This window comes from Carcharhinus amblyrhynchos, chromosome 2 (genome assembly GCF_965287045.1).
Source record: "Carcharhinus amblyrhynchos chromosome 2, sCarAmb.v2.hapA, whole genome shotgun sequence".
NCBI classification, from domain to species: Eukaryota; Metazoa; Chordata; class Chondrichthyes; order Carcharhiniformes; family Carcharhinidae; genus Carcharhinus; species Carcharhinus amblyrhynchos.
Genome location: NC_137325.1, coordinates 33,398,011 through 33,874,074, shown reverse-complemented (window position 1 = coordinate 33,874,074; position 476,064 = coordinate 33,398,011). Strand labels below are relative to the sequence as shown.

At 41.8% G+C, this 476,064-nt stretch overlaps 1 protein-coding gene and 1 non-coding gene across 3 annotated transcripts; one reads left to right on the top strand and one right to left on the bottom strand.

Annotated features, from left to right (window-relative positions):
• Window positions 1-30,081: 30,081 nt before the first annotated feature.
• Window positions 30,082-30,243, bottom strand: LOC145362054 (U1 spliceosomal RNA). The gene has a single exon (XR_013889924.1). It is a non-coding gene; the product is annotated as a U1 spliceosomal RNA (small nuclear RNA).
• Window positions 30,244-46,705: 16,462 nt separating this feature from the next.
• Window positions 46,706-442,382, top strand: carmil1 (capping protein regulator and myosin 1 linker 1). 2 transcript variants are annotated; one of them, XM_080204310.1, is made up of 38 exons: window positions 46,707-47,136; window positions 47,553-47,650; window positions 141,514-141,564; window positions 162,992-163,051; window positions 192,590-192,711; window positions 205,563-205,660; window positions 209,462-209,532; window positions 209,850-209,923; window positions 213,672-213,747; window positions 215,960-216,048; window positions 219,322-219,416; window positions 227,350-227,436; window positions 234,004-234,107; window positions 245,745-245,822; window positions 254,863-254,939; window positions 267,136-267,240; window positions 268,608-268,677; window positions 272,039-272,120; window positions 282,701-282,800; window positions 289,037-289,091; window positions 310,702-310,874; window positions 311,285-311,353; window positions 329,126-329,219; window positions 338,650-338,748; window positions 342,083-342,211; window positions 344,426-344,557; window positions 354,012-354,187; window positions 362,777-362,864; window positions 368,913-369,062; window positions 390,493-390,559; window positions 403,277-403,488; window positions 406,546-406,652; window positions 411,432-411,855; window positions 421,166-421,247; window positions 424,195-424,398; window positions 430,537-430,680; window positions 431,885-432,037; window positions 441,148-442,382. In XM_080204310.1, the coding sequence occupies exons 1-38, from the start codon at window positions 47,097-47,099 to the stop codon at window positions 441,354-441,356; spliced, it is 4,344 nt and encodes a 1,447-aa protein (XP_080060436.1). In that variant the 5' UTR covers window positions 46,707-47,096; the 3' UTR covers window positions 441,357-442,382. The 2 variants fall into 2 exon arrangements, with proteins under 2 accessions (XP_080060443.1, XP_080060436.1); XM_080204317.1 differs by lacking the exon at window positions 431,885-432,037 and having other exon boundaries at window positions 46,706-47,136.
• Window positions 442,383-476,064: the final 33,682 nt, after the last annotated feature.

The following is a 476,064-nucleotide window of genomic DNA, read 5'->3' as shown; positions in this document are numbered from 1 at the left end:
TCTGCCAACAGTTGCTCCATGCACCTCTGGAAAACCTCACTGCCAGTGGAGATCCATAGGGCACACAAAGAAAACAATATCTGCCTGTCAGAGACATAAATGTGGTTAGTTTCAAGGATTCTTCAGATCTGCAGAACCCATATTTAACATTATGGATGCTGGACACCTTGTAATTTGGCATGTATGCTATCACCTATTCCATTGTCTTCATTGGGTGCTGAGGTCTAAGTAGTGCCTTATTTAAAGGAACTGGGTCAATGTATATCCTGACTACGCTGTTTTCCTTTACTGCAGCCAGCGCTGCTACAACTCAATCTGTGGCCTCAATATTAGGGGTTACGACAACTAGTATTATTTAGCTAGTGAAGCTCAGTAACTACTTTCTGCTTCATGGCTACAGGTACTCTGCTTGAATCAGAGACTGCTGGTGGCACCAAATCATTTAGTCTCATGTTGTATAGTGCTGGTAGCTTACCACTGATGACACAGTTGATGAGGACTTTGTCCTGCAGTTTAACATTTTTGTTGTATTGAGATCATAATCCTTTCTGAGTTGCAGAATTCTCCCAAAAAGATTCATGGGAAAGCTGGAATAATTCACGCTGTTTCTTTCAGTGAGACTTCAGACAAGATTTTCCCACACTCTGTGCAATGTAGAGGACACCAGTGCAAATATCATTAAATTTCAAGTGGTGGGATCTATTCCAGCCCAGGAGGCTGAAACCAGCAGGCCTCTGCGCATGCACAGTGGCCCTGAACTGTCAGCCTCCCGCTTGCTGGCCAGCTCAATCGCTGGCCAACCCCGTGACTCCCACAGTGCCGTCCCCCAACTTCCCTACGCCCCAATCGTGTCAGGCCAGCCTCGACACCCTCCGTCCCAATCTCCTGCCACCTTCCCATCCCGCACAATGTTAATCCCTCCCAGAAGGCAGACCGATCACCTCTGGGCCCACCCACATAAGCCCACCCTAGGTCCTGTTTCCAAGACTCCACCCCTTGGCACTGCCTGATGCCCTATAGGCAGTGCCAAGGTGCTTCTGGGACATGGGCACTTTGCCCCTTAGGCAGTGCCAGGTTGCCCATATCCAGAGGGCACCTTCCCCCCGCAACCTCCCCAACCTCTCCCCCCACCCCCCCCCCCCCCCACCCCCCGGCTGCCTGACACTGTGGTGCTCTGATTGCCCCCATATCGGAGTTGTGCTGCTAGCTCCCAAAAGTGGGGAGCTACTGTAAACCCCACTGAAGTAAACAACTCTGGCAGGGAGGGGAGAGAGGCTAGCAGGCCTGGAGAATTCAGTCCTGGGCCCACTAATTACATTTAAACCCGGCATTGGGAGATCCGATCGTGGTGGGAATACATAAGCGAATCCAGCCTGTCACCCGCCATGAGACTGTCCCACCTTGCTGCGCTAGAAAATCAGTGCAATAGGGTGGCAGAACCACCCCTAGTGTTTTTTATTGTGACATGAATGCATTTTAAAGGAGCAGAGAGGCATTTGCCACTGTTGTGAAGTTGGGTACAGTTGTTGCAGATTGGTGATTGTAAAATCGTAAAATGTTAGGAAAAGCATTGCATGGTCCCTTTAAAAGGTGGTGAAAATGCAAGCATATAAGGAGCCTCAAGCGGAAACATTTGTATAAAAATGCCAAACAGCAGTTTTACGAAGACAAGAGGCTTTTGAATTTTTTGAATTCAGCCGATCAATTTGAATCAGGCACTTAGACACCAATAACCTATTAAATTTAAATCTGATGGTTTTGACAAACTAGGACCAATCTGATTGTGGGAAATGTTGATATGTCATCACAAGTATAAAAGGAGGACAATGGGACAGGGAAGTATGTTGTTTCCTCCCCCAGTACATCCCTTTCTGGAGGCTTCTGGATGTCTCTCTTTCTTGTGGCTTGGCTTCCCTAGGGTTGTAGTGTCCTATTGCCCGCAGAGCACAAGTGCAAGTCTGGGAGCATCAGTGCAGCTTTTGTCAGAGCCTTTCTTTGTTTGGAGATTTTTTTTGAAGTAAAGTTAATTTGTTAGTCACAAGTAAGGCTGCAATGAAGTTACTGTGAAATTCCCCTAGTCACCACACTCCGGCACCTGTTCGGGTCAATGCACCTAAACAGAACATCTTTCATGCTGTGGCAGGAAACCCGGAGGAAACCCACATAAAGATAGGGAGAATGTGCAAACTCCATACAGACAGTAACCCAAGCTGGGAATCGAACCTGGGTCCCTGGTGCTGTGAGGCAGCAGTGCTAATCACTGTGCCACCATGCAGCTCCAGATTAGATTGGTTTGAGGAAAAGATTGTTTCATCCAAGTGGTCCTACATGGAGACTTCCAGTCTGTGCATCTTCTAGGTTTGGGCTCCCCTGAGGGCTGTTTCCTGTTCCTTTTGAGGTTATGGTCTTCTGTTCTTTGTATCCCTCTTGTGAAAGTTTATGTGGAAAAATGTCTGTCGTCTATTGGATAACCTGATGCTCCTCTCTCTTTGGAGCATCCTTTCTTTATCCACATAGATGGGGTGTTGAAATCAACTCTGATTTGTCATAGTTAACCCCAGAAAATTTCCCTTCCCTGTCAGGTGGAGGAGGATCGTATCTCTCCCTGAGATACTCTGTGGATGAGTATCTCGACAGTTCTAGTAGGGTATAGTTTCAATCCTTCGGTGATGGGGAGCCTGATGCCTGTGACATGGCTGAAGAGAAGGGCATTTGTTGTGTTGCAAGCCTAGGCGAGATCTATGAGTCCTTGGCTCATTGGTTCCTGTACGTGACATGATAAACTGACACGCCACATCCTGTACTGATGCTGGTATCCTGATATTCCCCTTTCTCTGGGTTATCCTTTTTTTGCATGCATGTTGTGGGTTTCTGAGATAGGTTCCAGTTGGCTGTATATTACCCTATAAAGAATCCACTATATTGTGTAGATCTGTCTCTGTTATCCTGTGTTGGAGGGTGTGCACAACAGGGCCACGTGCTTGTGGTTTTACTGTTATGCTGAGATGCCCCACCCTTTCTGGTATCCTTTCTTTATTCATACAAGGGAAGACACTTGCAATGATTGATAATCTGAATGACTTTTCATTGTAGTTTTCTGTATATTTATGTGGGATAATGATTACTTTGTACAGTATTTGATTTTGAGAACTTGCTGGGTCATGTGGTAAATGTAAAATAAAAAGCTTTTGATAAAAAGTAGTACTCCTATTCCTGCATTAAATTGCTGAAGAGCTCAGTCTTGCAAATTGTTTAAAAGCTGATGTTAGGTATGATTTAGTCCCCTTTGCCCAAATAGTTCATCCTCTCCAGCATTCTTCATTTCCTATCATAGTTTCTGTCAAGTGACTGTATGACTATAACATTACATTCTGCACTCTCTACTTTCCTTCTCTATGAACGGTATGCTTTGTATAGCTCACAAAAAAAAACTTTTCACTGTATACTAATACATGTGACAATAATAAATCAAATCAAATCAGATCAAAAAGTGCATTGGCAATTCTATTGGCATTATTCTTACATAACTTACATCTCTTTAAGGCTTTCTTTTGGTCTGCATGGTATTACCGAATAGCTCAGGGCCTGAATTTTCCCCCATCAGGCACATGCACCCGGCGGGCCCAGAGATGGGTATGAAATGCTGAGCGCTGCCGGAGAGAGAACGGGAAGAGGGTGCCGAAAAAAGAAAGGGTGTGGGCTGGCACTTCCAATGTGCTCCCTTAGGGGGACAGCCACTGTGGAACTGTCTCAGGGATCTGCTAACCTGGGAAAATAAATAGAGACAGAAAAACAATGCCACGAGCACAATCACGCACAAACCTCAGTCCCCAGACACATTTTAATTTTGTCTGAACACTGACCTTCCATCCCACCTTTGGTTAAGGTTGCATCTTAAACATAAGGATGGTGTTGCCAATTGGCCTGCCCACCCACTTGTAAAAGCAGACAAGCCATGTAAAATTCTGGTCACTTTGCTTTTTAATTGTGGGCAGATAGGGGTGTTTATGATTCTGGTATGTGTTTACTGATTGAAATATAATTTGAATGCTCAATGTCAGGATATGGGCCTGACGTCTTCTTGCATGATTTCACATTGTTTCTGGTTGGTTTTGTAGAAAGAAATGGTTCTCATTAAATTTGTCCAGGTGGTCAATATTCATTTCTTCCAAATTGACCATTTTGGTGGAGACTGATCTGTCTGCAAATAGCATTTCATTTTTTTTAAAGTTTATTTATTATTAGTGTCACAAGTACTCTTACATTAACACTGCAATGAAGTTACTGTGAAAATCCCTGAGTCGCCACACTCTGGCACTTGTTCGGGTACACTGAGAGAGAATTTAGCATGGTCAACGCATCTAAGCAGCATGTCTTTCGGACAGTGGGAGGAAAGCTGAAATTCTGTGAGGAAATCCACACAGAAACAGGGAAAACATGCAGACCCTGCACAGACAGTGACCCAAGCTGGGAATTGAACCCAGGTCCCTGGCGCTACGAGGCAGCAATGCTAACCACTGTGCCAACGTGCCACATCAGGACACTGCTGGAGATCAGTGGCAAGGCAACTGACTTTCCTTCAATCTTGCAAGCCGTTGATTGTCCACAGCATGTTTACATCAACCTATTGTACCTAATATAAAAGAACATATGGCTAACAGCCACTATAGAAAACTCTCAATAACTTTCATCATGTGGAACTGAACAAACTTGAACCACAGTAGTTCTATTGGGCTAACCAAATCCTGAAGACATTTAATCAGGCAGGTGGAATTGTACAAACTCTAAACACATTCAGTCTGTTCAACTGTGTAAACTTAAATGTTGTACCGGTGAGATACTGTGATATCTGAACTGTGTTTCCACAGAAGTGTTGCCTAGATGCTATCAATAACAAAAATAAACAACACAATTAAGCCCTTTACCCAGATATATAGCATACTGAAACTGTTCCATTGTTTTAACAAGCTATTTATGGATAAGACCATTCAACTCATCAGTCATTCATTCAGAAAGACCCGACAGTTTCCCCTGTTGCCTCATCATAAATGATTCCAGGGATTTTCCCTTTATTCACTCAGTTTGGAGGTCATTCCAAGTACTGATCACTCCCTGCGTGTCCTACATTTGTCCTTCCTCCACAGTTTAAAGTTGTATTCCAGATTGACACTTTGCATTCCCCTATCGGCAATTGTTAATGATCCAAATATAGGTATCAGGGTAATGATCTGCAATTTTGCAGGCAACCCAGAGATATGTGAAAGAATTGGGACTGTAGATTTAGACTGCTGAAGGACTGTGCCTATAGCTAGCAAATAAAACTTAGGAAAATGCAACATTATGCATTTGGACAGAGTGAATGCTGGACATTCACATCTCTTTCAAGGAAAATAACTAAAGCAAATGGTAAATGAAAGAGAACAAGCATTCTAGTACATGTTAGATAATTTCATTAGACTTTGAACAGTTTCATAAAGCTAGAGACATAGAAATATGTTTGATACTTTACTTACTTTATTATTGAAAAAATACTTATCACAAATACGCCAGATACCTAAACAGAGTAGAACACGTCAGCCTCATGTCTGAAACTTACTTGTATGGATTTTAATGATGAATCACAGAAATTATTTCTTCAAACTTCAAGGGATCTTGAAAGTAGAAAATGGTCTCTTTCTTGCTAAACACAAGACATCTCTGTACTATTTCCTTCATAGTTTTCTTTCTGCTGGATGCAACACAACTTGATGTTCTGCGAGTGTACAGTTGTCTCAACCAATTGCCAAAAAAAAGATAAAAGACCTGTTCCTTTTTACGCCATACTGTTACATCATACCATTGCTTTCTCCTCCAAGTCAAGCTTTCTTGTAAACAATCTTGTGATGTATGCTCTTATCTCACCATTTTCAACTGCAGCAATCTCTTGCCAAATGCTGCAGAAATGAAGTCTGAGTTCTTAAAAGTTTATTAATAAGCTCAGCATTTCTCGGAGTTGAGGGGGAACTTCTTCACTCAAAGGGTGGTGAATCTCTGGAATTCTCTGCCCGTTGAAGTGGTGGAGGCTGCCTCACTAAATATTTTTAAGACGCGGGTTGATGGGTTTTTGTTAAGCGAGGGGATTAAGGGTTATGGGGAGAGGGCGGGAATGTGGAACTGAGCCACGACAGATCAGCCATGATCTTATTGAATGGCGGGGCAGGCTCAAAGGGCTAGATGGCCTACTCCTGCTCCTATTTCTTATGTTCTTATGTTCTCCATTGAGCTAACTGATTTACATGGGGTTATCTTTACAATGCAATGTCCACAACATTTAGTATATTAATTACAATGGTTAGCTCACCAAGAATGTTAATTTCTAGATTTTTTTTGAGCAATGCAGGACAGGCTGAAGTAATGCATATCACGTGAGTGCAGCACAAATGTAAAGTCCTTCTTGACTTGTCAAAGCAGAGAAAGTATCACTTGTAATTGCCAATGCACTTCCAGAAAACTATTCTAGAAGGGTCATATGCCTTACTGTATACTTACTTTGTTGCTAAATATTCAACTCTCATCAGGATCAATATCAACAATATGCATTTATTTAGCTTCTCTGTTATGTTTAACAGAACACTACAGTGGCACAGTGATTAGCACTGCTGCCTCACAGTGCCAGGCACCCAGGTTCAATCCTGACTTCAGATCACTGTCTGGTTGGAGTTTGCAAATTCTCCCCATATCCATATAAGTTTCCTTTGGGTGCTCTGGTTTCCTCCCACATTCCAAAGGTGTGCAAGTTAGGTTAATTGTCCCTTCATGTCAGGGGAACTGGCAGAATAAATATATGGAGTTATGGGGATAGGAGCTGGGTGGGATTGTTGATGCAGGCTTGATGGGCTGAATGGCCTCATTCTGCACTGTAGGGATTTTATGATTCTATGAAAATCTTCCAAGGAACCTCACAAAAGAGTAAGTAATCAAAGTTTAGCATTTAGCTGCAGAGTCATCAGGTTAGATAACCAAAAGGTTTGTCAAAGAGGTGCAGTTTAAGGAACTTTAACACAGGGAGATGGAGGTTTAGGGGGGGAATTACAGAGATTAGAGCCTAGGCATTTGAATTCAAGGTCACCATTAATTAATAATTAATTACACAATTAATAATGAGTATATATGTCTGATGCCAGAATTAGAGTGTAGTGATCTTGTAGGCTAATGAACGGGAGAAAGTTATAGAGATATCTCTGCAACCATATGTATTTACCTGTCGATCACCCCGACACTAAGGCACAATTTACCATGGCCAATCAACCTAACCCACACATCTTTTGAGTGTGGGAGGAAACCCACGCAGACATGGGGAGAACATGCAAACTCCACACAGACAGAGGCTGAAAGCCAGAATTGAACCTGTGGAGGTCAAAGTAGGTCTGGAAGCACTGGGTGATGAATGAACAGGACTTGATACAAGTTCAAGTAACAGAAGAATGGGGAAGGGTTTGAGCTGAGGCAGGAGAAAGGTTAGGTGATGTTAAGAAAGTGAAGTAGATCAACTAAATCAATTAATCGGTCAGATATATGATTGGAAACTCATTTCAGGATTAACCACAACATCAAGGTTGCGGATGGTCTCATTCACATTTAGGGAGGTCGCAGGAAGAGGGAAGGAATCAGTGACTAGGGAATAATATTTGTGGTGGGGATTAAAGACAATGTTTTTCAACTTCACAATTTTTGTCAAAGAGGTGAGACAAGTGAGACAGTAACATAATACAGCTGAGTCTCATAAACAAGCACGTGGAATTTGGCATTGTGTTTTTGGATGAGTTGCCAAAGGGATCTGTGCTGGATTCCTTCCAATGACATGGTGTGGTGTCAGAACTTTACTCAGTACTCCAGATGTGATCTAGCCAAGGCTTTGTAATGCTGTAGAAAACCATCCTCCCATGATTTCCATTTCCTGCGCGCTCTCTGCATTATTTATGAATACTAGTTCAAGAAAAGCACCATCTTTTGTGATTCCCTTTACATATTGGGGTTGATTTTGACTTCTGGCTGGCTGACTGGGGATGTGCACGTGTTGGACCTCTTTGGTTCCATTGCCCATAGAACTGGTCAGAGTATGCATGGTGCAAGCTCTGACCAATTCCAGTTTGAACTAGCAATTATAGCTAAGTTGTAAGGCCCATATTTTCACCTTGAAAAAGATGAACACTTGGCAGTAGGCCCCGCCAAAGTGAATCTAGAAGCTGCTGCCAGTGATTCCTTGCTTCTCCACAAAGTGCCTTTGAAGCCCCCTGTTATGTTCTAGTATATTGTGAACTTTCAGTCAATACTTTAAACATTTGAACACAAAAATAGACTATTAAAATAACCACTGCAAAACATGTGACCTTTGAACTACAGACAATCACAAGTCGCAAGTAAATACCTAACGAAATATGGACATTTAAAGCCATGCAGAGAATTCACATATACTTCTGTTTAAGGATGAGCAATCACTAAAGAACTATAGGATTCCAGCTGCCTCATCTTTCTGGTTCACCAAGGAGAAAAAAAATCTTATCTCAATGGGGCCACTTCTCCCAAAAAATTGTAAGTTTCAAATTTGAGTGAAAACTGGAGTAATGGAGGATCAAAGGTAGCACTGGTATGAGAGGAAGCATGATCCACTGATGGCAAGATCCTTCTTGAAATCTGGCTGTTTGATGAGATATGGAGAGAGTTTAATGTACATCAATCAAATTTTAAACATACCTGAAGTGCAGTTGCAAACGCAGAACTTTAGAAGTCTAACTGGAAAGGGTTGTTTTTAGATCCCTTCCTGCCCTTTTGAACTTACTGTGTGTGCTCAGCAGGGGAGGGGCTGTGGATTTCAGCTCAGTCTGCAAACTCTCCCTCTGTTTGTTTGTCACCCAAGAAAAGGTGAATTAAGGGGGAAAGCAGGAGCCACTGAGGTCCTGCTGCAAATTGCAAGCTGCTACTTCTATTTTTGGATTGCTTTTTTGTAGTGAGAGCTCAATGACTTGCAGTTCAGTCTGGAACCTTATAATTTTTTCACTCAGTCAAGTGCGAATTGGTTTAGGGTTAAGGGGCAGCCCAGGGTAGAATTCCTGTGCCATAAAACTGCAACTGTCAGATCAACCTGGGGACACAGTGCTTATTTTTCACCCAACCAAGGGTGAATTAAAGTGAAGAAGAGTTTCAACTCGCAGCTCAGCTGGGAAAATTTTGCTGCTTTTGTTCACCTAGTTAAGGTTGAAGTAAGGTGGAAAGCAATCCATATAAGAACTCTGTAGATCGAACAGAGATACATGGTCCATGAAATAGCACTCCAGGCTGGAGGAAATGGGTAAGCCCAAAGGCACTGGCATTGGCAAAATGGCAGGAGTCAAACCAAAATCGAAGGGGGAGACCACAGGGGGCAGAGAGGGGGACACCACTCTCCTGGAGTGGTCTCTGAACAGAGCATGCTGAGCAAAAGGGCAGGGAAAGCTATTATTGAGGCCATGCAAAGATTTAACAGTAAGTTGGTCTGGTGGGCCACTGAGTTGTAGGCCAAGATAGACGAGCTGAGACAGAAGCTCGGACCATCTGTTAAATCTCTTCAAAGTGCCAGCGTCGCCCATGAGAACCACTTGAAGGAGCTCAAGGACTTGGAAGCATTTAGTGGAAGCAATATCTCCGAGCTGAAGAGCCAAGTTACTCATTTGACATCAGAGGTTAAGTCCCTAAGGGTGATGGGACAGAAGATGCGGTGGGCTTGAGGAGGAGTTCTTGGAATGCTGCCGGGATAGTTTCCTTGAACAGTGTGTGTTGGAGCCGACGAGGGAGCGAGCTATCTTGGATCTGGTGTTATGTAATGAGGCAGGTAGAATTAGGGACCTTGTGGTGAAGGATTCTCTTGGGAAGAGTGATCATTGTATGGTGGAGTTTCTGATGCAGATGGAGGAGGACAAAGTGGGTTCCCGGACACGCGTCCTTTGTTTGAACAGAGGGGAGTACGATAGGATGAGAGAGGAATTGGCGAATATTGATTGGGGGAGCACATTGGAAGGTAGGTCTGCTGAGGAACAGTGGAGGATCTTTAAGGAGATCTTTCTTGGTGCTCAGCAGAAATTTATTCCGATGATTAAAAAGGATCGTAGGAGGAGAGATAATCAGCCGTGGATAACGAAGGAGGTAAAGTGTTAAATTAAAAGCGGATGCGTTTAGAGTAGCTAAGAGTAGTGGGCGAGAAGAGGATTGGGAGAGGTTTAAATATCAACAAAGAATGACAAAGAAGTTGATAAAGAAGGGTAGGATAAACTATGAAGCTGGGTTGGCGCTTAATATAAAAAAGGATAGTAAGAGTTTTTATAAATATATAAAAAGGAAGAGGCTGACTAGGGTGAACGTTGGACCCTTAGAGGATGAGAGGGGGGACTTAGTGGTAGGAGATGGGGAAATGGCTGAGGCCTTGAATAACTTTTTTGTTTTGGTCTTCACGGAGGAGGACGTGAATAATTTGCCGGGTGTTAGCGATGGAAAGATGGTAGGACTGGAGGGCCTGAATGACATTATTGTTACTAGAGAGGCAGTGCTCGAAAGACTGGAGGGACTGATTGTGGACAAGTTCCCAGGACTGGATGGAATGCATCCAAGGGTTCTGAAAGAAATGGTGGAGGTGATAGTGGATGCCTTGGTGATTATTTTCCAAACATCGCTGGATTCCGGGGAAGTGCCGGAAGATTGGAAAACGGCTAATGTTACGCCATTGTTTAAGAAGGGTGGCAGGCAAAAGGCAGGGAATTATAGGCTGGTTAGTTTAACGTCTGTTGAAGGTAAAATGTTAGAATCCGTGATCAAGGAGAAAATAGCGAAGCGTCTTGAGGAGAATTGTTTGATAGAGCAGACGCAGCATGGTTTCGTTAAGGGGAAGTCGTGTCTGATGAATTTATTAGAGTTCTATGAGGATGCGTCTAGGGCGGTGGATAGAGGAGAGCCGGTGGATGTGGTGTTTCTTGATTTTCAGAAGGCGTTTGATAAGGTGCCGCACAAGAGGTTATTACAGAAGGTCAGGGGGCATGGAGTTGGGGGTAGGGTGTTAGCGTGGATAGGGGATTGGCTGTCAAATAGGAGGCAGAGAGTGGGGGTCAATGGGTGCTATTCGGATTGGCGGTTGGTGACTAGTGGAGTGCCCCAGGGGTCGGTGCTGGGGCCTCAGCTATTTACCATTTATATAGATGATCTGGAGGAGGGAACCGAGTGTATGGTGTCAAAATTTGCTGATGACACCAAGATTGGTGGAACGGCAAATTGTGCAGAGGGTGTGGAAAGTCTGCAGAAGGATCTAGATAGGCGGGGCGAATGAGCCAGGAACTGGCAAATGGAATTTAACGTTGGCAAGTGTGAAGTTGTCCACTTTGGTAGGAATAATGGTAGGAAGGACTGTTACTTACGTGGCGAAAAACTGCAGCATGCAACGGTGCAGAGGGACCTCAGGGTCCTTGTGCATGAGTCGCAAAAACCCAGCTTGCAGGTGCAGCAGGTGGTCAGGAAGGCAAATGGGATGCTGGCCTTCATAGCGAGGGGGATTGAATATAAAAGTAGGGAGGTCTTGCTGCAACTGTACAGGACACTGGTGAGGCTGCAGCTGGAGTACTGTGTGCAGTTTTGGTCGCCGCACTTACGCAAGGATATTTTGGCCTTGGAGGGAGTGCAGAGGAGGTTTACTAGGCTGATACCGGAGTTGAGGGGGTTGAACTATGAGGAGAGGCTGAATAAACTAGGCTTGTACTCGTTAGAGTTTAGAAGAATGAGGGGAGATCTCATTGAGACATATAAGATGATGAATGGGATGGATAGGATAGAGGTGGAGAGGCTCTTCCCGCTCAGAAAGGACAGTAGGACTAGAGGGCACAGCCTTAAGATAAAGGGGAGGGGGAGGGGGGGGTTTTAGAACGGAGTTGAGGAGGAACTTCTTCACTCAAAGGGTGGTGAATCTCTGGAATTCTCTGCCTGTTGAAGTGGTGGAGGCTGCCTCGCTAAATATTTTTAAGACGCGGGTTGATATGTTTTTGATAGGCAAGGGGATTAAGGGTTATGGGGAGAGGGCGGGAAGGTGGAACTGAGCCACGACAGATCAGCCATGATCTTATTGAATGGCGGGGCAGGCTCGAAGGGCTGGATGGCCTACTCCTGCTCCTATTTCTTATGTTCTTATGAAGCCAAAGACAAAATAACATCCCTCCGATAGGCCTTCCAGAGGCCCCAGTATCATAGATTTTGTCACCGGCTACTGAAGAATGTGCTGGAACTTGAGGATGAGCCGCTTCTGGATCACGTACACAGAGTGTTACGGGCAAAGCCCAGACCAGGAGAAGCTCCTCAGCCCATTATAGCAGGAGTACATTGCACCTCAGCAAGAGACGGAATCCTGCAGTAAGCAGCACAGGCTACCTCCCTGAGGAAACAGGAAAATAAGCTGTTGATATTTCCAGATTTTACCCCGGTGGTGGCAAGGAGAAGGGCTGCCTTCACTGATGCCAAACGACTTCTGTGTGACTGTCCTGGGGTCAGGTTTGGGCTTCGCTTTCCAACTTGCTTGGGGACTACTCTTAACAAAGAAACCGAGCACAAGTTCACGGATCCAGTGGCAATGATGAAACTTGTGGAGAAGACTTTTGAATCGAGTGATTGCACGATGGATGTAAACTGATATTTGTTTTTTATGAATCTGCATTCTATACCCAGATTGAAATGTTGGCCAGGAAAGGATAATGGGCTTTGTGACTGTTAGGTTAAGTGTTTGGTACTTCTACAGACTTTGCTAATCCTCCTGACACTAAGGTCAATTTAGCATGGCCAATCAATCTTCTTTGGACTGTGCGAGGAAACTGGAGCACCCAGAAGAAACCTACACTGACATGGGGAGAATGTGCAAACTCCATACAGACAGTGACCCAAAACCAGAACTGAACCCTGGTCCCTGATCCTGTGAGGCAACAGTGCTAACCACTGTGCCACCATGCCATCCTGTCCCACACTCTCTGAATTGCAGAGGGAAGTAGCATGAATCACTCTGAAAAGCTGTGGGCAGGGCCTGTTCCCACTAAAGATGCTGAAATCAATGTGCTGAGCAGGCCCCCACGCATGGATACATCTCTGGGAGATCGCTGAACAAATCCTCCCAGCATTGAAACCACTGGCCTCAACCCCCCCATGGACATTGCTGGCTGTTCACCCCCATTACCCTCTCAATAGAAATTGCAGATCTCCTGGCCTTCCCATTCCCCACTGACCCAGATATCGCTGGCCTCCTGGTCTCCTCATCCTTCTCCGCACTTCACACACAGGGCGTTATGTTGCCATGCACATCCCCTGCCTGCAAGCATTTCCTCTTGTTCAAGGAGTCTTGAGCATTGCACCCCCATTTGGACAGATTACCTTGTAGAGTGAAAACACTGAGTATTGCACCCTCCTGGACAGTACCCTGTTGAGCTATCCCAGTCAGCACCTTTGGAGATGGCTCACCCTCTATTGAAAACAGATTGTCTATACATTAATACCAAGGAAATTTACCTAGCGGACCCATGACTGGCCCAAACTGACTGCACCTGGACTCCCTTAACAAGCCAAAGCTGTATATGAGCTGCAATTATGGACACACAGCCAGTAATACTAGGAAAATGGCCCCTAAGAAAAGTGCACCGAGATTTGTGGAGAGTGAGCAGATCCACCTGCTTAGATGTGATGAAGGAGAGGCCCCAGTTGCTCTACCCCACTCAGAGTCATCATCCAAGGGATCGTGCAGCAAGCGCATTTTGGAAGATGACAACATTGTCTGTAAATGCCAAATGTGAAAGTAGAATATAAAAAAAGGGCTATCTCAGAAAATATGGGTTAGCATGGCTTGACATGAGTTAGAGAAGATAGCGTGACTCGAATAAAATGAAGGCATACAAAGAATGGAATGCTCTAGGGAAAAAAATCTACAACCACAGAAGAAATTTAATTATGGGTGTAATTTATTCTGCTAAAGACCTATTGGTAAACAAGGTAGGAAATCCATTGTATTGAGGAATGTGATTAGATCTGTACGAAATAGAACATACTTGTTTGATTTACATAAAAAATGACTGTAATAGAACAACTTTGAGTAAATCCTTCTGATCACTCCCAAAAGCCATTGTAAGCACAAAATAAAGTAATATTGTGTGGATTTGCCATGCTGTAGGATGATCTTCAAAACTTTTCTTCAACTCAGGATACTGACCCCTCAGTCTAGAGAACAATGCCGCAAAAAAAAATGTTCTTCTTTGGGCAGCAAGGTTGAGTGTGCATCCCATTCTGAAATGCCTACAATGTCAAAACATCCCCAGACACCTCAAGAGCAGTCACCAATGCCTCCCCCCAACCCCTCCCCCCATCAGTAATGCCTCCAACCCCTGTTCTCCTCTCCAATCAACCCTAACCCAAAATGGACACATTTTCCAGAAACAGCCACCACAAGCTTCTCAAGCCTGACACACATTGCACCCCTTGCCCCGCCATACATCATGCTTTCAATCCCTCGTATGTCCCCACAGGAGAAGAATGTGCGCAACCGCCATGAGAAGGAGAAGATTGGTGTGAGTGCCCCAGAGCTGAGCATGTTCACAGTGTATGAGGAATTTGTCCCCTAGCAGGGGGGATGCACCTCAAATAGTCATGGGCAGCCACGTAAGCATCCAGCATGTAAGTGAGCATCAGCTGAAACTTATTCCTAAGTCTCCTTTGACTTAAGGGCCATGCAGTGTGGGCTGTTCTCCCTCTCCCAATGTGTGCTCTTTTTTACATCTGGATCCTGATGCACCAGGCCCTTCTGGTGTCAGCTGCCCCCACACCCCCTCTGCCCACCACCCCACCCCCCCCCCCCCCGCCCCTCCCCCACCACTTTCTGCTTCTGAAGATAGCCCCCTAGACACCTTGGACAACATCAGGGCCCTGAAGAATCCTCCGAGGATAGCACCAGTGAATCAGCACGGGTATTAACCACACAACCTGCCAACACCAACATAGAGAATATCACCATGATGGGTCATGTTAGTGCTGAGGCTTCTGGGTCACTTACTGGTGAGCACATCACAGTCGCTGATGCCTGTGGAGGCAGGCACATCCAAGGGCTCCGGCATACAGAAGTCTGCCGGTGACGAGCATTTGGCTGACTCCAAGCCAGATGCCCAGCTTCAGGGATCGTTCGTCCCTAAGCTGGTGGAGATGCATCAGAAAACCAGGGGAGTTATGAGTGGGCTATCAGCTGTGATTGCAATGCTCTTTAGAGGAGTCAAACAAAGTGCTGTCACAGCTGGTGGTAGTGTGGGAACCAGGCCGACACTGCAAGAGTGATATCCGCAGTGGAAAGTCTGAGACAGGGGTTAGGGTAACACTTCTAACCGGCTCCAGGCCATCCTGGAGAAAAGCAGGTCATTACAGAGACACAGTGGGCCACAGCTAAGGGTGTCCTCAGAATCCTGGATGCACATCAGTCAGTGGCCACCAATGTCAGGGGCATGTTGGAACCACTGCTGGCCATGGCTGGGGGTCTCACTAGAATTCTGGAGACACACAGTAAGAAGTCTCACAACACCAGGTTATAGTCCAACCAGTTTATTTGATAGTAAACCCACAAGCTTTCGGAAACGCTGTCCCTTCATCAGGTGTGTGAAAGGTTCTGATCAGAGAAGGGCATATAAAGGCACACACAGTTTACAGAATACTGATTAGAATGCAAGTCTTTACAGCTAACCTGCTATTCAAGTCTTAAAGATGCAGACAATGTGAGTGGAGGTAGCATTAGGTTAAAGAGATGTGTGTAAGGTAGTGTGTGCTGGTTGAGTGAGTGAGGCATTGTGTTTTGAATTTCTGAGTGATAACAAAAAATATTCTTTATTTTAAAACTCACAAAATGCTTGCTGCTGGACATTACTGCTTGCTGCTGGGTGGCACAGTGGTTAGCACTGTGGCCTCACAGCACCAGGGATCTGGGTTCAATTCCTGCCTGGGTCACTGTGGAGTTTGCATGTTCTATCCATCTCTGCGCAAGTTTCCTCCAGGTGTTCCAGTTTCCTTCCACACCCCAAAGATGTGTGGGTTAGGTGGATTGGCCATGCTAAATTGCTCCTTAGCGTCAAGGGGATTAGCTAGGTGAATACATGGGGTTACAAGGAAAGGGCCTGGGTGGGATTTTGTCAGTGCAGACTCAATGGGTCAAATGGCTTCTGTCTGTAGCATCCCATAGGGATTCTATGATATATATATTTGCAGTGTGTCTGTGGGGTGGGTACAGATTGGGACAGAACTATCCAAAGTTTATTATTTAAATCATATTTTTCAATGGTTCCCATTGCAGGGCCATTGCCCATTGGAAGTTTGAATTTCCCAGGTAATTGCAGTGCAATCCTCACTTGGGAACAACTGGGAGCTTCCCCAGTGCAGCTTTGGGGCACCCCCAGATACACTGCCCTGGAGCTCAGAAGTTACAGCCCAATATAACACTGATGAAAAAATATTCAACAATACACATTTAATACTTCACTGTGAGAAGGAAGATATTAATTGTATTTTCAATGCTAAGATAAATAAGCTCTCCAATATTTACACTAACCACTTAGATGACTCATTATTTCCAACAACTGAAGCCATTAACTATTAAAGTGCACAGAATATCCCAGAGAAGCTGTTTTATTCCAATTACCAGTTTTCCTCTATTGGATTGGGCTACAACAATTTTATCATTAAATAATTGAATGAACAATAACTGTATTATCCTATCTAGTTATGTGCATCCACATAGTTCCAAATGTCCTTCTCAAAGATTCAGTCCTGGAAATTTAATATTTAGAGGTGCAATTGGTCAAATGTAACCTTCACAAGATTCCCTAGCCAAGTTCCCATTGGTAAGCAATGCTCAAATGGAGGCTTAGGGCGGAATTTTCCCACCCCACCTGCCACAGAAATCGGAGTGGGCGGGAAATGAACCATGCAAAGATCCACTGAGCTCCGGCAGGATTTTCCAGCCTTGAGGCAAACGCAGCCAGAAAATCCCACCCTTAGTCACCACAAGGCCATGTGGCCTTTTAGTAGAATATCTGGCACGACAAATGCGCATATATACCAGCTGGTTCTATAATTAATTTCCCAGAAACTAATTAGGTTTAGATTGGGAAACACATGCAGCAAGGCCAGGAGTCCATCCCACTAGACTATAAGGAATTATTTGACTGCAAGCCAGCTGCTGGCTTTATGGTTTTATATAATGCAAACAGTTTCTTCTACTTATATTTTGACTTTTAGCAGAAATCATTTGAAAGGCCATTTAAATCAGTAATTTGCCCTGTTCTAGCTCTCAAGTGAAAAAGAAATTATGAAAAAAACGCATGATATAGGCAGGAAGTTTCAAGTTCCAATCATTGCATAGGTTCTGTGTTGTTTTATGCTGCCACCTAATGGCCTATCAATTCAGTTCTATGTTTTCTATGTTTGCACAAGTGGAAATAGACAGTTTTAAAGAGTGCATGTATATGTGCTTGGCATTCATCTCAGGGTCAACTATGATGCCAATGCTGCAAACAGTTTGTTTCAGCTTCGAGCAGTTGAGAAAGGAGTGGATTCTATAAGTTGGAATTTTAAGGTGGGACTGAGGACAACAGTCTTCCCAATATTTAGTTGTAAGGAATCAATGCTCACTTAGTGGTGCATCGTAGGCAAGTAGTCTGACAATGTAGAGATGGTGCAGGAGTCTAGAGAGCTGGTGGAGCACTTGAAACATTCAGCGCATGTGTTGGGGTTTGGGCAGGAAGAGCAGGGGCGGTGATGTTCAACACATCATCCTCAACACAGGTGCCCCACAAGGCTGTGTTCTCAACCCCCCACAACAAACTCCTTATACACCTACGGCTGTGTGGCCAAATTCCCCTCCAATTCAATTTTCAAGTTTACTGACGATACCACTGTAGTGGGTCAGATCTCAAACAATGATGAGACGGAGTACAGGAATGAGATAGAGAATCTGGTGAACTGGTGAGGCAACAATAATCTCTCCCTCAAAGTCAAGAAAACGAAGGAGATTGTCATTGACTTCAGGAAGTGTAAAGAAGAACATTTCCCTGTCTACATCAACGGGGACAAAGTAGAAAGGGTCAAGAGCTTCAAAGTTTTAGGTGCCCAGATCACCAACAACCTGTCCTTGTCCCCCCATGCCAACTCTATAGTTAAGAAAGCCCACCAATGCTTCTACTTTCTCAGAAGACTAAGGAAATTTGGCATGTCAGCTACAACTCTTACCAACTTTTACAGATGCGCCATAGAAAGCATTCTTTCTGGTCGTATCACAGCTTGGTATGTCTCCTACTCTGCCCAAGATTGCAAGGAGCTACAAAAGGTCGTGAATGTAGCCCAATCCATCATGCAAACCGGCCTCCCATCCACTGACTCAGTCTATACTTCCTGCTGCCTTGGCAAAGCGGCCAGCATAATTAAGGACCCCACATACTCTGGACATTCTCTCATCCACCTTCTTCTGTCGGGTAAAAGATACAAATGCCTGAGTCACATACTCAAAAACAGCCTCTTCCCTGTTGCTGTCAGACTTTTGAATGGACTTACCTTGCATTAAATTAATCTTTCTCTACACCCTAGCTATGACTGTAACACTACATTCTGCACTCACTCGTTTCCTTCTCTATGAATGGTACGTTTTGTCTATGTAGCGTGCAAGAAACAATACTTTTCACTGTATCTTAATACATGTTACAATAATAAATCAAATCAAATCAGATCAAATCAAGTGTTTATAATCTCTCTGTCCAGGGGAGTCCTGATGGAGAGTTTTGCCCTGCACAGGGAAACAGATCTGCCCCTGTGCTAAAATCTCCATCACTGAGTTTATAAATCTATGGGCTCCTGCCTGAAACATGCTGTGGCTCAAATTTGTTCTTAAAAAAACAAGTTTTCTAGTGTGTAAAAGGACTCCTTGCTTTTTCTGGATCTGAGAAGAACAAATTGGAATATTTTCTTGATGACACAAGACTACAAACAATGGTGCTAAGACATAATTCATCAAAAGCTAGTGTAAAAGGTACAAGAAGTTAGCAAAAAGATAGAGTGTTGGTATTTATTTCAATTGAACTGGAGTAGAAAAAATTATGTTTGACTTGTACAGTGCCTTGCTCGGCTCCCATCTACTGGAATGCATTCAGTACCACACCTCAGGAAGTATATACTGGCTTGGCAAGAGTATAGTGCAGATTCAACAGAATGATACCAGTGCTTGAGAGATGAAAAATGTATAAGTGTCCAAAGAAATGGAATAATTAATGTTTACCTGGATAATAATGGTGTGACAAAAGAAGCACTTGGAAGCAAAGTTAACTCCACAAGGGTCATGAAAGCTATTACACAAAGTGTAATAAGCATAGCTTCAATGTTAAAATCCATTTTAAAATGAAAAGGCTTCAATTAAAAGTTAACATCCCCAGGGCCCACCAAAACAAAACTGTTCTGGAAACAAAAAAACTGGCAACGTTAGTTTAAACTAATTTGGCAGGAGGATGGGTTACAGATGGAGATACTGTAGGGGTTGATGTGCAGCCAAATATAGAAGAAAAACCAAATCAGTATGGAAGACAGAGCAAAGATAGATATGTTATGGCACAAGGGAATATGGTGGCAAGGCTGGAAGACATTTATTCTAATACAAGGAGTCTTATGGACAAGGCAGATGAATTGATTAACACATGGGAGTATGATATTATTGCCATCAGAAATATGGTTGAGGGAGGACTGGTAGCTCAATATTCTGGGGTGTGGAATCTTCAGGTGAGATGGGGAGGAGGGGATGTAAACCAAGAAGTGGTGTTGTAGAACTGATCAAGGAGTCAACTGATGCAGTGAGGAGGGATGATACCCGAGCAGGCTCCTCAACTGAGGCCACATGAGTGGAACTTAAAAACAAAAAGGGGACAATCACATTGTGGGAGCACAATATAAACTCTTAAACAGTCAGGGAGAAATAGAAGAGCAAATATGTTGGCAAATGTCAGAGAAATGCCAAAAGAAAAGGGTAAACAAAAGAAAAGCAACTTTCCCAAAATTAGTTGAGATAGGCAAAGTGCAAAAGGAGGCAGAATTCATAAAGTGCATCCAGGAGAACTCTCTGAGCCAGCACGTAGAAAGCCTGACAATAGAGGGGGCAGTACTGAATGTAATTTTAGGGAATGAAGCCAGGCAGATGGTAGAGGTAGTTATGGAAAAGGACAAAGAAAGACTGGAAATAAAGGTTCTAAATTTGGGAGAAGTCGATAATAATATGATCAAACAGGATATGGCTAAAGTGGACTGGGAGAATCTACTTGTAGGAAAATCCACATCAGAGCAGTGGAAGTCATTCGAAAAGGAAATAGAAAATGTACAGGGCCAACATCTTGTAATAAAGGTAAATGGTGGAACCAGAAAGTCCAGAGCAATCTGGATGTCAAGGGACATACAGGATTACATAAGGAAAAAGAGGGAAGCTTATTGCAGATATAGGGAGTGAAAAAACAATTGATGCCCTAGTGGGGTACAGAAAGTGCAGAGGGGTATTTTAAAAAAATAAATTAGGAGTGAAAGGGGACATCAAAAAACACTATCGGGCAAAATAAAAGAAAATCCCAAGGTGTTTTATAAGTAAACAGTGTGCCTGAGTCATACCAGCAGTGATTTGAATGAAGATTTAGGAGCCATGGTTAGTTGCAGATGACGCCAAGATTGGTGACATTGTGGACAGTAATGAAGGTTATGTAAGATTGCAACTGGATCTTGGTCAATTGGGCCAGTGAGCTGATGAATGGCAGATGGAGTTTAATTTAGATAAATGCAAGGTAATGCATTTTGGTAGATCAAACCAGGGCAGGACTTATTCAGTTAATGGTAGGGCACTGGGGAGAGTTTTAGAACAAAGAGATCTAGGGATACAGGTTCATAGTTCCTTGAAAGTGGAATCACAGATGGACAGCAGGGAAGTAGGCATTCAGCATGCTTGGCTTCATTGGTCAGAACATTGAATACAGGAGTTGGATGTCTTATTGAAGTTGTACAAGACATTGGTAAGGCCACACCTGGAATACTGTGTACCGTTCTGGTCACCCTATAATAAAAAGGATATCATTAAACATGAAAAAGTGCAGAAGAGATTTACTCGGATGCTGCTGGGACTTGGTGGTTTGAGTTATAAGAGACTGGAAAGACTGAGATTTTTTTCTCTGGAGCGTTGGACGCTTAGGGGTGATCTAATAAAGGTATTCCAGTTTCCTCCCACAGTCCAAACGATATGCGGGTTAGATGGATTGGCTATGTTTAATTGTCCCTTAATATTAGAGGGACTAGCTTGGGATAAATGCAAGGGTTAATGGGGATTAGGCCTGGGTGGAATTGTGGTTGGTGTAGACTTGACGGGCTGAATGGCCTCCTTCTGCATTGTAGGATTCTATGATTAGTCCAATATATTACAGTAACACAATCAACCAGAAATATATAACATTTCTGAAGTTAATATAGTGGTCTAGAAATTAGAAGCCTCATTGTACTTGATCTTTAGATAGGATATTAATTTGTTTTAATTTGTTTTCTTCAAACCATATGTTCTTGGCACCCATGATGAAACCAAAGAATTTGGATTCATCTGTAAGAGCGATGATTTCAAGTCTGAACATTTATATTTCAACTGTTTCTCTTTCTAGGCATTACTTAGCTTTATATTGTTATTTTCAATTTTTCAATTAGATCTTCCATCACAATATCTTTATTTCAGAAAATGGCATTGGGCTTCTGAATCCAGCTTTGGTCCAACATGTCATTCAATCATGTTTGCAAATTTTATCAGTGAGCTTCGCCAGGATTTTCTTGGTCCAGAGTTTGCAGGAGTAGGGCATCTCACAGCTTGCTTTAAGTGAAATCTGATAATGGGGCATTAGGGCAGTTGGGACTTCAGTGAACTACACAACCAATGGTTTATCTCCTTAAACATTGTGATTTTAAAGGTTGCAAAAGAAACAGAGGAATGAGAGAGCAGGAAATGGAATGAATTCAAGTCAGATCAAGCACAGAAAGACAAATAATGTGAGGGAAAGAAAAACTGGATTGAGAGAGAGGAAAGGAAAAGTAGGAAAATATGAATGTTTAAAATTTTAATAATGTCTAGCAATTTATTAACTTGCTGGAGTAAGTCTCCATGGTTTCACGTGGTGCTTTTTTGAGTCAGAGAAGTTTGGTGATGTTGCAGGAATATAGATTTTTTCACTAAAAAGTTATGTTTGCTGTTAAGTGGCAACACTAATTTCGTTTGGTGAATTTAATTGGCAAATAGTACAGAAATTTAATTAAACTCATTGTGGGGTTGAGGGAAAGCTGCTTCAGTAGCGATGACTCACAACATATAAAAATAATTTCCATAGCCGTACTGCATTTCCACATGATTTTCTCATGTTGGTCTTCACAAGATACCTAGTAGGGAATAAATCATTTTGCAAATCTGAGTTTGTGAAGTTGGAGTTTGATGTTGATAAAGATGTAAAAAATTGTAAAAATGTTAGAGGGAAAAGAAATATTGTGGGGCTTTGTTTCAGTGCTTGGAGGTTTAAAATGTAAATTACATCCAGAGTCCAAGCTGAAATATTCGTATCAAAAAGTTAAGCAGTAGTCTTAACAAGGCAACCTTTTTTTAAAAATTTTGCCCAATCAATTTAAAGCAGACACTCAGCCACCAAAAACCTCTAATTTGATGGTTTGCCAACATCAGACCAATCCTATTGTAGGAAAATTGATGGGTCATTACAGGTATAAGAGAGAGTGCGGGGGAGAGCAATGGGTGAACTGCCATCTCTCAAGCCTCAAGAGGGAGAGAGCAGCTCTCAACTCTGCCAGTTTAAGAGGTCTCTTAAGAGAACACAGCATCTAATTCACGTCAGGTACCAAATCAGAAAGAACTTACAGACAAAATTGTACCCGTCTCCACTACGACCTCTGACAGCTTGTTCCAGACACTCACCGCTCTCTGTGTGAAAAAAACTGCCCCTCTCACCTTAAACTAGTTTTAGACTCTCCTACCTTTGGGAAAAGATATGACTATCCAGATGATCTATGCCCCTCATTATTTTATTTGCGTGAAAACCAGTAACTCTCCCTGGTTTTTTAGCTTGATTTTCAGAATGAATCTCTGACATTCTGAGCACCGCAGAGTACCCTAGTGGGATTCCCTCTGATAATCAGGAGGCGGGTCCTATTCATGCCCAAGAGGCCAGCAGCATAGCACTGAGCAGGCTATTGCGCATGCGCCGATCTGTCAGAGCGGAAACTGGTGCATGTGCAGTGGTCCAGCATTGCTGGCTAGCCGCACAACTCTCCATCACTGGCTTTCGACACCCCCACACATCCCAATCGCTGGCCTCCCAGATCTCCCCAGGAATGCTCAGTGGCTCACTCAGCGCTATGCTGCCAACTTTCCTGGGCCGGTCCCCATGTTCCCCTCCCTCCCCATCAGCCAACCCCAATCTCCTGATCCACCACCCTCGACATTCCCAACAACCCCCCAGCCCCCTGGCAGACCCAACACCCTCGGCAGCCCCGCCCACTCCCCCCACAACCAGATGGCCAGCCCTCTGCCACTGATCCCAAATGCAGAGTAGCATCGGAACCCCCCCTGCACCAATTGCCCCTATAGGCCCTGCCCCCAATAGGCCCCACCATCTGGCCCTGCCCCCTTGGCACTACCCAATGTCCAGTGGGCAGTACCAAAGTACCCCTTGGACATTGCCAGCCTGCCCCTTGGCAATGCCAGGAGGCCAGGCTGGAACTGCTCAGAGGACACCCCCCCCCCACTTATCCCTGACCTCCTTGGGAGGGAGGGGGGCCTCAAGGAACTCTCTTCACTCCAGCTGGATCATCTGCTTGTTCTCCATGAGTGGGGAGCAGTAGTAAGCCCCACTGGAGTGAACTATTCCTTGTGGTAGGGTGGGGGGTGGGATGCTTGAGGGCTGAGACTTCAGTCCTGGGCCCGCTAATCAGCTGTAAATTGAAATTCAAATATTGAAATTTGCTCCGTGCCGATTTCTGGCTGGGTGACTCACAGAGGCCCAAGTGCCCAGCAAGAAGCCTGAGAAATGACTTTTGCTGATGTCTCCCATCCAATTGCGCTCCTTGAGCCAATCTGCAGAACCAAGAATCTCCAAACCAACTTTTCAACTGCCAAAGACAGCATTACTGGAATCACCCAACTTTACGGCAGCAACCTTTCACCATCTACTCCTCAATGACAATCTGAAGACTGACTTGTATATCTTTTGTAACATATTTTTACTCATTTCTCATTTCTAAAGTGTGTGTATATGTGTTACGTTTTAACATTTTTTCTCATGTTTTAGTAACTAAGAAACTCACCTTATCTTTAACTCAAGAATGCCTGGTTAAAATTGGCTCCTTGTAAAAATAATTAAATACATTTGGAGTAGGAAAAGATATCCACGAGGAAAGGGATCTTTTCTAAATTGAACTTGTTGCAACCAGCCAAGAGGTTGAATAAAGGACTGAAGCCAATTCATCCCTCCTCACCTGGGGCATTACAATTTGGTGGTATTTCATCCAGAATCATAAGAAATTGAGGGACCTCACCTGAGCACTAATCCTAGCACTAAATGCCTTTGATATGCATTTGCTTTTGAAGGAGACTGCACTGTTTTTAATTTGGTTGCTCCATGTGCAGTGATCTTAGGCAAGATTCTCCCAGGACTTGAAGTCAATATCAAAATTCTTAAATGAAGCCTTCTTAGTGTTTTTGCAGCCCTTCTTTTGACCTGCATGAAAGCACATCCAAGACCCAAGCCCTCCAAAGGAGATTTGCTTTGATAACTGAGTGATAGGTATTCTAATTAAATGACCAGCTCAACTCTGTTGTGACTGTCTAAATATGGAATGGATGCTTGGCATGGCAACCCAGGTGAACACCTCAGTGTCTGTTATTTTGCTCTGCCATCCAACCTTTAGAAGTTTCCTAAGGCAGTTCATGTGAAGGCATGGGTCACTGTCTGTGTGAAGTTTGCACATTCTCCTCGTGTCTGCATGGGTTTCCTCCAGGTGCTCCAGTTTTCTCCCACAGTCCAAAGATGTGCGGGTTAGGTTAGGTTGCTTGGCCATGCTAAAATTGCCCCTTAGTGTCCTGAGGTGCATAGATTAGAGGGATTAGTGGGTAAACATGTAGGAATATGAGGTAGGGCCCGGATGAGATTGTAGTGGGTGCAGACCCGTTGGGCCGAATGGCTTCTTTCTGCACTGTAGGCTTTCTGTGATTCTATGATTTAGTTGAGCTTGCTGGTATGACATTGGTACACAGTCCAAGCCTCCACACATAGAGTGGGAAGAACTTTCAGTTTGGAAGGCACACTTACTCCTTGCCATTCCCAAAGATACACTTGCTTTGACAATACTTACATGTGTCTCTTCATCAATATAGATAACTAAAAAGACTGTGCTGCTGAGATAGATGAATTTATCCACTGGTCATGGACTGAAATGTGGGGGTTAAAAAGATGTGTTCCTGGAGCAGGCTGATATATTACTTCTCTCTTCTTCATGCTGATTGTACAGATTGGTATTGTCATCTTTAAGAAAAGAGACAGCATCCTGAGGGCATAGGAGACTTTGTCCATTTATAGAATCATAGAACCATAGAATTCCTCCAGTACAGAAGGAAGCCATTCGGCCCCTCAAGTCTGTACTGACAGCAATCCCATCCAGGCCCTATCCCCATTACCACGCATATTTTCCCTGCTGATCCCCCTGATTCTAAGGATCAATTTAGCATGGCCAATCAACCTAACCTGCACATCTTTGGACTGGAGACCCAGAGGAAACCCATGCAGAAACGAGGAGAATGTGCAAACTCCACACAGACAGTGACCTGAGGCCGGAGTTGAACCTCAGTCCCTGGCACCACTGCCCCACCGTACTGCCCTTAGTCTATGTATGTTGCCTTCAAAAAAGTTTTGCATATCCACATCATCAATCCACAAGGAGAAGGCCGAAGTTGCCATGTGCTTTGGAGAAGTCCATGTCCAGCTGTTAACTAGCGGTCAGTGTGTGGTCATTAGCACACAGCAAATTGTGAAGTATGCCCTTGGGAGACCTTAACCTGTGGTTGGACTTGACTCAGATTGAGAAGATTCCCTTACATTCAATATCTGATTCTGAAATGAGGATCACCATCATGGAAGGCATTGGACAGCACAGCAGAGTAAAGCATGCTGAAGAGGGTTGGCACTCTGATTGGGAATGAGTGCAAAGACCATAATCAAGGACACACTTTTAAACACAACTATGGAACTGCTTAAACATTGTGATAAATTTCTCAGAAAAGCCAAGTATTAAAATAATATAGCACTGGAGCTGGGTAAGATTGATAAATGCTCAGGAGTTGGGTAGGGAGGAGATCAAGGGGGCAGAAGATAGGTCCTAAGGGAAAGAGAAGAGAAAGAAGCTGCAGTGAAAGACAAAGTAAACTTCAACGACACACTGAAGCTTTTTTTGAAGCACAACAACATTGTCTTTGAATGGGAGGAGCTTTCTACCAATCATTCAACTTGTCCATCATGTTGAATCACATTTTGAATTGAAGCTCCTTGATGGTGAGGCAGTGACAGAAAGTAAAGGAAACAAATCATGCACTCCAGAGTTCACTACATTATGAGATACCTAACCACAAATGCCCAAAGATTTGTGGATCGAGAATCAGCCTAATCAGTCACTTGAAGACCCATGACAGAAACTGGCTACCCTGAGTAGCCATCATCTTCAAACAAAGGGACAACCAATGATGTGGATAATTTTGTCTTTTGAAATGAAATAATTCATGAGCTACACTGAGGAAGAGAGGGATTTGGTCACAAGACATGATGAGAATGCTTGTCAAAGGCGAAAAGAGTAATGATTTCATTATGTTCCAGGATATCCCAGAGTAATAGGTGGATTTGGTATGGTAGTGCTTGATCTGGGTACTGGACAACAAGACCCATTGTATTCAATTCTTCAGAGAGTGCAGAGGTGGACACGTGCCAAAGGGAATGACAAGAATGGAAGAAGATGAAGGACTCTCTAGGGAGTAACCAGTAGTTCAACAGAGCCAGGAAAGTTTTGACAGGTGGTGGACCACAGGATAGGAAGCTGGAAGTTAGTAACTTTGTGCAGGACTGGGGCTGGAGGTTGGAACAGGAGATGGGAATGTTATGGCAGATGAATAAGTCATTGGAATCGATTGATCAGGACTTTAGAGATAAGGAGACTTATTGTAGGGATGTCAAAGATGGTGTTAATGGAGGACAAAGGGTACAGAAGAGAGAGAGGAATTAAAGGGGAGGTTGCAGTCACCAAGGATAAGTGATCACTCAGTGTAAATACTGAGGGAGGAGACCTTGTTGTAGAAATTGCCAGGGTACCTTGAAGAGTAGTGAATAAGAAAAACTTCAAATGAAAAGTGGAAAGATGCACAAAGGTGAAGTGTTGAAATGAAGAACAAGTGCTCAAGGAGGCTGGGAAGAAACAAAGGTGGGACTTTATGTTAAGTGCACTATGGATCATGCAGGATACGTGTGCAATTGTGTAGTCAGGCTTTAATAAGAAGTAAAGAGTCACAACCTATAAGGCAAGTTTGTCAGTGTTAGGATGTCAAAAGGATTGATCCATGTTAAGATAATGGCTGCAAGGAACATGTTCATGAGGCAGTTAAGCTTCTGACGGCAACGTGGAATGGCCTAATGTTTGGAGTTCCATTGTGGGTTTAGAGAAGAAGGAAATGGAACATGAAAATGGATGTAGAGGACATTAGCAAAATGGACGTCAAAGAAAGCACAGAGTGAATGGTTTCCATGCATGGGGAGTGAGGTAATTGAGATTGTTAATCGCATAAACAGCAACTGGTTGACCAACTGATATTTATTGTGTAGATTTAGAACAATTGGAAAATAAAGGCACTGAGGACTGGACAAGAGGAGATTCAAGCAAGACACTAAAAAGAGAACAGGTTATCTGAAGGGCAGAATCAGCTTAGACATGTGCCAGGAAAAGCACATTGCTGAAAATAAAGATAACAAAACAGGGGAAAAGGCATTAATATAAAGCAGAGGCTGAAAAAGAGGAGGTTTACTAGGCTGATACCGGAGTTGAGGGAGTTGAACTATGAGGAGAGGCTGAATAAACTAGGCTAGTACTCATTAGAGTTTAGAAGAATGAGGGGAGATCTCATTGAGATATATAAGATGATGAATGGGATGGATAGGATAGAGGTGGAGAGACTCTTCCCGCTCAGAAAGGAGAATAGGACTAGGGGGCACAGCCTCAAGATAGAGGGGGGGCGGTTTAGAACGGAGTTGAGGAGGAACTTCTTCACTCAAAGGGTGGTGAATCTCTGGAATTCTCTGCCTGTTGAAGTGGTGGAGGCTGCCTCGCTAAATATTTTTAAGACGCGGGTTGATGGGTTTTTGATAAGCGAGGGGATTAAGGGTTATGGGGAGAGGGCGGGAATGTGGAACTGAGCCACGACAGATCAGCCATGATCTTACTGAATGGTGGGGCAGGCTCGAAGGGCTACATGGCCTACTCCTGCTCCTATTTCTTATGTTCTTACATGTAAAAGATGGATATAGGAAAACAGCAAATAAAAGCAGCCTGAGAGATGAACAATGGAGAAGGGAGGGATCTGAGCTGGCTGCTAATGTACACATATGTAGGAGCAAATCAAGAGGGGAATGTTCAATAAAATGGAGAAGAGAGTGAGTCTAACACAGAACATCAAAGGGGGAAGTGAAGAATGGAAGAAATCTATTCAGTAGTTTCTCAGTGATTGGAAAGACAGATCAGATAAATTGTGAGTTTGCAAAACAGGGCTGAGTCTGTAAAGTGGGTCAGAGAGATTTGCTGCCTGCAAGCAGGTTGCCTCTGAACAGGTGAAGTTCCCAGCCATCATTTTGGAATCTCACAATTATCACTTTAATCTGATTTTTTTTCTCTCTTCCAGGAGGTAACAGGCTGCCCTGTATTTCTGGCAATTTCTATTTTCATTCATAGTTCAGATTCTTATATATACAGCAGTGCTAGATAGAGAGCACTCATGCCATTTCAGCATGTGCATATTTAGGGCAAAAAGTAAGCTACAAAAGGGAAGATCTCATCACTATGGAAACAATTTAACAGATTATGCAAATTTTCATAATGCATGGTTGCAAAGGAGGAGAAAATAGAAGAGATTTCAATCTTCTGGTGAGGAGCCTGACAGTGATGGAATTTGATTACAGAGGGTTAGTCAACGCCAGCACCTTGTGGACAGTGTTGCCATGAGCATCAAAATTGTCTCTGCAATGTCGGAATTTTGTAGGTAATCCCAGTCACACTTAAATAACAGGAAATAAAATAAATTATTAATTATTCAGAACAAAAAATATTGCAAATGTTTCATGCAAATTTTTCAAACATTTCCTTGCTCAAATCTAAAACTCCTTTAACTGACACTTAAATGATTGTTCAGCAATTTTCACATTCAAATTTGTTTATGCCAGTTTTCTTTCCGTATCCCATGGATAGGATTTAAATTATTCTGGTATTCTCTGTTCTGCCTTTATTCCCCTACAATCATCCCCTCCCTATTTTGATTCTTTGTAAAGAATCAGAAAGAATCTTCCTGTTCTCAAATTGTATCTCAAATGCAAAAGTAAATCAAGTAGCTTGCTTATGTTGCAACATATGACCTGCAAAATGTTAAGACAACAGGAATATTTTAACATATTTCTGATGACTTCAGTTTTGCAACAATGAAAACAAATGCAAATTTGGTTAACTGTTTACATAGACAGTTTAGTTGCACTGCCTTTGGTAATTCGAGGAAGTCGAGGAATGATGGTTAGCCCAGTGGGGTTGAACATAGAACATTACAGCACACTACAGGCCGTTTGGCCCTCGATGTTGTGCCGACCTGTGAAACCAATCTAAAGCCCATCTAACCTACACTATTCCAATATCATCCATATGTTTATCCAATGACCATTTAAATGCCCTTTTTTTCCTTTTTTTGAGATCGCGAACGCAGTCCCCCACTATCACAAATTTTGCAGTTGAGATTCCTGCATTTGGGGACATCACAGGCGTCAGCACACCCGAAGTGCAATGGGCTAGCCTTGTCCTGGGCGAACTACCTGCTTGATCATGGTTTCATCCCTACCAAGTAAGTATAATGTTGGCGAGTCCACCACAGTTGCAGGCAGGGCATTCCACACCCTTCCTACTCTCTGAGTAAAGAACCTCCCTCTGACATCTGTCCTATATCTATCACCCCTCAATTTAAAGCTATGTCCCCTCATGCTAGCCATCTCCATCTGAGGAAAAAGGCTCTCACTGTCCACCCTATCTATCCTCTGATCATCTGATATGACTCTTCTAAGTCACCTCTTAACTTTCTTCTCTCTAACAAGAACAGCCTCAAGTCCCTCAGCCTTTCCTCATAAGACTTTTCCACCATATCAGGCAACATCCTGGGAAATCTCTTCTGCACCCTTTCCAATGCTTCCATATCCTTCCTATAATGCGGCGACCAGAACTGTATGCAAAACTCCAAGTGCAGCCACACCAGAGTTTCGTACAGCTGCAACATGATCTCATGGTTCCGAAACTCAATCCCTCTACCAATAAAAGCTAACACGCTGTACACCTTCTTAACAATCCTATCAACCTGGGTGCCAACCTTCAGGGATCTATGCACATGGACACGGAGGTCTCTGCTCATCCACACTACCAAGTAACTTACCGTTAGCCCAGTACTCTGTATTCCTGTTACTCCATTCAAAGTGAATCACTTCACACTTTTCCACATTAAATTCCATTTGCCACGTCTCAGCTCAGCTCTGCAGCTTATCTATGTCCCTCTGTAACCTGCAACAATCTTTCACACTGTCCACAACTCCACTGACATTAGTGTCACCCACAAATTTACTAACCCATCCTCCTACATCCTCATTCAGTTGTTTATAAAAATGACAAACAGCACTGGTCCCAAAACAGATCCTTGCGGTACACCACTAGTAACTGAACGCCAGGATGAACAGTTCCCATCAACCACCACTCTCTATCTTCTTACAGCTAGCCAATTTCTTATCCAAACTGCTAAATCACCCTCAATCCCATGCCTCTGTACCTTCTGCAATAGCTTACTGTGGGGAACTTTATCAAATGCTTTATTGAAATCCCTATACGCCACATCAACTGCTTTTCCCTCATCCATTTCTTTGGTCACCTTCTCAAAGAACTCAACAATGTTTGTAAGGCATGACCTACCCTTCACAAAATCTATCCCTAATCAAATTATTCCTTTCTAGATGACTATAAATCCTATCTTTATAATCTTTTCCAAAACTTTGCCCACAACAGAAGTAAGACTCACTGGTCTATAATTACTCCCCTTCCTGAACAAGGGGACAACATTTACTATCCTCCAGTCTTCTGGCACTATTCCTGTAGACAATGACGACATAAAGGTCAAAGCCAAAGGCTCTGCAATCTCATCCCTAGCCTCCCAGTGAATCCTAGGATAAATCCCATCCGGCCCCGGGGACTTACCTATTTTCATACTTTCCAGAATTGCTAACACCTCCTCCTTATGAACCTCAATCCTGTCTAGTCTAATGGCTTGTATCTCAGTATTCTCCTCGACAACATTGTCTTTTTCCTGTGTGAATACTGACAAAAAATACTCATTTAGCGCCTCTCCTATCTCTTCGGACTCCACGCACAAGTTCCCACTACTGTCTTTGACTGGCCCTAATCTTACCTTAGTCATTCTTGTATTCCTGACATACCTATTGAAAGCTTTAGGGTTTTCCTTGACCCTACATGTCAAAGACTTCTCATGTCCCCTCCTGGCTCTTCTTAGGAACCAACAAAGGCGGTGGGGGCAGGAAGAGAGAAACAAAGATAACAGGGGCAAGCCAGCACTGAAGGATATGAAAATACTGTAACTAGCCAAGGCAGAAGAAAATCCCAGCATCACAACAAATGCAGCACAGAGGGAAGCAGAACAGCTCCCAACACAGTATGGAGGGCAACAGCACAGCCAGCCTAACAGGAAGGATAACAACAGTAGCACATCCAGCCCAATACAGAGAAAAACAGCATCAGGATAGCTAGGCCAAACACACAGGAAATCACTAGGACTATAAGCCAGTGTGAAGGCAGCAGCAGCATAATCATCCAACAGGAAGAGAAACAGCAGAATGGGCAGCCCACCAGAGAAACCGCAATAATACAGCAATCATCAGTTGAACTATAGCACCAGAACAATGTACCAATTAATTTTATTTTCTGTGATTTATTTAGACTTTTGCTGGCAACTAGAACACTTCCTTTGATGGTATTTGAAGAGCAGTGTGTTTTAGCAGTTCCCTGGCTAAATATGCCTCTTTTAATTAACACCATCAAAAAAATGATCAATTAATCATTCATGGGATGTGAGCGTCGCTGGCAAGGCCAGCATTGGTTACCATTGTAATTGCTCTCAAGAAGTTGGTGGTGCTTCATCTTGAATCGCTGAACTCCAATGTGGTGTAGGCACATCCATAGCACCATTAGGGAGTTCCATATTTTTGGCTCAGTGACAGTGACATGGTTCCAGGCTAGGATAGTGTGCAACTTGGAGGGGAACTTGCAGATGATGGTCACAGAGTCATAAATAATAAAGCACAGGAAACAATCAATCTAACAAATTTATTTCAAAGTAATCCAATTAATCCTAATTTCCTACTCCTCTCGATATCTCTACAGTTTTTCCTTCTTTAAACATTTTAAAAACTGTGATTAAATCTATATCCAGAACCTTATCAGGCCTTGCATTCCTAACACTGATCACCAACTGTGTAATTCCAATCCTTCTAGTTTATGACCCTTCAGCCACTGGGAAAAGTTTCCGTTATTTATTTAAATCCTTCATGATTTTAAAAACCTCAACTAAATGTCCTGTGAGCCTTCTCTGCTCAAAGGAGTGCAATCCAACTTCTCCAATCTGCACAGTTAACCGTAATCCTTATCCTTGGAATCACTCTAGTAAATCATTCCTGTACCCTCCTGAAATGTGGTGCCCAGAACTGGACGATACTCAAAATGTTTGAAATAACATCCTAACTTCTCTACACTCTGCCTCCAACTATGACACTCGGGATTCCTCAAAGATTAGTTTTTTGATTTGATTTATTATTGTCACATGTATTAGCATACAGTGAAAAATATTGTTTCTTGCGTGCTTTATAGACAAAGCATATCGTACATAGGGAAGAAAAAGAGAGAGTGTAGAATGTAGTATTACAGTCAGCAGAGAAAGATCAACTTAATGCGAGGTCCAATCAAAGGTCAGATGGCAGCAGGGAAGAAGCTGTTCTTGAGTCGGTTGATACGTGATTTCAGACTTTTGCATTTTTTTCCCCAATAGAAGAAGGTGGAAGAGAGTATGTGCGGATGCATGGGGTCCTTGATTGTGCTGACTGCTTTACCGAGGCAGCAGGAAGTATAGTGTCAACAGATGTCAGTGCACAAACATTGTCAGGTTTCTGTCTTCTATAAAATTTTGCCATTTAACTTCTGATTCTCTTCATTCTTCCTACCAAAATCTTACATTTTTCTGCATGAACTTCTTCTGCTGTGTCCCCTTGAAGTCGTTACTATCTTCCTTGTTGGTTACTACACTTACAAGTTTTGTGCTGTCTGCAAATTTATACTTACAAACCCCAAGTCTGAGTCATTAATGTATATCAAGATCAGCAGTAGTCATAGTACTGAACTTTAGGAAACTCTTATCTATATTGCCTTCCAGTCTGAAAAAGCCATTCACTGCAGTTATTTTCAATCCCTTGGCCAATTTTGTATCCGTGCTGCTACTATTCTTTTTATCCCATGGATTTCAACTTTGCTAACAAACCTAAAATATGGTTCTTCATCAAACGCCTTTTGAATGTCCATATACACAACATCAATTGTGTTGCCTTCATGCACCCTCTCTATTAGCAAGTTATCAATTGTGCATGGCATATATGGGCCTGGTCCAAATAGATAATTTCTGTCACACATGGGACCATTCACCTCATGTATCTAAATTAATCTGCAGTTTGTTTATTTTATAAAGTGTAATTTGTTGTTCAACAAAATCAGAATTGATCTTAGATTAACAATACTATTCAGGTTTTTTAGGACTTTGAAAATCTCTACAAGTGTTAAAACTCCTGTTGCAATTACATTTATGTTCTGATTATCTTTCTAAAATGTGGGCAGTTCTGGTCTCCATGTCTAAGAAGGATAAGCTTCCCCTGGAAAGACTGCATCAGACTGTTTGCTGGAATGAGAAGGTTGTTCTGTGATGAGAAGCTGGGTAAGTAAAGCTTATCCTCTGTGGTGTATAGAAAAAGGAGGTGATCTCTCTGAAACATCAAAGGTTCTGAAATGGCTTGGTGAGGAGATAGTGGGAAGTTGTTTCCCCTGGCTGGGGAATCCAAATCCTGGGGGCAAAGCCTCAGAAAAATTGGTTAGTCATCCAGGTCTGAAGATGAGAAATGTCTTTGCTCAGAGGATGTTCCCATGCATTTATTGTACTTGACCTTCCTGGTGGTAAAGGTTATGGGTTTGGAAGGAAGGAGCCTTGGCAATTTACTGCAATGCAATGTCGATGGTACATATTGCTGCTGCTACACACCAGTGGCATTGGTCACTGAGCCAAAAATATGGAACTCCCTAATGGTGCTGTGGATGTTTGGAGTGGTGAATAAGGTGCCAATCAAGCAGGCTGCTTTGTTTTGGATAGTGTTAAGCTTCTGGAATTGCACTCATTCAGGCAAGTGGAGAGTATTCTGTTAGACTCCTGACTTTACCTGTGTACAATGCATGGGTTTTGAGGAGTCAGGAAGTGAGTAACTCACTGCATAATGCCTGGCTTCTGCCCTCCCCTTGTAACAACAGTACTTTTATGAGTTAAGTTTATGGTCAATGGTGACCCCAAGGATATTGATGATGGGAGATTCAACAATGGTAATGCCACTGAACCCTAAGAGAGGATGATTAGATTCTGTCTTGCTGAAGATGGTTAATGCCTAACACTTGAGTAGGCACAAATATTACTTAACACTTTTTAACCTGAATGTTGTCTGGATATTTATGTACCATTCAGTTACTGTTTTTTTATTTATTCATTCATTCATAGGACTTGGGCGTCACTGGCTGGACAAGCATTTATTGCCCATCCCTAATTGGCCTTGAACTGAATAGCTTGCTGGACCATTTCTGATGGCATTTAAGTGTCAACCACATTTCTGTTAATCTGGAGTCACATGTATGCCAGACTGAGTAAGGATGGCAGATTTCCTTCCCTCTTGGTCATTAGTGAACCAGATGAATGTTAACAACAATCATTCGATTTATAATTCCAGATTTTTTAAAATCCAAATTCCACCATTTACCATGGTGAGATATGAACCTGGATCTCCAGAACATTACCCTAGGTCTCTGGATTACTAGTCTAGTGACAATACCATTACCCCATTGCCTTCCCGCTCTGCCACTGAGGAGTTGTGAATGGTACTGGGCACTGTGCAATCAGTAAACTTTCTTATGTCTGCCCTTATGTTGAAAGAAAGATCATTGAAGAAGCAGTTGAAGATGGTTAGGCTGAGGCCACTACCTGAGGAGTTCCAGTAGCGATGTCCTGGGGCTGAGATAATTGGACCGCAATAATGGTAATCATCTTGCTTTGTGTTAAATACGACTTCCAACCAGTGGACAGTTTTTTACCTTGACTTCTGCTGTCTTTAATTTTGATAGGGCTCCTTGATCAAACACACTTGGTCAAATGCTGCCTTGATGTCAAATACAGTCACTCTCACCTCTGGAATTCAGTTCTTTCATTCATGTTTGGACCAAGGCTGTAATGAGATTTGAAGCCGAGTGGTCCTGGTGGAACTGAACATTGGTGAGCAGAGTATTTTCTGAGTTAATGATATTTGATGGCACTGTCAATGATATCTTCCATCATTTACTGATGATTGAGAGTAGTCTAATGCGTGATAATTGGATGGTCTGGATTTGTCCTCTCTTCTGTGGGCTGGACATAACTGGGCAATTCCACAAATTGCCAGATAGAATCAACACTGAAGATTTAAGGAAGCAAATTGGCTGGGAGGAACAGCTAGTTCTGGAGTCTTCAGTGCTACAGCTGGATATTGTCAGAGTCAATGGGTGGGATTTTACAGCCTCAGTCGGGCGAGACAGGAAATTCCCGCCTGAGGTCAATGCAGATTTCTGTTGTTGGACGATCGTCTGCTCCGATTCTGGTGGGCAAGGTATTAGAGTTCCAGCCAATAGCTTTGCAGAATCTAGTGCCTTTAGCCATTTCTTGTTGTTACATGGACTGAATCGATTATCTAAAGACAATTCTGTGATACTAGGGATCTCCGATGGAGGCTGAGACAGATCATTCATTTTGCACTTCTGGCTGAAGAGGGTTGCGAATGTTTCAGCCTTGTATTTTTCACCATGCCGGAACATCATTGAGGCTGGGGATGTTGGGGGAACCTTCTCTTCCAGTTTGTTCTTTACTTGTCCACTACCCTTCATGACTGGATGTGGTGGGACTGCAGAGCTTTGATTGATCCACTGGTTATGGGATTGCTTTGCTCTGAGTAAGGCATGCTAATCCCACTGTTTAACAAGCATGTTGGATCAATAAGGGAACATGTCCTCCAGCATTGAAAACAGCTCTGTTAAAAACAAAGAGAGGGATGTCATCACCAACTGCAATGGACAGATGGAAAGATGGGTGGAATTTGACAGACAAGGGTTATGGGGAGAGAGTGGGAAAGTGGAACTGATCCACTTCAGATCAGCCATGACCTTATTGAATGGCGGGGCAGGCTCGAAGGGCTAGATGGCCTACTCCTGCTCCTATTTCTTATGTTCTTATGACCTTGAGTTGTATTTCAGAAAAAACACTATCAGCACAAAGCTCTAGAATCTACAGAAATCCTGCCTGTCATAGAAGAATTATATATTGAACTTAGCAAAGATATCGACTTTCCTGCCATTGGCAAAATTCCAGGGGATGATGTTGCACTGCCTGAACTTATCAAGCACAGGAAAACAGTATTCCTGCAACATCTGCATAAATTTAATTGTCTCTGCTGGAGAGGGAGGATAGTGTCTCAAAATAATGCAAGAACAAGAGTAACTGCAGCCATTGCAACAACTATCAAGGCATCTCTCTGCTGAAGGTCATGAGAAAAGTATTTGCCTGTGCTGCCCTTCTCAGACTGCAGATCTTGGCTGAAAGCATCTATCCCAGGTCCTGGTGTGGTTTCAGAATTGGAAGATCTATAGTTGACATGGTCATTTCAGTCCTGAAAAAGAGGGATCATGATATCTTGTCCTCATTGGCACGACCAAGATGTTTGATCATGAGAGCAGAGATGTTTTATAATGCACTGCTGAAGAAAATCTGTCAGCCGAAAATGCATAGTGCGATCCTCTTTGTTCGTGAAACGGTGAGAGCTAAGATCAGTTATGCCAGGGCAGTAATGAAACTCTTAGAGAACTGCAATTAGCTCAGAGTTACATTCTGGCAGCAACACTCAAGCAGATTCTCTTTGCTGCATAGGCTTCAAGTCCATCCACCGTGATGTCTTTTTACATACCAGAACTAACAGAAAGCTGCTCGGTCTTCTTCACCTGAGATTCAAGACAAAAGTGTGTCAAATCCTCATCAGAGAGTTGATCTTTGTTGACAATGCTGCCTTAACATTTCACGTTGAGAAACATCTTCAGTGGCAGATGGACATAAAGAGTTTGGTTTGACAATCAGCATCAGGAAGCTGAATGTCATCGTCCAAGATATTGCCATACTGTTATCAATCAGTATTAATAATGCTGAAGATAGCTTCACATATCTAGGCTTCACGATCACCGGCAATCTGTCATTTGATGCTGAATCAACAGGTGCATCACAAAAGCTGCAGCTGTTATGTCCAAGCTGAGTAAGAATGGGGAATAACAAAACCTGATTGTGAATACAAACTATAAAGCCAGTGTCCTCATTGCATTCCTCTACTGTGGTGAGACCTGGATGCTGGGCAAGAAAAAAGGCTGATAAGTTTCCACATTTGTTGTCTCAGACATATCCTCGACATTTCTTACCAGCACAAGATCGCCAACTTAGAGGTTCTGGAGAGTGCTAATTCCATCCATATACACTCATTACTATCCAATGACCTCTACGCCTACTTGATTATGTTCATCAGATAGGTAACTGCTGTCTGCCCAAAGACCTTCTGTGGAGTGAACAGGCCACACGATTATGGCCTTCAGGACGCTCATACCTTTGCTAATTTTTCCTCTGACTCAGCTCATGTGATGCAGAAACCCTTTGTTAATTCTAACCTTGACCATTCAAGTACTCCTAGCTGGTCTCCCACATTCTACCCTTTGTTAACTTGAAGACATTCAAAAGTCTGCTTCCCACAACCTAACTTGTACCAAATCCAGCTCACCTTTAACATCTGGGTTTGCTAACCTACACTGGATCCCAGTCCAACAAAGCCTTGATTTTAAAAACTCTCATTCTGATTTCAAATCACTCCTTGCCTTCATCACTCCCTATCTCCATAATTTCTCTAAAGTCTGGAATTCCCTCCTTACCTCTCTCTACCTCGCTTTCTTCCTTTATGACTCTCTGTAATGACACAGGAAGCCCAACTGGAAAGGAACATAGTTTATTACAGAATCCAAAGTAAAACCATTCCTGTGTACTGCGGTGTACAGACACTGGTCGCTACCTGGGACTAATAGGCCTAATCCTGGGCCTGCCCTACAAGAGGCTTGGGTAATGAGTTTCTGCTAGGCACACCGCTGCCTGTTATCAGAGGAACTCACACTCAATGAGCCCCACGGGGAGATCAATCAATGAATCATAATCCCCCCACTCCAAAATCCAAGGGCTCCCCTATGACAATTGGGCCTTCTCCATCTCTTTGCCCATGGCCTCATCTCCATTGCGCGTAGGGGTATTCCCTTTTTAATCAGATGCCAGCATCAGAATAAGGCTTCCTCCAAACTCTCCGAATATTCCTTTGCAGCAGCTCCTGAGATTAAAACATCATTCAGATAGACTGGCACTCTGGGCACTCCTTGAGGAATGTTCTTCATCATTCTTTGAAAAATGACGTGAGCCAAAGACACCCCATAAAGAAAACAAGTATACCCAAGCAGTCTTTTGTAAGCATTTGCCATGACATGCTTCCTGGATGGCACCTCAAGCTCTAGTTGGAGGTAGGCATGGCTCATGTCTAATTTGGAAAACAGGTGACCCCCACCCCCCACACAAGCCAGTTTTGCCTACAAATCTTCTATGCGTGCTGTAGATTCTCTGCCTAAGTGGGGGGCCCTATTGCCCGTCAAGGAGGTCAGGACCGAATTGTCAGTTTTTAAAACTGAGATTACTAGCGTGACTCATTCAGCAAATTGTGCTGGAAATATAATGCCAAATTCCTCTAGACATTCCAATTCAGCCTCTACTTTGGCATGTAAAGCACAGGGGACTAATTGTGCCTTAAATTTTTTAGGTTGGACGTCTGTGTCCACATAATCTTGGCCCCAGCACCTCTAGTCTTCCCGAGATCTTCTTGGAACACTTTGGGATACTTCCCAATGACTTGTATAAATTGCCAGTACCCATTTTAAAGAAATGTTGCCAGTTCAGGCGGATTTTCTATAGCCAATCCCTTCCCAAAAGGCTGGGCCTTTGTCCTTGCACCACTATTGGGAGAGTTAAACTTTCTGTTTTCCATGCGTAACTGGGATTATAGTGGTCCCAACAATATGTATGGACTCCCCAGTGTATGTGGCCAATCTAGCCTTGGTGTCCCAAACCTCTTTGGGTGTGCTGATGCAATTTAGCAGCATCACTTCCTTATCCTCAGGATGATTTATTTGTAAACCATTCCCTGAGATGGCTTCACCCTTCAGCCTCGGCTGAATATGCTTTTGCCTGTTTCCGTAGCCTTGCCTGGGGCAGACCCTGTGACTACAGTGCAGAATGGATGTGCTCACTCCTCACTGTACTATGGAGAGGTTTCCTGCCTAATTCTGGAATCTGGCAACCTCTGACTCCAATCACCCTTCCTTGGCAGCAAATTGGAGGAGTTTTATCCACTGAGGACTTGATTCTGCGGTTTAGAGGTTGCCCAAGGCTGAGGACCATACCATCTATGGTCCTCTGATGTTCCTGGGCCCCTTTTACTACGTTTTCGCAGGTAAGGGTCTGTTTGTAGGGCAACATGGTGGCACAGTAGTTAGCACTGCTGCCTCACAATGCCAGGGACCCGGGTTCAATTCTGGTCTTGGGGAACTGTCTGTGTGAAATTTACACATTTTACCCATGCCTGCATAAGTTTCCCCAGTGCTCCAGTTTTTTCCCACTGTCCAAAGATGTGCAGGTTAGGTGTATTGGCCATGTTAAATTGCCCCTTAATGTCCCAAGTTGTGTAGTTAGGTGGATTTGGGATTATGGGGATAAAGTGGGTGGGCAGGCAGAAATGGTGGGGAGTGGTGTAGGCCTGGGTGAGATGCTGAGTCGGTGCAGACTCAATGGGCTGAATGGCCTTCTTTCTGCACTATAGGGATTCAATGATACTAATCTATGATTCTACAGCTTTCTTGCAGTCCAGAGTTCGTTCAGCCAGTAACTTCCTTTGGGTCATTAATTCCACATACTAAATGACCCTTTAATATTTCCTGAAATGCTGGCCCATATGGTGTTCTGCCAATTTCTGCAGTACTGAGCATTCAGTGACTGATTAACCAAGGAGTCAATTTGTTGTGTTAAACCTATAGTTTTGTAATATAGGTTTAGGGTCATAGTGATTGGATTCCATATCTACCAAGTCATCAAAAACTTTTGAATTTGGCGACGCTGGGTAGGTTAAGCTTTTTATGATGCTGAAAGTCAGGGCCCCACAAACGGTCAAAAGGATGACTTTTTGCCAGTCTATCCCCAATCTATGCCATTTGCCCAGAAGTAGTAACTAATTCTTTCAGCGCACTGAGGCCAATCCTCCATACCCGCATCATTAATTTTCCATTTCCTAAACAGTGGCATTTTCAATATCTCCCCATCACTGTCTTACCAGGTTCATTAAGTGGTAATGGTGTCTGAAACTTTTCTTTTTCCTTATCGCTAACGTAATGACTCAGGAAGCCTAACTGGAAAGGAACATAATACAAAGTAAAATCACTGCCACGGTGTACACACACCAGTCCCTGTCTTGAACTACCATTAAGAAAGCCCAGACTTAGGCCTGCCATATAAAAGGCTCGAGAAATGAGTTCCAGCTGGGCAGGCCACTGCCTGTTGCGGGGGAATTCATACTCAATGAATACCACAAGAGATCAATCAGTGATTCTCCATGGACTTACCACGTGGGGGTTATCACATACTTGTTAAAACGTACACCTTTGACCAAGCTTTTAGTGCTCTGACTTAATATTTCCTTACGTGGCTCAGTGTTAGCCTTCTCTTGCGGCAACAGGTAGTGTAACGTGGGGTGAACTGTACTGATCCTTGAGTCCAATATATTAAAAAATTGCTAAGCAGCAAAGAGCTACATTTTAATAAAGTGTTGGCTTCATGATAATGTAACTTTCAAATATTTTTGTGGGCAGTGAGAAGTCAGAAGACCATTCCATTATTTTCAACATTATTAAACGATAAATATTACATTTCAATAATTGTATAAAAATAGTAAAGCAGTCAATGAACATGTTTTCTTGAAGATAGTGTACATTTTAGGTGCAAATGCCAAAGGAGAAGAACTGGCATTTATGCAGCATCGTATCACATGCTTAGGATACCTTAAAGGACGCTACCGACTCTGGATGATTTTTGAAGCAGTCTTTGTTAGATGGACAACCACAACAGCTAATTTGTGTTCAGCTAGATCCCACAACCAGCAAAAGAAATTATCTGCTTTGAGCACTGATGGTCAAGGAAGGAATTCTGCTTAGTGCAGCTGACAAGGCCATTGCTTTTTAAATAATGCACTGGGATCCTTACATCCACCTGAAAGCTGATGGTATTTAACAAATTTACAATAATAAGAGCTTTTTATTTTTACAGTGTTTCTATCCCATAGTCACATTCAATCTCAATCAATTATACATGCTGCCTTGATAATTGCCTAAAATTAAGCTTTTGGGGCAGCAATGACATTGTAAATCGTCATGATAGAGGTGTTGTGTGCAGAAACTATATGGAATGCTTATGATATTCTAGGTAAACTCGTATGTCATGAATGTGACAACGTTACTGTTAATGCCATTGTTTCTGTTCACTGACTCTTGCTATCAGTTCACAATCAGGAGTTTAAATGGAATGTTGTCATGTGGCTAGCTGTAGTACAAGACATTTTAACAGTTTTAAGAGCAGTGAAGTGTCCAACAACATGATTGAATGGTTTCATAATATCATTGTGTGCAGGTGCTGCTACAAATTTTAAAGTTTAAAAGGTGAAGGACAGTGTAGAGTATTTTTTCCATCAATATAAATCATTCCAACAAAAAGTCAAAGATATTAATCTTCCTCCTCGAGAGATTTCATTTCATACTAGATACTGAGCTGCTCTGATGAAGAGACATTTCCCAACATTTGTTTCTCCTGAATTGATTTAGGTTATTTTTGTAGTGTCTTTGTCTTTCCCAGGAGATGGCATGATTTGTTTTAGGTGTGAAGCACTGAGGGTCAGGTTGCCTACCTGCAATAAGATGGAATGGAAGAGAAGTGATGGACCAGCTAGTATTTGCCCATATTTTTAGCCTGTTCATAAGGAGGTGCTCATTAAGAGGCATGGTGCAGGATCAAGAGGGTTCAAATCTGCCAATTTGTAAGCCAAAGTTCTCTGGCTATACATTCACAAAATAATGGATTATTGGTTGTCAACCCATCAAAGTCCTGTTTAGAAGCAAATCAGTGAATAACAGGAAGAACCTGGCCAATGAGTGTTCTTTCAAATGTCAACCCTAATATTTTCCTACGGTAGATTTATGATTCAAGCTGAGCTTACAACAAAAACTAAATTAAAACAGTGAGTGCAGGGAAATGACAACAGAAATTCCATGAGGCCCATTCAATGTCATTTCCATATGGATACCTTCACTGTTTTGGATGACTCTGTCTGATTCAAGAATGCGCATGGACAACATTTTTTTCTCATGGATATACGAACATAGACTGAAGATCAATGAAAACCATTTTCTCATAAACTTCATAGATTTAAAGTTAACTCGGGTTGGATAGAGTCTGGAGGTTTCATCACATGACCTCCATTCCCAATCATGTCAATATCCAACTCACCATCAGTCACCTGATATGTCCATTTGATGCTAATCAGAATTTGAATAGATTCTTCATTATTTGATTGGATAATTCTTGAATATCAGTCAATCTTTTCTCTTACCTTTTTCATAATGAACAACCAAAGAATCATAGAATGATTATAGGACATAGGGCAGCCATTTAGCCCATCATGTCTACGTCAGCCCTCTCTGCAAGAACAAGTCATCTAGCTTAACTCCCTACCTTTTTGTCATAGCCCCACAAATATTTCCTCCTAAAAGAATGATCCAATTCTCCTTTGAAAGCGATGATTGAATCTGCCTCCGCCACATTCTCAGGCAGTGCATACCAGATCCTGTCTACTTGCAGCATTTCCTCATATTGCCATCATTTCTTTTGCCAATCACCTCAAACTGGTATCCTTTGGTTCTCAATTCTTCTATCAATGGGAAAGGCTATCGATTCTGTCCAGGTCTCTCGTGATTTTGAATAACTCTCAAATCTTCCCTCAACCTTCTCTTCTCCAAGAAGAATTGCCCCAGCTTCTCCAAACTTATCTACTTAACTGAAGTAAAGTGTTTGCATAAAATATTTTTAGAAAACAAGGGAAGAGGAGTAGGCCATTTGGATCATGGAGACAGTTCCGCCATTCATTTAGATCATGGATGATCATCTACCTCAATGAACTTTCCTTGCACTATCACCTTGAGGTCATTGGTCTCCAGAAAAATATCGATTTCTGCTGTCTCGAATATGATTAAGCTCCATGATTAGGCTTCCACATCCCTCTGGTGTAAAGAAATCCAAAAATTCACCACACTCGCAGTGAAGAATTTCCTCCTCATCTCTGTCTTAAATAGCCTGTTCCTTGTCTTAAGATTACTCACAGCTAGGACAGCCATTTATCTACATACATCCTGTCACGCCAAGTAAGAATTTTGCAAGCTTCAATGAAGTCACCCCTTATTCTTCAAAATTCAAGGGAATACAGACCCAGTCACCCCAATCTCGTCCCAAAGGACAATCCCAACATCCCAGGGATTAATCTGGTGAACCTCCATTGCACTCCTTCCATCCTTCCTTAGGTAAGGATTCCAAAACTGTGCATAATACTGCAGGTGAGGTCTCACCAAGTCTTTATATAACTGCAGCAAGACATTCTTACTCTTGTACTCAAAATCCCCTTGCAATGAAGGCCAACAGACTATTTGTCTTGCTAACTGCTTGCTGCATGTGCATGCTAAGTTTTACTGATTCATGAATAAGGATACCAGGTCCCTTTAGATACCCACATTTCCCAACTTCTAACCATTAAAGAAGTATTTGATTTTTCTATTTTGTTCTACCAAAATGAATAACTTACACTTCTCATATGTGCCATCTGCCATGTTCTAGTCCATTCATTTAGTCAATGTAAATCCTCTTGAAACCTCCTTGCATCCTCCTCACAACTTACATTCCCATTCAGTTTGGTATCAGCAAACTTGTAAATATTACAATTAGTCCACACATCCAAATCATTTATATGGACCGTGAACAGCTGTGGACCTAATACTGATCCTTGCAGTAACAGCCTGCAATTCTGAGAATGATCCAGTTATCCCTAATCTATGCATTCTGTCTGTTAACCAATTCTCAATCCATAATAATATATCTTCCCCAATACTATATGCTCGAATTTAATTTACTAACCTCCTGTGTGGGACCTTATCAAAAGCCTTCAAAATCCAAATACACCACATTCACTGGCTTTCCTTTATCAATGCTACAAATTATATCTTTAAGTAAACTTCAACAAGTTTGTCAAACATGATTTCCCTTTCAGAAATCCACATTGGCTCAGCCCAATTTTTCTTTTTTTTCCCTAAATGTTCAATCATCACATCCTTTATAAGACTCCAACATTTTCCCTACTGCTGAAGTCAAACTAACAGGTCTGCACTTTTCCATTCTTCCACAGGAACCTTTCAAGAACCTGTACACTTTTGAAAGATAGTCATCCATTATCTCTCTAGCCACCTCCATCAAAACTTTAGGATGAATCTCATTTGCTCCAGGGTATTTATCAACCTTCAGCCCCTTTACTAATACTAATTTCTTTTGGTTCCTCAGTTTCTCATGTCCCTCAATCGCCTTGTATTTCTGTGAGATTTTCAATATCTTCTAGCATGAAGACAGAAGCAAAGTGACTGTTTAATTTCTCTGCTATTTCCCTGCTATTTCTCAGTTGTAAATTCTCCTGCCCTCATCTGTAATGAGCCCATATTTGTCCCACCTAACCTTTTCCTTTGCACCTCCTGAAGAAGCTTGAAGAGTCTGCCTTTATGTTCCTCTTTTTTTTGTTGTTGCTGCTATGACATTTTTCTTGGGTTCATTATAGCATTGTCCTGGAAATTAGTTTTTAATTCCTGGAGATGTCAAGGCAATCCTGGACATTTGGTGACACTGTTTGGATTCTACTTCATTTATTGTAATAGAGTAGAACCCCTACAGAGCAGAAGGAGGCCATTCAGCCCATTGGGCCTGTACCGACAACAATCCCACCCAGGCCTTATCTCCATAACCCCACGTATTTACGCTACTAATCCCCCTGGCACTAAGGGGCAGTTTAGCCATAGTCAATGAACCTAATCTGCACATCTTTGGAGTGTGGGAGGAAACCAGAGCACCTGGAGGAAACTCACACAGACATAGGGAGAACGTGCAAACTCCACACAGCCATAGAATTGAATCCGGATCCCCGGCGCTGTGAGGCAACAGTACCATCTTTGTAAACCAGATAAGCTCTGCAAAACTTCCCCAACCCCCAAAGACACTTACACAAGAGCTCGTCCAGTTGCTTTCTAATGATTGGTCCAAGTACACCAGAAGTTGCCTGTATAGTTGATTGTCACTGTTTATACTGATCCCTCAATCTCTTGTCTACACTTCTGTCTACAAACTACACTTTTCAATCCAGTGGCAGTAAAATAGCATTTAATTCCCCTTGGACGCTTATAGTACAACAAGCTCAATGAAATGTACCTCTTTGGTGCACATTTTAAATCTAGATTTCTTTGGAAATGCAGTTTAAAATGTCTTGACTAAGGTTTTACTACTAAACACTATTAAAAATGATCAATGCCTTTTTTTTGAAGAAAAACCCATTGTTGCAGGGGTGCTGTATCAGCAGGTGGCGACGTCCTCCTTTGGAGAGAGGTCCATCAGAGTGAGTGCTCTGATTTGCGGCTGTGTCTGCTCTCACCGAGGAGACGCCTTGTTTTGTGTGTGTGTGTGTGTGCGTGTGCTGAGGCTTTGAGGGATTCGGGGGTTTCCGGCCACGAGCGGATCTGGCGAGCCGAGGGGGGTGGAGTGTTGCGGTTTTGTCCTTCCGCTCAGGACCTGTCCGCGATCAATGTGAGCGGGCTGGAGCTGGGAAGATGCTGCTGGAGGGCTGAAGGGAGTCTGGACAGCGGGAGAACCGGGCGGGCGGGTAAACGAAGAGGAGCGTTTGTCAGGAGGAACAATCCAGGGATACACAGAGAGAGAACGAGAAAAGGTTACATTGTGGAACACTGGGATATGGCAACATTATAACCGGGCGATAATGTAACCGCTGAGCGCCCCTCTCACAACGCCAGCCAGCAGCCAGTCCAAAGGCAACTTTCACACAGCAGCTACCCCGCGTCCTTCACTGGAAAACATGACCGAAGACCTTTCGGAGGTTCCTAAAGAGCTGCTAGGTAAGGAACCAGTGCAGATAAACGGGGGCGATGTTTTATCTCGACGGGAAAGCAGGCAAACTGACTGGAATTGCCGGGATTTTTCATCTGTGGTGGGGTTTAAATAATATATTGAAACGGGTTATTTTCTGTCGTAGTGTGTAGGCGATAGATCGCGCGTTTGTTTATCCACTTTCATTCACATGGGTGTCGTATTAACCTGGCTATCCCCCCTCCATTCTGAATATTTTAATCGGGGGTGTTATCAGATTTTTGAGCCACTTGAGAATTGGATCTCGCTTTTGTATTGAATCAAGCAAGTGAGGGATGTGACTTTAAAAAGGCAAATAACAGATCAGATCACATTTGATTTCTAAGGTTACGACATGGAAAAAAAAGCGACTTTTATTCAGCGATTACTTTAACTGTTTCCACAGAGAGCGTCAGGGATGTTATTGGCAGAAAGATTAAAATCATTTTGAAGAAGAAGGTGAAACTGGAAGTCAAAGGCGACAAGGTGGAGAATAAAGTTTTGGTAAGCGATCAAGGTTAATAAAAGTCTAAAAGGCGCTGAGGACACGTTCATTCTTCAGCTCGATGCAGTGTTCGGTATTACAATCATGTCTTGACTGAAGTACAGTTCAGGTGGAGAGATTTCACCCTGTGTGAACGCGCGCTCCTTCCAAATCTGTTGCGTCAAAATTATAATAAATACCACCGCCTCATTTAAGTGAGCCATCAAAAATGAGTGATTAGCAGAAAACTTTTTTTTAAGTTTGCTAGTCAGGTGGTTCTGCGTCTGTGTGGGGACTGGTGCATTGTGTTTGGGGTTAAATTGTGGGGGCGGGGTTGGGGAGAGTGATGTTTAAATAACATGAGAAATTGGGATTTTTACAATAACTTCACTGCACTATTAATGTAAACATACTTGTGACACTAATAAGTAAACTTAAACAGGTGGTGGATTAGGCCATTTGGCCCATCAACCCATTCAGGGACGGCACAGTAGTTAGCCTTGCAGCCTCACAACAGAGACTCGGGTTCAATTCCAGCCTTGTGGACTGCCTATGTGGAGTTTACACCTTCTCTCTGTGTCTGTGTGGGTTTCCTCCAGGTGCTCCTGTTTCCTCCCACAGTCCAATTATGTGCAGGTTTGGTTGATTGGCCATGCTAAATTGTCCCTTAGTGTCCCAAGGTATGTAGGTTAGGGGGATTAGCAGTGTAAATATGTGAGGGTGTGGGGATAGAGGCTGGGTAGGATTGTTGCCAGTGCAGACTTGGTGGGCCAAATGGCCTCCTTCTGCACTGTAACATTTCTATGATTCTAACAGGACCATGTCTTTCTGTCTCAACTCCATCTTCCTGCAGTATCCCCATATTCCTTAATTCCCTTAGTATGTAAAAAAAACTATCAACCAACATCAGGAACATATTCAATGACTGCGTATCCAAACCTCTCTGGTGTACAGAATTCCAAAGATTCATGACACATTGGGTGATGAAATTGCTCTTTGTTGCAACATATATTGCCTTTACCATAAGAGGTCCCAATGCCTTCACAGAAACATTAGAAATCAAAGTATAATATGCATGGTCAAAGGGAGGTAGGTTTTAAGGAGTATCTTAAAAGAGGCACAGGGGAAGTATCCCACAGTTTAGAGTCTAAGCAATGGAAGGCATGGCCACCAATGGTACAGCAATCAAAATCAATGAAGAAGAAGCCAGAATTAAGGGAGAGCAGCTATCTTGAAAGATTGTGGAAGTAGAGGAAGTTACAAAGAGGGACAAAGTTATGGAGGAATTTGAAAACAAGGATGTAAATTTTAAAATCAAAGGGGTGCTTGACTCGAGGCCAGCATAAATCAGCAAACACAGGAGCGAAAGGTGAATGGGACTTGCTGTGAATTAAGACATGACAGCAAAATGTTATATGGTTTCAAGTTTATAGAGGGTGTAATGTGGGTGACCAGCCACAAGTGTGTTAGAATAGTTGAGTGTAGCAGCATGAATGAGGATGAGGCATGAAGTTAGTGATAAGGGAGAAGTCAGACAATGTTTCATAAGCCGTTTTAGTGATATCAGTCTTAAATGGCCAATCCCTTATTCTGAGACTTTGACCCTGCCTTCAGCCGGAAGAAGCAATTTCTTAACATCTACCCTGTCAGACTAGAATTTCATGCTTTATTAGATCACCTCACACTCTTCTAAACCCAAAGGAATGCAAGTCCAGTCTACTCAATTTCTTACTGGGAATCTGCTTAACTCAGGAAACAGTCTAGAGAATCTTTGTTCCATTCCTTCCAGGCCAAATATGCCCTTCCTTATGTAAGGAAACCAAACCTGTGCACAGTATTCCAGTTATGGCCTCACCAATGTGCTGTTTAATTGAAGTAAATAATTTACTGACGTACTCTTAGTTTGTACATGACAAAAGCTAGCATAACATTTGCCGCCTTTGTAGTACTAGCATGTAACTTTCTATGATTTGTGTACAAGAACAACCAAGTTTCTGAATGGAAACATTTCCAAGTCTCAGCATTCCAAAATATTCTACCAAAGTGGATAACTTCCTGCTTTGCCACCTTGCATAGCATCTGCCCTCTCCTGTCCTGCTTGCCTAACCTTCCTATTTCCCGCTGTAGACACTTTGCATCCTCCTTACTATTCATTTTCGCACCTAACATTATTATCATCAACAGACTCAAGTACTTTTGGTATTCCACCAGGTATTTTATTTGATTTTGACCTCCAACCAGATTTCAGTCTCCAATTCCATGATTCCAAATTTTGTGCAATTACCTCTTCTGTAAGAACATAAGAAATAGGAGCAGGAGTAGGCCCTGCCTGTAGCACCTGATTGAATGATTTTAAAAAAATGTCTAATTACTCTACGTCCACTGGTCTCCCTTTGGCTTAAATCCTCATAAAACAGATTAGTAAAACATGATTTCTCTTTAATAAATCCATATCGACAGGTTATGATTTTCTAAGTGTCCTACTAAAATGTTCCCCATAATAGATTTTAGCATTTTGCCCACCTCTGATAGGCTAACTTACTTCCTGTTGCCTGTTTCCCTCTTCCTGCTTTCTTAAATAATGAGGATTTGTTTACTGCATTCTAATCCTTGGGAACTGTTATGGAATCTAAGGAATTCTGGAATATCAAAACCATTACATCCACTGCCTCTTCAGCTATCTGTTTCAAATTCCTGGGATGTAGTTGTCTGTTCCAGGGAATTCACCGCCACTTAATCTCATTAATTCCTCCAGTACAATTTATTTATACTTAAGTCTTTTTGATTCTCCATTATTTCTATTCCTAAAACTTTAGAAATTGGGAGAAGTAAGCCATTCATCTCCTCTAGTCTGTCATCATTAATTAAGGTCATGGTTGAACCTATCTTGGTTCCATGTCCATTAATACTCTTCCCAACTAAAATCTATTTTTGACGGGGGGGGGGAGAGAGAGAGATGATGAAGTAACCACTGCTGAGTTGTCAGGAGTTAAATGCTAGTGACAATTACTGTCATAGTATAGATATATGTTTAAAAGTTCAGAATTACTGTAAGTAAAAAATGGATTCTTTTTGACATGGACCGGGATTTTCTAGCCCTTCTTGCTGGTGAGATCTTCTGGTCCCACCAAAGGTGACCCACGCTGGTGGACAGGCCTTGCAAAAATGCTGTAGACTTTGGTGGGACTGGAAGATTTTACCGATGACCAATGGTGAGTCGCCTCCACCCCGGGAAAATATGCTGCCGGGTGGCCAGAAAATCCTGGCTATTGTTTTGAGCTTTGGCATTTTTTTGCAATTATAACATATTGAATAAGTAGATAAAAGCAAGGAAAAGTTAAATGGTGAAGTACGAAATTAAAAAACAAACAGAATACTGGAAGACCATAATTGATTGTCAGCATCTGTCAAAAGAAAAGGCAGGTTAATTTGTTAGATGTAGTTATAACTAATGGTAAAGTAGAGGGTGAGGGAATAGGGAGAGCAAATAATAAATGCGCTCACTCCAATTTAGTGAGGCAGTTAGTGGACTTAATAACTTGCATGCATGTTATTTATAAGCTGGAACGTTGGTGAAAGCTGAAGCATGAACCCCATGGAATGAAGAATGTGGTCCTGATTTATAGTATTCAGGTGGGTTTGCGTCTGATACAGACCAAGTGTTGAAATTGCAGTTTGGATATTAGATCGCCCAAGGAACTGCTTAATTTCTATTTGATTCCAGTTTCATCAAACGTTTTTGTGCCTTGTTGCTTACCATTGGCGTATGGATTTCACAAGCAGTTTGCAGTCCGTGAGCTGAATTTATAATTTGAAGAGTGAACACATAAAGATTAACAAAATAGATCTGTCAAGAAAAAAATGCCCCTGGAAAGTATTTTGCGGAACAGTACATTTAATGAATCAGAAAAAGGTTTCAGCTGCATTTATGCTGTGACTTTTGCATTTGATGTAAATCAGTCATGTGGGTATTGAGTTAAATCTGGACCTGGGACAAGACAGTACATGAAAGCAAAGAGGCTGGTTCACAAAGCTGTGAGTTTAGTTGTACTTTAATCTCATGTCAAATCCAGTTTTAATACATTGGAATTGTTAAAATATCATGAGAGAACTGATGCTCCTAGCATTAAGGATCAATGATGCAAAAACAGGAACTTTTTGCATGTGTACTTTCTTGGATATGTGCAGAAGTGCTTTTTTTCCCTGACCTTATTGTGACCTGCATGGGTCAACCAATAGCATATTTTGTATTCTTCATTCTTTCACAACCTCAGGAGATCTAAAGTGATTTGCGTCCAATGAAATTCTTTTGAAACGTAGTCAATTTTAGTATTGAAAAAACAGCAGCCAGTTGTGTTTGCAGAAATATTGATATGCTTTAATGAGACCATGAATGTGTGCTTTCAAAAAATGTTGCTGAAATCTACAATCATGAAATAGAGGTGGCGCAGACAGCCCTGACTAATTCACTGGGGGATATTATTGGATGGAATTATTACTTTGTTCTCATTTCCCCATCCTGCATAATTGCCTAACTGCCTAACAAAACTTCAGTAACATATTTGATAATCTAATCTTTGAAGTACTTTTGAAACACTATTGCACGTTGCTTCAGTACTTAACTTTGCATTGCTGCTCATAGAATCATAGATTCCCTACAGTGCAGAAGGAGGCCATTTGGCCCATCAAGTCTGCACAGACTCTCTGAGAGTATCTTATCAGGGCCTCTCCTCACCCTATACTCCTAACCCCGTACATTAACCATGGCTAATCCATGATCTGTAAAAGCTCCAGTTTTATTTTTGAATTTATTGAATTAACAGGTATAAATGCCCTGGTCATTCATCCTCCCTGCCATGACACCACCAAAAAAATCATTAATTTCATACCTATTTTTGGGAGACCTTGCTGTGCATAATTTGCTGTCACATTCGGTTACACAACAACTTTCATTAGCCTACAAAAATAATTCATTGGTTGTGAAATGTTTTGTGATGTTCTGAGAGTGTGATAATTTGTACTTGCATAACAACCTCAGTTTTATTCTCAAATGTAATTGAATAAATATAGAAGGTAAAGTGACAAACTTATTGAGGCTACTCCATCAAAATTGTTAAAAAGCTTTATGATAAATTACTCCATTATGCTTAATTCATAATCTGCATTTGGTTTGTAAGCATTTAAAGCACTACCTTCTGTTTGTTGTCTGATCGCAGCCTTATTTGAGAATATTGGGAAATTGCATTTACCCTGTATTAAAGCTAACAGTTCATTTCGCTTTTTGTGTATTAACTTAATCCCTTTTAAAATTCTTCCTAACACCATGGCTACTTTTGATAGAACTGAAAATGCTCATTTTTAAATTGATACAGTAAAGCTCAAAATGCTGTCTCCACATCTGCTCTTTTAGGGTGAGATGTAAGGTACCTCACAAGAGGTTATTGCAGAAGGTCAGGGGACATGGAGTTGGGGGTAGGGTGTTAGCGTGGATAGAGGATTGGTTGTCAAATAGGAGGCAGAGAGTGGGGGTCAATGGGTGCTATTCGGATTGGCGGTTGGTGACTAGTGGGGTGCCCCAGGGGTCGGTGCTGGGGCCTCAGCTATTTACCATTTATATAGATGATCTGGAGGAGGGAACCGAGTGCAGGGTGTCGAAATTTGCTGATGACACCAAGATTGGGGGAAAGGCAAATTGTGCGGAGGGTATGGAGAGTCTGCAGAAGGATCTAGATAGGCTGGGCGAATGGGCCAGGAAATGGCAAATGGAATTTAATGTTGGCAAGTGTGAGGTGGTCCACTTTGGTAGGAAGAATGGTAGGAAGGACTATTACTTACGTGGCGAAAAACTGCAGCAGGCGACGGTGCAGAGGGACCTCGGGGTCCTTGTGCATGAGTCGCAAAAACCCAGCTTGCAGGTGCAGCAGGTGGTCAGGAAGGCAAATGGGATGCTGGCCTTCATAGCGAGGGGGATTGAATATAAAAGTAGGGAGGTCTTGCTGCAGCTGTATAGGGCATTGGTGAGGCTGCAGCTGGAGTACTGTGTGCAGTTTTGGGCGCCGCACCTGCGCAAGGATATTTTGGCCCTGGAGGGAGTGCAGAGGAGGTTTACTAGGCTGATACCGGAGTTGAGGGGATTGAGCTATGAGGAGAGGCTGAATAAACTAGGCTTGTACTCGTTAGAGTTTAGAAGAATGAGGGGAGATCTCACTGAGACGTATAAGATGATGAATGGGATGGATAGGATAGAGGTGGAGAGACTCTTCCCGCTGAAAAAAGACAGTAGGACTAGGGGGCACAGCCTCAAGATAAAGGGGAGGCGGTTTAGAACGGAGTTGAGGAGGAACTTCTTCACTCAAAGGGTGGTGAATCTCTGGAATTCTCTGCCCGTTGAAGTGGTGGAGGCTGCCTCGCTAAATATTTTTAAGAAGCGGGTTGATGGGTTCTTGATAAGAGAGGGGATTAAGGGTTATGGGGAGAGGGCGGGAAAGTGGAACTGAGCTACAACAGATCAGCCATGATCTTATTGAATGGCGGGGCAGGCTCGAAGGGCTAGATGGCCTACTCCTGCTCCTATTTCTTATGTTCTTATGTTCTTATGTATAATATTGGGAATTTGACATGGAAAAAAGTCCTGATTAACTCTTTCAGTTGACTGAAACTCTTATAAGACTTATGATTATTAGACTGTCAAAGTAATTTTAGAACATAGTTGACAAACTATAGTAGTATAGTTACCTGAACTGATTACAAGCCTATAAAATTCCCATTATGAATGAATTTTCAAATTTATTGTAGTAGCTTGTTTCTTTTGTAACGTTCCTCTCCACTCCCTGATTTGTAACTTTTGGATAACGATTTTGCTAATAGTGTCAAGAAAACAAAGTTAGTTTTGAGGGATTTATAAATATATTGGCAAACATTAGAAATAAAGTGTAGCTCTAAGCGGATTTACTTTAATGTTCCTATCCCCGTAAGAGTAAAATGTATAGTTAAATTCCTGGTGGACAAGGATGTTTATATGTGTGGGGGTTGGTTTTAATTGCAGCTGTGTTTTTATTGTGCTTGGAGAGAGTTCTGGCATGAGGAATAAATAGAAGTTGATGGAAGTAGCAGTTGTTGATTAACAACTGGAGTCTTGTAAGGTAGCAAGACTTTTGAATTTAACTTTTAGGTGACTTTATTTGCAATTGAGAAAGTACACCAGGGAGTTAACATCTCACAATTCTAAGGAGAAGCTGGACAGAATAAGGGAGTTGCAAAGAGGCAGAAATTCAAAGAATCAGATAACTAGGGTATTGGGACATGACGAATGTCTTAAGACTGAAGTTGAGAGAATAGAGAACCAGGTATTGCTCATGAAAACTCGAGAGAAAAAGACTATGTTGTGAGTGAAAGAGGCAGCTACAGTAACCAAGTGATAAAGCAGACTTCAGGGGTAAATAAATGTTTGATGCCATTATAATAGAATCTGGGAATGACGGCTTTAAATTAAGGGGGGGTAGTTATAGGACTGATATCAGGGGTAGGTTCTTTACCCAGAGGGTGGTGAGGGACTGGAATGCCCTGCCAGCTGCAGTTGTAAATGCGCCTAGTTTGGGGGGGCGTTTAAGAGATCTGTGGATAGGTTTATGGACGAAATGGGATTGGTTTAGATTAGTGGGTTAGTGTTGTTTTTTTTTAAAAAGCTGGTCGGCGCAACATCATGGGCCGAAGGGCCTGTTCTGCGCTGTAATGTTCTATGTTCTATGTTCTAAGAGTTCAAACAGTTGTGAATGGTTTGTATGACAGTCAAGACGAATAAATTCTGAAGGGAGAGTTTGTTTAAAAGAGAACTTTGGGAAGCCAGGACTGGATTCCAGAATGTAAATCACTGATAGAGAGCATTGTTCATAGAATCATAGAATCCCTACAATACAGAAGGAGACCTTTCAGCCCATCAAGTCTGCACTGACCACAATCCCCCCCAAGCCTTATCCCGTAACCCCACACGTTTACACTACAAGTCCTCCTGACACTAGGGTCAATTTAGCATGGCCAGTCAACCTAACCCGCACATCTTTGGACCGTGGGAGGAAACCCATGCAGACATGGGGAGAATGTGCAAACTCCACACAACAGTGACCCGAGGCCAGAATTGAACTGGGACCCTGGAGCTGTGAGGCAGCAGTGTTAACCACTGTGCCACCATGCAGCCCAATGCCTCTGTGCTGCCCTGTTGTGAAAGACGATTGTAAAGTACTTTTTGGAAGTGGAGTTTAGGAAATCACATGACAATTATCTGGTGGGATTCTGAGGAGAAACCCACAGGCACTAATTTGGGTTCAGAGTAGAATGTGTGTTTTCATACAGCCAGCCTGTGTGTTTAAAGGGACTTTGTGTTACTGAGACCATTTTAACATAAAATGTATATTGTAATTAGTGTTCATCTTAAAATGTGTGTAAAGGAGCATTGTATCATCAAGCAATTTCATGTTTCAACAATGTTCTTTTCTTGATAAAACTAATGAGTGCTCCTGCGACTCTGTTCCTCTGTGTTTAAAAATATTATAAAAGTTTCGGTTTTGTGAGCCAGGGTTCCATTCTGGGATCTTACCATTCACTTATAACATCAACTGAGATCGTAACAATTGCAAGTGCTAGTAGTCTGTACTGTAGTAGATCTTAACTTGTAATGACAGCTAACTTCATTACCTTTGTGCAGAATGTAATTGTCTTGTCTTGTCTCTATATAAATGATCTCACTGGAATATTCCTTGTCAGTATATCAGATGTTTACAATACTGTGATGAGCATTTGATATTAATCTTGGTATCTAATGCTTGTGTCAAAATAGGAATGGATACGTGAGAGCTTTTTGTATTTGAAAGCTGAAGTGTCTTTCCATGCTTTAAATGTTATATGTGTTGACCAGAGGTCAGGGTAAGTACATTCCTTTTAGAGTGAAGGGTAAGGCTGGTAGATAAAGGGGACCCTGGATGACTTGGTATATTGAGGCCTTGGTCAAGAAGAAGAAAGAGGCACAAGATATGCATAGGCAGCTCGGAACAAGTGGATCCCTTGAAGAGCATAGAGGATGTAGGAATAGAGTTAAGAGAAAATTCAGTAGGGCAAAAAGGGGACACGAGATTGCTTAGGCAGATGAGGCAAAGGAAAATCCAAAGATTGTCTACAGATACATAAAAGGCATAAGAGTAAGACCTCTTAAGGATCAACAAGGCCATCTATGTGCGGAGCCACAAGAAATGGCTGAGATCCTAAATGAATATTTCTCATCAGTGTTTACTATTGAGATGTTAGGGAACTTGGGGAAATAAATAGTAATGTTTTGAGCACTGTACATATTACAGAGAAGGAGGTACTGGAAATCTTAAAGCACATCATGGTAGATAAATCTCCAGGTCCTAATGAAGTGTATCTCAGAATGTTGTGAGGCTAGAGAGGAAATTTCGGGTCCCCTAGCAGAGATCTTTGAATTATCGACAGCCGCAGATGAGGTGCCTGAAGACTTTGTTTAAGAAGGGCTGCAGGGAAAAGCCTGGGAACTACAGGCCAGTAAGCCTCACATCTGTAGAGGGTAATTGTTAGGTACTGTGAGAGGCAAGTCTACAGGCATTTAAAGATGCAAGGACTAATTAGGGACAGTCAGCATGGCTTTGAGAGTGGAAAATCAAATGTTACAAATTTGATTTGAGTTTTTTGAAGTGGTAACCAAGAAGGTAGATGAGGGCAGTGCAGTTGATGTTGTCAACATGGACTTTAACAAAGCTTTTGACAAGGTACCACATGGTAGGTTGCATAAAGTTAAATCCCACGGGATCCAGGGTGAGGTAGCGAAATGGATGCAAAATTGGCTTGATGACAGAAGCCACAGGGTGGTTGTAGACAGTTGTTTTTCAAACTGGAGGCCTGTGACCAGCGATATGCCTCAGGGATGGCACGGTAGCACAGTGGTTAGCATTGCTGCTTCACAGCTCCAGTGTCCCGAGTTCGATTCCCGGCTCAGGTCACTGTCTGTGTGGAGTTTGCACATTCTCCTCATGTCTGCGTGGGTTTCCTCCAGGTGCTCTGGTTTCCCCCCACAGTCCAAAGATGTGTGGGTTAAGTGAATTGGCAATGTTAAAATTGCCCCTTAGTGTACTGGGGTGCTTAGATTAGAGGGATTAGCAGGTAAAATATGTAGGGATATGGGGTTAGGGTCTGGGTGGGATTGTGTTTGGTGCAGCCTCAATGGGCTGATGGGCCTCTTTCAGCACTGTAGGGTTCTATGGATCAGTGTTGGGTCCGCTGGGTGCTGGGTTATTTGATGATTTGAATGAGAATTTAGAAGGCATGGTTATTAAGTTTGCAGATGACATCAAGATTATTGGCATAATGGAAAATGAAGATGGTTATCTCGGATTGCAACGGGATTTTGATCAATTGGGCCAGTGGGCTGATGAATGTCAGATAGAGTTTAATTTAGATACATGTGAGGTGGTGCATTTCGGTAGATTGAACCAGGGCAGGTCTTACTCTGTTATTGGTGTTGGGGAGAGTTATAGAGCAAAGAGATCTAGAGGTACAGGTTCATAGCTCCTTGAAAGTGGAGTTACAGATAGACAGAGCAGTGAAAAGGGCATTGGGCATGCTTGGTTTCATCGGTCAGAACATTGAATACAAGAGTTGGGACATTTTGTTGAAGTTGTAGAAGACATTGGTAAAGCCACAATTGGAATACTGGGTGCAGTTATGGTCACCCTATTATAAAAAGGATATAATTAAACAAGAAAGAGTGCAGGGAAGATTTACTAGGATACTACCGGGAATTGATAGTCTGAGTTATGAGGAGAGGCTGGACAGACTGGGACGACTTTCCTTGGAGTGTAGGAGACTTAAGGTGATATTATAGAGTACTTTAAAATAAGAAGGGTCACAGATCAGCTAGATAGTCAACATCTTTTACCAAAGGTAGGGTAGTCTAAAACTAGAGGGCATAGGTTTAAGTTGAGAGGGGAGAAATACAAAAGGGTTCAGAGGGACGATCTTTTGAAGAGGATGGTGAGTGTCTGGAACAAGCTGCCAGAGATGATAATAGAGACAGGTACAATGTTTGTCTTTTTAAAAAAAACATTTAGTCAGTTAAATGAGTAAGATGGATATAGAGGGATATGAGCCAAGTGCGGGCAATTGGGACTAGCTTAGTGGTTTAAAAAAAGGCAGCATGTACAAGTTGGGCCGAAGGGCCTGTTTCCATGTTGTAAACCTCTATGATTCTATCTCCAAAAATGAATTTGATTGCTTTTTGTAATTTTCTAGTGTTCATTCAGAAATTTAGAGTATAAAACAATTTTTTTTCATTTACAATGACGCTGAAATTAACCTGCTGTGCACAGAAGGCGAGAAACTGGTTGGCAAAATGTGAAGCTCAACTTCCTTGCAAAATATAGCAAGGTCATATAATACAGAGATCTCTTCCTATTGTGTTTAATGTTGACCTAAGGATTTTTTAAAAGCTTCCATGGCTGGTTGAATATCCAACATTTGGATGTTGAATTAGGTTCTATGTGGATTGCTCGTGTTCTATTTCAGCAGATATTGTCTTTTTTTTGTTTATTCAAGGTGAAATGCAAGCTGTTTGCTTAAAAAAGTGCTGTGTTGTCAAATGATAATTTGTGCCATGTTCTGAATCCATCCTAGTATAGTCAGTGGGTAATGATGGATCTGTCAATTTCGATCCTTTTGTTTTTCCTCGCAACTTATATTGGAACTCTAGCTGTAATTTGATTTCTTTAAAAATATTACCTAGAATGTAATTTTCTTAAGTAGTGGAGAACTGATGATCATGGCATAATGTAACAAATATGAAACAGGCTTGATTATCGTTGGCAGTAAGTATGCTGAGCACATTCTCACCTGTGCTGTACAATTACAGCTACACTTTTCTTTCAGAATGAAATATGCTTTCAGTATTAGAGCTGGATCAACCTCAGTTTGAATGCCAAGTAAATGTCTTGTTTAAGAGTTATATTTATGGTAAGAGGTTAAAACAACTTGCGCTTCATCTAGTACCATTTGTGATGAAAACATGCTGAGATGTTTTACAACAGCACAATCAAAAACACTGCTTAATGAGCATGCAGAGCTATGAGAGTATGCGTAGAAGCTAGAATTGGAAGATTGGAGAGATTAAGCAGGGTTATAGAACATAGAACCCTACAGTGCAGAAACAGGCCCTTCAACCCATCGAGTCTGCACCGACCACAATCCCACCCTGGCCCTATACGTTTACCCACTAATCCCTCTAACCTACACATCCCAGGACAGACTGCTCGACAGACTGGAGGGGCTGATTGTGGACAAGTCCCCAGGACCGGATGGAATGCATCCGAGGGTTCTGAAAGAAATGGCGGAGGTGATAGTGGATGCCTTGGTGGTTATTTTCCAGACGTCGCTGGATTCCGGGGAAGTGCCGGATGATTGGAAAACGGCTAATGTTACGCCGTTGTTTAAGAAGGGTGCCAGGCAAAAGGCGGGGAATTATAGGCCGGTTAGTTTAACATCTGTGGTGGGTAAAATGTTAGAATCTGTCATTAAGGAAGAAATTGCGAGGCATCTTGAAGGGAATTGCTTGATAGAGCAGACGCAGCACGGTTTCATTAAAGGGAAGTCGTGTCTGACAAATTTACTGGAATTCTATGAGGATGTGTCTAGGGCGGTGGATAGAGGAGAGCCGGTGGATGTGGTCTTTCTAGATTTTCAGAAGGCGTTTGACAAAGTACCTCACAAGAGGTTATTGCAGAAGGTCGAGGGACATGGAGTTGGGGGTAGGGTGTTAGCGTGGATAGAGGATTGGTTGTCAAATAGGAGGCAGAGAGTGGGGGTCAACGGGTGCTATTCGGATTGGCGGATGGTGACTAGTGGAGTGCCCCAGGGGTCGGTGCTGGGGCCTCAGCTTTTTACCATTTATATAGATGATCTGGAGGAGGGAACCGAGTGTAGGGTGTCGAAATTTGCTGATGACACCAAGATTGGTGGAAAGGCAAATTGTGCGGAGGGTATGGAGAGTCTGCAGAAGGATCTAGATAGGCTGGGCGAATGGGCCAGGAAATGGCAAATGGAATTTAATGTTGGCAAGTGCGAGGTGGTCCACTTTGGTAGGAAGAATGGTAGGAAGGACTATTACTTACGTGGCGAAAAACTGCAGCAGGCGACGGTGCAGAGGGACCTCGGGGTCCTTGTGCATGAGTCGCAAAAACCCAGCTTGCAGGTGCAGCAGGTGGTCAGGAAGGCTAATGGGATGCTGGCCTTCATAGCGAGGGGGATTGAATATAAAAGTAGGGAGGTCTTGCTGCAGCTGTATAGGGCATTGGTGAGGCCGCAGCTGGAGTACTGTGTGCAGTTTTGGGCACCGCACCTGCGCAAAGATATTTTGGCCTTGGAGGGAGTGCAGAGGAGGTTTACTAGGCTGATACCGGAGTTGAGGGGGTTGAGCTGTGAGGAGAGGCTGAATAAACTGGGCTTGTACTCGTTAGAGTTTAGAAGAATGAGGGGAGATCTCATTGAGACGTATAAGATGATGAATGGGATGGATAGGATAGAGGTGGAGAGACTCTTCCCGCTCAAAAAAGACAGTAGGACTAGGGGGAACAGCCTCAAGATAAAAGGGGGGCGGTTTAGAACGGAGTTGAAGAGGAACTTCTTCACTCAAAGGGTGGTGAATCTCTGGAATTGTCTGCCCGTTGAAGTGGTGGAGGCTGCCTCGCTAAATATTTTTAAGACGCGGGTTGATGGGTTTTTGATAAGAGAGGAGATTAAGGGTTATGGGGAGAAAGCGGGAAAGTGGAACTGAGCAGCGACAGATCAGCCATGATCTTATTGAATGGCGGGGCAGGCTCGAAGGGCTAAATGGCCTACTCCTGCTCCTATTTCTTATGTTCTTATGTTCTAAGGGGCAATTTTAGCATAGCCAATCAACCCAACCTGCACATCTTTGGACTGTGGGAGGAAACCAGAGCACCCGGAGGAAACCCATGCAGACACGAGGAGAACGTGCAAGCTCCACACAGATAGTGACCCAAGCTGGGAATCGAACCCAGGTCCCTGGAGCTGTGAAGCAGCAGTGCTAACCACTGTGCTACCGTGCTGCCCCACTCGTTATTAGCATAGTGAAGATAACAGAAATAAAGAGGAGTGAGTCTGAAACAATATAAACATGAGAATGACAATTATAAATTTTGAACGGGAGGAATGAGTACAGAGATGATTGGTGAGTGGGCCATGGTGTGGGTTCAGATACAGGCATAATATTGGATGAAATTTAGTTTGTGGAGAGGAAATGATAGGAGTTTTGCCAGCAGCGCATTAGTGTAATTATGGCATGGGTAAGCATTTCAGTGACATGTAGGTTGTGGTGGAGGGAGGCAGGGTTGTGGAGGAAGAAGTAAGCAAGGATTTCATCTGCTTGCTCATACTGTTTCCTAAACAAAATTAAACCACTCGAATCCTGCTGCAACTTGCTGGTCCATAAACCATAGAATGGTTGTTTTGACTTAATGAAAAAAATTCATTTGTACTGCAAATTGTTGTCTTTCATTCATCATGATAAAATTTTACTCGAGAATGGTGTTCGGGAAAATTCACAAGTGTTTGCTTAACTTTCTGTATACACTGACCATTAAATTTTGACAGAAAATGCTGGAAAATCTCAGCAGATCTGACAGCATTGTGGACAGAAAATGGAGCCAACGTTTCAAGTCTGGATGATCCTTTGTCAGAGCTGAATACAATAAAAAATAAGATGAGATCTACACTGTAAAGAGGGAGGGAGGGGATTTGACAAGATGTCATTGACAAAACTGCAAAGGGAATGTAAATTCTGGTGATCATAGCTAAGAAGGAAGCCATTAAAAGATCAGCATGTGTTAATTGCATAACAAAGGTAAGCTGAGTGTCAAAGGACAACCTGAGACATGCAGCAGATGGCCCTGGGGAGGGGAGGCGAGAGGAGAAAGAGAGAGAGACAGGGTCTCATTGTAGTCAAGGGGGACCCTATCAGATGCAGTTGAGAGCCCTGTTAGCCACAGTGAAAGGAAAACATATCAGCAGCACCATTTTGGAAAGTGACATCCACTGATGCGATAGAGGCGAAGGAACTGAGGGAATGGGCTGCAGTCCTTACAAGATGTGGGATGGGGAGAGGTGTAGTCGAGGTAGCTGCGAGAGTTGATGGACTTGTAATATGGTATATTGCCAGAAATGGAGACAGAGAGGTCAAGGAAGAGCAGAAATGGGCCATATGAAGGTGATGGTGAGATAGAAACTGGAAGCAAAATTAATCAATTTTTCCAGGTCATGACTCCTCCTCCTCCATTTCCACCAACTCCAGCATGATGCCACCAACAAACACATTTCCCACTCACTCCGCTTGTTAGCATTTCCACAGGGATTATTCCCTCCAGGACACTTTTGCCCACTTGTCCATCATACCCAGCACCTTCCCATGCAATTGCGGAAGGTGCAACACCTGCCTCTTTACCTCCTCCCTTCTCACCTTTCAAGGGCCTAAACACTCTTCTCAGGTGAAACAGCACTTCATGTGCACCTCTTTTAATGTGGTCTATTTTATTCACTACTCCCAATGTGGTCTACTACATGTCGGAGAGACCAAATGCAACTGGATTACCGCTTTGCAGAGCATCTTTGGTCCATCAACAAACAGGATCCAGATCTTCCTGTCACTCACCATTTGAGCATGCCATTTTGTTCTTCTGTCCACATGTCTGTCCTTGGCCTTTTGCAATGTCCTAGTGAATCCCGATGCAAACTGGAGGAACAGGACCTCATCCTCCGATTGGGCACTTTACAGCCTTCTGGACTGAACATTGAGTTCAATAACTTCAGAGCATGAACTCTCTTGTCCACTTTCACCATTTCCTTTTATTTCATTTAATTTCATTTTATCTTAATTTTCAGTTCTTGCCACTTTTTAAAAAAATCTTGTTTTCTGTCTCTCTCTCTCACGCACACACGCGCGCACACACACACACACACACACACACACACACACACACACACACACACACACACCAACCACCACTAGGGCTATCAGTTCTGCCAGTAACACATTCTGACCTCTTGATGGCTGCTATCAGCACCCTTCTTAATCATGTCGCCACAATTTACACTCCCTTTGTCTATGACGTATTTGTCAATTCCACTACCCGCAACTTACCAGCTCATCCTAAAAACCAAAAGAGAAAATACTGGAAAATCTCAGCAGGTCTGGCAGCATCTGTGAGGAGAGAAAACAACTGACATTTTGAGTCCAGGTGACCCTTTGTCAAAGTTTAAAGGCATAGAAAGTGGGAGATATTTACATTGCAGGGTGAGGGAATGGAAGATGAGTCATAGCCAGAAACCGGAGGAAAACACAGCTAAAGGTAGTGCGTAGCGAAAATAAAGGGTGTGAATGGTCAAATGGCAGAAAAGCTGAAATCAGAGGGTAAGCTGTGTCAAATGAAGATGTGGGGTTGGCGGCCGTGGTGGGGGGAGGGTGTGCACCGGGTGGGAGAGAGGTAAAATTTCGAAAGAGAGAAAAGGTAAGGAAAGGGGGATAAAGTGGGGGAAAGAATGGGGGGGAGAAGAAAAATGAAGAAAGGCAATAAAGAAATAAAAAGTAGAGAACAGTAAAAGATTAAATAAATGAAAACAAAGGGGTCAAGGTGGGGTAGAGCTGAACATCTGAAGTTGTTGAACTCGATGTTGAGACCAGAAGGCTGTAAAGTGCCTAGCCGGAAGATGAGATGCTGTTCCTCCAGTTTGTGGTCAGATTCACTGGAACATTGCAGCAGGCGAAGGACAGACATATGGGCATGGGAACAGGATTGTGTGTTAAAATGGCAAACAACAGGAAGGTCAGGGTCCTGATTGCACACAGACTGAAGGTGCTGAGCAAAGCGATTGCCCAGTCTACACCTGGCTCCTCTGATATAGAGGCGATCACATTGGGAGCAGCAAATGCAATACACCAAATTGAAAGAGTTGCAAGTGAAATGCTGCTTAATCTGGAGTGAGTGTTTTGGACCTTGGACGGTAAGCGTGGCAGAGGTAAAGGGGCAGGTGTTACTCCCTCTGTGATTGTATGGGAAAGTGCCATAAGTGATGGGAGAGGTGTTGGAGTGGACTAGGTTATCCCAGAAGAAAAACAGTCTCTGCAGACCGCTGACAGAGGGAGTGAAGGCAAGATGTGTTTGGTGGTGGCATCGCGCTGGATCTGGCAAAAATGCAGAGGATGATGCTTTGCATGCAGAGGCTGGTGGGGGTGAAATGTGAGAAAATTTTTGCCCTGGGAAGGAGGGGAGGTGGTGAGGGTCGTGGCGTGAGAGATGGACTGCATGCTGTTGAGGACCCTGTCGATAACTATAGATGGGAGTCCACGGTTGAGGAAAAAGGACCACATATTAGAGGCATCACTTTGGAAAGTGGCATCATTGGAACAAATGTGCTGGAGGCAAAGGAGCTGAGAGAAAGGGATAGAATACTTCCAGGATGTAAAGTGCAAAAAGCTGTAATCCAGATTGCCGTGGGTGTCAGTGAGGTTGTAATGGATATTGGTAAATAGCCTATTGCTAGTAATGGAGACAAGCCAAGGAAGGGAAGTGTCTGAGATGGACCAGGTGAAGGCGATTAGAGGGGTGACAGCTGGAAGAGAAGTTGATGAATTTTTCAAGGTCTGGACGTGAGCATGAAGCGACACGAAAATAGTCATTGGTGTACCAGTAAAGGAGTTGTAGTAGGGGACCTGGTAGGCCTGGAACAAGGAATGCTCCACACACATCTTGTCCTATTTTGTATTGTCTTCAGCTCTAATGAAGAGTCATCTGGGCTCCCAACGTTGGCTCTATTCTCTCTCCACAGATGCTGGTAGATCTGCTGAGACCTCCCAGCATTTTCTGTTTTTGTTTCAGATTCCAGCATCTGTAGTAATTTGCTTTATTCAATTTTAACTTGAACAACCTTCCTCCTAAACTGGAGATCTTGCTCATATAGGGTTTGGAAGATCATAGACACAAAATGGGGAAAACAAAAATAAAAACTGCGTTTGGAGTACCTTTTGATATTTTAGGGTTAGTTATTGAAACTATGCTTACATGAGTCTGAACGTTTGAATGTTAAGGCAGAGTATGATGTTGTTTTATGAGTAATGCCATCTGATACCAAGTGCATCATTCTGCTCAGAGTGAACTTTATCTTTTTAAGGCCACAAGTCTAATCATTAAACAAGTACAGGCTTGAGTCATTCAGTGATCAGTAGTAGGGTAAGGGATTGTAATGTAATTGCCAGTTTTCGGCTTCAGCTCAGAAGTGCGTAGTTTTGTACCTATTGTATCTGGATATCTCATACATATCATTTTATATACAGCAATGGCTGTGATTGTACTGTGTTATTACCTTTATTAACAAACTCAATATTGCATAATTTTCAAAAGCTGTAAGAGGAAATGTGTTGTTCCCCACAGTCAGGATAGCCTACTTGCACCTGAGCAGTCATCGCTGTGTGCTTGTGTGTGGCTGGCTGTGCAGAGGAATCCTACCTCACTGAAATGGTCAGTTTCCCTCCAAAGGAGCCAGTGATATCAGCCAACAGATTTCACACCTTTGGCAGAAGTGGGTGTGTGAAGGTTATATACAGCGCTCCATAGAGGTAGCAGAGCAGAGGGATGGAAGAAAATGAATGGAAAACCGCACAATATCATGTTTAAAAGATTTGTGAATATGTCATCATCATCAGTGTGAAAATAGTGCATTCCTTTCATCCTCTGCAAATAAAATGTTTGGTCACCAATTTACAGAGGCTGAATTTGTCATCCACATTTTAACTAGAATCCCATTTTAAAAGTAGGATGGGTAAGTTGTTTTCCCAATCCTACAGATTCAATAAATAGTACATGGATCCCCAGTTAGTAGAGTTGGATCCTTCAATGGTCTTACAATCTGCTTGTTGTGGTAGACCAGAATGTTCCCGGATTTAATCCTAGTTTATGTTGAGTCTCTGGTTTTAATACTGATGGAATGATTTGCTTCGTTATCTCAAGCCATTAGATGGAGCTACGACGTCCGACCTCCAGGGTGTCGTAAGTGGGGGTGCAGAGGGAGGTGCATTACATTGCAAATTTCAGATGGTGATATCTCAATAGTTACCTAGACATGTTAGAATTAAAACCACTTCTAGCTTCTGGTAATGATTGTATAGACCCACATTGACCACCCCATGGGATTCCCCTCATGCCCCCATATCCAGAGGACCACCCCCACCTCATCTCACCCCTTTGGACTTTCCTGAATTACCCCCACAGGCCATGAACCCTCACTAAACCTGGCTGGGTGTTTAAAGTAACAGCTTGTGCTTTAAAAAGAGGGACAAGATTTGCTGGCCTTAAACTGTCTACCGTCAACAGTAAGCCCCGGGGATGTGCTGCACTGCCCACATCTTGTTCGGGTGAGGTAGGACCAGCTGGATTTCCAGGTAAGAACCTGTGAGTGAAGTGGCAATCCAACTCAGTTGTTACAGCCTAATGCGTCCGAGGCTGATGCTCCCAAGAGCTGGGACGTAAACAAATGTATCTGTGTGCCTGGATATCGGGTGTGGACAGAACTGATAATAAAATACTGCAGATGCTGCAATTCTGAAATAAAAACAGAAAATGCTGGAACAGTTCAGCAGGCCTGACAGCATCTGTGGAGAGAGGAACAGAGTTAATGTTTTGAGTCCAATATGACTCTTCTCCAGCAGACAGAATTAAGTTTAATTATGATAAATAGCTTATGAACAGTAGAGATGTAGGGAAAAAAGGCTGAGTGCTAAATCTCTGAAATGAAAATAAGTAATTCTGGAAATGTGTAATACATTTGTCAGCGTTTGAAAAGATTTACCAATTATTTTGATGCAGAGATGAAGCAGATGCTAAGCAGGTACTGTGTCTTAATGGGATGCACCTGTTGAAAGTCTAGTTTTAGTTTGAGAGTTTATAATTAATTGATGATATGATTTAAAAAATGCCTGGAGGGACTCAAACAAACACCTAGAGGTTAGTATCAGGCATTGCTTAAAAGCAATTTTTGTGGTGAGTTAATTGTAGCTCCATGCATGCACTTCCACTAGAGTGCCCTGGCTGAGACAATGGAATGTTTCAGGATGGCTCTGAGACCAAAGGAGTCTGACTTGACCCCGGAGGCCCTTTGGAGGGGCTAGAAGAATGCCTAACACCTGCAGAAGCAGGGGGAAGCCAGTTTCTGTGTCACTCACCCACCCACCTTTAAAAACTATTCAGTGACCCCCCACTTCTACCTTCTGAGACAGAGAGTTCCAAAGTCTCTCAGTTGCTCAAACTTCACTGGGAGTTGGAGTCTATAATTTTCTCCTCTGTGAGTACTAAGGGTATGCTGCCTTGTTGGGAATACTGTCCTTTAGGTGAGGTGTTAATCCACTGTCTTCTCTACCATTTCTACTAGTTGAGGGGTATTAAAATTCCTGTGCTTAGAACAGCTGAGTTTTCTATGAACTTACAGCAAATTACACTGTTTACATGATTAAATTTGTTTTCTTTGCCCATCCCTTCTTTTTTACTAAAGAAAGGTAGAGTTCCATTGATGATGGCAGTCCTGTGGTTTTTTTCCAGATCTTCTTCTGTGCATTGACAACGGAGTCATTGCAAGTTAGTCTACATGTGGCCGCTTTCCACAGAGCTTCTGAACAGTGATGTATTTTATTCTTAGCTCAAGGGGCAAAGAATTGAATTGGAATCAAAATTCTTTGCAATCATCTTCATTTTCCTTGCAGATGTCCTGCAGATGTTTGTGTTAGGCGTGTGAGGAGAGGATAAATGCAAGTGTTTTTTTAAAATGATAATTCCACAGTACTTGGGTCAGTACTTGCATAAACTGGCAGCTCTTGTCATTTTATCCAATGTTGAATGAAAGGTAAGTTGGGTGTCAACCTTTTGGTTTGAAGCAGATGTGTGTTAGTTGGAAATGGAATAGATTGTTAGAAAAATTGAATTAATTTTCATACAGTGTACCTGCCAGACTGGATACTGAGACTTATTATTTACTTGACTAATGTGAAGTATTGTATTAAATAAAATGTAAACAAAATTTAATAGAATAATGGCAGCGATCTTTGTGATTTGTTTTCACATTGTTCGTCATTATTTGTACTGTACTGACATGGATTTAAGCTGCACTTTTTTAGAATTATTCTAAAAAAAAACCACCATTCAAAAATTGAAATAAAATTTTAATTTTGGCCTTCTTGATTTATCAAATTTGAACACCTAAGCAGGATGACTGAAGTGATTTAGACGACAAAATATTTATATATGACTGAGGGATGTAAGCATAGCATCCAAGAAGAAAAGTCAACAGTGCATGATAAATTCTAAGCTGTTGCTGCAGAACAGAAGCACAAAGGATGTGCTGTGACCTGTGATGAGAGGTTGATCTGATTGACAATGCTTCTGTGGTGAAATATCTAAAGTGGCTAAATGCGGGATCTACCCAGAAATATGAGTGTGAAGTAATGCAATGCCTAAGAAACTTGAACAAATAGCAGTGCAATTACAGTTGTGTCTATACAAAAGCATAGCAAACTGTCCGACAAAAATGTCTCTGCTCAGATGCAGGGTAAGTCAAGGAGTGATACTCTTTGCCTTCCAATGTGCTATGACCATCAGCCAACAATTGCTTTGATGACCGAGATAAAACTGGAAGCATACCATTATGAACAGTATGATTGTAACAAATCAAATAGGTAAAATAACTATTAAAAAAAAAGAAACAGGGTCCCCCCCCCCCTTTCCTATTTGAATGTAAACTTTTAAGAGCTGCCTTATCCAGTAGTACTGGGAACCGGGCAGACTATAGGAAGTGACCATTATTTGTGATGCTGAAATGAAAACTGTACCATGTCTTGAAATTCCCAGCTGGCATACACTTCCAGGAAAATGGGTGAGTGACTGAGAATTTAATACGGAATTGTTAAGAACTGAGGTACTGAAAGGTAGGGCCTTGCCATGTAAAAAGTAATGTATTTAAATTGGATACATTCCTGTGGTCACTGGCTGTTTAGAGGCTCATCAGATGTTGCAAAATTAGTTTGACCGCAACAACAGGAAGGGTGACAAGCTGTGTGTATTCATCATAGTGGTTGCGTGTGATACCTTGCTGGCACCAAGGCTGTGCTGGGTTTTTGGTTTTCCTGTATTTTGGATAAGAATAAGACTCCAATCACCATATCTGCTTATGACATCCAGGACTGCCAGGAGAACAAAATGAGCCATTTTATTATTATATTAATTTGCCAGTCGTGAAAGTCTGCATTTAGTTATCATTAATGCACTAGGATTTGGGACAGTTTCAAAAATGTCCAGATTTTGGACATTCAACCTATGCAACATTTTGAACATTTGCTAAATGTATGGTCCCTACTGAGATATTGCAATTAACTCAGTGTTTAAAACTGTTTCTTGTGTCTGGAAACTGAGACACCCTGGGTCAACATTAGTTCAATTAAAGTTGATGGTTCAGTGGCATAAAAGTGGGTAAGATTAATATGCATTCCTTCCGAATCAGAATTCTGCCCTAATTTGAAATGTTGATTGAAGTAAAACTGCCAAGTTTTTACAGATGTTGCAATGTTATAAAACAATGGAGTAAAATTGATCATCTTGAAAAAAAATTAAAAATGTTTATTTTGAATTACAGTGATAAAGTTTTGGAATTTTTAACCAAGTATAGATTGTGGACATTTTGTTTGCATTAGTACTGTTAATTGACCAGTTTTCCAACATTACTTGATTTTAAAATTTTTATCATTTTGTAATGGGAAAAATCACAATGATGGCTACCTGGCACATAAAAAAGTTACCTATGTGAGAGGTATGAAGCAGGCACTGACTTTTAGCGCAGAAAGCTACTTGAAACTAAAAACAAGCAGGACAGACAGTTATTTAAAGTTAAGCATGTAAGAATCAGATACTGCAGGAAGCCAGTAGAGAGCTTGAGGCACTTTTAAGATAGGACAATAAGGAGATTAGCCATAAATGGGAATGGGAATACATAAATGCAGGAAAACCAATTACTGTATGTGTAGACTGAAACTAAGTCATTGATAGTCACTGATAGAGGAAATGTATTCTTTCTATGAAACAATGCAATGTTAAATGCCAATGTCTGTATATGTCTGGCTGCAACAATGTGTTAAGCTATCTCCTATTCAACTATAACAATGTGCTAAATGGCTAATGTCCGGACTATCCGTTGTCTGAACGGTATAAAAATAAACCTCTCCTATTGTATTATTGAGAGAAGGTAACTGCCCAGTACTGCAGAGTGCCAGTGCCTTTTCTCTATGAAGCTTCATTAAATAAAACTGTGCTGTTGCACCCCCAGTCTGACTCTGAAGTGGTAATTTCTCACAACAATTTTTTTCATCTCACACTAAAGATAACTCCTTACTATGTTACAGTTCCATGAGTACCAGCCCCCCCCTTTGGTACCTTACTTGTTCTTTAAGTATAAGCCTATACAAATTAGGGCATCAGATTTCGGGCTGGATCCTGGCCTCAACTGATATTCATCATTACATGTATCCAACAGAAGCCAGCTAATTCTCCCCTGGCCTTCCTCCTCTTTCTCTCTCTGCTTCTACTCCATGCTAATCAAGGAGGACTGAGGACATTTGTACCAACCCAGGCTTGCTTCGTTCATTGGCTGAGATCAGCAAACTTATATTGGCAATAACTTGTAAATGGTGAGTCATGAATTAAAGTAAGCAACTCCATTATTTCTTTGATGTACAAAATGTATATTGCTGTGTTTCCTTGCCTAACCCACGATCTACCTGCAGTTATCTTCAGTAATTATTTTTCATATCAATTATTGCAGCTACAGGGCACAAGAGCTTTGACCTAGTTTGCACTTAATAATTCAACCTCATTTATTACACATCACATATCCTAATTGGCCTGATGTGACCTTGTATTAATCTCAGCACTTTTGATGGTTTTCTTATTCATGTGTCATTTTTGTTACAACTGATACTTTGTGTTGATTTATTTCTGACGTGATCAAAAATCTGCCATCAAAATATAGTTACCCGGGACTTCACCAAGATAACATTTGGGGGCAAGTATTTCCACTTGCTCCTGTTGGCATTTGGATCTGGTATTATTGGCGGAGGAAACAAATTTTTTTTTACTCTTGATCTGTGACCATGAGTTTTTCTTGAAAGTTTCTCTCATGGTTGGATTTCAGTTGTCCACTGTTTAAAGTAAAATCATAGGAGCTTTCTTAAAATATTTACCATTTTGTAGAAATCTTCCATGAGGTGTCAAAAGTTGAACAAGAGCAAGCATTGGATATGTATGTGAGAGTGATGTATACATAGAGAGAAGAGAGCAAGGGGCAAGAACAGAGAAACAGAATTGGTGAACAAAAAAGTCATTACATAAGGGACAATTTTTAAAAATTTGTCCATTGGCAAATAGGAAAAACAACCAATTAATGTTGTGTGTTCAAAAGTCGATAGAAATATATAAAATAAAGTTGGCTGTTTGACATTATCGCCTTCTTTTTCTGTTAATGTTTTGATATTTCTGAAAAGTACTTTCGCTCCTCACCTTGTTTAATATTAATTTCCATTAGTGCACACTGTGCTGACAACAAATAGAAGCTGCAGGGGAAGGAACTACTTTCAAAGTAATTATGGTGGGTAACTGCAGTGCAGACTGCAGTCAGAGGTCATCATAGAGGTAGAAATTGAGTCCAATTTCAAGCATATCAATAGGGCAATCTGCTCTCTTTGGGATAATGTGAAGCTTCCTTAGGGTTTTTGCAGTTGCAGCCATCTAAGTGAGTAGTGAGCATTCCATCACACTCATGACTTAAACCCTTAGACAGCAGCGAGGCGTAGTCCAATAACAGGTAGTGGAGAATCATTGGATGACAGCCTATGCTCTCCTCTTATCAATGGTGGTGTTATGACTTCTCAGTTAAGCTTTGAATGAGTCTTGACATTAATGGTACAGTTGAAAGTTGGGGAGACAGCTGAGCTTTCAACACAAGGTTCAAGTTTTTTAATGTAATAGTAAGTTACCTTCATGTTGTCAGTTGAACACTATACATCAGTTCAGTTTTAATCCCTTGATGAAAATGGCATGCTGCACTTGTACCTTTCAGCATATGTTAGATTTTTATTCTGCATATTTAAAAAAAACTTGAGCTCTTTAGACCTGTAGAGATGAAAAGTTAGTTAAAAAGTTAAATTTAAAAAGATAAGACTTTTTCTGGTGCTTTCACCATGACCACACTGAATGATATCTTTTTCCCTGCTTGCTGTAATCTACTTGGGAACTTGACCCCTTAACTTTATTGCTGTTTTCCAATCCAGATCACTGCAGCAACAGAAACTGTATTTGTAACTGCCGTATCAAGTTATCTTCATCCCATGGAACACATTTGCAAACCTAATAACTTCATTTTTTTGAAGTCATAGTTACACTGTGCCATAGGCCTGAGGCCTTTAGCCAGAGACCTGAAGTGCAGCTGGAAGGTGTGGAGTTATACCATGTACTGTGCCTTGCTGTGACTTAAATCTGAAAAGCAAATAGAGAATCCTGGAAAAATCAACAGTTTCAGCAGCATCTGTAGGGAGAGAAAACAGAGTTAACGTTTTGAGTCTGTATAACTTCTTCATCTGAAGAAATGCTAGCTTTGTTTCCTCTCCTTATTAGGTGCTGCCAGCTTGCTGGGTTTTTCCAGGATTTTCTGTTTTTGTTTTACATAAGAACATAATTCCGGATTCCGGGGAAGTGCCGGAAGATTGGAAAACGGCTAATGTTACGCCGTTGTTTAAGAAGGGTGCCAGGCAAAAGGCGGGGAAGTATAGGCCGGTTAGTTTAACATCTGTGGTAGGTAAAATGTTAGAATCCGTCATTAAGGAGGAAATTGCGAGGCATCTTGAGGGGAATTGCTTGATAGAGCAGACGCAACACGGTTTCATTAAAGGGAAGTCGTGTCTGACAAATTTACTGGAGTTCTATGAGGATGTGTCTAGGGCAGTGGATAGAGGAGAGCCGGTGGATGTGGTCTTTCTGGATTTTCAGAAGGCGTTTGACAAGGTACCTCACAAGAGGTTATTGCAGAAGGTCAGGGGACATGGAGTTGGGGGTAGGGTGTTAGCGTGGATAGAGGATTGGTTGTCAAATAGGAGGCAGAGAGTGGGGGTCAATGGGTGCTATTCGGATTGGCGGTTGGTGACTAGTGGGGTGCCCCAGGGGTCGGTGCTGGGGCCTCAGCTTTTTACCATTTATATAGATGATCTGGAGGAGGGAACCGAGTGTAGGGTGTTGAAATTTGCTGATGACACCAAGATTGGGGGAAAGGCAAATTGTGCGGAGGGTCTGGAGAGTCTGCAGAAGGATCTAGATAGGCTGGGCGAATGGGCCAGGAAATGGCAAATGGAATTTAATGTTGGCAAGTGTGAGGTGGTCCACTTTGGTAGGAAGAATGGTAGGAAGGACTATTACTTACGTGGCGAAAAACTGCAGCAGGTGACGGTGCAGAGGGACCTCGGGGTCCTTGTGCATGAGTCGCAAAAACCCAGCTTGCAGGTGCAGCAGGTGGTCAGGAAGGCAAATGGGATGCTGGCCTTCATAGTGAGGGGGATTGAATATAAAAGTAGGGAGGTCTTGCTGCGGCTGTATAGGGCATTGGTGAGGCCGCAGCTGGAGTACTGTGTGCAGTTTTGGGCGCCGCACCTGCGCAAGGATATTTTGGCCTTGGAGGGAGTGCAGAGGAGGTTTACTAGGCTGATGCCGGAGTTGAGGGGGTTGAGCTATGAGGAGAGGCTGAATAAACTAGGCTTGTACTCGTTAGAGTTTAGAAGAATGAGGGGAGATCTCATTGAGACGTATAAGATGATGAATGGGATGGATAGGATAGAGGTGGAGAGACTCTTCCCGCTCAAAAAAGACAGTAGGACTAGGGGGCACAGCCTCAAGATAAAGGGGAGGCGGTTTAGAATGGAGTGGAGGAGGAACTTCTTCACTCAAAGGGTGGTGAATCTCTGGAATTCTCTGCCCGTTGAAGTGGTGGAGGCTGCCTCGCTAAATATTTTTAAGAAGCGGGTTGATGGGTTCTTGATAAGAGAGGGGATTAAGGGTTATGGGGAGAGGGCGGGAAAGTGGAACTGAGCCACGACAAATCAGCCATGATCTTATTGAATGGCGGGGCAGGCTCGAAGGGCTAGATGGCCTACTCCTGCTCCTATTTCTTATGTTCTTATGTTCTTGTAAGAAATAGGAGCCGGAGTAGGCCATCCAGCCCTTTGAGCCTGCCCCGCCATTCAGTAAGATCATGGCTGATCTGTCGTGGCTCAGTTCCACATTCCCGCCCTCTCCCCATAACCCTTAATCCCCTCGCTTATCAAAAACCCATCAACCCGCGTCTTAAAAATATTTAGCGAGGCAGCCTCCACCACTTCAACGGGCAGAGAAATTCCAGAGATTCACCACCCTTTGAGTGAAGAAGTTCCTCCTCAACTCCGTTCTAAACCGACCCCGCTTTATCTTGAGGCTGTGCCCCCTAGTCCTACTGTCCTTTCTGAGCGGGAAGAGTCTCTCCACCTCTATCCTATCCATCCCATTCATCATCGTATACGTCTCAATGAGATCTCCCCTCATTCTTCTAAACTCTAACGAGTACAAGCCAAGTTTATTCAGCCTCTCCTCATAGCTCAACCCCCTCAACTCCGGTATCAGCCTAGTAAACCTCCTCTGCACTCCCTCCAAGGCCAAAATATCCTTGCGTAAGTGCGGCGACCAAAACTGCACACAGTACTCCAGCTGCGGCCTCACCAATGCCCTATACAGCTGCAGCAAGACCTCCCTACTTTTATATTCAATCCCCCTTGCTATGATGTATGATGTAGAGAGCAAAGGCTTTGGCATTTGAGTAATCTTGAACAAGAATTGTGCGGGGAAGGTAAGCCTCTTTGTAATAATTAAACAATGTTTTATGTTGCAGACAGTAAATTGGTTTAAACGTAGCATAATTCTTGAGTGCCTTGATACTTTAATGTGACATTTGAGATTGATTATGGATGGTATAATTAAATTTTAAACTACCACTTTTGGATACATGATTAGTAGATTGTAATAGCAGGTTGTATACAATCAGTAAACCCATTTCTGAGATTTTTGGTGAACCACTTCACATACTCACACAAAGCCCCTGTTGGTAATGACCTCTGTTTCTTGCACTGACTGACCTGCTATTGGGATCAGATGCATGCGTTGAATGGTGGTTTGAGAGGGAAAAGAAGGCTGACTACAGAAAATGGTTCATTAAGAGGCTTCGATAGAATACATTATATTGCTGGGTTTGATCAGGCAGCTATTATAGAAATACAGCAAAATTGAAACATCAAAGGAAGAAGAACAAGACAAAGCCAGAAACTAGACAAGGTAAATTAGCAAGAAAGACAATTTTGAAGAAATCTGAACAGATTGAAAAAGCCTTTCCAGATGTGAACTTTGATGGGACAGTAGTTAGAGGATGGAGATGCTATGGAATTATTATGGCATTTATATTATACCAGTAAATATTTCCATATTTTTGTATAGTATGAATACTTCATGGATTTCTCGGTTACCACCCATTTAACTTTCTTTGCTCCACCACCTCCCTTTATTTCCATCAAGTCAAATTTCCTCCTCTTTCCCTCCTATTCTTGCCTTGAACTCCAATTGTCATCTTTTCTTTCTGTTCTTCTCTTCCCCCTCATTGTCTGTTCCTATCACTGTATCTTTTGATGCCCATTCCAGATTATTCATGTTCATGACATTTGACTTCTGCAGCTCACTGAACTCCTTGCTATTTCTGCCTTCTATCTAGTGAATCTCCCCTGTTGCAAAGCAACAGTCATCACTTACTCTCCACATACTAGTTCTAACAGCTGTCCAATGTTTCTGAGATCCTGAATGAACTTACTAGGTCACTGGTCATTTCTCCCAGAGCTCTTGTTTGATTCTGTTCACCTTCTGTAAACTTCAGCTTATGACACAGTCTGTTTCCTACACTTTTCATGAAAGTCTCGCTCACAAATTTTCCCGTAAGCTCACTAACCTCTGTTGCCTTTGCTACCCATGATGTGGAGATGCCGGTGTTGGATTGGGGTAAACACAGTAAGAAGTCTCACAACACCAGGTTAAAGTCCAACAGGTTTATTTGGTAGCAAACGCCACTAGCTTTTGGAGATGACCTGACGAAGGAGCAGCGCTCTGAAAGCTAGTGGCGTTTGCTACTAAATAAACCCGTTGGATTTTAACTTGGTGTTGTGAGACTTACTGCCTTTGCTACCTTCCAGTGCCTCAGATTTGTGGTTGAATCTTCCCAAGCCTACTTCTATATCATATCTGGCTTTACAACACTCTCTCTCTCTCTCTCTCTCTCTCAGACTTTCCTTTGGCTTGTGTCTCTTGTGTATCTCCTCTCTCCTTTCAGTGGTAAGATTGCTTTCCCCCACCGAAGCCCTAAATCTTGATCGCTGCCCTTTATATGGAAGAGGAATAGCCAATTTATTTTTAAAGGGAAAAAGAGAGGAAAGATCTATTAGATATTAAAAGTATTGTAGTTGTCCATACTTCCAGTCAGCTAGGTGTGGCTGTAATTATCTTAAGACAGGTTTATCTTGGCAGTCCTAATTATAAACATTGGCACAGGAATTTATAATACGCAAACATGAGGAGAATTTTCTCCTGCTTCACATATACCCTACTCTTTAACTCCGTTTTACTTGCCGAATGTAGCACTAGACTAGAGAGTTGCAGTGAAACATTTCCATCAGGTATTGTGCATTTCAATGCAGAATGCATCTTTTTATTTAATTCCATCTTGGAAGATTAGTGGAGAAATCCTCTAAACTGTTGTTCAAATGTACAAAGTGACCTCTAATATTGGCACAGAAAATTGAATCAAATTTTGCTCCCAGTACCTGAACAATTTAATTCATTTAAGACAACATTTGAAAGTTACCTTGCTCCTTCCTCATTTATGACATTACAGACCCATCTCAGCCAAAAAACATTGGAATGCCGTCTGTAAGAGGTTTGCCTATTGAGAGCTGGAAGTGGTGTCTTCAACAACTCGAGTTGCTTTGAGTTGTTTTCATTGACTCCTGTGCTCTGACTGTGATGTTTAGGCTTAAAGCAGTCATGTAGCTTATCAATGTAATACTGTATTCTATTTCTCCAAAGTCCTGACAGAAGCAGTGGTGAACATTCAAGTTCTGTTTCAAACCAAAGAAGTTGCAGAGAAACATTGATTGCCCTTTAAATTAATTAATTGGTTGTGAAACCGTGTTGAATCCCTGGTGGCATAATAAAGTGCTATAAAATACAAAGGCTGGAATTCTTCCAAAAAATTCTAATTGTTGAATTCTGTGAAAACTGTAGTAATTTGTGCTGTTTCTTTTTCAGTGGGAGTTCAGAGAAGAATCTCCCATGCTCTGTATGCTGCAGAAGCCACCAGCGTAAATATCATTAAAAGCTAGAGGGTTGTACCTATAGCCACTGGAGAGGTTGAAATCAGTGCCTTGAGTGGGCCGCTGCACATGCACTGATCTGTCAGTGCCAAAATTGGCACATGTGCACTGTTCCCGCACTAATGACCTCCCGAGTGCTGGCACCCCCGCCACGCGCGCACACGCACACGCAACACACATGCACGGCCTGATTGCTGGCCTCCCTCCAACCCCTTAGCACTGTCCCCTGCTTGATGGGCAGTGCCAAGGTACCCCCTGGACATTGGCACCTGGCCCCCCCTGCAGTGCCCAAGGAGCACAGGCTGTCACTGCCAAGATGTCAATGCCCAGAGAACACTCACCCTGCTGCCTGACTCTCTGGAGGGTGGCCTTGATTGCCCCCTTCACTCCAGCAGGGTCAGGCCGCTAGTTCCCGAAAAGTGGGGAGCAATTGTAATTCCTGCTGGAATGAAATTCTCTGGCGGGGTGGGAGCAGAGACCTCAGGCCTGGGCCTGCTAATTGTATTTAAATTAGATTCAAGATAATATTAAAACTAGTTCTGCGCTTCCTCGCCAATTTCTGGTGCAGAGCAGACGCCACAGGAAATCCGGCGCTGGGTGACACTATCGTAGTGGGAACGCATGCATGTATCCCGCACGTCGAACGCTGCAAGATTCGCCCAATCTGCTGCATTAAAAATGAGTGCAGCAGGATGGGAGAATTGCCCCCAGTATCTTTTATAACTGTATTTAACAAAAACACTGCTTTCACCCATAAAATCAGCAACCACATATTGAAACTGCTTCAAGGAACTTCCCCCAATACAGTTTGAGCTTTCAAACTGTGAAAATGAACTTTGTCCTTTGTTTTAACTGGGTAGATGAATTATCTTTGTGTACATAATGTGTTATGGGTTTACAGTTTTCATCGTTCCCCTGTGAAACTACAATATATGATGTGCACTTCACTGGCATATATTCCAGCATGTGGAGATGCTGGCATTGGACTGGGGTAAACACAGTAAGAAGTCTCAGAACACTAGGTGGGAGTCCAACAGGTGTATTTGGTAGCAAACGCCACTAGCTTTCGGAGTGCTGCTCCTTCGTTAGGTAAGTGGGAGTTCTGTTCACAAACAATACATATAAAGACACAAACTCAATTTACAGAATACTGATTGGAATGCAAATCTTTACAGCTAATCAAATCTTAAAGGAATGTATTTCAGCATGCAGCAAACTTGCATGTGACTGAGGTACAAATGACAGAAAAATAATTTTAAAAACTTTTTCGTTTCAACTTGTTTGATTTTTGAAATTTTCTTGCATCACCTGAGAGGGACTGGTGCAGATAGGCCAACTAGAGGTGAGGCTATATTGGATTTGGTGCTGGGAAATGAGCCAGACCAGGTGCTAGACTTGGAAGTTGGTGTGCATTTTGGTGATAGTGACCACAATTCGGTTACGTTCACCTTAGTGATGGGAAGGGATAGGCATGAACCTCGGGTCAGTAGTTTTAGCTGGGGTAAGGGTAATTATGAGGCTATTAGGAAGCATAGATTGGACTGGGAGATTACAGGGACTGGGAACGTCCAAAATGTGGAGTCTTTTCAAGGAGCAGCTACTGCGAGTCCTTGATAGGTATGTCCCTGTCAGGCATGGAGGAATTGGTAGATCTAGGGAACCGTGGTGCACTAAAAGAGTTGAGTCGATGGTTAAAAAGAAAAAGGAGGCTTATGTTCGGATGAGATTTGAGGGCTCAGGTAGTGCACTAGAAAGCTTTAGATTGGCTAGGAGAGAGTTGAAGAGTGAGTTAAGAAGGGCTAAAAGAGGACATGAGAAGACTTTGGCTGATAGGATTAAGGAGAATCCTAAGGCGTTCTATAGGTATGTCAGGAACAGAAGGTTGGTCAGGGCAAGATTAGGGCCAGTTACAGACAGCAGAGGGAAGTTGTGTGTGGAACCGGAGGAGATTGGAGAAGCATTGAACCAATATTTCTCTTCGGTGTTCACACAGGGGGACATGAATATAGCTGAGGAGGACACTGGGTTGCAGGGGTGTAAAATAGACAGTATTACGGTTGATAAGGGGGATGTGCTGGATATTCTTGAGGGGCTGAAAATAGATAAGTCCCCTGGTCCAGATGGGATCTACCCTAGGATTCTCTGGGAGGCTAGAGAGGTGATTGCAGAGCCTCTGGCTCTGATCTTCAGGTCGTCATTGGTCTCTGGTGTAGTCCCGGAGGATTGGAGGATAGCGAATGTTGTCCCATTGTTTAAGAAGGGGAACAGAGACTTTGCCGGGAATTATAGACCGGTGAGTCTTACTTCTGTTGTGGGCAAGGTTTTAGAAAAAATTATTAGGGATAGGATTTATAGTTATTTAGAGTGTAATGAATTGATTAGAAATAGTCAGCATGGTTTGGTAGCGGGTAGGTCGTGCCTTACTAACCTTATTGAGTTTTTTGAGAAGGTGACCAAAGAGGTGGATGGGGGCAAGGCAGTTGACGTGGTATATATGGATTTTAGTAAGGCGTTCGATAAGGTTCACCATGGTAGGCTTCTGCAGAAAATGCAGATGTATGGGATTGTGGGTAATCTAGGAAGTTGGATCAGGAATTGGCTATCAGATAGGAGACAGAGGGTGGTGGTTGATGGTAAATATTCATCATGGAGTTCGGTTACGAGTGGTGTGCCTCAGGGATCTGTTTTGGGGCCACTGTTGTTTGTAATCTTTATTAATGATCTGGATGAGGGTATAGTTGGGTGGATTAGTAAATTTGCTGATGACACCAAAGTCGGAGATGTGGTAGATTGTGAGGAAGGGTGTCATAGTCTGCAGGGAGACTTAGATAGGTTGCAGAGCTGGGCCGAGAGGTGGCGGATGGAATTTAATGCGGAGAAGTGTGAGGTAATTCACTTTGGTAGGAGCAACAGATGTGTCGAGTATAGGGCTAACGGGAGGACTTTGAATAGTATGGATGAACAGAGGGATCTAGGTGTATGTGTACATAGATCCCTGAAAGTTGGGAATCAAGTAGATAAGGTTGTTAAGAAGGCGTACGGTGTCTTGGCGTTTATTGGTAGGGGGATTGAATTTAGGAGTCGCAGCGTCATGTTGCAACTGTACACTACTCTGGTGCGGCCGCACTTGGAGTACTGTGTGCAGTTCTGGTCCCCGCATTACAAGAAGGATGTGGAGGCTTTGGAGAGGGTGCAGAGGAAGTTTACTAGGATGTTGCCTGGTATGGTGGGGAGGTCCTATGAGGAGAGACTGAGGGATTTAGGGTTGTTTTTGTTGGAAAGAAGGCAGCTAAGAGGGGACCTTATTGAAACATATAAGATGATTAGAGGTTTAGATAGGGTGGATAGTGATAGCCTTTTTCCTCGGATGGAGAAAGCTAGCACGAGGGGGCATGGCTTTAAATTAAGGGGGGGTAGCTACAGGACGGATGTCAGGGGTAGGTTCTTTACCCAGCAGGTGGTGAGGGATTGGAATGCCCTGCCTGCTGCAGTTGTAAATGCGCCTAGTTTGGGGGCGTTTAAGAGATCTATGGATAGGTTTATGGACGAAAAGGGATTGGTATAGGCTAGTGGGTCATTGTTTTTGTAACTGGTCGGCGCAACATCGTGGGCCGAAGGGCCTGTTCTGCGCTGTAATGTTCTATGTTCTATGTTCTATGTTCTTGGTGTGCAGGGTTGCTTTGAGTTACTTCAGCAGTTAGGTTGGCTAAAGATCATTAGAAACAATGGGAAGGCTGCCAACAATGACTACTTTGGAAAGAGCTATGCAAAATACAGCGTGGTGGAAAGTGGAGAGTTTGATTTGGGAAAGAAAGGGAACAAAGTATTTTGATATGAAGGACTATAAATGCAAATAATTGTCAATACAGGTTTCAGCGAGGCAAGAAGCAATTTACTCCAATGTTAAATGTATTTTATAAAATTATATTTACCTGATATTACAAATATATCTGAGTCTCCCCTACCCTTTCAGGATTAGTAAGCTATTTCCCCCATAGTAAGTATTACTTCAGTAAATTAGTTATATTACAGCAATGGCACTGAAGCATTTAAGATGTTTCATGACAACATGTAAGTAGCAGCAACATGGAAACTCTGAAGTTTTTAAATTTGTTAAGCACAGTACAGGATAGGATATTATATGGAAAATACATTAAGTTTGTAAAGGTTTGAGCTTTGTTGTCTTGTACATTGTCAGGCTATTTCAGAATACTATGTTAAATCACATTGGTTTTTAAAGTAATGTGATTTAGACTCACTGTAGCTCAAGTTATCAACGCATTGAAATGCAGCATTTTTTACATATAGTGCTGAATTTGCACTTTCACATCTAACAGTAGATGTTTTGTTCTGGTTGGGTTTTACCTGTGTGGGCTGGTTGAGCACGATCTGTACTCTGTTTATTACGCATAACTGAAAGAACATGCTGTTTGATTTGATTAGCCAATTGCTGGGACTTATGGCCATGTACCTGGCATCACAGCGGTACTAAAATTAATTAATGTATGCATGATGTCGCTCAATTGTGTGGGAAGCAGAATGTCTTTTAGGACTGACCATCAAGAGAAAATGATACTTGCCTAGCCATTGCATGGTAGCAGTTTGAAGTGGTTTGTTTAAGCTGTTTTTAACATTTTTGCGATATTTTGCATTTCCAGGACAATTTGAGGCATTTTTCAGGTCTCGAAGTGGAGGGCTTGATTTGATTTATTGTTGTCACATGTTCTAACATACAGTGAAAAGTATTGTTTCTTGTGCGCTTTACAGACAAAACATGCCATTCATAGAGAAGGAAACAAGAGAGTGCAGAATGTTATATTACAGTCATAAGCTAGAGTATAGAGAAAGAGCAATTTAATGTAAGGTAAGTCCATTCAAAAGTCTGACAGCAGCAGGGAAGAAGCTATTTTTGAGTCAGTTGGTACGTGACCTCAGTCTTTTGTATCTTTTATCCAAAGGAAGAAGATGGAAGAGAGAATGTCCAGAGTGTGTGAGGTTCTTAATTATGCTGGCTGCTTTGCCTCGACAGAGTCAATGGATGAAATGTTGGTTTACGTGATGGATTGGACTACATTCATGACCTTTTGTAGTTCCTTGCAGTCTTTGGCAGAGCAGGAACCATACCAAGCTGTGATACAACCAGAAAGAATACTTTCTATGGTGCATCTGTAAAAGTCAGTGAGAGCTGCAGCTGACATTCCAAATTTCCTTAGTGTTCTGAGAAAGTAGAAATGTTGGTGGGATTTCTTAACTATAGTGTTGGCATGGGGGGCACTAGGATGTGTTGTTGGTGATCTGGACACCTATAAACATGAAGCTGTCAACCCTTTCCACTTCGTCCTTGTTGATGTAGACAGACGCATTTTTTCCTCTACACTTGAAGTCAGTGATGATCTCCTTTGTTTTGTTGACATTGAGGGAGAGATTATCGTTGCCACACCAGATTCTCTATCTCATTATTGTACTCTGTCTCATTGTTGTTTGAGATCCAATCCGTTATGGTCAGCAAACTTCAAAATTGCATTGGAGGGGAATTCAGTGACACAGTCATGGGTGTATAAAGAGTATAGTAGGAGGCTGAGAACACAGTACCAGAGTTGAGGATGATTGTGGAGGAGGTGTAGTTGCCTATCCTTAGTGGGCTTTGGCCCATTTGCCAGATACTCAGATATGGTAACTTGGCCACAAAAAGACTGTCAAAAATGTTGTGACATTCAGTTTTCTTATGAAAGTGTTGAAACCAGTACACCATGGACTCAGGACTGGAAGCAGCTTGTTGCACACCTCCCTCGTGGTCAGACTAAACCCACAACAACCCATTGCTACATCATTCACGCATGCTCATACTCGCTACAGACATTAGCACATGCATTTAAATAGGAAGATGCTTATTATAACACTCTATAACAACAGTGAACAACAATCTGATTGGGATTGTTATTGTCCCATAAGATAACTTTGATGCAATATAATAGAAGCAAAATATTGTGGATGCTGAAAATCTGGGGGGAAAAGAACAGGAAATGCTAGAAACATTCAGTAAGTCTGGCAACATCTGTTGAGAGAAACCGAGTTAAGATTTCATGCCTAATGTGGCTGTTCATTGAAGCACCTCTTCTTCGGAAGAAGAGCCACATTGGATTCAAAATATTAACTTGGTTTCTCCCTCCACAGATACTGTCAGACCTGCTGAGTTTTTGCAGCACTTACTATATTCATTCAATTTTCTGTATCAAACTGAAATGGTTAGGGCCCAATTTGTAAGATTCCTGATGTGGCCAATCATATGGCATGTGGAATTGTACAAATCCCAATGTGTATGTTGATTGGTGAAGGTTGGCTTGCGGTAAATGGCAGTAGAAAACCTATTTGCGATTTCTCAACAAGCATATCATGGGTGGAGCGTATTAAGGTGTGCGTGCAGCTTCAGAATGATCACAAACATAACGGTGGGGGGATTCTCCGGCCTCACTGTAGCATCTTTCTCATGGCAGGAGGCAACTTGACATTTGCCGGCTGTAGGAACTTCTGGTCCCGCTGTTGTCAATGGGATTTCCTCTCGGCTGCTTCTCATGCCACTGAGAAACCCGTGGTAGTAGTACGCCATCAACAGGACCAGAAGATTCCACCAACGTGAACAGGCAGTGAATTCTGGTCATCATCTACATATTGGAAATACAAACAGGGTAGCATTCTACGGCTTATATCATCAAAAATGTGTTTCTTACAGAAAGAGATGAAATGCCTACCTTCGCAGATATGCGAGTGGTAATTTCTACTAACAGGATGCTGCGTCAGTCCAAAAAGATGTTCTGTCTTCCACACAATGTAGCAACACTATATAAATTTCAGTGTTGTTGTGATACCAGGTAGAGAGACTGGAGGTCCTGGAGATTGGCTGATTGAACCAAACAGCACATCTGTTAAGTTATTTAATAAGTAGATGACAGACTATATTGAACCAGCCCTTGCTTATTAAATCTGAAACAAAATGTGGAAGTGTGAGTTGTGAGGAGGATGCAAAGATGCTTTACGGGGATTTGGAGTGGCCGAGTGAATGGACAAAATTTGGCATATGGAATTCAATGTGGAGAAATGTAAGGTTATCCACTTCAGTAGGAAGAACAGAAAGGTATAGTGTTCCTTATATGATAAGAGGCTGGGAAGTGTTGAACTTCAGTGAGTCTTGGGTGTCTTTCTTCATCAGTCACTGAAAGCTAACATGCAGATGCAACAAGCAATTCAGAAGGCAAATGGTTTGATGGCCTTTTTTGAAAGATGATTTGAGTAAAGCTGGATAGAGCCTTGGTGTGACCATACGTGGAGTATTGTGTGCAGCTTTGGCCTCCTTACTTCAAGAAAGATTTACATGTTGAACAATTCTAAATGCGCTAATAGCTACGCTCACGAACAATAAGTCAAGCTGGTAACATGGTTCATTCACACTTGTTAGAAGCAACATATATTCATACACAGCAATCAGTTATCTCCAAATAAAGGAAATGTGTTCAAGCTTTGTGCCTTTTCGGAAGCAACTGAGAGCCGGGGGAGCTTTTAGTTCTCCATGACAGTGACATGCCTATCAGAGTTGACTCTGAAATAGTAATGGTCATTTGAAATTTGCCTTTGGTACGTTTTTCTGATGAGTGCAAGACAAAAAGCTTTGGCTTCATGACTTTCTTTTTAGCAACTTTGTTTATATTTTAGGACCATGCCATTGAAAAGCACTATTCAATTGTCATGGAGTGCACACTGTGCGCCCTAAGCTTCATGTCAAATTTGAGCTTTTGCTATCATTTTGAGAGGATGGATGCACAGAATGGAGCCCAAGTGCTTGTTTTAGAGGATGATTGTCTGGGGCCAATGTTAGATTATATAGTTGATTTTGCAGATACTTAAGATCAGGTTACTAGGTTGCTTTTCACAGACATCCCCAGCATGTGGAAAACAAGAAAAAAAAGAAATAACTTATGGGAGAAGTAAAATTTGAACATAATTTCTGTTGTCTGTGGTATCGAGGGAGTTAGTATTGTGTTACTTGAAAGAGTAGTTCCTTTTAATTACTTTCCACATATGGAATGCCTGTTTTTTTTCTATAATAAAATTACAGAAAAGTTGTGACTTTAAAATACTCTTTATTGAAATGCACTTTTGTTCAAGATCATTCAAACATTATTCTATGTTTGAGGAATTTCTATCCTGTTGCTTTGTTTGAAATTTGGCTTGAAATTCCTGCAAAGTTTCAAATGTTCTCACTTTGTGATCTGTGCAGCTGATTTGGTAACCAGTAACAACCTGAACATTCATAGAATAGAGTATCATAGTATTATAAAATGCAGAAGGAGGCCATTTGGCCCATTGAGTCTGCACTGACCACAATCCCACCTAGGCCCTATCCCCATAACACTCTCTACATTTACCCTAGTTAGTCCCCCTGATGCTAAAAGGCAATTTAGAATGGCCAATTTGCCTAACCCGCATATCTTTGTACTATGGGAGAAAACCGGAGCACCCAGAGAAAACCCACACAGACATGGGGAGAACGTGCAAACTCCACACAGACAGTGACCCAAGTCGGAAATCAAACCTGGGTCTCTGGCGCTGTGAAGCAGCAGTGCTAACTACTGTGCCACCATGCCTGTTTTTTCACTATGTCCATGAAATGCACTTTGGTGTTAAGGCACTATATTTTTGGATATAAAAAAAGACTTAAATTTGTTCGAGACTCAAGTGAAAATGTAGGGTGATAAGTTGATGCACGACAGGACTGGCCTGGGATAAAGGGAAACCATGATGCAGTAACTGTACGTGGGCCTTGCATAAAACAGGCTTGACAGGCTGAATAGCCTTCCGCAGTGTTCTACTTTCTGCAAGAAAATCATTTGCTCTGTCTACAATGAGCTCCATTATATATACCTTTTTAGGCTGGTGTCAGAATTTTTCCTACATTATTATTTTATGGCACTAATCACTTGAATCCATTATGTAAATTTTACAGTATTGTATGGGCACATAATTTTTAGCAACACTGTTCCTGACAACATAAAATAGCAGTGACTCATGTTGATCTGAATAATACACTGTGAATGTTTTGGCCTTCTGTGTTTCTCTAAATTGTAGGAATAAGTACCTATTAACAAACAGCAAACTGACCAAAGCGAAGTATTGGCCACAAGACCTGGCAGTCAATGAAATGTTTTTAGTGGAAAATGTAATCCAACAGTACCATCTTTGTTTTATCTTACAAAGAAAATAATTAAAGTCCGGGTACAGGTCCTTGAGAACTGAGATGCCTAAAATGAGCTATGCAATGCCTGAGCCTTTTCATTCCTGTTTAGAATGACACCAGAGCAGAGGAAATTTGGTTTCACACTAGATTCTTGTAGTTTTGGGAATGCTCACTGAGGCAGGCTTTCCAAGTGCTAATCAATAGATAGTTTTGTTCACTTGTTTCCAGTCTCCATTTTCATTCTAAGCTTGGACGTTGCAGTTTCCACTAATGGTTCTTCTACCGTTCACATTACTGAATCATAGCTGATTGCAATTGCATTTTGGCTGTCTAATATTTTAAGTAAACTGCTTGTCAGTCTCTGCATTATACATTGAAGAACTTGCTAGAGCCTTTTGTATGCAAGGCAATTTGGGATCAGTTTCAAGGTCATTTTACTTTCACATGTGAATAAAGATTTTTTAATAGGTGAAATTTCCCATGACATTGCTCACATAGTTGGATATTCTGCTGTGTCAGTGACTGGGTGAAAGGAAATGCTTCGTTAGGCAGGATGTGGGAGAACTCTGGGCTTATGAGTAGAGTTGGCAACAACTGTTCTAATCTTGGACTTTGGAACTGACAGAAGTGAAGCATTTCTTTCAAAGTTTAGTTGGTTGTGGCTTCTTTAAATCTATCGCAATACATAACTTTTAAAAACTAGTTTTACCTGCAAAGAAGAATGACATACTTTATTTTGTTACAGATTGTAGTTTCTACTCAGCCAGTTGTCAGAAAGAAAATAACTTTTTGTTGTTTAAATTTATTTGGTCTCTGCACTTTTCTGGAAACCATGATGTTGAGATACCGGTGTTGGACTAGGGTGGGCACAGTAAGAAGCCCTGGAGCACTCCAAAAGCTTGTGATGCCAAATAAACCTGCTGGACTTAACCTGGTGCTGTGAGACTTCTTTCTTTTCTGGAAAGTATTTCTTAGCCAGGCTAGTTCAGCTTAGTAGCCGGTTAAAGCCTTTGTCAGAAGCAGATGCGCCATTGGACAGGGAGGAATAAATGTGCCACAAAGGGATACATTGTTTAGTGGGTACTGTTTTCACCCTACAATAGTATGTTCCAGGGTACGTCATCTGAACTTCTTCAGCAGTGTTATCCGCACTATCCTCGCTGAGTGGATTCCATCTGCTGTCCAGTTCCACAGGACTGTCTTGTGTTAATCCACTATTAAATATCTAGTCCTTGCCAGAGCATGTAAAGCAAGTACATTTTTGTCCACACTTGCACTGCTTCCTCAGCAGTCTCCCAAGGATTCATCATTCCTCTACTACATCTGCACCATGCTGACATCTTCCATTAAGTGTGGATCTGTTTCCAGTCAGGCTAATTGCATCAGCTGTCTCCATGATCTCCTCAACTGCTGTAGTGCCTTAGCTAACAATGTTTTAGAGGAACCATAACTTTCTCTAAGCAAATTCTGGGGTGTAAAACTATTACTTTTGGTCCTCACCGTCCACTAGGAACTAAGTCTTTCCTACCTCTACACCCCATTTCCCCCATCCTCTTGCCCCCAGACACACAGCTGTCAAACTGAGACTGACTCTTTGCAACTTTACAGTCTTATATAACGCAAGTTGTGCTTCCTCTCCCATATCGTATACACTACAAAGATTGTCTACATTTCCTCTAAGTACATTGTCTGTTTTTATTGCAGTCCATCTGTTGCTGAAACTCTCATCAACTTCAGACTCGATTGCTAGCCTCCCATTCTCCCACTCTAAACTTCCAATCAACTTAGATTCTGCTGCCTGTCCCTTCATCCTTGCTGACTTACATTGGCTTGGCTGGTTCTGTGTATGTTCGATCACATGCTCTCCTGCCCTCATAGACTTAGTACGTCCAGTCTCGCAGCATACAGTCTTTGTATGCCAACTGGAAAACAAACAGTTGCTTGTGATTCTTGATAAACCGCACTTTTCCCTAGCTACAATATTTTTCCAAGTAACACATTTAAATACTCAAACAAAACAAAAAATGTCGCATGAGATATTTTTCTTTGTTAATGGTGCATTCTATGTGCTGATGGTGATTCTTTTATCCTTGTAATAATTGTAAAATCTGCATTGACGTTGCTGTTGTGCCTTTTACACTTCAATCGAAATAAGCTTGACGGTTAAAGCCTGAGTCATACCATACTATAGGGTGACATAGTGGTTAGCACTGCTGCCTTGGGTGACAATCTGTGTGAAATTTTCATGTTCTCTCTGTGTCTGTGTGGATTTCCTTCAGGTGCTCAGAGTGTTTAGGTCCTCAATCTTGATATTTTGAGACTGTTAAAAGACTCTGGAACTGCAAAATCCCAGTTTTAACTGTGCATAAAAACTTTGGCAGAGAGCCAGCGGTCAGATTTTACTGATGGTGTCATACTCAATTTGTGACACGTGCTGTGTAAACCCATACGTGAATGCTGACACTGGCTTTGATGCAAGAGAACTGCTGCCATCACATATGGCACTGAGTGTCGATTAAAATGTAATGCTTGTGTTAAATTTTCAAACTACGTTCACTGGGGCTGAGAAGCACAACAATACCGTTAAAGGTTCTCTCTCCGCACTTCTGGTAGAGTACACAGAGATCATTATGAATCATTGACTACAGACACAATGTTTAGCCTGAGACTCCAGAAGAAATTCTGCATTGTTAGATCTGGGAGCTTTTGAATAAGGTGCTAACACAGAGCCCCACCTGGTGTTCTGAGATCCATAGCATGATTTTGAAGAACAGGGAATTTCTCCGCAGTATCCTGGTCAATATTTATCTTTGAGTAAACATCATTAAAGCAGATTATCTGGTCATTCCCACATTGCCATTTGTGGGGGCTTGCTGTGTACAATTTGATTACTGTATTTCTTACATTAGTAACTACATTTCAGAAGTACTTAATTGGCTGCAAGGCACTTGGGGACATCCTAAAACAGAAAGAGTACTGTATAAGTTTTTCTTTCTCTTATTGGTGGGTGCCAGACTGTCACTTTGGATGATAATGGAGACAATTTGAGGTGCTGAATTTGTAACTATATATTCAACAAACTTAGTGGAAACGTTGGAGTTGTGTTTTGGGCTGAATCAACAACTCAAGGTGAGAAAGAGCAAGGCGAAGAAACAGCCATCAGCAGAAATTTCACATAAAAGTAGGCTTCTTTCTCACCCTTCCCCTGCCCATTTCTCCAGTTCTTTCTGACATCTCCTCTGTTTTGAAACTGCCTGCCTGTTCTATTTAAATAATGAGATATTAGGATCCGGGTGCTACATTTCAGTATTTCACTAATCATATTAAAAAATGTTAAAGCTTGTAATGAGTGTCAAATCATTCTCAGGATATTTATGGATAAGGTAGGCTATTTGGCCCATCTTAATTCATTAATTCAGGACAAAGTGCTCCATGTCCATTGCTGCATCTGATTGCTTCTTAAATGATTCCAGAGTTTCTGTCTTGACCATTTTTCCCAGAACGTCATGCCAAATGCTTAATCGGTGAAGAAGACCTTCCTGTCATCCAAATTAAAACTGCCTTTTATTAATTTGAACCATGTTTTATTCCCGCAAAGGAATTGGATAACTCAGTTAGACAAGACATTCCTCATCCGAAGCTTTTTACTGGTTGATTATTGGAGTAAGTGTTTGTTCTTAGTATAGTTGTGGTGATTGATCCCATGAAATGTGTGCATGGGTGTCACTCTGCTAAATCACTTTTTTGGAAGTAGGTGCCACATTGGCTTATAACTTCTTGGCTTGTCAATGCCATTCCGATCTCTCTGCTGGTTTCTCTTAATACATACAGTTAAATGCCCTCTCATCCTGGAGAATTATTTGTTTCAAATCCTTTTATTTGTCTCAAGATTTCCATCTCATATACCTGAGCCTTGAATTTCATTTTATTCCTCTTGAGATGTGAACATCGCTGGCAAAGCCAGCATCCATTGTTCACCCATTAATGCCCTTGAAAATGTGGTGGTGAGCCACCTTCTTAAATCACCACAGTCGATCTGATGTAGATATGCATGAAGTATCATTGCATGGAAATATAGAAAATAGATGCAGAAGTGGGCCATTCAGCCCTTCAAGCCTGCACCACTGTTCAATAGGATCATGGCTGATTTCAGTACCCTGCTCCCTTTCTCTCCATACCTTTTGATCTCTTTAGTCGCAAGGGCCACATTCAGCTCCCTTTTGAACATATCTATTGAACTGGCCCCAACAGCTTTCTGTGGTAATGAATTCCACAGGCTCATGACTCTCTTCCTCATCTCAACCCTGAATGGCTTACCCCTTGTTCTGGACTTCCCAAACATGGTAATGTTCTTCCTGCATCTAACCTGTCCAGTCCCATCAGGATTTTATATGTTTCCTTGAGATCCACTCTCCTAAATTCCAGTGAGTATAGGCCCAATCAATCCAGTCTGTATGTCAGTCCTGCCATTCCAGAAACCAGTCAGGTGAACTTTCACTGAATTCCCTCAATAGCAAGAATGTCCTTCCTCAGACTAGGAGACCAAAACTGCATACAGTATTCAAGGTGTGGTCTCACCAAGACCCTGTGTAACTGCAGCCAGAAATCCCTACTCCTATACTCAAATCCTCATGCTATAAAGGCCAGCATGCTTGTTGGGAAGGAGTTTTAGGACTTTGGCCAAGTGGTGATGAAGGAACAGAGATATGTTTCCAAGTCAGGATGATGACTTGCAAGGGAACTTGCAGGTGATAATGTTCTGAATGTTTCACTAATCATTGTACATTTGCGTGAGAGAGAGTATATTCAGTGTTGCCTTGTGTGTACTTTTGAGAAAGTAATATTCACTGCTTGTGCTGATTCTCATTTCCGGGTCTATTTGAATTGTTTAATGTGATCACCTTTTGACTGTTCCTCTTATTGTTGTAGTTCTGACACTTCTTTCATTTGTTGTGTTCTGCCCTCCAGCTATGTCTTTTTTCTGGGTGTCTCTGTCCTTATTATCTATCCATGCTCCTATGTATTCTTTGTAGATGTTGTCATTGGATCTATGCTGGATTATTTTTGGTGGATTGAGTTAAGTTGCCTGAAAATTGTTTGTTTAAGGATTTATCTTTTTGTCGGCTTTAAAGCTTGATTATCTGATCGCTAAGACTGGGATATATGTCATCCCTGGAATTCCCTCCTAAACCTCGCCAAGTTCCCACCTCTGCTCTTTCTTCAAGAACTTCCTTAAAACCCATTCTATTCTCAAGCTTTTAGCAACCTAACCAATAATTTATCCTTTGGTTGGACGTCCATTATTTCTTTCATGTTTGGATCCATCCACTATTACAGATATTTGCAAAATACCATTGCTTCCACGTTATCCTGAGATCCATGCCCATGAGCTGCCCGTGGACAAGATCTTGAACATCTCTGTCCTTAGCCTCCCACACTTCCAAAGACGCTCAACATAAGCATAATGAATAGCACCTCATCAAATGATGAGACACTTTACATCCTTCTGAACTCCAGGTTGAGATCGGCAGTAGTAGATCATAACCATTGCCCCCATTAGCTGCTGATAACTCTGTTATCCCCATTTACACCTCCCTGGACACACATTCACATCTCCCTGGCCTTGCAACATTATCTCTTCTGTCATTTAACCTCTCCTGTCACCCACAACCTCACTTTACTAATCCTCTGTACTTGCTTCAAATCTATCTGTGACCGTAAATATTTATACATTTTTGCATCAACCCACAATGTTAACTCTGTTTCTCTCTGTACAAATGTTGCCCAACCTGCTCAATATTTGCAGCACTTTTTGTTGTTGTTATTTGTTTTTGTACATGTTGATGAAATGCTTTGGTACATTTGTCTGCAAGAAAATAGTAATGCTATAGTTTATAATAAACATGATGATTAAGATCAGTTGGCTGATGGAAATTGGGTTCAGATCCATAAGAGCTTTTTGGATAACGTGGCAGATTTGAAAAATAAGTTACCACTATTGTTATTTGTAATCAAATATAATTTTCTTTTACCACTCTTCATATGTTAATTGTCAACAGTTTCTATTTCCACCTGCAAATACTGAATTACCCACAGGACTTGCCCTAATTCTGAAAGAGAGCAAATGAAGATGGTGGTATCATTCGTAGAAAATCACTTTATTGATACACAGCATAAAATGGCATAAACAAGTACAGACATATGATGAAAGCAGAGCACTCACCCTCCCCATCCCCATATCAAGGATGGCATTACTGGAGCTGATATCCAACACTGGTTAACGCTCATTGTGAAATGAAGTATTGTATTACAGAGAGCAGATAGGAACCTAAGCTAAACCTGTGCATGTTTGGTCCTGACAAAATAATAAGAGGACTGCAAGTCTTTCTGTTAAGAATCCAGCTGGCCCAAAACATTTAATAGACCTATAATTTGAGACTTTACACAGTTGATATCAGCAGAAAGATGCTGGTTTCTCAGCATTAGAAGGCAGTACTTACGAAAGAAGCTTTGATTTGCACTTTATCTTGACGGCCAACCATTTATGGACAGGTTTGTGGTAGCTAGCTAGAACAGATCAGTTTTAGACTGATCCTGTGCACGCTGAAGCCATTGCTTTCGGACACCCTCCCCTCCCCACCTCAGACTCTATGTCGTAGCCTGTTCCAGCTCTAATATCACTCAATTTCCTGCCTGTCTCAGCTGGTCTTGGGTGACTGTTGATTGTAGAGTTTGCACGTTCTCCGTGTCTCCGTGGGTTTCCTCCATGTGCCCTGGTGTCCTCCCACACTCCAGAAATGTGCAGATTTGGTGAACTGACCGTGCTAAATGTTCCCATAGGTGCCATGGGAATTAGTAAGGTAAATGCATGGTGTTACGGGGATTGAGCTTGGGTGGGATTGTTGCCAGTGGAGGCTTGATGGGCTGATTGTCCTCCTTCTGCATTGTAGGGATACAATGATCTGCTGCTGAAACCCTCACCCATGCCTTCATTACCTCCAGACTTAACTATTCCAGTGCACTCCTAGATGGTCTCTCATATTCCATCCTATATAAACTTCGCATAATTCAAAACTCTGCTGCCCGTCCCTTAACTCACAGCAAGTCTGTTCCCTGTACTCCCTACGTTAACTGTCAGTCAAGCAATTCTCCTCATGATTTAAAAATCCTTCCATGGCCTTGCCCCTCCGTAACTCTGTAATCTCCTTTAACCCCATAACCCTTCAAGGTATCTGCCTCTTCTAATTCTAGCCTCTTGTGCATTCTTGATCATAATCCCTACAATATTGGTGGCCGTGCCTTCTGGATACCTCGGCTTCAAGCTCTGGAGTTCTCTCCCTAAGCCCCTCTGTCTCTACTTCTCTTTCCTCCTTTGTCTTTTATATAATATCTCCTTGTGTGGCTCAGTGAATGATCTTGGAATGTTTCAGCACATTAAAGGAATGATATAGTTATAAATTGGCATTTGTCTTTGCTGATATGGCATGTGGAAACCTGTACAGTATGTTTTATTCTCATGTAGGATCAGGAAGCCAAATCTTAAGATATTTATGAACCATGAGGCTTAACGTCTCTTATTGCATGCTGGTTTGCAAGACTACACTTGTTTATAAATGAAATTCGACTGCAGTTTTGTGAATCAGCCTAGTGAATAACTATGGTTTGATCGAGTGCTGAGATGTGAATTTGAAATGAAATGGAGCCTGAATCCAGTGTTGGAGCTGCCTTACCTCTGGCAAAGCAAATGAATTATGAAGCTGCTTGCAAACTAAATGCAATGATGTTAACTAACTCATCAAATAACAGATAAAAACTGGAAGAAGTAGGAGGAACCTGCCTGGCAGTGAGATATTATGGGGTTAAATACCGCATGCTGCTGTGAGTTGATCTCTGGCTCCTCAGTTGTAAACAATATTACCACCCTGGATGCAGCCGCATTCGAACCTTCCATCTCTGCCCAAAAGGCCAAACTATTTGCCGTCACCCGCGCCTGCATCCTCGCTGCGAACAAATCTGCAAACATTTATACCGACTCCCGTTATGCTTTCGGGGTCACCCACAATTTCGGCCAATTATGGCCCAAAGAGATTTCCTTACCTCTTCGGGGACTCCCAACCAAAACTCTCCTTATGTTCGCAATCTTCAAGCCATCCTCCTCCCTAATCAACTGGCCATTATTAAATGTACCGCCCACGCTGCCAATGACTCGGCAGTGATCACGGGTAATGCCAGGGCTGTCTATGCCACCAAAAAGGCTGCATCAGCCCAAACTAACATAGTGCCCTCCACGAATAAGCAGGCGATAAATTGCTTGACTACAACTCGACTATCGGCTGCGGAGATAATCCGTGCTAAACCAAGCAGGACGCCCTGGGATGCAAGTACAAGCCTGCCCACCCAGATAGATTTACACGTTATGGGAGACAAAATGCAGAAGTACTTCCAACAGCCAACATCGCCTTTAAAATTTCTTCGTGCTAATATGGCGAGACCGCGTGCTAATAAAGAACAGGGATTGACCCAAACTTGGGCCACGGTGGAAAGGACCATTCCAAGTTCTCCTCCAGACTTCAACTGCAATCAAGGTTCGAGGACAATCTCACTGGATACATTTGAGTGACTGTAAATGGTGGACACCAATATCTGCTAATAAATCATGAAGCTTATCTTCACCTTCTTCAGCCTTTTGGCAATTTTCCTGGCACGGGGACAACTGGATCAAAAGAAAGGAAGCCTGAAAGATGGACTGACAAATGGACAATTTCACAGAAGCACCTTTTTGTACATGTCTTAAGAGTATGCTTAAAGTTTAATCTAAGCAGGTGTTGGGTCTGCTCACACATACCACCAAAGGCCAAAGAGGGGATCCCCCTGTTCCCTATTCCTCTCAAAACCAAGGAAATGATAGTCTTGTTTTGATACAAAATCTACTCTAAGGACAGAACAAGAAAAGGGGCCTGGACCACAGGAGGAAATTGGCTAATGTCTCCACAGTGAAGAAAGGGCGGGGGGGGGGGAGGTGCACTCTATCAACTTTTAAGAAACGTTACCAACCCAACTACATTAGATCAGACTCTCCACCCCACTTCGTTGTAAACAATCAACAAAGGGGATTCATCTGCCTGATAAGAAACAGAATCAAATCCATTGGCCATAGCTACTGCATTCAACAGTTTAGTGTCACCAGTCCCAGTAGTAGCCTGGTAAAACTGAAGCCTAAAGTCCATTGCCCTACAGCCAAATCATTTTGGGGTACCGTGGGGGCTCCATTCCAATTCAACCCAGTTCTATTAAATGACATGGTAGCGTACAATGGCACTTACTTTGTCTGTGGAAACAATGCCTATCCTTGGCTTCCTTGGGACTGGTCTGGATCTTGCTATCTAATGTATGTGGTCCCCTATGTCTGACATTATGACTCCCTGCATCTCCAACCCAAGGTACACTCGTTGAAATCTAAACGAGCCATCACCGAAGCTGAACGGTTTTGGACGATAGCTTTTCCTGCCTATGGGGCAGCAAAGGCGGCTCGAGGGCTGATCAATATGGCATCAGCTCTTGAGAAAATAGCTAGTGATACAGCTGATAGATTAGAGGATGTAAGTACCGCTATCTCTGAAGTTTCAGCTGAAGTTGTAGCTATATGGACAGTGGCACCCAAAATCGAATGGCTTTAGATTACTTGTTGGCACCTACTGGAGGCATCCATGCCCTAATAGGCTCTGAGTGCTGTACATACATCCATATAGAACATAGAACATTACAGCGCAGAACAGGCCCTTCGGCCCACGATGTTGCGCCGACCAGTTAAAAAAACAATGACCCTCTAACCTAAACCAATCCCTTTCCATCCATAAACCTATCCACGGATCTCTTAAACGCCCCCAAACTAGGCGCATTTACAACTGCAGCAGGCAGGGCATTCCAATCCCTCACCACCCTCTGGGTAAAGAACCTACCCCTGACATCCGTCCTATAACTACCCCCCCTTAATTTAAAGCTATGCCCCCTCGTGCTAGCTTTCTAGACTCTTCCGACAATATCACTGATTTGGCTGAGCATATTAAAAAGACGGCTAACAAATTTAGAACTGGGGGGGCAGAACTTAAAGGACTACAATCCTCCTGGCTGGTGGCCTTTGGTAACCTCTTTGGGGACTGGGGAGGAATGATAATGCATTTGGGACTCATTATTCTGGTGGCTTGCTTATTACTGTTCTTGCTACTATGTGTTTGTCAATGCCTGGCCTATAACAGAGCCCAAACTCCTCTCTAAAGGTTAAAGTTATCATGAAATGATTAAAAGGAGGAAATGAGATATTATGGGATTAAATATTGTATGCTGCTGTGAGTTGATTTTGAAATGACAAGCTTAAGACATCTGTGATTAACAAAATTACCCTTTAACAATTCTCTTTCTTTCAACATAACGATATTACGACCTTAGATATGGTTAACCTGTCAAGAACAAAGGGTATCTTGTGATTAGCTATATTGTCTTAGACCACGTGTGATCACAAGGGTTGTAAAAGCTACATAAAGAAGGACTGTCCCATTGTTTGGCACCTTTTGCTACCTGATTCCCAGCACTGGGTGGAAGTTACGTAGCAAAGGCTTGCCAGCTTGCATATGTAAGAAGAATAAAGAACTTTTGAATCGAACAGCGGTTGGTGTTTGCCTTTGTATCAAGGACGGAAGAGTCTCGCAAAAACAAATTTAACAGCAGAAGACTCCCAAGACCAGATTGAGAGTAGGGACGCAGTCACTGGTCTGATCTTGACAAGTATGCTTCAGAACAGGCTCTTGAAGATTATCAAAATGGTTACAGAAATGCAATGTGCATTTTTAAGTGGGCATTTCAAACCTCAAGTCCAGCAAAGATTTAGTTGGCGTGGCTGATTTATGGAATGAAACAGTCTAGTGTTGTGCAGAAACTATCAAAACATCCCAGTGCCAAAATTACGAGCCTCCAGCTATTCATCATTATAACACCCACAGTGGAGTTATACCAGGGGATCTAACATTCATAGTTCAAGCTTTGGATGTGTGCTTCAATAAAGATCATATTTGTGCCAAATAGAATAGATAGTTGGAGAAAAAGCTTCACACAGAGTAGAAATATGTGTGCTGTACCATTTGAAGTGTTGTGTGGCTTAATTATTAAGTTATGGGATGCTATTAGTATGCCACATGTCAGCAGATAATTCAAAAATTATGGAATATCCAAATCAGTGAGTGGATGGAGAGGAAGACAATTTGCTGTGGAGGGATGATTCTGAAAGTGAAGGTACTAAATCTGATCCAGATTGGAATCCTTACCATGATGCCAGAGCCAAAGTGAGTCAGAATGAATTCAATTAACTCTCTGTTGGATGCCAAAGATGTTGAATTTTATGTTTTAAAACTTTTTGATTGTAGTTAGCGATATTTATACATTGATTTAGTCCTTAAACCATGCCACGTTAATTTCGTATGAGTTAGTTATACTTCGTTCAAGTTTCAAAATGGCAACTATCCACACCGGCATTTCACATTTTATCCTTCGTATACAAATCTGAGGGATTTTTGGAAGCTTCAAAGGCTGACTCGTACACCGAAAACTATGGCATGCAGTTCTTTGCCCTTTGTTTCCAGTTAGACAAATGTCAATGATTGCTTAACTCTTACAACTGATAGCTTGGAATCAGATCGATGATCCCTTGGATAATGAAGAATGGCCTTTTATCAATTTGTTATAGCTGTCATACTGGTTGTCACTGGATCAGGCTTGGAACAGGCACTGTCAAAGGAGGCAATTCTCTTTTTCAGTTAACCAAGTTGTCAGACAATCCCGCTGCTGGTCATTAGCAAGGCCTGCTTTGCTCTGTGAGGCATGGGACATTTTGGGTGAGGAGTAGCTTCATGTATTGGAAACCCCAATATACAACGAACGCCATTTTAGTCTGTTTTATAGGAGACACTTAAAAATCTCATTATTGTCTCAATCCAGTTGGAGATGCCTGTTCTTCCCCTACTTATTCTTCAACCTTTGTATCTATCTACAGTTAACTCTGGACACCAAAAGCTAGTGTGGCTGGTACTTATTACCCATTAACTAGACAAAACTTATTGAACTTCTGTTGTCTACTGAGATGTTGGGTAATGGATAGATGTTAGCCAAATGTCCAAATATTTATCTCCAAATAAGCATAGCCATATTGATCATCTGGTTATTTTGTTTGATCATGGAGCCTTGCTGTATAAGTTTGGATGCTATTTTCTGTCTTGTCTGGAATGCCTTCTCTGTCTCTTAACTTGTTGCATCATAACACTTGATGTCACGGCCTGGGAGACCTTCTGAGTGCTACACAAAGGATGCCTCTGAACTAAGCTTCCATCATCATGTGGAAAATGAGTAGGTCCTAAGTTCCTTGTTGACATAGCAGGGAGAGCTATGATCAGTATATATCTGGCAGAATTTCCCCGAACAAGGAGCTGAAGCTGAAAGCATATTTGTGGTCTTGAGCTATGATTGTTCTAAGGAAAAGTTCATCTAGATCCAAGAAAAAATCAGTGCGGCATTTTACGTTGTCCAGTTGGCCCCAAGATTGATATCAAGGTCCATACTGTAAAATTCAGTAATTTCCTTGAGGCTTTTTAGAATCATAAGGCAATAAAAGCAATTTATAGGCTTATTTAGACATCTGGGGAATTGAGTCAGTTATTCAAATAATTTACTTATTTCCTGTTCTATTTCCCTTTCTTTGTTGCTAGTCAGTACAGATCGTTCCCCTGTTGCTCTTTTAGTGCAGGTCTTTCCCTGATGTTGAAGTAGACCCTGGCCAAACTGTCTGATTGGCGCATCAGGCTTGTGTTCACACAGCAACTTTAAAGTCACATTTGATATTATTGCCCTGTTGCCAAATCCACCTGCCAGTACAAGTGAAGCTAACTCCATTGGATGTATTTCTGTTGTATAAGAGAAGAATAGAGGATAAAAATATCATATTCTGTATTTCAGTAGTGCAAATTCAGCTCTGGGCTATTGAAAGCAGAGCAGACTTTTCCATGAGTTGAGTGGCAGTACCTATTTTTCTAACGAGGATTGCATTGATTCAATGGATTAGGGCATTGTATAGAGCTCAATAGTTTTTCTTTCTGTTGAATAGTATCGTATTCCTTCCCTTTGGCTGGAGTGTTTTTAAGAATAATACAAAAGTAGCCTTTGTCTCTAATAGTGTATTATTGGACCTGATTCACAATTTCGGTGCCTTTGCTCTGTTGATCTGTTGAATCTATTTAAATACACATGAACATTCTCCTGTTTTTATTTCAAATTCCCAAACTTCTGTCCTACCATTTTCCAAATGAATTTTTCATTTTTATTAACTTATTATCCTCAAATTTAACTTGAGCAAGTTGGCAATCACCTTGACAAATGAAAAAATACCCAAGAGTTGGTGCCTTCATTTAAAAAAATTATAATTAGTATGTAAATTAAAATTCTATATATAATCAAAGAATTGCCAGGGCGGGGAGGGAGGGAATGGAAACGTGCTGTCAAAGCTTTACATCTTGCACTCAACAAGACAGATGAAAGAATGCTAAATTTCAAAGGGAGCAATAAATTATATTGCATGAGAAAAGGAAACTGATTTGGTTGATGCTTTGCCATGGAGAATGCACCAGGTAACTATTGCCCCTCCAGGCTTTTGTTTACTTCAGAAAAAGGCCCAATGCCTGGACATATTGTTTTATAAGCAAAGAATAGGTCCTTTGGTATAATACATTTGCCAGAAGCTGCATACAAGTGAGCAACATCTCAAGTCCGACTGATCACCTTGAATTGGTTGTTAATATAATTCTTAGCACACTTAGGATTGTTTCGAATTGTGCAGAGACCTGTCCTCTGCAGACAAAGGTAACATGTCCAGGCATTGAACCTGTTTTGAATTAAACAAAAGCATGGGGGACAGTAATTCCCTGATTGGTTGTGGCATTGCCATGGATAAACTGAGTTGACTTGCTAACCAATCAGCACGCTGTTCTCATGCATATACATTGTATAAATTGTTGCTCCTTTTAAAATTTGTTACTCTTGCTTCTATCCTGGAAGACAAAAAACCTTTGACCAGCTTGTGTCTCTTCAGCAATATTCAAATGATTATAATGAAAACACCCTGTTAAATAAACTAATTTGTGAACTATCTTTGATTTAAGGGAGGATATATGTGTAGCACCATGACTTGATCATGTAGTCTTGAATTGAAATTTGGGCCATGTGTATATAATTATTCAAATACTCCCAATGAAACTTGGACACCAGTTAGGATTACAGTCTGGCTGTTGGTCCATTGGAGATCAGAGAGTGCAGTACTATTTTGACACTTCCATTATGTACAGTTGGTTAGGGTCAACTGCAATGCAGATCAGCTTTGCTGCAGTTTGGTTAGCATATTAGTTATTGATCTGCTACACTACATAGATTATCCAATCTCTCTATCTACCCTTTAATTCAATGAAGCCAAGTCCATTAAGTTGATATGTACCTCTATTATTTGACAAATTAATTAAACATTTATCTGGGTTCTGTGGTTGGTTGAATTCATAAATTAGTAAACAAATTGTTATCTAACCGAGCATCCAGCAATCTATTTTTTCATGTGAATGAATTTCAGTGCACTGTAATCACAGCTAATTGTTAAGTTTGATTTATCTAATATCATTAGTGGATAAAATTTGAGCTGGTAATTGTGTTAGATGAATAAAATCTTCAATATTTAGTTCTGTATTGGCTCATCTATAGTTCAGCTATTGTTCCCATTTTGTATTTGCATCAACATGAAAGATTGCAGTGGCCCTACTATACTGTGCCTCTCACAGCTTCATATTGTATTGGCCACTTGTAACCCCAGCTTAGTGTGTTGTTTCAAAGGTGCTCAGACAGTGTCTTGGACTTCCTAGAAACTTTGGAATTTTTTTTAATGTTGGGAAGTAAGAGGCACTTCTGTCTACTTTCAAACATTAAACATTAGTCACTGCACATCACAGAAAATAGATTTTGACAAACCCAAACTGAAAATTGGCCGAAACCAAACTGATAGAATGCTTCCCACTTGATCTCTACTGTGATAAAAATAAATATTTGGAGGCTCTTTCCTCCAAGATCCCAAATGGTCCTTCCACATGAAGAGTATCCAGCATGATTTCAGCACGGGTGCTCAATGTGGATCAAATTAATGTTAGAAAAATTCTGCAGAGACTCATTCATAATCTTTTTTGCGTTTGAAAAAACCTGTTGCTGAGGATATTTCACCCTTCATGCAGAAAGTAGCATGATTTCTATGCATCTTTGAAGAGGGAAAGGGTAAAGGAAAGCAAGGTCTACTTTTGCCAGTGGGCTGAGAGAATGAGTTTATGCAAAAAAGAAGGAGCTTCAGATAGCACCAAAGTAATATTTATTTGTTACATTGTTGTTTGTGTTCTGTATTATATTAAGTGTCCCACTATCAAGATCCTGGGGGATTACTGTTGGCCAGAAACTGAACAAGCCAGCCATATAAACACTGTGGTGATGAGAGCAGTAAAAAGTTTCACAACACCAGATTAAAGTCCAGCCAGTTTATTTGACAATAAACCCACAAGCTTTCGGAAAAACTTCCTTTGTCAGGTGTGTGGAAGGTTCTGATCAGAGAAGGGCATATAGAGGCACAAACAGTTTACAGAGTACTGATTAGAATGCAAGTCTTTACAGTTAACCTGCTATTCAAGTGTTAAAGATGCAGACAATGCGAGTGGAGAGATGTATATTGTCTCCAGACAGGACAGTAAGTGAGATGTTGCAATTTCAGGCAAGTCATGGGGGTTACAGATAGTGTGACATAAACCCAAGATCCCGGTTGAGGCCGTCCTCATGTGTGCAGAACTTGGTTATCAGTGCTCAGCGACTCTGCTTTGTCGTATGTCGTGAAGGCCGCCTTGGAGAACACTTACCCGAAGATCAGTGGCCGAATACCCGTGACTGCTGAAGTGTTCACCAACAAGAAGAGAACAGTCTTGCCTGGTGATTGTCGAGTGATATTCATTCATCGTTGTTGTAGCGTCTGCATGGTCTCCCCAGTGTACCATGCTTCGGGACATCCTTTCCTGCAGTGTATTAAGTAGACAACGTTGGCCGAGTTGCAAGAGTATATGCCATGTACCTGGTGGATGGTGTTCTCACGTGAGATGATGTCATTTGTGTCGATGATCCGGCATGTCTTGCAGAGGTTGCTGTGACAGGGTTGTGTGGTGCTGTGGTCACTGTTCTCCTGAAGGCTGAGTAGAGAGCAGATCAGAGAATGAAAATTCTGTGGCAAATAACTCACCAGCTGATGACTCAAAGCCTTTTCACCATCTACTAGGCTCAAGTCAGGAATGAACTGAACTTGACTGAATGAGTGCAGCCCCAACAACACTCAAGAATCTTGACACCATCCAAAACAAAGCAGCTTGCTTGCACCCCGTCCACTTGGCACAACGTTCATTCCCTCACCATTGACTCTCAATGGCAGCAGTGTGTGTCATCGGGAAGATACAGTGTGGCAACTCACCAAGGCTCTGTCAACAGCACCTTCTAAACCAGTGAACACTGCCACCTAGAAGAAGGGCATCTGCAAGTTCCCCTCCAAGTTGTGCACCACCCTGACTTAGAAATACATTTTCTGCCATTCCTTCACCTTTGCCGGGTCAAAATTCTGGAACTCTCTTCCAAACAGCACTGTGGATGTAGCTACACCACAGGAAATTGTGGCAATACGGTGCCTTTAAGAAATGTATTTTAATCATTTTTCTTGTACAGGATCTGTTTTAGTTACTATCGGTGCTTTTGTGTGTGTGACTGGCATCCCGTGTTGTTACCACAGCAGCTTAATTGATCATAATTGCTTTCAATGTTTGTTCTAATCTGGACTAATAGTGTTGTTATTTTTGAGATTTCTTTTGGATTTGGCAGAGTTGGACTTGATTAGATTGATTGACAGGTAGGGACATATAAGTGGGTAGTGCTGGCTTACACAGAGAATTCAAATTTTGTTGCTGTTTAGATGCTGCTTGGAGTTGAGAGAGAACAGTACCTCTCTTTTCCCCCTCTCTGAAATTGGAGACTAATCTGCCAGGAGATGAGTCTCCTTCTCTGAATCTGCTATATCAGCGTGTTTCTTTCTCTTGAGTTGCTGTTTGAGCATATATTCTCCTCTGGAAACATAAGAAATAGGAGCAGGAGTAGGCCATCTAGCCCTTCGAGCCTGCCCCGCCATTCAATAAGATCATGGCTGATCTGTTGTGGCTCAGTTCCACATTCCCGCCCTCTCCCCATAACCCTTAATCCCCTCTCTTATCAAAAACCCATCAACCCGCGTCTTAAAAATATTTAGCGAGGTAGCCTCCACCACTTCAATGGGCAGAGAATTCCAGAGATTCACCACCCTTTGAGTGAAGAAGTTCTTCCTCAACTCCGTTCTAAACCGCCCCCCCTTTATCTTGAGGCTGTGCCCCCTAGTCCTACTGTCCTTTCTGAGCGGGAAGAGTCTCTCCACCTCTATCCTATCCATCCCATTCATCATCTTATACGTCTCAATGAGATCTCCCCTCATTCTTCTAAACTCTAACGAGTACAAGCCTAATTTATTCAGCCTCTCCTCATAGCTCAACCCCCTCAACTCCGGCATCAGCCTAGTAAACCTCCTCTGCACTCCCTCCAAGGCCAAAATATCCTTGCGTAAGTGCGGCGCCCAAAACTGCACACAGTACTCCAGCTGCGGCCTCACCAATGCCCTATACAGCCGCAGCAAGACCTCCCTACTTTTATATTCAATCCCCCTTGCAATGAAGGCCAGCATCCCATTCGCCTTCCTGATCACTTGCTGCACCTGCAAGCTGGGTTTTTGCGACTCATGCACAAGGACCCCAAGGTCCCTCTGCACCGTTGCCTGCTGCAGCTTTTCGCCACGTAAGTGATAATCCTTCCTACCATTATTCCTACCAAAGTGGACCACCTCGCACTTGCCAACATTAAATTCCATTTGCCATTTCCTGGCCCATTCGCCCAGCCTATCTAGATCCTTCTGTAGACTCTCCACACCCTCTGCACAATTTGCCTTTCCTCCAATCTTGGTGTCATCAGCAAATTTCGACACCCTACACTCAGTTCCCTCCTCCAGATCATCTATATAAATGGTAAAAAGCTGAGGCCCCAGCACCGACCCCTGGGGCACTCCACTAGTCACCATCCGCCAATCCGAATAGCACCCATTGACCCCCACTCTCTGCCTCCTATTTGACAACCAATCCTCTATCCACGCTAACACCCTACCCCCAACTCCCTGTCCCCTGACCTTCTGCAATAACCTCCTGTGAGGTACCTTGTCAAACGCCTTCTGAAAATCCAGAAAGACCACATCCACCAGCTCTCCTCTATCCACCGCCCTAGACACATCCTCATAGAACTCCAGTAAATTTGTCAGACACGACTTCCCTTTAACGAAACCGTGCTGCGTCTGCTCTATCAAGCAATTCCTCTCAAGGTGCCTTGCTGTTTCCTCCTTGATGACGGATTCTAACATTTTACCTACTACAGACGTTAAACTAACCGGCCTATAATTCCCTGCCATTTGCCTGGCACCCTTCTTAAACAACGGCGTAACATTAGCCGCTTTCCAATCTTCCGGCACTTCCCCGGAATCCAGTGACGTCTGGAAAATAACCACCAAGGCATCCACTATCACCTCCGCCATTTCTTTCAGAACCCTTGGATGCATTCCATCCGGTTCTGGCGACTTGTCCACAATCAGTCCCTCCAGTCTGTCGAGCAACTGCTGTCTGGATCTCTGTCCAGAAGCATTAAAAGGCTGAAAATTTAGCACCACATAAACATACTTGTTTTTTGTCTAAAGGAGGATGTGGTGTATGTCTGTGGGGATATTGCTTTAAATTGGAACAATAAAGATACTTTGTTGTTAAGAATTATACTTTGTCATGTTTAAGCTTTTTAATTGTTAAAAGTAATGCTAATTCTTTTTGCAGTATTTTAGCTGTATTCTTAACTAAAGTTTGCTTTGATAAAAGCTTCCAATCAAAAGTAAAAGTTGGGTTCTAGCTTAACTTCATAATATACTTTGATTTGGTCTTGTGTCTAACAAATTGCACTGATTCAAAAAAGCAACTCACCTACCACCTTCTCCAGGGGAATTAGGGATGGGCAATAGTACCTCTATCCCATGAACAAATTTTAAAGAAAGGAAAATTATTTTAATAAAATTCCAGTTTTGTTATTTTCCACCAATAACTGTTGTCTATTTTACTTAAGATATTTTAGTTTGAACATCAAAAGATACAATGAAGTTGATTTCTTTTTAATTTTACTTGTGCGTATTGAAAAAATGCTTACAGCAACTTCAAGAAAATGAATATTTATATTGATACTATTGCCTTGCATAAAATTACCAAACAGAATTGATTGCCTATAGGAGGTATTCACTCTATGGAAGCCTGAGGCTATCTAGAGCAATCAACCAAAGAATTGGAAAAGGGGACAGATTTTTGAATCCAAATCACACTGTGTCACAGTTTTCATTTGCAGCTTTTTCAGTATCATATAAACAATGATTCAGCTTAGCCTCTCATCCAACTCCTGGAGAAATGGGCGATGATCCAACCTCTATTTCCTTGCCGATAAATGTTAATTCTTTTTTTGTGATAGAGCTCCATGTAAAGCCCTTTAGCAGCTTCTAGTTAGCTTCACTACCGCAACAGCTTGAATTTATGCAGTATCTTCAACAACAACTTGCATGGTCATGCACAACATCCCAAGGTACATCATGAGCATTATCAATCAAAATTTGACACTGAACCAAAGAAGGAGTAGGTTGCAAGCAGTAACCTGGAGAGGTTTAGGGAGGAAATTGCTGAACTTGAGGCTGAGGCAACTGAGGGATTTGCAGTGTTGTATATTTAAAAAGGATTTCAGACTGCTGTAAAAGCTGATCACATGATTTTATGGTGATGCCATGAGAATGTGTGCTCAGGCTACTGTTGTACTTTTTGGTATTCTGGGAAGAGGAAAGAACAGTTCTTCAATAAAATTTGTTGTGTGTTAGTTCTTTCTGTTCTTTTCTTTCTGTTATGACCCGCAATCCCTAATGGTGAGGACATTATAGAAAGAAAATTGGTGGCTAGTCAGGATTTTGTTTCATCAAGAGCATTGGGAAAAGATTCTAAGGTAGAGAAAAATTGTGGGTCCTCACACTTTGAATATTAGAAGATTGGGAAAAGTAGCAACAAGATTAAAGATTAAACTGCCGGTGCAAGAAAACTCAAGTAAGAAAAACTCTGTTATAAAAGGGTGAGATTCTAGACAGTATCTGATATATTTGAAGAGTGGATGCTTTGCAATACAGCTGGGTCTGTTTGAATACAAAACAAATACATCATGTCTATGGTCTTCATGTTAAAAAGGGGGAGAACTGGGAAGACATAAAGAAATTATACTGAGCAGTCTCGAATTGCTAGTGCCTTCAAGAGAACAGGCGAGTCAATTAGGATCCATGGGTGCTTTCAATGAAGAAAATTAAGTTACGGAATTCCTATGCAGAGTGTTTTCAGTGGTTTGTACAAACAAATAAAATTGGAAAAAATAAAAGCAAATTACTGCAGTTGCTGGAATCTGAAACAAAAACAGAAAATGCTGTAAAATCTCAGCAGGTCTCAGCATCTGTGGAGAGAGAACACAGCTAACGTTTCAAGTCTGGATGAACCTTTGTCACAGGTCGATGTCAAACTTAAGTACAATGGGATGTAAAATCTTTAATTTCTCCAGAACTTGGTTCATCCAACAAAGCGAATACCAAAACTTACAATGATTTGACAAAGATACTTGAAGAGCATTACTCTCCAAAGCCATTGATCTTTGCAGAATGCTTCAGATTCCACCAAAGTAACCAAGTGGAAGGTGAAAGCATTGCTCAGTTTGTGGAAACTTTAGAAAGGCTGGCACAACATTGTGAATTTAGTGAGTCATTAGAAGATTATCTTTGTTTAGTTTGCAGTCTCCAAAATGAAGCTATCCAAAGAAGATTGCTTAGTGAGCATGCTTTGACTTCTAAAGACAGCAGTAGATATCGTAGTGTCGATGGAACTGGCTGCTAAAGTGGCTTCATAATTTGGTGGAGGAATGAAGATCCATAAGTTGGGAACTGCTCATAAGAAATCAAGCATGTCTCAGATGAGTGAAACTAGGTCATTCAGTGAAGCAATGCTGGAGCAAGAATAGTCAGTGCAGAAATTGTGACAAATGGGTCACATTGCAAAAGCTTGTCTAGGTCAACTTCCTCTGAGACACCACCATTGTCACCTTTGCGCCCTTTGGAATTGTCTAAACCGCCTTGGCAACTGTTGCATGTAGATTTTACTGGTCATTTGAGGGTTACGTGCTGTTAGTCATAACGACCAGAAGTGTAGAATTAATCTACTACATCTGAACAAACCATTGAAAAACTTGACAAAATATTTGCAACATTTGGTAAATCCGATCAGATTGTTAACGGTGATGGTTCACAGTTTACTTCATGAGAGTTTGAAGATTTTAAGAAAGAACATAAGAACATAAGAAATAGGAGCAGGAGTAGGCCATCCAGCCCTTCGAGCCTGCCCCGCCATTCAATAAGATCATGGCTGATCTGTCGCTGCTCAGTTCCACTTTCCCGCCCTCTCCCCATAACCCTTAATCCCCTCTCCTATCAAAAACCCATCAACCCGCGTCTTAAAAATATTTAGCGAGGCATCCTCCACCACTTCAACGGGCAGAGAATTCCAGAGATTCACCACCCTTTGAGTGAAGAAGTTCCTCCTCAACTCCGTTCTAAACCGCCCCCCTTTTATCTTGAGGCTGTGCCCCCTAGTCCTATTGTCTTTTTTGAGTGGGAAGAGTCTTTCCACCTCTATCCTATCCATCCCATTCATCATCATATACGTCTCAATGAGATCTCCTCTCATTCTTCTAAACTCTAACGAGTACAAGCCCAGTTTATTCAGCCTCTCCTCATAGCTCAACCCCCTCAACTCCGGTATCAGCTTAGTAAACCTCCTCTGCACTCCCTCCAAGGCCAAAATATCTTTGCGCAGGTGCGGCGCCCAAAAATGCATACAGTACTCCAGTTGCGGCCTCACCAATGCCCTATACAGCTGCAGCAAGATCTCCCTACTTTTATATTCAATCCCCCTCGCTATGAAGGCCAGCATCCCATTCGCCTTCCTGACCACCTGCTGCACCTGCAAGCTGGGTTTTTGCGACTCATGCACAAGGACTGTAGACAGGGCTTTAAACTAATTAGGGGGGGGGAGGGTGTGAGGGTAGGTGACCTTACGAGGTCTAAAGTTAAGGAGAGTGTACATGTAAGGGAAGAGGCCGAGGATGTCCCAATAATAGAGGGAGTAGGGGGCGTGAGTATAGTTGGTGGCGTTGCGGCAAATAGGGTCCAGGTGAAGGCTGGGATGAAAGCACTTTATCTGAATGCACGAAGCATTCGGAATAAAGTGGATGAGCTGATGGCGCAGATCGACACAAATGGATACGATCTGGTGGCCATTACAGAGACGTGGCTGCAGGGTGACAGGGACTGGGAGCTGAATGTACAGGGCTATCAAGTGTTTAGGAAGGATAGGCAGGAGGGAAAAGGGGGGGGCGTAGCTCTACTGATTAAGGATAGCATCACGGTGGTAGCAAGGGATGATATTGGAGCCAAGGAGCAGAGGGTGGAATCGTTGTGGGTGGAGATTAGGAACAGCAAAGGGAGGAAGACGCTGGTGGGTGTCGTCTATAGGGCCCCGAATAATGATCTGGAGATGGGGCGGGCTGTTAACGCGCAAATAAGTGCGGCGTGCAGGAATGGTTTTTTTGAAAGTAAGTAGTATTCAGTGTATAGAATCCACACCTGTTCATCCATCAATCAATCAATTTGCCAGAAGATTCATATAATCCTTGAAACTTTCTTTAAAGTTTCAAAAAAGCAATGTTCATCATCACATTGTGCAAATTGCTTTCTAACATCCTATAGAAACACTAATCACTGACAACCCAAAATTCACATGTATTACTAGTCTGAAATAGAAACTGAGAACTACATTTGATTTGTTATTACCTCCAGAAACTTCAGAGATGCTAGACGAAAAGTGAGGACAAAACAAGCTTTTTTCAACAAGAAGATAGAGTATTATTGTGCGATTATGCCACAAGTGAGAAATGGATACCAGCCATAGTTTTAACGAAAAGTGTTCCAATTTGTTACACAATCCAAATAGAACTAGTTTGGCGATGCCATCAAAATGATTTCTCAGAATCATCTCCAGAAATACCAACTTTTTTAGTCCCTAGTGTTATGAATACCACTGCAGAAGACTTAGTTGAATCGGAGTTTCCTGATTATTGTGTCTGAGCGGGAAAGATACAGAATTAGTTCCAAGGGAAGCAGCAGGGCTCACTAGCTGCCAGTAAGAATTGCAATGGCCTGAAGGTCAGGCAAAAATAAAAGTATGGGGAAGGTCCAGGAGAGTACCAGCAACCCATCAGTAGAGGGGCATCCTCCTCCCCATGCAGGCATAGTGACCTGATTGGATCGCCCTTCAGGCCACACACCTCAGAAATGCAAATAGTTCACTGCCTCCTGACACTGACACCTTGGTCTGGTGCCTTAGGCCCTGTGGAGGGGTGGAAGGGGGTAGGACAAGGAGTTGGGTCCAGTCATTTGCCCTTCTACTGCTGCCAGGCTTCAGAGGATGATTTGCTTAAGGGTCCCAGGGGTTGGGTGCGCTTGGGCTGGGGGAAAGGAATAGACCTCCCACTCTACCCAGAATGAGGGTCTTATGACTGGACTGCCCCTTCTAACCCTGACAGACCTGAAGACAATGCCTGGAATGGTGGTTTCAGGCATACTTGTGCTCAACAGCTTCATTCCTGCCTGTCGGCTGTAAAAAAAAAAAATTCTGAACTGGCCAAGTCATTTTAATATCCATGCTCTGTCTCCCCCCACCCCCTCCAGTCACCTGGCAGGCTTTTAAATCATCGCAGCACTCCATTCTGCAGCAGAGATTTCCCTTCCTCCTTGTCAGAAGCTGCGAGGAGACCCCTTTGAGGACCCCTGACAGAGAGGAATTGTCAATTTCCTTGTGGTGGTAGTGATGGGGTGGGGTGTGGTCTGCCTGTCTTTTGCGGTAAGACAGGTAGCAGAGTTTTTTTATGAGCACATGTTTGTACAAGGTGGAAGATGGGAGGTTGGCCAGGGGAACATTGGAACAGCGAAGTTTAGAGGTAACAAATGAATTATACGAGGAGGAGTTTTGGCTGCAGTTGAGATGAAAGGTTTGGAGCAGAATATTGTCATCAAGTAAAAGTAGACATTGTCAAATACAACATTCAATGTTGTGATAGGTAGGCATATTAAGATATTGATATTGAATCCTACAATGCAGAAGGAGGCCATTAGGCCCATCAACTCTACACCAAACATAATCCCATTCAGGCCCGATCCCTATAACCCCATGCATTTACCCTAGCTAGTCCGCCTGACACTAAGGGGGAATTTAGCATGACCAATCCGCCTAACCTGCACATCTTTGGATTGTGGGAGGAAACCAGAATACCTGGAGGTAACCCATGCAGACATGGGGAGAATATGCAAACTCCACACAGACAAGCTGAGAATCGAACCCAGGTCCCTGACACTGTGAGGTAGCAGTGCTAACCACTGTGCCACAGTGCTGCCCAGTTCAAAGTTCTTCATGGGAGCATTACCAGGATCCTAATAGGGGAAATCTAGTTGAGTTATAGCTCAGCCATGATTAAATTGTTTTGTGAATGTTGTAGAGTTAGATGATCTACTTCCTGTTCTTCAGATCCAAGTTGAGGCTGGAGTTGCATACGTATGTGTTGGAGCTGAAGAGAATGTCTGCAAACTAAAGCCAATTATCTGGTGGACAATGTGGTTAATCCAGTATCTATTAGTTGGGTAATTTGGAACAGTGATTGTGGTATTGATGTTGAAGTGAAGATGCAAATTAAGTGTTGTTCAAACTCTGTGTTATAGGTAGAGCATTTGAGAGTCTGGCAGTGTGACTTGTATTAAATTTGGAAGCAGGAAAAGGTTCAGAAGAACAAAGAAGTCTGACTGCATAACTGCATTAAATTCATATTGCACTAAACATAACTGACAGAGATATAAATTAGTATTCCTAAAAATGTTTTCCCATCTCTAACTCTCCTGCACCATGCCATTTCAGAAGGGAAAAGCATTTCTTCCTTGACTATGGATTACAGTTGTATATTCTAGGGGTCTTAGACCTTTTCTTAAGGATGCTTTTTATATAACTGGATCTTTTGAATGAGCTGCAGGGTAATCTAATTGTAGATTTTCAATTAACTATCTCTTTTATATCCCTTTAGAATATGGAATTTTGTTATTGTTCCTGTAGAGGCAGTTTTGATGGGAGTCTCCTTAGCTAGAATTCTCAGCAAAATTGGGGCTGTTTAAATTGTAGATATTAAAATTTAGCGTGAATTTTTTTTACCCAGATTTACAAGTAGAATATTCAAATTTGTATATAAAGCATTTCTTGTATGTTGGTGTTCTTTGGTATTTAATTGTAGCTTAATCTAATTGAGTACTTCAAGCTTCTTCTAGCTGAATTCCTAGTATTGACGTAGGCAACATGATAGAGAGAGGCACCTTCATCCTTTTCCAAATCTAAAATTTATCACAGTTTCAATTACGACTTTGAGTTGTGTAAACATCTATAAATTAAGAATTTGCAATGTTACAGATAATAGGGCAAGGAACTCGACCAGCTCAACAGCTCTAGTCAGCAGATTTGATACAGTAAGAAGTCTCACAACACCAGGTTAAAGTCCAAGAGGTTTATTTGGTAGCACAAGCCACTAACTTTCGGAGCATTGCCCCTTCATCAGGTGACCTGTGTAATCTTTATAAATCTGAATATACCTATAAAGGTATAGTGGGAATGAGGAAGTAGTGTATTGTAGTTGATCTTGTTGTATAAATGTTTTATGCCTTTGTTAAAAATTAATCAGCAGTCCTGTGACTCTGTCCACGTCTCTAAATAAAAAATAATAATTATGGTCAATTAAGCCAAGGTTCCATTCTGGCACCTGACTGTGCAATAGTAACATTTTTTGAGATTGTAACACAATGTTATGTTACTCCCAGGTAACTTCCCAATGATTGTTATAAATCCTTGCCTTAAATCTGTTAAGTGTGACAGTGTCATTTGTGCCTCTCTTAAACGCCCATATTTATAATTGTGGCATGCCTTCTTGTAAATAAATACCAAAGCCACTAGGAAGCTCTATGCATTAAAGGTACTGCATCAAAATAAGTTCCTGCACGACCGTACCATAAAATGTATAATTCAGCATAATTAAATACTATTACCTTCCAAAATGAGGTTGAAGGTGAAATACAACTATTCGCTTTTGACTGGCAGCCAGTCTGGTGCTTTATTTCCTCCCACTTCACAGCAGTGTACTTATGGATAATTTCCATCAAAATGTGTAGTTGATAATTACTGATTGTCAAGAAAAGCACATGTATAATTGTGATTCGTACAAAGATATATACTCTCTGAAATTTGAAGGAAATTCTACAAACCACTTTCATTAAATATAAAAGATTATTTGATCCTAATATGTTTGTTATTGAATAAATGAACAGTAGAAGTTTAGGATTTACCATCTGATCTAGCATTGTCTTAAAAGCCTGTGCCATATCTAGGAAATGTGCTTAAAACACATCAAACTACACTGCCTGGTTTTCAATGAATACATCATTCCACCTGGTCCTTTGTAGAGTTGCAGGTGTAGGAATAATTCTGTGAAGTACAGAGACCACATTACGAATTTCAGAAGCTGACCCCTGCAGTGATTTGATTTTAACAGGGAAAAGAGCAGCAGGAACATTGCTCTTTATTTAAGCTACTGTTTAACAGATGACTGAAGATTGAGGAGGTTTATTATGAGATTACTCAGTTCACTTCCAGATGCTTGACTGACATGATATGAAACCTGGGCTGATGATGACTACTGTGCTGTCCTGTTACTCTCAGTGAAAAGACCTTTCATTTCTTTGAGTCACTGTTAAATTTTCAATGAAAATTTTCCAATTTGAGTGTTGCACCAGTTTTTGAGCACTTTGGACTAGACCAGGAAGAAAATAATTGTGTTAATTCTGATTTAAGTTCACTTTTTCCAATGTGGTTGCTATAAAATTGCAGTTGTACCAATGAAAATAAGTTTTTTTTTAATAGAAGGTTTGTGAATCACTTCCTCACTCCCGCTTATAGATTTCTGCATTATCGAAGCAATGATATTTGCTTCTATCTAGTGTATGTATGGATTAAGACTGATTCACTTCACCAGCTGTAAAATAATATTTTTTAAAATCACAGTGTACAGAGAATTTTTAGTTTCTAAGTCTAAATAACCTCAGGAGGTACCCTAGGTGGGGTTAGGATCATTTAACCTCAGAATGAGAGCTTTGAAGTGACATGTCAAATGACAGTTGCACCACAGAATTGTACAACGTTTGATGGGGCGTAATTTCCTGTAGGGTTCTCCTGCTTGTTTTTGTAAGTAGCAGGGTATATTAATGGCATCAGTAGATATAGTATATTTAGATTTCCAAAAGACATTCAGTAATGTGAAGAGATCTTGTGGTGCAATTGGTCCTTGCCTCTGAGTCAGAAGTCTCCCTCAAGAACTTGATGATCTAGGAAGATGCATTCAGAATGCAGTTAAAGAGGTTGAGTAGCAACCTGTAAGTCCTTCCACCCTATGCCAATGGCAGGCAGTAAAATAGGGAGAGAGTCCTGATCAGATGTGATGGAAAGAATTTGGTGCCTCTACCATCACTCTGCATAGCTCCAGGTTATAACATACATTTAATAGTTTATGTTGCCACAGCAACTGGGACTCCTTGTGTGTGGGGAGAGGATGCGATCAGTTGCTTCAGCTGGATGGCTGGTGCGGATCAGATTTGTGCCAACAGCACAAGGTTCAATCCCTGTTCTTGTTGGGTTGGATTCAGGACCTGCTTCCTTGCCCAATCCGTGATGGAAGTTGTCACACTATGGGTCAGGTCTGCCTTTGGGCAGAAAACTCAAGAAGGTGATTTAATACATTGCCATGCAAAAGGTTAATACCTAAGATAAGGACTAATGGAGTTCAGGATGATGTATTACCATAGAACCATAGAATCCCTGCAGTATAGAAGGAGCTATTTGGCCAACTGAGTCAGCACCAACTCTCTGAAAGAGAAGCTTACCCGGGCCACATCTTTGGACGCTAAGAGGCAATTTAGCATGGCTAGTCGACCTAACCTGCACATCATTGGACTGTAGGAGGAAACCCATGCAGACACAAGGAGAACTGTCACTGGAATTGAATCCAGGTCCCAAGTGCTGTGAAGCAGCAATGCTAACCACTGTGCTGTCCTTGTATTAGCAAGGATGGAGGATTGTTAAATGGACAGGAAACAGAATACTTACATTTTCAAGTTGGCAGGCTGTAACTAATAGAGTGCCAAAGATCAGTGCTATTTACAATTTATATTAGTGAGTTAGATGAAGGGACAATAATGCATTTAAGTTTGTTGATATGAAGCTAGATGGAAGTATAAGCTATGAATAGGAGATGAAGAGATAAAGTTAAATGTGTTGGCAACTAAGTGGCGGATGAAGTATAAAGTAATAAAGTGTGAAAAACACAATATTTTCAAATGGAATGAAACTTGTTGATGCTCAGAGACTTGGATGTACTCATACAAGAAACACAATCAGCACGCAGGTACAGCAAGCAATTTGGAAAGCAAATCACGTGTGGGCCTTTATTGCAAAAGACTGGGAGTAGAAGACTAAGGAAATCTTACACAATTATACAGGGCTTTGGTGAGACCACACCTGTATAGTTCTGGTCTCCATATTTAATGAAGGATGTACTTACATTGGAGATGCCGTAGCAATGATTCACTTGATTGGTTTCTGGGATGTGAGGGTTGTGACCTGAAGTGAGGCTGAGTAAATTGGGCCCATAATCTCTGGCATTTAGAAAAATGCAAGGTGATCACATGGGTAGATACTGAGAGGATGTTTTCCTTGGCTAGGAGTTTTGAATACTAGGTATAGAACCAAGTTAAGTGGTTGGCAATTTGAAATTGCCAACCACTTGGTTCTATACCCAGTATTTTTGAGGAGGAGAAATTTCTTCACTGTGTTGCAAATGTTTGGAATTCTCATTCTGAGATGATTATAGGTGCTCCATCATTAAATATATCCAAAGCTGAGATAGACTTTAGGTTTCTCAGAAAATTAATGGATATGGAGAGCAAACGGGAAGATCAATCATAATCTTATTCAATGCCTTGGCAGTGCTGGCTTGTTGATCTGCTCCTGCCTGCAGTGACCTTTGACCTGGAAGCAATGCAGTAAGGAAAACTTATAATACCTTTAAGAAAATCAAAGGAATTTGTAATTGTTTTTAAAAAGTTAGAAAAGAACTTATAAATTGTTTGCATCAATTGTAAAGGGATCAATTGTACTTTTCTTGGATACTGAGAAATACTGACCCATGTGAAATTGTAATTCTTAACTTGAAAGAAGTGCCAACAGGAAGAAAGTTAATGTATGAAAATATTGTGTGGCCAGACACACAGGAGATCTGCAGCAGAGGGAAGAACAGAAGAGGCACACATCATATGTGTGTGTGTAACACAGTTAAACAGAGCAGAAAGCCAGACAAAGAATTGTGAATTGGACAATCTTGCTTCTGCTGCTTCAGTACTGCCAGAGCTGATCAGACAGCCAAACAAAGTTTGTTAAAGGAGTCTCTGGGGAAATCTGTGCCATCAAGATTGTCACAAACCTAGCTGAGGAGATTCTGCAGAACTGTTTGCTATTTGTGTGATAACTGCTTTCGGGGATCTTGGATGGAATACAGCTACCAGCGAACATAACTCGAGAGACAAATGGATTGAGTGGAAAAGTGATCTGTCCGCTGTACAGAGGTTAAATTTCCGAACTTTGGAACTGCACATGGTACCATATGCCTGTGGGGAGTGATGTGGGTGCTTATGCATACGTAAGATGTCATTTAAAGAAATTCATTCATGGGACATGGGTGTCATTGGCCAGCAATTATTGCCCATCCCTAGTTGCCCTTGAGAGGGTGGTGGTGAGCTGCCTTCTTGAATCGCTGCAGTCCATGTTCTCCCATTGAACTGGACTCCCTGGGCTTTTCCACAAGTCACATTTGAGGTATTGCCAAGTTAAACCCTGACTGGATGGTGAGCTGCCCCAGCTGAATAACTCTAATCGATTTGCTGCCAACATTCTGTTTCACCCAAAGTAAAGCTTAGTTTCTGATTCCTGGTCAAGGTTAGAATGCAATTAATGCAATTAGGGAGGGAATTCCAGGATTTTGACCCAGCAACTGCGAAGGAACGGTGATATGTTTCCAAGTCAGGATGGTGAGTGATATGGAGGGGAACTTGCAGGTGGTGGTGTTCCCGTTTATCTGCTGCTCTTGTCCTTCTAGATGGAAGTGGCCATGGGTTTGGAAGGTGCTGTCTAAGGATGTTTGATGAATTTCTGCAGTGCATTTTGTAGATAGTACACACTGCTGCTACTGAGCGTCGGTGGTGGTGGAGGGATTCAATGTTTGTAGATGTGCCAATCGAGCGGGCTGCTTCATCTTGGGTGCTGTCAGGCTTCTTGAGTGTATACCATTTGCCTGTTAATCCATGTTTAATTTGTGTTGGTTCTGATGGTAAAAGCAACAAAGTAGAATTTTATTAATTTCTTCAGTTGGGAGTCATTCAGTAAATTAGGTTATTTTGGTTTACGACCTGACAAAGTTTGTAGCACTGCTCTCATTTCCTCCGTTGTCTGCTGGAGCTTTGACAGGACTATAAAAATCTTTCAAAACGATGTAACTGGTTCCTCAACTTTCTACATCTTTCAGCTTCAATTACTTTGCTCACCTTCAGAAGGCAGTGACCTTGGCTCAACTGTGGTTTGCTGGGCACAGCTATATCATTGGACTGACCCTCGTATTGCGAGTGAAGACAGAATATTCAAACATGCAAGGATGTTGAAGCTGAACTCAGTGTATAATTTTGTACTGTATGAATTAATGATGACCAGAGCAGAGGTTTTATGACTTGCTGCAATCAATAAATGGAAGTGATGGTGGCACAATAGTTAGTACTGCTGCCTGTCAGTGCCAGGGACCCAGGTTCAATTCCAACCTTGGATGACAGTCTGTATGTTCTCCCCATGTCTGTGTGGGTTTCCTCCCACAGTCCAAAGATGTGTGGGTTAGGTTGACTGGCCGTACTAAATTGACCCTGAATGTCGGGGATTTAGCAGGGTTACAAGAACAGGGCCTGAGTGGGATTGTTGTTGGTGTAGGCTCAATGGGCCAAATGGCCTCTTTCTGCATTGTAGGGATTCTATGATTTAAATGCAAATACTTATGATGAGAGATGGTCCTGTATGGAAGTGACCATTGTTTGCACTCTTGTATGATTGGACAATACAGAATGATCTTCATGCTGAAAAATATGCTTAATGTTCCCTGACTATTCTTGTGGGTAATTGAACTCCATGGTGTGATTTGTAACTGAATTTCTGGCCAAAATTTTCCAGTTCTGGTGTGGCAAGTCCTGCTGTGGTAGATTCAGGAAGCCAGCCAAGAGTCTATTGATGTCAGCAGGACTGAAAGATCCCACCGTTGGTTGGGGCCAGAAAATCCCAGTCCTTGTTTTTTTTTATTGAACTAGCTAATGTTTGTTGGAGCAATGGTGGGCACTGTAACTGTCCTGCTGTCTTTGGGTTCAGGACAGGTAATGTCAACCAGGTTTCCATTCCCTGGTCCAGCATCATACTTCCAAATATTGATGGCAGATGAGGTCTGTGTTAGCTGTGATTTATTTTCCCTTTCTTTCTCTCTCCTCATCCTCAGTTTGAATGGACTGTCAGAACTCATTATTCAACTTCATGCATGAACTTCATGCACGAAATAGCTGAAGAAGAAAATGTAAAAGTAGAGGTTAACTCTGGAATATAACAGAAACTCATTGTAGTCATAAATTGTAACTGCTTTAGTAAAATACTTATTTTGCTAACTTCTTTGATTACACTGGATGGCGCATGGTCCTGTTTTTGCTTTCAGTTACTCGCATTCATTCAGCTATAAATGACCAAACTATAAGACTGAATATTTTAAAAAAACAAATTTTGTGCCGTCTGCTAACATTTTTGAAGATGTACACTAATGATTTTAAGCATTAATGTGGATTCAGCAATGACATGGATTAAAATAATTCATGGGGCAGTACATTTTGTTAGTTTTAGTCCAGCGCACATGAAAAATGTGCTTAATATGTAACGGTGACCCAAGTGGCGTATTAAAATCCCTGAAAATTAAAGTGACTATTCTTCCTATCCTTTCAGTCAGAAACTTGCAAAAAGCTTCAGTGATATTTATGCAGCTCTGTGAAATGAATGTGATTAGGATGGTATCAGTTTGCGTTATATTCATTATATGTTTCAATGATCTCAATTGGAAAATTGCTATCTTGGTGTGAGTGCTTGGCTTTTTTTTGTCTGCTGCAAAGAATTACGATTAGCACTTGTTTATACATGTTGCTGTTAATTCCAGTGCATATTTTTTCCTTGAAACAAGTGATCTGACTCTGTGAATGCACTGGATGAAGTACAAACTGGAGCCAATATCGTGTTGGAGTTGATTCAATAAACAGTTGTTTTTAAGCTGAAGTGTTCTAATTAATGAGCACAACTATTTTCAGCTATTTCCTTGTACTTTGTGTCTCACTTAAAATGCAGTGCATCTTTTCGAAACCTTCCAAAATACTGAGTTCTAGAGCTGTTGTGGTGCCTCTGGTGTTTATGTAGCTTCTCTGATGCTCTGCCACTGAAAATAACATATTACTGGACTACATACACTACAAGGTCTCAAGCTGAATTCCTGGCCTATTCTGAGTAGCCTAATATTGATTGAAGTTGACCTGACTATCCTTAGGCTAGAGAGGGTAAGACAATTCCACTTCCGATTACTGATTAGAAAGCTTTGCAGTAGACATATGGTTAGGGTACAGGATAAGGGACCTGTGCATGGAGAAACTGTGAAATTGAATTCAACAAATCTAGTAATTTATTTGTTAGCAACAGAAAAAGAACTTATTTGTTAATGTACTTCATGGAATGCAATCTGCTTGGCTTGTATGATGCTAGCTGGTTGGCCCTTAAAGCTGTCAGAATAGCAAGACATGGGCAGTAAATACCGTCTGCTGCTGAGAAAGCGTTCTTGACTTCAGAGCTAGAGAGGTATCAAAAAGTAGGTGAGGAATGTATGTTAATGATAGGCATTTGATCCATTTCTGTTGCAGAAATTGTTCCATATTTGGCTAGAGCAAAATTTAAGTGGAAAATGCAACGTTGTTTAAAGAAAGTCTTGTTTTACTGAACATATTTATGTGGCATCTGAGGAAGGCACTGAAAAGCTCTTAAATTTGAGTGATGGTTAAATGAACTGAATTTTTAAAATGTATTCATTTATGGGATCAGGGCATCACTGGCCATTTATTGCCCATCCCTAGTTTCCTTGAGAAAGTATGATGAATGCCTTCTTGCAATGCTGTAGTCCCTGAGTTGTAGGTACACCCACAGTGCTGTTAGGGAGGGACTTCCAGAATTTAGACCCAGCGACAGCGAAAGCTTGATGATATATATTTTCAAGTCAGTATGGTGAATGGCAGGGAGGGGAAATTCAAGGTGTAGGTGTTCCCAGGTATCTACTGCTCTTGTCCTTCTGGATGACAGTGGTCTTGTGTTTGGAAGGTGCTGCCTAAGGAACCTCAGAGTTCCTGCATTGTATCTTGTAAATAGCACACATGGCTGCCACTGTTCATTGGTGGTGACAGAATTGAATGTTTGTGGAAGGGATAGCAACAAAGCAGACTGCTTTGTTCTGGATGGTGTCAAATTTCTTTCATAATTAAAGAATAAATGACATGGAGTTGCCCTGGTTGTTTCAGTTGACGTCTGCTGATTTACAGACCTCTTTTACATTTTAGTGTATGATAATAAAGTCTGCAAAAGTCCAGAAATAGGTGTAATTTTGAGTACAGCTTCTGAGTTGTTGTCTGCATGGGAAATTCCAGGCAATATAATCGTGTTGCCAGCAGTATGTTTCCATTTTTTGTGAAGGTGCCAACGTTCTACTGTGCATTGATTGTCAATGCAGTAAAAATATCAGACTTATAGTCAAATTGAATTTTAAATGCAAATATAAGGTATTGCTTGAGATGTCGCGTCTCAACATTTGGAAATGTATATAGCAGGATTTTAGCACAGTTTTTAACAAAAAAATTTCCCTCAATTTGAACTTGCTTTTTCTGCAGCTTGGTCAACTAAATTCTTCCAACTTTGGCATTATAGATATCAGTTAGCCGATTATAGGCGTCAGAAGGTAGAATAATAGTATTATGAGGTAACAATTAACACACTACATTAATTCATCCTCACTACTTAAATGAGGTCTCAGCTCATTTTATTTCAAGTGAATAACGGATTGGTTAAAATAATGGAAGGGAAATTGATATAAGTGCACTGTTCATCTGATACGGCCAACTGAAAGAAGGTTAACGTGGCTAATACATTGTGGAGTACACTTCACAATATGAAATTCCATTAATCTAGTTTAGTTTCCATGATTACCTGCCTCAAAATATAAACCAAATTTTATTCAAAGTTAACCAAGTTAAATCCTGCAGCTGGTGCATATTTCTGCCGCAGATCAGTTTAGTGAAATGTTTTGTGCTTCATGTCAGAAATTGATCAGATTGCATGATTATTGCCTATTTGAAATGACTGCACAATAATTTAGTGAGCACAATATGTCAATTTGGAAGAGCTGATGTTCAAAACTCTGGCTGAGTCCTCACTTTATATTTCCTGGGATGTGAGTATCACTGACAGGATCAATTTTTCTTTCCCACCTCTAATTGCCTCTGAGAAGATGTTGGTGAGCCCTCTTCTTGAACTGCCCCGAACCATATGGTGTGGGTACATCAACGTTGCTGTTGGGAAGGGAGTTCCATGATTATGATCCAGTGACAATGAAAGATAGTAAGAGTTCAAATCAGGGTGTTATGTGGCTTGGAGGGGAAGTGGTCCCATGCATCTGCTGCCCATCTCCTTGAAGTTGGTAGAAATTGTAAGTTTGGAAGGTGCAGTTGTTGGAGCCTTCGTGGGCTATAGAGTCATAGAGATTTAGAGCATGGAAACAGACCCTTTGGCTCAACTTGTCCATGCCGTCCTTTTTAATAAAACCCTTAAGCTAATCCCAATTTCCTGCTTTTGGCCCTTGTCCCTCTATACTCATTGTACTTGTGTAACTGTCTATTTACAAGACAAAATTGTACCCGCCTCTATGACTATCTCTGGCAACTTGTTTCAGACACTCACCACCCTCTGCGAAAAAATTGCCCCTCTGGACACTGCTGTATCTCTCCCCTCTCACCTTAAACCTGTGCCCTCTGATTTTAGACTCCCCTACCTTTGGGAAGAGATTTTGACTATCTAGCTGATCTGTGCCTTTCATTATCTTATAGACCTCTATAAGATCAGCCCTCAACCTCCTACAGTCCAGCCTCTCCTTATAATTCAATCCATCAAGTCTCAGTAGCATCCTAATAAATCTTTGCTGCACTCTTTCTAGTTTAATAATATCCTTTCTATAATAGGGTGACCAGAATTGCACACAGTATTCCAAGTGTGGCCATACCAATGTCATGCACAACTTCAAGAAGTCACAACTCCTGTATTCAATGTTCTGACCAATGAAACCAAGCATGCCGAATGCCGCCTTCACTACTCTGTCCACCTGTGACTCCACTTTCAAGGAGCAATGAACATGTACCCCTAGATTTTTTTGTTCTGTAACTCTCCTCAACGTCCTCCCATTAACTGAGTAAGTCCTGCTCTGGTTCAATTTACCAAAATGCATAACCTTGCACTTATCTAAATTAAACTCCATCTGCTATTCGTCAGCCCACTAGCCCAGTTGATCAAGATCCCATTGCAATTTGAGATAACTTTCTTCACTGTCCACTATGCCGCCTATCTTGGTGTCATCTGCAAACTTACTAACCATGCCCCTTACATTCTCATCCAAATAGTTAATATAAATTACAAATGACAAATAACAATGGGCCCAGCACTGATCCCAGAGGCACACCATTGGTCACAGGCCTCCAGTTTGAAAAACAACTTTTTACAACCACCCTCTGGCTTCTGTCAAGAAGCCAATTTTGTATCCATTTAGATACCCTGGATCCCATAAGATGTAACTTTATACAACAACCTACCATGCAGTATCTTGTCAAAGGCCTTGCTAAAGTCCATGTAGACAACATCAACTGCACAGCCCTCATCTACCTTCTTGGTTTCTCCTTCAAAAAACTCAATCAAATTTGTGAGACATGACGTTCCACTCACAAAGCCATGCTGACTGTCGCTAATCAGTCCTTGCGTCTCTAAATGCCTGTAGACCTTCTCTCTCAAAATACCTTCCAACATTTACCCACCACAGACCTGAGGTTCACTGGCCTATGGTTCCCAGGCTTTTCCCTGCAGCCCTTCTAAAACAAAGGCACAACATTTGCCACTCTCCAATCTTCAGGCACCTCACCCATGACTATCAATGATTCAAAAAGCTCAGCTAGGGGACCCGCAGTTTCCTCCCTAGCTTCCCACAGCGTCCTGGGATATACATCATCAGGTCCCGGAGATTTATCTACCTTGATTGGATTTAAGACTTCCAGCACCGCCTCCTCTGTAATATGTACACTTCTCAAGACACCCATTTCCCCGAGTTTCCTAGCATCCGTGCTTTCCTCAACAGTAAATACTGATGAGAAATATTCATTTAGGATCTTCCCCATCTCTTGTGGATTCGCACACAGATGACCTTGTTGATCCTTCAGAGGCCCTACTCTCTCCCTTGTTATTCTTTTGCTCCTTATGTATTTGTAGAAGCTCTTTGGATTCTCCTTTGCCTTATCTGCCAAAACAATTTTGCCTCCTGATTTCTCTCTTAACTGTACTCCTACATGCCCTATGCTCTTCAAGGGATTCACTTGATCCTTGCTGCCTATGCATGTCATGTGCCCCTTTCTTCTTCTTGACCCGGGCCTCAATATCCCAAGTCATCCAGGGTTCCTGACTTCTGCCAGTCTTGCCCTTCACTCTCAGAGGAATGTGTTTACCCTGAACCCCGGTTAACATACTTTTGAAAGCATGCCACTTACCAGCCATCCCCTTGCCTTCCCAGGGACTCCTCCAATTTCACTTTTGAAAGTTCCTGCCTGATACCATTAAAATTGGCATTGCTGCAATTTAGAATTTTAACTTTTGGGCCAGTCCTATCATTCTCCATAGCTATCCTAAAACTAATAGAATTATGGTCACTGGTCCCAAAGTGATCCCTCACTAACACTTCTATCACCCGCCCTTCCTTATTTCCCAAGAGGAGGTCAAGTTTTGTCCTCTCTCTAGTCAGGCCATCCACATACTGAATGAGAAATTCCTCCTGAATACATCAACAAATTTGTCTCCATCCAACCTCTAATACTATGGCTATCCCAGTCAATTTTGTTGCAAATCATTCTGTGGCTCTGAATTTTAGCACGAGGAACTACATTTCAAATTTTCCTCACTCAAGTGGCTGAAGACTAAATGTCAGAAAGATAAGGTTGACACAGCATTAAACATAGAATCGTAGCTTCCCCACAGTGCATAAGAGGCCATTTGGTCCATCAAGTCTGCACTGACCCTTGGACAGGATATCTTAGCCGGGCCTCTTCCCCGCCTTATCCTGTAACCTCCCACATTTCTCATTGTTAATCCATCTAACCTGCATATCTTGGGGTACTAAGGGCAATCTAGCATGGCCAATCCACCTAACATGAATCTCAATTTTAACAAAAAGTCAAAGCAATAAAATGATAATTAAGAAGTTTCTAAGTCTCCAGATCACGAATAACCTGTCCTGGTCCCTCAATGCTGACGCTATGTTTATGAAAGCCCATCAATGCCTTTACTTTCTCAGGAGACTAAGAAAATTTGGTCTGTCTTTACAACTCTCATCAACTTGTACAGCTGCACGATAGAAAACATTCTTTCTGGTTGTATCACAACTTGATATGGCTCCTGCTCTGTCCAAGCCTGCAAGGAACTGCAAGGGGTCATGAATGAAGCCTAGTCAATCATGCAAACCAGCCTCATATCCATTGACTCTGCCTACACTTACCATTGCCTCGGAAAAACAACCAGCATAATTAAGGACCCCACGCACCCTGGACAATACTTTCTTCCACCTTCTTCCGTCAGGGAAAAAGATACAAAAGTCTAAGGTCACTTACTAACCTTCTTCCCTGCTGCTTTTGAATGGACCTACCTCATATGAAGTTGATCTTTCTCTACACCCTAGCTGTGACTGTATCACTACATGCTGCACCCTCTTCTATGTATGATATGCTTTGTGTGTATAGTGCCCAAGAAACAATACTTTTCACTGTATACTAATATTTGTGACAATAATCAACTCAAAATAATAAATTTAAATGGCTATTTAAAAAGTACCAATCAGCTGAGCTAACCAATAAAACAATCCAGAAACTGCTTTAGAATGCTGATTTGACATTGGTTTTCAAATTCACATTTCTTATCCAATGGTTAAATTTTTAGGGAAGATTGTTCAAGCATATGCCTCCAAAGCATAGCAACAGACCTACAGAAAAGAAAGATATTATGAGTTTCTGCAATCCAGGAACATTATAGAGCTGCAAGGATTCTCAGGAATGGTCAACCAAGTAAGCATGCTCCTGCTAAATTTGGCAGAAACCAGTGAGCCATTGAGATTGCTGTTGAGTCAAGGTTAACAATAGAGTTGGAGTATGGATTAGCAAAATACTTTTGAGAAAGGCAAAAATCTTTCAACTTCTTCTGAAGTTTTAGCACATTATGATCCAGAAGTAGCCAATGCATCATTGACAGGTCTAGATGCAGCTTTGTTGCTGGTACAAAGAAATGGTAAACATTGGCCAGTTTACTATGCCTCAAGATCATTCACAGTCACTGAAAAAAGATATTGAGAAGGACACATTGGCGCTAATAAGGACATGAAGGAAGTTCTCAGACTGTGATTGGATTGGTGTTTAAAATTTAAGCCGATTACAAGCCATTAGTCACTGTTCTGAGCATGTTGGAAACTGCAATGATGCCACCGAGATTGTGCAAACTCCACACAGACAGTCACCCATTCTCCCCGTGTCTGTGTGGGTTTCCTCTGGGTGCTCCGATTTTCTCCCACATTCCAAAGATGTGCGGGTTAGGTGGATTGGTCATGCTAAATTGCCCCTTAGTGTCAGGGGGACTAGTTAGGGTAAATGCATGGGGGTTATGCGGTTGGTGCAGACTTGATGGGCCAAATGGCCTTTGTCTGCACTGTAGGGATTCTATGATACAGTAACTGAATATGTTCAAGGGAAGTAGTAGACATAAGCAGATATACCACAAAGAATATCGGTTGAAGAAGCAAAAACAGCATTTGAATTTCACTGAGGAGGTGGAAGTGTTGAAATGGTCTCTCCTCAGTGTGAACTCGTTGGTGATCCATGAGGTGACCTGATCGACTGAATCTTTTCCCACATATAGAGCAGGTGAATGGCCTCTCCCCAGTGTGAACACCCTGGTGTCTAAGCAGGTGGGGTGATTGAGTGGGCCCCTTCCCACACTCAGAGCGGATGGGCGGCCTATCTCCAATGTGAGTGTGCTGCTGAGTTTCCAGTTTAACAGAATAATTGAATCCCTTCTCACAGTCCTCATAGTTCCAGGGTGTCACCATGCTGCACGTGTCCTTGTGTCTCTCCAGGTTGGAGGTAAAAGTGAAAGCTTGTCCACACCCAGAGCATATGTACGGTTCCTCTCTGCTGTGGACAGTGCTTTTTTCTTCCATGGTCACAGTGCGATGATGATATTCAGATAGCGATGAATTGGGTGGCTCTGTTAGAGCTGATGTGATGTTTGGTTTCAGTTTCCTGAAATTGAAAAAAGGGAGTGAGAGAGTAAAACCACAAAAATACAAAGGCAGATTGTGAAACTGAACTGAATAAATCTGGTAACCTGTGGGGCCGGCACTAGGAAAAAGTGACCATGAAAGCTGTTGGATTGTCTCCTTCAGGGAAGACACAAGTCAGTGGTCGAGGGAGAGAGAGGGAGTTTGTGAGGTGAAGAACCAAACTCTTCAGGCAACTTCAGATCACCTGTCCTAATATCTCATTATGTGCCTCAGTGTGAAGTGCTGGTTTGAAATGTTAAAAATGCAATAGAAATAAAAAATATTATTGATCGGGGCCCTTGTGCATGAGTCGCAAAAACCCAGCTTGCAGGTGCAGCAGGTGGTCAGGAAGGCGAATGGGATGCTGGCCTTCATAGCGAGGGGGATTGAATATAAAAGTAGGGAGGTCTTGCTGCAGCTGTATAGGGCATTGGTGAGGCCGCAGCTGGAGTACTGTGTGCAGTTTTGGGCGCCGCACCTGCGCAAAGATATTTTGGCCTTGGAGGGAGTGCAGAGGAGGTTTACTAGGCTGATACCGGAGTTGAGGGGGTTGAGCTATGAGGAGAGGCTGAATAAACTAGGCTTGTACTCGTTGGAGTTTAGAAGAATGAGGGGAGATCTCATTGAGACGTATAAGATGATGAATGGGATGGATAGGATAGAGGTGGAGAGACTCTTCCCGCTCGGAAAGGACAGTAGGACTAGGGGGCACAGCCTCAAGATAAAGGGGGGGCGGTTTAGAACGGAGTTGAGGAGGAACTTCTTCACTCAAAGGGTGGTGAATCTCTGGAATTCTCTGCCCATTGAAGTGGTGGAGGCTGCCTCGCTAAATATTTTTCAGACGCGGGTTGATGGGTTTTTGATAAGAGAGGGGATTAAGGGTTATGGGGAGAGGGCGGGAATGTGGAACTGAGCCACGACAGATCAGCCGTGATCTTATTGAATGGCGGGGCAGGCTCGAAGGGCTAGATGGCCTACTCCTGCTCCTATTTCTTATGTTCTTAAGTGCATACATCACTCTGCCACTGAGAAAAGACAGTAAGAAGTCTTACGACACCAGTTTAAAGTCAAACAGGTTTATTTGGTAGCAAACGCCACTAGCTTTCAGAGTGCTTGCTGCTCCTTCGTCAGGTGAGTGGAAGATCTGTTCACAAACAAGGAATATAAAGGCACAAACATAATTTACAGAATAATGATTAAAATGCAAGTCTTTACAGCTAATCAAGCCTTAAAGGTGCAGACATGTGAGAACACCATCCACCAGGTACACGGTACATACTCTTGCAACTCGGCTAATGTTGTCTAGCTGATACGCTGCAGGAAAGGGTGCCCTGAGGCATGGTACACTCGGGAGACCGTGCAACGCTATGATGACGGATGAATAAACACCGCTCGACAATCACCAGGCAAGATCGTTCTCTTCCTGTTGGGGAACATTTCAGCGGTCACAGGCACTCGGCCTCTGATCTTCGGGTAGGCATTCTCCAAGGCAGCTTTCGTGACTCATGACAGTGCGGAGTCGCTGAGCAAAGACTGACAGCCAAGTTCTGCACACATGAAGACGGTCTCAACCTGGATCTTGGGTTCATGTCACACTATCTGTAACCCCCATGACTTGCCTGGACTTGCAAAATCTCACTAACAGTCCTGTCGGGAGATGATACACATCTGTTTAACTTGTGCTTAATGCTGTCTCCACTTACATTGTCTGTACCTTTAAGACTTGATTAGCTGTAAAGACTTGTATTTCAATCATTATTCTGTAAATTGAGTTTGTGCCTTTATAAGGCCTGTTTGTGAAAATATCTCCCACTCACCTGACGAAGGAGCAGCAAGCGCTCCGAAAGCTAGTGGCATTTGCTACGAAATAAACCTGTTGGACTTTAACCTGGTGTTGTGAGAATTCTTACTGTCTTTACCCCAGTCCAACGCTGGCATCTCCACATCATGACTGAGAAAAGATGCAGCAGATAAAACAAAACAGCAAGATTACAAATGGGTCTAGATCAAGGAATATTGTCTGGAAGTACGGCCAGACTATATCCCTGACAATGCATTGCTATGGCAGTGCTTCAAACAGAAAAAGCATGTCGCAATCATTGATGAATCCAAGTTTTTAGTGACAAAATAGTCATTCCAAGAACATTCTGCCTTGACGTTTTCCAAAAAAATCAAGGTCACTTCGGGAGTGGCAGGGTGGCATGTTGTTTGGCGTACCCAGGTTCGATTCTGAACTTAAGTCACTGTCTTTGTGGAGTCTGCACGTTCTCCCTGTGTCTGCGTGGGTTTCTGGGTGCTCAGGTTTCCTCCACAATCTGAAAGACACGCTGGTTAGGTGCATTGGTCGTGCTAAATTCTCTCTGTGAATCCAAACAGGCGCTGGAGTATGGCGACTCAGGGATTTTCACAGTAACTTCATTGCACTGTTAATGTAAGCCTACTTGTAACACTAATAAATAACTTTAAGGATGGCAAAATGTTGAGCAAGGGCCCAGTAATCAGTCTGGGGCCAGGTGTTACTCATTCTATTGGAAAACTAATTTTGAATTGACTTTCATGTGCAGTTAACAACCCATGAGAAAGGAGAACTATTGACTCCCTCCATTTTTCCTTCAAAGCAAGCATGCACTTGGAATTGGATTTATTTGTTGTTAAAAGCAAGATATTTCTTATTTCATTGATTATGACTCCAGATAGATTGAAGTGAACAGATTACACACAATAGAAGCAGTCATTCAGTCACTGAAGAAAGTGCAAACATAAAGACAAAGAGCAGGAATAGGCCATTCAGCTCCTTGAGCCTGCGCCGCCATTTAATAAGATCATGGCTGATCTGATAGTTTCGTTGGTTACTCATTGAACAGAAGGTTGATGAGCAGATTTAAAAAATAGACGAGACGTAGATGTATAGTTAAAAGCCTCAATCTTTTTAAGCCACGTGATTTACTTGCATTAGATTCGGAGTGTAAAGGTGAAGTATACTCCATGCTGCTATATTCTCTGTGCTGCTGAAACTTGAATTAATTTCTTGTTTTGTAGCTTGTGATGTATGTACTCATCTTTACATTCATGCACCTCCTTTTCTATTATACCACTGACGAAAGGGAGTAAGAAAACTGGTGGATTTGAAACCAAGAGGGCACCTGATGTAAAATTAGAATCATAGAATCGTAGAACCCTACAGTGCAGTTCGGCCTATCGAATCTGCACCGAACACAATCCCACCCAAGCCCTACCCTCATATCCCTATTTACTATACCCACTAATCCCTCTAACCTACCCATCCCTGGATACTAAGGGGCAATTTCTTAGCCTGGCCAATCAACCTAACTCCCACCTCTTTGGACTGTGGGAGGAAACCGGAGTACCCGAAGAAAACCCACGCAGACACGATGAGAATGTGCAAACTCCACACAGACAGTGACCCGAGCCGGGAATCGAACCCAGGACCCTGGAGCTGTGAAGCAGCAGTGCTAACCACTGTGCTGCCTGGTACAAATTAAATAAGATGATGAGCGACATTGTCAATTTTTCACGTTATTTCAGATTTCCTGCACTTGCAGTTTACCTTTCTAATTCAGTTAAGTTCTGCCTTTGTTACTTTCTGGTGTTGTTGCACTCTACCTTGCCATTTCTGTGCCAATTGAAGATTGTGCGATAGAGCCACCTGCAATGATTTATTACCCGGTTCTGGGAGAAGAACTTTTGACTCCACTCAGTGGGTGGGATTTCCACATTCAGTCGATTTTTGTCCCCCAGACTGTTTGACTACTCTGCCAAAGCCATTGATAATCTGTATAACTGGCCAGAGGGAGTATTACATAGACGTGCAGTTAGCTTGTGACCAGTGATTATTTAAACTGCCATGAAAAAGTACTGCAATTGATTCTCCGTATCGTTGATTTATTTAAGATAAGTTAAGTGGATGGGTTAATCACATACATACTTTTAGGGAAAAAAAAATTGTTAAGACACTATTTCAATTTAATATTACACTATGATTAATGATGAAGGCCCAGCTTCATTCACAAATCGAAATTGACTTTGAAGTGCCCCCATTCCAGAATCTTTCTATTTCTTAATGAATCTAGGGCTTTCGCTACAACAAATCCTCCTGTCACTCTTTCATGTTTTGATACTCATTGAATTAGTGAATTTCCTGATCTTAGTCTTAAATTTGGTGTTTTTGTCTTAACCTGTGTCAGTCCGACTCTTACAACTTCAAAGTAATATTCAATCTTCTGTCAAATTCAGTTCCTGACCTATTTCCTAGTTTGATATGTGAATTGAGCCGCAGCTTTGTTACTGTTAATTATTCAGTTCCCCCCATCTCATGTTTTGCTTGAATGAAGAAGCCCTTTTGTCTTAAATTGCAGGTCGGCTGTAGCTTTGAGTTGAACGTGGTGCATTGTTCTACGTAATTGTGAAGGCAGATTTTGTGCTGTGAACTGTTATAGTATAGTTTAGGCAATCTTTAATAGAAAGGCACCCTACAGGCTGTACAAAACAAGAAAAAAAATAGAACCCTACGGCACAGAGGCCCTTCAGCCCATTGAGTCTGCACCGAACACAGTCCCACCCATGCCCTACCCCCATATCCCTACATATTATCCCCTTTAATCTCTAACCTATGCATCCCTGGACACTAAGGGGCAATTTTAGCATGGCCAATCCACCTAACCTGCACATCTTTGGACTGTGGGAGGAAACCCACGCAGACACGAGGAGAATGTGCAAACTCCACACAGACAGTGACTCGAGTCGGGAATCGAATCAATCAATCAATTGAATCGTTGAGAATTAGGAAGAAATGTCTACTGTCACAGACAGAATTTGTGTTTCCTTTTGCTGTCTGGGATCATTGCATTTGCGTGTAAGAGGTGTGTATTTTCTTACTGTCCCAATGAAATAACAATAAAACATTTATTATCACACTCTCACCTGAATTTGACAAAACGCTCCACTCTCTTGTCTCTCAGACACAAAGGTCAGATACAGATGAATTTAATACACAGATGAGTTTATAATTATCTCAGTTTCTTTCATGGCAATCTAGTAGTTCTTCTTGAATGAATTAATGCTTTAGTTGAAGTGAAGATCTGGCAAAGTGAAGTAGTCTCAGGAAGCTATGAGATTTTTTGGAGTATCGTTTCCATGAGGTTGGTCTGGAAGTTGATTCTCAGAGCAACTTTACTGGGACAGGTCAGAGAGTCCTTTTCTCTCTATTATGACGATCTACTTTCGAGGAATTGCTGTTTGTTACCTTGGCTGGTTGGATGACTTGCAGCTAATTCGATGGAGCCCTCTGTCTGCAAATTTTAAAATCAGATTGCAAAAATGGTTCCTTCGTTGTGACTTCCAGAAGTGCAAAGTCCTTTTGCCAAACGAGATTGGTGGAAATGTTGATTGCAATTATCCTGTGCTGTTGTTTTGACACTTTGAAATTCATTCAGTAAATTCATTCAGTTTAGTTTGAGTGAGGGGAAACTTGTTGCAATCCAAGCTAGTAAGTCCGATCTCAGAGTGAATCCTGGCTCGGTAGATCCTAACTTTTTTAGAAAGTGGAGGGAAGTTACTGAACAAACTCACATGAGTCTGCGGATGCACTACTAACAAAAAGAATAAAACGGTTATGAAATGAAAAAATGATCTATACACCAGACAAAAGGTTGAAGAGATCTCAATATAACCACAGAAAAATGATTCAAATCACACTAATACTAATACTAATAATTTAGGGAGGTCAAACGTTTATAGGGAATACACAATAAATGGGATTATAGTAAGAAGGGTAGCTGAAGTGAGAGATCTTGGGAGTACAAGTAAACAGATCTCTAAAGGCTGTAGTTAAGGTTGTAAAAAAAAAAGGCATATGGAATGCTGTCCTTCGTTGGCAGTGGTGTACAATATTAAAGTAAGGATATAATGTTGGAACTGTATAAAACTGGTGGGACCAACTATGATACATAGCTCCTCTGCCTTTACTTTGAAACTCTCCCTTAAGTATACAGCCCCAATATTTGCATAATTCCAAAAGCAACACATAAACTGCAACATTTCTGCTTAGACATGATTCACAGTTTCCATGAGATACACAAACATGATGCACATTTAACAACAGAGTCTGTTCAGTGGGTGCCTATTTCGTGCCAGCTGTCTGTCTTCTGATACAGGATTTCCCCCAAGATGGTTCAACCCTAGGGAGCATACAGATAGTTTGTTCTTTTGGGCCAGTATCCTCAGTGAGGATGGAGTGCTGATTTCCAGCGGTAAGGTTGAGGCCCTGTGGTGATGGGGTAGCTCCAGCGCTTGGGGGCGTGTTGTTAACACTGTGAAACTTTTTTTAGGATGTCTTATGGACTGGTTTTAAAGTTGACCAATTTGTTCACAACCCCGCAGTTCAATTTAATTTCTGTAGCCACTAGTGTCCAAAAAAGGCTGGGTAACTTCCTTTGACAATGTGGAAGATTAACTCCATGACCTGGTCCCACAGTTGCATCTTCACCATTTTCGTACACAAAGCAAGCTGTGCCCTTAAAAGGAAATGTCCTGAGGTTGATGTTTGAGTACTTCAGTGGAAGATGTCTCAGATTGTGGTTGTAAATAGTTTCAGGAATATGTAAAACTGCTGCCCCAGTGTCTACCTCCATCCGATTTAAGCACAATCCAAAATCTGTGCGCTTCACCCTGGACTGCTAGAGAGTTCAATTTAAGTAACTCATCAGAGCTGTTTAATTCACTGGCTGAATCCACTTTCTTCCTCAGTTTTAATTAGAGTCATACAGCACAGAAACAAGCCTCTTGGCTCAACGTGTCCATTCCAACCATCAAATACCAATCTATACGCATTGATTTTTCTTTGGCAGAGGCTTTTCCAGCTTGCTGTGTTCCCTCCAGCAGGCTCTTGCTTACAATTCTTGCACTGGGCCTCTCTGAACCAGCAGTTAGTTTCAGTGTCCAGGTCTGCTGTACCTCTGGCAGTGCTATTGTATGGTTTCTTTTACGTGGCCACCATTTTATGTACTCCTGTGCAGCTTCTTTCACTGCTAATTCCATAAACACATACAGCAATGTCCAATGTGGTTTTAACATTTAGAATTCTCTTGGTCAGTAGTCTTCGTTGAATGGCCTCATTTCATAGACTGCATACAACTGTCTTTTTAGGCATCATCTAAAACATTTCCAAACTTGCAGTATTCTGCAAAGCACTTGAGGATTGCAATGAATTGAGCTACAGATTCCCCTTCCAGTTAATTCCTTTTGTGGAATCTGAACCCCTCTTCAATCAATAAGTGTTTTGGGGCATAGTGGTCCTCCAAAACACCAGTAAAATCCTGGTACGTTTTATTTCCAGGTTTATATGGCTAGACTAGACTTCTAAGCAAATAAAAGGCCTTTTCTATCTCTGTGCCTGAGACCGCTCCCTCAGCCTAGCACATGAGTTCCGCAGCTTGGGCCGTCCAGATGTCCCCCATTTCAATTTTGTATTTTCTTGGGCTTTTGTTGTTTGGCAGCAAAGGAATTTTCTAACTTCACAATAGTTTTCTTACTGGGTCCAATGTCAGGTGCAGTTGTCTTTATTCCACAGGTGGAGGTCCACCTCGTGTCAAGCGAGGGGCATGCACACGGCGGGTTGTGCGTGGGCTGCTCTTGGAAGTCCGGGAGTGGCCTAGTACTTCATGTCGGTGTGTGTGCTTGATCCTGGACCGATAGACGGGCTCCACAACAGCTCAGTGACTAGCACTGCTAGCTGTGCAGATACATGGATTTGGGCCTGTGTCTGTGGGAGTTTGCGCATTCTCCCTGTGGTTGCGTGGGTTTCCTCCGGGCGCTCCGGTTTCCTCCCACACCCCAAAGATGTGCTCTTAGGCTAATTGGTTTCCACCAAATTGACACTATTTCTTCCCTGAATCTGACTGAGTAGGGTCCCATTCGTAGACATGCAGGGTAGAATAGGTGTAGGGCGATGCGGCGGCGCGGGCTCGTTGGGCCGAAGGGCCTGTTTCCCGTGCTGGATTGTTCTTTGTTCTTTGTTCTTTGTTCAGTTCATCTCCAGTTGGTTCAATGTTGGAATATACTGGTGAGTAAAAAAAAACTTTTTTCCCTCAAGCTGGAAAATCCCATCCTCATTGCTAGTTGTTCTGTACTTGGCAATTTACTAGGCAGTCGGAACCAAAGAACGTTTGCTGCAACTCCACAAAGAGGTTCAATCAATAGTTATGCATTCCCTCAGGCTCAGTACAAGACCGAACCATAAGTCTGTGAACCTGGCTGCTGATGTCAGTGCTCATGTGACTCATTTCTTAAAGAGATACTGTCCCAACATAACATGCACTAACTATATTACATACAACGTTATTTATCTTGACACATTGGATCTATCTCCAATTCTTCTGATTCAGGATGGCACAGTGGTTAGCACTGCTGCTCACAGCACCAGGGACTTGGGTTCAATTCCAGCCTCGGGTCACTGCCTGTGTGGGGTCTGCAAGTTCTCTGTCTCTGTGTGGGTTTCCTCCCACTGACCAAGATGTGTGGGTTTGGTTGATTGGCCATGATAAGTTGACCCTAGTGTCAGGAAGATTAGCAGGTTAAATATGTGGGGTTGTGGGAATAGGGCCTGGGGTGGGATTGTGGTAGGTGGGGACTTGATGGACTCGTTCTGCACTGTACGGATTCTATGATTCCTCTTGTCCCTGCCTGGGACTTTCTTCTGGGACCACTTTGGGCCAATCCCTGGTTTGGGACCTTCACCCATGTCTGCTGCCTGGAACATCTTCTCACAAATAGCACTCTAGTTTAGGTCACCTGGCCTGCTTTTCATGGTGCTCCTTGCTTCCTTTTCTTTTGCACATATGCACAGGCCTGTTCCTCACCTAAAGATATAAAATTGGATAGACTGTGCATGTGTGGCTCTTTCCTGTCCTGCACATGTGCAGGAGACCCAGGTTTCTGACATAACGATGGTACAAAACACCAACTGCGCACGTGCGATCATTCTCTGGCTGGTTCATGCACAGGTGTCCCAAAGCCCACCAAGAACAGTAGTTCATGAACTGCAATCCTAAGTTAAATATAAGGTAAGTATTGGACTTTGTTATAAACTGTCATAACACATTGATCCATTCACATCCAATTTATGCGCATTTCATGTCCCCTTTTGTCCAGGGTGAAGAAGAGATATAGTCTGGCTGGAGTTGATAATCCATCCCTTATGAATTCTCTAGATGATTTTGAATATCTGTTTTTAGTTAGGTATTCGCTTGAGATGTAGAACTATCTGGGGCATGTCAAAGGTCACATGGTTAGCAGTGACCATTTTTAATAACTGGTTTGTGTCCAGTTTAAGACTTATTAAAGTGACGGTCCAGAATATACTGGGACATGATGCTACAGAAAAATGTATGACTATAATGAGTTAAATGCAGGGAAGGAATGCTCATTTGCTAATGTCAAGTGTTGTAAAGAATACAATCTATATTTTTCAGTCTATTCACTATTACAGCTCTGATTAGCTGGTAGCTCAGCTGCAAACCTTGCTGCCATGGTGAAAAGATGGATTTGCTTTGCCAACAAACAGAACTTTCCAACCATTGACAATATAAAACAATTCATTATGACCCCAGTTTTTTGAATCCAGGACAAGTGGATACTTATTAGCATCTGCTTGATAGACCATACACGTTTAAAGAATATGACGTGTGGGGGAACCAGAGTAAGGATGCTGGCTTAAATATAATGGCAAAACTTGCATGCTTGTTTTGAAATTAAGCCTTTTTCGATCCCTTAGTTTGTTTTGAATTGCGGTGGTTATTTTGTTATTTGAATGAGCCATTAGAATCCACCTAATAACATAAGAAGTAAGAGCAGGAATAGGCAACACTGCCTCTCCAGCCTCGGTACGATAATGGCTGCTCTCGAGCTTGAACTCTTCAGCCAAAACTCTGCCATTTCGCCCGTCACAGAATCGGAGCAAGCCCGTGTCTGACAACGGAAACCTCCGTTGACCTCGGGTGGGAATTTCCGGTCAAGCCATATAAGTAGCACTTAAAAACCAAAAAGGAGCAATCACATTGCTGAGAGTTTTTTTATAGCTCCTCCCCTCTTCCCCCTCCAATTCCTATGGTGGATGGGATGGGGAAATTCCCCCATGTGTCTACAACCCAAATTTCCAAGATGGACGCTCCTTTGAGTGGAGTAATTTCTCTGTATCTCAATCCTAAATGATTGGTCCCTTATGATATTTTCGTGTCCCTGACCAATGGAAATAATCTCCCAGCATCCACCTTATCATGTCCCTTCAGAAGCTCCACATGTTTCAATGAGATCATCTCTCATTCTTCTAAACTCCAGAGAACATAAGCCCAATTTATTCCGCTTCTCATTAAAGGACAATCCCTTCATCCCAATCGCTAATCCAGTGAGTCTTTGCTGTACTGCCTCCATGCAAGTATATCCTTTCTTAAATGTGGAGACCAACACAGTATTCCAGATGTGGTCCCACCAAAACTTTGTACAAGTATAGGAAGACTTCTTTACACTTGCAATATTCCTTCGCAATAAAGGCCAACCTGCCATTTGTCTTCCTAGTTGCTTGATATATTGCTAACTTTCTGCATTCCTTGTACAAGTATATCCATGTCACTTTGATCATCAATATGTACCAGTTTTTCACTTTTTTGGGAGCATATGTATATCAATCAGCCAATTGGCATGAGGAGGAAAGCAAGGACTGAAGTAATAACACATTCAGTAATGTTTGTCAGTGACCAGGAAATGCTGTATACTGATGTCAGGAATTACATCACACATCACCCTGGACTATTCATCTGAACAGTCATCTTTATTAATGAATCCTGAATATTACCTTGACCAATTCACAATCTCTAACATGTCAGAAGACTTGTCCAAAATTCAATTGTTAATCAGCAGAAATTTCCTCCAACTAACAAAGCCATTATCTTTGGTATCCATCACAAACTGTGTTCTCTAGTCACTGACTCTATCCCTCTCTTTTCCAATTACCTTAGACTGAACTGATTGTTCTCAACCTTGATGTTGATTTTGACCCTTGTGACGAACTCCTGTCCACATATCTACATCATCACAAAGGCTGCCTGTTTCCATCTCCATATCTTTGCTCCTTCCTCAGATAATCTGCTGCCGAAACCCTCATTCCTCTTTGTTATCACTGAACTTGATTCTTACAGGGTACTCTTGGTTAAAATTTCATCTTCCACTCCAGGGTCCAATTCAATTTTCTGTTGTCCATTAAGCCCTGTATGATTGCTTTTATTATTGTCACATGTATTGGAATACAATCAAAAGTATTGTTTCTCACGAGCAATACAAGCAAAACATACCACTCAGAGTGCATTGAGGAGAAGGAAAGGAGAGGGTGCAGAATGTAGTGTCGCAGTTACCGATAGGTTAAACAGAAAGATCAGCTTAATGTGTAATAGAACCATTCAAAAGTCTGGCAGCAGGGAAGAAGGCGTTCTTGAGTCAGTTGGTACGTGTTTTCAGACTTTTGTATATTTTTCCCAACAGAAGGTGGAAAAAAGCATGTTGGGGTGCATGGAGTCCTTGATTATGCTGGCTGCTTTCCTGAGGGAGCAGGAAGTGTGGATGGGAAACTGGTTTCCGTATGGATTGGGCTATGTTCATAACTGTTTGTACTTTCTTGCAGTCTTGGTCAGAGCAGGAGCCATACCAAGCTGTGATGCATCCGTAAAGGATGGCTTTCTATGGTGCATCTCTAAAAATTGGTGAGAGTCGTAGTGGACTTAAGAATAAAAGAACTAGGAACAGGAGTATGCCATCCAGCCCCTCGATCCTGCTCCACCGTTCAAATAAGATCATGGTTGATCTTTTTGTGGACTCAGCTCCATTTACCCATGTGCTCACATCACCCTTAATTCCATTAATATTCAAAAATCTATCAATCTTTGCCTTAAAAACATTCAATGAGGTAGCTTCACTGAGCAGGAAACTCCATAAATTCGCAACCCTTTGGGTGAAGATGTTCCTCCTCAACTCAGTCCTAAATCTGCTCCCCCTTATTTTGAGGCTATAACGCTGTAAACCTCTGTGACTATGACTCTAAACATGCCCCCAATTCTAGTGGAAGTAGCCTCCCTGCTTCTATCTTATCTATTCCTTTCATAATTTTATATGTTTTATAAGCTCTCTCCTCATTCTTCTAAATTCCAATGAGTCTACTCCTAGTCTACTCAGTCTCTCCTGATAAGCCAACCCTCTCAACTCTGAAATCAATGTAGTTAATCTCCTCTATACCCCTTCCAGTTCCAGTATACATCTCTCAAGTAAGAGACCAAAACTGTGCATACTACTCCAGGTGTGGCCTTGCCAGCACCTTATAGAACTGCAAAATAACCTCCCTGCTTTTAAACTCCAGCCGTCTAGCAACGAAGGACAAAAGAAGAACAAATAAAGAAATTTGTCATCTCAATTACCTGCTGCACCTGCAAACCGACTTTTCATGATTCATGCACAAGGACATCCAGGTCCCTCTGCACAGCAACATGCTACAATTTCTTACCATTTAATATATAGTTTACTTTGCTACAAAAATGGATGACCTTACTTTTGCATGCTGAATTTCCTTAGCCTTCTGAGAAAGTAGAGGCATTGGTGGGCTTTCCTAACTATAGCATCCGCATGGAGGGATGGGGGTTGGATTTTGAAGACCAGGTTTAGATGCACAAAATATGGGGGTTTCGTTTTCTTTTGGGGGAGTCTCCTGATGCTCAAAGGGCACCCCTTTCCTGTTTTTCATTTTAGATGGTGGAAAAGCAGACTCCCCACTCTTAGCTACCTGCCCAGCCCAACTGCTTTATGGTGTTAGCAGCATCACATTTTGGCCAGTTGGCTTGTTAACAATCCCAATGGCTGTTACATGAATGGTGGAGCAGCGTATTGATTTCATGCCCACTCGCCTACTGTACACCAACAGTGTAATGATGTTGCATTTGTGACCTTATGTTGTCACACTAAAGAATATACATACAAACATAGAACAGGAGCCATCCTGATTTGCAAATGTAAAATCCCTGTTCCAATGTCACAAGTGGGTTGCTATCAAATTTCTTTTGCTGATACACTGGGAGCATGTTAAAGGTGCTATGCAAATACAAGATTTTTTGTTAATATTAGTAAAGCATTTAATCCAATAAGGAGGGCTCAAAACTGGTTCACAGCCACAAATGCTACAGAATTGGAAATGAAAGGAAAAAGCTGCAGAGTGCAGAATTGGAGAGCCAGTCGAGGTGTTTGTTCTAGTGCAGTTGTTGGGGTGAATACAACCTATTCGAATGTGGTTATCCACAACAGCACTTGGGATATCTGCGCTATGGCTAAAAACCAATATTTGATCAACTGTAAATGATTACATCTTTGTTAATGGCAGATCTTTTTACAACTTCAGGGCTGTGTTCACTTCTGTTTAATGCTACCACCAGTTTATTACATTTACACCAAAAGCTTTTTCTTTGGTGTTAAGCTTATGCAGTATAAATTGGGTGTTATACCTGATGTGGGTCTCTGAAGTGAGAGTGTGAAATCCTTTCCTCTGGGAAACTTTGCCTGCTTCACTTCAACAACAAGATGTGCCCTAACTCCTGGATTCAACTTGTGTTGACACAATTACTGCAGACTGGTGCGCAGGGAAGTAACTTTGCGTTGACAGTGCAGCAGGACTGCGAATGCTTTCTTGATTTTACTGGTATTAATATTCAGGAACATAACCATTCTGAAATATAACAGGAGTAGCACAATGTTTGTGGAATATTCTCTAATGCACATGATCTAATTTTGTTTCCTTTTTAACCTTATAGGTGCTGACATCATGCCGTGTCTTTCTTTTGGCTGCACGAATCCCCACCAAGGTAAAAAAAAACTGCTTCTTGATTATCTTCTGTTAATCCTGATTTCAGTTAATGTGTTGGGAATGAGGGGAGAAATAGAGAGACTTGAGAAGGATAGATTTTGTGATTGTAACTTTAATCAAAATTCTTGAAGTGTATCCTATAGTCTGGTGTGATTTTAGCCTTAGCTGCAGAAAGCAGGTGAGTAGCTGGTTAAAATTCCCACGATTCATTCTCAGCCCTGTTGCCACTGGTAGCTGACACTGCTGGGATTTTACTGCAGGTAGGACGGACACTCTTTTAAAGCTTGCAGGGTTCTTTGTATTTATTTCTTTTAATTTCTAAAGCAATGATAATGAATAACTCCAGAAAATAGCTTGCTGTTCAGCAATTTAATAAACTTATATTTGGAAAAGAAAGGAAAAAGAAGTAGAAAGAAGAAGAAAAGGGAAAAGAAAAAAGATGATAAAGCCGCCCTCTAACTTCCTCACAAAATAACAAAATCAACAGCAATCATCGGATAGATAGAATTTCACATGATATAATATATTCAACCTAATAGTTAAATGAAAGTAGAGAGCCCTGGTTCCACCTAGAAAAGATTGCCAAGTTATATAAAGTCCATCAATGGAGCCTCTAATTAATTCATTTATGGGATGTGGGCATTGCTGTCTAGGGCAGCATTTATTGCTCTTAAAACGATGGTGGTAAGCTGCCTTCTTAAAGCGCTGCTGCCTGGAGGTGTAGGTACACCCACGCTTTTAATAACAAAGGATTTCTAGGATTTTGACCCAGCTACATTGAAGGAATGGTAATGTATTTCCAAGTCAGGATGGTGAGTGCTTTGGAGGGGAATTTTCCAGGTGGTGGTGTTCCCAGGTATCCTTTGTCCTTCTAGATGGTAGTGATAGTGGGTTTTGGAAGGTGCTGCCTAAGGAACCTTCTGTGGCTGCCACTGTTCGTCAGTGGTGTAGCAATTGAATGTTTGTGAAAGGAGTGAAGATCAAGTGGGCTGCTTTGTGATGGATGGTGTCAAGCTTTTTGAATGTTGTTGGAGCTACAGTCATCCAGGCAAGGGGAGACTATTCCATCACATTCCTGACTTGTCTTGTGGACAGGCTTTGGGGAGTCACAAGGTGAGTTACTCACCACAGGATTTCTAGCAGTTGACCTGCCCTGGTAGCCACAGTATTTATGTGGCTAGTCTAGTTCAGTTTCTGGTCAATGCTAACCCCTGCAGGATGTTAATAATGAGTGATTCTTCGATGATAATGCCATTGAATGTCAAGGGGGCAATGGTTAGATCCTCTCTTGTTGATATTAGCCAATAATAAAACTGAAAACATAGCATCTAAATGCTTTGTTATAGTAGAAAAAGTTTCAAGTTTATCCTGTTTTGTTCTTCAAAGATGTGATATATCTTGGATCTTGATATATTCTCCCTTTGCACCATAATATGTAAATTTGTGTGCAGAGAAATTAAGCCATTTTGGCAGCGGAGATTGGAAAGAATTCTGCTTGATCAAACATTCCTGGAATGTTTCTACCTGTGTAGAAGGCAGAGATCCTAAAGAATGTGACTGCTTCTTCTGTTTGGCTGGCATCCAGAGCAGAAATTGAAATGACAATTTTTAATATAATGCATTAAAAGGGCAGATTTTTAAATGAATATGCACCAGTAATTAGATAGAATTACCCTGGAGGTTTCATTCAGGATGTGGGTATGCCGGCGTTGGACTGGCGTAAACACAGTAAAAAGTCTGTAAAAACCTGGTGTTGTCAGACTTTTTACTGGGTTTCATTCAGGACAACTGAATGATGTGTGCATTCATTGTTCACCTTCTGTTTGAAACATCTGTTTTGAAAATTCTTGAATGTGGGAACTCTGGCTTTGGCAGTTTTTAAGTGCCGAATTATCCAATTTGGTACCACTTTCACCTGAGTCAGTGACTTGTGAATTTATTTCATGGTTTGAACCTTTATCCGTGGCTGACACTTTTGGTGTAGTGCTGATTGAGTACTACATTGGCGCTGTCTTTTAGATAAGCTGTTAAATCAAAATCCACTTAAAGTCACACTAAGGCTAAGGAAATTTGGCATGTCAGCTACAACTCTCACCAGCTTTTACAGATGCACCATAGAAAGCATTCTTTCTGGCTGTATCACAGCTTGGTATGGCTCCTACAAGACCGCAAGGAACTACAGAAGGTTGTGAATGTAGCCCAATCCATCACGCAAACCAGCCTTCCATCCATTGACTCTGTCATTTACCAATCGACTCAAGAACAGCTTCTTCCCTACTGCTGTTAGACTTTTGAATGAACTTACCTTACGTTAAGTTGATCTCTCTCTACACACAGCCATGACTGTAACACTACATTCTGCACTGTCTTGTTTCCTTCTCTATGAACAGTATGTTTTGTCTGTATGACGCACAAGAAACAATACTTTTTGCTGTATGTTAATACTCGTGACAGTAATAATTCAAATCAAATCACAGTCAGAGATGGGCCGTTATTTCCTGGCCTAGCTCGCATGAAAAAGTCTAAACCTGTCGGAGATCTGGTTTTCTGTGATTCCTGTGGATTTTTACAGCTAAATTGGCATGGAAGATGATGTAATTTAGCACTGCTGCCTCACAGGACGAGGGACCCAAGTTCAGTTCTGGCCTCAGGTCACTGTCTGTGTAGAGTTTGCACATTCTCCCCATGTCTGCGTGAGTTTCCTCTCTGTTCTCCGATTTCCTCCTACTGTCCAAAGATGTGTGGGTTAGGTTGATTGGCCATGCTAAGTTGACCCTAGTTTGAGGAGGGTCAGCAGGGTAAATGTGTGGTCTTACAGGAATAGGGCCTGGGTGAGACTGTGGTCAGTACAGACTCGATGAGCCGAATAGCCTCATTCTGTACTGTAGGGATTTTATGATGATGATTCTTAGTGTGCATGAATTGGTTTTGCGTTTGCTTGCCTATGTGATCATACTTCAGAAGTAATTCATTGGGTGTGAAACACAGACTTCTAGAAGATGTGACAAAATGCTGCAAAGATGTAAGTTTATGACTTTTCTGCAGAACTGTACAAAGTACAAACCACAGGGCATGAAGAATGTGGCCTTTTGAGTAAACATTTATTTGATGAAAAACGCCACTGTAGATATTGTTGAGTACAGGATTTTTGGAACCATTCAGTGTTATTGAAAATTATGTGCTGCCTTTATACAATGCACCAGAATCAAAGCTTCTTTGTTCTAGAGAAAGAAGCGGCTCTTTTTTTCCGTACTTTCTTGTACACTGGAATGTAGAAAACAAAAGGCGAGTTTTATTCTAACAGAATGGCCTGGTAGCCCTTAGTTTTCAAAACAAGAATTTGTTTTTCAAGAAACAAATGACTATAAAGCACTTAGACAGTTACATGGGTAAGATGGGTATAGAGGGATATGGGCCAAATGCGGGCAATTGGGATTAGCTTAGGGATTTAAAAAAAAGACAACGTGGGCAAGTTGGGCTGATGGGCCTATTTCCATGCTGTAAACATCCATGACTCTAAATAACTCTCCAGTCATTTGACAGAGACTATTTATTCCTGCAGTTGAAGTGAAACTGTACTCTGTATGCAAATCACCCAACTTGCATATTTTGAGCATAAACCTTTTAATGTCTGCCTGAGAACATGAGTGAAGCAATTCACAATTTCAGTTATGTTTGCTTTTTGATGCTGAGATAAGGGTATGGTGTTTTACTTACCCTTGTCAATCCAGGAATAAATGGACCTTTCTCAAAGTGACAGATGGTGACTAATAGGGTACTTCAGGAATCAGTGCTTGGCGCATCTTTCCCAGCTATTAACAAAATATATATTATTGATTTGGATGAGGGAACCAAACATAATATTCCCAAGTTTGCTGATGAGACCAAACTAGATGGTATTGTGAGTATTGAGGAGATCTAAAGGGGTTTCCAGGCAATCAGACATGTGTGAGTATGCAAATACGTGACAGATGCAGTAAAACGTGGATGTATGAATTTATCCACTTCGGACAGAGAAACATAACGATAGATAACTATTTAAATGCTGATAGATTGGGAAATGTTGATATATAAAAAGGTCCTGGGTGACTTTGTAAACCAGTCACTGAAAGCAAGCATGCAAGTGCAGCAAGCAGTAAGGAAGGCAAATGGTATGCTGGCCTTCACTGCAAGAATACCTGAATACTGGAGCAAGGATGTCATATGAGGAGCGGCTGTACAGGGTCTTGGTGAGACCACAAGTGGAGTACTGTCTGCAATTTTGGCCTCCTTACCTAAGAAAACATACATTTGCCATACAGGATGTGCAGCAAATGTTCACCAGACTAATTCTTGAGATGGCAAGATTGTCATGCAAGTAGAAATTGGATCAACTGGGTATCTATTCACTGGAATTTAAAAGAATGAGAAGGGATCTTGTTTGAAATGCATAAAATTCTGACAGCACCAAACAGAGTTGATACATGGATGATGTTTCTCCTAGTCTAGAACAAGAAGTCACAGTCTTAGGATATCAGGCAGACCATTTAGGACTCAGATGAGAAGAAACTTACTCACTCAGGGGTGGTGAACCTGTGGAATTTGCTACCACAGAAGGCTGTGGAGACCAAGTCACTGAATACATTTAAGAAAGAAATGGATTACTAGACTCTAAAGGCATCACCAGCCTGACTGCTGATATTATTTTACATTTTCCAGTTGTTTCTCCTGAAGGCTTGCTTAAGTTACAGTTGCTTGTTTGTCACTTTCCACCGTTACAATCAACCGACCTGTCTTCATATGTTAGTTTAAACTGTGAGCATTGGCAAGATATTATTGGCAGTTTGAAAAGCACAACCATGTTTAGGTTTTTCAATTATCTTCCTTCCGTTATAAGAACAGAAGTGGGGATGTTCGCTGATAACTGCAAAGTGTTCAATTCCATTTGTAACTCCTCTGATAACAAAGCAATCAGTGCTTGCATGCAGAAGGCCTGGACAGTATTCAAGCCTGGGCTGATAAGTGGCAGACAATTACCATCGGCAACAAGAGAGAATTTAACCCTTTTGATATTGCTGAATCACCCGACCAACAACTGCCTGGAGCTCGTTTTGACCGTAAATTGAACTGAACTGTAGAGAAACCGTGGCTCCAAAAGCAAATCAGAGTCTGAGTATTCTGTATCTCCTTCCTCCTGAAAGCTTTTGTGCCATTCACAAGTCTTGAGTGTGATAGAATACTCTCCATTTGACTAGATGAGTATCATTTGGTTTGGCCTTCAATGTGTATTATGTCCAATTTTGGGCATCACATTTTAAAAATGATGTGAAAGTTTTAGGGAGGTTATGGGATGATTTATGAGAATGCTTCCAGTAATACAGATTCATAGTACTTAGCACTGCTGCCTCACAGTGCGAGGAATCCAAGTTGGACTCCAGCCTGGGGTGACTGTCTGTGTGGTCTTTGCACGTTCTCCTCATGTCTGCGTGGGTTTCCTCGAGGTGCTCCGGTTTTCTCCCACAATCCAAAGTTGTGCAGGTTAGGTGGATTGGTCTTGCTAAATTGTCCTTTAGTGTCCCAAGGTGTGTAGGTTTGGGGGTTTCACATTGGGGTTACAGGGACAGGGCGGAGGAGGTGGGTGTAGTTGAGATGGTCTGTTGGTGAGTTGATGCAAACTTGTTAGATAGGCACATGAGTGAAACGAGGATGGAGGGTTATGGTAGGGGTTATTGAATAAGGGTTAGAACCTCGGGAGACACCGGAAAGGCAGGCTTGTGATTAACGTTTTTGTCTTTTCACTCCGCAGGTGGAGGTCCACCTCGTTGTCAAACGAGGGGCATGCACACGGTGGGTCGTGCGTGGGCTGCTCCTGGAGGTTCCGGGAGTGGCCTAGTACTTCGTGTCGGTGTGTGTGCTTGATCCTGGACCGGTAGACGGGAGCCGCAACAGCACGGTGACTAGCACTGCTAGCTGTGCAGATACATGGATTTGGGCCTGTGTCTGTGGGAGTTTGTGCATTCTCCCTGTGGTTGCGTGGGTTTCCTCCGGGCGCTCCGGTTTCCTCCCACACCCCAAAGATGTGCTCTTAGGCTGATTGGTTTTACCAAATTGACACTATTCTCCCCTGAATCTGGCTAAGTCAGGGGTTCTATTTGTAGATACGCAGGGTAGAATAGGTGTAGGGTGATGCGGCGGTGCGGGCTTGTTGGGCCGAAGGGCCTGTTTCCCGTGCTGGGTTGTTCTTTGTTCTTTGATGGGCTGAATGGCCTCCTTCTGCACCGGAGGGATTCTGTGCAGTTGGTGCTTTTCGCCTTGGAAAAAAGAAGCCAAGAGGTGATTTGATAGAGATGTTTAAAATTGAGGGATCTGGACAGAATAGATTGGGAAATTGTTTCATTGGTGAAAGAATTGAGAATCAGAAGAAGCTAGTATGAGGTAAATGGCAAAATAACCAGTAGTGGCCTGAGGAAAAAGCAAGTTGTTAGGACCTGGTATTGCGTTGCCCAAACGTGTAGTGGAAGCAAAGTCAATTGTGGCCTTTGAAAGGGCATTGGATATGCACCTGAAAAAGCAAAGACTGACAGAGCTATAGACGAGGGGGACTAGCTGAGTTGCAGTTGTGGAAAATGGCCATAGTTGATCAAAAATGCGAATGTATCTTTTCCCTACAGTGTTATCTGAAAATATCTAAACAGCATATTATTTCAAGATGGAGTGCGTTCTATGAGATTAGAACGTCTTGTTTTAGATTTGTTTTTGTTACAAATAGGCACAAGACTTGAATGACTGTAAAATCAGCTGGATGACTTTGTTCTCTCAAAAAATGGAATGTCTGGCCTCATCTAGTGATTCTCTTTCTTTGCGATAGAAGAACCAGCTGATTTAACCACCCTAAATTGCTGGATATGATGTCCTTCAGATGTTTCCGAATCATTTCAAATAGCTTTGTAATTTTAATATCCAGCATTGTTCATAATTATCAACTAGGTTAGACAAAAGTGTTTGCTTTCAAAGTGAGAGGTGCTGATACAATAATCTTGCCTAATAAGATATATTGAACCCTGTTGTAAATATTGGATAAGGCATGGACATTACTCAATCGTCCCCGTGATAACAATACAGAATTCTTTCCAACTGCACATCTTGGTCTACAGCACTGACATCAAATGTAAAATTTTACCATCATCCTGGCAAAAAAAAAATCAGCCGTTCCATTATATACCAGACTTCGGATCTGTGATGTCAGTTGTCTGTTTGACTCGTTCCAGACTGGGTTACAACTTTTCTTTTAAATATGGTACTGATGATATGTCACATTTCATGAATGGAGCTTTCCTTTATTAGGGATGAATGGTGTAGTATTGGAATCAGCTCAATGCAGGGTGAGATACTGAGACACTCTCCATCATACTCCCAAAAATGTTAACTCTAGCTGGCTCTTCTCCATCCCAAAGCCCCCAAGCCCACTTCAGAAATGCAATCCCCCCTCGTATTGATGAATCCTATTTCACTAGCAGGCATAATTACGGATTTTTTTTCATTGTCAACCAAATGGTCATTGGTTTAAAAACAGAGGATGCAGGAAATACTCAGTTCTGGCAGCATCTGGGAAGAAAGGAACAGAGTTAATGTTTTAGGTCTGATTTTTCATCAGAACAGAGAAAAGTTTAAAAATGTCTCAAGTTTCTGAGCAATTGAAGGGACGGTGTGGGGAGGAAGTGTAGGAAGTAGACAAAAAGGGAAAGTCTGTGGTAATGTGGAAGGCAGGGGAGATACAATGACAAAAGATTTCATGGTGTAAAAGGAAATGGGACAAATGAAAAAGGGGAATAACAGCCATCCCAACATGAAGTAAAGGAATTGAGAAAGAAATTCATGAGAACCAAACCTGCAAAACGTGAAATAAAACGAGGGACAGAGGTTATAATTTATATTTGTTGAACTCCATTTTGACTCCAGAAGGCTGTAAAGTGCCAGACAGAAGGTGAGATCGTCCTTGAGCTTACGCGGAGTTTCATTGGAATGCTGCAGGAGGATAAGGACAAGTCGGAGTATTCAAATGACAAGAAACTGGAAGCACGGGTTGGGACTGAATTCAAGAGTTCTGCAAAGTGGTCATTCAGTCTGAGTTTGGTCTCCTGATGTAGAAGTGAGTGAAGACAGTTTGCTGAATTGAAAGATGTACAAACAAGTTGCCGTTTCACTTGAAAGGAGTGTTTGTGAACTTGGATGGTGAGAAGAGAGGTCAAAAGCAGATGTTGTATTTCCTGAGCTTGCACAGAAAGGTATTGGAGGAAAGGGAGTTAGTAATGTGAATAACCACAAAGTGTGGACCAGGCTGTCGTGGAGGGACGATCCCTTTGGAATGCTGAAAGGGGTGGGGAAGATATCTACAGTAGTGGTGTCATGTTCGAGATGGCAGAGGATGTTCTGTTGTATGTGGTGGTAGGTTGATGGAAGGAGGAAAGGGTCAACACTATTATGGTTCTGGGAGACAGAGAGGGAAAGGGGTGAGAGCAAAAATTAGGAAATTAAATAGACTGATAATTGGTGTTGAGGTCCAATTCCATGTAAATGGTCTAAATCTACCCAAGTTTTTTGAAATGCAAAGCTTGTAACAGTCAAAAATAAGAGCTGATTTCCTCAGTCTTGAATAGATTTGGATCAGAAGCCCCAGAAGTATATTGTTACAATCTGTTGTGTTCTTTAGTATCCTGTATTATTGCTTCTGCTATCTCTGGATTTAGTTGTTTTAAGGAAGGTAAATCTGAGATCACTACTATCAAAAGTAAATATTTAACTTTAAAGTTAACTTTGTATTTAAAACAAAATGTCTCCTGACGTGCTGCATTGAAGAAGCTGGGATTCTCAATTGTTATTCTGAAAAAGAGTAGTTTGGTGTACAGGACACTGACATAAGGCAGTCATTTTAAATATGGGAGTCAGCGATTGTAAATTCTAAAAACAATCAACTCAATGGTGATTGATTGGTACAGCTCCTCCTTGTCTCAGAATTGGTGTCAGTGTCTCATGAAATGGAAGCCCCCTTTCCCATATCAGCCCTTTAGCCATGTGTTAATTCTCCTGATCTGTCTACATCTATTCCAACTTGCACGTGACTTATGGTCCTACTTTTCAATTGGAGCTGACTCCTGGTGTTCTTTCACCAGGATCATCTCCTTGATCCTACCTACATCAGTAGCCCCAGCATGGACCATGACATCTCGATTCATTCCCTTTCTTTCCAAGCTTCTCTCTGATTGTCATGAGATATTTCTTATGCTGGCTTTGAGAGTTCTTGTTTCATAGTGAATAAGAAATTATCCCCGAATTATAAGAGTGCCCTATTACTGCCACATTCTATTCTGCTCTTCCTCCCTCAAGACAGTCTTCCGAGCCAGAGTGCCTTGGTGTGCATTATGTCTATCCTTCCTGCAGTTTTTTCCTTATCCTTACAGGTGGTGAGTGCATCCTATCGATCGCACACATCACTGACCGTGGGATCTCCTCCTTAACTTTTCCTAAATCTGCAAAACCTGTTTCCCTATCCAACGCACCCTCCCTTTGCTGAACCTGTGTCTTTCTCCAGGGCATGAGTATGTCCTGGATAAACTGCTCAGTTCCTCCCTCCGCTTTCATGATTTGGAGTGTTTCTGACCCGCATTCCAGCTTAATGATTCTGAGCCAGAGAGAATTGAGATGGAGACATCTCCTGCAGACTTGTTTGCTCAGGGTAATCTCCCTGTCCTTAAACTCCCACATTCTGCAGCATAGACATACAACCTGTGATGCCATGTCTTAGACCAGCCTTATTTATTTACTTCAAGTCTTATTCAAGAGTCAGTTACAGTTTTTTAAGTAATTTAACTAGTTAAGCTATAAATTTAATACTGTACTTGTGCTTTCATGGTCCAGGATTAAACCATGACAGAAAAAGAAGCCTTAAAACTCAACCAGTCACCTAATAAATGCTCCTAAACATCTGCTGTCCAATTCTATTGTCTCCTATTCTCTCACTCCTTGTTTTGTAAAAACTGGGACAGCAATTCTGCTCTCACTGTGTAGAATTCCTTCCTACTATATTCCTTGCATTAAGCAGCTTTTCAAAGTAGTATTAAGGGATTTTCATAGTGACTTCATTGCAGTGTTGATGTAAGTCTACTTGTGACATTAATAAATAAACGTAACTTATTAACTGTTCAGCTGCCAGTAATAGGCAGCCAGTTTACAACTGACTAAAACTGTGAAAGAAACTTAATTTTAACCTTAATGTGAAGTTAAATGCGAAATGTAAAACTTAACTAGATTTAAAAATTATTCTTGCATCAGCAAATTTCCAGAGTTAAGCATTCTGTCAAAGCATCCCTCCATCAAACTTTGTGCTGCGTAGGGCAGGTTTTGTCCCCTGCCATTTTTGGTGGACTCCTTGATCACTGACCTCAGCCTCATTTGGTGAGATTATGGCCAGTGTTGCCTCTGGCTTGTATTCTGTGTATAATTCTGCCAAAGTTGATTCTTGCCCTCAGTCCAATTATAATTTTTTCATTTAAACCTCAGTACCTGTTAAAATTATTGGCAGAAAAAAGTAATACTTGCAGGCGATTGCAGTATTTTAAAACATTGGGAATTTGAGGACACCTCAATTACAGCAGAGCGTATGGCTTTTGAACTATTAAGCCAATTCAACAGTGTGTTCGCAATGCTGTGATGTTTTGAAGCGGTATATTGCATCATCTTGAATCATATAAATTACAGTTAGAAGGACCTCGTTTGGCACATTGCATTTGGGTTGGTGATGGCCCTTCAGCTAGCCATTCAGTCCTATCTCCTTTCAATCATAGATCGTAGAATCATAGAACCCTACAGTGCAGAAAGAGGCCCTTCGGCCCATCGAGTCTGCACCAATCACAATTCCACCCTGGTCCTACCCCCATATATTATACCCACTAATCCCTCTAACCTACGCATCCCTGGACACTAAGGGGCAATTTCTTAGCATGGCAATCAACCTAACCCCCACATCTTTGGACTGCGGGAGGAAACCAGAGCACCCGGAGGAAACCCACACAGACACGAGAAGAATGTGCAAACTCCACACAGACAATGACCCGAGCCAGGAATCGAACCAAGGACCCTGGAGCTGTGAAGCAACAGTGCTAACCACTGCATTTTTGCATTTCTGTGCATTCTTTTGTAAATTTTTCCATTTCAGATTCAAGTAACTTTCTGATCTCTGCCTCACAAGTCATTTGTGACACAGTATTCCATTCTCTTTATAGCCCTCTCATGGAAACATTGTCACCGTCTTGAGTTTATGCCCCTCATGCTACTAGTTCCCCAACAGTCAAAGCCGTTTTTTACAATTTACTTGTTACATTTCATAATCATGAATGTCTTAGTTAGTCCCCCATAATCTTCTAATTTACAATAAAAGAACTCAAATTTTAGAACTGTTTTTGTGTTTTGTTTGGGTTTCCTGAAATGTATTTGGAAGCTTATTGGTGTAATAAGTCTTTAATTATTAAAGATGGCATTTGTCAGTGAATGAGAGGCCTAAACATTTGTTTAAAAATACAGTTCATGGCTAATGAAAACACAATTTCTTAAAGGAAGCAGTTACACAATTGCGTGAACAGAATGTAAACTGATTAAGCTGATAGGTTCAATTTTAAAATTTGCCGTGCAATATTCAGAAAATATTGACTAAACTTTTTTTATTTGAAGGAAATCCTACATGGGGATTTCCTGTACTGGTCGAAAGGGAAATTATAAGCATCATTGTATTCTAACCTAATGTTTCCAGTAATTATTCTGTTCAGCAACTAAAGTTTCCTGAATTAAGTTAGCCTGTCACTCTCAACAATCATACTTTGCATGTTAAAAGACTGTAAAAGATTATGGAAATACTAATTCAAATTCCTGTTCCCCATGCCACTGGCATCACAGTCATAATCTGATACAACAAAGAGAAAATTCCTAAGCAGATATCAGACATTAATCTGCCCAGCTTTAATTCAGCAACAAATCCAATTTAGATGACTAATTGCAGTATTTTTCTTCTGGTGATGAATTTTTTTAGAAACATACCATGTGCTATACTTGAACTTGAGCCCTTTTTCATACTGTGGGGGTATCATCACCTTGTACATGATTTTTGCTTCCGCAGTTCATGAACTTCCCATCATCTAATTATTTGAACCTGTATCATGTGCGCTGCTAAAATGTAAATTGTCTTTCAATCAGTGTCTGGAATTCATACACCTTGCTAAAAGGAACATTGTTCTACTTCTGATGTGACAACTACTACCATATGTTGCATTGTACTTTGCCAGCATTTATTCCCTGTTCCTAATTACTTTTGAGACTCTGGTGGTGAGTTCCCTTCTTAAACTGTTGAAGGCCATGTGGTATAGATACACCTACAGTGCTGTTAGGAAGAGAGTTCCAGAATTTAAGCTGACTGGTTCACTCCCCTTTTTCACTGCCATCCCCTCGCCCACTCCCAGCTTCATTGAATCCCTGTTGTGACCACTGGGAAGTGACGAGCCCTGTTTTTAGTTTGTATGATTTGCATATATCTTGTATCATTTGGGATGTCACTGTGGACTTTTCTTTCGGTTAAACCTGCAAAACAACTGATACATTCTTCCTTTCTTTATCCTGTACATTCACGAAATGGAACTTAAGCTTTAAAAATTCCTGGACCATGAAATGGACTAGTCAGTGCTGGTTGCTTTACATTCCTGATGGTTTCATCATATGAAACTTCCCCATTCCCATGCTCCCGCCATTAGTCACTCGACACGTCCATCCTCGTGTTTTGCTGCTTTCCCACATCAATATGAGAACAATCAGACTCTTCAGATTTAAATTATTCCCAAAATCAGCCAAGAGCCTTTTCCTCTCAATTCATTATTTTTAGAATTAAGAAATTGATGTTTCCCAAAGAAAATTAGGAAAACAAACACGTCATTAGATGCTCCTATCATTTTTTCCATTTGCAGTAATACCTGAAGATTTCATGTCAATCCTGCTGGAAAAGGCTGCTTTCCCGTTATTCTAATCAGCCTGAGCAGCCTTTACAAAGTTTAAAAATGTCATGATGCTAAAGCTTCCCAAGTTTGGGGCAATAGGTAGGAAACAAATGGGAGAAGGTTTTTCTGTTGTGTTCGAGTTTGAATATATTACATTGGGGTGTGCATTTTGTGTGTGGATCTCTGTTACTTCTTTCATGCAATGGATTCCTACGCTTCCCAATATGAAGGGCTTCAATACATGCAACGGGTCAGCAATTCTTACTTCCGCACTATGTCTCATTGTTGCCTGAAAGATTGACGTTTGAAGCTCACCCGGAGAAACTGTTCATAGTTTTGTGAAAGAGGACTCGCCAGATTCATACAAGTTGGCTGCCTGCCACCTTTTCCATTGAAATGGTAATGGTGTGGGGATGGCTGTCGAAACAACGATATTTCCTGTGTATTTCTATCCTGTTTTAACCATTTGTTTAGCCAATTTCTTGACTTCTACGCATTCCTTTCATACATTGGAGTTATATGTGCCAAACAAAAGTGGTCGAGTTAATAAATCCTCTCTATTAATAACTATGACAAACATTATTGTTATTACTATTTGAGTTTGGAGGGTCTTGATTTTTGCAGTTGTATCAAAGCAATTCTTGGTCAGACTTGTTTTGTGGGTGACAGTGTGTACACCCAGAATGCTGAAATGATAGAGAATGATCAGGTTCTTTTCCCAAATCAGGTAGTATTTCACTATTTCTCTTCAGTGACCTCAGATTTGTTACAAACAGGAGGTCAATTAATAGCCCAGCCCAGCCCTGACTTTCCCTCTCCCTGCCTATAAGCAAAACGATGCCTTTGATTACCACCTTTGTAAGTGGTGCATATTTTCCCCAACCCTTCAGTTTTGGAGTGATTCAATCCTCTATTAGTAAATAGGAGGACTGGTTCATTTTACACACACACACACACAACATGGGAAGGTAGAGAGGTGGTGCTCGACAGACTGGAGGGACTGATTGTGGACAAGTTCCCAGGATCGGATGGAATGCATCCGAGAGTTCTGAAAGAAATGGCGGAGGTGATAGTGGATGCCTTGGTGGTTATTTTCCAGACGTCGCTGGATTCCGGGGAAGTACCGGAAGATTGGAAAGCGGCTAATGTTACGCTGTTGTTTAAGAAGGGTGCCAGGCAAAAGGCAGGGAATTATAGGCCGGTTAGTTTAACGTCTGTTGTAGGTAAAATGTTAGAATCCGTCATCAAGGAGGAAATAGCGAGGCATCTTGAGGGGAATTGCTTGATAGAGCAGACGCAGCACGGTTTCGTTAAGGGGAAGTCGTGTCTGACAAATTTATTGGAGTTCTATGAGGATGTGTCTAGGGCAGTGGATAGAGGAGAGCCGGTGGATGTGGTCTGTCTTGATTTTCAGAAGGCGTTTGACAAGGTACCTCACAAGAGGTTATTGCAGAAAGTAAGGGGGCATGGAGTTGGGGGTAGGGTGTTAGCGTGGATAGAGGATTGGTTGTCAAATAGGAGGCAGAGAGTGGGGGTTAATGGGTGCTATTCGGATTGGCGGTTGGTGACTAGTGGAGTGCCCCAGGGGTCGGTGCTGGAGCCTCAGCTATTTACCATTTACATAGATGATCTGGAGGAGGGAACCGAGTGCAGGGTGTCGAAATTTGCTGATGACACCAAGATTGGGGGAATGGCAAATTGCGCGGAGGGTGTGGAGAGTCTGCAGAAGGATCTAGATAGGCTGGGCGAATGGGCCAGGAAATGGCAAATGGAATTTAATGTTGGCAAGTGCGAGGTGGTCCACTTTGGTAGGAATAATGGTAGGAAGGACTATTTCTTACATGGTGAAAAACTGCAGCAGGCGACGGTGCAGAGGGACCTCGGGGTCCTTGTGCATGAGTCGCAAAAACCCAGCCTGCAGGTGCAGCAGGTGGTCAGGAAGGCTAATGGGATGCTGGCCTTCATAGCGAGGGGGATTGAATATAAAAGTAGGGAGGTCTTGCTGTGGCTGTATAGGGCATTGGTGAGGCTGCAGCTGGAGTAGTGTGTGCAGTTTTGGTCGCCGCACTTACACAAGGATATTTTGGCCATGGAGGGAGTGCAGAGGAGGTTTACTAGGCTGATGCCGGAGTTGAGGGGGTTGAGCTATGAGGAGAGGCTGAATAAACTAGGCTTGTACTCGTTAGAGTTTAGAAGAATGAGGGGAGATCTCATTGAGACGTATAAGATGATGAATGGGATGGATAGGATAGAGGTGGAGAGACTCTTCCCGCTCAGAAAGGACAGTAGGACTAGGGGGCACAGCCTCCAGATAAAGAGGGGGCGGTTTAGAATGGAGTTGAGGAGGAACTTCTTCACACAAAGGGTGGTGAATCTCTGGAATTCTCTGCCCGTTGAGGTGGTGGAGGCTGCCTTGCTAAATATTTTTAAGACGCGGGTTGATGGGTTTTTGATAAGCGAGGGGATTAAGGTTTATGGGGAGAGGGCGGGAATGTGGAACTGAGCCACGACAGATCAGCCATGATCTTATTGAATGGTGGGGCAGGCTCGAAGGGCTAGATGGCCTACTCCTGCTCCTATTTCTTATGTTCTTATGTTTTCACAAGGTTCATCACTTTTTGCATTCATACAATAAAAGAGGGATAAGGGAAAGAAAGGGGTTCAGAACAAAATCGTGACAAAAATATGAATTTTGGTTTCACTTGAGTCCAGACTCCAATAAGTTGATGTCCAATGAAGACTTTTTTCAGGTAGTTTTGTATGGCAGAATTCCTGGTCTTGATCAGTTGCGTTTGAAGATGCAGCAAAATATTCTCGTATCCTGGAAATTAATTCCCTTTGTCAATGAAATGCAGGGGCCTCTCAAAATCAGACTCTGAGAGCGATTGAGACCAAAGGCAGGCTGCTAGTCTGGAGTCCAGTTTCTTTTTGGAGATTAAACCACAACTGAAGATAAAACACAAAAGCTGTATATCAAAGCATTTGAAACAGTTCAAGTCTTGGTCATGTAGCCAGGTTATTTTCAGGATGGGCTATTCAGCTAACACCTGTGTTAAAATCCATTGTATTTTGACCAGGTAGCTATAGAACAATTAGCACAATGTTAGAGAAGAGGAGTCACAAATAGATCGGCCTTTGTTCATAGCTGGCTGGTGCAAACATCTCATCTACTATCCAAGGGCGCACAGCAGTTAGCACTGCTGCCTCACAACATCAGGGACCCAGGTTCAATTCCTCGCTTGGGTGACTGTGCAGATTATATACGTTCTCCCTGTGTCTGTGTGGGTTTCCTCCCAGTGCTCCAGGTTCCTCCCACAGTCCAGAGATGTGTGGGTTAGGTGGATTGGCCATGCTAAATTGCTCCTTAATGTCAGGGGGACCAGCTAGGGTAAATGCATGGGGTTATGGGAATAGGGCCTGGGTGGAATTGGTGTAGACTCAGTGGGCTGAATGGTCTCCTTCTGGACAGTAGGATTCTATTCTATTTTTTGATTGGGATTTTCATACAATGCAAGGAAAACTTCCAGATTTTGATGGGCTAACTTTTGTCCATTTTTAAACTGTTCAGAAACTTCCAGAACTACCATCATGTGGTCAATTGTGGCCATTTTTGTCAGCCCAGCCATTTCTCCATTTAATATGATTTGTGGCCAGATATATTACCATCGTGTCTTCATGACAGCTTGATATGAGAGCATAATAAGTCAGAGCAGTAATAGAACATGGGGCCCCTTGTGCTTGTTCTGAGGCAATTGGAAGTGTAGACAGAGTCAATGGATGGGAGGCTGGTTTGTGTGAAGGGCTGCGCTTCATTCACGGCCCTTTGTAATTTCTTGTGGTCTTGGACAAAGCAGGAGCCATGCCTAGCTGTGATACAACCAGAAAATTTTAGTAAGATGCTCATGTTTCCAGTTAATTGACACAAGAATAATGGGTGAGCTTCTATCCCTCTCTCTCCCTTACACTCACACTCTCTCTCTCACTCACACACACACACACACACACACACACACACACCACCACCCCCCCCCCCCCCCCCCCCCCCCCCCCCCCCACCACTCAGGCCTCCTTTTCTCCTCAGACCTCCATTCAGGCCCCGAGCATTAGTAGTGCCAACACTGCAGCCCCCTAGCATCTTGGCGATGACCCCTGGCCTGGCACCTTGGGCCTGAGGGGGGGAGGGGGCAGTCAAGGAGGTAAATACAGGAACATTTGCTCCTCTGCTGCTACCAGGCTGCAGAGGAAAATCCCTTAAGAGTCCTGGGGGGTTGGGTGGGTTTGGGCTGGGGGCAGTTGACCTGGCCATTCTCCCCTGGGATGGGGTCTCATGGTTGCACTGTCCCTCCTAGCCCTGATAGACCTAAAGGTCAACCCTTGCATGATGATTTTAAGATGGGGAGATGCCAGCGTTGGACTGGGGTAAACACAGTAAGAAGTCGCACAACATCAGGTTAAAGTCCAACAGGTTTATTTGGTAGTATGGCTTTTGCTACCAAATAAACCTGTTGGACTTTAACCTGGTGTTGTGAGATGACTTCTTATGGTGATTTTAGACAGCCCTGTGATCAACGTGTGCATTCCTGCTTGTCAACTGTGAAAACTTCGAAGTGGGTTTCATGGGGGAGACTTAATGAGGGATCTGAGGGGGCTGAATGGGGTTCTGAGAGCGGAGGGGGGCTGAACAAGAGCCTGATGAGGGGGGAACAAGCAGAGAGGATTGGGTTGGACCAGCCTGAGTGGTATGTAGGGGGAGGATGCCCCTCTTTGCTGAGGGGTTAGTGGTATTTCCCTGGTCTGTGCGGTGGTCATCGTTTCATATTTTGCAGAGGAGGGGGCCTGTCTCCGAACACAGAGATCGGACGCCGGAACAGGTGGGCTGGCTGGCGGGTTTCCTGGGACGAACTAGTTTATGTTTCAGGTGGGTGAATCCTACCTGACAGATGCAGCTAGTGCCAGAGAAAACCCTTGTTTTCCCACTGGCCTGTATACATAGCCTGAAAAATGTGAAAATTCATAAGAATATAAGAACTAGAGCAGGAATCGGCCATCTGGCCTCTCGAGCCTGCTCCGCCATTCAATAAGGTCATGGCTGATGTTTTTGTGGACTCAGCTCCACTTATTTGCCCACTCACCATAACCCTTAATTCCTTTACTGCTCAAAAATTTATCTATCCAAAATGCCATGGTTTCACAGTTTAAGATGTTTACTGTAATGATAGACTAAAAGCTCTATTAACTAAACACTGTCTTGATGGATTGAGTTATAAGGAGATGCTGGATAGATTGGAACTTTTTTCTCTGGAGCGTCGGAAGTTGAGGGGTGATCTTAGAGGTCTATAAAATAATGAGGGGCACAGATCAGCTAGGTAATCAATATCTTTTCCCAAAGGTAGGAGAGTCTAAAACTGGAGAGCGTAGGTTTAAGGTGAGAGGAGTGAGATACAGAAGTATCCAGAGTGACAATTTTTTCACACAGTGGTGAGTGTCTGGAACAAGCTGCCAGAGGTGGTAGTAGAGGCAGGTACAATTTTGTCTTTTAAAAAGCATTTAGATAGTTACATGGGTATGATGGGTACAGAGGGATATGGGCCAAATGCGGGCAATTGGGACTAGCTTAGGTGTTTTAAAAGGAAAGGGCGGCATGGACAAGTTGGGCTGAAGGGCTGTTTCCATGCTGTAAACCTCTATGACTCTGAGTCTGTTGAACTTCATCTGCCATTTTTTCACCCATTCTATCAACTTCTCTTTTGAAGTTTTTACTTAAAGTGGCCCAAGAGCTTAGAATATGTATCTGTGTAATTTATGAATGGTTAAATTTAAAAAAAACCCAGCAGACAAGTTTTAGTCTTAAACAAAATAAAGGTTGGTTTATTGCAAAAACTACTGTTGAAAGTTGTTTAAGTAAAAGTGACAGTTATTAACTAAAATATAGATGCAATGATTAAAAGCAGATGAAAATGAAATTATACTTTGAGAAGATTTCAGATCAGTTTCTGAGATAACTAATAAAAGAAAAATGCTGGAAAAGCTCAGTAGATCTGGTAGCATTGGTGGAGAGAAACAGAGTTCACATTTCAGTTCCAAATGACTGTAGAAGGGTCATTTGGCACCTTAACAAAAGTCCATTAGCAGCATTTCCCTCACCCTTTCATCACTGGAGGAAGAGACTCCACAAATATCCCTTTCCTCAATGATGGAGGAGCCCAGTACGTCAGTGCAAAAGATAAAGCTGAAGAATTTGCAAGAATTTTCAATCAGAAGTGCTGAGAGAATGATCCATCTTGGCCTCCTTTTGAAGGTTGCAAGCATTACAGCTGACAATCTTCAGCCAATTCAATTCACTGCACATGATATCAAGAAATGACTGAAGGCACTGGATGTTGCAAAACCTATGGGTCCTGACAATTTTCTGGAAGCCTTGTGCTCTAGGACTTGTTGCATCCTTAGCCAAATTGTTTCTAGTATAACACTGGCACCTACCAGGCAATGTGGAAAATTGTCCAGGTGTGCCCTACACACAAGGAACAGGACAGATCTAACTCAATCAGTTATCACCCCTCGATCATCAGTAAACTGATGAAAGGGGTTATCAAGCTATCTGAAGAAGTCATACAAACTTGAAAAGTTAACTCTATTTTCTCTTTCCACAGATGTTTCCAGACCGGCTGAGCTTTTCCAGCAGTTTATATTTTTGTTTGTGTGAGATGAGAGTGACTGCCCTTGAGGAAACTTTTTCTTTCTGATATAAATAACCTAGACCTTGCTGTAAATGGCACAATTTCAAAATTTGCAGATGATGTGAAACTTAAAAACATTGTGAACAGTGACAATGGTGTAAAACGTTAAAAAAAAGGGTGCATGGTCAACAAATGGCGGATGAAATTTAATGTGTAATTCATCTTGGTATGAAGAAGATCAACAGACAACATAAAATAAAAGATCCAACTCTAAAGAAGCTGCAGGAGCAGAGGAACCTGGGTAAACATGCAAAAGTCATTAAAGGTGGCCTGACAGGTTGAGTGATCGGTTAATAAAGCAACATAGCTTTCATAAGAGTACAAAAGCATTGAGATTGTGTAAACTTCTGTTTATCTTCAACTAGATTACTGTGTCCAGTTCTTGGCACCACACTTCAGGAAAGATACAAAGACATTTGAGAGAGTGCAGAAAAGATTCATGAAAATAGTTTCTGGAATGAGCACCTTCAATTAGACAGATTGGAGAGGTTGGGACTGTTTTCCTTTGAGATGCAATTAAGATCTGGACAGAGTAGATAAGGAAAAAAATTGCCCATTGTTTGATAGAAAAAGGACATGAGGCAAAGAATCAAGGTAATTGGTGAGCGAAGCACTTGAGTCATGAGGGAAAACTTCACAGTGCGTCACTGGGATACGGAATGCACTGCTTAAGAATGTGGTGGAGGCAGGTTCAATGGAGGCATTCAAGAGGGAATTGGTTTATTATCTGAAAGGGAGGAATAGACAAGGCTAAAGGCCATGGAGTAGCACTAGGTGAGTTGTTCTATCAGAGAACCAGCATGGGAATGAAGTGGTGAGTGGTTTTCTTATGTGCTGTCGCCATTCTTAGCTGTAACCAATTTGTCGTACTGATTTTTGCATGGACAATTTTTGCTAATGCACAATTCCTGGTGAACTCTATGCCTTTCCTGCTTTATTCAGTTGTCTTCACCAAAATTGTAAGACTTTTCTAACGTCTTGACCTTTCTCTTCAGATTGTCACATGACTTCCTCCAAGCCATCCCGTTCCCCCCTTGATGCGTGACTGTGTACAGTTGTATATAGTGTAATAGTGTAATATTTTATGTTTGAATCCTTTGTGTATCTCTAAATAGAAATATTGCATTTTTTGAACTGTGTGTATTACTGCCTATGATGTGGAGATGCTGGTGTTGGACTGGGGTAAACACAGTAAGAAGTCTGACAACACCAGGTTAAAATCCAACAAGTTTATTTGATAGTAAACCCATAAGCTTTTGGAAACGCTGTTACTTCATCAGGTGAGTGGAAAGTTCTGATCAGAGAAGGGCATATAAAGGCACACACAGTTTACAGAATACTGATTACAATGCGAGTCTTTACAGCTAATCTGCTATTCAAGTCTTAAAGGTGTAGACAATGTGAGTGGTTGAATAGCAGATAAGCTGTAAAGACTCGTTTTGTAATCAGTATTCTGATTACAAAACGTAATCAGTAAACTGTGTGCACCTTTATATGCCCTTCTCTGATCAGAACTTTCCACTCACCTGATGAAGGAACAGTGTTCCGAAAGCTTGTGGGTTTACTATCAAACTACTGCCTACACACACATAAGATTTTAAATGATTGCTGTACCATTAATTGTTAATGTACAATGCAATAATCATTTTTTCCCCTGCTCACTCTTACTTTGCAGTTGGAACTCACCTTCAACTATCTGGAGATTCAAGGAATAAATTGCTGTAAACCTGGACAGGTGAGTTTCATTTTACTAATCTCATATCTACAACTTCTAGAAATCAGTCTAGACCTTGTAATTTCAAGGATGTTAATTTTCTAAGTAACCCACTTGAATTACATGTGGAGTTCAAGCAATTTTTGAATGGGAAAAGCTTGTCGAATTGGAGAGAGATCCTACAGAAATTCAAATGGTACTTGTTTCTTGTTGACTACATGTACATTTCTTTTTGGTCTTTGGGAAATGACTATATTTGTATCCACCTGCTTACTTAAAGTTTAAAGTTTTTTTATTAGTGTCACAAGTAGACTTACATTAATACTGCAATGAAGTTATCGTGAAAATCTCCCAGTTGTCACACTACGGCACCTATTCGGGTACGCTGAGGGAAAATTTACCATGGCCAGTGCACCTAACCAGCAGGTCTTTTGGACTGTGAGAGGAAACCAGAGCACCTGGAGGAAACCCCTGAAGATATGGGAGAACATGCAAATTCTGCACAATGACCCAAGCCAGAAATCGAACCTGGGTCCCTGGCGCTATGAGGCAGCAAAGCTAACTACTGTGTTACCATGCCACCCTTGTGCCACCATGCTGCCCTTGCTAAGCATTTCCAACATTTTGTAATTTTATTTCAGATTTTCTAAAGACATGCAAGTTAGGTTTATTGGCCATGCCAAAATTGCCCCTCAGTGTCCTGAAACGCGTAGGTTAGGGGGATTAGTGAGTAAATGTGTAGGGATAAGGGGGTAGGGCTTGGGTGGGATTGTGGTCGGTGCAGACTCAGTGGGCCAGATGGTCTCTTTCTGCACTGTAGGGTTTCTATGATTTCTATGATTCTATGTTTGCAGAATTTTATTTTTGCAAACTTGTATTTTGTTCAATTAAGCTTTAATTTTCCAACAGGGGTGGCAAGATGGCAGTGGTTTGCATTGCTGCCTCACAGCGTCAAGGACCCGGGTTCAATTCCCTTTTTGAGTCACTGCGAAGTTCTGCGTGGGCTTCCTCCAGGTGCTCCGGTTTCCTCCCATAGTTCAAAAATGTGTGAATTAGTTTGATTGATGTGGAGATGCCAGCATTGGACTGGGGTAAACAGTAAGAAGTCTCACAACACCAGGTTAAAGTCCAACAAATTTATCTGATAGTAAACCCACTAGCTAGTGGGTTTAAAAGCTAGTGGGTTTACTAGCAAATAAATTTGTTGGACTTTAACCTGGTGTTGTGAGACTTCTTAATGTGTTTGATTGGCTATCCTAAATTGTCACTTAATGCCAGGGGAAACTAGTAGAGTAAATGTATGGGGCTACAGGGATAGGGGCTGGGAGGGATTGTGATTGGTGCAATCTCGATGGGCCGAATGGCCTCCTGCACTGTAGGGATTCTATGATAACAATAACTTTGTTCTGTACAAAAACAGAAAATGCTGGAATATCTCAGCAGGCCTGACAGCATGGGTGGAATTTTATAACCGCGTCGCACCCAAAAATACATGGCCCAGGAACTTGGTTTCATTAACTGAAACCAATTGATTGCTAGGCAGTGCAGTGCTCTATACTTGGAGTAACTTGCCTGCTGCTTCTCCCCTTTTTTATCTCTGAAAAGCAACCAGCTGTCTTGGCTGCTATTGTGGCCAGGATTGAGACCCTCTGATTTGGGGCACTGAGTCAATATTGAAGGGTCCATGCTTTGCCACTTTAAGTAGGAGTCAATGCATTGCAGTGATATGGAGCCCTATTTGTTTAATGCAAACTTCAATCCCTATTCAATCAGTAAGCAATATATTTTGCCACTTTGCTTGCTTGTAAACATGTTGCAAAACGGAACTAATCATTTGCACGAGAGTGGTGAAGTAGTTCTGTAACTATGTATTTCATATGATGTATCCCACAAGGAATGACCTGTACCGTTTATCAGTTTAAATATGGCTAGTGATTCATTCATTAATTATCAGATTATAACTGTAGAAATGTTATCAAAAATCTTGATTGATGAGTCAATAAAAATAAATGCTCCCTCCTTCAGTAGGAGGATGCTATAAATGTAATGAAATAATGATGGTGTAATGATTGAATATGGAAGCAACTGGTTTTAAATTTTAATGGAGAACTAAATTGAATATTAATCCTTGGAGCGGGTAAAGTATGACAAAGGTCAACTTCTAATGCTTTCAAAGTGAAAATTATAATAAAGTATCTTTTTGTGGTACAGTTTAAATCTCTATGCTGTCCACACCAACCCATCACTAAACATCTTCACCCCAATATGCTCCCAAATGTCCACCCTTCATCATTAAAATACTCAATATGGACACATCAGCTTAGCCTAATGATATCTTTGTAAGGAGGTCTGGGTTCTTTTCCCAGAATACAAGCCGCAGTTCTGTTTAGAACTGAAGGTACTATGCCACCAGCTCGGCAAAATGGTGAAGAGAGAATATTGTCAAGAAGGGGAGAAATAAGTGTTTTCGAATAACTCAACAGACAGGAACAAAAGTCATTTCTGAATTATAGTGGCTTTACTTCAGGTTTTTGTCTCCACTCCACGACTTCTCTCCCCCATTCTCTTTCTCTCTGTCTGTCTTGTATAAAGAATTTTAAATCATTTTAACAACTATAGGTTATTTGAGCCAACAGCATCAATACCATTAGGAAAAACAATGTTTTATTGTATTATTTAATTCTCCCCAGGATTACCTAATAGGTTTTTGCTTTGATATCTGGAAGTATCCTTGCAGAAGGAAAGTTTTCAGAAACCATATTTTCCCTACAAGTGAGGAAAGTGATTGTTAAAGTTTTATAGCCTTAAGGTCAAAAAACCACTCTGAATTGCAGTTTTGATCATTTTTATCATCTCAATCTATACACACAAATATATGAATAAAAACTGGGGTTCATAGTTATATCCAGTGGAAGTAAGTCTTTGTTGCCGCACTGTTGTATAAAACTTACTTAAAGTAACACCAGAATTTTGGTGGGATGCATGAGCCTGCTTGCTCCTGGTTTTTTTTTGCTCACAATGAACAGTCCAGCTAATTTGGTGAATATGCTTCTATCAGGCAAGATCTTGGTCTGAGATGGCAGAGAGCAGCCTCACGTCAGGGGTCACATGACTATGGCAAGCCAGATAGGACATGTACAAATGATTGCATTTCAAACCCAAACATTCCCTTTTTCCAAGGAAACAAATTTGCCTGATCATGTATAACTGAGAGTTACCCAGGTTATCCACTATACACCCACTGTTCTCATGCATTAACAACTGCTTGTTCTCCTAGTCATAAGAACATAAGAACATAAGAAATAGGAGCAGGAGTAGGCCAACTAGCCCTTCGAGCCTGCCCTGCCATTCAATAAGATCATGGCTGATCTGTCGTGGCTCAGTTCCACATTCCCACCCTCTCCCCATAACCCTTAATCCCCTCTCTCATCAAAAACCCATCAAGCCGCGTCTTAAAAATATTTAGCGAGGCAGCCTCCACCACTTCAACGGGCAGAGAATTCCAGAGATTCACCACCCTTTGAGTGAAGAAGTTCCTCCTCAACTCTGTTCTAAACTGCCCCCCCTTTATCTTGAGGCTATGCCCCCTAGTCCTACTATCCTTTCTGAGCGGGAAGAGTCTCTCTACCTCTATCCTATCCATCCCATTCATCATCTTATACGTCTCAATGAGATCTCCCCTCATTCTTCTAAACTCTAACGAGTACAAGCCTAATCTATTCTGCCTCTCCTCATAGCTCAACCCCCTCAACTCCGGAATCAGCCTAGTAAACCTCCTCTGCACTCCCTCCAAGGCTAAAATATCCTTGCGCAAGTATGGCGCCCAAAACTGCACACAGTACTCCAGCTGCGGCTTTGCTGGTTGATCATTTCCAGATGGTGTCGTTAGCTCCTCATGTTTTTTCATGGCTGCATATTTGCTCTTCAAGGAGTCTTTCAGGGCCACAACTTTGTGTGCCTTTTCTACCTGCTGTTTGGACTGGCAGTACATGTGGTCAAGTTTTTTGAACTCCCACTGTGTTTTGCCAACTGTAGAATTGAGGGTCATTCTTTCCTCCTTGTACCTTTTTGTGTCATTTCTGAAATTTGTTTATTCAAATGACGCACTACTTGGTTCATTGAAGACTTCAGTTTATCGCGCATATTCAGCAGTAAATATTTAGCTCAAGTCTTGAGCCTCAAATCTTTCAGTTATACTCTGCTACTGATTTCTTGTAGAACTGTTTCATTTATGTTCAGCTCATACATTTCAGTGCACTAATGTAATGGGCGACCATCTCGTAGTTAACTTGAATATTATGTCTCTCTTTCTGGGATCTTCTGTCTTCCTCACTCTGGAGATGTTTGTTTCCCTGTCTGTCAGGTTTCGTGTCATCCCCTCTCTAGGATATTATTGGCCTTTCTCTGTTGGCACATACAGGGTTACCAGCATAAACTGGTATTTGTCACTAACTAATTCCTCCTTTAACATGGCCCAGTTTCTACAACCAAAACATGTGGCCATGGGTACCAGCATTGGCCCCAGTTATGTGCGTCTTTTTGTGGGTTAAGTGGACTGCTCCTTGTTCCAATCATGTTTGGCCTATTCCCACAACTCTTTGTCCATTACGTTGATGATTGTATCAGGGCCATTTCATGCTCTCCTCTGGATCTGGAAAAATGTATCAATTTTGCTTCCAGTTTCTACCCATTTCTCACTTTCACATGGTCTATCTCCAATACTTCACTTCCCTTCCTTGACCCCTTTGTCGCTGTTTGCAGTGATAGATTGACTACCAATATTCATTACAAACCTACTGACTCCCACAGCTACCTTGACAACATCTCACCCTCTGCTCACTGTAAGGATTCCATCCTGTTCTCCTAGTTTCTTTGTCTCTATTGTATGTGTTCCAATGATCTCACCTTTAAAAATGGTTCTTCTGCCTTGTTCCTTAGCTAACGTTCCCCCATCTCACTTGTGGTTGAAAGGGCACTTAATGGGGTTCAATCCATTTCCTGCACTTTTGCCCTCATTCCTCCTCCTCTCTCTCTCTCTCTCTCTCTCTCCTTCCTTCCTCCTCCTCCTCCTCCCCCCCCCCCCCCCCCGAGCTATCTGCAGGGGCTGCTCCTTATGTAACACATGGACCACCCCTGCATTATGCCCAACACCCCATCCCCTTCCCATGGTACTTTCCCTTGCAATCACAGAAAGACAGACGATGCAACACCTGCCCCAATACCTCTTCCTCCTTCATAAATTGAAACTTCAAATACTCCAATCTGGTTAAGCAACGTTTCACTTACACTTCCTTCAATTTGGCCTATTGTATTCGCTGCTCCAAATACAGTCTCCTTTATGCTGGAGAGATTAAACGTAAATGACTATTTTGCGGAACACTTTTACTCAGTCTGCAACCACGACCCCAACCTTCCTGGTGTGTGCTGTTTCAATTCATCATCTTGCTGTCATGCCCACAAGCCTGTCCTTGGCCTGTTGCAAAGCTGCAGTGAAGCCCAGTGCAGCTGGAGGAGCAGTATCTCATTTTCCAGTGGGGTACGTTGCAGCCTTCAGGACTTGACATTAAGTTTAGCAGCTTTAGATTGCGACCTTTCTCCTCTAACGTAAACCCTTGTTTAAAATATCCCATACATATATTGTCTCAATGCAAACCCCCTCTCCCTCCCACACCAGGCCCACACCACATCTGTCTTCTGTTCTTAAGAGATGTTACATTTCGTTGCAATCTCTCTCAGCTACAGTTTAATATCCAACACATTTTCCATCTCTTCCATCCTTGGCCTGCTGCAATTCTGCAGTGAAACCTAACGCAAACTAGAGGAGCAACGTCTCATCTTCAGGTTAAATGTGTTACATCCCTCAGAACTCAAGGTTGAGTTCAAAAACTTTGGGCTGTGACCCAAAAACAGAAAATTTTTGGAAACTCTCAGCAGGTCTGACAGCATCTGTGGAGCCAGTGTTTCGAGTCAAGATGAACCTTTGTCAGAGCTAAGCTATGACCTTTCTTTTCCATCTTAACCTATTTTTTATATATCCCAAACATATTTTGTTCATATGCAAAAATCCTCCCCCGTCGGACCATCTGTCACTTGTTATGTGTTGCAGTCTCTCCCAGCTCCCACTAATTGCTGTTCCAGCTGTTTCGCTCCACCTTATACAGTATCTGACCGAACACGTTCTTCTATTTCCTTAGTTCTGAAGAAGTCAAATGGATTTGAATTGTTTCTCTCTTTATCTATGCTGTCAAACTTGCTAAATTTCTCCAGCATTCTCTGTTCTTGTTTCAGATTCCAGCATTTGCAGTATTTTGATTATTTTACAGTTATATTAATACTGCTGTGCTTGAATCCTGGAAGATACATGTACGTACTGAGTTTTTGGTATGTAAATTACACTTGATGTGACATATTGAGTCAATGGTATGTGTCGATTTGAACGCGTCCTTATTTTCCAACTTCTATGTAATAATGCTCTGCACAGGAAAAGTGACACTAATCAGATAGCTCTGTTTGTTACTATAAGAAATGTATTTTAGTCATGATTCTTGTCACCATCTGTTTTAACTTTTTTTTGTTTTATCGGTGCTGCTCTGTCTATGTCCAGTAATCCTGTCTTGTTACTGCAGCAGTGTAATTGCTTCTAATTGCTATAGTATTTATTTTAATCTGGACTAATGCTCTTCTGATTTTATTGATTCCCCTTGGGTTTTGCAGAGTAGGACTTGATTAGATTGATTAACAGTAAGGTCAAATGACTGAGAATCCAAGCTTATTTGCTGCTTGGAGTTGAGAGAGTACAGTGCCTCTCTTTTCCCCTCTCTGAAATTGGAGACTGGAGTTTACCAGGAGATGAGTCTTTTTCTCAGATTCTGCTGTCTGAGAGTCGATCTTCGAGAGTTGCTGTTTGAAAGCTTCACAGAGAGAAGTGTCCCTTTCTGTCTCTGAAGTCTTGAGACTGGTCGCTGCCGTGAGACCAGGTTTATTTCTCTGAAGTTCTGCTGTATGACGATATATCTTTCTCCCAAAATTGCTGTCTGGATCTCTATCCAAAAGTGTTAAAAAGCTGGAATTCCAGCACCACGTGAGCATATTTGTTTTTTGTGCTAACTAATTCAGAAGAAGGATGTATGTCTGTGAGGATAGTTCTGTAAATTGGAACAATGGAGATTGCTAGTTGTTAAGATTTATGCTTTTCCTGCTTTACCAATTAGAATATTTAAACTTGTGCTCATTTTTGCTGTATTTTAGCTCTGTTCTTAACTAAAGTTTGCTTTCATAAAAGCTTCCTATTGGGTTAATTGCATCACACCTTATGCTCACTCAATTGCCAAAATCAAAAATAAAAGTTGGGGTCTACGCTAACTTCACAATATTTCTTGGAGTTTCTGATGTGGTCCCTAATGTGCTAAAGAGCTGGCACAGGCTCAGTGGGCTGAATGGCCTCCTGTGTTCTGATTTTTGTTCATAGAAGAAGTAAGATTATTTGGAATTTTGATTTTGTTTAAAAGGCTTGATGCTATACTTGAGCTGCCTGAATTGGTTTTCCCCATCTCTAAATGGAGACGTGTTGGATGTAGAACCTAGAAGTAAACAGAGTTGGTTGCTGCTGTCTCGAAACCACATATGCCTTAAATGCCTTTGAATAACTAGGCAGTTGTAAGATTATACTGTAATTACTCAATGGCATCCATGCGTAAGGGTAAATGAGTAACATCTATTTGCAATGTCCCTGTGTTAATATCCTGTTGTCTTAGTTGGTAGCATTCATCTCTGTGACACATCATTGTGCATTTTAAACACATAATCGTGGCATTTAGTTTACTATCTTCTATCTGTAAAATCATTTTGGATGTACCTTTTGAAGAACAAAAAGCCCAAGTTTCCTTATTACTCGACATTCCTTATTACTCAGACCAGAGCTTGTCAAGGTCTCACCAGAGCACTGTACGGAGATTATGATTTACTTTGACTTTCAATCTACTCTTCTGGCTGTACACTTCACCATTAGATTTGTTGATTACTGCTCTGCCTTGGTTGTGTATCCAGATTGGTATGATCGTGTCACTCAAGGTTAACCATGAATCACGTGTGGCTACCCAGGAATCCAGATGTAACTAATTGCAATACTGATTCTTAAATGAAAATGAGTAACCGCTCTGTCATTGGGCATTTGATCTCACTACGCATATTCACATAGCACGTGAGTGCACTTTAAAAGTTCTTGAACAAGTTGCCTCCCAATCGGTTCCCATCTTTTCTGGAATTTCATGTTTTAATCACTCCAGTCAGGTTACTGCTCCTATCACTGGATGAAACCACTCTTATCAAAATCACAAATGACATGCTAAATGACTGTGACAAAAGCAATCTGTCCTTTCCCATCCTTCTCGACATTTTTGCAGCCTGTGATGTGATTAACCACATCACACTTTTTGAATGCCTCTCCACTGTTTTGCAGTTGGATGGGACTGTTCTCACCTGGTTTCATGCTTATCTAATTTAAAGCAATTTTTCTTGCTGCCTTTCCATTACCTCTGGTATCTCCCAAGCATCTATCCGTGGCCTCCCCCGTTCCTCATTTACATGTTTTCCCCCTCAGTGACGACATCTGAAAACACAGCTCTAGCACCCAGTTCTACCATACCAGCATCTTTCAGAACTCCTCCACAGTTGTTAGATTGTCGGACTGTTTATCCAACATCCAATACTGGATCAGCAGTCATTTTTCCCAATTAAGTATTTGGGTCTCTGAAGCCATTGTTTCCAGTCCCCACTTCAAATCCCATATGTTAGCCACAAACCCCATTCTTCTACTTGGCAACTGTCTGAGACTCGATTGGAATCTTGGTGTCATATTTAACCCTGAGATGAGTTTCAGACTACATATTTACCACACCACTAAAACTGCTTATTTTCACATCTCCCGATTTTACCCCTGCTCACATGCTGCTGAAACCCTCACATTTTTCATAATTGCCTATTCTAACACACTTGTGGTCATTTTACACACTCTAAACTGTAACTAACTAAACTCATCCAAAGTTTGCTGCCAGTTTCTTAACTTGCACCAAGTTCCTTTCATTCATCACCCCTGTGTTCTCTGACCCAAACTGGGTCCTGATCATGTCCTGCTTTTAAGACATTTTAAAGCCCTTATTCCGTGATAATGTCGGATGTAAGGCTGTTCACTGTTCAGCATCGTTCACTATTCCTCAGATAATGAAGTGGTCTGTGCCCATGTGTTGCAAGACCTGGACAATATTTGGGCTTGTGCTGATAAGTGGCAAGTAACATTCATACTACACAAGTGTCAGGCAATCACCATCTCTAACAAGAAACATTTCAACCATCTTTCCATGACAATCAATGGCATTGCACTGCTGAATGCCCACCAGCAATATCCTGAGGGTTGCCATTGACCAGAAACTGAACTGGATCAGCCATATTAATACTGTGGTTACAAGGGTAAGCCAGAAACTGGGAATTCGATGTTGAGTAACTTCCATTCTAACTATCTAAAGCCTGTCCACCCTCTACAAGGTACAAGTCAAGAATATGATGGAATACTCCCCACTTGCCTGGATGAGTGTAGCTCCAACCATACTTAAGAAGTCCTGTCTTCACATTGAGGATACCCTCCATCATGTTGTGTAGCACTATCACCATGCTAAATGGGATAGACTTTGAACAGATCTAGCAACTCAAGGCAGTGAACCTCAGCAGCAACAGAATTGTACTCAACCGCAATCTGTAACCTCATGGCCCAATATATCCCCATTCTAACTACCACCAGGGGATCAACCCTGGTTCAATGAAGAGTGGAAGAAGCCATGCCAGGAGCAATACCATGCATACATAAGAACATAAGAAATAGGAGCAGGAGTAGGCCATCTAGCCCTTCGAGCCTGCCCCGCCATTCAATAAGATCATGGCTGATCTGTTGTGGCTCAGTTCCACTTTCCCGCCCTCTCCCCATAACCCTTAATCCCCTCTCTTATCAAGAACCCATCAACCCGCTTCTTAAAAATATTTAGCGAGGCAGCCTCCACCACTTCAACGGGCAAAGAATTCCAGAGATTCACCACCCTTTGAGTGAAGAAGTTCCTCCTCAACTCCGTTCTAAACCGTCCCCCCTTTATCTTGAGGCTGTGCCCCCTAGTCCTACTGTCTTTTTTGAGCGGGAAGAGTCTCTCCACCTCTATCCTATCCATCCCATTCATCATCTTATACGTCTCAATGAGATCTCCCCTCATTCTTCTAAACTCTTGCGAGTACAAGCCTAGTTTATTCAGCCTCTCCTCATAGCTCAACCCCCTCAACTCCGGTATCAGCCTAGTAAACCTCCTCTGCACTGCCTCCAGGGCCAAAATATCCTTGCGCAGGTGCGGCGCCCAAAACTGCACACAGTACTCCAGCTGCGGCCTCACCAATGCCCTATACAGCTGCAGCAAGACCTCCCTACTTTTATATTCAATCCCCCTCGCTATGAAGGCCAGCATTCCATTAGCCTTCCTGACCACCTGCTGCAGCTGCAAGCTGGGTTTTTGCGACTCATGCACAAGGACCCCGAGGTCCCTCTGCACCGTCGCCTGTTGCCTAAAAATGAGGTGCCAAACTGATGAAGCTACAACACAAGACTACTTGCATGTCAGACAACATAAACAGCAAGTAATAGAGCTAAGCAATCCTGCCACATCTGACTGTGAATGGTGGTGGACAGTTAACAACTCAATGCAGGAGGAGGCTGCACAACTATCTCCATCCTCCATGATAGAGGAGCCCAGCACATCAGTGCAAAAGATAAGGTTGAAGCTTTTGCAACAATCTTCAGCTGAAAGTGGTTGATGGATGATCCTTCTTGGCTTCCTCCAGAGGTTCCCAGCATTACAGATGTCAGTCTTCAGTCAATTTGATTCACTCCATCTGAGATCAAAAAAATGGCTGAAGGCACTCACTACTGCAAAGGCAATAGGCCCTGACAATATTCTGGCAATAGTACTTGGCAGTGTGAAAATTGCCACGTATGTCTGCACATAAGAAATAGGACAAACCCAGCATGCCCATTTACTACCCCATCAGTCTACTGTCAATCATCAGTAAGGTGATGGCAGGTGTCATCAGTGCTATCAAGTGACATTCAACAATAATCTGCTCACAGATGCTCACTTTGGGGTTCCACCAGGTCACTTCAGCTCCTGACCTTATTATAGCCTTGGTTCTAACATGGACAAAAGAGCTAAACTCTAGCGGTGAGATGAGTGATTTCCCTTGACATCAAGACAGCATTTGACTGAGTATGTCATCAAGAAACCCGAGCAAAACTGGAGTCAATGGGAATCGTGGGAAAGTCCCACCGCTGGTTGGAGTCATACCTGGCACTAAGGAAGATGGTTGTTGTTGTTATTGGAGGTCAGTCATCTCAGTCCCAGGACATTACTGCAGGAGTTCCTCAGGGTAGTGTCCTAGACTGAACTATCTTCACCTGCTTCATTAATGACCTTTATTCTATCATAAGGTCAGAGCGGCAATGTTCGCTAATGACTACATAATGTTCAGCATTGTTCGCTACTCCTCGTATACCTTTCTTCAACTTTTCTTTTACTTTCTACCCTTCTTTCATTTTTACATGATCTATTACCAACTGTTCCCTTCCTTCTTTGACTTTTCTGTCTTCCTTTCTGGAAATGGCCTGTCAACAGGTATTCACTGTAAGCTGTAAGCTCACTGACTCGTACAATTGCACTTCTTAACATAATAAGAACATAAGAACATAAGAAATAGGAGCAGGAGTAGGCCATCTAGCCCTTCGAGCCTGCCCCGCCATTCAATAAGATCATGGCTGATCTGTGGTAGCTCAGTTCCACTTTCCCGCCCTCTCCCCATAACCCTTAATCCCCTCTCTTATCAAGAACCCATCAACCCGCTTCTTAAAAATATTTAGCGAGGCAGCCTCCACCACTTCAACGGGCAGAGAATTCCAGAGATTCACCACCCTTTGAGTGAAGAAGTTCCTCCTCAACTCCGTTCTAAACCGCCTCCCCTTTATCTTGAGGCTGTGCCCCCTAGTCCTACTGTCTTTTTTGAGCGGGAAGAGTCTCTCCACCTCTATCCTATCCATCCCATTCATCATCTTATACGTCTCAATGAGATCTCCCCTCATTCTTCTAAACTCTAACGAGTACAAGCCCAGTTTATTCAGCCTCTCCTCATAGCTCAATCCCCTCAACTCCGGTATCAGCCTAGTAAACCTCCTCTGCACTCCCTCCAGGGCCAAAATATCCTTGCGCAGGTGCGGCGCCCAAAACTGCACACAGTACTCCAGCTGCGGCCTCACCAATGCCCTATACAGCTGCAGCAAGACCTCCCTACTTTTATATTCAATCCCCCTCGCTATGAAGGCCAGCATCCCATTTGCCTTCCTGACCACCTGCTGCACCTGCAAGCTGGGTTTTTGCGACTCATGCACAAGGACCCCGAGGTCCCTCTGCACCGTCGCCTGCTGCAGTTTTTCGCCACGTAAGTAATAGTCCTTCCTACCATTCTTCCTACCAAAGTGGACCACCTCACACTTGCCAACATTAAATTCCATTTGCCATTTCCTGGCCCATTCGCCCAGCCTATCTAGATCCTTCTGCAGACTCTCCACACCCTCCGCACAATTTGCCTTTCCCCCAATCTTGGTGTCATCAGCAAATTTCGACACCCTGCACTCGGTTCCCTCCTCCAGATCATCTATATAAATGGTAAATAGCTGAGGCCCCAGCACCGACCCCTGGGGCACCCCACTAGTCACCAACCGCCAATCCGAATAGCACCCATTGATCCCCACTCTCTGCCTCCTATTTGACAACCAATCCTCTATCCACGCTAACACCCTACCCCCAACTCCATGTCCTCTGACCTTCTGCAATAACCTCTTGTGAGGTACCTTGTCAAACGCCTTCTGAAAATCCAGAAAGACCACATCCACCGGCTCTCCTCTATCCACTGCCCTAGACACATCCTCATAGAACTCCAGTAAATTTGTCAGACACGATTTCCCTTTAATGAAACCGTGTTGCGTCCGCCCTATCAAGCAATTCCCTTCAAGATGCCTCGCAATTTCCTCCTTAATGACGGATTCTAACATTTTACCTACCACAGACGTTAAACTAACCGGCCTATAATTCCCCGCCTTTTGCCTGGCACCCTTCTTAAACAACGACGTAACATTAGCCGTTTTCCAATCTTCCGGCACTTCCCCAGAATCCAGCGACGTCTGGAAAATAACCACCAAGGCATCCACTATCACCTCCGCCATTTCTTTCAGAACCCTCGGATGCATTCCATCCGGTCCTGGGGACTTGTCCACAATCAGCCCCTCCAGTCTGTCGAGCACCACCTCTCTAGTAACAGTAATGTCATTAAGACCCTCCATTCCTACCACCTTTCCATCGCTAACACCCGGCAAATTATTCACGTCCTCCTCCGTGAAGACAGAAACAAAAAAGTTATTCAAGACCTTAGCCATATCCCCATCCCCTACCACTAGCTCCCCTTTCTCATCCTCTAAAGGACCAACGTTCACCCTAGCCAGCCTCTTCCTTTTTATATATTTATAAAAACTCTTGCTATCCTTTTTTATATTAAGTGCTAGCCCAGCCTCATAGCTTCTCCTACCCTCCTTTATCAACTTCTTTGTCAATCTTTGTTGACATTTAAACCTTTCCCAATCCTCTTCTCGCCCACTGCTCTTAGCTACTCTAAATTCCTCCGCTTTTAATTTAACACTTTCCTTCACCTCCTTCGTTATCCACGGCTTATTACCTCTCTTCCTACTGTCCTTTTTAACCATTGGAATAAATTTCTGCTGAGCACCAAGAAAGATCTCCTTAAAGATCCTCCACTGCTCCTCAGCAGACCTACCTTCCAACGCACTCCCCCAGTCCACATTCGCCAATTCTTCTCTCATCCTACCATACTCCCCTCTATTCAAACAAAGGACGCGTGTCCGGGAACCCACTTTCTCCTCCTCCATCTGCACCAGAAACTCCACCATACAATGATCACTCTCTCCAAGAGGATCCTTCACCGCAAGGTCCCTAATTCTACCCGCCTCATTACATAGCACCAGATCCAAGATAGCTCGCTCCCTCGTCGGCTCCAACACACACTGTTCAAGGAAATTATCCCGGCAGCATTCCAAGAACTCCTCCTCGAGCCCACCTCGTCCAACATGGGTCGACCAATCAATATGCAGATTGAAATCTCCCATAACTACTGCCGTCCCATTCCTGCACGCCGCACTTATTTGCGTGTTAACAGCCCGCCCCACCTCCAGATCATTATTCGGGGGCCTATAGACGACACCCACCAGCGTCTTCCTCCCTTTGCTGTTCCTAATCTCCACCCACAACGATTCCACGTTCTGCTCTTTGGCTCCGATATCATCCCTTGCTACCACCTTGATACTATCCTTAATCAGCAGAGCTACGCCACCCCCTCTTTCCTCCTGCCTATCCTTCCTAAACACTTGATAGCCCTGTACATTCATCTCCCAGTCCCTGTCACCTTGCAGCCACGTCTCTGTAATGGCCACCAGATCGTATCCATTTGTGTCGATCTGCGCCACCAGCTCATCCACTTTATTCCGAATGCTTCGTGCATTCAGATAAAGCGCTTTCATCCCAGCGTTCACCTGGACCCTATTTGCCGTAACACCACCAATTGGGACATCCTCGGCCTCTTCCCTTACCTGTACCCTATCCTTAACTTTAGACCTCGTAGCGTCACCTACCCTCGCACCCTCCCCCCCCCTAATTAGTTTAAAGCCCTGTCTACAGTCCTCTTTACTCGATTCGCCAACACTCTGGTCCCAGCACGATTCAGACCAACCCCATCCCGCCCGAACAAGTCCCACCTACCCCAATACTGGTGCCAATGCCCCATAAATTCGAACCCATTCCTCCCACACCAATCCCTGAGCCACCCATTCACTTCCTTTATCCTGTCAATCCAATCATGCACTGTGTAAGGGCTCCATTCCATTATCCAGTTTCTCAGTCGCAGTTTCAAATGTTCTGATGATGCAACCTCCCATAACAGCATTTCTGATTTTTTTTTTCTTTTTCCTCAACCAAGAATTACTCCCATCCAATGATTGTCAGAACCCTTGACTATGTCTATCCTATTCCCTCCACTTTCGTTCTCTCCATTCCCTTTCCTCCCAAGGCCAGGATAGGGTTGTCTTTATCCTCACTTTTAACCACTATTCTCCGTGTTCAACAGATCATCCTCCACTATTTCCATCACCACCGGCTTGACACCACCAATAAATCTATCTTCTCCTTTCACCCACTTCTCCTCACCAACCAAGGCTATAAGCAGACATTCCAGGTTAAAAAAATGATTTGGGTATACTCTCAGTTTATTATACTGTATTTGTTGCTCACATTACGGTCTACTTTACATTGAGGAGGCCAAGCATTATGTGGATGATAGCTTTGCAGATCACCTCTGTTGAACTCACACGTGTGACTCTGAGTTTCCAGTTGTTTGTCATTTCAACTCTCTACCTTCCTCTCATATTGACCTCCCTCCTTCCTGCAGTATACCAATGAAGCTCAGCGTAAGCTTGAGGAATAGCATCTCATGTTTTGATTAGACACTTCATAACCTTTAGACACACTATTGAGTACAATTTCAGGCTGTAATCTCTGCTTCTGTTTTGTTTCCATTTTCTTTGCAGGTTTTGGTTTTGCTATCTTTACTAATGTGTCGGTGCAGACTCGATGGGACGAAAGGCATCTTCTGCATTCATAGTTCTTTTTTTTATTTTTTGAGGGCAGGTGTTCAGAATTCTGTCACTCAACTTCTCTTGGCACACCCTTTGTTTCATCACTCGTCCAATTACTGCTCCCTTTGACCTTGCACCCTCATCTCTTCTGTCCTTTGATCACACCAGTGTTCCACCCATTGCAGGTCTCCCTCTTTTTTTGTTTTTTTTTCCCACCCTCCCCCTTTTCAATTGCCTAAAGCCCATGACGTTGCTAACTTTTTCCACTTCAATCTTGTTTCTCCACAGGTGCTGCCCGAGTATTTCCTTCTGAGTATTTCTGCAATTTTCTGTTTTTGTTTTAGTTTCCCAGCATCTACAGTATTTTGCTTTTGCATCTTCTATTATTGACATTGTATATGTGGGCCCATTGCCGACTGACACTGAAGTCTGTTCAGGCTAAGGAAAATGACACGGATAATGGCGACTAATGAAAGCACAGGAATATATTTTTTCATTTGTGAGTCTCCTGCAGCATCCGTCACAGGTCTAAGAATAGACGGTTCTATGCTGTTTCATTGAGATGTGTGCGGTTGTAACTATGAAATGCAGAATAGATTATCGTTGAAAGGCAGTATTTCATGACAAGTCATCCCATTTTCATTGAGTGCAATTTTCCCTGTCACTAGCACATTTCAATTCCATACTTCTTAAAATGTCTCTGTTCTGTCCATCAGCTGCCTAGCATTTATATTGCTGAGCTGTTGTAGTCACCAGCTGGAGCCATTAGCCATACAGATGGACAGTTTAAAATATAAAAAACAATTGTCATTCTCTCGTTGTGCTCCTGATGCACAAAAGCTAATAGGGAAAAATTGTTTGTACCATTGGCAATCTTTTATTCTTATTCAGTTGTCAGTATCCATGTGATCCAATCTCTTCTCTCACACACACTTTCTCTCCTCCTTTACACACTTGCATTGTTGAATATTGCTGGTTTAGTCTTCAGCTCTTTTGTTACCTTTCTATAAGTAAATCTCTTCTATCTTTTAGAGACATTCAAATAGATGATGAATTAAATTATTTCTAAATTGATAGTTTAAATCAATGTACTAGTAGCCAAGTATAAAGTGCGGCGTAGATTTAGATTGGGTCACTTGGTTAGATGGCATAGCCTGAGATTTTGAATGGTGATCGATTGTATGTTTCTTAAGTATTACATGTTTACGTTGCATTATATCGAGTTTATGGCATAGAAACAGGCCATTCGGCCCAACCAGCCCTCACCTTTGTTCATGCTCCATTTGAACCCCGTCCCAAATTTTCTTGCTCAAATCCATCAATGTAGTCATCTATTTTGTTCTCCCTCGTATGGCTCACTAGTTTTGCTGTAAATACATCTATACTGTTTGCTTCAAGTACTCCCTGCAGTAGAGTTCCATATTTTTGCCACTCTTTGGATAAAAATTTTTCTCCTGAATTTTCTGTGGATTTCTTGATAACAATCTTATGTTATAGAGGATCGAGTGATTGTCTTCCCCACAAGAGGAAACTTTCTCTCTGTGTCCACTCTGTCAAAACCTTTCATCATTTTGAAGACCCCTATGAGGTCACCCCTCAGCTTTCTCTTTTCAAAAGAGATTGAACCTATCAATGCTTTCCTGGTAACCCATGCAGTACTAGAATAATCCTTTTCAATCTTATTTGCACCTTGTCCAGTACCTTTATAATTTTTTTTGGTGTTGCAACGCAACTACACAATCTAATAATGTGTGCATCACAACTACACAATCTATTAATGTGTGCAACACAACTACGCAATCTATTAATGTGTTCTAACCAAATTTTGATAGAGATTAAAATAACTTCTCCCATTTTCAGTTCTGTCTCTGTAGAAATTGAGCCTAGTGCTTGATTTGCTATTTTTTATGGTCTTGATAACCTGTGGTGCAACTTTTAGAAATTGGTGCATTTGCACTCTGAGATCCCTTCGTTCTTGTACTCCACGTTGATTTGCACCTTCCAAATAATAAGTGAACTCCCCGTTCTTCTTACCAAAATGTACTACTGCACATTTATCTGTGTCAAATTAAATTGCCAATTTATTGCTCATTTTGCAAAGTTTCTTAATGTTTTCCTGTACTTTGTTGTATGTTCCTCAGTGTAGGCTGTCTCTCCCTACCACCCCTCACTCTCACCCCCATCCCACCAGTTTGGCATTATCCACAAATTTAGAAATTGTATTTTTGCTTCCAGAGTCCAGATAGTTAATAGAAAGGGCATCAGTGGACCTAGCACTGACCCTTGGGGAACACTAGCAGAAAGTGGAATCGTTGTGGGTGGAGATTAGGAACAGCAAAGGGAGGAAGACGCTGGTGGGTGTCGTCTATAGGCCCCCAAATAATGATCTGGAGGTGGGGCGGGCTGTTAACGCGCAAATAAGTGCGACGTGCAGGAATGGGACGGCAGTAGTTATGGGAGATTTCAATCTGCATATTGATTGGTCGACCCATGTTGGACGAGGTGGGCTCGAGGAGGAGTTCTTGGAATGCTGCCGGGATAATTTCCTTGAACAGTGTGTGTTGGAGCCGACGAGGGAGCGAGCTATCTTGGATCTGGTGCTATGTAATGAGGCGGGTAGAATTAGGGACCTTGCGGTGAAGGATCCTCTTGGAGAGAGTGATCATTGCATGGTGGAGTTTCTGTTGCAGATGGAGGAGGAGAAAGTGGGTTCCCGGACACGCGTCCTTTGTTTGAATAGAGGGGAGTATGGTAGGATGAGAGAAGAATTGGCGAATGTGGACTGGGGGAGCGCGTTGGAAGGTAGGTCTGCTGAGGAGCAGTGGAGGATCTTTAAGGAGATCTTTCTTGGTGCTCAGCAGAAATTTATTCCGATGGTCAAAAAGGACAGTAGGAGGAGAGGTAATAAGCCGTGGATAACGAAGGAGGTGAAGGAAAGTGTTAAATTAAAAGCGGAGGAATTTAGAGTAGCTAAGAGCAGTGGGCGAGAAGAGGATTGGGAAAGGTTTAAATGTCAACAAAGATTGACAAAGAAGTTGACAAAGGAGGGTAGGAGAAGCTATGAAGCTGGGCTAGCGCTTAATATAAAAAAGGATAGCAAGAGTTTTTATAAATATATAAAAAGGAAGAGGCTGGCTAGGGTGAACGTTGGTCCTTTAGAGGATGAGAAAGGGGAGCTAGTGGTAGGGGATGGGGATATGGCTAAGGTATTGAATAACTTTTTTGTTTCTGTCTTCACGGAGGAGGACGTGAATAATTTGCCGGGTGTTAGCGATGGAAAGGTGGTAGGACTGGAGGGTCTTAATGACATTACTGTTACTAGAGAGGTGGTGCTCGACAGACTGGAGGGGCTGATTGTGGACAAGTCCCCAGGACCGGGTGGAATGCATCCGAGGGTTCTGAAAGAAATGGCGGAGGTTATAGTGGATGCCTTGGTGGTTATTTTCCAGACGTCGCTGGATTCCGGGGAAGTGCCGGAAGATTGGAAAACGGCTAATGTTACGCCGTTGTTTAAGAAGGGTGCCAGGCAAAAGGCGGGGAATTATAGGCCGGTTAGTTTAACGTCTGTGGTAGGTAAAATGTTGGAATCCGTCATTAAGGAGGAAATTGCGAGGCATCTTGAAGGGAATTGCTTGATAGGGCAGACGCAACACGGTTTCATTAAAGGGAAGTCGTGTCTGACAAATTTACTGGAGTTCTATGAGGATGTGTCTAGGGCAGTGGATAGAGGAGAGCCGGTGGATGTGGTCTTTCTGGATTTTCAGAAGGCGTTTGACAAGGTACCTCACAAGAGGTTATTGCAGAAGGTCAGGGGACATGGAGTTGGGGGTAGGGTGTTAGCGTGGATAGAGGATTGGTTGTCAAATAGGAGGCAGAGAGTGGGGGTCAATGGGTGCTATTCGGATTGGCGGTTGGTGACTAGTGGGGTGCCCCAGGGGTCGGTGCTGGGGCCTCAGCTATTTACCATTTATATAGATGATCTGGAGGAGGGAACCGAGTGCAGGGTGTCGAAATTTGCTGATGACACCAAGATTGGGGGAAAGGCAAATTGTGCGGAGGGTGTGGAGAGTCTGCAGAAGGATCTAGATAGGCTGGGCGAATGGGCCAGGAAATGGCAAATGGAATTTAATGTTGGCAAGTGTGAGGTGGTCCACTTTGGTAGGAAGAATGGTAGGAAGGACTATTACTTACGTGGCGAAAAACTGCAGCAGGCGACGGTGCAGAGGGACCTCGGGGTCCTTGTGCATGAGTCGCAAAAACCCAGCTTGCAGGTGCAGCAGGTGGTCAGGAAGGCAAATGGGATGCTGGCCTTCATAGCGAGGGGGATTGAATATAAAAGTAGGGAGGTCTTGCTGCAGCTGTATAGGGCATTGGTGAGGCCGCAGCTGGAGTACTGTGTGCAGTTTTGGGCGCCGCACCTGCGCAAGGATATTTTGGCCCTGGAGGGAGTGCAGAGGAGGTTTACTAGGCTGATACCGGAGTTGAGGGGATTGAGCTATGAGGAGAGGCTGAATAAACTAGGCTTGTACTCGTTAGAGTTTAGAAGAATGAGGGGAGATCTCATTGAGACGTATAAGATGATGAATGGGATGGATAGGATAGAGGTGGAGAGACTCTTCCCGCTCAAAAAAGACAGTAGGACTAGGGGGCACAGCCTCAAGATAAAGGGGAGGCGGTTTAGAACGGAGTTGAGGAGGAACTTCTTCACTCAAAGGGTGGTGAATCTCTGGAATTCTCTGCCCGTTGAAGTGGTGGAGGCTGCCTCGCTAAATATTTTTAAGAAGCAGGTTGATGGGTTCTTGATAAGAGAGGGGATTAAGGGTTATGGGGAGAGGGCGGGAAAGTGGAACTGAGCCACGACAGATCAGCCATGATCTTATTGAATGGCGGGGCAGGCTCGAAGGGCTAGATGGCCTACTCCTGCTCCTATTTCTTATGTTCTTATGTACTTCCCACCTCTTGGTACGCTGAATTATTCCCACTCCCTGCTTACTGTCTTGAAGCCAGCCAGTAATCAATTCTTCTTTTGTTTAGGCAATAGGATACCCCTCTACATAGCGTCAGTCTGCTGAATTGTTACAAAAATCCAACTGAGTATTGTCCTATGGGGAAGGGAAACTACCTGGCCTTGGTAGACATGAGTCCAGCCCCATAACTGCCTGCAAGGCAAATAGGGATTGGCAATAAATATAGAGTAACAATGTCACTGAAATCCCTGGAGGAATTACAAATGTCTCTGTTACTCCCTTTACATCTATGGCTTGAACTATTCAAAACAAACAGTGGAATTCTCTACCCTGCTGTCTCGTTGTGGGATGATAGAAAATTCCTCCAGGGTCATTTCTGCACTGAAGCATCATGCTTTTAATTATTAAATATTGCCATTTCTTTTAAATTTTCTGATTGAAGTTTGAGTGCTTTGAAATGTTAATTTGTATTTTACTCTGTGGGTAAAGTATTGTGATTTGTACCATTTACTTAATATTGTGTGATTAGATTCATCTTTAGTTTGGTTTAAAAACTCAAGGGATAGAGTGTCAGTAAAATTTTTTAATGATATTGCAATTATTTTCTGTGGCAGTGCACCTTAATTGAGGCCTCTGGTTCACAACTTGCTCAGAGAAATGGAATGAACTAAGAAATTAACAGAACATTGCTAAAATCCTGTGATACCATGTAATAAAAAAAGTAATTTAGTTTATTCAGTCTTAAACCAGTGGCTGTGATTATGATTTATTGGAAAGGTCATCCAGATTTTGTTCATGGTTGGGTGAAAGTTTGTGGTGTTGTCCTGGAGATGGATGTTCCAGCATGAGTTTTCTCATGTATTAATTCTCTGGTGTCAAAAGCTGTTTTTTTATGAATAAACTCAATGTGGATATCATTGCGTCATTAGTCTAGTGAATTTTACGTTGGATATCCAGGTAAAATAGTCCATTCCTGCTGCGCAATCTCTGTCTTTTGACTTGATCAGGCTACTTGATTGGTGGATTGGTGGAACGGCAAATTGTGCGGAGGGTGTGGAGAGTCTGCAGAAGGATCTAGATAGGCTGGGCGAATGGGCCAGGAAATGGCAAATGGAATTTAATGTTGGCAAATGCGAGGTGGTCCACTTTGGTAGGAATAATGGTAGGAAGGATTATCACTTACGTGGCGAAAAACTGCAACAGGCGACGGTGCAGAGGGACCTCAGGGTCCTTGTGCATGAGTCGCAAAAACCCAGCTTGCAGCTGCAGCAGGTGGTCAGGAAGGCAAATGGGATGCTGGCCTTCATAGCGAGGGGGATTGAATATAAAAGTAGGGAGGTCTTGCTGCAGCTGTATAGAGCATTGGTGAGGCCGCAGCTGGAGTACTGTGTGCAGTTTTGGTCCCCGTACTTGCGCAAGGATATTTTGGCCTTGGAGGGAGTGCAGAGGAGGTTTACTAGGCTGATACCGGAGTTGAGGGGGTTGAGCTATGAGGACAGGCTGAATAAACTAGGCTTGTACTCGTTGGAGTTTAGAAGAATGAGGGGAGATCTCATTGAGACGTATAAGATGATGAATGGGATGGATAGGATAGAGGTGGAGAGACTCTTCCCGCTCAGAAAGGACAGTAGGACTAGGGGGCACAGCCTCAAGATAAAGGGGGGGGCGGTTTAGAACAGAGTTGAGGAGGAACTTCTTCACTCAAAGGGTGGTGAATCTCTGGAATTCTCTGCCCGTTGAAGTGGTGGAGGCTGCCTCGCTAAATATTTTTAAGACGCGGATTGATGGGTTTTTGATAAGAGAGGGGATTAAGGGTTATGGGGAGAGGGCGGGAATGTGGAACTGAGCCACGACAGATCAGCCATGATCTTATTGAATGGCGGGGCAGGCTCGAAGGGCTAGATGGCCTACTCCTGCTCCTATTTCTTATGTTCTTATGTTCTTACTTATTGTTGAATTCGGAAGCTTTGGTGCAGAAACAAATTGCTGAGGGCAAGGACGAAGCCAGAATTAATTTGTATGGTCCCTCTAACATGGAAAACACTCTGAAGTGCTTTGACATTAGACAAATAAACAGCCATTTATAAAATGATTAGGAAAGGCTCCTTTAGTTGAAAATATGGATTTATGTAATGTTTTTAAAGGAAGTTTTGGGAGATATTTAATGCGGGAGTTCCTAAGAGTTGGGCCAAGGCCTGGATAAAAGGAGAATAGGATGCACAAAAATATTAGAACAGCAATTCTGCATGGTGCAGAAGAGGATATAAGGCTGGTGAAGCAACAACCACAGAGGTAATATGGGATAGATATGAAGATTGGAACAAGAATTGTGAACTTATTGTGCTTGGGGTACGAAGTCAATGTAAATTAGCAAAGGGGAGTGGGGTTTTGGATAAGTTGGAATTTATGAAGGATGGAAAACCAACAAGGAGAACATCAAACAAATCCAGTTTGGAAGTGGTGAAACTCAAAATTATGGTTGCAGGGAAAGCTATAACAGCATGAAATAACTTATCCAAGCATAAATTTGAGTTACTGGGGCGCAAGGCTGGGTCGAGGGCGGGCTACTGGGGTGTGATTTATTTTGTATAGTTGTGTGAGCAGAAACATTTGGCTGTAGTGTTGTCATTTAGCTGCAATACTTTTGCATGATATGGAAGTCTCCATCACCTGTTACTGGGAATTCTAGATATTTGGATCCTGTTTGGACATTAGTTAAAAAGGACAGTAGGAAGAGAGGTAATAAGCCGTGGATAACGAAGGAGGTGAAGGAAAGTGTTAAATTAAAAGCGGAGGAATTTAGAGTAGCTAAGAGCAGTGGGCGAGAAGAGGATTGGGAAAGGTTTAAATGTCAACAAAGATTGACAAAAAAGTTGATAAAGGAGGGTAGAAGAAGCTATGAAGCTGGGCTAGCGCTTAATATAAAAAAGGATAGCAAGAGTTTTTATAAATATATAAAAAGGAAGAGGCTGGCTAGGGTGAACGTTGGTCCCTTAGCGGATGAGAAAGGGGACCTAGTGGTAGGGGATGGGGATATGGCTAAGGTCTTGAATAACTTTTTTGTTTCTGTCTTCACGGAGGAGGACGTGAATAATTTGCCGGGTGTTAGCGATGGAAAGGTGGTAGGACTGGAGGGTCTTAATGACATTACTGTTACTAGAGAGGTGGTGCGCGACAGACTGGAGGGGCTGATTGTGGACAAGTCCCCAGGACCGGATGGAATGCATCCGAGGGTTCTGAAAGAAATGGCGGAGGTGATAGTGGATGCCTTGGTGGTTATTTTCCAGACGTCGCTGGATTCCGGGGAAGTGCCGGAGGATTGGAAAACGGCTAATGTTACGCCGTTGTTTAAGAAGGGTGCCAGGCAAAAGGCGGGGAATTACAGGCCGGTTAGTTTAACGTCTGTGGTAGGTAAAATGTTAGAATCCGTCATTAAGGAGGAAATTGCGAGGCATCTTGAAGGGAATTGCTTGATAGGGCAGACGCAACACGGTTTCATTAAAGGGAAGTCGTGTCTGACAAATTTACTGGAGTTCTATGAGGATGTGTCTAGGGCGGTGGATAGAGGAGAGCCGGTGGATGTGGTCTTTCTGGATTTTCAGAAGGCGTTTGATAAGGTACCTCACAAGAGGTTACTGCAGAAGGTCAGAGGACATGGAGTTGGGGGTAGGGTGTTAGCGTGGATAGAGGATTGGTTGTCAAATAGGAGGCAGAGAGTGGGGGTCAATGGGTGCTATTCGGATTGGCGGTTGGTGACTAGTGGGGTGCCCCAGGGGTCGGTGCTGGGGCCTCAGCTATTTACCATTTATATAGATGATCTGGAGGAGGGAACCGAGTGTAGGGTGTCGAAATTTGCTGATGACACCAAGATTGGGGGAAAGGCAAATTGTGCGGAGGGTGTGGAGAGTCTGCAGAAGGATCTAGATAGGCTGGGCGAATGGGCCAGGAAATGGCAAATGGAATTTAATGTTGGCAAGTGTGAGGTGGTCCACTTTGGTAGGAAGAATGGTAGGAAGGACTATTACTTACGTGGCGAAAAACTGCAGCAGGCGACGGTGCAGAGGGACCTCGGGGTCCTTGTGCATGAGTCGCAAAAACCCAGCCTGCAGGTGCAGCAGGTGGTCAGGAAGGCGAATGGGATGCTGGCCTTCATAGCGAGGGGGATTGAATATAAAAGTAGGGAGGTCTTGCTGCAGCTGTATAGGGCATTGGTGAGGCCGCAGCTGGAGTACTGTGTGCAGTTTTGGGCGCCGCACCTGCGCAAGGATATTTTGGCCTTGGAGGGAGTGCAGAGGAGGTTTACTAGGCTGATACCGGAGTTGAGGGGGTTGAGCTATGAGGAGAGGCTGAATAAACTAGGCTTGTACTCGTTAGAGTTTAGAAGAATGAGGGGAGATCTCATTGAGACGTATAAGATGATGAATGGGATGGATAGGATAGAGGTGGAAAGACTCTTCCCGCTCAAAAAAGACAGTAGGACTAGAGGGCACAGCCTCAAGATAAAGGGGGGGCGGTTCAGAACGGAGTTGAGGAGGAACTTCTTCACTCAAAGGGTGGTGAATCTCTGGAATTCTCTGCCCGTTGAAGTGGTGGAGGCTGCCTCGCTAAATATTTTTAAGAAGCGGGTTGATGGGTTTTTGATAAGAGAGGGGATTAAGGGTTATGGGGAGAGGGCGGGAAAGTGGAACTGAGCCACGACAGATCAGCCATGATCTTATTGAATGGCGGGGCAGGCTCGAAGGGCCAGATGGCCTACTCCTGCTCCTATTTCTTATGTTCTTATGTTCTTATTATTGTGGAGATGGCAGTTGGGGTTGCGTGCTGCAAAAAGACATAGTTTATGTATCAACTCCTCTTGTTGCTTTTTATCGTCTTTCTATGTAAAAAGTTGTCTTCTGTCACATATAAGTATATTTTCCTTAATTTGCTTTTTAATGTGTTTAAAAGAAAGCATCGGGAAAGAGAACAGGAGAATCATTAAAAGATCAAAGAAATAGGGTGGGGCAGCCAAGTTCAAAGTCCGGGGAGAGAAAAAAAATACAGAGTCCTTTGTGTGGAAATGATTTCAGTTCTAAGGTGCTTTTATTAAACATGATCTGAGCTGTCAGTAATAACAAAAAGAGTAACCTTATGACCTTGTTCAAATTTTAATAAAAATCAAAAACGAACTGGAACTATTCAGCAGGTTAATCTGCATCTGCTGGGAGAACATGCAAGTTAATATTTTGGTGTAATCCTTTGTTAGAACTGGAGGAGAAAAACAACAGCATTTAAACAGGAACAGAACAAGGGAAAGGGAGAAAACTCTGACACACAGGAGATACAAGTACAATTTAATTGTGCTTAAAAGAAATGTGTGAGATGATTATTAACATGAAGTGATATGGAGAAATATAATAAAAGACACAAATTGCCAAAAACGTACAAATAGGTAAATTGAATCTGAAGTTGCAAAGTAGAACAACATCCTACAGCATGAGGAAAAAGAATTGTTCCATACAGTGTGCAGGTTTCCTTACGATTGCATAGTTACATTGGTAGGTTCCTGATTGCAGTGCCATCCAGGTCTCCCTCCACAGCCTTCTCAGTTTCCCCCATCCTATCACCAGCATCCTGAATGGTCTTTTCTGCTTGATAGTACATGCAAAGAAAGTAATCTATAATTTTTGTTTGTTCCAATTGAGCTACTTTGATGAGTTTTGATGGTTGCGTCTCGTAGAATACTTTAGTGTTTCAGGACCAATGAACTTTGAAGAGCAGAAACTGTTATATAGGAAAATGTGGCAGCAAATTGTGAAGATCCCACAAAACTGTAAGTGAAAAGAATGTCATTATTTTATGGGATGTTGGCCTTCCTGGCAATGATGGCATTTGTCCATCCCTAATTGTCACAACTGAATGGTTTGCTAGGCCAATTCAGAGGGCATTAGAGTAACTATATTGATGTGGATCCAGGGTCACGTGGGCCAGACTAGGTAAGGACAGCAGCTTTCCTTCTCTGAAGGGCATTAGTGAATATGGAAATGGGTTCTTGTAACAATCAATGGGAGTTCATAATCATCACAAAGAATAGTGTTCATAGTTGAATGAATGAATTGAACCCAATTAATTCAATGCTGAGGACCCCAAGGGCCACTCCTCCTTGACTGTATACCACTGTGCTGCCACCTCTGGTGGGTCTAATGGGACAGAAAATACTCTGGAAGTCTCACACTGGGACTGCACAATAATTGCCTGCGGAGTTCAAACTTCTGATGGGCAATTATCCTGCACTGGGAGCTATCCGATACTCTGGTACAAATTGGAAACTGCATGGTTCCAACTGTCTTACCAGAATAGTTACCTGGGAAGAGTTAGATTAAAACCACTCCTGGGTAACAATACTAGTGACCCCACTCCCTATGCCTCCCTCCACCCCCAAACTCCTCAACTACCATCCCTCTGACTGACCACCCAAATCCCACCCCCCCCCATTCCTTACTGTGCCCAACAACCCATCCCCTCTTCCTATCCACTTACCTTATGCACTCGCCTGCTTCCTAGTTTCTCAAAGTGGTTAAGACCTTTAAGCTTGCCAGTTTTATGGCAGCTAGTGCTGTAAAAAGAGTCATGACTTCATTTCCCTCAAACATGCTGCTGACCTGTACAGCAAGCCTTGGAACCCTGCACTGCACATTTCTCGTCAGAATGCGCAGGGAGAAATCTGCAGCTTCCGACTAAGGTAAACAAAAAGGAGTAGGGAGGTGGTTGAAATGTGATTGCCATTCCTTGGAAGTTCTGGCCCAATATTGTCTTTGGCTCAAGTCACAAATTCCAAACTCATTCCAGAGTTTCCAGCCATTCCTTGACTGTTATAATGGGCTTAAGCACATTATTTGTAATCTCAGGGGTTAGTTCAACCTTTAGCTGAGTTTTTAAGATCACGGATGGAATTCCCCCAAAAACGTTTTATGTGTTGAATTTGTGGGAAAATTGAAGTAATTCTCACTGATTTTTTTCAGTGGGGGTTCACACTAGAATTTCTCACACTCTGTGAAATGCAGAGGTCACCAGCATGTATATCATGCCCATGATATCAGCATGTATATCATGTATGGGGCAGCTCAATTGCGGGCCAAGCCAGGATCCCCACAGTGTTGCCCCCCCCCCCCCCCCCAAACATAGCCCAATCGCAGCGCACCCCCGGCCCCCCCGAATTGTCTTTAGTGTTTTTGGATTTTTGTGCCTGGATTCCTTTTATATAAGAACATAAGAAATAGGAGCAGGAGTAGGCCATCTAGCCCTTCGAGCCTGCCCCGCCATTCAATAAGATCATGGCTGATCTGTTGTGGCTCAGTTCCACTTTCCCGCCCTCTCCCCATAACCCTTAATCCCCTCGCTTATCAAAAACCCATCAACCCGCTTCTTAAAAATATTTAATGAGGCAGCCTCCACCACTTCAACGGGCAGAGAATTCCAGAGATTCACCACCCTTTGAGTGAAAAAGTTCCTCCTCAACTCCGTTCTAAACCGCCCCTCCTTTATCTTGAGGCTGTGCCCCCTAGTCCTACTGTCCTTTCTGAGCGGGAAGAGTCTCTCCACTTCTATCCTGTCCATCCCATTCATCATCTTATACGTCTCAATGAGATCTCCCCTCATTCTTCTAAACTCTAACGAGTACAAGCCTAGTTTATTCAGCCTCTCCTCATAGCTCAACCCCCTCAACTCCGGTATCAGCCTAGTAAACCTCCTCTGCACTCCCTCCAAGGCCAAAATATCCTTGCGTAAGTGCGGCGCCCAAAACTGCACACAGTACTCCAGCTGCGGCCTCACCAATGCCCTATACAGCTGCAGCAAGACCTCCCTACTTTTATATTCAATCCCCCTCGCTATGAAGGCCAGCATCCCATTCGCCTTCCTGACCACCTGCTGCACCTGCAGGCTGGGTTTTTGCGACTCATGCACAAGGACCCCGAGGTCCCTCTGCACCGTCGCCTGCTGCAGTTTTTCGCCACGTAAGTAATAGTCCTTCCTACCATTATTCCTACCAAAGTGGACCACCTCGCACTTGCCAACATTAAATTCCATTTGCCGTTTCCTGGCCCATTCGCCCAGCCTATCTAGATCCTTCTGCAGATTACATTCTCCCCCCCCCCCCCCCCCCCAATAAAGTTTCATGGAAAAATGTAACCCTTTATCTAGAATTTTCTTTAACTATCTGGTGATATTTTCTAGCTATCACTTCCAAAATTACTGAACGACTTGAGGCATTCTAGTTAGATGATAAGGTGCTTTTGCCTCGAGTTAGAAATGTATTAAGTGTAATTGACTCCGGGATATGTATACAGAGTAAAATTCTCTTCCCTAATCCTGCAACATGTCTTCACAGATATGTGATGGAATGACAGGTCTCTCCAGGCACCATAATTGATTTGCTTTAGTGGCAACATTGAAAAGAAAAATTTGCCCATTGCTTTTTTTTAACTCCCTCCCTGCCAAAGAAAGCGCTGCTAATAAGTCATGCTGCTCTTTAAGTACTTAGTATTACACTTAACCCTTTATATTGTTTTAAGCTGCAGTAATTCCTGTGCAAGTAAGATGCCTAAGAATACCACAAACTTGTCAAACCGGTTGCAAAATGATGAAATGCAGAAATTTCCTGGTGAGACTAGCCACCGCAGGCGTTTATTGTTGGATACGGGAAGGAATCGTGTATCATAGAACCGGAGTTCAAGGGACACAGGCCCTTAATTTCTTTTAGTGGAATTGTCTGATTTATGTTTAATTCACTTTTCTTGAGTTGAAAAGTTTTTGATTGTTTAAAAAAATATTTTTCAGTTGATTGTGGAAACTGATCGATGCACTTTTCCTCTGAAACTAACTTCATCAGAAGAGGTGAATGAAGTGGTGGGGAACCTGGGATCGTGCCTCAAGAAGATGCTCCCTGGTGTCTCTCCAATGTAGGTACTCTCTTCAAAGCCATGACCTTTGTAGCCTTGAAGTGTAAAACATTTGAAGTCAGTTTGATGAAAAATTTGATTTAAATTAGCTGATCTTATTGAACTTGTTACTATATTTCGTATTTTATTTCACTTTGTGCTACCTAGGTATAGGTTGCTTAGCCCCTTCGTTCTGTTTTGCCATTCAGTGAAGCCGTAGCTGATCTGTAACCTCACTACAGGCATCCACCTTTACACCACATCCCTTAGTACCTTTGGTTAGTAAAAATCTGTCAGTCTCAGTTTGAAAATTAACAAATGATTTAACATCAATCACCAATTGTGGAAGAGTTCCAAATTTCTACCATTCTTTGTAGAAGCATTTTCTAATTCACTTCTGAAAGGTCTGGCACAGATGGAGACCATAATGTCATTGTGCCTGTGGCAGCTTTTTAAGAGCTATCAAATGAGTCCCTATTCCCTTGCATCCCCATAATCTTATAATTTTTCCCTTCAAGTAAGTATGCAATTCCCTTTTTGATGGTTGTAATTGAGTTTGTTTCCATCACATTTTAAGGCAATACATTCCAGATCTTCATAATTCGAGTGTTTTATAAAAAAACCTCTTAATTTTGCCTCTGCTTCTTTTGCCAAACGCCTAAAACTTGTGTTCCCTCGTTACTGACCCTTCTGCCATCAGTAACAGCTTCTTCTTATTCAGTCCCATCAAAACCAACTCCGTCGAAACCATTCAGCATTTTGAGCAGCTCTATTAAATCTTCCCTTAACCGTCTCTGCTCTAAGAGCAACATTATCATAATTTGAAGTGAAGAATTTTTCGTGGCTATGGGGAAAAGATGGGGGGCTTTAGATGAATTGTCCTTGCAAAGCACAGACATAATGGGCCAAATGGTCTTCTATGCTTCCTCCAAGTAATTACATTTCCACATCCCTTATACCATTCCAGTAACTCATTCTGCACTGCCTCTAACAGTTTGACATCCTTGTGTAGTATTTGGAATTGGAGACAATACTGTAGCTAAGGCTTAAACAATGATTTACAAAGACTTAGCATAACTTCCAAGCTTTTGTTTATTATGCATCACTTATTCTGCCACCTTCAAAGGTTTCTGTATATATACTCTCAGCATCTCAGTTTTAAAATGCTATCACTTTTAGTTTATGTTGCTTCTCCCTTTACTCCCAAGAAAATACATCACTTGTCATTTCTCTATGTTAAATTCATCTGTCGTGTTCATTTCACCAGTCTATATCCACCTGAATTTTTGTTAAACTTATTCCTTTCACTATTGTCTACATTTTAGAGTTTTACATTATCTGCAGACTTTGAAATTATGTTTTGTATAATCGAGTCCCCATCAGTCTACTGCACTGGCTGATTAAATCATATTTCTCCAAGTTACAATTAAATTTGTCTTGGATTAATGTCTTTCAAAATTTCCCCTGTATCAGCATTAGGCTGACTGAACTGCATTTCGGAATAGGGATGTAGCATTTCTTATCCCCAAGTCCCCTGGTTTTGTTCAGTGATTAGAAGATTGTGGCAGAGCCTCTGCTATCTTCGCCCTTCCTGCATCAATCTAGGATGCATCCCGCCTGGATTGAGTAAGGTTTCTACTTTGAACTTCGCCAACCTTTTAAGTTGCTTTCCTTTATTCTATATAATTTCACCACTACCTCCCATTTTATTGTTTTTCCTTATGTCACTGTTGGCTCATTTGCTATTCATCTTCAGGGTCTTCTGATTCTTATCCCTTCCATCAATGGGAACAGTTTCTCTCTATCCACTTTCCTCATGATTTTGAGCATCTCGATCAAATCTCCTCTTGACCGTCTCCAAGCAGATTAAACCCAGTTTCTCTGATCTGTTGATCTATCTGAAATTTCTCATCGTGAAACATTTTCTTCAGCCTTTCCCATATCCTCGGTAAATCCTTCATATCTGTCCTAAAGTACGGTGCCCAGAATTCGGCAAATACGTCAGTTGAGGCTAAATCAACGTTTTGTAAAAGGTTCTTCAAAATGTCCTTGCTTTTGTACGCTCTATGCCCCTGTTTAAATAGTTCAGTTTGCCTTTTTAACCAGTTTCTCAATCTACCCTGCCACCTTCAATGATGTGTGCACTAGATTTCATCTGCCACATGGCTGTCCATTCTACCAGCTTCTCTGTGTCCCCTTGTCCTTACAGTTCAGATATTCGTAATATTGTGACATCTGCACACACGCACCCAGCTTATGAATATATAACCAGGAAAGCAGTGACCCTAATACTGATATGTCTCTGCATGTATAGACCCCCTTTCTGATCCTTGAATAGTCCCACTCCTTCTCTTACCACCCTTTTACTATTTCTATGCTTATTGAAGACTTTTGAATTCCCTTCTATGCTAGCAGTCAGTCTCAATTAGCCCTCTTCTGGGGCTAACTACACTTTATGATGCTATGATCACTGTTGCTTAAATATTCACCAATTGACACTAGATCCATTTCATTCCCCAGAACCAACAAAGCCTCTATTCTTATTGGGCTGGAAACATACAAATCAAGCAAATTCTTGTAAACAAATTTCAAAGGGTGTTCCCTCTCTCAGCCCTTTACTCTATTAGAATTTCAGTCTATACTAGGAAAGTTCCCCATTATCACTACTCTGAAGTTCTTACACCTCTCTAAATTCACTGTAAATTTGCCTTTCCCATTAGTTGGTGGCCTGTAGAGTATATTCAGTCATATAATGAATCATCTCCCTCTAGTAACTTAGTTCTGACTAAATAGATTCAGTCCTTGACCTCTCCAGGACATCCTGTCTCTCCAGCACTGTAAGTTTCTCTTTAATCATTATAGCCATTCCTCCTCCTTTCTTTCCTTCCCTAGCTTTCCTGAACATCTTAAATGTATTTAATAGCCAGTCCTGTCTTGTTTGTCCAGTCAGGTTACTTTTGTCCCTATGACGTCATATTCCCATGTGGCTAATTGTGTCTGGAGCTCTTCTGACCTGTTTTACCACACTTCATGCATTAGCATTCACTGTAAACCTAACTTAGACGTTATTGCATTGCCCCTTATTCTGACCCCACCTAATAATACCTTACTATTTCTTACTCTAAAGTTATCATCATCTCTCAGTCATGCGTGTGCCTTGTTCATCCTTCCTAATGCTGCATTCTGGTTATCTTTCAGTTGAGTATGTTTAAACCTCCCCCAACAGCAGTTGCGACTGTCTGATGAAGACTGTGGCAGTGAGTGATGATGTTTTGGAATGCAATGTGAAAGTCTGGTGAAAGCAGATAAAAATCCAGGCTTTTAAGCAGAAGCACCTGAAGAGATGAAATTTGCAGAGCCATGAGGAAAGGGCATGGGACTAGCTGAGTTGCTGTTTCAGAGAGTGAGCATGAATATGATTAACCAAATGGCCTCCTTCTGCGCTGTAACCATTCTCTACTATTAGCAGCATCCGCTTTACTAAAAATAGATGCAAAATACTCGTTTAGTATCTAACTCATGCCCTTTGCAAGAAGAGTTCCTTTCTGGCCCCTAATCAGCCCCACCATTTCTTTGTGGTTCCTGATCAGCCCCACCATTTCTTTGTGGTTCCTGATCAGCCCCACCATTTCTTTGTGGTCCTTGATCAGCCCCACCATTTCTTTGACTATTATTTATATGTCTACAAATGGCTTACAGGTTCCCTTTTATGTTAACTGTTAATCTGTGCTCTTGCACTTTATTTCCCTTTTCAATTGTCCTTTGTATTTTCTATATTGAGCTTGATCCTCTGTTAGCATGCAATTCCTAATCTTATAACATTAACTAGCGGCTGTTGTTAAACAAAAATTCTATAGAAATGATCTGCGTTCGGCCTGGCAAATTGAAAACTGTATTTTGTGCCAAATTCTCGAATTTCATGCTTGAGAAAGTAAAAGATAATTGAATTGGCTCTTTTCTTCCTTTAGACTTCTACACACCTTTTCTTAAAAATACAAGGGGGCAGCTTGCCAATGAACTTGCAGATCACTGAAATTTTAGACGCTGGCTTAGGAGATGTGTAGGAACATCAAGTAGTGGCTCACCTGCAGAATTAATCTTAACTGACATACAACAATGAAAAGTATTTGGATACATAACTTAAGATTAATGCTCCCTGAAAGTACGAATGATCTCAACAACATGTTGCATTTCATCATTGGGAATATGGAGCTGCAACTAGTAGAGTTTTGAGAAACGTTTGCTTGCATTCAACTGGAAGATAGATCATGGGGTGGAGTGGCAGGTGGAAAAGTTTCACTTCATTGAAAATGTTTTCTCTCTCGATCTCTCTCTCTCGCTCTCTGGCGATCACATTACCTGGTCAGATTCTCCTTTGCTTTACTTCATTAACATCAGTTTTTTCACATAATTAATTCAACAGCCGTAATTCTGTCATGACCCTGTAAAAGGCATTGCCTGCAAGCAGTCTGTGAGCTAAGAATTTTTATGTACAAGTAGCCCCCTTTTAATCCAGCAGTCAGGCTTTACTGTTAAACAAGACAAAGATTAGTTTATTACAAAATCACTGCTAAAAGCTACTTAAATAAAAGTGATAAATTTATTAACTAAAAGCAGAATCAAATATTAAAATGCAGAAAAAGAAAAAATATACGTAAAGAAGAGATGCAGATCAGTCCTTGTCAGGTATCATTATGGGTCAGTTATTTGAATTTCTTCTTTCTGAGTGAAGGAGTTGAAACTTGAAGTTTGCTTTTGCAGCTGCAATGACTTGATGAAGTTGGATAGTAATGTTTTGCTATGTGGGTGGATTTGACAAGAAGAGATACTGGAAATTGTAGTTTTCTTCTCAGAAGGCCTAGACTGATTTTCTGGAAGCTTTATTCTGTAATTCCCAATGGTAGGGAACCCTAGCGCTCAGATATGACTCAAGGATAGTTCAGCTGAGAACTGTGTGCTGCTATTGTCTCTCTCACTGCCACTCAATTCGTTTCTTGCAGCCTCTTTTGTACAGTTTAAAACACAAAAAAAAGGCTGCTATGTTCAGGATCTTGGGCTCATGTTGCACTATCTGTAACCCCGTGACTTGCCTGGGTTTGCAAAACCTCACTTACTGTACTGTCTGGAGACAATACACATCTCTTTAACTTGTGATCAGTGCTCCTTCCACACACATTGTTGGTCACTTTAGGACTTGAACAGCAGGTTAGGTGTAAAGATTCGCATTCTAATCAGTAATCTGTAAACTGTGCTTTATATGCTCTGTCTGAGGCCAGAACTCTCCATTCACCTGACGAAGAGGGAAACCTCGAAAGCTAGTGAGTTTACTATCAAATAAATCGGTTGGACTTAAACCTGGTGTTGTCAGACTTTTTACTGTGTTTACCCCAGTCCAACGCCGGCATATCCACATCATGTTTCAGGCAAGGCCAGGAAGGTAGTTAGAGTGCAGTCTTTGAAGAGTGTCTTCCTGTCAGTAACAACGAAGCCATGAATTCTCGCATCTTTGGAAGATTCCACTGTGTCGGCGAGGCATCCGTGAATTATTAATGACCCTCTTGGTAACTGATTGAGATAACACAGTTCAACAATGTTTAAGCAATCATGTATGGAGATGGCCTACTGTTGTGATTACCATCTTGAAAGACCTTTGAAAGTTAACTTGAAGAATTTTTAAGCAGGAATGTAACACTTTCCCTTAAAAATCCACAATATCATAACCATACAGTTCTGACTCCTGTGTAATGCTTCTGCAGTATGTCATCTTTCTCTTGTAATCACCCTGAACGTCATAATTACCTTCAATGTTTCTTATTCTTGTTCAAGGACCCCTGATTATTTTTGCCTTTTGTCAAGTTAACTTTTAACACACCACAATAACTCACATGCTTCCAGACCTTTCGTTTGCATTTGAAATGCATTTTTTTCCATTAATATAGTGCTTATTCCATCTGCTCAATGAGCTGTACAATTTGTATTTTAGAAGATTCGTCTTCTTTTTGATTATAGGTCATCATGTCTTGCTATTTATTTTCAATCCATAACTCCAAACTCATCTTATTTGTCTTCTCAAGTATTTGCAACCTATCTGCAATCAGTATTATGTTATCAACATACCTGATGTAAAGTTGTCCGTAAGCTTTCCATTGATCGTGAATGCAATCTCAAAATATTAAGTATATGTTGAAAAGTTTGATATAACACATCTTTGTCTCATTCCTCTGATCTATACTTAAATTGTTAATTGAGTATCAACTCACATTGTGGCTTTTTTCTCATAAATAATAAGATTTATTATAAATTCTTATGAGGGCATTCATTCATTTATTATTGGTGCTACACCCTACAAACTGCTTTCACATAATCTATGAACTATTTTCTCCATTTCTGTTGCTCCCTCACATTATTTTCCATGTTTCTTTCCACATTTACTAAACCAAATGATACTTGCTAAATTACCAGTCCAGTTTCCTTGTGATCTCCTTGAAATGATTTCTAACAACATGTTTACTGCATGATTCATAGAATTGATGGTTCTGTCACGACCGAATTTTCACATAGAATTAATTTCTGGTGTTTGTGAATCTTTCTGTCTTGCACTATAATTGAATGTTTTCTGCTTGCTAGACTTGTTTGTCGTCTGTAGGAATTTTGTTACATTTTACTATATTCCCTTGTACTTTATAAAAAAAGAGCCTAGGCCTTTTGTCTTCATGAGCTTCTTGGCATAATCTTAAACTTTTGGATTATATCCTTCTCCTTCTTCAGGTAACATACCCTGATGGTTGGAGACTATGGTCTTCCATTGGATTGGTCCGTGATTATGCTTGGCAAAGTACTGAGGTGGCCTGCTGTTGTCTTCTGCAATATGGCTGACCATAAACTCCTCCATCCTTAATGACTGCCAACCTGTTTGGCCACCTTATTAACACACCTTCCATAGCCATCAAGTCTTTTAAGTAGAACGTGAGCCCTGAGTTTCCAGCCTAGATGTAATGATGCTATGTCTACACCACAAGACCTTTGAGCTTTGTATGCAGTTTAAATCAGTCAAAATCAACTTGTATATATCTTGTCATGCATTTTGAAGTAGCAACAGTGCACCAAAAGCCCTTTTTAAATCCACAAGAACTAAACCCCAAACACCACTGACAGTAGCTTGATTTATTATGTATTTAATTTCTGATTAAGTGATCAACGGTTGTTCTAAACTCACCTGCACTTCCTTGGTTTCTAAGGGAACAATAAATTCCAATATTGCTCATCTACATTTTAACTACCACCTAATTTTTATTCTTTTCAATTTCTCCACTACCTCCTGCTTTATCCTGATAAAGAGTAAAATCCTTCTGAAAATAGATGTAAAGTATCAATTAGTACCTAAGTCATGCCTTTTACTTCCACAAGAAGAGGAAGAAGGTTGCTAATCAAGCCCATATTCCTTTGACTACCCTTAATCTATTTTTGTTTTTAAATGACACATAGGTTCCCATATGAGCCAATGCTCATTCGCTGTTGTTGTGTATTTGTGGTATTTCTAGTGTTTTCTCACTAGCAACTTTGCAGGGGAACAGGAGCACTTTAGAAGACTGATCATGTGAGATCATCATCCATTTTTGTGGGCAAACGGGCAGTCTATTTTAGCAGCTTGTAGTGTTAATATCCTTTCAATAAAGCTCGCCATTGGTGTGAACTTTGAGTCCTGCAGCCTATCTGTTAAAGCCACCACATAGACGCGAACCATGGAAAGATCCATTGACCTCAGATGGGATTTTTGAGTCTTGGGGAAAGTGTAGCTGGAAAATTCCACCCATTTCCTTGAAACCCTCAAAGATCAAGTTAAGAACCTATACTGGAGAAGTAGACCCATTGAGGGACCATTTTGATGTAACCATGCAGTTGGATGGACAGTCTGCAGAGTTGGCCCTACACATTGTTCAAGGAAACAATCCAGCACTAATGGAAAGAACCTGGCTTGAATAGATCAGATTAAATTGGATTGATGTAATCTCGTGACAGATTCCGAAGCAGGTCTACCAAAGATCTTGAACAAGCATGCCGTTGTCTTCAATAGGAAGCTGAGAAGCATGAAGGATACCTTTGTTAAGTTGAAGCTTAACAATAGTCAGGAAGGATGCTTAAAGGCTAAGTCAGTGCTGTATTTAACCAAGCCTAAGGTAGAGACAGAATTAGAGATGCTGGTCAAATTTGTGTCCTCGAGCCCATTACTGTGAATGATTGGACCATGACGATTATATCAGTGATGAAGAAAGTACAGGAAAGAGATAGAGAATCTGCTGAACTGGTGCGACGACAATAATTTCTCCCTCAATGTCAGTAGAATGAAGGTGATAGTCATTGACTTCATGAAGCGTAGAGGAGGACATGCCTTTGTCTACATCAATGGGGATGAAGTGGAAATGGCGGAGACCTTCAAGCTTCTAAGTGTCCAGATCATCAGCATCCTGGTCTGTCCAAGCTGACATTATAGCTTTAAAAAAAAGCCCTCCAGCATCTCTACTTGCTCAGGAGGCTAAGGAAATTTGGCATGTCAGATGCACCATTGAAAGCCTCCTTTCCAGTTATATCACAGCTTGGTTTGGCTCCTTCTTTGTCCATGACTGCAAGAAACCAGAAAGCCCAGTCCATCACACAAACCAGCTTCCCATCCATTGAGTCTACCTACACTTCCTGCTGCCTTGGAAAAGGCATAATGAAGGACCCCATGCATCCCAGACAAACTCCCTTACACCTTCTTCTGTGGGGGGAAAAGATACAAAAGTCAGAGGTCATGTACCAACCGACTCAAGAACAGCTGCCATCAGTTTTTTGAATGAATTTGCATGTATTAAGTTGATCTTTCTCTACATCCTAGTTATGACTGTAACGCTACATTCTACACCCTCTTCTTTCCTTCTTTATGAATGATATGCCTTGTCTGTATAGCGCTAATACAAGTGACACTAATAAATCAAATCAAATCAAATAATATTCCTGTAACCACAGGACAAGTTAAGAAGCATACCAAAAATGATCCAGTACTGTCAGAAGTCATGGACGTGATGCACTGTGACAAGACCTTGGGAACAAACCCTGAGTTAAAGCCACATTCCACTGAAGGGCAGGTTGTCTCCTCTGGGGAATGAGAGTCATCTTTCTACCGTTAATAAGGAAACATTAAGGCTACCATGACATTTTAAGGATGAAAGAGATGGCCAGAAACAATTTCTGGTGGCTGGGGCTCAATGCCAAAATCGAGCAAGATGTGGGAATGTGTTTGTCTTCCGCATAAGTACAGAATGTGCCACCATTAGCTCCATTACACCCATGGGATTGGCCAGAAGAGGCCTTGTAAAGAGTATATATAGATTATGCTTGACTGTTTGGAAGGCGTACGTCTCTCATTCTGTTCGACACACACTCAAAATGGCCTGAAGTGCCATTATGAAGACAACGTCTTCTGAGCAATCAATTGAAAGACTGGGTGAAATTTAAAGCAGATTTAGTTACCCTGAACAACTTGTGGGTGATATTACAAGAATTTTGCAAAATTCATAAACTATTTAAAAGAGAATGGGATTCACCCATCCATTCCTTATCATCCTGGCACAAATGAGCTGGCAGAATATTTGTTGAAGGTAACTGGAGAGCAAGGTTCATTGTCGAGATAATTGAGCCAATTCATACTGACGCACAAGAATACTGCACATTTAACTGCTCAAGGTTCTCTGGTGGTGCTCATGGTTAAATGTCAACTACGAAAAGCATTTGAATGACTTAAACCACCCAAGGCAAGAGAAGTTGTTGAGAGAAAACAGCAAGATCAAGATTTATAATGAGAGAACAAAATATTGTATTTTTTTTGTCAGGGTCAAGAAATTCTAGCAAGGAACTATGCTACAAGTGAAAAATGGGCACTTGCCATCATCATTGCATGGAGAGAACTGGTCTCCTATGCCATACAAACACGAGACGGGTTTCCTGCACCATACAAAAATGAGATGATGTACTATGGAGAAGATATGTGGATCAACCTTTTGGCAACAGAAACCTATCTGCGAGAGACAGAACTGGCAGAATTCACATCAAGCTGTGCCAAGAGAATACCCTGACCTTCCAGAGAACCTAACACAACAGGAACCAATTGGGGAAGACAGCACCTAAGTTGAGAACACTTCAACACCCTAGTCAACTTCATAACACTATGTTGACTTTGATTAGAGCAACCATGGTTTTTAACCAAGTCAAAGACACCAGAGGCTGGAGTAAACAGCAAAAAACAGGTGCCTGAGCTTTTCTGACAACCCCACAGAGAGTGGTGGCCTCAAATATTGACTTGCCGTCTATTAATTGTTCATGTTGCTCATTTTGATTGTGAAGTTATACGGATGTTGGGGTCAGGAACCTTTGATTTAAATAGGGAGGCAAACTTTTGTGTATTCATGTTATTTCTAGTGTTTCCTCACTAGCAGCTTTGCAGTGGAACAGGGGCACTTTAAGAGACCAGTCACATGACATCGCTGATGACGTCATTGACCATCTGCACGGACAAATGGGCAGTTTATCTTAACGGCCTGTAGCGTTAACGTCCTTTCACTAAAGCTCTTTGTTTGAATGTTTGAGGCCCATAGTTTATCTTTTATAAAACTATGACAGCTATTTTCTTCTTATTTCCTTTTGTAGTTATCCTCTCATACCTTCTATAGTGAATTTGGTTCACTATTAGTTTTCAATTCCCAGTCCCATGACATTAAGTAGCGGCTGTTTTGAGAAAATTTGATCTTGTTGATCTTCATTTGGTCTGGCATGATGAAAGCTGTCTTTGTGCCAAGTGCTCAAATTGATGCTTGAAAAAAAAGACACAGTGGAGCTTTTCTTTTTTAAATTGTCTATAAGCATTTAGAATCCCATGCGTCTTTTATTAAAAATCAAAGGGGCATGCTGTGAACTATCACCGAGATCACTGAAACCTGCCAGAGGATGTGTTTGAGCATCATGTAGTGTCTTGCTGGTAGAGCTAGCCCTAATTGGCATTCAGTAAAAAATATCACCCTGTTCAAATAAAACAATTTCTTATATTTTACTTCCCTCTAGATTTTCTTTTACTCTTAGGCTTTACAATGATTTTAGGCTAAGAAGCAGCAATTTAGCCCACTTTACTGACTCCCTTATCAGAGTCTGGATAAGATGCTTTTTCAGAGAGTTGGTGCAGACTCAATTGATCGAATGGTCTCCTGCAGTGTAGGGAATCTATGGTTGTGTGTTCAAGCTCCAATTTGCAGACTAGAAAACCTAATCTAGATTGACACTCAAATCACAAAACAGATTATCTGATCATTTATTACATTGCTGTTAGTGAGATCTTGCTGTGCAGATGGTTTGCTATAATTCTGTGTGTTGCAACAGTAACTCCGCTTCAAAAAGTAGTTAATTGGCTGTGAAGCACTAGAGCGAGTCCTGAGGACCTCAAAGTTGGTATATAAATGTACGATCTCTTTCGCTATCTCTCTCGTTTTATTTAGCCTGGTATCTGCCCTATGTGCAAACCCACGACTGCTTGAGTATCCAAAAGACTGAGAAGTTCACATGATGGGAGTCTTTTAGTTTACCTAATATAGAGGGTGTGTCCTATCATTATAGTCGTACACCATGCCGGAAGATTTTGATAACAGGCCCAAGGATTTTAAGGCTTCAAGAACGCAACAGAATTATATTCAAACAGACAACTAGCAAGTTTCAGTGTTTGTCCAGCCAGGGTCACCCTGCTCATTAACAACATTATATTGTACAGTCATCTGGACTTCAGTGGGAGAGTTTGAAGTCACGTATCTTCCCAGGTCCCATTAGTCAATGTTCTGGCCAATTATCAACAGGGTCATAAAGGTATCTGGCAGAGGATACCCCATGGGAATCAAAGATGTTGGTGTCCATTTCCATGTCACCGATTGCCAAGTGAAAATTACAACCCCCTGAAGATAAACAAACAGCAAAAGACATAAAAAGCTGTGGCAAAGCTGATGACTGTTCAGCTGAACAGGGAGATTGTTGGCATCTTTGGAAATGAGTGCATGGAAATGTCTAAAATCTTTACCTTCAGCAGGTCATTATCTATCTGCAGCCTCCTACAGATGATTTTGTTTAAGTGCTTGAAGAGTAAATGTCTTGGATCCTTTGGATAACTCAGTGGTAAATCCACCATCTTGTATAATATTAAACTTTATGGATTACAAAAATAAATTTGGGAGCAAAATACTGCTGTTGCCAGAAATCTGAAAACAAAATGTAAAATGCTCAGCAGGTCAGGCCACATCTGTGCAAGACAGAAATTGAATAAACATTTCAGGTTGATGACCTTTGAAGGTTGGTCTGAAAAAATGAAAGGGAAAAGAGTGGAAAAAGTGACAGGAAAGATCCGTGATAGGAGTGGAAGATAACAAATTAAATGACAAAAGAATTGGTGAACAGCTGTCATTCTTTGATTTGATTTACATGTATTAGCATACGGTGAAAAGTATTGTTTCTTGTGCCTATACAGACAAAACATACCTACATAGGGAAAGAGAGAGTACAGAATGTATGTTAGAGTCATAGCTAGGGTGTAAAGGAAGATCAACTTAATACAAGGTAGGTCTATCAAAATTTTAACTCATTTTGGTAATGCAAGCACTACAGCTACAAGGAGGCAAGATTGCCTTTTGAGCATTGCTTGCAGGGCACGGTGTGCAGGAGTCTTCTGAACACAACAGGCTACCAGTGAACCACAACCTCCCCTAGTCCTCTGCTCCCTCCCACCCAGCAATTAATCTGCTCCTGACCATGAGCACCATCAAACATTCTGAATAATATGTTTTTTTTCCAAATCTATGTAACAGGAGGGTAATGAAGAAGGTGACAATGGAACCGTCAGATCGACTGTCATCACTGCAGGCATTGTGGGATAGCCAGAACATTGCAGAGCCAGGGCCTTGTGGTAAGTACGACTAAATGTGAATTGCTTTGAGAATTGAAATGGAAAAACAAAACCACAGGCAGTTTAGTAACTGTTTATTTGAATGGCCATTCTCAAATCCATATATTTTTAAGACGCGGGTTGATGGGTTTTTGATAAGAGAGGGGATTAAGGGTTATGGGGAGAGGGTGGGAATGTGGAACTGAGCCACGACAGATCAGCCATGATCTTATTGAATGGCGGGGCAGGCTCGAAGGGCCAGATGGCCTACTCCTCCTATTTCTTATGTTCTTATATCAGGAAGTATTATTGTTGAAATGCATATATTTAAAAAATGATGATCACTTATTATGGGGTGTGCCTTAAAATCCACTAAATTTCAACTAAACCTGGGTTTCAAACCGTGTTCTTCAAGTGCTGACAACTATTCAAACTCCTCTGTAAAATACGCATACAGCAATTGGAATGTCATTTTTACTGCACTTTCTACTTCTCTGGCTTTTCAATAGCCTTTCCACTTGTTTTTTGTAGACATTTCGAGTTTGTTTCTTTTTGTTGTGAAACGGTAAGTAAGCAGGGGAATCTTGAGAAGATTTGCAATTTTTTTTCACATTCCTGTTTGTTTTGCCAATGTTAAGGTACTCTTTAATGATGTGTCATAATTTGATTTGCTTTGAGTTACATTCAGATCTCTTGTAATGTCAAGGTGCTAATGTTCCATAACGAACTGCTACTCTTTTTGGCAGTTGCTTCTAACTCAACAGGTATTTGGACTATAATAATCTAACTAGGTGCTTTATAAATTTATTAATATACAATAGTAATAGGACATCATCAGGAATATTTTGCTGACACAATGGACAGTTTTATTTTGTCATATTGAAATAGAATCACTTGTTTGAAATTGATTCGTCAGTAAAGGTAAAAACTTTTGAAAAAAAGAATATATTATTAATCTTTGCCAGGTCTCCTGACGAAGAAAGTCCCACACACACACACTGCTGTCTTATAGAATTATTATTCTCCATTTGAGAATTATCTGAGCAGAAGTGATCATTCCCTTCATGCTCTTGTATGTGTGCCCAAATGAGGCACAAGTCCCTAAGGCATCACCCAGTCTCTGCTCTGTACAGGGTGGGGTTGTTACTGAATGTACACACAAAAGTGAGAAGGGTTATATGAGTAACACTACTTAAATGATATAACAATTCTTATATTAAACCATTGTGAAACTTAGTGGCAGCTGTGCAGTTTATTCGTTTTTAACCATGCCAGAACATGGCTAAATTTGGGTCAAGATGATGGTAATGAGTAAAGATTCTTGCCACACTAATTTTTTGCTGGTGCGATTATTGTACTATATCTCTACATTGGCTGGTGTTATAATTGATATGGATTATACTGTACAGTATATTGCATCATCTGAGCATTTTGTTATATTGACCTCTCAGCTCCCCCTCTGTTCAGGAGATGTAGATAAAGATAGTTCTATTCTGGCTGCTTTCTGCAGGTCCACATGTGAATCTTTTTCACTGCAATAAAAAAAATGTGGGACTGGAGGTTGAGATGGAGTTTTCTTTTATATTTAATTTGCAAAATTAAGGACTGAAGAACATTATGGCACATTTTTGAAACTCCTAATGTTGATTTTGAGGAAGTTTGAGCAATTTGAAAGATTGCACGCACTGCGTTCAGTGAGTTAACAAGGTATATAATTGGAAAAAAAAGGCACTAAAGAGATATTTGGACACAATGGAGAAATTAAGCCCCAGCAAACAAGACTGTATAACAATGAACAACTGCTTCATATTTGGCTGAAAGCGAATAAAAGATAAGGGCAAAGTCAATTTTTTCTTCACCATGATGGGACCAGATGTTTTTGATATAGTTTTTAATCAGCATTGTCTGGGAAACCCCAGTTCAAAGCAGTAAGTAAAGATCTGAATAGATTACAAAGAACAGGGCCAGTTAAGAAGGTGAAAAACAATGAATGGGCCACACCCATTGTGGTGGTTCAAAAAGCAGATGGGTCCATTCTGATTTGTGGAGATTCCAGTAAATAAGGTGATTGAGAAGGATACAGTGATTTTGTTTCTACTTCAGCCAGTGGAAATGTGTTCAGTAAGATAGATTTATCAGATGCATATTTGTACTGTTAATTGGAATAAATTGACAAGAGCAAGGAACTGCTTACCATTCATATAGATAAAGATTGTATCAGCATGAAAGGTCACCATTAGGGGTGTCTGCTGCCCCTGAGGTCCCAGAATATCATGAATCAGTATGAACTGGGAAACGAGGAGTGTACTGCTGCTTAGATGGCATTCTAATTAGCAGTAAGGCAGAGAAAGAGATCATTATAAGGTTGAACAAAGTCCTGGAGTGACTTTGAGTATGGCATCAAGCTAAAACGAACAAGTGTTGCCTTACAGGATGTCAGTTGTAACATACCTGGGCCACCAAAAAAACAGTGAAGATATCCACCCAACACAATAAGATTGAGGGGACTTTGAAAGCAAAACAATGAGCAAACAAAGGACTTAGAATAATACACCCCTATGAATATTTTGTTTATCCCTGACTTAACTAATACACCCACTCCTCTGTGTCATGCTCAAAGTTGGAATAACTTCAATACTGTGAAGTGTCAGAAAGCATTTGAAGAAAAGGAGGCACTGACTAGTTTTGACCCATTGTGATCCCGTTAAAAAACTGGATTTCACGTGCGATACCTCACCACAAGGGTTAGGTGCAGTGTTATCTCTCACAATCGAAAATTGTGTGGAGAAGCTAGTAGTGTGTGCTTTATGTATTTTAGTGAAGTCAAAGTTTCACAAATGCTTGTGTGGTAGGAAGTTCACAATATTAACTGACCATAAAGCCCTTATGACCGTATTCTCGCACCAGCAGTTTCAGGGATGGGTGTTGATCTTGAAGGCTGATCAGTGCAATAAAAATTGTTGTCAGTCAGCAGGTCATGCTAATGGGACAATCTTTTGAGTTATCCTATGAAATGAGATTTGTTTCTAGCCACTGAGTTAGTTTACATACAGAAGTGACATGCCAGCATCTTCCAAAGAAATTAGTGAAAAAAGTCAGAAGGATGTGGTGCTTTAAGTGCTTAATTATGTTGTGGATGGCTGAGCTAAAGAGTGTGAAGATAGATTGCAGGAGTAGAAATCAACTGAGTGTAGATCAAGTCTGTCTTGTTGAAGTTTAAGAGTCATTATTTGGCCAAGGTTGAGAGAGGTTTTAGAGGCATTTGTAAAATGATGGTTTTTGTTTTGTTAAATATATACTGGAGTTAAGAAAAAACATTAGGTATTATTGATAATGTATGTTTTGGATTTCACTCCAGTGAATATAAACCCCAACTTAATAAATTTCTGGTATTGTTGATGTTGATTCAGCCACATTGTATCTGGAAATGATGTACAAGTACCATTTTACATTTTAAAGGATAACTTATTTATTAGTGGGGAGGGAGTGCAGTACATTAGAAGATCGGAGCATTTTGTTATGTTGACCTCTCTGTTGGAGAGGCATAAATAGATTTAGTTTAGGTAATGGCTGTCCACTGTGGGTCCATGTGTTAATCTTCGTGCAGTTCACAATGTGCTAAACTTACTCAGTGCACACAACATAAATGAATACAATTCAAGCTATCACAGTATAAGCAGCTTTGCCATGCAGGTATGAAAGTCAGAAATTCTCTCACCTAATCTTAATTTTAATTGAATTAATCTTTTCTGCATTTTGAACTTAATTTATACAGATTTAGAACTTTGTGCAACTTTCTTGTCATTTCCTTTATGATTCCAGGTGGTTTCTCTCAGATGTATGCGTGTGTTTGTGACTGGCTTGGATTGCCATATAGGGAGGAAGTGCAATGGGTAAGAACACTCAACAAAATGCTTCACAAAGTTGCAATTGCATTATTACAGGAGATAAGACAAATAGAAACATGTTTTGTGAATCTGTTTTGTATGTACTTTGAGTTTGCAGCTGAGAAGCTGTAAGAATGATTCACCATCATTAGCATTCCTTTGTGCCCAGAAATTATTGACAAAACGAGAAACAGGTCCTAAACTGAAAATAACCTCTAGGTTTTTAATTTTTCTTTAAACCCGGTGTAAAGTAATTTTCAGCTAGGCACAGATCAGATTACAAATCTAGTTTCCCTCTTAATCAAATCTTTGGTATTTTCAAGGATGTGGATACAATTTACCTTACGCAAGATACCAGGGAACTGAACTTGCAGGACTTCAGTCACCTTGACCACAGGTAAGATTTGTGCTTGATGTTGTTCTGTTCATCCAGCTTTGCAAATGCAATCTCATTAGTGAATTAAAGCTTTTTGTGAAGCTATTAAGCCAGTGTTGCTGTAACTGGCAGACTATCAGTTTGGCAGTGTGGATTGCCAGCTCATTTTTACGCACATGCAATTGCAATGAATCAAAACATGGGGGACATTACTTATTCATAAGTTGTTTATTTCTAATAATTGGCGTGATTTACCTCATGGATTTTATTTTGAAGGGGATCATTAAAGTGCACTCGCGTAATCATTTTCAGAATGAATGAAGTTGTAGGGCAGTATCCCCCATCGTGAGTTTGGTGGAGGTACGGTCATTCAATCGAGTGGAAGAGTGGGGAATCTGTCACCTTAATCTTCTGTCCCAACGAATTCCGCGATAGAAAGGTCAGTTAATGCCCACTTAAGTAGCCCCATCTTGCCTGGCTGGTGTTCATTCAGTGACAGACTCAGGACTCACCATGCAAGGCACCTGAAAAGCAAACCCTGTCGGGATTCCTTGTGGGTACCCCTCGGGGTGTGGTTCTTCAATGGACTCGGCACCTGGAAGGGAGTTGTTGGAGGGTGCTGCTGAAAACCTTTCTTCCAGACCCCCACCCTGCAATCCTCCTCCCTCCATCATCCACCTGTGGCCTAGATCCCTTGGCAATTCTGGGTCATGTGTGGATGAATTACTGACAGCAGCCGCTGCCATTCCAGTGATGCTAACAATGAAGGGCTCCTGGAATCTTGTTTCTCAGCAGGCTGGACTTGCATCTCCAGTATCATTGATTCCAGGGGAAGGTTTGCCATTGCCCAGTGCCTAATTGACAGGTGAGACCCTCGTCCTTTTATCACAGTGAGGTTAATGCAGGACTAGACAGTGTAGATGCAGGGAGGATGTTCCCAGTGGTCGGGGGTGTCCAGGACCAGGGGCCATGGTCTGAGGATTCAGGGTAGACCATTTAGGACGGAGGTGAGGAGACAATTCTTCACCCAAAGAGCGGTGAGCCTGTGGAATTCATTACCTCAGGAAGTAGTTGATGCCAAAACATTGAATGTATTCAAGAGGCGGCTGGATGTAGCACCTGGGGCGAATGGGATCAAAGGTTATGGGGAAAAAGCAGGATTAGGCTACTGATTTGGACGATCAGCCACGATCGTGATGAATGGTGGAGCAGGCTCGAAGGGCCAAATGGTCTCGTCCTGCTCCTATCTTCTATGTTTCTATATTATTTGTAATGCAATTATGATGAATATATATTTGCATCTGTTTTGGTGTCAGTATTAAATATGCTGTTGAGTCACAGATACATTGAAACTAGCTTGAAGTGTATTTGTGTGGGCTGTACACTTATCCGATCTATAGATAAAGTCAATGGTTGTTGCTTTAGTCGTGCATTTTGAATGCTATTGAAGATGTGCTTTCAATGCCAAGAGTTTGCAGTGATTAATTGCATAAGTCTTCCCTGGAAGATTATTTATAATAATGCATTTTTTCTGCACTGAAATTCACTGGGGGCAATTCTCCCAAAAAAAAATTCCAAGTGTTGAATTTGCGCAAAAATGGGACTAAATCCCATGGTTTTATCAGTGGGATTTTCAAAATGAATCTCCTGCACTCTGCTTATTCTCTTCGCTGTCAGCTCTGATGAAAGGTCATCTAAATTCGAAACATTGGCTCTATCCTCTCCCCACAGATGCTATCAGACCTGCTGAGATTTTCCAGCATTTTCTGTTTTTGTTTCAGAAGGTGCTAAGCCTGATTCCTGGTGTGTACTGAGGTACATATTTAATGACCCAAGGTAAAAGTACTGGTGTGGACTTTAGTTGAGAACAATTGAGCTTTGCTGTCATAGTCCAGAAACCAGGCAGTGCTGACCATCTAAACTCGTATATAGAGAATGACTACTTGAATGAACTTTGCCTTGTTCATTATGGTTTTACAGACGCCTAAAGACTGGGGGAAATATAGGCTGAGAAACTAACAAAAAGATCCTGTAAATTATTCAGCATGGTGGCACAGTGGTTAGGACTGCTGCCTCACAGTGCCAGGGACCCGGGTTCGGGTCACTGACTGTGTGGAGTTTGCACATTCTCCTTGTGTCTACATGGGTTTCATTTGGGTGCTCTGGTTTCCTCCCACAGTCCAAAGGTGTGTGCGTTAGGTTGATTGGCCACACTAAATTGACGCTAAGTGTCAGGGGGATTAGCCAGATAAATACATGAGGCTATAGGGATAAGGCTGGGTGGGATTGTGGTAGGTACAGATTCAATGGGCCGAATAGCCTCCTTCTGAACTGTAGGGTTTCTATGTATTTCTCTATTATATTTTGAGAAGATATTTTGATGCATGGAGTATTTGCCATAGGCTATGCAGAAGGAAAATGTCCTAGTATTGTATTGATTTGATCCATTTTTAAATAATTCAATTCTGCCCATACTGTAATGTTTATTAAGATTTATAATGTATCTGCTCAGGTAAATAGAATGATCAAGAGAGGGGAGGTGAAACATAAAGGGAAACAAATAAATTGCTGGCATGCCTTTCTTAAATGCACTCAGTTTTATTGATGTTTTAAAAAACATCGGGCCCGATTTTACCATTTGGAGTCTTAAGGGCCGGATCTGGGCGTAATACAGATCTGAGCCTGGAATCCTCTTTGCAGCGTGCCGATATGCTTTTTGCTGGCTCTGGTCCGATTTGCACTGTGGGCAAGGCTTAGCACTGCCGGAACGATCGGAGCTCTCAACTGCGCATGCACGGTTAGGAAAACATTGAAGAAAGCACACCCGTGTCAGATCACTCCCGAGCCGGAGAAAGCGGCCTGGGAGCGAAAACAGGAGCAAGGGTGTATTTCCGGGGGGGGAGGGGGGGGGGGGGGGAGAGAGAATGGTCTGACCTCAGCCCTCCCCCCCACTACCACCAGACAACGATCAGCACCTCCCCCCCCGCCCCCCCCAGAGATACATGTGACCCACTTCTTCCCCTACCCGCCCCCAAACCAGACAACAATGTGACCTCACTCCCCTCCTCCCCCCTCCAACCAGAGAATGATCTGGACCCCTTCCGTCCCCCGTCCCCGCCCCCAAGGGTGATCTGGGTCAGAGAGCTGTTGCAGGCTCTGCACCTGCATTGGAGGCTGTCCTGCAAAATAAAAATCAGCCTTGGATTTTTATTTAGCAGGTTGCTTAAGCGTGGATCAGGAATGGACCAGAAGACAGTAAAGTGGGATTTGGTGGGAGAGTTGGGCCCGCGGTTCATTAAGTCGATTTAAATGCATGCTAATGCATTTAAATCATCGGGCCAGCCAATATGGGTGAGGACTGGATCCGTGCCTGAATCGGGTGTCTGTAAAGCCGCGATCTGCTCGGATTCGGGTGCAGATTGCGTTAAAGGCCCGACGCCTGAATCTACCGCGATTTCGCGCCTGAAAACGGGCGCAAATTTTTGGTAAAATCAGGCCCATAGTTTAAGATATTGTGCCTTGCAATTACGTAGAACTTAATCATGTGAAAATTGCTTTCAGTAAGTGTTGTGTAAATAAAACTCAAACACTGCATGGGGACAATCATCAGCATGACAAATAATTAGTAATGGTATCAGCTGGATGCACAAAAATAGCAATCAGCACTATTCATCCCATGTGTGAAATATATTTGCCTACATTGTTATCGTGCAAATTAACGAGGCAAACATCACTGTTAAATAATCAAACTTCCCCCACCTTTTATTAGAGACTTAATACCAATTGTTGCTGCGCTGGAGTACAACCAGTGGTTCACAAAGCTCTCCTCTAAGGATCTTAAACTGGTGAGTAAATACTGGACTCGGATTGAGTGAATGACATGCTCTAACGATTCTGTTTTTTTTTCCCATTAATTACAGAGGTAACTATTCATACGTCTTGTATTTAATTAAACCTCAGGTGCAATGTCAGATGAGGGATCAAGCCAAAGCCTGTCTGCTCCTTCAGATGAATATAAAACATTATTTAGCAACATGCAAAAATTTCTCCTGATATCCTGACCAATATTTATCCCTCAAATAGGATCACTTAAACAGATTATCCAATCATTTATCTAATTGCTGTTTGCAGTGCCTTGCTGCTAATTACATATTTGACAGACTATATTTCAGTTTCGTGTCTTAGGGCTGAGTCATAAAACACTTCCTGATTCATTTGCAAAAGCACTAATATCTGAGGCTACGATGATTTCATAATTCTGATGTTTGGTAGTCTTTTAAAAGATTTAAAATTAATTGATACTTGTAGTTGGACAGAGGAGGAAGCAACTTTATCACTTCATTGATGATTTTTGGTTTAAATGTGGTGTCAATTTATGTTCAACAAATTGTTCAGAATACATCATAAACATCAGTTGCAAGTTTGTTGAACATTTGATTAAATATGAAGAGTGGACTACTTATCATTAGCCTCTGAATCTTAGAGGAGTTGGGAGGTTGTACCTGCTTACAATGGTAAGTCAGAGCAATCACATATCCTTTCATACCGTGGTTTTCATTTTGTGTGATGCTCTCACTGCCAGGGCACATGGCTGGTCCTGCTGTAGCATTGGGTGCGGCAGCTTCTGATGTGCCCTAAATTCCTCAACTGGAAATCAAATTGAAGAGAGAGAAACAAATGTAAGAAGAGGGAAACACAATGTGGAGAGGCAAAGCTGGATCCTCTGGCTTTCCAACTACGTGTTTCTTAGCAGTGGAAGGCAGCACACTGTTTGCTGGTGATGGGACTCTGTGGTCCCTCGACTGTCAATGGGATTTCCCATTAAAGCTACTTGGGATAGTGGAGGTGGGTGGACTGGAGGCACTGCTGATGGGACCAGAGAACAGCCGACGAATGGCTGGAGAATCCCACCCATTATTTTGCAGATTTTCTGGTCCTGGTGTTAGTAGCTAGTGCCAAACAAGAAGTGTTGAGATTTTTATTTTGTAGACAACTGTCATTAAAAAAAAGTAAAAGGGTGGAGCATTGCTAGAAATACCTGTAAACTTTTAAACTGAACAGAAGAGTAAAAAGATAAAGTTTTATGAATAAATCAAACTATATTGGACCATCGAGTAAAATTTGCATTGTGAGATCCGTGGTACAGAAGGTTATGCACCAACTGAAGAACTTTGTGTGTGTAATTCAGCCCACCGTGATTCATAGTGTCCCCCAGTTTCTTATCATTGGGATAACTTAGGTTAAAGTTTTACTAATGTTTTTAAAATGATTGAGGTCATCGAAAATATAGTTGTATAACTTTGTTAATATTCTCGAGAAATCTACTGGCACTTCAGTTTGCTCAGAAAAATGATACATGGTTTCTGAAAATTAGACAATAATTACAAACATGTGAATATTGAAGATGATGGATTAAAGGTAACCTGGATATTGGGGCTAATGGATTAAGGGTAACCTGGATATTGGGGCTAATGGATTAAGGGTAACCTGGATATTGGGGCTAATGGATTAAGGGTAACTTGGATATTGGGGCTAATGGATTAAGGGTAACTTGGATATTGGGGCTAATGGATTAAGGGTAACCTGGATATTGGGGCTAATGGATTAAGGGTAACCTGGATATTGGGGCTAATGGATTAAGGGTAACCTGGATTGTTGAATTTTAAAATTAATATGTTTGCAATGTACCTTTCTTAATTTGTATAGATCTGTTCCCCTATTCATTAGTTCCTTTGCATTCCTTCTGTAGTCAGTTGTATGGGTTAAGCAATAGGCTTTCCATGACTGTCAATCCAGCTATATGGTTAGACAATGGAAAATATGTTTTGGTAATGTTGCATAGTTGGTTGTTTCAACTTTTTGCTTTCCACTCCTTGGGGCCCGGAATTGTTAGAATTGCCAAGTATTGGAAAGAAATGCAAACTGAATTTAAAATCAAGTTGTCAGCCCTTGGGATTGAGCATATTTTCATACAGATTAAGGGCCTGCTTTGTAATTCCTTGGCTTTATCTTTCTATATTTTTAATAATAGACAGATCTCATTTTCTAATTCTTTAGTCCACAGATGTTTGTGAGCAAATTCTACGCGTTGTTGGGAGATCCACACGTTTAGAAGAGCTGGTGTTAGAAAATGGAGGGCTCCGAACGTAAGTATGTTTAACTGTTCATATTTTCAGTAGAATAATGTAGGTAAAGACTCCTGAAATTGTATTTGAGTTGCTGATAAAAAACTGTACAATAATTTTCCTTTAAATAGCTGCACAACTCTTAAGTACAGTTTAAGTCGTACAGTTTGAACTTTCAATATTCTAGCACAATGCATTATGTATTCGAGCAATTACAACTGCAAGGCGATTTCTGTATTTATCTTTGAAGTGGTGTAATAATCACATTATGCATAGTTATTTTAAACTTTGATACAGATTTATGCACTTTCCAACTCTAGTATTGAGCCATGCAGGAAATATCGTGTGACCAGACCATTTTCTGGATGGGTTGGATTTGAAATTTACAATGACATGAATGAAAATTGTTCCTTTTGGTAATTGTATTTTGAGGAAGGATGAATCTGAACTAGCCTGTACCATGAATAAGATTTATTTCCAAACAGTGAAGTGAAGTCACAGACTCAATCTCCCAGTTCCTCCCAGACACCCTGGTTTATATACCCTTGCAGTAATTCCCATACTCCTTATCCAAATGGGACAGCTGTGCATAATTACCAATTTAAAGCATGCATTTCATTGCAGCATGAATTCAAGAATAACAGGTTCTCACTTTTAAAAAAGCAACAAAGATATGTACATTTCCATCCCGGAAGTTGAAAAATAAATCTCACATTTTCAAAGAAAAAAACGTACATCATGAACTGTCCTTCTTCCAATACCCCAGCATGCCTTTGGGTGAAGCAGGCTGATAACTGATGGCTTGGATCAGCTTAGTGGATCTTCGATGTTTCCTTCTCTCTCCACCACTTGTTTAAGACTTGCAATATCAGCTCATCATCTTTTTTCACTCACATTCTTGGTGAAGTATACATTGTACCAAAGGGATTGATTGTCCATGCAACACTATACTGGGACAGTCACTTCAACATTCCCCCCATTTAATATTTAACGTTTTAGATAAAAATAATGCCATGTCAACTGCCTCTACTAATACGAGTGTCTCTGCAGCCAAGGTGCTCTTTACTACTCACCTTATTTTCTTGGCTTCCCAAGCCAGGGGGCAGCACTTCCCATTTTTTCTCACAAAGGATATTGGGTGGAATTTTCTCAAAAAAGGCAGGGGGTGGGGTGATCTTGTCTTCTCTCCTGCCGGCCGATGGGTAGGATGAGCCGGTAAGATTGTGAGACGGGTTCACGCTTGATTTCTTGCCTATCGTGATCTTACCGAGCCTGGATATCCAGCAAGATCAGCCTCGCACCCGAAAAAGATGACCTACGAACTAAAGGGGATCGATTAAGAATAGATTGAGCACTTAGAAGGCATGCCAACAATTACCAGCAGATTTGTATAACACTGCTGTCTTTAACCATGATCAAACATGTCCTTCACTCCTCGATTTAGCTCAAACAGGAGCCGAAGTAGGTTAAAGGAGAGTATAGAGGAATGTGCCAGGAACGTCACTAAAAACTGTAGGTTACAGAGCAGAACAGCTGTACTAGCTATCAATCAGGTACATTTTTATTAGCCTGACCACATTCAACTAGGAGTTTCTCAGGAGATGATGGTTTTCCTGTTCATTCAGCTGTTCACTTATGTCCTTCTTGTCATTGAGTGAGGCTTCTCACTGAATGATTTTTTTCAGTGTCCAAATGCATTCACAACCACATTTCTACCAGAGCACCTGGAGTGATGTCCTTGGGACTGATCACTTGCAGGTACCATTCGTACCAGAAATATTCTACAAGAAAAGACCAACTACCTTTCCCTGACCTTCAACAACAACAGCAACAATACTGAGTTTCCCCATTTTCAATGTCCCTGAGAATCATCAGAAGCTTAACTTGACCAGAATTGTTGACAATTTGGCTACAAGGATGAAGCAGTCTTGGCAGTTTGCGATGAAGGGCACACTTCCTGCCTGCTCAATGCTTCCCCATGATCTATATGTCTCAAATCAGGTTGAAGAGCCTCTGACCTAGATGGATGCAACTGGAACAACATGCAAAACTGGGCAAAGCATTCTTTAATTGGCTAGTCTGCCACCAGACTCCAAATTAATTTCTGGGCTACCAGCATGCTATAGCTACAAGTATGTATCACCTTCAGAATGCATTGCAAGATTTTACCAAGTTTATTTCCGATTATTATCAGAACCTAGAACAATGGGAGCAGCAATGTTGTGAGACTATCATGACCACCAAAAAGCCTGCCAAGCTGCACATCACCCTGACTTTAACAATTAACTTCTGCGCTTTCAAAATAACTGACAAGATCCTGTAATTTCCTCCATCATTGGAATGCCATCAGCTTCAAGTGGTCTAAGGAAGTGGCTCACTTGGTAATCTTGACCATGGTTACAATTGTGAGCAGAGTTCAAGCTGATTCTACTAGAGACATGATCAATGTACAGATAATATTTAAGTTTGTTTGCACAGTATTATATTTTGTTGGCACTGCGAGTTAACTAATAGCAGCAGCTTGCATTTATAAAGCATATCAAGCAGCATCTGTGGAGAGAACAAAGTTAACATGAAGGGTCATCAACCTGAAATATTAACTCTGTTGAAAGTTTTTTTTTTAAAGTTTATTTATTAGTGTCACAAGTAGGCTTACATTAGCACTGCAATGAAGTTACTGTGAAAATCCCCGAGACGCCACACTCCGGTGCCTGTTTGGGTACATTGAGAGAAAATTTAGCATGGCCAACACACCTAACCAGCACATTTTTTTTCGGACTGTGGGAGGAAATTGGAGCACCTGGAGGAAACCCACGCAGACATGGGGAGAACATGCGGATGTCGTACAGACAATGAATCAAGCTGGGAATCAAACCCAAGTCCTTGATGTTGTGAGGCAGCAGTGCTAACCACTGTGCCACCATGCCATCCCCAGATGCTGCCTGATGTGCTGAGTATTTCCAACGTTTTCTGTTTTTTTCCTGATTTTTAGCATCTGCAGTGTTTTGCTTTTGCATCAATATGGTGTCTTAGGTATAGTAAAATATTTCACAATCAACGGGAAACAGAAATAATTGATCTGGTAATATAACTGCAATAGTTCCATGCTTACAATTATGATGTGGCAGAGGGCTGAGCAGATATGTGCCTGTCCTTGAACAGTAATGTTCGAGTCTAATATGTGTGTTTAGATGCTAACCTCTGATCCATTTGATTCTTATGTATGCTTCAGCTAGTTCTAGTGCACTGTTCAAGTACACATCACTTTGTATGATTTCCTTTATTTCCCCCCAGGGATTTTGCACAGAAGCTGGCCAATGCCCTTGCTCACAATCAGAACTCAGGACTTCACACAATTAATCTTGCCAACAATCCACTGGAGGACAGAGGTAGGCAATCTGTCATCACCTGTAATTTACCTTGTGTATTTTTATCTTGGTTCTGTTTGCATTTGTGCAGCACCTGTTGAGTCAGAGCACCCTTCTTTTGGACTAGGAGGCAGAAGAACAGGAGACTGCCATCTGATTTCCAGAAGTCTCTGCTTAGTGCAGATCAGGTAACAAATGAGTGCAGAAAAATTGGACTCACTCTAATGGTGCTTCATGTCCATGTATAACATGCAGCATCATGACAACCTTCAAATATTGGACAATAATTTGCTGTCAAAATAATGGTGAGATTAATGACAACAATTAATGACAGGTGAAGGCAGGCGTGCAGTTAAACACGGAGATCCAAAGATTGCTGCCCAACATAAATCACTTTACTGCTAACTTTGTAAAAATGACACCTTTGCAATGCGTTGAGTAGTGTGAAATTCCTGTATTTGTAGCATGGGCTTGAACCTCAGATCTCCTCTTTCCCTCACTGCAACATTATCAGCTCACGCTTCCAGTAATTTGCCACGCAGTTTTTAAACTTGACCATGCAAGGGCAAATGTAAATAGTGGCAAATGCCATCAGATATGTCTTACAATAGCAACTTATGGCCCAATATACTTCAGGAAAAACCAGTTTGTGCAAGAAAACATTCTTATGTTGTGTAGGTAGACTTAGCACTGATTTATAATGGTGACTAATTTGCTTTGAATTAAGCTTCAATTTTAAAATGGTTTTGATTTCTACTAAATGCTACAAAACAGATGTGCAACAAGACCATCAGTGGATTCCAAGCCTGAATGTTACTCATGACCATTATATCAAAAAACAAAGATTTAAAGACTTAATTAAGCCAACAGAAGAATAAAATTTAAAAGACTCAATTTATCTTTCTTCATAGAATGTTCTGCCTCCAGACTCCATTCCAGAATTAAAAATTCAGTTAGAACAATAGGCTGGCTCTCTAAAGTGTGTGCACTTAGTAGCTCTAACACTACTTGTTCTGAGTCAGAAGGTTGAGAGTTCAAATCCACTCTAGAGACTTGAGTGCAGAAATCTAGGCTGATGCTCCAGAGCAGTGGTGAGGGAGTGCTGCACTGTTGGATATATCTTTCCAATGAAACATTAAGCCAAGGCCTCATTTATTCTCTGGGGATGAACGGAAAAGATACCATGGCACCATTTCAAAAAAGATAGAGCGAAGTTAACCCAGTGTTCCAACCAACACCAACAAAAAACGGATTATATGGGCACATTGCTGTTTGTGAGCTTGCTGTGTGCAAATTGAGTGCATTGATACATTAAAACAATGAGTAAAAAACTTCAAAACTGCTTCATGGAATTTGGGGCACTGGCGGTCATGGAAGTTGCTTTAAAAATGCAAGTTTTTCTTTCTTATTCATCTGATTCATTTGGGTATTGTTATTCCCCTATGATTGTATTCATTTCCTCCACCACACATCTGCCTACATTCTGTGTGGGCAGCGATCACATCATAATTGTACAGAAATGTTGCTGTGAGCCAATTTCAAAACTGACAAATCTAAAAATGAGATGAGGTGGCTGTAGTGATAGTGAATACGTTAGTTTTGGTCATAGAGTCGTATATTGCAGAACAGGCCCTTCGGCCCATTGAGTCTGAACCAACAGTATCTAACACTAAATTTTCCTGCACTTGAGCCATATTCTTGAATATTGCAATATTTCAAGTGCTCCTTCAAATATTTTTTAATGGTTGTGAGGTTTCCGGCAGTGCATTCCAGATTCCCATGACCCTCTGAGTGAAAATGTTTTTTTTCTCAAATCCCTTCTGAATCTCCTGCCCCTTACACGAAAGCCTTAACCAAGCGGAACAGCTGATCTGTACTTACACTGTCCATACCCCTCATAATCTTATACACCTTAAACATGTCCCCTCCCTTTAGTCTTCTCGGTTCTAAAGAAATAAAATCCAAGCCTATCCAATCTCTCCTTATAGCTCAAACGCTCCATCCTGGACAACATCCTGGGGAAGCTCCTTTGTACCCCTCTAGTGCTATCACATCCTTCATATAATGAGGTGACCAGAACCACATGCGGTACTCCAGCTGTAATCTAACCAGCGTCCTGTACAACTCCAACATTACCTCCCAGATCTTATACTCTATACCATGACTGATGAAAGCAAGTGCCACATGTACTTTCTTAACTATACTATTCACGTGCTTTGCCAACTTCAGGGATCTGTGAAAAATGACCCCAACATCCCTCTGTTCCTCTGAGCTTCCCTGCGTCTTGCCATTCATTTAAATACTCCCTTGTCTTGTTTCTTCCAAAGTGCATCATCTCATACTTATCAGGGTTAAATACCATCTGCCACTGCTCTGCTCACCTGAACAACCCAACCATATCTTCCTATAACCTACAACCTTCTTCAGTGTTAACCATTCTACCAATCTGGGTGTCATCTGCAAACTTGTTTATTATTTACCCTCCCTGCCACATTTTCATTCATAACAGTTATGTATATAATAACAATAAGAGTCCCAATACTGATCCTTGTGGTACAACACTGAACACCGGCATCCAGTCACTCAAACAGCCTTCCACCACTACGTTTTGAGTCCTACTACGAAGCTAGTTTCTGATCCATCTCGCCAGGTTTCCGTGAATTCTATATGCTTTGGTCTTCTCAATCTCCCATATTTTGATTTGATTACTATTGTCACATGTATTAGTATGCAATGAAAAGTATTGGTTCTTGCACACTATACAGGCAAAACATACTATACATAGAGAAGGAAAGGAAAGAAGAGAGTGCAGAATGTAGTGTTATAGTTGTAGCTAGGGTGTAGAGAACGATCAACTTAATGCGAGGTAGTTTCATTCAACAGTCTGATGGCAGCAGGGAAGGAGCAGTTCTTCAGTTGGTTGGTATTTGTCCTCAGACTTTCATGTCTTTTTCATTTCTTTTGGAAAAGATTATGTCCTGGGTGCATGGGGTCCTTAATTATGCTGGCCACTTTCCCAAGGCAGCGGCAAGTGTAGGCGGTGTCAGTGGGTGGGAGACTGGTTTGAGTGATGGACTGGGCTTCATTCACAACTCTTTCTAGTTTTTTTGCTGTTTTGGATAGAGCAGGAGCCATACCAAGCTGTGATACAACTAGAAAGAATGCTTTCTATGGTGCATCTGTAAAAGTAGGTGAGAGTTGTAGTGGACGTGCCAAATTTCTTTAGTCTTCTGAAAAAGTAGAGACATTGGTGGGCTTCCTTAACTATAGTGTCGGCATGGAGGGACCAGGACAGGTTGTTGGTGATCTGAACATTTCTACCTTTGTCCCCGTTGATGTAGACGGGCATGTTCTCCACTATACTGCCTGAAATCGATGACCGCAATCTTCGTTTCGTTGACATTGAGTGAGAGATTATTGTCACCGCACCATAGAAACATAGAACATAGGAGTAAGAGGAGGCCATTCGGTCCTTCGAGCCTGCTCCACCATTCATCACAAACATGGATGATAATCAATAGCCTAATCTTGCTTTTTCCCCATAACCTTTGATCCCGTTTGCTCCAAGTGCTATATCTACCCACCTCTTGAATATATTCAACATTTTGGCATCAACTACTTCCTGTGGTAATGAATTCCACAGGCCTATTACTCTTTAGTTGAAGAAATGTTTTATTATTTCTGTCCTAAATGGTCTACCCTGTATCCTCAGATTCTTGACATCCCCACCATCGGGAACATCCTTCCTACAACTACCCTGTCTAGTCCTGTTAGAATTTTATAAGTCTCCATGAGATACCCCCATCATTCGTCTGAACTCCAGTAAAAACAATCCTAACCTAGTCAATCTCTCCTCATACATTAGTCCCGCCATCCCCAGAATCAACCTGGTAAACCTTTGCTGCACTCCCCCGAGAGCAAGAACATTCTTCCTCAGAAAAGGAGACCAAAACCGCGCGCAATATTCTAGGTGTGACCTCACCGTCTCACCAAGGCCCTGTATAATTTCAGGGACAGAGTGGCGGAGAGAGCCTGGGTAAGATACTCTCAAGAGAGTTGGTGCAGACTTGATGAGCCTCTTCTGCACTGTAAGGATTCTATGGTAATTTCTCTTATTTACTATTTGGCTACTCATTGACTCGTTAATTAATCTGATCTTCAAAGAACAAATGATTAGAAACAAGGTCCAGATTTCTGTTTAAACAGAAACTGTTCACTTTAGCATTTGGATTGTAGAAAATCCTTGAGAACTTATCAAAAGTAGTGGGAGGAAAACAGAAACAAATTCCATTTTACAGTAAGCAATACGTGTGCAATGATTTCCAACTAATATTATGGTATGTCATGTTAGAACATTGTTCCTTAAATAATGAGAAGTAATTGAATACTTCCCATAGATGTTTATGCCTTGGTGATGGCAAGGTTCTCAGGATAGAGCAGTGGATAGTTATGGACTGTTTTACTTTTGCATGCTGTGTTAGTGCTGTTAATATTCTCTGATCTTTTTCAGATGTGTACTAGAATTGAATGTGTTGTTTTAGTCTGAAAGTGAATAGATTGGCATGGAAGAGACTGCATTAAATCTATTCTCAAATCTTTGGGCTGCACAACTCTGAAAAGATACAGTTTCTGGTTTAACATGGACAAGGGTTGATTTCAGGAGCTAATATAAAACTGTTGAGAGGGAAACTTAAATAAAACCCTGAAAGGTGAATGAGCATCTTACAATGAGATAATTGCAAACTCTGCTTAAAGGAAAGCAATTACATTTTTAAATGTATTTATAAACCAGAACCAGCACCAAGGATGGACTGGACATGTAGCATCCGATACCGACTGGTTTTATCCTTCATCTCATGTTTAAACACAATTTTATATGCGTGGAATATATTTGCAAACTTGTGCAAGTATTTTCCTGCAAATTCCTCGTTTTGAGTGTGCCAATAACAATTAAACATACGTTTGGTAAGACAGAGTTTACGTCATTTTGATAATCTCTCTTCTTAAATACATGGTGAAAAACTGCAGCAGGCGATGGTGCAGAGGGACCTTGGGGTCCTTGTGCATGAGTCGCAAAAACCCAGCTTGCAGGTGCAGCAGGTGGTCAGGAAGGCTAATGGGATGCTGGCCTTCATAGCGAGGGGGATTGAATATAAAAGTAGGGAGGTCTTGCTGCGGCTGTATAGGGCATTGTTGAGGCCGCAGCAGGAGTACTGTGTGCAGTTTTGGGCGCCGTACTTACGCAAGGATATTTTGGCCTTGGAGGGAGTGCAGAGGAGGTTTACTAGGCTGATACCGGAGTTGAGGGGGTTGAGCTATGAGGAGAGGCTGAATAAATTAGGCCTGTACTCGTTAGAGTTTAGAAGAATGAGGGGAGATCTCATTGAGACGTATAAGATGATGAATGGGATGGATAGGATAGAGGTGGAGAGACTCTTCCCGCTCAAAGGATAGTAGGACTAGGGGGCACAGCCTCAAGATAAAGAGGGGGCGGTTTAGAACGGAGTTGAGGAGGAACTTCTTCACTCAAAGGGTGGTGAATCTCTGGAATTCTCTGCCTGTTGAAGCGGTGGAGGCTGCCTCGCTAAATATTTTTAAGATGCGGGTTGATGGGTTTTTGATAAGAGAGGGGATTAAGGGTTATGGGGAGAGGGCAGGAATGTGGAACTGAGCCATGACAGATCAGCCATGATCTTATTAAATGGTGGGGCAGGCTCGAAGGGCTAGATGGCCTACCCCTGCTCCTATTTCTTATGTTTTATGTTACAAAATATTATTCTTTTTCTTGCTTGACAGATCTTGTTGCTAATCTGTCTGAATAACGTGAGGAAATTAAAATGCAAAGAAACTTCTGTGATTTGACTGACTGTTGCTGCAGTATATCTAGTCTAGTGTGGTTTCAGATTACCACTTCATTGTGTGAATTTTGAAAATTTACACATGCTTGAATCATATGCTATGGAATCCAGGAGTTTATGCTAAGCTTATTAAGAAGACATTAATGGGAATCTCTAAATTCTGTAACACTGCAGGTTTTCACAGCCTGTTGGTTCCTGGGCTTTGATACAAAGTACCTGAGGTTGTGTGTAGCACATGAGCAGATAATTGCAGCATTAACTACTTCAGAAGATTAAAGTGATTTAATGAAAAGTTTCACCATAATCTTCATTGATTGCAGTCACTTTCCTTTACAATTAATGACAATAAGAATTAATAAAAACAATACGTGCCAGTCATTATCTGAAGGGGAAACCTAAATTAACACATTAGGTAGAAAATTTCATCAACACAAAGCATTAATCTATATTTCAAATGCTAATTGACCTAGGTATTCTCAGTAGCTTTTTTAAATTTTGTCACTAATTATTCTTTCCCTTTTATGAATGCATTAACTCAATCATGGGAGCAACAGTCATCCCTGGCACCTCAGCCAAGTAGAAACTCTTCCCTTTATAATGCAGGATTGTTTCAGGCTATTCCACTGTAAGGGCAGACATCATAACTGATATGTGTTTTGTCCTCATCTATCTAACAGGGTGCACCTGCAGCAGGGGTCAATGAGTAATCAGTGTGAATGTTAAGACTGGCTGATCTTCCCCTCCCTAAAGCCAATTATAGCGTCTAATCTTTGTTTTTCCCTTTTCCCCTTCCCCCACCCAAATTGAAATAAGTATTCAAGCAGAAAACTGGGTCTTCACAACTGTATTCTTTTCCTTACAGCCCAACTGTTCAACAAATAAATGTGTTGAGCCATAGGGGAGCTCACTTTTTATTTCTGAAATTAATACTCTTGGGGCTGGCTTATTTGCTCCTTCATTTGTCCAGGTGCTATTTATGCATTCTTACTACTATTATCTTGCATTCATTTGTTTTTACCATTGTTGTTCATTCTCTGCTCTGGGGGTGGGATTTTATGGCTTTGCTCGTCCCAGAACTGTAAAATCCTGCCTGAGGTCAGTGGACCTCTCCGTTGTCTGCTCCTCATCCACTCCAATTCCCGGGGTGGTAAAATTCTGGCCAGGACCTCTAAATTGCATAAATTGTTTTCTCTCTACTCCTACTCTGATATATTTCCTCTTTTCTGAAATAATGAGAGGCAGGTCACCCTATTGTAATATTTAAGGCCTATTCATTCTTATTTTAATAAATAATCCAAATATGTTTAGATTTGAATAACTAACATTCTTCAATGATTTTTGTATACTATTTTCATGATCATTTTCATTCTAATGCTTGTGATAATGCAATATAATGTCTAAGCTTCAGGTAGCTCTGTTAAATGTACATTTTTATAAAGATTAAGTTTTTCTTATATATATTACGTTGCTCTAGGTAGGCATTAGTATTTTGTAATGATGGCAAGTTCTTTGCTACGTAGTTATATGATTACTAATTTGGTTAGGGGATGAAATTTGTCTTTGGTGATTCTGTAAACCATTAATGATGAATTGATTTGCACTCCACCTACTTCCTTTTTCTGGTTAACAGTGGTGTAAAATGGGCTAACAATTCACAATTGTTTATTTTGCGCTCCTGTTGAACAGCAATTTTACCACCTTAATTCCTACAGCTGTCAGTCTGTTTGATAAATACTCTTGTCTTCTCCAGTTTCCTAAAAGAACATTCTGTAGGGAGAAAATTTTTATCCAATAATTAATTTGTAGGAAATGTCATTATGTAACATTGCACAAAGGATTTGAATTGATTTACTTAGTGTGTAATCTAGACTTGAAGGGTTAATTTAAAGAAAATATGGTTTATTAGTCAAATGTTGTCTCAGTGTCAACTAGACATGTTGGCTAGTTTCCATCATGGAATTATTACATGGTGGGAGAGTGGAGAAAATTTGAATGGAGTGTAACTTGGAGATAAGATTTTTTTTCATGTTCAGTTTAAAATTGAATTATTGTGTTGTTTCATTGTCAAGCAAGAATGAATAATTCTTGTTTTGCAGGTATATCCTCTCTGAGCAACCAATTTGCCAAAATTCCAAAGGGATTGAAACACTTAAACATGTCTAAAACCTCCTTGTCACCTAAAGGTACAGTAACTTTATTTAACAGTTCTTTCCTTTGAGGACATAAAGGGAAAGTTATCCTAAGGATCTGATTGTAATGGGAATGAATATCAGGAGGAATGTAAAGTAGGCTGCCAATTTGATATCACAGTTTTACATTATTGTGCAGTCAAATTCAACCCCACAAAAGCTATTGTGTCTATGTCAGAGCAACAAAAACTACACCCAGCTCTTCTCACCCAGACATTTATATCTTCCATTATTTTAAATATCCATTTTTTTCCTTTAAGAATTGCAATAGCGCTTCAACCATTAAATATGATAAAATATTTTATTGTGAAACAATTGTTCAGAAAGCCAAACTTTCAATAATTTCTGTAAAGGGTCATCCAGATGCGAAACATTGGCTCTATTCTCTCTCCACAGATGCTATCAGACCAGCATTTTCTGTTTTTGTTTCAGATTCCAGAAACCACAGTAATTTGCTTTTATCACAGTTTCTTTCTCTGCAGAATGGTAATTTCTCATTCTTGATAACATCTTACTGAATTTTGCATTGCACAATCTCTGAGCGTGATCTTACCAGCCGTTCACGCCATGCTTTCTGCAGTGAAATTGAGAATTTGACGCCCAGCCAAATTTTCATTCACTGCAGCGGGATGGGAAAATCCAGCTGTTGTGAACAGCCATAACATTCCGCCTTCTGTCCGTAATGCCCTTTCCAAAACTGCACACACACAACTCTAGGGCTTAATTATTGCCTTATATGTATTGTATTCTGTGCCTTACTCATAAAGCCCAAAATGCTGTCATGCTGTTTTGTAATTATATCTATCTTTATGCATCCCCGTCCTTGTGTCCCTTCATATCCTTCAGCCTTTCCTAAGGAGTGTATGCCCCCAGTCTTTCTTATTACATCTAAATGATATTAGATTGCACTAATTTGGATTAAATTGTATGCATCATTTGAATATCCATTTGGCTAACAAGCCTAATCCTCCTTGCTATTGGTCAGACAGCACCCTTCCATTTTGGAGTCTTAACCAAGTTTTTGTTTATGATTGTACAAAATACTACAATTCCATTCAGATGGAAGTAAGTGGTTTATCTTGTTTTCTGTGTCTATCAAAAATGAAGCTTTCACTTATTTGTTTGGGTTTGTGGTTTTTTCATATGTGTGTGTTTAGACCTCCTCATTTAAGAGTAACACACACGTGTAACTGTCACAATGCAATAGATCGCTCTCTGGACTCAATGTAATATTAAAACAGCTTGAAACACTGAAAATGTAACACAAATTATGTGTCTTGCCAGTTTATTATTAGTAATTTCTCCAAGCTTACTTCAGTAGAAAGTGATGTCAAGTATTATTTTTCTGTTCATGAGATGTAGTTGATACTGGCAAGGCCATGTTTATCAGCCATTCTGGGTTGTGCTGAGAAGGTAATGGCCATGTTTGAACTACTGCGTGCTTGCAGGGTACTATTTGCACAATATTGTTGGATAAAAAGTTGTCGGATTTTGATCCAGGAACAATGAAAGAATGGCAACACATTTCTGAGTGAGGATGTTGTGCTACTTGGAAGAAAGCTTGCAGAAAGTGATGCTCCCCTGAAGTAGCTGTTCTTGCCCTTAATCTAGGAGTTGCTACTGAAATAAGCTTGGTGAATTGCTGCAGTACATCGAATGTATATTCTACAGCTAAATAGTAGCAGTGATGACCAGTGGAGTAAAAATTGCATATCGTGTCAGGGGCACTAATCATAGAATCCCTACAGTGCAGAAGCCTTTTTGGCCCATTGAGTCTGCACTGACCATAATCCAACCGAGGCTCTATTCCCATAACGCCCTACTAATTTAGCATGGCCAATCCACCTAATCCAACATCCTCCCTGTGGGAGGAAACTGGAGCACCTGGTGGAAACCCATGCAGACATGGGGAGAGTGTGCAAACTCCACACAGACAGTGACCCAAGGGAGGAATTGAACCCTGGTCCTAGCACTGCGAGGCAGCAGTGCTAACCACTGTGCTGCCACATGGTAATCATGTGGACCGCAATACTGTGGATGAAAGAAAGTGTTCCTTATCTTTCAAGATATCCAAAATACTTGCACAACCACTGATGCACTTTTAATGAACATTGTTATAGTGAAAGCAAACAAGGTTGCTAATTTTCATCTCCAATCCTTTGTTCTCTACAAAGGTTCAGCTCAACCAAACTGTTTATCTCACACCAAGTTCTGTTCACATATCACCCCAATATTAGTAGCCTATCTTAACTTAAAATTCAATGTACGTGGTTCAAATTTTTGTTCTTGTTTTTAAATCTTTTCATTACCTTGCCCTTCCTTACTTCCATCCCTATAATCCTTTCATGTGTGTTTCTCCAAATCTAGCCTCTAATATAAGCTGATCCTTCAGTCATTTGGGTCTGATCATCTGGAATTCTGTCGCTAAATTTCCTCCCTTCTTCACTTTCCTCCTTTCCTACAAGACTCCTTAAAACTACTTTGATCGAGATTTTCATCAACCCTTCTTTATTACCCCACACACCCCCAGAAACCATCTTTCTGAGTTTCAATCTTTCACTCCTCCTTTGGCCAGGCATTTGGTCAATCCTCATTGCATCTCATTCTTTGACTCAGTCAACTATTTTTCCCTTATGCTTCTGTGGAGTGGCTAAAAAAATGTTTGCATTAAAGATACTATATAGATGGAAGCTTTGATTTATTTTGTTCCAAACAAAACATGGTGGGCCTGATTTTACCATTTTCATTCTAAGTGCTGAATCTGGGCATAATTCAGATCTGACTTAGAAATCTGCTTCCAGGCACCCCCAAACATACTCAGCCTGAAAAATATATTGATGGTCCCATTTGCGTTGTGGGCAGGGCTTAGTGCACCTGAAACGATCGGAGCTCTGAACTGCACACACGCAGTTAGGAAAACAATTTGAAGAAACTCAGCCGTGTCACATCGCTCCTGGGCCACACAAAGTGGCCTGGGAACGAAAAGCAGGAGCGCTGGTCCCCACAGATATCACTGTTCCCTTATCCACGCATCCCGCCACCCCCCCCCCCAAACCGGAGATCCATCTGCGTGCGTACCCCCCTCCCCCCCTCTGCCAACCAATGATCAGCCTTCACCTCCTCCCACCAGACAGCAACTGGCCCTCCTCTCCCACCCCCCATACACAACAATCACTCTCCCCAACCTCCCATCACCAGACAACGATCAGCCCTCCCCACTCCCACCACCAGACAAAGATCGGCCCTCACCCCAGCCCCCCACCACCCAGACAATGCTCAGCACACCCCCCCCCCTCACCCACCCATCCACCAGACAATGACCAGACCTCCCTCACCTCCCCCCCCCACCCCTTCCTCAGCAGAGATACACCTGACCTACCCACATCCTCCTCCTACCCACCCCTCCTTCCGCTTCCACCACCCTCCCAACCAGAGAATGATCTGACCTGCTGTTCAGCAGCTGGAGCGCCCAATTCAGACTTTTATTCAGCAGATTCATTTTGGCGTGATTCTGGATCAGTGAACGCGATGGTAAAGGGGGAAGTGCTGATAAAGTTGGGTGGGCAGTTCATTAATTCAACTGAAATACATGCAAATACATTTAAATTCACACCTGTTTCGGGCACGAAACGGATCGCGGCCACTGCTGGGTTTCGGTAAAGTGGCCATCTGCACGGACGCGGGCGTGGATCGCATTAATGGCCTCCCACCTCGTTTTCACATCTGAAAACGGGTGTGACACAATAGTAAAATAGGGCCCAGTATCTATTCAGAAAGAAATCTCCTGGTTGTTTTTTGGAAGAGAAGCAGATAGTATCATTGTTTAAAATGAAACGTAAGATGGATTTGTGAGGGTGGCCCTGTACGAGGTAGTGACATGAAATGGCGACGGTTATCCAAAAATCGATGTGCACTTTTGAATTCATGAGAACTTTGACTTAGTGTGATTTTTTTGAAATGGGGGTGGTGGGGTATGGGAAGGGGATTGAGTAGATAATTAATTCTGTGTTGGAGTCTAAACATGAAATTTGGGATGAATTGAATAAATAGTTGTCAGAAAATATGTGGATCAGTTAACAAATTGGACCAAGTTTTTACTTCATTTGTGAAGTGGCTGTGTAAAGAATGTCAAAATTCATGTTGGGTGTTGAAAGAAATAGAAATCGGATAACATTCCAAAAAAGGATGTTGTGAAAGTCCAATTGTGTTGCTTAGTGCCCGTCAAATATGTTTTACCATCATCGGCAGCCTCCATACTGGATCAGTTCTTTTAACAATTGTGGCCATTTTATTACTACATGTTCTAATATATCATATTATTAATGCTTATTTTATTTGCTTATGAGTACTTTTCATTGTTGGCATTTACCAGTCCTTGGAACATTAAATTTAATATAACTCTCTAGTGAAGAGTAATAAGGATAATATTCAGCAGAAAGCAACAGCATTAAATAATAACTGGTAGCCCGGTAATGTCGCTCGCAAGCAATTCTAAATTGGCATGATGCAGAAAATTGTTTGTGTTGAAACAAAAATTGATGTGCTGTGTCTGTTTCAAATTACACTCCTCCTTGAATTTTTTGAGATTTTGAATTCCTGACAGTATTTAGGAGTTTTTAAAACACATTTGGCAGGAGGTCAATTTGTAGATGTTAGAATATCAACTCAAATGTCAACAAGTATTACTATCTATTCTAGTATGTCTAAAACACCCACATTAATTCATGGAATGCATTCCACTAACAAGTTATTAAACAGTAGTTGAGTTCCTGCCAAGAAATTAATAATAATATACTTGCAAGTGACATAATTTGTGTTACATTTCAAGTTGTTTCAGTATTGCATTGAGTCCAATTTCTGCAGCCCAGACTTGCAGTGTAAGGGTTTGAACCAAAAAGTAAATTTGCTGCGATTAACATTCAGGTAGGTCACATCTTCCCGGCTTTTGGTTCCTGTGAATTCAGGCAAGTTTACTTTTCAGTTACACCTTATGGAGAAGAACCACAAATACAAACCAGCAGTACTGGCACAGCACAAAGATTACTTTTGGAAACTAAGAATAAGAACAAAATTCAGAAAAGTCAATACATGGCGTAATCTTAGTGGCTTCACTAAGCCCTTGAAGGAGAAGATTCATGCAGGAGTAAGAGCAGTGAATGTTGTGTACTTAACACCAACAGCTTCCAAGAGTTCCCTGGAGATGTTTACTCCGCAGAAATATACTGGGCTCAGGTTCTGGGTAAAAGCACACATTCATTTTGTTGAACTCAACACAGAATATCCCTTTAAATTTGGATGCTAGGCGAATATATTAGTGCATAAACAGGACAATTTGTTGAAATATTTTGCAATAGTTTATGTCTATTTTACAATGTTGTGTAATGATTTTACAGAGATTTTTGAGTAGGAGAATACATGGAAGTTGCTTTAAGTTTTTGGCTGATAATCCACGTCTAATATTATTAAGATGGCTAAAACATGTAAAAATATCTTTACTTTTATTTAAATATAACTTCATGATTTATGAAAGAAGAAAAGCAATTTGCATTTATATAGTTAGTGTCTTTAATATAAAAGAAATGCCCCAAGGCACTGGCAGTTAATGACGTAAATGGACAGTGTGTCAAGGAAAAAGAGACTAACAAAGATTGACCAAAGAGCTGAGAATAAAGGAGCAGGTTGGACATACGACATTGAGCATGGGAAAGAAACATTGATGATGCCAAGTGCCGTGCACTTCTCAAAGAAGCATGTTGATGCTGATCTCTGTAGTAATCTTTGCAGCCAAGAAACTACCCCTTGGCACTGTTTAAATTAAATTTGCATAAAAATATGTAACATCTATTTTAATCATAAATTTAATCTTGTAATGTAGAATGTTGCTATCTCCTTTATTTGATTAATTTGATAATGGTTTGATTTAAATTAAATTAGGTTAGGTGTGACAGTGCTTATTTAATCACTGTACATTTAATGCTGGAAGGTTGTATGCTCACTGGTAAATTAAATTGCATGAGAGTTTGCAGAACTTAAAATTCAAAGGATTTTTTTGAAAAAAGGAACTAGGGTTGGACCAGACCAGGGTCATCGATGTTAAAAACATGCGTTGACTAATTAGCAGTTCATTCTATAGCAAAAAAGGTAGTGGAGTCAAAAACTAGAGGGCATTGGTTTAAGGTGAGAGTAGAGAGGTGCAAAAGGGTCCAGAGGGGCAATACTTTCACAAAGAGGGTGGCGAGTGTCTAGAATAAGCTGCCAGAGATGATAGTAGAAGTGGGTACAATTTTTTCTTTTAAAAAGCATTTAGACAGTTACATGGTTAAGATGGGTACAGAGGGATATGGGCCAAATGTGGGCAATTGGGATTAGTTTGGTGGTTTAAAAAAAGGGGCGGCGTGGACAAGAAGGGCCTGTTTCCATGCTGTAAACCTCTATGACTCTAAAAGAGGTGACTGACCCTGCCTGTAGCTGCAAAACACTTGGTGTGAAATGTTCCAGGCATCTTGTGTCTGATAGAAAATTTGATTCGCAAATTATTTTGTGCTCTCTGCATTATTATAGGAGTGAACAGCCTTGCCCAATCACTGAGTGCCAACCAACAAATTCCGAACTCGCTCACGCACCTCGATCTCTCAGGAAACTTCCTCCGAGGAGATGACCTATCGGTATGTTGGATGTAATTTTTTAAAATATTCTTTTATTGAAGTTTGTCCTTTTTTTGCAAGCAACACAACAAACCCTCAAGGATTAGTACAATACAGCATAATCATTTTTCCACATCTACACACAAAAAGAGACAAGAGAGCACTAATGCAATTGGTTTGGATTATTTGTTACAAATGGTGCCTCCAAGGATACAAACAATAAAAGGATATTTCAGAGACTGGGAGAAAGCAGGATAAAATAAAACAGTGAGTATATGTTATAACAATGAGCGCCCTCGCATACAGGATATTAGAGACAGAGCCATGTAGCTTAATTCCAGGATTTTCAAAGCAGCTACTGGCATTGCATATTCAGCCAAGGACAATGTAGGATGTTGCCCCATCTCCAGCTACACTAGGGGTGTCAATGATACAAAACAATGTTTTTTCCCAGGATATGTGCTATGTCTACACCTTTACAGGATTCCGTCAAAGATTATTTGACCCCAAAATAACGAATGTGCAGAAACAAATTAGGCAACACCAGTAGTTGTAAGGGGGTTTTTCCTCACCAGCTGTGAGGACTCATTGGGCCATACTTGCAACCTCTATCCCAAGCCTCAGCCCCACGCTAGCACCACTCGTATTAACCGTGACAAGAGTAAAGGATACCATATGCCACATAGTATATACCATTATTATAAATGGATGGCTTATGAAAGAAAAGACCAGTAAATATTGCACAGCCCTAGTGTCATACAATCCACCCAGTGCACCCGCAACATTCTCAAGCTCTTTAAGGATATTAAACCATTAGCATTCAATTTTGATACAAGACCAAAAGCAATGCAGATGGTGCCCTGAGCCACTTTGCACTCCTGGCGCAAGAAGGATATAGTAGGATCAAATCTGTATTAAACTTGAAGTAATTAAAGGCATGTGCTGAGAGATGCATTCCATTATAAATGAATGGACATATCTGGTTTTTAATGGATAACAGGTGAAATTCACCTTAATGCTCATATACTAGATCACTCCTGTCAACATGATAAATAACATCACAAAATAAGAGTGTAATGACAAGGGGTGAAGTCCAATATTAGTGATGAACTGCAGATTCATTCCAAAATCTTGCCGTCCATGGAATTTTGAGAGACCAACACCTTAGAAGGGAGGTGGGATTTGGGGATGGTGGGGGGAGGGGGGAAATGGTTAGGGTAGGGCGGGGACAAGATAATTGGTTGACAGTATGGTTATAGAAGCAGATTTTAAGGAGATTTTTGGGAAAGTTGCAGTGGGGAAGAAGGATCATGTGGGGTGAGGTGGCAAGAGACTCTGCAATAAGCGTGACATGGATGTAATAGAACTGTGAGCTCGAGTTAGGAAAACAGATGTTTGAACTGACATATAGAATTTGGAGATGTGGAGCAGTAGTGTAGTGAGGCCATGAAATGATTTGCAAATGGGATGAGGATTCTGACGGCTCTGTGTTAAGAGTGCCAATGTGGTAAATGAACAGGATATAATGTAGGTAACAATGTAGGTGTTGGGTTTCAGGGTGAATTGCAGCTTGTTTGAGTTTGTGCTGAGAAAACCAGTGACAAAACATTGGAAAAGTTGAGGTAGATTGCACTTTTGTTTCCCAGTGGAGCCAGGATCGGGTCAGAAAACCTGAAATCTCTGAAACTTTTCATATAAAGGCATCTCCTCTCCCATCTGGATTGCATTGCATTTTCGTGTATCGGGGAAGTCTTTGGGTTGTGACCCTGCACAAACAACTCGTTTGGGGTTGGGGTTGCCATTGTCAGTCCTGAATAGATTTGGGTTTTGCTCACCAACCCACTATTGCCGCCCCACCCACCCTTATTTTCCTGTGCCGGTTTGGGTTTTAGAAGCATTAGCTGCCTTGTTGGATAGCTTGTGGCCACTGGGAAAGCCTGTTAAGGAATCAGAAACATTTTAATAGGTAAATTAAACATTTTAATAACTTCAAATGTCGCTAACTGATACAGTATTGTAGTGCAGATATAATTCAATTGCAATGATTCACCATAAGACTCTTTCCTGAAAAGGTCAGTTGATTCATTACGTTTACATTCATCAGCGTCGTTTAAGTGTTGTGATGTATCAGAGTACCTTTCCCTTGGGGAATAATGGGGAGATGTTAGAAATTTATTGCTGATCTCAAGATCCGAGGCGACCTCATAATTAAGCCACTGATGTGCCCACACACCACCTACATTGAACATGCCTCACAAAACCTCATCCATGTGTCTCAGAGACAGAAAAAAGACAGGGATTGAGTTTGGGTGTGAGCTTGCAGTTCAGAACTGCAAACAGCCAGATTTGTGTTTTCCCTTTGTTACCTGAAAATCTGGCCAATATGATAAATTATTATTCAGCAATGTGAACGGTTTAGAAATAGTGGTGATGGTGGCAGCAGATGATGCATAATGTGCTTGGCCTCTATTTCTCTGGGTCCTCTTCTTGTCTGCTGAGCTGTTTTGTTTATGTTGCCTCTTCCAGTGCCTTTCAAAATAGTCTCAAGTTCAGAATAGTCAATGATTGTCTCCCAATTGTCAGTGTTTAGTTCCTTCACACCTCATTTGCAAAAGTGTCCTTGAAGCAGGTGTGTGGATATCCAGGAGGTCATGGCCCAATGACCAGTTCACCTTACAGATGTCTTTGGTGTGCGGCTATCATCCATCTGATCTGACAAATGTGGATAAGTCAGCACAGATATCATTGGCTCAGTTGACAGAATTAGCATGCTCCGAGGCCTCTAAATTGCTGACCATTTCTGCCAAGAGATGTCAAGGATATGTCTTGCGACAGCGGTGGAAACTGTTCAGCCTTCTCTTGTGTAGTATATGTTATCCAAAAATCACCACTGTAGAGGAAAGTACTGACGACACAGGCTGCTTATACATGCAGTTTGTTTCTTGGTTAAGTTTTTCTCATTCTGTTACTCAGCTTGGACGTAACAGCTATAGCTTTTGAATGTATATGTTGATTTCAGCATCAAGTGATGGATTGTTGGTGATTCTAGAGTCTAGATATGTGAAGCTAATAACAAGGATCAGTGTCATATTGTCAGTGCTGATGGATTGAGGTATGGCAACATCCTGGCCCATGACATTTGTATTCCTGAAACTGATGGTGAAACCTAATTCTTTACAGGCATGAGGTAGTCTGTCCATTTGCACCTAAAGTAGTTGCTTAGTATGGAAAGTTAGTATGGCATTGTCAGTGTAGAACTTCCCTTTGATGACAACTTACTGCACCTTTGTCTTGGATCTCAGGTGAGCAAGGCTAACCAACTTTCTGTCAATTCTGGTGTGCAAGCATACACCCTCTGGATAACCTGATGGCGTATGGCAGCAATGGGCGAAGAAATTGTCAAAATATATTAGGACTAGAACACTGTGCCACTGCAGATCTCAGAAGATTCTGATGTTGCTGTGTCATAGCAGACCTTAACCACTATGGTGTAGTGGAAAGAAGAGATCACACTTGAGTGGCTTTGGTGGGAAGCCAGTTTTCTCCAGGAACTTAAATAAATCGGCTCTTCTCATATGATCTAGTGTCTTGGTGAGAGCGATGAAAGCAATATATAGTGGTCTCCTTGGTCATACCATTTCTCTTGAACTGCCAGACTAAAATGACCATGAGTATTGTGGATGTTCCAGTTCTGGAACGACAGTGGAATTTGGGGTAGTTGTGATCAGCAGGATCTGTTATCTGATAAACACGACACAGATTATTACTTTTCCCATGATTCTTTGCAGGGCGATGCCACAATAGTTATTGCAATTACTATGGCCACTCTTGTTTTTGTACAGGATCACAGTCCTTGCATTACTCATGTCCTGAGGCAATGCCCTAAACCACCAGCAGATAAAGATGCTGCAAGAGTGCTGGTTTCCTGTGCTTAATGAGTTGAAGCAGTATGGCATCAGCACCTGGAGATTTTGTCCATCCTCTTAGCGATGGATAGAGAAAATATTACAGAGATTGAAATAAGCAATCATGATGATGAACTGGATTTAGATTTTGAAGTTCAACTTCGAGTTTGTGCATCATTGATTTAGCATGAAGAAAGAATAAGGGGGATAAAGTGTGAACATTGGCACAAGTGCTGAGTACAGTGGCATCTCTTTTGTGGTTAAGTTGCAGAAAGTTTTCACAGAACCCTACAGGGCAGGAGGCGGCCATTTGGCCCATTGAGTCTGCACCAACTTATGTTCTACCCAGGCCCTAACCCCATAACTCCCCGTATTTACCCTGCAAGTCCCTCTGACACTAAAGGGCAATTTAGCATGGCCAATCTATCGAATCTGCATATCTTTGGACTGTAGGAGGAAACTGGAGCACCTGGAGGATACCTGGATTTTTTGATGCTTTGGATCCTGACCTGACTCCTTTTCTATGATTTTCCTGGCTCATTTGCCCCTGAACCCATCTCCAGTGGACTAGGAAAATTCTGTCCATTTTGACTGAATACTTGGGCAAACATCAGCCAATCAAAGAATTTGCATGCCCTTATAGGGAAGATCATGTCTGACTAATCTGATTTTTTTGAGGAGATTCCTAAGCTTGGTGAATTGGAGAGTTTTTAAGGATGACCCTTTGAACTTCCAGAAGTTATTTTTTATGGTTTTGCTCAAGTAATTATTGACAAAAATGGATGCAGAATTAAAGGTAACCCTTTGATATGTGTTTTGTGGATGTCATGATATGGAGATGCCAGCGTTGGACTGGGGTAAACACAGTAAGAAGTCTCACAATACCAGGTTAAAGTCCAACAGGTTTATTTGGTAGCATAAGCCACTAGTTCTCGGAGTGTCGCCCCTACATCAGCACTCTGAAAGCTAGTGGCTTGTGCCACCAAATAAAACTGTTGGACTTTAACCTGGTGTTGTGAGACTTCTTAGTGTATTGTGGATGTTCCAGTTCTGGAACCAGAATGGGACTTGGAGTAGATGCGATTGTTTGAGAGAGAGGAATTCTTTCGTGTGATGTGACAAATGGTATTTCCCGGGGATCTGTACTGAGGAGCCAGCTTTTTTTTGCCATATGTTAATGACATGGGTGAAGGAATAGCAAGTTATTCTATCCAAGTTTGATGTTAACATATTAGGAGGTAAATGAGCTGGAAGTTGCAAAGTGACTAGATAGATTTGATGGAACAATCTACAACAGATGGAGTAGAATTGTTAAGATGTTCAGTTTGGGTCTGAGAAATACTAATCACTATATTAACATCAAGGGAAAAGAAACGGTGGAGGAATAAAAAAATAGATTTACATGTTCATGTGCACAAATCACTCAAAGCCAGTGCACGAGTGCAAAAAAGAGTCAAGAGGTTGTAATAACAAAAATGAGGAAATGCTACTTAAGATGTAAAGAGCCTCTGTCAACCCTATTTAGAGTACTACATTCCATTTTGGTCAACAGATAACAGGAAATATATATTGGTTTTGAAAAGTTTACAGTGCAGATTCACCAGAATGATAGCAGGGTTTAAAAGATGAAATTATAAGAACAGGTTGAACCTATTTGGTTTGTGTCTCTTTCAGTTTAGAAGGTTGAGGTGTAATCTAATTGATATGTTTAAAATGATTGTGATTCAAGATTCAAGTTTAGCTTAGTTGGCTGGACAGCTGGTTAGTGATGGAGAGTGACGCCAACAGCATGGGTTCAATTCCCGTACCAGCTGAGGTTATTCATGAAGACCCCACCTTCTCAACTTTGCCCCTTACCTAAACTGTGGCAATCCTCAGGTTAAATCACCAAAAATCTCATCTTCCCCTAAAAGGGGAGGGCAGCCTGTGGTCATCTGGGATTATGGCAGCTTTATATTTTTCTTCTGATGAAGGAATCCAGAATGAGGAAGGCATAAGAGCAAAGTCATTGATTCAAATTTCCACATAAGGGTTTAATGGAAATCTAGAAATTGTTCCATCCACTAGATTTTTTTGGGCAATTGAAAGGCTAAAACCTGGTAGTTTTTAATTAGGTAAGGATATCAAGTGCTATCCAACAAAGGTGGAAAAAGGGAGTTGAAGTACAGATCAGCCATGAATCGGGGAAAAGGTTCAAGACATTCAATAACCTACTCTTGCCTTCCTTATTCTGATCTTCCTAATGTGATTGAGAGATAACGTATTAAATAATTGAAGAGAACAATAAAATGGAACCTCAGAGCAAAATGGATATGCATATGTAGGTTGTTACAGAAAAAAATCATTGAAAAAGATGTTAGCCATATGGGGTTGCATAGGAAGCAAATTATGAGATGATATCACTAATGTGGACAGTGTTTGTGGATGGTGCAGTTAATTGTGAGAGAGATGCATGATGGATAAAGGAACTGATTATGATTGCAAAGGATGTTGCTGGTGTCCTTAGACCAAACTGAATGTATTCAAGCAAGGAAAGTTAGGTGCTGAGTCTAAACTCATCATACTTAGTCATAGTTTTCAAATGCTATTGCACTAACAGCGATTGGATGCACTATAATTGATTGTCTGCTTTCGTGCCAACAGTTGTAAGAATTTCTAAAAGCTGAGAGGACATCTGCAAACAGACAAAGAAAGGACGAGGGCTCTTGGCTGATCTTGGGAGGGTTGCCAATGTTAGCCAGTTGTTAGACATAAGAGAGGTCAAAAGAAGCCTTTATAAGGAAAGGGTGAGGTTGCACATAATATGGAATGAAACGTAACACATGCCCAGCTGCAAGGTACCATTTTTGAACTAACTTCATTTGCACATCCCAACAGAGAGGGCAGCAAAGAGGGCAATCAAACAAAATGCTCAGATTTTGCAATATATTGCACTCAAGCCCCACTTAAAAAAAAACTTGAATATTAAAATTAAAACAGTAAATTCCTGGGAAGCAATATGCCTAAACCAATATGATCAATACCTGAAGATTTAATAGATTGGATTGCATATTTGTTTTTACTGTAACCAAAACCAAAACTCAAATGGCTGCTATTACTACTAATTTGCACATATGCAAATTGTTTTCCTTAACACCAGTATGTGTTTAGCAAAAATATAATGAAGCCAATTTCTTCCCATCAGGGAGACTTTGTTCTCTCTTACCACTACCATTGGAAAAAAATTGGATGCCTCATTGTATTTCACTCTAATGTTTACTTTACCTAACACTAAAATACTGTTATTAGAATAACAAGCTGGATTCACACCAATTCTTGGGTAAGTGCATGTGACTTGGGGAATTTTTTTGTACACTTGAGAAGGTTGCAGCTGCATCAATGACGAAAAGAGGTGGTGGCAATGGAATTTTATCTTCAGCTTTTTTACGCTCATCTTTCATATGCTGTTTTTCTTGCTCTGTGCAGGGTATAATTTCGATCTTCCTGCTCAGTAACATCAACTTCTGTTTCCATATCTGTCTTGTGCACATTCAAGAATTTTCAGCCTCCTGAGCTAGTTTAGATCTACCAGAACTTTGATCTGGAGCGTGTATGCAATCTGGAAAGTTACCACAGTCTGGAGGTTTACTTTTTCCTCTTCCCCCATTTGAATATGTTTAACTTTCCCATAGGCATAGAACTTCAAATGGAAATGAAGGTTTTTAAATAGTTGATGGCTACCATTGCAACAATATCATCCAATTCTTGTCTCTTGAGACTGTGAACTTGGCTGTTGTGTCCTAGATCCAGTAAGAAGTCTCACAACACCAGGTTAAAGTCCAACAGGTTTATTTGTTAGCAAAAGCCAAAATCTCTCAGAAATCCAGATGTACTAGATCTCTCAGAAATCCAGTGCATCTCCACACCGAGCCCACACCATAACTGCCTTTCAATTCGCAGCTACCCCTTTCTGCCATTTCCATGAGGCTATGGCTCCTTTGCTCAAAAGTTTGGTGTTGATTTTATTGTCCTTTTAAGCATTTTTTATGAACGTTGTATGGTTGATTTCTAATTTCACAATTGACTTACTTTGACAAGAGTTTCCTTGATTTAAGAAATTAGCTGTGACGGATTCACTTGGCAACTGTTTCCTCTGTTGGAACATCATTCAGCGCCAAAAGATGAGCCCAGCATTTCATTAAATTTGGCATATTCCATAGTACTGGGTTCCTGTAGCGTGAGGTATCACAGTAAGGAAGCCTTGAATCACAATAGTGAGTGACTTATTGAAGGAGATATTAAAATATGTACAAACAGGGCTCAATGCAGATGGAGATCTAGTTCCAATGACTCTCAGTCTTGCATAGAATCTGCGTCCTAACACCCAATAAGTGCCAGTTCATGCACTTCCTCGTGATAGGTCCCATGAGGGTCCCATGACCCACATATACCTGCTCCTTAAAGGGACAAAGCTACCACAGTTCTGGTAGGCAACACTCTTTTGATGCCACACTTGACCCCGTCATGGTGAGCGAAACATTTACTTATTTTTGCTTTCAGCCAAATCTGTAACCTTTTATAATTACACCAGCCCTTTTTGTCAAGCTTGAATTCCCCCATTTTCCCCAAATATGTCTTCAGTGCCTTTTTTATTTCAATTATATATTATACTGACTCAATGTATTGGAACATGATTTGTACACTGAATAACCCTTAAAATTACACTTCCTCAGAATCAACTTTAGGAATCCAAAGCTACGTCACAATACTCTTTAGTTCAAAAAGGACAATTTCACCCCAGCCTTGTCTGTCATGTATGCACTGAGTAAAACTAACATATGATCAGCTTCAGGCAGTTATTATTAAACAAATCTTATTTGTATCTCCCCAACAGAGGGGACAGCAGAAAGGGTAATGTAATAAGATGTTCAGATTTTGTAATATGCTACTACATCCAGTAGTTTTAAAAGAAAACTAAGGTTGAAAAATGCAAGTCCGGTAGCATCTGTGGAAAATGAAATGGCTAACATTTCAAGTCAATGACCTTTCAACTGAAGTCCATTTATCTTCAATTTAAAAGGTTAATATGGAACACTGTGAAAGAGAAGCAGCTGACAATGTTTTTACACAGTTCATCAGAAATTGTAAAGAATATGTGACAAAACAAATTTTAGTTTTATTAGCTGCAGTTTTGGTTATCACAGTACACAAGATTAAAAAAGCACATTTTGTGATAGAGAATGGGCAGCCCACAAGTTGAGACATAAATGTGCTGATGGGCATATCGAATTGTTAACCCTGTTGCTGATTACTCTGTTGTGGTCCATACACTGTTGCAAACCCAGTGATAATTGATAGCTGGATTGTTACAGCAGTAATCAGGTGGGGCAGGGTAGTTTTGACGCCTTGTAGTGGATCACATCATTAAGTTCAAAGACCTGAATCCTGTGGATATTTTTACTTTGGGCGTGTGTTTGGTTAGCAGCTGTATTTTTGTGAACAAACATAATTTGGATGGTGTGTCTCAACCTTTGTTCCAGTGTTCCTTCAAAAGACTTTTAAATGGTAAATTCAACGCAAACCTTTCTCAATCAACCATCAGGCTGAAGCCATCAGAGATGGTGCATGTCAGAGGCCCTGCTGTAGCTTGTAAACACCCAAACCTATTAGGGAGCTTGGTTTTATGTCTAGCGTTTACAACTGAGGATTAGGACAGAAAATGTGCTCTCATTGTTTGATATTCCGAGAAGGACAAGTAAAGTCAGTATAGTTACTGTAAATTGCATTTATAAGCATTTACTTATCTGTTCAAAAAATCTGCTGCAAGTAGAGCCTAAGCCATGAGCTGATATTTGCTAATTCCAGGTTCAATTCCTGGCTTGGGTCACTGTGTAGAGGTTGCACATTCTCCTCATGTCTGCATGGATTTCTTCCAGTTTTCTCCCACACTCCAAAGATGTGTGGGTTAGGTGGATTGGCCATGCTCAGTTGCCTCTTAGTGTTAGGGGTCTAGCTAGGGTAAATGCATGGTGTTTGGGAGGTAGGGCCTTGGTGCAGACTCGCTGGGCTGAATGGTATTCTTCTGCACTGTAGGAATCTATGATTGAAATCCGAAAGGTCAGAAAAGGGTTCATCACATCTGATTAGCTAAAATAGATGGGGATGCATTCCCCGAGACCTACTGGATTTACTTAGACGTTGGGAAACTAAAAGTACATGCTAGGGAATAGATAATGAAGGGTCAGAGGCACAGATAATGAAGTGTCAGAGGCATAGATAATAATGGGTCAGGAATATAGGAGCAGTCAGTAATGCTGAAGGACAGTTATAATGTAAACACTCAAACATGTCATTATGCTTATTGCCTAGGCATATTTTCAAGTGCAGGTCAAAGACCTCTACTCAAGATTGCTGACGAAAATGACTAAAGTTTAGTATTTTTTGTGAAACTTTATATAGCTCCAAGGATAGTTTGAACTGTTGAAGAATGGCCAGCCAGTGATGTGTTGCAGCCGGAGTAGATTGGTCCTTCAAGTGATACCTCATTTCTTGCATTAAGTGTTCACCTTTCACAAATCCCAGTGATTACTAAGGTGGATTCCTTTTAATTTGCACTGGAACTTCAGTTTATCACAGATAAGTTTTTTTTAAACTAGAATCAAAATAAAAGCATAGCAGAAAATGCTCAAAATACTTAGCAGATCAGGCAACATCTGTGGAAAGAGAAACTTAAGGTGGAAGGCGGGAGAAATTGAATGACAGATATTATGTCTTATAGGGCCAAAGGGAATGGTGATGGGCAGGAACTGGAGGATGCATAAAAAAGGGAAACAAAATGGAGGTCAGAGATTAAGGGCTGAAATTGCCTGGCCATCTGTTTCTGTTGATACAGATATCAGATGGCCTAATTACGAATGATTGGCTGAGCTCCAAGACTCACTAATGTAACAGGAGTCTGCTTACACAGTTTGAGAGAAGTGTTAGTTTTAATTGATTGACATCTTAAAAGTTGTAATATGTTCTTTGAACTTTTTTTCAGTATATGTTTGTTTAGACAAGAATAGATGGTGTGAAGTAGGATAAAGCTGCTTATTTATATGATGAATAGCTGGGCCTGATTGACAGTTTTATAAGGTTGTAAGAACAGCTGATCTTTGAATAGCGTTTTTTCCCCCATGAGTGTTTAAAGATCTTCCCCAAAGGCTCATTGGTTCTGTACTTAATGCCTATTAAATGATTGGACATGTAGGATGCAGGAGGGCATGGATGGGGAATGGGTCATGGAAGACATTTAGGGGGGCAGAGAGAAGGATGGTGAGGGTGTTTGAGGGCTAGTGGGCCAAATAGCCTTTGCTATAATTGGCTCAAAGTTTGTGAGAACCAAGGTGGCCTTTTCAACCAACCCATCTTCACACTCGCATGTGTCTGTGACCATTTTCAAACTACCTTTGATTCCATCCTACTTCTGCTTCATGGAATGGAAATATGGCAGAGTGGACTCTTTAAAGAAGACGGGTACACCCAGCCCAGAAATGTTGAAACTCTGTCTTCCAGTCTGCTTCGTGAAAATCTGGCCAGTTCATCCTGCTTCCCTCTGCACAGATGCTACTCAATCTGCTGAATATTTCCAGCATTTTCCATTTTCAATTAAGGTTTTCAGGGTCCAGAGTATTCATCCTTTTGATTAAAATTAAACCATGGATACTTTAATGCCTGACCTCAAATGAATTAAACTAAGTAGCAGTTTGTCCAATTTTCTCTCTTTTTTTCACAGAACTTGTACAGTTTTCTGGCTCAGCCAAATGCTCTTACTCATCTTGATTTGTCGAACACGGACTGTGCATTAGATATGGTACGTACATGTTTCACATGATTGATTTTTTTAAAAATTTGAATTTAAGAACTTCTGTAACTGAGAGAAATTCTCACCCAGCGGTTTATGGGTGTCTCAAACTAACTGTCTGAAAGGATGGTGAAGGAAGAAACCTCACTACATTTAAGAAGTAGAGGGATATGAACTTGAAGTGCCAATAATCTACAGGGTTAAGTACCAAAATATGAAAACTGGGATTAGGCTGGGTTGGCTTCTGTGGGACAGAATGGGCAGAATGGCTTCCTATATTGTAATTCCTGAAATTCAATTCCTGTTTACTATAATGCACAAAAAGAGAACCATTTACAGTATGACGTGAAGGGTCATACAGGGTCTGCTGAATTAGAGAGTAAGAAATGTGCAAAATCAAAGTGATCGAAGGTATAATCAGCAGTGCTATCAAGCAGCTCTTGATCAGCAATAACCTGGTCACTGGTGCCCAGTTTGGGTTCTGCCAGGACCACTCAGCTCCTAATCTCACTACAGTCTTGGTTCAAACATGGACAAGTTAGCTAAACTCCAGAGTGACTGCCGTTGACATCAAGGCACCACTTGACAAAGTGTGGTATAAAGGGGCCCTAGCAAAACTGAAGTCAATGGGAATCAGAAGGAAAGCTCTTCACTGGTTCGTATCATAGTGAGCACAGAGGAAGATGGTTGTCGTTTTTTGAAGTCAACCATTTCAGTCCCAGAACATTGCTTCAGATATTCCTCAGGGTATTGTCTTAGAGCCAGCCATCTTCATTGCTTCATCAATGACATTCCTTCCATCGTAAGGTATGAAGTAAGGATATTTGTTGACGATTGTACTTGTGTTCAGTACAGTTTGTAAATCCTCAGATCCTGAAGTAGCCCATGTCCAATACACCAAACCCTGGATATAATATTCAGGCTTCAGCTGATAAGTAGCAAGTAATATTCGCACCATGGAAATGACCTTCTCCAACAAGAGATTCCAACCACCCACCTTGGCATCCGATGACATTACCATCACTGAATCCCCAGCATAAACATTGACCTGGAACTGAACATAATTGCTGTGGCTACATGAGCAAATCAGAGGCTGGGAATTCTGTGGCAAATGACTCAGCTCCAATACTCCAAAACCTGTCTGCCATCTCCAAGGTACAAGTCGGGAGTGTGGTAGAATATTCTCCACTTGTCTGGATGTATGCCACTTTCTATTCCACCAGATTACCATCCTTGGCAATGAAGGCAAATGTCTACCTGGTTCTTCATTATAGTAACTGAGCCAGAAGAGCCCCTGCAGAAATACAAATATCATTCTCCCATCTGAGAGTAGGAAACAAGCTAAATGACATGCAAAGCGTAATTTTCTAGCTTTTCTTTTGTTAATCTACCTAATTTTCTTTCTTTCCTTTGTCTCTTTCTTTCTCTTTGTATTGATCTTTATGTCAATGTTTCCATTTCTCTGTAGCTGTCTATTTATGTATTTTTGTCTCTGTCTCCTTCTGCCCTTTCCATTCAATTTTCCCTTCACGTATGTGCCTCTTCTCTTCTGCTGCACTTATAATTTTTCTTCCCATTTCCCTTACTACATTTCACTTTCTTGTTCTCTGTGCTTGCTTGTTCTGTATTAAGACATTATCTCTCATTTGTCTCTGCAACCATGGGTGATTAAGGAGGGACAGCAATGGTGGGATTCAGGTGGCAAGGCTATAAAAGTGGAATAATGCTTAAGTGAGTAACTAGGCAAGATTGTGCCATTAGGGACTTTAAATGACTGGGAACAGGGGTCCATTCTGTTGGAATTCAGATTTCAGGATCTGTGATGCAACAACAAAGGTCCAGTCTTTGGACGACCACGAAAGTAGCTAGATGATGTACTAGACACTTCACTGGTGATTAGGTGCTGGACTGGTTTTGTTGTGGTCTCCATGGCCTTTATACTCATCAGTTTAGAACAGAGTTGAGGAGGAACTTCTTCACTCAAAGGGTGATGAATCTCTGGAATTCTCTGCCCGTTGAAGTGGTGGAAGCTACCTCGCTAAATATTTTTAAGACGCGGGTTGATGGGTTTTTGATAAGAGAGGGGATTAAGGGTTATGGGGAGAGGGCGGGAATGTGGAACTGAGCCACGACAGATCAGCCATGATCTTATTGAATGGCGGGGCAGGCTCGAAGGGCTGGATGGCCTACTCCTGCTCCTATTTCTTATGTTCTTATATTTCTTCTTGCCCCAACCTTGGCTGTCATTGATTAGCTTTCACTCCTTTTAACATTAGCCCTGTTTCTACTATGCGGTCACCTCAGGGTAAGCAGCCAGTGTGTATGCAATTTCATTAACCTTGGAAAGCCTACCACCAGCTATTAGCTGAATATACTGTTATGCAATTTGAGGGCAGTGCCAAAGCCTTTAATGAACAAGAATAGCTATGGCATTTCATGCAGTATTTTTACTATCTATGGTCCAGAAGAACAATTGCCTTTTTATTGTATGTAGCATAAACTCACAGGACATAATTGTGAAATTGTGTCCTGCACAGGGTGACATTGGACCAGTTCCTCACTTCCTGCCAATGTGCACCTGTCTTGGCTTTTGACTTATTACAATATTCCAATAATATTAAAGATTGGTTTAGAGTGAGTTAAATCCAGTGGGGTATGATACTATCAGGGAGTACAGTGAGGGTGCATGGCCAGTGTTTGTTCATCCACTGTACTTAGTAGAAGGAAAATCATACATTGTATACCAGCATGATGTGGCCACTGTTCCCTGTTATTGTGGGCTCCCAGCCAAAAGCCCAGAGGGTGGAATTTATTCAACTGCCTGGAACTGTGTGCTATAGTGCAGCTTGTAAAGCAGATATATTAGGAAGGAGTGGTTGTTATTTTACTACTTGTTCAGCAGCATGATTAGTTTTGTAGCAGATTTGAAAATCATTTAGGTTGGTATTTAATTCAAGCAGTCAAGATGCCAGCATCCAGCCATTCAATGCAGATATATAGAACATTTGGCAAGGTTTTTGCAATGTCAAAACTGCTGTATAATTACTCTGAAAACAGAAAATACCGGACATACTCACCAGGGTTAAGAGATTTAATATTTCAGATTGATAATCTTCCCTGAGACTGGATGTGTAGTTTTAGCATTTGGTGTTTTTATTTCAAATTTGTGGCATTTTGCTTTCATATTTAATTGCAATTCATGCATGTCACTGAAATAGCTGTCTCCATTCTTCCCAACTTGCTTCTCTTCCATGTGGTGCTAAAATTGTAGTTGTGGTACTTGGTGCTCTGTTCTTCTCAGTTTGAAGACTTGCTGGTATCCACACCACAATGAGCAAATGAGAAACTGCTAATGGATTATTTATAAAAATGCGTATCCAAGTTTTCTTTGCCCAATTCTGACTTCTTGGGTTAAATAACTTGGATAACTGCAATTTTAATATTTTCATCTCCTGCTACCTTAGATCTTGTGCATCTAGCAAATAGATTTTGTAAAAGCAAACTTCGCCCAATGTTGGAAATCTAAAATAAAAATTGAAAATGCTGGTTCAGGTCCTTTTATCCATACATTTGCAAACCATCCACATCCAAAAACAGAATGGGCAGGATTTTACGACCTTGCTTGGGCGAGACCAGAAATTTCTGTCTGAGGTCAACGGAGATTTCCGCTGCCCGACCCTAACCCACGGGGATTCCATAGTGGGCGAGGTGGTAGAGTTCTAGCCAGTGTTTTTTGTTTGAACTATTTTGCAGGTAATTCACATGTTAATAAAGCAATGTAATATATTACAGGTGTAATAAGTGTTAAGCAGCAAGAAGTATGGTGTGTGAGAGTTGATGAATGGAGAAGCAACCATGTATTTGTAGACTATAACTAGCCTAAAACATAGGCTATTGTAATGTAAATAGGTAGATCAGAAAACTGGAACTATCTGAACACCAAAAAATACAATCTGGCCCCAAGGCTTTCAAATAAAGGATACTTGACCTGTAATACACAAATCAGGTAGGTTCTGTTACTAAAGAAACTGAATTAATGTTTCAGCTCTGAAACGTCATCAGTCATTAATTCTGTTTCTCTCTCCACAAGTACTACTGAATATTTCTATAATCTTCTGTTTTTGTAACAGATTTTATGTAGTTTTCTTTCTAATATAAAAATTTCTTCGCGACTTCCCCTTTCTTCTATGACAGTCAAAGGTAGTCGTCACCTGGACGGTACTTCTTACAAAGTCAGATTTGCCACTTCATTAATATAGTATAATTGTGGTTGATTTTTTTCCATTCTGGTTCAGGCTTTAGTGCAGCACAGCATTGTTCTAATTTGTCATCAGCTCTTTAAGGTTGACACATGTCATTTGGGTATCGAAATTCAACCATTATAATTGCCTTCTGAACATTTTTCTCTTCTGTAGACCTCTCCAGTGCACTTTTGTTTTAATGTTAGGTGCCAAAGTACTGAGTTTAATGGGTCCCCATGGACAGCTGTTCCAAGCCATTTAAGGCTGCAAGAAGCTTCAATTAGTCTCAGATGAACTTTCCACTCCCATCTGGGGAGGAAGTCCTGCCCAGCAGCACCACTGGGAGCAGTGGCCGCTGCTGGGACTGCATCCAATCCTGACACTGAGGCATCGGATGTGAGGTAAATACCGATGAAGGGGTGCTCTGAGGGACTGAGTGGAGATCCTCAGATGATTTGTCTGCCACTAGCCCATGCAGTTAAAGCTGCCAGGCTTCACACATGGCATGAGTCTCCCCTTGCTGTGGGGAAAATATCGGCTGCTGTGGGATGAGGCTCCCAAGTGGCCATTTATGAGGAGCTGAGACAAAATTCTTTGGAACATTTTCAGACTTTGCCACAGACTCACATTTCTATGAAATCCAGCTGCATTCAAAACTGTGATGGAGGAGATGGTCATTGCTGTCCTCATACTGGACAAACTGTTGGTGACCTGTTGCTGAAACCACTCCTGGGTACGACATATAAATTCATGAACATAATCTCCAGAGAATCTGCACTTTCATCATGTCCATCATCCTTGAAGAACAAGTGGGATTCTGCCTTGCCATAGTTGCTATGATCACATTTTGTCTCTGGCCACACACATCAAGGTCAGTTTCCAAAAAAAAAATTCAAGACTGACACACATGATGCTGAACAACTGGCACCCTAATGTCTATTTTGGACAACAATGTCAGTTCAGACCTGTTCTGCCACAACCAAGTGCTATAAGGCCCATTACTGACAGCAACAGGGACGTGATGGCCTAGTGGTATGATTGCTAGACTATAATCCAGAAACTCAGTGAAAGTTCTGGAGACCCAGGAACAAATCCCACCACAGTGGATGGTGGAATTTGAATTCAATTTAAAAAATGGAATTAAGGGTCTACTGATGATCTTGAAGCCATTGTCGAATGTTGGAAAACCCATTTGGTTCACTAATGTCCTTTAGGGAAGGGTATCTGCTGTCTTTAACCTGATCTGGCTTACATGTGACCCCAGAGCCATAGCAATGTGGTAGACTTTCAGCAGCCCTCAGAAACGGCTTAGCAAATCACTCAGTTCAAGAGCAGTTGCAACACCACATCCCATGGACGAATTAAAAAAAACTCTTCAAGATCTACACAAATGACATGCCGCCAAGGAAGTTGCACAAATGTTTCTGTGCAGTTGAGTTTACCCTGGCAACGCCACCCTCCAGCAACATTGAACCCACCTTGAACAAGGGCCTAGAAGGGTTACAGCACAGAAGGAGACAATTAAGCGCATGCCAATTCCCGCCAAGAGCAATTTAACCAGTTGCTTTCCTCACTCTTCTTTCCTAGCCCTACAAATCAGCTGATTTATGCCTTTAGAGAGCTAGGATTGAAACTGGCTCCATCATCCTTTCATGCAGTACTTTGCAGATTACAACCACTAGCTGTGTAAAAAGAAAAAAAGATTTTCCTCACATCACCTTTCATTCTTCTGCTGATCACTTTAAGTCTAAACCTTCTAGTTTTCAATCTGTCTGTCACTGGGAAGTGTTTTTTTCTCTCTCTCTCTCTCTCTCTCTACTTTCTGTGGATTCTTATTTCTGTAAATTTTGTCCCAAATTTCTCCAACCCAGTCCTTTCCAATCTATTCACATAACTGAAATCCATCCCATCCTTCCTAAAGTGTGGTGTTCAGAACTGAATGTAATACTTCTGTTGAGGCCAAACCAATGATAATAAAGTTTGTCATAACTTAGAATCATAGAATCCTTACACTGCAGAAGGAGGCCATTAGGCCCATTGAGTCAGCACTCATCAACAATATCACTAAGGTCCTATCCCCATAACCTCATGAATTTATGTTGCTAATCCACCTGACTCGAAGGGGCAATTTAGTATGGCCAATCAACCTAACTTGCACACCTTTGAAGTGCAGGAGGAAACCCATGCAGACATGGGGAGAACATGCAAACTCCAAAATTTTGCTTGCCATTTTACTCTATACCATCATTTAAAAAGTCCAAGCTCCCTTTTAACTACTTTCTGAACTTACTTCACCATCTTTATTGATTTGTGCATACATCCACAAATTAATCTCTCAAAACACTCATTTCAAAATTGTACTCTTTATTTTATATAACCTTTTGTTCTTCCTATCAAAATGTAGCATTTCATACTTCCCTGCATTAAATCTTATCGGCCACATGTCCATCCACTTGCCAGGCTATCTACCGTATGGAATCTTGAGGTCTAAAACTATCTCCCTCACTGTTCAGTCTACCTCTAAACACCCATAGAGGAACATTTCTGGAAATAGAAACTCGAGTCTAAGTCCCCACAAAACAGTAGTCACTATTCCTTCTTGATAACTAGAATGCCAAGCACTTCCCGAAAGTGACTTCCCGAGGCAATGCTGCGCTATATGACCCCACTCTGACCTATCTCTGGGTGAAGTGGAAGCACATTAACCTTCCATGGTTAGATGCAGTATCTGATCAGACAAGGGTCAACCTCATCCAGTGGCTGGCATGCACTTGTTTGAAATATCACATCAAAGCTTCAAACATCAGTGATGGTCCTTGTGCACTCCCTAGCTGAGCACAGTGCACCACTATGGACCAGAAGTTGCCGCATTTGACTTGTTGATGCCCAGCTGAGTACTACAGGATTGTATGTCACTAGAATCTTCAAGTTGATCCCAACACCATGGCTATCCATGCTATCACCCACCAGACTCCATTCATTGGTTGTGATGTTGAAAAGTTTGACATCTAAAGAAAAAAGTGTCTTTGTATCCAGCTGGACCTCATTAAAGCTCCTCAATACTGCTTGAAATCAAACCAGCCCTTTTCCATCCCTAAGCTTAAATACAGCAGATGCATGGGAAAACCACCACCATGTCCAAGTTCCACTCCAAGTTATACACCATCCAGACTTGGAACTATATTGCCACCACTTCATTGTTGCTGGATCAAAACTTTGGAACTCCCCTTCTAACAACAAAGTGCAGGTGTCCGTACAGCAGGCACACTGCAACTGTCCAAGAAAGCAGCTCAATGCCAACTTCTCAATGGTAATTCGGGATGAGCAACAATGCTGACCTTGCTGTTAAGCCCCATGGAAGAATTTAAAAAAAATCTTTGACAGTGTGGCTTTGACCAATGGTGAAGTTTGGAAAGCCAAATTGGCACTCACAATAAGTTACAAACACCTTGAGAAAGACCTGAACTCTGGCTGTGATCTTCCACTAAGCTTGTGAGTGACCCAAAACCACCTCTGCACAAACAACTGTAGATGCAGATACTGGATCTATAAATGAAGGTGTAAAAACTCTCCACTGTGTGACTGTGGTCACTGAGGACTGACCATGGAAAATACACTGACTCCAATCACTGATTCACAAACACACAGGAGCTATCACAGTAATAGACTCTGTACTCCTGATGCAGTTATCTGGCAAACTCTCTGAATGTAAAAATATAGTTGTTCTACATCTACATCAGCGATAAGAATAAGAGAAGTATATTTCTACATTCATTGCCAAAATGCTAACATCAGATGAGCACATCCTTGTTTCTCAAGCCACAGGACCTTTGGATAAGAAACTTTATTTGTGTTGAATTTTGGACTAATTTTCATAAAATCACAGCAGATCAGGGGTCCACATCTTAGGATGGGAATTTACTCAGAGCTGTGTTGAGGTTATTAATTTTGCTTTGGGCTTTGGCCTGCAACAGGCAAGGAAGATTTTCATTCAAAATTTCATTTAAAATCTGTGTCTCCCTGTGCATTTCAGAATGGGCATCACTTTGAGATTATACTATTCATATATGGTTGGGATAAGATTGAGAGAGGGTAGAGCCTGTAGGATCACAAAATTATCAGATTGACACAAGATTAAGCAAGATCCACTTCGTGTAACTGTAGAGACTTGATTGGGACAGACAGGTAAATTATCTTTATTGAATTGCTATCTTGAGAGGTCACAAAAATGTAAATGTAGCCCTTTCCTCTTTCTGCAACCATTACATTGATTGATTTTTACTGCGTACAGCTGAGTACAAAACACTGCATCTTGTACCCATGTTAAAGAATGATACTTTCATTCTATTCACCCTGACTAATAACACTTCTCTAAAATGCTCATAATATTAATGGTGAGTGAGTGAAATTTGCATTCATCTGTCTCTTGAAAGACATGCCAGCAGTCTAATTTATAGTTTGTGTATCTGGAGAGAGTATTTTTAAGCTGTGTAAGATCAGGTGCTTGCAGATCTGACTGTGGTGATAGTGGTGACACAGTTTGTTAAGACTATCATGCATTTTTTTTAATGGTTGTTACATTGGCACATTTTTTCTTGTGGTCTGCTGATGTCAATAACTAAATGAATAGAAAGGCAATACTGACACATGTGGCTTCCACATCTTCAGATGACCTAAAATGCTTCACAGCTAATGAATTACTTTTGAACTTCAGTCCTTGTTATGTATATGAATGTAGCTTATACTGTTGCATATATAGGAATTGTGAATTATTTAATCTGTCACCAAACTGTCATTATATTTTGCAGGTGTGTGCAGCACTTCTACGAGGCTGTTGTCAACAGCTGGCATCTCTTCATCTGTGTAAGAGCATCTTCTCACACAGGTAATCACTCTGTCCTCAGTTATTTTCCTCTTTGACAGATCTTTGAAGATAATTTGTGCCGAACTTAACCTTATCTGTCTCTTTTTTTTTGGGAGTGGAGACAAAGGGCAGTTCTCTGGAATTTACTTGCTTGTAAAGGTAAAGTCGCTATAGTCCCAGATGATTATAGGCTGGTGGTGATTTAACCTGAGGATCACCACACATCAGATGAGGGGCAAGGTTGAGAAGGTGGAGCCTTCATGAACTAACCTCAGCCAGTACAGGAATTGATCCCGCAGTAGTAGCATTGCTCTGCATCACTAATCAGTCATCCAACCATCGGAGCCAAATTTTCATGCATATAGTTTCATTCTGGTTGGCTAGAATTTGCTTTTCCTTTAAAATTCTGAGCATGAAGCATATTCAGAGGACTTGGCGGGAAGTGACCTGAGGCAAGATTGAGAAGGTGGAAGAGTTGAACCTGGAAGCTGATTATAGCAGTTGGACAGATGAGGTCAGTAGCTCAGTTCAGGTGCAACAGCTTTTTCTGCTAACTGCTTTTTATATTGCTTTGTTTTGCTGTGCTATGGAGCCAACTCCAAGAAATAGGCCTCAGGCAGCAAGCATAAATTAAACTTTTCAGATTTGCTAAGGCTGTCCGAATGAAAGAGCTGGTTTAACAAAAATGTGGTTTTTCCAGTGATTAATCTCAACAAATGTACTTAAAGTTCCATCACACTGGGAGACCACAGCAGTAAGCTGGAACCTAACCAGTACAAAAGGAGCTTATAGCTGTCCACAAGAAAATGCATCATAACAATGCCCTTTGGTTCAGAGGGTCATTCATAGAGCAGATCATTTCTGCTTCCACCACTGTGGTCATTTCCCCTAGCTGTGAAAAATAAATCTTTCTTGCTTTCCTCTTGCATCTGTTGAATCTTGTTTATTTTAGTGATTTTAGCTATAATTGTGGTATGCAGATAGGAACAAAGTCAGTTGAAAGAAGTGTTTTAATTGTTAAATCCTGTCTTTACTCATGAAAATATGTCAAAGGTCTCTGTGTATTTGAGTGAAATTCGTTCATTTAGTTCTGAAGCAAATGGCGTATCAGGAGGAGTGTAATTGTGTTGATTAGTTTTGAATTAATTATCATACTTATTATGCAGATCTCTAAGGAAGTCCATACAGTCATAAAATGCTTTTGTATTCAAACTAAACATTAACTTTTCCTTGACCAATGCTTTAGACAGTTCTGCAATGGTTCAGTTAACAGCAGTAAGGCCCTTGCCAGTAAGCCAAGGCTTTCTTTTGGGATTTAATAGTAAACTGATTCTAAAAGACAGGTGCAATAGCCTTAGCTTGGAACAGCGCCTTCTGTTCTCTCCAGTCGCCGATTACTTGAGCCCTTTCACTGATATGAAGCTAGTAAGTGATAAACAAAGCTTCCATAAATGTGTGTCCTTGACTCCACATTAAATTCTAGATTAATGTTCCACTGAAGTTAGATTTTTGCATTTTGGAGAAAGGATAAGCACACTCTGAAATAGTTCACCGTTGAATTTGGTTCAGTCAATTCATAGAATAATGCAGCATAAAATTAGACCATTCGCCCCATCATGTTTATGCTAGCCCTTTGAAAGAGCTATCCAATTTAGTGCCACTCCAGAGTTCTGGAGGTGTTCTTCCTTCAAGAATTTATCTAATTCCCTTTGACAGTGGTTGTTGAATCTGCTACCACTTTCATTCCAGGCAGAACATTCTAGGTCACAAATAACTACAATCCATGTCACCATTGAGATGCTAAGATCATAAAGAGTGGGCCATTCAGTCCATTGAATCTGCTCTGCCATTCAACAAGGTAATAGTTAATCCGATTGTGGACATTATTCCACTTTCTTCCTTGTCTCGTAGCCGTTGACTTCATTGTAAAAAAAAAACTGTATAGTTCAATGGTCCAGCCTTCACTGCTCTCTGAGGGAGAGAATTCCAAAGACTAACTACCCTTAGAGAATAAATTCCTTCTCATTTCGGCCTTAAATGGCAGCCCCCTCATTTTTAAACTGTGCCCCAGCTCTAGATTCTCCATAAGAGATGCTTCAATAAGATCACGCCTCATTTTTCTAAACCCTGATGAGTAAAGCCTAATCTGCTCAACCTTTCCTCATAAGACAACCTTTCCCTCATTCCTGCAATCAGCTGAATCTTCCTTGAACTGCTTCCAATACAAACATTTTCACCCTTAATAAGGAAACCAAAAACTTGTACAGTACTCTAGGTGTGGTCTCACTAATAGCCTGAACAAGTTGGGAGCTAGACTGGTCTGCTTTTATACAACATCCACTTGCAATAAAGGCCAACACCTTCCTAATTACGTGCTGTACCAGTTTGCTAACCTTTGTAATTTATGTACAGGGATGCCCAGATCTCTCTCTACTGCTACATTCTATAATCTCTATTTAAATAATATTCTGAAGTAATTGTCTGCTTTCCTATTCTTGTCAAATTGAACAAGCTCACGTTTTCCTACATTATACTGTATCTGTCATTTTCTTTGCCTAGTCACTTCATTTACATTGTTTTATACACTCTGGGCAGAACTTTATGAAATATCATAGAATCCCTACAGTGCAGAAGGAGGCTATTTGGCCCATCAAGTCTGTGCCAATCACAATCCCACCCAGGCTGTATTCCTGTAATCCCACTTATTTACCCTGCTTATCCCCTGACACTAGGGTCAATTTAGCATGGCCAATCAACCTGACCTGGACATCTTTGGACTGTGGAAGGAAACCGGAGCACCTGGAGGAAACCCACACAGACGTGGGAAGAATGTGTAAACTCCACACAGACAGTGACCCAAAGCCAGAATTGAACCCAGGTCCCTGGCCCTGTGAGGCAGCAGTGCTATCCACTGTGCCATCATGCCACCCCTCAATGGCCTTTCTGCTGCCCTCCCACCTACCCTGATCTATTTCCAATTTTATGTGGGAAGGACAAAGGCTGGGCAGACCTCCTACCCTCATCCCAGTTGAACCCCTAAGGTGCTGATCGTTGGCCACTTAAATGCTGCTTTCTGTTCTTAAATGTCTTTGAGGACTATCGGCATGCCATCACTAGAAGGGAAGGGTGTTATGTGCTCCAGCTTCAGTTTCACTTTGGCCAATGAGCAGTACACATACACAGCACATCTCTGGAACCTTCAAGCTTTCTATCCATGTACATACGTTCTTACAGGACAAGTTTAAATAAATGAACCCACAATGTGTTCACACAATCCTTTGAGTGATTGGTGCTTTTATATCATTATAAAAACATGACACTGTCCAGCCTCAATGTTGAGGGACAGGAAAGAAGCCCATCAAGTCAGCCAGTTCAGGCCTTGGGCAGAATTTGGGTGAACCACCTTCAAGGGATCCTTGCTGACATTGGGCTTCCCTCACTGCCTCCCCTGGGCCTTGACTCCCCTTTCAAGAGATGATAAGAACATAAGAAATAGGAGCAGGAGTAGGCCATCCAGCCCTTCGAACCTGCCCCGCCATTCAATAAGATCATGGCTGATCTGTCGTGGCTCAGTTCCACATTCCCGCCCTCTCCCCATCACCCTTAATCCCCTCTCTTATCAAAAACGCATCCTCTCCTCATAGTTCAACCCCCTCAATTCCAGTATCAGCCTAGTAAACCTCCTCTGCACTCCCTCCAAGGCCAAAATATCCTTGCTTAAGTGTGGCGACCAAAACTGCACACAGTACTCCAGCTGCGGCCTCACCAGTGCCCTATACAGCTGCAGCAAGACCTCCCTACTTTTATATTCAATCCCCCTCGCTATGAAGGCCAGCATCCCATTAGCCTTCCTGACCACCTGCTGCACCTGCAGGCTGGGTTTTTGCGACTCATGCACAAGGACCCCGAGGTCCCTCTGCACCGTCGCCTGCTGCAGTTTTTTGCCCCGTAAGTAATAGTCCTTCCTACCATTCTTCCTACCAAAGTGGACCACCTCACACTTGCCAACATTAAATTCCATTTGCCATTTCCTGGCCCATTCGCCCAGCCTATCTAGATCCTTCTGCAGACTCTCCACACCCTCCGCGCAATTTGCCGTTCCACCAACCTTGGTGTCATCAGCAAATTTTGACACCATACTGTCGGTTCCCTCCTCCAGATCATCTATATAAATGGTAAAAAGCTGAGGCCCCAGCACCGACCCCTGGGGCACTCCACTAGTCACCATCCGCCAATCCGAATAGCACCCACTAACCCCCCACACTTACTTGGACTCTGGAACTCAAACTGGGCACTGTTTATAATCCTCGTCTGGGCCACTGCTGCCACTGGCACTTGCGTTTCTGGCTAATCAGATTGGCTGGTAGCTCTTTTGAGGCAGGGCTTCCACCTGAGTGATGTAAATGGTCGTCGACTGCTGTGAGTGGTGAGGATGAATTTCCTGCCAACTCTTCAGTTTGAGGAGCAGGAATAACTTGTCTTCAAAATATCTTGCCCCTTTGTATTTTCCTCGCAACTTGCTTTCCTACTTATCTTTGTATCATCAGAAAATTTGGGTACAATACAGTCGATCCCTTCATCCAAGTTTTTAACATAGATTATTAATAGTTGAAGCCCCAGCGCTGGTCCCTGCAGCACTCCTCCAGTTATAGTTTAGCAACTTGAAAATCACCTATTTATCCTAACTCTGTTTCCTGTTAGTCATGATGTGGAGATGTTGGCATTGGACTGGGTAAACACAGTAAGAAGTTTCACAACACCAGGTTAAAGTCCAGCAGGTTTATTTGGTAGCAAAAGCCACTAGCTTTCGGAGCACTCACCCCTCCTTCGTCAGCTGAGTGGGATTTCAGTTCACAAACAGGGCATATAAAGACACAAACTTAATTTACAAAATAATGGTTGGAATGCGCATCCTTACAGGTAATCAAGTCTTAAAGGTACAGACAATGTGAGTGGAGAAAGGGTTAAGCACAGGTTAAAGACATGTGTATTGTCTCCAGCCAGGACAGTTGAGATTTTGCAAGCCCAGGGGGTTACAGCTAGTGTGACGTGAACCCAAGATCCCAGTTGAGGCCGTCCTCATGCGTGCGGAACTTGGCTATCAGTCTCTGCTCAGCGACTCTACGCTGTCGTGTGTCATGAAGGCCACCTTGGAGAACACTTACCCAAAGAATCAGAGGCCGAATGCCCATGACCGCTGAAGTGTTCCCCAACAGCAAGAGAATGCTCTTGCCTGGTGATTGTTGAGCAATGTTCATTCATCCGTTGTCATAGCATCTGCATGGTCTCCCCAATGTACCATGCCTCGGGACATCCTTTCCTGCAGTGTATCAGGTAGATAACGCTGGTCGAGTTGCAAGAGTACATACCATGTACCTGGTGGATGGTGTTCTCACATGAGGTGATGTCATCCATGTCAATGATCTGGCATGTCTTGCAGAGTTTGCTGTGGCAGGGCTGTATGGTGTCATGGCACTTTTCCTGAAGGCTGGGTAGTTTGCTGCGGACAATAGTCTGTTTGAAGTTGTGCGGTTGTTTGAAGGCAAGAAGTGGGGGTATGGCGATATCCTTGGCGAGATGTTCGTCGTCATCAATGACATGTTGAAGGCTCCTGAGAAGATGTCATAGCTTCTCCGCTCTGGGGAAGTACTGGACGACGAAGGGTACTCTGTCCGCCATATCCCATTTTCCTCTTTTGAGGAGGTCAGTGTGGTTTTTCACTGAGGCGTGTCAGAACTATATTTTGATGAGTTGAACGCCATATCGTGTTCTTATGAGGGCATCTTATGAGACTCCTGTTAGTCAGCCGATCCGTCTAATACATCATCCCAAACACGGTGAAATCTTGTGCAGGAGCTTTTTATGTGCCACCTTATCAAATACCATTTGGAAATCCAAATATATTATATCTACCAGTTCCTTTTTTATTCAGCCTGCTTGTTATATCTTCAAAGAATGCTTAATAAATTTTGTCTAACACAATTCCCTCTCACAAAACCATGTTGATTCCACCAGATTGTATAATGATTTTTTAATGTCCTGCTATTAACCTCCTTAATGATGGATTCTAACATTGTCACGATGACTTTTGTCAGGCTAATTGGCCTTCCATCTTCCTTCTTTCTCAAACACAGTTGTTACGTTTGTGGCTTTTCAATCAAATGAGACGTTTCTGGAATCCAAGAATTTTTGCAAGATTGATCCTCTATCTCTGCAATCACTTCTTTTAAGACCCTAGAAAGAAAGCTATCATACCCAGAGGGATTGTCAGGCTTTAGTCTCAAAAAGTTTCCAATGATTTTTCCTCCAGTGATCATGGTTGTTGCAAGGTCTTCCCGCTTTCTTGTCTTTGATTTTCTCATGTTCTTGGAATACTTCTTTTGTCTTCTAATATGTTGATAGATGTAAAGTAACTATTCAAAGTCTCTGTCATGTCTTTGTTTCCTGTTATTTAACTTCCCAATCTCATCCTGTATGGACCAATGCTCACTTTAGTTCTTTTCCATTTCATTTACTTGTAGAAGCTTTTATATATTTTTATATTTCCCGTTAGTTTCTTTTCTTAAGCCCTAATTTATTCCTCTTCGTTTTTTAAGTCTCCTTTGCCGATTTCTGTAACTTTTCAAGTCTGCTGGTCTTACCACTGAACCGCCTTTCCTTCCGATATGGTACCATCTTTAACTTCCTGAATTAGCCACGGATGGCGCATCCTTCTAATAGAGTCTTTCTCAATGGAAGATATTTCATTGAGAGGCAGAAAATATCTTCTCAAATGCCTGCCACTGCTCTTCTACCATCTTACCTTTTATCCTACTACTTTCCAGTCCATCTTAGCCATCCCTGAGTCCATTCCCTCATAATTTCCTTTATTTAAGTTTTAAGACACCAATTTTGGATTGTCGATTGATGGGTTTCTGAGGGTGGAATGGAGCAAAAGATTATTAGATCCTGCCAATAAGTTCGACAGAACCTCTGGGTCTCCAACAAGGTTCCCTGTACCCTGTTCACTTCTTACACGAGTGTTGATGCTGATGAAAGTACCCTCTTTATTGCCATGAGAGTGTGAAGTGGCCCCTATCTATGGCACAAATTCAGTGCAAAGATGCCAAAAGACAATCCTATCTACAAGAGTTATTTGAAAATTTGAATTGAACAGAAAGAATTGACTGAACCATATCATTTCAGGAGGTTATAAAGACCTTTGGTGAGGCCTCTTATGTCCCTTTGCATCATTGCATAACTGTCCTTGATAGCTGATGTGAATCATCGGTGTTTGAATAGTGAACAGTGATCAAGACATCAGCCTTTTTCATATGTCAGCCCTTTCCCCTGGACTCCAGTAGTCAGCCAGATTCCAATCAGTGCAGTTATTGTATGTGGAATTTCTTCAACATTACTAGCAATTTCTATCTGCCAGCAATTTCTCCTGCCAGTAAAGTTCTCATTAGTCCAGGCCAAAGTTAACTGTCAGACAGTATTTCTTTTGGTTACTTAAAGGATGGCTGTAAATTCATATTCAGAATGCTGCCTCTGAGTAAATGAGAGCATTCACGTGGATTTCTGAGGAATTATTTTCTCATATCTTCACTGATTCTAACCAGTGTGTAGGTGACTTGCCTCTCCCATTAGCAGAAACATTGGATGCAAATTTAGATTTTTAAGGAGTTAGCCCAAGTGTAAAATTTTCAATAGTAAATTCAGGGAGGGGAAATATAAGCATTCTGTCATCAAATTTGCTGAACAAACAAAGCAAGAAACCAGAAATCGTAAATGAAAATAGGAAATGCTAGCAGTATATAGTAGGTCAGAGAAAATAATTATTCGGGTTTATTTTTGTGCTGTCTGAGAGGACACTAAGTCAGCTTTCTGTCTAATTCCTGTGTGAATCCCATAACCAACAGTTCATGTTTGTTTTAAGTGAACAGGGCACAAAAAATACTTCTGGGGAAGTCCAAAAATATAGCAGGTGGATACATAGTTAATAAGCTCCAATTACAAGATGCTTTTCAGATGCACACTGACCTTTTATTGGCTCTCTAAGAGTATAAAACGTGTATGTGGATTGAATATCCCGACGGATTTTTTCCCCGTACCATCTTCCCCTCTCATAAATCAGATTATTCTAAAGGCTAACTGTAATGTTGGGTAAACTGTAGAATTGTCAAATCTTGGGGCCTGGGTAGAAGACTATTATCCTTCACAATTCATAAAGATTTGAGGGTTTCCAAAAGACATTCAGAAGAGGAGGATAGCATAGTCGTTGACTGGAGAAGGCTTGTTTGGGATTTATTTATGCAAAGGCATAAAACGTCAATACGTTCCAACAGTAAAACATTAGTGTAAGAAGAGCAACAGGAGCAGGAATAATCCATTCAGCCCTTTGAGCCTGCTCCACTAATCAATCAGATTATAGATTTGATTTATTGTCACATGTATTAGTATACAGTAAAAAGTATTGTTTCTTGCACACTGTACAGACAAGGCATACCATTCATAGAGAAGGAAAGGAGAGAGTGCAGAATATAGTGTTACAGTCATTGTTAGGATGTAGAGAAAGATCAACTTGATGTAGGGTAGATCCATTCAAAGGTCTGATGACAGCAGGGAAGAAGCTGTTCTTGTTTCAATTGGTACGTAACCTCACCCTTTTGCATCTTTTTCTGATGGAAGAAGGTAGAAGAAGTATGTCTGGAGTGCATGGGGTCCTGGGGTCCTTAATTATGCTGGCTGCTTCGCCAAGGCAGTGGGATTTGTAGACTGAGTCAATGAATTGGAGGCTGGTTTAAGACTGGGCTTCATTCATGACCCTTTGTAGTTTCTTGTGGTCTTGCACAGAGTAGGAGCCAGACCAAGCTGTGATACAACCAGAAAGAGTTCTTCTATCTGAGGTACATCTTCCTGCACGACCCCCTATCCATGAAATGCTGGTATTTAAAAATCCATCAATCTGTACTGACTATACTCAACTACTAAGTATCCACAAGGTTCAAGGGTTAAGAATCCCAAAAATTCACAATCATTTTAGTGAAGAAATTGCTCCTCATCTTGGTTCTAAATGGGCAAATTCATATTCTGAGGCAATGATCTAGAGTCTCCAAAGAAAGCCTTTTCCCAGCATTTGCTGTGTCATGCCCGTTAAGAATTTTAGTTGCTTGAACGAGAGAACTTATTCATTTAAACTCTAGGAAATATAGACCTACTCTACTCAATCCAGAGGCTGAAATTTTAGTTTCTGATGGAGGTGAGCACAAAGATGAATACTCGAGCTGCCAGCCAACACGCTGATATCTTGGCATCACCTGGCTCTGAACCGGTTTAATCACGGACCTGCCAGTATATAAATTGTAGAATTATACGGTTCAGTCCAAGTTCCTGCCTAATTCCTCCCACCTCCAAGTTCTTCTCCACAGTGCCAGAAAAACCACCCTTTTGTGTCCTTTCCCACCTAACTTGTAATAGTAGCAAACTTTGATATGTTAACTCAATTCCTTCAATCAAGTCACTGCTATAGACTGTAAATAGTTGAGGCTCTAGTACTGATCCTTGTGGCATCCTGTTAGTATTAGCCTGTACATCTGAAAATGACCTGTTTATTCCTACTCCTTATCTGTTCACCAATTCTCTAAATTTATGCTAACATCTTACTCCATCCCATGAGCCCTAATTTTATATAATAATCTATTGGTGGATACTTTTGAAAATCTACATACACTTCTATCCATCTCAGTGACCAGTCCCGATATATTAATCCCACCCAGCTCGATCGCTCTCATTCCCTCCCTCCCTCCACCAATCTTTCTACAAAGTGGCAATGAGGTCCCCCCATCTGGCACTGCCTGGTGCCAGGTGAGCACCACCAGGATGCTAAGCTGGCACTGCCCAAAGGCCACCCTCCCCCTAATCTCTGACCCGTTCGGGGGGCTCAGTGGCCTCTGTTCCCTCCAGCGGGGTTGGACACCTGTTTCCCATTAGTGGGGAGCAGTCATAAATGCTGCTGAAGGGAACCACTCCTGGTGGGGGTGGGCAGATGCTAGCGGGCCCAGAGAATTCGCCAGGTCAGCTACCCTTTTTGACAATTATAAACCTCTTGCTTTAATCTCATTCTCTCTTTAACTTAAGAAACTGTTTCTCTCCTGATAGATGCTGGCAGATCTGCTGAGTTTTTCCAACATCCTCCGTTCTTGTTTCCGATCCCAGAATCCACAGTATTTTGCTAATGTTTAACTCGTCTTGTGAGCAGCAGTTGGACCACATTTTCCACGGGATTTTTAATTCCTCAATGGAATGTACATTAATTTGTAAATTATGAATTGTTTAAATGTTTGCTCTTGCTTATCAACCACCATATTTTACATTTGGCTTCGCTTAGCCAATTCACTCTTCTTAACATTGCAGCTAGCTTTGTTCAGTTTGAAGACGCTAACTTTGAATTTAATTTTAAATCACTTTAAAATTTCAGTATAAGATTCCATCATACTATGATCACTCACTCTCTCTGAGACTTCTTTGCTGCAAAGTTAACAATTAGTTCTGTCTCTTGCGCCATTACTAGAACTAAAAGAGCCTGCTGCTTCATTGGCATACTGATTAATACAAGAACATAAGAACAACATAAGAACATAAGAAATAGGAGCAGGAGTAGGCCATCTGGCCCTTCGAGCCTGCCCCGCCATTCAATAAGATCATGGCTGATCTGTCGTGGCTCAGTTCCACATTCCCACCCTCTCCCCATAACCCTTAATCCCCTCTCTTATCAAAAACCCATCAACCCGCGTCTTAAAAATATTTAGCGAGGTAGCCTCCACCACTTCAACGGGCAGAGAATTCCAGAGATTCACCACCCTTTGAGTGAAGAAGTTCTTCCTCAACTCCGTTCTAAACCGCCCCCCCTTTATCTTGAGGCTGCGCCCCCTAGTCCTACTGTCCTTTCTGAGCGGGAAGAGCCTCTCCACCTCTATCCTATCCATCCCATTCATCATCTTATACGTCTCAATGAGATCTCCCCTCATTCTTCTAAACTCTAATGAGTACAAGCCTAGTACAACTAAACTATATTCCATCAACTCACCCACTGCACTATTACTGAAAACTGCTTTCCACAATCTTTGAAAAGATTAAAATCTCCTTTGATTAGCATATTACCATGGTTTCCTGCTCCACTAATTTCCTGATGTACTCTACCTGATGCAACAATATCTGTTCAAGGTGTATACACTATTACCACCAACGTTTTGTGCCCTTGTTGTTTCTTGGCTTCATGAAAACAGATTATGCATCCAGATTGAAAGCAGATCCTTTCTCTACTCTCTTTATCCTCTCCTGTTTCCTGTACAATCAGGGCAACCCCTTTTTTCTATTTGCCTACCTCCTCCTGAAATATTTAGCTTTGGTCACTCTGAAATCAGAATTTTCCGTCCGTTCGCACCAGTGAGATTATCTGGTCCCGTTACAGTGAACAGAGATTTGATTGAGCATCAAATTCTTCATCCTCGCTTGCAGCAGCGGTGGGGTGTGAGTGGTCGGAAATTTCCGGTCCACATCTGTAATAAGTTTCTAGAGGTAGAAGTCCCCTCACCAAAATCCCTTCATTTACAATTCTGACAGCAGTATGCAGAGAGCTGTTAGTCGGCAGCCTACCTTTGCGAGTGCCAGAGGAACTGACACTCCCAGTTAAATAAAAAGAAAAGACTCCCTGATTGGCCCATCAATTGACTCCTTAATCATGGAGTTCATTTTCCAATAAGCCAACTTCAGTTGGCCTGATTGAAGTCATTACAAGATCTTTAATAGTCAAGAGATTAAATCTGTCAGTTTTCAATAGGTCATTTTTGAAAATGCCTCACACAGATAATACTTCCTGTACCTTTAACTTTTTCCCCGATGCTGGATTTGTTACTACTGCCCTATTCCCTACTTTGAGCTGTCCATCCCTTCCTGACCCACTGAGCTTATTTTTACTGAGATTGCTACTTTGCCGTACATTCTTGACACCGCACTTATTTCTTTTGAATTTATTTTTCCTGAACCAATAACCAGAGTACCCAGTGCCAGCAGATCTGCACACCTTTTATTATGTCTTTGATATATATATAAATAAAGTTTCATTTTAGTGCATTCAAATGAGCTGAGCATCACATATGGCTTTCAGACTACTGTGTGTTGTTGAGTGTATGGTACAGCTGTATGACTGATCTCTTGAAATCTTTCAATTCCACAGGAAAGGGAAGGAAGTCCCTCCATCCTTCAAACTGTTTTTTAGCAGTTCATTGGCTTTGAGACACATCAACCTGTCAGGCACCAAACTCCCTCCGGATGCAGTCAAGTCAGTATTTGTTTCTTCCCTTTGTTACCCATTACCTTTATCAATGTTGTCTCTTTGGCTTCCATGTATTAACAGGTCAATTTTACAAAGAATAATTATTTCTGTCCTCCTATCACTTCCTTAAGCCAGTTGTCATCCTTCGGTCAAAAATGCAGGCCGTGGATCTGCTCCAGAGTTTCCTTGCTGATACGTAACCAAAAGGGTGTCACATTCAGTGCCATAGAACTATTAATTTATCTTTGACTTTTTTTCTCTCAGCGAAAGGTAAAATCTAATTGGTGCTTTGTTTCCCCTTGAACTTCAGTTGAATTTGCCTGACGTTCTTAAGTTTGAACTCATCTTGCTAATTACCACAGCACCAGGTTAAAGCCCAATGGGTTTATTTGGTAGCACAAGCTTTCAGAATGCTCCTTCCTCCTTCATTGGGTGAGTGAAGAGTTGGGTTCACAAACAGGGCATATATAGGCACAGACTCAGTTTGCAAGATTGGAATTCAACCATTAGTTTGTGCCTATATATGCCCTGTTTGTGAACCAAACTCTTCACTCACCTGGTGAAGGAGCAGTGCTCTGAAAGTTTGTGCTACCAAATAAACCTGTTGGACTTTAACCTGGTGTTGTGAGACTTATTACTGTGCTACCCTAGCCCAATGCTGGCATCTTCACATCATTGCTAATGTATGGTGCAATGTATTGGTGGGCAAACACATTGAGCTGCCAATTGACTGGATTTTGGTTTTATATGTTTTATATTAGTTCTGTATTTATTTATGCTCAGCAAATTAAAGGAGATCAGTGGTGGGGAATCCAACTGTTATTTAAAACACCTTGAATCAGCAATAAGTGCCACCAAGTCAGACGTTGAATAGCTAGGTGCAGTGTATTATGTCACGATGATCTCCCAATCTCAAAATGGCACTGCATCTCCATCGGTGTGACACTTTTTCAAATCTTACACAAGCCACCTCGATCACCAATTAGTGCTTAATTAGTCCAGTTTTGTGTTAGAGGCTTGTTACCACTGGGACCTTGTTTGAAAATGCCCATGCTTATTTCACATGGAGCCATTAACAGCCAACAGACTGATACTTTCCTCTCATCAGTCAAAGCTGATTTGAATCCAAACCTGTATCTAATCCACTACAGCACACACATTTTTCTGAAATTTTATTTTCTGCACTTTGTGAAGAACTTTTTATTGACTTTGAACCATTAACTGCCATGCAGTGAAGTAGGGCATTTATGATTGCTAACTAAGTTGCAGCAAGAAGCAAAAAAATAGTGAAAATTTTACAGGACTTGGTATTTTCATTTTACTGTCAAGGTTGGCAATGAGATGTTTATTTGAAGGCAATTCTTTCTTTACAGAGCACTTTTACTTGGCCTTTCTTGTAATCCTCATCTTAAGGATGTTTCTCTTGACCTGAGCAGTTGTGAGGTAAGAAGGAATAATTTTATTCATAGAATTAATTTAATTTGCAAGTGTGGTGGAAAATTACTTAAAACTCAGTTAATATTTCAGGTTTGAAGGATGTACATAGGGGTATCTTATTAATGCTTAGTTTATGCTAATGTTTATTTTTCTTGATAACTTTCTTCCCTCATGAAATATATGGTTTGGGTGCCAGATGTCCTTGAGTACTGCAACAAGTGATTAATTCTCATAAAAGAGTCATGCCAGTGATTGCCCATAAGCTATTAGGCTGCAGTGAACATCATATCCAAATCTGACCCTCGTGCATGATTTTTTTTTAATATCACTGATGATATGTAACTATCAAAATTAGAAACCACTGATTCTCCCATCTCTGACTGAGCAAATCTGAAGCATATGTAGCTCCCCTACAGCCATCCCAGATGAGAGCAATTAGCTTCACAAATCTGGTCTGCATGGCCCAGCTCAGTGCCTCTGTAAAGCACTGAGCCTTGGGAAATGCTACATGTTTTTAATCTGCTAAAATGTATTCCTGTCCATTAATTCCAGGTAAGGAAAGTCAGTTAATATTGTTTGCTAACCTTGCACTATTTTAGAAAAATTCAGCAGTAAATTTGGCTAAGTGGAAAACAGCAATAAACCTTAGTTTCTGAATTGGATGTTGTTGGATATGTTTAGTTCCAAACAATCAAGGATAACAATTTCTAAACCTGTTGATCAGTGCCATATATAAATAATTTAATAGATTTAATTAATTTAGGCTGGGGTAAGTGAATCAATGGGGGCGATCTTAAGCCCACTCTTGCCATCTGCAAACATTGGTGGGGGCTCAAGATCCAAAAATCGCAGATCTCATCGGCAAGATCGCAATTTCAGATCTTCCCCATCCATCAACATCATTAGGTTCACGCTCATAGCAGGTGTGAACCTGCTTTACATGCATCTCAATAAATTGTAGTATCATTAACTCGGTCCCTCACCAGTATTGACCCCTCACTGTGTATTGACAGTCACATTGGCGCAGTTTACAGCAGGTTCACCTAGACATGAACCAGTTTGGGGGGGGGGGGGGGGGGGTGTCGGGTCGTGGCCTGACATTGCCTCTTGGCATAAGTTGACACTGCTAGGGTAGCACAGTGGGGTTGGGGAGCTGCTAGCACTGACTGTTGGACAGTGGGGGGAATCCCATGATCGGTTGTGGGGGTAGAGGTCAAGTGCCAGCACCAGTTGGGGTGAAGGTGAGGGAGAGGTAGGCCAATTGCCGGCTCTGATTGGGTGGGTGTGTGCAGGCTTCGGTCAGATAGGGAGTTGAGGGGCCTGATACTTAGCAGTGGGCTGGGGGGAGCTTTATTCTGCTGATCGGGTGCAAACACACCAGTTCTTCACTTGAAACAACACTCTGGCATTTTTTGGTAAGGTTTCACCTAATTTTTCACTTCAGAACCCATATGGCATCAAGAAGTTCTTAGTAGAAATATTTATTAGCTAATTGAATAGTGATGTTGCTTCTATATTGGTGAATTTGCATTTGATGTTCATATAGTTCTATGTTACAAAACCAGCTCTCTGATCAGATCTGTTTCAGGGCTTGTTTAGCCAATTATTTTAACAATTTTCAAGGGCTAGTGTGATGCAGAAGACAGGGTTGCTGAACTGCTGCGCTGTGATGCTATTGCCTACTCCAGCTCCGCACTGATGTATGCTGTTCTTTTCCCCTCTACTGCTTTCCTTAGCTTGGTCACTGTGTAAGTACCCTCCCTGCCTCTTAACCATTGTTGATCCAATAAACGGCTTCCTTATCTGTCTGTCAGGATTACCATTAGAACTGTTTGGCATAGATGTTTATGTAATAACATTTTTGGCTCATATGTAGTGTTCTATATGATGTCCTAGATGAGTTCCATTTGATCATTTAAAGGAAAAGGCCTTTAGGTGTGCCTGAATGTATAGTGTGATGTGTTTTAAGCTACTTGTTCACAATGGAGTGGTTTACCTTTCCAGTTAAAATGTCCTCAAATTGAAACAATGGTGTAAGCAAGCCTTCGTCAGAAATTTCCAGGTGTTGTCATTGTCAAGTCGATCAATGTTAATTAATTTTTGAGTACTAATTGCAATTTTCAAAATGAATCTCTGTTTTCTTAGCAGCTACACATTATAAAATGGAGTTAAGGAAATATAAGATGCCATAAATGTCAATTGGGATAAATAAAGCTTATAAATTTTGTGTCACTTTAAAAATTTGTCTTTGTATGACAATTGGAATTGAACGTCTGTTTGAAACCTATTAGGAAGCCTATATCAAGAAGCTCAAGACTTCTAGTGGTGCAAAATGTAGACAATTAAATCTCTATAGGATGCATATTTCATTTTAAATTAGGATGTGAAGATATAGTTTTAAAAGATAACAGGCCTATGCTAATCATGAAACAACTTTCATCAACGATACTTAAAATTTTGAAATTTGCTGACTGCTTTGGGTTGGAATTTCTCACATGCTGGCTGGTGGGAGGGAGGAAGAAATTAGCATCAAACTGTTGAGAGCCTTTGTGAACAATAATATCATTAGTGTAAGGAAGTAATCACTAAGCCTTTTTTTTATTCTAGATTAATCATTAGAACATTATTCAGGTATCACCGTAGCCATCTTTATTTTGTTCCATTTGCCGATTGCTGCTTCCTGCTGCTTTTGCATTGATTTTTGATTTGCAGGCTACTCAGTTCAAAGACGCTTAATTAAAATTATCAGATAATTCAAATTTTTTGGCACTAAATGTCCCCTTTACTGTACTATTGACATTCTTTGATTTGAATTATTGGATAATGTTTTATCACAACAAAATGACCAGATTCGGTACACTTTTTATTTGATAGAGAATGTGTTGCACCTATTTAATAGTTAATGGTAGCGAATGCACATGTTTTGATTTTTAAAAAATGTTATGGGGATTACTCATGGTTTACACATCTCTCACTTCATTAGGTCTCTGTGTAGCATTCAAACACTTTGGGGCTTTTGTAGATAGCAGGGTGCAAGATGTCACCATGCTTAACTGCTTTTGTAAAATCGCAGTAGCCTTGAACGTCGTTAAGTGCAGTAGAAAAGACCAGTGCATTTGCAAACATCATTAAGCTGCATGTCACAAAATCTAAAAGGCATCTTTAGGAATTGTCTCCTAATTGCAGCCTTCTTCCTAAAATGATGCTGTACGTTTGCAAAGTGAATTAAGAGATACAGTGATGTTTCCTATTTTTTCAATAGATGTATAGCTAAAGATTTCTGTAATGCCTATTTGTAATTGTGATCGTTAAATTTCATGGTATTCCAGTTACTCAATAGAACTGATTTTGGCTTCTTTGTCCACAGCTAAGGTCAGGTGGGGCTCAGATTTTAGAAGGCTGCATTGCAGAAATTCATAACATTTCAAAACTGGATATTTCAGACAACGGTGAGACAAATTACTTGATTTTTACATTGAATCTCATCTTCGAAAGAGCAATAAAAGAGCTGTTGAGTTTAATGTACCGTGTGAAGAATCCACCCGTAAACCTGTCAGCGCTTCCATAAAGCTATGCAAAATCTCAGCAGAACCTGCAGTAAGCATCATTCACATCCTCCATAAACTTCCAAGCGTATTGCTTTGGATACTGCACTTGCTGGTTGTATGTGTAGAACTAGCTTTAGTTGCATGCATATATCAACTTTGATCAACTAGGGTAACTCCTTCCTCTACTCTTGTTGTAACATTTTTATTATCTATTATGGAATAGACCATTTAACCTCTCTAGCTTGTTCCACGCTATTAAGTGAGGTATTTGACTGATTTGCAACATACTTTATGCCTTTTCTCCATATTTCATGATACCTTTGGATAACAATCATATCAATCTGAGATTTAAAACTGCCAGTTCTTCTAGAAACAATTGCTGTTTGTGGAAAAGTTTTTCTGCCTTCTACTACCTTTTCTGCTTAGTAGTGTTTTCCTAATTTCAGTCCCAAAAGATCTGGCTCTAGGTTTTATGCTACGACCCCTCAGCTCAGCCTCCCCAAGCAGTGGAAATAATTTAATTCTGTCAACATATCTTTTCTCTTAATAATGTCTTGAAATCTATGAGCAAATCAGCCTTTCCAGTCTAGTTTGTGTAATCTCATTTCATAATTTAGCCCTTGGAGTCTAAGTATGATTCTGGTAAATCTATGCTGCGCTCCTCCAAGGCTTTCTAAGACTTGATCAGAACTGCTCACTATGCTCCAGCTATGGTCAATTGGAGGTTTTATATAGTTAAAGAATAACTATTAGAGCAGCATGATGGCTCAGTGGTTAGCACTGTTGCCGAACAGCACCAGGGACCCTGGTTCGATTCCGGCCTTGGGTGATTGTCTGTGTGGAGTTTGCATGTTCTCCTTGTGTCTGTGTGGGTTTCCTCCAGGTAGTCCGGTTTTCTCCCATAGTCCATACTAAATTACCCTTTACTGTCCACATGTGTAAGTTAGGTAAATTAGTTGTGGTAAATGCAAGGGGGATGGGGTAGGGGTAGTGGCAGGGGCAAGGGGGAGGGTGGGAGAAAGACCTGAGTAAGATGTTCTTTTGGAGAGTTGGTGGGGCAGACTTGATGGGCCAAATGGCACCCTACTGCACTGTAAGGATTCTATGCTAATCCTTTCTATTCCAGTTCTCCAGATATGAAAGCCAATATTCTGTTAGCATTTTTGATTAATTCTGTGCTCTTCTGTGACAGCTTAGTGATCTGTGCACATGGACCCTTGAGTGTCTTTGGACTGCAACTGTTTCTAGCTTTTTGCCAGTTAGAAAATACTCTGTTCTATTCTTAAGTGATGATCTCAGATTTGTCTGCATTGAAATTAATTTGCCATAGTTTTGCTTATTTGTTTATTAATCACTTCGTAATTTTATCCATCTACACTGCTTAGAATGTCACCTTGTGTCATTAGCAAACTTGCATTTGTGACTTTTTATCCCATCAATTAAGTTGCTAAATATGGTGCTTCGGTGAAGCCCAGCACAGATCTTTGCAGTACATCTCTAATCACATCCACAAATTTTGAGTACCTGCTCATTACCCTGACACTCTTCTCCTGCTATGCAAGCAATTTCCTAATTAGGTCAATAATTTGCCTTAACTATCATGACTTGAGCTTAGGCCAACAGTCTCATGTGATTGTCTGGGTCAAATACCTTCCAGAAGTCCATTGTTCAAAAAATTACATCTGTTGAAATTCTCCTGTTCACTATCTTTAGTGAGCACTTCAAAAAAAAACCAGATTCTTCAGCATGACCCACCATTGACAAATCCATGTTGGCTCTCTCTCCCTGTGTTCATTTACTCTTTTGGTAGCTGAAGCTGTGTCAATCATGGCATTTAATGGGCAACTAGGAAATCCATAAAACAGTCAATGATTTTTGGGAAAAGCAGGAAAATGGGATGAAGGTGAGCAGGTACAATAAGTTGACTGATATCTAGTATTGAAATTCCTTTAATTCTGAAATGAATATAAAACTTGCTGGAATTATTCAGCAGGTCAGGCAGCATCTAAGGAGAGAAACAGGAGCTAACATTAAAGGTGGATGACTTTTCATCAGAACATAAGGAGGCTAGAAATGTGAGTATTTTTAAGCCAGTGGAAGCAGCAAGGGAGCAAGAAGATCAAAAAGAAAGATTTGTGATAAGGTTGAGGCTCTAGAGAGATTAACAACAAAAGATTTCATGATGCGAAAGCTGAAGATGGTAGACTAGTCTAGTAAAGAAGTAAACAATGATTGTGTACAGGTGAGGTGCAGATGGCTACAAAGCAGTCATTTAAATGCAAGGGTTAAAGAAAGAAGCAAACAAAGAAAAATCACGGCAAAATGGAGGCAGAGGATGGTTATTGGATATTGAGTCCTGAAGGCTGTAGAGTGCCAGTGAGGGAGTGTTCCTCATCCTTGTGTTGAACTTCAATAAAACACCATAACAGGCCATGACCAAGAAGGTCAGAGTGGGAACAAGTGACAGGAATCTCTGGGTCATGCTTGTGAGCTAAACAGAACTGTTTGGCAAAGAGGTCATTTAGTCTACATTTGGTCTCCCCAGTGTAGAGGCCACATCGTGAATACAGCATACTAAATTGAAGGAAGTACTAGTAAATAACTATTTTACTTGGAAATAGTGTTTGGGACCTTGGATGGTGACAAACTAAGGAGTGAAAGGAGAAGTTTTACATCTGCAATTGCAAAGCAAAGGTGCCTTAGAGAAAGAAAGGCTTATCGGGATGACTGAGGCATGGACCAGGGTGTGACAGCAGGAATATCCATTCAGGATGGTGAAAATCGAGAGGTGGGGAAAATGTTTTTGGTGGCATCATGTTGGAACCGTTAGAAGATTTTCTGTTTAATATGGACTCTAGTGGAGTGGAAGCTGAGGACGAGGGGAATCATCCCAGAAGAGAAGGGATGGAGTGAGAGCAGAGTTGCATGAAGTGGATCAGTTGAAGTGGAGAACCATGTCAACCACACTAGGTGGAAATCCATAGTTGAAGAACAAAGACATATCAGAACGCTATTTTGGAAGGATGCATCATCAGAATAGATACAACAGAATGAAAAAACTGGGAGAATAGAATAGAATCATTACAGGAAGCAGGGTGGGAGGAGGGATAGTCAGGGTAGACATGGGTAGCGGTGGATTTGTAGTGAGTGTTAGTTCATAGCCTATCTCTAGAAATGGAAACAGAGAAGTCAAGGAAGGGAATGCAATAGTCAGAAATAGACCAAGAGAAAAGTGAAAATTGGAAACAAAGTCGTTGAAATTTTCCAGTTTATGACTAAAGCAGGATATGACATGATGCTATCAAAAATGTACTGGGAAAAGAAGTGAGGAGGGACTGGAATAATGAATGTTCCACACATCGCACAAAAAGACAGACATAATTAAGACCCATGTGTATCCCTTTTGATTTAATTTGATTTGAGTTGAGTTGATTTATTATTGTCATATGTATTAACATACAGTGAAAAGTATTATTGCGCGCTCTACAGACAAAACATACTGTTCGTAGAGAAGGAAACAAGAGAGTGCAGAATGTAGTGTTACATTCATAACTTGAGTGTAGAGAAAAATCAACTTAATGCAAGGTAAGTCCATTCAAAAGCCTGATAGCAGCAGGAAAAAAGCTGTCTCAGACTTTTGTATCTTTTTCCCGAAGGAAGAAGGTGGAAGAGAGAATGTCTGGGGTGCGTGGGGTGCTTAATTATGCTGGTTGCTTTGAGGCAGTGAGAAATGTAGACAGAGTCAATGAATGGGGGAGGGGTGCTGGTTTGCGTGATGGTTTGGGCTACATTCACAACCTTTTATAGTTCCTTGCGGCAGAGCAAGGGCCATATCAAGCTATGATACAATCAGAAAGAATGCTTTCTATGGTGCATCTGTAAAAGTTGGTGAGAGTCGTAGCTGACATGCAAAATTTCCTTAGCCTTCTGAGAAAGTGGAGGCATTGGTGGGCTTTCTTAACTATAGTGTCGGCATGGGAGGACCAGGACAAGTTGTTGGTGATCTGGACACCTAAAAGTTTGAAGCTCTCGATCTTTTTTACTTCATTCCCATTGATTCCCCTGATGTAGACAGGGGCATGTTCTCCTTTGCGATTCTTGACATCAGTGACAATCTCCTTTGTTTTGTTGACATTGAGGGAGAGATTATTGTTGCTGCATCAGTTCACCAGATTCTCTATCTCATTCCTGTACTCTGCCTCATCATTGTTTGAGATCCAACCCACTATGGTGGCGTCGACAGCAGACTTGAAAATCAAATTGGAGGAGAATGCGGCCACACAGTCATCAGTGTATACAAGAGGGCTGAGACACAGCCTTGTAAGGCAACGGTGTTGAGGATGATCGTGGAGAAGGTGTTGTTGCCTATCCTTACTGATTGTGGTCTGTGAGTTAGAAAGTTCAGGATCCAGTCGCAGAGGGAGGTGCCGAGGCCCAGGCCATGAAGTTTGGAGATGAGTTTCATGGAAATAATAGTGTTGAAGGCTCAGCTGTAGTCACTAATTAGGAGTCTGAAATAGGTATCCTTGTTATCTAGGTGTTCTAGAGTTGAGTACAGGGCCAGGGAAGTGGCATCTTCTGTGAACCTGTTGCGGCAGCAGGCAAACTGTAGTGGCTCCAGGTAGTCCAGGAGGCTGGAATTGGTTTGTGCCACCTTTCGAAACACTTCATAATGATGTGCCAATAGTCATTAAGTCACACTGCTTGGTTTTTCTTAGCTACCTTCTTGAAACAGATAGGGACGTCAGATTGTTGTAAAGAGGTTGAAGATGTCTGTGAATACCTCTGCCAGCTGATTCACGCACGATATGAGTGCCCATCTGGGCCAGTTGCTTTCCATGGGTTGAGCTTCAAGAAAGCTGCTCTGACATCTATAATGGTGACTCCAGATACAGGTTCATCCAGAGCTTCCAGGATGGAGGGCATACTCTTGCTGATCTCTTGCTCAAAACGGGCATAGAATGCATTGAGCTCATCAGGGTGGGGTGCATGGAGCTAGCGATTTTATATGCCTTCATCTTGTAGCCTGCTATGTCCTGCAGACCTTGCCATAATAAAAAGTCTGACAACACCAGGTTTTAGTCCAACTGATTTATTTGATAGTAAACTCACAAGCTTTCGAGGGGACTCCCTCTTCGTCTGATGAAGAGGGAGTCCCCTCGAAAGCTTGTGAGTTTACTATCAAATAAATCGGTTGGACTAAAACCTGGTGTTGTCAGACTTTTTACTGTGTTTACCCCAGTCCAACGCCGGCACATCCACATCATGACCTTTCCATAGTCAGCGGGTGTCAGTGTGGCTAGCCTGGGACTCTAGCTTGGTCCGATATTGTCCTTTGGCATCTTTGGATCTCCTTAGATCATATCTGGCTTTCTTGTATAGGTCAGGGTCGCCTGGCTTGAACGTCTCAGACCTGGACTTCAGCAAGCAGTGGATATCCCTGTTCATCCATGGTTTCCAGTTGGGGAACACACAGATTTGCTTCTTTGGCACACAGTCTTCTGCACACTTACTAATGAAGTCAGTTACTGTAGTTCTGTACTCTCTCAGGCTGCTCGCAAGATTTTTAAATACTGACCAGTCCACTGACTCCAAGTAGTCCTGTAGGAGATCATCCAATTCCTCGGGCCAACGCTGCATGACTCTCTTTGATGGATTCCCCTCCATCAGTTTTTGTGTGTAAGCTGGGAGCAGGAGCATAGCCTTGTGGTCTGATTTGCCAAAGTATGGGCGGGCGATAGAGTGGAAGGCATGTTTGATATTTGGGTAGCAGTGGTGTAGGATGTTGGGCCTCTGGTGGAGCAGGAGATGTGTTGATAGTAACTTGGTAGTGTGCTCTTGAGGTTAGCCTGATTGAAGTCCCCAGCCACATGAACAAGGCCTTGGGATGTTTCGTCTCAAGGCCATTTGTATTGGTGTATATTTCGTCCAGAGTGATCTTCACGTCCACATGGGGTGGGATGTAAACTACCATCAGGGTAATGGAGGTGAACTCCTGCAGAAGATAGTAGGGGCGGCATTTTAACGTCAGCTATTCTAGGTCTGGGGAGCAGAAAGTTCAGTAAAAAGTCTGACAACACCAGGTTTTAGTCCAACCTATTTATTTGATAATATTCTCACTAGCTTTCGAGGGGACAGCCTCTTCGTCAGGTGAATGGAGAGTTCTGGCCTCAGACAGAGCATATAAAGCACAGACAGTTTAGAGATTACTGATTAGAATGCGAATCCTTACACCTAACCTGCTGTTCAAGACCTGAAGTGGCTGATAATGTGAGTGGTAGGAGCACTGATCACAGTTTAAAGAGATGTGTATTGTCTCCAGACAGTACAGTAAGTGAGGTTTTGCAAACCCAGGCAAGTCACGGGGGTTACAGATAGTGCGACATGAACCCAAGATCCCTGTTGAGACCGTCCTCATGTGTGCGGAACTTGGCTATCAGTCTCTGCTCAGCGACTCTGCGCTGTCGTGTGTCGTGAAGGCCGCCTTGGAGAATGCTTACCCGAAGGTCAGAGGCTGAATGCCCGTGACCACTGAAGTGTTCGCCAACAGGAAGGGAACAGTCTTGCCTGGTGACTGTCGAGCGATGTTCATTCATCCGTTGTCGTAGCGTCTGCATGGTCTCCCCAATGTACCATGCTTCGGGACATCCTTTCTTGCAACGTATCAGGTAGACAATGTTGGCCGAGTTGCAAGAGTATTTACCATGTACCTGGTGGATGGTATTCTCACGTGTGATGATGGTGTCCATGTCGATGATCCGGCATGTCTTGCAGAGGTTGCTGTGACAGGGTTGTGTGGTATTGTGGTCACTGTTCTCCTGAAGGCTGGGTAGTTTGCTGCGAACAATGGTCTGTTTGAGGTTGTGTGGTTGTCTGAAAGCAAGAAGTGGGGGTGTGGGGATGGCCCTGGCGAGATGTTCGTCTTCATCAATGATATGTTGAAGACTCCGGAGAAGATGTCGTAGCTTCTCCGCTCCGGGGAAGTACTGGACGACGAAGGGAACTCTGTCCACTGTGTCCCGTGTTTGTCTTCTGAGGAGATCGGTGCGGTTTTTCGCTGTGGCGCATCGAAACTGCCGATCTATGAGTCGAGCACCATATCCTGTTCTTACGAGGGCATCTTTCAGGGTCTGGAGGTGTCTGTCACGATCCTCCTCATCTGAGCAAATCCTGTGTATACGGAGGGCTTGTCCATAGGGAATGGCTTCTTTAACATGTTTAGGGTGGAAACTGGAGAAGTGGAGCATTGTGAGAATGTCTGTGGGCTTGCGGTACAGTGAGGTGCTGAGGTGACCGTCCTTAATGGAGATGCGTGTGTCCAAGAATGCAACTGATTCTGGGGAATAGTCCATGGTGAGTCTGATGGTGGGGTGGAATTTGTTGATATCATCATATAGTTGTTTCAGTGATTGTTCACCATGAGGCCAGAGGAAGAAAATGTCATCGATGTATCTAGTGTACAGCATCGGTTGAAGATTCTGTGCAGTGAAGAAGTCTTGTTTGAACCTGTGCATGAAGATGTTGGCATATTGAGGCGCAAATTTGGTCCCCATGGCTGTTCCATGTGTCTGGATGAAAAACTGGTTGTTGATGGTGAAGACATTGTGGTCCAGGATAAAGCGGATGAGTTGTAAAATTGCATCTGGAAACTGGCAGTTGTCAGCATTGAGTACTGATGCAGTCGCAGCAATGCCATCGTCGTGGGGGATGTTGGTGTAGAGCGCTGAGACATCCATTGTGACGAGGAGTGTCCCTGGTTCAACTGCTCCGTGTGTGCTGAGTTTCAGTAGGAAGTCCGTAGTGTCGCGACAAAAGCTGGGGGTTCTTTGTACAATGGGTTTCAGGATGCCCTCGACGTAGCCGGAGAGGTTCTCACACAGAGTTCCATTGCCCGATACGATGGGACGGCCAGGTGTGTTTGCCTTGTGTATCTTTGGGAGGCAGTAGAGATCTCCAATGCGGGGAGTACGTGGAATGAGAGCACGGAAGGTGCTCTGAAGGTCCGGATCAAAGGTCTTGATCAGATTGTTGAGTTGACGAGCGTGTTCTTTGGTCGGATCTGTGGGTAATTGTCTGTAGTGTTCCTCATTGTTTAGTTGTCGGTACACTTCTTTACAGTAATCCGTTCTGTTCAGTATGACGATGGCCCCTCCTTTGTCTGCTGGTTTAATGACAATGTTACGGTTTGTCTTGAGAGCGTGGATGGCGTTGCGTTGTGCTTGGGTGATGTTCGGGGCTGTCTTGTGAGTGCGGCTGATGAATCTGGTGTTAACGCACCTCCTGATGGTTTGGGCATACAAGTCCAGTCGAGGGCAGCGGCCTTCCGGAGGAGTCCAATTGGATTCCTTCCTCTTAGGCTGTTGCACTGTGCCTGGGTTTGCAAAACCTCACTTACTGTACTGTCTGGAGACAATACACATCTCTTTAAACTGTGATCAGTGCTCCTACCACTCACATTATCAGCCACTTCAGGTCTTGAACAGCAGGTTAGGTGTAAGGATTCGCATTTTAATCAGTAATCTCTAAACTGTCTGTGCTTTATATGCTCTGTCTGAGGCCAGAACTCTCCATTCACCTGACGAAGAGGCTGTCCCCTCGAAAGCTAGTGAGAATATTATCAAATAAATAGGTTGGACTAAAACCTGGTGTTGTCAGACTTTTTACTGTGTTTACGCCAGTCCAACGCCGGCATACCCACATCATGACTACTATGAGCAGAAAGTTGCCAGTGTTGCTACGTTTAGACACCACGAGGTGTTGATTCGGAAGCAGACCCCACCTCCCTATGCCATACCTGAGACCGCTGTACGGTCCATTCAATGGATTAAGAAGCCCTCTGGTTGTAGGGCACTGTCCAGTGAAGCAGGAGTGAGCCACATCTCCGTGAAACAGAGTACACAGCAGCCCCTCAGTTCTCTTTGGAAAGTGAGTCTGGCTCTAAGTTTGTCTAGCTTGTTTTCCAGAAACTGGACATTTGCAAGGAGTAAGCTGGGGAGGGGGTTTTCACTCTCACCTGCAGGCCTACATGTTTTCCACGCTATCTGGAGTGTCTGCTTCTTTTCGAGCCTGGGAGACGGTGAGTGTGGTTTGCGGCGTTAAGGGTACGGTTGTGTCCAGTGAGTCCCTATAGTTTTTACTTGAGGAGGTGAATAGCGATGAAGGAAAAGTTGTTCAGAGTGAGAGCAAGCTCAGCCAGGCAGAGAAGGAAGGTGAAGGATGGGATTTGGTGCGGTTTTAATGCCTTTTATTCTTATGTTACAGGAAATTATAAGGGTAGCAATAACAGATCGTTCAAGACTTTATTGTACAATGGACTATGTTAAAAAGTTGTGATTTTTTTTATTGAAAATCCATTGCCACTTGCTCAATAACAGAGGTTCTGTGACAGTTATCAAGTTGGCTTTGTGGTTTGTGATATCATTTATGTTGTACTTGTATTACAGAACCTTTTGAAATGGGAATAGGTGTTATATTAAAATATTATTTAATATTGTGGGCAAATTGAACAATGCTAGGGCAATAAACAATGATACATGCTTGAGGTTAGGCATTCCCATCTTTGTGGGCATTGCAGATCACAAAATCCTCTGCCCATTGTGTCTGATGGTGAGTCTGATGGTTGTCAGGCATGGCTCAGTGATTGAATTCTCATCCCTGAGTAAGGAGAGTCGTGGATCCAAGCCCCAGTCTAGAGACTTGACAGATGCTTTCAGTGCGTTAATGAGGAAATACAGCACCATCTGAGATGCCTGCTTTCACATGAGACATAAAACTGAGGACCCAGCTGCCCTTCAGGTGGACATAAAGGAACCCATTGTATTTTTCAAAGAAGACCAGGAGAGTTCTCCCCAGTCCAAGCCAACATTTACCTCTCAACCAACACCTGAAAATCCAATAATTTATTGCTGCGTCTGTGGGAGCTTGCTGTCTGCATATTGGCAGCTGTGATTCTTGCATTACAACATTGACTGCACTTCAGGGCCAATTGAACATTTCTGTGAAGTGCTTTGGGACATTGCTGTGATGGCCATTCTATAAATAAAAGTTTGTTCTTCCTTTTCCTTATGGTTGAGGACAGTTGCCCTGTGTCACTGGACTGTACAGGTAAGTTCACCTCACCCAGAAAAGAACAGCAGCTAACAATCCTAGCAATAGCATTCACACTCCTATAGCTCCGTTGGCATTAACATAAAGTACATTTTCAGGTGGTTTGTAGCATCGTGCATTGCACTATCCTCTATCTTGCGGAGTCACAGCTGTACAAGGTTGCTGCGCAAGGTTGTGCTGTAAAGAAAATTGCACTTTTATCAATTAGCTTATATCCCATCCAACAGTGATAGTGTCCTATTAGCTGTTCTGTGCATTCGTGCTTTCCTCCTACACAAACATATAAACATTGATAAGACAGCAAATGACTACATTGAGAGTTTCATTTTGGAAATTGCCTGTTCATGCTGAACATGTAACCTTGTTTTATACAGGTTTAGACTCCGATCTTGCTACCCTTGTAGTATGGATGAGCAAAAATAGATCAATTCGCCATCTTGCCTTAGGCAAAAACTTCAACAACATAAAATCCAAGTAAGTACTTTTTGTGGATAAGTAACTTCAAAGCAAGCTAATAAACATCAGTTTCATTGCCTTCAGTGACATTACATATAAATATGATTTTTCTGAATGAAACTTGACAAAACCTAACCTTGCTTGTAATTGTTTCCATGGTGTTGTTCCATCCATTCAGAACAACCAGATTATGATGAGAACTACTCTAGATAGGCTGGGCGAATGGGCCAGGAACTGGCAAATGGAATTTAATGTTGGCAAGTGCGAGGTGGTCCACTTTGGTGGGAACAATGTTAGGAAGGATTATTACTTACGTGGAGAAAAACTGCAGCAGGTGACGGTGCAGAGGGTCCTCGGGGTCCTTGTGCATGAGTCACAAAAACCCAGCTTGCAGGTGCAGCAGGTGGTCAGGAAGGCGAATGGGATGCTGGCCTTCATAGCGAGGGGGATTGAATATAAAAGTAGGGAGGCCTTGCTGCGGCTGTATAGGGCATTGGTGAGGCTGCAGCTGGAGTACTGTGTGCAGTTTTGGGCGCCGTACTTATGCAAGGATATTTTGGCCTTGGAGGGAGTGCAGAGGAGGTTTAATAGGCTGATGCCGGAGTTGAGGGGGTTGAGCTATGAGGAGAGGCTGAATAAACTAGGCTTGTACTCGTTAGAGTTTAGAAGAATGAGGGGAGATCTCATTGAGACGTATAAGATGATGAATGGGATGGATAGGATAGAGGTGGAGAGACTCTTCCTGCTCAGAAAGGATAGTAGGACTAGGGGGCACAGCCTCAAGATAAAGGGGGGGGGCGGTTTAGAACGGAGTTGAGGAGGAACTTCTTCACTCAAAGGGGGCGAATCTCTGGAATTCTCTGCCCGTTGAAATGGTGGAGGCTACCTCGCAAAATATTTTTAAGACGCGGGTTGATGGGTTTTTGATAAGAGAGGGGATTAAGGGTTATGGGGAGAGGGCGGGAATGTGGAACTGAGCCACGACAGATCAGCCATGATCTTATTGAATGGCGGGGCAGGCTCGAAGGGCTACATGGCCTACTCCTGCTCCTATTTCTTATGTTCTTATGTTGATCTCACATGTTATTACACATATGGCTAAATGGTGATGAGGTCTGACAGCTGAGCTCTGGGCATTTTTGAAGGGAAGGAGTTGCTTTTCCATTGTCCTGTTGAACAGGGCTATAACCTGATTAGTTTCATCCAGTTGCTAGAACTAAGTCTGCTGGGCCACTTCAGACTCCTAACAACATCTTCCTGGTTGAAAATTGAACTATTTTTACATTCTGGATTTTACTTGTAATCCAGTTGACTTACTGGATTTTACTCTTTGTTAATGGCATGCATGGTTAAATATTTTTGGTGAATCAATCAAGGCCTGGGAAAAAGTGAATGAAAATTAAGAATTTTTTTTTAAATGCACTAGTAAATTTAAGTACTGTTTTTAATATCCAAATATTTCAATGATGAACCGTAGGTTTGATCCACACTATGCTCCTTCACTCATCTCTTGTGGCATTGTTGTGGGAAGGACAAGAGATCAGACATCCACCATAGGAAGAGGAATTGAATTTAACCAGTTGCTCTTGCAATTCCTAAAAACCAGTTTGGATCAATTGGCAAGGCTTTGGAAGATGTTTCATTTGTGGATTATCTGAATTAGAAATAGAAAATTTACATTCTACATTTAAGATGATTTTCCACTGCAATTGTAGTTGACTCTTAATAGCCCCCTAAAATGGTCTAAGCAAGTCACTAAGTTAAGATGGCTCACCAACACGTTCTTGAGGGCATTAGGAATGGGTAAGAAATACCAGCCTTGCTATGATGCCCACACCTCATGAATAAACAAAATAACCTCTAATTTGTGCTGATGTGTTCTGCTTTGCTGATTTGAACTTCATGAATCTAATGTTATCTTGTCATGAAGCTAATTGTTATCTTTCTTGTAAATAAATCCTAAATCATAATGCTTGAACCAGTTAGTTCGACAACTCAAAACAGATGCAGATTAACGGGTAAGAGACGTGTAGCCCACAGGTTCAATTTGTCCAAATGTATCCAAAATAGCTCATATGGAACAAAAGCTTTGATAATCCGAGCATAAGTTAACTAAGATGAAATATAGCATGTTGATAAAGGTATTAAAAGTAATCCATTTAGGATTGGCAATTTGTTTCCTGCCAGTTTTATTCTAGGATTGGAGAATTGCCATGGTTTCTAGACTTGTTCGCACAGTGTAATATTGCAAGCCTTTTGTAATGAACGATCCGTGATAATTTTGTACACCCATTAGATTAGTCACATGTTCTGTTAGTTAGGCACAGATGAAATACCAATTTCAGTTTTTGAATTCAGTTGCAAAAAGTTTTAATAACTTTGCATCATTGGAAAACCACAAAAAGGTTGCAATTGATCTTTTCAAGCTGGCACATTTAATGTATGTCCCATACAAGAAGGGGAGCAGATCAGAAATTATGCTGGAAATCACAATCTCAATTATATTATTTTACTGATGGGGAAACTTGTGCCTCATGGTTTATGCAGCAACATGGTAGTGCATTGGATATCACAGGAAGATTTCTCATAGCTCACATAATTCTTGACAATGATTTGTTTGGAGCTTTTCATTACATCATGTTGGTTATATTCTGCAGAAACCTGTGCTTATTAGCTTGTAATCGAACTGTTCTATGAAGTGAGGAAAGCAGTTTTTAGACTAAAAATAGACTGAAAATAACAGTGTAGCATGTGATGAATCTTTGTCTCTTGTGGGTCCTTGTGTGAATGAAACTAACCACAAAAGCAGTTGAGTTTGGGGACCAGAGAGCAAACAGCTGGAGCTTTCTTTTATAATTTCCGCCCATGTTTGTACTGTGTGATTAGTCTGCCTTTCTGTGCTTTAAATTTGTACAATTACTAAGAGATCAGTTTGTATTTCCACAAATGACATCCTGCCTCCACTTCCATAAGACTATACCATCCAACTCCCGGCCTGCCCCCTCCCCATAATTTAATCATTTGGTTGGCCATCTATATAATATATAGATAATACATACACACACACTTCCTCTCAATTTTTTCCATATGTTGGCTGGATTCCACAGTTTCAGTGTGACATGTTTATATTGAAAGTTTTCAGCATTAATGTGGATAATGGAGTTTATAATGGAAATAAAAAAGTATGCACAGAATTTCATCGCCCTGCCCAAATTCAATTATTCCTTTCCCTCTAACCCCAATTTTCTCTTGTCACTCTCTGGTATTTAATTGGACGCATGTCACTTTTCCAAAATGGGATGCTTCTCATTGGTCTCTGTCGCAAATGACATTGAGTGCCTGCTCTTCACTAAATAATTAAATCTTGGTGCTTGGTTTACTGTTCATTTTCACCTTCTTGGCTTTGTCATAAGATCATAGCTTATACTTGAATTGTTTCTAAATGCAGCTGAGTTTTTTTAAAAAAATGGCCATGCCTTAATATTCTAACTTGTGACTTTCATTTCTAAAAAAAATGTGTTTTTTTTTCAAAGAGAAGCGGTTGAGTAGTTTGGAACTGTAATGTCTGGATCTTAGTTGATTGAGAGATGATTATTGAAACTGAAAAGATTCTGAGTGACTTGACAGGGTAGGTGCTGTGACATTGTTTTCTCTGGCCAGGGAATCTAGAACTAGAACAATAGTCTTAAGATAAAGGATCAGTCATTTAAAACTGAGAAGAGGGCTGTGAACCGTAGGATTTTCTGACCCTAGAGGGCTTTGCTTGTTTATTCGTTGAGTATATTCAAGGCTGTGATATATTTTTAGACTTTCAGAGGAATTGAGGGATATGGGAATTGGGTAGGGAAGTAGAATCATGACCAAAGATCAGCCATGAACTTATTGAATGCCGGAGCATTGCGTGGAATGTATGGCCTACTACTGCTACTTCTTCCTTCTTAAATTCTCCTCTCTTGCTCAGTCTTGTATTTTGTTTGCAATTGCTTCTGTAAACACAGGAACTACAAAAATGCACATTACTATAATCCATCAGACAAAAGAACCATAGAATCCTTACAGTGCAGAAAGAGGCCACCCAGCCTATTGAGTCTGCACCAACTCTCCTAAAGAACATCCTACATCCTTCACCCTATCCCTATAACCCAGTACACTATGGTTAATCCACCTAACCTATGCATCTTGGGATACTCGGGGCAATTTAGCATAGCCAAATGACCTAACTTACACATCTTTGTGGAAGGAAAGTGGAGCACCCAGAGGAAATCCATGCAGACATGAGGAGTACATGCAAACTCCACAGTCACCCAAGGCCAGAATCAAACCTGGGACAATCATATAAAACTCAATACTGTAGAAAATCTAGAGGAGTATAGAAAGTGACATGAAGTTAAAAAAGGAAATTAAGAAAGTAAAAAGAAAATATGAAAATATATTTGCAGGTAAACTCAAGGGGAAAAGAAAGATGTTTTTTAGTACATTAAGAGCAAAAGGATAACTAAGGAACCAGGGATGTATAAGTAACTTTGTTGTGGATGCAGGAGATGTGGGCAGAGTTCTTAATGAGTACTTTGTCTCTGTCTTTATGAAGGAGAGGGATGAAGCAGACGTTCTAGTTAAAGATGAGAATTGTGAAATATTAGATACAGTAAGCATAATGAGAGAGGAAGTACTGGAGGGTCTGTCATCCTTGAAAGTGGATAAATCACCACGGCCGGATGGATTGCTCTTCGAATTATTGAAGGAAGCTGGGGAGGAAATAATGGATACTCTGAGGATCATTTTCCAATCCCCACCTGATACAGGTGAGATACCACAGGATTAGAGGTCTACAAACATAGTACCGTTATTTGAAAAGGGTGCAAGGTATAGGCCAAATAATTATACACCAATCAATCTAACTTCAGTAGTGGGCAAATTATTAGAATCAATTCTGAGAGCAAGGGTAAACTGTCACTTAGAAAGGAATGGATTAATCAGGGAAACTCAGCATAGTTTTGTTGGAGGAAGGTCATGTCTTAGTAATTTAATCTTTTTTTGTGGAAGTAACTAGGAAGATTGATAAGGGTAGTGTGGTTGATGTTGACGTCATGGATTTTAGTAAGGCATTTGACAAGGTCTCACTGGCAGATCTGTCAGAAAAGTAAAGGCCCATGAGATACAAGGGAATGTGGTGAGTTGTATCCAAAATTGTCTCAGAAAGGTGAAACAAAGGGTAATGATTAATGGATGCTTTTGTGATTAGAAAGTGGTTTCCCGTGGTGTTCCACAGGAATCAATGTTGGGCTCCTTTCTGTCTGAGGTGTAAATAATTTGAATTTAAATGTGAGTGGTATGATTGGAAAATTTGCAGATGACACAAAAATTAGCCATTGTTGATTGTGAGAAGGGTAACTATCAACTCCAGAATTATACCAATGTTTTGGTTGAGTAGGCACAGAAGTGATGGATGGATTTCAACATAGAGAAGAGGTAATGCATTTAGGAAGGGCAAACAAAGCAAGGGAATACTCAATGAACAGAATATTGGGAGGGATGGAGAAAGTGAAGCACCTTGGAGTACCTTTCCACACATCCCTGAAGGTAGCAATGAGGGAATTTAAAAAAGCACATGGAATACTTTTCTTTATTGGACATGGTATTGAATGCAAAAGCAGGGATGTACTGCAGGAACTGTACAAAATACTGGTTAGGCCTCAGCTGAAATTTTGTGTACAGTCCTGGTTACCACCTTACCAGAAGGACGTAATTGCTATAGAGAGAATTGAGAAGAAATTTATAATAAGGTAGCCAGGGTGTAAAAATTATAGCAACAAGGAAGGATTTTTTTCTTAGAACAGAGGAGTCTGAGGGGTGGCTTAATTGAGGTGCACAAATTACAGGAAGTGAAGTAAAGAAGACAAAAAAGATGTATTTCCCCAAGGAGAGGTAAATTACCAGGGACCAGTGATTTAAGCTGATTAGTAGGAGAATTAGACAGGACATAAGGATGGTAGACATCTTGAATTTGCTGCGTAGTTTGGTAGTGGAGACTGAAACCTTCAACTCATTCAAATGGTACCTGGATCTACACCCAAAGTACAGTAACCTGCAAGACTACAGACCAGGTGCTGGAAGGTGGGGTTGGAATGGCGGTTAGTTTTTTTCCACTGGTGCAGACACAGTGGGCTGAGTGGCTTCTTTCTGTATCATAACATTTCTTTGGTACTAATTGAGAAATCTCTTGAACTAAAATAAATAAATATTGTCTTTTACAGGAATCTTGCACCTGTGCTTGATAACATTGTGCAGATGATTCAGGATGAAGAATCAGTAAGTTGATATTTGACTTGATGTTCTAGTAAGAATAAGGCATTTCTAATTTTATTTTCTGGAGTTTTTAAAGTTTAAAAAAACACAGACTAAAAATCGTTCAATATTTCTAAAATGCTAACAGATAAGTTCCCAAAAGTTACAACTGTTAATGTTTTCTGTTTCTAATGTCGATTTGATTCCTTTGCTGCTAACCTGCTTTTTTTAAAAATCAGAATTGGAAGGAAACATTGGTCTCTAATATCAGTTATTCTGTTGTATATAATATGTTTAGTTATCCCTAAAGTATATTTTGAACCAAATAATATTGAGAGGTCTGAAAGATACCTTGAATTTATTCACTGGGCAGTTTAGCAATTGTTTTTGACCAATGAGGATATGTAACATTTTCACTGTGGGATTTATTGATGTTGAAGCCTATTTGGGATTTTGATTGCTGCAGTGTTCCTGAGATTTGTGAGACACTGTCATGTTTCTTCACTTAATTGTTGCCTTCAACCCACAATATTACTACACTGAGAATAATGAACAGGAAGGAGTTGAGGAGGAGGCAGGGAGAATTACCAAGATTAAAGAGCTGTGGAAATAATGTAATCATACAGAATTGAATTCAGCTCTATTACAGATGTGGCAGCCCTCACTGCATAATATTGTGTTGAGAGGTTGACTGTTGATCATTTTTTCTCTAACTTCATTCATATGAAACCATGTATTTGAGGATGCTCATTATGGTTGTAGTTGACAGTTAATGAGCTGTTTGGTAGACTGGAGGCATGGTTTCCATTGTTCTGGGTGCAGGAGATCTGGCCTCAGAGACCTGTTGGCCAGTCAGAGGCCAATTGTTGGGTGCCTTGTTGGGTATATGTTTTGGGGTCTTGTTGGATGGATCATGGCTGGGTAGTGGGTTTTGAGGTGCTGGCTTTTGAGAGGCCATGAGTTAAGAGAGTAACCTGGGGGAGGATAAAACCTGCAGGGAAACCTGCTGGACTCTTGTTGGCTTGGGCCTCTCATGCCGCCAGTTACTCCTATCAGTGGGAGGACAAGGCCCTTAACACAAGCTCCTCAACTGGCCCAACTAGTGGGCATGTCACCCAACACCACCTCCACCACAGGTGTGATTGTGGCAGGGTTGAGCAGATAAACAATGAATGGGCCTCCTTTTAGATCTATTGAGCTCCCCACCTTCAAACCTGTCACCGAGGATATGTAAAATACAGTCACAAGTGCTAGGGTAACAATCAGAATTTCAAATGGGTTATTTTACTCCAACAGTAAGATCATATTCAGAATACTTTCAAGAGAATGTTAATGCACTAGTTATGGTTCAGAGCATGGTGGGCAAAATAATTCTGGAACTCCAATTTGAAGTGGAATGAAGGATGATTGAGGGCAGACAACATTTAAGCCATTGTATAAGGCATGAATAAGGGCTTCATTTAGATTACGAGCAGAACTGAAGGATTGGGGTATAAAATTAGCTAGCCTTGAGTGTGATTTGACATTTTAGAGAAATGAGATGCTTGGAAGAGAATATTAATGATAGTTAAATTAACTGCATTATAGAGCTGAAGGAATATCTGGCTACGGTGGACAGCAATTTTGCATGCATTTCCTGAGGTGTTTGCTTCATTACTTGGCAAGGAGAAATCTTGTCAGACATTGTCACCTTGGTAATGTCACCAATGGTTATTAAATAAATTGGATAGAGTTCACCATAACATTGTTGTCACTCAGCAACCTGTGTCAAATCCAGCTGTATTTCAATTAGATTTGTTATTCATGGTAGCTGTGATTTAATTGTATTTTGAGTTTCATCTTAAATCCTCAGCAGTCAGCTATGTTTTTGCATTGTCCTGCACTTCTACAATTTAGAAGCTTTTCAGAAAACACAGCAGCAGTGTTTTGTGTAAGAATTTAGGACTCTCTCTGCTTCCAGTACTTCCTTACTTCCCTTTCAGTAATTTAATCTGTATTCTAAAGCGAATTTTGGATGTGTTCAAAATCAAGAAATGTACTTCTTATGCCTTAGTTTCTTCTGCCTCTTCTCAGTGCTCAGTTGATATTTTTCACCATAAGCTAATGTACCCGATCCATGAAGCTTGCTCCCTCGATCCTCTGCAATCTATATACCCAGCAACCCAACTTCCCTTTCTTAATCCTATGACCACTGTCATTTGGGGTAGATTCAATGGACCGAAGGGCCTCTTCTGCACTGTATGATTCTATGATTGTCCTTATCCTATTATCTTACTCATCACCTTCTCACCCCAGTCTCTACCACTTTCTCAAAAAAAACTTCTAACATCTGCATCTTGAATGTTTGATTTTCAACATTTTCTTTATTAAGCCCTGGAATATATCATTGCCTCGTACCTAAATTTAAATCGTCACTGTCTGCTTGTTGCTATCCAATATCTGTAACATGAGGTCATATAGTCATATCATCAATGATGGCTTGTATCACTATAGCTAGGACTTGTTGGCATTCCTTTTTTGCCTTTCTGACTTCATGTAACCCTGTTGTCCACTTTGTCAATGTTCAATAAATTTCCTGCAGTCATTCTCATTGTACTCTTAGCTGTCATAGCTTTCTCTCCAGGAGCTTCTATTTTTCATGCTTTGATGTGCCTCCAATTTCAATCCTTAATTCCCTCATCTTTTAATTTACATACCGTTGAGAGCATCAGCTGTAACTCTGCAGTCAGTTTTCCAATGAATGCTTTGATACCCAGCTTTATCTCTCTGCTGCTTCTATTGGTTTCCTTGCTGCACTCTCAATTCACCATCTAGAAATGACAAGCCACTCAAAAAGTTGTGCCTGTGTTTTCATCCATACAGAAGTGTGGATTCCTGTATTCTAGACAATCGACTTTGTCCTCCTTGTCCTCCTTTTCAAGCATCATCACAATCTTGATCTTTCTTAGGTTAATATCCAATGTTCTTCCTTCTCTGGTTCACAGAAACATGTTTTAAATAAGCACAAACCACTTCATGACAGAATATACTGAACAGATTTTATTAGAATGATACACAGTGATTAGCCGAACTGCAAACAGAGAGAGCAGCCTTTCAGTTTCAGTATCTATCAAGCAGTGCTACTTTGATGACGATAAAATGTGGTGTATAAAGATGCGTGTCTCAGAAAGGACATATGAGGTAACTTCCCAAATCCTCTGATGTCTATTCTTGTAAACGGTTGATTATTCCAAAGCTATTTCTCTCAAACAAGACTTTCTGATCTAACTGTTGTTAATCTAATTGTTGTTAATCCCTTTGTATAACAGGCTTTAATAACTTATGTTTCTATATCATAGTTAATGGATATTTTATCTATATTTATTACCCTAGCTATCAAAGTAATACTCACACATAGCTAACACCACTAACTCACTGCAAAGGGACTTTGTATATCGCACATAGGTTGTAAAAGCAGAGGGCAAGTTATGCTTATTGCAATACTTCCAAACCACCTTGTTTCTATTGAGAAGCCTGCTCCAAATTCAAAGGAGATGTATCCTTAGCCTCTAATTCCACAAAGTGTACACCATGCAATCCTTCAAGATATCCAAAATATCAACCACTTTTTATTCCTTCTAATTCATGCTTGTTTAATGACAAACCAGATTGAGCTTGGGTCACTTAACTGTGTGGTGTCTGCATATCCTCCCCGTGTCTGCATGGGTTTCCTCTGTGTGCTCCGGTTTCCTCCCACAGTCCAAAGATGCGCAGGTTTGGTTGATTGGCCAAGCTAAATTGCCCCTTAGCGTCCTGGGATGTGTAGATTAGAGGGATTAGCAGGGAAAATATGAGAGATTATGGGGATAGGGCCTGGGTGGGACTGCTGTCGGTGCAAACTTGATGGGCCAAATGACCTCCTTTTGCACTATAGGGATTCTATGAAAGGAGCACTCACGTAGCCCATAAATGCCGACCTGTGCTTTAAACCATTTATAATTTTCAAATATAGTGTCAACATTGCCCTGTTTGATTGACATAGTCAGGATTTATTGTCGGTATTTTTAAACAACATGAGCAATCCAAGATATTATTATTGCTGAAAAAGGAGAAATGCTGTTGAAGCTTTCCGTCTTGCACTCATCAGGGCAGGCTCAAGAAGGCCAGATTTCAAAGGGAGCAAAACTGTCCTGCAGGAGAAAAGGGTGATGATTGTTAGTGATGCAAAGCAAGGGCAGCAGATGCACAAGAACACCACTTCCTGTATTTTCCCTCCAAACCACATACCACCAGATCTGGAACCATATCACAGTTCTTTCACTGGATCAAAATCCTGGAACTCCCTTTCTAATAGCACATGGACTGTAGCAGGTCAAAAGATATATCACCACCACCTTTTCAAGGGCAACTAGGGGTAGGCAGTAACCATTGGCTTAACTAGTGATGTCCTCATCTTGTGAATGAATAAAAATATAAAAAACCTCAGAACCTAATGTCTAACATTAGCTGTACTCCACAGTTGGGCAGCATTTGCTGAACAATCTCAAGTATGCTAAGAATTACTTAGCAGTTGGACTCTCAATGTGGCTGATTTATGCTTGGTACAATTACATATGAAAGGGCCTGCCCTCCACAGGCAAAAGGGACATGTCCAGGCATAGTGATTTTTTTTTTATATTAAACAGAAGAGTGGGGGAAAATAGAAACAGCTCCCGTCTGTTGTAGGTAAAATGTTAGAATCCATTATCAAGGAGGAAATAGCGAGGCATCTTGAGGGGAATTGCTTGATAGAACAGACGCAGCACGGTTTCATTAAGGGGAAGTCGTGTCTGACAAACTTATTGGAGTTCTATGAGGATGTGTCTAGGGCGGTGGATAGAGGAGAGCCGGTGGATGTGGTCTTTCTTGATTTTCAGAAGGCGTTTGACAAGGTACCTCACAAGAGGTTATTGCAGAAGGTCAGGGGACATGGAGTTGGGGGTAGGGTGTTAGCGTGGATAGAGGATTGGTTGTCAAATAGGAGGCAGAGAGTGGGGGTTAATGGGTGCTATTCGGGTTGATGACTAGTGGAGTGCCCCAGGGGTCGGTGCTGGGGCCTCAGCTATTTACCATTTATATAGATGATCTGGAGGAGGGAACCGAGTGTATGGTGTCGAAATTTGCTGATGACACCAAGATTGGTGGAACGGCAAATTGCGCGGAGGGTGTGGAGAGTCTGCAGAAGGATCTAGATAGGCTGGGCGAATGGGCCAGGAAATGGCAAATGGAATTTAATGTTGGCAAGTGCGAGGTGGTCCACTTTGGTAGGAATAATGGTAGGAAGGACTGTTACTTACAGGGCGAAAAACTGCAGCAGGCGACGGTGCAGAGGGACCTTGGGGTCCTTGTGCATGAGTCACAAAAACCCAGCCTGCAGGTGGTCAGGAAGGCTAATGGGATGCTGGCCTTCATAGCGAGGGGGATTGAATATAAAAGTAGGGAGGTCTTGCTGCGGCTGTATAGGGCATTGGTGAGGCCGCAGCTGGAGTACTGTGTGCAGTTTTGGGCGCCACACCTGCGCAAGGATATTTTGGCCTTGGAGGGAGTGCAGAGGAGGTTTACTAGGCTGATGCCGGAGTTGAGGGGGTTGAGCTATGAGGAGAGGCTGAATAAACTAGGCTTGTACTCGTTAGAGTTTAGAAGAATGAGGGGAGATCCCATTGAGATGTATAAGATGATGAATGGGATGGATAGGATAGAGGTGGAGAGGCTCTTCCTGCTCAGAAAGGGCAGTAGGACTAGGGGGCACAGCCTCAAGATAAAGGGGGGGGGCGGTTTAGAACGGAGTTGAGGAGGAACTTCTTCACTCAAAGGGTGGTGAATCTCTGGAATTCTCTGCCCGTTGAGGTGGTGGAGGCTGCCTCGCTAAATATTTTTAAGATGCGGGCTGATGGGTTTTTGATAAGCGAGGGGATTAAGGGTTGTGGGAAGAGGGCGGGAATGTGGAACTGAGCCACGACAGATCAGCCATGATCTTATTGAATGGCGGGGCAGGCTCGAAGGGCTAGATGGCCTACTCCTGCTCCTATTTCTTATGTTCTTATGTTCTTATCATGGCAACACATCGACTAATGAGAGTCAGTTTGGCAATTTCAATTAGCACACTTTGGTTACTGTTACTTTTATCCATCTTGTGAATATTATTTCATGCTGACTAGTCATCCAAATCTCTTTGTTAACTTACAGAACTTCAACCTTGACTTCAAGAAATCCCAATTCTGTGTTTCTTTTTACTTTGCTTTCGTTAGGTATCATGTTTCTGTTAGGTGTATTTATGTTACTTTGTTTCATAAAGTACCTTTGCTATGGAGCATGTGTTAGTGTTTAATTAAAGGTTTTTCACTCTGCGCTGCCACATTAATCATTTTATGTTGTATTATTGTTTACTGACTGAGCATGGCACCCATCCTTGCATGTAATACACATATAGTTTGTTCATGAATGATGTATATTCGTGTACTGGTGTGTATGTGCTGTCTGTCTCTTTAGACAGCACAGCAGAAGAGACTCACCTGACTTGAACCAACAGGAGCAGAGAGTAAGGGATCACACCACAGAGTGAAGTCCTCTCTCAGGCAGAGTCATCCAGCATCACTAGATCCAGTCATCTAGTGTCCTGTCCCCAGCCCCCCCCCCCCCCCCCCCCCCAATAAATTGGAATGGGGAGGAATCCCGATACTCTACCCGTGTAGCGAATCCCACCCCCCCCTCCTCTAACCTAAGGAAAAAGACTCAGAGTGAGAGCAGGTAAGTTTTTTTTCCTTCTTTTCTCTCTTTTTGTTTCTTGGTAAGGGACGTTACAGGGATGTCAGTGCAGGCAGTGCAGTGTTCCTCCTGTGGGATGTTTGAGGTGAGGGACACCAGTAGTGTCCCGGCTGAGTACACCTGCAGGAAGTGCTCCCAATTCCAGCTTCATGAGGACCACGTTAGGGACCTGGAGCTGGAATTGGAGGAACTCAGGATCATTTGGGAAGCAGAGGCAGCTATTGATAAAAGTTCTACAGAGAGATAGAAGTGATACGTGGGTGACTGCTAGAAGGGGTAAGAAGCAGTCAGCAGCGATCCCCCATGGTGTTCCTCTGCAAAACAAGTACTCTGTTTTGGATGCTGTTGGGGTGGACGACTCAACAGGGATAAGCCATGGGGTACAGGTCTCTGGCGCAGAGTCTGTCCTTGTTGCTCAGATGGGAAGGGGGAAGAAGAGTACAGGATTAGTCATTGGGGACTCCATAGTTAAGGGGACAGATGGGAGCTTCCGTGGGAACGAGCGAGACTTGTGGTTGGCATGTTGCCTCCCAGGTGCCAGTGTCCGTGATGTCTTTGATTGGGAACCAGAGGGGAACCAGCCCCAAGTCGTGGTTCACATAGGTACCCATGACATAGGTAGGAATAGGTATGGGAATGTAAGACAGAAATTCAGGGAGTTAGGGTGGAAGCTTAGGGCTAAAACAAACAGAGTTGTTATCTCTGGTTTGTTACCTGTGCCACGGGATAGCGAGGAGAAGAATAGAGAGAGAGAGTGTTTGCATTCATGGCTAAAGGGATGGTGCAGGAGGGAGGGTTTCAGATATCTGGACAATTGGGCCTCATTCTGGGGTAGGTGGGACCTCTACAAAAGGAATGGTCTACACCTGAACCAGAGGGATACCAATATCTTGGAAAAATTTGCCAGTGCTCTTCAGGAGGGTTTAAACTTATTCAGAAGGGGGATGGGAACCTGAATTGTAGCTCCAGTGTACAGGAGGTTGGGAGTAGGAAGGTCATGGATAAGGTTTCAAGGTCACAGGAGCGTACTGGCAGGCGGGAGGGTGGTTTGAAGTGTGTATACTTTAACGCTAGAAACATATGGAATAAAGTGGGTGAACTTGCAGCCTGGGTTGGTACCTGGGACTTTGATGTTGTGGCCATTTCAGAGACGTGGATAGAGCAGGGACAGGAATGGTTGTTGCAGGTTCCGGGGTTTAGATGTTTCAGTAAGAGCAGGGAAGGTGGTAAAAGAGAGGGGAGGTGTGGCATTGTTAGTCAAGGACAGTTTGACCGTGGCAGAAAGGACGTTTGATGAGGACTTGTCTACTGAGGTAGTATGGGCTGAGGTTAGAAACAGGAAAGGAGAGGTCACCCTGCTGGGAGTATTTTTATAGGCCTCCGAAAAGTTCTAGAGATGTAGAGGAAGGGATTGCAAAGATGATTCTGGAAAGGAGCGAAAGTTACAGGGTAGTTGTTATGGGGGACTTTAACTTTACAAATATTGACTGGAAAAGCTATAGTTTGAGTCCGTTAGAGGGGTCAGTTTTTGTCCAATGTGTGCAGGAAGGTTTCCTGACACAGTATGTAGATAGGCCAACAAGAGGTGAGGCCACATTGGATTTGGTATTGGGTAATGAACCAGACCAGGTGTTAGACTAGGAGGTAGGTGAGCACTTTGGTGATAGTGACCACAATTCAGTTACGTTTACCTTAGTGATGGAAAGGGATAGGTATATACTGAAGGGCAAAAGTTATAGCTGGGGGAAAGGAAATTATGAGGCGATTAGGCGAGATTTAGGATACATAATTTGGAGAAGGAAACTGCAGGGGATGGGCACAATTGAAATGTGGAACTTGTTCAAGGAGCAGCTACTGTGAGTCCTTGATAAATATGTACCTGTCAGGCAGGGAGGAAGTGGTCGAATGAGGAAACTGTGGTCTACTAAGGAAGTTGAATCTCTTGCGAAGAGGAAGAACGAGACTTATGTAAAGATGAGACGTGAAGGCTCAGTTAGGGCACTGGAGAGTTACAAGTTAGCCAGGAAGGAACTAAGGAGAGAGTTAAGAAGATCCAGAAGAGGACATGAGAAGCCTTTGGCAGTAGGATCAAGGAGAACCCTAAAGCTTTCAATAGGTATGTCAGAAATAAAAGAATGATTAGGGCCAGTCAAGGACAGTGGCGGGAAGTTGTGCGTGGAGCTTGAAGAGAGAGGAGAGGCACTAAATGAATATTTTTCCTCAATATTCACACAGGAAAAAGTCAATGTAGTCGAGGAGAATGCTGAGATACAGGCTTTTAGACTAGATGGGATTGAGGTACATGAGGAGGAGGTGTTAGCAATTCTAGAAAGTGTGAAAATAGCTAAGTCCCCTGGGCTGGATGGGATTTATCCTAGGATTCTCTAGGAAGCTAGGGAGGAGATTGCAGAGCCTTTGGCTTTGATCTTTATGTCATCATTGTCTACAGGTATAGTGCTGGAAGACTGGAGGATAGCAAATGTTGTCCCCTTGTTCAAGAAGGGGAGTAGAGACCATCCTGGAAATTATAGACTGGTGAGCCTTACTTCTGTTGTGGGCAAAGTTTTGGAAAGGATTATAAGAGGTAGGATTTATAATCATCTAGAGAAATAATTTGATTAGGGATAGTCAACACGGTTTTGTGAAGGGTAGGTCAAGCCTCACAAATCTTATTGAGTTCTTTGAGAAGGTGACCAAAGAGGTGGATGAGCAGTTGATGTGGTGTATGTGGATTTTAGTAAAGCGTTTGATATGCTTCCCCATGGTAAGCTACTGCAGAAAATACAGATGCATAGGATTGAGGGTGATTTAGCAGTTTGGATCAGGAATTGGCTAGGTGAAGGAAGACAGAGGGTGGTGGTTGATGGGAAATATTCAACCTGGAGTTCACTTACTAGTGGTGTGCCTCAGGGATCTGTTTTGGGGCCACTGCTGTTTGTCATTTTTATAAATGATCTAGATGAGGGTGTAGAAGGATGGGTTAGTAAATTTGTGGATGACGCTAAAGTCGGAGGAGTTGTAGACTGTGCAGATGGATGGTACAGTTTGCAGAGGGACACAGATAAGCTACAGAGCTGGGCTGAGAGGTGGCAAATGGAGTTTAATGCGGAAAAGTGTGAGGTGATTCACTTTGAAAGGAGTAACAGGATTACAGAATATTGAGCTAGTGGAAAGACTCTTGGTAGTGTGGATGATAAGAGAGATCTCGGTGTATGTGTGCATAAATCCCTGAAAGTTGGCACCCAGGTTGATAGGGTTGTTAAGAAGGCGTGTGTTAGCTCTCGTTGGTAGATGGATTGAGTTTCAGAGCCGTGAGATCATGTTGCAGCTGTACAAAACTCTGGTGCGGCCGCACTTGGAGTATTGCGTACAGTTCTGGTCGCTGCATTATAAGAAAGATGTGGAAGCATTGGAAAGGGTGCAGAGGAGATTTACCAGGATGTTGCCTGGTATGGTGGGAAGGTCTTATGAGGAAAGGTTGAGGGACTTGAGGCTGTTTTTGTTAGAGAGAAGAAGGTTAAGAGGTGACTTAATTGAGGCATACAAGATGATTAGAGGATTAGACAGAGTGGGCAGTGAGAGCCTTTTTCCTCAGATGGTGATGGCTAACACAAGGGGACATAGCTTTAAATTGAGGGGTGATAGATATAGGACAGACGTCAGAGGTAGGTTCTTTATTCAGAGGGCAGTAAGGGCATGGAATGCCCTGCCAGCAGCAATCGTGGACTCGCCAACTTTAAGGGCATTCAAATGGTCATTGGATAGACATATGGATAATATTGGAGTAGTTTAGGTTAGAGGGTCATTAGATTGGTTCCACTGGTTGGCGCAACATCAAGAGCTGAAGGGCCTGTACTGCGCTGTAATGTTCTATGTTCCATAGCAGCCATGTAGTTAACATCATAAGCAGCTGGAACATGACACCAGGGCACCCTACAGCTGCAAACCCCTGTAGATAGTGGCCAGAATTCTCCAATCTTGCTCTCCTTGCTGCCGTTGATAACGGGAATGGAGAATGTGGTGATTAGCCAAAACTCCAATCATTGCAGTGAAACCAGAGAATCCCAGCAGTGGGTGTGTCACAGAATTGCAGCCAGATTTGGAAAAATATAGAAAGTTATAATGAAAAGAAATTAGCCTTCAGGAGCAGGTGAAGTGAAACCTGGGTTAAAGAGAAAAGGCCAGGGCTGTTTGAAGTAAAAGGAAGATATACTCAGCTAGAACCTAGCTGTGGTCCAGATTTAAAAAGAAGAAATAGAAGGCAGAGAGTTGCTTCAGTTACACAAGTTGAGAAGTAAAAAGAGAAGTCTCCGGGAACTGCAAAGCTTGCCCCAATAGCATGAGGAAGTGAAAAGCTGAGATTGCAGATCTCCCAATCTGAACAGGGCCTGCAGGGAACTATCCTTGCACCAAGGAACTGCAGGTAGTGAAGACTGGAAGTTTAGGAACAAAAAAAGAAAAGAAAACAAGCTAAAGAATCTTAAAAAATTGTGGTCCTTTGAATAAAAGGTAAAAATGGTTAATAGAAAAAGGCGAAAGGAGAACTCAGCAACAGAGGTCATAGCATGGAATATGAGAAGAGCCAAGGGAATCCCATGTAATGGACACGATCAGTTTTGTGATTAGTGAGAGAACTGATCACCTCAGAGTGAAGCATCTCAAGGATTGATCTGTGGCACTCATATACGACATCCTGTATCATCTAATGCTAGAGTCACCATGCTGTTGAAGCAGAAATTAAAGCATAGCTATCATTCACCAAAGTATATTGGGAATCTTTCTGAGATCCAACTGAATGATCAAACAACTAGTCATGTGGAGTACACAAAATAACTGGAAAAATCGGGCATTCTGAATAGGCAGAAACTGTCTGGCGTTCAAGAGTGCTGTGGAGGCCATAGCAATGGACAAACCCAAAGAGAAAACACAACTGTTGAACAAATTAGCAATTCAGAAGAACTGTCCAATTAAAAATAAGAAGGAAGAACTGTTGAAGAGAGAAGTAGAGTTCAATCCAACAGTTACGAAAAAAAATGTGGCAGTTATCTGAAAATATGCAAAGCACAAGTAGGAAGACATCATTTCCCAATGTTGTTAGAAGAGAATGACAGACTCACTTTGGGAAAAAGCTCAAACTGATGAACCGAATAGATGGAGCAATTTTTACATGTGACAAATAGATCAAGAGTAAAGCTAGTACGTGCTGAGAATGAGATTCTGTTTCAGTAACCAGGAGCTATTGAACATAAAGAGGAATCACAAAAGGAAATAAAGCTGTAGAGAAGACAAAATCAAAGTGAAATGGTTAACGGATAATTTAAAATGTTGCAAAAGTTGACAAAATGAAGTCAAAAGGAAGGACAACTTAATGCGGTAATGTAAAATGAAGCTGAGTTGGAACAAATTCAAAAACAGGTTAAAGATTGTATTCATGCCAGAGAACTCTGTAATAGAGAGGACCACTGAAGATTTTCAGCCCAGCGAAGGATACTTGAGATGACTATGAAGATAAAGAAAATGAGTTGTTGAGAAAGCAACTGAGGGAAGTGGAGCTGAAATGGGCTGAGACCAAACTGTAAGTGGTGACGACAAGAGTGCAGGAGAAGGAAGCAGATATATGGAATAAAGAACAACTCAGGTGTAATAATAACATGGTCAATAGAAGACATGCCAAATAGGTCCAAATAGGAAGAGCAAAAGAACTTTATCATGTGACCCATGTACCAGAAATAGAGTACCACGAACATTTCCTCCACAAGTAACAAACCAAGTTTGTGCAAGAACTGTCAAGATGCAAGATGGTGTTGTATTGCAGTGACAGTTACTATACAGTTACAATACTGTTACTAGAGAGGAGGTGCTCGACAGACTGGAAGGACTGATTGTGGACAAGTCGCCAGGACCGGATGGAATGCATCCGAGGGTTCTGAAAGAAATGGCGGAGGTGATAGTGGATGCCTTGGTGGTTATTTTCCAAACGTCGCTGGATTCCGGGGAAGTGCCGGAAGATTGGAAAACGGCTAATGTTACGCCATTGTTTAAGAAGGGTGGCAGGCAAAAGGCAGGGAATTATAGGCCGGTTAGTTTAACGTCTGTTGTAGGTAAAATGTTAGAATCCGTCATTAAGGAGGAAATAGCAAGGCATCTTGAGAGGAATTGCTTGATAGAGCAGACGCAGCACAGTTTCGTTAAAGGGAAGTCGTGTCTAACAAATTTCCTGGAGTTCTATGAAGATGTGTCTAGGGCGGTGGATAGAGGAGAGCCGGTGGATGTGGTCTTTCTGGATTTTCAGAAGGTGTTTGACAAGGTACCTCACAGGAGGTTATTGCAGAAGGTCAGGGGACAGGGAGTTGGGGGTAGAGTGTTAGCGTGGATAGAGGATTGGTTGTCAAATAGGAAACAGAGAGTGGGGGTTAATGGGTGCTATTCGGATTGGCGGATGGTGACTAGTGGAGTGCCTCAGGGGTCGGTGCTGGGGCCTCAGCTGTTCACCATTTATATAGATGATCTGGAGGAGGGAACTGAGTGTAGGGTGTCGAAATTTGCTGATGACACCAAGATTGGAGGAAAGGCAAATTGTGCAGAGGGTGTGGAGAGTCTGCAGAAGGATCTGGATAGGCTGGGCAAATGGGCCAGGAAATGGCAAATGGAATTTAATGTTGGCAAGTGCGAGGTGGTCCACTTTGGTAGGAATAATGGTAGGAAGGATTATCACTTACATGGAGAAAAACTGCAGCAGGCGACGGTGCAGAGGGACCTCGGGGTCCTTGTGCATGAGTCGCAAAAACCCAGCTTGCAGGTGCAGCAGGTGGTCAGGAAGGCAAATGGGATGCTGGCCTTCATAGCGAGGGGGATTGAATATAAAAGTAGGGAGGTCTTGCTGCGGCTGTATAGGGCATTGGTGAGGCCGCAGCTGGAGTACTGTGTGCAGTTTTGGGCGCCGTACTTACACAAGGATATTTTGGCCTTGGAGGAAGTGCAGAGGAGGTTTACTAGGCTGATGCCGGAGTTGAGGGGGTTGAGCTATGAGGAGAGGCTGAATAAACTAGGCTTGTACTCGTTAGAGTTTAGAAGAATGAGGGGAGATCTCATTGAGACGTATAAGATGATGAATGGGATGGATAGGATAGAGGTGGAGAGACTCTTCCCACTCAGAAAGGATAGTAGGACTAGGGGGCACAGCCTCAAGATAAAGGGGGGCGGTTTAGAACAGAGTTGAGGAGGAACTTCTTCAGTCAAAGGGTGGTGAATCTCTGGAATTCTCTGCCCGTTGAAGTGGTGGAGGCTACCTCGCTAAATATTTTTAAGACGCGGGTTGATGGGTTTTTGATAAGAGAGGGGATTAAGGGTTATGGGGAGAGGGTGGGAATGTGGAACTGAGCCACGACAGATCAGCCATGATCTTATTGAATGGCGGGGCAGGCTCGAAGGGCTAGATGGCCTACTCCTGCTCCTATTTCTTATGTTCTTATGACAGTACATACATGCTTTGTAGGGTAATTTACTTGACAGAGAAAACGATCAACAGTGAATTGGAAAGTGATATCGTTGGCAGAATAAAATGTATAGTCCTTGGTCAGTGCACAGTCTAGGGCAGAACTCAGGAAAGCAGCAAACCTGCATGGAAGAATTTCCATGCAAAACTATTTGAAACTGCGCACTGTTGAAGCTTTCTAGAACTGTTAAATGCAAATCTCAAGATCCCATGGAACAATTGCTACATTGATTTACAAATGTCTAACTTATATGTATAATGGTTAGTTAGAATGTGGGTTAAGTAAATTGATTTTGAAGGTTGCATAAGAAAATTGAAGGGAGAGGGATGTTGTGTATTTGGTGCCTGTTTCTTTATTTCAGCACAGTATGCAGTCTCACAATGCCAGGTTAAAGTCCAGCAGTTTTATTTGTTAGCATGAGCTTTCTGAGTACCGTTCCTTCATCAGGTGAGTGCAGGGCATATATAGACACAAACTCAGTTACAAGATAATAGTTGGAATGCAAGTCTTAACAGGTAATCAAGTTTTTACAGGTGCAGGCAATGTGAGTGAGAGAGGGTAAAGCGCAGGTTAAAGATGTGTGAATTGTCTCCAGCCAGGATAGTGAAATTTTGCAAGACGAGGCAAGTTGTAGGGGTTACAGATAGTGTGACATGATCCCAAGATCTTGGTTGAGGCTGTTCTTATGTGTACAGAATTTAGCTATCAGTTTCTGCTCAGTGATTCTGCATTGTCACATGTCGTGAAGGCCACCTTGGGGAATGCTTACCCAAAGATCAGGCTGAATGCCCATGACTGCCGAAATGTTCCCCGAGAGGAAGGGAACACTCCTGCCTGGCGAATGTTGAGTGGTGTCCCTTCATTCATTGTTGTAGCATCTTTATTTCAGCGCAGCAGAAGAGAAAGAATCCGTCATCAAGGAGGAAATAGTGAGGCATCTTGAGGGGAACTGCTTGATAGAGCAGACGCAGCACGGTTTCCTTAAAGGGAAGTCGTGTCTGACAAATTTACTGGAGTTCTATGAGGATGTGTATAGGGCGGTGGATAGAGGAGAGCCGGTGGATGTGGTCTTTCTGGATTTTCAGAAGGCGTTTGACAAGGTACCTCATAAGAGGTTATTACAGAAGGTCAGGGGGCATGGAGTTGGGGGTAGGGTGTTAGCGTGGATAGAGGACTGGTTGTCAAATAGGAGGCAGAGAGTGGGAGTCAATGGGTGCTATTCGGATTGGCGAATGGTGACTAGTGGAGTGCCCCAGGGGTCGGTGCTGGGGCCTCAGCTATTTACCATTTATATAGATGATCTGGAGGAGGGAATCGAGTGTAGTGTGTCGAAATTTGCTGATGACGCCAAAATTGGTGGAAAGGCAAATTGTGCGGAGGGTGGGGAGAGTCTACAGAAGGATCTAGATAGGCTGGGCGAATGGGCCAGGAAATGGCAAATGGAATTTAATGTTGGCAAGTGCGAGGTGGTCCACTTTGGTAGGAATAATGGTAGGAAGGATTATTACTTACATGGAGAAAAACTGCAGCAGGCGACGGTGCAGAGGGACCTCGGGGTCCTTGTGCATGAGTCGCAAAAACCCAGCTTGCAGGTGCAGCAGGTGGTCAGGAAGGCGAATGGGATGCTGGCCTTCATAGCGAGGGGGATTGAATATAAAAGTAGGGAGGTCTTGCTGCGGCTGTATAGGGCATTGGTGAGGCCGCAGCTGGAGTACTGTGTGCAGTTTTGGGTGCCGTACTTACGCAAGGATATTTTGGCCTTGGAGGGAGTGCAGAGGAGGTTTACTAGGCTGATGCCGGAGTTGAGGGGGTTGAGCTATGAGGAGAGGCTGAATAGATTAGGCTTGTACTCGTTAAAGTTTAGAAGAATGAGGGGAGATCTCATTGAGACGTATAAGATGATGAATGGGATGGCTAGGATAGAGGTGGAGAGACTCTTCCCACTCAGAAAGGATAGTAGGACTAGGGGGCACAGCCTCAAGATAAAGGGGGTGCGGTTTAGAACGGAGTTGAGGAGGAACTTCTTCAGTCAAAGGGTGGTGAATCTCTGGAATTCTCTGCCCGTTGAAGTGGTGGAGGCTGCCTCGCTAAATATTTTTAAGACGCGGGTTGATGGGTTTTTGATGAGAGAGGGGATTGAGAGTTATGGGGAGAGGGCAGGAATGTGGAACTGAGCCACGACAGATCAGCCATGATCTTATTGAATGGCGGGGCAGGCTCGAAGGGCTAGTTGGCCTACTCCTGCTCCTATTTCTTATGTTCTTATGAACAATCTGATGTGAACCAATGGGCACCAAGAGTAAATGATCACACCATAGGGTGAAGTTTTCTCTCAGGTAGAATCATTTAGCAGCCATGTAATAACATCATAAAGATGACTCCAGAGCAGTCTAGAGTTGCAACTTATACATCTTGTTTTTTTTAAAACAATGAATATATACGCACATGCACGTGCACGCACACGTATTCCAATATCGTAGCTAATTTGAAGTAAGTTGTAATTCATTCTGAACTTTGAATGACCTTAGCAATGGATTGGTGGTCTTTTTTTCCCCTGGATAAGATGAGAATCCTGGGTAAGATGTTCTGTCAGAGAGTCAGTTCAGACTCGATGGTTCGAAAGGTCTTCTTCTGCACTATAGGAACTCTTTGCATGGTTTTGATATTTATCCATGATCACATAGGCAGGTGGTTATCAACATGTTCTCACTTGATGATGTAATTACCCTTTTTTCTGTCATATTCTAAATCACTTCCTCTGCCCCAGTTTTACACACCCAGCTATATTACATGTTCATCTCATTCTATTACTATTACTATTGAATACATTATAATTTATATTGTAATGCATTTAGCAAAGTATCCTGATTAATTCAAGCTATCAACACATTTTTGTTCATTGTATTTAAATATCTGATTAGGCTGCATTTATTTCTCAGAATGAATTCAGGCACAATATTTTATCAAATTATCCTAATTGCAGAGCACAAGCCAGTCTGCAAGGTAAGGGATATTAGTTATCTTTAACACTGTTTCCCTTCTATCCCTGCCCCCAATAGCACCCAGAATGGGTTTAAATGGTCCTAGCTAGAGTCTCTTTTTCCTCCAACAGTGGTTTACTTGCATACTACTTGCTGCATCACAGCTGCTCTTTTGGCTGTAATAACCCTGTGTTTGGGCATGGTTCTTATCCAAATAATCTTAAAGTTGAGACTTATTTGAAGTTGTTTTTCTTACACCTCTCTTGCAACCTTGTAATGCTTTTACCTTCCTGTTTTCTGTTAGTGTCCTATGTCTGTTGCTGTATAAAGTACTATGAAAATTGCTCAATACTTTCTGAAAGTTCTAGAATGCAAGCTGTTTATAGTAATCTGGCAAAATCATATCGGATGATGACCCTGCATTTGAAGAAAGTAAGCTGCTTAGATAAGGAGGGCGAGTTGGCTAAGGTAAATGATTGGGAAATTCCAGTAATAGATAAGATGACAGACAAGCATTTGATAAATTGGCACATCATATACAACACATTTCTTTAAGACGTAAAAGCCCAACCAAGGCTACTAAATGGAATTAAACAATAGAATTAGATCAAAAGAAGAGATGTGTATTGTCTCCAAAAAGAGTAGTAACCTGAATATTTGGGAGGCTTTTTGAATTCAGCAAAAGAGGACCAAACAATTGATGAGGAAAGAGCAAAGAAAATGAGACTAGACTAGTAACAAATACAGATGAATTATAATTGTTTGTATAGATATGCAAAGAAAACATGAGCCTATTAGCGGCAGGGACACATGAAAATATGTTGGGGAATAAGAAAATGGCGGACGTTAAACGAATACATATATGTCTTCATGAAAGAAGGCAAAAGACATTTCAGAAATGATGGAGAACCAAATGAGGAGCTTAAAGTGTTAGATAGAAAAATTACAGCTATTCGGCTATAGTGTACTTCACTCGGTCACTCTTCAAAGCAGACAAAGACTCTTGGAATTTCAGGCAAGGCCTTTATTATGAACTATAGTATGAGCTACTCCCAGTGCTCCAAATAGTGGTATCCCAGGAAAAAGTTCTGATTCAAGATCTATTCAAACAATTATAGTTGAGATACAGGTGCAAGAAATTAGCACATCACAGTCAAAAATGTATATTTGCAAAAAAGTTATCTGTATCCACTCACAATTAACAATTGGGATTACATATTGTATAACATAGGGATATAGTTATCCAATTACAACTTGTGTGCATCTGTCTAATTTCAATATCACCAAGCATGTATTTCTTTCTACACAATTATGAAGTTATCTTTCCAACTGTTGGTATATCAAATCCCCCATCCCATTGTCTCTTATTAAAACAGACATTGACAAACTGCAGCTGTGCACAGTCGAATGGAGTTCTTGTTTGTATGCTGTGTGACTGAAGCCACCCTTGTAACTAAGAGTCCTTGACTCTTAATCTGGGTCTGCTTTTCTCATGACCTGTGGTTTTCCTGAGTGACTGAGTTTAGCAGCTTGCAGTTTATGATTTTTAAATTTGTGTGATTATTAACCCTTTCGTAAGGATATCTGTATAAGTAAAGCAATGGTACTGGAAAAATTAATGGGACCAACTGGTATGAATTCCCTGGACCTAACGACCCTACATGGGTTACGAAGCAGAAGGAGGCCATTCGGTCCATCATGTCTGCACTGGCTCTTCAAATGAGCATTTTGACAGAGCCATTCTCATACTTTTCCCGGTACACTTTGTTTCTATTCAAGAAATCATCTAATGTCCTCTTGAATGCTTTGATTGAACTTGTCTCCACCACACTTCCGCGCAGTACATTCCAGACCAAACCATTTGCTCCCTTTCCCTTTTAAGAAGAGTACCTGAAGAGATACTGGCTTTGTTGCTTTTGGACTTCCAGAATGTCTGTAACTAACAGGTATCAGAACTTGGGTCTCAGATATTTACAATCAATGTTAATGACTTAGATGATGAGACTGAGTATAATGTATCCAAGGTTGGTGACATCACAAAGTTAGATGGAAAGTGAGCAATGAAGAGGACACACAGCTGCAGAAGGATATAAACAAGTTGAATGAATGGGCAAAAACATGGCAGATTAAATATAATGTGCAAAATATAAAGGGTTTGGGGTGTATTGTCCTAATTATATTTTAGGAGTTGTGGGTTTTAACAAAAAGAAAGATGTGGTTTGCACACGTAGATTCAAACTTACAAGATTTATTGTGCAAGCTCTTTCCTGCGCAGAAAACAGAGTAAAACAGCTGCTTTTGCAACACCCAGATGCCATCCCCATCAAATCATGTGATCAGCTCTTAAAGCAACTGCAACCACCTAAATATATAATGGGAGTTCTGTGGTGAGTCCACTGGGCGTGACGGGGGGGGTTTCAGGATTGTGTGCGTGGGTGTCCCATGCGTGGCTGGGTCTGGGTGTTTAGTTATGCTGGAGTCAAAATTGTTTTTTTCCCCTTCTAACCCTTTCAGAGTAACTTTCAGCACAAAACTGGCAGCACCATCTGAAGTTAGCGATTTAAACCGCTTCCGTCGGATGGTTCCTAGCTCAGCACAGTTATCCAGAGGAAGTTAGCACTTGGGGGCAATTACCAGGTAAACCCTTACATAGGACCTTCCGATAGGTGTTTATCAGTGCATCATATGGATGCCTCCAAACGCAATGCTTGGGAACCTGGAAGTTATGGGCTTTAATGGCCTTCTGCAAATTGAATTTGCTGTAGGGAGTTTTAGTTAGCAAAGCATTGTGCTGTGAAAACAATTGAGCATGCACTAGATACTGCTTGGAAAAAGAACATTTACTTGAACCATTAACTGGAGATGTTTGCTGCAATATAATCTCTTTAAATCAACCCACTAAAAATAAGCAGAATCAGCATTGAAATCCCAGTGCAGGAAGGAATCAAAATGATTGATATGTTGATTGTGAGAATAATTTCGAGAAATTACAAAGCTCTTTAAAGCACTTTTGAAACCTTCAAAGTTAACAGTGGTTCCAGCTGATATTAATTCACATTTGTGACATTAATAGTTCTCCACAGTGACATGGTTATTGACAAATCAACCATAAGTCATGTGGTATGCATGCATGTAACACTTCAGCAATTTCCTTATGCCGCAGGCTGAATTCTCCTGGACAGAAGCATAAATGTTCTTTCAGAGAGAGTTGTTAGAATATTTGCCAAGTGTTCATTTTATATCCTTAAGCCCAGAGATCATTGTGGCATAATATATTAAAATGTTTCGCCACTCAAGAGCAACATGTGGGTTTGTATCACTAATGGCCCATAAAAGTTCTTGATCATAGAATTATTGCCTCCTACAGTGCAGAAGGAGGCCATTTGGTCCATCGAGTCTGCTTTGAATACAATCCCATCCAGGCCCTATCCCCATAATCCCATGCATTTACCCTACATAGTCCCCCTGACATTAAGGGTCAATTTAGCATGGCCATTCCACCTAATCCGTACATCCTTTGACTGTGGGAGGAAATAGGAGCACCCGGAGGCAGACGCATGGAGAACATGCAAATTTCTCACACTCAGTGACCCAAACCAGGAGTCGATCCCAGATCCCTGGCACTGTAAGGCAGCAGTGCTAAGCACTGTGCCACCATGCAGCCATGATCTTACTGAAGCCACTGAAATATCTTATAGAATCTACAGTGCAGAAGGAAGCCATTTGGCCCATCAAACCTGCACCAACAATAATCCCAGCCAGGTACTGTCCTATACCTGTAACTCCACACATTTACTCTCCTGGTCCCCCTCAACTTATTCTACACATCTTTGGACCTATAAATATGACTTTAAGCAGAAGCAATAGGTGGCATGGATGATTGGTTAACAGTAGTCAAGTGTGTTTATCTCTCGGTGGCTGATTCGAGTATTATCGAATGAAGCTTCAGCGTAGCTTTTTTGCCCATGCAAAAAACTGCAGATTGCGGCCAGTTTGAAGAGAAAACGCTCCCTCTCTAAAAGAGAAAACAGAATATTTGGTCAATGTTCAAATAGAAATCAGTTATTGTCATGTTATTAAATTATCTGATTGTGTACACAGAGATAATTATTTCAAGTTATAACACTGTGCTAAATAGTGCAGATGTGAGCAGGGCAAGAAATCTGAATGGGAACTAATTAGACTGAATTTACAATTGTATGTATGTCAGACTTAATCCTTGTATGCATTTTCTTTCTGCTTTGGTGAGTAATCTTTACATGGTGTTTATTATTGGTAAGAATGATCAGAAAATATTTCTAATGTATACAGTTTTTAAGAAAATTCTTTCTTGATATGTTTTCCAATTAACAGATTTCCTTTTATTCTTTGTAGCCACTCGAATCATTATCACTAGCAGATTCAAAGCTGAAGACTGAATTAACGATAATAATTAATGCTTTGGGAAGCAATTCTTCTTTGACTAAAGTGGACATCAGTGGGAATGGGATGGGAGACATTGGTGCTAAGATGTTGGGGAAGGCCCTACAAATCAACACGAAGCTCAGGTACAATTAAGCTTCAGTAAATATTATTCAGACTGATCTTTATTATATGGATATATCTTGTTTTACGAGAAAGCTATGTTGCTTGTTTATTCTCTGAATAACCTGGAGGGATGTTGTGATAACAAGGGAAAGATAGTAGCAACCTATCCAGTGAGCATTCTGACAACAATAATTGTCCTTTGATTGTACTTTGAACTTGTTCAGGCAATGTTCTCAGGCTACACTTGAAGGGACAAGGCTGGTTGTAGCTAATCATTGCAACCGAGTTGTAGATTGTTTGAACAATACCATGGAAGATCAGTTTATACCGACTAAAACTTTTCTGTTTGTATACTGTTTCTCTGGAGCGTGGTTTTATACATTAATTATTGTAAGCGACTTATTAAAAAGTGGCTGATCTCTTTCCACAGGACGGTAATTTGGGACAAGAATAACATAACAGCGCAGGGCTTTCAGGATATTGCTGTGGCTTTGGAAAAGTAGGTAACACAGCCAGATTATTTCCTTTTAAGATGTAAATTTATAATATCTAATTTCCTTGAAGTGGTATTTCAAACCATTATGTAAAAGCTACTATAGATGTTAAGGATACTACTAGGTACAGTAATTTGGTGGTTATCTTACTAGACTGATAATCCAGTGGTCTGGACTAATAATAGAGGCATGAATTCAAATTGTGCCATAGCAGTTTGTGAATTTGAATTCAGTTTAAAAAAAGCAATTTGAAATAATCTCATATCACATCATGACAACAGCGGAGTTGTGGTATTTTTGTAAAAATAAATATTGGTGCATGAGTGCTTCTTAGAGGAGGAGATCTTGCACAAACTGGCCTACATATGACCCCATACTCACAACAGTGTGATTGACTCATAACTGTTTTCTGAAATGGCCTAGCGAGCCATTTAGCTGTATCAAACTGCCACAAAGAAGTCTGACAAGAATAATGTTGGACAGACCACTCAACTTTGACCTCAACATTGGCTATGACAAAGACAAGCTCTGGAAATCGCACTTAAAAGTGCGTACTGTAGCTGTGTGAACTGCAGCAGTTCAAGAAGATGGTTCACTGTCACCTTCTCAAGAATGGCAAGGAGTGGGCAATAGATTCCAGCCTTCCCAGTGATGCCCAAATCCTGAGGGTGATTGAATTAAACATATGTATTTAAGTTGTTCCGCTGTTGCAAGATTGACACAGGCATATCTGTTTAATCTTGGTTGGACCCATTTCATGCCAACAGATGAATTATTTTGCACTTATCTGCTCAACAGTGAATTTGCCAGTCTCCGAGGTAGTCCTAATTTCTGTTAAAGTAACATTGTATCATCACAGAGGTCATCATTGCAACCATTTGGATTTAAAAAACAGCATTTAATAAATTTGGATCCAATTTGATAATTGCGCAATGATTGCAAATCTGCCAAATATTAAGTATAATTAATATTAATTAATAATTAAGAAAAATTAATTGTTGGAAAAACTTACTGCTGGACAACTTAAATATTATGTAAACACAGTTGACGTCAGTCGGTCAGTTTAGTTGCAGTTACATTTGTTCTTTGAACTCTGCTCAGTGCTTAAACTAAGTGTCATAAACCATTCCAATAACAGGAGTTTGTGAATTCTAGTTTTATTATCTTTTTTTTAATCGTCAGAATAGGAAGCCTACTGCAAACTCAGGACAGGCTTTAAGCTCGTAGAACGGAAGATAATCTTGGCAACAGGAATGCCTAACCTTCATTCCTGTAAGGATCTTATGCGTTCCACTGCTTAGTCAGACGATTCAGTGATAATCTCAATTTGAGTCAGAAAGTTCTGGATTAAGTTGCACTCTAGAAACTGGAGCATGTAATCTAGACTGGCCTTAAAATACTAAAGGAATATGGCAGTGGGAGTTTTCAGTCACTCCTTATTTCAGCAGCCATCGTTGTAATTTATACTCGCATTGTGAGTAGCTCATTTTGATAGCGCATCCAATTTGTGGTGACTTATTCTTGAGGTTAACTGTGTGGAACCTATCCTAGTACAGAAGATTAAAAGTATTTATCACTGTGCTTTGCTTTTAATTCAGCCATTTCCTTTTATAATTGGATAATTCACAAGATTAATAATATTATTGTAATATGATGGGGGAGGAGATTTAATGTTACAGTGAAGCTGGCATTACATTATTCATGGTGTAGCAGTTGATTGGGAAAAGAACAGAATTCATTAACATTGTTTGGATATAACTAAAAATAAAAAAAAATAAAGTGCTCATATTGAATATTTTTCACTTATCCAGGCAGTTAAAGGACTAAATTATTATTATCTGCTGTAACTAAATAGTAAGGGTAAGAAAATAAAATTGTTCACAGTTTTTTTCTGGTGCTATGCGTACCTTTACATAGTGCATACGTTTATGGTAAGAATCACTCCAGATGCCATATTGATGCCACGTTAATACACGTGCAACGAATGTCCTCTGGAAGTATGCAAAGCAAGGCAGTTATGATGTCAATCTGTGTGCAACTTTGATTTGATTCCAACCAATGCCATTTTGAACTCAGTGCTCCAACTAACACCATCTCTTAAGCCAAATGCATTCAGTAGAAGGAAGATAGTTAGCACTAATTGAAGAAATCATCTACTTCTTGCAGGCTAGTTGCTGTTTGATTTTAGAATCACTACAGTGCAGAAGGAGGCCATTTAGCCCATCAAGCCTACACCAACAACAATCCCGTCCAGACCCCATCCCCATAACCCCACGTATTTTCCCTGCTAATCCACCTGACACTAAGGGGCATTTTACCATGGCTGTCCACCTAACCCCACATCTTTGATCTGTGGGTGGAAGCAGGAGCACCCATGCAGACATGGGGACAACATGTAAACGCCACACAGACAAGTCACTCGAGGCCAGAATTGAACCCAGGTTCCTGGAGCTGTAAAGCAGCAGTACTAACCACTGCCGCCCTTCTGGCTGTTGCCACAGGTCTACAAGTGTTTGGTCATTTCTGTTGTGGTTTGGCAGATGCTGAGAGAATGGAGCCAAACTAGGGCAATTCCACCCACCTGGATCATGGAGGAATGGCCTTTGAGAAGGATGGTGTGGTCAACTATATCATAAGCTGCAGGCAGGTTGAAAAGAAAGAGAAAAGAGAGCTTCTCCTATGTCATTTATGACTCTAAAAAAGTAGTTCAGTTTTCCAGGCCAGAAAATTAATTAAAGGGATTCAAACATAATTTTGAAAAAGATGGTCAGGAGTTTATGAAGCGGCAGGACTTTGCAGAGGAAAGGACAATTGAAAATGGGGAAGTAGTGAAGTGGGTGTGATTCAGTGAATTAATAGCTGCCAAGGCAGCATGCTGGATTGATGGCCAATTGTCCAGGAGAGGTAAATTTACCAGGAGAGGTAAATTTGAAATTGCAGTGTTTAGCATCTTGGGGGGTCGGGGAGGGGGATTTTTCAATGGATAGACAAAGAAAGAAGTGGCGTGTGGGTTGAATGCAATAAAACAAAATGATTAGAGATTACCTTCTCAGTAATTGCTGTGATAGGGGTAGTGAAGCAATGTGAGATGATAAGATTGAAGGATGGTTGTAGATAGCGGTCGGAGAGTTTACGTGAAGGGAAACACTGAAGAAGGACATCAAATTCAGAGGAGAGTGAAGAAGAGTTGAGATACAGGTTGCTGTCACTGAAGAAAAGTTGCTGTGTGCAGATGCTGAATGATGAAAGTAGAGATGATAGATGGGATTTTATGGCCTCACTTGCCCCAAAATCGTAAAATCCCACTCGAGATCAACAGACCTTTTCAAATTCCGCCCCTCGCCCATTGCGATTCCTGTGGTGGGCAAGACGGTAAAATTCCAGCCAATGCCTCAGTGGGAAACATGAGTGACATTAGGATGGGCAATATAGAACAAGGATTTTAAATGAAAGTGGTGAATGATTGAACAGATGGGATGGCAAAGGAGGAGAAGTTGCCAGAGGAGCAGGGAGACAGGTCAAGATGCATTTTAGAGATTATGGCCACATGGTGGCACAGTGATTAGCACTGCTGTCTCACAGCGCTAGGGACCTGGGTTCAATTCTGGACTTTGGTCACCGTCTGCATGGAGTTTGAATATTCTCCCCGTGTCTCCATGGGTTTCCTCTAGGTGTGCTAGTTTACTCCCACACTCCAAAGATGTGCTGGTTAGGCGGATTGGCCATGGTAAAAATTACCCCTTAGTGTCCTGTAATGTGTAGATTAGATGGATGAGCCGTGGTAAATGTGTGGGATTACGGGAAGAGGGCAGGCGAGAGGGCCTGTGTAAGATACTCTATCAGAGAGTCGATGCAGACTCAGTGGGCTGAATGCCCTCTTTCTGCACTGTAGAGGTTCTATGAACACTGTTGTTGCAACATTTTAAACAGGGCAAGTTGTACAAGTTATAGCCTGGCAGCAAGGTGTCATTATCACTCTTCCACTAAGACTGTTGGTGCATTTGTGCAGCATCTGCATAGATCACACATGGTGGGGAGAGAATCGGATGAAGTAGTTGAGGTTATTGTTTGTTACAAGGCAGCAGTGAGCAATTGGTGGGCCTTTCTGATGATACCAGGAGAGGCACAGAGAGAAGCTGTAGGATTGTTGAAGAGCGAGTCGACTCTCTTGAGGAAAAATGAGAATTAGTGAAGAATTGGGAGTACGTGAAAGATGATCACCCAAGGGCAAAGGAAAAGAAGGAGGCATGATAGTAGACAGAGGTTAAAAAATAAAACAGGAAAAGAAAAAAAGAGGTGGCTTGGGAGGAATGAGCTCAAGGCTGGGGCAGCATCCAAAAAGAATTGAATGGACACAGGAAGACTAAGCTATGTAGGTGGTGATGTTACATGTTGGATCAAAATAGATAAACATTGAAATACATGAGGAGCAAAGAAGGTCTAACATACACATGAAATTAGATTTTTAGTCAGTGGTTCATAAAGTTGACATCGCAAAATTGGCAATGAATAGATAACCAGGTATCAAGTAACTTGAAGAATGTATAGACAATTCTATGCAAACAGCAATAAAGTGTGTCTTTCCAAAGAAAACAAATTCTGTGTCTGTTGCAATAATGTGGAGATGCTGGTGTTGAACTGGGGTAAACACAGTAAAAAGTCTCTCAACACCAGGTTAAAGTCCAACAGCTTTATTTGGTAGCAAAAGCCACTAGCTTTCGGAGCCTTTACTGCTCCTTTGTCAGGTGAGTGGGAGTTCTATTCACAAACAGGGCACGTAAAGACACAAACTCAATTTACAAAATAATGATTGGAATGCAAGTCTTAAAGGTACAGACAATGTGAATGGAGAGAGCATTAAGCATAGGTTAGAGATGTGCATTGTCTCTAAACAGGACAGTTAGTGAGATTTTGCAAGTCCAGGCAAGTCGTGAGGGTTACAGATAGTGTGACATGGACCCAAAATCCCGGTTGAGGCTGTCTCCACGTGCGGAACTTGGCTCTCAGTCTCTGCTCAGCGACTCTGCGCTGTCATGTGTCATGAAGGCTTCCTTGGAGAACGTTCAGCCAATAGGACCCAGGATACAGCAGTGTTGCGATGATAATTGAAGAATACTGCTACAGATGGATATTCTGGCAACCATGTTTCCCACAGTTACTTGGGAAGTTGTGTGTATAGCTGCCATTATCCCCTCCATTTGCTAAATCCATGACATGATAATTAGGTGAGATAATTAGAAGTAGCTTGCTTAAAATTTCAACCTTTTTTAATATAGTTACAGAAAAACATTATTTCCAGTTTAATTTGTTTTCTGAAGTCAAAATGAGAAGAAAAGCTTACAACGGCTGTGCAATCAATTACCAGTTTTCCTTGGGGATCAAAATTGTGACAATAGGAAGTAAAGTTGTGCAGACAAGAGATGAATGACATGTATAACTAGAATCTTGTCCCTAGATGATTGCTGTCTAATGTTTGGAAGGCTCAAGTGTATTGTCTGTGACTGGTGTAACAACTACCTCATTTTGTGCCTACTGTCAAGCACATTTATTTACCCTTCTCTTGCCACCTTTACACCTGCCACTGTGACTCAAAGAATGCAGTTGGTTAATTATTGAGTCATGAAATCCATAGAACCCCTCCAGTGCAGGAGGAGGCCGTTCAACCCACCACGTCTGCATTGACTCTCCAAAAACGTATGCAGACACAGGAGAATGTACAAACACAGTCACCCAAAGTCAAAATCAAACCTGGGTCCCTGATGCTGTGAGGCAGCAGAGCTAACCACTGTGCCACCGTGATCATTGATATTCCACCATCCTGCATCCCAGCATTGCCTTAACTGTAGCTTCTGCCGAGTCATACTCTGAATTAGACAGCCAACCGTGGCAGGTTTACTGCTGCTGCCACATAGATGCTAAACTACTGATACCAGTAACATTAGTCCCAACCTCCAAAAGCATAAAATGATTGTCCTTCTGCTGTGGTCATCATTGTTTGAATGCCATGAGTGAGATTGTTTTGTAATAAAATCACATTGAGTAAAATGTGCTTGAAATTCATATTAAAATTAGCACTTTTTATTTAATTTGGAATTGAAGCTGCTGATCACTTTACAAATGAGAACCTAATCAGCAAAATTCTTGAGCAACTTATCAGGGAAACTGCAATGTGAAACAATTCTCAAGATTAGTATCCTGAAAGAACCGAAGGCCACTTTACATGGATACAAGCTATGCAGGCAGAGAACAGGAGTCTGAACTTAACTGAATTGAGTACAAATAGAATTGACGTTCAGGATGACACTTTCCGTGGAGATGAAGTGCGATGGTGAGTGGGAAAGTCAGCGCGGCTCCCCTGGCTGGTGGATCAGGTTGCCGAGCCATACCATCTGCTCTTCATCTCAAAACGTATGCAGAAGCAAGCAGCTTGTTGTATGTCATGGAGAATGGGCTTGAATTGGCAGGGCGTCTCTTACATCCTTGTTGGGAGCCAGAGGTCCACCAACCTCATCACCTAGGCTTGGCAGCAAGTTGCCAGGGAGGCCAGCACATGCAGAGCTCAGAAGAGGCCCCCTCCCCCTCCAGTGCTACAAAGATGAATAATTGCATCTGCTTCACTGGGATAGTGAAGCTCCTCACCCTCAATTCTCACTCTAAGAAGCCAGTTCATTGGGATCTCTCAGACCACCAGCACAAGGGGCATCAACACTGATTCTCACTTGCACAATTTTGACATCTTCATCTATTGTCACATCTTGCACAAGTCACATCCTCAGTCCTTACATTGATCCACTCTGCACACACCACAGGCAGGCATACAGTTCATCTGCTCTTGCATCAATCCTGCTCACAGTCTGGCCATCTATCTTTGCACAGGACAAGACTTCCCACAAGAAGAAAATATCCCAGACAGGAAGTGGGTGCCAGAACTCAGGCCACTCCCCACCTTTTGAGGGGCAGGTGGCAGAGCTGCTTGGCAAGGACTGGAACCATTCCTGTACCACTGGTGAAATTGACACCCAATAAGCCAATGAGGATCCATTCAGCAGTCTGCCCATCCACTGATTGCTATTTAATTTGGATGACTCGAGCCAACCATTGATTATCTTTCCCCCCTCTATCACAGCCACCAGCAAGGACAGGCTGGGGGAGATGTTCAGCCAGCCCAGAACCCATAGCACCTTATATGAGGGCCATGGGAAAGTAAATGAGAATACCCATCATTGCGTTCATCTGCACCCTCCAGCAACATACACCTTGTTGGGACTAGCCAGCACATCTTTCAGGAGGAAAGATGTGGGAGGAAACTGGAGCACCTGGAGGAAATTCACACAGACACTGGGAGAACGTGCAAACTTCACGTAGACTCTGACACGAGGCCAAAATTGAACCTAGGTCCATGGCGCTGAGAAGCTAACCACTGTGCCACCGTGCAGCCCCTGCAGACCTAATTAGCATGACTTGACAGAATCCCTATGCTAGTTCTTGGAGGGCAGTCAACATGTTTAGCTGATGCCATCAGGGTCCTCAGCTTCCTTGTGCATAATTTGATTAGCTAGAATTAAAATATGGAGGTCTCTAATGGAACAAGAGCAAAGCTCCCATACATATGCTGTGTACTTTTCATTATCAACTAGGTTACTAGTTTATGCTTAAATGTGGTGGAGAGTGACTAGGCCTTCGCTTACTTCAACATCACTTCCAATAATGCAATGGGAGCTGGCAGTGTGACAGCCCTTCTCCTCCTGTTTTGTCCAGCAGACACAAGGGAACGTTGCCACATGCAAGTTCTCCCATCACTAGCCATCCTGACTTTGAATGATATTGCCACACATCAAAATTGCTGGCACTGCTAGCAATGCTCACATTCCAAGAATAATTAGAAAAAAGTTTCCTTCTAAAAGCTGTTTGGGATTCTCCAGTATGAGAGCTAAACATTTGCTATAATTAAGGTCAATTTATTTACTGTTGTTGTGTAAGTTGGTACCTTCCACCTCTAAGATATAAATGCTTGGCGCTTTCTTTTTAACCCATTGGTGGAAAGGAACTTAATATTGCATGAGTTTTGGAGTGTTAATTTATGCCAGAATTGATGAAGGGACATCTGGATTCAAAACATTGGCTCTATTCTCTCCCCATGGATGCTCTGGAACCTGCTGAGATTTTCCAGCATTTTCTGTTGGTGGATATTTTTACACCTTTTCACATGAGGCTAATTAGGAAACCCATTAATAATGTCATTAACCTTTATGTGCTGGATGATAGGTCAACAATGTTAAAACAATATTTCTGCAATAATACTTATCTAAAGTATTTCTTGGAACCTGATATGCAATCAAACTTTGGGATGAAATATCTCTCAGCAGATCATCCACATGCCATTTTGTACATGAACATTATAAAAGGCAGCTCTTCCAATAACTTTAAACTTTCTGCCAGAAATTAAATCTCTGGCAGAAGGATTTTGAAGTTGGAGTTGTCAGATGTGGCTCAGTTGGTCGCACTGTCACCTCGAAGTCAGAATATTGTGCATTCGAGTCTCTACCCAGAGATTTGAGCACATCATTCTAGGTTACCGTTCCAGTATAAAACATTACAACACAGTACAGGCCCTTCGGCCCTCGATGTTGCGCCAACCTGTGAAACCAATCTAAAGCCCATCTAACCTACACAATTCCAATATCATCCATAAGTTTATCCAATGAACATTTAAATGCCCTTAATGTTGGCAAGTCCACTACTGTTGCAGACAGGACATTCCATGCTGTTACTACTCTCTGAGTAAAGAATGATCTCTGACATCTGTCCTATATCTATCACCCCTCAATTTAAAGCTATGTCCCCTCGTGCTAGCCATTACCATCCGAGGAAAAAGGCTCTCACTGTCCACCCTTTTTAATCCTCTGACCATTTTGTATACCTCTATTAAGTCACCTGTTAACCTTCTATCTAACGAAAACAGCCTCAAGTCCCTCAGCCTTTCCTCATAAGACCTTCCCACCATACCAGGCAACATCCTGGTAAATCTCCTCTGCACCCTTTCCAATGCTTCCACATCCTTCCTATAATACGGCGACCAGAACTGTACACAATACTCCAAGTGTGGCTGCACCAGCGTTTTGTACAGTTGCAATATGACCTCATGGCTCCAAAACTCAATTCCTCTACCAATAAAAGCTAACACACCGTACGCTTTCTTGACAACCCTACGAACCTGGGTGTCAACTTTCAGGAATCTCTGCACATGGACACCGAGATCTCTGCTCATCCGTCCCAAGTATCTTACCATTAGCCCAGTACTCTGTATTCCTATTACTCCTTCCAAAGTGAACCATCTCACCGCATTAAACTCCATTTGTCACTTCTCAGCCCAGCTCTGCAGCTTATTTATGTCCCTCTGTAACCTGCAACGTCCTTCCGCACTGTCTACCGCCTTTAGTGTCATCCGCAAATTTACTAACCCATCCTTCTACACCCTCATCCAGGTCATTTATAAAAATGACAAACAGCAGTGGCCCCAAAACAGATCCTTGCAGTACACCACTAGTAACTGAACTCCAGGATGAACATTTCCTATCAACCACCACCCTCTGTCTTCTTACAGCCAGCCAATTTCTGATCCAAATCGCTAAATCACCCTCTTACCCCTTCTAACAGTCACACTAGTATCTTCATTTCTAGGAGTAACTATCTCCCTGTAGCTTTTATGTGTAACTGTCTCTGCTTCCCGAATGATCCTGAGTTCATCCAGTTCCAGCTCCAGTTCCTGAGGCTCTGAGGCAAATTGAAAAGAAATGCAGGGAATGGCAGCAGCTGTGTATATTTTTTGACCTCACGGGTACCTTTGACGCCATCAGCCACAAAGGTTATGGAGTATCCTCCTCAAATTTGGCTGCTGTCAGAAATTGTCCTCTACCTACTCTACAGTGATTTGTATGCCAAGATCTTCATCAATGCAACCAATGTAAACCACATCTCAGTGAAAATTGGAGTCAAAGAAGACACTGTCATTGCACCAACTCTCTTCTCTGCCTTACTTGCTGGTATTGGAGGTGTTGGCAGCCTTAAAAGTGGATAAATCTCCAAAGTCTCCAGGTTCAAGTGAATTATGCCCTGGGTTGCTATGGCAGGCGAGCGATGAGATTGCAAGGGGTCTGACCTAAGTTTTCAGCCCATCTCTGGCCATGGGGTTGATGCCAGACAATTCGAGAACAGCTAATGTGGTCCCACTATTTAAGAAGTATTGTAGAGATAAACCAGGGAGCTACAGACCAGTAAGTCTCACATCAGTGGTACAGAAAGTATTAGAGAAACTTCTGAAGGAGCGCATCTATCTCCATCTTGATCGGGAATAGTCAGCATAGCTTCATCAGAGGGATGTCACACCTACCAAATTTGATTGAATTTTTTGAGGAGGTGACCAGGAGGTGTTGATGATGGTAGTGCTGATGTAGTTTATATGAATTTCAGCCATGCTGTTGAAAAGGCCCCACTTGGGAGACTTGCAAAGAAGATAAATTCACATGGGATATAGGATCCAGAGAGTGATGACAGAAGGAAGCCAATGTCCAGCTGCATACCACAGGGATCTATGTTGGGCCCCCTTTTATTCAACATTTATATAAATGACTATGTGGTGGGTAGGATTAGTAAATTAGCAGATGTCACAAAGATTGGACGGATGATTAACAGTGAGGCGGAATGTCTTGGGCGACAAGAAAATATAAAGGGAATGACAGAAATGGACAGATAAAAGGCAGATGGAACTTAACCCTAAAAAGTGTGAGGTGATACACTTTGGAAGGAGTAATTTGACAAGAAAGTACTCAATGAATGGTAGGATGCTAGGAAGTTCGGTGGAACAAAATGACCTTGGCGTGTTTATCCACAAACCTCTGAAAGCGGAAGGGCATGTTAGTAAGATGGTGAAGAAGGTATATGGGACACTTGCCTTTATCAATCGAGGCATAGGTTACAAAAGTAGGAAGTCATGTTGGAGTTGTATACAACTTTGGTTAGACCACAGCTAGAGTACTTTGTACAGTTCTGGTCGCCGCATTATCGGAAAGATGTGATTGCACTGGAGGGGGTGCAGAGGAGATTTACCAGGATGCTGTCTGGGATGGAACGCTTAAACTATGAAGAGAAGTTGGATAGGCTTGTGTTGTTTTCGATGGATTAGAGAAGACTGAGAAGGCGATCTGATTAAGGCATTCAAGATTATGAAATACATGGATAAGGAGCAGTTATTCCTCTTAGTTGAAGCGTCAGATTTAAGGGGACATAGGTTCAAGGTGAGGGGCAGGAGGTTTAAGGTGGATGTGAGGAAAAACTTTTTTATCCAAAGGGCGGTGACGATCTGAAATGCGCTGCTTGGACCAGCGGTAGAGGCAGGTTGCCTCACATCCTTTAAAAGGTATCTGAACGAGCACTTGGATCATCATAACATGCTGGGCTATGGGCCTAGTGCTGGCAGATGGGATTAGGTAGGAGTTCAGGTGTTTCTAATGTGTTGGTGCGGACTCAGTGGGCCAAAGGGTCTCTTATGTACTGTATGATTTTATGAATATTACCCCTCACCTCCAGCAAATTACCACACCTTTGAGGATACTTTGCTGAACAGAAAGAAACTGTTGAATCTATGCTGCCTTCAATCCAAAGCAAACATCACTCAACATGCAGAATATGCCTGTGCATGTGCATTCACCCAGAAACTGAGCTGCAGTTCATTTTTAACTCCTCCTCCGAATGGATGAGAAAATGGGCCCTTTGCTAAACATCTGGAGAACCAAGATCTTCCACCAACCAGTTCCCATTGTAAAACATCATCACCTGTTGATTAAGATCAATGGCAAGTTCCTGGAAAATGTGGACCAGTTTCCATATCTTGAGAGCCTCCTGTCAAGTGACATGGACATGCAATTCATCATTGCCTAAATTGTGCCAGCTCAGCCTTCAGCTGACTGAGAAAAATAATATTTGAGGACCAGGATCTCTCACTCAAGACTAAGAGTATGGTTTACCTGGAAGCAGTGATCCTGTTCTCCTACATGATTTGAAGACTTGAGCAATCTACAGAAGGCACCTCTAAGTACTGGAGAAGTACCGTCAACAGTGACTTCTCATGTTCTCCAAATCCAGTGGCAAGAAAGAAAGTTTACAAGCAGCATCCTCTTCCAAGCCAATTTGTCTCGCATCAAGGCGTTAATCACTGAAAACCAGTTCTACTGGGCAGGACATTTAATTGATATGCCTGAAACCAGACTCCCGAAGCAACTGTTGTACCTGGAATTTGGTCATGGCAGGAAACTCCCAGGAAAATAATGGAGAACTTTAGAGATGTCCTTAAAGTGTCCCTGAAGAGGTCAGACGTACCTGCCAATTCATGGGAGGCTTGTGCCCACCTAAAATAGTGAAGACTTATTTGGAAAGGCCCATAACACACTGACAGACTTCAGAAATGTGAAGAAGCCAAGACAAGGCTTCAAAACGACCGCACGAACCTCAGAAAATCCAATTGACCAAACCTGTCAAGCATCACCTGCCGGGGCATGAGGCAAAGTCACACACTGGACTTAGCAGCCATTTTGGAACCCATTGAACAAGAATGGAAGCAAGTCATCCTCTATCCTAAGGAACTGCCTAAAAAGAAGAGTACTATTGCACTGTCAGAGGTGCTGTCTTTTGGATGAGTAAACAGAGGCCCCATCTGCTCTCTCAGGAGGATGTAAACAATCCCACAGAGGAGCAGCAAATTCTCCTTATTGTCTGGGCCAATATTTATGCTTCAATGAACATCAGAAAAAACAGATTATCTCTGTCGTCTTCATTTGGCTGATTCTTGAAGCTTACTGTGTGTGAACTGACTGCCTGTATTATGACAGTGACTACACACTTCAGTTGACTATAATAGGCTTTGGAAAGTTCAGAGGTTGTGAAAGTTACTACTATATAGATGCAAGTTACCTTTCTTTGTCAATCATCGACCAAAGACAGTTGAAATAATTGCATAGAATGCAGATAAACAGGCATTTTGGTTCCAAGAACCTATCACGTCTTTCACAGTAATAATTTCAGACCAAAGACACTTGGTTTAAAAAGGTGACTCTCCCATCCTGCCGTGCTAAAAATTAGCGCAGCGGGCGATGAAAATCATGCATTGGCTGATTCGCGGGATTCCCATGAGTGTTTGCGCCACGCTTGCATCTCCTAGACATAGATTTCCAGCAATGTCTGCACAGTGCCAGAAATCGGCTGGGAGGCAGGGCTAGTATGTAAAATACTATTTAAATGCAATTAGTGGGCCCAGGACTGAATTCTCTGGGCCCTCTAGCACCTCCCATCCTGCCAGAGTGTTTCACTCTAGTGGGGAATACTATACTACCCACTTTTGAGGAACTAGTAGGATGACCCTGCTGGAATTAAGCGGGGGGAAGCGATTGTGACCCCTCCAAAGGGTCAGGTAATGGGGAAAGGGGGGGTTGCCCCCTGAGCATGGGCACCCTGACAGTGCCAGCCTGTGCCACTTGGCAGTGCCCAAGGGGCAAAGTACCCATGCCCAGGGAGCACCTTGGACAGGGTGGTGTCTAGGGGGTGGGGATCGGGGAGGGGTCCTGTTTCCACCTTACATTGTGATCCAGCTGGGGCTGGTGGGAGGCCAGTGATCGGGGTGGGGGAGGTTGGTGGTCAGGCGGGAGGTGGGGGAGGGTGCGGATTGGCATGGGCTGGTCAGGGGGAGGGGATGGATTCAGGGCTAGCCTGCAAATGGACAGAGGGCCACAATTGGGCCGTGGAAGGGTTTGGGGGGAGGGCAGCACTACTGGGCACACGGGCTGGCCCGCTATTGAGAGACTGATTTGGCACCACTGCACATGCGCAGAGGCCAGCTTCTCCAGCGTGAATAGGCCCCACCCCCTGAGATTTAATGATATTCATGCTGATGACCTCTGTGTTACACAGAATATGGGAAATTCTACTCTGAGCTCCCACTGGGGGGAAAAAACAACGTAAATTACTCCAGTTTTCCTGCAAATTTAGAATTTTTTTGGGAGAGTCAGCCCAGAATATTTTCATAGTGCATTCAAATCCTGAATCCCATTTGTTGACAAAAATCTGTTTAGTGCCTCCTTGTATCACTGCCCACACTGGCTGTCTGATCCACATATTTCCAAACCTTTCAGCAAAATAGTTTCTTTCTTTAGATTGTAAAGCTGACTCCTTTCGATTAAATTCTGTGCCTGACGTGACTGCCTAATTGATTCAAATTTGACTAAAATATTTAGCGCATTTCTGAGTTCTAAATTTAATTAGCACCTAAAAGAAAGCCCCTGCATTCTGACAAATGACATGACCTAATTTCCTAAGTCAATTTATCCCTAGGGTAGTGGAATTAAGTAATAGAAAGCTGCATTTTTTTAAGCTCTGGCTGTTAGAATACACAGGATGGCAGCTAAGTAAGAATGATTATGTAAATTGGGATATAGCCACTAGAAAAGAGAAAATCGAAAAGTGACAGAGTTGCTTTTTACAGGATTCTAAAGATCCTAGATAATGCAGACTATGACAAGCTTTTTCACCTTGTTCAGAACTTAAAAAAAGACACTGCCTGTGCTTGAAGCAGGAGTAAGTTTAAAAACTAATCTGCGGAAGCATTGCCACAGATTTTGCTGTACAAGTAATGGCAAAGCTTTTATAGTGCTCAACTTTATTACCAGATGAAACTAAGTGACGACAGATCCTTGCATCCACAGTTAATTGTGAAAATTGTAGAAGTTGCTATCACTAACAGCCTGCTGCTCCGTAAAATGAACTGTTGCTGTCTTTGCCAATGGAACTGGTTCAGAAGTCGCTATTAAGGCATGAATTTAGGCTGAAAGCACCATTATCACACTAAAGACTGAGTAAAATCTTAAACCTTCCTCAATCAGGAGTAACTGTGTATTCGCAGCATGCTAACTCATAATTACTGCTGAACAACTTCTCTGGTACTGAAAAAAATAATTTTAGAAGTGTGGATTTTTATAAGATAATTAATGCTGCAGTTTATCAATTGTTAATGTTCAGTTTTTGTTTTTTTAATGTCTTTGCCTTTATCCTGTGTGCTTCATTCAGTTTTTGAATAATACTTTACATGTAATTCATATCTTCTGATTTTTACTTCCTGCTGTAATATCTCTGAACATTCTTCAGTTTGATTGAACAGTTTCCGTGCTCAGTGCAATAGATCTGCTGGTGAGGGTGCTGAGTTCAATCAGACTCCAGAAGAATTGACATCACCCTAGGCAAGCCCTCTGGGCAACTGGATGCAGAGTGAACACAAAAGACTTTCCTTTGTCGCTTATGGCACAGTATGAGCCAATATTTCAATGAGCAAGTGGTTAATCTGTAGAACAAACTTTTCCTAGGAAGATGATGGGAAAAGATAGTATTGATTCAATCAAATGTAAATTAAAATGATTACCTTCAGAAAATGACATTTTGGGGTAGCATTTATTTAATTTGAGATGTGACGTGAGAGTAACATGCTCAGGAGAAAAAAAAGTGACTTTGGACCTAAGGTTCCCAAAGTTGTTGATCACAGAGAGGTTCCTTATGTCACATTTGGGTCTGTTATAATTGATGGAGATTGCTTACTCTGATTCATCAACTGCTTTCCAGAACACAACGTAGAGATGATCAAGGTGAACTTTGATCATCATTTGACGAGCAATTTGCATGTAAGAAAATCTTGCCTATTTTGATTTGTGTCAGGAGTTTTGGAAGATTAAAATTTTCAATGGTCCTAATCCCTCAATTCTGTTCGTAGCTGGAAGCCCTTTTTGGTTATATGTTAAGAATGATAAGTTTTGAGACTTCCTCCAGTTCCTTATTTTAAACTCCCTGTAAATGAGGGCAAATCTTTCAAATGCTCCTGACAGGGATATTGCACATTGTGAAGACAGATAGTGGACACAAATTGACAATGTACATTCAGAAATTGGGTCCTGATGGTTGGTGAACATGTGATAGGAAACTAAAATATGTAGACTGCTTATGATCATCATTTGTAAGTTACGTTAATTCACGTACATTTAAGAATTCTGGGAATCTTATTCTAAGTATATGTCTGTGTTTGTGTGGCCTGGGTGCATCTCACTGACAACTTCCTCTTGAATTGCCCAGGTATCCTGACCATAGAAAATGATTCACACAGAAGTGATTTGAAATTTCTGCCCCACCCAACACCAACAGATTGGAATTATGTAATGTGAACCCCCAAGAGGTTCCCGAGGAATCACCGATTGACCTCCTTGTGAGGCTTGTTGAGTGTCAGTTTCCCTAGCAACAGGCAATGGCTAGCCCAGCTGAAACTTGTTACCTAAGCCTTTTTATAAGGCAAACCTGGGACTGGGCCTACTGAACTACCTGTCCCAGGTAGGACTAGAGTATGTATCCCAAGGTGGTGGTTTTACTTTGCATTCTGTAAATAAACTATGTTCCTTTTCCAGTCAGGCTTCCTGAGTTATTAAATAAAGGGACAGCCTTTCAGAACTGAGATGAGGGGGAGTTTCTTCAGCCAGAGGGTGGTGAATCTATGGAATTCATTACCACAGAAGGCTGTGGGGGCCAGATCATTGAGTGTATTTAAGACAGAGATCGTTAGGTTCTAAATTGCTAAAGGGTTCAATGGTTATTGGGGAAAAGTGGGAGAATGGATTTGAGAAATGTATCAGCCATGATCGAACGGCTGAGCAGCCCTGATGGACCGATCGGCCTAATTCTGCCCCTATACCTTATTGTCTTATGGTCTTGCATCCCTTTAACTTTATCTTAATAAACATTGTAAGGCAGTTTACAGAAGCATAAAATTAAATATGGCACCAAGCCACATGAGATTTTAGAGCCATGACCAAAAGCTTAGTCAAAGGGGTAGGTTTTCAGAGTGTCCTACAGGAAGGAGAGGTTTAGGGAGAAAATGCCAGAGCTCAGAATCTGCGCAGCTGAAGGCAAGGCTCCCAAAGTTAAAATCAGGAGTATGTAAACCAACGCCCATTGCTATGATTATACTATAATGTTATCCAATTTATTCAATTATTTAATTATATAGATAATACTTATGTGCTGAAAACTGAACTGAAATTTCTCAGACTTAATTCAGAACCTCTACTTCAGACTACAGACTTTCATTCCAAGAAAGGGAGTTTTGGATCTTGTTATATTTTATCTAGAATTATTTGTGCTAGTGCAACATTTCTTTACGTGTCAAGAGCTTTGTGAAAATATGCTGGTTTACAAGCAGATTAAGAAAAAAAATGCCTTTTATTATATAGCCCCTTTCACACTTGTGTCAAAGCAGTTTATAACTAATGCATGGATTTTGAATAGTCACTGTTATGTAGGCAAATGCGACAGCTAAATTTACACACCGAGGACCCTCAAGCAAAAATGAAATGAATGACCAGATATTTTAGTTGATTGAGGATTAAATGTTGGCCAGGGCACCAGGCAAAACCGTTCTAAAATATGAGCAAATAGTTTAGGCTTTGTTTCAAACATCTCATCCAAAAGATGGCCAGTCTGATAATGCAGTCTTCCCTCAATGCCACACTGATGGTGGGCTGTCTTAAGGGCTGGTTTGGAGCTTGAATGCATCTTCTGACAAAGGTCAATGAGCTGCCATTAAGGAGAGGCTTACCACTCAGTTATACATGCATTCATCTGGATTTGACTATATTTATCACTCAGAAGAATGCAATGTAAAGAGATGGATTGATAATAATTCTGTTTTTGGTTTACAGGAACTATACACTAAGGTTTATGCCTATTCCTGTCAATGATGCCTCACAAGCATTGAAGGCTAATCCAGAAAAAACAGAGGAAGCACTGCAAAAGGTAGAATATCCTCACATTTCCTTCTGTTTGCCAAACAGTTTCATCCCACTCATCATTTGATTTGGTAATCTTGACAAGTAAAATATTGCCCTGTGGTTCACAGTCTTTCCCACAGAAAAATATGGACCAGCATTTTCCAGCCTTTCCTGCTGGTAGATCTTAAGTTCTACCAACAACTCCCACATGGGCTCCCTGGTGGTACAGGTGGCAAGCAGTGAAAATGGCCATTGGCTTCAGGGGCCAATGGCTGTCTCCACCACTGGCAAACCTACCTTTTGGGTAGTTTGGAGACGGGGGGTGGGGGGGGGCAGGAAAATCCTGGCTTTGATGAAAATAATGTGACAAGGATAGCAGTTTGCAAAGATTCAACAAGCGATGATAGCGTTCGTGTAAAATTGGAAGCTTGACCAATGGAAACTGTAATTTGATTGGAATATCATGGTCACCATTAAGTGTTTTGAATATAAAGCTCAGTGATGTATATTGAAGGAACATTATGCCTTGGGTAAGTATTGTCAAAAGCAGGTACAGAAACTTCTGCCCAGCAAAGTATTACATTTAATTTTCTCAATTTATGAAGAGAATCTTGACAGCAGCAACTTTTGGGAATGGAATTAAAAAGTAGAACCGACAAGGTGGTTATACAAGGACCCCGAGGTCCCTCTGCACCGTCACCTGCTGCAGTTTTTCGCCCCGTAAGTAATAGTCCTTCCTACCTTTCTTCCTACCAAAGTGGACCACCTCACACTTGCCAACATTAAATTCCATTTGCCATTTCCTGGCCCATTCGCCCAGCCTATCTAGATCCTTCTGCAGACTCTCCACACCCTCCGCACAATTTGCCGTTCCCCCAATCTTGGTGTCATCAGCAAATTTCAACACCCTACACTCGGTTCCCTCCTCCAGATCATCTATATAAATGGTAAAAAGCTGAGGCCCCAGCACCGACCCCTGGGGCACTCCACTAGTCACCATCCGCCAATCCGAATAGCACCCGTTGACCCCCACTCTCTGCCTCCTATTTGACAACCAATCCTCTATCCACGCTAACACCCTACCCCCAACTCCATGTCCCTCGACCTTCTGCAATAACCTCTTGTGAGGTACTTTGTCAAACGCCTTCTGAAAATCTAGAAAGACCACATCCACCGGCTCTCCTCTATCCACCGCCCTAGACACATCCTCATAGAACTCCAGTAAATTTGTCAGACACGACTTCCCTTTAATGAAACCGTGCTGCGTCTGCTCTATCAAGCAATTCCCTTCAAGATGCCTCGCAATTTCCTCCTTAATGACAGATTCTAACATTTTACCTACCACAGACGTTAAACTAACCGGCCTATAATTCCCCGCCTTTTGCCTGGCACCCTTCTTAAACAACGGCGTAACATTAGCCGTTTTCCAATCCTCCGGCACTTCCCCGGAATCCAGCGACGTCTGGAAAATAACCACCAAGGCATCCACTATAACCTCCGCCATTTCTTTCAGAACCCTCGGATGCATTCCATCCGGTCCTGGGGACTTGTTCACAATCAGCCCCTCCAGTCTGTCGAGCACCGCCTCTCTACTAACAGTAACGTCATTAAGACCCTCCAGTCCTACCACCTTTCCATCGCTAACACCCGGCAAATTATTCGCGTCCTCCTCCGTGAAGACAGAAACAAAAAAGTTATTCAATACCTTAGCCATATCCTCATTCCCTACCACTAGGTCCCCTTTCTCATCCTCTAAAGGACCAACGTTCACCCTAGCCAGCCTCTTCCTTTTTATATATTTATAAAAACTCTTGCTATCCTTTTTTATATTAAGCACTAGCCCAGCTTCATAGTTTCTCCTACCCTTCTTTATCAACTTCTTTGTCAATCTTTGTTGACATTTAAACCTCTCCCAATCCTCTTCTCGCCCACTGCTCTTAGCTACTCTAAATTCCTCTGCTTTTAATTTAACACTTTCCTTCACCTCCTTCGTTATCCACGGCTTATTACCTCTCTTCCTACTATCCTTTTTGACCATCGGAATAAATTTCCGCTGAGCACCAAGAAAGATCTCCTTAAAGATCCTCCACTGCTCCTCAACAGACCCTCCCTCCAACGCGCTCCCCCAGTCCACATTCGCCAATTCTTCTCTCATCCTACCGTACTCCCCTCTATTCAAACAGAGGACGCGTGTCCGGGAACCCACTTTCTCCTCCTCCATCTGCACCAGAAACTCCACCATACAATGATCACTCTCCCCAAGAGGATCCTTCACCACAAGGTCCCTAATTCTACCCGCCTCACTACATAGCACCTGATCCAAGATAGCTCGCTCCCTCGTCGGCTCCAACACACGCTGTTCGAGGAAACTATCCCGGCAGCATTCCAGGAACTCTTCCTCGAGCCCCCCGCGTCCAACATGGGTCGACCAATCAATATGCAGATTGAAATCCCCCATAACTACGGCCGTCCCATTCCTGCACGCCGCACTTATTTGCGCATTAACAGCCCGCCCCACCTCCAGATCATTATTCGGGGGCCTATAGACGACACCCACCAGCGTCTTCCTTCCTTTGCTGTTCCTAATCTCCACCCACAACGATTCCACCCTCTGCTCCTTGGCTCCAATATCATCCCTTGTTACCACCGTGGTGCTATCCTTAATCAGCAGAGCTACGCCCCCCCCTTTTCCCTCCTGCCTATCCTTCCTAAACACTTGATAGCCCTGTACATTCATCTCCCAGTCCCTGTCACCCTGCAGCCACGTCTGTGTAATGGCCACCAGATCGTATCCATTTGTGTCGATCTGCGCCACCAGCTCATCCACTTTATTCCGAATGCTTCGTGCATTCAGATAAAGCGCTTTCATCCCAGCCTTCACCTGGACCCTATTTGCCGTAACGCCACCAACCATACTCACGCCCCCTACTCCCTCTATTATTGGGACATCCTCGGCCTCTTCCCTTACCTGTACCCTCTCCTTAACTTTAGACCTCGTAACATCACCTATCCTCGCACCCCCCCCCCCCCCCCCCCCCCCCCCAATCAGTTTAAAGCCCTGTCTACAGTCCTCTTTACTCGATTCGCCAGCACTCTGGTCCCAGCACGGTTCAGACCAACCCCATCCCACCTGAACAGGTCCCACCTACCCCAATACTGGTGCCAATGCCCCATAAATTCAAACCCATTCCTCCCACACCAATCCCTGAGCCACCCATTCACTTCCTTAATCCTGTCAACCCTACGCCCGTCTGCACTCGGTTCAGGCAGTAGCCCAGAGTCGCAAAAACCCAGCTTGCAGGTGCAGCAGGTGGTCAGGAAGGCGAATGGGATGCTGGCCTTCATAGCGAGGGGGATTGAATATAAAAGTAGGGAGGTCTTGCTGCAGCTGTATAGGGCATTGGTGAGGCCGCAGCTGGAGTACTGTGTGCAGTTTTGGGCGCCGCACCTGCGCAAAGATATTTTGGCCTTGGAGGGAGTGCAGAGGAGGTTTACTAGGCTGATACCGGAGTTGAGGGGATTGAGCTATGAGGAGAGGCTGAATAAACTGGGCTTGTACTCGTTAGAGTTTAGAAGAATAAGGGGAGATCTCATTGAGACGTATAAGATGATGAATGGGATGGATAGGATAGAGGTGGAGAGACTCTTCCCGCTCAAAAAAGACAGTAGGACTAGGGGGCACAGCCTCAAGATAAAGGGGGGGCGGTTTAGAACGGAGTTGAGGAGGAACTTCTTCACTCAAAGAGTGGTGAATCTCTGGAATTCTCTGCCCGTTGAAGTGGTGGAGGCTGCCTCGCTAAATATTTTTAAGACGCGGGTTGATGGGTTTTTGATAAGAGAGGGGATTAAGGGTTATGGGGAGAAAGCGGGAAAGTGAAACTGAGCAGCGACAGATCAGCCATGATCTTATTGAATGGCGGGGCAGGCTCTAAGGGCTAGATGGCCTCCTCCTGCTCCTATTTCTTATGTTCTTATGCAAGTCCTGTTAATTCAGTTAGTTTTTGCACCTAAAAACTTGAAAATTATCCAGAAATGCAGGTTAACAATTGAAATAATCCCGCTCAGTGTGTTTTTAAACACTACAAAAAAAATCCCATTCTGTGATCATTGATCAATGTTGCCATCCCACTCATTTTCCTTCCATATGTACCCTGATTGCTATGTAGCCAGGGTTGCTGCATTTCCAATGCTTCCCTTGTTAAAGCTAGATTTGTGTTAGTGTAACAAAATCATTGTCGCGTTTTGCAGTGTTTGTCTAATGCTCAGCAACTTTGTTTTTAACATGCTCTGTCCATGTACCCAAATTCCTCCAAGTATGCAACAAAAACAACCCTGACTAAGGGTCATTCGGTCTCAAAACATTGGGTGACAAAAGGTCATTCAGACTTGAAACGTTGGCTGTATTCTCTCTCCACAGGTGCTGTCAGACCTGCTGAAATTTTCCAGCCTTTTATGCTATTGTTTCAGCTTCCAGCATCCAAAATATTTTGCCTCCAAATATGCCTTGCACTTTCCCTTCTGAGGGCTCCTATTTCTGAGCAACATTTCATTCTGTCTTGCTCCTTCTTCTCTACCCCTTGTTTCTTCTCTCATAATTCATGCTAGTGCTCCACTTCTCCCTCTTTCCCCCACTAGTATAAAACCAGTCCAAGTGCACTTGTCACCTACCCACAAGAACTTATCTGATTTTACTGAGGTTCTGAAATCTGCAACACAATTAATTTCAGTAACCCCTATTTGCAAGTGACTTAATTTACTTTGGTTTTGGTAAATCTTAACCAATTAAGGCAAAAACTGAACTCTCTGGGTAGTAACTTTAAAATATGTATTAAAGGAAAAGGGTATACTTGACAACTGGAATACAATGACTTTGACAGCAACATCTGAGTGTTCAGTCCATTGTAACCATCTCAATACTCTGTTTTAGGTACAATCCCTCTTGCAGAGATGCACATTAGCTCTTGCCTTGAGACTACTTGACTACTAATTAAACCTTACAAAACCCAAGCTTTTAAGCTCCTGAGTGACCAAAGCTCCATGACAGAGTCAGACGCTTTCCAGTTTAATACTTGGCTCTTGCTATTGCTAGATTAATTTAATTGGTTCTTAATCACAGTAGCCACATGGCTTCAATGTCTCAAACCAAGAGTACAGCGGTATTGTTCCATAATGTGTCTCTATCTGATCTTAAAACAATTTCTCTATTCATTAATATGAACTTTGAATGGTCATCATGTATCCTTCTCAGGGACCATTATCAGGAATCCAAAAGCTTCACTGCTGGAACAGCATATCCAAAACCATATTTTCTCATGCATACGTGGAGACAGACAATGATTGAACTTAAGTTTGCAATGAAAATCCAGTCTTACTAATATGATTTTAAATCAATAATTGTAGCTCAACTAAGCATCATTATTTATTGAATCATCTGACTGTTACTATTTTAATACAGTAACTTGATTAATACATGCGTTAAATGCAGAATACAAAATTGCTTAACCAAGATAGAACATACTGGAAAATCTCAGCCTTTCTTGGTAAATACGTTGTCCAACATTGAGAGAAATGGATTGGTTTCCGATTCCAGCATCCGCAGTAATACCACATTGCTGCTTTAGCTTAGCCACGTGTTAGTATCAAAATGGCTTCTGCATTACAGTGAATACAATACAAGATTGGTTAAGTTAAGCTAAAAGCTAATCACCCAAGCCTACTTACACCCAAATCTGCCCCTTTCCCCACTCCCCTCCCCTTATCCCAGAGCAATAGTATTCTCCTCGCAAGGTGTTCCCAACCCTGTAAACTTCCAGTTTGCTCACCTTATCCATCCTGCTTCAGATCTGATCCCAGTGTCCTACGAATTAGGGCCATCCATTATCTTACCCCTCTGATACTCATGAGCGCATGGCACTGGGAGTAAGTCAAATCTTATCACTCAGTAGGCCCTGAATGAATAAAAGTAAGTTCTTTGCCCATTCGTTGGAACTAGCTTCCGCAAGTAGAGGGGGTGCCTGCAAGAAGCCAGCTCCTGCTCTTGATATAATGCTCCCTCCCCCACCTGGCCAGCATGCCCCACAGCATACCCTGTTATCTATCTCCAAATGTCAGATTAATGATCCTCTGGAAAGGCACCAGTGTAATACTGGCAGTAACCACCACTCCTGGTGACACTGTTGGTGCTGCAGGATTTTCGGTGATGAGCAGATGACAGGATAGCTGTCCAATTGAGGCCTGAATTCAATAAGAACATAAACGTAAGAAATAGAAGTAGGAGTAGGCCATCTAGCCCTTGAAGCCTGCCCCGCCATTCAATAAGATTATGGCTGATCTGAAGTGGCTCAGTTCCACTTTCCCGCTTTCTCCCCATAACCCTTAATCCCCTTGCCTACCAAAAACCTATCCACTCGTGTCTTAAATATATTTAGCGAGGTAGCCTCTACCACATCAACGGGCAGAGAATTCCAGAGATCCACCACCCTTTGAGTGAAGAAGTTCCTCCTCAACTCCATTCTAAACTGCCCCCCACTTATCTTGAGGCTGTGCCCTCTAGTCCTGCTGTCCTTTCTGAGCGGGAAGAATCTCTCTACCCCTACCCTATCCATCCCCTTCATTATCTTATACGTCTCTATAAGATCCCCCCTCATCCTTGTAAATTCCAACGAGTACAAACCCAGTCTATTCAGCCTCTCTTCATAGTTCAACCCCCTCATCTCCGGTATCAGCCTAGTGAACCTCCTCTGCACTCCCTCCAAGGCCAAAATATCCTTGCGCAAGTGCGGCGACCAAAACTGCACACAGTACTCTGGCTGTGGCCTCACCAGTGCCCTGTACAGTTGCAGCAAGATCTCCCTGCTTTGATATTCAATTCCCCTCGCTATAAAGGCCAGCATCCCATTTGCCTTCCTGATCACCTGCTGCACCTGTAGGCTGGGTTTTTGCGAGTCATGCCCAAGGACCCCCAGGTCCCTCTGCACCGTAGCATGCTGCAGCTTTTCGCCCTTTAAATAGTAGTCCCTCCTACTATTATTCTTGCCAAAGTGGATAACCTCACACTTGCTAACATTGTACTCCATCTGCCAGGTCCTCGCCCACTCGCTTAGCCTATCTAGATCCCTCTGCAGACTTTCCACACCCTCCGCACAATTTGCTTTTCCACTTATCTTTGTGTCATCAGCAAGTTTTGTCACCCTACACTCAGCCCCCTCCTCCAAATCGTCTATATAAATGGTAAATAGCTGAGGCCCCAGCACCGATCCCTGGGGCACTTCACTAGTCACCAACCGCCAATCCGAATAGCACCCACTGATACCAATGAGAGGCCAGCTACTGTCCTGTTAAGTGCCTGATTATCGTGAAATAGTGGTGGGCATCTCGTGGAAAGGCGACACAGGATTTCTCACTGGTTCCGCAACCAGAGGGTGGGACCCATGTTGCTACCACTAAATTTCACCCAGTGTGTCCATTAGTATCAGGTTAAGGTTGCTCTGCCTAGGTGTGCTGCCCTGTTCTTTTCATTTTACTTGCTGCATTTACCTGATCTATTTGAGGGTTTCCACTGAAGCAGTTGCCTGCTCATGGCAGGAACACCAGTTGAAAAATCTAACAATACTAGATCACCTTAGACAATGGTCCCCTTTATTTCCTTTTCAGTACAATTTAATCTTCACGTGGAAATCCAACTCTTCTTCTGTTCCTCAGTTCTCATTCTGGGCTGATTTGGCATTTGTGTTTCTGTTGATCATCCAGAATTTTAGCTCTTCATCTTGTGATCTAAGATGTTTTCTCCGAGTAGTAATTATATTTATTCTACATCATTTGATCTAAATGAATGATATTACAATCTCTGCAAAGTAAAATCTGATTAGCAAGTTTGCGGAACAAAATATAGATAGATTGGAGACTTGGGCACAGAAATGGCCGATGGAGTTTAATCCTGACAAATGCAAGGTGATGCATTTTGGAGGATCAAATTTAGGTGTGAATTATACTGTAAATGGCAGAACCCTTAGGAGCATTAACGTACAGAGGGATTTGGGCATGTGGGTCCACAGTTCCCTAAAAGTGGCAACACACAGATGGTCAAGGTGATTAAGAAGGCATGTGGCATGCTTGCCTTCATCAGCCAGGGCATTGAGTAGAAGGGTTGGGAAATCATGTTGCTGCTAATCAAAACCTTGGTTAGGCTACATTTGGGGTAGTACATGCAGTTCTGGTCACTACACTACCGAAAGATGTGGAAGTTTTGGAGAGAGTGCAAAAAAGTTCATCAGGGTGTTGCCTGGCCTCGAGGATGTTGGTTATGAGGCAAGGCTGAATAAATTAGGATTGTTTGCACTGGAAAGAGGGAGGCTGAGGGGAGACCTGATAGCGGTCAACAGAATTATGAGAGGCATAGACAGGGTGGATAGTCAGAGGCCTTTTACAAGATTGAAACTATCAGTTACAACAGGGCATGGTTCAAGGTAAGAAGGGATGTGTTTAAGGGAGATGTGTTGGGGGGAAGTTTTTGAGGCAAAGTGGTGGGTACCTAGACTACGCTGATAGAGGTGGTAATGGAAGCAGGCACATTGGCAACATTTAAGAGGCATCTGCATGGGTACATGAATACGGAGGGAATAGAGGCATAAGTAAGGACAGAAGAATTTTTTTTTTAATTCAGTTAGGGCATCATGATCGGCTCAGGTTTGGAGAGCTTGTTCCTGTGCAGTTCTTTGTTTTCATGAAGGCCTAATAATTGTGCTCCACTCCGAATCTTGCATAATATAAATATATCATTTGTGTACATATTTATATGATTAGTGTGTGTGGCATCAAAACTTTTGATAATCATGACAACACTTCACCCTACTGAGATAAAAATTATGTGCTTATATACACGTCAAGCCTTAGCTGGAGTCTCAAAGCATTCTTTAATAAGTCACTTGAAAAGCACAGATTTATTTTTCCCTCTCCTGTTGACAAGGACAAAATGTGTTCCTTAGATTTGACCAATAGTATATCACTAAATTGATCCTAATAGATACTAGCATGCTGGCGATATGGCAGTTGTATCTTCTGACTGAAATGCATATGGACTACTTGGTAAACAAATACTATAATTGATGTAGACCTGTTTCTGCTGATGTTGTACTTAGTATTTCTCTGTTTAGTTCCTAAAATGTCATTGAAGAGGAGCACCTTATTTGAGTAGCTCTGTTTCACAGAATTGCCTTATCCTTTATATGTCCTTTTAGATGTTAATGAATTGTTCTTGTGCATTGATCCCCTGATTATATTGGCAGGATAGGTTGGTATTTGAACCAGTCATTTACTATTCCGATGCAGTTACACAAGGAATTGCATTTTCTTCTTAATCTCTCATTCTTTTTCCCCCCTGGAATATTTTGATGCTTCATAACACAATAAGCAGTGGTCTTTTTTAATTATTGCCTTCAATTGTGTCTTCATTGTAGATTGAGAACTATCTACTGCGAAATCATGAAACCAGGAAGTATCTGCAGGAACAGGCCTACAGGTTACAACAGGGCATTGTAACCAGCACTACACAGCAGGTGAGGAGGCAGTCACACATGACTGCAGCCAGTCAATAATTCAGATTCTGCAAGCACATTTGAAAATATTCCCTGCTCTTTTCTTGGATTGATGAACCCTTTTATCAGCTTGCTACAACTGCATTTCAGACTGTCAATCTACCTTAAAAGTACTGAAGAACATTTAATCCAGTTATTTAGTTAAAAGCATGCATTCTAACAGCCTGCTAAGACCATGCACATTGTGCATATCATTCATTTTATTCATTCATGTGTGCTCTGCCTGAAGCCAGGTCCTTGGTTTATTGCCTGCTAATGTTTCATCCTAAGCCATTTTCTTGGCTTGTTTATTTTTCCAGTAGTGTTAGCCAGGGACAGGACAAGGAGGCAAATCCCAAGCCTGCCTTAACCAGAATGGGAATCAAATCTGGCACCCTTTGTGTTATTCCGAACTACATGTTAGCTATCTAACCAAATCGGCCCTCTTGCCTACTATTACCTGTTTATAATTGATGCACTAAAATAGAATTGGTTACCTCATATTTTCTTTTGCAACTGATATTTGAATTGTTCTTGTATCTCACTAATGGATGGTTTCTCTTTGACAAGTCAGTAGCTTAATGATAAAATGCAGAATTCAAGTTTAAAAATCGGAGTTTGCCATTTTAGTGGAACATAGGCATACTGTTTTGTTGGATTACTAATGAAATTTTGTTCACCTATTATTCAATGTCAGTTTGGCAGAACAGTGGTTCACCCTGCTGCCTCTCAGCACTAGGGATCTGGTTTGATTTCCGGTTTGGGTCATTGTCTGCACATTCTTCCCGTGTCTGCGTGGGTTTCCTTCGGGTGCTCCGGTTTCCTCCCGTAGTCCAAAAGACGTACTGGTTACGTGCATTGGTCATGCTAAATTCTCCCTCAGTGTACCCAAATAGGCACTGGAGTGTGGTGACTAGGGGTTTTCACAGCAACTCACAATGTTTGCAGTGTTCATGTAAGCCTATTTGTGACACGAATAAACTTTAAATTAATTTTTATGACCAAGGTTCTTTGCAGGAGAAGTGATGGACAAAAGGAATAACAGAGAAGATGTTCAAAGCCATTTTGACTTGTATTTTAGTGAGGAGTGAAAGATTGATGACTCAGAACTTGAGACGCAATGTTTGAGTACAATAGCATGATTACCAAAAACAATGCCATTAGGGTTAAAGAGCAGAGGCTACAAACTGGCATATAACGTTGGAAAAGATTGCAGACATGGCTGGAGGCAGTGATTGAGGGATATGAACGTGAGTTTGAGATTTTAGACACAATGACACAGGCCACAGAGTTATGTACAAATTGATTTTTTTTGTGTAGATTTGAACAGGCTAATGAGATAATTGGAAGTTTTAGAAATGAAGCAACGGGTGAGGCAGTGAAACAGATGAGAATTGATATATAAACCAGAAGGTGCATAGTTTAAACCTCAGTTTGTGGTTGAACAGGACATCAAAGATTCCATATGTGATTTAGTGGTTCAGGAGGAAGATGGGAGGGAGGAACCAGGAAGATGGTCAGAATTAGCATTTATAGCGTAATGTTTCTGTCAGCAATTGAATAGGTTAACATTTTTAATGAATTCGAGCAGCTAGGTTTATCCAAACTTTGATGACAATCAGATGACATGGTAATGATTGTGGAATTAATATTTTATCTGGCGAGCTAAAGTCCAGCTTTTTAATTGTTGTGGCTTGAGCACTTTCCGTATGGCAATATTTCAGCATGTTCATATCATCGAGACCATTGTAGTTAAGTCACCAACAGCACCCAATGTGACCAGAGTTTGCTATGCCTCCTTGACCTGTCAAAATATGCCTCACCATTTCCACTATGATCTACCTTCTAGGCACTGTTCTCTCATATAATTACATTCCTGCTTTTCATTAAAATCCTTTCATGGGATCCTGACATTGCTGGTGATTTTTTTGCCCATCCTTAACTGCCCTTGAGAAGGTGTTGGTGAGTCATCTTCTTGAATCACTTCAATCCAAGTGATGTAGTTAGGGCTCTAGAGGTGTTAGGAAGAGCGTTACTGGATTTTGATCCAGCGACAGTGAAGGATCAACGTTGCAGCTTCAAATTAGGATGCTCTGTGGCTTGGAGGGGAAGTCGCAGGTGCTGGCCCAATGTTTTCAGAGGTCAAGGCAGGATAGCAAACTGTGGTCAAGTTGGACTCCATTGGTGACTTAACCACGATAGCCTTAATGACGTGGGCATACTGGATAACTGAGATACTGAAGTGCCCAGGTTAAAAAGCTGGACAGGTAGTTGAATGATACTGATGCATTTGAATATCTTAGAGACATAGTTTAGTTTAGATAAGCGGTCGTTTAGAAATTGGACAACGATTTGAAATGATAGAGAAATTCAGGCTAGACTTGCTACAAATGGAATTTTGACCTGGGAATTGGGAGGGATGTGCTAGGAAAATAGACAGTATTTGTAGAAGAAATTGAATGATGAGAGATGGTTGGAGTTCAGGTGGTCTGTGGATGGTAGTGGTAGCAAGGAGTGATTGAAGAAGTAACTGAAATCTTATTCTAAATTTAGTTTTTGTTTAGTTTATTTATTCATGTCACAAGTAGGCTTGCGTTAACACTGCAATCAATTTCCTGTGAAAATCTCCTAGTTGCCATACTCCCACATCTGTTTGGATATACTGAGGAAGAATTTAGCAAGGCCAATGCACCTAAACAGCGCATCTTTCTGAATGTGGGAGGAAACCAGAGCACTGGGAGAAAACCCAGGCAGACACGGGGAGAACATACATAGCCAGTGACCCACGTTGGGAATCTAACCCAGGACCTTGGCACTTGAGGCAGCAGTGCTAACCACTGTGCCACCGTGCTGCCCATAAAGGAGGACTCTGATATTAATTTTACTACATATTCATTAACTAGATGTAATGAAAGTGAACAGGCTGGCTGAATCGCAACATCATTGTTGAAAAAATACTTGCAGCATTTTCTTATTAGCTCAGGAGATATGGTGAATGGGATAATGATGTAAAACATGCTGTTCTCAGAAGCTATAATCCAAAGCATACAGACACAATTTATGAACTGAAGAACAAATCCAGACAGAATTTATAAGAGAAATGGTTATTCAGTTCAAGGACAGCTAGCTAGATAGCAAAGGCATAATAAACTACTTAGGTTTGCGTAATTAGTTTATAAGAGACAAATAGTTCCAGACAATTCAAGAATCTGATAACTTGATCACAAACATGAAACTCTAGTGTAATTAGGCTCATGTCCGAGCTGTTCTAACTGTAATGTTTGCTTCAGAATGACATTACTGTTTCTGTCAACAGATGATCGACCGGATGTGTGTGAAGGTACAGGATCACCTGAACTCATTGAGATATTCAGGTACAGATACTGTTCAAGAGGATGTGCGACTCGCTGAAAACTTTATGAGAGATGCCAAAAACTCCAAAACGGTGAGACATTTCATTGTTGGACAATTAAAGGATTTGTACAAGGGTTTATGCTGAAAGTTTCATGACACATCTATTTACGATTCATCATTCACAGATAATCTGTGAATAATCTGTGCATAGGCAATGTTTAGGGTAAACACAATGTTGGACTGAGCGCACAGAGCATTGTCAAATGTGAAGCTTGTGTTTTTCATGGACCTTTGGTGCAACTAGAGCTGTGAATCTTAAGGACATCTTGCAAATGAGACATTTACAAGTCAGCTGCCTAAGTGAGATGAGCTAGATGTAATGTATCCATAACATCAGCTGCAGGGATATCAACAATATCAACACCATCAAGATTTTGATTGTTCCTTCAATGCTAAATTTACTTCAACACCTGAAAACCAAACTAATGCGATCAAAATTGCAGCCTTGTTTTTAATCCTGAACCCATTTTGTCTTACTGCTACATTCTGCTTACTCTTTTGCTGGTTGTTACTTTCCATATGTGTGTTTCTTTGGCTGCTCAGTGCTTGTTCCATGACATTTTTTAACTTTTCATCTCAATAAATTAAACATTTAGAAGGGAATTTTAAATGTGAATTGTTTCTATTATCACAACTAAAATTGTAGCGTCTGGTGCCTCAAAAAAAATCTTCGCTGCCCCTCTACATTTCCAACTAGCACAGTCCATGCACAATTTTGGTTTCCTTGTGGTGTAGACTGATGTGTGTTACTGATGCCCTTTTCTTTGTTGTTCAGCATTACAGGCAGGGCCACTGTTTTACCAAGAGTAAGTAAGTCAAGTGCATTTTGGTGCATTTAGGTTTCCTAAAGTATTTTGGGGATCATTTTCCAAAATTTTGTCTGTTTATATTTAAGTCCTGAGTATATCAAATTCTTTTTTCTTATTGTGTAGAATTACAAAATAAATCTTTTTACCATTGTGTTTGGCGTCATATTCTGTACATGTTACCATGGCAAATGTAAGTCATTAGTTCACATAATTAGTGGTCTTAATTATATGAACTAAGGCCTGAGCCCCATTGCTTCCAACATTATAATGGTACTGTGACTAGACTAGTAATGTAGAGACCCAGGGCAGTATCCAGGTTTCAGATACCAACATGATGGTGAAATTTAAATTCAATCAAAAGATCTGGACTTAAAAATTCTAACGATGACCATAAAACCATTGTCAATAATTGTAAAAACCCATCTGGTTCATTAATGTCATGGATTAGAGTCTCTTTCATTTATACTGCAGCTTCTAAAATCTTAATGCGAACGTTCAACAGACAACAACAGTCCCTAAAATTTTCTGTTACTAATAATGAACAGCACCAAGCATTCAACAACCATTTTGTTGTCTATCAGGAGAGTTCAGACTGACAAAAAAGCAAACATTTGATGCAAGCTTTTAGTTCAGGGTGAGAGCAGTCAACAACATATTAGAAAAAGACGTGAGGGAAGGTGCCTATATTTTCTTAGCTAAATCTACCATTGTTACTAAACATTCCTTTCTTCCTCATCTGTTTTCCTAGTTATCCTGTATATACTATTCCCATCAACTACTCCCTGTAGGAGTGAATTCCACCTACCACTTTTTGGGTGAAGACATTTTTTTCTGAGTTCCCTATTGGATTTCTTGAAGGCTATCTTATATTGATGGCTTCTAGTTATGTTCTTCGCACAAGAGCAAACATTTGCTATGCAGCCACTCTACTGAAATCTTTGCATGATTTTAAAGAGCTGTAATCAGTCATCCCTGAGTCTTTCTTCAGGAGAAAGGGACCCAGTCTGTCCTCTTTCATGAATCTGCGCATTTGTGATATCACCCTTGTAAATGTTCTCTGCGCTCTCTCCAATGTCTCGATATCTGTTTTATAATATGGTGGCCAGAAGTGCACATTGTAGCCAAGTATGGACTAATTAAGTTTCTTACAGGCTTCGCAAACTTTCTGGTTATTCTTTGGCATATCTCTCAGCTGGTCAGATGTGAAGCCTCACTCAAGAAGCTGCAATTCCAGTGTAAGGCTTGATTTGGCTGATACGGATTTAATCTAGGAGATGCAGATATGCATTTCCCGGCTGCCCTTGGATAAACCAGCCAAACTATTGAGGAATCAGCTACATTTGCCATTTTATTGTAGTTTTGTTAAAAGTGGGGGATAAAGAAATATGTCATTCCGATACCATTTCTTTTCATAATGAAGTACATTTTGCCTTTAGCTATTGCCAAGTCTTTACCACCTGCGAGGAGCTTCTTGGGCAGCAGGAATCAGTAGTTCAACAAACCCCATTCAGGAAAAACTGGAATCCATGGCTGGAGAGGTCACTCGGGTTGTAGATGAACAGCTCAAGGTATCTGATGTGCTGTTGGATTTTTAATCAGCTAGATGTTATAATCCTGTGTATTTATGAATGTGTCTCTCACTGCTAGTGTTCTGTTCATGTTATGCTGTGCAGTGTGATTCATGGGAATGCAATCTTCATTCTCTAATCTGGATTTATTTTCACCCAAGTTATGCATTCAGCTGCAAGTAATTACAAGCCTGGCGCATTTATTGTTATGTAAGATGCAGGCATTCCACTCAACGTGGTGCTGCTTTTTATGCAAAGCAGCTATTCAATGGAACTACAACATGCAGCATTAGGGTGAAATGTAAGTAAATTGCTTGAATTTAAAATGATTGAATGTTTGTTTTCATCATTGTTTAAAGATGACACTGGAGTTCTTGCTGTGTCTCTGTGCCTCAACTGTTGTGGAATCTCAATCATTTTGGCCACCGATGGTGACCGAAGATGTGTGGTATTTGTCTTTTATTGAAATAGGAATGACATCCGGGACAGTCACATAATAGAATGCAATTCATCAGCATGGACTAAACCTTGCTGATGTTCACTGTGCTGCTAAATAAAGTGAATAGCAAGTAGCTTCTCTTGACTAAAGATTCAGTTTGTATTGATTGTTGTTTAAAGTTTTTCATCCAGTAACTGGAGACTGTCATGTTCAGGAAAATTTTGAATGGGCCAATTTTCTCCCCCAGTTCTTGCAATACCTGATGTGATTTTAGAAAGATTTACTCCAAGCTCAAATTTGAGTTTAAAAGCAAAATACCGCAGTTGCTGGAATCTGAAACAAAAAAGAAAATGCTGGAAAATCTCAGTAGAGGTCTGACAGCATCTACGGAGAGAGAATAAAGCTTTTGTTTCGATCTGGATGATCCTTTGTAAGAGTTCTGATGAAGGGTCATCCAGATCGAAACAAAAACTTTATTCTCTCTCCATAGATGCTGTCAGACCCCTACTGAGATTTTGAGATCCTTCGTAAGAGTTCTGATGAAGGGTCATCCAGGCTTGAAACATTGGCTGTATTCTCTCTCCAAGTGCTGTCAGACCTGCTGAGACTTTCCAGTATTTTCTGTGAAAATTTGAGCTTTATGTTAATGATCCTTATTTAATGTCAAACCATCCAGTTAATATAAACCCAGTAACACACACTTCACTTATCTCAATATATTTTATCTGCATGAAATATCAAAATGTGGTTTTTGACAGAATATCTGTCAGAGTATTTGTTTCCTTAACACGAATCAGAATAATATCCAATCTCATAACTTTCTATCTTAAAGATTCCGTACAATATTTTCATATTAAATTATTTAGAATCTCCCCTGTGAAAATTTCTGCAGCTGAGATATTTGGGGTTGTTTTCGCTGGAAAGAAGGCGGCTAAGAGGGGATCTTATTGAAACATATAAGATGATTAGAGGTTTAGATAGGGTGGATAGTAATAGCCTTTTTCCTCTGATGGAGAAATCTAGCATGAGGGGGCATGGCTTTAAATTAAGGGGGGGTAGTTATAGGACGGATGTCAGGGGTAGGTTCTTTACCCAGAGGGTGGTGAGGGATTGGAATGCCCTGCCTGCTGCAGTTGTAAATGCGCCTAGTTTGGGGGCGTTTAAGAGATCCATGGATAGGTTTATGGACGAAAAGGGATTGGTTTAGGTTAGTGGGTCATTGTTTTGTAACTGGTCGGCGCAACATCGTGGGCCGAAGGGCCTGTTCTGTGCTGTTATGTTCTATGAGTGTGCACCTGCCTACTGTAGGTCAATGACAGAGGATGGGCCAACCTTGATTCTGGCCTCCAGGCAGCAGAGTTTGAACAGATTACTATTTGTTCTGCAGTTTAGATCCATTCTAGCAGGGAGCTTGCTGAAGGTGAGATAGAACATTGCAGAAAGGAAAATCGAGAAGTCTCAGTGCAATGACGCAGCCTTACTTAATCCCAGCCTGAAAGGAGAATTTGTTGTTTAGGATCACGGCTTGCATGACATCATGGAGCAGGCAGAGAATGGTAACAAACTTTTGGGAGTGGCCAAAATGGAGGAAGATGGTCCTTAACCCCTCACAGTTGACGTGTTGAAAGCTGTTGTGAGATCAAAGAAGGCCGTGCACAAGAGTGCTGTTCCCTCGATTCCTCTTGTGGTTGACATGCAGTGAAGATCATGTCCATTGTGCCCCATAGTGGGCAGAATCTGCATTGCGATTCTGGGAAGAGCTCTTCAGGCGCAGAGAGAAGAAGATTAAAAAGAGTTCTTGTGACGACCAACAGCAAGGAAACTCCTCTGTAATTTCTGCAGTCGGTTTTATCACCTTTTTTGAAGATGGCCACGATCATGGTATCTCTGAGTTCTCCTGCCATGTTCTCCTCCCAGTAAGGGAAATGAGGTAATGTATTCACACCAATAGTGCTTCTCTTGCCATGTTTAAGTGTCTCGGTGGGGATTCCAATGTTCCTGGTGCCTTGTTATTCTTTAGCTGCCTTTTCCACCTCATGCCGGATTGGAGTTGAGCTGAGGCAGTCGTGGCTATCATGATGCAGGATAGAGTCAAGGACGCTCATGTTGAAGTCTTTGTTAAGGAAGACTTCGATGTCCCACTTCCAGCGGGCACTGACTGCCTCTCAGTCCTTGATGAGCTCCTCTCTGTTCTTGGTCAGGAATGGGGTGGGGCACTGGGTGCTTGAACCTGGGTGGTCATAACTGTGCTAAAAAAACCTTGTGTATCGTTGTTGTTGGCTTGCTGCCAGATCTGCTGCACTTTCTCCACCCACTACCTGTTCTTTAGGTCACTGGTGTTTTGCTGGAGCTCAACTTTGAGTTGTTTGTGGAGCTGCTTTTGTGCTCTTGAGTTGGGTTGCTGTTTCAGGTTCAGAAAAGTCTTGCACTTGTGGCTGATCAGCTCCTGCATCTTCTGGTGGTTCTCATAAAACCAGCCTTGGGGTTTCCTGGTCTTTCCTGGTGCTGATTATGCTTCTTCACTTAGTTACCACTATTATGTTGCCCTTTGTGGTATAATTTTCAGTTCCTGTGGCCTACATTGAGCGACATTTCAAATGCCAAGAGTATTTGATTTTTTTTTCTGTGGGATGTAAAGATTGAAATGAAATTTCTGCAGTTTTAGTTCTTGTATGAAGTGAGATGGATGCTCCTGTTTTATGAGTATAATCACAATCAGTAGTTGTTGCAACTTGAAAAGTTAGTTGGAAATGATAAATCTGATTAATTTAAGGCCTTTGTGGCCTTTCCACTTTCCGTCTAATCTACTAATAATCCCCTGGCATTTGTCATCATCTGATTTGGTATAAGAATCTTCAGCATTGAGGAAAGTTTTATCTTCTGTAATGTAAAATGAGAATTGTGCCATTTATTGTTTAGGTTTGTGTAAGTTTCAGTAATATAGATGGCACGGACTATAAGGCACTGAGTGTGAATAGCAGAGTGCAATATAAGATGACATCTTCTTGGACATTGAACAGTTAAAAAAGTGGTTCCAGTCTTGCAGCCAAGAAGTAGAGAAATTCCCTGCCTGCTTCCCTGTCAATCACTGGTTATTTCAGGCAGCGAACTGTTTCAAAAGACGTGTGCTGACTGGAAGATTCTCCTGAGAGGCAGAGAGATATCTGTGGAGCATCGTGCCAAGAAGGCAGTCATCACAAGAACTCAAACATTGTAGGCTCATCAATATGCATCTCAGGATTTCTTTGTGTATATGTTCAAACATATCAAGCAATATCAAACTGACTGGCTGGGTTAAGCAGATGTGAAAAAGCTGAAGGCAACTGGATTAACTGCCCTTGGATGTGAAATATTTGCATAAAATAATTGTAGAAATTTAAATGGCTACAGTTTACTTAATTGATTGTAATTGGTGTAATCTTCATCTCGAAGAATTCTTGAGATTAATAAATAACACATTAGCAATTTGAAAAATATGCTGATCAGTTTGTCATAAATAGATAGGAAAATTGTCCCTTTTGACAAAAATTCAGATAATATTAGTGTATTCAAAGAGCAAAAATACTAGAGCCCACTCAGTGTCTGTTGCTGCATTAAAGTAGCAAATTACATTTACCCTGAGTAGCTGAAAGTGAGAAGGAAAGTTCACTCAAAGGGTTGGAGGATGTAGTCTTGAGTTTACTGGAATTTTCGTGGAACCATTTAGTTGCTCTCCTGCTGACCCAGAAAGTTTATCCTATGGGTAACTGAGCACACTGATTTTGATGCTTCTGCTGCTTCCCTTTATGGTGGTCATGTGTAGGTCTCAGTTGCTGCTGCTGGTCATCTTCCTCCTCTGCAGTCGTACTAAAGCAGCCTGAGGAACACCCAAACTTATATGAATCCCAGTTTCTTCTCTTCACGAATACCCTCAACAGAAATGTTATCAGTATTGGTTTATTGCTGTATTACAGTTAGAAGTCTCACAGCTCCAGTTTAAAGTCCAACAGGTTTATTTGGTATCACAAGCTTTCGTAGCGCTGCTCCTTCATCAGGTGAGTGGCGAGTTGGGTTCACAAACAGGGCACATATAGACAAAGACTCAATTGCAAGATAATGGTTGGAATGCTTGTCTTTACAGGTAATCAAATCTTTACAGGTACAGGCAATGCGAGTGGAGAGAGGTTTAATCACAAGTTAAAAAGGTGTGAATTGCCTCAAGTCAGGACAGTTAGCAGGATTTTGCAAGCCCAGACCAAATGGTGGGGGTTACACACAGTGTGATATGAGGCCAAGATTCTGGTTGAGACTGCCCTCATGCGTGCGGAACTTGGCTATCAGTTTCTACTTGGTGATTCTATGTTGTGTGTCTTGAAGGTCAAGTTGGAAAATGCTTACCCAAAGATCAGAGGCTGAATGCCCTTGACTGCTGAAGTGTTCCCCATCTGGAAGGGAACACTCCTGCCTGGTGATTGTCAAGCGGTGTCCGTTCGTCTGTTGTCATAGCGTCTGCATAGTCTTGCCAATATACTGTGCCTTGGGGCATCCTTTCTGCAAAGACTCACATTCCAACCATTATCTTGCAATTGAGTCTTTGTCTATATGTGCCCTGTTTGTGAACCCAACTCACCACTCACCTGATGAAGAAGCAGTGTTCCGAAAACTTGTGATACCAAATAAACCTGTTGGACTTTAACCTGGTGTTGTAAGACTTTTTACTGTGCCCACTCCAGTCCAATACTGGCATCTCCACATTATTGCTGTATTAGACTGATTTTTAGTGATTTGTCTTTGCATTCTCACCTTGGTGCCAGTGACCTATTTCAGGAAGGCCACAAAACAACTACCTGTGCTGCTAAGTTCAAATGCTGGTTAAAGCATAGTTGGGATTGAGTGATGCACATCTTTAATTTGCTAACTTACCTGTCTAGAGGCAATTATGCATAACCAGCCAAATTTGCCCAAATTAAACCAAGATGTTGACCCATTGGAGACGTCTCCTGGATTTGTTGCATTTACAGCCACTTAAGCAGCAGCCCTGCCAGGCATGCATGAGCACACGAGCACATACGCACACATACACACATGTGCGTTCGCACACACATGCACACAATGATTTGCACTGCTGCCTCACCACCAGGGACCCAGATTCAATTCCCAGCTTGGGTCATTGTGGAGTTTGCATATTCTCCGCGTGTCTACATGTGTCTCCTCTGGGTACTACGGTTCCCTCCCACAGTCGAAAGATGTATGGATTAGGTGCATTGGTCATGCTAAAATTGCCTTTTAATGTCCCAGGGAGTGTATGTTAGAGGGATTAGTGGGGTAAATATGTGTGATTACCAGGATAGGGCCTGGGTGGGATTGTTGTTGGTGCAGACTCAATGGGCCAAATGGCCTCCTCCTGCACTATAGGGTTTTTATAATTCTATGATATGGGTAGCTGAAGCACAGATGTCCAGGAAACCCAGTTTCTCAGTTTAGAGGTATTTTAGGTGCCAATTGATCCATTACACAGATTTTTATCTCTTTTGTTTTATTAGGGCTATTTACAACTCTCTTGAATCTAATCTGAGTAAAAGTGTGCCCTTTTGCAGTCAATAAGGCCACGGCATTAAGTGTTGCCACTGTACTCTCTGACTTGTTAGGTTTTGTAACTACACTTCAGCTCATTTGTCCAGAGACTGTCGTTTTACAATCAATTCAGTTTTGCTATTGCATTTGTTATGTTCCAAAACTATATTCATAACATTTGTAAAAGTATGTTACAAAATTTTCTGAAATTCAATTAAATTGAACTTGTCTCCATGCGGCATGTTCCATTCTGAGGTGCCTTAATATGATTTCAATAGTCTGGATATTTACATTCCATGTCAGGCATACATCCATAGGATTCTAGATAGTTTCTAACCCCTTGGTGCACTGTGGCTGAAAGGCAATAAACAGCAACCTTCTCCCATTACGCATCTGCAGCGACTGTCCCAAGTTCTCAGGCGTCCCTCAGAACATTGGTTTGGGAAGAACAAAGAGATCCTTATCCTTCGATGAAGTTAGTGGTCCTCCAGTCACATTTGATGTTTGCACTCCTGGGAATAGGCCATACAGGACAGAGTCCTGTGTCACAGAGAACAACCCAAGATGGACCTCAAAATTCTGTACTTGACTGAATCATTTTCCCTTCTGTGAAATCTTGTGTTGAGCTGCTTCCACACCCCCTCCCCACCACCAACCCATGCCACAACAAAGCAAGTGCAGTAACCAGATTAAAATTTATACTCCGTAGACTGCCACAGTTGGATGGTTTAGAATGTTCCCAGTAGAATTGTATTGCAGCATAATCCATTCTGACTCAAATAAATGGCAAATGCAAGTAAATATCACAATTAGAACAATCTGCTAACCATAAACTTATTGATTATGGTCACTTAAAATGATCCACGTTGCACTTATCGTGGAGTTTTGACAGTGTATTTGATTTAGATTTCATGTAACTATTAATTTAGAGACAAGTCAGATTGCTGAGCCTAATGTATTTTGGCCTTCGGACGTAGGATTTATCCATCAATGAGACGTCTATGCTAAGTAAATTCCTTCCAAACCCCTTCCCCACGTACAATTCAAACAGGTCTTAATAAGAAAGTATGAAGTATGTGTGCAGACACATTGAGCTGCTAAGATTTTGGACTTCCAGGGCTGTATTTTACTATCCTGATTCTAAGTGCTGGGCGGACTTGAAATTGGGAATGTTTCAGATCCCAGAACTTTTAGACCCATTCGCAGGAGTCCCCATATGCACTCTGCCATGCAAGAATATCAGCGATTCGGAATCGCACTGCACAAGTCAGTGAGCAGGGCTTAACGTGCCCAAATCCCTGCAGCTCTGATCGGCACCTCCAACTGCACATGCGCAGACAAAAAAGATAGAATGCTGCTCCCCTGCCACATCCCTCCAGGGCCTGATAATGCCTCCCCTAGTCCCCACAGACATTGCCCAACCCCTCCCAACATTACTGACCCCTTAATCCTCCCAACCCCTGCCACCCAGACTGATCATGGGCCCTGCCCCCTTCCTCCCACTGACCTCAGATAGAGTGGCAGTGGACCCCCTCTACTGCCTCACTGATCACAGGCAGAATGGCAGCGGACTCCCTCTTCCACCTCACTGATATCAGGCAGATTAGCAGCGGACTCTCCCCCTCCACCCCTATCCCCCTCACCTCAAGCAGAGAGCAGTCAGATGCTAGGCACCTACCTGCTCACTAACTCGAGCACCCAAATCAGACTTTTGTGGAGCATGTCTGTTTTGCGCCAATTCTGGATGTGCGAACATGGTGGTAAAGGGGAAGTGCTGGTAAGGTTGGGCGTTCAGCCCATTAAGTCAATTTAAATGCATGCAAATTTGGCCCTGATCCTGGCCATTTTTGGGCCTTGGTAAAGGGGGAACCTGCACAGATCGTGCTACTTGCCTCGCACCCGACATTACCAAGCCTTGTGCGCCCAAAAATGGGTGCAACGCGAGAGTAAAATAAGGCCCCGGAGTCCAGGAGTTATGAGCATTAGTGAGTCATGTTTGGATCCAGTTGCCATTCAAATAGAATGGTACAGTTTAGCTTTTTCACTTCACTGGGATCAATATTTGATTGTAATGTGAGGCTGGTCAACAAGTCTTTAGCTCAGCTAACAGAAATTTTACTGAGAAGAATTTAACATTTTGGATCTACCCTGGTTTACTACTTATGTGTGTGATCTCCAGAAATAAAATGGCTTATGATAGTACAGATTGAGTACTCTAATATTTGCTATTTATGGATTTATTAGGAATTCCCATCGAGGAGTTGAGTGAGTAATTGTTTAATTGGTAGAGCATTGGGTTTCTTGAAACTACATCAGACAAGTACTTTGATAGCTTGCCTTTTCCTATATTTAACTCTGCTATTAGGTATTCTTAGAATCATAGAATCCCTACAGTGTAGAAGAGGCCATTACATCCATCGAGTTTGCACTGACTTTCTGACAAAAGTATCTTAGTAAGAAGTCTCACAACCCCAATTTAAAGTCCCAACAGGTTTATTTGGTAGCATAAGCTTTCGGAGTCTCGCACCTTCTTCAGGTGAGTGAGGAATTGTGTTCACAAATAGGGCATATATAGACACAAACTCAATTTACAAGATAATGATTGCAATGCGAGTCTTTACAGGTAGTCAAGTCTTAAAGGTACAGCCAATGTGAGTGGAGAGAGGGTTAAGCACAGGTTAAAGAGGTGTGTATTGTCTCCAGCCAGGACAGTTAGTGAGGTTATGCAAGCCCAGGCAAGTCATGGGAGTTACTGATGGTGTGACATGAGCCCAAGATCCTGGTTGAGGCCATCCTCATGTGCGCAATTCAATTTCCACACACATGAGGATGGAGACAATACACACCCCTTTAACCTGTGCTTAACCTTCGCTCCACTCACATTGTCTGTACTTTTAAGACTTGATTACCTGTAAAGACTCACATTCCAACCATTACCTTGTAAATTGAGTTTGTGTCTATATATGCCCTGTTTGTGAACACAACTCTTCATTCACCTGAAGAAGGAGTCACACTCCAAAAGCATGTGTTACCAAATAAACCTGTTGACTTTAACCTGGTGTTGTGAGACTTCTTACTGTGCCCTTCCCAGTCCAGTGCTGGCATCTCCACATCAAGGTCCTCTCCTCTGCCCTATCCATGTAACCCTGTACATTTCCCATGGCTAATCCTGTCTAACCTGCACATCTTGGGACACTAAGGGGCAATTTAGCATGTCCAATCTACCTAACCCGCACATCTTTGGACTGCGGGAGCACCTGGAGAAAACCCACAGAGACGTGAGGAAAATGTGCAAAATCCACACAATTGCTCAAAGCCGGAATCGAACTTGGATCCATGGAGCTGTGAGGCAGCAGTGCTTGCTATGGTGCCGCCCGGCTGTTTCAGCTGGTGGCTGCAGCTTTCATATCTTAAAAAATTTAAATCCTTCTGTTTTTGAGTGTTTTCATCTTTGCTTTACAGACTATGCTGGAGTCCATGGTGGATGCAGCTGAGGGGCTGTGTCCTCACGTGATGAAGAAAACCCACCTGCGCGAGAATCTAATAGAGGCCAGCACTGAGAAAGTTTCCATCCCTCGGACATTTGTCAAAAATGTTCTACTTGAGCAATCGGGAATCGATATTCTGAACAAAATTAGGTATTTTGTTACATGGATCTATTATACATATATAGTAATTGAAGTTTTAATGGTGTGTTAGAAGTTTGAAATTATGTGAACGATCCAGATTTTTCAATTCCGAATAACCTAATCCGGTCTGTGTTATACTACCACTGACCTATATATTATACTTAAAGATGGGCTTCAATATTTTTACGAGTAGTGTAAACTTTATTATTAAAACCTATCTAACTCACTTAGGAAAATGGAGAGCGAGGATTGATTGTAGCTGTTGAAGTGTTGATTCAAAGTACCAGATAATATTAGCCGTAATGAGCCACGCGAGAGCTGCCGGAGTGGAATCTTTGATCCTGCTTTTTCCTACAGTTCACCTCTGAGGCAATCAACTGAGTTGGTTAAATTTTACAATATGACAGTAATTAGATAGAATCTAGAAAGATGGAAAGGAAACAAACAAACAATTATAAAAGACTCATTATGAAATAGTTAGTGAACGCTTGGGAATATCACTGGATTGCAAGCATGTGGAACTGAGCCATGACAGATCAGCCATGATCTTATTGAATGGCGGGGCAGGTTCGAAGGGCCAGATGGCCTACTCCTGCTCCTATTTCTTATGTTCTTATGTTCAATCCAACATAATATTGATGTTCAAAAAAGATGCTAAAGCTCATTAAGGTAATTATGGACAAATTAGTCTTAGGTAAAAAACGTTTCAATTTTGGGTGACCCAAAAGCACTTCACAATCACACTTTTTTAAAGTGTCATCACTGTTGCAATATAGGCAAAAATGACTAATTTTTATACGGTAACTCCCACAAGCAGCAATGAAACAAGTAACCAGATAATCGATATTAGTGCTCTTGATTGAGGAATGATATTGCTGCACTCCTCAGTTCTTCTTTGCATAAAGGCATGAGGGCAGATAGAGCATTGGTTTAATATCCCATACTAAAGACAGTATCGTAGGTAGGAGTTGGGGTGCCGTGTCAATCTGCTCTCAAGAAGTGCATCAGCTGGTGAAAGCCTTTAAGGAGAATGTGTGTCTTTAGTTTTGCACTTTTGTTTCTGTTCCCATATTTCAGCTGGGTTTCCTTAGTCAAGAAGCACAGTGTACAAAGCAAGGCAAGGAGGATTAGAACCATAAGGTGCAAGTGCCTCTCTCTCTCTCTCTCTCTCCACACGTCCTCTCGATAATCTCACTACACTTCGACAATAATCTCTCAAACCTCACCAACCACAACTTTCTCGTCCTCTTCTCCCACCAGCTGCAATCTCTCTTTCATGAGCTCCCAAGCTCCCCACCCCACCAAACTGGCCATGATTTCTTTCCCCAACCACACTCACTCTCTATCCCAATCATGTTCCATTTTTCTCTGTCCCGACCACATTTGCTGTCTCTCCAAAGCAAATTTATAAGTGGGCTCTCTCCAACCCAATTTTACTATGTGTGCTGTCTCCCTATCTGCTCTACCCATGCTCATTTTCTCTCTCTCTCCCTCTCTCGCTCTGTCTTTCCATCCCACCTATGCTCATTCTCTCTGTCTCTGCCTTGCTCATATCTGCTCTCTCTCTGTTCAATCACACCCATTCTATCTTTCTAACTCCCTGTATTTCTCTTTGTTTCACCATCCTGACCATGTGCTCTCTCTCTCTCTGTCCTGACCATGCCTGTGCACACTCTCTCTGACCCAATAACAGTCAATCTCTCCCTCCTGACCCTCGCCCGCCTTCCTGACCCTCGCCCGCCTTTCGCCATTCTCTCCTCTCTTCCCCAATGCATATTTCCAGTCTTATTGGGAAAACCACAAACTCCCAGAACATTTATTGAAGAATTTCAAGCACATATAACACACACATTCTGAGAGTGAGACCTGAATATTAACCCTGAAATGTCAAATCATATTAGAGTAAGTCAACAGATTGATTCTTTAGCCAAAACTATGGCTTGAATACCATGCTTATTTTGATACCAAGTTGTAAGAGCAAAACTCAAATATTGGAGTGTTTGCAGTCAAGAAAGATTGGATCATGGAGAAAGATTTTGCCAAGAAAGATTGTGAAAAATGCACTTGCTGTCAATCTGCATCACATTATTAGTGTTACAGTGGTATTATTAGACTATTCACAACAAGATGGTGTTAAACTTGCAAAGCTGCAAGAGCTTTGGTTAATATTTAGTTGTCTTTTGTGATGTTGAAAACTGAGACAACTAAAGCCCTTGGAGTTTCACCCATCCCACTGTGGAATTCAGAGAATGGGCAGGATGTTACTGCCTCGCTCGGCAAGTCCGGAGATTTTGATTGCTAGACCCAGATTCCGTGGCAAGCGAGGTTGTGAAGTTCCACCAATGTGTCACTAAACACCACACACAATTGTTTCTTTCCAGTTCAAAGTTTTCTTAGCTCTAGTTGCCAATGACATTTTGTTTTCATTGCACCTAAGTAATTAACAATTGCTTGTTATGAATGTCCAGTATTTCGCACACAAGCAATTTTTGTTGCTGATGTCAGTTTGGGAGAAGGAAAATTTAACTATGTCAGCATTGACAGTGTTAAAAATTGTATTGTATTGCAGCACCACACGATCGTGCACACACAAGCACACACACGTTTAGGTATTATCATTTTATGGTGCAGTTTTATCATGGGATTATTATTAATGTAATTGAATTTGAAATGAGGGGCTGGAGGAGATTACAAAGGGAATGGAGGGGAATCGACGAAATGTATGTTCCAGGTGTAAATTCTACAAAGTTAACTTAACCCTCCACCCCAATCATCACAGAACAATTCATCACGTACTTATATCTTAACGTAATAAAAAACATTTCAATACATTTCTTCACAAATGAGTTTGAAGGAAGATGTCTTCTGCTGTTCAGACGAAAATCACAAACAGCGCCTTAAAAACAAATATGAAAGTGCCTGAATATCTTTGGTCTTAATTCTGCAACATGCAATTTTCTTCTGACCCTCAAAAGATTATTACTTTTGGCTACATTAGACAACCCCTTTTAAAGCAGTGAGAAACACATTAGATGCACTGAAAACCGTGAACACTGGATCTGATTTTACCATTTTATTCTAAGTGCTGAATCCGGGCACAATTCTGACCCGACTTGGGAATCTGCCATCAGGCGCCCCCATTAGCTCTTAGCCTGAAAAAAAATGGCGAGTCCAAGTTGCGCTGGGCAGGGCTTAGCACTCCCGAAACGATTGGAGCTCTGAAATGCGTATGCTCAGTGAGAAAAATTTGAAAATCATGCCACTGTCACATCACTCCTGGGCTGCAAAAAGTGGATGAAGTGGCCCTGGGAGCGATGGTTCCCCACAGACACCACCACCATGCCCCCCCCACCCCTCCCTCCCTCAACCAGATAATGATTCCCACGACCACTGAGTCAGTCAGAGAGCCGTTGGAACTTACCTCTTCAGGAGCTGGAGAGCCCAAAACAGACCTTTACTGCCTGTTTTGCTCCGAATCCGGACGCACGAACACAATGGTAAAGGGGGAAATGTTGATGAAGTTGGGCGAACAGTTTATTAATTCAATTTAAATGCAAATGCATTTAAATCGCCATTGTGCCCGTTTCGAGCACAGATCAGATTGCAGCCATTTTCGGGCCTTGGTTCAATGGCATCTGTGCGGATACGGCACAGATTGCGTTAATGGCCTCACGCCAAACTTTACCACATTAGGACGCGACGCAATGGTAAAATCGGGCCCTATGTTTGCACAAGCTGTTGGAATCAAAGCAGACTTGACTTAGCCTAAATTGTGTCTATCCGCGAATGTGAAAATTTAGTCCACTGTTCAACATCTCAACAACGGTAAATGTGGAAACATAGTCAGCACTCAACATGAATGGAGGTGAATTAAATAAAGGCAGTAATAATCATGCTGTTTGAGGTAAAATCTACGCTGTGGAGGATTTAAATAAGAGTGAGAGTTCCAAAAATGAAAACACAAATAATACAATCCTTTTACTGGCGACGCTTATTAACATTACCAGAACCATTGTGTTTACCTTAAATTACCCAGTAGGAGGTAGAACATAATCAACTATTGTACCTCCAGTACTCATCAGATCTTTTAGAACATACCATCTTCTTGCTTTGAAAATAGTTCAGTTAATTTTAAGGCATGCAAATAACACAATCTGCTGATGCTACGACTCATACTGGAAGCTCTGACTACAGACAGGCACAATGTACTGGGTCTGGAATCACTATAATGTTTTCAATTCCCATGCACCCATTCTTTTGGTCTTGCAATAGGGGTGCAAATTAGATCCAACTTTTGAGCAATTTTATGCTATGAGCTCACATTTACTCAGCCGAGGCTTGCCTCCTGCTCACTCCTCTGTCTGTACCCCCATTGGACTCTTGCTCACCCTGCAGCCAGGCCTCTGGCTGACCTCTCCTGACCTCTGGGTGTGCCCTCCCCACTGACCTCTGGCTCTCCCCACTCTCGCCAGCTCCGCTGGCCTCCTCCATGGAATTCCTGATGGATCAAACGCAGCATTCTGTTGGAATGCCCACAATTGTGGCACTGAAAGATTATGTATATGTAATATAGTATATGTAAATAGAATGGGACGGAGAGGAAGGGGTCTCAGCAGTGGAGTTCTAGAATTATATGACTTGATTTTATGTTCCATGGCCAACAGGTTTATCGGCACTTGGAGTTGAGTAAAATCGAGTGGATGGCCTTCCAGCTGCTACCCGTCCACCACCATTGGATGTTAGGCCACACTTGAGCTCGTTGAGGTCCTTAAGTGACTAAAACTAATCACTACTTAAGAGAGCATCACCCCACTGCCTTTGGTATTTTACCTGGGCCCTGCAGACCAGGACCATGATATATGAGAAACCCAGCGTCTTTAGCTGCATAACTGTTATTCGACAAGGGAGAAGGGGGAGGGAGGAATCCTCTTTTGTGGGGCTACGGATTCATCAGAGAAACCTCCCCATCCCATCAGCATCTGGAAGATAATGCCCTCACTGAGGTAGGTTGGCAGGCCACAGATTTACTCAGGCTTCTCAGCATTGGTAGCTGCCTGGAGACCAGTTTTGGCTACCACTTCCAGTGATGATGCTGGGTGTACAGAACTGCTGGCCAATCAGATTGGTCGGTTACTCTGCAGGACTTCCTGTCAAGTTAGTGGGAGAAATCTCACCTTAAAGTAATTAGTATTGCTCTTACTCTTAAATTGTTGCCAGCAGCCCTTAGAAATGTGGGCTGGCTCCTCCCAGCCCAACCATAAAATTCAAACTGTAAAGTTGTGTTGCACAGAAGGCGACTATTCAGCCATTGTATGTGCCAACCCTTTGGAAGAACTAATTGATTCCATTCCCCTGGCCTTTCCCCTTCGTCCTGAAATTTTTTTCCAGTATTTATCCAATTCCATTTTCAAGATACTTTTCAATCTTCTTCCACCACCCTTTCAGGCAGTGTAATCCATATCATAATAATTTGCAGGGCAGAAAGGTTCTCCTTATCTTCCTTCTGGTGTTTTTGCCAGTGTTTTGTTATTCATTTTGGGAATGTCAACATCACTGGCTAGGCCAGTATTCATTGCCCATCCCTAAGTGCCCTCAAGAAGGTGAGCTACCTTCTTTGACCCACTGCAGTCCTGGAGTTCCAACACTTTGAACCAACAGTGGTGAAATTACACAAACACATTCCAAGTTGGAAAGATGTGTAGTTTGGAGGAGAGCCTACAGGCCTTGGTGTTTCCATGCGCCTGCTGCGCTTGTTCTTTTAGGTGGTAGAGGTTGCAGGTTTGAAAGATGTCATTGAAGGAGCATTGGCAGTTTGCTGCAATGCATCTTTTTTGATTTGATTCAATTTATTATTGTCACATGTATTAGTATACAGTGAAAAGTATTGTTTCTTGCATGCTATATAGACAAAGCGTACCATTCATAGAGAAGGAAATGGGAGAGTGCAGAATGTAGTGTTACTGTCATAGCTAGGGTGTAGAGAAAGATCAACTTAATGCAAGGTAAGTCCATTCAAAAGTCTGACAGTAGCAGGAAAGAAGTTGTTCTTAAGTCGGTTGGTACATGACCTCAGACTTTTATATCTTTCCCAACGGAAGAAGGTGAAAGAGAGAATGTCCAGGGTGCGTGGGTTCCTTAATTATGTTGGCTGCTTTGCTGAAGCAGCGGGAAGTATAGATAGACTCAATGAATGGGAGGCTGGTTTGCGTAATGGTTTGGACTATATTCATGACCTTTTGTAGTTCATTGCAGTCCTGGATAGAGCAGGAGCTGTACCAATCAGTGATACAATCGGAAAGAATGCTTTCCATGGTGCATCTGTAAATGTTGGTGAGAGTCGTATCTGACATGCCAAATTTCCTTCGTCTTCTGAGAAAGTGGAGGCATTGGTGGGCTTTCTGAACTATAGTGTCAGCCTGGAAGGACGAGGACAGGTTGTTGGTGATCTGGATACCTAAAAACTTGAAGTTCTCGACCCTCTCTACTTCATCCCCATTGATGTAGACAGGGGCACTTTCTACTTTACACTTCCTGAAGTTGATAACAATCTCCTTTGTTTTGTTGACATTGAGGAAGAGATTATTGTTGCCGCACCAGTTCACCAGATTTTCAGTCTCATTTCTGTACTCTGTCTCGTCATTGTTTGAGATCTGACCCACTACAGTGGTGTCCTCAGCAAACTTGAAAATCGAATTGGAGGGGAATTTGGCTACATAGTCATAGGTGTATAAGGAGTATAGTAGGAAACTGAGAGCACAGCCTTGTGGGGCACCGGTGTTGAGGATGATCGTGAAGGAGGTGTTGTTGCTTATCCTGACTGATTGTGGTCTGTGAGTTAGGAAGTTCAGGATCCAGCCACAGGGAGAGGTGCTGAGGCCCAGGTCACAGAGTTTGGAGATGAGTTTCCTGGGAATGAGTGTGCAGAAGGCTGAGCGTTTGGCAATAAACAGGAATCTGACATAGTCTAGTATCTCCTGTTTGATAGACATTTGCCACTTGTCTGCCCAAGCTTGAATGTTATCTGGATCTTGTTGCATCTAGGCACAAACTGCTTAACTATTTGAAGAGTTGTGAATGACACTGAACTCTGCAATCATCACCAAACATGCCCACTTCAGACTTTATGATGGAGAGAGGATCATTGGAGAAACAGCTGAAGATGATTGAGTGTAGGCAATCCTGCAACAATATCCTTAGGCTGCGAAGGTTAGCCACAAGCATCTTGCTTTGTGCTAGGTATTACTCCAAAGAGTTGAGAGATTTCTTGTGCTTCTCTCAGCTTCAGTTTTACTAGGGTTTCTTGATGTCATACCTGGTCAAATGCTTAATGTCAAGGTCAATCACTTTCACTTTATCTGTAGAACTCAGCTGTCTTGGCCATGTTTGGGCCGATGTAGAACTGGGTGGTCCTCACGGAATCCAAACTGCGCATCAGTGAGCAGGCTATTGGCTATTTAGTGCTGTTCGATAGCATCAAGGATGACAGTTTGCTGCTGATTGAGTGTAGACCAAAGGGTTGATGCAGACTGGATCTGTCCTGATTTTTGTGGATAGGACGTACCTGGGCAATTTTCCACACTGTTGGGTAGATGCAATGTTGTAGCTCTAATGGAACAGTTTAGTTCAGGGCATGGCTAATTCAAGAGCATAAGTCTTTAGAGCACTGCAGTTGGGATGTTGTTGGGGCCCACAATCTTCTGCTGTGTCCAGTGTGCTCAGCCACTTATTGATATCATATGGGAGAAATCAAATTGGCTGAAGATTGGCATCTTTGATGGTGGGACCTCAGAAAGAGGCTGAGGTGGATCACTCACTCAGCACTTCTGGCTGAAGATATTCGCAAATGCTTCAGTTTTGTCTTTGGCATTGATATACCGGATTTCTCATCATTGAGAATGGGAATATTCATGGAGCTTCCTCTCCTTGTTAGTTGTTTCAATGCCCACCATCATTCACGATGGGATGTAGCCAAATTACCGAGCTTTGAATTGATTCATTGATGTGGAATCGCTTAGCTCTATCTGTGACATGCTACTATTGCTACTTGGCATGCATGTAGTCCTTGTTGTAGTTTCACCAGTTTGGTACCTCATATTTAGTTAAGTCTGGAATCTGGCACATTCCCCAATACTTTTCATTGAACCAGGATTGATTCTCTAGCTTGATGGTAACAATGAGTAAGAGCTCAACATTGTCTCAGTTTCTCTCGCCACGCAATCTTTTAGAATATATTGTTTTTAATTAATAGATTTTTTTAAAAAGTATGTCAGTTATATTTCTTTCTCAAAACTTTGAGGATTGATTCCGAGCTGTTAAAATTGAAAACCTATCCTTTGGTACTGAAGCATCCAAAAGTAAATCTATTTGAGTGGTCTCACTTAGTTCTTAGTACAAAGCTCCTTCTAATTTTATTCTATCCACCTCAAGGATGCGTAATTTAATGAAAGTATTTTGCTAAATGTGGTAGACGGTTATCTTCAGATTAAAAGGAGTTTTATGGCGCAAGAAAATGTCTCTAGTCAGCCACAATGCATTTTGCTTTATGTTGGGGAACGTTTCTTTAATGCTGTCCATTGTCTTTGTCCAATTCTCATACAGTGAGGTCAAGCTGACAGTGGCATCATTTCTCTCTGACCACATTGTAGATGAAATTTTAGAAGCACTTTCCAACTCACAACACAAACTGGTAAGTGTCAAATCCATAAAATATCTTTATTTCAACTTGTTTATCTTCTGTGCTTTTGACATGTAGTGAAATAATGGATATGTTTTTAAATTTGGGTAAAAGAACCAAGAAGAAAGTATTTAAAGCAAGATGTGAAAACAATCATCAAGTATATTTTTCACTACACATGATTTAAAGTATTCTTCACTACAATAACATTTACGCTTCCATGAAGGTGAGAGAAGGATACCAGAGAATTATAGACCAGTTAGTCCACCATCTGTTGTTGGGAAATTCTAGAGTCTGTAATTAAGGATAAGCAGACTGAACACCTTGCAAATATTCAGTGGATCAAAAGGAGCCAGCATGGCATCATCATAGGTAGGCCATGCCTGACAACTCTGATTCAATTTATGGAAGACATGACCACAGTAGGCATTTGATGAAGCTCTTCAGCGGAGATTGTTAGCTAAAATTGAAATTCATGGGGATGAAGGTAAATACTTCGGTTAGAAAATTAGCTGAATGGAAGGAGACAGAGAGCAGGAATAATAAGGATGTGCTCTAGTTGGCGAGATGTGACTAGCAGAATCAAGCAAGGATCTGTGTTGGGGCCTGAAGTATTCACTGTATCCATTAATGATTTTGATGATGGAATAGAAAGCCACATTTCCAAGTGTGCCAGTGACACTAACAGAGTTGTCAGGTTGGTTTAACTCATTTGGCTGGACAGCTGGTTAGTGATGCAGAGTGACGCCAATAGCATGGATTCAATTCCTGTACTGGCTGAGATTATTCATGAAGGGCGGCCTTCTCAACTTGCTCCTCATCTGAGGTGTGGTGATCCTTGGGTTAAATCACCACCAGTAACTTTCCCCCTCAAAGGAGAGAACAGCCTATGGTCATTTGGGACTATGGTGACTTTACTAATTGTTACACCTAAGCATTTTAGATGGAACTGATGATTTCAGTGTTCAGCACCGTTCGCAATTCCTCAGATAATGAAACAATCCATGTCCAAATGCAGCAAAACCTGGGCAATATTGAGGCTTGTGCTGACAAGGCACAGATCCAAGGTGATTTGCAAAAGACGAAAATGTGCTGAAACAAAAAACATTTTCAAATAATGAGTCATTCAGGTCTGGAATGCATTGCCTGGAGGCGTGTTAGAGGCAGGTTTGATTGGGACATTCAAGAGGGTATTAGATGATTACTTAAATAGAAACAATGTACCGGGAAATAGGGGAATGACACTAAGCCATCATGCTTGTTTGGAGAGTCAGTGCAGACATGATGGGCCAAATAGCCTGCTTCTGCACTGTAATAATTCAATGATTCTCTGTGATTCAATAGATTCAGCTCTGCTGCACACACCTTCATAATTGGGCTGGCAGTGTACAATTAGTATTATATTGAATGACCAAGTAAGTACACATCGTGACCTCCATGCCTATTTTTGGGAGCAATCCAATTTAGCCTCAGGTATGTTGTGGTGCATCAATTGGAAAAAGCAAAAGCTATTTCTTTAAATCTTTGTTGCCTGACTGGAAAGGCTCAATTGAATCCTCATTTGAACACTCCTCGTGGATCCGTTGCAAAGTAACATCTGAGTAAATTCCTCCACTGAATAACCTTCAATCAACTCAGCAGTTATGCAGATTGTCAAATAAACATTAGCCACCACATCTGCTTCTATAGCATACTTGCTCAATCACCATTTATACATTCCGTGGTTGTTAATCTGTAGCTACCTAGGTTTCTCATACTTTATTGACAGCAGCTTTGACCTTTAAATGTAGTTGCTGAAGAAGCCAGATTGCACACTCCTTCGCCACATTTTCAGATTTGTCCAATTTGCAATCTTACATTGAATCTGACACAAGAAGAATTCCTCCCTCTTATTTTAATCAATTGCAGCTAAAGTGACATGAATAGGCTTCATACTGGGTGCAAGCTGCTATTACTGAAGTTTTAGCTCCATTTTAGGGATAAAAAGGATGTAACACACATTTGCACTTTGGATACATTTGGAGCATTTTGTGCAACATATAAATCATACATGCATCCAACAGTCCATTCTGAATGATGTTCAGCACTTTCATTCTGTAATCTAAACTACTTTTGAAGTTGCATATGATGAGGTATATATGCTTCATATCATTTCAGTTAGTGAGTGAAGGCTTCTCAGGTGTATAAGCCTTCTTTCATTCAACTCTGCTTTCATCACCACTCTGCAACCTTTGACCCCCTTTGATCTTGCAAACAATTACTCCATCCTTAAAGTTTAGCAATTTAGCATGGCCAATCAATCTAACCTGCACTCCTTTGGACTGTGGGAAGAAACAAGAGCACATGGAGGAAAGCCAAGCAGATGTAGGGAGTGTATGCAAACTCCACACAGTCACCCAAAGCTGGAATTGAACCTGGGTCCCTGGTGCTGTGAGGCAACAGTGTTAATTCTAAGTGAGTGGATGAGAGTCTGGCAGATGGAGTATAATGTTGGTCAATGAGGTCATCCATTTTGATAGGAATAACAGCAAAATGGACTATTATTTAAATGGTAAAAAATTGCAGCATGCTGCTGTGCAGAGGGACCTGGGTGTCCTTGTGCAGGAATCTCAAGGAGTTGGTTTGCAGGTGCAGCAGGTAATTAAGAAGGCAAATGGAATTTTGTCCTTTATTGCTAGAGGGATGGATTTTAAAAACAGCGAGATTATGTTGCAGATGTATAAGGTGCTGGTGAGGCCACACCTGGAGTACTGTGCACAATTTTGGTCTCCTTACCTGAGAAAGGATATACTGGCACTAAAGGGGGTACAAAGGAAATTCACTAGATTGACTCCAAAGTTGAGGGGATTGGCTTATGAGGAGAGACTGAGTAGACTGGGGCTATACTCATTGGAATTCAGAAGAAAGAGGGAAGATCTTATAGAAACATATAAGATTATGAAGGGAATAGATATGATAGGGAAGTTGATTCCAGTAGAACTAGGGGGCATAGCCTCAAAATAAGGGGAAGCAGATTTAGGACTGAGTTGAAGAGGAACCTCTTCACCCAAAGGGTTGTGAATCTGTGGGATTCCCTGCTCAGTGAAACAGTTGAGGCTACCACATTGAGTGTTTTTAAGGCAAAGGTAGTAAAGTTTTGAACAGTAGAGGAATTAAGGGTTATGGTGAATGGGCAGGTAAGTGGGGCTGAGCCCACAAAAAGATCAGCCATGATTTTATTGAATGGCGGAGCAGGCTCAAGGGGCCAGATGGCCTACTCCTGCTCCTAGTTCTTATGTTCTTAACCACTGTGCTGTGCAACATGTTGCCCTGCAATATCATTGCATCATAGAATTTTCTGTAGTAATTTCTATTTTAAACGTACTTGTTTCAGGTGATATACAATTGTGAAAGAATGGCAAACTTCAGAGCAAGCCCAAGTAATGCCAAGAGGTAGATGAAGGTCCAGCAATTGGAATTCTAGGAAAAAGAATTGCCTGGGAGAGGAACTTGCCTCAGAACCAGGCTTCATAAATTTTGGTGTTGCCAATGACACCTGTAACTTAGAGAGATGACTCCCCGGTTGTCAGTAGTTCTTTTAAATCATTAGAAACTATTTTATGTATGAATTAATTTGCAATGTATTATCATTCTGATTTTGGATGACAGTTCAATTTCATTTGATTTACTACTGTCAAATGTATTAGTATACTGTGAAAAGTATTGTTTCTTGCGTGCTATACAGACAAAGCTTACCATTCATAGGGGAGAAAAGGACAGTATGCAGAATGAAGTGTTATAGTCATTGCTAGGGTGTAGAGAAAGATCAAAAGATTGAATTAAAGCATTGTTAGAGAATTTAAAACATTACAATAAAGTTTTAGAAGTATAGAACAAGAGTAAAAGATAGCATTAGAAGATACGCTGAGCACAGTTTGCAAGAAGTCGCCATGTTCCGCGCCATCTGCTAACTCAGATGTTTGTTTAAACTTAAATCTTATAATTGTTTTTAGTTTTGTTTTCTCTGAATGAAAAGACAACTCCATCCCTTTGGTGATTTTATTTTGCTCTGCAAGATTACTTGAAGCTTTTCTTTCATTTCATGTTGAATGTAAAGATTATGTATTATTGAAAGAAACTGCTTCACAGGGATATGAGCATAATCTATCACTGCGATACTGTTTCTGATAGGTTAAAATATGAGTGTAAAAAGGATATTGTTATGATTGAGATAAATAAGCAATGAACAAAATGCAGGTTACAAGTATGGACTGAGGTGCATTAAGTAACTGGGAAAGAAAGATTATGCAGGGTAACAGCTCAATTGTTTTGAAGCCCTACAAGCTTTGAGTGAGAGATTGAGCATTTGGACTTGATTTAAATAATATGAAACGTAGGTATAGGATAAAGCAGATGAGACATCATTATTCCAACCAAGAAACGGTGAGAGTGGGACTTTTACAGACAGCTGACAACATGAACATTGATAAAGACCAAAAAAATTGCAACTGAAGAGAAACTTGAAGCGCAAGATGGAAGAGAAACAATTAGGTTTCCTTCTATCTTGTCAGGAATGTGGGAGATGTTACAAATCTTCACAATTCAAGTCTTGGGTGCCCTTGATCTTTGTAGAGAATTACCTTCAGCTGAGGAGAAAAAAATGGCTGAAACAAAAGAGAAATGAGAGCTCCTTGTACATGTCTGTACCGGAGGTGAAGCAATTGTTCCCTTTCACATCAGAAGCAAAACACGGACCAAGAGTGAATCAGCAATAGTTATGAGGCCGACAAAATTAATAATGGCGACTGTTGTTTGGATTCATATAGAGGACAATGAAATTATTTTCTCTGGGGATAAAAGTAACAGGATAATTCATCCTTTAAAGACCGTTGCAATTAAAATGTGATTTAACCAGTACATCGCCAGGGCACTGAAGACAGCAAACACTCAAACAATACAATCTGAGCAAAGTTTAGGAACATAGAGTTTGGTTTACCTAAAAAAAAGAGCACAGAGATATGGGCATGGTCATAAACTTTTGAGATTAGAGGTGGAGAAAAATAAATCTGAAAATGTTTGGCTTTCTGGAGTGGGGTAAGAAACAGAAATTGTAAACAAAGGTTAGAGCTTTCTGCCTTCAGGACTGGTGGTGAAGAGAGTTAAGGAAAGGAGAGAAGGGCAAAATTGAGTTATCAGCTATAGCATTGGGAAAAGGAGATGATGGAAAAGATGATTCACTGGCTGTGGAATAGAGCACAAGAGTTTTGAAACAGAGCAGAAATTATGGGATAGAATCATAACATTTGATCAGTTCAGTTGCCCTTAGTAACTTTTATATTGGATTTAAGAAGTCATGGACAGTAATGAAACAAGCTTGTGGGGCTTTGGAGTAATCAAGGCCTTGGAAGTAATAAGCAAAACAACGCTTCTGATTCATAATTGAATTAAAGTTTGGAAATGTTGGGAAAATTTGACTGAGGTGTCCAAAGTCATGAGGGGTCTTGACAGGGTATGTAGGGAGAAATGTCGCCATTGCAGGAAGGATCAAGAACCAAAGATCATAAATTTAGGGAATAGGGTAATCCTAAGAAGAAATGGTGTGAAGAAATAATTGTTTCATGCAGTGAGTGGATAGGATTTGGATTGCACGGCCTGAGACTGTAGTTCAACTGAGGCATTCAAGAGGGAATTGGATTGTTATCTGCAAAGGAAGAATGTGCAGGGTTATCGGGAGAAGGCCGAGAAATGGCACTTGATGAATTGCTCCTTCAGTGAGCCAGGACAGACACAACAGGCTGAATGGCCTCCTTTGCTGTAACCATCCTCTGATGCTTAAGAGACAACACACCCTGTTTAATCTAAACCAGGTGTGAACGTTCCCTGATAAGTAAATTGAAATATTGCCCATATGAATTGATTTTGGGTTAAGTATTAGTCCATTGGCAATGTATATAATTCCAATGTTATCACACATAATATGCATAAAACCACGTAAGAATATAGGCCAGCAGAAATATTTTGCAGGTGGTGGTATATTTTATTTCTTGTTGATCATGTGCTTGTCCATATTTTCTACAACAGGCAAATCATTTGACAAAACGTGGAAAGCCACTGCCACGACAGGAATCTACCGAGATAGAAGTGTTGGAAGAAAAGCCAACAAAGCGACCTGCTGTCACTGCTGAGGAACTGACCGAATTAGAGAGGCTAGAAGAACTTGATACCTGCATGGTAAGCTTGATGGTGCAGTAATATATAAACGCAGTCTTGGGTGTCTCTTGCCGGAAGGGTAGAGCCTAAAGGAAGTAATAAGTAAATTCCTTTTGTTTGAAAAATAAATCAGCTTGAAACTTGTTTGAGCTTGTTGATGACTTCTGTTTCCTTTGTGTGAAGCAATTAACATTATCTTTTGCTCACAGAAAGTAAGTGAACTCTGCATGTTTAATGTTTTGAAGAACATTGTTTTAATAACAAAAGAACCAGCGAATGCAGTACCCTAATAACCCATCACTGTATTGTGTATAGATAAGACATTGCTATTTACTTATATCTGTAGGAAGGACTAAATCATAAAGCATTCCCACAACAACACAATTTCACTGTGTAGACTTGGAAAAGTATTTAAAGCACATTAGCATTAACAGCCAGTAATGCCAGTGTAGAAAAAAATTGTGTTAAAATTGATGGAATTTGAAACCTTGATGAGTTTGGGCATGCTAACAGTGATTGCCAAAATTTCCCAACCACATTCTGGGGGGAATGGTTTCCAAACAGCAGAAAGCATGATGCATATTTTTAACAGAAGGTTAATGCGATTCTTAATTGGGTCTGAACAGCTCAGGTATTGACAATCGGAATATGTAACTTCAAACACAAAACTCGGGTATTCTCCAAGAATTTCTGCATCCGTTAGTCATCTCAAAGTGTACATTAATTTTATAGCTGAAGATTTTTTTCTGTTTGCTTCTGATGGAGTGATCCAAAGCTGCGATCATATGAGGGCCAGAATTCTCCGACCTCACCCACGGCTGGGATCCTCCAGTTCTGCTGCAGCGAATGGAGTTTTGACTGAGCGCCAAATTTTATGTTCTCTTCAGCAGTGGTGGCAGAGCATACGACATTGGTGAATTCTGGCCAAAGAATTGGCCAACACAGAATTATTTTATTGAACGTCACTTAATTGAAATAATTAATCTGAAGGCTAAAGAGTTTTGTGGGGAGATTTTTAATTGAAAGTGGTTATCAGATGCAAGATAAAATAACATCACTATGCGCCATGTAATTCTTTTGGAGAAAATTGCCTTTGAATTACGCATGTAAATAGTTAAGTGTCTCAGGTCCTGCCAGATAAAAACTGCTGCGTGACTTGTTTTATTGTGTAAACAAAGTCTCTGGAAACAGGAAGACCAGCTGTGTAACAGTAACTTAATTGACCTCAGTTAAAGATCATTACATGAATCACTTAGCCATTCTACAATATTTATGTATATGTGAAATGTGAATCATATCTGTGTCCAAATGCTCCAGCTATCTGGAGCTAGATTTTCAATTTGAGTTTCGAATCCCGAGACCCAATCCTCTCTGGGCCCTGACCCCACATTGAATCTTCGTAGCTAACTGGACATTATCTTGAATTGAAAAGCCACTAACTGGGCTACTGGCATTCCTTCATTACTCCCCAGTCCATAAACAAGTTCTTCAAGAAGTTTTATGGCCATTAATAGGGGGGCAAGCAGGTTACTGGCTTCTCCCCACCCTCTAGCAGTGCATTTCAGAGGTGTGAGAAGACTGGCATGAGAAAGCTACTTTCAAAATGTGCCTGCATTCATAGAGCTGTGATTCATAGAATCTGCATCCACTCTCGGAAAAAGCATCTTACCTAGGCCAACTCTCTCAACCTATCCCCATAACTCAGTCCACTAACCTACACATCTTTGGACTGTGGGTGGAAATCAGAACACCTGGAGGAAATCCACGTAGACACTGGGAGATTGTGCAAACTCCACACAGTCACCCAAGGCCAGAATCAAACCCAGGTCCCAGGCATGGTGAGGCAGCTGTACTAACCACTATGCCACCACGCTGCCCTCATCCATCCTCATCTCCACAGTCATTTGAAAATGTTGTCCCTGACGTTTTGATCAGTACATGTTTTCTAATACCATGGACCAGAGCTATTGTAGTCCAAGCACTAATTGTGTCCAAAATTGTACTAATTTTGGTAAATGATTCTTACTTGCTCAAATTTCTATTCAGACTCATTTGAATATTGCCAAACATAAGATCCTCTATGAATTATCAACATTGGGTAGTATTTTAAAATATGTTGGGCGGGATTTTCCACACAATCTGCAGTATGGTTTGTGACCGCGGAGGTAGCCCATCATTGGTGGGATCTTCTGGTCCTAGCGTTGTCCACGGGGTTTCCTGTTGAATGCACCCCTCGCAGCTGGGAAACCTGCAGAAGGACTATGCAGTTGGTGGGACCAGAAGATCCCACTGGTGTGAACAGCCAAAACATTCCAGCTTATTTGAAATAATAAATTGTGTTACACAATATTCTTTGATATATTTAAGTGTGGTAACCTGGTACGGTTTTATTAACATATTTGAAATTAATTAATGACAAAAAATATATATTTAAACAGAGCCCACCACTTTTGAGTAACTCTATTTTTAAAATCTGAAAATGTTTTGTAAAAAGTATAAATAGAATAATTTGCTAGTTACATTGAACTATTGTCAGTTTCCAATAAATAGTACTTAAAAACTTTAAAAAAGATGTCTATTGAGCTCTTGCATCTAAGAGAGCTTCAATTGACTGAAAACCACTTTGGTCATTTATCTGATCTTGTGGTCATACCAAGTTTTGTGGGCAAAGCCTACTTATAACATAATTATTTTTAGGCTGGTTCAAAGGCTCAGAGGAACTCTGAGGAATTTCTATGATGCATAACCCAATTTGTGAAATCCCACGTTCTTTTGCACTGGTTTAATTTTTGAAAATGCGGGTGTGAAACTTTAAGTCTGTGTGCTTTAGTGATGGCTCAAATTTTAATGTCAGCCGGTTAATGAAATAGTTACTTTGCTTGGTGCTTTGCTGATGGTATTAGGCTTCAATAGAGACATTGTGAGTTTGCTCATCATACAAAATTTGCGTACTTGAGTTCGCAAAGCAAAAGAAAAGCTCATTCTAGGTGATGTAACTGCTTAGGCTGCTCTTAGTATCCAAAATATGTTTTTAGAAATTGCTGTCTGAAAGGTATAATATGGTTTATCTACCTCATAATCAAGGGTGTTAAGTAGTTTGAGATTTCCACACAGCAGTGTGAGATTTCCGTTCCTGAATAATTAATATGAGAAAGAGCTTCCAGAGTTTGATCATAGGCAGCTTAAGGTAAAGGAAAATCTGAGCCTAAGTTTCAAGCTTGCCCCATTGGCAGGTTTTAAATTGAAGGAATGGATTCCCTCCAGGTTCCCAGCTGGCCCAATATGCACAATTTTATTTTGGGACGGCAATTCCTCCAAACCTGACATCTATCACCAAAAAGAATAAGGGGGGTAGATGCATGGGAACGCTGTAACCTACAAGTTCCCTTCCAAGCTGAACACCATCCTGATATGGAACTAGATTGCCAATCCTACAGTTACTGGGTCAAAATACTGGAACTCCCAGTAGCGCTCAATGGTTCAGGAAGGTGGCTCAACATCACCGTCTGTAGGGGCAGTATGGTGGCACAGTGATTAGCAATACTGCCGCATAGCATCAGGGATTCAGATTTGATTCCAACCTTGTGTGACTGTGTAGAATTTGCACGTTCTCTCTGTGACTGTGGAAGTTTCTTCTGAGTGCACCGGTTCCCTCCCACAGTCCAAAGGTGTGCGGGTTTGGTTGACTGGCCATGCTAAATTGCCCATAATGTCCCAGGATCTGTAGGTTAGAGGGATTAGCAGGGTAAATGTGTGGGGTTGTGGGGATAGGGCCTGGTGTGGGATTTTTGTCAATGCAGACTCGATGGGCCAAATGGCCTCCTTCTGCACTACAGGGTTTCTATGTGTAGGTTAGGTGGATTAGCCATGCTAAATTGCTCATTAATTCCCAAGGTCTGTGGGTTAGGGGATTCATGGGGTAAATGCTGGGCCAAATGGCCCCTCATGCACAATACGAATTCTATGACATCTTTGGATGGACATTAAATGCAGGCCTTTTCAGAGATACTCATGTACCACGAACAAATAAAAAAATTAATTTCTTTATATTCTTAATCTAACTTTGGGGTTAGATAGATATACAATATACCAGTAATAAAGTATTTTGCTATTGTGAACCAGTCCATCAAGGGCATGCTAAATATACTAAATTTTTGAACTTCACATGATCAATAAACCACAAGCATACGTATTTGAACACACAAACTATTTTAGTTCTACATATTTATAATTTCAAATTGAAATTGATTTGAGATGGGGATATTACATGATAGTGATCATCTGCAGGCTCAGGCATCACACCACCAAAACAAGCCCCGCCCTCATCTAAAATCTGTGGACAGGCACTACTAACATGACAACTTGAAGGCTATGAGGAGGAGAATTCTGGTTCATGTCTTTCCTCCACAGCCCAGGGACACGATGATAATTTGTAATTATCGTAGTGCAACTGTGCTTAACATTAGCTAACTCAATTCTGCTCAGGGATCAAACTTGGAATCATCCTAATTTCTATGGCATAGTGCCACACCGAGAGGGAGCAAAATATTTTAATCATGGAACTTGCAATAAATAAGATACCCAAATGGCCAGGTACAATTTAATCTAGTAAAGTTGCCACAGTTCCAGATGGTGATAGGCTGTTCTCCCCTTTGAGGGGAAGAGCTGATTGTTGGTAATTTTAATCTGAAGGTCATCAGACTTCAGGCAAGGGGCAAGATTGAGAAGGCAAGGCCTTCATGAATTACCTCAGCCAGTACAGGAATTGAACCTGCGATGTTGGCATCGCTCCACATCACTAACCAGCTGTCCAGCCAACTAAGCTAAACTGACCTCAAGAATACAGCTCTAGAATAGTCAGGAATGTGTAGCCATAATGGTTTCTTGTTACTGCATTCACCTTTTCATTAATGTCACAACTATTACTGCTAAACATTTAATCTGTTGTGCTTTTAAACTGTTTATGGGAAATCGGTCATTTTTTCCTTGATCAGTTTGATGGTATTATGATTGATGTTGCATTTGCTAACTGTAAGAGGAGCTTATACTTTTAACTGAGCATTAGCTTAATGCACTGTAAACATCCTGAGTGATGAACCACTTCATTCAATGTTATGTCTGACAGCAGCTAAGACAAATCATTCCCAAATGAGCAAGCTCCATTATTAAAAATGGTAACAGTGATATATGTCACTATAATTCATTCAAGATTACCTAATTCAATACCATTGGAAATACATGTAGCAAATGTCGAAGCAGTGTGCCTGAATTTATTGACTGAAACCAGAAACCTACCTTCATAATCTAATCCTTTGAACATGAACGCTAGGAGAATAATACAGGGAATATATTTCAAAGCCTATTAAAAAGCTTAAAATCAAAGACCACAAACACTTGCAGCCCACGTCATGAAGTTTGAAATCAGAGGATATCAGCATAAGAATCTGTTCAGATGAAAACATGAAGATAAAGCAAAAGAAGCCACTCAGTGAGATATGGTACAACAATGGCATCCACCATCCCATCCCTTAGCAATAAATTCTCCTGAAACAGGTGTAAAAATGTCACAGGATAAACTCTGGGCAATTCAGACATGGTATTATTATAGGTGCCTTGCTTTTTATCATATTCACAACCTCAATATCCCCGTCACGTGCGAAGGTCCAAACTGCACAAATTAAGCCAAATGTGGACATACCAATGTGTTCCTGTAATGGAATGAGTGAATGTGTAAGATAGTGCACTAAGTGCCAAACAAGTGTTCTGGATGTTGTTGAGCTTCTTCAGAGTAGTTGTAGCCACACTCATCCAAACAGGTACAGAATACTCCATCACGCTCTTGACTTGTGCTTTGTAGAAGATAGACAAGGTTTGGGGAATCAGGAAGCAAGTTACTTGAATTTCCAACATCAGACCTGCTTTTGTAACCACGTGATTTACAGTAATTCTTTGCTTAGTGTTGCAGTTGTATTCCTGAACAGTGCAATCAGATTTCCTCATTACAACCACTGTAAAAGCTTTAGTTATGTTCTGTAAGACCTTTCCTTTTGGATAAAAGCATTGAAATGTTGTACCCTGTGAGTTAAATATAAGAAATAGGAGCAGGAGTAGGCCATCTAGCCCTTCGAGCCTGCCCCGCCATTCAATAAGATCATGGCTGATCTGAAGTGGATCAGTTCCACTTTCCCACTTTCTCCCCATAACCCTTAATTCCCTTGTCTATCAAAAACCTATCTACCCATGACTTAAATATATTTAGCAAGGTAGCCTCCACCACTTCAACGGACAGAGAATTCCAGAGATTCACCACCCTTTGAGTGAAGAATTTCCTCCTTAATTCTGATCCAAACTGCCCCGCCCTTATCTTGAGGCTGTGCCCTCTAGTCCTGATATTCTTTCTAAGCGGGAAGAAGCTCTCTACTTCTACCCTATCCATCCCTTTCATTATCTTATACGTCTCTATAAGATCCCCCCTCATCCTTCTGAACTCCAACGAGTACAGACCCAGTCTATTTAGTCTCTCTTCATAGTCCAACCCCCTCAACTCCGGTATGAGCCTAGTGAACCTCCTCTGCACTCCCTGCAAGGCCAAAATATCCTTGCGCAAGTGCGGCGACCAAAACTGCACACAGTACTCCAGCTGAGGCCTCACCAGTACCCTGTACAGTTGCAGCAAGACCTCCCTGCTTTTATATGCTATCCCCCTCACTATAAAGGCCAGCATCCCATTCGCCTTCCTGATCACCTGCTGCACCTTCAGACTGGGTTTTTGCAACTCATGGACAAGGACCCCCAGGTCCCTCTGCACCGTCGCATGCTGCAGCTTTTCGCCTTTTAAATAATAATCCCTCCTACTATTATTTCTGCCAAAGTGGATAACCTCACACTTGCTAACATTATACTCCATCTGCCAGGTGCTCGCCCACTCACTCAGCCTATCCAGATCCCTGTGCAGACTTTCCACACCCTCCACGCAATTTGCTTTACCACTCATCTTCGTGTCATCAGCAAATTTCGTCACCCTACACTCAGCACTAAACATTGTTAAATTACTATATTAATTTAATAAATGATGTTTAAAATTAAATAAATTCAAAAATATAAAATAAATATGCTGATACTTTCTACTTACCTCCCACTTATTGACTAAAACGTTCCTATTATTTTCAAAGTGTTGTCTCAGGTGGGAAAAGCGGAGGTAGCCCGTTGGCTATCTTGTCGGTTTTGCCGACCGTGTGTTTAAACGTTTTGTGAAAACAAATGGAAGGGTCGTGTCCCACAACATCATACTGATGGGATGGGCTCAGATCACTTATTTTCTTTTCCTTTCCTAGCCTGGTAGCTTTTAATACCTAAATTGTCATCAAAGCGAGGATTTCCTGGGAGTTTCTCCTTCTAGCACATTTTAAATCCTCATGAATTTGATCTTTTCAATCTGACCACAGGATTGGTGGTACAGTGGTCAGCACTGCTGCCTGTCAGCACCAGGGACCCGAGTTTGATTCCCAGCTTGGGTCATTATATGTGCTATGTGCGGAGTCTGCATATTCTCCCCGTCTGTGTGTGTTTCCTCCTGCAGTCTGAAAAATGTGCTAGTTAGGTGCATTGGCCATGCTAAATTCTTCCTCAATGTACTCGAACAGGTGCTGGATTTTCACAGTAACTTCATTGCAGTGTTAATGTAAACTTACTTGTGATAATAATGAACAAACTTTAAAGGTTCCCACCCACATTCCCAAATGGTAAACTATAGAAGCTTGCTACTATTGTATGTCCCTTTCTCTCTCTCAAATCCTGGCAGACTGTCCCCTCTGTGAAATTCAGCAATGTCTTTCAGTAAAATCTTGTAAACAGATCCTATGATGTCTTCCTATGCACCTTTCCTTCAAACCTGATCTTTAGGGCAATGTGAATCCAGGTAGAAATGCTGATTAATTGTCCTTTAGACACCAATTCTAAACTATCTTGGGCATAGTAAGAAGTCTCAACTTCATGTTAAAATCCATCAGGTTTATTTGGAATCTCGAGCTTTCAGAACACTGCTCCTTCACTCACCTGATGAAGGAGCAATACTCTGAAAGTAATGATTCCAAATAAACCTGTTGGATTTTAACCTGGTGTTTGCGACTTCTTACTCTGCCCACCTCAGTCCAACACAGGCATCTCCATATCAAAACAGTTTGGAATTAAGTAGCCGTCTTAAAGTTTAACTGTTTACAACCTGATATCCTGTTATCTGAGCAGCCTATTTCACTGTCAACACAAATGCCAGTGCTGTTGTCTACAGGTGTGAATACTTTGTACCTGCTTACCATAAAACGATCATTAACTTTGAATGATCAAACTACCCAAGTTTACTGTCAGCAGAATTCCGAATGATTCACATGACCCCTTCATTCCTCTACATTACCCTGACTCAAAGACTGTCTGGAAACATAACTACCTAATGAAATCCCACATTAATAGGATTTTGGGGATATGGTGAGAAGGCGATTGATTAAGATTGGCCTATGAGAAAGGGACAGCCTGATTGGCCTAATGGTCTTTTCTTGCTTATAAAAGTTTTCTTTTGCACATCAGTTAAAGGGACATGTATTACTCCAAAGCGCCTATTGTTTTAATTTTGTATGTAGTTTTTGAGGACCCAAATGCTCATGGTAATGATTATTTTAAGAATAAATAGTAAATTCAGACAAGCCTCTCACTTAAACAAGCAGTTTTATGGGCAAAATTCATTGACAGAAATTTTTATGGCTCCATGGCCAGATTGGCTATTTATTATCAATAGTAGAAAGTCTCACAATACCAGGTTAAAATCCAACAGATTTATTTGGAATCACAAGCTTTTGGAGCGCTGCTTCTTCACCTGGTGTTGTGAGACTTCTTACTGTGCCACCAGTCCAACACCGGCATCTTCACATCACATGACCAATAATCTTGCAGGTTTGCAAACCTAAATGTCTAACACTATGAAATTCATTGTTGCATATTTTCAAAGGTTCTTGGACTGATGTTTATTTTATTTATTAATTAGTGTCACAAGTAGGCTTACATTCAAACTGCAATGAAGTTATTGTGAAAATCCCCTAGTGCTTTAGCTATGAAAATGAATTATGCAAGTGATTGAAAACTGGTCATGATTTACATAATATACCAGGCAAATATAGTAGTATTTACTACTGGTCCATCAAAATGGGCTAAACACCAGCCTCCTGCACCCTAAGAATTCTGTGATCATATGATACAATGCAAAATTTGCAAAGTGAATTGTTCCCAAAGGCAGCCGAGCAATACAACAGTGGAATGCACACTGAATAGTGTTGTAACATTGGGCCAGATCTTGTTGGAGGTAGGCATCAAGTGACATGCACCATTAATAGATAGGTTCCTGCATCCTTCAGATCAGATATGATCTGCCAGAAGTGCATGTTTATAATGGCACAGTGAAAACAATGAGCCATCTGAGAGCTTAGTGAGTGATGGAACCAAAATGTGTCCCCCTTAATCAGTGAGATTTATGGATTGAGAAACTAGAATGACGAATAAGAGTGCATGAACCAGAGTCAAAGAGAAATTGAGAGAATAAATGACCTAAGTGGCTGAGATTGTCAAAAAGAGAAGGTATGAAATAAATACAAAAAAATTAAAATCTTTAAGAAGAATTTACTACAGGAATGAGGCAATATTTTGTATTCAAGATTTTAGCCACAGAAGTGGATTTGACTTCACAATTTTCAGGATGAATTTTCCCGTTTCGCCTGCCACGGGAATTGTACTGAGAGAGGAATGGACCATGAAAAGGTCCGTTGACCTCGGGCAAGATTTTCCAGTTTCGGGGTGATCATGGCCGGACAATCTCACCCATCACGTTGTTAAAAAGGAACTAAGTATGAGTGTTAACCTTCTGCAGCAAGTTGAATGGCCAACACCTGTGAAAACCAGCAAGTTCTTATTATCTCAGAGGTTTGGGTTAAACTGCAGTGTGTTTGAGGCAAATGACAGTGCATGCAAATTGAATTTTCATTTTGATTTGAATAATATTATTGACTTCTGCAATTTTGAAATTTAATTCTTATAATGCTCAATTCAGAATCCTGAGGCAGTTGACAAAGCAAATCATTGGTTTTTCATTTTTTTTAGCTTAAACTTATTGGAATGTATTTTGAAAATGTGAGGCATCATAGGACGCATGAAAATAAATGCTTGTCACTTGCATTAAATCAAACCACAGAAGTTCAATTTGCTATTTTAGTCCAAATCAGAAGCTGCTTATTTTGCATTGAAAATCAATTTATCTTTCCAGATTATCTTGACATTTTAATGGATGTTTGGCTTCATTGAGACAATCATACGCTTCACTTTTAAGTGTAACATCTAATTTATCTGCCATAGATGGGAGAGGAATAAAGGTTCTCCAATAGGCAATAAAATATCCATGTTAAGATCATGGGTCTCTTGGAGATTGTCACAAGTTATATTTTGACTACAATGCAATGTCAGCATGAGCTTAGCACCAATGCTTCCGTTATGATGGAAAAATAGTTTAAATACAGAGTCAAGGTTCAGTCTTACAGTGCTGAATGAGACTGTGTAATGTAGTGGTGAGGTGAGAGTTGGGCAAGTTACCCTCTACTTCAGAGTAAGTATGTGCATTGTTAGCCGCTTTGTATTTGAGAAGTCTAGCATCTAACGTATAGCCAAAACAATCCTGAAATAATGCTAGACATCTAATGTAACAGGATAATGAGATATACTTAACCATTGCACGGATCATTTGTTTAATTGAGATGTATATGGGCTTCAGAGAAACAGTTGATGGAATACCACATGTTTGGCTTTTTAGCAGAATTGAAGCCCAGGGAATAAAGCAATGATGCTAAATTGGCTGAGAGATGGCTGTCTATCAGAATTCTTGGCCATGATTCTCCCAAAAGTGTTGAATTGGTGGGAAATCTGTTCTAAGTCCTGAATGTTTTGTCAGTTCAGTTTCTCACCCAAATTTCCGCACTCTGTGCATTGCAGAGGTCTCAGTCATGAGTATCCTTAAAAATCTGAGGGGTGGGGGTGGGGGGGTGGTGGTGGGACAGTCTATTCACGCTGGAGTCTGACAGTTCTGGAACTCTACGCAGGCACAGTGGTTCGGATCTGTCAGTCTCCCCATTCGCTGTCCCTCCACAGCCAGATCACGGCCCCCACAATTCCTGGGCCAGCCCTCACCCCCACCCCCATACCAATGCATAGCCCCCTCACCCCAGCAGACCACCTCCCCCTGCCCCAATCGCTGTCTTCCCTTCATTCCAGATCCCCCAACCTCACCAATCACTTCTAGGCCCTGCCCACAATATGCCCCACCCCTTGGCACTGCCCAGTGCCCACTCGGCTGTGCCAAGGTGCCCTTTGCCCTTGGGCAGTGCTGGGGGCATGGGCAGGCACTTGCCAGGGTGTCCATGCCCAGGGGGACCACCCCCCTCCCGCCTGACCCCCTGGGGGTTGGGGGGGTGGTGGAGGAGAAGGGGGTGCCGATTGCCTCCCCTTCATTCTGGCGGGGTTTCCCACTAGTTCCCTGAACGTGGGGAGCTACTCCAAATCCCACCAGAATGAAGTACTCCTGGCGGGATGTCAGATTCAATTGGGATCTGAAAGTTTCCAGTAATGAACTGCTACACATATTTAAAATACATTTTTAAAGAAATTGAATTGCTTACCTGCCTTCCCGCTGGTTTCCAGTGTGGTCTGGCCAATGACTGTTTTCCAGCTCTGGGAGATGTGCGCATGCATTCCCAGCACATGCGCAAATCCCAGTACAAGCTGGCAACGCGCTTCTCCCATCGTAACCCGCTAGAAAGGTTGCGGGTTGCTATGGGAGAATCGCGGCCCTTGTTTCTGTTTTATAGACTGAAAGGAGGTTTATAGTGAAGATCCCCATAACCTAGTAATGGGATTACACTATTTTTGGTATTAATTGATGACTTGGACTTGGGGATAAAGGGAGAAATTTAAATTTGCAGGTGACACAAAGTGTGAGGAAAAATAGTACTAAATAAAGAGAGCGTAGATGAGAAGTAGACCATTTGGCCCTCTAAGCCTGCTCCAACCTTTGATAGGTTAATAGCTGATCTAGTTGTAGTTTGAACATCGCCTTTCTGTCTGCCTTCCATAACTCTTGACTCCATTACTAACAAAAATCTATCTAAAGTGGCCTGGATAGCACAATGGTGGCACAGTGGTGAGCACTGCTGCCTCACAGCGCCAAGGACTCGGGTTCAATTCACGGCTTGGGTCACTGTCTGTGTGGAGTTTGCACATTTTTCTCGTGTCTGAGTGGGTTTCCTCCAGGTGCTCCAGTTTCCTTCCACAGTCCAAAGATGTGCAGGCTAGATGGATTGGGTGTGGAAAAATTGCCCCTTAGTGTCAGGGTGACTACCTAAAGTAAATGCATGGAATTATGGGGATAGGGCCTGAGTGAGATTGTGGTTGGTGCAGACTCGATGAGCCGAATGACCACCTTCTGCATTATAGGATTCTATATTGATTAAATTCAAAGACGCAATCTCCATTGCTCTCTGGGGAAGAGAACGCCACAGACCAACGGCCCTCTTGGAAAATATATTTTCCTCGTCTCCATCTTATTTTTAAGCTATGTCTCTTAGTTCTAGTCTCCCCCACAAGGGAAAACATCCTCCCAATATCTATCCTATCAGGTCCTCTTAGAATCTTTTATGCATTGATTGATGGGCTGGTGGAACCATCCAAAGGCAAATCGATACATTCTTACAGGAGAGAAACCTCCCAAAGATGTGGGGAAAGAGTGGGAAAATGAGATGAACCAGATTGCTACTCAAAAGAGCCAGTGCATACTCAGTTGGTCAAGTGACCTCCATCTGTGTTGAAAAATACTTTGATACTATGATTTTATGATCGACTGCACTTGTTCTTTGCATTCTTTGATGACGTGAAAAATAGATGGGTAAACTTAAGTCCTAGTGGCAGAGGCAAGATCATTTCAGGAAGAAAAAACATTATTAGCAGTAGGCGTTATAACCTGACTTGTAAACTATTTATTATGCATCTGTACAGTTCTAATTTTATAAGTACTGTATAATATTATGCAAGTGATAGCTACATTGATGAGCTAAAGGATAATGTACCCCAGGTTATAATATGGTCCACAAGGTCTATACTTTGAGACCCTTTTAAGGTTAAACCGCTTTACTTCATTGTGGTGTCTAATGCTCAGATCCCGCCAGTGTTGTATGCATATCCCTATAATTTGAAGTTCTCATGCTCTAAAATAAGATTAAAGGAGGTGCTGTATAAACCAAAAAATTAAATGGCTGCTTTTATTTTTTCTTTTTAAAAGGGTGGCTCTGTTCATTGTGGGGAGAGAGGTTCATGGCCGCATCTACAGGATGAAAATTTTGGGGTCTTAGGTGGAACTGCATTACATCAAATTCTGTGCTACTGGACCATATAGTGGAGCCCCAATGTATAGTAATTGGAGTCCCAGCATGTGGTACATAATGCACAGAATTGCAATTCAGTTGAAATTCTGTGATGACCAATTGTATCACAGGGTGGAAGAAAATGGGTTTGAATCTGTAGCTTTGCCCATTCAGTGAGGAGTCCCCTTACTGCATTGAAAATCATTTCACTTTTGTAGAACACAACATTTCATGAAGCATCTTTCCCACAAAGATACTGAAGGGAGTTGGAATGTTTGTTGAAAGGGTGAATTAGCGCCAGCTCCTGCTTCTGCACCACCTGCACATCACATGCACATTCCCAGTGTCCACATGAGCTAGTTCCACAAGTAAGTAACCAAATGTTCTCATTCCCTTGTGGAGAAAAGAGACTAAGCCAAATATTTAATTTAGAAAATGCATTTGTATGCTAATGCTCCTATCAGCATTTCAGTGTCTGATGTCATGTACGGTTTGTTAAATTTAATGGCCATATTGAATATTGCTGAAATGTATTGATATATTTTTCTTGTTATGGCTTAAATCTGGCCAACAAAACCTACTTTATAATTTGTTGCTGTCTTGTGCCTTTCTGATTCACTAAGCTTTAAATGTTAAGATAACAGTGCTGCAGTGTATTTTCTTTTGTGTGGTTATACTTTCTTTCTGAAATGCAAAACCATTTTCATCATATCTTCTCTTCCTCCATTTTCTGATTTCTCTTTTTGCTGCATGGAGACTCTCTGCTGTACCAGTGTAAGTATTCTTGTGTTTGCAGTCAATTGTTGGGCAGTTGGTTTGTCTTTGTTACTTCATTTGCTTTTGTGTTGCATGAAAGTCCCATGAAAGAAGTCAAGACTTGTGCTTTGATTATTTTTGACTGCGTGCTGGAATGAAAATTGGACTTTTACATCAACTGATTAGTCTGATTGCAATTATTATTGAAGCTTAATTTGCACATTAAGCAATTGTGCTGAGAAACAAAGGATGCTTCTGTTTTTATAACAAAAACAGAAAACGCTGGAGAATCTCAGCTGGTCTGACAGCATCTGTGGAGAGAGAGAGTGGAGCCAATGTTTTGAGTCTGGATGACCCTTCATCAGAGCTTCACCCAGACTCGAAACATTTTCTGTTTTTGTTTCAGATTCCAGCATCTGCAGTATTTTGCTTCAATCTTGTGTCTTTAAAATCTATTTTGATTATTTTTGCATTACTTCTGACAGATCCCTTCCCCACCCTTAAGCTAATAGAATGGACAGGTCACCTTCTTCTAATGTGGAGGACCCTAAAGTAACGTTAAGACAGAAAGACCCGTATTTATATTGCACCTTTGATGACCTCAATACATTATAAAATGCTTCACAGCAGATTAAGTTGTTGCCCTCCAACTTGGGTCAACTGATGCTGTGGGCGCTCAAACTCTCAAATTATTGTACAACAAATGTCCTTTATTGTAATGTACCAAGTTACCAAAAAATTACACTAGAGATCAAACTTTGTTACACACAAAATCACTAGCCTCTGACTTACTTTGTTACATGCAAAGTAACTAACCTTTGGCCAACTCCTTTCCACACATATTAAAAACCCACAAAATATCCACACGTGACTTTAGACTTAGAGATACTACCCATAACGAGACAAACTGATCAGATTTCCTGCTAATCGCAGGCTTGGATCTTGCTTCTACAGTGGTTAATCCTGGATTACTGCTGCCATTGCCTCTTTGTGTCTCTTTTTTAAAGAGGTCCTACAGGTACTGATCATGTTTCTAGTTATGTACTCCAAGAACTAATCAATCACTGTCTTTGTGGCCATGAATATTGAGAGTCATGCCTCTATCAGGGGGTCATAATTCTCTCAGGAATATGACACCCAGGGACCTGTGTTCAATCACTGCCTGCTCAAGGTATAGCAACAGCCACTTTCCAGTCAGATTCTGTGTTTGCTCCATAGCTGCACACCCTGTTCTTTGCTGCTCCCACTTAGCTTGTTACAGAGTTAGCCCTTTTAACCATCAGACTTCATTGGTGTCTTTAATTTGCTGGTGTCTTTATGAATACTCATCAGGCTACAAAGTACTTTTGAATCTCAGAAATGCGGTAGCCAATTTCCATTCAACAAGCTTGCACAAATGACAGACTATCTGTTTGAGATGTTGGTTGAGGGGTAAGTGTTGTCCAGGGCATCAGGAAAACGTCCATATTGTGCTCAAATTAGTGACATATGACCTTGTTAGGGCAAATATGGTTTAACATCTCACCTGGAAGATTGCACCTCCAAGAGTGAAGCATTCCCTCAGCACTGCGCTGGAGAGTCAGCCTAGGTGTCAGGAACTTGAACCCATGGTCATCTGACTCAGAGGCAAGTGTTCTACCACCTAAGCTTTGAATGGACTTTGCATGCCACCAACTTTCATTGGTTGATTCCCAGAAGGTTGACCACATTGACATTTATTCATGCGACACTCTCCTACAGATAGAATTTTTATAAAGATTAGCCAAAACCACCACCTCCCTCCACACACACACACACACACACACACACACACGCACACACCCCCCCTCCACCTCCTCCTCCTCCACCTCTCTTCTCCCCACCCCCCCAGCCATATTTGAGTGTGTCTTTAATCAGGGTTTTATGCCAGTAGTTATCATACAAATAGTTCTGAGAACTAGAAAGTTCCTTTTCAAATTTGCCTTACTAAAATTTAAAACCCTGTCTTGTGATTCTTTCGTTACATTCTCAAACTTAATATCTAATTCCATCATATTATGATGCCACAACTTGATGCTATGATCAACGTGGAAAGACTAAGAATTGGCAACAAAGGAGTTTTTCAGTGATTAATGTTAGATAGTTAAAGACAAGGAATTTAATGAATAAAGCAGATGTGTTGAGAGCACAGGAGGACACTTGAAATATAATATAGGTATTACTGAAACATGGTTGAAAGAAAGGCAGATAGCTGTAGATTGCAGGAAGGTATCACTGGACTGACTAGTCAGGTAGACCGAAAAGAAGCAAATGGAATTCATTCCAGAGAAATCTAAGGTAATGTATTTGGGGGAAAACAAAGCAAGGGAATGCACAATATATGGTAGGATGCTGAGAAATGTGGAAGAGCAGAGGGTCTTTGAAGAACATAAAGTAGAAGGACAAAAGAAGATAAGGTGGTTAAGAAGTTGTACAAAATGCCTTGCTTCATTAGCCAAGACATAGAATATAAAAACATGGAGGTTATGCTAGAATTATATGAAACACTAGTTAGGCCATAGTTCTGGCCACTGCATAACAGGAATGATGTGATTACACTGGAGAGATTACAGAAATTTATCAGGAGGTTAGCAGAAATGGGGAGGATTAATTATGAGAAAAAAATGGATAGGTAGAGTTGTTGGAACAGAGGAGGCTAAGGGCTAATTTAGCTGAGGTGCATAAAATTATGAGGAGCTTGGATAAAGTGGACTGCAAAGAGGGCGATAACTATGGAGCATAGTTTTAAATTAATTGGCAGGAGGATTAGAGGGGAGTTGAGAATTATTTTCACTCATTGAATGATGGGAATCTGAAACTCGCTGCCTGAAAGGGGGGTGGAGGCATAAAACCTCATTCAATTTAAAAAAAAAACTTGGTAGCTTGCAGGGCTATGAGGATATGGGGAAATAGAACTTGTTAAATTGCTCTTGCACAGAGCTGGAACAGACATGATGGGTCAAATGGCCTCCCTCAGTGATCCTATAAACATTTGAAGTGCTGTAACCCAGAAAGCTATGGACCAAGAGCTGAAAAGTGGGATTCAGCTATTCGGTCAGCATTGACATAAGGGCTGAATGGTCTCCTTTGTCTTAATTTTTTTGGTTCAGTAGAACTGCTGAGTTCTTCCAAGCTGTTAGTGGCAGATTCTTCATTTGAATCATAGCTTATTCATTTGTATCTAAAGCTGAATTTTATTCAAAGATCAAAGAAAGTCTTGTACGAATGTAGGAAATGCTAAAATTGGTGCGTCAAATCTCCTTCCATTAGTGTATGTATAAGATGAGAATGCACTAATTCAAACTCTTGCAGAAGGCAATTAATCAAAAAATGCATCAAAGAGTAGATGCAATTAAGTTTTTCACTAATGTTAACTACAGACAGTTAAACCAAGGAATGTTATTGTAATACTGTTAAACATTACCCACAAACCTCTTTTGACATTCATTAAGTTTGGGCAGGGCTTCAGCTGCAGTAGTTCATCTGTGTTTCGTTGAGCCTGTATCCTTCAGCTTCATCATAACTAGAATTAATACAGCAATTTTGGAAAGGAGTTGTTTGGCATAGCATTGACGTATTTTGATGGGAATCTCATGCACACAATCTATTATTTTGAGGGCAACCTTTAATCTGTAATCTTGCTTCATTCTTGCCAATTTACTGCTCTTATCCTCCAGCTGCAGAAATATAATTTAAATAAAATAACTTGCATACATGCATAATACTTATGTCTTTTAGCATATAGTGTTTAACTAAAGTGATTGTACACTATAAAGTCACAATTTAAAAGTATCACAATTGTATCTATAGCTTTGTCCTGGTCTGCCTAATATTTTTCAAGTTTTTAGTAACCAGAGTGACCCATCTGTGGTATTATTTGTATATTCAAGACACCAAAAACCAGGCAGATCTACTGTTAAGTTTTTTGTTAAATGCTGCACTGTCTTAATTTGGCCTTGTAAGTAGCCACATTTGTAAGATGTTAGGGTAGATATTAACAAGAATAACTTCTAGATACTAACAAGAATAATTTCTATAATCTATTCATGTGCGAATACAAGTCACAGCCATATTCAGTGCAACGTAACATTCTCAGTTTGCTCGTTTTTATTCTTCAGTTTGATGAACATACTGGAATCACCAGACTCGCATTGTGATTTCCAGAAGTTCATTCTGAAACACAAATATCCAGTTTTCTACATAGTAATGTGATTTCCTTTCATTAAATTTTGAATTTAAAATTAAGCTTGCAACAAATGGAACATTGAGTTTCTAAACACTAAATTATCCCCTCAACAACTAGGTTATTCAAATTGGAGCATTTGATTGTTCACTTGTATCAGTAATGCTTTTCCATATGATTGAAAAGTGAATTCTTTGCACTCTTATTCTCTCCAATGGACTTCATCTTGCACAGGACGGGACTTACAGTTATAAAAAAATGTGAAAAATTGTGTGCAATGAATTTTCTTTATTGTGTAGCCTGTTTAGTTCATGACATGGTATCTTTACATTTTTTAGCAAGGCATTACCTTAAAGAGGACAGCTTTTGAGTGGCTTGTGCGATACTTTAAATGATTGCTACATGGCCTGGCGTGTGCTTAGGTTATAGGGTTCATTACTGATGTATCAGCCTGGGCTCAACTCAAACTCAGATGTCACAAATTCAAACCTTGTTCCAGAGATCTGAACACTTAATCTCAATTACTTTGCACTTCGGGAAGAAGAGTAATTCTTCCCACAACTTTTAATTTGATGACTGTGACATTCATAACGCTAACCCAGTGAAAGCAATCATATGCATGAATCTTATATTTATTTATCTTCCTTTCTCATAAATTTCCAGACTTCAAACTCCAATCACTTATCTAGACTTCAAGTGCACCATGCCTTTGGCTCATTTTCCTTGAGTTCACCCATAGTGTTTCACATAGTGCATGTTTGGGCAATTTCTCAAATAAGACACATCTGTAACACCCAAAAAAACAGAGGCTGTCTCTTTCTGGTGTTTTACGCTTAAAACATTCTCAAAATGAAACTGGAGTCCTCTGGTTAAATGCTTTTAAATTGGTCAGCACTGACCAGTATTACTGCATGGCACTTTTACTGGAAATAATTTCCAAGCTTGATGATATCCAGGTGATTGAACTTTGCTTCAAATTAGCAACCAATACCCTTAGATGTGGAAGATTATTTTGCAGGCCAGTGACAGGAGATCTGCTACGCTTGTCTGGTTCAGGATCTCAACAGTGTCATATTTGCACTTGCTGTTGGACTCCGAGAAGACAAAAGGCTTTCAATCTATCTTGAACCCATCAGCCTTGAACTTCAGGGTTCAAACAGAGATGTTGCAGTTACTGTGGTAACTCTTTGCTATTGAGGAAAGCTTAGATGTTCTGAATTTCTCACTCTGTGAACTAATTGACCTTTTCAAATCTCAAAACACACAAGATCCATTGTAGCACTCCTCAGAACTTCGATATGAAAGCTTTGCTGTTCAGGTATACAGGCTAACTTTGTTGGATTACTGGCTTTTTATCAAAAGAGCTTAGAGCTAAATAAAAAAGATTTGTATATTAGGGTTAGGTCCATGACTGCAATCCATTTTGACATTGCAGGTCAGATATTCCAACATTTACAACTGCTTCTGGGCCCAGATGACAAATGGCACCTTTCCCGAAGGGACTTGCAGTTGGTAAACGTCCAGATGGATTTGGGTTTATTTGGAAGTTGAAAAGTCAAATCTTTTGGACAGTTAGTGCCCCGCCTGGGATTTGAAACTTATGTTGAATGAACTTCTAGTCATTCCATATGGATTGTTGCATCTTTAAAATGCTCATTGGCCACCTCTTTAAGCCTGCAGAGATGGGGCAATTCATGCAATTCTGTGGTGTCCCTTATCATGTTAATTATTTTAGCAGGGAAATTTTTAGTTTTATATCAGATAATGATTCACTTACCCTAGAAAATGAAAGCTAAAGTTTTATCTACCATCACACGCCCTTTGCATAGAAAATTTGCTGAATTTTTACTTTGTTATTCATTGATCATTTGAAGAGATTGTTCAACATTGTTGATTTTAATATTATGCCATAGTTTTATGTCAATTTCAATCGTATATTTCGGCTGTACAGGTGACTTACACTCTGTTATACGTATGCAGTTCCTTGTTCATGCCTTTACCTCTTGAGCTCTTTCCCTTCCTATTTGGTTGTCTTTCTCACCAGATGGATTTTCAAGTTTTGAATTCATTCAGCCAATCAGTCAAGTGTTTTGTTTTCTTTTGCCTTAGTCTCTGCTACCTCTAATCCAGGATGCAAGGACATTTTTAGTGCAGGGCCCTGATTTACAAGTCTGGGAGAAATGCCACCTAACCAATAGCTGTTATACAGTATCACACTTCTGAAGGAACATTGTCCTAGTTGTTTTCCCCATTTGGTAGTGTGCTTGCTTACGCACATAGATTAAACTACATACCAAAAATGAGGATTACGAAATCCATGATGGAAGATGCAGCATTAAATTCCAGGCAATGCCTATCTGTTCAGACGTCAGATTTTGCCATTAAGACAGAAAGCCCCTATGCTTTCCACTTAGTGTCTCGTGTAATATATGAAGTTTGAATAATCTTTCTAAATAAAAACATACCATGACCATTTAAATTCTGTATGGAGGGGAATGCTAGTTTGAAAGCATATGTATGTATTTGTGATTGAATCATGTCACTGAGTCAGAAAACGCTGAACGTTCAGCAATTAACTATAAAATGTACGCAATTGCTGTTTGTAGAAATGTTACCCTTTTTATCGGTGAAAATGGCTTGTTTGTCCCCATTGCATGTCATTCTAACATAGCAGTTAATATTATGAAAAGTCTCTAGTTTTTGTAAGATTTTTTAAAAAGATTTTTATTTAAATCACACCTTTCATGGCTTTGGCTCTTTAAAGATTTTTGAAGTACAGTCACGGCTGTAACGTATGCATCCTAACAACTAGGCACAAATAGCAATGTGATAATGACCTGTTTATATTTTGAGGTGTTGGTTGAGGGATAAATATTGGCCAGAACAATTAATCTATAATGTCATATCCTTGGCACCAGTAGTTTTAAAAAATGTTATAACGTCTGCAATTACATTCAACCAATACTCAATTTCTGATCTAAAACTGTGTGTGTGATGCAGTAGCAAGTATGCAATATTTAACAATTGACTGAAGTTATGTTTTGTGCGGCAGATGACTCCTAAGTCGAAGAGGAAAAGTATCCACAGCAGAATGCTCCGCCCTGTTTCCAGAGCTTTTGGTAAATGAATAACACATATTCATTCAGTTTTATCTTTCTGTAGAAGTAAAATTTTCAACCCCAAGTTGATTATTGTTCTTTAAATATGGTTTTCAGCTATTTCCATGTGATGCACAGGAAACAGTTGTTGGAAATGTTGTCAGGAAATTAATTAAGTAGATTAAAGAAAAGGACTTGGCAAAAGTCATTTTCCCATGTAATTTTAGGACAAATACTGAGTTGGGAAAGCCATTTGGAATTTAGTAATAGGTTTTCTGAGTTCCCCAGTTATTTTTCTGATGTAACTGGAGTATTTTGTATGTGTGTAAGTTTTAGACGGACAGACGATTGATAGATTTATTTATAATAACTCATGACACGCTCATCAGAAAATATTTTGGTTTTACTTCCTGCTGAAGACTCTGGGGAGCTGTTCGTGTATAAACAGTCCCATCTAGTGGTTAAACAATGAAGCAGTTTTCAGCTGCATTCAGTCTGTTGCAATAAAAGGTGGGCATTTTTAGTTTCTCAGATTTGATTCCTGTAAAAAAAAGAAATCAAATAGTCTGCAAAGAAAAATAGAATACAGCCAAAAGATAAAGATTTTATCTCGGTCTTTTTGAATAAAATAGAAATTTGGATCAGAAATTTTTAGCTGTTGTCTGTCAAATCGTATACTGCAGTACTCATAAAACTAAATGTGCTAATTTCCCTGTTTATGGTTAGTAGATTATCACAAAAATAAATGCAGTGGTTCATGTAGCATCCTTGCAGAAATTTCGCAGTCTGAAAAAAAATTTTTAAAAGTTGCACATTATTTTATACCAAATAAAAGATTAAGAGAAATACAAAATGTCACAATTTTGAGGGCACTGAAATTTATGCCCCAAACTTTTTATTGTAAACATATGGAAACTATTAGGATCAATTTAGTCCCGTTTTAATATATTTAGAAATAGGAATGAAATAAAAAGTTAAATTATGGTAATTGCAACAAGATTGAGATTCCTGCAACCTTCATCAAGGAATATTGTTCCCTCAAGTGGATATGAAACCACGTGAAACTCACTCCATGGCACCTCAGTCACATTGTCTTCTTCACACCTGTGTATAAAAGTTGAATGAAAGCAGCCATTTTTCAATCTTCTGCAGCAATTTCTGCTGTCTTTGCTATACAATGAATTAGCTATTGTGTTTGTGTACTGGAGAGTTTTGCAATGTTTTCTACTAAATTAATTATTGTTACTTAGCTAGTTTACAACTTGCAATCAGTTTTCCGTTCAGGTGTGTTTCCTTGTACATTCAGATATTCACGGCCACATCTGGTTTTTGTTGAGTGTTGGTGGTTGTGGGAAAGGAGACTGGGGGGAAATGTATCATTTGTCTTGGATCTTCCCAATGGACCATCTTCCACCGGCACGGTAGCACAGTGATTAGCACTGCTGCTTCACAGCTCCAGGGACCTGGGTTCGATTCCCGGCTTGGGTCACTGTCTGCATGGAGTTTGTACGTTTTCCTCGTGTCTGCATGGGTTTCCTCTGGGTATTCCGGTTTCTTCCCACAGTCCAAAGATGTGCAGGTTAGGTTGATTGGCCATGCTAAAAATTGCGCCTTAGTGTACTAGGATACTTAGGTTAGAGGGATTAGTTCGTAAAATATGTAGGGATTTGGGGGTAGGGCCCGGGTGGGATTGTGTTCGGTGCAGACTCGATGGGCCAAAGGGCCTCTTTCTGCATTGTAGGGTTCTATGATGATTCTAAACCTCTGAATGATCAGAATGGCTTATTTAAATCTTCAAATTAAAAGAGTTTGAATTTCAATTATTTGAAGATGCACACTGTCAGTCCAGATTGGATAGATAATTCTCATACCAGCTAATCTCGGTAAAGAATAAAGATGTTGAGATGCATTAAAGAAGTTAAGATATTTCCAAATTTTGTCCAGGCGATGAGAGAAATGTAGGCTCCCTCAGGATCAACATAATCTTTTCAATCTCAAAACAAATGCTGCACCCAATTAAAAACGTGATTTAATGAAATTTTATCTCAATTCCTGTGAAGATTACTGTTCTGTTTGCTTTTATTTCAGCGTGCAGAATTAGTGAATGTCACGATATGCTGATAGCACTATTTTTCTTTTCTTGGTATTTGGGCAGTTCATCATAAAGTCATATGAGCCTCAACATCCAGGAAAAAGCTAGCATGCTACAATCTACCATTGACCTCCAGAGTCTTAAGTTGTCTGTTCCTTGATGCCTAGGGAGGGACTGGGTCTTTTGGCTATTCAGTGATTGCCAACTCTTTTGACAACCAATTTCCATAGATTCCCGATAGTGAAGAAGGAGGCCATTCAACCCATTGAGTCTGCACCAACTTTCCAAAAGAACATCACATCCAGGCCCACTTCCCCACACCACCCCGTTCAGCCTGTGCTTTCACCATGGCCAATCCACCCAACCTGCACATCTTTGAACACCAAGGGGCAATTTAGTATGGCCAATCCATCTAACCTGCACAACTTTGTAGTGTGGGTGGAGCCTGGAGAAAACCCATGCCAACACAGGGAGAACGTGCAAACTCTCACATATTGTCAACAAGGTTAGAATCAGACTTGGGTGCCTAGTGCTGTGAGGTAGCAACGCTAACCATTGTGACACCATGCTGTCCTCGAGCTTCTACTTAAAGGATTTGCTTCATATAGGTACAAAAGTTGAATGTAATTTAGTCCCACGGTTTTTGCATCCATTTGCAATGTTAATATAAGCCTTACTTGTGACTAATAAATAAATTTTAAACTTTGGTTTAAAGTGGACATATTAGTGAGAGGCAACATTGTTTTTGTGAAGGGGAGGTCGTGTCTCACGAATTTGATTGAGTTTTTCAAGGAAGTGACAATGATGATTGATGAAGGTAGGGAAGTGGATGTTGTCTACATGGACTTCAGTAAGGCCTTCGACAAGGTCCCTCATGGCAGACTAGATCTGTTGGAGACTTGGGCAGAGAGATGGCAGATAGAGTTTAATCCGGACAAATGTGAGGTAATACATTTTGGAAGGTCTAATACAGATAGGAAGTATACAGTAAATGGCAGAACCCTTAGGAGTATTGACAGGCAAAGCATCTGGGTGTACAGGTAAACAGGTCGCTGAAAGTGGCAATGTAGGTGGGGGAAGGTAGTCAAAAAGGCATACGGCATGCTTGCCTTCATTGGCCGGGGATTGAGTTTAAAAATTGGCAAGTCATGTTGACGCTGTATAGAACCTTAGTGAGGTCACACTTTGAATATAGTGTTCAATTCTGGTTGCCACACTACCAGAAGGATGTAGAGAATTTGGAAAGGGTACAGAAAAGATTTGTCAAGATGATGCTAGGTATGAAGGGTATTAGCTATGAGGAAAGGTTGGAGAAACTTGTTTTGTTCTCACTGGAGCGACGGAGGTTGAGGGGAGACCCAGTAGAAGTCTACAAGATTATGAGAGGCATGGACAGAGTGGATAGTCAGAAGCTTTTTCCCAGGGTGGAAGAGTCAATTACTAGGGGGCATAGGTTTAAAGTGCAAGGGACAAGTTTTAGGAGATGTACGAGGCAGATTTTTTACACATAGTGGTGGGTGCCTGGAACTCATTGCCAGGGGAGGTAGTAGAAGCGGATACAGTGGTGGCTTTTAAGGGGACGTCTTGTCAAGTACGTGAATGAAATGGGAATAGAGGGATATGGTCCCCAGAAGCTTCGGGGGTTTTAGTTAAGTCAGGCAGCATGGTTGGTGCAGGCTTGGAGGGCTGAAGGCCTGTTCCTGTGCTATAATTTTCTTTGTTCAATTCCAACTTGAGCTCATACTCCTCTTATGTGTTCAGACTCAAGATATTGGGTTCAAATCTCAGTCCAACTTGTAATCTAGGAAATTTTTTCAATGAAAACCTAAATAAGCTCTAAATTGTCAGTGTTGCAAATTTTGGATGAAGACAGTAAATCAAGGGGTCCATCTCTTAGTTCAGATGGATGTAAAGTATCCATGTAAAATATATATTAATAAAGAAAAGCAGAATTTTCGGTGTTGTATTTGCAGGTCATATAGATTACCCCTGTTTGGGTTAGAGCCCTGTTTCCAGTTAATGTTAGAGTTTTATTTTACTCCATCATTCAAATTACAAATCTAGTGCTCAGAATGAATCAGGCAAACTCAAGTCCATTCCTTGCTTGCCCCAAAAACCAAATTCAAATTCCAATTAAATCTAATTCAGGGTCCTTGAGAGAGACAGAGAGAAACAAGATCCAAGCTGGCAAGGCATTGCACCCCATCGTGAGCTTTGATCTGATGCTCGATCTTAGCCAGAAAGCCGAGTGTGGCATCATTTTATTCAATAATGAACTCTGAAGAGAAGTTCTGGGCATAAGTTCAGGGCATTATGCCGAAGTCGTTCAAAGGACACAAAGGGCAAGATATAACTTTGATATAGTGCACCCACCAGAGATATTGTCATGTATTAAAACAGTGGATTCACAGACATGCCCAACTATATTTGGAATATATAGGATCCTCATTTACAAGGTGGGAATCATTAATGTTGTGGAGTAACCTATTTTGTGGCACCATACCTTTTGGAAATCCAATAACATTGCAGCTCATCAACTGGTTCCCCTTTATCCAACCTGCTTGTTGCATCCTCAAAGAATTCTAGTCAATTATTCAAACTTGATTTTCCTTTTCAAAATCACCTCAGTGTTTAAGTCGGTTGGCAGCTCACCAAGTTTAAAATGGTCTGCCCCGCAGTATTAGTAGCCTTAACCTGGTGAAAGTGGGATTTTTGCCACTAAGGGATAGGAAGTGCTGGACTTGAGACTGTCCAGCCAGATGACTGGCCAGCGCCTGTTATAGTCCCAGCAGCATTAGCAGCAAGTACTGATCGCTGCTGGACTACAAAGAGTCCAGAGAAGAAGAGTACATGGACACTGGACTTGGGTAAGTCTGAGGCTTTTGGGGAATTCTGGGGTGGATCAGGGACCCTAGAATTGGGTTTGAGTGGGGGAATGGATGGATATAATCTTGGGATAGCCCCTGATGGGAACAGGGCCCCCCCGCCCCCCCCAAAAAAGATACCCCATTCCTTCACGCCATTTGACTCAAGATGGCAAATGTGGCATTTCCCAGCTGCATATATTATTGTGGTCGAGATGGAATGAGGCCCTTAATAGATCTAAGGACTAGCAGGCTGCCTGATGCCTGCCCTGTTGCCTGATGTAATATGGGGGACAGTTCAGGCAGAAAGGTAGGATAGATGTTGACCAAGTGTTTCCCCTTGTTTTATGTGTGTTCCTGCCCAGAAATACACCCACAGGGAGGCTGGTAAAATTCACTCATGTTGATTCTGCCTGATTGTACAATCATTTCTTAATAATAAGAATGGATTCCAGCATTTCCACAATAACAGATTTTTAGACTAATTGGCTCGTAGTTTCCTGCTTTCTGTTTCCCTCCTCCAAATCTCACCGTATTCCCTCTATACCCACGCTCCCAATCCTCAAGATATACAGAACTCTTGATCTCGAATTTTACATTTAAGCTGCTCGTGACACTGTCAAAGTAACAAACATTCATTCTCCACCTGAAAGTAGGTTAATCCTCTAAGTTCATGAAACTGTCAAACAGCCATTCAAACTCCACTTGATTTTTTCAAATCAAAGGACAGGTATGATGGGAGGCAGCTTTATCTTCAGGCCGCCCTCATGGTTTAGGGGATAGCGAGCCCTCCTAAGATGGAATACCCAATACCTTTCTCTTAGCCCACTTGCTGCCTTAAACTCACCACCCCCATCCTGCCCTGCCTCCTTCTCCTAACCTGCCCAGCACCCCAGAATTGCCTGTTTCCAGGGATCCATTGGGCCACCTTCCACTAATAATAATCAGATTGACCAGCAACTCCGTAGGGAAGGGTTTCCTCCCAAGTGAGGGGCAGACATTCCACTGTACTCATTTAGCTCACTTGCAGTGCTTTATCGGGTTAAACCTTCCGTGCTCCCATTATATTCTGCCCTGATTTTGCTTCAGTTGGTGGCGTGTTCAATTGATGTAGAAGATTCAATATTTTTAAAGATTGAGGGTGACCATGCCAATCTTGTATCACCACTGGCTTATCTTAAAATGTGCTCTTCCTCCTGTAGCCAAACTACATTTTGAAATCTCTGCCCACTTGGCTTTCAACTCTCTTGACTTGGAGTTTCTGTTTCTCATACATGCATGTGTGTATTCTTCCTTCATTTATCCCTTTTCCTCCTTCAAACGAACTGTAACCTATATCTAAAGCAAGTTCAAATATGCTTCAAAAGCCTACAATGAGTTTTATGTGTACATAAGGAACAGAAGCTGGAGTATTTGGTCCTTTGAGCCTACTTTGCAATCCAAGAAAGTGGCGGCACGGTGGCACAACAGTTAGCACTGCTGCCTCAACTCCAGGGACCTGGGTACAATTGGGTGATTGTGTGGAGTTTGCATGTTCTTCTTGTGTCTGTGTGGGTTTCCTCCAGGTGCTCTGGTTTCCTCCCACCATGATGTGGATATGCTGGCATTGGACTGGGGTAAACACAGTAAAAAGTCCGACAACACCTGGTTTTAGTCCAACCGATTTATTTGATAGTAAACGCACAAGCTTTCGGGACTAACCCGAAAGCTTGTGCGTTTACTATCAAATAAATCGGTTGGACTAAAACCAGGTGTTGTCAGACTTTTTACTGTGTTCCTCCCACCGTCCAAAGATGTGTAGATTAGGGGGATTAGCAGGTTAAATGCAGAGTTATGGGGATAGGGCAGGGAGGGGATGGAGTGGGTAAGATGCCCTATCAGGAAATTGGTGCAGGCACGATGGGCCAAATGGCCTCCTTCACTGTAGGGATTCTGTGAAAATAATGACTAACCTATTTCAACTCCACCTTTTCTCATTGTTCCATATTAGCCAAAAATTAATCAACCTTTGTCTTGATTATACTAAACAGTTGAGCATTCAGGGTTCCCTGGGGTAGAGAATTCCAAAAATTCGCAACCTTTTGCACAAAGAAATTGCTCATCATCACAGGTCTAAATGACTGACCTGTTATTCTGAGATTATGACCTTGTGTTCTAGATTCTCCAGCCAGGGGCAACGCATCATCAGCATCTATCCTGCCCAGCCCCTTAAGTCTGCAAAGTTCTTAATTGGATCACTAATCATACCTTGAAACTCCAGAGAATATAGGCCCTGTCTATCCAACCCTTCCTCTTGGGACAATCCCATCATTCCAGGAATCAGTCTAGTGAACATGCATTGCATTCCCTCTATGGCAAACATGTTCTTCACTAGGGGGAGAGATCAAAATGGCACACACCAACCCAGGTGTGCTCTCATCGATGCACTGAATAATTGTGCTAAGACTTCCTTACTCTTATATTCCAACCTCCTTGCAATAAAAGTTAATATAACATTTGCCTTCCTAATTGCTTGCTGTATCTACATTTAAACTTCCTGCCCTTTATGTAAAAGGTATTTGTTGTTTTCTTTCCATTAACCAATCTTTTAATCCCTTCAGATATCCCACGAGTCCTAGTTTTGTATAATAACTTCTTGTGTAGCGCAGTGTCTCTTGAAAATCCAATACACGACATCCATTGATTTTTCCCCTTATCCAACTCACTAATTGCATGCTCAAAAAACTCTTAACATGTTGTTGCTTGGTGGTACAAAACCTGAGTATTCCTAAGTCTTGCATTCATTGCAAGAATACCAAATTTCAAAGGAAGCAAGAATTTATGCCGCATGAGTTGAGCCAGTCAGCTCTGAGTAGTCTAGCCATTGCCATGGAGAAGGCATCACAAACTAATTGTTCCCTTGTTTTAGTTAACTAAATTAATTTAGAATAACACAATGCCTGAACATATTCTTTCTGCTTGCAAAGCAAAGGGGCTTACAAATGATTAGTTATAGCTTCTGGCAAGCATATGTCAACTACATTGTAAGCCTGACTGATCATCTTAAATTGGTTGTCAATGTAGTTCTTAGTTTACTCAAGGTTGGGCAAGAGTGCCCCATTGCCATTATGTTTTGAGTTTTGGGTATGGTCAGTGCTCTGCCTATTATGAATGGCCACAGGAACATGATGTTTGGTATGATCCAAAGGTTGTTGGGATGTTCTTGACATCACACAACACTGAAAATCATATTCCACTGTATTCATTGTGAGCTTTCTGACATAACAGCCATATCACATTAATGGAAAATAGCAATCACATTGCCACAGTAAAGTAGCAATGTGAAGTTGCCATGTTGACCTGTTGCTCAAATTTTGAGACTCAAGGTACTCTGAGTAGACAGGGCACCTTTCAAGCTTGATAATGGCAGCCTTATTTATGAGTATGCATGACAAAAGTCCAACAATGATCTGATCAGGGTAGCTGTTATTTTGCAGGATCTCTTTGATGTGCCCAGTTTTGGTCCAAAGCTTGCAAGATGAGCAAACTGCTCCAGCTCTGTTTATGAGTTTGCTGGAGGCCCTGGCAGTTTCATGCATAAATGGTATTTTGCACCAAATGGATGGTTCTGTCAAGCCAAAAAGACGTTCTCCCTACCACAGAAATGAGTCATGTGGACATAATTAGGAACCAGCCTGTGCGTGCAAAACTTTGAAGTAAATGTTTTAATGTCAGATATGATTGTGATGGGCAGCACTTGCTAAACAATCATGGGTGTGCTAAGATTTATACTGACAGTCAATTTTAAATTATCATTCAGACTCACAATGATGCTGGAAGCTGCATATTTTCATGTATAGTTAATCTTCAAGCATATCTTGTTCAAAAGCATGGGGATAAGTAGTTCCCTAATGCATTCTCCATAACAATGTCTCAACCAATCAGAGCTGACTGATCAATCAACATTCTCTTTTCGTACAGCATAAATTATTGCTTCCATTTAAATTGGTACTCGTGTGTCTAACCTGCTGAGTTCAAATTGAAAAGCTTCAACAGCATGTCTTGTCTCTTCAGAAATTCTTAACAGATTTGTTAAACATGACTTCTCTTTCAAAACTCCATGTGGACCTGACTTAATTGTACTATAATTTTCCAAGTGCTTTGTTTCCATGTCCTTAATGATTCTAGATTCTGGAGTTTTGCCTACTGCTGATGTTGGTCTGACATAGTTCCTCTTTTTCTCTCCTCCTCCTTTATTAAGTAATTGTATCTCTGAATATATGCTATTTTACAATCCTTTGGAACTGTTCTGGAATCTAAGGAATCCTGGAAGATCAAACCATTGCATCCAATATCTCTACAGCTATATCTTTTAAAACTGTAGGATGCAGGTTGACAGGGCAAGATGATTTACCGCTACTTAATTCCATTACTTCCTGTAGTACTATTCCTTTACTTATACTGATGTCTTTAATTTGCTCATTCCCTTAGTTTCCTAGTATTTCCGAGATTTGTTTTTTGCATTTTTGACAATGAAGGAAGATACAAAACATTTGTTTAATATCTCTGCCATTTTCTTATTTCCCATTTTGCCTGTCTCTAACTTTAATGGGCCCATATTCACTTTCACTAACGTGGCCCTTTTTACATGCTTATAGAAATATTCTCATTCTGTTTTTATGCCTCCTAATAGCTATAATAGCTCATAAAGTCGACTGGAAAGGAACAATGTTTATTGAAAATTATAAAGTAAAACCGCAATCCTGTGGTGCACATACATAAGTCCTGTCTGGGGCGATTGGTCTGCAGAACTGTTCTGAAGTCTACCTTATCAAGGGCTCGGGTAACAAGTTCCACCTGGGTAGGCGATTACCTGTTACCATGGGAACCTGTATTCCACAAGTCCACAGGGAGGTCAATTAAGGATTCTCCATGGAGTTCCTGGGAATTATCACATACACTAATATTTTTCTGGTTAACTACTTTTGTGGGCTTCTTGTGTCTTAAAGTACTGTATATTTATTGCAAATTATGTATTAAATTCTGGCCATTGTTTGTCTATCATTATATCTTTTACAGTAGTTTTGTAGTTTACCTTAGCCCGTTTGCCCCTCGTTTGGATTTAAGATCCTAAATTCAATATAAAATTATCATAACATAGCTACTTTTTCTGAGAAGCTGCTTTACTACAAGATTGTTAATTAAACTATTCTCATTGCACAATATAGACTCAAAATTGCCTGTTCCTTAGATGGTGCCTTGACATACTGATCTAGAAAACCATCTTGTATCCATTCCATGAACCCAATCTTCACATTATTACTGTAAACCTAGTTTCTCCAGTCTGTATGAAGTTTAAAGGCCTCCATGATTACTCACATTACCCTTATTATGGGGATCTTGAACTTTCCGATTTAAAATTTTCTGGTCTCTCTCAATACTGTTAAGTCTATAAAACCTGGCAATCTTTTCTGCCCATTGCTGTCTTTTAACTTCACCCAAACTTCTTGATCCTCTGAGATAAGATCCTATCTTTGAACTCTCTTTATCCCATCCTGAATCATCATCCCTTTAATGACTTTTAGATCAAGGCTATTCATTTCTATCTGTGTCATTCATCTAATTGGATGCAAAAGATTCACGCATTTGGATACAATAAGGGCAATTCTCTTGAAAAAAAATTCTAAGTGTTAAATTTTTCCTTAAATCACGCTAGTTTTTTTTCAGTGGGAGTTTCAAAATGAATCTCTCCCACACTGTGCACTGCAGTGTGCCTCAGCGTGAATCACGTTGAAAATCAATGGAAAGGGCCTACTCCCACTGGAGAGGCTCACAGTATAGCATTGAGTGGGCCACTGCACATCCGTCGATCTGGCAGTGACCCCCCACCCAACTCCAACTCCCTGATCAGTGGCGTCTCTCCCTCTGTCACTCAGCCCAAATACAGAGTGGTAGCAAGATCCCCCCCATCTCCACCAGATCACCACTCCCAAATGCACTGCCCCCTTCTCACTGTCTGCCATCAGACACCCCCTGGACATTGGCACTTTGCCCCTTGGGTAGTGGCCTCTGGCTGGCACTGCCAAGGTAGTGATGCTCCCTCACCTCCATCCTCCCTGATATCCAACCCTCTGGAGGTAGGTGACCTCCCTTCACTCCAACAAGGTTGAGCCATCAGCTCCTCGCAAGTGGAGAGCTATATTAAATCCTGCTGGAGTGAAGCACTCCTGGGAGGGGAGGGGGGAGAGGGGGAGGGGGGCACCAACGGCCCCAGATGGGATTTAAATTGCACGTAAATTAGAATTTGCATGAATTGTTAAGCTCCAAGCCAATTTCTGGCGTGGAAATGATGGTGCCAGAAATCCGGCTGCTGAGGAAACGCGGAGGCTGTAACGCCTAGCGGAGAGCCCACAAAACAGCCTCGGCTCAAGCCTCCCAGTCCATTGCACTGCTTTTGTAGTGCAGCGGGATGTGACAATCGCCCCCAATGCCTTTAATTTTGATTTTTTTTCCCCAATTTTCCCTGAAATCACTGTAGCCACAAATATCCCATTTATTATCTTTATTATTTTCACTGTCCCTTCCTGATGCACTCTGCTTACTTTTGGAATCATAGAAGGAGGTCATTTGGCCCATCAAGCTTGCACCGACAACAATCCCACCCAGGCCCTATCCCCACACACATTTGCCCTATACTAAGGGGTAATTCAGCATGGCCAGTCAGCCTAACCTGCCCATCTTTGGACTGTGGGAGGAAACCGGAGCACACCAAAGGAAATCCACACAGACGCAAGGAGAACACGCAAACTCCCCACCAACAGTGACCCAAGGCCTGAATAGAACCCGGCTCCCTGGCACTGAGAGGCAACAGTGCTAACTACTGTGCCATCATGCCACCCCAAAATACCACTCTGCTCTAGACATTTCTGCTTTTGAATTTACTAAATACTCTCATTCCCCTTTTCATTGGTTAAAGCCCTGGTTATTTTCAGTGCCAACCTAATTTAAATGAAGCCCCTCCCAATGGAGCTGCTCTTCTGTTACCCCATACTGGCACCAGTGACCATGTAGCAAAACCCTGGTCTCCAACACCACTCATTCAGCTACACACTTGACCATCTAATCTCTCTATCCCTCTTCAAATTGACAAATGGCTCAGTTAACAGGCCGAAGATTATTAATTTTGACATTCTGCTTTTTAACATTGATCCAAGCTCTCCAAACTCTCAAAACAAAATATCATTCCGAGTTCTCCTTACCTTGTTTGATACCGACATGGATTATGGCAAGGGGATCCTTCCCCTCCCTCTCCAACTTCAAGTTCTTCTCCAGCTGTGAGGAGATGTCTTTAACCTTGGTATCAGACAGACAACATAAGCTTCAGAACTCCCAATTAGAGCTTCAGAGAACAGTGTCTTCCCCTGACTGTATAGTGCCTTCATCTCCACCACATTCCTTTTCATTCTATCTATTTGAATGGTCGCCTGCACCTTGGTGTTAAGGTCAGTCCTCAGTTAGGATGGTATGTGGCTTGGAGGAGAGCTTGCATCTGTTGCCCTTGTCCTTCTGGGTGATAGAGGTTGCAGGTTTGGACAGAGCCTTGATGAGTTGCTGCAGCATGTCTAGTAGATTGCACACGCTGCTGCCATAGTACTGATTTGTTAATTAAAGTTCACTTTTCTGTTGATGTTTAATTACTCATTTTATGATAGATTGATTGCTAATAGGGCATTGCTATTGGTGGTGATTGTTCACTGTTCCTCTTAAATATTTGGGAATCCCAATGTTCCATTTTTTGTGTAGAGATGGAATTTGACCTGGATAAGGCTCTAGAGGAGATCCCAGTCCATTTCGATGAGTCAGCTCCTGCTTTAAGTATTTATAGCAAGCAAGAAAGGTCATCACGGCCCAGCAGTATGATGACCGAACTACCCTCAGAAGAGGTAAAGAAACTGGAACACTATACAAAATCTAGACCCAAGAGGAACAAAAAGTTACCACCAAGCAAGACAGCTGTAAGTCTTTTGTGCTCAATATATGTTTGCTTAATTCTATTCCACTGTATCTTCTATTTTATTTCTTGTTTATTCAATCTATAAAGGTTAGTACCATACTAGTTGTGTCTAGTGTCTACACAGTGCAACTATTTTCATGTGATCATTAACAAGAATGTATATTAGCAATATTTTTATTAACTGAGAAATAATTCAGTATGATTCAATATTCTTTATAACTAGCGAAAGCAATTTTAACTGTACAGAATGAGACCTTCCATTGACATGTGGTAGTAGCATCTGTAAAGAATTGGCTTATTCTCTGTACCTTGTAGAAATGTATCATAATTCATCTTCATCAGTAGCTACCTTTTAGATTTAAAGATTTCTATTTTTGTTAATGCTGTGAGACAAGTAAGCTGGAGTTTCCACTGACCTTAAAAAACCATCTAACTTAATGGGTGCCAGAAAACCCAATTTCTCATCCAGAATGTAAGAAAAAGATTCTTGGCAAATGCTATTTTAAGTACCACTTGAATAGTATCATCAGATGGTTTACTGGAACAAGAATTTCATACCTCACTTTCATCAAAACTTGCATTTATATAATGCTTTTCATGGCTACTTTTAATCTTGAAGCACTTTACAGTCAATTAAGTGCTTTTGAAGAGTATTGAATACTGAAATGCAGGAACCCCCAGCAGCCAAATTGCACTCAGCAAGCTCCCTCAAATACCGTTGTGATAATCTTTTATGATGTTGGTTGAGGTATAATAGTTGGCTAACACACAAGGGATGACTCGCTGCACTTCTTTGAATAGTGACATGAGATCAGTTACATCCACCTGCGAGGGCAAATGGGCCTTCAGTTTAACATCGCATTCAAGAAGTGACACCTCAGTGGCACTCATTACTTCACTGAAGTGTCAGCCTTGATTTTTCTGTTTAGAATCATAGAATCGCTGCAGTGTAGAAGGAGGTCGTTTGGCCCATTGAGTCTGCACCAATCATAATCCCAGCCATGCCCTATTCCTGTAACCCCACATATTTACCCTGCTAATCCCCCTGACACTAGGGTCAATTTAACACGGCCAATCAATCTGACCTGCACAGCTTTGGACTGTGGGAGGGAACCAGAGCGCCCGGAGGAAACCCACACAGACACGGGGAGAATGTGCAAACACTGCACAGACAGCGTCCTGAGGTCGGAATTGACTCCGGGTCCGTGGCACTGTGAGGCAGCAGTGCTAACCACTGTGCCACCATGCCGCCCTAGACTTCTGCAGTTCATCTTTTTTGTACCAAGCTCTTTCGGGGATGCAAACAATAGTCACCCTTGGTGTGTTACTCATAACGCTCAGGGTTAGCCCAGGACCTATAGTCTAGTGCTCTTCCTCTCTCTCTCTCCATGTGCATATATGGAGAAAGAAATATTGTAACAAAGACAGGCTTTCTTCAGTAACTAACCATCCCTGCATTTCAGAAGTTTGCTATTCTAATTGAGAAATAGTTTACAGAGGGCAGGATTTCCCCCTCCCCCACGGCATGTTCCTCAGCAGCAGGAGGTAGCTTGCCAGTCTGTTGGCTGGCGGCTGGATCTTCCAGGCCCGTCACTGTCAATGGAATTTCCCATTGAATCCACCACATGCCGCCAGGAAATCCACAGCGGAGCTGCTGCACCATCAGCAGGATTGAAAGATCCTGCCGGCAGGAAAATCTGGCCCCAGCATGTCAGGATTAATATTATCACTCATGAAAGTGGGAAGTTCTGGCTTCCTCGTAATCTGTTACCCAAATTGCACAGTCCCTCTGGCACCAATTGGAATCCATCACCTGCTGCTGACAGTAAGTTTAGAATCTGCCCATCCAGTTAAAAAGGGCTATTTGTTAGTCAGCTAATTGGAACTTGATTCTTGAGATAAATGCCCGACTGATTGAAATCTCTGATTTTTTTTTTTGTGATAAGCTCATTATGTTTCCATCCAGAACTGCAGCCTTCTCTGATAACAAAATGCACATTTGTGAGCTTTACATTTCAATTGCAGATGTGCCTTATGTTCTTTGGCACCCCCATAATGCAAGCAATTAGAACTTATTCATCACTTACCACAAAGCTGTATCTGACTTTCATTTATCTCATGAGCTAGAGATACTGGAATCATAAATGTAAGTTCTCACTTGCAGTGCAACAGCCACATTGGCCAGTATGTAAAGTACTACTCTGACGCTGTCTGCAAGATAGCCACTGCAAGGCATGCACTCACCAGCCCTTCCATGCTGAATGCACAATAATGGACAAAGGCAAGAAGTACTTGGATCATCATAGTTTTCCCCTGGCAAATTTGTGCTGCTTTGGGCCTCGCATCTATGTGCAGGCTTAATAAATGATTAAGACTTTGATAAATTGCCATTCATTTAGTCTTCTGGGACGATTGCTTAATCTACAGATGCGAAGCTTCACACTCTGCCCTTCAGTTACCTGTCACGTGATGAAGCTTGAAGTTGTTTGTTTTCTCTATTTCTAAATATTACGTTACTGTCCTTTGGTCAGAGGGTGAAACTGTGGTTCAGTACTAAAACCTTGCAATGTGATGTGTTTGTCAAAATCATCTGATCCATGCTCACAGATTGGTGTGAATCTTTGACAAAGATTATTCCAGATGGAATACAGAGTTGTAATTTGTGCAGAGAAATTGAACCATATTCTAAGAGCAGGAAAGGATGTATCACATATCTGCAATATGTAATCAGTGTTCTTCTTAAATAATACCTTTTTTTCCTAGGACAGTTACATCCCTCTGAGGTGGCTTGATTTACACTTAGTGGAGCAATCGACTCACATTATCATTTATAGGTTCCTTATGACATAGTGCTTACTCAGTGATGGAGTCCTGTTCAGCAACTTTGTCCAAGAACTGACTAAACACGTCCCTGGACAGCTGCTGGGTTTACAGATGTCTGACCCTGAGCCTTCTGAATGCAGGCTGAATTTTTGCAACTGGATTCATGTAAACAGAAGTGGCTTCCATATGGTTTATATTTCTGAACTAAAAATAAAACGATAATTTTCTCTGTCAGCTTTCCGCAGCAGAATCCCAGGAAGGTGAACAGAATGGCCTTATGAGTAGAATTGATGAGGGAGTGGATGAATTTTTTACCAAGAAGGTAACACGAATGGATTCAAAGTAAGTTTTTATGTTTGTTACGGAAATTGATACAAGACCAATCAGAGTTGATAGTAATGAATTCAAACGTAAACTGAATTAATGTGAACAATTGCCACACTTTTATTCCCAATTATACAATTACAAGTTGTAAACCTGATCGAAGAAACATGTACGAATCACTCCGTTCCAATAGAAGGTGTTAGATTACAACCTCAAGTGACTTATGTTTCTTGACCTGATCTGCAGAATATTTCTCGATCAGGCTGCTTTTTCCAAAAATTTGGCAGCTTGGCCACAGCTGGCCACAACACATGCAACACAAGTCAAATTTTAATTGGTCTCACAAGTTATTAACGTAAGCCAATATAGAATGATATTAGTCCTCAAAATGAGAGACAGAATGCCAATTCTGATACACGCGCGACTAACACATGCCCACCCCTGCACACTTCCCCACCTCCACGTGCACCCCTGTGCGTGTACTCATACACATCCACACACATTCTGCCCTGCCACCCCCCACACACACACACCCCATCTGCCACACACGTGCACATGCGCGCACACACACACACTCTGCACCCCCCCCCCCCCACATACACTCTCCACCCTCCCACACATACACTCTCCACCCTGCCCCACAGATACATACTCTGCCCCATCCCCATGTGCGTGCGCACGTACACATATATACGCGCGCACACACATACATATATATATACACACACACACACACTCCGCCCCACCCACACACACACCGTCCCACCCACCCACACTCCGGCCCACTCTGCCCACACACCCACACACACACATATATACGCTCTGTCCCACTCCACATACACACTCACACACACACTCACTCCACCACCACCCAGGCTCTGCCTTCTTGGCAGAACTGGCTTGACAAGTGGCAGTATGTGGATTTATTAAAAAATTATTTCACAGGACAGGGGTGTTGTTAGCTGGGCAAGGCATGTGAAAGGTTACCCAGATTGTAGGACAGATGCTGTTGCAATTAATCAAAGCCCACCCCACCTCTCCCGCCCCCCCCTACGCACACGCACGCACGCACACACACACACACACACACACAGACACTCTCTCTCTCTCTCTCCGCCCCACTGCCCACCCCTACACATACATACATACACCCACACATCCACACACACCCCACCCCACCCCACCACCACCAGGTCCAACAATGATACCTGCAAAATTGCACTTTTCTCTTTTTGGTTACCCAAAGATAAAGAAGTTGAAGGCCGCGATGTAGCAGCACTCTAGTCATGAGTGCACATTCCATAACAGCCACTAATTCTTGCAAGAGGCCCAAAATGGGACTTGTGCCAGTGAGGTCTCAGTTTGGTATCTTCCCCATCCCCCTGCAATGCCTTAAGTGCAGGCCTTATTTGCATATATTATAATGAATTACCATACTTAATGCCGCTATTTCCACCCTTGCCGTATCATCCCATCCATCCGGTGTGACATCAGGAAACCACTACTGGCTTTTAAAAACCAAAGCCAAGTGTGATGACCACACTGTGGGCACCCTTGGTGATGAGGACATGGTCGGACAGTGTCCTGGCACAGACAGGGACGGGCCCTCTGGGGTGCCCCGGTGTCTGTGAAATGGGGGAGATGATGCCTTTGAGACGGATGCCCCAGTGCTTGTTCGGCAGGGGCGGGATGCCCCAATGCTTGTGGGATGGTCCTCCAGAGTGACACTCCAGACCACATCCCCAGATTCTCTGTGCACTGGAGTGAAAACTTGTGCGTCCGGAGATATACACATCAGAACCTGATACTCTGCCAGATTTTGGGAAAATTCCGGCCCATGTTCCTATCTGTTGATCCTGGTTGCCATTCAGTGCATGACTCCAACATCTGCAATAAACTGGAGTAAAACATGCTGATGTAAATTTATCTTCCTTTCTTAAGGATTCCGATATGATGATCGTAAGATTGCATCGCCTTATTTCCAAAATATTGTATTAAAGTTTCACCTGTTACAGGAAATAATGCTGAAGTTCTCCCAGGATCCTGTAGCCTCTTCCCTGGAAAGGAAATATTTTTAAATATAGACCTCTGGCCTTTCTCCAAATGATAGTTACATAATTTTTCCTTCATTGGCTTCTGATCAAAAGCATCTTGATTTTAAAATCCTCACCCTTCTCTATCTCGGTAATCTCCTTCAAGATTCAATAATCTCCTCTAATTCTGGCCTCTTGTGCTTCCTCAATTTTATTCATTCCACCATTGGTGGCTACACCTTTAGTTGTCTAGGTCCCAAGCTCTGGAATATTCTTCCCACCTCTCTGCCCCTCTATCTCGCTTTGCTCTTTTAAGACACTACTTAAAACCAAACATTTGGCCATGTGATCTCATATCTTCTTATGTGCCTCAGTGTCATTAATTTGATTTATGATGCTCCTGTGAAGTGCTGTGGGACTTTTTTTTAAATTTATTTATGGGACATGGGCATTGTTGGCTGGCCAGCCTTTATTGCCCACCCCTATTTGCCCTCGAGAAGGTGCCTTCTTGAATCGCTGCAATCCAGTTCTGTGAATCGATCCACAATGCTGTTAGGGAGGGAATTCTTGGATTTTGATCCAGTGACTGCTTTGTTAATAGCACTGTAAAAATATTAGTTATTCGTTTGTTTAGTTATGAAACTTAACATTGACTCATTGGTTTAAAAAAAACTGAGACTGTAGAATTTCACTTAGATTGGCCTTTATCTGATTGGTTCAACAAAAAAACTCCAACTTTCCTTGGCTAGTGCCCAATGTGTAAACAATATAAGTACTCTGCAAGGCAGCTACTTGGAATAGCTTTCATGCTTTTACCAAACATTTGGAGGAGAGTTTTCAGTGGTTGGGAATGGTGTCAAGGGCAGCGAATTGAGGAGGAGTCCAACAGTATTTCCCAGCTCAATTGTCCCCTGCCTCCCACCACCCTATTATTAATAATACATCAACATATAGTTAGGCGGCCTCCCTGCTGTATCATTTCCCCCCCCCCCCCCCCCCCCCCCATATTTGATTTGATTTGATTTATTATTGTCACGTGTATTAACATACAGTGAAAAGTATTGTTTCTTGGTGCTATACAGACAAAGCATACAGTTCATAGAGAAGGAGACAAGCGAGTGCAGAATTTAGTATTACAGTTATAGCTAGGGTGTGGAGAAAAATCAACTTGATGCGAGTTAGGTCCATTCAAACGTCTGATGGCAGCAGGGAAGAAGCTGTTCTTGAGTTGGTTGTACATGACCTCAGACTTTCGTATCTTTTTCCCGATGGAAGAAGGTGGAAGAGAGAATGTCCGGGGTGCATGGGGTCCTTAATTCTGGCGGGTGCTTTGCCAAGACAGTGGGAGGTATAGGCAGAGTCAATGGATGGGAGGCTGGTTTGCATGATAGATTGGGCTACATTCAGAACCTTTTATAGTTTCTTGTCATCTTGGGCAGAGCAGGACCCATACCAAGCTGTGATACAACCAGAAAGAATGCTTTCTATGGTGCATCTGTAAAAGTTGGTGAGAGTCGTAGCTGATGTGCCAAATTTCCTTAGTGTTCTGAAAAAGTAGAGGCACTGGTGGGCTTTCTTAACTATAGTGGCGGCGTAGGGGGACGAGGACAGGTTGTTAGTGATCTGGACACCTAAAAACTTGAAGTTCTGGACCGTTGCTACTTTGTCCCCATTGATGTAGATAGAGGCATGTTCTCCACTACGCTTCCTGAAGTCAATGACAATCTCCTTCGTTTTGTTAACATTGAGGGAGAGGTTATTGTCATTGCAGTTCAGCAGATTCTGAATCCCATTTCTATACTCTGTCTCGTCATTGTCTTTCCTAACAGCAACCACGCACCCCCACTCCCCCCCAACCACCACCATAACCCCAAATATCTGGAGTAACTGAAAATTGCATTTTCCCCAGTAATTCATGGCTAGCATCAGAAGAATATTACAACCCAAATAAGGGTAACGGAGGACCAATATGTTGAGACTGTGCAATCTTCCATGATGAAATTACAGCATATTTCTGAGGTTTTATCAATGTAAACTCATTCCAGGATGTGAAAGATACAATTTGACAGATGAGGAAAATGTTGACCCAAATTGATAAATTTGTTCTTTGGTACCATCTCGCCCCCACCCCCGTGCTGATAGTTATAGTTTCTAAAATGAATACACATCATCAAGATGACAATATAAAATAACTCTGAATTCTTCATATAGTGCACTTCACCCAATTGTTGATACATCTAGAAGTACTCAAAAATATTACCCTCTCACCTCTCAAAGCTACCATTATCAATTTTACAAATAATACAGCCTGCATACTGTTGTTCTGGTCCATTAAATTGGAATTAGAGTAGGCCAGTATTTGATTTTCCTGTAAAGTTGTATATTTTAAGTGCCATAGGCTATAATGTTGAAGAATTTAAAATAAGTGTATTGTGGAACGACTCAACACATTACATTGACTCCTAAACCAACCAAAACAAGCTGGCTTGCTCAGAAGTTTTTGCATTACTTTTCCTCCCAATCTAAGTCATTAAATGCATTCCACAGATTAACAGGGTTGTAGAAGATCTGCTTCTAGTTGCCAGTCCAGTGGCTAGAAGATGGGCAGATGAACAAAGATTCACACCTATGTCTTAACACACACAGCACTACTTATTGATACATCAGTGACTTGGATCAGCAGATCACCTAGTTGATCTTTTTTCTAGATTCTGTGTGCCTGAAAAAAAGACTACAAATTATCTTTTGAAATTTCATGTTGTAGGAGACTGTCACTAAGGAGCTCAGATTCCCTGGATTCCGGTGAACCAGATGACAAAAAGAGGAAGGACTCCAAAAAAACTAGTTTCCTAAATTTAATTAAATCGCGGTCCAGCAAATCTGAACGGCCGCAGACGGTAGTTGTTCCAGAAGAGCCATCATCACCCAAGGGAATTATGAAGAGTCCAGCCACAGACCTAACTAAGAGGGAATCAAAGCAGATGGAACAAAATGGCAGCACAGAACACTTGGAGGAGCACAAAACACCCGATTCTGTGGATTCTGTGTTTGAGGACCCAGGGAAGGCAGAGAAGTTGGACAGCAAAAGCAGCCCACAAGGTGGCCGTTGGTATGGGGTCCAAGTAATGGGCAGCGGACTCCTGGCAGAGTTTAAAGCTAAACAAGAGAAACGGGCGGCTGTGCAAAAGGTAATCAGGAATGTATCTCATAATTTCTAATTAGTCATGAGGTAATATTGTTCTCCACTCTTTAGATACTTACAATCGTTTTAATAAGTCTGTAACTTGCTGAGGCCAAAGTTATGTGCCTGTTGCCAGCAATTTAATTGAAATCTATATTAATTTCCAGTTGCAAAATAAGCTGTGTAAGTATCCTCCATGCAAAAATTACATTAGATAATGCAAACCTGTCCTTGTCCCATGCAATTTTGGCAGTAAATTATTTACAACACTCTATTTATCTCAGGTATTCATGACTAACAGAGATTGTTGACTTTATAACTACAAATGAATCGACTCCCAGTGATTTAGAAGAACAAATCACTAAGGGCAGTGAATAAAATGCACTTTTAGCAACTCTTTATTTAAAAACTGGGCTATTTCCTTCTGCTTTGCAAGAGTTCCACACCTGATTAAATTATTTATGCTACCACCATATATATATATCTGGCTTTCTTCTCATTGGGGAGTTTCTGTCAAGACGGTTGTTAATTTAAAATCCTCTTGTGTGGCAACAGAAGAGATTGAGAAAATTGTATTTAATAAGAGAGTTGTTGGTGTGTGAAATGCTTTGCCTCAGGAATAGCTGAGGCACTGTACCTTTGAAGCAAAAAGTAGATCAAGCTTTGGAACAAATGAAGATGCAGGGAGGCAGGCAGCATGGCACTGGGATTTGTTCTGGATTGCTCTAGCAAAAAGACTGACACAATCCATCAAATACCTTTCTTTTCAGTGCTGTAACCACCTGGACTCCTGAGTTCTGGAAGAATGTAGATGTAAAGGTTAATTCATGTTTTGTGTGAGCTTTTGTTATTGCATGCATCAGGATCAACAACAGAAAGATGGGGGTCAGTAAACACAACAAATTACTTGTATCTCTGGTAGCTAGTTAATATATGAAAATGAGGAACTTGTTCCTTGATCATTTGACTTCCACGTACAAATATTTGAGCCTCAAATGTCAAGAAATCAACTGGGATTTTAGAATGGTTTTAAACACTCCAGCTAATTTACTTGACATTCAAACACAACAGTTTACCAGATAATGTAACTATACCAACTTATTCTGGACTGTGCACCTGGGGATCTAAAGGTAGTTAGATCACTGACCTTAGACAGTGAGATTCTTCTTGTGATCACTGCAAGTCTGGGTATTTTTTACATCTTTTTCCAAATCTGTTGCAGGCCATAGATTTTTTTTTTCTTAATTTCTCACAGTTCAGCAGCCGCTTTATTCCTTTTTTTTAAAACTTATACTGTCAGCAGAATGTGTGACTGTCCTTGAACAACCTAGCAGGCTCCTGTCTGACTACCATATATCTTTTCCCAGGGCAGCTTAAGCAATAAAGAAGTTGGTATTGCTTTTCAATTATAGCCCAAAGATCTTTGTTCAATTGGTGTTTTGTTCCAATCAATCATGGGTAGATTGATGATCCTAAATTAGTGTACTTGTATTTTTGTTGCAGTTATATTGGCTACGCATGAATTATTCTTCCTTTGCTGTCCACGTTTTAACCTATTATGCTCTTTTATCTTCCAATTACCTTTCCTATTCAGAATTTCAAGCCAGAACTTTCATTCCTGACATGCAGTCCCTAATAGTTTCCATTCCATTGGGCATATTTGACTCTACTGAGGAGATACCTAAAGATCCATAACAAAAATCCTCAAATCTTTCAAACTGTTTTAATTGGCGTGTGATCTGTTGAGTCATTGAACCTCTATCAATTTGCAAATATCTTAATTTAGCACTTTTACAGATTTCATGTTTACTTTTGGATCTTCTCACTGGTTCAGTCTCTCGCATAAGTAGATCTAGCATCCTTTACAATCAGAAGTTTTGTCCAATAGTATAGTCCAAGAGACTGTATCAAAGAACTGTGGGTGCAATTCTCCCAAGAGAATTCTCAGTGTCGAATTCACCTGAAAACTCGAGTAACTCATGCTGGTTTCTTTCAATGGGTGTTCAGAGACGAATCTCCCACACTCTGGGCCCTATTTTACAATAAACGGGCGTGAAAACGTACTAAAGTCGGGTGTGAGACCATTAACGCGATCCACACCCGCGTCCGTGCAGATGGCCACTTCACTGAAACCCAGGAATGGCAGCGATTCGATTCACACCTGAAACAGGCACAACAGCGATTTAAATGCATGTGCCTGTATTTCAATTGAATTAATGAACTGCCCGCCCAACTTTATCGGCATTTTCCCCTTTACCGCCACGTTCGCTGATCCAGAATCCCGCCAAAATGAACCTGCTGAATAAAAGTCTGAATCGGGCACTCCAGCTGCTGAAGAGTGAGTTCAGAGCTTCCAACGGCTCTCTGACTCAAATCAGTAGTGGAGGGAGGGGAGGGAGGCAGGTCAGATCATTCTCTGGTTGGGGGAGGGGTGGGGAGTGAAGCCACATTGTTGTCTGGTTGGGAGGGGGGAAGGAGGAGGAGGAGACGGGTCAGATGTATCTCTGGTGGGGGTAGGGGGATGGAGGCCTGATTGTTGTCTGGTTTGGGGTGGGGGGCAGTGAAGGGCGATCGTTGTCTGGTGGTGCCGAGGAGGCCCAGTCATTGTCTGGGGGGGGGGGGGGGGGGGGGGGAAAGGGCGGGCGTCCAATCGTCTGGTGCTGGGGGGGGTGGCCCAATTGTTGTCTGGTGGTGGGGGGAGGGAGGGTCGATCGTGGTCTGGAGGGGGGGGTTGCTGATTGTTGTCTCGGGGGCAGGGGTAGGACTGATCATTGTCTGGTGAGGAGGCGGGTCAGATGTTCCCCGGGAGAAGTGAGGCCAGTTCATTCTCGAGGTGGATGGGGAAATGAGTGAGGCTAGATCGTTCTCTGAAGGGGAAGTGTTGGGGGGAGCAGGTAAGATGTATCTCTAGTGGGGGTGGGAGGCCCCATTGCTCACTGGTGGAGGGCAGATGGATCTCTGGTGGGATGGGGTGGGGTGTGGGGGGGGGGGGGTGGGATGGTGGAGAGCAGGAAAGGTCTGCTGCCACTCTGCAAGCAATCGATGGGGGTAGGAAGGAGCCAGGGGTTGCGATCGGTCTGGGTAGCAGGGAGGTTGGTGGATAAGGGGACAGTGGTGTATGTGTGCACCATCGCTCCCACATTTCACCCTCGGGCCGCTTTCTGCAGCCCAGGAGCGATCCAACACGGGTGCGCTTTTTCAAATTTTTTTTCCAACTGCGCATGCACAGTTCAGAGCTCCAATCGTTTCGGCCACGCTAAGCCCCGCCCACAGCGCAAATAGGACCTGCAATTTTTTTTCAGGCTGAGCGCATATGGGGGCGCCTGAAAGCAGATTTCTAAGTCGGACCTGAAGTAAGCCTAGATTCAGCACTTAGAACGAAAATGGTAAAATCAGGCCTTCTGTATTCTGCAGAGGCCACCAAAATGCATATTATTTAATTTCAGTGGGCTGGAGAAGCTAAAATCAGCTCACTGAGCAGGCCTCTGTCAGTGCCAAGATCGGCGCATGCACAGTGGCCCTGCACTGATGACTTCCCGATTGCTGGCCAGCTCAATCGCTGGCCCCCCCCCCCAAACATTCCTTAGTCCAGCCCAGATGCCTCCCCCCCTCCCTGTCCACCCCAATCTCCAACACCCCTCCAACAGTCCCAATTTCCCCCCACCCCCAAGCAGTCTGATGGACAATGCCAAGGGGCATAAGGTGGCACTTGCCAGGGTGCCAATGCCCAGGGGACACTCTCCCTCCTGCCTCTGGGGGGCCCTTGATTGCACCCCCCAACTTCACTCTAGCTGGGTTGGGTCTTCAGCCCCAGACCTGCTAATCACATTCACATTGTATTAAAATGACCATGTTAATGGTCTTTGTGCCTCCCTGCCGATTTCCAGCACAAAGCAGATGCTGCTGGAAATTGGGAGATGCTAGCGGGGTATGAACGCCATGGCACCCCACCCAGTTTGAATGGGCAGCACAGGGGTACATTGGTTAGCACTGCTCCCTCACAGTGCCAGGAATCTGTGTTTGATTCCCAACTTGGATCACCGTCTACGCAGAACACCTTTTCCCCATGTCTGCATGGGTTTCCTCCAGAAGCTCCAATTTCCTCCCACAGTCCAAAAGGCAGGCTGGTTAGATGCTTTGGCCATGCTCAGTGTACCTGAACAGGTGCCGGAATATGGCGGCTAGTAGATTTTCACAGTAACATCATTGCAGTGTTAAACCTACTTTGTGACAATAATAAATAAAATAAATCGGCCATCGCAACAATCTTCCAGCACGCTACACTAAGAAGTTGGTGCAGTGGGATGGGAGAATTGCAGCCTATGTATGTGAACTGGATACTATAATCTTACAATGTGCGCTTGGGCTTTCAGACCTCTTCTGTCAAATGAAATTTTTGTGAGACACAGCCTGATGGGATTCATTTCATAGAAACGTACATAGAAAATAGAAGAGTAGGCCATTCAGCCCTTCAAGCCTGCTCCTCCATTCATTATGATCACAGCTGATCATCAAATCCAATGCCCTAATCCCATTTTCTCCCTTATCCCTTAATCCCTTTAGCTTCAAGAGCTCTGTCTAATTTCTTCTTGAAATCACACAACATTTTGGCCTCAACTACTTTCTGTAAGCTCCCTATTTTACCATCAGTGAGTACACAGCATAACATTATAGTATGTTTCACCTTACTTCAATTGAATTATATTTCTTGGAGCACAACTTGCCAAACTGCTCTGATAAACAAGCTAAGCAATTTGTCTGCTCAGTACCCTGATTTTGATCATAAGATTTGGATAATAGATTTATTTTCCTTCCCAGACCTTATCAAGCTGACTGTGGAACATGGGTGTTTTTCTGTTGTTTCCGAGTTGGCCAGGAAGCTAGGGAAATAACCATCATTTGCCTCCCAGCTCTTTCTGTCTGCTGATTGACCAGTATTGTTGGAGATTAAACTTGCTACTGACTTCATTCCCCCTCCGAGGGAATACCTAGAGGCTATCTCCTCTTTCCAGAGTAATTCTGTATTTTACTATTTCTCTAAGTGAATTACCTGTTATATTATCCATAGTCAATTGATGAGAAGAGACAATAACAATTGCATTAGTAGAGAATTGATATAAATTCACTCTGTACAGCCATCTAGAGTCATGATGTGGATGTGCCGGTGTTGGACTGGTATAAACACAGTAAAAAGTCTGACAACACCAGGTTTTAGTCCAACCGATTTACTTGATAGTAAACTCACAAGCTTTCGAGGTTTCCCTCTTTGTCAGGTGAATGGAGAGTTCTGGCCTCGGACAGAGCATACAAAGCACAGACAGTTTAGAGATTACTGATTAGAATGCGAATCTTTACACCTAACCTGCTGTTCAAGTCCTAAAGTGGCTGACAATGTGTGTGGAAGGAGCACTGATCACAGGTTAAAGAGATGTGTATTGTCTCCAGACAGCACAGTGAGTGAGATTTTGCAAACCCAGGCAAGTCACGGGGGTTACAGATAGTGTGACGTGAACCCAAGATCCCTGTTGAGACCACACACATAGCCAAGACTACATAGTTCCACACTACATAGCCAAGTTGGCTACATAGCCAAGTTCCACACACATGAGGATGGTCTCAACAGGGATCTTGGGTTCATGTCACACTATCTGTAACCCCCGTGACTTGCCTGGGTTTGCAAAACCTCACTCACTGTGCTGTCTGGAGACAATACACATCTCTTTAACCTGTGATCAGTGCTCCTTCCACACACATTGTCAGCCACTTTAGGACTTGAACAGCAGGTTAGGTGTAAAGATTCGCATTCTAATCAGTAATCTCTAAACTGTCTGTGCTTTATATGCTCCGTCCGAGGTCAGAACTCTCCATTCACCTGACGAAGAGGGAAACCTCGAAAGCTGGTGAGTTTACTATCAAATAAATCGGTTGGACTAAAACCTGGTGTTGTCAGACTTTTTACAGCCATCTAGAGGCCAGACTCTTTAAATGCATTACAACAGCAGAATAATATTGACAGTGTAGTTTGCAATTGTACTTGTTGACACAAGTAACAGGACTAAACGTTATAGTAGCAAGGAGAAAAGTATTTGGGCAGATAGTGCATGAGCTACAGAAGATATTTGATAAACTTTTGATATGAACTTTTTCTATGCAAGTGCTATAACAATTTGTATATGCTTTTGTTAGTGCTGAATGAGAAGGAAATGTTTTGCCATGTGAAATGCGTGTATCTTAAGTTGAGATTCATTTTACCCAAAATATTTTTTCTGTATCTGCTGATACTGCCTGCTTTGCATTTTTAGCATTTTCTGATCTTTGGCAGGTTTCAAGACATGGCATTGTTTTTAACCCTTGGCTATTCAAGTACTGTAAATTTTGAAATGAAAGACATTCAGGACAGGCACTTGTGCCACTTTGAATCAGCTTTGTTAAGCATAAGATCTCTGGATATATTGGGATAGAGTTTCCACTTTTGGACTCTATCAGAAAATTGTACCCAGGATGTGTTTGAAATCATGTTGTGATTTCAAGTTTGTGCTAAAATTAATTGGCGTAACAGCCTCACCGATGAAGGTTCTCACCAGCGAGGATCATGTATAGTCACCACCAATGGGAATTTGACGTGGTGGCCTTGCCGGTGGGACTGGAGGCCATTGAGGCACCACCACCACCACCACCACACCCCCCCCCCCCCCCACCACCACCACCACCACCACCACCACCACCACCACCACCACCACCACCACCACCCTGGGAGGTTGGGGGAGGGGGCAGTACCCTTGTACAGTTTCAGCCTGTGATCCTGGCATTGCCAGCTTTGCATTGCCCACTGAGTACCCTTGCACTGCCCACTGAGCAGTACCCAGGAGCAGGGCCTGAGGGATTATGAGGGGAGCTGTGCACTCTGCAATCGGGGGTTGGCTAAGGCTGTGATCATCCAGGCCATAGGCAGGAGTTGGGGGGGTGAGGTTCAACCAGCTGTGTGGGGTTCAATGGTCTCCAGTCCCACAAATCATAAGAATCCTCTGTTTATGGGAGGTTCTTTTCTTTTCCATTAAGAAGTATTCCTTGATGTATTCAAACATGATAACCTGATGCAGTCTTATTAACGCAGCCAAAAATTCATTGGTGTACATAGTCAGTTTCTTAGAACATTAAATACTTTTTGATATGAGAAATGTTTTAAAACATGCCCATGAGTGTTTGTCGCCCAAAGAAAATGAACACAATTTGAAACGCTTCCCTGAACTGGAAGAATTTTACGATTTCAACCTGAGGGCATAACCAGTTTTGAGGACAGGACTCAATTCTGGCCAGCTGTGTCTTGAACCAGTGTAAAACATTGCAAAAACACAAACATAAAGAGCAAACCTTACTTATGTTTAAAATTCCCCAGTCATTTACTTTGAATTTGCCTGATTCTGATTGGTTATGGTGCTAAAATTAGCAGTAACAGAAACCCATTTTCTAAAAGATGGTGCAGGAATAATGATACCTACAAGCTACAGATCAGATGCTTTGGTCAGATAGCTATCCGCTAGATATTTATGTCTTAGTGCATTAATTGGAGACATCAGACTTGTGTGAAATGTGAATTGTTATTCAATTAAGCTTCTGCCAAGATAGAGCTGTCTTTGATGCTAAGAAATTGCCCTGCTGACTTCAAAATCCATTTAGAGTAATAGTTTTCATTAATTATGGAGGACACTTTTTCATCTTCCTTTGTACCAGCTAGAATATGCAAAAGAGGTATAAATTTAGATTGGCAATCATTGCTCTTCAGTTTTCACTTTACTTTGTTCTTATACCGATTAGGAGTTTATTGAGGACTTCATGGGATTGGTTTGTAAATAAAAATTTATGTTGTTGACTCATGGTCCAGCTTCTTATGGAAGAGAATTGCTAACAGTTTGTGCTGTGCTTTGGTAGTAAATGGTAAGGAGTTCTGAGAAATACTGAATTTGGCCCTAATTTCTCATTTGCCCTTTTACCTGTATAATCTTTATAAAAGCCTGATTTTTTTTTTTCAATTTCAGTCTGATCTATGTTGTCTGTTGATGTGATTTTTTTTATGCAGTCTGTGGTGGCAATCTTACCCAAACAATTCTAAATGCCGAACAAGCAGGAAAATGGGAGAGAATTGCACCCATGTTTTTCAGTGAGCTTTCCAACACAATCATATGGCACTTAGTGCAAAACAAGAGGCAAAGTGTGATTCACGCTAGCAGGGGGAGTGACTGGAGTCTATTTTCACAGGAATGTTGGCTGCTCAGACTGGAGGGCATTATCACACATGCACAGATTTCTCTATTCTGTGCAACAGAACACTGAGATCTCTCTGGCTTCCCAGCCCCTTGGATATCACCCCCACACAACCTCCCACTCTACGCCAGCCTATTACTGGCCCAAAATCTGCCCGGGCTGATCGACAATGACCCCCCCCCCCCCCCCCCCCACCCCTGCCTACGGCCTGGATGATCACAGCCTTAGCCAACCCCCGATTGCAGAGTGCACAGCTCCCCTTACAATCCCCCAGGTCCTGCTGCTGGGCACTGCCCAGTGGGCAGTGCAAGGCTGGCAATGCCAGGATCACAGGCTGAAGCCTGCCAGCCCCCCCCCCAGCCCCCAACTTCCCGGGGGCCTCAGTGGCCTCCAGTCCCACCGGCAACGCCACCACGTCAAATCCCCATTGGTGGTGACTGTACATGATCCTCGCCGGTGAGAACCTTCATCAGTAAGGCTGTTAAAATAAGTATGATTCAGTCTTGATCTCACTAATTATATTTAAGTTAAAATTTCAATACTAAAATCAGCCTTGCTTTCCTACATGCAAGGCTGATCACGCTGTTAATCCATGGCTAGTAAGATAGCATGAAGTGAGAAATCAGGTACCAACCTGGTTTTTCTGCTCTGTTGCGATCTTACTGGCTCATCCCACCATCAACCAGAGGGATGAGCTGGTAAGCTCGCCCCCTGTGTCTTTTCCATTGTGTATCCCACCGAACAGCAGAATCATTACTCACCCGGTGTCACATTATACCAGTTACTTTGTGCAATGGGTCAAGTGTAAGCTGACCTTAGCATTGTGTGTAAGATTTCTTAAGATAGACACCACAGCTTACGATAACATTTTAAGGTTTAAAAAGCAGCTGTTTGAATCACGGCAGAAGTTCATTTTAAAATGTAACTTGATTTCTAATAATAATCCGAAAGCTATTTTTTTCCTGTCAATCCAAAGAACAGCGTGTCTGTTACTAAGGAACTGGATTAATGGTTTGATTTGTAGAATGTCTTCAATTTTTCTGTTGTCTCCTCAGAAACTTGAAAATGAAGCTGGAAACAAGGAGCTAAATGAAAATGTGCCAAATGCAGCAGACCGTCCAGACGAAACTAGCAGAGGTGAGCACGAGTCTGACATACCAATGCCGTGAGGAAGTGTATGTTGGCCTTTAATACCTACATAAGATAGCTGCACTTTGACTTTATTTACATGCCTGTATTTAATGTTAATATTTTCCTTCAGGTTTGTATTAGAAATTGCTGTGTCTGCCTTTTTAATTCTTGCACATTACATCCTGAACAAACATGGATAGATGGGTGTTAATTTTCCAAATCCTGCTAATTCTGTGCTTTATCTTGAGAAGAAATGGACAATCAAGCCATTGTGAATGAGATTGTTGTTACCAACGAGGCCAATGTGTAGTATAAGGTTGAAATTATGACAAAAACAAATGTTAAAGCACGTACATTGGATTCACAAGCCAGACCACTTGTATTCAGGAAGAGGATTGAGGAAATTACTGTTACAATTAGAACTGAAGATGCAGATTTAGAGATAAAATCTACTGTCAATTTCTGACAGCAGAGCATTGAAGGCCATAGAAGGACCAGTAATGAGGAGAAGGTGAACATTAATGTAGCTCCAGCATAGAATATTTATCTTACAGAGGTACAGCAAATTAGACAAATTTCCAATTGATTTGTCACCCACTCTTCATGAATCAGTCAAATCCAGTTGGAGTCACGCAATTGGTGCAGTTTAATTGTGAGCAAATTCAATCAGAATGTGGAGTATATCCATTAACAGGAACAAAAGGTAATGCAGCCATGCTCCCAGTCAAGGCTGCAGTCCACTCAAATGCAGAATTATTTGAATCAAGGAGCACGTACAAAATTGCAAAACTTACCTTAACCCTGCAAAGTGTACAGATGTATGGGAAGTGAAGTATGTTAACTTGGTTCTTATTCAATCAGTTACTTGCAACCATTGGATATGGAGCAATGCTGGACATCTCTTGTTGATTTTGCTTTGTTTCTGACTTTGGTTCTTATTGCAGCCAAATTGTTCTATAAACAATTAGAACTCATTAAGGTCTTGAAAAAAATAAGGTCCTGTTATGTCAGAGATTTACTAAAATCAGACCCAAACAATTAGTGGATTGAAAATTGATATATCAAAAGAACATAAGAACATAAGAAATAGGAGCAGGGGTAGGCCATCTAGCCCTTCGAGCCTGCCCCGCCATTCAATAAGATCATGGCTGATCTGTCGTGGCTCAGTTCCACATTCCCGCCCTCTCCCCATAACCCTTAATCCCCTCTCTTATCAAAAACCCATCGACCCGCGTCTTAAAAATATTTAGCGAGGTAGACTCCACCACTTCAACGGGCAGAGAATTCCAGAGATTCACCACCCTTTGAATGAAGAAGTTCTTCCTCAACTCCGTTCTAAACCGCCCCCCCCCCCCCCCCCCCTTTATCTTGAGGCTGTGCCCCCTAGTCCTACTGTCCTTTCTGAGCGGGAAGAGTCTCTCCACCTCTATCCTATCCATCCCATTCATCATCTTATATGTCTCAATGAGATCTCCCCTCATTCTTCTAAACTCTAACGAGTACAAGCCTAGTTTATTCAGCCTCTCCTCATAGCATAAATTTGCCATCTTAAATGAACTTTCTCTACGAAGCCTCAGAACTCCTCTAGCAAAGAGTTCAGCAAGAGTCGTTAATCCCTATATCACCATTCCATATTACAAGAAGTGATTTTGTTCATACTTTGCAGCTTCAGTCTCACCATTTCCTTGCCCATGACTATGCTTTTGTTATTCATTTGTTTCTATGTGAAAATCAGAAAAATTGACTATATGTTGTGGATTAGAGTCGCTAGCAATCTGTACCTTTTGATGTGTTGAAAGTACTCTCCTACAACGTGATTAAACAGCACTTTCAATCCAGTAGAGAAAGAAGATGCTTAACTGGCTTCTGATTTTATACAGTTTTACCTTGCATACTGACTCATGCCTATACTGTGTTGCTAAACGTATGTCATTACCTCAGACAGAAAGATACCAATGATAATAAGGCACATAAACATAATGGCCCAATTTTGCTACAATATAATGGTGAAGCCATCATCATTCACTGCTATTATAGGGTAAATCTGACAGCAACTCCTGGGGTTCACACATGCATAGTTAAGCGTGGAAATCTGAGAGTCCCTACCCAGATTAACCTGATCTTTCACAGGGTGTGCCATTGCAGTCCTTGTCAATCGACATGACGCTGAAATACTGTAATAGCATGAATTTTAAATTACTTACCCACTAAATACACACAAAAGATATAGGTCAGAGTAGGTGCATTTTAGGGAGAATTGAGCTTTTAATGGTGCAATAAGTGACATTTACTGCCGAACACCAAGTCTGACCCTGAAAAATGAATTTTGTAAGTGTGGAGACTCAGTCCCTCGGAACAATATTAATGCTGCAGATTTTTTATAAGGCTTCTTAAATTCCTCCTCTTCGTCTCTTATATTTTGCTCCATTAGTCCAATCTGCATTTCTTGTATTATCTTGTATCAAGATCTAAGTATAATATTTATTTCCTGCTGTTTTATTAAGTTCTAGGTTTGTAGTCTGAGTGTGATCTTATCTACTGTTCATGTCCCGCTGCAGCGAGGTCAGGAATTTGGCACCCAGCCAGATCCCATCGGTGTGAATGATGGTAACATTCCCACTTCTGTGTCTCTGATGTATCCTAAAACATGGTGTTCAGAGTCGCAGAAGCAGTGTTTATGAAAACCCTTGCTCTTAGATGCTAAATATCTGACCTATTGCTGAGTATTTCAACCTCTGGGCAACATTTGAGTATGGTGCTCTTATTTAGAGCAAATCATTGTTTCTTGGACCAGAAAAGGCACATATTATTTAAGATACTGGCATTATTCCAGACAATCCATATCCTGTGTTTTTAAAAGAACATACATTTTCCAGTATATATTTCCTTTTAATTTAACTTCAGTGCTTTCTAAGTTACATTATTTTCCATAATTTTTGTTTCATTATGGTAGCCAAGGGCCAGCAAACCCAAAAAGGAGATCCCAGCTTGACTTCACCGGAGAAGCTTACAAAACCTGAACCAAAGATTGAAACAATGAAACCGAAAAGTTCGTCCTCCACTCCTACCAGTCCAAAAACACCCCCTCAAGCTCTCAAGCCGAGCAATGTGGGACGACCCAGTATTCCTCAAAAGCCCAGGCCCAGCTGGAGTACAGGTAAGTGGAAGTTGTATCACTAATTGTTGAACTAAAGATTTGGGGATCCATAGAGAAGATTTTAGGGGAACATATTAATAAACCTATGGTTGTTCATGTTACATTTGAGTTTCATATGTACATATGATTACTCATAAATAGGTGAATGTTTAAGAAATTATTTGATTAAGTGGAATGCAGTTGAGAGAAGTAAAGAGTGAATACAGTCCACTTTTCCTAATCTGTCTGATGTCTTTAGAACAGGTATTCATAAAAGTTGAAAGCTCTGGGATTCCAATCTCCAAAGTTGGACAAAAGTGCAGATGGGTGAAAGAACTGTCACCAAGCCCTCATCATTCACCTTCTGTGGGTCGACTCAAGGCTGGAATAGGTCTCCTACCATGTTATTAACTAATGCACTAAGATCAGAATAGAGGAGACTAGGGGAAGAGAAATAGCACCATCAACCTGTTCACCCTAGAACATAGAACAGTACAGCACAGTACAGGCCCTTCGGCCCTCGATGTTGTGCCGAGCTACGTCCAAACACGAGATCAAGCTATCCCAATCCCTGTCGTTCTGGTGTGCTCTGTGTGCCTATCCAATAACCGCTTGAAAGTTCCTAAAGTGTCCGACTCTATTATCACAGCAGGCAGTGCGTTCCACACCCCAACCACTCTGAGTAAAGAATCTACCTGGACATCCAAGTCTACATCTAGGACATCCACCCTGTTCAATAAGTCTTGTGTGTGGATCACACAAGATGATCATTTTCATCTCTTTCCTGACAATCCAATTAGAAATATACAACATTGGCAAGGTCCATGATTTAGTCCTGTAACTAGTTGCTTACAGAAAAGTACATTTTTATATTGGGAAGAACATACAAATTGAAACAGGAATGTTCTGGAACAAAGATTACTGAACAATGAGTAAAAATTGTCATGGGCAGATTTATGTGCTTTCTGCCTTGGAAAAGCAGCCAACATATAATCATAGACCTCATGCAGCCCAGACCACCTCTATCACCTTCCGTCAGGAAGAAAATGCAGTCTGAAGTTACGTACAAACCAACTCAAGAACAGCTTCTTTCTTGTTGCAATCAGACTTTTGAATGATCCTACCGTATATTAAGTTGATCTTTCGCTACACCCTAGCTATGATTCTCTACACCCTCTCCCTTCCTTCTCTATGAATGGTATGGTTTGTCTGTATAACATGCAAAAAAACAATACTTTTCACTGTATACTAATACATGTGACAAATCTTACTGCCCATTTTCAGTACATTTGTTTAGAAAGAATTTGTCTTTGCTTATTTTTGGAATGTGTATTCTAGTTAAATAATTCAGCAACAATCTTTTGTGGCTTAAAGTAAAGGAGCTTATTTATTCTCTCACACTTACCTTGAATTAATGTAATGTCTCACACTTTGGCCAGAAATTTCCAGCTGCCTATACTGGCAGGATCTTCCAGTCTCACTTAAGTGAATGGAGACTTCAATGGCTCGTTGGCCCTGCCATAAAAATTCTGGCCTTAGTTTCACACATGTACTTGGACACAAAGATTGGATATAGATAAAGATAGAGCACTTATACAGATAACAGTTAACTTGTGTTTCTGATTTATACTATATGGTCTCCCATGTGGCAGGCTTGTGGTTTCTGGAATGGATTTGATGATTTAAAGTTGAAACGGGGGTAATGTAAAATGGAGGGTTCACAGCAGGTTATGAGGTTTGTTGTAGTCAAATATCTTAGAGGTTGGTTTTCAGGTGACCTTGAAAACTGGAATAGGTCATATACTTTGGTTGCTTCATGGGTTGCAGCTCATTTCAGTGACTAGGCCTCAGGTGGCTGACCACTGAGAGTTCCGATAGATCATCTGGGTTCTGAGGTAATGAACGTGCAGTCCCTAGTCACATGAGCACTGGGTTAACACTTCTGAGGCTCACCCAGTCTGATTGGGTTGGAGGAAGCCTTTATGATACAATGGGAAGTTCATAGTGCAGTAAGAAGTCTCACAACACCAGGTTAAAGTCCAACAGGTTTATTTGATAGCACAAGCCACAAGCTTTGGGAGCACTGCCCCTTCATCAGGTGAATGGGAGTTGTGTTCACAAAAAGGGCATATATAGACACACACTCAATTTACAAAATAATGGTTGGAATGTGAGTCTTAAAGATACAGACAATGAGTGGAGAGAGAGTTAAGCACAGGTTAAAGAGATGTGAATTGTCTTCTCTACACAATCACCAGGCAGGAATGTTTTCTTCCTACTGGGGAACACTTCAGCAATCACGGGCATTCAGCCTCTGATCTTCAGCTAAACGTTCTCCAAGGCGGCCTTCACGATACATGACAATGCAGAATCGCTGAGCAGAAACTGATTGCTAAGTTCCACACATATGAGGACGGCCTCAACCAGGATCTTGGGTTCATGTCACACTATCTGTAACCCCCACAATTTTCCTGGGCTTGCAAAATCTCACCAACTGTCCTGGCTGGAGACAATACACATCTCTTTAACCTATACTTAACCCTCTCTCCGCTCATATTGTCTGTACCTTTAATATTTGATTATCTGTAGACTCAAATTCCAACCATCATCTTGTAAATTGAGTTTGTGTCTATATATGCCCTGTTTGTGAACACAACTCCCCCTTATCTGATGAAGGGACAGTGCTCTGAAAGCTTGTGGCTTGTGCTACCAAGTAAGCCTGTTGGACTTTAACCTGGTGTTGTGAGACTTTTTACTATGCTTACCCCAGTCCAACGCCAGCATCTCCACATCAAGTTCATAGTGGCCATTGAATTTTGATCTTTAATTTTGTCCAGTGTGGAACATGGAGACAGGCAGTTTGGAAATTCCATTGTCTTTAGGTGTTGATCCATCTTTAAACAATGAGATGTGTGAATTCCGTAGATGAATGTAAAATACCCTCGCCAGAGAGACAATGTCTGTAGTTCAAATGGCAAAAGCCATATGATTTAACAGTCATCTTCAGCTTGTATGCCTTCAGTTTATAAGTGTTGACTGAAAGTTCACATTATGACATGCCTTATCAGGCTTGATGACATGCATAGCTGAAATTGATCCAGTAATAACAGCATATTCTATTGCATGAATCAATGGGTCAGGATAATATGTGTGGGAAACAAATTCATTTAAGTCATTGATATATATATTGTAAATAACTAAGGCCCAAGCACTGATCCTTGTGGCACTTCACTAATTACATGCTACTATCTCAGGAATTGTCCATTTATCTCTGAACCACTTCTGAACCCATGTTGATATGTTACTCCCAATCCATAAAACCTAATCTAAAGTAACAACTACTTGTCAGGTTATTTATCAAATATTTTTTGAAAATCCTAATTTCTTCTTGATATCACACAATGTTTTGGCCTCAACTACTTCCTGTGGTAGTGAATTCCACAGATTCCCCATTCTCTGGGTGAAGAAATTTCTCCTCACCGTAGTCCTAAAAGTCCACTTCATCCTCACATTATATGCCCAATTTTACCATTTTCACTCTAAGTGCCGATTCTGGGTGAAGTACAAATCCGACTTAGTAATCCGCTTTCAGGCGCCGCCATATGCTCTCAGCCATCTCCAGTCCCATTCGCGCTGTGGGCGAGGCTTAGCGCTGCTGGAGCGATCGGTGCTCTGAACTGCGCGTGCACAGTCAGAAAAAATTGGAAATATGTCAGGTCGCCCCCGAGCCGCAGAAAGCACCCAGGAGCGAAAAGCGGGAGCGAGGGTGTATCTCAGGGTTAAGGGAGGCAGTGATGTGTGTGGGTAGTGGGGGGAGGGTGGATAAGGGGACACACACACGTGTGTGTGTGTGTGTGTGTGTGTGTGTGTGTGTGTGTGTGTGTGTCCCAATGACCACAATCTGGTCTTTGGGGGCTACATTCCAAAGATCACAATCTGGCCTCACCTCTCCCACCCCGCCTGTGATGGTGAAGTTAAAATGGGGAATGGAATACAAGGGCTACTTGGTATCAGTCGTTGGATGTATGAACATTTAGCTGGCGAACACAGAAGAATATATTAATGGTGCTTTAGTGGGTCACCGTGGTGAGGTTCTAATAAGGTGTAACAATGTCCTGTACGTCAGAGGAGCTGAGGAAGATGGAGAAATGAGAAAGTAACATTCCTTTTTATTTGAAGAGTGACAGTGTGTAGAATTTTTGAGTACTTCTTTCATATTCAGCCATTCGAATACATTGTATTTGGATTTGCACTGATTATCAGGTCAGAGGTTTATACTGTGCTGCAAAGTGTAGATGACAAACTACAATGCAATTGTAAACAACTGTTCTAGTTTGAATTTGTTCAATGTGAATTCAGGTGTAAATTGAACAAATAAAATTAGACTTCAGTCTGAAAAAAAAAGACAATGATCAGCCCTCCCCCCCCCCCCACCACCAGACAACAATCAGTCCTTCCCCCCCCGCCCAAGATACATCTGACCCACGTCCTCCTCCTTCTCCACCCCCCCCCCCCCCCCCCAACCTCCGAACCAGACAGTGATCTGACCTCACTCCCCTCCTTCCCCACCCCCTAACACACACAACCCTCCAACTAGAGAATGATCTGACCCACCCCCACCACTGATCTGAGTCAGAGAACAGGTGCAAACACTGAATGCGTTCTTCAGAGGCTGGAGCACCCAACTCAGACTTTTATTCAGCAGGTGGCTAAAAGCGCGGATCCAGATTGGCGATCACATTGGTAAAGGTGGAAATGCTGATAGAGTTGGGCAGGCAGTTCATTAATTCAATTTAAATGCATGCAAATTCATTTCAATCGTTGTATTTCCATTAAGCGTGGAACAGATACCAGCCATTCGCAGGTCTAGGTAAGGTGGCAATCTGCATGGACTCAGGTGTAAATCGCGATAAAGGCCTCACACCCGACTTTACCACAATTTCGTGCCTGAAAACGCACAAATTGTGGGTAAAATCAGGCTCTATGACTCCTAGTTCTGGACTCCTCCACCATTGGGAACATACTTCCTGATTCTACCTAACTCTGTTGGAATGTTGTAAGTTTCAGAGAGATCCCCCTCACTCTTCTAAACTGCAATAAATATAATCCTAACCAGCTTGGTCTCTCTTCATATGACAGACCTGGCATCCCAAAAATCAGCCTGGTAAACTATTGCTGCACTCCCTCAATAGCAAGACATCCTTCCTCAGATAAGGGCACCAAAACTGCACACAAATGCTCCAGGTGTGGCCTTACCAGCGCCCTGTACAATTTCATTATATTTCTAGAACCCACACTCACTTTCCCCAATCTTTTTGCGTGCATGTGAAAGCTCTTGCGATCTGTTTTTATATTCCCTGCTAGTTTATTTTCGTATTCTACTTTTTCCCCTCTTTATCAATTTCTTGATCATCTTTTGCTGATTTTTAAAATCCTCCCAATCGTCAGGCTTACTAATCTTTTTGGCAACTGTGTAATCCATTATTAATATAATATTATCCATAGTTTCTGTAGTTCACCACATCAGTTGGGTTTTTATCCCTCAGTGAAACATACATTCATTGAAAGTTATGAAATATTTCTTGAAATTGAAATTTTTCATTGCCTGCCTAGCATCATACTTTTTAGCCTAATTTTTCAATCTACTATAGTCAATTCACTCATTGCAGTTAGCTTTGTTTAAATTGAAGACCCCAGTTTTGGATTTAACACCTTTACTTTCAATAGTTCAGCACTACTACTCTTCACTAGATGCTAAATTTTATGGATTACTTATACATTAATTAGTCTCCGTCAGTTGGATACATAAGAGCTTCAGAAACTCAGGATTTAAATTTGTATATATTTTACATTTATATTCATTCCCATCATGAAATATATGATAGCTTAAAACAAACACATCCATACTTCATTTAGTGTAGATAGTCAGTTTCATCTTAATGAAAATATGACATTTGTAGTAAATTTTGATTGGGATATGTGCTATTCTGAGGAGGGGAGCATAATGATTTAAACCCTTTGCAAATTTGGTCAATAATCAGTTGGAAAAGTTCATTGAGATTGCTAGATGTACTGGATAGTTTTATCTCAAAACACTGCTATTGTTGTTTCGGGAAAAGCAACATTAACAAAAGTGATGCCTTTGTACTCCTTATATAGAGGAAAACCCAGAGTCATCACCTGGTCACATTTCCCCCAAAATTGCTCTGGTCCCACCTGTTCTCAGGCGAATGCCATCGGATAAAGATGGACAGAGCAGTCCTCCTTTCAGTGGACCCAGCAGCTGGTCATCTTCACATGAAGGTAGGCTTACACTACTTAATGTAAGGCAAGGGGGACTTACAGAAATTCTGAAGTTAGAGGGGAGGGAGGACTGCTTCAAATACTTTACTGAAGTACACTTGAGCAATACAGCAGACAGTTAACTCTTCAATCCCTATGAGCAGGTCTGTCACCATACCAGTACCCCAAACGAACCAGACCCGATATTCTACCACTACGTTAGGAGAAGAACTCTCAGTATTGAGTTTATGAATGTGAAGGCATATTTATGTAAAGAAAATTTGAAAATAAACTTCTGTAATTTATCAAAAATGCATCAGTTTGTTCTATCTGATACCAATTGGAGATTGGTAGGGTTCTACTACTTGTTGGCTTGAAGAGTTATAAAATAGTGGCACACAATAGCAAAAAATTTATAAAAAGGTTTAATCGTAACAATTTTGATATGCAAATGTAGCTTGTATTAATGCTTAATTCTATATTTGTCAATAATCCATACTTTTTTAGTAATTGCAATTGTGTGAACCACTACAATGTGTAAACCACCTTACATGCATTTTACATAGTCACAACATGCAATTGGAATAGTCATAAAATGTCTTTCATCATGTACTTCCATTTGTTTGTGTCCATAAACTGAAGCAAAAGTAAATTTACAAAAGAAACAAATTCTGTAATAAAGCTCATCATTTCTGCACTAGGACCTCTTGTGAGGTTTTGTGATCAATTAACATCTACTTTGCACCAGCAAAATGTTATGCACTTAAATGTCAAAACAACTCTAATTCAGTCGTGTCAGTCATCTACACAAATGTCCCTACATTGTTTTAAACTTTTGGAACAGTATTTAAGTAGTGACATAAGCAAAATTATTTTATGTCAGCATTGAACACTGATGTCCAGATGCTTGGCAGTATGTATCTCATTGAGGCTGGGAAAGATTAATTGTATTACAGGTAATAAACCAGAAAGAGAAATTCTCAGTTTCCTAGAATATTGCTAAAATGAAATTTAATTCCGTGCATTTAAATTTATTATGTTTTGATATTCAAAACAAGAAGCCAGAAACTCATCTTTATACATTCTTAAATCAAAAACTTTTGGACATGCAAAAAGTGAGCTAAAGGTCAATAGATACCTTCTTCAGGTTTATTTTGTGCTGCTCCAATATGCATTGAATGTGTGTATGAAGTAAAGATTAAAAAGTGCCCTTTTTCCCTGGTAGAGCTATTTGGACTTGATAGTAGAGCTGACACAGAACATGATTATGAAATGGCAAAAAATGGAGCACGTGTCAAAAGAACACTGAGGCAATCTTCAACTGGCGCAGTGAATGATGCAAGCGAGATTGAGCGCAAGAAATCACAGCCAATAACTGGTCAGAATTTTTGCCTTCCTGGAGTGGTGGTGGGTGAAGTTGGCACCAGCAAGTATACAATTTATTTAAAGACGTCCATACAAACTAATAACAGGTGCATATATGGAGTACAAATTACAGAATTCTTACCTATAGTACCTAATTATCTGACTAGATTTGGGCTCGTGGCATTTTCACATTGAAAACCTACTAAAGGTATGAGTTGGGCTCCTGTAGCATGGATGCAAAGTACAAACCAGAAAATATGAGCATATATGCTGAAGAAGTATATTTCCAGTTGGTTTTAAAAACTGTTAGTTCTTTCGATCAAAATGATGCACCTTCCATGACTATTGAGTTCCAACTTGCATCTTAGTCACCCAACGTACTGCAAGTTTGGAAGAAACTGGTCTGAGTCACTGCACGATGACCGTAAGACAGGTTGTTGCTTTTGATTCAGAGCAACAAAGGAGTCCAATTTAGAAAAGATAGTATCATCTGTTCATGAGTGGCACGGACTGTGAACGCATTTTTGTTATTGGATTGCTATAAATTTGCTGGTGCCATTTTAATGCTTGGAGGCAGACCTTGTAATTGAAAGCTGTAGTATCCCATTCCCTGTCTTATGTTCATTTTCGTAGTCAGGCAGACTCTGGCATTTATATGCTGAGGATTCCATTATTACCAAGACTTCTGTTGAGTTTGGATAAAATTAGCATTCTTTTTAAACATTTGGAATGAATACAGAAAATGTTATTTTGTTAAGTCTACGTTTCCAAAAGAAGCAGGGATAGGGATGCTACAGTTACAAAAGCTTTGCTATGATGTTAGTTCCTACAGTGGTGGTGATGGCTTTATTTGATTTTTGGATGAGCAAAAAGTTTCAGATTCCACCAAGGTGTTATGTTAACCGCAAACCCTACCACTAGCATTTGTATGTCATAACAAGCCTTCATTTCATTCATTTTCTTTGTGATCACAATGTGAACATAGACTGTGTGCTGTATTACCTGAATATATTAATTCGGGCTGATTAATGAATTCACTGCAAGATATGTTTCCTCAGTTTGGGAATAAAGTTGTTTAATTTGCTACCACTTTGGTATATCTGCACCTTCCCTTTGGCCTTTCCAATGTGTATAAACCTTTCGTCTTCTATGGCTTTGGAACGTTTGACCTCTGATTGTAAAGAGATTGGGTAACATTTAATGAAGGCTACAGGAACTTACGCAATTCCTTGCTCAGAAGAGGCTGAAGTACTGGGGATGCTGGAATCTGAAACAAAAACAGAAAATGCTGAAAAATCTCAGCAGGTCTGACAGCATTTGTGAAGAGAGAATAGAGCTAAACTTTTCAAGTCTGAATGAATCTTCATCAGTGTTAATGAAGAGCTTGAAATGTTAGCTTTGTTCTCCACATATACTGCCAAACCCACTGAGATTTTCCATAATTTCTGTTCTTGTTGCTAAAGTATTGGTTGGTCATGTGGACACATGCCCATGTTAATCTATCTGATCCTTAAGTTTATAATTTTTTTCAGATTGTGATGATGATTTGCTGGATTTTGTTCATTTTTTGCTGATTTTTGTTCCTTTTGGAGGAACAGGAGGAGCCCCTGAAACCTGTACTGCCACACAACTAAATCACGGCTAATCAATCCTTTAACTCCATTTACCTGTCTTTGCTCCATATCCATTGATGTTATTACTGCACAAAATCTCATCTTTTTATACTGATTCCTTGATTATAAGTTCAGTATGAACTTGGCAACCTTTGCCCAGGTGCTTGCATCCATGTTTGACTCTGCGTATCAGCTCAATATTCAGTTGTGGGAGAGAAGTAGGGCATCTACTCTTCACTCAATGTCAACATGTTCAAACACTTAGCTAGTTTAATTAGCTAGTGATCTAGAGCAGGAACCATAGCTGATTTTCTGCTGCCCAGCATGAGTTATCTGAGACCAACGACAGCATGCCTACTGACTCTGACTAAAACCAGCAACTCAGGACAAATTGGAGTCTAATCTATGGTGTTAATTCAAATCATCTGGGTCTGAAAAAACTCCTTAATAATTTTGAAACTCGGAATTGAAGGAAATCTAAAAGACTGATTGGAACAAGTGGTTGGTTCATCTACAAAATATGATCCATTTAAAAAAAAATTTTACTTTTTGTATTTTCAAACTCCACATATAAAAACAGGCAGGGAAAGAATCAATTCAAAAGGTGAAATTTAAGAATAGCAGTCAGGTAACTACATCCATTCTGCTGTTGCAACATTTCAATCCACTTCATACCGTCTGTTCTTTTTCCCCCAATGATACCAGTGTTTGCAATTGATCATATCATCTGAGGTTGGTCAGAGATTTTTTTTTTAATTTATTCATTCGCAGGATATGGGCATCGCTGGCCAGGCCAGCTATTATTGCCCGTTCCTAATTGCCCTTCAGAAGGTGGTGGTTAGCCACTTTCTTGAACTGCTGCAGTCAATGTAGAGTAGGCCCACAGTGCTGTTAGGAAGGGAGATCCAAGATTTTGATGCAGCAACAGTAAAGGAATGGTGATGTATTTCAAAGTCAGGATGGTGTGTGACTTGTACGGGAGCTTCCAAGTGGTTGTGTTCCCATTCATCTGCTTCCCTTGTCCTTCTAGGCAGTCAAGGTTGTGGGTTTGGGAGGAGTCTGGGAAAGTTACTGCAGTCATTTATCAGCCCAAGCTTGAATGTTGCTCAGGTCTTTGCTGCAGACTGCTGCAGTATCCGGGAGGTCATCATTGTGCAATCATCAGCAAACATTGCCAATTCTAAATTTATGATGCTGGGAAGGTCACTGATGAAGATGGCTTTTGTGATCTCTAGGTTTTAAATTTCTTCGTAGTGTATTGGAGTGTCTATAGAAGTACTTTCTTTTATTTGCAGGTAAAAATAGAGTCTGCACACATATTTTCTGAAGTCACTGTATAGTTTTCTCTCAGGAGAATGTATTGGCTGATTTTGGTTGTTGGGGTGTGTAGATGCTTACTCATGGAAAAGCTGACTCTGAGAGGAGGACAGGCTAATTTAGTGACAGTACCTGAATTCAAATAGATTAGCAGAATGTCAAATGTTCGTTCTGCATAGCAAATTAATCTTGTACTGTTGGTTCCTTTTAGGGGATTTTAAAAACCATTGTTAACTTATGATAACAGGACAGATTGGCTTATTCCCCACTGTTGTCCTGAGAATGTAGAAGGTGTGCCTGGGTCATGAGACTTCCAGGAAGTGCCTCAAACCGCTAGATAGAACTTTCATTAACACATTTGTTCTGAGTTAAGTGGATGCTGCAGCTAACAAAGAAGTGCCCTAGCCTAAATAGAGAATAGACCCAGTAGGCTTGGGATAGTTCTACAATAACATAAGACAAAAAACAGCATGTCTTTATCATTTACCTTTCTGCAACAATCAGAGGGCAATTTGTAAAACATCTATGGTGTGTGATATGAGTGAATAGACTTTGATGCATGTGGAAATATGAATATCTCACTCCATGTCATTTTTTTAAGCCTTCACCTTCTGGTGGTTTGGGATTGCATCTTGGCATTTGTGTTTCCAGGTTCCATTTGGACTGTGTTTTTGTTTCATTTGGAGAGGAAATTGGTACATTGAGCAGAGATCAGATTTGAAGTTGTTTATCAGAGACTGTAGGTACAGCTTAAGGTCAACTCTTTTGAGATATTGACCCAGCCAGGGATAATCTTTTAGCACTGCTCCTTGACATAGCATTAGAGCTTCTGGCAGAAACTTTAGACATTCTTAGTAAATGTTAGAAGACTGAAGACATAGGGGGCGACCTTACCAAAAAATTCTAAATGCCGATTGAGTGTGAAAACAGGAAAGTTATAGATCTATTTTTTTCAGCAAGAGAAAATTTAAAATCTTACCAGACTTAGACAAAAAAAGAGGCAAAGTGTGATTCTCGCCAATAGGGGGAATAGACAGAGTGCATTCATAGACTGATAGAATCAGAGAATCCCTCAGTGTAGAAGGAGGCCATTCAGCCCATCCTGTCTGCACTGACCACAATCCCACCCTATCCCTGTAACCCCAAGTATTTATCCTGTCAATCCCCTGATACTAAGGGATAGTTTAACATGGCCAATGCATCCAATGCGCATATCTTTGGACTATTCACACCAAGACACCAACAGCTGACTGCTAGAGGGCATTATTGCACATGCACCTTATCTCCCAATGCATTAATACACTCCAAGATCACAATAGACTCTCTTCCAAGTTCCTCCGAACCATTGAGAATCCAACCCTAATCTCAAATACAATTCCCTAACCCTGATGGAAGGTTCAATTTCATTAGGGATTCCTTTGAAACCTTGAATCTAGCCTACCTTCTGAACATGGGGACTGGGTTAGTGGCTGAACCACTTGCACTAGGACAGCGTACACTTTGTAGATCACCTTCACAGCAAAAGATACAAACCTCAAGAAAGGTTTATTGCATCCTGACAATCTCTACTCTCTCTTGAATCTGGCTCTCTGAGAGATTCCTAGTTGTATTGATAATGAATCCCGAATCTGACACGAGGCCTAAAAAAATTAAAAGTAAAAATGAAGATCGGTGTACTTGTATGGTGTTCTAAAAGATCATTTGGACGTGTCTCAGATGAGATGTTCGATCTAAATGTTTTGTTACACGTGAGTGAATAAGGATGTGGAACCACAGTGAGTAAATGGAGTTGAGATACAGATTAGCCATGAACTCGTCAAATAGCAATCAGGCTTGAGAATTGTCCACTACTATGTTCCTAAATGAGTTTATGTTTCAGAGATAGAAACGACACAGATGTTCCAATTTGTTTGAATTCTGTTATAATTCATAGGGCAACTGTCATGAAGATAAGGCATATTGTTCTTCATACAATACATAATGTACTTTAATGTTTCAAACACATATATAAATTGTACTTCTTCAAGTTCATAAACTCATCCAAATACTAAAATAGGGCCACCTCATACTGACAGATGTTACATAAATTTAGTGGTCCAAGAACACAGATTTGCCTTTTAAGATGATTCATATTTTTTAAAATGAATGTCACGAAGCATTCTCAATACCCTTTATCTTGCCACACATTTGTTCTTTATCTTGCCATAAATTTGCTTTTTTTATAACTTATTTTTGAATTTTCATATTAGAGGGGAGTCCAAAAATTAAACATGGTTGACATTAAAAAATATAACAATAACATTATTGCAACAATAATAAGCTTTAGTAAATGTTGATAAAACTTGACGTAATATTGCACCCGTTAGTACTGATGCCAAATTAAGGTGAAGGATATTGTGTTATACGTGCAATATATTGTATTGACAAGGAGTAGTCGTTGAGTCGTACAGCGCAAATAACGCCCTTCAGCCCTACGAGTCTGCACTAACAATAACTACTACTGAAGTCGCATTAATCACAGGTTGAGGGGAACCATGAAAAACCCCTTAAGGCTGAGTACCGAAGTTGATTTAGATCCAGAGAACAAATCATAGCATCTTCACCAGAAAAGATCTCACTAAATTTGTAGAGCTCCAAAGGATCAGAGCAGCAAAAGGAAATGAGTATGTAGCGCAGACAGTATAAAGCCTGGCAGGAAATTGGCACAGTATGGCTTGCTACCACAGCCCAATCTACATTTTCCTCTGCTGATGATGGGAAGGCCAAGCCAAGGCCTAAAATCCTCTCATTCCTCATTGTGGCATGGTGCCACACTGGTTAGCACTGCTGCCTCACAGCGCCAGGGACCCAGGTGTGATTCCCAGCTTGGGTCACACTCTCTGCACATTCTCCCCCGGGTCTGCCTGGGTTTCCTCCGGGTGCTCTAGTTTCCTCCCATAGACGTGCTGGTTAGTTGTATTAGACATGCTAGATTCTCCCTCAGTGTACTGGAACAGGCGCCGTCATGTGGCAACTAGGGGATTTTCACAGTAACTTCATTGCCTTGTTAATGTTAGCCTACTGTGACTAATAAATAAATTTTACTTTCTCCTTCAGTGATGGGCCTGCTGGGACAACAGCAGAATGCCGTTTGGTGCAACTAATTCAACTAATCCTTTTACCTGGATGATAGAATCATATCTTAGTGTACCTGCAAATGATCTCTTACCCAGGAATCTGGGCCAGGATTATCATGGGCTCAATGCAAATATAAAATCGGAGCAAGGAATGAAGATCGTTTGGTGTATTCAATTTATTAAAAGAATTCAGTCATGGAACTATGATTCAAAAAATAAAAGCAGAAGATGCTGAAAATACACAGAAGATCTATCAGCATTTTAACAAAGAACCCAGGTTAAAATGTTGGGTATTGATCCTTCATCCAGTTGTTCCCATCAAAATGAATATTTCTATCCAAAATATTAAACTGTCTTTTTTGTTTTAGCTGCTTTGTGTTTTTAACATTGGCATCATGAAGGGGACGTGTGTATTAGTTGGATTGGCATTGCTTAAATTTATGTTGTTCCCAGATTTGCACATACCTTGTGTTTGTTTTTGTTTCATGTTCTTGAAGTATTATTACTATTTATATTTGAGATTGAGAAGTAATTACCATTATGACGTTGCCAGAATCCCTCCATTCTTAGGAGGCAGGTTCATACTAAGACATGCTACCATCTCCCACTTGCACAAGCTTATGGGAGGTAAGCCAGAAGTGTAAATCTAGGGGGCGATTTTCCGAATTCGCCATGCCGACCCCGGAAGATAGTGCATGGATCGAAAAATCAGCTTCACACCTGACGCAAAATTTTTCAATCATCCCTGTCCCTTTCTAGTGGCATGAGTCCAATTAGCATATTTAAAGTAGAATTTGAACATGTATAGCCCATTCAAAACCCAGTGTACGGAATCTTCCAGACTTTGGGCACTGCGTGATAATGTCAGCAATCTGGCACGATGGTCACACACTGTGAGAATATTGAGGTTCTTGGGTGGCCGGGGGCATGGCTAGGCAGTGTCTACTGAGCAGTGCCCACGAGGCAATTCAGCAGTGCCAGGAGGTGGGGACTGGCTGGGGGATAGGTGGGCAGGATTGTGCAAGGGTAGATCATGGTGCCAGTCAGGTGGGGGGATTCACTGGGAAGATCCAATGTGAGTGACATTGTGTGTGAAATGTGAAATATGCCGCCAATGAGGAGGAGTGGGTCCTGATGTCTGTGAAGGGTGGGAGGGGGTTTCCCAGTGCACTTAGAGGTAAGGGTGCTCTTAGAGAATAGTGCCTGAGCTTTCTGAAGCCAGGCTCACCAGGCTGGTGAGGCTCTGTTTCCCCAACTTCCCCAGTACTGGTGCAAAGCTCCCAATTCTCCAAAAAGATGAGCGAGTGTGGGAGGATTACAGTGCGGAGAGCACCTGAGAGGCAGGTGCAGATTCACTTTGTTATTCTCGCTGTTATCTTTCACTTAGGATGGAATTTTCCCAGAACGTTTCTAAGTGTCATAACAGCAAGAAACATGATGTGAATCATGCTGGGCTCTGAGGCGAGCTCCATATCGCAATCCTTCTGCACTCATTTTATTGTAGAGTTGGGAACTTGCTGCCGATACAGGGAAGTGGTGGGGGATGGGGGGGGGGGGGGGGGGGGGGGCGGTGCAGAGGGAGCTTAAACACACTGCTGAAATCAGCTTCAGAGCACTGTGCGGCCATGTTGCAAAGGCGGCCCAATTTCATGGCTCACAGTGCTCTGCCCACCGCTCTCGGACATCGGGCTCCTCTTCTCTTCCCCTGCTTCCTCCCCCCCCCGCCCCCCCCAAAACCCTCCAACACCCACCCACATCAGCGACATGTCCTCTCCCTGCCCTGACACTGGTCATCTGCATCAGGACTATCCCAGTAGGTCCCCTGTCTGAACCTGACATGCCACCTCCCTATCATGTCCTCAGCCATTCCCCCTCATCATCATGGCCTTTGACATGCCCTCCTCCCGTCATGACCCCCTTTGCGATTCACCCCTACATCACCCCCCTGCATGGCCCCCTCCTCCCTGGCATGCTGATGGTGCCTGGTATCCACTGCTGGGGTGTCTGGTGGGCACTGCCAGGGTGTCAGGTAGGCGCTGCCTGACTTGCAATGTCCACCATGCCACCCCCCCCCCCCCCCCCCCAATCACCCACCCCAGCAAAGTGTTTCATGCTGGGCATTGCGTCTCATCAGGGAGATTGGAGACATGCATGGCGAACTCCCTAATGGTATTGAAATCCAGCCAATCTCATGCTAGTGAACTTCACGTCCTTCCTGGGCATGAAGCGTTCACACTACTTGGAAGGGGCCTGGAAGATCAGAAGTCTTTTTTTGCATTAGGTGCAAATCAAATTTTTAGCTTAGCATGCTATTTTCCCTGATGGCCTGGTGCAGCGAGGTCGTAAAATTGTGCCCTTAATTTTTTGGGGAGAAGATTCCACCCATGTTATTTTAAGTAGGACAGATATGTCAAAGATATCTGTAGCTGCTGATTTACTCCACCTGCTGGCCATCACTTGAAGCACGTGTGTGATCCTATCCTGTAATGCTCTGTTTTTAATTGTGCGCTTATGGAGCGAAATATCAAATGTTTATTACATATCCTTATTGTTTTTAGCCATTATAATATGACTGAATAAATAAGTAGAGTGACACGGTTAAATACCAGCTTCCAGAATTCTCCCCAGCAAGTTTAAAGTATTTCCCAATTCGTGATTTTGGCTCTAAATTCTTCAAATATGCAAAAACTTAATTTAGTTTCCATCTGGAGAAATGTGTTGTCATTAGTATCAAGCTAATGTGTTTTCATTGCACACTGAGTGATCATGGCAAATTTACAGGTTTCAATTGATTTAACAGATTGTCTTTTCAGTATTTGAACTCCAGCCACTGAATGGTGTTTTTCTTTTTTGAATTGAATAGTTGGACAAGAATGTATTTCAAAACTTCAGTTGCTTTAGAACAAGGCTTTATAACCATCTCTGTCTTTCAGTTCATGTTTCGATGTAAAACTCAAGTGTTCTGAACATGTTCCCGTGAACTATTTGTGACTTCATGTACCTGCTGTGTCTTCTGCTTTCCCTGTTTTGATGTGTTTTAAAATAATCTCTTCTCCGTTGTTATTAAAAATCACCAGTACGCCAAAGTTCTGTGTCGGAAACAAGTTCCAGACAAAGCCCACGCTCCGAAGAGGTCAAACCAGGCCGATTTTCTGAAGATCAGGAGTTGCGAGGGAAGGAGAAAATGTCCAAGAGAGAGCGGCAGCATTCGAAAACCGAGGGGAAGAATGGCAGCAAGTCCAGCGATTCTGGAGAGGAAGGCGACAAAGACTACATATTTGTATAGAGATTTTTGGGTTGGGAGGTAGCGCAGCACCAGAGCACACAGTGATACAAGCAATCAGGGTGTAATGATGATCTGATTGGTTTCTATTCACCAGCCAACTATCAAATTAATACTTTATAAAAACTGAAAAATGACATTTTTAGATTTCTGGCTTTCAAAAACAATCAATTTTTAAAAACTCGATTGTTTATTGCATTTATTTACTGCATGCACAATATTTTACTTTTATTCCTGTGATTCCAATCTCTTCCCTTAATCATTCTTCTCTGCTTCCCACCTCTGACAAATTAACATTCCCTTTTATTTTTGCTACCATGCCTGCAAATGTTGGCATTTTTTCTCACGTACTGGAATTCTGTAAAGTAGCTGTGTGGAATACGTGTCTTGTACAAAGACATTGTAAACCAAGCAACCAAACTGGAAACTTTTTAGGGTCAGCTTAAATGGAATGAGGAGAAAGTTTACGGATGTAATCCTGTATGCTTGTATGTGTGTGTGTATGTGTGTGTGTGTGTGTGTGTGTATGTGTGTGAGTGTGTGTATCAGATGTGCACGCAAGATGTAATCCTGTATGCAATTGAGCAAAGTAATGATACTAACTGAGCACACTAAATAAATACATTTGTGTAATTTATTATAAATAAGAGCTTGGATAAAGATTTGTAATGCTCTAGCAGGGCATCTTTTGTCCCCCAGGTGTACAAATAGTCCATTTCAGATTATTAAATCTGTTTTCATAAACATTGCCATAAGCACAATGAGCAAGACTATGTGGGGATGGTGGGTCCATCATGTGGGGTGTAACTTTTAGCAGTTTCATGCTAATGGACTGTTAGAACAAGGAAGTTTATTTTTATGTTAATCATTAGACTAACTGATGATCTGTTTATCTACCCACTTTTACATCTGAAATTAATTAATCATTTATGCCTTCCAGTGGCCTATATTGCTCACTGTAAGTTAGTTCCAATGTAGAGGGGATTTCTTTCTGTATATATTTGTACCAATAAAGAGAATGATTCTAAAGTTCTGTTGCCATTGTATTAATGCATCCTGTAGCAGTTTATCACTACATGTTGCATTGGTTTATTCTTTGTATTGTAACAAAGGCGATTATGGACACAATATTCAATCCCAATGAACAAAATGCAGGATCTGAATTGAACAGTAAGCAACAGGAATAACGTTTGTTCATTTTGAGACTAAAATTGAGAATTATTTGTGAATAATTTTCTGTGTATATATTTTATCTTCTGATTTGTACTTGTATATTAATATGCATTCTAGTTTTGGGTAATTTTCCACTTCCTTCCCTCTATTAAGTCTGAATTTTTTGGCATCTAATATCTGTGTCTTTACACCTTTTTTCATGTAGAATATGGATCCGAAGGGTAGCAACGATTCTAGTTGAGGTAAAATGGATATTTCATATTTCTTCAGTTAAGCAGGTAACTTGTGAATAAACCACTGATTCTTTAGCCAGAACTAATTGAATGTATGAATGAAATCAGAACAATGAAGAGAATTAAACTAACAGACTGAGATTTACAACACAGTGGGCAGCCATTCTGCTCATTGTCTCTGTGTTGTATTTTTTGACCTTTTTTCCATATGAAAGATTTGGAAATGAGTCATCTTGAAGCGTAGTGTGCTTTGAAGTAGAATCAAAACACTCAAGAAGCTTGACACCATTCAGGACAAAACAGCTTGTTTGATTGGCATCCCATCAACCACCTTAAACATTCACTCTTTCCACTCTGGTACAGAATAACAGCACTTTATACCATTCAGAAGAAACACCACAGCAACTTGGGGCGGCACGGTAGCACAGTGGTTAGCACTGTTGCTTCACAGCTCCAGGGACCTGGGTTCGATTCCCGGCTCGGGTCACTGTCTGTGTGGAGTTTGCACATTCTCCTCGTGTCTGCATGGGTTTCCTCCAGGTGCTCTGGTTTCCTCCCACAGTCCAAAGCTGTGCGGGTTAGGTTGATTGGTCATGCTAAATTGCCCCTTAGTGTTCTAAGATGCTTAAGTTGGAGGGATTACTGGGTAAAGTATGTGGGGATATGGGTTTGGAGCCTGGGTGGGATTGTGGTCGTGCAGACTCGATGGGCCGAAGGGTCTCTTTCTGCACTGTAGTGTTTTATGATTCTATGAACTTGCCAAGGTTCCTTCGACAACATCTCCCAAATTTGTGACCTCAACTCCCTAGAAGATGGGTGCAAATCCATGGTATACTATTTGCATGGTATGCAAATCCATGATAAGTTTCCCTCCAAACAATACAGTGACCTGACTTGAAACAACTATTCCCTCACTGTCTCAGAGTGAATATCCTACTACTCCAACTCAAAAGTCATGGGTTCAAACCCCACTCCGAAGACTTGAGAACGTAATCTAAACTGGCATGGAGGTACTCATTGATAGGAGGTGCAATCTTTCATGAGATATTAAACCAAGGATCAATCAAGTTGGATGTGTAAAAGATCCCATGGTATGATTCAAAGAAGGACAAGGCATGTTCTAATGGATTGGTCAGCATTTATCCCTTAATCAAAGCCACTGAAACAAATTATTTCCTTATTTATCTCCTTGCCGTTTGTGGGATTTTACTGTGCAGAAATTGCTGTCATATTTACTTATATTGTAACAATGAATACATTTCAAACTATGCAATGCATTGGGATTTTCTAATAAAATCACTCTATAAATGCACATTCTTTCACCATATAAAGAAAAGTTAAGGGCAACAATCCCTCTACATCCCAGGATCAGAAACAGCAAAAAATAAAATGCTCTGTGTTCAACCTCGGTTAGTACAATTAGAACTGGGTAGAGAGTTTGGCTTAGCGAGGGAAAATGTGTTCGTAAGCTCAGCCAGCCAGTACTGAAGATCTTCTGATGTGGTTGGTGTGCGTCATGGTGTATTGTTTCTTAGACACAAACAGAGGTTTGAAGTTAGGTGAAATAAACATCTATAAAACTTCATTTTCTACACTCACTTGAAATGATACCAAAATACGACCAAAAATATAGATTACTGCTGCCTGGAAAATAAAACTTAATGATTAACTTAATAATCTTAATCATTTGTATTGAGCCTTGTTACAGTATAACGTTCTTTGAGTTCACCTACCTAAAGATTGGGAAAGTACATACATGAGGGTACAATGTGTATGACTCTGATCACCAGAGGGATGCAATTGCTACATCCCTGTTATTTTGACTGAATTCATTGGTTGTTACAAGTTTTTTTTATTGGTAGCTGTCCGTTTACTTATTATGTTTTCATATATTTGTAATAGCGCATTATTGGTTGCTTTTCATGGCATTTGTTCATTGGTACATTTCTTAACTCTTCAATGATATTTTACTGCTCTTTGAAGATGAAATGTGAGCCAGTCAACTAAAAGGGGATGTGTATAAATGCACGCTTGGTGCAAGTCATTTCTAATTCTGAGATCTCCATGTAATCTGGAGCATGGTTATATGAACATATGAAAAAGGGTGAGAAAGATCGCCTGCTTTGGCTGGATACAACCAACACATAGCACCAAATGCGTCCCAGAAGATAGTGTCCTCACCAACTTATGGAAAAACAATGGGGAAATTTATCCCTGATTTCTTCCAGGAACCCATCCTGTACTTGCTTTTCCATAAATTTACTGATGTCGCTAGTTCTTCCCTTCCCTAATGAAACATCCACATGGAGAGAGTCTGTTCTCTTTGTTATTCTAAACAGTGATTCCCAGCCTTTTATATGTCACGGCACACCTCTATACTATATAAAAACAAGGGTTTGAGGTGCACTTCCTACTTTTCTCTGTCTTCTTCCCTTACTGGGAACTTTGGTTTTAGCTTCTCTGTGCTCTTGCCTGTTTTTCTAACTTCTCACTGAGTCCCTTGTGTCTCCAAGGGTTTTTGTGTCCTTCTTGAGTTTTTCTGGGCGCATGGGACCTTTATCTTCAGCTCCAAGTCCCGTTGATCATGCACGTGGGCCTGACCAACATAAAAAAGTCCTAGTCATAGTTCCCTTCTAGCTGGCGCATCTGCGCGAGGCCCAAGATTTGTCGGGTCGTGGAGATGCCAATCATAGAGCAGAAGACGAAGGTTAGTTTTCGTTTAATTACATGAATTTTGAATCTATTTTTATAGCCACTGCTTGGGATCTACTGTTATAAAAGCCTCAAATCTAATCCTGTCAAAAGTCTTTGCGTTTCCAAAATAAAACTTTATGGATTTCCCAGCCTAGCCTGAAAACTACGACCTTTAAACTATGCAGCAATCAAGTGACTCTCTTCTGAATCCTTTGAAGGGTTTCAGTTCCCCACCAAGACAGCAAAACAAAACCGTGCACCATATTCTGGGATGTAACTGACCCCAAAGCCTTAATCAATAAAAGGGTTTTTATATTTATAAGTAAAGCTCTCCTTTGACAATTTTCATGTTAAATGGGTGGACTGATTTCTTTTTTGCATCATTTATTTTGGATTGAAATAATATTAAATATTTTAAATGTATATTTTAATTTATGCTTTGGTGATTGAATTGCACAATTTTCTGTGGGAAAGTAAGTAGCTTTTATTTGTATAAAACAGGGGCTCCCAAGCTTGGAGTCCGTGTAGGATCTTCAGGGGGTCTGTGGAACTGGTGGCTGTCACATGACTGGCAAGAGCCTGTTTGAAAAGAACAAGCAGCCAATTTCAAAAAAATAACAACAGCAATGAAATAGGCCAATCAGAGCAATGTCTCTTGGAGCATTGGATAGTCAAGTCTGTCGGCATTCAGTGCTGCGAGAGACCTTTCTCTGGCCCATTTGATATATTCCATCTCACTGTTGCAGTGCAAAAAAGCCCACGGCCAATAACAATGATTGGACCTGAAAATGGAGCCCATGGCAAAAAGAAGCAGGCAGAAGCTGTGTGGGAGCATGGGAGTGTTTGAATCTTGGAGCGAGCTTGTGTGAGGAAATTACATGGAACATGAGACATAACCCAATATATCCACCATCTTTTATATTCTGTGATTTAACCACAGCTAGGAAATCTTCCAGTTGCTCTATAAACCTTCCATTTAATCTACACAAGCTAACAATTTGTTTCAAAGATCAGTGACCTTTGATGAGAATGACTCTTTGAAATCTAGGGCAAGATTCTCTGGCTTTCCCTCAATGTGTTTCTCGGTGATGAGAAGCAGCCCACTATTGGCCAACAATGGGATCTTCTTGTTCCCCCCACTACCTATAGGATTTCCCTTTGATTCCACCCCATGCTGTCGGGAAAGCTGTGGTAGGAGTGCATCATTGGTGGGACTGAAAGATCCCAGTGATGTGAACAGCCGCAAGATATCTCTTCTAATCCAGCGTAGCTTCAGCACTGGCTGAAGACTCAGAAATCAAGCTTGCTGACGTATACCTCGCAGGCAGCGCTGATGACAACTGGGAATGCTTCAGGGATACTGTCCATACATCTGCATTGAAAATGCTCAGGCCCTCTACCCACAAGCAGCATGACTGGTTCGATGAGAATGATGAGATACAGGCTGTACTTGTTGAAAAGGACCATCTTCATCGGGCCTGTCAGAACGACCCATCATCAGCTGCCAACAAAAATGCTTTTACCAGTGCTCGCAAGACAGTCCAGAATAAACTGCATAAAATTTAGGATGCCTGGCTGAGCGCCAAGATATATGAAATACAGGGATATGCTGACAGAAACAACTTGAAACGGTTCTATGAAGTCCTCAACACTCTCTACGGACCTTAATCTCTTGGGAGATTCCCCCTGCTGAGTACAGATGGTACAGAGAGGGCTCAGATCTTGCAGAGATGGGCTGACCACTTTGAAGCCATCCTCAACCGACCGTCATCTATTAACGATGAGGCAATAGACAGGATTCCCCAGGTTGATATCAACAGCGCCATGGATGACCCACCGGTAGTAGCCAAAGTCACAAAAGCTGTCAGCCAGCTATCCAGTGGCAAAGCCCCAGGGGCAGATGCCATACCCGCAGAGATCTACAAAGCTGCTGGTCCTGTACTTATTGAGAAGCTCAGCGAGTTGTTCCAGTCCTTTTGGAAGCAAGGATGCATTCCTCAGGAACTTAAAGATGTTTCCATCATACACCTCTAAAAGACGAAGGGCAATCGGCAAGTATGCGACAACCACCAAGGAATCTTGCTACTCTCCATCACAGGAAAAACCCTCGCAAAAGTCCTGCTAAATCGTCTGGTCATTCATCTGGAGCTGGGCCTGCTTCCAGAGTCACAGTGTGGCTTCTGCAAAGGTTGCGGGACTATTAACATGATTTTTGCTACGCGCCAACTTGAGGAGAAGCGTCAGGTGCAGAATCGCGAGCTCTACACAATCATTGTTGACCCCGCGAAAGCCTTCAACGCTGTAAGCCGACAAGGCCTGTGGAGAGATCATGTCAAAGTTCAGCTGCCCTCCCAAATTCATTCAGATGGTATGCCAGTTCCATGATGGCCAGAGTACTGGGTGGCGGAGAATCCTCTGAAGCATTCCCAATCACCAATAGCATCAAACAGGGCTGTATAATGTTTATTGCCATGCTGAATGATGCCTTCCAGGACAGTGTTGCTGGAATCAGCCTCAAGTACAGAATGGATGGGAAGCTCTTCAACCTGTGGAGACTTCAAGCTATCACCAAAGTGAAGGAGACTGCTCTGAGAGATTTCCTCTTTGCCGATGACTGCACCTTGTATACTGGCTCAGAGCCAGAGATGCAAGTCAGTGTGGACAAGTTTTCCACAGCTTGTGACAACATTGGACTCTCCATCAATATTAAAAAGACAGAAGTCATGCACCGCACACAGAACCCATAATCACAATCAAAGTACAGAAACTCCAGGCAGTGGACCAGTTCACTTATCTTGGCAGCACCCTCTCCCAAGCAGTGACTATTGATACAGAAGTTAACTGCAGAGTAGCAAAGGCTAGTTCTGCTTTCGGTAGGCTGCACTCCACTGTTTGGGAACGTCAAGGAATCAGCCCAGCAACAAAACTGAAGGTCTATAGCAGCGCGGTTCTCACTACCCTCCTGTATGCCTGTGAAACGTGGACTGTGTATCGAAGGCATGCAAGACAGATCAATCATTTCCACATGACTTGTCTTTGCAGAATATTATGCATCAGATGGCAAGACAAAGTACCAGACACTGAAGTTCTCTCTAGAGCAAGTCTACCATCAGTCCACACGCTGCTGATGAGAGCGCAGACCCGGTGGGCAGGACATGTCATCCGTATGCCAGACGAGCACATACCCAAGCAGCTCCTTTTTGGAGAACTCTCTGCTGAAAGACGCTCGCATGGTGGACAGAAGAAACGTTTCAAAGAAACACTCAAGGCTTCCCTGAGGTCGCTGGACATGGACAAGACCACCTGGGAAATGCTGGCACAAAACCACCCTACCTGGCACTGCCTCATTCACAAGGGCTGTCAAGCTTACAAAACAAGGTATGTTGCTGAAGCAGAACTTAAGCGCGAGCTGCGCAAATCCAGAACCACCAGCGCAACAACTACAGTGTCTACACAAGTCTGTCCAATATGTGCCAGGACATTCCGTGCCCGAATTGGCCTGATCAGTCAGTCTTCAGACACGTCGCAACCAGCCTCAAAATGACTAATGGTGTCAAGGTCCTCATCGATGATGATGGACAAACAACATGTATTTGTAGAAGCTGTTTGGATTCTCCTATGTCTTATCTACCAAAACTATCTCATGTTCCCTTTTTGCCCTCCTGATTTCTCTCTCAACTCTACTCCTATACTCTCTATATTCTTCAAGGGATTCACTTGATCCCAACTGCCTATGCATGTCATTTGTCTCTTTCTTCTTCTTGACCAGGACTTCAATAATCCAAGTCATCCAGGGTTCCCTACTTTTGCCTAAGAGGAATGCACTCACCCTGAACCATGGTTAACACACTTTTGAAAGCCTCCCACTTACCAGACGTCCCTTTGCCTTCCCAGAGACTCCCCCAATTTAACTTTTGAAAGTTCCTGCCTGATACCATCAAAATTGGCCTTGCCCCAATTTAGAATTTTAACTTGTGGGCCAGACCTATCATTCTCCATAGCTATCTTAAAACAAACAGAATTATAGTCATTGGTCCCAAAATGATCTCTCACTAACACTTCTGACACCTGCCCTTCCTTATTTTCCAAGAATAGGTCAAGTTTTGCCCCCTCTCTAGTCGGGCCATCCACGTGCTGAATGAAAAATTGCTTCTGAATACACTCAACAAATTTCTCTCCGTCTAACTCTCTAATACTATGGCTGCCCCAGTCAATGTTGGGGAAGTTGAAATCCCCTACTATTGCCACCCTATTTTTCCTGGAGCTATCTGTCATCTCCTGACATATTTGCTCCTCAATTTCTCACCGATTATTTGGGGGTTTGTTTGGTGCTCCGGTTTCCCCTCACACTCCAATAATGTACAGGTTAGGTTAATTCGCCATGTTAAATTTCCTCTTAGTGTCGGGGGAATAGCGGGGGTAAGTGGTATTGTCGGTGCAGGCTTGATAGACCAAATGGCCGCCTTCTGTACTATAGGAATTCCACGATTGATATAAAAGGAAATGTATGTCACCAAAACTGAAAGTAATCACAGCCTCGTGTTGGACAGACACAGGTGCTGTGTGGGAATGGCTGAGCTGAGGCACTGGTCAGCACAGATGGATAACTGAAAGAGAAGCCGAGCAGACAGCATTGGAAAAGCTCAGGACAGTCAGTAAGTGTGGTGGTTGGAGGGAGGATCAGCGTGCGGGGAGTTATGCTGTGAAAGGCCCATCACAGACACTTCTCCCTCCAGAATCACTTTTAGTGAAGTCTTGTACAGCTGAACTGTGGGTGTTGGGGTGGGCTGGCTCACAAAGCTGATATAATAATGTTGAAAGATAATAAACATTATTTAGTGAATATCTTATAATACAGTGACAGTGTTCACCAGTGCTCAGAATTTCTTTACTTTTCCTGGACTATTACTTCTCAGTGCTGCCGGGCCAGTCTGCAGGGACATTGTGGTGTCTCTGGTGTCACCATTGCAGGAACTCACCCATCATCATGGAGTACAGGTCAGTGCGCTTCTCTGGGAGTAGCTGAGTGTTCTGCTGGACCTGGGTCTCCATGGATTCCACTACCCTCCCTATGGAGATCTCAATACGCGCACATATGAGCACCACTTCACAGAGAAGGTAGATGGACTCCTCCAACTCGTATGCCACTTCATTAACGACATTCAACAGTATTCCCCATTCCCCCAACTCTTGCTGAGACTCCACCATGAGTTGGAAGGCAGATTCCAGAGGTTCCTCCTTGGACTTGGAGGTGACAGGTATCTCTTCCCCAGCTATCCTCCGAGAGCCAGAGAGCTTGGCTCAATTTGCCTCATGCTGCTGCAGACGTGTGTACGTGCAGTGTGCACCAGATTGTGAGACTCTTCCTGAACTAGCACTAAGTCCCGCTGAGCTGTGTGACCCTGACCAAGTGGAGGGTGCAGGTGACCACTGTGACACCTCAAACAGTGTGGAACTCTCCTCTTGCACTCCCACCTTGTGCTTTAAGGACTGAGGCCATGGCTGGGGCTGAAGAAACTGTCCGCCTCCCTCTCCTCCGGCCAATGTCTTTTCCTGGAGGCATCTGCAAGTAATGAAGGAGAGTGCAAGTGACAGCATCAGCTATCTCCAAGATGGAGGCACATTCAATCTTCAGGTTTCCATTCAGTGGAGGAATCCTTACTCAGTGGATGACCAGAGCCAAGCTCTCTATCGCTGACAGCCCTGTCCCGTATGATTCCCACAAACTCTGGCACCTTTTCTTCAAACTCAATTAGAACCCAGGGCCTGATTTTACCAAAAATTCATGCCCATTTTCACGGTAAATTCGGGCGTCGAGCCTTTAATATGATCTGCACACGAATCTGAGCAGATCGAGACTTTACCAACACTCGATTCAGGTGCGGATCCGGTCCACACCCGTATTGGGCGGCCCAACGATTTAAATGCATTACCCCGCATGAACCGCGCGCCCAACTCTCCCACCAAATCCCACGTTACCATCTTCTGGTCCGTTCAAAGCAGGTTCAGAGCCTGCAATGGCTCTCTGATCCAGATAATCCTCGGGGGTGGAGTGCAGGACAGATGTATCTCTGGGGGGAGGGGGGAGTGAGGTCAGATCGTTGTCTGGTTGGGGGGGTAGGAGGAGGCAAGTCAGATGTATCTGGCGGGGGATAGGGCTGATTGTTGTCTGGTGGGGTGGGGAGGAGGTGGGTCAGATGTTCCTCCGGAGGGGAGGGGGAGTGAGGCCAAACCATTCTCTGGTGTGGGGGTTGCGGAGCGGAGGGGGAGTGAGACCAGCTCTTCGTTGGGGGAGTGAGTCAGATTGTTGTGAGGGGGAGAGCGTGAGGCCAGACCATTCTCTGGGAGGGGAGTGAGCCAGATCATCGTCTGGGGGGTGGGGGAAGGGAGGCTGGTAAGATGTATCTCGGTGGGGTGGGGGGGGGGGGTCCACTGCCACTGCCACTGCCACTGCCACTCTGCAGGCAATCAGTGGGGTGGCTGTCAGTCTGGGTAGTGAGGGGTGGACTTTTCAGGGAGAAAGAGCAATAAGGGACCAAACACAGAAGTGGAATGTGTGACAGAGCCTGCACTTGGACTGAAAGGAGCAAATGGAGCAGATTTGAAATGCTGTTGGAAGATTTGCCCAGCTTGCACGCGAGAGCAGATCTCCAGAGAAAACCCTCACCATGAAACACAGTTCTGGGCTAGGAAAAAAAGAATGGAAATAGATTCTTGAGAGCTAAAAATCGGCCGACCGCCACCCCTGCCTCCCTCCTCCTCCCCCCACTGATCATCTGCAGAGTGGCAGCGGACCACCCTGTCCCCCCCAACCCCAACAGAAATCCATCTGCCCCCCCCCCCCCCCCCCCCGCCTCCTCGAGATACACCCTCGCTCCTGCTTTTCGCTCCCGAGCCACTTTCTCCATTTCCTGCTGCTCGGGGGCAATCCAACCCGGGCATTTTTTTTCTAACTGTGCATGCACAGATCAGAGCTCCGATTGTTCCGGCACCGCTAAGGTCCATTCACAGCGCGGATTGGACTGGAGCGGGCAAAAAGCGTATGGGCACGCCGCTAAGAGGATTCCAGGCTTGGATCTGTATTACGCCTGGATCCGGCCCTTAGATTCCAAATGGTAAAATCAGGCCCACAGTATTTGTTTATGTCCTCCGGTCTTCTCCCGTCCAGCTCCCTTCGCTAGAGCTTATCTCGCTCTGAGGAGAGAACACTTGAAAGAGGCTGCATGTTACATTAGCTGGAACACTGCATTTTACAACATTTCCCCTGCCCATCCCATCCCACTTATAAGACAGCCCACTTCTACATGACAAGTCACTGGTGTGAATTGGACAGAGTTTCTGGAGCAGCTCCCTCCATGTTGCACGCAGAGCACATCCACACGCAGGAGGAAGGTTCATAATGCATGTGGAGGCTGCTTGCTCCCTCAGCACTGATGCCAAGCCCCACCCCTTCCATCAACCCCCTGCCGTAACCTCGATCTATGCAGTGCCCCATTGCCTGTTGAAGGGTGAAGGAGTCTATGGTCACTCCACCTCACTGGGTGCATTGAAGTGAGGCAGGGCATACTGTTGCCAATGGGCCGGGGACTCTGACATGTTGGAGTCTTGGTGGATTGAGTGACCAGTGATGAGATTTACCTTGGCGGAATGAATAAGGTCATTCATCCATGTGTGACATTGGGCTGCTGACCTTCTGTGCACCCCTGAAGTACTGACTACATTGGCCACCTGCGCTCATGCCACTTTGATTTCTCGGCTGCAGTTCCTGCTCTAATTGGTTAAGTCTTCCTGACCTCAACATGGTCAAGGAACACCCAGAGAGGGGCAGCATTAAACTTAGATGTTTCATAACACTTCCCCTTAGTGACATCTGTGCTATGGTTGGTGCTGACAGTAAGGATTTCAGATGCCTTCTAAACACACTGCCCCGATATGATGGCAGGATGTGTGTCATTAGGCCCGCCTCACCACAGAATACGGTGCAAAATATCCAGATGCGTAAGTAATGAGGTCAGGGATGGATGATGTGGTGTGGATTCCTGTCACCCCCTGCATCGGGAAGTGCCCTGCCTCTGTCACAGCACTTAGTCTCAGATGGGAGAATTCCTCCCAGTGAGTCTAGTGGTCCATAGATTTTGAGTTTTGTGTCAGACCAGAACAATAGGGTATGTGAATTCCACAAATGGTTTAATCTTGGCTTGTCTATTCATAAGAAGCACTCCGCCCATGATCATTCAGTTCAAAACTTTCCAGTGAATTGAGATACTCTGACCCTGTGCCGAAATTGCAAGTCACCTGACTCTCAACTGCCATCTCAGCACCCTTTTATTATCTTTTTCTTAAAAGGCAGTTCCATAAAATTCTGTACTGAATATTGTCAATGTATAAACTTCTAAATATGACATGCTCGTATTGAACATGACGAAGAGCCTTCTGGAGATTGAGCCGATTTAGGCAGGTTCCTAAACTTTACAAGTTTATGTCTAAAATGAATGCATTTGCAGTATTAGTACTTAAACAGGTAGTGGAGTGGAGAGTATTCCATCAGACTTCTGACTTGTAAATCAATGCGATAGTGCTGAGTGCTAAGACATCTAGACTGTGAAAAATAACCAGTCCCCCTGCCCCCCACCAAACATATATACATGCATTATATAAAATAATTATTACAAACCACACTGTTGTTAAATGCGAGGGTATTCCAAAACCCCAGAAGGGTAACTTGGAACGTCGGTTCATAGTGGAATATGTGTTTTTGGTATTATGTGAGGAACGATGTACAACCCAGTGAGGAAACAGACCATTCTTTGTGTGAACAGTTAGTAAAGAACAGTTATTAATTTAAAAGACAAGCAAAAACACCCATCACAAGGAGGACTGTAATACTCTAAGATACCGATGCCTACACACGTTTTCCGTGAAACTACACTGTGCCCCCCCACCTACCTAAATCATCTGAACTCTGAGACATCCCTTTCCTAAACAACATCTAACATTAAGTAACTCTATGAGCTAAATCCAGCAAATAATTGCACACCCAAGTTAAGGTGGCTGCATTTGGGAAATAGACTTCAGGTTCCTCAAAGGCAGAATATGATGGCTTTACTTGGGAGACTACAGCTGCAACGAGCTGAAGTTCTGATGTTAGCTGTCTCCCTCTCTTACTAGTCTTCTACTGCTATACCATTATTTTCCTTTTGATTTTATCCCCCTGTGGAGTTGACTTTTTGGCAGGTGTGTGTCAATTTCCTTATCTCTCCACTTTGAAGTTACTACTTTTTTTCTTTAGTCATATATGTAAAATACTTGGTTTCCACTGATAATCTAATTCACAACTCATCATTTCTCCAGCCACCTGTCTCTAATCAACTCCCTACTTTATTTTTTTTATTCTTAATTTTCTCCAATTCTTAACATGATGTACAATATTCATTTGTAAATGAACAAATTCATTTATCTAAGAGCAAAAAATTAATACTAGAAAATGTTGGAAATATACCAAGTTGCAACAGCAATCAAAAGGCAGGCATTTTGTGAATATCTACCATGTAAAATGGATAAGTTAGATTTCGAGGATGCTAAAGAATGTCACATTATTTCATAACAACTGAGCAGCGGCTGGAATGATGAATGTTTCAATTTATTTAAATTTGTGCAGAAAGATTCTAACAGGAAAGCAATTTGTACATGAGATTCAGGTTTTAAAATGATTTTTTTGACAGTGGCATTTATTCTTGAACTTCTGGACATTGATAAAATAGTGCTAAAATGTTAAATGGAAACTCTTGGCTTTTTTCATGCTATCGTTCTGCGTCACAACAAATTATTATATTTGTGCACAAGTGATGTGCACAGAAGGATGCATTGCAAGTGATATAGAGGTATAGGGAGGGTGGGAATAAACCTGATCCAGAGACTTTCAGATAGAACTGGAACAAATTAAATTGCAGATGCAGGCTATATGGGAAAAAAAACTTTCGTAGCAAAGGGTTTCCTCTAATGGGAGTTCTGGCTTGATGGTGTTCATATAAGCTTAGCAGCTTTACGTATAGTGCAAATTAAAACTAGTAACCAGCCAAATTGGATAATCATTGAGAAATCATTTCTTGTTTCCTTATTAATAATCAAAAGACAACCTTGTCTTTGTTCTATGATATTAAATCATTCACACAATTAAATCATCCACACGATGTGGAGATGCCAGCATTGGACTGGGGTAGGCACAGCAAAAAGTCTCTCAACACCTGATTAAAGTCCAACAGGTTTATTTGGTAGCATGAGCTTTCAGAATGCTGCTCCTTCATCAGGTGAGCAATGAATAAAATAATTCACTCGCTTGATGAAGAAGCAGCACTCCAAAAGCTCGTGCTGCCAAATAAACCTGTTTGACTTTAACCTAGTGTTGCGAGACTTTTTACTGTACATATTACATGCACAACATACATATGCTAGAAATTACACCCAAGAAAGAGGTTGAAGACAGCCTCAGGGGTTGCCAGGTGCTGTTTTGAAAAAACAACCCCAGTGCTGTCTGACTTTGGCCCAGTTAGAACAAAAAGAATGCACTCCAGGCCTCCCGCTCACACCCCCTTGCGCCTACTTGCTCCCCTTCTCTCACGCCCCCTATGCCAAACTGCCCCATAGCCCCTCATGCCCTTTATGCAAAGCTATGGCACTTCACGGCCAATGAACCAAATAACTCCATAACAGAAAAAAAACTTTCAAAAAAGGTATTAATTCATTACTTCCATTGTGTAAAGTATTTTCACTACAGCCCTATAAAAGTGTCAATCATCTTGGCTCTTTTAAAGTATCAATAACAGAAACTGAGAGCACTTGGAACCTCAACCTTGTGTAAATAAACATTATGCAATTGACAGCATGGATCAGAGTGCCTAAACAATGAAGACATTTTTCCCCTCAAGTGTTCGATTACAATAATGGCTATCTGGACTCTCAGCTTAAAACACATCATGAGGCTTGACTGAAAATCCAGAAATCCATTACTCTGGTAAAATACCTGAGCCTCGGGAAACATTGCTTGATTGCCCTTTTTAGCATATTGAAGAGCTTTAAAATATTCTCTTACACATTCTAGTATCATTAAAGGGTTCATTGGCCCTCTTTACACTATATAGAAACCAATGTGCATGGATGTAGCATAGCTTGGCTTTGGGACATGAGGGGCCCTGGGTGTGGATGAATGGGTATAGCTTGGCATGGACTGGATGGAGGATCATGGCTTGACATCAGAGATGTGAAGAGCCAAGGGGTGGGTGGAAAGCCATAACCTGTCATGAGAGGCACTTGGGGAGGGCCATAGCTTGGCATATGAGGTGTAACAAGCTGGGGTATAAAGGAGGGACATATATTGAGAAAGTTCTTCTGAATTCAGCCTTTTTAAAGGTCCCCTCACATAGACTATGGCTCATGACTCCTCTGAGGCATTGTCAGTTGTGATTCTTTAAAAACCTGGTCTGCTTCCACGAGAATTGTGGATGAGTGGGACCTGACTTTCTACACAATGTTACCAGCCAGATCAGGTGTCAGATGCAGGCTTACAATCAGAATCAGCCCCAAGAGGCAGTCCTGAAAATCAGACAGTCTGGGCATGGAAGAGAATGTAGAATCTGGACCCACACACCATTTTTAAAGGGCTCCTGAGTCATCCCAACTGGGTGAAATTCCAGATTAAAATTCTCAGCTTTCCAAAGCTGAGAAATAGCATTAAATTCTAGATGTAATTGACAAAGGGTTTTTTTTTAACTTTTAAAGTGTTTGATCCTGGCCTTTTATAAAATTATCTTCATGTTTGTTCTTGTGACTTCTAGAAAACTTGGCTTGGTCTAAATTAAATAAAACGAGCCTCAGCTATGAATGCTTGCAAACCCACACAAACCTGAGTGCTTTTCACCAGCTTTTACCTTGAAAGCTTTTTGGTTTTGTGTCTGTCCAGTTTATTTCTCTTTTTGCTGAAAGTGTTGTAAATAATCTCCATGTTTTTGTTTTTATGCTATTTGGAAGAAGATGAAGAAAATGGAAGGGAAAAATATTCAGTGTAATCTTTGAAATTCGCAGTGAGTAAAATCTTTTGGTGTAATTTTGCGATTGAATAAAGTGACCATCCTGGCGGACACCAAAAAACTAGCCACATAGGTAGAAGTATGACATATTCTAGAAATCAGCAACAAAACCAGAAAATGCTACAAACTTGCAGCAGATTAGTCAGTGTGAAGTGATCAGGGAGCCAATATTTTTATAAAAGCAACATGCTGCAGATGCTGGAATCTGGAACAAAAATAGAAAATGCTGGAAAATCTCAGCAGGTCTGAGAGAGAACAGCCAACATTTTGAGTCTGGATGATCCTTCATCAGAGCCAATATTTTGAGCCTGGACACTCTCAACAACTGAATACAGTGAGAGATGAGTTAATATTTTAACAGAATCTAATTAGGTGGGAACGAAAGACAGGAGATTTCATTGGCATGCTTATTAAATGATGTATCAGATCATCTCTGTTAAGTAATGGAAAGGAACATTGTCAGCATTAAGAATGTAAAGATGAATGAGAGGCAGTTGGACATTTACTGTCAAGTTGATAAAGCATTTAAATTGGTTTGTGCCACCAATGCCAGGTGATACTCCAGGTAACATACACAGAATGAAGATCCAATTGGAATCTGTTTTAAAGAGGACCCTGCCAGTTTGGGATAGCAGTTCTTGCAGCAGGTAAGTCCCTGACTCTGTTTTACCTCTCTTCATGCCTAGTTTTCATTGGATGTGCAGATTAGAATTCTGCCAAATAAGTGCCTCACTTGAAGTGAGTATGGAAAGGACAGGGAAGATGGTTTTAAGGAGGCATTCAATAAAACAGAAAAAGAATCGATGAGAGTCTTTGGATTCCAGGTTATCCATGTATAATAGGAAATTTTAATTGAAGAGACCAAGACTTTCTGAAGCTCAATGTGGCCAGGAGCTACAGTTGATTGAGTCAGCCGCGCACTAGATAAATTAAGATTGAGGCCCATCTGCTTGAGTGAGCAAAGATAGAACTGGACTAGTGGGAATGACAGGAACCTGTGCAGGGTTTTGATGCGGGCACAGATATTGAAAAATGAGGTATTGGTTAGCCAAATGAAGGACTAAGTCGAGCATCAGAAGTTGAGAATGCCATTAGGAGTGAATTCTGGTGAGTTGTTTCTGGACAATGGCAGGGGGTTTAAGAACACACAAAATTGGAGAGTTAATTTGAGAAGGAAAGGATTTGAGAGCACAGTAAGGTGGTAAATTTGGAGGAGAGAGCACAAGTGAGCTGAGAAAGGAATGAGGGCTATAATTTTACCAGCCTTTTGATAATAGGCAGGAGGGCAGACGAAGTGGCCCAGAAGTTGTATGGGTACAACTTGTCCTCCTCGATTGGACAGCATCCTCTGAATTAGCAGGAAATACCCCTCCCGGGGTCCCATCGCCAGCCTAAGCAGGGGTCATCTTATCAGAACTTCTGCATCCCTATAAAATTCACCCCAAGCCGTGCCAAGGTCAAAACAAGGAGGAAAGGAGGAGCTTGAGCAGATGACAGATAATGAGCTTTGTGAAGGCAAGAGATTGGAGTAAGGCAAGATAAGTTGCTGGAATGATCAAGGAATTCTGATTGGGTGAGAAAAGCCATTCCTTGATTTAGGTGGCTGGTGGAAAGTGAAGCCAGGCAGGGACAATTTGACAAACCGCAAGATCTGTAACTTCTGTAAGGAGTAAACTAAAATAATGTGATTGCTGTTTTTGTTTTGCATTTCCTGCATCTGCACTATTTTGCTTTTGTGCACAGTTCTCCTGATATCTAACAATTTCAGAAACACTGAAGAAGTTTCACTGTCAGCATTGGTGAGATAACATTTGGATTATTGTGTATAGTATTGATCTTATTTCAGGAAGGATGTAAATGCATTGGCAGCGGTTCAGAGAAGGTTTACTGGACTATTACCTGAAAGGGGTAGTTTATCTTATGAGGAAAGATTGGACAGATTAAACTTGTATCTGCTGAAGTTTGAAAGAGAAAGGTGACTTGATTGAAACACAAAATCCTGAGGGGTTTTGGACAGGGTGGATGTGGAGAGGTTGTTTCCTCTTGTGGTGGAACCTAGAACTAGGGGTCACTGTTTAAATATAAGTGGTCACTCATTTAAGACAGAGAAGAGGAGAATTTTCTTCACTCAGTGGATTGAGTGTGTTTGGGACACTGCTCAAAATGTGATGGAAGGCAGATCTGATAGATTCTTCATAATCAAGGAGGTGAAAGGTTATGGGGGGGGGTACGTGGGAATGTGGAGTTCAGGTTACTATCAGGTTGGTCATGATCTTATTGTAAGAGGAGGCAGTGGCAAAGTGGTATTGGCACTGGACTACTAATCCAGAGACCCAGGGCACTGCTCTAAGGACCCAGGTTCAAATCCCACCGCAGTAGATGGTGAAATTTGAATTAGATAGAAATTGGAATTAAAGTCTAATGATGACTATGATACAACTGTCGCAAAACGCAGTTGGTTCACTATGTTCTTTATGAAAGGAAATCTGTCATTGTTACCTAGTCTGGCCTACATATGACTCCAGAGACACAGCAGTGGGCTCTTAAATGCCCACAGGGATGAGCAGTAAATGCTGCCCGAGCAGTGACATCCACATCCTATGAATGAATTAAAAGAATGAATGGCGGAGCAGGCTCGAGGGGGCCAAATTACCTATTCCTATTCCTAACTCTTATCACGTATGTTAGTATGACAGGATTAAGTAGGCCACCATATTGACAACTGTCCACCACCTTAAATATTTAAGCTCAAGTGGGTCTGACCAGAGACACCCGCAGTAACAACAAGAGTGTAAGAGAGAGAGAGAGAGCAAGGTGAGCAGCACAAAGCTGATTGGTGTATTTCCAAAATGGAGAGATGTCCGAGGACAGATAGGTGATTTGTTGCTGCGTATTATGTTTCATTTTGGAACTATGGCAATGGTTTATACTAGAACCAGAAAACTAGCTGCACTGTTTTAAATTTATAGCCTAACAAGTTAAACTAATTAATAAAATGTTCTCAATGCTCTCTCACAATGTGTCCACAAGATGGTGCTTTGGCTGTGTCAACTGATGTGAAGATGCTGGCGTTGGACTGGGGTAAACACAGTAAGAAGTCTCACAACACCAGGTTAAAGTCCAACAGGTTTATTTGGTAACGAACGCCACTAGCTTTTGGAGCGCTGCTCCTTCATCAGGTAAGTGGGGAGTTCTGATCACAAACAGTAGCATTTAAAGGCACACACTCAGTTTACAGAATACTGATTAGAATGCAAGTCTTTACAGCTAGTCAAGTCTTAAAGGTGCAGACAATGAGTGGAGATAGCATTATGCATAGGTTAAAGAGATGTGTATTGTCTCCAGACAGGATAGTAAGTGAGATGTTGCAAGCCCAGGCAAGTCATGGGGATTACAAATAGTGTGACATGAACCCAAGATCCTGGTTGAGGCTGTCCTCATGTGCGGAACCTAGCTATCAGCCTCTGCTCAGCGACTCTGCGCTATCGTGTGCTGTGAAGGCTGCCTTGGAGAACATTTACCCAAAGATCAGAGGCTGAATGCCTGTGACCGCTGAAGTGTTTGCCAACAGGAAGAGAACAGTCTTGCCTGGTGATTGTCGAGCAGTGTTCATTCATCCATTGTCATAGTGTCTGCATAGTCTCCTCAGTGTATCATGCTTCGGGACATCCTTTCCAGCAGCATATCAGGTGGACAACATTGGCTGAGTTGCAAGAGTATGTACCGTGTACCTGGTGGATGGTGTTCTTATGTGAGATGATGGCATCTGTGTCGATGATTCCACAAACCCCAAGAGGCCAACAGCGAACACAATGAGACAGCCAATGAACAGGAACAGCCGACAGAGAATCCGCAGTGCAGCAGCTGAAGAAGAAAGAGTACAATTGGACGACTCTGGAAGGCCGCTGCCCTCGACATGTATGCCCAAGCCATCAGGAAGTGCGTCAACCTCAGGTTCATCAACCTGAAGACAGAAGACAGCCCCAAACATCACCCAAGCACAACGCAACATCATCCGCGCTCTCAAGACTAACCGCAACATTGTCACCAAATCAGCAGACAAAGGAGGGGCCATTGTTATACTGAACAAAACGGATTACTGCAAAGAAGTGTACCGACAACTGAACAATGAGGAACACTACAGATAGTTACCTGCAGATCCGACCAAAGAACACATCCGTCAACTCAACACTCTGATCAAGACATTTGATTCAGACCTTCAGAGCACCCTCCGTACTCTCATTCCACATTGGGGATCTCTACTGCCTCCCAAAGATACGCAAGGTAAACACACCCGGCTGTCCCATCATATCGGGCAATGGAACCCTATGCAAGAACCTCTCCCACTATATCGAGGGCATCCTGAAACCCATTGTACAAAGAACCCCCAGTTTTTGTTGCGACACTACAGACTTCCTACAGAAACTCAGCACACATGGAGCGGTTGAACCAGGAGCACTCCTCGTCACAATGGATGTCTCGGCACTCTACACTAGCATCCCTCACAACAGTGGCATTGCTGCAACTGCCTCAATGCTCAATGCCGACAATTGCCAGTTTCCAGATGCAATTTTACAACTCATCCGCTTCATCCTGGACCACAATGTCTTCACCTTCAACAACCAGTTCTTCATTCAGTCACACAGAACAGCCATGGGGACCAAATTCACATCTCAAATATGCCAACATCTTTGCCGCATAGGACATTCAACTGATGCTATACACTAGATACATAGATGACATTTTCTTCCTTTGGACTCATGGTGAACAATCACCGAAACAACTATATGATGACATCAACAAGTTCCAACACACCATCAGACTCGCGTTGGTGGATTAATGGGGCTTTTACAACATTCTGGCAGTTCTCATTGTCATTTTGTTGCATTGCCAGTTCACAAGTGCTTTTAGGAACTGAATTTCACAGAATTTGAACTTCCAGTCCAAGAAAACATGACTACCAAACTACCAAACGACTTGTGGTTAGAATTCAAAATTCCGAAGGCTGTTTCCAACATGGGTACCCTACCCTCACTCCTACTCCCATTCCTGCTGGAGCAGGCTGATGGACAGGAAAGCCCATTTCAGAATTGTATCCTTTATTTTTATTTCACACTTCTCCGCCTAAAATTTCATTTGCCACATGAACGCAAGAACACCAGAAATAGAAGCAGGAGTAGGGCACCAGACTCTTCAAGCTTGCCTCGCCATTCAATACGATTGAATGGGTAGCACGGTACACAGTGGTTAGCACTGTTGCTTCACAGCTCCAGGGACCTGCGTTCGATTCCCGGCTTGGGACGCTGTCTGTGTGGAGTTTGCACATTCTCCTCGTGTCCGTGTGGGTTTCCTCCAGGTGCTCTGGTTTCCCCCCACCAAAGATGTGCAGGTTAGGTTGGTTGGCCATGTTTAAATTGCCCCTTAGTGTCCTGAGATGCGTAGGTTCGAGGGATTAGTGGGTAAAATATGTCGGGATATGGGAGTAGGGCCTGGGTGGGATTATAGTCAGTGCAGACTTGATAGGCTCAAAGGCCTCTTTCTGTACTGTAGGGTTTCTATAATTCTATGATTATGGCTGATCTAATGCCGGCTTCTTTTCTGTGCCATTTCCCCAAGCACTTAATTGGCTTTATCGATATGTTATTTGGAGCCTTCAACCCCTACATTTGCCCATCTATTCCACCAACTTGTCTGTGTCCTTTTGAAGTTTTGCATTATCCTCCTTGTATTTCACAATAGTTCCAAGTTTTGTATTGTTTGCAAATGTTGAAATTGTGCCCTGTGCACCTAAGTCCAGGTAATTTATATATATCGGGAAAAGCCAGGGTTCTAACACTGACTCCTGGAGAACACCATTGTTAACCTTACTCCAGTCCAAAAAACAACAGTTGATCACTATTCTATTCCCTGTTACTTAGCCAATTTGATGCCCACGTTGTTACTGTCCCTTTTATTCCATGAGCTCTATCCTGCTCAAGTCTGCTGTGTGACACATTATCAAATACCTTTTAGAAACCCATGTACACCACAACCACAGACTTCCTCAATATCTGAGTTACCTTGTTAAAATACTCAAGCAAATTAGATAAACATGATTTGTCTGCAACAAATTCAAGTTGATTTTCCTTAATTAACCTGCATTTGCTAAAGTGACTATTAGTTTTGTCCTAAATGATCTTTTCTACAAGTTTCATAGAATCCCTACAATGGGGAATGAGGTCATTCGGCCCATCATGGCTCCTCCAACAGAGCATCCCATCTAGGCCCTATTCCTGTAGCCCTACATATTTATCCCGCTTATTCCCCCAACCTATACATCTTGGGACACTAAGGGTCAATTGAGCATGGCCAATCCACCTAACTTGCACATTTTTGGACTGTGGGAGGAAACCGGAGCACCCAGAGGAAACCCATGCAGACATGGAGAACGCCACACAGCTGGCCACCCAAGACTGGAATTGAACCGGGGTCCCTGGCTCTTTGAGGACCCTGTGCAAGAACCTCTCCAAACCTCTCCAGCTATGTTGTGGGCATCCTGAAACCCATTGTACAAAGAACCCCCAGCTTTTGTCGCAACACTACGGACTTCCTACGGAAACTCAACACACATGGAGCAGTTGAATCACGAGCACTCCTCGTCAGAATGGATGTCTCAGTACTCTACACCAGCATTCCCCATGACGATGGCGTTGCTGCTACTGCCTCAGTACTCAACACCAATAACTGCGAGTCTCCAGATGCAATTTTACAACTCATCTGCTTCATCCTGGACCACAATGTCTTCACCTTCAACAACCAGTTTTTCATCCAGACACACGGTACAGCCATGGGAACCAAATTCACACCTCAATATGCCAACAGCATCAAGCATAGGTTCGACCAAGATCTCTTCACCGCACCGGACCTTCAACCGATGCTATACACAAGATACATCGATGATATTTTCTTCCTTTGGACTCATGGTGAACAATCACTGAAACAATTATATGATGACATCAACAAGTTCCATCCCAGCATCAGACTCACCATGGACTGCTCTCCGGAATCGGTTGCATTCTTGGACACATGCATCTCCATCAAGGACAGTCACCTCAGCACTTCGCTGTACCGCAAGCCCATGGATAACCTCACGATGCTCCACTTCTCCAGTTTCCACCCTAAACATGTTAAAGAAGCCATCCCCAATGGACAAGCCCTCCGTATACATAGGATCTGCTTAGATGAAGAGGATCACAACAGACACCTCCAGACACTGAAAGATGCCCTCATAAGAGCAGGATATGGTGCTCGATCGACAGGTCCAATGCACCACAGCAAGAAACTGCACCGACCTCCTCAGAGGACAAACACAGGACACGGTGGACAGAATACCCTTCGTCGGCCAGTACCTCCCCAGAGCAGAGAAACTACGACATCTTCTCCAGAGTCTTCAACATGTCATTGATGAAGACGAACATCTCGCCAGAGCCATCCCCACACCCCCACTTCTTGCCTTCAAACAACCGCACAACCTCAAACAGACCATTGTCCGCAGCAAACTACCCAGCGTTCAGGAGAACAGTGACCACGACACCACACAACCCTGCCACAGCAACCTCTCCAAGACATGCCGGATCATCAACATGAATGCCATCATCTCACATGAGAACACTATCCACCAGGTACATGGTAATACTCTTGCAACTCGGCCAACATTGTCTATCTGATACGCTGCAGGAAAGGATGTCCCGAGGCATGGTACATTGGTGAGCCCATGCAGACACTACAACAACAGATGAATGAATACCGCTCAGTAATCGCCAGGCAAGAGTGTTCTCTTCCTGTTGGGGAACACTTCAGCGATTGCAGGCTTTTGGCCTCTGATCTTCGGGTAAGCATTCTCCAAGGCGACCTTCACGACACATGACAACACAGAGTCCCTGAGCAGAGACTGATAGCCAAGTTCCACACACGAGGACGGCCTCAACTGGGATCTTGGGTTCATGTCACACTATCTGTAACCCCCATGACTTGCCCAGGCTTGCAAAATCTCATTAGCTGTCCCGCTGGAGACAATACACATCTCTTTAATCTATGCTTAACCCTCTCTCCACTCACATTGTCTGTACTTTTAAGACATGACTACCTGTAAAGACTTGCATTCCAACCATTATTTTGCAAATTGAGTTTGTGGCTTTATATGCCCTGTTTGTGAATAGAACTCCCACTCACCTGATGAACAGGCAGCACTCCAAAAGCTAGTGGCTTTTGCTACCAAATAAATCTGTTGGACTTTAACCTGGTGGTTGTGAGACTTCTTCCTATGAGGCAGCAGTGCTCACCATTGTGCCACTGTACTGCACATTTTCATTCCACCAAAGTTAAACTGACTGGTTTGTAATAGAAAATTGTCCTGAACAAAATCCAGAAATCTTTCCCTCCTCTGCTCTTTACACTACTATTATGCAAGTCTATATTCAGATAATTAAAAACTCCCATTATAACAGCTCTCATTCATGCATCTCTCTGTAATTTCCTAGCAAGTTTGTTTCACTACATTTTTCCCACCAGTCGGTGACCTATAGACAACACCGTGCAATTTAATTGCACATTTTTGTTCCTTAGCTTTAGCCAAATTAACTCTGCCCTTGACCTCTCCAGGATATCTCCTTTCTCCAGCATTGCTATGTCCTTAGCCAATACTGACACTCCTTCCCCCTTTCATTCCTTTTCTATCTTTCTTGAAAACCTTGTGTCCAGGAAATCTATATCAGTCCAACCCTTCTTTAAGCTTAAGCAAAATACTGTAGATGCTGAAATCTGAAACAAAAACAGAAAATTGGTGGAAAATCTTAGCAGGTCTGACAGCATCTGTGGAGAGAGAATAGAGACTATGTTATCTAGCCTTGAAACATTGGCTCTACTCTCCCTCCACAGATGCTGTCAGACCTGCTGAAATTTTCTAGCATTTTTGTTTTTGTTCCTTCTTTAGTGCCCTGATAACTACAACCACATATTTCCACATAGCCATCTGAGCCTGCAACTCACCAATCTTATTTATTCTCTGCATGTTCATGTACACAGTAACCTGAGATTAGAATGAATTATTTTCTCCCTTTCTCCGAACCCATCTAATAATTTATTATTTCCTATGCTAGTGCCATTTGTCTCTCCCAGTACTCTGTGCACTATGGTAATCACAGTGAAAAGTCTGACAACACCAGGTTTTAGTCCAACCTATTTATTTGATAATATACTCACAAGGTTTCGGGTTAGTCCCTTCGTCAGGTGAATGGAGAGTTCTGGCCTCAGACAGAGCATATAAAGCACAGACAGTTTAGAGATTACTGATTAGAATGCGAATCCTTACACCTAACCTGCTGTTCAAGACCTGAAGTGGCTGATAATGTTAGGTGTAAGGCAGGTTAGGTGTAAGGATTCGCATTCTAATCAGTAATCTCTAAACTGTCTGTGCTTTATATGCTCTGTCTGAGGCCAGAACTCTCCATTCACCTGACGAAGGGACTAACCCGAAAGCTTGTGAGTATATTATCAAATAAATAGGTTGGACTAAAACCTGGTGTTGTCAGACTTTTCACTGTGTTTATGCCAGTCCAACGCCGGCATACCCACATCATCACTATGGTAATCCACAGTCTCATAATCCATCCTGGTTCCACACCTCTGACAAATTAGTTTAAACTCTCCCTGCAAATTGCCTCACTAAGATTTTAGTCCCAGCTCTGTTCAGGAGCAGCCAATCAGACTTGTACAGGTCCCAGTGCCCCCAGAGATCCTAGGAGTCTAAAAGCCTACTTCCTATATCATCTTTCCAACCATATATTCATCTGCTTTATACTTCTATTCCTATACTCACTCACCCATGGTACAAGGAGATTACCACTTAAGATTACCACTTTTGACATCCTGCTTGCTAACTTCCTACCTAGCTTCCAAGATTCTGACTGCAAGATCACATCTCTTTCTATCCATGTCATTGATACCAATGTGGACCAAGACAAGCACCACCGAGCTCCCTCCTCCTCAGTGTTCTGCTGTCATTCAACATCCTTGACTCTGACACCAGGGAGTCAATATTACCATCCTAAATTCGTGTCTGGTGCTGTAGAAATGCCTATCATTTCCTGCCATATGTCTCTATTGATGATGGCACTGTTTTTAAAAAAGTTGTTGCTAAACACCATTCAATACATTTAAATTCCTTCAACTAATCTCTCATGAAACAGACATTACTATTCTATAATCACTTGAAGCTGTCAATCAAACTGCTCACTTAACAGGCAACCCACTGTTAGGTTGTAAAATCAGTCATGCAGCGCAAACCCTATAAAGAAAAACCTCAGGGTTATGTCATCAGATAATATAAAATAAAAGCTTTTTTTAACTTTATACTTTTTATCAAATTTAATGTCTATCAGAGTTAAATCCCTTGACTATTCCAATGAACTTTGATTGTGCCAATGAGTTTTGACAGCTTTTTGACAGCTCAGACACTTATTTGATAGCTTGGACAATTGTTTTATCACTTAACAGGTCTTTTATAGTCTGGACTGTTCCTTGACTGTTTGGACAATTCTTTGACAGCTGAGACAATTCTTTGACAGTTCTTTGATAGCTTGGATAGTTCATTGATAACTTGGATAGTTCCAATGAGTTTAAGTATTTTTATACACGTTCATGTCTACTTTTATGTTTATGTCTCCTAAGAAGTACATTTCATCTCCCAAAGGGTGTCTTACTTCAGGGTACCTTACCCCTCCTTGCCTCAGTTTCAGGTGTTTGGTGAATTTCATTAACTTGCTGTTTGAGGTATCGATGAATTTCACTCCCTGTTTCAGTTTCAGCCAAGAAGTACATTACGTCTCCCAAAGAGTACTTTACCTATCCCAGGATTATATCCAAAAGGACAGCTATCCAAATGAATCCATAAGGTTCTGACCGGCTCTTATCTGGTCTATTCTGTGTACTTCGAGTTCCAGCGAGTTTGAGTGGAGGCATCTCTTGATTTATGTGGGCAGCAGCCTCTGTTAACTACAGTTGTGTAATTTATAACTTGTTCCTTTCCCCTTTTAAAAATGGTGGAAGCAGGGTTCAGAGGACAGGATTTCCAGATTCCGATCTCTGTCACAGTTTCATGCAGAGCGCCTCGGTCCGTACAAATATTCAGGCCTTTCACAAAAAATAGGATGATGGATTCCCTGTGTGTTTAAATATTGAGAGTGAAGAAATATTAAGATGTTTCCTGGGATATATTCCTATATTCCAGGATGGTAAAGGAAGAAATAATGGAAGTTCTGACCATCATTTCCCATCTGCCATTGGCTGCAGGTGTGATGCTAGTGGACTGGAGGACAGCTAACATTGTGCTGTTGTTTAAAAATGGAAGAAAGAATAGATCAGGTGATTACAAACCAATCAACCTATTGCATAAAATTCTAATGGTATAAATTGTCACTTTGAAAAGCACAAGTTAATCAAGAACAGTCAGTGTGGAATGGTTAAGGGGAGGTTATGTCTGACTAACGCGATCAAATGTTTTGATGAGGTAATAAGGAGGATTGATAAAGGTAGCATGTTTAATGTCGTCTACATATTTTAGCAAGACTTTTGACAAGGTCTCACATGGCAGACTGGTCATAAAATTAAGAGCTCAAAGGACCCAAGGGAAGGTGGCAAATTGGATCCAAAATTGGCTCAGTGGCAGTGAGCAAAGGATTATGGTCGACAGATGTTTTTGTGAATGAAAGGCCATTTCCAGTGGTGCTTGCCATTGGGATCAAGACTGGGTTGATGAATCATATGTAAATCTAAAGGATACAATTAAAATACTGGCAGAGGATACAAAAAAATCACCTTGTTGTTGAGTGTGGGAAGAAAGTAGGATGATTTCAATTGTTTGTTTCGGGTGGGCAAAAGGAAGGCAAATGGAGTTCAATCCAGGGGAGTGAGAGCTAATATGGGAAGACAAAAAGGACAAGGGAATACACAACAGGATACTGAGAAGTATAGTAGAATCGAGAGACCTTGTATGCATGTCCACAGACTCCTGAAGGTAACAGGAGAAGAATGCGTACAGGATACTTCCTTTCATTGGCCAAGGCCATGAGACTATAAGAGCTGTAAAAAGTTGCTAAAACCATATAAAAGAATGCTTAAACCACAGCTGTGCTATTGTGTTCATTTCTGATCATAAGAAGAAGGTGCTTATAGTAGTGCAAAGGGAATTCATAAGGATGTTGCCAGGAATGGAAAATTTTAGCTATGAGGAAAGGTTGTTGGACAAGTGTTGTTTTCCTTTGAACAGAAGAAGCTGAGTGGAGCCTTTATTGAGATGTGTAAAATTATGAGAGGACTAGAAAGAGTGACTTGGAAAACATGCCCAGGGGCCACAGATATAAAGTAACTAGTAAAAGGATTAGGACAGGCTGGAGTATTTTTAATTATTTTTACTGAGAGGCTACTTGGGTTCTGGAACTCACTGCCCGAAAGGATAGTAGAAGCAGGAAACCTCATCACATTGAAAAAAATACTGAAGGTGCTGTAGCATTAAGGACTAGGGACTTGGAGGAGGGATTAGATTGTATAGTTATTTTTTGGCTGGCATGGACAGGGTCTGAATGGCCTCCTGTGCTGCTCTATGTTTCCATTGGCTGGATTCCACAGGGAGGTTGAGAGTGAATGTCCTTGACAACAAGACAGCATTTCACTAAGTATGGCATCAATGATCACTAGCAAACCTAATGTCAATGGGAATTAGTGGGAAAGCTCACCATTAGCTGGGATCATTCCCCACATAAAAGAAGATGGTTGGAGGCCAATCATTTTAGTCCAAGGGCTTCACTATAAGAGTTCCTCAGGATAATGTCCAACCATCATCAATAACCTTTCCATCATCGTAAAATCAGAAGGGGTGAGGTTTGCTAATGAATATTCTGTACCATTTGCAGCTCCTAAGATATTGAAGCAGTTCATGCCCACATGTAGTAAGATCTGGACATCATTCAGGTTTGGGCTGATGAGCAGCTAGTGATAATTCTGCCACATGAGTGCCAGGCAATGCTCATCTTCAGTAAAATAAAATTTAACCATCTCCCCTTGGCTTTCAATGGCATTACCATTGCTGAATCCCCCATTCTCAATATCCTGGAGTCTACCATCGACTCAAAACTTAATTGGATCAACCATATAAATATTGTAGCGACAAGAGTAGGTCACAGGCTGAGGAGCCTAAGGTGAATAACTCCATCCCAAAATCCACCATCTAGAAGTCAGGTGTCTGATGGAATACTCCCCACTTGCCTGGGTGAGTGCAGCGCCAACAACATTCAAAATTTCAACAGCTTCCACAACAAAGCAATCCAATTGATTAGGACCCCATCCATCATTCACTCCCCCATTACTGGTACACCCATTACTTTGTATCATCTACATAATGCACTGTAACAATTCCCCAAGGCCCCTTCAACAATACCTCCCAAATCAGTGATCTCATTCATCTGGAAGGACAAGGGCGGTGGACTCCCGGGAATGCCACCACCTGCAAGTCCTTATCCATATCATATTTCTCAGTCAGAATGGTGTACATCTCTATTCTTTCATCATTGTTGAAACTCCCTACCTGATGCTTCTTCACATGGACTGCTGCAGTTCAAGAAGGTGGCTCATTATCACCTTCTCAAGGATGTTTAGTGATGGACAATAAATGTTCACCTTGCCAGTGATGCCGATGTAAGTGAATACATTTCAATACATTTCAAAAATTACTGTTGGCAAACAAGGCAGAGGTATTGATTACCAGCTGTGAATTGAGGAGAACCTGGATGTATTTCTGCTATTTTACACAAAATAATTTTACGTTAATTGCTTCTAATAGCACTATCTATGCTGGCTTAGATATAGTCTTCATTGATAGACAAGCATGCGGGAAGATTTATAAACAAGTAACCCACTCTGGGAATGTCTTCTCCCTCTTACTGTCAATGAGAACCAAACTGCAACTTGTATATCTGCTGGTATTTGCTGAAACGTGCAGCCAGCTACTGGTGAGAGTAATAATACCGGGAATGTCTTAAACTCCAGGCTCAGGCTCCTCAATAAACGAAGGCCTCCTGTGGAAAATCTTGTTACAGGCTTTCCAAACATACCACAATGTTGCTGCAAAGGTGAGCTGATTTTTCTTTTAACGTGAACCATGGCACAGTGGTTAGCACTGCTGTCTCACAGCATCAGGGACCCAGGTTCGATTCCAGCCTCTGTCTGTGTGGAGTTTGCACGTTCTCCCCATGTCTGCACGGGTTTCCTCCAGGTGCTTTGCTATTCTCCCAGTCCAAAGATGTGCAGTTTAAGCGAACTGGCCATGGTAAATTGCCCCTTAGTATCCCAGGATGTGCAGGTTAACAGGATTAGCCATGGTAAATATGTAGGATTATAGGGATAGGACAGGGGGTTTACCTGGCTGAACTGCTTTGTCAGACAGTTGGTGCAGACTCGATGGACTGAAAGACCTCCGGCAATGTAGGGATTCTTTGGATTTTAGATTTTCTGTCAAGTATGTTCCAGCTGAAAATCCCTGCTTCATGGTAAATAGAAGACTGTTGAAAGGATTGTCAGAGAATATTTTGAGTAGTTCAATTGATTCACCATTTATTATTGATTATTGTTGATAACTATTCATTATTGGACTTGAAAAAAAGTTCCCATGTTTGCTATTTTTATTGAGTGCTACTTGCTGATTGGCACTGTGCCTAACTGAGATATGGGATTTATTAAATTATGGATATAAAATTTGAGCCAATCAAATAAGAGTGCAACATAAATTTGATTAGAGACAGCTTGACATCTGAATTCGATGGGCAAATTGCCCACTGTACATTTAGTAATTAGAATGTTAGTGTACACATTGCAATATTACAGTAAAGATTGAATTATATTAATGTAAGTAATGAGCAAGCAGTAGAACTAAAACAAAGAGGAATTTATTTTTCCTGGCCTTAAGGTTGGTAACATTGGTGCATTTCAGTTTTATATTTCTAATAGTTCCATTTATTAACAATGCAAGCTTTACATAAAGTAAGTTCAAACTGTAGTGATGATTTGTGCAATCTGATATAGCCAAGATAATAAAATGGATGGAGTTTTCTGGACTTTATCCCTGCTGTGACAACAGAACCCTTTGTGGATCAGGAACCCCATTTTACAAATTAGCAAGCTTTATCAAGTTCTTTCCCTGAATTACAGCACTTTCATCCCAACTGAGGGTAGACCGATTGATTAGGGAAGGCAGGCTGATACATTTAAACATTCACTAAGGGATCCCAATTGAAAGGGATATTAGGGGAGCTTGTGATGGCAGCATTGAATATATCTGGAGGAAGGATGCAGGATGGAAACACTACAGAGAATGCCCCTCTCTCCCACCTCCCCGTGTCAGCCCCATCCCTAAAGATAATGATGTTTGCAGTCAGGGCCAGAGAAGAAGTCCTCGTCCCTGAGGATGAGGAGCCAGCCAGCAGAAGCAAGCTGGGGTGGCTGTAAATAACTAAGGTGGTGACCATCGAGAATATCTGAATCCTGTGCTGCAACAAGTTTAATGAACTCGTGAGGCCCGACAGTGCCTAATCTGGCAGCCATCACTCTCCCTTCTTCTTTTCATTCTTCCCTACAGCATTCCTCTGACCAATACATCTTGCTCTCCAACATATTCCTTCCTCTCCAACCTCCTCCTCTAAGTTCCATCTCAGCCTCATTCCATTGCCCCCTCACAATCACTCTCTTCATGTTTCACCATTCAGGGAATGGGGAGTGGGGGTTGAATCTGCAGATATGGCATCACTGATGGAGATGGAGGAGGAGAAATTGGCATGGTGGCACAAAGTGAGGGTGAAATGGAAGTGGTCTGGAGAACTGTTGACAGCATTAGATTTTGCACCAGGCATTGAGTAATAGCTCATGTTGAACTGAGACCGAAATGTGAAGCATCATGACCATGCTAACTTGGATCCCTAATTCACTTCCATTCACACTAACAGCTATCTTTGATCTTCCATGGGTCCTTCACAGGGCCAACAAAGGAGATGAGGGAGAAGCCATCCTTTGAGGAGACCCAGCATTCAATGGGTGCACCATCAAATGATTTCTGCGCACCCTGCACCAGTGCAGATTCACACAACTAGGTGGATCCAACAGACAGACAGGATGGCACAACACAGGAAGGACATCACGTACAAACAGGAGCAGGTACTGGAGACAGCTGTGGAAAGTCACAGTCAGAGGGTACAGGACATTTCCAACTCCAGTCAGCTTTACACAGATGTTGAGCCTTTCGGAGATCATCAACAAAGAGGGGAAGTATGGAGCAGCGACAAAAAATATCAGAGGTTCTGTCAGCATTTCTAGAGGCAGCAAGTGTATAGAAGATTCAATGTCACTCCATGCGTTTGCATTCCACCAACTTGATAGAGAATTGGATGTGACAGTCCACTGTACGCATGCTGGCCAAACCAAAGATCTACACACTCTGCCTATCAATTTCCAGAGGATTGAGTAAAGCATTGCCTTGGTGGCTGAACATCATACTTCAAATGCAGCCATAAACTGAACAATGGAGAACCTGTGGATGTGATGTATCTGGATTTCCAGAAGGCATTTGACAAGATGCCGCACTGAAGACTGTTACATAAGATAAAGGTGCACAGTGTTACGGGTAATGTATTAGCATGGATAGAGGATTGGATAACTAACAGAAAACAAAGAGTGGGGATAAATGGGTGTTTTCCTGGTTGGTGATCAGTGACTAGTGGTGTGCTTCAGGGATCAGTATTAGGACTGCAATTGTTTACGATTTACATAGATGATTTGGAGTTGGGGACCTAGTGTAGTCTGTCAAAATTCACAGAAAACACTAAGATGGGTGGAAGAGCAAAGTGTGCAGAGGACACTGAAAGCCTGCAAAGGGATATAGATAATCTAAGTGAGTGGGCGAGGGTCTGGCAGATGGAGTACAATATTGGTAAATGTGAGGTCATCCATTTTGGTAGGAATGACAGCAAAATGGACTATTATTTAAATGGTAAAAAATTGCAGTATGCTGCTGTGCAGAGGGAGCTGGGTGTCCTTGTGCATGAATCTTAAGGAGTTGGTTTGCAGGTGCAGCAGGTAATTAAGAAGACAAATGGAATTTTGTCCTTCATTGCTAGAGGGATGGAGTTTAAAAACAATGAGATTATGTTGCAGCTCTATAAGGTGCTGGTGAGGCCTGGAGTACTGTGTACAATTTTGGTCTCCTTACTTGAGAAAGGATATACTGGCACTAGAGTGGGTACAGAGGAGATTCACAAGGTTGACTCCGAAGTTGAGAGGGTTGGCTTATGAGGAGAGACTGAGTAGACTGGGGCAATACTCATTGGAATTCAGAAGAACAAGGGGAGATCTTATAGAAATATATGAGATTATGAAGGGAATAGAGAAGATAGAGGCAGGGAAGTTGTTTCCACTGGTGGGTGAAACTACAACATGGGGGCATAGCCACAAAATAAGGGGAAGCAGATTTGGGACTGAGTTGGGGGGGACCTTTACACAAAGGGTTGTGAATCTAAGGAATTCCCTCCCAGTGAAACAGTTGAGGCTACCTCACTGAAAATTTTTAAGGCAAGGATAGATAAATTTTTGAACAGTAAAGGGATTGAGGGTTATGGTGAGTGGACGGGTAAATGAAGCTGAATCCACAAAAAGATCAGCCATGATCTTATTGAATGGCAGAGCAGGCTTGAGGGGCCAGATGGTGTATTCCTGCTCCTAATTCTTATGTTCTTATGTTCTACCAGAGGGTATAGACTTCTTCTGAGAGGGAAGATGAAAGCAGAATGCATTGTGGGGACTCTCTTCAATGTGCCACACTTCTTGGCCCACTGCCTCCCTCCCACCAGTCAGAGCTCTGCCCACTGCCTCCTGCCCCAGTGACAGTGTGTGTCCTGCACAAGTGCAGGTGGAGCAATCAGGGTCCTCATTGACTCCAGACCCCTGAGGATGTCTGCTACGGGCACCCTCATGTCAGAGCTGAGGAACAAGTAACCTGTTTCTAACAGTTGAAGCATGAATGAATCATAATAGCTCCCTGGATATCCAGCACAGACATTCATTATGTTCTATGGTGATTATAGACCAGCTGCACCTTAAGGGAGTTGAAATCCTTCCAATGCATAAATATGATTGTTATATGAATGAGATGAATCATCCATTGGATCATTGGAAATCCTGCAACTGAAACAAGGCTGAGTGGCCTCAACAATCAAGGCATTGGTAACCTGAATGATGCAGTTTTGAGCCACAGATTGTGAAATCCTGCAGATGTGAAAAAAATTGAGGGTCACCTTGATAGTCATTGGCTGTACCTAGGCACATGCTCCTCAGGAAGAGATCTCCAGCCTCAAGGTTCTGGATGCCTGTTAGCTGCCTGAGAAGCTTAGCTATTAGAGACAATGTTGCTCAAACATATCAAGGAAGTTGACCCTTGGCCTAGACCTGAATCTG

Bases quoted from the DNA above. Each gene is read 5' to 3' on its own strand.
- carmil1 (XM_080204310.1), top strand. From the start codon at position 47,097: ATGACCGAAGACCTTTCGGAGGTTCCTAAAGAGCTGCTAG. The intron at 209,924-213,671 runs GTAAGATTTGTG...ACCTTTTATTAG, and splicing joins TTCAGTCACCTTGACCACAG to AGACTTAATACCAATTGTTG. The intron at 424,399-430,536 runs GTAAGTGGAAGT...CTCCTTATATAG, and splicing joins CAGGCCCAGCTGGAGTACAG to AGGAAAACCCAGAGTCATCA.